Source organism: Ornithorhynchus anatinus, chromosome 14, assembly GCF_004115215.2.
Source record: "Ornithorhynchus anatinus isolate Pmale09 chromosome 14, mOrnAna1.pri.v4, whole genome shotgun sequence".
Taxonomy (NCBI): domain Eukaryota; kingdom Metazoa; phylum Chordata; class Mammalia; order Monotremata; family Ornithorhynchidae; genus Ornithorhynchus; species Ornithorhynchus anatinus.
The window spans coordinates 40,697,278-41,109,625 of record NC_041741.1 but is presented as its reverse complement, the minus strand read 5'-3'; the positions used below and the strand labels follow the sequence as shown (position 1 = coordinate 41,109,625).

The 412,348-nt window shown below is 42.9% G+C and overlaps 5 protein-coding genes, 2 long non-coding RNA genes and 2 other non-coding genes across 13 annotated transcripts; 4 read left to right on the top strand and 5 right to left on the bottom strand.

The window, feature by feature from the left end:
- Positions 1-1,658: 1,658 nt before the first annotated feature.
- On the bottom strand, positions 1,659-121,279 carry RFX4 (regulatory factor X4). Of its 4 annotated transcripts, XM_007670037.3 has the most exons (18): positions 121,044-121,279; positions 94,611-94,697; positions 75,513-75,570; positions 69,371-69,494; positions 60,150-60,211; positions 54,091-54,304; positions 53,208-53,285; positions 48,567-48,730; positions 46,393-46,493; positions 44,749-44,807; positions 40,749-40,893; positions 37,882-37,976; positions 36,574-36,691; positions 30,013-30,132; positions 29,075-29,239; positions 18,141-18,303; positions 16,390-16,528; positions 1,659-3,166 (listed from the first exon to the last, which is right to left on the bottom strand). In XM_007670037.3, exons 1-18 carry the CDS (start codon positions 121,084-121,086, stop codon positions 2,894-2,896), a joined length of 2,208 nt encoding a protein of 735 aa, XP_007668227.1. In that variant the 5' UTR covers positions 121,087-121,279; the 3' UTR covers positions 1,659-2,893. The 4 variants fall into 4 exon arrangements, with proteins under 4 accessions (XP_007668227.1, XP_007668228.1, XP_028935346.1 ...); XM_007670038.4 differs by lacking the exons at positions 94,611-94,697; positions 121,044-121,279 and adding an exon at positions 79,435-79,499 and having other exon boundaries at positions 2,894-3,166; XM_029079513.2 differs by lacking the exons at positions 94,611-94,697; positions 121,044-121,279 and adding an exon at positions 74,236-74,360 and having other exon boundaries at positions 2,894-3,166; positions 75,513-75,555.
- LOC114816718 lies at positions 79,868-94,596 on the top strand. The gene is made up of 2 exons (XR_003764528.2): positions 79,868-80,094; positions 94,515-94,596. It is a non-coding gene; the product is annotated as an uncharacterized LOC114816718 (long non-coding RNA).
- A 10,749-nt stretch (positions 121,280-132,028) lies between the features above and the next one.
- Positions 132,029-132,166, bottom strand: LOC114816757. Its single transcript, XR_003764566.1, has one exon. It is a non-coding gene; the product is annotated as a small nucleolar RNA SNORA7 (small nucleolar RNA).
- An 8,851-nt stretch (positions 132,167-141,017) lies between these two features.
- POLR3B (RNA polymerase III subunit B) lies at positions 141,018-228,567 on the bottom strand. The gene is made up of 28 exons (XM_029079145.2): positions 228,496-228,567; positions 226,255-226,287; positions 224,225-224,281; positions 224,082-224,146; positions 223,428-223,503; positions 220,199-220,299; positions 218,513-218,604; positions 217,242-217,359; positions 214,549-214,657; positions 203,491-203,613; positions 202,577-202,696; positions 200,674-200,808; positions 198,244-198,405; positions 196,154-196,354; positions 195,523-195,685; positions 194,079-194,232; positions 189,656-189,730; positions 188,784-188,882; positions 181,180-181,307; positions 174,471-174,680; positions 172,191-172,349; positions 171,056-171,173; positions 169,753-169,895; positions 154,749-154,852; positions 152,463-152,629; positions 150,476-150,589; positions 147,625-147,798; positions 141,018-141,651 (listed from the first exon to the last, which is right to left on the bottom strand). The coding sequence occupies exons 1-28, from the start codon at positions 228,565-228,567 to the stop codon at positions 141,522-141,524; spliced, it is 3,402 nt and encodes a 1,133-aa protein (XP_028934978.1). The 3' UTR covers positions 141,018-141,521.
- Positions 228,568-231,787: 3,220 nt separating this feature from the next.
- Positions 231,788-260,582, bottom strand: TCP11L2 (t-complex 11 like 2). 2 transcript variants are annotated; one of them, XM_029079305.2, is made up of 10 exons: positions 260,490-260,582; positions 253,444-253,635; positions 249,670-249,805; positions 247,824-247,944; positions 247,051-247,271; positions 246,190-246,326; positions 238,968-239,152; positions 238,006-238,187; positions 235,881-236,053; positions 231,788-233,194 (listed from the first exon to the last, which is right to left on the bottom strand). In XM_029079305.2, the coding sequence occupies exons 2-10, from the start codon at positions 253,598-253,600 to the stop codon at positions 232,950-232,952; spliced, it is 1,557 nt and encodes a 518-aa protein (XP_028935138.1). In that variant the 5' UTR covers positions 253,601-253,635; positions 260,490-260,582; the 3' UTR covers positions 231,788-232,949. The 2 variants fall into 2 exon arrangements, with proteins under 2 accessions (XP_028935138.1, XP_028935139.1); XM_029079306.2 differs by lacking the exon at positions 260,490-260,582 and adding an exon at positions 252,891-252,960 and having other exon boundaries at positions 253,444-253,513.
- On the top strand, positions 254,726-254,863 carry LOC114816756. Its single transcript, XR_003764564.1, has one exon. It is a non-coding gene; the product is annotated as a small nucleolar RNA SNORA7 (small nucleolar RNA).
- Positions 260,583-268,156: 7,574 nt separating the features above from the next.
- Positions 268,157-278,875, bottom strand: LOC103165012. Its single transcript, XR_003764443.1, has 3 exons — positions 278,787-278,875; positions 276,157-276,280; positions 268,157-268,407 (listed from the first exon to the last, which is right to left on the bottom strand). It is a non-coding gene; the product is annotated as an uncharacterized LOC103165012 (long non-coding RNA).
- CKAP4 (cytoskeleton associated protein 4) lies at positions 278,432-288,450 on the top strand. The gene is made up of 2 exons (XM_029079296.2): positions 278,432-279,065; positions 286,012-288,450. Exons 1-2 carry the CDS (start codon positions 278,565-278,567, stop codon positions 287,347-287,349), a joined length of 1,839 nt encoding a protein of 612 aa, XP_028935129.1. The 5' UTR covers positions 278,432-278,564; the 3' UTR covers positions 287,350-288,450.
- Positions 288,451-334,665: 46,215 nt separating this feature from the next.
- Positions 334,666-387,898, top strand: NUAK1 (NUAK family kinase 1). The gene is made up of 7 exons (XM_001508215.3): positions 334,666-334,899; positions 362,417-362,537; positions 374,945-375,096; positions 377,310-377,375; positions 384,332-384,451; positions 385,068-385,200; positions 386,544-387,898. Exons 1-7 carry the CDS (start codon positions 334,666-334,668, stop codon positions 387,701-387,703), a joined length of 1,986 nt encoding a protein of 661 aa, XP_001508265.1. The 3' UTR covers positions 387,704-387,898.
- The last annotated feature ends 24,450 nt before the right edge of the window (positions 387,899-412,348 follow it).

Below are 412,348 nucleotides of genomic sequence, written 5' to 3'. Positions count from 1 at the left end.
CACAGAGGTCCTTACAGCAATAGCCAGCCCTGAAATCAAACCAATCAATGGTGTTTATGATGATAATAATAATAATGATGATGATATTTGTTAAGCGCTTATTATGCATCAAGTATGGTTCAAAGCGCTGGAGTAGATACAAGCTAATCCCTGTCCCACACGGGGTTCACAGTCTCAAAACCCATTTTCCAGATGAGGTAACTGAAGCCCAGGGAAGTGAAGTGACTTGACCAAGGTCACAGAGCAGACTAGTGGCAGAGCTGGGATTAGAACCCAGTTCCTTCTGACTCCCAGTGGTCTATACTCCCAGTGATCTATCCACTAGGCCACACTGTTTCCCTTTATGCAGAGCACTGTTGAAAGCAGAGGCAGACTCTGTGAGGGACCAAACTATCCATGCAGTAAGGACCTCTTCTTAAGGATAAACAATGCTGGAGGGAAGATCAGCCCCACAGTGACTTTTTCAGGATAAAATCTCCTCATGGGAGGATAAAATCTCCTCATCAGACAAGTCATTTACAAAAAAGCAGCACACATATTTATATGTATAAATATGTACACACACATATATACATATAATATAAAATTAAATATATTAATTGCTTGTAATTGCTAGTTAATTGACATGATGCGTATACACGTGTACACACACACACACACTCCAGATTGTGGGTTACTAGCAACTAGTGGGTTATGTTAAAAAGATCTGATTTCACCTCACTTGTTCATGCATTTAATATTGGCTCTGAAACGGAAACCGACGACTAGGTTGGGGCCATATTCAGAATTCAAACTTTGTTTTCAAATAGTCTGGGGAGGGAGAGATAATTGGAAATCTGAAGTATCTTCGATGCATAACCTCAGTGTTCTCATTTTAACTTGAAACACCAGAGCCAGAAAGCCGCCCCAAATCATTTCCTCATCAAAGTGAGTGGATTAACTATTGTCCAAATGCGCTGGTCACACATTGACCAGGTTTGAACATGTCTAGTAGCTGGTATTTCCACCACAATGACATAATTTTTTAACAGTAGTCCCAAAATCCACACTGGGTTTCACCTCTGAATTCTTCTCAACCAGCTGGTAGCTTACACAGAAATGAAGCTGAGCTCTTTTTCTGGATCAGTCCCAGGGGACTTCTGACTCACTTATGCCCTTCAACATGGCCCTTGACAATCTTGAAGAGCTGGGCTTTCCTTTCCTGAATGCCTCTCGCCAGGCCGGTTTTGCTGCTGCTGCTCTTCCCTGACAGGCCACTTCCACAGCCCATTGTTTCTGTCTGACTGCGGATCCCTTCTGTTTTAAAATGTTTGGATCCCTTCTGCTTTAAAATGTTTGTTCTCTTTTCCCCACTTGCATATATCCTGCATCAACCGCACCGTTCAGAAGCTGCGTGTAATCGTTAGAGCCGATGTAAACAAATCTTCGTAAGACAGACATTTTTTGCGTGCTGAACGATCTCTCCTTTTACCTGCTCAGAGCGAGATGCTCGTCTGCGTTGCCTACAGATTTACAATGGCTCTGACTTACTCTGGAAATGCACATAGGGTGTTTAATTTCCAAGTTTTATTTGAGTGTGAAAATCCTTCCCATCTTGCACAACTGTTCAAATAAAATCACTTCCTCCCATTTTAGCCATGAACATGATTACACTTGGTGGTGCTATCAAAGATTTTATTTACAAAACGATTACTAAAACATCCGCTGTAATATTTCCATTTATTTATTTCTTACCCATAGGGTAATTGGTCCACCATAATTGCTCGGGGCACTTTATAATACAGAATGAAAACCTATGTTAATAATTGCTAACAAACCTCACAGATCGCTACAAGTCTGACAGAAAAATGTCTACGAAAATTTCTCCCAGGAGTACAATACATTTTGTTTCCACACGTACACAGACAGTATAGGCTCAAAGGCACAGCTTTGACTTTTTTTTCCTATCAAAGTGTCAGCAAGTATAATAATAATCTTGTGAAAGAACCAAAAGAGTCATTTTCATACTTGGTGCTAGGTAAGGGGAAGTTGATTCATTCCGATTCGTCACATTACCGTAACAGAGCTGAGGGTGATCTTCAAGGTCAAAAAATTCACTTGCTCGCCAGACCTCAGAAATCCCTTCCTCTGTCTTTCCCCAGACTGACTCTAGGAGTTGTGCAAACGAGGGGCAAATACTTGAAGAAGGACTTCATTCATTCATTCAATCTTATTTATTGAGCACTTACTGTGTGCAGAGCACTGTATTAAGCACTTCAGTCAACTTAAGATAGGCAGAGTTGGTGTGAACAGCCTATCCTTTTCCCAAGGCGGTGGATAGGTGCCGCATCCTTCAAGGGAGAACACATAGCCTGGTGCCGAAATCGGGCCTTTCCTGGTGCCGAAAAACAGAAGTGGGGGCCGCCCGCGTGACTCTGCTGAGCATCGCCAAAGTACTGATTGGCAGAAAAAGCGAGGGCGAGTGTTGGGGCTTTTGTTCCCGGTGAATCGAGTTTCCATCGAAGTACAAAATTGATCTCTCTCCCCAGAGAGTGTCCTGAAAGACTTTGGAGCATCCGTCAACCGAGAAGGAAGTGGCTCGCTGGATCGGAGAGCCCACAGTGGGGGGGACTTGGAAAAGAAGAAGAAGAAGGCACCAGTGGGCCTACCGAATATAGCGCTCTACGGAAATCGGGAATCTGGCTTAGCCACGGGATACCGTCACGCTGGATTTCAGTGAGTCCAGTGTCCGAACCGAACAGTACCTGTCCCACCTTCCATCCCATCTGCGGGTCCGTTCCGAAAGCGCCTAAGTAGCGTCGCCTGTGTTATCACGTACAGAGATAGAGTCTTCCGGGGGTGGTGGTTGTCTTTTTTTATTCTTAAATACGGGTTCGAAATACACGAGTCATTTTCATTTAGCCCACCCCGTGGTGGCTTCTCCGTTGATGTAGGCAAAGCCGGGAAAGTGTTGCATGTGCTCGTACTCCGAATTCCGGCGCGTGGTCAAGGGGGTGTACATGTCACTAGAGTTTCCATACCTTGCCGAATGCATGGACGGGCTTGTGTAGCAGGGGTTGGCGGAGGGGACTTCTGGCCAGCGAGGGGTCACCGGGGTCGGATGAAGTCTCGGAGCACCGCTCATCAGACAAGGCTCCATCCGGGAGGTGGGGCTGTTAAAGGGGTACTTGGAAAAAATACCCCCAAAGAGAACAAAGTCAAATTGGGTGAAGCTGCAGAGCACCTTTTTGTGTTTGTCTTTTAAAATAGTATTTGCTAAGTGCTTACTATACGCGGGCACTCTACTAAGTGCTGGGGCAGAGGGGCGGATACCAGCTAATCAGGTTGGACAGAGTCCACGTCCCACATGGGGCTTGAAGTTTTAATATCCGTTTTACGGGATGAGGGATCTGAGGCACACACAAGTGAAGTGACTTGCCCAAGGTCTCACACAGCAGACGAGTGGCGGAGCCGAGATCGGTACTCAGGTCTTTCTGACTCCCAGGCCCGTGCTCTATCCACTAGGCCATGCTGCTTCCCCGTTCGGACATCTTCTCTGTTTGCCTTTGATGCTATCTTAGAACCTTGTTTTCTTTTTGAAAAAGGAAGTCCACAACCTCGCCAAAGAGGAAGTGTTCTTTTGGGGAAGCAAGCGACAACCGATTGCTCCAGGCTTTCACACCCCGCTTTGTTCCCCTGGGCTGCTGGGCAGGGCCCAATCTTTCTGCTCTGGCATGTGGTTATTAACTTGTGGGGAGGTAAGCGTCCTGGATCACATGACTGCAGAGGCAGGATTGGCAGGCCCTCGGCAAAAGCCAGAGATCCAGTCATTCGGTCACCAGTCCAAGAGAACGATGCTGGGGGTGACGATCTTGTCGAGGGGAAAGAGTCTGGGCCTGGCATTCATATCTGGCCTCTGAGGGTGACCTTGGGCATGTCACCTCCACTTTCTGTGCCTCAGTTTCTTCATCTGTAAAATGGGGATAAGAAACCTGTTTCCCTCCAGCTCTGGTGGCAGGCCCCCTTTGGAAAAGCTACCCGATCTGATCCGATCACTCACATCTAACCCAAAACTCAGCACAGAGTAAATGTATAATATGTGTCAGAAACTGTTATGAAGTGCTTTATTTATTTGAGGTGGCATTTCAGAAACAGTTTTCTTCAGCTGACTTTAACAATGAAATGAAGAGCCCAGGCAGAACTGAAGCGGAAGTGAATCGAGGGCTCAGAACACTATTATGGGGGGCTTTGTCTGCTGAGGAACGCAAACCCACAACATGTCCAGGAGGTATGCGAGGAGCAAAGAATGAATTACTGGGGGTGAATTCAGGATGGATAGGCAGATGATCTGGAAGAAAAAAGGAGAGTGACATCAACACGATAGGGGAGGACTATTGTGGAGGTGAGAGTGGCATGAGGAGGCTGCAGCAAAAGCAGGGGAAATAGGAAAAGAAGAGATCGGTTATTTGGACAATAGAAGGCTCTCTAAAGTGGCTCTTTTCTATTCTTTGCTGCCAGGACAGCTGTGTAAATAAGCCCTTTCTAGTGCTGGCAGAGGGAAGGAAGCGCTGAAGCTATTGGTCTCCTTCAAGTATTCCCTGCCTTAGCTGCCAGTCAGTGCCAAAGACGATCGCCATTCTGGGTTAAGGCCCCCCGCTCTCCCAGCCTGGACGAGAGCCAGTCGGAGACAGTAGAGAGGACGGGGGCTAGAAAAAAGAATGTAGAGAAAAGTTTTCTGCTCTCCATCTGTCCTCGGTGACAGTTGGAAGGTGGAGCTTAGGGGGACTTGCAAGATGTCACCTGCTGCTAAGAGCCCCGACAGGCCACAGGCTAGAGAGCAGGGAGGAAGAGGAGTTTGACAATAAAGGCTCCCTACCGTTGAGGCAGCAGAAAGGGCTCCACCCCCAGTAAAAAAGTCCAAGAAAAGGAAAGCCAGCCAAGGGAGGGGATGTAGTCAGGACCGGCACTAACCGGAAAGGGGGACAGATTGTTCCGTGGCCAAGGCCGGGTGCTCCTAAGGGGATCTCGACACTGGCTTCCACTGACTTCTCCATGTGCGGAGAGTCTTATCCGACCCAGCAGGGTGGAACCCTCAGAGTATCAAAACAAGAGGAGAAGTTGAAGGTGGGTGATGGGTGGGAGCTGGGAGAGAAAATCCTGGGGTCTATTTCCCGGGCTGACTGTCAAGGAGCAAATGAAGTCTTTCCTCTAATCTCTAAACTAGATTGTAAATGCACTGAAAAGTCTTCCTCTATTCTTTAAACATTTATTCATGCATATATCCATCTCCTCAACTTCCCTTCCAAACCTTCTCCTCCACCTATCTTTCCCATCAATGGTTGAAAGCACCATCATCTTTCCTATCTCTGAAGCCTGAGATTAGGTATTATCCATGACTTCGCCCTATTTTTACTTTAAAATTCAGCCTACTGCTAGATCTCATTGGTTTTCCCTCCAGAACATTTCCCCAGCCTGTCCCTTCCTCTCATTCCAAATGTCCACAACCTTTGTTCAGGCACCAGTCATATCCCAACTCAACCTCGTTATCAGCCGCCTCACGGGTCTCCCTGTCTCCACCCTCTCCCCCTCTTCAGTCCCTATTTCACTCTGCTGACCGGATCATTTCCCTAAAACGTTCTGCTCACACCTCCCCATTCCTAGAAAACCTTCTTTAGTTAATCCTTTCTTTCTGCATCGAACAGGAACTCCTGATCACTGTCTCCAAGGAATTCCATTAGCAATCTCTCTCTGACTTCTCCACTCTCTTTTCCCACCACACACCAACTTGTACTCTTCGCTACTTTTGAGCTTACTCACTGGGCCTCATTTTCTTCTCTTCAGACTCTGACCCCTGGCTCACACCCTTCCTTCCTATTCTTATCCGTCGCTCTACACTCTCACCATCTTCAAAGCCCTTCTGAGATCAAATCAATCAACTGTATCAAATCGATCAACTATTTATTGAGAGCTTACTGTGTGCTGAGCATTGTACTATGTTTGGAAGAGTACAATATAACAGAGTCGGTAGACATGTTCCCGGTCCATCTCCTCCAGGAGGCCTTCCCGATTCCTTTTTCTTCTCCCCAGGTCACATTCTTCCACCTCAGCACCAATTATGTACTTATGCACCCAAAGCAAGGCTGCACCTATTGACTTATATACGCTCTGGTTGAGGCACTTATTCATCTACCCATGCAGTTTTACTTTCTCTTTTGCTTTCTCTAAATTATTTTGGGTCTGTTCTCTCCCCCAACTAGACTATCAGCTACTTGAGGGCAGGTCTTCTAACTTCAGTGTATTTATGAACCACTTAGTACAGTGCTCTGCACACTAGAGGTGGTCAATCAATCAACAGAATTGAGTGATTGATTGGAAAGAGATTGGATTTCTAGGTTCCATCTACCTCCATGTTCCCAGTATGTATAGCCACAGCCTTCAGTGTACTGACCACAAAGAGCAGGAGAACAGATGATCCCAAAAGGTTTATCTTCAAATTGGATCCTCTCTTTTTTTATGGTGTTTGCTAAGCACCTACTGTGGGCCAGACACCGTTCTAAACGCTGGGATAGGTACAAAGTAATCAGGTTGGACACAGTCCATGTCCCACAAGGGGCTCACAGTCGTAACCCTCTTTTTACAGACGAGGTAACTGAGGCCTAGAGAAGCGAAGCGACTTGTCCAAGGTTACACAGCAGAGAGGTGGCAAAGGCGGGATTAGAAGGCAGGTGCTTCTGACTCCCAGGCCCATGATCTATCCACTAGACCATGTTGCTTCTCGAGCGGTCTTTTGGGGTTAAAAGGTGAGGAGGAAAGGCGATTTATTTGCCTTTGACCTTGTGCGTATACATTTGCCTGGCACGGTAGGGAGTCAAGCTGTACCACAAGAGGGCAGGAAGTAAGTTGCTTTGGGGCCCGGTCAAATATCCGAGAAACAGCTGTGAGCATGGATGTGTCACAAGTATAAAAAGAATAATTGCTTGAAAATGACACAGGCTGGAAATATCTCCTACGTGACAATAAAAATTCTGTTATGGCTGAATCCAACACGGAAAGTTCTGTCCTGGTAGGTCAGCTAATTGCAAATGAGTCAGTGACTTCTTTTTCCCTCCAGTGAAGAGTCCATTGAAAGACAATATTTTTAAAGTACCCATTGGCCCCTGCCCGGCTATTAACTCAACCAATGAAACGCCTATTCAGGCTTGTTGGAGTGTCCGCAGCCAGGCCATCTGTGCGGATGCCTGACCATGCTGTCTGAATCACCTTTCACACTTTGCATCCGGTTTCATCAAGGGTCCTTAAGCACCCTGAACTCAAAACACTGGGGCCTAGAGATCTCTGCCAAGCATAAAGGCGATATTTGTTGGAGGGCTCTTGACAGGAAATTACCATTCTCTGGGTCAACTCCCACTTGCCTCGGCCACCGCTGTTAGAACTAGCCGAAATCCACAACCCCCATTTGAGTTGGTCGTTGGCGAGGGGGGTGGAGGGGGTATTCAACTGATTACGGCTCAGGCCCTTCTAGCAAACTTTAGGGTTAACTCAAGGTTTCTTGGGGCAGGGGGGACCTCTCTGAGAAAATGCTATTTTAAGAGCTTTTCCCCCCATTCCAAGGTCTTATTTCTTCCAGAGTTAAGATAGAGAATGAGTCTCTTATTCTTGCTCTTCGCCGAGCCAGTGGCTACTTGTGGGACAGAGGGCCACCTCATGACAAGGTAGATCTGTCAGCAATAAAACTTGTTTTCCTTATCAAGCCAGCTCTACTGCCATCCCACTTTCCACTACCACTTTTGAACCAAGAATAATAATAATAATAATTACATTATTATTATTATGGTACTTGTTAAACACTATAGGCCAAGCAATGTTCTAAGTTCTGGGGTGGATACAAGTTAATCAAATTAGACACAGTCCCTGTCCCACATTGGGCTCACATTCTTAATCCCCATTTTTTACAGATGAGGTAACTGAGGCACAGAGAAGCGATTTGCCCAAGGTCACCCAAGCAAACAAGTGGGGGAGCTGGGATTAGAACCCACAACTTTCTGGCTCCAATGTTTGCACTCTACCCACTTCACATGGTTGTTAGACTCCCTCAAAAGCCAGGTTTGCCTCAGGTAAGGCCTAAAAACCTTAGCTGAAGGAGGAACTACCAAGAGTTTTCAAAACAGAACGTGTTGCTCAGCTCTAAAGGGTTTTAGATCCCAGAGCGCAAGGGCTGTGCATTCCACCTCCACACCATGGGAACCTGATATTTAGCCCAGGGGCATTTTCCTGGATAGCATTTGCTAGATTGAAACTCGACTGGTTTCAGTCTAGTGTGGGAGCAATCGAAACAATACCTCTACATGATTTGGGGGCATGAGGTGAGAAGATGAGAGTTTTCAAGAAGTAACAGGTAATTTTAGGATGTCCGAGAATGGTCTAAGCTTCCTTCTCACCATTTCAAAGAAGATCGCCCTCCGCTTTGCTAGAAATGAATCTGCAATGGCATTTTTACTTTTTTGGTACCTTGGAACTTTTCCAGGAATAATCATGGCAATGATATTGACCTCTTTTTGTGTTTAGGCCATACACTCCTAGGGAACTCAAAAATCAGTTGCAAATGCTGATAGTCAAATGCCTGTGAACTCAGATTCCAAGAAGCAATCTCCCCCACACCCTATTTTCCAGTTGGAGAAACTAAAGCACAGAGAGGAAAAGGGACCTCGCTTCAGATCACTCTGTGAGTCAGGCATTTCCTTTGGGAACATGGGTTTGTCTGCACTGAGGCTACTGAAAGGCAAGACACACCTTTCCTGATTCCAAAGGCAGGGAATGTTCATGAAATTATTATTATTCATTATTATTAATATGGTATATTAATAATTATGGTACTTATTAAGCACTTACTATTTACCAAACACTGTTCTAAGCACTGGGGTAGATACAAGTTAATCAGGTTGGACACAGTCCCTGGCCCACATGGGGCTCACACTCTTAATCCCTTTTTTTACAGATGAGGTAACTGAGGCCCAGAGAAGTGAAGCGACTTGCCCTAGGTCACACAGCAGACACATGGAGGAGCCGGAATTGCTGCTCCAATTACCATAAAACCATCCTGCACCTGGTTAAACCTGAATGTCATTGTTCCCATGGTGGCATGAGAGATTTAGAGGGGCATCCATTTCTTCCCCCTCTCCCTAGGATGACAATTTAAAAAGTACCCAAAAACTTCCTATAGGGGAAAGAGAAGAGAGAAGAAAAATACCATTGGGAGGATATGCTTTCAGTTCTGTCACTCGTTTTAAGCTTTCCACAGGCTGGCATTCTCCCAGGGCTGTCTCGGTGCTTTGTTTTGACATGTTTGACTCCAAACTTGCTAGGCAATGTTGAACCGCCAAGTTCATCATCACCTCAGGTATAACACCCCCTTTTCCCAAGAGTCTCAACATCTTTGGTTCTAACAGCTCCTCATGACGCAGTTAGAGACCTTTAATGAATGCCCTTGACAATGGTTTAATGGCATCAACCTTTTTCTTGTTTTGAGACTATACCCGGGTTCTCATTTGGCACTTTGATTAGAAAGGAAAACAAACAATGGTTAATCCCAAGAGATATCTCTGTTATGAACACCTTTTCTCGGTTTGTTTTCCTCAGCTGAGCATTGTGTGAGCCCAAAAATATGACAGAGTTAGAGAAGCTGTGAGTGGTCACACACATGCTAACAGAGAATTATCGTCCTTGGACAACATGCCTCATTATGCAGAAAAGAAAATCTCCCAATGAAACTTAGGCACTTAATGAATGTAGATGTTTGACATTTGATGCTTCCCAAAATCTATATGGTAACAAGTTATAAACACCTTTTAAGAGATCATGTAGAGAAAGAATGATGCCACTCTAAGTTAAAAAAAAATCACCCAAGACAGCTCAATGTCTTTTTTAAAGATTGTCTAATATTTTACACTTTTCTGTTTATGGGATCGGATGCCACCTGTTGCATATCAAAACCCACTTACTTCAAAGCCATATTTAGAGAGCCGAGTCCCGAGAATTGTATCTGAAATAGATCTAAGAATAGCCAGTGATTCTGAGAATTCCCAGTACTGCTTTTCCAGGAAATTCCATTAGAGGGCAATGGATTTTAAAAATAGAAGTAGTCATATATAATATATACATATGTAGGTATATATATAGTACATAAATAGAAATATATATATAAACAAACCTGAGACATGAACTTACTAATAGTGCAATAGGATGAAAGACAAATATACCCCCAAATTTACAGTTATGAACATAAGGTCTGGGGAGCAATAATAGGTGGTGCGATGACGATAGCCGAGGGGCAAGCCAGGGAGGCTTCATGGAGGAGATGATATATGGAAGGGTCGTTAACAAGAAGGGGAAGATCATGGTTCGGGGAAAGTATAGTGGGAAGGACATCCCAGACTGGTGGGTGAGAGGGGGGAGGTGGGGGAAGGGGGAATGCAGGAATCAGGGGCTCACAGGTGGGAGAAGCAAGTGGGATATGGGGAGAGTGGTTTGAGCTGACTGGGAGACTTGATCTGGAGGGATCAACTGATGGGGAATTTTGATCTGATGGTCATGAGTTTAAGTTAGGTGTGAGTGATGATTGAGAGTCCCTGAAGACTTTTCCAAGGGGAAATGATGCAATCTGATTGTCATCCCAGGAAAATGATTCATGGTACATCAAGTACGATGAAATGGAGAGGAGAAGGAAGGCAGATGGGAAGAGATGGGGGTGGAGGGGAAGGAACCAATCCCCCTAGCCTGTAAACTCATTGTGGGCAGGGAATGTGTTTGTTTATTGTTATGTTGTACCCTCCCAAGTGCTTAATACAGTGTTCTGCACACAGTAAGTGCTCCGTAAATACGATTGAATGAATGACTGAACCAAGAAGGTTTCCACAGGTATTTTCACACACAGATAGTACTCCTTGTCAGCTGTGTCATCTTTAAATGTGGACGTGTAGATAAGCCTTAAAAACTGTAATCACCAGGTAGCTATATTCTGGTCTGGTTTGTCTGCTGTGTGGCCTCGGGCAAGTCACTTCACTTCTCTGGGCCTCAGTTACCTCATCTATAAAATGGGAATTGTAGCTGGGAGCCCCATGTGGAAGAGGGACTGTGTCCAATCTGCTTTGCTCCTTTCCACCCCAGCGTTCAGTACAGTGCCAGGCACACAGGAAGTGCTTAACAAATACAACAATTATTAGTACTAGATCAAGATGCAGAAAAGACTTTGTATCCTGCACTCGGCTTGTGCCAAAAAGGCAAAAGGGGCGACCCCGTCACCAGAAGGCTCTTAGCAGTCAGTTGAAGGGCTTCCCCTTTCACCCAAGAGCTCCGTGTCGGGTGGGTCGGGGGGAAGCACCTTCTGAAACTCTGTCCTCGCAGCCTGATCAATGGGTGCTCTTCCTATTTTTAAACACCCTCTCCAGAAACATTATTAGCTCAGCCTGGAACGGTCCTCTTCCCCTCTGCTGGGCCCGAGACTCTGAGAAATAGGAGGAGAGAGTCGGGACTCCTTCAACCCTGATTTCTCCCCCTTGGAACTGGCCTTAGTATAGGCATCAACGCTCCTGGCTCTGAGGGGGATAGAGCTCGATCCGGACTCCCGTCAGCTGTGGTCCTGCAGGGCTGAGGCTGGTCTTTAGCACTAGAGATGCCTCTGCTAGTTCAGTGACCTCTCCTACCTCACAGAACTTCCCCATCGTATCTATCAGCATCTCCAATTCCTTCCATTTAGGGAGGAGGCAAGAGTGAGCCGAGAAAACCGCATGGCCTACTGGATAAATCACGGGCTGGGGAATGAGAAGGACCTGGGTTCTAATCCCATTTTCTCCACTTAATAATAATAATAATGATAATGTTGGTATTTGTTAAGCACTTACTACGTGCCAAGCACTGTTCTAAGCACTGGGGTACATACAAGGTAATCAGGTTGTCCCACGTAGGGTTCACAGTCTTCATCCCCATTTTACAGATAAGGTAACTGAGGCACAGAGAAGCTAAGTGACTTGCCCAAGGTCACACAGCTGACAAGCAGCGAAGCCGGGATTAGAACTCATGACCTCTGACTCCCAAGCCCGGGCTCCTTCCACTGAGCCAAGCTGCTACTGAGCCACGCTGAGCACACTTGTCTGCTGTGTGACCTTGGGCAAGTCACTTCACTTCTCTAGGTCTCAGTTACTTCATCTGTATAATGGGGAATGAGACTGTGAGCCACATGTGGGACAGGGACTGTGTCCAACCTGATTAGCTTATATCTAACAGTGCTTGACACATAGTAAGCGCTTAACAAATGATGTTGTTATTGTTATTAGAAAGTGTTTCTCTTTTCATACTTGTCAAAGTAATGATTATGTTTTCCATTGCTGGCTGGAAAGACATCTGTCTGGCAACTAGGTCTGTTGATCCCTATAGCTACGGGTTCAGATGAAGAGCTCCCTGAGAGAACCTGCTTATTACTAATAAACAATGTCAGAGGGTTTTAGGCAAATTATAACTCCACCAAGCCAAGAAGATGTGAAAGATACAACCTATATCTTCATAAAAGTCGCACAAGAACATACTGTTTCATGTGATCTAGTTTTGTAACCCTCTTCTTTACTGGGGACCAATGAACCTTTCCATCACCTCATTAGACCCAAAGCAGAGAATAAACCAGAAACTTTTATTTGAGGGTATTGTTACAGGCAGGGAACATTAGCAAATTCTGTTATATTGTACTCTGTCAAGGGCTTAGTACAGAGCTCTGCACATAGTAAGCACTCAATCAATAAGACTAGTTGATTGCATTAAGAAAAAAGGTTTACAGGACTAAGAGAGAACAGCTTTCCCTCCCACAATATACACTTGAACAATATGCCAACAAACTTAAAAACCTAAATTTGATTAAATGGCACATTAACATTCTCCAAGAAATGTTTTATATGTTATTTAAGCACTTACTATGTGCCAGACACTATACTGAGCACTGGTATAGATACAAGATAATCGGGTTGGACATAGCCTATGGCCCACATAGGGCTTACAGTCTTAATCTCCATTTTACGGATGAGGTACCTGAGGTACAGAAAAGTGAAGCGACTTGCCCAAGGTCACACAGCAGATAAGTGGCAGAGCAGGATTAGAACTCAGGTCCTTCTGACTCCCAGGGATGTACTCTATCCACTAAGCTTCTTATGGTGTAGTCTGTCCTTTTAAGTGCGAAATTTGCATGTTAATAGGATTTTGTTTGTTCGGGTTAAGTTCAGCATTAAAATTCCTTTCCAATTTACAGGGTGTGTAAAAGAAAAAAATCTCTTAGAGAACATGCCGTGTTCAAGCTGAGCTTGCTTTCCTGTAAAATATAGTCACTTGGAGACACCTATTCAATTTATTTTGCGCTATGAAATTCACTAGATGAAACCAAAAGGTCTATCTCTATATTTCAATTCTAGGGGGCAAAGGCAAAGATTTTTTAAAAAAAATTACTGAACTAGTCATATGATTTCTGTTTCTTTTAAATTTTTACATCTCTGTTTCCAAGGGCAAATCTCAGTTTGTCATGTTTCTTGATGCTTTATCATGGCCTTAAATATTAACATATCAATGGTACAAAAAGTCTTATTTCTTATAAGAATGCATGCAATTTTTAAAGCTAAACAATAGCCAAGCAGGCTCTTATGAAACTTCAGATACATTTCCAGATTGTTTTTGATGGAGTATGGTTCTATCTTTCTGATGCTTTTTAATAAAATGGGGGAAAACCTTTTCAAAAACAATGAAGTCCTCCCCTTACTGAGCATGCTTTTATTGAAAAATGAGTAAAAATGCCTTTTCCAAAACTGAATTGACTAATCCACTAGTTATCCCTATCGATTTTCAAACTACTATTGTAAACATCTAACTTGCAACACCAACTAAACTCTGCTTTGGAACCATCTTTTACACAAAGACATTCCAAAACATATTAAAGTGAATGTAGAAAACATACCAGGAGTGATCAATCCTTACAAGAATCTCAAAGGATGATACATTTTTGGCCAAACTTTCAAAAGGGCACCAAGCCAGCCCAGAATTCCCATTGCCCAAATTCAGACATTTAACTGTTTGGAGATGTGTAACTACTATAGACTTAACTAATGTTGCCAAAAGTCTGAATTTTTCATGCGCTATAGCTTGAGTTTCTCAAAGTGGAAGAGGTCTGGAGTGAGCAAAATGGAGTCCCTCTTTAATTTAAAAATGTGACACATCCAGAGAGATCGGAAAGCAATTATCTCCTACTGAGCAAGAACCACTGCAAAAAATGATCCCTATACAAATCCATATTTGGTTAGATTCTAAGTTTTCAAAGTCGCTTAAAGATAAAAATTAAAATTAACAAGAAGCTCATTTTAGGTGCCCACAGGGGGTAAGGGTTTATTTGTTTGCTCTCACTGCAAAAGATTCTAGTGTATATGAACAAATGCAGGCGAAAACAATACGACAAACTGCAGGTGCTGAGCACTTCTGAAATTAATTGGAACCAAAAAAACGAGTGTGGTACCCATAGTCCTGATTATCTCAAATTCAGCATGCTAAGAAAACGAAGGAATTTAAGGGAACTGAGTAAATGGTGAAGAGGGGCAAAACTCAACAGGAACGTACTACAATGCCTCCATTTAGCACACAGAGACAAAGATACGGGCAGCACCAAAGCTGAATGGCATTCTTCTAGCAATAGGGATTAGAGGTAAGAGGTAGGAATTTTACTAACATACCGGGGATAAAAGAGGCTCAAGAGAAAATGAGAATGCCGGAAAACAAGGAGGAGGAGGAGGAGGCGGGTGAAATTAATGAGGATTCAACGGCAGTGGTAATGAACCGACTCTAGCCTAGAGCAGTACCTGGCTCCCAATCAAGAGCTCGAGAAGGCATGCGCCCTCAGGTACGGAAGGAACGGTAACGGAACGGAACAACCCGAAATGTAAGGTGGATGTCCAAAAAGATGTCGTGGAAGGAGGCGGTGGTAAATCACTTCCATATTTTACCAAGAATAATAATGTTGGTATTTGTTAAGCGCTTACTATGTGCCAAGCACTGTTCTAAGCGCTGGGGTAGACACAAGGGAATCAGGTTGTCCCACGTGGGGCTCACAGTCTTAATCCCCATTTTACAGATGAGGTAACTGAGGCACTGAGAAGTTAAGTGACTTGCCCAGAGTCACACAGCTGACAAGTGGCCGAGCCGGGATTCGAACCCATGACCTCTGACTCCAAAGCCCGTGCTCTTTCCACTGAGCCACTCTGCTTCTCCAAGAAAACTCGATGGATCCACTACCAGAACAATTGCAGATGGAGGTGGGGTGTTCTGGGAGAGATGTGTCTATGGCATCGCTGGGGGTCGGACACGACTCGATGGCATAAGAAGACAACAACACAACCAAAGGAATTCCTGGATTGTGTGAAAGCCTCTCAATGGCAGAGAGAGAAGTTCAGTCTCTGGGGACCTTCGTGGGTGTCATTCTGGCCATAGCCGTGTGTTTTGAGTTGCACTGAACAACCTTGGGTTTACTTCTCATCTCCATCTTCCCTATGTGGGTCTAAGGAAGTTGATAAATTGGAGAAAAAATGTTTTACCTAGCAGACAAACAATGTGGGTCTTTGAGTTACCCACTGAGACAGGTGCTTCAGGGATTTCTTAGACAAGCAAATCCATGGGGGGAAATTTTTTTTTGGAAAGAAAATCCTACCAAAGACCATTTATTGTTAATTAATATGCTTTGGTACAAGCCCCTTTGAAACAGCCTAAGGAATACCATGGAACCATACATAAGATAATTAGCTTGTATGTATCCAACCACTTAGAAGAGTGTTTGACATATAGTAAGCGCTTAGCAAATACCATAAACCAAAACAGCAATCCTCAGTGTTCAAAGGTCAGATTGTCTGAGGGGTCACTTCCAAGTTCAAATGGAATTAGATTGGTGAGGGTCCTGGAATGAGGGTTATCCATCAAATGCATTTATTAAGCACTTACTATGTGCTGTACTAAGAAAGCATTTGAAAGAGTACAATATACTAGAGTTGGTAGTCACATTCCCTGCCCATAATGAGCTGGCAGGCTAAAGGGCTAGACTTTGGAAATTCCCCCCTCTCACCTCAATGTCTTAAATGGGAAGGGGATGTGAGAAAGGGGGAAAAGGAGAGAGTAGAGGTTGTCAATGTACCCTCATCTCCTTGGTATAGACCCTCTCAACTGCTTTTTCATTTTAAGTTCCTCACCCACTGGTCAGTACCAAAAAATAGCTCCAAGATGGCATGCAGCTCTCCTTCCCAAAGTAGATCCTGCCTAGTCCCCTGGGGGTCGAAATGCCTGTGTCAAAGATGTTCTACACCGTCACCAAACCGGCAGCTTCGGCAAGAAGGAAAACAAAGTTACCTGGGAGGAACTCCTGTGGTAAGGTGAGTAATGAAGTGGTCCAGAAATCGCAGTGTCATGGGGGAGAGATGGATACTGACTCTGCATCGGATGAGGGTGCTGGTTGCTATAGCTACCATAGTTGTAGCTTCCTGTATATCTAAAAACACATCAAACATTTCAACACTGTTAAGAATCACTTCTCGGCATATCTGTTATTTTAAAATCTTATATGCTGCCACTGGATATTTCCTTTTCCTGTGGGAGACCTTCTCACAGGTGAAAACTCACTGTAGATTAAATGAGCCATCTGAACAGGTGCTGCCCAATGTAGAGTACCAGAAAATGGGGGAACTGCAATCAATCAATCTATCAGTGGTGCGTATTGAGTGTTTACTATGTGCAGAGCACTGCACTAAGTGTTTTGGGAGAGTACAATAGAACAGAATTAGCAGATACGTTCTCTGCCCAGAAGGAGCTTACAGTTTAGAGGAGAGACAGATGTTAATATAAATAAGTGATTTGGATTACAAAATTTAAAGATAGGTACATAAGTGCTGTGGGGCTGGGGTGGTGCGAATATCAAATGCCCAGAGTTCACAGATCCATCTGCAGTTACCAGAAATTTATGGCCCCCAGAGCTCTAGCATATCTTCCGAGCTCTGCAGAAGCAAAGGTTCTGCAAGCACAACTGGCTCCAGAGATGTACTTTCTGAAATACATTATAAATGGGAAAACCTCACAGTTTCCATTCATTAAGAAACAACTACATAACTTGTTGGGTTGTTTCTTAATACTCAATGAACATTCGTTGAAATTTAGCCTTAGGAAATAGTTCTGGATGGCTGAGGCTCCATTCAGGCAGCCGAAGGACTGTGGTCTTTCTCAGAAAGATGAAGGGGGAGAGGAGAAATCTGAGAAAAAGATGGCGATAGAGGAAAGGAAAGGGAAAGAGGATGAGGAGGGAAAGGAGGGAAAGGAGGGAAAGGAGGGAAAGGAGGAGGAGGAGAAGAGAAAAAGAAAAGGGAAATGAGGAAGGAAAGATAAAGGAAGGGAAGGGGAAGAAGGAATGGGGAAAGGCAATTATATCTGGAGCAATGTCATCTTCAGTTTTGTTTTGTTCATGAACACTCAGGGTAAGATACATGTCTCAAAGGCTCAGTGAATCCCAGCCTGTTGCTAATGAGGATGCTAAGTTACTGATTCTCAGTCCTCAGTTCATTTCTCTGTGCTGTGTCAGACACATAGTGCTGGAAAGGGCTAGGGAGGTCATCTAGTAGTTCAAGCCCCTCCACTTTCAAGCACCAAAATCATCCCATATAGCTTATATGTCAGAAGGTCATCGATTAGGTGAGATGATTGCTGACTCTTCTTTAAACTTGGGCACAAAAGATTCAAGAAACCAGGTTTATAAGTCCTCTCCTTAGGAACCCAGACTACAGTTCCCCTCTGTCTCCCCCAGCGCTTAGAACAGTGCTCGGCACATAGTTAAGCGCTTAACAAATACCCACATTATTATTACAGTTTATTGTTGTATCGCACTTTCCCAAGCGCTTAGTACAGTGCTCTGCACACGGTAAGCACTCAATACAATTTGAATGATTGAAGATTGAATTCAAAGGGCATAAAGACCAAGATGGATTGAAAAGTCTTAGGTGCCCAATGAGAAACTCTCAACAAGATATATTGGCTTTTTCCTTTGAGAAAATGAATAGTGAAGAAAAATGGGTTCTCAAAATATCCTAGACAACACCCTAGAAGGGGTAGCTTACCCATGATCTTCTCTATGGGGGTAAACAGGTATTCTGTGTGTGACGGACGAAGAAGGCACATGAGTACTCCTCATACAGGGCAGTTGTTGGGAGTTTTCAGCTGGTGAGCCAGCAGCTGTAGTTACTGTGTAGGTCAGGGACCACGTGTAGGACTGCATTGCACCTGCCAAGGCAAATCAACACTGTGTTTATCTCCCCAGTCACGCCGGGACCCGCAAAATAATTTCCTGTCCCGATACCCAGGGAAGGAGTGAGAAAGGGCTTCCCAACCGAATCTTAAGGCTATCGGCTACAAGAGGGAACATATAATAGACACCTCCGCTCCTCTCACCCAGAGGAACGAAACCCTGCAGTGGCCATGTGCCTAAGGCCTAAAAAGCTCACTTCGAGCAGCCGGAACACGTGACCTAATAGACTTGGTAGGCACCAGACACTTAAGAACAGTATTTGATCATGACTGAATAGCTGAGAGCAGATCTTATAATAATAATAGTAATAATAATCGCAACTGTGGTTGTTAAGCACTTACTATTTCAATCAATCAGTGGCACTTATTGAGTACTGGTTGCGTTCAGCGTTCAGAGTACTAAGTCCTTGGGAGAGTACGATTCAACAGAGTTGGTAGATACGTTCCCTGCTCACAAGGAGCTTACAGTCTAGATGGGGGTTATTTATTTGTAAAAAAATATTTATAAAATATTTCTTTAACATTTTAAAAAAAATTTATTTATAAAAGTAAATAAATTTCAGATATGTGCATACATTCAGTGGGGAGAATATCTAGTGCTTAGAGGGTACAGCTCTAAGTGAAAAGGCGATGTGGAAAGAAGAGGGAATAGGGAAAAAGAGGGCTTTGTTGTGGGTAAGCCAAGCACAGTGTGTGTTTAGGGAAGATAGAAGATAATCAGGTTGGACACGGTCCCTGCCCCACTTGGGACTCACATTCTAAGAGGGGAGGGCTAAGAACAGATATTTAAACTCCATTTTACAGATGAGGAAATTGGGCCACAGATAAGTGAATTGCCCAAGGTCACACAGCAGGCAGGTGGCAGATCTGGAATTAGAAACCACTTCCCCTGACTCCCAAGCTGGTGCTCTTTCCACTAGGCCACGCTGCATCTAAAAATGCAATAGCTATTTGCTTGGTTTGATTGCTTGGTTCGTGTACCCAGGGAGAGCTACAAACATCTAGAATTAAACAGAAAATGAAGTTTCTGCCAATAAAGCACCTACAACTTTAAGGAGATAAGATGGACACCACATAGCACTGGATTTTAGAACAGAATTATTAAAACAGATTTATGTGACAACTCCATTGCTAACAACATTCTAAATAGAACACTGTCTTCCTCAAGTAACCTTTAAGTTCTTTATAGTCATTTCCTTATTATTTTCACCATATTCAAGAAAGACTTAGAAGCAGAACACATAAACCCCAGTATTGAGGCTGGAAAACTTGAAGAAGTCATAAGTGATTTCCAAAGTCAACCTGGAGACAGAATTAGAACACAGGCTACTTTTCCTCTCAAACAATTGCAGAAATGTTGCATTCCTGCCCACTAATTATGCTGAAGATTGGTGAAGCACATTGAGAAGCACTTCACTTTAAAGTTTCAATCAAGGACTACAGAAAGAGAACCTAAGAGTGGATACCACCTCAAAGTACATTCATCTACGCATTCCTGGGTTTGAGCATTCAACTTCGCCGTTACGGAGAGCTACAGGTCTTAGGAGCAGGATGCTGACGGAAAAGTAGTGATAGGAATCGAAAGGGAATGCAGAGGTACAAAGTTGAAACTATATTATTTTAACTATCTGATATAAACTGGTTCAGTGGCCCTTGTTAGAAAACATTTTACCTGGGGAAGTTGTTTTCAGTATCATATGTGAAACTACTTTACCTGGAGAAAGAAAATTACATAATTTCAGTTGCTCCTGATTGTTGCCAAGCGAGGTACACCACATCAATAAAAATAAGCAAAAAATAATAATTCGAATAAGAGGAGCACATCAGAGACAAGTGTAGGCCAATTTACTCGCTGTGCTTTTATCAGCATGACTGAACAGACGGCCTCACTGGGTCACTGTGATTGGATTCACAATCAGGTTCAAACACATGCCCACAACAGCCGGAATTCACAGGTTCAATGATAAATTATGAACTACAACAGCAGTGTGAACTGTACATTGCTACTGAGTAAAGAGACCATGTTGAAACAGAGCTATTGACAATTTCACACTGAAGACTTAAAAGAGGAAATTCTGGCTAGTGATTAAACCTCAGAAACGGGAATTTCCAAAATCAAGCATAAATCAGGAAGAAACTAGTTTAGGTGAAAAGTTTGAGAATGAAAGAACAGAGAAATTTCGTGGAGCTATTTAAATAATACTTGCTTGAAGTCTCAGATTAGATGGCTCACTTTATAAAAATGACAGCATTTTTAAAAATTAGAAAATATACAAATCTTATTAAAGTAGCTGCCGATTTTAAATGGGCATAATCTCAAATATAATAATAATGATGGTATTTGTTAAGCACTTACCATATGTTAGGTACTGTACTAAGTGCTGGGGTAGATACAAGCAAATCCAGTTGGGCACAGTCCCTGTCACATGTGAGGCTAACAGTCTCAATCCCCATTTTACAGATGAGGTAATTGAGGCACAGAGAAGTGAAGTCACTTTCCCAAGGTCACATTGCAGACAAGTGGTGAAGCCAGGATTAGAAAACATGACCTTCTGACTCCAAGGCTCGTGATCTATCCACTTGGCCATAGCTTTTGAGTGAGAGAATCAAGGAGAAGGCTTATTTATGTAAGAAATAATAATAACTGTTGTATTGTTAAGTGCTTATTATGTGTCAAGTACTGTGTTAAATGCAGGGGTAGACTCGAGATAATAAAATCAGACAAAGTCCCTGTCCCACATGGCTCACAGACTAAGTGAGAGGGAGCACAGGTATTTAAATCTCCATTTTTCAGATGAGGAAACTGAGGCCCAGAGAAGCTAAGTGATTTACCCATGGGTCATCCAGCAGGTAAGCGAGGGAGCTAGGATTAGAATCCAGGTCTCCAGGATCAGTATCCAGGTCTCCTGGCTACCCATTTTGGGCTCTAAAATCTAATACCTCCCGTTTTTCTTTTAAAAAAAAAATTAAAGCCCCGTAACAGTACGAAGGTCAGAAATTTATTAAGCTCGGAAAAATATATACACTCTGGGATTTGGAAGCACATATCATGTGTTTCAACAAAATGGAAAACAACTTTCTGTAGGAAAAGTATGACTGTTATAACAGAATTCAAGTTGGGAGTGAGAATTGTTGAACTATTAATCAACCGAAACAAAATAAATCAGCAATTCTTCAAATGTCCCATATCCAGACGAGCTGAAGGAGCGGTAACTCCTCCAGGGTTGAAGGGAGGACATGAGTTTTGCTGAAATTAGGATTTCTCTAAGGCAGTCACCCCTCAGAGGATGAAGAAGTGGCTACTTTTGGGAAGAAGAGGAGTGTCGGAAACAGATTACAGAACCAAGAGTAATTCCATCAAGCAGTAACAAGATACTAAGGACAATGGGATAATGGGTTCTAGGTCCAGGAGTGCAAACTGAACTTAACTAGGAAATGGTGTGAAAATTGCATTTTTAAAAATCAGTCCCTCTGAGTAAGCCTCAAATGACAACTACTGAAAAATTAAAAAGGAAATTAGTTGTGACAAATAATGACTTTCATAGATCCCAATTTCCTTGCCCCTGGTGGAAGAGGGGCAAAGAGACTGGGCTTACTGCCCATCCACTAGCTAGATTCACTAGCAGGAATTACGCTTCATGCTTTCCTGAATAGAGAGATTATTACAGATTCATGAATTTAAAAGAGTCATTTCCTCTCGGTTCTTACGCTCCAGGCCCTCCTTATAAAGGGAACGGATCAAGCTCCTGGATCAAAATACTCCAGGGTGAGGATGGGCTAGACCCATTGAGACTAAGTTTCTCCCAGAAATTTTGGAGGTTGATGAGACTCTACCAAAACACCAGGCAAACTCTTGCTGTTCTCCAGTGGTGCTCACTGAACAATGGAGGCACAATTTTAAAAGCTGTACCCAGGATCTGAATGCCCCTGGCCATGCCAATGCTTCCCCTTGAGAACTTGGAGCTAAAACCCTCCCCACCCCAGATGGAGATTTCTGATGGCCGTAGTCTGGTTTGGAAAAGAATTTCTCTTGCCCATTCTGAATTTTTTTTAAGCAGTCCCTCACCATAAGACCTTATGAGCCATCACTGTTGTTGACTGTCGTTAGGATGGTGATTATTACTTTCTCAATTAATCACTACTTGCCAAGCACTATATTATGCACTGAATTAAAAATGAGAAAATTGATTTAGACACAATTCCTGTCTCACAAGAGGTTTATCATCTAAATTGGGAAAGAAAAATACATGAAACAATAAAAATGTTTAATAACAATAAACTACATTGAATTATTGCCTATGGGCTGGATTTTACACTTGCTTCTCCTTTCCCTTAATTTTAACCTAACAGGTTAACAATGGAAATCAGGTCCAATTAAATGAATGAAAAGAACTGGAAAAGGCAGATTGTAATATGTGATATTGGCTCAGGGTTAGAAAGGTTATTCGTTTACTGTCTAATGTAGTTGCAGCCTGGGCTGGGCTGAACTGGAAGTGAGCTGAACAGATCCGGAAGTGTTCCCAAGACCTAGGTTCTAATCCCAGCTCTGCCACTTGTCTGCTGTGTGACCTTGGCCAAGTCACTTCACCTCTCTAGGCCTGAGTTCCCTCTTCTGGAAAATGGGGATTAAGACTGTGAGTCCCATGTGGGACAGAGACTGTGTCCAACCTGATTAGCTTGTATCTACCTCAGTGCTTAGAACAGACCTTGACACATAGGAAGCACTAACAAGTAACATCATTATTAGGCTCAGGCAATGCCATTACACATATGTAATAATAACGGTATTTGTTTAGCACTTACTATGTTGTCTGTCTGTCTCCCCCGATTAGACTGTAGGCCCGTCAAAGGGCAAAGACTGTCTCTATCTGTTACCGATTTGTACATTCCAAGCGCTTAGTACAGTGCTCTGCACATAGTAAGTGCTCAATAAATACTATTGAATGAATGAATGTGCCAACCACTGTTCTAAGCACTAGGCACCGTTCTAAACGCTAAGGATGGCACACGTGCGGTTTTCCCAGAGGGCTTCTGGGACCGCGGTTCCAACCGTCCACAGGAACAATCAAACATATGCAAAAAGGCTGTCAAAGCACGAAACGGCAGCTGCCATCCTTTTCCTCTGCCCCCAGCTTGAGATGGTTATAAAAAGGGAAGTTGTGGGTAGGATGGTCTACAGATGGCACTTGAGAACACTGGACACTCCTGTACTGATACAGAAACCTCAAACATATTCTTCGTCACAAACATGAGGTAGGTTACATATTATAGCAGCGGCATCGAGACAATCAATAAGTCAGTCAAACAAACAGTGGTATTTACGGAGCGCTTATGGTGCTCTTGGGAGAGTATAATAGAATAAGTAGGCACGATCCCCGCTCTCAAGGACCTTACCATCTGATGGGGGAGACAGACACTAAAATAAATAACAGGAAAGGGAAGCAATCGACTAGAAAGAATATGTACATAAGTTCTGTAAAGGTGGGATGATCATGAAAGTAAGTGCTCAGGGGTATGGATGGAAGTGCAGAGATGATGCAGAATGGAGGGAGACTGATGTAGGGAGATGAGAGTTAGTGGGGAAGGATTCCTGAGGGAGATATGATTCTAGTAGGGGAGAGGGTGGTGGTTTGTCAGATATGAATGGAGAAGGAGTTCCAGGCAGGAGGGAGGGTGTGGGCAAGGGGTCGATGGCAAGGATACCCAAAAAGGCTGTTGGTAGAAATCTGCATCAACTAATGATCCCGGAAACACAGCGTGGCCTAATGACCAGAACATGGGATGGGAGTCAGAGGATGTGGGTTCTAATCTTAGCTCCATCACTTTTCTGCTGGGTCACCTTGGGCAAGTCACTTAACTTCTCTGTGCCTCAGTCACCTCCTCCATAAAGTGGGGATTAAGACCGTGAGGATTAAGACCGTGAGCCCCATTTGGGACAGGGATTGTGTCCAACCTGGTAACCTTGTATCTACTTCGGCACTTAGAACAGTGCTTGGCTCATAATAAGTGCTTAACAAATACCGTAATTTTTATTATTATTGCTCCCAAGATTCAGAGCCATTTGGTTCCCCTCTCAGATCTCTGCAAACATGGTCACTGCTTCCAAGCCATGGGAATTGGTGACATGAGCCAAGATAGAGTGATGCTGGGCATTTAAAATAAAAAAATACTGTACATGGACACATCTGGTGCTGTATCAACACTAGACAGAGGACACAATTTTCCTGTATAAAATCAGAGAATGGACATTCTAGTGGTGAGTCATACAAGTTCAGATTCCCCTTGCAGCAAGCCCAGACCCATGTGGTTGGAATCCACAGACTGAGGTTGACCCTTATTCAGCTCTACAGTTTCAGTACCCGTTTTCAAGATGACTACATTTTTGGTCAAATCAGAATGAAATTCTTCAGAGAAGCAGTGTGGCTCAGTGGAAAGAGCCCAGGCTTGGGAGTCAGAGGTCCTGGGTTCGAATCCCGGCTCTGCCACTTGTCAACTGTGTGACTGTGGGCAAGTCACTTAATTTCTCTGTGCCTCAGTTACCTCATCTGTAAAATGGGGATTAACTGTGAGCCTCACGTGGGACAACCTGATTACCCTGTATCTACCCCAGAGCTTAGAAGAGTGCTCTGCACATAGTAAGCGCTTAACAAATACCAACATTGTTAATGAAATACTGCACTGGGTGAGACTCAATATACCAATAGCTCAATTGGAATGGAGTCAGAGCCCAGTTGTTCAATCTGAATAGGGGAGGCAAAAATTAATGTTATTTTGGGAGAAATATAAATTATGTTAGCATTCAGTATCTACCTGAGAAAATAAGTCAGTGTCAATGTTAAAAGCAGGTTTTTACAGCAGGCATGGAAGTTTTCTTCCTAAAATGTGAAGGCAACAAGCCTTACAGGTGGCAAAGGCAGTTAGTTATCCATTAGCAAGCATTTCCAGTTCAGAGGCCCTATAAATGAGCTGAGTGTTTTCTAATAACAATTCCATTTGCAAATGAGTACTCATGGGGCTTTAGTGACCATATATTCTTCAGTGTAGTCGCAATTTTGTGGCAATTTCAATAATCATTAATAGAGCTTTTGTAATTTGAAAAGAATAAGGGCTAATGACCTATTTTAAATCTTCTACAATTTAGGAGGACCATTTAAGAGAAAATCTTAGCTCAGTATGCCAGATGTTCTACTGATAGAGCCATTTATATGGGATTTACTTTTGTTTAAGTGGGCATCATATAAACTCAATGATTTAATTTGCTGCTTTTGTGTGTGGCCAGGAGTGAACTACAGGAAGTTTAAGATGCAAGTTTAATCGTTAACTTTTACTGCCACTGCTAGTAGTTGCAAAGTCTTAACGACCTTATAAAAATGGTAAATGCAAGGCCCTGGAACCTAAGGGTGACATAGCCAGAACAGAATAGGTGCTTTCCATTTCACTTCCACAACTTTAAAGGATGGTAAAGAATCACAGCCCTGTGTCATGTTAAGGAAACTGACAACGCCACAGACGAAGAGGAAAAAAAGATTCCTTTGTAGAAATGTAGAATTTGGAAATTTCACTTGAAAGGAACATTTCCCCAAAGGAAGGAATATATAGAAGACCCAAAGCCCAGATTTTCTTCCCGACCAACGGTTGAAATACAATCCAGGAAGAACTCTATTTCCAAACCATCTTGTACAAAAATGAAACAAATGCAGAACTTAAAAAAAAAAAACCCACCAAAATCTGATGAGATGACTGTGCTTGCATTTCAGCTCCTAAATGTTATCAAGTATAGTATTTTTTTGTTTTTTAGGTTGTGATTCTGTTTCTAAAGAAAGTAAATAATAATCATGGCTCTAAAACTGCATTACAGTATGTGTATCTGGATCCTAAACAGGTGCTGAAGTCGCTTGTTCAATATGCCATAGCTTTTTCCAAATAACACCTAATTTTAAAATATCAAATCTATAAAATAATTTTCAGAACACATTGGCTGTATAGAGGGTAAAGAATGGTCTATTTTTTATAGATGGAAAGTGTCCAAAAGAGAGCTTATATACCTTGGCAAATTCAGCTGGAGCCAAAGGAGGAGTCTTGAGCCCTGGCTTCAGAACTCATATCTCATCCATCAATTTCTCCATCTCATCATTTAACACTCACTTGACTTGATCATGTACACTCTTTCCCTTCACCTTAATGTCAGTCTCCAAAAGTAGCCACTCCATAATCTTTAGCTTCATTCAAACGTCTATTTAAGTTTCCACCAGCTAGAATGTGCTTATATGTGGGAAAAGAATCATAAATAAAATATCTTAAAAAGCAAGTAACACGTTCCTTCAACATTTAAGCAGGATCTTGATTCTGATTTCCAGTGCATTCAAGTTACTGGGAAGTTAAAAAAAAAAGACTGAAATAATGCCTAAAATCATCCATAATGTCTGAATATTTCCCAAGGGGTTCATTCTGAAATGGAGGTGGCATTAAGAATTGTTGTCCATGTTTGATCTGGATAACTTTGGGGAATGCTCTAAAATTCAGTTTAATTTAAAAATAAACTATTTATGAATATTAGTTGAGGGAAAATATATAGCATTACCTGTTATAAGATGAAGTTTTTAAATGAGCTCTAGAGATATTTGAGAAAAAGTCGACATACATCTAATCTTCAAAGATTACAATCAACTGAAAGAAGCTTCTCCACATTGAGATTTTTATCATCTTTTATGACTTCTGAACATGTTGTTCAGGAATCCATAAACCCATTTAGGATTACCCTATTTGCCTTACCTACCAAACCTGACAGACTTCTAGTGTCTGATTTTTAACGTACACCAAATGAAACTCAGGCAGATGTTCAGGAATTGGATGAGAATTATAAATAGATATAAAAACATTTCCTTCACGTTCCTTGCATCCCAATGCTTTATATCTACCTATTTTCTCACAGAAAAGCACTGCAATAAATATTTTAACTTCATGTTGCAATGAAAAATCTTATAATGAACTTTTGGACTTATAAGGAGAGCGGCATCCATTAATTCTGTTGTATTATGCCCTCCCAAGCACCTAGTACAGTGCTCTGCAAAAAAGCAATCAGTAAATACTATTTATTGATTCACTGAACAAGGGGCAACTATAAGCTGCTGATCCATTGATGGACCAATGCTTTAACCAATCTAACTTCCTATATTTATTATACTTTGCCATTTTCCAAAGATTTATCCTGAAAGAAACTGACTTTAGAAGAAAGAAACCAGAACAATAATGAAATGGCTCTGTCTTGTGGGGTATCTATATTCTAAATGAAGGCAAATTTCTTTAAGCGAACTAGTTCTTGGAAAAGAGCCTCACTATCCACAAATAATTAACAAGACTGAAATGTCCAAAACATAGAGCAAAACATAGGTAGTTTATATTGTGCCATCCCAATGCAAGAAATTAAAGACTAAATTTAAACATTATTAAATCCTCTTTCAAATTCCTCTTTTTCCATGATGGTTTCACCTCATTTCTCACTATTAAAGGTTCTTTTCCATTTGAAGTGGGGGTAGCAGAAAAACGGGAATAAATGTGAAATCTAACAGAAGTTATCACTCAGAGATGACCGTGAAACATTAAACCCTGTCAACAAGGTTTCAGAAAGTGCTAGAGAAGCAGAAATGGATGATAGGAGAAGTGGAAAAATAGAAATGTAAAAGGAGGATGCTAATCTAGAGAAGGAGAAATGACCTGTTTCAAATAATGCAATACATGTAGAGGAAAAAAAAGACTAATAAGCAGACCATGAAACCAAATAAACACACTGTAGAAGCAATGCTGCCTAGTGGATAGAGCATAGGTCTGGGAGTCAGAGTGTTCTAATCCTGGCTCTGCCACTTGTCTGCTCTGTGACCTTGGGCAAGTCACTTAACTTCTCTATGCCTGTTACCTCATTTGTAAAATGGGGATGAGACTGTGAGCCCCATATGGGATAAGGACTGTGTCCAACCTGATTAGCTTATATCTACCCCAGCATTTAGAACAGTGCTTAACACATAACAAGAGCTTAACAAATACCGTCATTATTATTACATGGACTGTGTTCAACCTAATTAACTTGTATCTATCTATCCCAGTGCTTAGTACTGTGCCTGGCACAGAGTAATCACTTAACAAATACCATTAATAAACCCCAGACTTATGAGTGGGCTATGAAACCAGTTAAACATGCTATAGGAGCAAAGTGGCCTAGTGAATACAGCAAGGTCCTGGGAGTCAGAAGGACCTAGGTTCTAATCCCGGTTCTGCCATTTGTTTGCTGTGTGACTTTGGGCAAGTCCCTTAACTCTTCTGTGCCTCAGTTACCTCATTTGCAAATCCCCATGTTATCTCCATGTGGGACATGGACTATGTCCAACTTGATTAACTTGTGTCTACCCCAGTGCTTAGTACCTTACCTGGCACATAGTAAGTGCTTAAGACAAACCATAAAAAGTAAAATAAAATAAAAAACAGAGGTAGGCCCAGGACAAGGCATTGTGCAAATTTAAAATCATTAGGTTTGCTATTACATTTCCAATGACCTCGGAAATGAATCAGAGGAAATCAAACAGCAATGACCTAGTGCTTCCATCATTCCCCCCGCTCCCCCCAACCCCTTCCGCGACAACGGGTTGGGTACTGGGCCTGATGGTTTTCAAACCAACTAGAGGCCCGAATATTTGGAAAAAAATATCTGGCTGCAATTATTCGTTCAGTTTTCACACGCAGATGGTTCACGTACCTGTTGTCGTTGCCATGCCGGTGTACTCCGGGGATGGGTTACTGATCGGTGAGGAGGCAGCCGGCACTTCTACAGAGGTGGCTGATTTGGCCGGTGAAAATGAAGGTACAGGGGAAGGTGTTGGTGGGGTCGGTTCTGCTAATACAATCTCGTCTCTAACATCGGCTGCAGAGACGAACATTGAAAAGAGAAGAAAATTACTAGCTGAATCACAAAGATATTTTTATTTTCTTGGTAGAGTTTGAAAAATCCCTTGTAATAACTATAAGCTCCAAGTAATGATTTTAATAATTTGTGTGTTGATCTTAGTTTTGGAAGACATCTAAATTTAGACCCCTTGGGATGGCCAATGAGGAATCAATTAACCAGGCTGTATAGAAATTAGGTTTACTTTGCCCAATTCCAGGACTGTTTCAAATCGATACTATTTTTGCTCATATCCTCTTCATCATTTAAACTCTGACTTCAGAGAGGAAACAGCCTCCACATCAGTCAGATGTTTTTCAGATCTGGAAAAACATAACAATCATTTTCATGAACCTTTCCTTGGTGCTGATTCATTAAGATGGAATGCTTACAGTGTGTTAGAAGTAACTCTGATTTGTTCCTGTCTCCCTTCCCTCCTCTGTTTCTCAATGTCTCAGCCACCAAATCCCACCACACTTACGTGGTCAGCATTGAAAAGTATTTCTTTAGATCTGCCAAATATCGCTTTCCTTTTTGACCTGGGCTAAAGCCTTCTCCCCCAGACTTTTTTAAGTTTTTAAAATGAGACTCTGACTTTATTCAGATATTTGCCTACACACTCACCTACACACAACTGCACCATTCAAAAATGAGAAAAAGGCATTAGTAATTTCATTCAATGCACTCCCTGGTACACTGATTCACTTATCATGAAGTCACAGGAAAAACTACCAGTAAAGATAAAGGCTTACCAGTGCTTCCTTCCCCCTTCATGGCCCTCATTAGCTCATTGGCTCTCTCCTGGCAGTGCAGTGATTCTAACAGGTACAGCACATAGTCATCAAACATCAAGTGAATAAGGTGAAAAGACCCTGGGAAATGAATATCAAGACAAATAAAGAGTCAGCATTGTGTTTCCTAACCCAATTTAATCTAAATTTTAAAAAACGTTTTTCTGATTTAGTGCTTGGCCTAAATATTTCCAAGTCCTTGCTCTTGACACCTCAAGGTTCTGACTTAAGAAATTAGGAGGTAGCATAGCTTCCCCAAGAAGTTCATCTTTCACTTGGAGGATAATGTCCTTTTTTCCAGTGTTATAGTCTTCAGAGGCCTAAAACTCAATGGTGGCTGGGAGAGTGGTGAAGAATCTTGGACTCTGAGAAACAGTTTTAATGAGAAATATTTTACTCCCTCTAGACTTTAAGCTTGTGATGGCAGGGAATGTGTCTGTCATATTGTGATATTATACACTCCCAAGCACTTAGTACAGTGCTCTACACACAGTAAACACTCAATAAATACAATTAACTGACTGACTACTCTCTATAACTATTGCTCCAAAACATTTTCTCCCTCATTCTTTCTCTTCCCCAAAGTAATGTATCTAAGCCCTCCACTTCCTAGTTCACAGTATAAAATGATAGGGGGAAGTGAAGGGTGATGGAAAAGCCTGAATAGGGGTTCTTGGACCTTTCTCCCCACATTTCAGGCCTAGCTGGAAACCCTCCATCTTCTCTCTTAACTCCCAAAGGGTTACTGCCCCAACCACTTCCTTTCTTCATCCTCCCACCTACAGTCCTGAAGAAAAAGCTGGTGTGAAGTGGTGGGTGGGCAGCATGGAGGGAGAAAGATTGGAAAGAAGCAGGGTTGTCTGGCTAGCAGCAGATCAAAGGCAAGCTGTTGGTCTGGCCAGGAAAGGAAGCCACAGCTGGGAGCACTGATTTAGTGTTTTTAGGTCTTGTCTGCAGTTGACAGCTCAGTAGGTGACTTTTCAAAGAGCTGACTATCAGCTGAAAATAACTGGACATCTTGGGATGCCAAATATGGCCTCGATAACCGCCGTGATTCAATATTTGTGCTCTTTGGAAATGAGACCGTTGGGTTGGTCCAACTTTCCTCCATAATGGAGGCGAGAACTGAAAATAGAGAAACATTCCAGACTATTTTAAGTATACAAAGGGAACTTGATTAATCATTTTAATGAACATGAAGACTTGAACAAAGGTCCAAAATTAATAATGATCATTAGAATCTTCTCTTTCATTTATTTGGGGCAGGAAGATGAAACAAAGAGTAGCCCAGAGCCCCTCCTTTATACTCCTTTTATGTGACTGGCACGGGGATTTGGATTTCCAAACTGTGGACAATGGGAGGAGAGGAGGAGGAGAGCAGAAAAGCTCTTTAAAATCTAACGGGTGCCAGGCCATATGGTTAAGCTACAAATCTTTTTCTTGGTTCACAAGATTTCTCTGCTATCATGAAATTTCAAGCTTGGAGAAGGAAATTGAGAGTTGAGACTGGGGGGAAAGACACTTTAAAGAGAAGAAATTGGAGAAACTCTCGGAGAAGCAAACCCACCATGGGAAAGCATCAGAGAAAAATAGGCAAAATAAGAATTTTCCATAGACCGAAAGCTTGTGGGTATGGTTTGCACCTACCAACTCTGTTGTATTTTATTTTCCTAAGTGGTTAGTATAGTGCATAGCACGCAGAAAGCACTCAATAAATACCATCGACTGATAAGGAACCAAAAGGACCTTTATCGCAATGCAAATAGAAAATCTGGTGAGACAGGAAGATTTAAGAGAACACATCTGTCATTTGATTGGCACAACAGACCCAAAACTTTACCCTGCTTCCCTGAGAGCAATAGCCACTGGATCTTGGAACGATATTTCAAAGGAGATTACGAACTCTCCATACTTGGAGGTCTTCAGTTCAAGTGTATTCCTGCCTGAAGGTGGGGATATTGGTAGAAGACCTCAATTAATTAAGCTTTGGTATTTATTGAGCAACCAGTGTGTTCAGAGCACTATACTACACACTTGGGAGAGTACAGTACAGTAGCGTTGATAGAAACACAATCCCTGTCCACAGGAACTGTTTGTTGCTGTTTCCATCTGCTGTTCTGGAAACCTTGTCAGACTACTTTGGCTTAATTTTCATTTAGCTTTTGAAACTGCACCTGCTTAAAGAGCAAATGATGCAGACAACTCATTTGGTTTGTGTGATACAGCCAAATTAGGGGAAAATGCTGGAGGTGGTGAGGGGTGTGGAAAAATGGACCTTATGCTGTATGACAGCAGAATGATATAGATCCAGGAGGACATGAAGCTAGGATGGTATACCTTAAACAAGAGGAAAGAGGGAGATATGAAAATATCAAACTTATTTAATATTTTATTGTCATTATACATTTTGTTCTATCCTGTAGGCATACCGTATGTTTTCAGTCAACAGCAAAAAAACTATTTACTGAGGGCCAAAAGAGTACCTAAACTTGTGGTGGACTTGCACATGCTCAGTCATTTTGTGCTATTATATGAAACCTTGTTCTACATTTTTGTCTCTGAGCATGTGGGAATTAGGAATGTTAGAGAAGCAATTTAAAAGGCCCAATGCCATTATGCGCTGCTACCTAGTAATTAGGTTTTCAAAGCCCTCCTAGGACGAACAGCCCGCTTCTTCTTTTGGCTATAGTTCTGGGGACCATTCCCTGGTCAATGCATGTGTAGCTTCCACAAACATTAATGGGAGTTATGTCCACAAGCTGGCGGGAGAATAGATGCCTTTGTGCCTTTGATGCAAGGCTAGGAAGGGGCATTTAAAGAAATAAACACATGAGCAATGATGTGTAAACCTGCCACTTTGGCCAACAAACATGGGCCTGTTTTTTAAAACCCTTTCTACTGGAGGGCTTGCGGAAAACTGAAACCAAAAGGGCAATTTTCAAAATTCATTAAAAAAATGAAATTGGTGGCATCGTATCACTCAGTGAAATGCAAATTAATGTCAGAATAAAAACAAAAAGATTGAAATTTAAGTTTATTTATGGATTTTATGAGACATTATATTCAACATCAACTCATCTTTGCTTAGCCTTTTCCAAAAACTACTTTTCTACAGGCTTTAAGAGACTTCAGTGAAAATGAAAAAAGTAAAAGAGTCAAATCGAAGAATCATTCATTTAGGCAAATAGCATTTGAAAGAGTCTGCGCTGGAAAGAGGAAATGGAAATACCAATTGATCACTGTAATTGTCCATCCTCTCAGCTAAACGTTAACATTCTACCCTATTCGCTAGCCAAGGACCTTATAGAAGTTATGATACACAGATCTGGGGAAGGTTGTTGGAGTAAAGGGGACTGGAATAAGGGGAGAGAGTGGAGAATTCCTTTTCCTAATTGGCTGTTTTCATACTTGGAACACATCATCAAAACAGAGCCACCAACTGTGCCTTTGACACATACAGGCAGAGAAGGGGAGCAGAGCTTTTGTCTGCCACGATTCTTTAAACTTGTCTATCCACCCCTCTGATCCTACCCCCTACTCTTAAAAACTCGGCAATAAGTCAGATAAGTGGATCATTTCAGGTTATTTACTCAATAGACCCCAAGCTAAGCATTATTTCCATATTATGAAGTCCTTTCAAGGCTGGAATATACAGTAGAAGAGAAACTGGATATCACTTCTTTTCTCCTTTTACCAAACACATAAAACTGTTGCTATACACTTAAGCTTCCAATTCATACCAAAATTGCAAATGGTTAAGAAAAGCACAACTTTTTTTTAAAAGAGCATAACTATGTAATAAATTTTTACTCTCTTAATATCTTATGGCTACTATATGGATTTTTCTAAATAAAGAATAGGTCTCTATCGGGTAATTAGGGATTTTTTTAAAAATTGGGTTAATAAATCAGGTTTAAATTTCAAAACAAAGTGTGTTTGTTTTTATGATCTTCATTCAAAGTATTGACATGGCAAAGGTTCCTTTGGTAGTGTCACTTCTTTCCCACATTTGCAAATAACATAACAGGGTAAAAGAATGCTCAATATCATTGCTCCCTGTTGGCATACGTAACAGAGTTAAGGTTACCGTTCTAATTCAGAGTGTTAGACTACAGAGTAAATAAAAATTTACTAGTATCCAAATATTGTTTGAAAATGATAGCTCTAAATTAAAGCAAGAGCAATTATGATGCTCACAGAAGACATTAGCAAATACTGACCACAGATGCCAGTAACTGAAAAACCAGGATACCCTGAAAAACATAGACTGAGTCCTTTCAAATACCATATTCCTAATACATATTTCTTCTACTGTTGCCAGGGGAGATACTGACAATTCATCACCCAAATTTAATACATTGACTTAAATTAACAGAATATAGATTTATAAACAAACAAGTTCATTGAAGCAGTGAAAATGTGAAAATCTTCATTTTTTAATTGAATTTTTTCAACTTTCCTGGTTTAGTCCAAATTTTAAAATTTGATGGGAGAGAGGGTGGAGAGATAAGAAATCTGGTTTAAGTGAGTAAAACTCTAAAAATCTAAAAGTTGTGGTTCATCAATTAGGATAAGCACAAGTACCCTAAATTAAAATCCCAGTTAAGAGTAAAAATTTGCCACAACCATTCTGCTGCCCACATTCCTTTATTCCATCATAAGATAAACAAGGTATGCTTTCAAAATTACAATGATACAGTCTCTCTCTCTACTGCTAAATAATGTTATTAATATAATATTCAATTCAAAGCAGACAAGCCACTGAAATATGGCTAAAGGGGGAGAGTTATCTTACCTTTTATATGATTCTATTGCTATGATGGCAAAGTAGTGAAGAATGAAAATTTAAAAAATCATGTATTTAACAGAAAACATTTAGGCATAAATGATTTTTCCAAAAAAGTCGAGACCACTTGCTGATGCAAAATGTCCTGAGGTGTAAGTGATCTAAATGCCATGGTTAGCAGCCAAAAACAAACATGACTTTTAGTGTTATATTATCATAAATCTAAAACAAGATTTGCTACAATAGTATGGAAAAGTAAACAAAGAGCACTTGCATTAGTCTAGAAAAACCCTCAACCTGAAAGCAAGGAATTTTTCAAAAAGCTTTGATTTTATTTCTCCTTAATTTTACATGGCCATATATAAAGGTTGATAATACCAAACTAATCAATACAGAAAAAGATCAAGCTTCAACCAGAATTGGGCCCTTAGGATATGTCAGTCATCACCAGCAACATGAACGGAAGACATGGACAAATATCTGGTTAATTTGGGCCTCAAGTTGTTTTTAGGCAATTAATTGAGCAATATTTTTTTTTTAGGTTTGAATTAACACTGCATTTGCCACAATTCTGCATGTCATTATTAATACAGAATTGGCCACAGCATTGTCTCCAGTCTTTAATAAAAATCAAATGGTCCTTGACATATCTACCTGGATGTCCCACCGACATCTCAAATTAAGCATATCCAAAACTGAACCCCTTATCTTTCCATCCAAACCCTGTCCTCCCCTTGAATTTCCCATCACTGTAGACACCACTATCCTCCCTACCTCACAAGCCTATAACCTCGGCACTGTCCTCAACTCATCTCTCTCATCATAATAATAATGGTATTTGTTAAGCGCTTGCTATGTGCCAAACATTGGCCTTTCCACCCCCATATTTTTCTAACTTCACAACATTGCTAAAATCCAGCCATCCAAACTGCTTCACACCAATCAAAGCACGTATCCTATCCTGTCTTTACTGCATCTGCCTTCTCACTCACCTCCTGACTTTCTGTCTCCCCATTCCAATCCATAATTCACTCTGCTGCCCAGATCATTTCTCAGCTAAAAAGTTCAATTCATGTCTCCCCACTCCTCAAGAACTCCCAATGGCTGCCCATCCACCTCCACATCAAACAGAAACTCCTGCGCATTGGCTTTAAAGCACTCAATCAGTTTGTCCTGTCCCACCTCACCTCACTAATCTCCTACCTCAGCCCAGTCCTCACACTCTGCTTCCCTAGCTCCAGCTTAGTCACTGTGACTCGATGACGTCTATCTCGCCACCGACCCCTTTCCCACGTCCTCCCCCTAGCCTGGAACTCCCTCCCCCTCCCTATAAGCCGGACCGTAGTTCTCTCCAGCTTCAAATCAATCAGTCATATCTACTGAGGGCTTGCTGTGTGCACAGCACTGTACTAAACACTTGGGAGAGTTCAATAAGAGCATTACTAAGGTCGCATCTCCAAGCGGTCTTCCTCGATTAAGCCCTCTTTTCCCCGGCTCACTCTCCCTTCTGCTTCGTCTGTGCATTTCAACCTGTGACCTTTAGACACCCAACAAACAACTGTCAGTAAAAACCCATGTACACTGCATTTCTCCAGATGAAATATTATTCGAACTGAGGCTATTTTCTGTTTAAAAGATGTCAGGAGAGGCAATATAAAAACAAGACATAGGAATGCTTTCAATAGATCTCAGGTGCAGAGTGTGCACACTGACAGAGAAATAAAATTTGAATATACCAAAACTGGGTGCACTGTGCAAAGTCATGTCACGAATAACTCTTGTGCCAAAACACGACCACATCAGAAGGAACTGCTGGGCTACTTTCTTCAAAGAACCTTGTCGCTTGGCAGCTACCTATAAGAAAATACATAATTTTAAGAAAGTAAGTTTAAGATTGACTAAATTTTAACGCCTTCATGGAAAAGAAAAAGAGTGGTAACAGCTCTGCTCCATCCCGGGAAGGATTTAAACAGTGGCAGCAGCATGAGGCCACCTGACTTTTCAGAAGGTTGGAAAGGTCACCACCACTGCTGCAGCTTTAATTCAATGTGACTTCTGATCTAAGATATGTAAGCTCATTTTAGGCAGGAAACGTGACTGCTAATTTCTCTTGTACTCTCCCAAATACTTAGAACAGTGCTCTGCACACATGAGCACTCACTGAACACCACTGATTGATTTATTAAGGCACCCAAAACCCGGCTGCTCCTATGGTGTTTATCATTGCCTTTTATATTTTTGTTTTCTTTTTTCTTGTATGTCTGTCATTCCCCCGCCTCCCCCCCTCCGCTTCCATTACTCATAGACTGTGAGCCCCTTGGGGACAAGGATCAAGTAACATTAGAAATAGTAGCAGTAATAGCATTTATTGAGCATCCGCTTGGTGCAGTGATCTGTATAAGGGGTTTGGGAAGTGCAAATTAAATGACACATGTCCTGCCTGAAAGAAGCTTATATTCCAGTGGAGGAACAAAAATAAAAATATTTACAACTTGAGAGATGAGAATAAATAACTGAGCATACACACACACAGACACACACACACATATGCTACATAGGGTATCCATGCCATTCACTTCACTTCTTTTCCAACAATTAGAACATTTCTTTGCACAGGGCAGGTACTTGTTGTTGTGGTGCTTGTTAAACCCTTACCATGTGCCAGGCTTTGAATTAAGCACTAGGATAATCACAAACTAATCAGATCGGACACAGCCTATACCTCAAGTGGGGCACTCAGTCTTAATCCCCATTTTACAGAGGAGGTAACTGAGGTCCGGAGGAATTAAATGACTTGCCTGAGGTCACAGAGCAGAGCCGGGATTAGAACCCACCTCCTTCTGACTCTCAGGTCCGAGTTCTATCCGCTAGGTAGGTAGTGAATAAATTCTATTACTGCTACTAATATGTATAAAAACATCTCCATCTGCATGCAGTTCCATTTTATTAATATTCTGAACATTTAATAAAAATGAATGTTTGACTTCATTTTTGGTGCAATAGATGCAAGAGAATAGCACAAGATTGCACTAAAGATCACCCACCTTTACCACACATCTGTCCACCATGGTATCCAGCCACTCAATGTAGGACTCTATGGGTGATTGTTCTTCCAGGAGATGATCGAACTCTTGATATACTATCAAACAAATGAGGACTGGGTCAAAAAATCTCACTGGTCAAGAGGGAGCCAGTCTTGACTTTAAAAAACAAAGAAATTAAAAAAGGATAGCAAATGCCCCCCCACTGCAGAATACTTTGAACGCTTACACATCCTAAATATCAGGACTAATATAAACTACTCCTGACACCACTTAAAATTAGCTCTTTAGGAACTGAAGAAAATGATATTTAGAAAGGATGTCACACAGAAGCCTGTGTTATGTCTCTATGAGTGAAAATGTCATCCATGAAAATAATTTCTCAGTGCATCAATTATCTTTAATAAACGTAATTGTTGGCTATTGGTGTAACCATCTGCTTCACACCAATAAGGGTCCTGAACAATGTACTTCACAAAATTTCTTTCATTATTTTCAACAAATCTTTTAGGAAGACATTTACATGTAGGAGTTCAGTTTATCAATGTAAACAAGGATGAAATTTCTGGACCTCTCAGGGAATTTCTCCATTTCTTAGCTCAAGAACCTCTCAGGGAATTTCTCCATTTCTTAGCTCAAGAACTGGCTCCAGAAAATCATAATTCAAATTAGGCTGACATGCTCCCAGCTCACAGAGAGTGCACTGGTAGAAAACTCAGGCCCATTTGTCTTAATTAAACTGCCTCATGTTATTTGTTGTTAATGTAGTCCAGCTGGGATGTCCTAAACTTGAAAGCAACTCCAAAAATTACTTTATATATACATCTTATCATTTTAGTTCACCTGTAAATAATTACCCAGGATGTGGATAATAATAATAATAATAATGTTGGTATTTGTTAAGCACTTACTATGTGCAGAGCACTGTTCTAAGTGCTGGGGTAGATACAGGGTAATCAGATTGTCCCACATGAGGCTCACAGTCTTTCATCCCCATTTTACAGATGAGGGAACTGAGGCCCAGAGAAGTGAAGTGACTTGCCCACAGTCACACAGCTGACAAGTGGCGGAGCTGGGATTCAAACCCATGACCTCTGATTCCCAAGCCCTTGCTCTTTCCACTGAGCCACACTGCTTCCCCTCCTGTGATCCAATTTTAAAACTCTCACAGTTACATGTTGGTCTTCTCTGTGACTGTGAATGCAGAAGAACCTTCAGCCTGCCTGAGTTGCCACTGGATCCAAGAGTCTCCAGTGTTCTGGAACTCCTTTTCCCTTGCTCAAAACTAGAGTGGCCATTTGTCTGGTCTTCAGTTGACCTGTCCCCCATCAAGACTGATATGGCATCAGGCCCCTTTCTGGCTAGGATTTTTACTTGAAAAATGCCCACTCTCCCTGGGGCTTGATTTCTGCCACTGACTCTCATGGTTTGGAAGAGGTGCCCGTGTTTAAAAGGACCTGGGAGGGGAAGGCAATGGGCTCTGGAGTAATAATAATAATGATGGTACTGGTTAGGTGCTTACTATGTGCTAAGCACTATTCTAAGCACTCAGCTGGGGGCAATACAAGATAATCAGGTTGACTCACATGGGGCTCACAGTCTTAATCCCCATTTTACAGATGAGGGAACTGAGGCCCAGAGAAGTGAAGTGACTTGCCCAAAGTCACACAGCTGACAAGTGGCGGAGCCAGGATTAGAATCCATGACTTCTGACTCACAAGCCATTGATCCACGCTGCTTCTCTAAGTGAGAGCTCTCTCCACCGGCAACATGCTCCAGGTTCTGCAGATTTCCACAAAATAGCTTTTTTGTGTGTCCTTTAGACACTTTTAAGCAATATAAACTGTCTATATAAATAGTGCCAAAAAGACACCCGAAAAGGTGTTTTGCGGAAATCTGCAGAACCTAGGGCATATATACACACACATAAACATATACAAACACTTACGAATAAATATACATGTATATAAAATGTACAGCACACCCCATGCTTCTGGGTTGCCAGAAGAGTGTCTGGGATTCTTGACTGCCATCAGAGGTCACCCGCTCTGAAATAGCCCAAGACCTACCTGTCCCCCAGGAAGTGCCAACGGAGGTCTAGTCACCTGTTTGATTTATGAATCATTTGTTGTTTTGCCATGTCCCCTGCTTCCCCTTCAAGTAGTGAGAGAAATGTGAGTGAACTATGCCTCTCTTCTTAGTTTTACAACCTGTGGGAGTACAATTCTATGGGACTAGAGGAAAGGGGTGGGAAAGCTCCAAATGACGCCTTCTACTTGGGACAGAACTTGAGCCTCTCCAGATAAGAAATAGCAGTGGCAGTGGTGTTCATGGAGGCACAGGGGTCGACAGTTTTGTCAAGGAAAGAACTGGGGGGTTGTTCTCAGTATAGGCTCTCATGAAAGCCACCACTGCTTGACGATTGGCAGCTGGTGGGACTCACCTAGGAGTTTCGCCCCAGCTCCGCACGTGCCCTGGCCTGACAAGGCCTCTAGCCCTTGAGGTACGCTGGACCTAATGTCTTTTTCATCCCCAACTATCTTTATGGGTTACAAATAATCCCAGAATTGGCCAAAGGAAGCGTGCATGAGTTACAGGAGGGTTTAGGTGGAGGCGAGAGAATTTTGGCCCTGGGGGCTCCCTTCAGCCCAGCTAACCCAGGATACTTAATGGCCTCAATCTGAACCTGGGCACGTACTTCCAGGTAGGTTTACACTGGATGGGAATCCGGCCCTATCTGGTCCATTAATGATTCATTTTCCATTATCATTCCATTAGCATCCCTTCACAAAACGTAGCGACTAGTGGCTGACTACCAGAGTAAGGATTACATCGCCATCACACCGAAAACAGGTTGTTGTTAACCTTACACTGTATGATGAGTTTTCTGTGTTCATCCCGAGAGTCCTCCATGGTGTAAAGTGTCTGTTTGGTGATGCTATTCAGATCCACATTCCTCCAGTCCTCCAGCATTTGAAAAGTAATGTCTGCACTGTGGATCACGGTTCTTGAGGCCTATAATCCATTCCAATCAATCCGTTAGAGCATGGTTTATTAGGTCCAAAGCCCTTGCATATTATCCCATTGTATTCTTCCGTGGGGCCCCTTGCTCAGATATAGCCTAAACAGCCAAGACTTGCCAGTTTCATGGACAAGCCTAATGTCAGTTTTAAACTATGTCACACGTGAAAACATGTTACAGAGTTGTTAATTTCTTACCAATTCCAGTCGTATCACACTCAAAATCTGGCATTAAGGGAATTGGGCATTAGTGTCTTTGGCTACAGTTGTGCCCAAAGGTTCTGAAAAGAGGTAGGTTGAATTTGTGCAACAGGTTTTTTTTTCCCCTTTCAATTCAATCACGTTTACTGAGCACTTACTGTGTGCAAAACACTGTACTAAGCGCTTGGGAGAGTATAATATGACAAGGGACACATTCCCTGCCCATAATGAGCTCACAGCTGTTAAAATTGTATCATTAAGAATACCTTCTAGTTATCTTGGGCACCTAAACAGTGCTTGGGAGAGTACAATATAACAAAGTTGGTAAATGCACCATTCCCTACCCAGAGTGAGCTCTGCTTTCTCCCATTCCATAGCTTGCCTGGATTCTTGTAATTGCCTGACTCCCCCCAGGAAAGTAGGTGCATGCAACAGGTCTTGGGCAGGAATAGAGAGGGAAGGAAAGAGGGGAATGTAAAATCTTGAGTGAGGCTCGATTAAACAATGTGGTGACAGGCTTGAAGGAGGGATTAATGCTTTGTTGTTCCATAAATATCTGTTTTATCTGAATGGAAGAAATTCTGTTTCATGCTTAAAGTGAAGCTTTTCCTTTGTTGATTCAGGCCAACCACAACCTTTTCTCCTGTAAAACTGTCTTTCTCTGAACATGGGATGCCACTAAATCAGACAAACACTTGCTTCCAAGAAATATTTTTTTCTATTCTTTCTTTTAGTCATTCAGAGTTAGTGAAAAATATTTTCATTCTATAACTAGAACCCCAGTGGAGTTTTTGCTTTTCTTTTTAAATGGGCCAGACACAGTACTAAGTGCTCGGATAGAGACAAGTTAGTCAGGTTGGACATGGTTCCTGTTCCACAAGGAGATCACAGTCTAAGTAGGAGGGAGAACAGTATTCTATAGTATTTCCTCCCAAAAAGAAGCTGCTAAGATACTCCAGTAGAAGAGCAAATCAAGTTGTTCCAACCCCACCATGTCCTGACACTTGGGAACATTGGGAATGAAGCCAGCTCTCTAGAACAGGTTAGAAGAAATCAATCAATTGAATTTACTGAGCGCTTTATGTGTGATGTGAGGTACTAAGCACTTAGGAGACTAAAAGAGTAGTGAACATGTTTCCTGCCCACAACGAGTTTACAGTTCTGGCTCCAGGAAGAAGGTGACTAATCTTTTCAGGATTGTGCACGTGTAATGGAAATAAATGTCCAGCTGCCTCTGTTTCTGTGATGTTGGCAGAAAATATTTTGTTTGCATCTCCTATGTGACTACATCCTCAGACTTTCCAGGGAAGTTGGATTTTTTTAAGGAAAAGGAGAAGTTGGCTACATTACAAAATGTCATAATCACTGTTTAATAGAAATCAACTGTAACTTCCATTGCAAACACATCAATTGAGGCAGTTAAAAATCCATACTGAAAACAAACATCACAACAGCATGTTTCTTCTACCTTTTTTTTTTGAAAAAATAAATCAGTAAATAAATAAAGGAAAGCCATTCCTGGATTATTTACTGATAGTTTTTAAATTCATCTCTGCTGAAACAGAGGTTGGATAAGAATTCAATTACACATGGAAAAATCTGAGTGCCTCATCCTAAGCAGAAGTTCCATATGTTAATTTAAAGGGAAAAGAGATATGTTCCTTTACCTCCTGGGCATCAAACTGGTAAATTCTGCAAACCCTACAAATAAGGCCAATACAAAATGAGACCTGACGGATACTAAATTGAATTCAACCTTGACTAAGGATTAAAGACCTGCCTTAAAATGAAGACATTTCCAAATGGTGCAATTAATTACAGATTGGAAAATAAGGGAAAACCTAAGTGAAAAAAGATGCAGTTTCTGATTCAGAAGATAATAAAAAAATCCTCCAGAGGGAAGACCCTCTCTGAGCTTGTCTGAACCATCAAGGTCTCTGAAAAGTGATTTCTCCAGGTTGCTACGTAGGATGCAACTATTCATTCATTCAATTGTATTTATTGAGCACTTACCGTGTGCAGAGCACTGTACTGAGCGCTTGGAAAGTACAATTCAGCAAGAGACAACCCCTGCCTACAACTGTAATTTAAAAAAAAAACCAGCAAGAAGTTCTCCAAAGTATAAGTGGAATTTGTGTAAATTTCCACTCACGACTGAAACAAAGTGGCCTTTTGGAGTCAAACCTAAATAATTTTGAACGATAGTATTCATAATCACATGGTTTACTCACAGAGTACTCTGGAACACAAAATAACTGTCACCTGCACATTCCTCAGAGAGCACTTTTCCCCTGGTGTAACTTGTCACTTTTGGATGCAAACATGCTTTCCTGGGTCTCAAGGGGTACTGGTTAAATTGACTTTGCCTGAAAATCCATTAGAAAACACCTACATGTGTCTAGCTCTGTTTGCAGCCAAAATGCAGAGCATGTAAAAGCTTGATATAAAGAGAGTAATAAAATTCCAAAAAATACATGTAATGGATGCTTGTTATGTTGAAAAATAATAATAATAATGGCACTTGCTAAGCATTTACTATGTGCCAAGCACTGTTCTAAGTGCTGGGGTAGATATAAATTAATCAGGTTAGACACAGTCCCTGTCCTACATGAGGCTCATACTTTTAAACCTCATCTTACAAAGGAGGTAACTGAGGCACAGAGAATTTAAGTGACTTGCCCAAGGTCACATAGCAGACATGTGGCAGAGTCAGGATTAGAACCCAGGTTCTTCTGACTCCCAGGCCCATGCTCTAGCCATCCACTAAGCCACACTTCTTCTGGCTTAGTGGATAATCACAGGGCTTTCTGTTATAACACTGCTATAATCTAATGTGATTCTAACTTTAGGCCTTCACTGTTACATCAGGTTTTACCTGGAAATAAAAGTGTTTATGGTAAACTTTGATAAGATTGATATAGACTGAGTCAGAATATATTCATTATTGCTTCTTTGACCTATTCTCCCACCCCTATAGTCAATGAATTGCCTGGATCTAGTCTCCCATCTTTCTGATTCTTACAAATTTTCAAGAAACTACTGAGAGAAAGACTTGCTCTATAAAGAGCTTTGTTTCCTTGAGTGCTTTGCATTCTGGAATCGGAAGGCTAAAAGAACAAAAAAAATTACCAAAATCTGATCTTCTTTGATTGGGGTTAAATCTGAATAATTCCAAACATCATTCCGTCTCACATCAAGAAAATACAGTTTGCCACTTCCCCAAGGCAACACACACCTAAAGTTAATTATATGCATCAGATTTACTAGTGTTTCTATTTTGGAGGCATCAGTATACATGTAAATTTAAGAAAATAGTGACAGATTATAAGTGTAGACATGACAATGGCTTGCCTATCCCAACTTCATTTTCCTTCCATAAAGGCTAAGTAAACTTCAAGTACTGTGATAAAATATATAGAAAGCATATCATGGTGTTAAATTCTTATAGTAATGAAAGAACACATGATAATTTCTAAACTGAAATCATTTAACTTGAGCTGAATCTCCAGAGTATATTTGATACTTTATTAAGCAATTATAATCAAATATCAAATGTAAATTTAGCTGGAAATATTTGTATGATTTGTTTGTATGACTATTACTGATCTGTAGAAATTTTTTAAATATTGAAGTTGAAATTTTATCTACCTGGCAGAGATGGTTTAGTGACGTCTGCCGTCTCAGAATTTGGGAAAACCTTCTCGATACTGCAGATAAAAAGGAATTACAACGTTAATGTATGCATGCTTTCATGTGCCATCTGTATTTCCTGAATGAAAATTCAAGACCAGTAATAATATGTCAAATTTCCAAACATTCATGCATGTTTATGTTATATGAATTTGTCGGCTAAGGACAGTGTTCTGTTCTAAATCTAGTCAGTTGCTGGCATAAAGAAATGTCAAATAATAGTATTATTTAGAGCCAATTTTTAAAAGCATGGAATCCTTTCATGCACATGCAATGTTGGCAGGTGCACGAAACTGTCGAGTCAATCAGCCACAAATAAATGCAATTATTCACTTGCCCTTCATTTCATTAATTGCAAGCTCAATCACTTCTCCCCTAAATAATTGCAGGTATTAAATGGAGGGCTAGTAGAATCCCTGTTAAACAGTATTATTATTAATAATGGGCATTATTGGGTTAGAGCAATGTGCTGAGTGTTGTTGAATGCCTTCAGCATATTATACGCCACTCAAAGTTTGAAAGTTTGCAGCAAATGATAACAACAAGGCTCACTAACCTGTTAAAATTACTTTTATGCATGAACCAGAGCTTATTTTTAGGAAAAACAGTTAAGTAAATTATTTGGGTATTCAAATTTATTCTTAACTTAGTCAAGAGATCTGCAGTCCACAGTGACAAGGTCTAGGAAAGCATTGAGGAGGACACATCCACTTAATACCTTTATTCCCATAGAGTTATAGTGGGTGTGATAGTGGTTGGTTCCATTTATTGTAAACATAAAAGGGTATTTTAAAAATCACTGGGAATAATTACTTCCTTCATGCATATAGAAGTAATAAAAACTAAAAGAGAGCTTCACATTTTCCACCATTTTGTATTGTCAGGGATTAAAATGTGAACAGGACACTTTTTCCATTAATGTTTGAATTGAAATATAAATAATCAAAAATATTCCTGGGGTTATCTAATTTGCATCAGAGCTACTTTGGAAAGAAAAAAAACCCAACTTTCTAATTTTCCAGGCTGATCAATCGTTAATCCTTCTCCTTAATTACTTTTTCTTTAACTTTGTGATGTGGAATTTAGTGCTCATGAAAAGAAAAGAATTGAGAGGCGTGAAATAAAGCAGGCTTTATCAATAGGTGATGTGCACTGCAGGCATCTACAAAGCAGGTCTGAAAGGGGTCCCTCTTGCCTATGGAGACAGTAATTTGATCTCCTTCATTTTCAACTCTGGCACTTATTTTAGGCAAGGGGAGCAAGCAGTAGTCCAAATGAGCACAGCCGTGTGATTTAAAAAATATATTTTCATTTTGCTTAAAAAGCAATGTACCATTTGTTAACTATTAACACATTACCTACACATACATCTGCTCAAAAGTGAGGCTGTAAAGAACTAACATGTGCAAACAGTGAGTTGCACCTTGTTCCACTAAGGTGAAACTCTTTCTGAAGGGTAAACAAATAAAAGATTGATAACTATGATTCACTTCTGAATCACATTATTCTGTTTTCCAATTGGTCAGAGCAACAACCTCTTGGACAGCCTCCCCAACCTTCCCCAACCTCCTCCCCAAATGCCGTTTGGTGTTCAATATTTACATTCAAACTTGATGTTTCGGAGGTTTTCAGGGAGGTCATGGAGAGCCACTTTTAGCCACTCATCCAGCTGTTTTGCAAACTTTCGAATCACCTGAGTCAAGCTGAAAAGAGAATCAAAATGCATTACCGTGCTGTGAAGTTGATTGCTGAACATCTTTACTACCAATCAATCGATCATATTTATTGAATGCTTACTGTGTGTGGAGCACTGTACCACGTGTTTGGGAGACTACAATATAACAGAGTTGGTAGACATGTTCCCTACCCAAATGAGCTTATACTCTAGAGGGGGAGAGAGACATTAATAGAAATAAGTAAAATATAGATATGTACATATGTGATGTGGGGCTGAGGGAGGGGTAAATAACGTGGCTCAGTGGAAAGAACCCGGGCTTGGGAGTCAGAGGGCATGGGTTCTAATTCCGCTCCACCACTTGTCAGTTGTGTGACTTTGGGCAAGTCACTTCACTTCTCTGTGCCTCAGTTACCTCATCTGTAAAATGGGGATTAAGACTGTGAGCCCCACGTGGGACAACCTGATCAGCTTGTATCCCCCCAGCATTTAGAATAGTGCTTTGCACATAGTAAGCGCTTAAATACCATCATTATTATTATTATATTTAAAAGGTGTAAATCCAAGGACAAGAGCAACACAGAATGCAAGATTTTCAAAACTTCCGCTTGATTTCATTTTGGTTTGTAGAGTCTGGAGCTCTACGAAATGACTTCTCCAGCAGCAGGGAACAGAATGGACAAATTGCAAGAGTTGAATAGAATACTGATTTGGGTATCGGTACCTATCTCCCTAGTGCTCCGCACACAGTAAGCGCTCAATAAATACGATCGATTGATTCCAGGAAGATAGCGTTGCCCGAATGCACAGAAAACCACCTGCATCTTGGATAAAATGGAAAAATACTTTAGTTTTTGTAACTTAGTATCATCTTTGTCTAAACTTCAAAAGCTAGTCACTGCTTCAAAATTCTTCTTCAACAACCCCAAAGACAATAATTCTGGCTGTTCTAGCATATGGTTGACCTCGAGTTGGGAGTATTTCAGGGAGTGCTCAGTTCTGCTAGGAAGTCAACCTCAAATATTTTGGGGGTCTGTCAAAAAAGCCATAAACTCTCTTGTTTCTCAATCATTACACTAGTCGTTGGCAGAGCCAGGTTTAGTATTCAGTAAAGATAACAAAGGCCAGTTTTCACTCTAGCCTCTCCTCATTAACCGAGTGGATGTAAACAGCACGGGGAAGGCTTGGCAGTGCAGCCTGCTGCTTAGAGATGCTGCTTTGGTGCCATTTGGAAAACTTAACGTGACGGCACCTTACTTCTTGCTGCTGACAAACATAAATGAATGCCACGTACTGTTACTCAGCACGCTGCTTGGCTCAATGCCCCAGAGCTTACATGTATTAAGAGAAATATACATAAATGAAATCCAATCTTGGGAACATTATATGAAACCAGCACAACAGAACTCTTCTTACTTCTACTCTTAGAAGTCTCCATTCCCAAGTGAGAAAGTCGCTTGAGCGTAGGTAAACTGTTGCTACCAGACTCACATTTGGAGGCTCGAAGAGCCATGAGAGGGAACTACGATGGCCTAGTGGAGGCCGCGTGGAGTAGGAGTCAGAGGACCTGAGTTCTAATCCTGGCTCTGTGATCCCGGCTCTAATCCTGTGATCTTTGGCAAACCACTTCCTTTCTCCGTGCCTGAGTTACCTCATCTTTAAAATGGGGATTATGACTGTGAGCCTTAGTTGGTAGAGTTGGCTTCCCTGACTGCCACAGGCTTACAGTTTAGAAGGGGAGGCAGACATTAATATAAACAAATAAATTATGGCTATGTATATAAGCACCATGAGGCTGAGAGAGGGGTGAGTAAAGGGCAATTGGTGATCCCTCAAATAAGGAGAGTTCTTTAGGCTGGAGAAGAAAATGTAATTCAAAGTCTGAAGGACTCCTGATTGTCAAAGTACATACCGCCATCTGTAATTTCTAAGGACTCTTTTCAGGAATGCCTCATTTCAATGATTGATTCAGATTTCAAAGAAATGACATCTACATGATGCAGTACGCAGGAAATATAAGGGGGAAAGCAATATTCATATTAAGAATCAATTCGCAGAGTCCAAAGTAAACAAATCCCACAAAGATTAGCCCCTAACTCACCTATCAGGTAATGCCTGCAACACTGTAGGCATCAACACCCCGGAAATAGCTTTATACAAAATCGAGTCACAAACTCCAACTATGTTCACCACCGTGGAAGATCCCAGCACTGGAAGCATATGAGGTGGCATTCCTTGCCAAAAGTGCAGGAGGAAACTTTGAACCTTTATTTGCCAGGGGAGGGAAAAAAAAACATACATTAAACAAAACATTGGAAACAGAGGTACTTTTATTCTTAGATGAAGCACATGTATTAGAATTTCCTATATTCTACCTTTTCATTGTCCCTTGAGTGTAAGTGAAGGATGTCCCTTTAGTCACCCCTGTAATGATAAATTACTCTCTAAATGAAACACTTTTTTACTCCTAATGTTAGTTCTTCTTACTCAGAATTAGTCTGTGGATTTGGATAAACTTTTAGAACAACAGAGGCAGAGACACTGAGAAGCAGCATGGGTAAGAGCACGGGGCCTGGGAATCAGAAGACCTGGGTTCTAATCTTGACTCGGCCACCTGCCTGTTGTGTGACCTTGGGCAAGTCACAACTTCTCAATTCCTCAGTTTCCTTTTATAAAGACCATGTGCCCTATATGGGACAGAGACTGCGAAACCTGATTATCTTGTTATTACTCTAGTGCATAGTATAGTGCTTGTCATACAGTAAGTACTTAAATTCCACAATTCTTAACAGGCTGACTCAAACAATAAACTCCTAAAAAATATACAAATGATTTGACTTGCTTTCACAGAGAAGACTGCTCTAATAGATTCCACCTATTATCTGAGCAAATCTCTACTGGCAAAGTGGAGTGGAGACTTTGGGCCAATTATTTTGAGTGACTTGAAAAAGGTATTTAGGGGCTTTTTATTTTTGTCCAAGTGTTTGTCATTCTCTGAAATATTTTCTAATTTAAAAGATTTAAGCTTGGGGACCAGTGAGGTTCACTTTTCTTAGGTTATATTCACCTTTCTTCTCCGCAGATGCAGCATTCTGGGACCAGAGAGGGGAAAAAAAACTAGTGGACTTTGGGTGTGATGCAGTGCTGTAACATTGGTGAGGTGGAGGTAAACTGGTTGCAAGGAGGCTGCTTCTGAAAACCTCGAGAAGTTTCCAATTCTCCAGGGATTGCTGTGGCAAAACACTCAGGACATTCCTAGGAGCCTTCAGATTGGTTGGACAGCCATTCACCAGATCAAACCATAAGTGGACGTGCCTGCCTCGACTTATTATCATTGTTGTTACTATATTTTTTAAGTGCTTGCTATGTGTCAGCTGCTGAACAAAGTGCTGGGACAGTCAAGATAATCGGGTTGGAGACAATACCTTCCACACATGAGGGCTACAGGCTAAATTGGAGAGACAACAGACATTTAATCCCCATTTTACAGTTTAGGAAACTGAGGCACAGAGAAGTTACATCACTTGCCCCAGGTCACACAGGAAACATTGACAGACCTGGGATTAGAGACCAGGTCCTCTGATTCCTGGGCCTGTGCTCTTTCCAATAGGCCATGCTAATTGAGGGAGTCCCCACTGATATAAACAATGAGCATGACAACTTTACCTGTGTGGAAAATATCTCACTTTGTAACTTTGAGTCAGCTTTCTGGTCACAGCAACACCAATCTCTCTGTACCTGATGTAGCAAGACAGTGTCATCTGAAGAGATGTTGAGCTGTCTTGAGCCTCACACTATCCCAAGGGTTTTGGAGTCTTGATGGTGTGCATTTTCTCAAATGCCTACCAAGGATTTTATCATTTCTGGCATTGCTTGACTTTCCTATTTGTGCTCACCGGGAGAAATTAGGGTTGCACATGTTTTATATTAGTAAAGAGGAAGAAGAGTTTATTGCTTTCTACCTTTCCCTTGGGGGATTTCAACATTTTGCCTGTCCAACAAGAGGTTCTGATCACTGCCAAGTTGTGCAACTTCCAGTTGGAGAAGGCCAGGTCCTGGTTTTCCTTATTCCTTTGAAGGTTATCCAGAGTAATTCTAAACTTTCCCCATTAGGGCATGATTTGCAATGAATTTACGAAGGCCTTGAATGGGAAGTTTAGTTAGTTTGGGTTAATAATGGTATGTGCCAAGCATAGTGCTGGGAGAGAGATGAAATAATCCTACCAGATACAGTCCCTGACCCAAAAGGTGCTCACCATTTAAGAGGTTGGGAGAGCTAATATCTTATTTCCACTTCGCACATGAGGAAACTAAAGCACAAACTGGCTAGGGACTTACACAGTCACAAAAAGGCCAGGGGCAGAGATGAGATTGGAACCTGGGTCTCCTAACTCCTGAGACTATGCTCTTTCCATTAATAATAGCAATAATAATAGTATTTAAGTGCTTACTATGTCCCGGGCTCTGTACTAAGTGCTGGGGTGGATATAAGCAAATCCCGTTGGACACAGTCCCTGTCCCTTGTGAAGCTCACAGTCTCAATCTCCATTTTACAGATGAGGTAACTGAGACACAGAGAAGTAAAGTAACTTGCCTAAGATCATACAGCAGACAAGTGGCAGAGCTGGGATTAGAACCCATGACCTTCTGACTCCCAGGCCTTATGCTCCATCCACACTGTTGTCTCCTAAGCACCATTAGAATTCAGAATAGTGTATATATTCTTTGCACTAAAAATATACAATCCTCGTAGGAGTATTTTCCGGAGAATTCAAAGGTGGCTGGCCTGAATTAATAATTGTAAATACAATCAAAGTTAAAATGCAATTGACTGTAACTACTAATGCTAGAGTGCCAATATTAGATTCTTTAGAGACTGGGTGAATCTCAAAATTTTAAATATAATCCTTACGGAGTGATAATCATTGCTTTTAAGCACACAGATGCTTCATCCCTGGTAAGTTTAGAAAAGATTGGTGAAAACTGGCCAGCGTAATCAAAACAGTTTTTCAGAACCAAAGATCTTTTCCATTTTACTGACACCTCTTATAAAAAGCCTTTTATCCAGGTTGTTTGAGAGGTTTGCAAACATTAACTGCACCCCTCAGGATATCAGTGGGGTAAAGAAAGACGGATGCTTAAGGTAGGAGGGGTTGGATGGAATTCACTAAACCACCAAAACTAGTCTTTAAGCTCCTTGTGAATAGGGATACTGTCTACTGAAAGCATGGCTTAGTGAGAAGAGCACAGGCCTAAGAATCAGAAGACCTGAGTTCTAATTCCTGCTCTACAATCTGCCTGTTGTGTGGCCCTAGGCAAGTCACTTAACTTCTCTGTGCCTCTGTTTCCTCGTTTATGAAATGGAGATTCAATAACTGTTCTCCCTTCTGCTTAAACTATGAGCCCTATGTGGAACAGAAAGAGGAAGACAGGGACCACCTGATGATCTTGCCTCTTCCCCAGTGCTCTGTACCGTGTTCGGCACATAGTAAGCACTTAACACATACTATTATTATTCTCAGCATCGTTTTTGTTATTATTACTAGCCACTATATAGCTGTTCTTCATAGTGCACTGACAGTGAGATGCTATCCAAGCCTGTGAGTGTGGCTGAAAAGACTGATGCAGGATCCAAACACTCTCCGGGCTTACAAGTAAGGATAGATCTTAGTTCCACTAGGTCTTAGGGCACTCAATCAACTCTCCTCCTCCTACCTTACCTCACTGATCTCCTACTACAACCCAAGTTCATACTTTGCTCCTCAAAGGCCAACCTCTTCAGTGTACTTCTATCTTTCTTGTTTCACTGCTGATCTCTTGCCCATGTCCTAACTCTGCACTGAAATTACTTTCCCTTACTAAAGTGAAATCTCCTTTATGAAGCCTTCCCTAACTTAGCCCACATCTCCCCTGTTCCCACTCCCCCTCCATCATCTACACACTTGGATCTCTATCCGTTAAGCACTTGTTATTCACCCCACCCTTGGCCCCACCGCATTTATGTACATATCCTTATAATCTCCCATTTCCTTACCCAAAATTTATTTTATTGTCTGTCTCCCCTTCTAGACTGTAAAGCCCTTGTGGGCAGGGATCATGTCTACCAACTTTATTGCACTGTACTCTTCCAAACACTTAGTTCATAACTCTGCACACAATAAAAGCTCAATAAATACCATTTATTTATTGACTGATTAATACTCAATAGTATTTACTGATAAATAAATACCTCTGAATGACTTGTGGATTTGCTCCATATTTGGTCAGTCTTGTTCACCTATCTTTAAGGAGTTTACAACTTAGGAACATCTCTTGCTTTACTCTAAATGGAATTAATCAATGGTATTTACTGGGCTCTTACTCTGTGCAGAGCACTGTACTAAGCTCTTGGGAGAGTATAGTACAACAGAGTTGGTAGACACATTCCTTGCCGACAATGAGCTTACCGTCTAGAAGGGGAGAGGGACATTAATATAAATAAATTATGAACATATCTATAAGAGCTGTGGGCAATTAGACTCAACTTATTAAATACTGGAGGGAAGCATTCTGCATTTCCTTGAGGAAAGAGAATTAAAACTAAAGTTTTAGAAGGCTTAACCATCTCCTGCCCCTTTGTTTCCATGGAAGTATTTTAAATTATGTCCCAAAATTAGTCTTCCCAATATGAACACCAAATTACTTCTAGGATACTTAAGACTATGGGGCTCTTAAGATATTCTTGAAATAAAATCTGACAAACCTCATCAAAATTGGCTCTGATTACAGTATCTAGTATCCTCTGACAATGTGTTCGGTACATCATAATAAAAGTAGAAACCTGTAAAAGGAATACAAAGTCCAATAAAATATTTCAACTCTCAAATAATTCACCACTGTAAAAAACAATTCCCTCCCCTGCCTAGTTATAACATTAAAGGTACAGAAAAGGATGCCCATTCTAAGCTTCGTACGTGCTTTCCTTTAAGATACCAGAAAGATTTCTTATATTCTGATCTTTGGCAAAATTCTTCACATAAGATTTCAAGCCCCTTGGTGCACTGCATAAAATATCCAGACACAATATACCCTTGAGAGAAAAATTGTGTGTGGACCTTCAAACTTCATTCAGTTCTAATGTTCTCATGAATAAATCAGATGAACAAATTAGAAAACAAATGCAAGAGATGTCATCTACGGGATTTTCTGGTTTTCAACCTCTTGGGTGCTCTGCTGCTTGGAGACCAAAAAACGAAGAAGTTGTATGTTGGTTTACTTTCCAGTGTGCTCCAGGATCCATTACTTGCTCTTCTGAGAGTAACAAAATATAATGCTTTCACTCGGGGACAGGACTGATCACAGGCACCTAGGCTTTAAGGTTCTGCTTGATGTAGTGCAATGATCCCAAAATGCTACACCACCTATTCACTCAAGAACACGATGGATAAGGAGGTGATGAGTGATATTGTGTAAACCACTGTCACTAGAATCATTATCTTTGCACGGGCTCTCGGTCTTGGAGTCTCAAGACAGACGTTCATCCACCATTCCCCACAGGAGGTTCGTGTAGATCCACGTGTCACAGCTAAACCTGTTACCACCTGTTACCACCCTGGAGTTTGATTAATGATTTCTAGGATGATTACCTTTTCTTCTGGCAGACTTGCTGGCAGATTTAGATCTTTGACATTTGGAAACTCTGGCAGTAATGTCCCAAGTTTGGATCGTGGTGAATACGCCACTGTCTGTTTGCTTACTTCTTTTTTCCCCGTCTCACTGACCCAAGCCGCTCCTTTCTTTGAGTACATCACGTCATAATACTGGGAGCTCTCTTTCACTGCAATGCCATAGTAATGGTACCTGAGGCACAAAGAGATCCACGTGTTCGTTATCAAGTGGTTTCCTCAGAGCAAGGCCAGACAACACAGTGATATTTGGAGGTGTCACTGTCGGGTAGAAGAGGAGTTGTTCCTGTAAATACTTGAGTTCTTTGCACTTAGAAGTTTAATGAAATTGATCAAGTTTCCAGCTATTAATCTTGCTGGGAACAAAATAACCAAAATACCCTCCTACAGAAAGTTTTAAAGTTGAAACTTCTGCCAAGTTGGAAACAGAATAAAAGCTTTCCATTTGTATTTTGATTGATTCCCTTGTCTCTATCCTGAAGTTACTGTAGCAGTACAAAATCTGTCCACTGATCCATTTTCCACTAAGACACACTCCTCAGTGAAAGGGATGAGAGGCACCTGAACCGGTTCAGGAGAACATTCTTTATTGGAGACAAAAATCCTAATATCTCAAATGCAGAAGAGTCCTTTTAAAGCCAGAACACCTGGAACAAAGTTCTAGGTTTCTGCAGTCAGGCCACTTCTGAATTTCATGAAAATGCAGATGGATCATGAGAGACACTTGACCAAACTTCATTCCTGAAATCAATCCTTCCATTTCAGAGCCAGGATTCAGCCTTTAAAATGACAACCAGACTTAAATTATATTATTCAATTCTATTGTTCTATATCATTATTGTGTGACTTCTTTGCTATTTGGCAAAGATTTGGTGAAAATCAAACCAAGAGCAAATTGGTACCTGGGGACAGGGACCCTATGGTTGAATAAAATCCACCAATAATCCAGAAGTCTCATTTAACCACTAATTTCAACATTTTTCCCAACTAAACCTTTCATGAAAGCTGCTGGCAAAGAAGAAAATGTACCGCATTTTAATTTCATCACCTTTTCTTTCCCCTTTTATGATCAGTTGGATGTGCTGCTGAATATCGTAATGGCCATGAGGTAGACAAGAGGAGGGATTCTGATATTTGATATTCACCACCGCCCCTCCCCCCACAGCACTTATGTACCTATAAATAATATATTATAAATTATTTTCTTAAATTAATGTCTGTCTCCCCCCTAGACTGTTAGCTTTTGTGGACAGGGAACATGTCTACCAAGTCTGTTGTATTCTTCCAAGTACTAAGTGCACACAGTAACCACTCGGTAAATGCCACTGATGATGACTGATGATAAGGGAAAGCAGTAAGTGTTCTAGGGGTCTAGATAATCCACAAACAGGAAAATCATCTTCTGGTAATAGAGAATTGATTGTATCCCAACGAGCTTTTCCAAAAAAAAAAAAAAAAAAGTGTAGAAAAAAACTGCAGTGGACTGTTTGGGATCTTACTGTTCTAATATGGGAGCACTTTAAAGCCTTAGAATTTGGTTTCTTCTGTTCAAGGTGGCTCAAAAGACTAAAATGGAAAACAAAAGTTTGCCCTTTAGGAAGAATAAAACTCCAGGCCACACAGACTCATTTCAATGAAAAACAGTGAGATGAACTTCCCCTTTCAAGGGCTACAAGAAAGATATAAAATTATCTTTCACCCCATGATGTTTCCATCACTCAAAGAAAACCCTTGTGTATACAGTACTACCGCAAAGTTCTGATTTTAGAGCACAGAAGATTTGGCCTCTGGGGCAATAACTGCATCTTCACTGCTCTTCACCCAGCAACAAGCTGTACTGCAAGACAGTAAGTGGCTCAACATGAGGTAACCAGAAGCAGAATGACACAGTGACTCTGACTCTCGTAACAGCACCCAGGAGCCATTTTACAAAAGGGCTGAAAATGGAACAGTGTGAAGCTGCATCTTCTTGGCAGCAGCAGAGGAGAGGGGATGGCCTCTTGGGAAGGCCTCGTTGCTCCAATTATATCCGATCGGCAGTGCTGGGGGGGATGGAGGCGAGCATGGATCATTTAAATCCACAGATGATTCAAAAACCTCATTTGGGCATTAGTTTCATCCTTCTTCCCCACCCAAATGATTACAGAGCAGCTTGCCAACAACAAAATTGTCAACTTTCAGGTTCATTTTCCTCTGTGCTGCACACCCTCTAAAGGAGGTGCTGGGAAGCTTGAAATTAACTTTAAAAAAGTTATAAAAAGGAATAATACAAGGAGAAACAAAGGGCATGGAGAATCCACGTAGTGCATTATCTGAAAAATACAGAGTTGGACCAGTAGGGAGGCAGTGTGGCCTAGGGGAAAGAACACAGGCCTGGGAGTCGGGGGTCATGGGTTCTAATCCCAACTCCGCCACTTGCCTGCTGTGTGAGCTACGGAAAGTAATTTAACTGTTTCTGGACTCCGTTTCCTCAACTGTAAAATGGGGATTAAGACTGTGAGCCTTACATAGGACATGGACTGCATCCAACCTGATTAACTTGCTTTAAATACGTGTTCTCTCTCCTCTTTACACTGTGATTCCCATGTGGGACAAGGACTACGTCCAAGCTGATTAGCTAGTATTTGCCCCAGTGCTTAGTAGAGTGCTTGACACATTAGTAAGTGCTAAACAAATACAAAAAGGAAAAGTTGGCTGAAACAGGTTATTGTGATGCATAAGCCCTCATACTATCTCCCTATCCAACCTATTCCCTTTTCAGGCTCTACAACACTCTCCTACCTAGATCATCTTTCTGAAATAATCATTTGTGGGAGTCTCTCCCTTCCCTGCAAACTTTCAGTGACTACCTATCTTTCTTTGCAACAGGGAAATACTCCTGACCACTCTCTTTAAGACTCCTTCCTTTTTTTGCATATCGGTTTTCTTCATTCGCTTCTCCCTACTGCTTACTATGTGCTGAATACTGCTCTAAGCGCTGGGGCAGTTACAAGTTAATCAGATTGGACCCAGTTCCTGTCCTACATGGGGCTCACATTCTTATTCCCCATTTTACAGATGAGGTAACTGAGGCTCAGAAAAGTTAAGTGACTTGGCCAATGTCATACAGCCGACAAGTGACTGAACCGGGATTAGAAACCATGTCCTTCTGACTTCTAGGCCAGTGCTCTATCTACTAAGCCACACTGCTTTCTAAATACCAATATAGCTCTCCTATAATGTGACAGTTGCTTTTTTGTAAAGCCCCTCTTATGCAGAAAACTCATGCTATAATTTTGACTCATTCAGACACCAAGTGCCAGAGCACAAACCAGTCATGCTGATACAGTGGAACACCATATCTAAACAGGCTCATAGAGTTGGATAACTGTTCCCTAATTCCTTAACACTTTAACCAAAACATACAGTGAAAATATATAGGCTGAGTTTGCTCTCTTTATTCAACCTTCCACAATCTATTACCAGCTGAACTTCCGTCCCCTTTCCCCACAACTTGTAAATAATTTTGTATTTTCCTGTTTCCCCCATTAGTCTGTAAGCACCTTGAGGGCAGACACTCTCTGTTACCTCCATTTAGTACAGTGCTTTGCACCCAGTACTTGCTTGGAAAATATTAGGAAAATATTAGGATGGTTGATGATGGGACATTTAATCTGGGCAGCATTGGCTAGCTCTGACTATAAAGGAATATCAACCAGCTCCAGAGACCAGTTAATGAAGGTGTTTTAAAATCAGTGACATCAAATCTATAGTACCCTTCCTGCTTTTTATAATTTATTTCACCTCCCTGTCCCACAAGCAGTGTGGCTTACTCGAAAGAGCACAGGGCTGCAAGTCAGAGGACCTGAGTTCTAATCCTAGCTCCACCCCTTGCCTGTTGGGAGACCTTGGGCAAGTCACCTATCTGTGCCTCAGTTTCCCAACTGCAAAATGGGGATTTAATACCTCTTCTCCATCCGTCTTAGGTTGTGAGCTCCATGTGGGATAGCGACTACAATACTACAGTGCTTGGCACATAGTAAGCACTTAAAGAAAACAGTTATTATCACTATTATTACAAGAAATCAGTCATGCTGATAACCAGATGTCCACCTAGGCACCGTTCATATAAAGTCTGTCCTGCATGTCAGAGGCTGGATTGCCAGGAGGGCAATTATCCTTCATTTTCTCCATGCACTTTGTTTTCACAGTCAGGGACAGAACGCTGGACTGGATGGACCACTGGCCTGACCCAATAATGAATTGCTCATGGTCTTATATTTTAAGTTGTGAGAAGGGATGATGGCTCTGGACAGGTCAAAGTTGCAACTGGATCTGTGATCACAGTCCTAAAGTATTTGTTGGCAGCAGCAACAAGGTCAGAAAGCCTCCCCTTGTGAGTTCAGAGAAGAGCAGGAGGAAGCAAACTTCGGCCAAGGGCTTAATTTGGTCCTGTCAGGAAAACGTTTCATCTTCAGCCCAGATATTTAACGTGATTAGGCATTTTATATTTTCAAAAGCCTTTCACTTCATCGTCACACCCTTGTTCTGAGGTTATGGGGCGGGCAAGCCATGTCAAAGCCAGGAATGGGCTGGAAACTTGTTAACAAAAAACCTGTGAACACTTTAGCAAGTTGTCAGCTGGTCTCCCCAGTCACACTGTTCTCGAATCTTAATTCAGAGCTGAAGAGGAAGCCTAGTTTAGTTTACCAACTTTTCATCATCTGCTGCTTCACACAGTGGGGTGTGAGGTCCTGCTCCCTACTACCTCAGGAAGTATACGTGGACCCAAAGCAGGAGCTAAAGCTCCCCAGCTTAGTGTTACCTTAACTATGCCAGGAGGTCCCCCTGTTCCCTTGAAGCTCCAAGATTCCCCCTGTATCCACCTGTCTCAAATTGAGGTCTCCCAAATAAGGAGCCTAGATACGGAAGGGGTTACCTGTAGAGGAGACTGATAAGTCAGGTAATTACCCAAAACAGCAAAACTAAACAGCCGGATATTCTCTCCCTTCGGCCAATGTCTTTAGAAATAATATATTGTGGAGCCTGTATTCCAGGACAGTCCACTGGGGCTCCTTGAAGTGAAAAGCCAGGGTACAAGGTTGAAATGCGCAGAGATTGCTTGTCAGCAATAGTCTAAAGCTAAACACTGTTCACTACAATGATATCTTCCAGACAAATAAGCTCCAGTTTTTAGATACCAATTCTTGAGGTACACTCTGTCATGAAGGTCAACCAGAAAGGGGATTTAACCTTCCTTTCATGAGAAGTCAAATCAATGTAGGATCAAATTGTGATAAGCAGTTGCCATTAAATGGTAAAATCCCAAAATGTCTCTCTTTATTATATGCTCTAAATGGAGTGAAATACAGATTGAGTAGTCAATAAATATTATCTCAATTGATCACACCTGCATGTCTCACGCCTCTCCACATTTCAACCTCTTTTCCTTTAAAATTTTGGTAGCTGCCAGCACTTCCATAAAGATGTGTCCATATGAATGACTATTCATCTGGCTCAAGATGGGAACATCTTTTTTTACATTAGATTTAGACTTATTTGAGGTGCACCATGCCACAACAGTTGCCACAGTTGCACCATGTTGACAGATCCAGAGAAAGCATTCTTCTTCTTTCCAAGGATAATTATCCATCAGGCTAAGGAAGTGGTAGGATGCCGGTAATGGGAAGGTAAAAGGAAAAAAAATCATATTCTACTGCAAGCCCTTTCAGCTTTTTTGAACTAAAAGCTTTGGGTCGAGTATTACTGCATCATGTCCTTGTTCCAAATTCCATACATTTAGCCACAAGTAAATCCATCTGAATGGGCATTTCTGCCTGAGCCATTTGGGATTGAAATTTGCAATGGGAAGAGTAAATTTGAACCATCTTCATCACTGCAATATATGATCCTGAACCAACAGCACGACAGTTTGTGCAGACCTGCCTAACATACAGTTTGGCCTAAGCAGAAGTCAGTAGAAAAACAATGTCTTGTTCTTAATAACATATCTAAAATACAAAAATAGTTGCATTGCTTACTTTGACTGTCCTCTGGTCCCGAGTCTTCTTGTTGTTAGTTGGGGAAACTGTTGTCTTATTATCTGCAAGTCAATACAGTAATATTATCAATTTCAAAATGGACACTCTATTTTAATGGCTTTCAGTAAAATATCAAAGGGAAAATAAAACAAAGCAACTTTCCATAGCACTATCTCTAACAAAATTCACCGATGCATACTGAGGTGAAATCACCTATTGCTCGCAGAAGGCCATAGGGATTACTGCATGGAAATAGTTCCAAGAGGTAGCTATAGAAGCTTATACTCAGAAGTAGGAGATCACCTTTCTGCTAACTAGGAACAAACTGAGAAAGTATTTATTTAAAATAATTTTATTGCTGTACTTTGGGGACCTTCCTCTAGTTGTCTGTCTCTTTCTCTGCCTGTTTCTTTAAATCTGTCTGAAGGTCATTCACAGGATTGGCAGGAGGGCTATGTATCTCTCTCCTTGCTGAATCCTATTCTTGTGTATATTTTGCTGCAGCCCAGAGGGCTTGTAGATTATTAACTTGTGCAGTCCTAACCTCGGTGTAGATCAAAAGTTTCCTATTTTATACCCCACTTGTCTCCCTTCCACAGCAGTAAGGAAAGCAAAGGGAAGAAGCAAGGTAAAAGCAAAGGGGAATCACAGATTCTAGATTAGTAGGATCACAATAAAGATTACTGACTTTTAAAGCACCTTTATGTACCCTCTCCTCAAAACTCACAAGTAGTAGAATCAGTACTCTTGCTACTTTGAACCATTACTCTCCCTTGGCATAAAGGCAGATATTTTTGAGTTTCTCCAAGTGCCTATCCACTAAGTATACTGCTCTTTGACAGGGAGTCTTTAATGTCACATTGGAAAGCTAAATTCTCAGAATATTCTTGATCCTTTTTAGGCTTCCCATGAGTAACAGCTCCTTCAACATCTTGAGAACACTTCTTTACGTGGCTTATGTGGAGATGATATTGTGTGTGCATGTGGTTGTATCTGTGTGTACATCTGAGTACATGTATAGGGATTTGTCTTTCAGTGATCTAAATGATGTCCCTGTGGAAATTACTCCTCTAAAACAATCCGAACAGTGAGAGGATGAAGCATTGGAAATAACAAACAAATCTTAGGTCTTCAGGATTTAGGACTTAATTTGGCAGGTTCTCCCAATTCTCCTTGGGAAAATGCAGTAGTTTATCAAAGTTACTTTACTATTAAGACACATTCCCCGTGCTTTGGTGGGCAAATGGTCATAAAATCTGAACCAGATAACTAAAGAACTTATAATGGCAGTATAGGATTTAGGTATTTAAAGACAGAATTGTCTATGAACTTTTACAGAAACCAAACTCAAAGCAGTCTTCAGTATTTCCCAAGGTCTGACCAGATTCTTTCAGAAGGATATTTGTGTGAGCTTTGCCCACTGAGCTTTGCCCTCCCCAGGTGGTTCGGGGAGACCCTCTTTGGGTTGGTTTGGAGTAATCCCTCTTCCCCTAATATTCGGAAGTCAAATTGATGCCACTCTAAAGGATGGAGTGCTCATTTCAATTGAAAAAAAATAAAGAAGAATAGGAAGTTAGTTAAATGTGGGAGAACACAAAACATCCACGTTAAATTTTAATCAATTGGGGGTTAAGGCTCTTTCACTTTCAGCAAACGAATGAACTGTGCCACCGAAAGCAACTCCTTCGCCGAGCACTGACAAAAAGCCGGGCAGGGTAGATTCAGCCCTTTTTTTTTTTTTTAAGTGTTTCTTATGGACCTGCAAATTACAAATTATTTTCCGCCTTTCATCGGGTAATCAACTTGTCCTCGATTTTGAAAGCCCATCCCAGTTTGGTTTACATCTAAAATGTGGTGTGTAGGTTCACACTCACTAGGCTGTTCAGCTTTTCATTTCTAGAGCAAAACTCAGCAAACAGTAAAACACTTTTGTGGAGCTGTGAAAGTTCAGCCTAGCTGTTTGATAAATGAGCAGACAGGCAGGCAGTCCCTCTTTCTTTTTTTGTATGGATTCAATGAAGCCTGCCTAAAGAACACCACATGCTGTTCCAGCTACTGATCTAACATTCCGCAACATCTCGGCCTTCCAAATTCCCTTTAATTACACGTTAATCCCACCCCTCTCTCTTTCAGCCTCTGCAGACAGGGCTAGGGGCTCCACAGGGCTGTGGGAAAAAAAGCAGTGCTCAAGTTCTTCCCTCTCAAGTTGGTTTATTTTTTTTTTTACTCCTGTTGTTGTTGCCATTTATACAACACCATTCCACTCTTGATGGCTATTATACCAGTTTAAAGAAAATTTATATCCAACAATTGCTGAGCCCACTTTATTTTAAACATCAATCATTTTCAAATAGTATCAAAGGCCAAGTAATGCTGAGGGAATCCCTTATGCTGTGGGAGTGCTGAGAGACTTTTGGAGTGTTTTTTAATCATCTGTTTCTATAACAGAGGAAAGATAATCAGGAGAAAAGGAACAAAAATTATTCCAGTCAGCCTCAGTATCCTATCTAAAAATGTTAGAAATATTTTGTACTTTCAGAATAAAATATGTGCATTCCCTTTGCTATTAGTTTGAGCCATTTATTTCTAAAGGGAAAAAAAAGGCTTTAAATGGGGGGATATAAAGCATTCAAACAAAACCTGACCCCCAGGAATTGGTATTTCCAACTCGAAAATGGGTATCGCATGTACCTCAATGGAAGAACTCCATTGCAGTCCTGTCAGGAATCTGATCATGGATCTCCTTAGTAATGCACTTTGATACTCATTCACTAAAAAAACAGTAGAGGACATTCTTATACTCTATTTCCCTTATCCATAATCTATTTTAATGTCTGTCTTCCTTTGCAGACTGCAAGCTCCTTGTGGGTAGGGATTGTATCTAGCAACTCTAAGTATAGCACTTAGTGCACGGCTCTGTACAAAGTAAGCACTCAATAAATACCACTGATTGATTGATTGTACCTCTGATAGTTTTGGCAGCGATCAGTTGGAAAATTTCAGCACAGCATTTTTAGAAAAATAAAGCCCTTGATAAGCCCTGAAAATTATTCCTGTTTATCCACTATATAGCCTTAACAATGATGAATGGGAAAAGAGGACACCCCCCCCAAATTGTAAGATGATGGCCTTGTAGTGCAGGCACAATTAATCTATTAGTATATTAGGATATTTAGTTTTATTTGTCAGGACAGTGGTAACTGAGCTCTCCTGAAGCCTGTGCTACATTGCATTGAATTTCTCTCTAAGGTGGATTTCACTAAAAGCAGAGTTCCTGCAATATGGACCAGTTCTCAGTGGGATAACAAAGAGTGGATTTGTGTGAGGTTAATCACTGAGTTAATCTTAGGAAAAGTGAGCTATATCCAACAATGACATCAGCTCAGTTTTTAAAGTGAGTCCATATTTATAATTTCTGGGCTTTTAGGAGCCCCAATGTCAATCCAAATCATTAATTGGGTAAATCATACTTTACCCAATTATGGAAGCATACCCCTTGAAGTCACAGGGGGAGGGCAGCTTCCTCTGCACCTGGTCCCCAAATCTGTGATTGAAGTAGCCTTGGGTTTGCTTCAGTTGTAATAATAATAATAACAATTATGGTATTTGTTAAGCACTAAACTAGGTGCCAGGCACTGAACTAAGTGTTGGGGTAGATACAAGATAATTGGGATGGGCAAAGACCCTGTCCCACGTGGGGCTCAAAGTCTCAATCCCCATTTTACAGATGAGGTAACTGAGGCCCAGAGAAGTGAAGTCACTCACCCAAGGTCACACAGCAGACAAGTGGCAGAGCCGGGATTAGAATGCATGACCTTCTGACTCCCAGGCCCGTGCTCTATCCACTATGCCAAGCTGCTTCTCTGGGCTGGGATGGAAAATTTAGGAAGTTACATGGAAGGAGGGATTTGCTTTAATGCAGGCTTGCCCGTGGCACCACCAAACAGTCACTCAACCTAGATGCCGAATGAGAATCTGATTTATCAGGGTATGAAATCCCAAAGATATACAACTTGGCCAAGATACCTTTCTGTTTTTTGGATAGCACAGGCTGAGCAAGGGAAAGCTCAATGATTCCCAACATAAGGTCGAAATGGGACCATTTGTATTCTTGTCCAGTTCAGTAAATCACCAGTACCCAGAGTTTTTGCTTTATACAAGTGCAGGAGCCCAGCGACTCTGCTCTTCCTTTGAACTTAAACTCGTTGTGAGGTGCATTAAGTGTGGCAGAACACTGGGATCTTATTTAGGACATCTAGTGGCTTGAAACTGCTTAATGTGCCCCTGAAAGGCTTACCTTTCATCCAAAGAATAGCTTTCTAAGCCATTGATCAGATTCAAAGATTCAATATTTAGAGCCAGTCCAGCAGAACTGCACCGCCCACTCTTACCCAACATTTACATGATTTGAGAGACTGGTGTGATATCTACAGGAAGCATGTAAAAGTCCTGACACCATACACCGGGATTCTCCTTCCGAAGAGGACTGTTGGCAGCATTTTCTTCGATGTAGGTTCAAAGAGAGAAATGGGAAAAGCTTCAGGCAGATGGCTTGCCTTAAGTGGACAGAACACTGTAATGGGTGTCAAGAGATCTGGAGCCCAGCTCTGCCGCTGGCCTACTGTTTGACCTTGGGCAAGTCACAGCCTCTCTGAGTGAGTGTCCTCCACTAGTGCTTAGTACATAGCAAGTGTTTAATAAATACTATTATTAGAAATGAACAATCTGTAAGCTCATTGTGGGCAAGAAAGGGTGTCTGCCAACCATGTTGTACTGCACTCTCCCATGTGCTTAGTGCTATGCTGTGCAGATAGTAAGCCCTCAATAAATGCCATTGATTGACTAGAATGACATTCATTTCTGTTTTCTCCAGTCTTCTATGCCTGGCTAGAGGTGGTACTCAGTATGTGGAGTCAGAAATCTTGTAAGAATTCCTGCCCAATAGAAAGTGGGAAACTGACTTATGGAAGGGGTGGGGGGAGGGAGTTAATGGGGAATGAGTGGGGGGGAGTGGATGGGGAATGGGAATCTAAAGCCAGATTGTTTTAAGCTAAAACTGTAAATGTGGCCCTAAGGTACACGGCACAACCATTTCACTTCATATCCACCTCTGGCCTCCAAGCCTGACCTAGTGAAAAAAACAAATTCAGGCTTTTCCATACAATACAACCTTGTCCGCCCCAATCCTGTTGCTACTCTGGGTAGCCTCAAAGCAGTTCCTAGAACCTACATGGACCAATGGTTAGATGCGGAAGCACAGCTAGTCTAACGGTCCCCTAGGCATCAGCTTAGTTGTCTTAGACTGCAAGCCCCGTGCAGGACAGGGACTGTGTCCAAACTAATTGACCTGTATCTACCAAGCATTTTGACAGTGTTTGACCTGTAAGTGCTTAACAAACGCCATAAAATGACAAACTATCATGCATATTCTCAGCCCAATCCGAAGGTTTGCCCGGGAAACCATAGACCTACTGCCTTGATTAGGGGCCAGCCCCTCTATTACCAAACTGAATGCTGGATTGAACTGGGACCAAATGTCTTAGTTACGCTGAGAAGCAACATAGTTTATGAAAAGAGCACAGAGTGAGAGTGAGGAGCCTTGGGCTCTAATCTTGGCTGCAATACTTGCTTGCTATTGTGACCTCGGGAAGGTTATTCAACTTCCCTGTGCCTCCATTTCCTCTTTTGTAAAATGTGAATTAAATACCTGTTCTCTTTCCCCCTTAGGTTGCGAGCCCCATGTGGGACAGGGACTATCTCTGATCCGATTGCACTATATCTTCCCCGGTGTTTGCCACAAAATAAGCACTTAAATACTGCAGTTGTTACTAACTCCCTTTCAAAGGATGAAAAATGAGGCTGGAACCTTCATAACTGTCAAACTGGGATACTCTTCATCTGGACTAGATAGAATATTAGATTGGAGGGCTAAACTGTAAGGTGATCAGTTTCTTTTCATCCATACTGGAAGAATTGTCTTTGCAATTTTAGAAACTGTAGTGCCCAAATTAACCATCAGAGTAAGAGGGATCATAATCCTTCTTGGAGCATCTAAGAGCAGACTGGACAGAGCAGAATCCCTAGCTGTTTCCTGTAAAACATGTGGGTATTAAATAATGCCCAAACAGGTAACAGAGAACCACCGATCAGTATATCTCTGCTCTTCAGTTACTGATATTTAAGGAAATGGAATAAGCAAGGCAGTTTTTATTTTACTAAAAAAGCCCTCAGGATGCTTTTAGAGTAGAGCTGAACACTACTAAGAAAAATTAGAATTGTAGCTTCTGCTTCAACAGGCACATACTGGCATGGAAAGTCAAATCGCCAGGCAGAGCCCTATATGAAAAGAAAGTCAGGGCTCTGACCCAAACACACCTGTAAAATGTAGATTTTTTTTTTTCAAATAAGTAAATGCCTTTCCCCCAAATTGCCTTTTACAAAATTGGTTGGCTGAAGTTACATCATCTTTAGCGAAAACTGACACACTTCCTGGAGTGATCACTTATATTTGAAATCTTATATACAGTAAAGTGATTACACCACAGCCAAGAATAGGTAGATCCAAGGGACTATAAGGCAAAAAAAAAAAGCCTACCACCATTCTGTTTTTTCGAAAAGAAACACAGGAAAAATGTTTGACATTGTAAAAATGTTAAAAGTTCATAGATGAATCATAAATTCATGAAGATCTACTCAAAGGAAGACTGTCCATAATTATACTGGAAGGTTTCACAGAACAACTAGCCTCTTTCTCTAGAGGAGATGACAGCTGCAAGCATCTTGATAAGTCCCAGTAAGGGCAAATGTGTCTGGGATTTGAATTCATAAAGTTAAATGGGGAATCCCTCAATCAGCTTCTTCAGTGTTCTTCTATTGGGAAAAATTCTTTTGCACACAGCTCTTTGCAATTGTACTTTTAAAATCACTAGTGTATTTCCTCTCTGTTGTGCTAGAATAATTGGGTTTGTTAGAACTCCGGGAGGTTAGGCTTTGTGCAGCAAGCAGGGTGGGGGAACTCAACAATAAGTCAGTCAGTCGACTAGTATTTACTGAGGCACTGAGATGTTTTTTAACAAGTTGACTTGTCCCAGTTTTCTACATCAGCATAGGGAGGAGTGATCTCTGAGAAAATGCTAAGAATACACTAGATTTCTAGACAAGGCTGGTTGTAATTTTGCAAATGACCAGAGTTTTATAGTGGCCCAAGCCTCTGGCACTGTCATATGAATGAGCGATAATAAATAAATAAATAAATAAATAAATAAATAAATAAATAAATAAATAAATAAATAAATAAATAAAGGGCCACAGAGAATTTAATGTGTAAAAAGGCAATAACTGTATTCTTTGTGGCCCCTGTCCCCAAGGATAGGGAGAAGAGATGAAATTCAGATCAGTAAAATTAACTACTTGTTATCAACTCTGGAAAGAAGATAGGTATGGGGAGGGGCCTACAACTACAATCCTGGTTAAAGGAGAGATTTGGAATTGATTGCAGTTCTCCATGCTATTCCTGTCCCATTACCACAGGAAATTGAGGCTGATTGTACTCATTTGTAAGACACTTTCAAAATGGAAACCACATAAAGGTTCTATTTCACCAGATTCTTTAGATGAATAGCAAGTGTGATTGATTCCACTGGAAACTATACTGTAAACTCTTCTCTAGACTGTAAACTCATTGTGGGCAGGGGCCATGTCTATCGACTCTCCTGTATCGTACTCTCCCATGCACTTAGTTCATGGCTCTGCACACAGTAAGCGCTCAGTACCATCGACTGATTGACTGAAACCATCTAAGTGAAATTTCTTAATTTTGAAATTAAAAATGAAGACTTTTTTCTTTACCGTTAGCTTTACTTGGCTGTGAGAATAGGAAGTGAAAAATACTTTTACTTTCTTGAGTGTTTTCTCATTAGAAGGAACAAGGTACCATATTCATTGTATCTCTCTATCCCCATTTGGATAGCGATCATTATATGGGACGGGAATCATGTCTGATCTGATTGTATTGTACAGACTCTGTGATTTAACTCAGCGCTTGGAACATAAGAGCTTAATAAATACCATAACTGATTAACAATGATCCCTAATTGGCCTGGATTCCATTTCATACTTAATTTGTCATTTGTTTTCAATGAATATGAGATTTTTACCCATCACTCAATCTATGGTATTAATTGAGTGCTTACTGTGTGCAGAGCTCTGTACTGAGTGCTTGGGAAAATACAATAGGATTGGAAGACAAGATCCTTGCCCTCAAAGCACCTACAGTTTAAGGAGGAAGACATTAAAATAAATTGCCGTTAGGGGAAATGGCAGAGTATACGGGTAGCTCGCTGTGGGCTGGGAACATGTCCGCTAATTCTATTGTGCTGTTCTCTCCAAAGGGCTTAGTACAGCATTCTGCCCATAAAAGTGCTCAGTCCATATGATTAATTGATTGATAAGAACATAAGTGCTGTGGGGCAGAGGGGACCCAAGCGCACATATATGACATAGTCAGGAGAACAAATAGGGTGGGGAACTGAGGGATTAGTCAGGGCCCCGTACAGGAGGTACGATTTTAGTAGGGCTTTGAAGATGGGGAAAATGGTTTTCTGTCAAATATGAAGGGGGAGGGAATACCAGGCCAGAGGCATAAGGGTAAGAGGACAGCAGCAAGACAGATGAGATCAAGGTACAGAGTGTTAGAAGAGCAAAGTGGGTGGGCTGGAGCTGGGTTGTTAATAGGAGATCAGTGAAGCTAGGGAAGAAAGGAAGAGCTGTTTGAATGCCTTAAAGCCAATGATAAGGAGTTTAATGTGGAGATGGATGGGCAGCTACTGGAGCTTTTTGAGAAGTTGAGAGATGTGGATCGAATAAATCAATATTTAATTCCTTAAAGGCCACTTCTTACATCTCCTGAACCAGTGACTTTGAATGAATATTTCTCTTGAAGAAAAAACTCAAGGCACTGAGTTTCACACTATCGGTTCCGACCTTGACAAACTCAGTGCCAAGGACAAAAACGGTGTCACTGAAACAAAGGCTTCCAAACTACTCACTTACTAAAGAGATCATTTCACCTCTCATGCCACTAATCTACTGGTTTCCTTTAATATGGTTAGAGCTCATTCTAAAGAAGAACAATCTGTGAGCCCCAACATTGGTTTCCCAAGGAGGAATCTCCTGAGATTCAAAATTCACTTAAGGAAACAGGTTACTGACTGGGAACTCACCTTTCCAAAACTGGCAGCATTAACGGGCTGGGTGTCATTTTTCTCACAGAAGTCCAAGTAATGCATGTACAGGGCACTTCGAGGAATGCAGACTCCTTCTGCAATCTCATAGTTCTCCTCCAGCCTTTAGAAATAAATGCCAAACAAAAACTACAGGTATAATTGCCATTTCATGTCAGATATATAAGCCCTGCCCTTTCCCTCTCCCCTGTCCCAGAGCTCATTTCCTTTGATATTGTAACATCAAATGAAAAAGCAAATGTAACTACACAGAAAAGCTGAAGGACACCACATAACCCTGCCCAAAAAAGAGTGCCAGAGGTCATCAAGTATATTCCCCTGCCTCTGCTCCTAAACCATTCCGGACAGATGCATATTCCTTTATTCTAAGATTCCACCAATTCCTTCAGAAAACCATTCTTCAGAGTAATTGAATGTAACTACAAAAAACAGGAGTTTTACATAAACCCATAACCTCCTGAAATCTTTAGAAATTGTCTTTTCTGCCCATTAAGTAAAACTTTAGGCAAACATAAAAAGCCATGCTTGAATTTAAGGGTGTGAGTGTATCATTCCAGTTTAACTAACCTTATATACACAAGAACAGTTTTGGGAAGGTTGAACATCTTTCAGATGCCGCATGTGTATTAATCCCTCTCATCTTTGATAAAAATTTCCAAAATAATTGGCAAGTAAAAAAAAAAAAATCACACACAATTCAAAAATATCTACCTATTTTCTTAACTAGGTTCTATCCACCCTCTTAAAAAGAGTATTGAGCTCACTCGTGTTCACTGAAGATCATATTTTTGGTCATCAAAGGGTTTTGTCTCTATTTGTTGGGATTGGTTTTTTCCTTTTTGCTGGGTTAATCTGCTTTCAAGCTAACACGTCACAAATCCAATATGTAAAGATTCCACAAAGTAAATTTTAAATGACCCAAGCAGCCATAAACTTTCTAGATCAGCTGAAGGAAAAGTTAAGGGAATTTACAGTTGCAGAATACATACTAATTATGCTGTTACCTGAAAAAACCAGAAACCTTGACTAGCTAAAATTTATAGAGATGTCTTGTCTCTCTTAAATGGACCATTCCTACATTTGTTGCCTGGATGGTATATGGTGGCAAACAATTTTAATAAGGTATATGAAAGTAATTGCTTTCTAAGGGTATCATCTATTCTTTGTTAGTTCCACAAGAATAGCAAGGCACCTTATCCCAAATTCATAGACCTTTAACAAAACCTCTTTTCACAACCCAGAGAGTCCGTTTGTGTATTATAGTTGCTAATTGGAATGTCAGCTTCCCTGACCAAGACAGGACAGAAAGAAAAGCAGTTAATTATTTCTCTTCATATCTGATGATTTTTTCTCTCTTTCTCCTCTCTTTCAGAGGGAGTCATTAGTCTGACACTGTGAACAATGCTCCATTATACCTGAACTTTTTTAATGATCAAGAGACCCATCTTGTTCAGCTTCTTCCATTTTCCTTTCTAACAACTTCATCATATTTTTTTAATTCAACCTCATCCTTTTAAAACAGATAATGAACTCAATCTGCTCTCTACCGAAAATCATTACCAGCAGTATATTTTTTTAAAAAATGTTTTCTAACAAAGCTACAGAGTATACCATCCTATAGTTGCCTCGAGAAAGCTCTAAGGCATTAGTGTGCTAAGCAAAGCTCAAGCGTTAACTCTTCTTATTTTGAACCTGAGTTTTTCTAAAGAGACATGTAAGCATCAAGATTAAAGATTTCATTCTTCATGAAGTTCAAGTCTTAATCCAAATCCTGGTCAAAAAAGAACACTTTTGAACCCAAAGGAAAGAGATCAGTAAAAGTTACTGAATGTGAATAGTTATTAAGGATCATCAGAAGCTTTAAAACTGCAGAACACTGGAAAAAGCCCATTCTTGAGGCAGCTGAGGAATCACTCCTGCAAGACACCAATTTTCCCTACATTTCTCCTTTTCTTTTCTCGGTCCTAATACGTCTCTGCTTGAGTTTTTTGAGCAAACTTCACAAATGGCCAGTGGAAAATCAAGTCGATTCTGGCACATGAAGATATCCCAAAGGTAATAATAAAGGAGGAGAAACTTAGAAGTGGGAGGCAGCATTGTCCAGGACTGGCAAAGCATCTAGTGGTCTGGAACGATTGCTTAACTACAATAAGAATCATCAGAGGACTACATCATCCAAGGATCAACCCAGTCAGCAGCAACACAATGTTGGAATCCTTCACCTCCCTTTGGGCCAAAGTGAAATCTGGAAAAAGATGCAGAAAATAGGCAGTAAGCCATGCAGAGGCCCAGTTTAGTATCTCCCCGTATCGTGCCACAGATTTTGCTCTGCTGGTTCAGTTAGGCTGATTCTGGAAAGGCGTCAAAGCCTTAATGAAGTACTAGTTGTACTGTCTTTTGCAATCTGTGTGGGATGAATAAACATAGGAAAACAACTTTCAAGTTGACAACCTCTGGATGAACCCTTGTTCCACCGCCAGTCTGCCCGACCTATTTTATGCTTCCTGCCCTCAATGGGACCAGATTAATTTGGTGCCGAGGAGCAACAGCTTTAGGCCTTGCAACTCCGAGAAATCTGGAAAGTTGTTCGCTTGCAAGATGTTGGCCATGTCAGGACTAGGGTTCCTGGAAATTCCCTTACTTCCATCTTGCCACTTTAAGGAGTGACTCAGAGCTATGCTGTGAAAAACCTGGTCAACAGATAACAGAAATAAAATAACTTTCACTTTTCAAACCTTCTCTTCCCCCACCTTCTCAAATCAGGATTTCCAATCCAGCCTTGCTCCTGGCCCGTAGCACTTTTAGTCTGGGCCTCACTCTCACCCTCTTTTTTTTTTTTTAAGTCAATCACCATCCACTTTCTTTTTCTTCGGGAGATTGAAGCAGATTCTAAAACCAATTGATTCCCTTTCTTGATGCTATTGGTTTGTCACATCTTTTAAAAAGAATGAAGGCAAACTGATTGTGACAACTGAAGGTAGCAGGCTCTATCTAATCTCCAGAAGTCAAAAGACTTTTAGACCTTGCCCAGATTTTCTGGGGTGAGCAGATAAATATTTGATTGTGTCACATAGATATAATCCAGGACTCATTTATTCATGAAAAATCTAGCATCAGTGTGCCCCTTTTCAGTAATGATGCCAAAATCAATTTTTCTTTGGGGGAAGTCATGCTATATGAAAATAGAAAAGATCAAATCTGTTCATGTCATATTCTGAAAATCAAATCAAACCATGGAAAAACTCTTTGAAAATGTAAAACACTACCTGATCTTCCTTTCCCTCCTTTTGGGGTGCAACACTGATCAGTCTAGCAACAGCCAAAATGCAACTGACTTCAGTGTGGCATTACACCACGAATACAGCGGAACACTGAAATGGAACGAAGGGGCAGATGCCCTGGCAAAGAAGAAGTCTGGATGATCTAACAAGCCTGTTTCCATTCCTGAATTCTATGATTCTATGGCACGCGCTCCTGAATGGGTTTTATTGTGTGGAGAAAATTCCAGCCGTGCTCCTCATCCCAAGAGGATAGGGATTTACTAACCTTTATGACTGAGGAAGCTCATGACTATTTGGCAGAATTCATCTTACAATATTTGCCCATGTTCTGCTGGGAGCTGCATCCCAACCCGGTGATCCAATTATTTTAGGCTTCTTGGCCAACGTGTTGTTTGTTCCTTGGGGGCGAGAGACTGGAAAGGGAGGGAAGGAGGAAGGGAGGAAGGAGGAGGAAAAACGAATAACTCCCACCCCGATTCCAGGAGCAAACCAAAGGTACTGATGACCCTGGAAAGGCTCAAGGATGTCAGGCTGGTGGATCAAAGTCTCAGTTTGGGAATAGGAATCCTTTATTATTTTATTTGTTACACTGCAAGATTTTTGTCTGGAGTGCAGTACCACTGGGACTCACAGAAGTAAGACTTGGATTTCAAAAATCTACACCAGCAAGGAGAATATTGGAAATTTAACATGTATTTTCAAAAGTGATAGTTGCTTTCCAATAAGGCAGCTAGCCGGTCGATTTCCTTTCCTTAAATAAACCACCCCCACTGCCTTAAATAAGATATAGGGTTGAGGGAAGTATGCACGAGGGATAAGGGTGACATCTTCAAAACTGAACCAGAAAATAATGACTTAGTCCAATTCTTCTTTCTGGACCAAAAAGCAGAGGCTCATCTCCTGAAATTCTGTGTCTCTGAAGATTAATTTTCTAACAGAGAAGTCCTGGAGTTCAAGCTAGAAATACAATATCCAAGTCAAGTTTCACTTTGTGAAACTAACATCAGACCTCCTCGTATGAGTCTGACCATTTGAAAATTGCATTTCATAATTCAAGAACACTTTGAATTAAACTTAGGCAATATTTTGAAAGAGGAATAAACATTCATGGGGGATGGATCAAGTGCTGGGATTTACTCATTTGATCAGTATGCATATATGCCTTGAATATATGCCACTTTTCTCAGTGGAACTTGTGACAAAAAAGTGACTGATGGTCATTCAAACACACGGTCACATTTGTCATGTACAAGGCAAATGCCAGGTTCAAGACTGAATTTCAGATGTCGAGTTAGAAGTAAAGAGAAACAACAAAAGAACAGAAAAAGGCAGAGACAAACCAAAAGTTTGAGACTTTTGAACATTATGAATCATAATGTTCTAGAATGAGCACTGTATGCGTCACTAAACAAGACACAGCATGCAGATTCCTCTCATTTTCCTGGCAGGGCCAGCTTCAGACAGTAAATGAGGTATGCAACCATCTCAGGATGTCATGCAGTGGAACCCCTTCAAAGAGAAGATGGCTACCCACGCCCCCACAAAGATAGAGGCTAACCCCACCCTTCTAAAAGTTGGTGGCCATTTGGCTCCTCTTCTATTTGGCAGCACTGTGGCCTTTGGCCCTCCACAAAGATGGTGACAGGATGGAAGTGGTCCTTAGGGAAGGTAAGTCAGGGCCTCAGAGCCTAGGTCCAAGAACAACAGGAATGGACCTAGTTATAGTTATGTTATACTGTGTGTGTGTGTGTGTGTGTGTGTGTGTGTGTACATCCAAACAAAATGATACAATAGGGAATGAGGTGGCCACCAATTTTCTTTATCTTAGGGTGGCCGAATTACCTGCTTACTGCCAGGAGATTGAAAATACCTTCCTACACATTTAACTTGAAACTCCTCCCTTCACCTTTGCTCATCTATGGGTGAATTAATATATGAAAAAGTACCTTGCTAGATGACAACCATCTGGCTTCCTTCTTTACTGTTTCTCCCACCTCTCTCTGGATTTTTTCCTACTGTTTTCCCCTCCCTGCTCATTTTTGTCTCCATTTTTCCTTAATTCTTTCACAGCCACTGAATTTAAATCTTTTGGTTCAGTGACTCAAAAATCTTCAATCTTATTGTTATCATTATTCTAATCATATGAAAATAGCAGGTATTATTCTCTTGCCCAGAACCTCCTACAGCACAAAAATGCACCATGGGAAACTGTTAAAGGAAAAGCAACCTCCTTCAGCTCCATCTCTTATTCTCCATGGGAAGAAGGCATATGCCCACTTGAGTCAAGAAATCATTTCTAAGGGATAGCTTCCTTGAGAGACGCCTAATCCATTATTTCCACTGCATCTCTTTGAGGTTCATTAAGGAATTCTTTAAGGAGCAAAACATGGGTAGCTGTACTTACATCCTCCCCTTTTCCCCCCTTCCTCCATTTAAGTTCACCAAAGTGTGTCCTACTCTAATGACAACCTGTGATCCTTCTGTGCAATGGGCAGAAGTAGGCTCCGCAATATTAAATCATAGAAATGAGGAGTTAGGAAGGGCAAGTCAAAGAGTCCAACCCCAGTGCTCTGAAACTGACAAGCGAGCTAAAAATGGATTGCATGTGGTAGTTCATTCCTACAAAGTTAAAGCCGAGCCGTAGGTGTAGGATGATATCACGGGGGGTACATTCTCACAGGATACGTTACTAACTAGAAGGACAACTAGACTGTGTAGTCAAACAAGCTGAATTGTTGTCTATTTCATTTTGAAATTTCAAGAATTATACCATTAGGAATACATTAAAGAATATGTGTATGAGTTCCTGATTCATTAAGCATTTCTTGGAGGACACTTACCACTGCAGAGTAGCTGGGGTAGAATGTGGTTTCGATGCTCTATTTTCTTTTTCCTCATCTGTGGAGAGAAAAAAAGGGTTGGACTTCAGTGGAAATTGCTACGGGCCTGTCAATTCTCCCTGTTCTCAATGAGAACGCTTCCTTTAAATATTGATCTTGCTGAAATCATGATATATTTTCCCCTCACTTGGATCACCCCCACTTAAAATCTGTAATAATGATAATAATGATGACAACAACTGTGCTATTTAAATGATTACTATGTGTCAAGCACTTTAATAAGCACTGGGCAGACACAAAATATAGAGCTTGCAGTCGAACTAGGAGGGAGAATAGGTATTGAATCCCCTTTCTGCAGATGAAAGAACTGAGGCACAGAGAAGTTCCTTAACATATGACTTGCCCAAGGTGACATAGCTGGGATTAGAACCCAGGTTCTCTGACTCGCAGGCCTGAGCTCTTTCCATTGGTTTTCTGTATCAAAGTGAAAGATCCATCTAATAGGAATCGAATAACATTAATGTTATTATCTTTCATTCTTCCAGAATTTCTAGATATTTTTATATTTTTATTCTTTCTTTCTGGTGTGAACCACCCCGCCTACATCAGTGCCACTTAGACATTGATGACTCGTACTCAGCAGTATCTTCCAGATCCTCAAAGAAGAGAAATAGAGGGATGTGCACCTGACGGAACCATCTATGAGCTCAGGGAATCATTTTCATAGTTATCACAGTTTTTATCTGGCTCCCTATGTCTCTAGGCTAGAAGTCAGCTTTTAATTCATTTCCTCATGATTCCATCTATGTCACTGTGATTTAATTTTTCCTCTACACATCACAATAGCCCTGTAGGAAATAACAATACTTTGATGAAACCTAGAAACACAGCTTTGTATATACTGATTCCCTTGGTCCATTTATTAAGTTTTATTATAAAAAATTCCATTGCCATCAATTTTTTTGTGTTATTTTCCATCCAATGTACCATTTTCCCAGGTAACGACAATCTACTTCTTCAGAAATTCTAAACAAGTGAAGCTAGTTCTTACAGTACTTGGAGCCTATAATTTTTAAACATGGGTTTTATTAGTACTAATTACTGGAAAATAGAAAAGGTATTTCCATCATCAATGTTTATTGAAGCACTACTGTGTAGAGAACATTGTACAAGGCACTTGGGAGATTGCCAGGAAGGTGCAAGAAATTTACCGTGCCCTTGAGGAGTTGTAGGAAGTCCAAGGGGCTCTCATACAAAAAAGAGCATGGCCTAAGTGGAAAAAGTATGGCCCTGTGAGTCAGGAGACCTGTGTTGAGTCAGAAGACCTGTGTTCTAATCTTGGCTCCACCATGTAATCATCATCGTCATAATAACTGTGTTATTTGTGAAATGCTTAGTATGTGCTAAGTACTGTACCAAGCTCTGGAGTAGATACAAACAAAATCAGGTTGGGCACAATCTCTCTCCCACACAGAGCTCACAAAGGGGAAGAGAGGACAGGTACCCCATTTTACAGAGGAGGAAACTGAGGCTGAGAGAAGTTAAGTGACTTGGCAGGGTCACAAAGAAGACAAGCGGTGGAGCCTAAATTAAGACCCAGGTCCTCTGGATCCCAGCCTGTACTCTTTCCAATAGGTCATGCTGCTTCCGCATGACATTTTGGCAAGTTACTTGTGTGTGCTTCAATTTCTGCATCTGTAAAAATGGGGATTAAATTCCAGTTCTCCTTCCCTGTTAGTCCGTGATCCTCCTATCGTCCAGGGATTGTATCTGACTCTATTTTCTTGAATCTACCCCAAAGCTTAATACATCATTTGGCACATAGTGTTTAAAACACTGCCACGGTTATATTATTAGTAGTAGAACATATGTGTGTTCTCCAGCCCTCCTGGACCTCTTTTAAGTCCTGAAAAAGTCTCTCAAAAGCATTTAGGCCAGGGTGGTGGGGTAAGGGAAGATGGTTTAAAGGCAGCTGTGATCTACTCCCCTGAGAGAGAAGGATCTAGGAGGCTTTAGCCCAGTAAGTCTGTAGCCCAGCTTTGAAGAGAAGACAATCAACTGCTACTGTCTTTGAGTCAGTCAATTAGTCAGTCATTGTATATGCTGAGGGCTTAATGAGTGCAGAGCACGTTACTAAGCACTTGGGAGAGTAGAATATAACAATTAACAGACACATTCCACGTCCATAATGAGCTTACAGTCTAGAAGGTTGGGAGAAGATTGAACTTTAAAAGAGGATGATAATTAACCCAGATCTTCCTTTCCTGATCATTTCCCCCAAAGGTAAGAGACCAATATTTCAATCAATTAATCAGTGGCATTTGTTGAGCTCCTACTCATTACAAAGCACTGTACTAAATCCTGGAAAGCACAACATGCATTCCGGGACCCTCAAACAATTTACAATCTAATGGTTTCATTCATTCATTCAATTGTATTTATTGAGCACTTACTGTGTGCAGAGCACTGTACTAAGCGCTTGGAAAGTACAATTTGGCAACAGAAACAATCCCTACCCAACAATGGGCTCACAATCTAGAAGGAGGAGACAGACAACAAAACAAAATAAGTAGACAGGCAGGTTTGAACAGGTCTCTATAAAGAAGGATAGTTCAAAGAAATGATTTGAATACAACTTCACAGAATCTCAAGATGTCATGATATGGATCACATAGAAGGTAACGATAATATGGGGGTAACAGCTGGAAACAGCCACAAACCAGTTAAGTAGACTTATGTCCATTAGGTATGGAATTTGTTCTTAAAAGTGCACTAAAGTTAAAACTAAGTGCACATACTCTTATCTGAATTCTCTGCGATGATGCCTTTAAACAGGCACACATACATACTTATCGTTCATGTTCAAAGGTGACAGCATTCAGTAGTTGCTCAGAAAATGCTGCTGCTGATGTGTCTAATATGATATAGGTACAAACATATATGTAGTCATAGTCTTACATGTGTTTATGTGCATTTGTGTACATTCCACATATTGTGGTTATTCACTTTTAATTGGTTCCATGAAATAGAGTGTTAGGAGAGCTAAAAATAGTATAGTTCCCATACTATATGTAGTATGCAAATAAGATAAAGTGCATTAATGCATTCCCAATATTGACTAGCCAAAAAAGGATAAAAAGATAATATAGTTACATGATCACTATGCAATATATGTGCCAATAATAAAACTTTGAATATGTTTTCCATACGTTAATGAAAAATATTAATTTATAAGGTGTTATATTTTGCATCCTATTCCGCAAAAAGGCACCTCGTACTAACACGCTAGAGACCTATCATTATTTTTCCTAAACAGATCTGCCATTATCTGCTGCTAAATTGACATGGACTACAATCGCTCCATTCAAGTCAGTCAAAATACTTCAAAGGTTGAAGTATATCTATCAATAGTATTTTCTGAGCATAGAGTTGGAAGACATGATCATTGCCCGCAAGGAGCTTATAGTCTAGAGGGGAAAATGAACATTGAAATAAGTTGCAGTTCGGGAAAATGGCAGAATAAAAGGGTATGTGTCTAAGTGCTTTGGGGCTGAGGATGGGATTAAACATCAAGTCCTTAGGGGTACGAATCCAAGAGTAGTAGATATAAAAGCCAAAATAAACTTGGCAGTGCTGAAAGAAAATCACCACTGAAATATAGTAGTGTGGTCAAAAAAGGGCTAAAGAAGAGTACTCTATCGGGGATGGCTGTTTATATGTATATAAGCATCCTGGAGTGAGAATCCTGCTCAATACAAGCTTGTAGATTCCTGTCACTACTTCTGGTGGTTGGCAAAGTATTACCAATTTACTCCTTAGAGACCTAATCTAAGCCTCCTGCTGTTGACATGAAATTCCTTCTAATATTCCTCACTATTTTCCTATTAATATGCCCTGCACTATGCCATTCCTATGTACTTACTCTTTTTATGCTTCTCCATCCTCTGGCAATGTGAGGAAAAATGGAGATCTGATTGGTAAAGAATTTGGAACGTAGATTTCTTTGGTGGGTAGCATTGTCTCTCATGCTTGCTGTTTCCTGGCACTGGGCAAGTAGCCTAGTGACTGGAACAATGGCTCCAGAGGGTCTGAATTCTGGGCTCTCTCCCAGGTTCCACAGCTGTCTCTCCATGAGGCCTCTTGGGCAAATCACTTGTCCCTCCTCCGGTGTATAAAGACTCTTAGTAAAATGAGGGCGTAACATAGGGAGCCAAAGATGTGGTTCTCAATCCTAAGGGATCTGTAGGGAGGATGACCACGAATTCAGCCTGCCTGGGCATCCCATCTGGCTTTCCTTCCTGTGTAAGTGTCTCAGGAAAATGCTATCCCAGAACCCTCTCCTTTCCCCAGCTCTTACACTGGGAGTGGGTGAGACGGATGCCAGGAATCACACGGGCACCACGATTTCAGGGTAGAGCAGTGCTTACAAAGCAGTACATCCCGTTTCCTTATTTCAGTTGTATGACCGTTCTATCAACAGAACTCTTTGCGGGGCCCTGTAAATCTTCCAGCCTCTCCTCACTGCCACACCTAACCTCAGATTCAGCTACAGGCAGACTGCAGGGAGACAGATAGAGAGATGGTAAGAAAAAGGGATTTGGAAGAACCAGTAAAACAGTTATCTTGGGTCTCCCCTAGTCTCTCATCTCCACACCCTATTTCCCCCTCGATTATCACTTCAGCACTTCTACTCCTCTTTCCTGAGTTTTTCACTGAAACAAGAATGGGGGGTGGAGAGAGGCTTCCAGCCCCCCACACCCGATGACAGGGTTGGTTATGTGATGCTACAGGTGTGATTTAAGAGCGGGAGGATCCACTTCTCTATAGATTCCATCGAAGCTTTCCCATAAATATCTATAATTGTTTGCTTCTTTGGTGCTCTTACTGAAATGTTTTACAAACTTAAATTCTACCACATAATTCTGTGCCAGTGCTTCTTCATTTTCCTATATTCAAAAGCTATTTTCAGCTCAATTCTTAGAGTACTGTAACTTATGTAACTTGGTCATTAAAAAAACCTTCTATTTTGAGAAATTTGGTGCCTTTCTATTAAACCAACTTTCAAGTGCTTAGTAAAGTACTCTGTACCCAATAACTTCTCAGGAGATACGACTGACTGATTGACTATCTTCAAATACACTTATTCTTAGCGCTCATCATTGAAAATAGTAAATGCCTACTCTCCAGCTCCACCTAGCACCCTACAAGTGTGATGCTCGCTGATGAAACAAAGTAACCTTGAAAGTTAGGTGCAGGTATTGTTTTTTTTTTACAAGAAGCAATTCTGACAAATTCTGAATTTGCCCCTTGTTGAGGACTAAGCTAACTATAGCAAGAATTGGCCCAAAAGTTTGGCCCAAAACCAAAAGTCTGAAGCCTACCTCAGGGGTGTGAAAGCCTGTTCAGGGAACGCTGGTGTGACACTCACCTGAACACAAAGTAATCCATGTCTTTTCATTCCTTCCGTCTCTTCCACCGAGCCATAAGCTCACTGTGGGCAGGGAATGTGCCTGTTATATTCTTCCAGGTGCCTAGTACAGTGCTCTGCACTCAGCACTCAATAAATACGATTGATTGACTGACTTAATTCCTTATCCAGTGATCTCGGATGGTCCCCAAAGTCAGGGAAGGCTGGTAGAGGTGATGACAGGCCATCAAGTGGGTGAAGGGGAGAAGGGGCAAAAGAGTGGTGGAGAGAACTTCATTGCTTGCCACCGAATCAGTAGAAATTAAGAAAGGTGAGCAGCCTCAACTGTGGCTTCAGCTTTTTCCACAAGGTAAGTGACACAGCCTTAAAACCTGCCCCCCCCCAAGACATATATACCAGATGGCAGAGAATGGAAATGGATATTGCCCAAATCTATGGTAAGATTAACTAGTTCCTTTGAATCGCATGTGGGTCCCAGTTCTACTGTTGGCTGGGTTGGCGTTTTTCTTTCATTTTGGGGTTTCTTTTTTCTTTTTCTGTTCTCTCTCTCTTGCTCTTTTTCAACTCTCTTGTCACAGTGAATATGCTATCATCTACCCCAGCTTCAGCACCAGACTAGCTAAAGCAGTTTCTGCTCTGTTGAAAGATTAGGAAAGAGAAATGGAGTCCCAGAAAGCTCAGCTACCCCAGGAATATATGGTGTAGGCATGGATGTAAAGTGACAAGATGATGATAATAATAATAATAGTTTTGTTACACACTATATGAAAAGCACTATTGGTATTTTTATTATTAATATGGTATTTATTAACTGCTTCCTATGCAGCAAGCAACTGTTCTAAACTCTGGGGTGGATATAAGTTAATCAGGTCAGACACAGTCTCTGTCCCACATGGGGCTCACAGTCTAAGGAGGGAGAACAGTTGAGGAAACTAAGGCACAGAGAAGTTAAATGACTTTCCCAAGGTTACATAGCATGTAAGTGGCAGAGCTGAGATTAGAAACCCAGGTACTCTGACTTCCAGGCCTGGGCTTTATATGCAGGGTGGGAGTGTGAAAGAGTTAGAGGCCAATGGAGGGTGAAGTGGTGATTTGAAAAGATGACTTTATGTAGATAAATGTAAAAACCCCAGGAAACAAATGACATCTTCACATTCGGTCACACGATAGCAATTACTTCCACAACATTATACTTCAGAGTCGATCAGTCACTCGATAGCACTTATTGAGCACCTATTTGGTATAGAGCACTGTACTGAGCTCTTGGAAGAGTTCAACAGAGGTAAAAGACACAATCTCTGCCCAGAGGAGTTTACGGGGGAGACAGATAAGTTAAAGGTACAGTGTGACTGCGTAAATACTGAGCTGATAGTCGAGAGAGTAAAAGCTAAGGGGAAAAAAATGAATTGAGGAGTGCTTCCTGGAGGAGGAGGGATTTTGGGAAGGCTTTGAAGATGCTGAGAGCAGTGGTATTATAGATCTGAGGGGGAGGGAGTTCCAAAAAAGGGAAAGGGCATGCATTAGGAGAAGCAAGAGGGAGAATCATAAATGAGGCTCAGTGAGAAAGTTAATTGGGGAGAACTGGGGAGCGCAAGCCAGGATACTGTGGGAGAAGAGATCTGAAAATAAGAGGGAAAGAGTTGATTAGTATCTTAAAACCAAGGGTCAGAGTTTTCTTCTTGATGCAAGAGGCAGAGTGGGTAACCATTGGAGGCATGGAGATATATACACAGAATGACATTTTAGAAAGATGATCTGAGCAGCAAAGTGAAATTCAAAGTGGGGAATGGAGAAGTTGGACTAACAAAAGTTACCTTCTGAATACAGAAAGAATTAAAGCACTGCATTTTAAGTTTTCCAAAAGAGGAAGAGAGCTGTAATGATGATGAAGATGATGATTGGTATTTATTAAATATTTACTATATGCCAAGAGCTGTGCTAAGCACACATAAATATAAGATAATCAGATAAATACAAGATAATCAGATTGAACACAGTCCCTGTCCCACATGGAACCCCTAGCTGAAAAGGGTAGGCAGACAGATATTTTATTCCCATTTTATAGATGAGGAAACTGAGGCTCAGAGAAATTATATGATTTGCCCAAGGACACACCGCAGGCCAGTGGAAGAGCCAGGACTAGAATCTGGGTCTTCTGACTCCCAGTCCTAGGATCTAGAAGAAATGAGAAGGTCTACCAGAATATCAAACTTACCAGGCAGGAGGCATGCCTGTGGACACATTCTCATGTGGAAAAAACACTACATCTGCCATGTCCTCAACCAAAAGCTTTTTCATTCTCTTGGGTTGAACTGTGACAAAAAAAGCATTACCTTCAAAAATCCTATAGCTGCATATCAACTCAGATGTAATTAAGAGCTTTAAGACCCTGAGGATGGGTTCTACTTAATTTTTCTCCATGCTATCACAAATTTGCCCCAGGCAAATACAGTCAGTCTCTGCCTGTTAGGACCTTGCAATTTAAAGCAAATGACATCAGTGCACACCTACTGAACTCACATCTGTACATTAAACTAATTCTACACGAAACCAAGTTACATTACCCACAGAGATGATCCATTTTGTAAAACCTTATTTTCAGGAACAATTTTTTTAAATAGGCTAGATTCCCTTTCTGCCGATATGACTGATTTTGAAGGTTAAAGCAGTAGCTACTCAAAATCGATGAACCTCAAACATTGAAATGTAGATATTTGCTGGAAAAAGTCTCAAAGAGCACAGTTTATTTGAGACTGGTGTAGTGGTGAAGCTGTTGTTATCATGAAGTCTCTCATCACCTCCTGCAGCACATGCTCTTAAGCATCTTTCCTCCCTCTATAATGCCTCCCACAAGCAATTCATTCATTCCTTCAATGGTATTTATTGAGTGCTTACAATGAGCAGAGAACTGTACTAAGCGCTTGGAAAGTACAATTCAGCAACAGATAGAGATGATCCCTACCTGACAATGGGCTCACAGTCTAGAAGGGGGGAAACAGACAACAAAACAAAACAAGTAGACAGGCACAAATAGCATCAAAATAAATAGAATTATAGGTATATACGCATCATTAATAAAATAAATAGAATAAAAAATATGTATGAATATACATAGGTGTTGTGGGGCAGGGAGAGGGATAGAGCAGAGGGACGGAGTAAGGGCGATGGGGAGGGGCGGAGGAGCAGAGGAAAAGGGGGGCTCAGTCTGGGAACGCTGCTGCCCACCGGTACTGGGGTTATATTCATCCCACTTTCCTCTAGCCCCGCTCAAGAACAGGCTGAAAACTGAGTACTACATGTAGGTGAAATGCCAAGGTTCGCTAGGTCATAAACAGCAGCCAACCCTGTTTGTCTGAATAGCATTTAATAATAATAATGATATTTGTTAAACACTCACTATATCCCCAGGTGGGTCAGAGACTGTATCCAACCCAATTATCTTGTATCTACCCCAGCGCCTAGAACAAGCACCTAGAACAAGGTAATTGGGTTGGATACAATCCCTGTCCCATCTGGGGCTCGCAGTTTTAATCTCCATTTTACAAATGAGATAACTGAGGCACAGAGAAGTGAAGTGTATTGCTCAAGGTCAAACAGCAGACAGAGCTGGGATTAGTACCCAAGTCCTTCTGACTCCCAGGCCCATCCTCTATCCCCTAAAACAACTCCTGAGCTTCCTTTTTTTGCCTGGTACATATCTTCCTCCATATTTTAAATCGGGTCGGCAACTGGGTTGTATAGAAGAGCCAAACAAAATGAAACCTGTGAGCAGTTAGTGTGCCAAGAGCCAGTGATATAATATAACACGCTCATGTAGCTTACTTCTTAACGGAGATAAGATTTTGAAATAGTAGTAAGAAGAATTTAAAGTGAAACCCGTACTTCCACTGATATTTTCTTATAGGGCTCTAAGAGATGGGGAGAAAAATGGGAGAGGAGAGCAGTACTCTGCTCACAGTAAGTGCTCAATAAATATGCTTAATTGAGAAGCAAGAGGATGAAAGAGGGAAGGAGAAGAGGAAAGAAAAGGGAGGCTAGGAGAGAGAAAATTAACTTATTCTCGATTGTTTTTAATTGGGAAGTGGGGAGAGTGAGTGTCACACTACCAAAGCCCAGTTCCTGCTTCAATGAAGCTACCTCGCTTAGTGGATAGAGCAGAGGCCTGAGAGTCAAAATGTCCTGGGTTCTAATCCCAGCTCTGCCAAATACCTGCTGTGTGACCTTGGGCAAATCACTTAGCTTCTCTGGGCCTCAGTTACCTCATCTGTAAAATAGGTATTAAGAGTGTGAGCCCCATGTGGGACAGGGACTGTGTCCAACCTGATTAACTTGAATCTACCCCAGTGGTTAGAACAGTGCTTGGCACATAGTAAGCACTTAACAAGTACCAAAATAATAATAATAATCTTCCTCCTCCTTACTCCGCACCACTTAGCTGCTCCAGTCATGGCCCCCATGGCACCCAGCTCAGGGGCTGGACTCGCCCACTGTTCTGGTGCCTCCCTCCCTGGCGTGCCAACCCACCCAGAATTATGCAGCCCCTCCCGCCCACCCCCCACCACCGCTACTGCTGCTGCTATAATCAGCGCGTGCAGTGCCTGGCACGAAGGCTCCTCTTGCCCCTTGTCCTGGAACCCGTAGGGAATGAACAGTATCCTGCCCTGCCTGGCTTTACTGGCCAGCCTTGGCATCACTGCTGCTTGCTGATGACAACACAGGGCATGTGGGTGTCCATCCTGGGTGAGGTAGGACCAGAGACAGATACAAATCAGCCCCACCGATGCAGAGAGGAACAAGAACCTATCAGGGTTCTAATCTCGGCTCCACCACTTGTCTGCTGTGTGAACTGGGCAAGTGACTTGACTTCTCTGTGCCTCAGTCACCTCATCTGTCAAATATGGATTAAGACTGCGAGTCCCATGTGGGACATGTCCAACCTGTCATCTTGTATCTACTCCAGTGCCTTGCATATAGGAGACCTGGGGTATAGTAAAAACTTCAAAAATGACATTTAAAAATAAAAACAACTCTAGCTCACCCTGCGATCCACCTCAGCCTAAGGTGAGGCTGCATTTGACCAAAAAAGGGCAAAGAGAAGAACCTACATCTCAGCCCTCTTCTGGCTGTAAAGGGAGGAATGTGCCTACTACTTCCTGCCCCCAAAATCTGTGGTGGGGAGGGGAGAAGCTAAATGGCATCAGTCCATGGGTTAATATAGCTCACAAAACCCGAATATGGTCGACCCTTGTTCTAAATAATGACACACAAGGCCTGTTCTAAATAATGACACACAAGGCCCTAGCTTGCAAGTCTCTATATGCTCATAACAAACACCACAAGTCCAGGCTTTTTATTTTAATTTTGAATTTGCCCAAATTGGACCACCTCATCCCTATCAGGTCCAGACTCCAGGTTCCTTGGTTCTGATCCTTCTCTATCCTTTAGTCGGGCGGTAAACATGTTTGGATAGAGAATCTAAAAGGTCCAAAGGTCTGTATCAGGAACATTTAGCTGGAGAAATTTCACAAACACACCCTCTCTTCCATGACTTGGATTTTGTTTTTCAAGGAAATTAACAGTGTTAACCACAGAAATTTTTCACACCTGAATAGACTAAATAATGCTCCTTTAAGTAGCTCAGCCTGCCAAGATTTTGGAGAACAGGCCAGATCATGAGTTTTCCTGCATACAATTTTCAGGCTTCCTGTTTCTTGCTCAAATTCTTCATTTTTCTAGTTATCTTAGTATTCTCCTGCTTGTTACCCTCTCTTCACCATTACTACCTACTAGTTGGTTTGCGCATGATTACCAAGAGCTAAAATTGTTCCATCTGAATAAACATACGGAATCCTGGATGCTGCTCTCTGTCTTTACAAACCTCTAAATCTGGAAAATTGGAACGGTGATCTCTGGGAACAAGCTCACTGGCAAGATTTCCAGGACTTTCTGCTTCCAGACAGACTGAAAATCCCACAATAACAACATTTCTTGGACTATGCCAGAACTTTTCAGACTGGAACCAGTACAGAGGCATTTACATTTTATGAAGAATTAAAATTCCTACGTAAGCTCTAGACTGCAGCTTAGCTCTAGACTGTAAGCTCAATGTGGGCAGGAAATGTGTCCGTGTATTGCTATACTGGACTCTCCAAAGTGCTTAGTACAGTGCTTTACATACAGTAAGCATGCAATAAATACAACTGAATGAATGAATGAAAGCCTCAGATGGCACTGCGATGTAAATTGGGCTCAGGGTCTATGATAAAATTCCAATTGTATTTGATTTCATTGGAATTATCTGGCCATTTCCAACAATAAGGCATATTTTTTCATTCATTCATTCATTCATTCATTCAATCATATTTATTGAGCACTTACTGGGTGCAGAGCACTGTACTAAGCAGTTGGGAGAGTACAACAATAAATGAAACATTCCCTGCCCTCAGAGAGTTTACAATCCTGATAGGTGTTGCCGTGTAATCTGCCCAGGTCATAATGGTCCGAAAGTTGAGATTGCAGAAGACTAGCCTATGAGAAATAGATGTTATCCCTTGATACCATTTTTTCCCTAAATGTAATCCTGGAAGCCAACCACAACATGTTAAGTCCCTTAGAAGCTACAGCATCACTTGTTTGTCTGAGACAATTGAGATGCGCTGCCTTCATTCTGCCACCCTTTCTCTTCCTGACTTCTGAAATCATCTTGCATTTGGAGTTCTATCTATCAGCTAAGTTGCTCATTTTGGATGAAATCACAGGTTATATCTATTAAGCACTCTGGTCTATTGGTGTTAGAGAAGCAGCGTGGCTCAGTGGAAAGAGCACGGGCTTTGGAGTCAGAGTTCATGAGTTCGAATCCCAGCTCTGCCACTTGTCAGCTGTGTGACTGTGGGCAAGTCACTTCACTTCTCTGTGTCTGAGTTCCCTCATCTGTAAAATGGGGATTAAGACTGTGAGCCCCACGTGGGACAACCTGATTCCCCTGTGTCTACCCCAGCGCTTAGAACAGTGCTCTGCACATAGTAAGCGCTTAACAAATACCAACATTATTATTATTATTATTAGATGTACGCTCATTATGGACAGGGAACATGTCTACCAACTCTGTTGTACTCTAGTCTCATAACCTAGTGGATAGAACATGAGCTGGGGAGTCAAAAGGACCTGGGTTCTAATCCCTGCGCTCCGTCACTTGTGTGCTGTGTGACCTTGGGCAAGTCACTTCACTTCTCTGTGCCCCAGTCACCTCATCTGTAAAATGGGGATTGAGACTGTGAGCTCTACGTGGGACAGGGTTAGTGTCCAACCTGATTAGCTCGTATCTACCCCAGCGCTTAGTACAGTGCCTGGCACATAGTAAGTGCTTAACAAATACCACGATTACTGCGCTCTGTACAAAGTAAGTGCTCCGTAAATACCACTGATTGATGGGTTTGTCTTTGAATGGGAACAGAAATCAATGAAGAGTATTTATTTATTGAGCACATCTGTGTGCAGGGCAGTATAATTTCAGGGTTTGGTGATCTGAGATGGTGAAAGTCAGGGAATGGGAGGAGGTGGGAGTTCAGCTCCCCTCATTCTCCATGGAGGGTACCCCTCCCTAGTTCTCTGTTTGACCCCTCCCCTCCCTCTCACAGTGGAGTTATTTATAGATGGGGCATGTAGGGCAAGGGGGATAAAGTGGGGAGTGTGATTAATCTGATCAGGATGGGTAGTCCAAAATGGAAGATTTCCAAAGATAGGAGAAGCACTCTTCTAAAACTTTTCCCAGAGCTTGAACACACCATTACGTTTCAAGGGCTGCCTTTCAAATAGTTGTAAAGCAGAGTTTTGTACACACTTCTCATTAAAATAAGTTTGGCTTTCATTTTGGCCCCTGCATTGAGCCATCTTTCTTAATAATAATGGTATTTTTAAGCACTTACTATGTGTCAGGCACTGTACTAGCCACTAAGCCATGCTGCTTTCCCTTAGAAACATGGGAAAGGTAACTGTTCATCCTACTCTTAAAAACTCAAAAAAAAAAAAAAGGGGGAAACGCCTTACATTATTCCAGTGTTTCACAACTTCCAGTGTCTAACTTAAATCTCACTGGCTGTAAATTAAGCTAATGCTTATTTGGACAGTTCCCAGTGAAAACAGAAAACAGCTCTTTGAACAACACTGGTTCAGATACTTGGACAGCAATTTAGTTCCCTCTCAACCTTCTTTTCTCTAAACAAAATAAACCCAATTTAATATTTTCAAAAAGAACCTATTTCCCAAAAATTTAAGCACTTTTGCTGCTTTCTTCTGAGCCTTGTGCAAACTTTTCATTGCTCAGAAGTTACAGGGGCCCAACTAAGACATACTCCTTCAAGAAATAACCAATAAATATTATGGGAGGATGACCTCAGGATTCTTTCTTGTCTTACATTCTCTATAATAAACAGTGCAGTGTCATGTTACTGTTGTTTAAACAGTAGTGCCACACAACTGATTTATACTGAGTTTGAGGTAAACTCTGATCTGTGTGATTTCAACAAGCTAGTGTGTCTTTCCCACTCAAGACTGGAAGTTCACTGTGTGCAGGGAATGTGTCTACAAACTCAGTATAGTTATATTGTACTCTTCTGAGCATTTAGGACAGTGTTCTGCACACAGAAAGTACTCAGTACATACAACTGATTTAATACCTTCAACAAGCTATTGCTTGGACTGAAGAATTTCATATTAGCAATTGGCCTCTGGACATAGTCCTTCAACAGTAATTATAATAATGATAATGGTATTTGTTAAGAGCTTACTATGCGCCAGGCACTGTTGTAAGCACGGGGATAGATACAAGGTAGTCAGGTTGTCCCATGTGGGGCTCACGGTCTTCATCCCCATTTTACAGAGGCTGAGAGAAATTAAGTGGCTTGCCCAAGGTCACTTAGCAGATAAGTGGCAGAGCTGGGATTAGAACCCACATCCTCTGACTCACAAGCCTGTGCTCTTTCTACTAAGCCACACTGCTTGGTGATATACTTAATAGATAAGCAGTCTCTTAATAGTAGGGTGGTCTAAATCATAGTTTCCTGTTGGCTGTGCAACCCTTAAGCCCTTTCATAATCACTCCAGCCCTGCAGCACTTATGTACATATCCCTCTACTCGATTATTTTCCCCATAAGTACTTAATTTTAATGTGTCTCCCCCTGTAGACTGTCAGCATCTTCTGGGCAGGAATCACATCTACCAACTCTACTGCACCGTACTTTACCTAGGGCTAAGTACAGTGCTCTACACCCAATAAGTACTCCATAAATACCGTTAATTGACACTAGAAACATGCCATAGACAACAAAATTAATAAAATATAAGTGAAGACATATTAGATCCCTTACATCCCTCTAATATTCCATGTTTGACATTTTTGTAATTATTATTACTAATAATAACAATATTAGCATTAGTATTTGTTAAGTGCTTACCATATGCCAAGCACTGTACTAAGTGCTGGGGTAGATGCAAGATAATCAGGTCCCACATGGGGCTCACAGTTTAAGTAGGAGGGATAATCGATACTAAATGCCCATTCTGCAGATGAGGGAACTGATGCACAGAGAAGTTAAGTGGCTTGCCCAAGGTCACACAGCAATCAAGTGGCAGATTTGGGATTAGAACCCAGGGCCTGTGACTCCCAGACCCATGCTCTTTCCACTAGGCCACGCTGCTTCCTATAGAGATAATATTCATTCAATAGTATTTCATTCAATAGTATTTACTGAGCGCTTACTATGTGCAGAGCACCGTACTAAGCGCTTGGAATGTACAAATCAGTAACAGAATTAGCCTTGCACATATTTCTTTTAAGAAACTGGCAGCTAAATATTTTCTACCAATCCCATCATAGGTAGAAAGAGAATGCTCTACAAGTTATCTGGCATAAATTTTATTTTTTCAGGGGTAACTGGGTTAGTACCTATAGTATCTACATGGGCAGATTAGTCCGGCAAATTTGCTTCATTGCAAAATCACCTTAATTTATACTCAGTACTCTGTGATTGCCTATATCTTGCAAAGCAGTTTATTGATGATATATTCTAATATGTTGTCAGACAAAATGATCATCCTAAACTATGACTTTGGATTTAAGGAGTCTCATAATGCTCTCCACCTCCATTGTCCTAAATCAGTAACAGCAAAAGACTTCATTCCCCAATATTGGCCAAACGGAAAATGCTCTTTTCACTCAAACGATACAGGAGAGAAGCGTTTCATTGTCATCTCAATTCTCTCTCCACTTAAATTCATCATAATATCTAGATTCTGTAGAAGTTCCTTTTTATGGTATTTATTAAGTGCTTACTATATGCTGAGCGCTGTACCAAGCACTGGGGTACATACCAGCTAATCAAGTTGGACACAGTCCATGTCCCACATGGGGTTCACAATCCTAATCCCCATTTTACATATGTGGTAACTGAGGCACAGAGAAGTTAAGTGACTCGCTAAGGGCACACAACAGACAAGTGGAGAGTTAGGATTAGAACCCAGGTCCTTCTGACTCCCAGGCCCAGGCTCTATTCACTAGGCCATGCTACTTCTCTGAACATCTTCGTGCTTCTACCCCCCATTTCCCAGGGTTGAATCTCGTCCTATAGAAATCCTGAAAGATGGAGTTGTAGAGACGATAACTTTTTTACCGCAAGTGTTAGCTATGGTGACCATCATATTGTAAGTGAAAATTAAACTGAAAATAAGAAAAATATTTCCACTCTTTCCTTTACTCTCCTTGAAGCTCCCTTTATTCTCTTGTACCTCCTTCCTGGTTCTTAGTTTTCTCCTCTTTAGATAAGGGAACATTTTCTTGGCTCTCTGCATGACTAATGTCCAGCATATTGTTTTGAAACAATGCAGCTGTCTGCTCCTTGGGAGAACTTCAAAATGTTGACCCACTTTTTTGAGAAAACTCAATGATTTATCCCTCGTGACTGTAACAGAATAAAATAATTTCAGTGTAAAATAACTGAGATTTAAAGATTGACTTAAAAGACAATAAATATATTACAGATTTGGATTTTTGCAGCTATCCCTGCATATTCATTCATTCATTCAATCATATTTATTGAGCGCTTACTGTGTGCAGAGCACTGTACTAAGGTCTTGGAAAGTACAGTTCAGCAAAAAATAGAGACAATCCCTGCCAGACAACGAGAGGGCCTGGAACAAAATGGATTCCAAATACACTCCAGTTCCTCTATAGCTGTGATGATGATAACATCTCAAATTCTCAGGAGAAATTATCTTTTAAGGGGAAGGTGAAAACTGAATTTTCAAAACCAAGTCAAAATGATGACTCCAAAAAAAATGTTTCTTACCAAATATCTCTCCAACACCATAAAAGACAGAAAAAAAGTCTTTTAAAGATATTTACAAAATGTTGGATCGAAGTTGGAAGAAGACTGGAAAGAGGAAGAGGGAGAGGGGAGAGGATGAGAATGACTGCATAATTCAGAGCTGTGATCTCACACCCAGGGAGTTAAGTAAAACTTCTAAACCATAAAGCATTTAAGATGTGTTTGTACTACACAAGGAAAAAACCTCTACTCTTTCCTCTGGTGAGGAAAAACTTCCACAGGGAGTAAAATTTACATTTTACATGGGTGGTTTACATTTACCTTTGTGATGAAAATGGATGCTTTTACGTCGAAGGTACACTTTTAGGAACCCAAGGTATTGGATTCACTATGGCTTCCAAGACCCTAACAGCACTCAACAACCCTAAGCAAGGTAAAGTCAGAGAAGAATTCCTCACCCTGCTGAAAATTTAGTTTCTATATCTGGAAAGCAAATGCAAAATTGGGGCTGATTTGACCTTATTGAATTAATATAATATTAATATATAATATTAACTCTATTAATTTTACCTACTCAGATACATAGGTCCCCCTTCTAGACTGTAAACTTGTTGTGGGCAGAGAATGGATCTACCAACTCTATTATACTGAACTCTCCTAAGTGCTTAGTGCACTGCTCTGCACAAAGTAAGTCCTCAATAAGTACCAATGTTTCCTTGAAACATAAAATTCCTCCTGCAGCATGGCCCAGGGGAAAGAGCATGGGTCTGGGAGACAGAGGAACTGGGTTCTAATTTCAGCTCCACCACCTGACTGTTGTGTGACATTGGGCAAGTCATTCAACTTCTCTGTGCCTCAGCTACCTCCTCTGAAAATGGGGATTAAGACTGTGAACCCCATGTGAGACAGGGGCTGTGTCCAACCTGATTAGCTTGTATCTACCCCAACACTTAGAATAGTGCTTGATGTATAGCAAGAGCTTCACAAATACCATCATTATTTTCTGGGACACAGACTGTGTCCAACCTGATATCTTGTAACTACCCCAGTGGTTAGTACAGTGCCCGGCACATAGTAAATGCTTAACAAATATCACAATTATTATCCTCTATTCTGATTGAAGAAATAAGATCTATATTAAGACCAACCAAAGTAATTTATGAGAGTTCAATGAAAAATGAGCAAAAACAATATTCTGAATTCCAAATCTGGAATGACTAGAAATAACATGGAAAATCCACTGGTTACTTGAAAAATATACATTTGCTAATTTGGAACTGGTTATTTTTACTTCTTTCCTATCAGCTACCCTCTGAGAGTCTCTGCTTAGAATATAATTTGGTTTGCTATCAGAATTTCTCAGTGCAATAAAAAGGATAATAAACATAGCCTGATTCTAAAACCACTGATACAGTATGCAGTACAACAGTTTTCTTTGTAGAATGGTTCATACCTCTTGCTAAAAACAGAATTCATTTTTTGACTCACCAGCCTCTCTACATTTCCTCCAGTTATTTTTGTATTGTGATGTACCGATTCAAGGCTTAAAACACGGATGTTCTTACATATGGATCGTTTTGTTGGTTGTTTGGTTTGTTGTTGGAAATGCCGAGAAAGGACTAAGAATTTCAACCAGGGCTGGCACTGGGGTGAGGTGGTTAGCTACCTCTTTGGAGGGACCATAAATGCCAGCTGTTCAAAAAGGAGTTTGGGATTTTAGTGTGGATGAGGATTGGGAGGAGACAGGCCTCCAAGAGCAAAGACAGTCACCATTTTGGGTTTTTTCCTCCCCAGCTGGAAACTCTCAGGTCTTGTCAGAGACCTAGGATGAGCAAGTCTGAAAGCTGAAAAAGGTGTGAGGCAATCACCTACATTAGCCCTGGGGAGTAGACGCCTATGTCTAGAACAGAGTGCTCCGAAGGAGCCATTTCTTGTCAGCATGAGTCTTCAAATCATGAAATGGAAATGCTTCCCCAAAGCTTTATCGGTAGCCAAAGCACTGCCGCACTTAGTGGTTTTTAATTAGTGACTGACTTTGCAGACAAACAGCCTTTGAAGACCCCAAACTCAGTTCTCCAACTGAAGGAATAGCTAGAAGAGTAATTTTTCTCTGTATTGACAAAGTCATCACTTGAAAATCCTAGAGCTATTATTATAATTTTGAGGCTACTTCTTAAATCGCATTAGGAGTAGCCATATTGCTAGTACAGGATATTTGATCTAATTCCTTTGTTATGATTTTCTCTTTTCAGATGAAACATCATCTTTGAAAGGAACAATCCAACAGTACCATTCAGTCAATAGGACATGTCAATAAAACTTTAACAGAATGAACATCAGCTACTTACTTTCATCATTAGAAACATTCCCCAGAGATGTGTGACTGGAATAACGTTTGTTTTCACTTTCATTGAGACATCTTTCAATCCAGCTCTCTGTAAAATAATAAAGTTACATTTTGACTTGGCAGAAAAAGGGTACATTTTACATAGTTTAACTTAATTTTAAAGACTTTACAGCATGCCTATGAATGAAAAAATCTATAACATGTGCAAGTTGACAATTTCAAAGTACCCTATTTGTTCCTCAAAAAGATTATCATATTTCTGTTTATGGGAAGGAAGTGTTTATGCCTGTTACTGTACTCTCCTAAATGCCTAGGACAATACTTTGCACACAGTAAGAGCTCAATAAATATCAGTGATCAATTAACTAGTTTAGAGGACAATATCTCTGTCTGGCAAAACATTGGGGACTACTAGTCAATCCTCCAAAACCAATTCAGATGGCCTCTAAATGAACCAAACCAGTGCACCGTTGGACATTCCCTCTTCACACACTAACTTGGTGAACTAGAATCTTCATGCTCGCAAACCTTTCAAAATTACCTTTTTCTTTCTCCTATTGACGGCAATAATTCTATGTCGCAGAATGATCATATTAGCTCGACCTTTGAAGTGGCCACTCAAACACACACAAAAAAAATCTAAAACGCACATTTTAAGAAAACACAACCGAAGATGAATATGATGAGCTCCACATAAAAATGGTCCATGGTTAATTCAAATAGAGTAGGTAGGAGATTTAGAGAAATAGATGGCCACAGGTAAATAAAATAAAGAATAATAAAGGATTGAATGTTGCAAGAAAAGAACGTGTGTCTGGTTATATGTGGGGGTGCATGGGCTACAAATGCAGAAATATCTGCCCCGTAACCAAACTTGGACAACTACTTGGGGTAGTGGTGAGCGAAAGGCTGGGAGTCAGAAGGACCTGAGTTCTTATACCAGCTCCACCACTTGCTTGCTGTCTGATCTTGGACTTCACTTCTCTGTCCCTCAGTTTCCTCATCTGTAAAAATGGGGATTAGGACTGTGAACCTCTTGTGGGACAGGGACTGACCCCAACCCAATTACCTTAAATCTGCCCCAGCGCTCAGTAGAGTGCCTGGCATATAGTAAGGGCTTAACAAATACCATTATTATTATTATTATTATTAAGAACTCAGCCTTCACTCCCTCCTCACCCAACCTTGCCATGTGCAACCTGCAAGTGCCAGAGAAGCATTCTCTCACCAAATACCCCCAGGAGCACAGGATGGGTGAAGGAGGAAGATGACTCCTGTTAATTTGGTAAGCCCCCACATCCCATCAAGCACTCTCCATTCCCCAACAGTACTCAGATACCAAAAATATTTGCCAGCCCTCGCCTGATTTAATCTTCCTGCTTGGAGGGAAGGAAGGGGAAGAAGATCATCGAGAAGAGTCTGATAGGGGCACTCTGCTCCTTCGATCAGCAGCATGGCATGGAGGTTGGGATTGGGAGGGTCTGTGGGCTCCAGAGATGAATTGGCAGAGCGAATCAAGGACCTACTGAATGACAGCCCAAATGGTGGTGCAAGTCAATGTGTAGGACCCAGTTCCTAAAATTGACGATGTATTTGTTCATAGTAAACCTGGTACATAGTAATTGCTTACTGTGTACCATGAACTGAGCTAAGAAATCTGGTAGATGCAAGATGATGAGATCAGACACTGTCCTTATTAATAATAATAATAATAATAATAATAATAATGTTGGTATTTGTTAAGCACTTACTATGTGCCAAGCACTGTTCTAAGTGCTGGGGTAGATAGAGGGTAATCCGGTTGTCCCACAGGAGGCTCACAATCTTGAGGTAACTGAGGCACCGAAAAGTCAAGTGACTTGCCCAAAGTCACACAGCTGACAGGTGGAGGAGCTGGGATTAGAAGCCATGACCTCTGACTCCTAAGCCCATACTCTTTCCACTGAGCCACGCTGCTTCTCTGTGGGTCCTTGACCCACATGTGGTTCACAGTCGAAGAGGGACAGAGAACAGGTAAACACTCTAAAGCTAAGAGCAGTTTAAGTGACTGCAAATGGTGGACCTGGTCCTGAGTCTCCTGAGTCCCAGTCCCAGGCTTTTTCCACCAGGCCAAGCAGGGCAAGGTTGTGGCTTTCTGTAATTCTGCTAGTCCTCTCCCTGTGCTCTCCTGCCTGACTTGCCAGCCAGCCCCCTTCCTGACTCTTGCAAACTGTGGGAAGCAAAGAACCCCTCCTCTGATTTCTGCCACTGCCCAGGTTGGCATCCCCCAGATTGCCACTCTCTGGGTGACCATTTGTCATGACACAGAATTGTTTGCAGGGGATAGGTCTACTTGAATTTAGTCCAGCGTCTAATTTTTCTACAACAGTGTCACTTGATAAAATTACTACAGCATTCCATAGTACATAGTACAGTACACAGTTTTGACTATGCGCAGATCAAGAATTGTTTGATCAGGAGATCATGTATGCTCCTGTGAGAAATTTTCATAATATAATTCTTCCAGTCAAAAAAACTAGTCCTGTGGCAAGCAGACCACATATTTCTATGAAACACGCTTCCTTAATTCAGAACCAGCTACTCAACACCTTTGCTTAATAGATATGGAAATAAAAGATTGGTGGGAATGAAATTGAGAAGAAGGAAAACATTCCAAAAAACAAATGAAAGGTTAGGGGTCGTCTATATTTTCTATTTTCTGTGTCTATTTTGCAGCTGTTTCCCAAGTACTGGAAGAAAAGTATCAAAGACCACAATGAGGCAGTGATTTCAGAAGTAAAGCAAGGACTATAGCTTTCATCAAATTCTTCAGCCTGGTCTTGGGTTTATCACACTCTTCTTATTTGATGTTTCTCTCCTCATTAGTGACCTGGGAGACAAGTGCCCTTTTCCAGAAAATGTAGTCCAATATCCAAAACAAAATCTCATACTTCTTTGAATTTTTCGTATACTTGTTCATTTCACACTGGGTCTACACTTGCAAATTACTGGATGAAGCAGGTCTGAATTATCTAGCTGATTTGTTATGTAAACAAAGCCACAATAATTAATGGAGTTGCTTTCATTAGGTTTTAATTTACACTGCTTCCTCTCCTCAGCAGAACTTAATAATAATAATAATTGTGGTATTTGTTAAGCGCTTACTATGTGCAAAGCACTGTTCTAAGCGCTGGGGGGATACAAGGTGATCAGGTTGTCCCACGTGGGGCTCACAGTTTTAATCCCAGAACTTCTTTTTCCTAGTGAATAATACCAACATGTAAAGTATCCGCGGATTCCCAAATTACCCCTCGAACTGCAGTCTCGGCCCTTAATTTGGTAGCCACCCCTAGACCAATGAGATTGTCACTGGGGGCCAAAGAATATGCACTGAATGCTCTCATTTGCAAGTTATTCCAGAAGACAAGATGAAGTGGACCCCTGCCTTTAGTATAGATCTCTGTTTTAAGAATACAGGTTGCAGCTTGGTTTTTCATCAGTCCAACACTCCCGTGCAGAAGAGAGGTTTGTGTCAACTAAGACACGGGACGATTACCTGCTCCCTCCTCCCAGACATTTCTGTGAAATGGGATATGGCAATGAAAGAGAAAAACTCAATTTCAGATCATTTTACTAGGAACTCTCATGCCCCAACAGTCTTGGGCCTCATGGTTTGAGACTGTTTTTCAGGCATGTAATGAATCTATGCTCTTACACGAATCTTAGGAAACACTTGAAGGGATTGAACCAAGGCCCAAAGAGACACAGTGGTGGTGATCAAAGTGTTCATACTTCTAAAGGCTTAAGTAATTTCTTGAAAGAACAGAGGAACTTACAAAAAAATCCCCAAACCCCAACAAATAGGTTCTTCAAGTGTAAACATACAGTGTTGCTGCTGATGATGGTGGTGCTCATGGTATTTGTTAATAAATCCAACAGTGCTGTTTATTGAATGCTTAATATGTGCAGAGCATAGTAATAAGCACTGGGTAGAGTACAGTGCAATGGAATTAGCAGACACATTCCCTGCCCATAATGAGCTTTCAATTTAGTTCGCATTTTGTATCAAACACTGATCTGAGCGCTGGTGTAAGCAGACATGAATCATATTGGATACAGTCTCTCACGGGGCTCACTGTCTAAACAGGAGGGAGAACAGGTATTGCTGTTAGATATTGCTGTTAGTCTTGGGGAGCCATTCACCTGGAGAGCCAGGGAGAGACCACCTGGAGGAATCCAGTTCCACATTCTGCCTCTCCCTAGTTCATCCCAGCCTGCCCTATTGTTCCACTGAATGCCTCCCCTCACCCTTCTGTCTCTCTCCTTCCATCAGAGAATGGGTGTAAATTGGTCAGAAACTCCTGATGTGGGTGCAAAAGGGTGACTATAATAAATTTATGGAACAGTCATTTTTTTTTCAGGGCAGAGATAAGGAGAAAAGTGCTCTCAGTTGTCAAAAGAGGAAAGGGATATGGCCCTTTTTAAAAAAATAAACAAGATGGCCAGAGTCTCTCTCTTTCTCATCAGTCCACAGGGCCTGCCAAAGTCTTTTTGAGTCTCTAGTCAAGATCAAGTAAAGGCTCCCTCTCTTGAAGTCCATCAGTGACCATAGAGAATGCAATCTCAATGAAGCGAAGAGGGCAGAAACCATATTGTACTGGGTCAAAAAGGAAGGTGGTACAGGTATACAACCCATTCTAGAAGTTTGGACAGGAATGGGACCAGGGAGATGGAGTGATAGCTGGAAGGTGCAGTGTAATCCAGAGAATGCATTTTTGTTTGTTCGTATAGGAGAGCCTTGACTACATTTGAAGGCAAGAGGGGAAGAACCATTGCAAAGTAAATGATTGAAGTTGATGGTGAGGGAAAAAGAAGGACGGGAGCAAATTTTTTTAGATGACAAGAATGGGATCAGAGGCAAAAGATATCGGGGGTGAATTTTGAAGACAGGTGGGAGAACTCCTCTTGAGTTGTCTGGGAAGGATGAGAGTGGTTGTTGGGATTGGCAGGAAAAAGGATTGGGATTGGCAGAAAGGGAGACCTCATGCAGAATGAAAAGTTGGCACCCCTAGATACAAGTCTTGTAGCCCTAGCTCATAAACCTATTAGTCGGTCAAATTTATTGAGTACTTACTATGTGCAGGGCCCTGGAATAAATATTTGGGAGAGTACAATGTAACAAAGTTGGAGTAGGGAGACATTTAAATTAATTTATTCATTCGTATTTATTGAGTGCTGACAGTGTGCAGAGCATTGTAATAAGTGCTTGGGAGAGGATGATGAAAAAAATAAATACAGTCCCTGCTCACAGCTAGCTCACGGTCTAAAGGGGTGGAGACAGATATAAATATAAATAAATAAATTGCAGATAGTACATAAGTGCTGTGGGGCTGGGAGGGGGGATGAACAAAGGGAGCAAGTCAGGATGAGGCAGAAGGGAGTGGGAGCAGAGGAAAGGGGGGCTTAGTCAGGGAAGTCCTCTTGAAGGAGCTATGCTTTCCATAAGGCTTTGAAGGGGGGAAGGGTAATTGTCTGTTGAATTTGAGGAGGGAGAGTACAAGGGTGACACAGAAGGGAGAGGAAGTAGGAGAAATGAGGACTTAGCAAAGACCTCCTGAAGGAGATGTGAGCTTAATAAGGCTTTACTGAACCCAGAACCTACTGTAGAAAACAGCATCAGTGTTCTGGGCCAGTGTTGAATCTTGCATGCACATACACACACACACATTAAAAGTGGTCCAAAGGAAATCTGCATCCTGACTAATACTGTTAAAATGTAAGGTGCTAAGGAAAAGTGGCTTTCGTTTCTCAAGGCATTACATTCTGCTAACTGACTGCCTTGAGTCTGAGATCATTATCTACTTCTGGTCACTTCATAATGCTTAGGGCCAATCGGCTCAGACTCTGTGGTAAACTGTTTGGTCCAACTTGCAGCATGACATGAATATCAAAAGGTCAATTCAGAGAATAAAATGTTCTCCCTGGAATAGACTATCCAAGTTCTTGCTATGTTCCCAAAAGGTTAAATTTGGCGTACATTTAAGCTCATCATACCGTTTTCCAAGTTACATAGAGGAATAGTTATTTTCACGGTCTTCGTGCCATGTTACAGCATTTTGGTCTTCTGAAAAGTCCAAATGTAGAGTATAGGTTTTAATCACAGGTATGAACTGACCTCCACAAGCTCTACCTTACTTGGTCTTCTAAAGTTGTGCCTTTTAGCTATTCAAATCCCAAAGATAGTATCATATAACTAACTGGCAATGTTAAATCGTTCATTCAGTAGTTTTTTTTGAGCACTTACTATGTGCAGAGCACTGTACTAAGCACTGGGAATGTACCATTTGGCAAGAGATAGAGACAACCCCTGCCCAATAACGGGCTCACTATATATATATATTCCCTGAATTTTTAAGCAGTGTTTTCTCTTAGCCACAAGCTTCTGCAATAAAGAGGTCTAGTACTGCCTTCTGGAATGATATTTGAGATTATTAAATACTGCAAATGCAGTTCAGAGTCCCCTCAAATAACTTTGCATGGGAGATTAGGAACAGATAATTCTGGCCCCATGCTTTTGCTTCCTAACCTTCAAAGGTGGAGATTGAATAGACTTAAAAACCTAGAAAAAAAAATGGCCATGAGAAAACAAAGATTGATTTTAACTCATCCAAAAACTAACACTCTTGTTCAACTAGTTACCATCATTACTGAGCTCCCAGGGGCCTCCACGTATTTTGTAATTGTGCTTTAGAGTTCACAAAAGTTACACACAGCACTTGTCCTCAAGGAATTTGCAATCTAATAGAAAAATTAAAATGTACAAGACCAGATTAAACACAGATTACATAAAAATCACTTAGGTCTCAGACATATAGCATATACCAGCATATTAAAAGTGGTCCTGTTTTACTTCAAGAAAAACTGAAATATCAAGCAGAAACATTTATTTCATTATGGGCAAGGAATGTGTCTGCTAATTCTGATGTATTGTACTCTCCTAGGAACTTTGTAGAGAGCTCTGTGCATGGTAAATGCTCAATAAATTTAATTAATGGATTTGTTCAAATCCAGTTAAGGAAACTAGACAACCTATCCTTGTACAACCACCACCAATTTGGGGATTTTCTAGACTTTTTCTTTAATGGTTCCCACCTAAATCCTTACCAAGCTTGATTCCTTTTGGTTAGAGAGAACATCCACTAACATCCAAAGTTCTTCTGTCTATTTTATCAAATCAAATGAAAAAAACCTGAAAACATGAAAAAAATTATTCAACTCTGACATAGTGTCTAGTCTGAATAATATTTACTTTTGACTCTGGATTTTAGAACAAAAGTGTTGTTGACTGAAAGCATTTACCAGGGCCCATTAAACTTCAAAGTCAAAATATAATAAGAATATATGTCAGGGAGCTTCAGAAAGAAGTTAAGAGGTCAGGAAATCACCACAGTTATTACAATACATGCAATAAATATGTGCCTGGGAAAAGCTGGCCAGCAACCCTGAGTAGTCACTGGTAGGTGTTCAGAACAATTGGGAAACTACTACTTTGGGACACAGCTAGAAGTCAGAAATAAGACACATTCCATCATGTGGTCATAGGACATTATCGGGAATATATACGCAGCTCTCCAATTTTTCTTTCACCTTCGTTTTCCCCATTTGTTCTCTCCCTGATATTTTTGCAAAGTTACACTTTCCACAGAATAATCTCCTATTTCTTGTTCCAGTCATACAACTCCCATTTGTTGGCCATTTGTTGTTTCTGACTCTGATTTTTTGCTATGAAACACATCTCAGTCCCTTGAACAATCACCCTCTTTTCTTTCATTTTGCTGATCCCAACTGTCCCTCGCTTTCTTCAACACTGTCCTGTGTACTGTTGTTAACTTAAATGCCATCATTAAAACATGCACTGTTTCTTAGCTCTCTACAGTTTCCTCTCCACTGTTTCCCAACTTCCTATCTGCCAATAAAGAGAAATATCCTTAATTGTTAATTCTGAATATTCTCCTCCTGCTCCGGCATCCTTAATTCCCCTTCCAGTTCTCACTTCTCCCACATGAAGCTTGGAATGATCTTTCCTTTCTCTTCTTCACCAACTAGCCCACCATTTCCTTAAGCAGTCCTGGCTGAGAAATTACTTCACCCCTATGAAATGACACCCCCTGATCCTTCAGGTACTATCACTCAGCTATCGAAGTCTTTTTTTTCCTTGATCTCCCCTCAGTGCAACTCCCCCGTCACCTCCTACACAATGCAACTAGGGTCTACAGCTCTGTGAGAAACCCTACTTACTAGGAACCATTCTGATATGCAGTTGGTGTCAACAATGGTCTAAGAATGAAGAACTGCATCATTTTTGTGGAAATGCAGCACTGGGATAGAACCAAGATATTCAAGGCCATCTTGTTTTTTTTCTGCTCATGGTTCTTCTGCATCTTCCTCACTGTCCCCACACCCTCTATCACTTCCAAATTTCAGCTGAAGAGGAAATAGTGAGGAGAAGGGTACAGAGGAAAGGGAGTAGATAATTAACAGTTCCCTCTAGACTGTAAACTCATTATGGACTGGGACTATGTATGCTTATTCTGTTATATTATACTCTCTCAAGCACTTAGTACAGTACTCTGCATGTAGTTAGCACTCAATAAGACTTCACTCAACTCTCTGCCACTTCCTGCTGTGTGCTGTGGGCAAGTCACTTAACTTCTCGGTGCCTCAGTTACCTCATCTGTAAAATGGGGATTAAAACTGTGAGCACCACGTGGGACAACCTGATCACCTTGTACTCCCCAGCGCTTAAAACAGTGCTTTGCACAGAGTAAGCGCTTAACAAATACAAATACCACCACCACTTCCTACCCTCCTCTTACTGATCTCAGGACAACTCTAGGGTGAGAGCTCATCTCTAGACTGTGAGCTGATTATGGGCCGGGAACGTGACTGCTAATTCTGTTGTATTGCAATCTCCCAAGTGCTTAGTAGTGTGCTCTGCACATAGCAAATGCTCACTAAATATGATTGATTGATGTTTTCAAGTAATAGTTTATTTAATCTAGCCCCTGTAAACACAGCCCCTTCTCAACCTCCCTCCTTTTCCAATTCAATGCCAGTTCCATTTCTTTGAGAGAGTGAGAGTGGTGTTGTGCAAACCACTCATCATCAATGGTATTTACTGAGTGTTTTCTATGTGCAGAGGAGGGACATCTCCTCCAATAAACTTTCTCAGATTGAGCCCCTCCTCTCCTCCCACTCTCTTCTGTGCCGCTCAATGCTTGCTCCTTCATTCATCCTCTCTCCCTTCCCTACAGCACATGTATATCTGTATACCTGAAATGTATTCATTTGTTTGTTTATTTAACTATTTATATTAACATCTGACTCCCCCTTTAGACTGTGAGCTCACTGTGGGTAGGGAATGTGTTTGATGTTATATCGTACTCTCCAAAGCGCTTTATACAGTGCTTTGCACTGAGTAAGCACTCAATAAATGTGATTAATAATAATAACAATAAGCAATCTCTCCCAATAGAGTTGGCAGGCATGTTCCCTCCCCAGAAAGAGCTTACAAGAGGGAGACAGGCATTAATATAAATAATTTATAATAAAGATATTTCCATAAGTGTTGTGGGGTTGAGGGTGCACTAACTGAAAATTTTTCTACACATCATCTCTAGACTGTAAGCTCATTGTGGGCAGGGAATGTGTCGGGTACATGCTTACACTGTAGTCTCCCAAGAGCTTAGTACAGTGCTCTGCACACAGTAAACGCTCACTAAATACGATTGATTGAGCGGAGTCTCCGGACCCAGAGTTTCTCAATATTTCTAACTATAAAAACTCCATCTTCATCATCACCTTTTCACTGAAGCTCAGGGAACTAGTATAAGTATATATGTAATTTGGGAGTAGTAGGAGAAATATTTACAACCCACTTGGTGCAGTGTTTGGGAAATACCAAACAAAGAAGTGACATGTTCTTTGGCCATAAAATGCTTAAAGTCTAAGAGGGGAGACAAACACAGAAATATTTCCAACTGGAGTAGTCAAAATGAAGAATTGAGTACCCAAATATACATGGGGGGCCCTAGTGGGTCCAGATAAATTCATAAGAATTTAATAATTAGTGTTGCTACCCATTCAGTCTATCATTGTTGTTATCACCCTACAGAAGACATGAGACACTCGATCTCAAACACTTCAATAATATGTGTCCATCCGGTCCCCCAGAAACCCGAGCTGGAAGCAACACTTTTTTTCAACAAATTAAGGGAAAGAAGCATGCAGAATTTAGATAAAATTTTATCTTCCCCAGGATAGAGAGTCATAAAGGTCCTAAGAAATGTCATGTAGAGTCAGACCAATGGCTCATCCAACCCAATATCCTGCTTCTATCACCAAAGAAAGTTTGGCAGATGTCTATCCTCTTGAAACACAACTACTCATTAATCCTTTTATATTCCTACCTTACCCATCATTCATAAATCTATTTAAGGCCTTCTTGGGCCTTTTAAAACCCTAACTTTCCCCTCTTATTGTCCATTTTGCAACAGTTGTCCATAAATTTACCCATACCCCATGTTTGACCCTTTTGATATTTTGATATTTGCACAATTTCCTGTATATGAACCCCAACCAGACTGAACTGAATTTGGCCTATACCTATCACTAATCTTAACACTACCCACCATTAATCTTAATTTTTTTGATTAATTTTGATTAATTAACTCAATCATATTTATTGAGTTCTGATTGTGTGCATAGAACTGTGTTAAATGCTTGGAATAGTACAATATAACAGATTTTGTAGATATGCTCCCAGCCCACAATGAGTTTACACTTTAGAGAAATGAGTTTCTTTCCCCCCGATGTCACTTGGGCTCTCCCACCTCACCTAAGCCCTTGGTTATTAATATTACCTTACTGGCATTGTTTTTATTGCTTTGGTTAAGTGTTTACTATGTGTCAAGCATTGTTCTGAGTGGTGGGATAGATACAATATCCCACATGGGGCTTATAATCTAAGTGATTAGGGAACTAACATCTGCTTCCCTTCCCTTCCCTCTTCCTCCTTGATCCTATGTACATAGCATTAAACTCTGTCGCTCCCCCCATCTGCAAATTATTCTAGTGTCTGCCCACCTGCTAGAATGTAAGTATCTTGAGGGTAGGTCTCATGTCTTTTCCTTACTATGCTAGGCACCCAGTTAATACTCGATAAATTGTTAATGGTGATTCTTCCACATGTTCTCATGTCTAGAATGTCCTCTACCCATGTTGCCGGTATGCCCAAGGACACTAAGCTTCTCCTTCTTCTTCCCCTCTTCTTTATTGCTTTTCACGATGTGCTTTCTTCTGGGAAACATTTCTTGAACCAGAAAGCCCAAAAGATGTCCAAAACCAATTAATATTTCTCTTCAATAAAAAAGGACAAAGGGCAGGGCCACAAGAGGAAACTTTAACCAATCCCATAAGGAAGGACTTCCTCCCTAATAAACTATCTCTTCAGATAAAATCAGTCAGAATATTTTAGGAGTGAAAAATATAATGCTTGATATGAAAGACAGTGCTCAGGAACTGCTGACTTGCTACCTGAGAGGGCCTAAACCTTCAGCATTAAGAAGAGAAAATAATAATAGGAAAAGCAGAAATACAAAAACCAGTACCTGGCCAAGTAATCATCTTGGAACAAAAGCTATAAGAAGGATTGGAAAACACTGCTTAAGCCAAGTGTTTGTGGGATTTGTAGTGACAATAAACATTATCTCTGACTGAACAACTGACCATGCTGTCTGCACATTTCCAGAGAGCTGACTGACAGCTTCCTTAGTGTCCCCTTACATTCAATTCTCTAGCATCTGTCCATCTTACCTGCCTCTAAGACCATTTCTGACAAAAGGCAGAGAAGAGAGGATTCTAATCTTCGTAACTACTAGAAGTTATGAATGGCTCCTAATATGATTACAGACAAGAGAGCCCAGACATATCTAGAAAAAGTCCAGCAGAATTGAACTAGTCTTACCATGGAAAATATGAGTCTCCAGAGTTCTATAATTTGTTTATAGTATTTGTTTAGTGCTTACTATGTGCCAAGCACTGTTCAAAGCACCAGAGTAGATTCAAGATAATCAAATCCCACATGGGGCTCACAGTTTTAATCCCCATATTACAGATGAGGTAACTGAGGAACAAGGAACTTAAGTGACTTGTTCAAGGTCATACAGCAGACAAGTGGCCAAGCCAGAATTGGAAACCCAGATCCTGTGATTCCAGGCCTGGGCTTTTTCTGCGGTTCCCTCTAGACCAAGAAAAAAAAAGAAAATAGCCAACTAACAATTTGGCCTCCGACCCCAGAGGATTTGGATGGACCTAAACCAGCCCCCCAAAATCCAAAATGAACAGTGATGAACTATGCAGCATTCATTCTACTTCCATATCCTCATTAAACTCATCCAGCTATGGTGTTCTAGTTGTACCAGGGGATGACACACTATGGGTACCTCACAACTTCATATTTCCTTCTCTCTCTGACACAACTACATTGGCAGTCTTCTGAATCAAACTTAAATTTCAAAAATGTTTCATCTTCACAACCAAAACTTTTTACCCCAAAAGAGAACTGGTTGTTTTTCTGAGGAAACCATTTGCCAAATGAAATAATTACTTCCATCTTGGTCATTAAACAAATATTTATTTTGGTGACCTTAAGCAAACATTTTCAAAGTACGGTAGGTTTTGGCAGGGTATTTTCAAAATATTAATTCTCAAGGCTGAGGAGCAGTTTTCTCCCTACCTTGTGAAAACATTTACTTCTTATATTTTGACTGTTTATGACAATATAATAATACATGCTTTATAGACTTTACTCCTAGGTTCAGAAGACATCCCAAGAGCAAAAACTTACAAAAACATGGCACTTCCTTGAAACCCTTTCTCTCCTATCTTCCAAAGAAGTTGAACATTGCTAAGAAGACATGTGGCTTGCCAGTCGGGACAACTTTCTTAGAGTGTTTCAATCTCCTCCTGAGAAGGTATATTACCAGAACCTGACATGGTATAGTCAAAACAGATTTGAGATCCCTTCAGGGAACTCCAAAAGAACAAAATCAGGCCAAGAGAAATGAACAGGCTGCACCAGTACTGTGATCAAAATATGCTCCCCCAAAAGCAGCAACTAACTTCTTTCAGTGAACACTCTTTCCTGCCCCTTCCCACGCTCTAGTTTTCTCAACATGCTTATTCCGGGAGACCGACATACCATGGTTTCAAAATTACCAAAAGGATGATTGAGGGAGGAACACCATTCAGGCAAGAGTACTCAAAACTTTTAGAGTGAGAGTCAGAGGACCTAAATTCTAATCTCTGCTCTGCTACAGGCCAGGGAGGTGACCTTGGGCAAATTTCTTAACCTCTGTGGGCTTCACTTTCTTCATCTATAAAATGGGGATACACATTTGGGACCCCTTGTGGGATAGAGATATAGTAAATATTCAACAGACTCTATAAATACTGTGAGGAGGACAGAAGAGGAGAAAGAAGAAAGGGCTTGGGGGGAGATCTTCTAATAGAAGAAGCTGATGTCTTAGCTGAGGGAGCGGAATAAGGGTGGACTATCAAGATGCCCAAATTTAGCGAAGTACTGATCGAGAGAGCTTTAAATGTTGATTCCAATTGTTACTCATTTGAACTTGAAGCCAAAGATATTGACTAAGTATCATGTGGAAAAAACTGCAGGGCAAAATCTTCCCTCCTAAACACGAGAATGTAAGCCTTAAACTTGTGTAAGGATTACAGGTAACTGTAGATAAAGGCCTTCCAAAATGTGTGTTCAGTTCAATTATAACAAAGGTGAGAGCCACCCAGGCCCCTATATCTCAGAAATCATTTTTAGTGGAATCTTGTTGTTTGTTGGATTGATGTAAACCCTTAAAAACCATTACGCCAGGTTTCTTCCAGCTCGGTAGACAGCTTGGTATCCCATTCCTTACAGAGTCAAAACTCACAAGAATTGCAGGGAGAAGTTTGCCCGAGGAAGAACCCAGGTGCTAAATTCTGTTTCTTCATTCTGTGGCTCAGAATGAGCACTTGCTTTATTTAAAAAATTCTCCCTAAATGAAGAAAAATTTGGGGCACAATGCAGGATCCTTAGATAGACGCTTTTGGAAAAAAAAACTTTAAATATCCTTCTCTTTACACCAGGGCTTAAGACTGCTGTCCCTTGCCGCCCACAAATTGTTTTCTGAATTCTCATTATATCACAACTCTGCTTCCATCTGAATGTGACACTGGCAACGTAATACCAAATGGCTTCTGTAATACCAACCCTATGTTGTGTGTTCGAGGAAACGGGCTGAGACGACAGCAAGGCAGCACGGAAGGGCAGAAACTCCACTGAGGAAGATGAATAATGTTTTCTTCTAAGCAGAGCAATGTTTTCAAACTTTAAAACGAAGCCCTGATTAAAATAAAAGGTTTTTTTTCTCTCTCTCTCTAAAAACACTGGCATTTCTGAAAAGGTTTTCTACCAAACCGCAGCAACTTCAAATAGTCTGCCCACTGAGTCGAATATAAAAGTTCATGGAAACCAAATGCACCCTTACAGAACAACAAACAGCTCTGTGCTTTAGAACCGATGTGTCCAATTCTTAATACTTTTAAAGTTTTAGCTGGGTGCCTGCTTAAAGAAAAAGGCCCATGTCAAAACCCCCATGAAATCTGTCCAGGACACTCTCAGCACTTCAAAGTAATTTTACTTCTATAATGTTTAGGGAAAGTATTTCACTTAATCAATAATTGGAATTTATTGAGTGCTTACTATGTGCAGAGCACTACACAGTGATTCGCAGTCATACAAGTGGAAGAAGCAAGACACCCAAGAAACCTGAGTTTAAGCCCTTTCTAGACTCTTGGAAGTATTTTGATGGACAAAATCAGCTCTTCCTCTCCTTATTGGGTTAAATATCCCTGACTCTCCCTCTCCTTCTCCCTTTCCCCATTTCATTATCGGATACCGAAACTGATATATCCAAGAAAACTGGGCTAAATGGTTATGAAAAGACACATCAATGTCCCCAACTGGAGTTACGAATTATGGACCCAATTCTACAGCCCTTATTTACAACAAAATAACTTCCATGATCATTCATTAGATACACAGGAGCTAACTCTGAATTTGAATCACAGCATATTTAATGTATCTTATTTACAATAAACATGTAAAGAAGTAGTGCATGGGAAATAGAGGCAAATTGAGAATTAACTCTAGGTAACTCATAATGCCAATATTCAAAAGACAAAATCACCACATTAAAAATTTTCATTTGGAATACATTCACACTTCAGAATACTAAACTAATTTGGTTTCATTAATGATCACTAATTACTCTTCATGTTATCTAAATGACTGCTCAGTCTCGGAACAGCCATTAATTCACAGAGCAGCAAACTACAGTAGAATTTGTTTATTCAACTGGGATAGGTCCAAAAGGAATGGTGGTTGTAATTTTCATTTGTAGCAAAATAAATATGTGGTATATTATTCAATAATCTTCATCTACATATGAATTATGTTCATACTTTGGCAGGAGTGAAATGAGAAGTTTCAGTTTTAGCATTTGCAGTGATGGCTTTTTAATTTAATCTTAATTTGTTCAATAGAAATCATACCAAAATATTTCCCACCTGTGGAAATTACATACTCACGACTGATCATGTTTCTGTAGGTCGTTGCAGAGTAACAATTGCTGAATTGAGAACTTTGGTTGTTTGTTTAAAATCCTAGTCTGCGGATGACTGATCAGACAGCACACACAAACTCCAGCCAATTCATTAGCATACGTCAATACAGCCAAGCCAAAACTTCGCCAGTGTGCATAACACCACTCCAAATTCACACATTAGCATAATCACTAAAGAGATCTACTTTTTAATTTACAAAGTTGTTTGTGATGCTGTTTTAAAAATCTGACAAGTGTAAAGTCATAAAACAAGGAACAACCAAGTTTCAAAGATGCCAGACTGGAAAATGGATTTTTTTTTCTGCATTCCCAAATTGGAACAATTCAGAAACATCAAAAGCAAACTAAAACCAGTGTGAAAAGATCAAGACCCAGCCAGAACCTCATTCCAAACTGAACTATTCCTGAACTATTTTCTGAAAACCCAAGTGTTAAATAGTTCAAACTCTGGACCAGTAATGGCAACAACTCTCTAACAAACAAAAAAAGGGGGGGGGATTATTCCCTATTCTTTTGTAGATGTAGGAAAGGACATAGAGTGAGTTTTCAAAATTTAAGTGTTTCTCTCTTCATGGAAAAGTCCCAGCCCTTGTCTTAAAGCAAAACACACATTAAAGTCAAAGCACACTCCAGTGCAACAGTTCTCTGCTTCCAAATGAAATCAATGGAGTTCTGCCTGCATAAAGGTCCAAATCCTTTTCCTATGAACAGCAGCTTGATGGAAAGCTTCAGGAAGTGAGAAAGTGAGTTCAGGGCAAGAGATTTGGAAATTGGAATCAAGCGAGTCCCTCAGACCAAACAATTTTAGAAGGAAAGAACAGTTCAGCCTTCAACTAGAATCCTTCGCCTTCTACACAGAAATGAATGCAAATTGGGTAATATAAACTTGAGCCAATACACCTCTACTACCCATTTGAATACTAATGAATAAACTCTAATTTAATAGAATGATTACTAAAATCACAACATCCAAAAGCTATATTATTGCCTAATACTTCAGTAGGCTAAGTGACTGGTGAATTAGTATTTTGCAAATATTGTATGAGAATGAATAAAATATTAGGATCCCTTGTATTCTTTCACATTTCCAAACTACCTTACTTCATCATTATGTGTGAAAATAAGGGCTTTTTAAAATTAACATTTTCCACCGTAGAGGGGACATATACCCGATATTTATGATTTCCTTTCATTAGAAAAATTATCTCCAAAATCTGAGGATATCATAACGGTGTAAAACCTCCTCTTCCTCTAAATACTGGAAGGATTTATTGGTGACAAGAACACTCTTACTTGATCTGAGATGAAAATATGTTCCCTTGCCCGTATTTGCCAGAATTTCATCATTATACCAGCGTCGCACTTGAGTTATTTCAGCCCACCCAGTTATCCTAGACCGTGGGGTGACATTCTTGCAGAGCCCTCATATTAAGAAAACTAACACAGCACTTCCCACTCCAGGTCAGATGCCACATACACAGCTCCACGTTGCATCGAGTTGTGTCCAGACAGATGCATATCGTCGAAAGAGCACTCCCCAATTCCGCCGTTGCGTTCTATCAGAAACACGTAGCAAAAACCTTTGCTCTGGCAAAACTAAATGCATTAACACAAGCAGAATAAAAAATGAAATTTCTGACAGAATAATAGGAGCCCTAGGTTCTGACTTCAAAATTCTTAAGGTATTAACACCCTTTAATAATCAAAAATTCAATTCAGGATAGATTTTATATCAGATAATTTTCATTAGGTTCCAATGGCCTGGAGAAATCATTTGCCCTGAACTTTTGACCACCCAGCTGGGTAGTTAAGCCTTCCGAGTTCATCCTGCTCTAGCCCCGACTCTGGTGATTACATTCAAGGTGATTTGGGGAAGGATTTTTTCATCTCCCTGTGCTTCGTTTTCCTTCCTTGTGTTATTTACCCTAATATTCATCCCCACCCAGCCTGAGTCGAAGGATGTCACCTCAGCCTATATCAATCTAGGGTACTGGAGAAGGAAGGGAAGAGGAAATGAAACGGGTAAAAAGCTGACTCTCTGTGAGGTGAACCTAAAAGCACTAAGAAGATTTGTGAATTAACCGTAATCATGACTTTGGAACTACAAGATCCCCAAAGATGCTCACCAACTTCGCTATTAGCACTTAGTACACCAGCTTCATTACTAGCATTTAGTACAGTGTTCTACACAGAGTAAGCACTAATAAATACCACTAACTGATTGACTATTACCATCATTACCATTTGCTCCTTGATATTCCCAAAATCCCAAGGGCATGAGAACAAGGCTCTAGTTACCTCCCTAGGAAGCATGGTCTTTTTGCTCGACGGAGACTGGTTCATCTCATTTCTGCAGCTTTCATCTGTGTCTGTTTAGTCAATAGAAATTGATTCAGACACTTCCCTGGCCCTCAGGAAACTCGCAATTTGAGAAGTGGGAAGATGGAAAGGATGACTTGGAAAAAGTTAATGACCAGAAATGGTTTCCCTGTAAGAAACAGGAATTACATGCCAATAAATGTTCTGGAACCATGTTGACTAGGAGAGGTAGAGGTATAAATAGCAGTGATGCAAAAGGTGAAATGAATAGAACTACTGGACAATTGACTGGTAATATACCTCAGAAGGTCATCTGTATAAATTATCATTTTCTACACGACCTTCCCACCTAAAATTTGGGGGCACAGTAAACAATAAAGCAGCACTTGTGGCCTCCTGAACCTCCAATCATTGGCTTCGTTCTCAGTTTTACCAAGCATTTAAGAACTTTTATCCCAAAACACAGGTCCCACGTTTCCGAGATACAATAAAGAGAACAAGAGAAACTTGGGAAATGATCCCTTATTTTCTAACCCCCTGGAGAACAATCAGCATAGGCAGAATTTAAATTTGGTGGTTTTACTTTCTCTCTGAGAGAGTTAAAAGTTGACAAGGCTCCAAGGGTGAGAATTGAGCAGGAGTCAAGTCACCTGCAGAAACACCTGTGGTGAACGTGTGTGAGGGGCCCAAATCTAGACTGGTTCACCTGCCTGGAGATCTCACATCTAAGAAACTTGTAGTCATCTCTCCCAGTATGTATATTTTGGTAGGGAACTTGGCATTTTTATTCTACTGCACCTCCTAGTCTAGCAAAACCCAATCTGCATTACATAAGGCAAGGCCTACATCTCTAAAATGAGTTTTCTTACCTAATAGGAGTTTCGTAAAATGACAGAAGGGTAACTTTCTTTTACCTAAATGGCACTATTTAGGGCTAAGTCTTCCAAGTGCTTAGTACAGTGCTCTGCACACAGTAAATGCTCATTAAATACCACTGATGACGATAACGATGACCTCCGCTTCAGTACAAATCTAGTACTTTCTGGGAGGAGAGAGAGTGTTCGAGAAAAGGGAAAGGCTTACAACTGAGAGGCAATGACTGGTACTGGGAAACTGAGAAAACAGAAACTATAAAAATCCACCCCAAAACATTAAAAGTACCAAATCTTTAAAAGTGCTGAAATAATTTTTAAAAAGAAAATAATGATCCCTAAACATTAAGCTTCAAAAAATGCTTTAATAATTTTTTAAAAAGAAAATACTGGCACGAATTTAAAAAGTAATACATAAAGCGGCATTTTTGAGTCATCAATGAAGGATGAGAAAAGAACCTGAGGAAACTCACCCCTTCTACTCACTTGAGAAAAAGGCTTCTTAAGATGCAGCATTTCTGACAGGATCTCTCAACTGACCTCTTTTTATTTTTATCATCATCAGCATCATCATCGATGGTATTTATTGAGCGCTTACTGTGTGCAGGGCACTGTACTCAGCAGTTGGGAGAGTACAAAAGAATGGAATTGATAGACATGTCCCCTGCCTACCAGGTGCTGACTGCCTACTAGAGAGGGAGTCAGGCATTAATACAATTTATAGTACATAATTTATAGATATGTACATAAGCACTGTAGGCTATATTCCGGAGGAAAAGTGACCCCTCGGGTGGCTTGATCCTGGAGAAGGGTCTGGCACCTTCAGTTTGTCGCTCCTACAGGTTTCTTAGGTCCAGGGAGGCGACATCAGTTTTCACCCCTAATTTTTGGGACTCCTACTCGAAATCTCTCCGGCTTTATGGAAGGGGAAAGAAAGCAGCGCGGAGCAGCGTGGCTCAGTGGAAAGAGACCGGGCTTGGGAGTCACAGGACATTGGTTCTGATCCCAACTCAGCCGCTTCTCAGCTGTGTGACCTCGGGCAAGTCAATTAACTTCTCTGTGCCTCCGTTACCTCATCAGTAAAATGGGGATGAAGACTGTGAACCCTACGTGGGACAACCTGATTACCTTGTATCTACCCCAGCGCTTAGAAGAGTGCTTGGCACGTAGTGTGCGCTTAAGAAATACCAACATGATTATTATTAAGGGAGAGCAAGGCGCTGGGAGAAAGACATCAAATCGGGTCCCACTCAATCTTTGAAGTCCATCTCTGCAACGGAAAGTTTGTCCCTCTGGCCCTGCCCTGCAGCCCCTGGCTAGCGGAGAGACTGAGACGGGGGCCTGGTCTGGGGAGGGAGCTCATTCATTCATTCATTTATTCAATCGTATTTATTGAGTGTTTACTGTGTGCCGAGCACTGTACTAAGTGCTTGGGAAAGTACAATAGAGCGGTAAAGAGAGACAATCCTGCCCACAGTGAGCTCACAGTCTAGAGGACGGGTAAGGAAGCAAACATCAATATAAATAAATAAAATGACAGATATATACATAAGTGCTGTGGGCCGGGGAGGGGGGGAGAGCAAAGGGAGCGATTCAGGGTAATTCGGAAAGGCGTGGAAGAGGAGGAAAAGTGGGGCTTAGTCTGGGAAGGCCTCTTGGAGGAGGTGGGCCTTCAGGAGGGCTTTGAAGGGGAGAGACGGGGGGAAGAGGAGCTGTCTCCTTCCTTCGAGGGTGGACAGGGGCGGGGATGACTGGGGGGTCTAGTGATGGGCGAGATTCAAGACTGGGGGGGCCCGGTCCGCGCGGGATGAGCAGCCTTTGTCGGGACCTCGACCTCTCCCTTAAGGCCCTCTGCGCCCTCGCCTCCCCACCGCCATCACCCCAACTGCAAACTCCTCATATTTTGGACATCGCCGGATCTGTTTAGCACCACCCGCGCCCCCTGGTCACCATGGCGACGGCGGGGATGGGGAGGGAGGAGAGAGGGAGGGTGCTATGGAAACCCCACACCCGAGTTCCTAGGACCGACAAAAGTTTATGGGTCCGGAGGCCGGCGGGCCCGGCGGGGAGCCGGCCTCCGGGGGTCGCCCCCTCCCGGGCCCCGGCCGGAGGGGTGGGGAGGAAGAGGAGGAAGGGAAGGAGGAGGAAGAAGAAGAGGAAAAGGAGGAGGAGGAGGAGGAGGAGGAGGAGGAGGAGGAGGAGGAAGAGGACATGGAGATGGAGGTGGAGGAAGAGGAGGAAGAGGACGTGGAGGTGGAGGAAGAGGAGGAGGAGGTGGAGGAAGAGGAGGAGGAGGTGGAGGAAGAGGAGGAGGAGGTGGTGGAAGAGGAGGAGGAGGTGGAGGAAGAGGATTAGGAGGAAGAAGAGGAGGAAGAAGAAGAGGAAGAGGAGAAGGAAGGAGCAAGAGGAGGAGGAAGAAGACGAGAAGGCGGAGGAGGAAAAAGGAGGAGGAGGATGAAGAGAAGTAAGGGGAAGAGGAGAAGGAAGGAGGAGGAGGAAAAGAAGGAAGAGGAGGAGGAAAAAGAAGGAGCAAGAGGAGGAGGAAGAAGAGGAGGAAGACGAGAAGGAGGAGGAAGAAGGAGGAGGAGGAAAAAGGAGTAGGAGGATGAAGACGAGAAGGAGGAAGAGGAGGAGGCGGAGGAAGAGGAGGTGGAAGAAGAGAAGAATGAGGAGGAAAAGGAATAAGAAGAGAAGGAGGTGGAGGACTCCCCTTTCAAGCGGTTTCCTGCGAGGAGCTGCTGATCGTGTGTGTGGCTGGGATGGGAAGGGCGGAGCCCATCATCCGAGGTGTGCGTGCGGGGGCGAGCCCTGCCCTCCTGTCACTGGGGCGGCCTAGGGGGGGGAGCACAGTTCCAGACCATCCTTCTCTTCCCCCCTCCATCAGTCAATCAGTTGTATTTACTGAGAGCTTACTGTGTGCAGAGCACTGTACTAAGCGCTTGGGAGAGTACAACAATAAAGTGATAGTCCCTACCCACAACGAATTTACAGTCCAGAGAGAAACCAGCCTCCGGGTTCCCTCCCACGTTTCCCCTCGGAGAACAGGTTCACTCCACTGGGGGTGAGGATGGTGATGGGTGGAGAGAGGGGGGGAGAAGGTGAAGGGTGAAGCTTGGGGAGCCCAGGGCTTCAAAGGCGGCAGCCGCAGGGAGCCATCGGAGTGTGGAAACCAAACCAAACCAAATCCCACCCCTAGGCCCGCGGCCTCTCCGGCTCCTGCCTGCGAGGGAGAAGAAGGACTCTGGTTTAGTTCCGACAGAAAGGGACATACTAAACCAACGCCTCCCCTAGAATCCTCCCCTAATGTTTTCTCTCTCTCTCCCTTCCTTTTTTAATTCGAAGCCTTGAAGACTGAGAATCGTGGGGAATAAGGCTTTGCTCTGGGGGAAGCCTGGAGGGGCAATTACATTCGTTTAAGTTTTCTTTTTAAGAAAAAAAAAGACAAGTCTGGCGATCCCGTTTTATATGAATTGTTTTTAAAGGAATTAGAAAGATGCACAAACTGGTCTGTCGACGAAGTTTAAACTTCTACTGGCAGGTTGGGTCTCCCCCCTCCCCCGCCCCCACTTAGTGATTTTTCATAATGGTATCGTTAGAAGCCACAGTTGAGCCCCAGATCATTTTATAAAACCTTCTTTCTCCATAAGGTGGAAGAGGCTTCCAAATCGCGATTTTTTTCCCTAGCCCCGAAGACCAACTTGTTGCACTACTGTTAGCAGGGGCGATCAGGGCGAGGCGCAGCTTTTAGCTGCTTCACCGTCTGTCTATTTCAATTAGATTCCAGACCGGGGCTCCCGGATCCCCGCTGCTAATAAAAAGTGATCCTCTAAAGGGGGCTTCTTTGTAGATCTCGGAATAGAGGAGAGAGACATTCAGAAGGAAAAGCAAGACGTACATCGATGCTTCTCCCTTCGCTTTCCCTCAGACCCGATCCTTTGTCTCAGCCGAACACTTACGGAGTATTTCTTAAACTTTGGGAAAGTATTCACGATCCCCTAAATTACACAAAGGCGCGCATTTCGGCAGGCCGGACTGAACGGGTAACAGGAAAGATTTGTTAGAGTTCATCCAAATGTAGATGAACTTTTTTAGAGCGATAAACCACCATTTCCCCACGGACAAAATAGAGGTAGCTGAACCAGAGCCTCGCAAAACTGACCCATCCAGCATCTACTCACCCTGGATCAGTGTCCTGGCATTTATTCGGGGGCATACAGGACCACGCCAAAGAGACGGGTTCAGAATGCTTTCTGAAAGCTGTCTCTATGAAATTGAAAAGTTAAATTGGCTTTCCAGCCAATCGGAGGAAGCCATTCTGGAGGAATATTTAAGGCAAGAATAAAAAATTTTCAATAAAGCCATATTTCTCAGCAAATGGAAAAGGATCTTTACATAACAACTGAAACTCTGAAGAAAAGCTAATTGGATTAAGTCCCCTGAAAAGGGTGGGGGGTGAAGGTGCCTGAATGAAGCAACCCAAAGCCCCACTTTCCCTGCCATCTGTTTTGCAAGACCAAAATGTTATCTGATGAACATTATCTTAATTAATCGTGTTGCCGTTTTTTTAATAACCTCGATTTCTTTAAAGAACGGTGACTCGGGGCGGGATTCGGTTCGGATGCCCCGTTGGAAAAGCTTGCAGAGGTAGTGATTAGAGAGAATCGCTTTCCAGTAAAAATCAGCTCCTGCAAGGACAGAGCCGTTACAAGCCATAATTGTAAAGAGTTCTAATTTAAGTTCATAATGGGTGCTGAGGAGGTAACTTTAAAATACTCCCGCAAGGGCCCCAACTCAATTGCGAGTTAGTTGCAGATCTGAAGGCAGAACTAGACTCTTCCTTGATAGGATCAACCCACGTCTCCTCGATTTCCCACGAATCAGGGATTTCCCCCAACTTCCAAAGAAAGTTTCAGGCGTTGTCCCCCTGTTTATTACAACGAGTCAATACGCAGATCTTTACAGAGCCCTAAACGGCCAAGCAAAATGCCTCCATGCTGGGGTTTGGGAGCCGGCGAGGAGTGGAATGTTTAAAGAAAAACCTCTCTAGATGGGGATGAAACATCTTGGGAAAGGAGACTTTTCCTCTGCCACAGCTTACATCTTACAAGATTGTTAAGAATAGTTTCAGAAACTAGGGAGTCGGGGACAGAACAATCGATATTTGCAGTGTCCAAAACCTGTGCAGAGACCAACAGCCCAAATACCTCGCAGAAATCTCAACTAATTACCCTCCATTAATACAACAAACTTTGCTTTGCTATCAAAGTCAGTGGCCATCGCAACCTCGAGCTAGTACTAAAACTTGCACTTTTCAGAGTGGAAGTGTTATACTCTCCCAAGCGCTTAGTAGAGTGCTCTGCGCACAGTAAGCGCTCAGTAAATACCAATCATTGATTGATTGGGAGGGACAGTGTGACAACTGTGTATCTTATTGCTTTCTCCCGTAGCTCCAGAAAGAAGTTACCCAAATTCTGCACATATGCGGGTGTACGTGCATATATCTTCACTGCGTGGACCTGCAACTCCGAAATAAGTACCTGAATATAATCGACTGCCCTGAAGGACACCTCAGGGTGTTTAGTACCAACGGGGTGATAGTAAGGGGGGTTGTTTTCATTAGTTACTGAGATAACTACTGTCGGGGCGTCGAAGGGGGGGGAGGCTGTGATTGGTGAGCACAAGCCCCAGGGTAGCAGGGGGAACCCCGGACTAATCAGTCCATCAAGGGCATTTCTCGAGCTCTCACTATGTGCAGAGCAGGGTAATAAAAATAATTATGGTATTTGTTAAGCGCTTACTATGTACAGAGCAGGGTAATAATAATAATTATGGCATTTGTTAAGCGCTTGCTATGTACCAATCACTGTTCTAATCATTGGAGTAGATAGAAGGCAATCAGTCTTCCCACGTGGGACTTAATCCCCATTTTACAGACGGAGTAACAGAGGCACAGAGAAGTTAAGTGACTTGCTCAAGGTCACACGGCAGACACGTGGCTGAGCGGAATTAGAACCCACGACCTCTGACTTCCAAGCCCGTGTTCTTGCCACTAGGCCATGCCGCTTCTCTACTAAACGCTTGATAAGAGCACAGTATCACAGATTTGGCAGACACGTTCCCTGCCTATAAGGAGTTTACATAATTTTCATGGCGAGGATGAGTTTTCCTCTCGCATCTCCGTCGGAGAAAAAAAGGGGTCGCGGACGGAGGGTTCTTTATGATACTACTGATTTGGCTTTTTTTTTAAAAAAAAAAACCCAACAAAACTCTGTTTTTCCTCTTGGTTCAGTTCATGGAGCGGGGAGGAGAAGGGGAGAGGGGGTGGTGGTTTTCCTGGGGGCTGTCGAGGGTCCCCTCGAGGAGGCCGGCTCCTGTTTGAGCTGTGGCAGGGGTCTCCGCTCAGGGGCCAACGGGCACAGGCCGGGGGGCCGGCGGAGGGCAGAAGGGTTAGAGCCCGGGGATCCCTTGGGCTGGATGGGACCAGCCGTCTTTTAGTTCGGAAGACGACCCGAAAGCAGGACGGAGCTGGGCCGCCTGGAGCAGAGAGGACGGGGCGGGGGCAACCTGAGGACTGACATAGGCCCTGGGAATCCGGGCAGAGAAGAGAAGGCCTCGCTTAGGTGGTACAAGGTCCTTCCTATACACCACCACGCTTTCCCCTAACGCCTCCTCCCCCCACAACCCCTAAGGGAAATACATAAAAGCCCCCCAAAATCACAATCCCGTCGATTTTCCAAACAGAGACCCAGAAGTAGGCTGGCCGGCCCTGAGGTCCTGGCACTTGGGCTTCGGAAGGCAGCAGGCAGGTTGGCTCATTCGCCCAGAAAGAAGCAGCAGCCTTGTCCCCCGGCGCCCCCTCCTCGCACAGGGGATGCCCCCGCACGGGGCAGTCGGCGGTGGGTCGGAGGAGCTGGCCGGGCCCGCTCTCTGCCCGGGCACCCGAAAAGCTTTCATTCCAGGAGGGCGTCTTGCGTTTGGACGGGCACTCCTGGATCAGCGGCTCCCCCCCCGGACGGTTTCGACCGGGATTTCCCGGACTGGTGGAAACATGAGGCCCGTCTCTCCCCACCTCCCGCCCCCTTCTCCCCCAAGTATTCGCCTTGCACACGTCGAGGGAGGGCCGGTTACCCACCCCTCGAAAGGGTCGGCGTGGATCCTCGATTCAGCGTCCACCCCCCTCGTTCCCCAAAAGACGGAGGCGAGGGAGGGATGGACCTGCCTGCAGTCTACTGGGAAAACAGTTCTTTCTGGAAGCATCTTTCAGCCGACATCTAGAGCGCCCAGAAGTTACAGCACTTTGAACTGTCAAGCAGCATAACTGAAAGCATCATTCCCCTCTAGGCAGGCAGACACACACACACACACTCACTGGCAAAAAAGCACCTTGGATCATGGATAACCTCTAATTTTCTAGCCTATTCCTTTGGGGTCGTTATCAAAAAGGCCCATCGCAAACTGCGACTCTTAAAACTCTCTCTCTCTCTCTCGTTCGTTCGCTCGCTCTCTCTCTCCGGTAGGACTAACCTGTGGAATCCATGTCAGGTTCCTCCAGTAACCCACAATGCATGCTCTTCCCATGGACAGTACAGAAGCCCACAAAAAATCCTGGGGTTTGGAGATTTCCCTGTTTGAGAGATGCACAGGGAGAGAGGGGGAGAGAGAGAAGAAGTTGAAGTGGAGTGAAAAAGAATGAGAGAACTAGAGTAAAAAAGAAGACGGACAGAAAGTGAAGGAGAGAGAGAGAAGTGACTGGAAGAGAGAGAGAGAGAGAGAGAGAGAGACTGACTCAGTAATCCAGCAGGGCAAAGCCAGATCCGTCAAAATGTTTGCGGATGTTTCATGGGAAAAAGCATCATTTTATAGGAGCCCTGATGGGAGAAATGTCATTGATAGGCCAGCCAGCCTGATGAATGGCTGCTAGTCAGATGGGGATGTGGCAAGGCTCAATGTGAAGCCCATTGTGGTGCTGTTTTGAATAAGAAAAGCTTCCTCCGAAAAGGGGGGCTTAGATCTACGCAATCCCAGCCCTTCGACTTCCCCCTTCTATTATAGCATTAAAAACGTTTTTCTTATTTAAAGTTCCAGAGGCCTTCTCCAGCCTTCGGCGAGACTCATTATAGTCTCAGATCGAAATTGGCTTACACTTCCCCACCAACAGTTTACTGGGCGCGGACATTTCTTCAGGCGGTGGGGAGTGGGTCTGGGACTCTCCGGATTTTCCTCGGGTCCTGAGAAAGATACATTACCCCAGACACTCTGCTCCCCCTCCCCCCTCCATCCCACCCCACCAGGCCGCCCTCCTTCTGGATGATCAGATCGGTTCCCCCCCCAACTCCCCCTTTGGAAGTTCGGGTTTCGCTGAACTTTCACACACTCGCGGCTGAACTATCCCAAATCGGCTCACTCCGGGGAGAAAAAGTACTTTGGGGGAAGAAGGAGTCGGCCCCACAGAGTGGGCAGGGGCTAGTTGTCCGAAATGCCCGTTCCTGGCAGGGAGGGGAGAGATTGCGCGTGGGGAGAGAGTGGGCTGGACGCCGCCGTTCGAAAGATCTTGACCACCTGGCTAGGACGAGAGAGGAAGAGAAGGAGAGAGAAGGGGATGAGAAAGGAGGGGAGAAGGGGAGAGAGGGAGACAGAGAGAAAAAAGAGAGAAAGAAAGAGAGCAGTCCTCCCCCACCGCCCTCCAGATCTCAGAGGCCTCTGCAGCCCTCCAGAGTTTCCTCTCTTTCTCTCCTGGCTGCGCAGACAACTGCAAGGGGATAACTTTGCGCCAAGCCCCAAACCGTTACCTTTGGCGGGGAGGAAATCCGAGCAGTTCTGCCGGATTCCCCCTTCGCTTCGCGCCCCCAGCCCACGCTCCCACGCCCCGGGGCCGCTTGGGCAGGGGACAAACGGGGTCGGGGGGCCGGGCCGGAGGCGTTGGGGGTGGGGGGGCCAAAAGGGGCCGGAGCCTGGGGGCCCGGAGGCTGGGGGTCGGGCCCGGGGGGCCCGGGGGTCCCCGGGGGTGGATGGGGGGCGGGTGGTCTGCCCGCTGGAAGGGGAAGTGAGGGGAAGCTGGGCTCTGCGGCCTGTGATAAAGTGGCTGTTTTAGGGCAGGGAAAGCTGTGATTAGAATATGAATAGAGCTCCAGGAGAGGCAGAGAAAGGGGGATTACAGTTGAATTACTTTGACCATGGACAGAGGCAACGTTTTCTCGTGCCCCAGACTCCCCGGCCCCGAAGAGAAAGGGAAGGGAGAAAAACACACACACACACACACACACACACTGTCTCTCTCTCTCTCTCTCTCTCTCTCTCTCTCTCTCCCTCTCTCTCTATAGGGAAGGCCCAGCTCGGGGGTCCAGGGCCCGGCCCAATCACTAATATTTTCGAGCACTTACTTGATACTAAGCGCTTAGGGGAGTGCAATACAGTTCCCCCAAGGCGCCGGTCCCTCGTCGGCGGGCGGGGGACTGCCAATCCCTTGCCTTTTCGTCGCCCCCCACTTCCACCCACCAAACTGGGCCCCTCCACCCTCAGCTCCTTCCCTTTCTCCAGCCCCCGACCTCTCCCCGATCTCAGCACACACACACACACACACACACACACACACACACACACAAAAAAAACTTGCCAAGCTCGAGGGGGTCACCAGAATGGCAGTAGTCCAAAGGGCGACGCCTCTGACCTGGGATGACCCTAGGTCGGTCAATCTCCTCCCGCTGGGCCCGGGGCCTTTCCTCTCCCACCCCCTGCTCACCCCCTCCCTGGCAGGGGCAGAGGAGGGGGCTTTACTGGCCTATGAGGGGAGGCCTTTCCCAGACACGGGTACTGGGTGGTTTAATCATTCCACCTGCCCGACGGCAGGAGGCTGGATCAGATGATCTGTCAGGGGCGTTTTCTAGGCAGGTTAGGGCAAAGCTCATTCATTCATTCAATCGTATTGGAGCGCTTACCACTGTACTAAGTGCTTGAAAAGTACAATTCAGCAACAAAGAGAGACAATCCCTGCCCACAAAGGGCTCACAGTCTTGAAGCGGGGAGCCAGGTATCAAAACAAGAAAACAGACATCAATAGCATCATTGTAAATAAATAGAATTATAGCTGTTTACACATCATTAAAAATAGAATTATAGATATGTACATATATATACACAAGTGCTGTGGGGCGGAGATGGGGGTAGGGCAGAGGGAGCGAGGGTGGGGGGATGGGGAGGGGAGTTCACGTACCATCCCGGAGGATGCGTATAGCCAGGAACCGAGCATCCCACGTGGCACAGGGACTGTGTCTAACCCGATCTGCTTGTAATAATAATAACAATAATTATTAGGGTATTTGTTAAATGCTTACTATGTGCCGGACTCTGTTCTAGGTGCTGGGATAGATATTAGATAATCGGGTTGGAACAGACCCTGTCCCACGTAGGGCTCAGTCTTAATCCCCATTTTACAGATGAGGGAACTGAGGCACAGAGGAAGTGAAGTGACTCGCCCAAGGTCACACAGCAGACAAGTGATGGACATGGGATTAGAACCCATGACTTTCTGATTCCCAGGCCCATGCTCTAGCCCCTAGGCCATGCTGCTTCCTTATCCACTGCAGCACTTAGTAGAGTGCATGACACATAGTAAGCACTTAACAAACACCATTATTATTATCCAAGCTTTCAACTAAATGAATCCCATGAATCTGATGATTGGCCACCTTCCCCCTCCACCTCCACACACCCCACATATATTAAGATGAGCATCTGCCGTGTCGTCCCCCCAACACACACACACTTTATGTTGCACCGCTGCAGCCAGGAGGCAACTGAGCTCCATGTGGAGAGGGTTTTGAGGGAGGCTTTCAGGGAGAATGACCGATAGGGCCGAGTCCCGGGATTTCAGGACGGGGGAGATGAGCAGAGCCGTGGATTCAGAGTGCGGTTGGTTTGCATGATAGTCGTTTTCCCTCTAGGACCCAGGATGCAATGGGTGAGTAGACGGGCAGGGATCTAGAACCAGAGTTCTAGTCCCGGGTCCTCCACTTGTCCGCTGTGTGACCTTAGGTAACTCACTTCACTCCTCTGGGCCTCAGTTACCTCATCTGTAGAAAATGGGGATGAAGAAGCTGAGCCCCCTGTGGGAGGTGGACTGTGTCCAAGCTGATTACCTTGTATTTACCTCAGTGCTTAGAACAGTGCCTGGCACATAGTAAGCACTTAAATACAATAAAGAAGGTTAAAAAAAAAAAGACCTGCATTGTAATTCTGCCTCCACTACTTGCTTGCTGTGTGTCCTTGGGTTTAACTCAGTTACCTGGTACATAGTAAATGCTTAAATACCATAAAAAAGGGATCATAATTTAGTAAAGGCTGCCTGGGCTGACAGCAGCCACGTGGAGAGTACATTGCCAATCAACCAGGGCAATTAGGGCTGGAGGAAATGGCCCCTGAAGTTGGGAAAGAGAGAGCTGGGTTTTCCAGTGTGTGGGCAGCACTGATTTTGCAAACAGATCTCAGCCAAGTGAAACGTGGTCCTCCCTAATCAATCAGTAGTATTTAGTGAGCATTGACTCAGTGCAGAACCCTGTACTAAGCACCTGGAAGAGTACAAGAGAGTTAGTAGGCATGATTTCTGACCTCAAGGAGCCTGGGGGGGAGACAGATGCCAAAATAAATTACAGATGGGGGATGAAACAGAATTTAAAAACAAGCACAGAATGCTATAGGAGGAAGGGGGTTGAGGTAAGTGGCTTAGACTCTGTCCAGCTCCAGATCAGAGTGGTGACTGAGGGACGGTGACACTGGCAGTATGGTCTAGTGGAAAGAGAAAAGGCCTGGGAATCAGAGGACCCGGATTCTAATCTCGGCTCTGCCGCTTGTCTGCCGAGTGACCTTGGTCAAGTCACTTAACTTAGTGCTTCAGTTTCCTCCTCTCTAAAATGGGAAGTAAATCCTACTTAGACTATGAGCCCTATGTGGGACAGGGACTGTATCCAATCTGATTATCTTGCATCTACCCAGTACTTAGTACAGTGCTCGGCACAAGTACCATAATTATCATTATCATTATTATCTTCTCCTTTTTGGAACGGAGACTCTGGTCCCGGAAGGCATGTGGAAAGTAGGCACTTGTAGGATAAGTAGTGGAGGAATATGCCCTGGTACCCCTATGTTCCGGATGGCATATTGACCCCAGGAAATGATCTGGGACCTGGTTAATGATTCCCATCTGAGGGAGAGAGATTAAGGGAGTATTTTAAGAAGTTGGAAACAGAGATGAAGTAGAGGATTGAGAGAAAACTTATGGGTTGGGGTTTTTTTTTGTTGTTTGCCATGGAAAGCATGCACTTTCTGGCACGGGTGAGTACTGCCAGCTGCCCAGGGGAAAGTAAAGATTTAAGTATTTCTTTGGTCCAACTGCTAACTGGATTCCCGACAAAAATCCACCATTTAAACAAGAATTGGCTGGCATCAAGAAAATCTAGCTAGAGTGGTGGAAGGTACCTGTAAGAGAGAAAAATGGCTAATGTGGGCCAATTACAGTAGAGCATATGTTAATTTTCTCTTTTTTTCTGGAAAGAAATCCAGCTGTTGGCTTTTTCTCACACTGGGTTATCAAGCTGATGGTTGCTTTAAAGTGGAATCTTTAGAGGTTTTATGTTGGATCAGGGCAAGTAAGGAACTTTTTTATTAAAGAAATACTAAATTGAATTGGGTGAATTTTGTCCACTTATAGGAATAACTCATTTTCCTCCCCCTCCTCCTCATCATTTACCTCATCAGTTATTGAACTCTTACAATCAGTCAATGGTATTTGAGTGTTTACTGGGCAGGGAGCACTGTACCAAGCACTTAGGAGAGTACAATACAAAATGAGTTGATAGGTTTCCTGCTCACAGTGCGCTTTCAACATGCACAACACTGTACCAGGTTCTTGGTAGAACCCAATAAAAGTAGAAGAGACAGTTTTTGCCCTCAAGAATCTTAGGAAAGAGGCATGCACACAATTTCAACATATAATGGGAACAACAGATTCAACTTGTAAAAACAAAAGTAAGGAAATGAATGAATAAATGGGATTCTTGAACTGATGTATACAGAGGTGCTATGAGGGGTTTGGGGAATGTTGTGACCAGAAAGAAGGCTGTCTTTTAGAATGGCTTTAAAGTGAGGAGGGATGTGGTTTAGCAACTTTGGGCAAGCCACTTCACTTCTCTGGGCCTCAGTTACCTCATCTGTAAAATGGGGATGAAGACCGTGAGCGTCACGTGGGACAACCTGATTACCCTGTATCTACCTCAGCGTTTAGAACAGTGCTCTGCACATAGTAAGTGCTTAACCAAAAAAAAAAGTTTGAGCAGGTCAGGAATTCCAGGCAAGTTTAAGGGTATGGGAAGTAGACTGAAGAGAAGAGATTCAAGAGCAAGACCCAGTAAGGAAGACAGCTTGGAAGGAATGAAGTGAGTTGCAGGGTAGAAGGGGGAGAAAGAGGAAAGGTAAGAAATTCAGCACGATTCTCAGACTACTCTGTGCTACTGTGGTTGAGTTAAAATTAAAGCTGTCCTGTCTGTCCTTCGCACCTCATTAGCAGAGCAAAATGGGGCTGTGTGGTTGGCTGTCCTACTCTATTTATCCTATATTTATCCTACTCTACACTGCCATGCTTGAGGGGTACAGTGAGAGACCTCGAAGCTGGAGTCAGAATTCTAGGAAAACACTTACAGCTCAGCAAGCTATGAGCATCATCAAACGTCTTGGAGAAACTGGTTCAGAAACTACTAGCAGATATCCGTGCTCTCGGGGCACACACACAAGATTTGCAGTTTCAGCACCATGCTACGGACTGCAGTAAGCCTGGAAGAAACCAAATTTAAATGTAGGAAACCCTACCTTTTCTGAAAATCAGGACACCAAGAAGCACCTGGGAAATCTAAACAGGACCTCTGGGGAAAAGCCCATTAGAGCAGCAAGGATCTATTTTTATAAGCAGACCTCTCCCCTCTCCACCATAACTTATTTTAGACCAATACTTTGAACCTAATGTTTGAAATTAACACTCAAGTAGGAGGTGCCTTCTTCCTGCACTTGCTTTCTTCCTTTCCACTGGGGACCCACCCAGGGAAATAACTGATCAGAACTGGAGTAAGGCCAAGAGCCAGCCTCAACCTCTGGCCTGATAATGCCACTCTAGATTGAAAGATGGTCCTGATCACCTCCTCCTCATTCCATCCCAGGACATGGGCCTCTCAGTTTAGATGGAGCCAGTGGGCACCTGAAGTGCTTTACACTAGATCAATTGCATTTTTATGGTATTTGTTAAGGGCTTACTATGTTCCAGGCTCTGTACTAAGCACGTGGGCACATGTACTAAGCACAAGCTGATGTGGTTAGACCCAGTCCTTGTCCCACATGGGGCTCACAGTCTAAATCTCCATTTTACAGATGAGGTCACCTAGGCACAGAGAAGTGAAGTGACTTGCCGAGGGTCACATAGCAGACAACTGGCAGAGCCGGGATTAGAAAGCAGGTCTTTCGGACTCCCAGGCCCATATTCTATCCACTAGGGCACACTGCTTTTCTATTGAATACTTACTGGGTGCAGAGCACCGTGCTAAGCTACTGGGAGAGTACAACACCACAGCGTTGGTAGTCACAGGTTTCCTCCCTCCAGTTCACTGTACTAGGGCCGTCAGCTCGAGTGGCTGAGCCAGCTGTGTGCTCTCACTGAGGCTGTTCATTGTCTTCCAGCTGAAGGGAGCAGGCTTTTAGCTAACTTGGTGCTCCAGGCTTTATCCGGGAAAGTGGGAGGAGAACTTTATATAATCAATGCTCCCCAAACTCCTTAATGCTGGTAAGATCCTTGTGGTAATCACATTTTCTGTCCACAAAGATCTTACAGTCTAGAGTGGGGTGACAGACAGTAAATCACAGATACGTATGTAAGTGCTGAGGGTGGGATGAATAACAAGAAGTGCTTAAAGGCTACATATATGATGCCCTGATACCAAGTGCCTGTTCTAGAAACACTGCAAAGTTTAAAGGAGATTCAAGTTTCCACATTATATAAAAGTTTCCAGAAAGCTACAGGGCCTGAAATCGATCAACCAGTCCATAATTATAGAGTGCCTTCTGTATGAGCTTGGGCAAGTCACTTAACTTCTCTGTGCCTCAGTTTCTTCATCTGTAAAGGTGTATTAAATGCCAGTTCTCCCTCCCCTTTAAACTGTGAGTCCTATGTAGGAAAGGGACTGTTTCCATTCTGCTTATCTATGTCTACTCCAATGCTAAGTATAGTGCTTGGCCCCTAATAAGCACTTAAATACTACATTTTAAAAATCATTATGATTATTATTGTGCCAAGGACTTGGGGGAGTGCAACAGAGATAAAAGACACAATTTCTGCCTTCTACAATTGTCCACTGCTCTTCCCTTCAAGTTGAGAGAGGTTTACTGGCCAAGATAAGTATTGAAAGGAAGGAAAAGAGATGTACCAGCCATGAGGGAAAGCACAGAGGCAGGAAGCCAAGCAGGGATCAAGGATTGGTTGAAAGGAGGCAGGTTTGGTTGACACAAAGGTTGGATTTATAGGAGAGGGAGGAGTGATTTTAGACTAGTACCAGCAGTGGAAACATCTCCTCAGCACCCCACTGTGGAGACCCTGAGGAGGGCCGGTAGTCTGCATAAAACAACAGGAAACTTGAATTGATGAATTATGGGGACCAAGTCACAGTCTATAGATTCCTTTCTTAACCTGAAGATCCTTCTGCAAAGGAAACCAATGTGTTGACCTCCCTAATATCTCAGGCTAACCCAGACTATGTATGTTTGGACACAGAAGAGCTAAACTGCAGTAAAGTCCAGTTCCATAACTACCACTGACTCATTCCCCAGGGGTGAGTGACATGATCCTCACCTACTTTCAGTTCTGGAACCCCCACAGATACAGTATGAGACAAGAGTTAATTTCACTTCATGGGTTTGAACCTTGATGGGAGAGAAGACTCTTTTTCTGCATAATTATGACCTGGCTTCAAAAACCTGGTTCCTTCTGAGCCTGACCAACAAAAAAGACAAGCCTCCTGGTTGGGAAAAGAACAGAAAAGATAAAGGGAAACCTTTACAGTCTGACTGCTGCTCTTTGAAAGCGTCTTTGCACTTCTCCTAGGTGAACAGCCTCTCTCCACTTCAGCTTCTGCTGTAAAAGGCCTGTCAATTTGGGCTGCTGAGCCAGCTGTGTGCTCTCATTAAGGCTGTTCATTGTTTTCCAGCTGAGGGGAGCAGGCTTTTTGCCAGCTTCATGCTTGAAGCTTTGTCCTGGAAAGTGAGGGATACTCTTTGTCAAATCCCTGATCCCCCAAACTTATTATTTCTGGCAAGCTCCTTGTAGGCAGGGAACGTGTCTACAAAATCTATTAAATAATACTCTCCCCAGTGCTTAGATCAGTGTTCTGCAGACAGTAAGCACTCAATAAATGCTATTTATTGATGTTCTGTCTGGAATTCCCAGACATATTCAAGAGATTCCCACTGAAATGGATATTCATCACAGAGCTGAAGTTTGGCCTGAGAATACAATTTGTCTCCTTTTGGAATTCCAGGTTATCTGCCTGCTGAAGAGACTGTTTGTGTTGAGAATCTGGGCAGAGTCCTGAACTGAAGGACACATCACTTGTCTGCCTTCTCTGAAAATGAATTTTCTGGATACTATTTCAGGATCTTCTATTTTCTTTGGTGAGTTGCTTATCTCCGTGTCTCTCATTATTCTCTGCTGGTCCACTTTTGAGAAAGGATAAAATGTGCCCTCTAAAAAGCCAATTTGGTGACACAGGTCACTGAAGTAAAGCACTGAAGTGCTTATGAGGAAAACATACTGGGGTGAAATACTAGAAAATACACTTTGCCAACAACCTAACCTACCAGATTTCTCTGGGGTCAGTGGGGACTGGATTTATTACAAAGTTTTCCAGAAGGGGCAGTTGGGCTCTTGCTTAAGTTTGATGGCTTGTGGGAAACCATGTGAGCATTTGATTGATGTGTTTACAACCTCAGTTCTTCATTTCCACTGGCAAATCAACATCGTCATCATCATTAGTAAATGTTTATTGTGCCCCCACAGTGTGATAATCACCATGTTAGGCTCTGCTGAGAGTTTACAGAGTGTGGAGGAGACAGTCCTACCCTCAAGAGTTCATATGCAATATATCAAATATTAACCAGAAGATACCTGTGAAATGTTGAGGACATTCTGGGACATACATTTGGGGAGATGAGACTGAGAACTAGAACCAGGAAATTGTTTAAAACTGAAGTTGACTATGAAAAAATTCAACAAAAATTCTGGGCTTAACTTTTCTGCAAAAACCAAAGTGATTTTTACAGGTTTTGCTTAGAAATTGGGTTTGGAAAAGATTAACCTGAAGCTACAGGAGCGGGTTTGTTATTTTCTGAGAATATTCACCTCATTAAAACAGAAAAATCAGAATAGAATGACTTATCTCTGTTGAATATGAAAAGTTCAGCTGATGGAGAGTTGGAGGGTGATGAAGTAGGATGGGAGTTGGAGGTGGGGGGAGAGGATGGAGAGAGCTATGGATCTGTATGCCACGTTCCAGAATTGTGTGCCTCCAGGTATGAGCCTGGAGGTAGCTGGGGACCCCTGAAAATAGCTGCTTAATGGGAACAGGGCAAGGACAGCCCTTTAGAGACCACCTCCTACCATTTATCTTTTACTAACCTCGGTGCTTGCTCTTCTGAGGTTGACTGCTAAAAAGAACAAGATGAGAAAGAGAAAAAAGAGGGAGAAAACAGGATAAGGTAAATAAGAGAAAAACAGAAAAAAGCAAAGAAACATTTGGAGATGCAAAAATCAAATGAATCACAAGGGGAAAAAAAGAATAAAAAGAGGATTACCTAGGGTATAAGAAAAAAAAGAAAGGACAATAGGGCATATGAGAAAGAGAGAAAGGAAGAGAGAGAGGGGAGGGAGAGACAGAGAAAGAAGAAAGCAAGGAGACATCAGAAGAAGGAACAAGAGAGGACAGAGTGAAAGAGAATGGGTGAATAGGAGAAAATGAAAAGTGGTGAAAAGAGGGTGGGATGGATGGGAAGCAATTTGTGTATAGGAGAGTGAATGTGTGGGTGAGTCCAAGAATGAAGAAGTTAAGAAGCTAACCACAAGCTGCTCGTATTCAGGGAATTGCAATGAAATGAACCTTATTAGAATAATAGTGCAACTTGTTCCATAGGAGATGATGGGATATAGAATCCATAAGAACAGGATCCCAACTCCTTACATTAATAACCAGTCTTGTTTGTTCCCTTGGCTTCTGCCGTTGAGTTGTCTCCAACCCATTGCGACTCCATGGACACATCTCTCTCAGAACGCCCCTCTTCTATCTGCAATCATTCTGGTAGTATATCTATAGGGTTTTCTTGGAATAAATATTGAAGTGGTTTACCACAGCCTTCTTCCATGCAGTAAACTTGAGTCTCCACCCTTGACTGTCTCCCATGCTGCTGCTGCCCAGCGAGAATGAGTCTTGACTTGTAGCAGATTGCTTTCCACTCACTAGCTACTGGCCAAGCTAGGAATGGAATGGACAGGCCTCTGCTCGACTCTCCGTGCTGTAGTCAAGACTGGTAGAATACTGGAAACTCTCCAGGTGCGATTCTGAGAGGCTATTTTTTTATTACCATTATGTTATTTGTTTTTCTAGATTTGGTAACCATTTATGCATTCTCAAAGTATACCTATAGCTGGATATTATCCCCAATATAAAGCCTCTCCCCTTAGGAATTTTAACCAGTTGTCAGGCTTGGCTACGGGCCAAGCTCTGAGAAGTCCATCTGCTTGGTGGTTGAGGGTAGTGTCCATACTTCTTAAATATTTTCCCAAGGACTAAGAGCCCTAATCTATTTTAATGTCCCTCTCTCTCTCTCGCTCCTCTGGGCAGAGATTACATCTACCAATTCTGTTATAGTGTACTTTTCTGAGTGCTTAGTACAGTACACAACGAGCACTGGGTACTTACCATTTATTGATGGAAGAGAGCCTCAAGAGACTGGAGAGAAGGCAGAGGGGAGAGTGTATAACGTTTCTCATGCCTTGTTTGAAAAGCTCCTTTACTTTCATTGTTTCTCTCAAGCCTAGGAGTAAATCCATATGGCATCTATTTTACAGATAAGAAAACTGGGGCAAGGAGAGCTAATTCATTTGGCAACATCTCTCTGTAGCTGCAAGGATCACTGTTGAACCTCTAGTGAGTGAGAGGGTGGATATAGAGGAAAGAATGCCCTAGGGAAAGAATTGTAACCCCCTTCAATTCCTTCACGGCCTTGAAATGAGCACAGGATGTGGAACCTAAATGGGGACATGGACCAGAACCCCTGGGTCCTAGAAGAGAAGGCAAGGAACACGAGTCTGAAGATATGACACGTAGAGCACCTTGTAGGGGAAAAGCAATAGAACTCAAGTAACGGGGTTTTGTAGGTGCAGTATGGGCTAGAATGCTTGGATTAAGTATAGAACACATAGACTGTGGAGAAGAACGCAAGCAGGTTCCTGTTTTGATGGACTGTACAACGGGTAGGAGATGGAGAAGTAAGAGTTCAACACCTCGGCTGAGATGAAAGTTCGGTAGAAACCTTCCAAGTTGCATTCAAATCTTGAAGAAAACTTCTCACTAGATGCTTCAAGGTGAAGGAGCAGTTGCATATGAGTATTAACAACTTAATACTGTTTCCTCATGCTCCCTCCTCTAAAACATACTCCTCCAGGGTTGCCTAGAGGCTACAGATAATAGTAATAATAATAATGTTGGTATTTGTTAAGCGCTTACTATGTGCAGAGCACTGTTCTAAGCGCTGGGGTAGACACAGGGGAATCAGGTTGTCCTACATGGGGCTCACAGTCTTAATCCAGATTAAACACTTCTGGATCCTTTTAAGACTTTATTAGAAGGAGAGCCTAGTTCCAAGAAAAATGTAAGAACTTCAGGAATTTCTTTCTCAAAACAGATTTTATATAGGAGTCTTCCCTGATGGATGAGGATGTAATTCTTAATGTAATAATAATAATGTTGGTATTTGTTAAGCGCTTACTATGTGCAGAGCACTGTTCTAAGCGCTGGGGTATACAGGGTAATCAGATTGTCCCACATGAGGCTCACAGTCTTAATCCCCATTTTACAGATTAGGTAACTGAGGCACAGAGAAGTTAAGTGACTTGCCCAAAGTCACACAGCTGACAAGCAGCAGAGCCGCGATTCGAACCCATGACTTCTGACTCCCAAGCCCATGCTCTTTCCACTGAGCCACGCTGCTTCTCTAATAATAATAGCGAATAGCTATTATTTTTTATTATTATATTATGTTATATTATATATATATTATATTGTATTATATAATTAATAATAATTAGCTAATAATAGCTAACACATACTATTGTTTGTTTTTACAGGTAATATTTCAGGGATAGTTACCTTCAGCAGCTTTGCTAAATTGAGGATTCTTAGAAAATAGGATCTTTTTTTGTGTGTGGTTTCATTCTAGGTCCTTTACCACTTTCCATGAAGTTGGAAAGTTCTCATGGATCTGTGAATGAACCAAGCCCACTCCCATCAGTCCATCAGCTTCAGTCCTCAGCCATCACGGAACCACCCGGGAAAACTTTCAGAATAGAGGCTATCCTTTTTTCTTTCCCCTTTCCCTTTTTCTCCAGTATCCTGGGAATCCAAAACTGGCATCGTTTACTACTACTCCTTGTTCTAAAATACCACAAAACTGTCTTTTGCGGAGTTACTATGGAGAGCTACAGATGTCATTTTTAGAATGCCCTAGGGGTGCAGGGTCTATTTAAATCATTTTAGGCCATTTTTAACACAACACACTCTCCCACTCCAAAGCCTTGAGATAAATGTAGTAGATATTTATTTCAGAAGGGAGACCTGGTTCTAGGTCTTCATTGGATTGTCAGGATTTTGTGTGTTGTTGGACTCCCTCTTCACCTGCTTAACCATGAAAATAAAAGGACATGAACAGATCAGAGCTTAATGGCTTCAGACGTACCTAGCATATGCTGATCAGAGGATAATCAATATTCATTTGAGTCTTTTTTGTTACTGATTCCATTAGAGTTTGCTGACAGATTCGGGGCTGTTTTCAACTACTTGCTCACTTTGGCTTCATTCATGTTCTTCCGTCAGGGTGAGCATGATAAGAAAGGCAGGGAAGTTATCACTTTAATTAGTGAAATGACTCTGTAGAAAGATGAGGTGTAGAATTGTTCTGAAACCTCAGTTGGTTATGACAGAAAACAGACCTGAACATGAAGAATCAAAAGTGGCTTCCATCCATGTGAAAAAGACATCGGTAACCAGTCTGCCTCCCATAGTGGATCAATGGTCCTGAATCTGGCCACAGCAGGAAAAACTCAAGCCAGATTAGGCACAGGGGAAAACACCATCTCGCTCGCCCGTAACTCAAAGATGGAAGGTGATAATCTTCATGAGCCATTTCTGTTTCAAGTCCTGGCATCTGTCTCTGATCCTCTGGCAGGATCTAATTGTCAGGGACTGTTTCTAGAGGCAGGCAGTTCTGCTTGACGTGTAAATCCTGCATTTTTCACAAGGGAGATTTCTTTTCTTTGCACTTTAGCCAAGTATTACTTCTTACACAAATTCCTTCTCACCCAAGTCATTGGATTCTTCTGGTGGTGACATTTAATTCAGTGTTCAGCCCAACCAGCAATGGGGTACTTAATCCCATAGCAAAAAAATGTGGGATGCTGGGGTGTAGGATCAATGGGAAAGCAACTGATGGAGGTACCTTTCAACCCAAGAAAGGGACAGACCTTTTGAAAAAAAATAAAAACAAACTACAGCAGATGGTAACCACAACCACCTCACTATCAGAGCATCCTAGTTATAGTTTCACTTGTACTTTGCAAACAGCTATTTAATCCACTCATTAGCTAGTGACAGTTAACAATAATACTGTAATTTTACCGATGAGGGAACTGAGGCCCAGAGAAGTCACATGGCAGACAAGTGGCAGAGCTGGGATCAGAACCCAAGTTCCCTGAGTCCCAGGCCCGTGTTCTTTCCATTAGGCCACAATACTTGTTATAACAAGGTGAGCTCGCACCACTCACAACCCATCTGCCCCAAGATATTTCAATAGTGACTTTGTTTCTTCTTTTTTTTTCCCCTTATGGTTTGTCAATCGCTTACTATGTGCCAGGCACTCCACTAAGTGCTGAGGTAGGTAAAAACTCATCCGGGTGGACACAGTCCATGTCCCACATGGGGTTCACAGTCTTAATCTCCATTTTTTACAGATAAAGGAAAATGCAAAAATGAGGTTCTTACCATGACCACACTTGCTTTTGGATAGTTTTGTTAGGATAACATTCAATTTACGTAGCAATTTTTCAAGGATTAATTTAGGTCTACATGAGAAATCATTAGATGAGACCCAAGCCACTGCACTAGGGCAAGTTAGAGAGTGGGCGAGGGGTGTGGGCTGTAGGCAAGGGACTAGAAGAAACATTTTAAAGATAAAATGAAGCACATCCTAGCCATATCCTAAAACTATGGATTTCTGGGAGAGAGCAGCAGTAGACAGAATGGAGGGGCATGCTGCAATTAGAAATGGAGTGGCTTTTTTATAGCAGAAATTTGGGGCATCGGTAAAAGTAAGAAGCAGCATCAAAAACACCAGATGTTGCAAGTAACAAAAGCGAGAGCCCAGCAAAGGTATCTATTTAGCACCCACTGGATGCAGTGCATTGTATTAATGCTTGGGAAAATGTACCAGAAGCAAAAGGCATGATCCTTACCCACAAGGAGTGTCACATTAATGAGGGACACAGACATAGAAGTTTTTTTTATGAATGGATAAAGTAAATGAAGTAACTAAAGTAACCGATTATGTAGTTGAAGAATACATCTACCAAGGTACTCAGGGTGGGTGGGATGGCTCATCTGTCTTTTTAGCCACTCACATGTAGAACTGAACGAGTTCATTGAGATACTGTGAAAATCCTGTCCGGTTGGTGCCCATATAATGGTGATGGTATTTTGTTAACTGCTTATTATGTGGCTGTACTAAGCATTGACATAGATCTAAAATAATCAGGTCTTACATGGGGCTCACAGTGTAAGTAAGCGGGACACCGGATATTCTATCCCCATTTTGCAGATGTGTGGGAAAGGGCTGGCAGCCGTGTCCATCTGGAAATCTCCTGTTCTGAGCAGGTCCAAAAGACAGGTTAAATATACTCGTCTGTTGCTGTAGTCAGTCAATTGGATTTATTGAGCCTTTACTGTGTGCAGAGCACTGTACTTGGAAGAGTACAATTTAAAAATTAACTGACATATTTCCTTCCCTCAGTGAGCTTTCAGTCTAGAGGTGGACATATAAATTACAGATATGTACATAAGTGCTGAGGGGCTGGGAGGGTGGATAAAGGGATCAAGTTTATGAGTGTGGAGATGGGCACTCTATCAGTGGATGGACTTTGCTCATCGATCCTCACTGCATCCAGACCAAGTCGACTATCTGGAGGTAGTTGGAGACTTGCCTCAGAAGGAGGTCCTCTCCAATCAGAGATTGCTCCGAGCAGAAGGAAGGCAACAACTCAGATGGAGTTTCAATTTTTGAATTTCAATTTTTGGCATTGCCAAGGAAAAACGTTTGCAACTAGATGGTGGATATAAAATCAAGTATTGATTACGTACTTGTCTGCCACTTCAGAGGAGGCCCAAAATATGGGTTGGGTTTTATAATATAGTACGGTAGGAAATCCGAAAAAGGGTAACAGGTAAAAAGGAGTGCGGTCAATGGAAATTTTCTGAAAAAAATGTGCTTGAAAAGCTAAAGCCCTCAATCAATTTTGGGAACCCATAAGAGTTAGTAATGGTATTAGCACAATGCTTTGCACAAAGTTAAGTGCTGTAGTAATCGTTCAGCACGATGTATCTATATCTAACTTGTTTATATTACTTTCTGTCTTCCCCTCTAGACTGTAAGCTCGTTATGGGCAAGGAATGTGAATGTTTCTGTTTTTTGTTATATTATACTCTCCCAAGTGCTTAGTCCAGTGCTCTACACATAAGTGCTCAATAAATATGATTGAATGAACAAACAATTGTAAGCAAATAGATGGTCCCTGTTCCAAAAGATTTTCTTAAAAGGGGAAAGTTTGGTGCATTCAGAAGTCTTGAATCATCGTGCCAGTGCCTTTTCTAAATCTACAGATACTACAAAAATTCCTTTTTCCTCAAATGGAATCTATAAATTCCAGGCCCAATTCATTTCTGGCAGGACAGTGCCACTTACCCACTCTTTTCTCAGTCAGAGACTAGAAAACATGGATTGGACATGATAGAAGGGAAGACATGAACCTGTTAGTTCACCAAACCTTGAACTCTTAGACTTTTTTTTTTTAAATCAAGCTGATCGTGTATGAGACAAATCCAGGCAGCATGGTGAAATTGTACCCATACATCGAAGAAGCACAGTGGAATTGTACACACATACTGGAGAAGCAGTCAGCGTTGCTGTGCTGAATGCCTTTCACATTATGAAATAAATATCACTTAAAAGCTTTTGAATAATGTAACATTTAAAATTTTTATTCCTGCCATTTTCAAGATGTTTTACCGAAGAACCCAGTTTAACCTTGGCAAATCTAATTCTATCCAGGGGATTATGATTCAGTGCTGCAGTGTCCAAAGAGGCAAATGGAGTTGTAAAGTAATCAGATATTTGTCTGTCGGGTGGGCTTTGGAGACCTGAGGAAAAATGTGAGTTTTGGATGGTTTCAAATTATGTTCTTTTGCTGATAACTCAGTAACATTTAGTTGACTTTATACAGATCAGCTGTTTTCCCCAACTATTATCTAAAATTTATACCTGAACTAAAAATTAGAATAAAAATCTTAGTGGTTGTCCCAGATAATGACCACTCTAGAAGAGCTACTCACTTTGCTTAACGTGCTTCTGGAGAACTCTGCCCCATTTCCCACCAGAAATTAGTGGCCCCCGCACGGTTGATCCTGCAGAGCTATGGCAGGAAAAACCCATTTTTGACGGCCAACTAAGTGAATCATTCTAAAGACACATATGGAGTAAATATGGATAGTAAAAAGGTGCTACTTTTACAGTCACTTTTCTGACCATCAGTTTCACAACTGAATGATTTCCAGGTCTCTCGGAAACAGGGCTTCTCTGTTACTCAGCCAGCCAAGAAATAGGAGGACTCGTCCACCCGGCTGGGATACTTACCACCCTAGTGTGACTCATTACTGCAAATAAAACCTTTGGGCCAAAAAAACTCTGAAGCAGCTGAAAACTATCCCATTATGTAGCACCCAATCAGGTCTTTTTTTGTTCACTGCTTGGCTGACACCACATGGAACCATTTGGATGGTTGGTTCCGTGGGCCGCCTGAAACTATTCCAGGTTCTCCGACGGCAGCGAGCGAGCCTCGCTTTGATGCCAGAAGGGAATAGCTGCTCCAGGCAGGCTTTTCCTCCTAATTCTACCCTGTTCCCCACCTCCCCCGTATGTTTGCTCATGCCCTCTCCAAACATTGCTGGTTTTGCTTGACATTCCCATCCCAAGAGTCTTTAGAGTTTTTCCTCCTGGTAGTTTCTTCCTTGAAACTGCAGGGCGGGTCCAGCTGTGGCCAGTACTGCTGCTTCTTAAAAGCTAACTCACAATGGTATTATTCTTATAAAGTTTTTAACAGGGTGAATTCACTGTAGAGCAGACCTTGGCTTCTGTTTTGCTCACTATAAAGATTTATCAGAGGTAAATAAATGGCTTTGGGGAGGTGGTCTTCCCCACTGTTCCCTAATGAATCCTCCATTTGGGGGCCCCCTTTCTACCGTGTGAAAATTGGTCAAGCTGCTCAAGTTACATCCTGAAATGGGTACATCCTGAAAGACGGTAACTCATTTTCATTGGTGAATTGGCCCTGCTGAACAATTAAAATGATGACTCCAGGACCCCTCTCGGTGGAAGGTGATCCTTGGACTTCCACTCTCGAGACTGGTCTATCACAATTCATAAGCTCAGCCCTGCCTTGGACTTCCATTTTTCAGAGAGGTTGAGAACTTAAATGCCTCCATCCCATCCCTGGCTCCTGTTGCACAGTGTGATGCTCAATAAATACTTTTGATGTCGATGCTGAAGATGATCAGAGCTCACGGTAAGTTTCTTCCACCCTGAGCCACGATGGTAGCTTTAAAAAGAGTTTTATTCACTAAGAAACAAACAGATAATAATAATAATAATTGGGGTAAATGTTAAGCGCTTACTATGTGCCAAGCACTGTACTAAGCATCTGGGGGTAGATACAAGATAATCAGGGCCCAAATGGGGCTTACAATCAGGATAGGAGAGAGAACAGATAATGAATCTCTGAGAAATAGCATGTGTGGTGGATACAGCAATGACCCTGGGAGTCAGAAGGTCATGGGTTCTAATCCCAGCTCCGCCACTTGTCTTCTGTGTGACCTTGAGCAAGTCACTTCACTTCCTCTGTGCCTCAGTCACCTCATTTGTAAACTAGGGATTGAGACTGTGAGCCCCAAAGTGGAAGCCCCACTGTATCCAACCCAATTTGCTTGTATCCTCCCCAGCGCTTAGTACAGTACCTGGCACATAGTAAGTGCTTAACAAACACCATAATTATTGTTATTATTATTACTATTTTATAAATGCAGGGACTGAGGCACAGAGAAGTTGAGTGACTTGCCTAAGGTCACACAGCAAGTACAGCGTGGCTCAGGGGAAAGAGCATGGGTTGGGGAGTCAGAGGTCATGGGTTCTAATCCCGGCTCTGCCACTTGTCAGCTGTGTGACTTTGGGAAAGTCACTTCCCTTCTTGGTGCCTCATCTGTAAAATGGGGATTAAGACTGTGAGCCCCACGTGGGACAACCTAATTACCTTATATCTACCTAGTGCTTAGAACAGTGCTTGGCACATAGTAAGTGCTTAACAAATGCCATCATCATCATTATTATTATTATAAGTGGCAGAACCAGGATTAGAACTCAGGTCCTATGACTGAACAGATAATTCACTGCCAACAGGCAACCTAGTACTCATTTGCATCTCCGCTTATAATTAACTAATTTTGGTTTCATCATTTATATCAACTGTACCTACCAACTCTATTGTACTCTCTCCCAAGCACTCAATACAGTACTCTAAACAAGGAAAACACTCATCAAACACCACTGATCGACTGATCTTATTCTTTACCTGTTGCATGCTTGGAAAATTGTGTTCTGACATCTCTGCCTTTAAGGTGTAAAGCCTTTGATGACAGCTTTGACTTTGAATGTGCGTTTCCCTGGGCAAGGATTTCAAAGTATTCTGCACTTAATCAATACTGTGATGGTGAAGATGCATTGTCATCCAGTTTGATCAAAAATCAGGGCAAGGCCCAGGAGAAGACTGTCAATACTGATCTTCTTTTGGGAGGTTCAAACAATAAAAGGCAAATCTGCGACAAATACTTTCCGTTTAAAATGCTATACCCAGTACCTCTCTTTTTCATTTATTCCCTGGCAAAACAAGTCCTGATATAGGTCAAGTTTAAACAATACAATTAGAAAGTTTCAGTTTTTCCAAGCTTCATAAAAAAATCATAAGAATGCATCATCCTTCAAGGAAATCATAGAAACTTTAACTCTGAAAATTCTTTCATAGTAGCATCTCTACCAAAGAAAGGTTACCATAGGAAAAAAAAAAGAAGGGAGATACTTTAAATTTCATTTATTTTCTAATACTTACATATCGAACCATTGAGTTTAGTTCCAGGTGCCTCTCTCAAAACTCAGTAAAAAAGGTTCGAGGCATCTTGTACTACACGAAAAGAGTTTCCTTATAACTTAAAAAAAAAAACAAACGGTGAACATATGAAATAATTTTTCAGAAATCTATGTTTTTCCAGTCATTCCTGATCTTGTTGAAAATCCTTGTAGCCGAACGGCTTTTAAAAATAATCATCTGTTAGGTCTTCATTCGTTGTATTTTGAGAGCTTTAGTCTGGGGATAATGTTCATAGACTGGAGTTCTTGAAAGAGCAACTTGCAGGCGTAAGGAATTCTCAGAGAAGACACATGGCATGAAGACTTGCAGTAATGACACCTGCAACAGAAAAAAGACCACCAAAGGTCCGTGTTGGCTCGGAAATAGAGGGAAGGGACTGCAGTCTACGAAAGAGAAATCTTCTGTATCAAATTCCACCCTCATTCTCCCCACCAGTTCATCATCAGTGGTATTTATTGAGCGTTTACTGTGTGCAGAGCACTGTACTAAGCACTTGGGAAAATACAACAGAGATGGTAGACACCTTCCCTGCCCACAATTAGCCTTCAGTCTAGAGGCAGTTGTTCTCATTCCATCTCTCAGAATGTAGCAGTATGACTCAGTCACGTATTAGTCATGTACTGCAGCACAGGGAACTGGGAAATGCAGACTAGAAAAAGTTAGTTTTGTTCCACCTCCCAACACTCATCAATTTCTGCTTCATGCAGCACCCATGGAGTACTCTGCATGTCGTGGAAGCTGAATATCTGCCGCGAAGTAACTGGCTCCATTTTTGGATTTTCTCCCCAGTATGACCACAAACACACGTTTATGAGTTCCTCTGAAACTACTCCAGAAATTCAAAGTTTTTTTCCAATCTGATCTTCTTCCACATTGAAGTGTATTCCAAATATCCTCATAGGGGACACTTCAATATCTACTTTCCTCTGCCTCAGCAGTCAGAAGGGAGAGAAGGCCTAGCAAAAAATGCCTAGGGGACAGAGCATGGGAATCCGAGGATCTGGGTTCAAATCCCAGTCCTACCATTTGCCTGCTGTGTGACCTAGGGCACATCATTTGAATTCCCGGTGCCTCAGTTTCCTCATCTGTAAAATGGGAATATGTACAATTCCTCCCTTCTGAGCCCCCTGTGGGACAGGCAGAGTGTCCAATCTGCCTATACCGTATCTACCCCAGTGCTTAGTGCAGTGCTTGTGACACATAGCAAGTTCTTAACAAATAGTCCCATTATTATTATTAGGATGCTATCAATAGGATGACGATGATAATAATAATAATGATAATAAAAATACTGATGATGTTTAGATGGGGAAAAAACCAGATAAACTGCCCTTAATAAAGATCGGACCCCAAGGCCTCAGTCGGCGACCATGGCACTGCCAAGACGATGGAGAGGGCTCATAGGTGCCTGGAGTCCTGTGGGATGCAGCTCCCATGTCCAGTGAGGCTGATGATTAGCTTTCACTGAGGGAAGGGGGGTCTGAATGATGCCCTGGGATGCCTTCTCTCTTCCTCAGCTTCTCCCTAGAAGCAGGGGGAATTTAGCCCCTTCCTGGGCCTGCCCGAGGAATTTTTAAAAATAGCTCTCCCGTGCTAATGAACTCCCTACCAGAGACTAATGCAGAGGGCCCTGCAGTGGAGTTGGTTGTAGGCAGAGGCTCCAGGCCTGGAGGATCTCAGCAGTGATAAGCGTGGTGAGGGGGTTACAAGAGTTGTCCACATCAGAAGCAGAAGGGGCAACAAGATCTGAGGGAACCTGGAAACTGTGCTGGCAAAGTACATTCGATATGACACCTGGACACACCCAGGTTCTTCCAGGTCCACGAACTCTAAATTCTGGACAGCCGCTGAGGAAACTGGGTTTAGCAGGCTGGGGTAGGGTAGCGGCTCCTACAACCTGCGTTCGAGAGCAGCCATGGCCCAGACTTGAATAAAAAAACACTAAGATTCCCGTGTTTGGTTGCTGCTGGGTTTACTGTGCTCCCAGAACCACATCCTTATCAGGAAACCTTTCTAACATTTTTGCATCGGGCTAGAATACTCAGTTATAAAATACGACCCGTCCTGTTACTTGCCGGTCGATACCCTGTCTCACCATTCCTTTGTCTGACACACTGTTCTTAAACCGATCCAAACAAATCTAAAGGAAATTTCTCACTGTCTTCTTTTACAGCCCAGGTAGTCTCTAATTTCTCAACAGACCCAACTAATGGGGCTCTTTCATTATGAACAGCTCTGAAAAAGCATCTCTTTTCAAAATCACCTTGTTCTCGAGTAATCCCAAACATGGCGCTCTCAACCTGGATGCCTCCAACCCAAACTGATCTCTCTTGGCAAACCTCATCTGGGTCAAAGCGCCATGCTGCTGCTTCATACAGGAAATTAACGGTCAATGAAGCGGCCTCTATTTCCGATATATTTCTTCGATGGAGAATTTCTTTTATCCTCAGTTTTCAATTTGGACCTTCCTTTGTGACTCGTGCCCTTAATGTATTCTGTAGCGCTACATACCACATTGTTGCCGTAAACATTCCCATAGCAATGCCTTACTAATGTGCAAATCACTGACAAAAGACCAGTCTACAGGTTCTGGGCTGCTCTAATTACCCGGCTTCCATTGTGTCGCTCATTACCGAGCTGCTTCCTCCAACAAACGGCCCAAGCTTCGTTCCACCCAACCCAATCCACTGTAGCAAGTAAACAGTGGAAAAAAACGACAGCATCGTTTGTGCTTCCGAAGACAATTCACATGTATGGGGACAGACCGTCAAAATGGATTCAGAATTTTTTTTCAACTGACCGCAACAACGTACACAGTTCACTCATAACTACAGATACTCTATCTATATAATGCTCAAGAAGACCCTTGATTTAATTCTGTCCAAAGGGGGTCTCAAATCAAATCTCATCTGAAAGTACCAGCTAAATCACCGGCTCTGCCCGGGGCCAATTGCACACAGAATAGCACTATCAACTGGGAACAGACAAAGACTTCAAACCCCTCAGGTGACCCTATGGCCTGATGTATCTTCCCCTGCCTCTGCTGCCTTGGAACCATTTTTAAAAGCACTGTGGAGTAGGAGGTGGGGGAGCCTTGACACTGAGAATCTGAAAGTCTGGTTCCCTGACTCCCATGTAATGAAGAGAAAACTCACTGTCTCAAGTTACTTCTAATTTCCGTACCCTTCTACGGTCTCCCTTAAAATCTAAAATAACCAGAAAAAACAATGCTGAATTCAAAGAAATGCTGCCCGGGAAGCAGTGGTTCGGCTCTGTCCTGTACCTCCTTTAGGTCATCTATCTTTAAACAATGTTAAGTCTGAATCTTTTTCTTTTTTTTTCCCTAGTCACCAAGTAGGGACTGTAAAAAATCAAACCTAAAGTCTTCTCCAGCACGGCTCTCAGTGAGCATTTCAAAAGATGAATAGACACGCTGGCATAGAAACAAACCATGAAGGGCCCCTCTTCTCATTCTTACACAAAGCAGCTAGGCTTATTCTCAGAATTATATCACCCCCTTCCTGCAATCATCTGAAAAGAATGAGTCATAACAGGCTAGTTTCTTCTTTCGCTTGGCCCATCTAAAACGACCTTTCCTTACTGCTCCTTTAACCTGAAATACACCCAAATCTTAAGACGGCCTGGAGGCAGCCAGCTCAGACTCTCCAGCAGGTGTACCACCTGTAACTCTGCTTCTTTTGCATTGCCGAGGGAAAAGAAGTTTGCTCACCTTGGGCTGCACTACTGCTGAGAACACATCAGTCAATTGTATTTATTCAGCGCATATTGTGTGCAGATCACTGTACTAAGTGTTTGGGAGAGTACAATATAACAATAAACGGACACATTCCCTGCCCACAGTGAGCATAAGTTCTAGAGGGGGAGACAGGCATTAATACAAATAAACATCAGAAGACTCTAGTGAGGCCTTATCCTCTGGGGGAAGACTCACTAATTAGGAGGAAACTGCTATTTCAAGAGGGGCTCTAGACCAGGCCTCTCAGAATCTACCAGAATCTCCCCTTTTCTTCCAATTCACAAGATGTTTATCCAGGGCTTCGCAGCATCCTTCTTTTCTCTCTGGCTGACTGTCTTTGGACCTGCGAACTGGCACTCCAGGGGGAAATAAAAGCCTGGCTACGGGAAGGACAATACAACCTCAACCTGACCATTTGGCTATTTGTTACTTGCTCTAAGGTTTCAACTATCACATCAGCCTCCTCGCTGACCTTCCTGCCTCCTGGCTCTCCCCTCACCAATTCATATCTTACTCTGATGCCCACGTCATTTTTCTAAAAATATGCTTAGGTCACGTCTCCCCACTCCTCAAAAACCTCCAAAGGCTGCCCATCCATCTCGGCATCAAATTGAAACTCCATACCATCAGTTACAAAGCACTCAATCAGCTCTCCCCCCCCACCTTCCCTTGCTAATTTCCTACTACAACCCAGCTTGGACACTTTACTCCTCTAACCTCAACCTATTCAAGGTAATAATAATAATAATAACAATAATTATGGTATTTGTTAAGCGCTTACTAAGTGCCAGGGACTGTACTAAGTGCTGGGGTGGAAACAGGCAAACCAGATTGGACACAGTCCCTGTCCCCCATGGGGCTCACAGTCTTAACCCTCATTTTACAGATGAGGTAACTGAGGCGGGGAGAAGTAAATTGACTTGCTCAAGGCCACTCAGCAGATAAGTGGCAGAGCCGGGATTAGAAATCATGACCTTCTGATTCCCAGGTCTGTGCTCTATCCACTATACCATGTGGCTTCCCATCTTATCTTGTCTGTCTTACTGCTCACCGACCCCTCTGGTCTAGAACTTACTCCCACTTCACATCAGACAGACCATCTCTCTCTCTACCTTCAAAGTCCTACTAAAATCACACCTCCTACAAAATCCCTTCCCTAAGTCCCCATTTCCAGTCATGGCCTAGTGGAAAGAGCCTGGGCATCAGAGAACCTAGGTTCTAATCCCAGCTCTGCTACTTGTCTGCTGTGTGACCTTGGGTAAATCACTTCACTTCTCCGAGCTTCAGTTTCCTCATCTGTAAAATGCGGATTAAGACTGTGGGCCCCATGGGGGACAGGGATTTTGTCCAACCTGATTATCTTATATCTACCCCAGCATTTAGTAGAGTACTTGACACACTGTAAGTGCTTATCAAACACTGCAATTATTATTAATATTATGCCCTTTGATCTGTATTCCTTAAGCATGATACTCACCCCACCAGCAGCCCCAATGCACTTTTGTACGTATCCATTTCCCCTATCTGAAATTTATCTCTTCCCCTGTAGACCGTAAGGTCCTTGTCTACCAACTCTATTGCACTGTACTCTCTCAAGTGTCCACTACAGTGCTCACTTGATAAAAACCCCAGATACTTTGATGAAAGTGGAAACTATTGGTTTATGCATGGTATTTGGATTTTCTAGGATTTCAGTTATTCATGCTCTCCTTGTCCCCATTAGGCAGGTAAATGAGAGCTGGCTATACCAAAGCCTTGACAACTCTGCAGTCTATAGCAGAGTTAGCCGGGAAAGCCTGAGAGTGAGTAAATCTCTCATCATTACAGGTTTCTTCCTGGGTGGGCTCTACCACTATCCTGCCGCCTTGAAGACAGGCAGTGCCAGAACTTGAAACACAACTAACTTGTATTTACATATGGAAATGGTTAATGATAATAACCAATTATATACAACCAAAAGATTCCTGCCCGTGATTTGTGGCTGTCTATATGGTGAACATATTTAAGTTCATATTCCACAGGCACACGTATGGTCAAAACCTTAAAAATAAATCCTTGCTCACTGGCTCAGTTCCAGAAAGCTTTCTGCCATGCCAAATAAGAATCTGGTATTGGCCATTAAAAAGCAAGTCTGAGGATAAGCAAAAAAAAAAAAAAAAGAATTCAAAATTGAAAATAAGTTCACCCAACTTGCCTACGATGAAAATTTTGGGAGATTTATAAGATGTTTTGGGTGGATAAAGATATGGGTGTCTGTGGTGACTGGATGTGTCCGGGGATGCGTGAACTTTGTGGGCCATCTAAAATTTGGGTGGGGAGAACCATTTTTCCAATCCACTGACCTGACTGCTCATCGCCTGACTAATAACCTGGGTTTCCTTTAAGGCGCATTCAAAGGCACACAACTGTCCCCCTTAAGATGGACATGCATAAAGTACTTCTTTTACATTTAGGGCAGGGACAGAGGGGAAATCTATTTCAGAACATAAAACTGCTGAGAACATTTGGATTTATTTTTTACCAGATCAACTTACCAGCCCGAATATCCCAGGAGTCCACACTGTCCACAGACATCTACCTCAAAGGCATCACTTGAAATCATTAGCCTCTCCAGTAAGAGCATGCTGGCTCCATAACCTATCAGGCAGTCCCGTTCCATTTCTCCAAGACGCAAACCGCCGTCCCGGGATCGACCTTCAGTGGGTTGCCTTTAAAACAAATTATTTGACAAATATGATTATTTTCTGTTGGGATCAAGGGCAGATATTTTTGAGTGAAATATTCTCTAAAGTGGAGTAAACAGTGCTACTAATCTCGTGAAGTAGATCAGGATTTTCCTATTTTACAACGACATCATCCAGGCACAGGAAAAAAGGCATGAAGACTTTAAGAATTTGCCCTGGGAGACACAAGCGGAGCACAGAAACAAACCCAGTTCTCTTAGGTTATCAGTTGAAAGGCTCTAAAGTATGAATCCTGGTGATAGGATTGATTAGTTTTCAGTTACAGGGATTGAAATTTAAGACAATTACATGCTCATAAATTAGCCTTAACTCAGACGGGACTATATAAATATATCAGACAATACATCAGAAGCTGGGAATGAACACCTTACATTTTGGGGTGGGGGAGGAGAGAAACGGGGAGGACAAAGCACTGATAGAAGCTACTGGTTTCTGTTAATGCTTTTCTGCTCAGATTGGTGGAGATGAGGGAAGATTTTTTACTAAAAAAAAAAGCTAAATGCAGAAACCTGCTAGCAGATATCTGCAATACATTTTCCTAATACCCACTGAACTACGAACTTTGGTAAGACTTATACTCCATATTTAAACACTAGGCAGTTTCTTGAGAGTTAGTTTGGTAAGAAAAACATTAAAAATGAATCTTGAACATAAAGTTCATTAATTATTCTTCTCTCTTCAAAAGCAAAAGCAAAAGCTTGAGAAGCAGCGTGGCGCAGTGGAAAGAGCACAGGCTGTGGAGTCAGGGCTCGTGAGTTCGAATCCCAGCTCTGCCACTTGTCAGCTGTGTGACTGTGGGCAAGTCACTTCACTTCTCTGTGCCTCAGTTCCCTCATCTGTAAAATGGGGATTAAGACTGTGAGCCCCACGTGGGACAACCTGCTTCCCCTGTGTCTACCCCAGTGCTTAGAACAGTGCTCGGCACATAGTAAGCGCTTAACAAATACCAACATTATTATTATTATTAGCTAGCATAGGAAGTAATTACTACTACATTTATCTTGTTCTCAAGTAGCTTTATGGTTGTCTTTACTCATTTAAATAGAAGCTGAGGGGGAGGAAAAGCTACAAACTCAACAATAGTAGTCTTCTTGCAGAAGTGGTTACTGTCTTTATAGTCTCTAGCCTTTTTCTTCCCCCCCTCCAGCAGTTTTTGGAACACATATGTCTATCATTTCAAAAGACATATGCATTTGCTTCATATCAAAGGGTCAAAGGATTGAGTCAACTACACCTTTCCCACTGTAAAAAAACAGCTGCTTCATCCCCCTCTCTCCATCCCACTTCACCGTGTCAAGATTCAACATAGTTTGCCAGCAGGCTTCAGTGAAGTCAGTTTAAGCAAAGGTTATTAATATCTGAAATTTTGGCACTAATTGGTATGTAACTGAAAATCTGAGCAACATATCTGTCCTTAACATCATAAACACACACACACATAAATCCCATATAACATTATCTTTTATATTCAAAGAAGTCATCACGGACATTGAAATTCACCTGTGGAGGAATGTGTGACTGAAAAGGCCGATTCAGTACTGCGGTGGACTGTGTTCACACAAAGGCTGTCTCTCTTGTGCTGATTTGTTGTTTTGTAGTACCTGATACAGTTTTCGCTTTTACCTCAGTCTTTACAAAATTCTGCTCAAAATGAGCTACTTCTTTTTGGATTAATAATAATAATAATAATGTTGGTATTTGTTAAGCGCTTACTATGTGCCGAGCACTGTTCTAAGCGCTGGGGTAGACACAGGGGAATCAGGATGTCCCACGTGGGGCTCACACTCTTAATCCCCATTTTACAGATGAGGTAACTGAGGCCCAGAGAAGTGAAGTGACTTGCCCACAGTCACACAGCTGACAAGTGGCAGAGCTGGGATTCGAACTCATGACCTCTGACTCCAAAGCCCGGGCTCTTTCCACTGAGCCACGCTGCTCCTTACAGTGTGCCATGATTGTCTATCTGCGGCAACTCATTCCCAGGCTTCAGCAGGGATAGTGCTGCATCCTTAACTTTACAGGTAAGAACATAAACCCTTATCTCTAGAAACATGCTCATTTGAAAATTGGTTAAAGTAAAAGGCTACTGGATATTAGGGTGGCATAAACAGAATCCACTGTAGTTTTGGCCTAGTGCTCCTGAACCTACACTTTGCCATTTTCTTCTCTCACATAGTTATCTGTGAAATTCAAAGTGGCCTCTCACTTTTTTTTATGGTATCTGTTAAGCGTTCACTATGTGCCAGGCACTGTACTAAGTGCTGGGGTAGATACAAGCTAATCAGGTTGGACCCAGTCCATGTCCCAGATGGAGCTCACAGTCTTAATCGCCATTTTCCAGATGAGGTAACCAAGGTACAGAGAAGTGAAATGACCTGCCCTTGGTCACACAGCAGACAAACAGTGGATCCGGGATAAGAACCCAGATTCTCTGAATCCCGGGTCCATGCTTTATCCACTAGTCCACGCTGCTTCATCCCCAATTAATGTTTCATTCCTTAAAGAGCAAAACAGAAAGTCAACGCAAATGCCTGTAATTAGGCAGAACAGCACATTCCACATGAGTAGCCGGTAAAATGAAGATGTTCAGGTCCCACACTGCTGAGCCCAGTCAGCTTCCGGACACGTGCTTTAACCTCACCTGGTAAGAACTGCTCTGGGACCCCGTGCTCTCGCGTGCATCTTATCCAACACCATATGTTTCAGTTTCTGATAGTACACTGGACCGAAGTAGATATACGCTTCTAAGGGTTCACTAAAGAAAAATCAGAGTTTCTGGTTAAGGTGATTTTATCCAAAAAGGGGGGGAGAAATTAGAGAAAACAAATACTTTCTACAGAGAGAAACACTGGCAGAAGCTGTTTTGAATAACTCGGACTCGAATAACCCTGACAGCTTTAAATCGAGGTAGACAAAACCAGGCATGGATGGATTGAAGAGTGTCTAACAAATCAATGCATTGCATTTATTGAGCGTTTACTGTGTGCAGGACTCTACTAAAGGTTTGGGAGGGTTCACTGTAACAGAACTGGTAGACACGTTCCCTGTCCGCGAGGAGCTTACAATCTAGAGAAATAAAACAGAAAACACAACTCAAGGTCAGGGTGCACACAGAAAGAGCTTGCTCTGTTTGTGAAGTGCAGCGAGCAGGTGCCTCTACCCTACGACTGCCCTTTCCTCCCTTCTCTGCAGCCATTTTAGATAGTGGAGCTGTTGTTATCTAGTGCTGTCGAGTCGTGTCCGAGCCGTAACGACACCATGGATACATCTTTCCCAGAACTCCCCACCTCCATCAGCAATTGTTCTGGTAGTGTATCCATACAGTTTCCTTGGTAAAAATACATAGTCCAACAAAACTCAATCTAATAGGTTGAAGATCCCCCTCTCCTTCCCCCGCCCCCCGCCACCTTCCACCTCTGTGTGTCCTTTATGATTTAAGCCTCAGTGTTGGAATGACCCCACGACTGTGTAGGGTATTTGGCATTAAGTAATAAGCTCCTATCTATGAACACACACTGTGCTAAGCCCTGGGTTAGAATCAGCATCTCCGTATCTCATTTTGACCCATTCGATGCACTCCAACCCATTTCCAGCTTAGTGGACAGGGGGATGCTCGGCAGGAGAGTGGCAGATGTGCTGAGTGGATAAGAACCATTTCTGTATCTGCCTGCTAGGCATGACATTGAAACATAAGGTGAATAATCTTAACTAAAAAGCACCTCATCTATTCCTGTGCTATTAATGTCAGATACACAGAATGTACTCATATAATTAGCAGCTTAGAGTGCCAAAATTGTACACGATGCTGTATGAAAATGATCTAGAGAAAATCCGACCTCTCATTAACATTGCTTCAAGAGGAAGAGAATGGAGCGCTAGTTCAATTAAACCCAGACTGGTTTGCGTTTGGTCATGGACATGGCCTATCCTGTTGGCAGAACTGGATTGAAAAGGTTAACATTTCTCAAACCAGGCAAAAATCACCAGGTTTAGTTGCCTATAAAGCTACTAAATATACCAACAGACAGCAACAGCACCTAGATTCTTCATGCATTTACTGTCTTCACTTTACACACACACACCTATGGTGTTTTTAAAAGGAGCAGGGAAAATAAAATTAGAAAAGTAAAAATCTCTTCAGTTAGCATGCCCCCACCAAAATATCCACATATGCCTGTGTGGACATGGGGAGCACGTGTGTGTATGTCCTTACATACATAAACTTTTGATTGCTTCAGTGTGTCCAGAGATGGGGCCGGGGGTGGCAAAGGGACATATGATTGGCTTCAAGGAAGCTCTAAGACTCTGCACGAAATCACCCCACCTTATGTATCTGTTCTCTTCATCTGCTTCTCCCCAATCCACTCTCTTTGCTTCTCCTAACTGCCCCTTTCGCCCCTGACTTGCCCATTTGCCCTCTCACTCATTTGTATCACCCAGCTTGTAACTCCCTCCCTACCCAAGTCCAACAGACTACAGCCCACCCCTTACTCAAAGCCCCCCGAAACCATCACCGCTCTGAGAAACAATTCAAGTGTAGTTCTTACTGCCTCACGAATGCTCTAATCTATCTACCTACATCATTTTTCCTATTCCAGAGTACAAAAACTTGTGCAAACAATTCTTACCCGGTGATCCCAGATGTTACATAATCTTTGCCCAAGTAATTATAACCATGGCGAACAAGGTCTTCACAAACGTCCTTAACTTTGCTCCCTCCAAATGCTGTTCCGTAATGAAATTTGCCATCAAGAACTCCAGCCTTTCCAGCCAACAGTTCAATCAGTTTCCCCACCTAGAAAGGAATAGTGAGTTAACCAAGGAAAACAGAAAACAGAGAAATTCAAATTTTGAATTAAAAAACCACCGTGGATCTCTTTCCCCATTTTAATAGATTCAAATGCTGAACTCTGCCTAGTGCCCTAATCTTGAATAGTCTCCTGATAACTCATTTAATCTTCACAATAATAAAACAGTCTTTACATTCTTTGGTAATGTTTTCAAACCTGGCACAGATTCAGTACTCAGAGTGATTTAGAAGGTTAAACATAAAAGCAACGAATCTGAAAGCGATCGGTGCACATCATATAAACAGATTTTACAGTATAATCTTACTGGGAGCCTTATAATCTTTACCTTTGATATCTGTTGCAATGGTTGGACTCTACAAGATATTTTAGATGAAAACAGTGCGATGTTTACAGTGTCACTTTAAAGTTTGCTTGCTTTCAAATGCAAGCACGTGTTTCTAATACAGACATTATTTCCAAACAAGAAGAAGTATTGTTCTTTACAGTGTTTTCCTCATTTACCTTCTTGTACCGAGCCAGAAATAAAACTCAGGTCACCTGGCTCCTAGTTCTAACCTCACACTAATGGGTCTTAATGCCTCTCCATGCTATCCTAAAGAAAGGGCCCAATTCATTCAGAAAAGTGGTATTCATGAACCTACGTGGGTAGTCCGCAGAAGTTTTATACAACATTTCCAACGACAGTCAAGAACACTGAGGGTTAGAAGGGAGTTCTGCCATTTAATAGCAATAGCAGAAGTACTAATATAATTTAAGCCTTACTGTGTGCAGAGCACTGTACTGAGTATTAGGAGAGAATACAAGAGCTGGGAATTAGACCTGGTCCCTGTCCCTCAGAGAGCTCTCTTACTCTCTTATAAGTGAAAACTTAATGCTATCACTAGGGCACACCATTTTTTTTTATTTTAAGGACAGTCGGTGCACTTAAAAACGCGCCTGTCACTTTCAAAGCAGAGACAGGAAATATGAGATCCAGGACATGGTTTAGACTGGGTTGCTAGGGCAAACAAAAGGATTGGGACAGAGGGAGGCTGCTAGTGACAGACTGTGAAGGCAGAACAGAGGACAGGGGACAGATAAGGAAGAAAAGCAAGCTAAGAGTTGCATACAGTATATACCAAAGGACCAAACGCTGCTATTTCTTTAAAAAGTAAATCTCTGGGCTCAATTAAAAATATTCCAACACTGTGGCTCTTTTCAGATTTTGAAGTTTTACATTTAAGTGGTTGAGGACACCTGCTGTTTATCTTTGATGATACTAAACAAATCAATTATGCCTCAAAATGAAAAAGCAAGTGTATTTTCTAATATTTGAGGCAATTAGGTTATGAGCTCTGTCAGGGGCAGGGATGGTGTCTGATCTGATTATCTCGTAGCGTGCAGGTCCCACTACCTAGCACCAATGTGTGTCATATAGTAAACACTTAGTAAATACCACCACCATCATCATCGTTATTTTTCTGGAGAAGGACCCAATACGAGAAGCAGCATGGCCCTAGTGGATAGAGCACAGGCCTGAGAGGCAGAAAGATGTGGGTTCTAATCTCGGCTCTATGTGTCTATTATGTGACCTCGGGCAAGTCAATTCACTTCTCTGGGCCTCAGTTACCTAATTTGTAAAATGGGGATACAACGTGAGCCCTATGTGGGGAAAGGACTGTGTCCAACCTGATTAGCTTGTATCTCTCCCAGTGCTTAGTAAAGTACCTGGCACATAGTAAGTGCTTAACAGAAACCATAAGAAACAACAACAAAAAAAACCCAACAAGGACCACAATCCTGAAATGGAGCCTGTGCCCAGGGACTAAAATATGTCCTACCCAAGTGAACTTTCTGTTTGTGTTTAGGGTGCTGAGATGATCAAACACAATTTACATGTTAATTATTGACATGAAATACAGTGATTCCTACCCGGGGGGCTATGTATGATCATAAAATATCCTATAAACACCAAGTGAATGGGTATTTTTTTTTTAAAAAAAAGGCTTAGACAGCATTGCTGAGTGGGCTGACAACTTCGGTCTTGTATGATTTCTGTGGCTCAACAGCTTATCTGCCTTTCATTTTCAAAGAAGCACATCATCAAATGTTAAAGCAACTGACCGTCATGCGTGATGGGAAACCATGAGGGTTCATTATGATATCAGGACAGATTCCGGAATCACAAAATGGCATGTCTTCCTGAGGAACGATCAATCCGCATACACCTAGAAGATTAAAAATAGTTCATTCATTAAAGCAAATCAGGATAGGACGCAAATGGGATATCCCATTGGAATGTTCTATTCGCCAATCTCCATGTCCACACCGGTGCCACTGACCAGGGTCTCTCACAACTGCCCACACAACAATTCCCATTCATGTTGATAGTCTGCCCTATCAAGGCCCCGCCTCTTCTCATATTGGGTGAAAACTAAAACTGGTATTTCCCTTTATGTGACATCAAACCAACTTGCTCACAAACCCCAAATCCTTACTGCAGGGAAGAGATGGAATACTGGCAAGTTCCAATTTGCCAATGTTACTGAAAGCTCAAATCTTCAACCCTCTCTCTCCCTTATACTGTTAAATTTTCTGTTCAATAGCCAACCCAGGAGCAAAATTTCCTTGCCTCAGAAATGGAGATTGGAGTACTGTTTAATACGATTGGGTGACTGATCTAGGGAGATATTTTTGGATCTAATTTCCAATTACTTTAATAACTATTTGAATTATTTGATATGTAAACATCTCCAGGAGCACAGATGCAAGTAATCTGCTGGGCTGGTAGTGCTACTTCTTTTGTAGAGATTAACCTGTGGCAAGGCATTATCAATCAATCAATTGCATTTATTGAGTGCTTACTATGTGCAGAACACTGTACTAAGCGCTTGGGAGAGTACAATACAATAAAGTTAGCAGACACATTCTCTGTCCATGATGAGTTGACAGTCTGGCGGGGGAGGGAGGAGACAGACATTAATATGAATAAATAGGTAATTTATAATATATAATTTGAAGGTGGAGAAAGTGATGGTCTGGCGCATATGGAGGGAGTTCCAGGCTAGGGAGAGGATGTGGGAAAGGGGTCAGAGGTGCGATAAACGAGATCAGAGAACAGTGAGTAAATTGGTGTTAGAGGAGTGGAGTGTGCGGGCTGGGCTGTGGTAGGAGATTAGTGAGGTGAGGTAGGGTGGGGTGAGCTGATTGTTTTAAAGCCAATGTTAAGGAGTTTCTGTTTGACACAGAGGTGGATGGGCAGCCACTGGAGGTTCGAGAGGAATGGGGAGACATGAACTGAATGTTTTTTGTTGATAAAAGATTCGTGCAGCAGAGTGAAGTATGGATTGGAGTGGGGAGAGACAGGAGGCCACGAAGTCAGCAAGGGGGCAGATGCAATAGTAAAGGCAGAATAGGATAAGTGCTTGGATCAGCATGGTAGCAGTTTGGATGAAGAGGAAAGGGCAGATTTTAGCAATGATTGAAGGTAGGACCAACAGGATTTGATGACAGAGCAAATATGTGGGTAGAATGAGAAAGATGAGCCGAGAACCAAGCGATGGTTACGGGCTTGTGAGGTAGGGAGGATAGTGGTGTTGTCTAAAGTGACAGAAAAGATGGGGGGAGGACAGATAAAGGGAAGTAGCCAGGCCTAGTGGACAGAACACGGGCCTAGGAGTCAGAAGAACTGGGGTTCTAGTCCCAGCTACACCACTTGTCTGGTGTGTGATCTTGGGCAAGTCGCTTCACTTCTCTGTGCCTAAGTTAATTGATCTGTAAAATGGGGATTAAGACTGTGAGTCCCATGTGGGACACTGTCCAACCTGATACCTGTATCTACCCCAGCACTTAGAATACTGCCTGGCATATACTATATGCTTCACAAATACCACTAAAGGAAAACAAATGAGGAATTCAATTTTAGACATGCTTAATTCGAGGTGTAGGCGGGACATCCAAGCAGATATGTCTTGATGGCAGGAGGAAATGCAATACTGCAGGGAAGGAGAGAGGGGAGGGCTGGAGATGTAGATTTGGAAATCATCTGCATAGGGAAGGTAATTGAAGCCATAGGAGTGAATGAGTTCTCCAAGGGAGTGGGAGTAGAGGGAGAGTAGAAGGGGACCTGGAACTGAGCCTTGAGGGACCCCTACTGTCTGAGGGTGGGAGGTAGAGGAGGAGCCAGAAAAAGAAGCTGGGAAGGAGCTGTCAGAGAGATAGGAGGAGAACCAAGAGAGGACAGTGTCAGAAAATCTCAAAGAGAAGGAGGTGGTCTACAGTGTCACAGGCAGCTGAGAACTCTAGGAGGATTAAGATGGAGTAGAGGCGGTCAGATCCGGCAAGAAGGAGGTCATTAGTTATCTCAGAGAGGGCTGTTTCTGTGGAGCGAAGGGGGCGGACGCCAGATTGGAGGGAGCTGTGGGGTCAAGGGAGGGTTCTTTTTTTCAGATAGGAAATATATAGACATGTTTGAAAGCAGAGGAGAAACAACTGTCTGAACGTGAACAGTTGAAGATGGCAATCAAGGAGGAAAGAAGGAGGGGTATTTTAAAAAAAGGTATGAAGGGATGGGGTCAGAAGCACAGATGGAGGGGTTAGATTTAGAGAGGAGGAGAAAGATTTCATCTTGAGTTGGAATTATTTTCATGTGAAATTACATTAGGAAGTATGTTACTGATTTAAATTGTAAGGCCTAACAAGGAAATTAATGCCGGCATGATCTCCAACACTCTGCACATGTTTTACCAGAAGAAAGTGAAGATCAATGAGAAAACCAAGCATAAAACAGCTAAATCTTCCACCTTCCACCAATCCCCGCTGCTCCAGCTTGCAATTCAACGTACCAAACTTCTTGCTAGCATTATCAATGCTTGATAAAATCAGAATAATATTAACCAAAAGAGCAATCTTTATCTTTCAGGTATCAGCCGTTCTGAAAAGCACGAGTTGGGATGAGAACTATTGTTTAAATGTATTGAGATAGGTTTAACCTGACTGAAAATGAGAAATAAATTTTTTATAAAGACAATTCTTTTTCACTGGTGGGATACCTATTGATACTTAGTAATATTTTTACCCACAAAAAAATGCTAAATGAATACATTTTAGTACCCCTCATTTTTCACTTCTAAATATCAGTTTACATATGTTGTTATAAAATTCATTCTGTAGACTTGTTCTCCATCATGCTAATGGATTTACAAAATAATTTTGAATCATGGCTTGTGCCCCAAATCCTATTTTCAAAAGGGATGAAATTTGAATAAAAATATCATTACATTGCTTAATATCTTTTGATTTGTAGAAGGCACTGACCCATCGCAGGGAAGTTTGGAAAATGTAATTAAATACAAAAAACAGGGGAGTGTGGGTTTGTGATTCATTTATGCTTGGATTTTAAATCAATACTTTCTGTGTGTGTACATATGCTACATATATTTAAATACATGACCATTTAAGTCCTCCTAGACTTTGAAAGGTAAGAATCAGCTTTTAAGGTTTGCTAAGATTTAAACCACCCAAATGAATGGTACACACTCCCCCTTTAATTCATTCCAAACAAATTCCAAACCATAACCCTGTGTTCCTGTCAAATCCTGTTTATTAAACATTAGAAATACTGGGAAGACTAGTTTAACAAGACATCACATTTTTAGTTTAGGTGCTCTGACGCCGATACTCTGCACACAGAAAGTTCAAAACTGCGGTCACCAAGGAGGCTGCCCCTAAGTCTCCTATTAGTGTGTATATATTTTTGACTTGGTGGGGGTGGTGAGAGTGAGGGTGAAGCTACATTGCTAAATAGGAAAAAAAACACAACCAAAACCTCAAAGATGCAGCCCACTAACCAGTTAATTCACGGGGGGATATTGGCGTCTTCTCAGGAGGCAGCAGCTTGTTCACTCTCTAACAAGAAAAGGTGGAGGCGGGAGGGTTTGGGGGGAAAAGGTGCAAGGGTAACTAACCCAGTAAATAATGGGGGAGGGATGGAGAAGAAAGGGAACTGATCCATTGCCTTTTGATATAAACTCTCCCCCGACAATTTAACCAAAATTTGGTTTAACTCCATTGCCACGATGAATCTTAATCCCCCTACATCCCCAAATTCTTTTTGAGTCATGTTTGTTGACCTCTGCTTAAAATGTTTTACACTCCCTTTTCTTAGGTCCTTTAGGTACTGGCCTTAACAAAATATACGGTTTAGGGTTTTTTATTCCCTTCGAGGAATGTTCCGGGTTGCATCTGGATCAAGGGCACCTGTAAGCCAAAAATTAAATCTTCGCTAACCTAAAATTACTTTAAGCTCTGAAAACCCTTTTATATGCCAAGATGGTTCCCATAGCAGACAGCCCTGTGTTGTTTGTTTTGTGTGAAAGTGAATGATAAAAGATCCATGAAATCGACACAGAAAGGCAGAACAGCAGAAAGAACTGAGGGCTCTCCATCATAGCGGCTTCTACCCTCTGCTGACTTCGTATGACAATGGAATCTACACATCCAACTGCAGATCTAACACAGCTGTGCATTTCATTAGATGAAGAGCACTAGTGACACAAGTAAATAATTAACTTATTCTGGTCCGCTGACTGTGCTTATGAGACCAGTCATAGCTGACAGATTTTAATACAAGTTAACACAAAGAGGGCATAATGAGCTTAGAAGTTAAAACAAAATATTTAGACAGAATGTGATGATCTCAAACTTCCTAAACCACCTTGCAAGTTTGGATTTAAATAATAAATTTCCAATCTTAATTCCATATTTTAAATGTTTAAAATGTGAAGTCCCCGGATTATAACTGGAAATACATTTTCCCTTTTCCTAGAAACTTTGTAGCCGGTATTTCCTTACCTCCAAGGGCACTAAAACCCTCTCAATAAAATATTTACACTCCTTATATTTATGGGCATTTGTAAAAACTGTAATGACCATGTAAAAATGTAAATGATATTCAAAGTATGAAAAATAATCTGAAAACTCAAAGGGAGAGAGAACCACATGTAAATTATATCTAACAGAAAATGTAGGGAAAAGAATGCACTCGTATTTTAAGTGTTTTCCCAGCATTCTGGATCTTAAAATAAAATTTCACGTCTTCCTTGCACTGATCTTTCAACACCATTGTCTGCAGCCCAAGCACATGGCTTAATAAACAAAAATTAATTAGAAAATGAGCTCAACTAAACACAGATTTTAAAATGAAAACAGGTAACAGGAAAGCACACCTAGTCGTTAAATGCTCATTTGCCTAAATTTCAGATTTGTTAAAACACAGAGTCTGGGGCATTAAATAACCTAATCCCAATTACCAAACCACATTTGGAAAAATGAAGAACACTAAATTTATCCTATACAATTTGATCCACCTCCCCCAGAAACAGGGCAATCAATCCCAGGTTAATTTAAAATATCCATTTGGATTTGCCTTAAAATTAAGCAAACTGTTATTCTTTATGAAATAAACCCTATTTAATATGATGAATCATTTGATCTTCCTAGAAGACATTTTCCATTGTAAAATGCAATTTACTTTCTCAGGACCCTTCCAACATATAGAATTCTCCATTGCAGGTTACCCTCCAGTTAAGAGTTTCACACTGTTACAATTAGGTCAGATTCGATTTCAAATGTTACAAGTGGGAGAGGCAGAAACACTTTCAATGTCACATCTTTGTGCTGAACCCAATGTAATAGCCGCATCTTTGAGAACTAATTTTATAACTCATATGTGTTAATCTGATAGCAGTGTCATTTCTGAGATTGCTGATAGCTGGTTCTCATTAAAAATATCTGGTTACACTTATTATTTAGCATTTTTGTAGTGCTCGATGTTTCGGTGGAGGGTTTCGAAATCTTTAAAATCTTGCTTATTTTTTCCCCTCAAAATTGGGAACTTGGTTAATTCCTGGTTAAAAGGTGAGGAAACTTTAGAAGCCAAGTGGTAGAAAAATTAATGATATTAATGGACTGTCATACAGTTTACAGTATATTTTCTTGTTCTCTATATTAAACTTCTAATGGAATCTACATATATATGTAAATACAGAGATAGATTTGAAGATGACGTTACTGCTGCTGAAATTTCACCAAAGGGGTGTGAGGGTCACCAAAAGACTATCCTCATCACACTAAACCCACAAAAATATAATAAGGACATTTTTAGATCTTCATCCCACTGAGCTAAGAATTGAATCCCATAGCAGGGCTTCTGCTGAATGAGGTTGCTACATCCTATCAATTCATTCAATCATATTTACTGAGAGTTTGCTGTGTGCACTGTACTAAGCGCTTGGGAAAGTACAATACAAAAATAAAAAATGACATTCCCTGCCCGTAACGAGTTTACAGTCCGGGGGGTGGAGACAGACGTCAATACAAATAAAAAACATTATGGATATGTACATAAGAGTTGTGGGGCTGGGAGAGGGGAAGAGCAAAGGGAGAAAGTCAGGGCCATGCAAAAGGGAATGAGAGATGAGGAAAAGTGGGGCTTAGACTGGGAAGGACTCTTGGAGGAGATGTGCCTTCATTCATTCATTTAATTGTATTTATTGTTTGCTGTGTACAAAACACTGCCCTAAGCACTTGGGAGAGTACAATATAACAACAGACATAATCCTGCCCACCATAAACTCACAGTCTTCAATAAGTCTTTGAAGGGGTTGGGGGAAGGGGGCGGGGAGAGTAATTGTCAGATTTGAGGAGGGAGGGCATTGCAGGACGTGAGCAAGAGGTGGACAGTGAGATCGAGGCCCACTGAGAAGGTTAGCATTAGAGGAGCGAAGTGTGAGGGCTGGGTTGTAGAAGGAGAGAAGCAAAGTAAGGTAGGAGCGGGCAAGGTGATGAACTGCTTTAAAGCCAAGGGTGAGGAGTTTTTGTTTGATATGGAGGTGGATGGGCAACCATTGGAGTTTTTTTGAGGAGCAGGGTGACATGTCCTGCACGTTTCTGTAGAAAAATAATCCGTGTAGCATAGTGAAGTTTGGACTGTGTTCTCGACTGTAAGCTCACGGTGGCCAGGGAACATGTCTACCAGTGTTATACTGTACTTTTCCAACCACTCAGTACAGTGCTTTGCGCACAGTTAGCACTCAATAAATTCAACTGATTGACTGACTGCATGGAAGAGTGGTGGAAGTGATCTCCCTCATGGCTTTTTATACTCAGCTAAAAATGGAAAATACTGTAGCATGGAAACTCACTATTACCCAGTAATAACTCAAATGATTTAATTAGTACAATGCCATGAATAGCAATATATTTTATCCCTTTCCTTTAGCTCCCTTAGAAAATTTCTTAATTTTTTAAAAAACTGTGGGCTAAAAGACATTTGAACTTGTGCTTACTGAGGCAACATATGTTACTTTTCTACACTTGATAATTTCTCTTTTCCCTAAATAGGGTAAATTCCTTTTAAGTATCGTTGTTTGCTTAAAAAAAATAAGGATAAAAGATTTATCCACCTGTTCTTAATAACTGTGATTTTGTTAAGCACTTACTATGTGCTAAGCACTGTATTAAGTGCTGGGATAGAGAGATTAATCAGGTCAGAAACAGTCCCTGTCCCATATCGGCTCCCAGTTTAAGTAGGAGGGAGAATATATATTGAATCCCCATTTACAGATGAGGAAACTGAGGCCCAGAGAAGTTAAGTGATTTGCCCAAGGACACCCAGCAGGCAAATGATGGGGGGCAGGATCTCTGACCCCCAGGCCTGGGCTCTTTCCTCTGGATCACGGTGCTACTTCCAATCAGGTAACTTTTAAAAGTCCTGTGAAATTAGAAAGGTATGTGATCTGATAGGACCTGTGATCCACTCTTAGGCTTACCACTAATTTTCTAGAAATGGAGATATCTGAAAAATGGGGATAATTATATTTTTCCATTTGATAATTGGGTTATGAGGACTGGTGAACTAATAGCCAAAGAGAAGTTTGGGAAAGTTACTAGAGCAATAATAATAATAATAATAATAATTGTGATATTTGTTATGTGCTTACTGTGTGCCAGACACTGTACTGGGGTGGATACAAGCAAACCGGGTTGGACACAGTCCCTGTTCCATGTGGGGCTCAGAGTCTCAATCCCCATTTCCCAGATGAGGTAATGAGGCCCAGAGAAGTGAAGTGATTTGCCCAAGGTCACACAGCAGACAAGTGGCCAAGCTGGGATTAGGACCCATGACCTTCTGACTCCCAGGCCCATACTCTATCTACAACTCCATGCTGCTCATGGAATCACACCTGGTGTTATTATTATCTTTGTCATACAAATTTTTAATTACTCACTGCAGGGAAGGTTCATTGGTAGGCATAAGGGCCAAACTAAAGTAAGAAGCAGCATCAGTGGTATTAATTTCTGCTGATTTGCAGGGGTTGGGTGGGAGGAGGGGAGGAAGGAAGGCAAAGTCCACTACTAGGTGGCCTTGTTAGGTCATGTACCATCAGTACAATTCTTATAAGAATTTTAACCCTCTCATGCCCCAAATGGGGTTTTCCGGCAGCAAAGGGTTCATTGGTGACAGAATGTAGAGATTGGTGGGAAGGAGTTGGGCCAAAATAGCAGCAAATTCATCTTTAAAAGGATGCAACAATTGTTATTGGTCAGTATAAGCTCCTGTGTGAGAACCTGTACAGATTTAGAAATCAAGATCTTGGGATCAAAATGTAAAAGCTTCTAAATGATCTAATTAACCTTAATTTTTCAAACCACCACCCTAAGCAATCCCAAAAGGGAGGGGAAAAATTATTAAATCATATTAGCTTTGTTCTGAGGTTGAATCCTTTCCAGATCTCTCACATCACTTGCCACATCTCATTTGACATAATTTTAATTTGGCTCTTCCTTACATTTAAAGGGATAAATAATGCATAAGAAAACTTGATTAGCTTTCTTATTAAAACATCACTCTAAATGAGAGGAGGGCTAGAAGACAATACAGTTTGTACGAGGCTTTCCCATGAGCTGTTGAATGGTTTGATGTGATAAATTTGCATAGTCTGAAGCACACAAAGAGCTGATTAATTGAAACCCTTACAATGCTTCTGGAAGCAGCTATTGTAAAACAATAACCATAGGAACTTTACAAAATACACATGCCTGAATGTGTCAAGAGCTTAATAAAATGTGTTCAGGATACACTATTTGGAAACAGAATTGGAGATTTTTATTCTATGCCATAAAACGCTAACCACCCTAATTTCAATGGTTCAGCTGGGTATTTACTAAAAGGTCAAGAGGTTACCTGTTAGCTATTTGTGACCAAAAATTCTTCAATTTTGTTCTTACGATAGTAGGTAACGGTGAACCTAATAATTAAGGATCAAGATGATGATAGAAAATGATTTTGTGTCCGAATAATAATGTTAAAACAAAAAATCTGAGTATCACTTTTAGAATAGGCTTTAAAAGCTCATTAATCACACCATGTCTTTTTTGTTTGTATTATTATTAGTCTCACCCATTTCTGGAGCTTTCACTCTAGTTCGGCAAAAGAAATCAGGTACTTAAAAGTACCCAGCAGTGCTAAGCATCTAACTAGTATTGCCTTCTACTTTATAGCTTTATAGCTGTTGATTCTCTAAAGGGACTCTTGGTTTAAGTAATGAACCAAACTAAAAGGAGAAAAAAAAAGCCATGCAAAAATCAAGTACTTTTAACAAGGCTTCTTCCCATAGCTTTCCATGGTTGCAGTCCCATAACATTTCCTATTTCTCATGCTTCCTTGATGAATGCTGAATAACCGAAAGACAACTATACAGCACGGCTTAAGAATTAACATGGCAGAAAAGTAGCTTTTTTTTTTGTTGGGGAGGAGGAGGAGAAATCTAAAATCAAAAGAATCTTTTCCGTTCAATTCACTGATTCATTAAACTTTTTTAAATGAAATTTTTCTAAGAACATAGGAGAATTCCTAAATCAACCTTTCAGGACTATCACCCCTTTTAACATGGACATTATATAAACCCAAGTGTGATGTGCCCTACCATCAGGGGAATAAAAGAGTTTTGTATAGCTTAATTAATTTACAAAAACAAGGGCAATCTTTCATGAATTTAAATTTATTTCCTCATCTTTTAAGGATAGTTTAAGTGTAGATACTTCAAGAAGGTTCAACCCTTTATCTTAGATCTTCAGCTATTAAAAAGCTTCTGTTTGCCAATTCAAACAATCTTGCCTAAATACAGTTTTTCCTCTCCTTAGGAATACTGTTCGGTATTGCTGCTTAGTTCTGTGATCTACAGGACCTTTGTTGGAGGTGTTAATCCTTTTTCACATGAGAGACTGAGAAATGTTCTTTCAGAGAGTGATATATTGCTTTTTCACTTCAAAGGAGTCCAATTCTCCACCCCCCATCCCCGCCCCCCCCCCAACCTCCTCTCATTGTGACCGGCAGGGAAAGCAAGAGGAAATCTGGAAATATAATAATTTGGTTTGCATGCAACTCAGATGAAACTTTATTTGGGTTCTCCCTTAGCCTTCTTTGGGCCCACAGATGATTTCACTCTAAGTATTCAAGATAAAACGATCGGGGCAGGAAGTCTGCTTACCTTTCTTGCAAATGCACCGGCCATTAGAGAAACCAAGATTCAAGATAAAAACAATGTGCTCCACCTTTGATATGTTCACACGCTATAGTTTATAAGCCAAAGATGTCTAAAGGCTTAAATAAAATGACTGCCCTTTTTATTGAAAATCCATTCTTTCAAAATATATTTATGTGAGATTTTGCTAAATGTTATATTCCAGGGGTGCTCCCATTTTGCTAACCGCCCCCCTACATCCAAACTTTTGATTTGGTTTAAAAGCACTGATAGGAAAAGAGAGTGGGAAATCACAGATACCCTGCTCTCATGCTCCTTTCTATTTTCTGCTTCTGACTCTTGTTGTATACCAATCAGGTAAGTCATATCTCCACTCAAAAGTACTTGGAAGACAAGAAAACTTCAGAGGGAATATTCAAAGAGTAAAGCTTTAAGCACCCTTTCCCAAATGAACTACATCAAGAAGCCTTCTTTTGTGCTGAAAAAAAAAATAATGTATTGCATAGAAGGCTGGTATGGATAATTACATTCCCATTAGTAGTTTGTAAATTACTGAAAGATGGCTTTCTCTAGAGATTCTTGAACAAAGGTCTACCTCTTCCTTGAAGTAAACTGATTGCACATTTACTGGTGAGATACATAACTGAATTCACAAAGGAGGCAGGGAGAACTGCACTTCTTTGGAACTCTTTGAATTTCTCATTAGACGATTAAAAGAATTATAAATTGCTTATTGAGGCTCCCTTATCTAAAAAGTGTGCTATGAATACCGCCTGTTGCTGAGCTCTGAGTAGTCTTTATGTCAATTGTAATGCCCTCGTCTTTATGAAATACTTTTCTTCTGCTTCTCCTCCACACTGGGCTCCCTCTGATCAACCCTTCTCCATTTTTGGGGTCATGGAAGGTGATGCTGCTTATTGTGCCTGCCTACATTTTTAAACAGCTACTGATAAAACACTTTCCCTCTCTTCAGTGTGCCTTCTCCGCCCAATTACCATTCAATCATTGTTTATCACACAGCACTGATGTTGATTCCCAACTAATTACTACTTATTCTCTTGCTTCAGTTTACCCGCTCATTCTGTCCTCTTCAATCTTTTTCACAAGCTCTTTTATAACTAAAAATATATATGCTTTCCCACACACACAGCGCTACCTCTATTTAGCTTTTTCTCCCTGCCTGTTCCATTTATCTAATAATTATCTCACCACCTTGCCAGTGATTATGCGCTAACAAAACAGGCAACCATTTTCTTCTTGAAAAAAAAAAATGTTTTCCCTTCTCATACGTATGGTGAATTGTGACAGGAGCTTAAATGTTAAGGTATAATGCATACTCTATTGGAATACTAGAGACCTCCTAAAAGCAAGTTTATTACTGGAATGCTAATTCAGGCAAAGGAACAGCCTTCCAGATAGTTTTTTGAGACCAGAGTAGAGGCCACAAAAATCCTGGCTCTTGATCAAAAGACATCATGCTGGAATAGAGGCTAAAGAGAATCTGATAAGAATCTCTGGGCCTCCATCTCATTTGAACTGGTGGCTGGGGAATATCTGCTGGTTGAAGGTTATGCAAGGAAAAAGAACACCCCTTTTCAATTAACTGCCCATTTCGGCAGCAAATAATAATAAACAGCATTTGTTAAGCGCTTGCTACACTTCAAGCACTGGGGGAGATACAAGATCATCGGGTCCTACGTGAGGATCACAGACTAAGTAGGGAGGGGAGCAGTTATTGAATCCCCATTTTACAGATTAGGGAACTCAGACACGGAGAAGTTAAGTGACGTGCCCAAGGTCACACAGCAGACAGGTGGCAGAGTTGGGATTAAAACCTAGGTACTCTGACTCCCAGAGCAGCGTTTTCTTCCCCGGGCCACACTGCTTCTCTACTGGGTTCCATTCGCGATTGTTCTGGTTCTGTGCATAGAGTGTAATACTGCTTGCACAGATTGTAGCAGTATTGGCTTCTACGTAAACTCTTGAATTAATATTCTCTCAAAGGCTTTCGATTTCATGACGATCCTCTACTGCCACCCTACAGAGAAGTTCAGAAGAACGTGAAAGGTGCGAAAACTTGAACTGGGTGGGAAAATTTCACCAGCACTATAGTATTGTACCTGAATGGGAGCCTCTGTGGCCTAAAGAAAAAAGACTAGGATTGCAAATAACATTTTCAAGTTTTAATAACATTTTCACTTGTTCTCAGCACAACATCTCTTAAGATCTATGTTGATTTTCAAAGTTGCATGGCACCCCTTGCAAGAATATCACATGATGAATGTTTCAAGGGGGACTAGTATTGTTAATTTTTAAAACTGCTTGTTCTCGTCCTACAGGAATCAAGGGAGACTGCTGACTCACACTAAATCTGACAATATTCTCTGCCAGAGTCCAGCAGCCCCCTTCTAATCACCACAGTTCTGAGAGTACACATGTAGTGAATGGTACTGGATATGGAGTAACACTCAATCTCTATACATAGCATTTCTGAACTTGAACAGTAATTCCATAGTCATAGTCCTAGGACCAGATCAGGGTGATGGGGAAATGTTGGGTGAAATTGGGAGACTTCAATTATCATCCCAAAGATTGGCTGAATAACTCATCAGCGTGAGTACTGGAGGTAAGGTCAGGTAAAACGGCACTGAAGCAACTTGTAGAAGCTACAAGATGCTATATTGAATTTCATTTTGAAAACTGATTATATTGAATTTCATTGGCACATAGTAAGCACTTAAGAAATACCAATTAAAAAAAAGCGGGCAAGGATTTGGAACGGAAGATGTGGGATAGTCATTCTGCAATAGCGACTACAATTCACTAAGATTTAACATTTTTGCTGGGGAAAGTAGAGTGAGTAAACAAAAACCCACCACCACGATTAATTTTAATTTTACAAAAGGACACAATGGAAAAATGAAGACCACTGTTAAAATAAAAAGCCTGAAGGGAAACGTCTACAAACACACAATTTTAGTTTCAGGTAAAATGTGTGCTGCAGAACAAAAAGTCCATAAAAAGTGTCAGATTAGGTGCAACTATCAAATTAGGCAGGCCAAAAAGGAGCAGGAATCAGTGGGGCCACTTGACATTTGTGAAATAAAGTTGACAGGGTGAAAAGGAGAGAGCCAAGAAATTCTTTTAGGTTGGAATTTTCTTTTATGAAAGATTCAGAGAAATTGCTACACCCAAACTATTTTTTTTCTGCAGATAGGTTAATTTAATTATGACTGCCACACAGGATATTTTAGACCAAACTGATACACTAGATGTAAACAAATCACCGAGAGGCAAACATCTGGGAATTCTTAAGGAATTTATAGGGGGAATTACAAAACTCTTGGCAAGAATATATTACCTATTGACCACTGAGCTGGAGTATTGGCAGATGACCAAAATACCTCCCATCGACAAATGGTGCTCCCAAACCAGTCCTGAGATTAAAAACTTGTGAGACTCACTGCCAATACTCACCTTGCAAATTAATACACATTTAGAATCAGTGAGTATTTAGAAAAAGTACAAGCTGTTGAGGGAAAAAACAACATTGATTCAGTTAAGTGAAAAAGCACATCTGACATCTGCAAGAGTTCTTTGAAAACGCCAACTAATATGTAGGATGGGGAAATAAATGAATTCAAAAGATTTAGATTTCCACTGCAGCAAAATACGGATTCCTACAAAATGTCGTCAAAAACAAGCACAGAAAAACAACCTGGTAACTCATTCAGTTTGCAAACAAACCAAGATTTCTACTTGGCTGAAATAAAACGTGTTCTTCTTTCCATTAATTTTCCCAAGCCTTCAAAACCTCTTTTTTTCACCTCCGTAAATCAGATGAACTTGCCATGGCATACTAACAAGGGAGCCCAGATTAATCAAGGATTTTTATCCTTGAAATTAAAGCCACTCGGAAGAGGAAAATGAGCAAGAAAACATCTTCCTACAGGTGAAAAGTCACCTAAACCAAATGAAGTTCCATACAGAGATTCATAAGTCGGCCTCCTTCCGATAAGAAGCATTAGGTGTGTGAACTGCTGTCATGTTTAAGTTTTTGCCAGTTGAAAATCATGCTCCATGAGTTAACTTTGATTTCAACCTTAATGGATCTTAGGATGTCAATAAGGATAGGGCAACCCAGAAAGCAGCGTGGCCTAGTAGAAAGAGCCTGGAAGTCAGAGGACCTGACTTCTGATCCCAGCTCTGCATGTTCCTGTTGCGTGACCTTGGGCAAGTCGCTGTACTTCTCTGTGCCTCAGTTATCTCATCTGTAAAATGGGGACTAAGACTGTGAGCCCTATGTGGGACAAAGACCATGTCCAACCCGATAACCTTGTATCTACTCCAGTGCTTAGTAATGTGCCTGGCACGTAATAAGCACTTAACAAAAACCACAATTATTAGCAACTCTCTTTTTCTGTAATTTATTCAAAGCCACCACACAGCAGCATTCAATAATAACTACAAACATTTTACTAATATAAAAGGAAATATCTTTTGCAAAAGTATCAAATTATTTTAAACAAGACAGGACTATAAATTCATTTTTCAAACACAATTAAGACAAAAATGTGATTTACCTTTTTGCCCGTGACGACTGCTAAATTTATCACCAATTTCTGGTCGCCTAGTCTGTCTTAGGAGCATTTTGATTAGAAAAGCATCCTCCGCATTTGAAGATATCATTACCTTTTCAATATATGAATCAGTGGCACCCTTGTAGCTAACGATGGGAAAAAAAAGCACAATGTTAGCTTACCAAAACCATCATCCGTGACTCCAAATTACTATGGTCAAGGCTCTACTTTACTCCGTTCCAAATATCTCTAGCTCTTTTCTCCACAGTGAATTCTTTGACTTAGTTCCACTCTTCTTCAACATCAGTCTGGCTTTGTGTTTTCTTTAACCCATCTTCATCCAATCTGTACTTCCTATAGCTGTTTCACTCCCTTCAAGATATTTCCTAAGCTATAAGGGCATTTTAAAAAGAATCCCAAGCCTCCAGTTTTAACCAGGCACTATTGTTACTGAGCCCAACAGTCTTCCCTTTACAGGGGGGTTGAGTGGGCTGTCTTACCTGTGCAGGGATCCCTGGGATACTTATGTGGGAGACTGTGCCCTCCCCCTTGCCCACAGTCCTGGAATGTTACCCCAACTGCTTGTGCAGAGCCAACCCGTGAGGTGATATGACTTTGGTAGCGATCTGCCCAGATGCTATCTATGGCTTCTGTAAAATTCCCTTCAAATGTCCTGCGCTGGGCTGGGTGGAGGGGAGGGGGAAGGAGTTGGTGATAAGCTTAAGCAGTTTCCATCCAGGAAGTGATTCTTCACTTGAAAGGGAGATTATGGAAAGGATTTACTTTCCAGACTGAAGATTGAAAGCTCATTGTGGGCAGGAAATGTGCCTGTTATATTGCACTCTCCCAAGCACTTAGTACAGTGCTCTGCACATAGTAAGTGTTCAGTAAATACAACTGACCAACTGACCGACTTTCCCTCCTGAGATGGCTGTTGCTGTACTCTAAGAAGCCTTGGGCCAGAGCTCAGCTCCCAACTATTAGCAAAATGAGCTGATATTTACCAAATGATGCTCGAGACATAGAAAAGAAATTTTCTTCATACAATGTATCAAATAGGTTATCAGAGTTATCCTTTCCACTCGTTTCCATCAAGCCCTCTTTTTATTTTCTGAATCAGCCACAGGGCTCCTTAGATGTGAGTGACTTACCACAATCATTCAACAAGACCTGAGCAGAGTATAGATCAGAACATATGGCCTTGGGTTTTCCGTTTGCTAATCTACCACTTCACGAGTCTCTTACTTCCACCCGCTCTTCTTTTCTCTACCATATTAGTAAAGCCCAACATTACACCATGACATACGTTATTGGTACATCTTTATACTGAGGTTGCTGAGGTACATTACTTCCCTCTAGAGGAATCTGGGTCACTGTTGGCATGGACTTGTTCACAAGCACTTGTTTGTTTTCTACTTTCTCACCTACGAATATGAGAAGAGTGTTAGACAAATATAGGTATCTCACATAAAGTGTAGGAGATGATTAAAGCATAGAATTAATTCTATGAAGAAAGTTGTTTGGCCTTATCAGAGGTAACTGAAGAAAGGAGAAAAGACCACATGTGTGCAAGAGGTGAGTAAACTAGATTTGTTATTTTTGCAACACATTGTTAAAAAAGTGGAGTAAAGGAATTAAAACTACTTGGCAAAGTGAGTATTTTCTAATAAATCGACAGAGGCACATGAAACAGCATTGACACATCAGTGCACAACATAATTTCAGATCTCTTTTAGGGTTCATTTCAAATCGCTCACTCTACTTAAATATATAGAAAATGTCAAGTCAATTAAGATCAACTCATCCGCAGCTCCCATTTGAACCTTACAACATCTCCTTTTTACTTTTCATAAAACTGGTAGCTTTTACAATTGCTTTGCTGAGGTAACATCAATTTTACATGTGTCTCTAATCATTTTAAGAACATTTTCTATGGAGAAGTGTGTTTTTCAAGAAACGAAGATCTCCAGATGAACAGCTCTCTCCTAACTCCTAACCAGGTAGCCCAAGAGTTGGCAATTGGGCAGGACTTCTCAAGGACAGTACAATAACTCTATTCATAGGACTGGTCTGCTTCCTGGAATATACTATAAAGAAAAGTCTGAATAAAATGTATTTTGCAAACACAAAGATGAACCACAGCAGAATGGCATTTGTTTTCTAAACATCATGTCACATTCTTTTGGTCCACTTTTCCTAAATCTCGAGTAGTAATTAGTAATAGCAAAGGTATTTACTGAGTGCCCACTGTAAGCAATATACATGCTCTCTGTCCACAATGAGCTTACACTCCCTGCGTGTATGATTAGTTTCAGTATCATCATTCATTGATATTTATTAAGGTCCTAATGGAAGCATGACCTAAAGAAGATATCTTGAAACTCTTCTCCCAGTGCTGTAATGATCACATATAAAAGTATTCTTTTTCCACTGACATGTACCTGGAGAACAAATGCCATCTGCATCTAAAATTTCATGTCGCCAGATTGGTTTCCGGGTGGCAGCATCCAACATTGGTCCCATAACCTTATCAAATGTCTGATTTGTATACCGCTTCAGTGTACATTTGGCATTTTTATACACAAGGCAGCGCCCAAAACCTAAAATGAAATAAAACTGGGGGTCAAAATCATTAATAGCACTGAATGAATAGGTATGTTCACTCATACTAAAATGAATGAACTCCATCTTATACGCACTTCTCACCTGGAAGGTTTGTTCCCTGGAAACTTTCCTTTCCCATGCCCTTAGGCAGGATCGAGGTGAGGCAAAGTAAAACCCTCACATTGGTCCAGCAAAATCAGAATTCTTTCAGGAAATGTGAGGATTTGGTTCAAGATCATGAAAAATGATGAAAGAAGATTTCTTAAAAAAGAAAGGAAAAAAAACTTTTTCCTGAGCAGGAAAAGTCTCTTAGAGGCCTCCAGGGCGTAAAGGAATAAAAAATCTCCAAGAATGGACAAAGAGAAGGTATTTACCATCATTAGTACATGAAGTGTGACAGCAATGAGCTTAAAAAACAGTTCACTTGGTTTGGGAGAAGTCTACAACCTCCAGATTCCTTGCACTTGAACTTACTGTTCCTAATTGTAACACACCTTTAAATTCTACATAAATACCAGCAAAAAGACCAGTTTTGGTTTGAAAATTGCATCTTTTTCTTGGTAAAATATTGCCATAAACAACCACTAGGTAGAAAACTTTGTCTTTATCCCTAATAATAGAATACAAAGATACCTAGAAGCGTAGATTGTCTTTTCATTTGTAGTTGGTGGCTGTAAACCAGATACGGTACTCTTATATAATAAAACTGTATCCCATAGTTTCTGATAGACATCAACAGGCTTCAGATTTCCACATAAACATTACCAGTTAATCAGAAAGAAAAACAGCCGGTTTTAAAACATGGTTGCTGTCATTTTAGGGGAAAAAGGGGCATAAATTAAGTGTAGCACACATTAACCCCATAGATACATGTCTAAGAGTACTGTTACTGCTGCTTAGCAACTAGTAGATGGGAAGGAGAAGGTAGTGGATATGCCTGGAGTGGGGGGAGAAAAACAGAATACGACTAGAGAAGTCAATTTTCATTTTGGGCAGGTAACTCACAAAATCTCTCTCTATAAAAATTGAGCTCTCCAGGAGAAATTAAAAGAGAAAGAGGAAAATTATTTTATGAAAACAAGTCAATAATCGTAACAAATTTCCTTAACTTGGTATTTCTTTCTGAATTCTTTAGGATTTAGAGGCAGCAAGGGTTTAAACTTGAAAATGAAAATTACATCCAAAAGTATGATCTTTTATTTTTCCAATTTATCTGAAAAAATAACACTGTATCATGAGTATGAACAGAATAAGAAATTTTTAATACAAATTCTGACCTTTGAGAAAACATCACTAGTATCCTCTAATCCTCAAGTTAAAAATGACAATGAACATACAGTTTTTTTTGAAGAATTGCATTTAAATAATTATGGTATTTGCTAAGTACTTACTACGTGCCAGGCACTGTACTGGGCACTGTACATTGGGTTGGACACAATCCCTGTCCCATATGGGGATCCCAGTCTCAATCCCCATTATACAGATAAGGTAACTGAGGTACAGGGAAGTGAAGGGACTTGCCCAAGGTCACACAGCAGCCAAGCGGCAGAGCCGGGCATAGAGCCTTCCAACTCCCAGGCCTGTGCTCTTATCCACTATGCAATGCTGCTTCTCGTTCCAATGCCTTATGCCGTGTTTCTATAAAAGAAAATCCAAATAATCCAGAATTTTTAAAAAAGAATAAATGACTACATACTTCTTTTCTTTCATGGTATTTGTTAAACACTTACTATGTGCCAGATAACACACTTAGCACTGGGGCATACACCAGCTAATCAGGTTGGACACAGTCCATGTCCCACATGAGGCTCAGATGAGGTAACTGAGGCACAGAGAAGTTAAGTGACTTGCCTAAGGTCACACAGCAGAAAAGTGGTAGAGCCAGGAATAAAACTAAGGTCCTCTAGCTCCCAAGGCCTGTGTTCAATGACATATAACCATCCATTTTGTTGAAAAACAGATGCAATTTACATAATTTTTTGGCACCAAATGTATCCAAGGTCTACTGTGAAAAAAGGCCCTTAATTTTACTCCTTAATATCCAGAGGCAAGAACCATAAAGAGATATGCACATAGGTGAAAGCATTAGGATCCCAAACAAACCATCCACTTCTTACCTCTATCCAAGGAGGCCTTGTTTAAAACTAGAGCGTCTTCAATATCGTAACCACTGTAACTCATCACAGCAACGGTGGCATTCTGACCAGCTGGCAGCTTCTCAAAATCTATCAATTCGATGGTCTTTGTTTTAACCATTGGCTTTTGCGGATAAGCCAGCAGATACATAAGGGTATCGATTCGATTCCGTTGGTTATATCCAATAGTACCTTCACATCAGAGACGAAAACATTTATTATTTGAAATATTTTGGCAGCAATGCATAGACTGGACAAAGTGGCTTTGGGAAGAGATCATTAAAATAGATTATTATATTTGTAACTTCCCTAGGACCTGATCTTCCCTCATGAGAGTGTGCAAGTTCCAATAGATTAAGTTGTGGGAGACAAAGGTAACAAGTTAGAACACATGGTAGGAGTGATTTAAGTATTATTATTATAAAATAATAATCATCATCATAATGTTTCACAGTAAAGTTGGGCTAGGGGAACGTGAGAACGGGTGTAGTTGGGCAGGCCAACATGCGTCTTTCTGATGGTCCTGGGCTCTAGGCTGCAGCAGAAGCACAAGTGCTTCTTTCTCATGTCTACTAATTCTGTTCTACTGCACTTTCCCAAACGCTTAGTACAGTGCTCTGCACAGAGTAAACGTTCAATAAATACCACTGATTGACCAGTTCGTCATTTCCCTTTCCCACAAAGATCTCATCCTTGAAAAGGTTGAGGGCGAGGGACATATAACATAATAATAATAATTAAGGCATTTGTCAAACACTATGTGCCAGACACTGTACTAAATGCTGGGGTGGATACAAGCACACCGGGTGGGACACAGTCCCTGTCCCATGTGGGGCTCCCGGTCTCAATCCCCCTTTTCAGATGAGGGAACTGAGGCACAGAGAAGTAAAGTGGCCTGCCCAAGGCCACACAGCAGACAAGTGGTGGAATCGGGATTAGAACTCATGACCTTATGGGCTCAGGCTCCCGGGCCCGGGCCCTATCCACTATGCCCTGCTGCTTCTCAGACTGAAATCAAAAGAAAATAAAGATAGCAAGTGCTCATGTTACCTGGCACCTGGATCACAGGAGTCTGCTCCTGAGAGACAACGGGCAAACTGTACTACAGACAGAGTCTAGCTCCATGTTTTGGTGAACTCTTAACACTTGAACAATCGTGGGAGGCATTGAAATTACAGACGGCAGTTTCTTGAGAGTAACTGACCTATACGTTCATTTTCCCTTAATTTATGTTTCGATCCCATCACAAATGGTGCAATTAATTGTGGCACAACAATATTTATTGTGTGAAATAAAACCACTCCTGTTGAAACTCCGGTAAAAGTTCACTGACAATAAGTTTGTCCTCCTTCGTGAAATTGCTCAAAATTTATGTCGGGATTTCAGCCTCAATTATACATCTCTCGCAGCTTGAGGCTTACATTTGGGCAATACCCCACCAGGCAGCCAGAAATGTCCTCTGAGACCTGAAAAGAACATTACTGTGCAGTAGGGAAACATAAGTGACTGTACCTCTAAACAATGGTCAAGGCGACGGGATACTGCTATAAATTGCGCTACTTGGCATATGATTCCAAGTCATTATAACTGAACATTGAAGGTATCAAAAGCTGAACAGTAAACTAGTAAAACAAACCGTTTGTGTTACTGCTCAAAGGGCACACTTTCTTGAGTGCTCCATTTTGCGGGGAAAGTGGGGTGATATCTTTAACAGGATGATGAGAGAAACTGCAAGGAATCTTAGCTTGTACATTATCACACAAATAAAATAAGGTACTTTAACCAATTCAATCAAAATTCCCATCACAATCTAAACCTTGCCCAAAAGAAACTTTAGTGCTTCAGATCCCGAAGACTACCATGGCACTTTTATCAACAAGTTAATCTGAAAATCACCGCAACTGCATGAGTATTCCCTGACTGAGTTAGTTTTGAAAACATTTTGATTTTCTGGAGAATTTTTAGATACTAACATTGTCATCTGACCAGTAGAGTTCTCCGTGTTTCTGAGATTTTGAAATAAAGGGCGATGAATGTGTCTGCTAATTCTGCTCTACTGTACTCTCCCAAGTGCCTACTATAGTGCTCTACTCAGAGTAAATGCTCAATACCATCGATTGATTATTGAAACTTTATAGTATTTAACAGCACTATACAGTAGTGAGTGGCAAGAGTGTAAAGCCTTCTGCTAGTGGAGGACATAATATTATTATCAGTCAATGGTATTTTTTGAGCACTATATTAAGTGCTTGGGAGAGCACACTGTAACAGAGTTGACAGATATGATCCTGGCCCACAGGAGTTTACAGGCTAGAGGGGGAGCTGATAAAATTAATTACAGGTACGAGAACTGACAGAGTATGAGGATATGCTGTGGGCAGTGTGGGAGTGGGGTGAAGAGCAAAGTAAAAATAAAATAAGCAAAATAAAAATAAGGCATACAGGGCCAAGTCCACAGGCAATGCAGAATGGAGGGTGAACAGGGTGGGGAAAGGAGAGCTTAGTCAGGGAAGGCCTCTCGGAGGCGATATGACTGTAGGAGGGCTTTGAAGATGGGGAGAGTGGTAGTCTATCATATGAAGGGGGAGGGAGTTCCAGGCCAGAAGTAGTAAGAGAATACTGTTTCAAAAATGCCTATCACATAGTAACTTTGAACGGTTTAACACAATTTTCCCAAACCTTAATTTTTCAAGAGTGGTGTCCCTGCGTTTTAAGGCCACTCCCTCAATTCACTTTCATCACAACCCCGGATAAAATCCAACCTGAGGGTTTATGACAACTTGTCTAGGAAGCTCAAGGTGGGCAAAAACGGGTAAAACAGTAGGGCGGGTTGGGGTGGAGAGAAGAGAAAAAAAGAGGACTAAATAGAAGTAGTTTAGAAGACATTATCATAAGCTCCTTAAGAGCAGGAGCGTGTCTTCTACCTCTATGGCAGTAGGGTGCTCAATAAATACTGGTAGTTGCTTGGCAACATTTTCAAAACCAGAGTCAGCCTTTATTCACATTACTTGCAACTGCAAATATCACTCCATTTCTCCTCTACCTGCTCTAAAATTCAAATAGGAATGAATGGATTGAACAGTAAATAAAAGAAAAGGAAACAACGTATATTCCTTGTGGGCAGGGAATGTGTCTACTAACTCTGTTTATGTTGTGCTCTCTCAAGCGCCTAGTACAATGCCCTGTACATAGGAAGTGCTCAATAAATTCCATAGATTGCCTGAAAGTTTTGATGAGAGTCGCTCCAGGTAATTTGGGAACCAAATGGGTCTTCCTGGCTCCAGGTCTTTCATTCCTCCTGCCCAATAATGACAACGATGGTGGCATTTAGCAGGAAGAAGAGAAGCAGCGTGGCTCAGTGGAAAGAGCACGGGCTTGGGAGTCAGAGGTCATGGGTTTGAATCCCAGATCCGCCACTTGTCAGTGTGGGACTTTGGGTAAGTCTTTTAACTTCTTTGTGCCTCAGTTACCTCATCTCTAAAATGGGGATTAAGACTGTGAGCCCCATATGAGACAACCTGACTACCCTGTATCCCCCCTAGAGCTTAGAACAGTGCCTGTATCCCCCCTAGAGCTTAGAACAGTGCTTGGCACATAGTAAGCGCTTAACAAATACTATCATTACCATGCAGTAGTCAAGGTAAGATACAAGGGCTTGGATCAGTGTTTTAGCAGTTTGGATGGAGAGGAAAATGTGGATTTTAGCAATGATGTGAGGGAGAACCAACAGGATTTGGTGACAGAATGAATATGTGGGTTGAATGAAGGAGATGAGTCAAGGATAATGCTGAGTTTATGGGCTTATGAGATAGGGAGGATGATGGTGCTGTCTTACTGTGATGGGAAAGTCAGAATTTTGGTGGGGAGATGAGGAGCTCTGTTTTGGATAGGTTAAATTGGAGGGTCAACGGTACATTCAAGTAGAGATGCCTCTGCCCGAAGGTAGGAGAAATACGTGTCTGCCGAAAGGAGAGAGATTAAGGTTGGAGATGTTGATTATTGCCATGTTCTTTCCATTACATGATCTCTGTTGAGTGGACGAGCGAAGAAGGAGAGAAAGAGCAGAAGACAGACAGAATCTTGGGTGTTTCTAGGCCTCCCCTGATTAAGTCTTCATTTCGTTTGCTCCCACTCCCTCCTATGTCATCCTGACTTGCTCCCTTTATTCAAATCCCATCCAAGTCCCACAGCACTCACGTATGTACAGATCTGTAATTTATTTATGCATATTAATGTCTGTCTCCCCCTCTAGACTGTAAGCTTGTTGTTGGCTTGGAATGGGTGGGTTTACTGTTATATTGTACTCTCCCGAGGACTTAGTACAGTGTTCTGCCCACAGTAAGCACTCAATAAATACGACTGAATGAATGAATGACTTACTACTCTCACTTCTGACACCCTACACATAAATCTCCCTCTACAAGAACAAAGTTATTACCTTCAGGACAACACACCATTACAGATGAGTGGGTTTCTGTATAAGACTGACATCTTGAAAGGGTAACCTTTAGGTACACGATAGTGGACCGGTTGTAGCATTTTGGAAGAAAATCAATCAGTCCTGAAAAGCTGGCTGGATTTCAATCATTCACTGAACTGATGGCTTTTCTCTGTCTTTTTATCCTCACCATCAGTTATCTATGTTACTATTGCTCCGCTTCTGCCCAATAGGAGAAAGTTTCCCTTTGAAAGCCAGACAGCTCAGCTCCACTGAGTTATGGAAGTTAGTCTTGGGCAGAGGAAGACGATCTCTCCCTCATCTAAACACAGTTGCCTACAACATTTGGTCACCTACTGGTGGCAGCAACATTTCCCAGTTGAACTAGAAGGGCAGCCAGATGATATTTTCTGTAGGAGAAGACATACAGTTAAGCTGCGATATATTTTGAAAATTTCCTGTTCCTAATTGAAATGAGATACACTATGGATTCTCTGCAATGCTTGTCAGGTTTTCCAGATTTAAACTGACCTGTGAAGTCCAAATGTGTCGGAGAAATCTGTTGCAGAGATCTTAAGGTCTGCTAGAGGTTTCCTTCCCTTCTTTCCCAATTTTATCTGGGTAATTTTCAATACAGACTTAGCCTTGCATTTGTGCAGCTACTTCGGTGTCCAACGAAAAACATGGCACCGCCATGTGCCAACTTTTAAATGTACTTTTATCTCTCTGCTTTTCTTTGGAGTCAGGTGTTTTGTAATAACAAATAGAAACAAAGGCTTTTTTTATTGCTAAAGATATTCAGTGGCTTTTGTCTTCCTAGCGTCAGCAGTAACGTCAGAGGATTGTATCCAAGGAGCTAAATGTGCAAGACCTAGGGTCAAAGCAGCTGAATACACCAACCTCAGAAAACACAGACAATGAATTGCAAATGACACTCAAAACAAAACGAGAAAAAAACCTTCACACAGAAAACTACAAAAGAACTCTACAGACACTGAATTGGCTTTCTGTACACACTGATCCTGCTTAACTGTGTGTGGTAACTAACCAAACGTTCAGATACTCATGGCTGCAAAACAAAGACTTTTGGGAGAAAAAAAACCATAAGGATAAAAAATTGCATTTTTTTTTTACTTCAGGTTATTTACAAAAGCAAAACATTCTGTGGTAATATCTCCCTCTTTCTATTTCATTTTTCAAAAGTGCTAAAGAGCCAAATTAGTGATGAGGTGATTAGTCTTCCGTTAATTCTGTTGGCGGTTCTTCACAAAAGGTATATTGTTTCAGTAGGGATTCACATCACAAAACAAAATGGTTTGGGTCAACCCAACAGAAGTGGTAGTCCTTTCATAACACTCAGTGTTCAGAACTGTATATTTCAACTTGTTAGCAAGTCAGAAACATTAAGAGGGAAATCAGAAATCAGCCTCAGCTACTCCTACAGGAGGGATACGGAAAGCTAAATCGATGAGCTGCTATTTAAGATTTCTCATTAGGCAGTGTTTAGGATTGACAGGGCATTACATCACTCAGGTAGGCGGGAAACTAAGCAACACGTTTTTGATGGTTTAGTCATTAATCAACTGAGAAAAATACACTGCAATATGGGCTAACTGCTCAATAAGTACATGCCAGATCCTTAATGAGACCACGGTTCCTTCTACCTCAGGGCCAGTAACTGAGAAATTAACTTAATTCTCATCAGTACCCAGGGGGATGTCGCAACTCTGTGCTTCAAAATAATTTTTAAAAAGGAGGCCCAGTTATAAAACACTTTAAAATCAAGGGGTCAGGAATCTATTTTCAATGAGCAAGAACACCAACAAAATAAAATTTGGTTACATTATCGGGATTTGACTGATTTATGTATAAGCACACAAATGGCAACAGAAATTTCACAAGGAAGCTTCTTTGCCTTGGTCTTTCTCCCTTGTGAAAACATTTTTTGTTGGAGAAACCTTGGTGTATTACAGTATAAAGAGACAAAGACACTCTGGTCAGTGATCTCCCTGCTCAGATGAAACTTGAAAATTGCAAGAGGAAATGAACTTTACATTTGTGTATGCAGAGGGGCGGAGATGAGGAAATTAACCAAAGTATTAGCATCCCATTATCAAAGAATTACTTCCAGAATTAAAGACAAATTCCAGGGACCTTTAAATTTGCTTTCCAGGGGCAAAATTATTATGAACAATGATAAACCTTTCAACATCATTTGGCTAATATTCCCAAGTTTAAGTAGAAAAATCTTACCCATGGCTTGCTTCCCCATAGCACACTGATAAGTATTCCTTGGGGACTGGTTATGGTGAGGGTACGGGATCAGCCCTGCACAAACACCAAGTAGTGTAAATGGTTCTATCTCCAAATGTGTAGTGTCCCTATGAAAAAAGAATAGTAAAATTAGAACTTCTGTGGAATCACACAGTTGTTAACATTCTATTTACCTTGGCTCATAAATTTGGTTTCAGAGAATAAGAGAATGCTGCATATAAACATACCGCTATTAACAAATAAAGAGGATCTAAATGCTGTTGGACTCCTTTCATTATTTTCCAATACAAGTGTATTTACTTTCTACCTCAAAAGGAGAAAACACCGCACTCGGGAAAAATCAAAATAAATGCTGCTGATTGTTGTCATTACAGGTGCTCAATTTGGAAGCAATTAGGACTTGATTAACCATGCTAATGGATCAGAGAAGCAACATGGGGGATAAATGAAAAATTCCACTTTAGCCAAAGTCTTAACCTTCTCCCCAACTAAGCCTTTGACTGGAACTCTATGAATCAGTCAATCAGTCAATACTATTTGGTGAGCGTTTGCCATGTGCCAAGCACTGAACTAAGCACTGGGAAAGTGCAATACAATAGAGCTGTTAACTAAGTAGATGTATTTGAATTTCACCTTCTTTCCCTTTCCTAATAATGATGATGGTATTTGTTAAATGCTTACTATGTGCCAGGCACTGTTCTAAGTGCTGGGGTAGATAAAGGGTAATCAGGTTGTCCCACGTGGGGCTCACACTTTTAATCCCCATTTTCCAGATGAGGGAACTGAGGCACAGACAAGTGAAATGACTTGCCCAAAGTCACATAGCTGACAAGTGGCAGAGTCAGCATTTGAACCACAACCTCTGACTCCCAAGCCCGTGCTCTTTCCACTAAGCCACGCTGTTTTTGATGAAATGGCCAAAAGAAGGACAGAAGATGCATTAAAGCAATTACTACTCAACGCTTTAGTTACCTAGAGCTGACTACGAAGTAGATAACGCAGTTATTATCCTCTCTGTGGTAGTGTTAATCTCAAAGAGGGACCAAGAAGAACTGATGAGCGGGGAGAGATCTAGCATGGAGTGCTTTAGAAAAAGCCTTCTTCCCCAGTCCAGGCATACGTTCATACAAACATCTGCAAGCATAATAGAATAATTTTCTGCATTTTCTCTGTAGACACTTTTCTTACTTTACATATCATTCAATGACCCTGGAGAAACAGAATCCTAGAGAAATAAACATTTATTTACCAGAGAAACATACAATGATCGGCACTTGACACAAACTGTATCTTCCCCACAAAAGGGGGTCTCTGACTTTCAGATTGGATTATTACAGAGAGCTTGCATGGGGACTAACCTTGAAGTAGAATCATAAGCAAGCTTGCTTGCTTGCTTAATAGACTTTACTGAATGAAACAAACATTGCACCTCTAATCTGCAGTCTGCATTGGTTTCCTATTCATTTCCAAGTGCCTTTCAAGACCCTGATTTTAAATCAATCAAGCCTTATCCGGTACATACTGAGAGAAGTAATCTCTAAGGTAACCAGGTCTGAAACCATCACGACAATTAAGAACGTTTGCAATGCCCTCTGCTAATGGCCTGAGTCTTGATCCTCAATTAACAAGGGTGTTTTTTATGAAAGATCTCTGAGACACCATTTTTTCTCCTAACCTGGCAGAAGCCTAATTTACTGACCTCTTTTGAGCAGGGCAGCAGGTATATTTAGGGAAGCAGCATGGTGTAGTGGAGAGAACACAAGCCTGGGAGTCATAAAGTCATGGGTTCTAATCCCAGTTCTGCCAAGTGAAATTGTGGTATGGTACTGTGTGACCTTGGGCAAGGCGCTTCTCTTCTCTGTCCCTCAGTTACCTCATCTGTAAAATGGGGACTGTGAGCCCCACATGGGGCAACTTGATTTACCTGTATCCTTCCCAGCACTTCGTATAGTGCCTGGCACATAGTAGCACTTAACAAATGCCATTATTATTATTACTACTATTGATAAAATGGGGATTAAGACTGTGTCCTCCTTGTGGGATGGGGACCGTGTCCAACCCAACTACCTTGTATCTACCTCAGTGCTCAGTTTGGCGCCTGGCACATAGTAAGCACTTAAATGCCACAATTATTATTATTATTACGGTCCAGGATATCTAGAGAGAAGAACCTTGAATGAATGAATAAATGAACCTTCCTCAGTCCTATTTTTTTGGAGAAATGACTGGATTTGACATGCTTTTACAGATATGGTGGCCCATATCACATTTCATGTAAAGCCACATTTGAAGCACTGATTTAAACTATGTTTGTTCCAATTAAAGGCACATTCAGAACATTGATTTAAACTGCTCTAAAAGACTACCACACGTAATTACTAGAAAATTTAATCTAGAAGCTGACCTCAGGTTTGGGTTGATGTATTCAGGCAATGCGTAAAGTAGCTAGGATTTGGATGTGGAGGGTCGATGCCTAGATATTTTGGAGTTCTCATGTTAATGGGTTGCCAATGGCCTAATAATGCAAAATTTGTGCAAGCGCAAAATAATAGAGCTATGAGGGACCTTAAAAGATAGTCCAATCCAGTCCCCAACCTTATGGCAGGTGAATGATGAATCTCATGGTTTCATGACAGGTGAATATCAGAACATATGGTTATCTGATTTTATATCCCACCACAATAACTGTCAAAACGAAAATGCAATTCACTGAATCTTGAGAAATTTTAGAAGAAAGAAAGCTAATGGTTAGCAGAATGTGTCTCTTCTGGGAAGGGAGCTGAAGCTGTTTTCCTTCCTATAGACCGTTTTCCTTCCTAGAGATATTTCTAAGGAAAAAATAAACCAAATTCCCTAAATTAAATCAAGTAGATTGATGTTTTTCCTCAAGTGTCAGACATTTAGCTGCTTTTTTTTGATAATCTGGAGAGAGAAAACAAAGGTCTGACAAGAAGCATTCCACTGAAGCAGGAATACTTCTGACTAAGAATCTTCTCAGCTACAACTACCACCAGTTACTCACTGCCACATTCTTAACTACACCTCAAACTTCATTCAATTTATAATAGCTAATCCACACAAAACATCCATTTTCCCTCTGCCATATTTTATGCCTTTTTTTTCATTTGTTCCCAAACAAAAGTGATAGGGGATTTTGGAGGGATGGTTTCGCAACTTGAGGTACCCAGAATGGCCTTATCTAATTACCCGCCCACTGCTCAGTTCCTTTCTTTTCCTGTAGTGTGAGAATTCTCCAGCATGGGTTAAAGTTTATAATTGGAATGCTAAAAGCACACAACCCACTAATGGAAATTCTGGAAGGACTTCTGTCTGTGGGCAGTTCACTGAATAGAAATGGGGGCAGGGGGGAGATGGGTGAAGAATCAGTCAAGGATAGATAAAGAATCCACAAAATGTAACTAAAAGAAATGACTAGTAGTAAAAAAAAAAAAAAAGAGAGGCCGCCCAGCCGCATTTACGACCACACAGTAAATCTGTGGAGGATGAAGGATGGTAAAATCTTGGGGGAAATTTTCACAAACGTGGCAAAATGGCCATTTTCACTGGCTAGCTATCGTGTTCCATTAGATTAATTAATCTGAACAAATAGATGTAAACTGTAGACATACTTAACGATCATTTGATGAAAGTCACCTCATGGTTTGCCAGGCCTTTGATCCATTAGAAGGATTAAAAATACTCCCTGAAATTTCATAAGCTGGAAATCAAGTCAAGGTTAGCTGTCCACTTTGAAATTTTACCTCAGAGAAGTCATTAAATTTTAATATTAAACCCAAAAATGCAGGTTTCAGTCAGGAGCTTGACATAACACAATTCTTGCACTTACATGCGCGTGCGCACACACACACACACACACACACTTTCTCTCTACTACTACAGCACGTGCCTGGGAGTCAGAGGTCATGGGTTCTAATCCCTGGTCATCCACTTGTCTGCTGTGTGGCCTTGGGCAAGTCACTTCATTTCTCTGTGCCTCAGTTACCTCATCTGTAAAACGGGAATTAAGACTGTGAACCCTATGGCGCGACAGGGACTGCGTCCGAACTGATTTGCTTGTATCCACCCCAGTGTTTACTACAGTGCCTGGCACGTAGTAGAGGCTTGAGAAGCAGCGTGGCGCAGTGGAAAGAGCACGGACTTTGGAGTCAGGGCTCATGAGTTCGAATCCCGGCTCTGCCACTTGTCAGCTGTGTGACTGTGGGCAAGTCACTTCACTTCTCTGTGCCTCAGTTCCCTCATCTGTAAAATGGGGATTACGACTGTGAGCCCCACGTGGGACAACCTGATTCCCCTGTGTTTATCCCAGCGCTTAGAACAGTGCTCTGCACATAGTAAGTGCTTAACAAATACCAACATTATTAACATATACAAGTTATTATTATTTATTTCTTAGTGCTTTGATGAGATGTTCATCCCCTTGATTCTATTTATTGCTATTGCTTTTTGTCTGTCTGTCTCCCCCAGTTAGACTGTAAACCCGTCAAAGGGCAGGGACTGTCTCTATCTGTTACTGATTTGTACATTCCAAGTGCTTAGTACAGTGCTCTGCACTTGGTAAGCGCTCAATAAATAGTATTGAATGAATATTATCATTATTACTACTACTTTTGCAGCAAGCAAAGGGCTTCAAAACGTAAAGCAGAGACCAATCTAACAGAATAGTTTGATTTAGCCAATCCAAATCCTCCACAGCATAACACTTCAGTTAGAAAAAATTCTGATTTCAGAGGAACTTCCTATATGGAGACAGAGACAGCATTCAGTTTGCGAGATATGATAATGATAAAGAATATGGAGATTTCCTAAGTTACTAACATGCCCGAAGGGATGTTATAATGGCACTTTTAAGGCTTCGAGTGTCAAATTTAGCATGGGAACCTCAGTTAGTCCTCTGGCTAGTGGGGGCCTATTGCACGGGAGATGATCTTCCCCTGACTCAGTCAGCCCTGGGGCTCCCATCCGTCCCTTCTTCTTCAACTTGGGGGCCGGGGAGGAGGCGGGGGCAGTACGCCTTCTCAACTTTCAGGATGTTGGGGAGGGTCTGGCTGCCTCCAGGCCTGTAACTGCTGTTGCGGGGGCAAGTGATGATGATGATGATAGCATTTGTTAAGTGCTCACTATGTGCCAAGCACCGTTCTAAGCGCTGGGGTAGATACAATGTAATCACGTTGTTCCACGTGGGGCTCACCTCTTAATCCTCACTTAACTGAGGTACGGTAACTGAGGCACAGAGAAGTTAAGTGGCTTGCCCAAGGTCACATAGCAAACAAGAGACAGAGCTGGATTTGAACCCATGTCTTCTGACTCCCCAGCCTGTGCTCTATCCACTGAGCCACGTTGCTTCTCATGGACTCAGGAGCCGGGAGGAGCCGAGGCCTTGCTCCTCTAGCTTTGATGTCATATCTCTCTTGTTGTATCTATAATAATAATAATTATGGTATTTGTTAAGTGCTGACTATTTGCTGAGCACTGTTCTAAGCACTGGGGTAGATACAGGGTAATAATAATAATAATGATGTTGGTATTTGCTAAGTGCTTACTATGTGCAGAGCACTGTTCTAAGCGCTGGAGAAGATACAGGGTAATCAGGTTGTCCCATGTGAGGCTCATGGTCTTAATCCCCATTTTACAGATGAGGTAACTGAGGCCCAGAGAAGTGAAGTGACTTGCCCACAGTCACACAACTGACAAGTGGCAGATCTGGGATTCGAACTCGTGACCTCTGACTCCCAAGCCCGTGCTCTGTCCACTGAGCCATGCTGCTTCTCAGTGTAATCAGACTGTCCCACGTGGGGCTCACATTTTTCAACCCCCATTTTTACAGATGAGGTAACTGAGGCCCAGAGAAGTGAAGTGACTTGCCCAAGGTCACACAGCAAACAAGTGGCGGAGCCGGGATTAGAACCCACGACCTTGACTCCCAAGCCCGGGCTCTTTCCACTAAGCCATGCTGCTTATTGTCCATTCTTTTTTGTGATTTTGATTTTTGTGTTTTTATTGTCTGATTCTTCCTTATGTGTCTGTCGATTGGCCCCTCTCCCCTATCTAATTCTTAGATTGCGAATCCTTTAGGGCTAGGGACTGTGACAAATTCTCACCAGTGTTATTACTTCCCAACAATTAGTAGAGTGTTCTGCACAAAGTTAGTGTTTAATAAACATCACCAGTACAGCATGGCTCAGTGGAAAGAGCATGGGCTTGGGAGTCAGAGGTCAAGGGTTCGAATCGCGGACCTGCCACTTGTCAGCTGTGTGACTGTGGGCAAGTCCCTTAACTTCCCTGTGCCTGTTACCTCATCTGTAAAATGGGGATTAAGACTGTGAGCCTCATGTGGGACAATCTGATTACCCTATATACCCCAGCGCTTAGAACAGTGCTCTGCACATAGTAAGCGCTTAACAAATACCAATATTATTAATAATACTACAACAACAAGAAATTCAAAGAATGCTACTAAATTAAACTCAATTAGCCAAGCAGCAGCTAATAACTGAAAGGATGGAAACATTTTAAGAGTTATCAGTTACTAAATCAGAAGAAAGCAATTCTAATTTTTCAGACCACTTAGAGAACACAAAAATAGACCTAAACAGTTTTTTATATTCTGTTTTCATTATCTGGAACTTCTGAGTAACGAACCACGTCAAAAATACTTCTAAATTTTATAACATCACATGACAGTGTAACATTTAGTGCTTAGTTGTGCTAGGGCTCATCATGGCTCAGCCCCAGATCCTATTCCAGACCCTGTTATCAGAATCCCAGTTCCTATTCTGGACCCAGGGCTAAGGTCGAAGGCCCTCTTTTGGATCCAACAACAAAGCCTGCATCCTATTCTGGACCCTATGGCATAACCCCAGGTTCTCTTCTGGAATTTTGACACCTATTAAGCAGGAGTCTGTCAGTGTTTCGTAGGAGCCACGCAAAGCGGGCTGACTGGGTCTATGGCCAGATATTTTTCCGGCAAGACCAGAGTGAGGGATGATAATGATAATAATCACAATAAAAATAATAATAATAATTGTGGTTTCTTTTAAGAGCTATGTGCCAGACTCTGTACTAAGCACTGGGGTAGATACAAGTATATCAGGCTGGACACAGTTCACATCCCACATGAGGCTCACAGTCATTATCCCCAATTCACAGATCAGGTAACTGAGGCACAGAGAAGTTATGTGACTTGCCCAACGTCACAGACCAGACAAGTGGCGGGGTCAGGATTAGAACCCAGGTCCTTCTGACTTCCAGGCCTGTGCTTTACCCACTAGGCCATCATTCTCATCTCCCTTCCCAGACCCCCTTCTTAAATCATTCCCAAGGCTTCCCAGAAGGAATTTCAGTCACTGGGAGTAGTGTCTGTCAGCAATGCTCAGGCATCTTTCCCAGTATTAATTAAGCACTAGTAAAACAGTAAAACTAGGTAAAACAGAAATGTTGCAAAAATTTTGTAAAATCAATAGCAACTAAAAGAAGGTAAAAGAGTTGAAAGTGCAAATGAACCCTCTGGAAAGCAGGTTTCAGATATATGAATACACTGTGTAGGGGATGGGTATAACACTTACTTATTGATTGTATGTTCATATAATGCAATGTTACAGTCATTTTCTTCATTTACATCCAGATATTCGACAAGGCTCTCATGCAGAAAATCTTCAAAATTCCTGGACAGTGGATCACAGAAGTAAAATATCAGCAACACTTGACTTGAAAATAAGTAGTCTGAACAACATCTTGTCACAGAGGGGAAAAAAAGGACTGTTTTTCCAAAAACTAATTAAGCCACTCTGAACAACAACATTATATGCAGTAAAACTCCTATTTCTCTCTCCAAAAGAAAAATGGAGCAGGAGAGTGAACTTAACTTCTCTTAGTGAACAGTTTCTATAAATTTAAAGAGGATTAACTCAATGGTAAAGTTTGTACTCTCAAAACAAAAATACCCTCAGATATATAATACTCATACTCCTAATAATAGAATCAACCAATTGGATCTTGCCATTTAGCTATCACACCTGAGAAAATCACTTCAGTCAGTACAATATTCCAAATGTGAACCATGCAGTGATCAGGACCAAATGTTACTCTCTGTCCTCAAGCCGGGAACCATTCAAACTTTCATTCTCAAACTGCAGAAGTGTAACCCTCAAGTGAATGTAAAATTCCAAAACATTTTTAGAAGGATCAAGTGTCCCCTTCATTTTCGTGCTCTTAAAGCTCTTTTGTAGGGCGCAAGCTCCCCAATTAAAAATCACATTAAAAGGAATGTGTTTTAAATAGGTCATGCTGAATTTGGTGGAAAAACAAGATCGAAAAGGAAATGATTTGCTCCCCAGCAAAAATCTAATTGAATGTTTTCAGAATTTTCAATGAAATAATACATTACATTTGCATGTAAAAGAGAGAACTTGAAGTTGTTCTTAATCCATTATTTTACCTGTATCCCTGGGCCAGTTCTTCCATGTGTTTGTCTGTAACAGCAGGCTTCTGTTTCTTAACGATAATGTAGGGTCTGGAATAAAAAAAAAAAAATCAAAGCTTCATAGAGTAGGTACAGGAGAGTTGGCAAGGGCTTAAGATCAAGTGAAGGAAGACACTAATGATCTGTAACTAGTTTGTGACTCTGCTTAAGGAAACCAACCACCTCCCTGGATGCACGTTTGCAAGCAGTCCATCTGAACTACAAGGGGAGGAAGATTTGGCAAGACGGAATCTGGCTTTCTCTGGAGGTGCACGGATGTGGGCTACCAGCACATTGCTGGTTCTGTGAATTATGCAGAAGTCCTCTGTAAAATCTGAAGAAAGGCTGAGATTAATCTTTTGTTTCTAATTTACTGAAACAAAGAGAAGAACCTTCGTGAAAACAGTCCAAGTGCTTTTTCGATACCGGTGTCGCATTCAGGTCAGAAGTCTTATGAAACCCTGCAGAAGAGAACAAAACCCTGCCACTAAAAGCACCCATGACATCAAAAAATAGACACGATTCACTCATACCTAACGCTGATCAATTACTAACATATATTAAGTGCTTCCAGTGTGTAAAACACCATACACACAATAAATACTAAATGCTAGGACCTGTACTAAGAAATCAATCAGGATATTGATCGAGCACTTACTTTGTGCACAGCATTGAACTAAGTACTTAGGAGAGTACAATACAACAGAATTAGCAGACACATTCCCTACCATAACAAGCTTTCAGTCTAGAAGAAGTACTAGGAGTTCATTCATTCAGTCATATTTATTGTGTGCAGACCACTGTACTAAGTGCTTGGAAAGTGCAATTCAGTTTTAAAGAGAAATAATCCCTGCCCACAGTGTGCTCACAGTCTAGAAGGGAGGAGACAGGCATCAAAACAAGTAAACAAGCATCAATGTAAAAAATAGAATTATAGATATGTACATATATACACAAGTGCTGTGGGATGGAGAGGTGGGGGTAGAGCATAGGGAGCGAGTCGGGGCGATGGGGAGGGGAGGGGGAGCTGAGGAAAAGAGGGGCTTAGTTCGGGAAGGCCTTCAGGAGGGCTTTGAAGGGGGGAAATATGGCAGACTTGAGGAGGAAGGGAATTCCAGGCCAGAGGCAGGACGTGGGCCAGGGGTCAATGGCAGGACAGGCGAGGAGTTCAAATGGGGAGTAAATGGGTATCCCAACCTTGTATCAAAAGATTCGATTTAGTAAAAAAAAGCGGAACACAAACTTGGTTGTATTGCCACCATCCGCAAGGAAGAGTGGTTAGATGTAGGACGCTTTTTCCTACTTTGTGGATGCCATGGTCTAAGCCAGAAGAAGCTTTCAAGTTACATTTTCTATTAGATTAACCTGTAACTGTCAGTGGTGACATACTCTCTGGGGACTTCACCACGAGGAAGCACTAACACAAAGGATGGCATGCGAGAGCGAAACGTCAAGGGCTGTTGCTATTTGGACAAGCGGCTCTTACGGAGGGCAGCAAATAACTACGAGATACTTGTACACTCCTCTCTAAAGTCCAAATAACTGTTTGAGGACTAATGGGCACTTTGAAATGGTTAAGAAGAGATGTACAATCACAAAGGGCCACCAAGCAAGTCCCTGAAAAATTAACTGGGTAAGCTCTCCATGGAGAGCAAGAGGAAATTCACCTTCTAGCCTTTTCTTGAAAGGAAAAAACAGTAAAAGTCTGCCGTTCCTCTCCCGAATCTCCAGTTCGGTTTGATTTTCTGGTTTTTAGATGAAAAAGGGACAGATGGGGCCGGGCAGAACGGAGAACAGATTCCTTTGCCTCTGCTGGGGTGCACTTGACCTTCTGGATACCACTAAACCTTTTCTGCCAGAGCTAAGTAAGCACGACTTTATAATGATACCACTGAAAAGTAATCCCGCCTCTTTTGGAGTAGCCAAATTTCACTAGAGGGCGTGCAATGGAACTAAAATTCCTCACAGCCTGCCCTTGAACATGAACTTCATTTTCTTCCTCCCCAAATTAATTCACTCTGACCCGGCAAGGGGCACTGCCGCAAGACCGAAAATTGGCTGCCGAAGCACAGACAAGGCTAAATGAAAAGGGGGGAAGAAAAGAGTCGCTTGAATTTCTTTTCGGTCATGTCTTATTCAACGCTTTCACTGACACCCTGGGAGAGGACAAAAGAATATGTTGATAAAATGTGGAGATGTTAGATCAAATTTGGGGGAGGAAAATGCCAGGGAAAATATCGATGTAGGAAGCAAGGTTAGTTGAAAAAACTCATGGGAGAAATTAAATGAAATTATGCTTAGAAAAGTACAAACTCTAGTATGTGGAAATCCTCAAAGGGTGCAATGGGAGATGGAAACCTAAAAAACAGGAATAAATAAGTAAATTACAGATAGGTGCACAACTGCTTTGGGGTGGGGTGAATACCAAGTGCTTATACGGTACAGATCTAAGTGCATAAGTGGCTCCAAAGGGAGAAGGAGGAGGGAAAAAGTGGGCTTAGGAGGGGAGGAGGGAGGTGTGTTTTTTAATAAGGTTTGAAGTGGTGGTTTGTTGTATATGAAGAGGAAGGGAGTTCCAGGTCAGAGGGAGTAAGTGGGGAAAGAGGTCAGTGGTGAGATAGATGAGTTCTAGGCACGGAGAACAAGCTAGCACTAGAAGAGCGAAGTGTGCGGGCTGGACTGTAGTAGGAAATCAGTGAGGTAAGATAGGAGGGGGCAAGGTGATTGACAGCTTTAAAGCCAACGGAAAGGAGTTTCTGTCAGATGTGGAGGTGGATGGACAACCACTTGGGGTTCTTGAGCAGTGCAGAAGCATTGACTGAATTTTTTTTATTTTTTTTAGAAAAATGATCCAGGCAGCAAAGAAGGAACTGAAGTAGGGACAGACAGGAGGCAGGGAACTCAGTGAGCGGGCTGATGCTGTAGTCAAAGCAGGAGAAGATAATCAAATCAAAGGTATTTATTGAACGCTTACTGTGTGCCGAGGACTGCACTAAGCACTTGGGAGAATACGACACAACAGAGTAGGTACACATGTTCCCTGCCCACAGTAAGGTCTAAAACATAAGTGCTTGGATCTTAGCAGAAATTTGGGCAGAGAGGAAAGGGTGGATTTTAGCAGCCATGAAGGTAGAACCGACAGGATTTGGAGAGAGATTGAATATGTGCATGCAGTGAGAGAGATGAATCAAGGAAAATGCCAAGATTATACGTTTGGGAGATGGGGAGGATATGGTGTTTTCTAAAGGGATGAAAAAGACAAGGGGAGGAAAGGGTTTAGGTGAGAAGTTCTGTTTTGGACATGTTTAGTTTGATGTGTCAGTGGGACATCAACATAGATATGTCCTGAAGGCAGGCGGAAATGCAAGACTGCAGAGGTCAGTGCTGGACATGTAAATTTGGGAAATATGTTTTTGGTTAGAAAAAGAAAGGTGAAAAACAGGTTCTCTGTTGCAACACTATTAGGGACACTGTATCTGATTTCCAGGTTTGGTTTTGGACCTCTGCATATCTGAGAGACGGAACTAGAAGCCTTCGAAAAAATACCCCTCAGAATGATACCAGTGTTACAAAATTATATGGCCTATGTTCAAAGGAGGAAGTAGAAATAAGGGCATAGTGTTATAATATTAAGAAAAGGAAATGTTATCTTTCTGAATGGGTTATCACATAGTGATGAAACAGTCTGTAGGTTAGAACAGTGCTTTGCACATAGTAAGCGCTTAACAAATACCATCATTATTATTAAATTAGGGACTTTCACATTAGGTGAAACCTGAAGAGAACTTTATAGATAGAATAATTCTGTCGTGGAGAATGGACTAATATGATCGAGATTGTCTTTTCTCCAATTTATGCAACTTCTCAACCTACAGATTGTTCAGCAAGAATTCCATTTGACTAGTCTGCCAGGTTTAGGCCTCCCTTGCCTACACTCTTGTTAATCCCAGCTCAGATGTGATGAAAACAATATTCTTCTTTGTAATAATAATAGCATCTAAAACCTAAGAATGCATGGACATTCTTCCTTCCCAAACATTTTGCTCATAATTCCAACTATCAACCTTGTGGTTTACTATTTGTACAGAAATTTAGATATAAACCAACAATACCCTGAAAACTTCTTTTTCTAATGTTTCTTTATCTAAAATGATCATGCATTCAAGTAAGTGAGGAACAAAAAGTAATTAAGTTTCCACACTAGCTGAATATAGGAAAAGCTTTATTATGCCTTATAGTACAGTGCTCTGCACACAGTAAGCGCTCAATAAATACAACTGAATGAATTTACGATGTCACTGCCTTTGAATGATGTCTTTCAAACAAATTGAAATGGCTTTGAAACCGAAGAAAACGCCTTAGAGAACTGAACAGGACAAGAAATTTTTAGAAAAACTACCTGCATAATCTCCCTCCATCCGAGGAAATGTAGACACATCGATCGGTAAGATTTGTTGAGATTGAAACGAATTCATTGATATAACCAGCTCTCCTCATCAGTCGAAATGTGTTCACTAGCTTCTTATGGTCTCGAATAACACCCAGGATATTACCTGATCGATATAAAGTAATCAATATTATCCACATTAAAAAATGAAGTGAATACGACAGCTGCTTTGGGATATAGTTTGGGGTACAAAGCAAAAAACCCACCCTCAAACCCACCCACGAACCCCAATTTTCACGGCTCTGGTCTTTGTCAGAGCTGTACAGCAGTAAGCTAGGCATGACATTTCCCAGTCATCCATCCACACAGCTCAGCCGATGACGAGATAGAGAGCAGGAGGGCCAGTGGGAGGCAGGCAGACCGGTGGTGTCCTAGGGCTAAGGATCACGACGCTGGCACAAGTTGGGTTTGGGGGGTGGGAGTTCTAAACTACGGGGCTGCTGCTGGAAACAGAAGAGGTCAGGTTTTCGAGGATCTCCCTGCACCACCTTTCTGGTTCCCCACCGGGGGTGGAAATAGCAATGAGGGATCCCACCAGACCCCAGTTTTCATAGCTGATCCCAACCCACCAAGCACTGCGGACAGCTTGGGGCAGCTGTGCCTGAGGAAGCCTGCTTCCACTTTTCCTTGTCCTTCAGGTGGTCTAGGGGAAAGAGCATGGGCCTGGAAGTCAGAGGAACTGGGTTCCAATCACATCTCTGGCACTCAGACGATTAACCTAACTTCTCTGGGCCTCAGTTTCCTCATCTGTAAAATGGGGATTAAATATCTGTTCTGCCTACTTAGACCGTAAGCCCCTGTGTGGGGCAGGAACTGTATCTTACCTGATTAACCTATATCTACCCCAGCGCTCAGAACAGTGCCTGAGACATAGTAAGTACTTAACACCACAATTATTATAAACTGCTTTACAAGATTTTCTCCCCAAATACAAATGCTGGATTAACCTGTAGAATCACTTTACATTTTATTCAACACTTTCCGTGATCATTTCTGAAGACCTATCTTGCATTGCTTTATTTCCACCAATGACTCAAATAAATCAAAGCCCCATCAAACTGTTATATTGGTATCTGTGGTATTTGCTAAGTATTTACCGTGTGCCACGGACTGTACTAAGCACTGGTTAGAAGCAAGACAAATCACGTAGGGCACAGTCTCACATGGGGCTCAGTGTAACTAGGAGGAAGGACAGGTATTTAATCTCCATTTTATGGATGAGGCAACTGAGGCCCAGGGAGGTTAAGTGATTTCCCCAAGGTCACACAACAGGCAAGTGGCAGAGCTGGGATTAAAACTCAGGTTCTCTAACTCCCAGGCCTGTGCTCTTTCCACTAGGCCACACTGCTTCCATACTACTTATGAGAGAGTAAAAGCTCTACGACGAGATACCAACCATTGAGAAAAACAAGGAACACATTTGGGTAAGATAGCTCTTCACCGCATAATAAATTAACATCTTCCACTCCTAGGTTATTGGCTAATTTAACAATGGGTCCGTCTTCCATATCGGTAGTAATGTGTGTCATCAGAGCCAGGTTTTTGACCAACCCACAAGCCTGCAAAACAAAGGGATGGAGACATTCTTAAGAATCAATAAGAGGATTATTTTACAAATATAGAGTTTTATTTTTATTTGCTGTTAGCTAGATGGACTACAAGTAGATACTGCAAATAAATCGAGTTATTTGGTTTCTAAAGTCAAAATGCCAAATAACTAATGGAGAAAAACAACTCAAGTTAAAAATGACTGCCAAAATAGGAAACCAAAAATTTGGAAAAAATGATCAAGAAGTTCCACTTCACCTGTGTCAAATTATACATTTGAATCTTAAATCACAGTTTACAAATAAGGCTAGGAAAAACTACATTTTTGTGAATTCTTAAAACTGATTATCTTGGGGTCAGTCCTCAGTTCTTTTACTCAGTCAGGAATGGCGCTGACAAAAGGATGCGCAGTAAGGGATCAGAGAGCCGAACAACGTTGCTGCCCTCTTAAACGTTCAAGGATTCTCCCAGTGTCTTACCTCTCCTTCAGGAGTATCTGATGGGCAGAGCATCCCCCACTGAGAAGGTTGGAGGGAGCGCGGACCGCTCACTTTCCTCGTCTTTTCAAACTGAGAAGAGATTCTGGTCATCATGCCCAGAGCAGAGATGTACGACAGACGGGACAATACCTGGGTCACTCCTTGACGGTCCATTTTGAATCTCTTCAAGGACCAGTTTCCCTACAAGGCCAAAGAGCAGATATAAGGAATAAACACTGGTCGCATTTCCTGGTCCTTTGTGTTTTCCCACAGCAACCTGGAGAGATGATTCCCATACTGCTGCAATGAAGATATCACAAATAATTATTCCTGAGACTTTTTTTTTTTTAAAGAGAAGAATCACTGACTGATATTCAAAAAAATGAACAATTTGCTATTTATCATAATCAAACAATGCAGTTTGGACGCAGTCCTGTCCCACATGGGGCTCACAGTCCGAATCTCCAATTTACAGATGAGGTAACTGAGGCACGGAGAAGTGAAGTGACTTGCCCAGGATCACACAGCACGAAAGTGGTGGAGCGGGATTAGAGCCCAAGACTTTCTGATTCCCAGGACTGTGCTCTATCCACTATGCCACGCTGCTTCCCAAGTTTTGGAGAGTTACTAGATTCTAAATTTTTTTACAGTAATGGGGTACCTAGACCCAAATTATTGGGCTGTTAATGGAACTAATGGAAGATTCGATGGGTTGCAGTCTTGCAGTACAGAAAGTCAGGGTGAGAGAAGTAACTGGCACGGAGCCATGGTAGGGTAGATAATACTGGGGAGATCAGTAGGGAATGACAATCTAGGTATGATAAGGAAGAGAGTGGGAAGTCTCTGCTGGTTTTCAAATTCTATAAGTGTACACTACATAAGGGAGGGAGGAAAACTGACAAGACGCCCAGAATTTACTTCCTCTAGGAGATAAATCAATGTTGAACCCAAGCTGGTGACCGGGTTCAGTTGACTGTGACTTGCTCAGAATCACAGAGTTGGATCATTTGTCCAGGCTCTGCCTGCTGATCTAGAGGCAAGAGGTAAGTTATGCAAAACCTAAAGCACTGTTTATTGTTCCGTACCACACCTCCTCTGGGTGAGGCAGCTCAACACCATCAAGGGCAAAAAGGATTTCTTGGCTTCATTAGCCTACAAAATACCTCATATTCCTACCCAAATACTTATTTTAAGGGGTCAGCCTAGGCAGAAAAGAAGATTAAATACGAGGATTCATCCTCTTCCTCTTTTCATAATAACCATGGAGATTTTTATCATATCCTTTCGTGATCTCCAACTCACATGTACATAAGTCTTCTCACAGTCTGCCTGTGGGCTATGCTGTCCTGTCACAAGCCCAAATATAACCACACATTGGGCTCTGTTAAATTTGTCTATCAGAATACTCATGTTAATTTGCAGAGCCACCTGCAAAATCTACTGTAAATTTCCAGTGTCCTAAATCTCAACAAGATGGCCAGTGACTCTTCCAGGGTCAAAGAAAATCAACAGATGATCTATAGGACTTCTTCGTTACCACTTGGAAGTGTACAAAAAGTCAAGCAGACTTCATCAGATTGACCTTTACATTTGACATAACAGAAACAGAAAAAATAGCCGATAACACCCTTTGAATGGCTTTATGGCCGTGAATGCGTTGGAGTGGCCAAGGATTTAATTCACAGATGTGCAGAATAGCTGATACCCCATTGAAGAATTTACACCTACACTGAAGAATGTTGAATTAAGCAAAAATTGCCTAGTCAATAAGCCTACATGTGTAGATGCAGTATCTCAATTTTGTTTCAGTGAATTTGCTTAAAAGAAAAAAATGAAGAGTGGCTTCAGTGCAAAACCGACAGATGTTTTTCCCCCTAGGTGGTGAAATTACTTCATTCTATTACTTATTGTATGATATTACAATTACTTTAGTGACAGAAGCCTTTGGTAACAACAATCAGGAGACTGAACAAGCTATTTCTTTTAGAATACTCGGTTGTCTGTTTCACATTTCACCCTGTATTTAAAGTATATGCAATTATGGACTTTATATTGAAATCATCACCTGACAATAACCAGCATGTACTCACTGTAGAGATGGCATTTACCATGCCATTGGTGATCTGATCTTGGCGCATATGTTTCACCACATCAAATTGGGCTGCCCGTTGCTTAGGAATGACCTGATCGGCAATCTTCTTCATTTCAGAGTTAAATTTTTTGAATAAGTCTTCAAAAAGAAGAGACAGCAGCTGCAAATATGGATGGAAACATTAACATTAAAGGCGTTTTAAAATCTGGATTGGTGAAATATTTTTTCTTCTACCGACCAAATAAAAATTTGGCATGATTGAAGATCGGCTAAGGGGAATAAAATAAGGGACACAGGCTTTGTCCTAAGCCACCATTCAGTGTGTTAAAATGCTAGGCAAAACATCCTCAAGAATAAAATTTTAAAAACAAGAAAAGGCTACATAAACCGCCATCAGCAGAGGGGCCAGACCTGCGAGAGCAATAGCCTTCACTGACTCCTGAGCTGGACTCCCAGCCTTGCATATCCTAAGGTCTCTAAGACAGGAGAGTTTTCTAATCCTGGTTGAAAAGATTCCAAACAATGTCTTTCTGATCTGTTAGTTCCTGAAGACTGCCTCTTCCAAGTCCCCATCTCCCCAAAATTCTCTGCTCTGTTTCCCATGGTATCCCTTCCCTCCTCGCTGGCCACTGGATCCCAGTGAAAAAATGTTCCACGGGAAGCCCAGTTGAATACTTTGAGTCAGGAGACCCAAACGCACACAGAAAAGTCCTTCTATGCAAGCATAGGGTAAATGCTGTCGAAAGAAGTTGTACCACACACTCACAAACACATTAATGTATTTCTCGGTCCCTAACGGCATTTCTCGGTCCCTAACTTTGTCTATTTCAACCCACTCAAAAAATAAGACTGGAGAAGAATGCTTCCCAATTCACAAGCTCTCTCACAGAGCAGGGAGTAACTGCAAGGCCAAGTCACACAATAACCACATTATTTAGGTCAAGAGTAAAATGATTAAAAGGAAAGGGATGGAATGCTGATGATAATATTCAATACCTTTCATAGCTAGTCCAAGGCCTTTCAGCCTGTTTAAAGACTGGGGCACTAAAGAGCACATTATATTTAAGGGGGAAAAAAATACTGACAGCTCATCAATTGATTTTCAATGAAAATGCTCTGGAAAAAAATTAATAAAGAAGTTAAGCTGCTGAAATACAGTTTCACCAATTAGCTTAATGTCAGAGAATTCTAATTAGGTGTCTTGAGATTGCTATTTAGTGTTTAAGCCCTCAGAGTGCCAAATTCTCCTTTTCACACAAACTGGTTGCAAAATTAAAGACATTAGGCAGCCTTAATTACATTATCAGAACAGCTGGGATTAGGCAATCTCTGAAGTCAAGGCGGTATTCTTTTGTCACTGGGTAGAAATCCCTTGCTTTCCAGGGTGCCGGATTTTGGGGCTGTTCCATATCTCACCCATACAAAGCAAGCTGCATTAGAAACAAAAAATTTGCAGACAAAGAATAGAGTAATGCTCGGCAAATAATGAACACATTACAGAAAGAGAAAAGGTAGGTGAAGAGATTAAGCCTGAAATCGGTAGGTTTTGCTAACACCTCCACTGGCGGCTGGCCTACCAACCCTCTAGTGGCAGAAGCGCTAAGAGAAAGCTCTGTAAACCATCTTGGCCACTGGACACAACTCTGTTATCTAAAGCTAAAGCACATTTCATACTTCCTTGTCCCATGGGGTGTGAAATTAGCTGCTATTGTTTTCACACAATTTTACCGACACAATGCCTCTTCTGTCTTTGGGTTGTTTATAAAGCTATGTTTTCCGGGCACAGGGGAAACATTCATTTTCATTGGAATCATTAAAGCAACAGGATCGTCTCTCTCTCACCACACCGTTCATCCAAATGTTAGGCATGAAAATAAGTGCTCACGAAGGAGCACGCGTGTCTTCCGGCTGAAAAAGTGTAGAAATTGGAGGGGGATTTTTTATGGTATCTGTTAAGCGCTTACTATGCACCAGGTACTTTGCTAAGCACTGGGGTTCAGGGGAAAGTATAATTCACTTTCTTGAACGTTTAATTTATGTACTAAGCACTTGTGTTCTTCCCTTTCAGTTATGAACTTTCAGGTCTCTGGGAACCTCATGTACTGGCAGGAAATATATGTGAAAGGGTGGTACCTTCATTTTGGCATACCTGATTCAACTAGTGCCTAGCCTCTCCTCCCCAAATGAAATTAATGAACAGAGAAAAAGTAAACACTGGCTAAGCTAACCTTTAAGACAAACAACATCATCGTCATCATCATCAATGGTATTTACTGAGCGCTTATTATGTGCAGAGCACTATACAAAGCATGTGGAAGAGTACGAGAGAGTTGGCAGACACCGTTCCTGCCCACCGTGAGGGGAGAGACAGACATCGATTTAAATAAAAAACAGACAGAAAACTTCATTTGCCTAAGGATTCACTCACTTGGCCTGCCAATTCCAGTCGCTTATTGCCATAATAGTCTCGGTCATCCACTTTATTGTCTCCTTGGGCCAGAATCACTCTGCGCACCATCACTGCAGTGTAGATACACTTCGCACGAAAATTAAATTCCTTTACCTACAACCCAAAAAGTTAAAAGAAGGATAAGTCCCCTAATATAGTCATCAGTAATTACCATATATGGTAATAAATGAACCATAGAGACAAGGAGTACACAAAAGATATTATGGAAACATACTGTATTATCAGTCTGTTTCTAATTACTAATTCAAATTTTTCTAGTTTGAACACTGAGCAACCTGTTTTCTCAACCAGCAAATCTACAAATGCTTAAAGTTCTACTATATTTCCACAGATTATTTACAGTTTGCACAGAGAATAAATCTATTTCATGTGCTTCTATCTGCCATGACTGTATTTAACGTTTTGGATAGAAATTCGGTTCCCCCTCCCTTTTTTAACTTGATTTTTGATTGTTCCAAAATGACGAGAATGTTAAGGACTCTTGAATAAAATGGACAAGAGTCCTGCTACTCTGTCTTTTAATTAAAGAAATCTTCCAAATAATGAGGCCGGAAATTGATGTGTTCTTTAAAATGAATTCTCCCTGAGAGACTGCCCCACTCTTAAATGTCCTTTAAACTTTGCATTGGGTCAATTTTTTTTTCCTTTTCCTTTTTGAAAATCTGTGAAGAGAGGAGCAAAAAGGTTTCATTGTCATTTTCTACATGTAAGACTTCTAGGCATCAAGAAAGGCTGGGAGAAAGCTAGATCTTTAAAGGATTTCTCCCAGTACCTTATAGCAGGACTACAAGTAACCTATGCAGGAAAGCTCAGGTTTTGCACGTTAACAGAAAACTAATAAAATCAACACGACGTTAATAAAGTTACGCAGATCTCGGCTTTGTACTAGTATATTTACTTTTGTCTTATTCTCCTCGTGTGGTAAGATGTCACCTGGCTATGATTTTTGTCACTACAGCAAAAAGGAATAAACAAACTTCGTGAATCTGATTTTGTGGAGTCAGGAAAATCACTGTTCGCTTTCTTTACCACTAGCACGGACAGGCAATTCCAGATACTTAGCTTTTTCAGGTGAGCAGTAACAGCTGTGGACATTTTGTCCACGGTGGGACCCAATCACTGGCATTTGATACCCAAATCACTTATTTCTGTATCAATTAAAAAGGACAAAACAAATCCAGGCAACACCCTTTTAGGGGGCATTCAGACAATGCTTCAGGTGGAAAGGATTGCAAGGGATCGCCTAGCCCATCCATTTGCTTCCGGCTTGTACAGGAGCTAAACCATTCCGGTTATTTGGGTTCTCTGATTTACAAAGCCTTTGGGGAGGGAGCTTCCAAAATATCTTGGGCAATGGGGTTCTGGTGGTCACTCCTGACCAGGTCAGGGCCTTGTAAGCAGTTTGCCAGTGAATAAGTGATGGGATGGGCTCTTCCTGTTGGGGTTTCCACAAGTGAAGGCTAATATTCTCCTTCTCTTCCATGTAGCCGACTTCCTTGTCTTTGGAGAAGGAGGCCAGGGCTTGTTATCTTGGATCAGTTTCCTGCTCTGTTCTAGTTCCTAAAGGCCTTTATGGCCTGCCACTTCCTCGATCAATTGGCATCAGTTTGTGGAAGCAAGTCCAAAGGTAACCTTCACTGTTCTGTCACTCTCTCGTTCTAGATTCGGTGTTATCTCTGTTGATATTTCTGAGGTACATTCAATCAAACTACAGATTCTATTTAGAATCCTTCCTTTTGGGATGAGATCACGGGATCACTTTTGGCCTCCAAGCTTATCGTACGAAGATAATTGAGAATGAAGAAACCACACTGATTTAACATACCTCAGTTTTAAGCTAAGTACAAAAGCCATTACTTACCGGAACGTGTGTCAAAATTGTTGAAGCCAGAAGTTCTCTCGCCTCTTCCATCTTTGTTTTTTTTGGTCCGCCTCCCCACATCCTCTGTCTCCTTACTTTGTTTCCTATATACTTCAGGGCCTATAAAATTGATATGCTATTCATATTAATGTTTAAATGACATTATCATCATTATTATCACTAAATAGTATTTAAGGAAGTAACTATCTGTGCCATAAGGGACAGTATAAAAGTTAGAAAAAAAAGACAGTCCCATCCATCTGAGAGACTGGTTTTGGAGGGATGCGCATGACAAACAATGGTATCTTCTGAGTGCCTATTTTGTGCAGAGCACTGTACCGAGTGCTTGGGTGAATACCACAGAGTTGGTAGACATGATCCCTGCACTCGAGTGTGAGAGTTCAGCTAAAACCAGGCTGAGCCAGGCCACAGATTTTTGATTGTGTAGAGAGTTTCAGAGGTTCCTCTTGGAACAGTTCTTTTTGAGTGAAGTCAGGAAGATGGAGAAATAACCCCACACAACTGGATGACAGGAGTAGGGAACTAAGGGGAGAAACTAAAAAAAACCCAAAAACCCTCGGATTTGGGAAAGCTGGAAAAATGCCTCAACTAAGGCAAATCTCACCCATTCTAGTAGCAGTCAATGAGCTCTACATCAAGCACAATAAGAAAGGAATAGACTGCCTGGTTTCTTTCTGGAACAAAAGTCCCTTGGCTATGTGTCCCTCCTTCCAGTCAGATACCCTGAGAAGACATTTTCTTTTCACAGGTACAACCTTCCTCCCACTCCATGAACTACCCACCAAAGCAAGCTTCCCAGCCATAATGCCCTGAGTCAATCGTGTATAAGTGGGCACTGTGAAGTCCCTGACATCTTTTCATTTCATGGCTGGGGATGATGCGACAAGGCACACCTGCATTTGCGTGAAAATCTGAGCTTTCTGGCACTCTTCCAAGCTGGGACCAAAGGCAGCCATCACGTGCTCCTCTGTACCAATCATCTGCACAATCTCCTGGTCACTCTCAACGCCCATGGCCTAGGAAAGGAAGAAAAGACAGAAAGAGTGTTGGCTTTGTGTTAACTCACTGACATTTGCTTATGCTAATTTGGTATTGTTTGTCGGTATTACTTCTAAGCAAAAGCTAGCTCTTCTCTCAGAAACTGTGCCATCTGGCATTGGAGACACATACTCAAACTATGGAAGAACCTGAAATGGAAATCTTGATAAGCTCGAGGAAAACCAACGCTCTGGAGTGCTTTTGCCCACGTTCTGTCTGCAAAAGTTTAAGAATTAGGATATTTCTCAATGAAAAGGGGAAAAAATGCTGGTCCTAATTAGAAAAACAAGCTATTTAGAAAATACATCTTATTGAAAATATATATTGTATCAAAATAGATCTTAACTAATTTTGCCATGAGAACAGGTTTACAGAATATCATCATCATCAACAGACATTTCATGTTTGAATTGAAAGAGGTATTCCCTAAAAGAATCTCACATAAATAACATGTTAACGTTTTATTTCACCATTGCAAGGGCACCTTGTAATACTTTATGATTAAAAAAAGAATAATGTATAATGAGCTTTATAAACTAAGAAAAGCGCTTAACAGGTTTGGCGAAAATCTCTCTTATCAATAAGTATTTCAAGGTGGCAGCCAGCAGTGCTGGTCTTTGTGAATTCCAGATGGTGCTAAAACTAGCCCGTTCACACGTTTGTCTGGAATTCTGCCATATCAAGAAACAGGGAATAATCCCACTAAACCTCATTTGGCAGAGGAATAATCTGCTGCTCAGAAGTTGGGGAAAAGTTACGTTTGCATTCAAATTCTTCCTTAAGCACCTCGAGCAAAAAACAGGGCTAGAAATAATCACCTAGGTAGACACTAGTACTCTGGTTCTCATTGAAAACTCAGTCACATACCAAACAAAACACAACCCAAATCCCCCCCAGGAAAAAAAAATCCATAATACAAACTCAGAACACAGCGCCAAAGTGATTTTAATCAACTTCTCATTTCAACGATCTTCTTTTGTTCATTTGCTTTGGACACCCATCTTAATTTACAGTTCTTATTCAGAAACATAATTCCCTTTATTAACACGGCATACATACATGAATACAGAGTTCTGAAAAACAAATTCTGGCTTGGATGCAGAGGGGAAACTTGGGGAGAGAGTACATGAAGCACCCCAACATTGTCACAAATTGAGGGGCTCATGGAAACTCAATTGCTCAAAATAATTTAAGGGAAAATTCCTAGATCCTCAAGCAAGAGAGGGAAAAAAACCTTTGTATTAACGTACATAAAGATGCTCATGCATAAACAGTGAAAATAAGGATTAAAAAAATCACTAAAGAAGCCACGGTTGGGAACAAGTGCCTCTGTCTCCTCTCACTTTCAACCCAACTCTCTCTATCCAGGGCAGTCCTGCTTGCTTAGTTTTGGGAGAGAAGAAGACAATCATCCCCTGACACTGAGCACATTTGGAGTTATGTAGGACTAAAAGAAGGTGTGTTGGAGGGAGGGTTGGGAAGGTCCTTGGCCGGACACTATCTTGAGGTCACAGACTGACATCCTTAGACACATTTGGTTTGGTGGCAGGGGAGAAGGGAGGAACTTAGGGCTGCCAGCTAAAGTCATGTGTTTAGAAACCACTGCTTCGTGGGAATCCAGCTAAGTCTCCTATGTTAGGCAGAGTTTCCTCCACAAAATAATGCTTTTTTCCTCCCCTTTGTCCCAAAGGTTTCAACGCTAGCACCCCCGTTAACACAGGAAACACAATATCTTGGTTAGGATGAGGCGCTGGCCCCTCATGACTGCTATTTGGGGAATCCTCTAGGGGTGAAAGAGAAGGGAGTAAGACCGTAGAAGCCTGAATTTTGCCTAAGGAGCTCTCTAACACCTCTAGGCAAAGAAGTTTACAATATTATCTGAAAAGGGCATGCTGTATACCAAAATTTGGTGACATCCTATTTCGGCATATCAAATTAACCAAGCTTGAGTGGACAAACCATTGGGATTAGAACCCAAAAGTGAATAAGAAGGGCAAATGAAAATCGGCCACAGCTAATGTGTTTTTCCCTTAGGAATGTAGCGCTTCAAACAGGGCTATTTACTGAGCCCTTACTCTGTGCAGAGCACTGTACCGAGTGCTTGGGTGGGTACAATACAACCGAGTTGATAGGCACATTCCCTGCCAGTGCCAAGCCAGAGGGGGAGTTAGCCATTAATATAAATTAATTAAATATAAATAAATTAGAGAAGCAGCGTGGCTCAGTGGAAAGAGCACGGGCTTTGGAGTCAGGGCTCATGAGTTCGAATCCCAGCTCTGCCACTTGTCAGCTGTGTGACTGTGGGCAAGCCACTTAACTTCTCTGTGCCTCAGTTCCCTCATCTGTAAAATGGGGATTAAAACTGTGAGCCCCACGTGGGACAACCTGATTCCCCTATGTCTACCCCAGCGCTTAGAACAGTGCTCGGCACATAGTAAGCGCTTAACAAATACCAACATTATTATTATTATTATTATAAATGAATAACGTACGTAAGTACTGAGGGGCTGAGGGAGGGGGTGAAGAAAGGATGTAAATCCAAGTGCAAGGGCAATCAATTTTTTCAAGCTGAGAACCTGTTCTCCCTTCCCCTAGGACTGAGAGTACAGTGTGGGAAAGGGATCGTGTCGGACCTTATTATCTTGTAACTACCCCAGTACTCATTACAATGCTTGCCATGAAATACCTAACATACATGAAAATTATTAAGGATAAACTTCCGATGAGTGATTTCTGTAGACTTTCAAACCACTGGGGAACAAGATGAGAATGAAATACCCCCCCACTGTGTGAGTCCCAAATGGATGTGCCTGCGTGGACTTCATAAGGCATTCCTAAAAACCACTGCCACCAATCCTCAAACAGTTTGACCACGACAAGCTCGAGGACAGAAGTGCAAGATTCAAACAATTAAACTGGATGAGACCTCCCAGGAGCTACAGAAATCCACACTCCAAGGGGAGGGAGAGGATCCAGTGTCTTTTTTGCTTTCAAAAGACCATTGGTCTTCACTAAACCATGGTAGTTGTTAAGCATTTACTATGTGTCAAGCACTGTTCTGAGAGCTGGGGTAGATACAAGGTAAACAGGTTGGACAGAGTCCCTGTCCCACATGGGAGTCACACTCTTAATCCCCACTTTGCAGATGAGGTAACTGAGGCTCAGAGAAGTTAGGTGACTTACCCAAGTCACACAACGGACATGTGGCAGAGCCAGGATTAGAACACAGGTCCTTCCGACTCCCAGGCCTGAGCTCTATCCACGAAGCTACGCTGACCCCTCAGGTCCACAGTTCTGAGGCATCAGTCTCCCATTATACCCATTAGGAGTATATCACGAGAAGCAGCGTGGCTCAGTGGAAAGAGCCCGGGCTTGGGAGTCAGAGGTCATGGGTTCGAATCCCGTTACTGCCACGTCTCAGCTGTGTGACTATGGGCAAGTCACTTAACTTCTCTGTACCTCAGTTTCCTCATCTGTAAAATGGGGATTAACTGTGAGCCTCACATGGGACAACCTGATTACCCTGTATCTACCCCAGTGCTTAGAACAGTGCTCTGCACAGAGTAAGCGCTTAACAAATACCAACATTATTATTCTTATTAGGAAATCTGGAACTGGATCCAAAGGAATATACAGATAGTTCTATAGACCCAAGTCAAAACAAAATGTTCAGGCAGTAAGTCTGAGTGTAGCTACCAACTTAACAGTAGGAAAAAGACAAACGCTATCGTATTCTCTTCAAAAATAGAAAAAAAGAGACACCAGAAAAGAAGGGCAGTTGTTTCTCACTAAGCTATATGCAGGTTATGGTCCACTGGATTTTAAAGCATTTTTTACTGCTTCCTGATGGCTGAAATGACTGCCATATTCCACTTGAGAGTAAAATATGTGAGTTCATGTCTGACGAGACAGTAAACTAAATAGGTAAAACGATATAATTTAAAGAGAAGGAAAAGAAAGAGAAATAAAAATGAAGTTGAATGGAAACAGAATGCTACAGTGCATAATTTACAAATAGTAATCAAGTTAAGATTTCAGAGTAGCAAGTCCTGGACATGTTGGAAGTTTCCAAGATGAACTATCATAATTCTTTATATGCAAGTTTCCCAAAACCTATGGCTCATAATTCAATAGAGTCAAATGTAGCTATCTAACTTTTACTAAAAGCAAGGACCATCCATTCATTTTCTCCTCAAAAATCTCACTGATCTATGATTTCTTAGAAATCAATGATTTCATTTTTCTAAAAGATAATCAATAGTTAGAAAAGGCATAGAGGGCAAGACTGAAAAAACAAAACAAAAACAAGGGCAGTGGCCAACCAATTGAAAAGGGGGCTGGAAAATTTCTCATGCAAAACACCATGGCCTAATGGAAAGAGGACGGGTCTGAGAGTCACAGGACTTGGGTTCTAACCCTACCTCTGCCAGATGCCTGCGAGATTACTTTGAGCAAGTCACTTCACTTGTCTGAGTCTCACTTTCCTCATCTGTAAAATGGGGATCCAATACCTGATCTCCCTCTTACGCAAACTGATTGACTTGCATCTATACACTCCAGTGTTTAGAACGGTGCTTTTCACATTAGTAAGCGCTTAACAAATAATAATAGTAGTAATAATAATAATATATTGGATGGCACACTAAGAAAAAGGGCTGCGAATACAATTATTAACAAGCTTATACCAACCAACATCACAACTCAAATAAAGAACATCTCATTCCCTGGTGTATAGACTTTTATAACAATTTCATAATTAATATTTTTAAAAATGGACAACTTAATTTGTTTTTCTTCATTGAAGGAGATAAATTCAGTAACTAGCCTAAAGTATAAACTAAAATTGAAAAGAGTTAACTTTCATAGAATCCTAGACTCGGAAAGGACCTCAGGATGCTTTCTAATGATTTGTAAGGCAACACGTAAACTATCAAAGGCACATCCTTTTAGATGGAAACTTAACCTTAAATAGTAGCTAGTTTCAGTATCTGATTACTGTCAAGGTCTTATAGCTTATCGATTTCTTATTGCTGCCCATATTCTTTTAGTATTCTGAGGAGCTGGAGGAAAACTGGGCAGATCCACTTCTTAATAATTCTTTTTATATTTAAAAACAGGGATTATGGAAAAATACTTTACGTATTTTCTATGTTAACCCCCAGAAGAGGGAGGAATTCATTGATTAATAATAGAGGGCCTGAAAAATTGAGAGGGGAAAATAAGTGCGACTTGTTATGGAGACTAAGAAACGCTTCAGAAGGACTACTGGGGCATTTAGAAGAAATCTGCTATGGTATTGGGGGTACCAAAGGGAATAATCTTTTATTAACAGAGCAATAGAGAAGATCTTTAATTTGGAATTTTGAGTTCTGTTGATTACGTTCGTAGGGCTGAGTCTCCAAGAGAATAGAATAACAACCCTCTGGAAATGAGCAGTTGCCTTCTCCAAATGAAATTCATAAAACCGAAGCCAAAAGCTGATGTAGATTTCCTTAGTCCAGTCATAAGAACCTACCATCAAATGTACCTTGTAATGACTGAGCTAAGGAAATAGACATCCACTTACAGTTTGATGGCCGTTTTGGTTTCCTGGGCTCTAAAGCAGCCCAAACCACTCTGCAGTGGACCATAAATTGCAGTGTCCTGTAACTTCATCGGGAAAAACGTACGCCTCAAACTCAGCTCCTTGCTGAAAAGCCAGTGAGTGCCCTCTCGACAGCTAAGATTTTTTGGACTGCCTGCTTGAATGTATTGATGTTAAACTGCCAAACTCAATTTACAATTATGTGGAGATTCGAAATGACCTTCGCTCACATTATATTTACGCTCGGAAGACTACATTCATTTCGAAAAAGCTCTGCGGCTAGGAGGGGCTCCCGCTGATGGAGATGTAGTCTCCTTAGATCCATCAAACATCTCTAAGCTTATAAGCAAAAATGAGCAGGGCACAATGGGTAAATGACACCATATGTGCAGGAAAATAAGGGGGTATTTCCAGCACTCCATTCCAAAAGGACTAAACGCTTCCTACATTTGGTCAGCGAACTACAGTGGTGATCGCTTAAGTTGGGTTATCATCAAAGAGTCTCCAGTTCCAGTGCCCTAACTTCTACTTTACAACCTATTTAGCCATCAGGAGTCTAAGCTGCAAAGAAGGGATACGGATTGCTATAGAAACCCTTGCAACATGCCCAAGTATTTCACCTTTTTTCATATTTTAGACCTCCAAAAACTAGTTTTATGTGGTCCCCTTCATATCCCAGGTACTGCAAATAATTTCACCCTAGTAATGAGATAAAAATTGGAGCTACGTAACTACGAACAGAAACAACCTAGCCACTACATTTCAGCATTAGCTCACACACGGCCTGAAGCATCCTAATGATTTCAATAAGAAAATGGGGTGTGATTTTGAGCTGGTGTCCTGCCCCACATCCTCTCTAAACAAAAGTGACATGAAATCTCAACTTCCTCTTAGATACTCCTCATGTAAGGATTAGAAGCAGGGTTCGCCTTCCCCGACTCTCCCTGAAAATAGGGATATACCAAAACTGAGCTCAGATGAAAAACACAGTGAAAAACACAGAGCAAATGTTCAAATGTCAGACGACAGATGTCAAATGTGCAGATGTCAGCAAGAAAACACACACCTGGCCTAGGGGAAAAAGTGGAAGACAGAGGAGCCACCACGATTTTACCATCTTTAAACACTACCCCACGCTTTCCAGTTCTGATCTCTGAAATGAACAATTCCGAGAACTCTAAATCTCAACTCCACCTGATCTCCCAGACAACACAAACCTAGAAATCTACAGTTCCAGTACTTTTTTTTCGGTAGGTGGAAAGATCCACTCCGTAAAAGGACTGTACTTTGAGATATTGCTTCAAAAGATAGAGAAGCAAGAGGAAGAGGAAAGAGAAATAAGGATTTGAAGTATGCTTGAATGCCTATGTTGGAAGGTTAGTAGACTGAAAAAGTGGAATGGAGTGAATCTCAAAAATAGGTAAGGAATCTACAAGTCAATCTATTCTATTGAAACACTTCTAAAATCCAACCTGTCATTCCTAAGTGCTTTTCCTAAAGGACAAAAAATGAGAATTTTTTTATCTTTTCACCTCAGTTAAATATATAGAAGTATGTTTCCTTACAAAATCAACACTTACTGCATAAAGTAGCATGGCCTAGTGGAAAGAGCACGGGCCTGGGAGTCAGAGGACCTGGGTTCTCATTCCAGCTCTGCCTCTTGTCTGCTGTGTGACCTTGGGTAAATCACTTAATTAATCTATGCCTCAGTTACCTCAACTGTAAAATGGGAATGAAGACTATGAGCCCCATGTGTCCAACCTGATTAGCCTGGCACATAATAAGCACTTAGCAAATAACATTAAATAAAGGACTCACTGAAGATCAAGGCTTTTTTTTTAATACTATCCGCCCCACCCACAAAAAACACTGGGGTGGATACAAGCAAATTGGGTTGGACACAGTCCCTGTCCCACGTGGGGCTCACAGTCTCAATCCCCATTTTACAGATGAGGAAACTGGGACCCAGAGAAGTTAAGTGAAAGGCCCAAGATCACACAGTACACAAGTGGCTGAGCTGGGACTAGACTCTAGGTTCCCCGACTCTCAGGGCCATGCTTTTTAATAATAATAATGTTGTATTTAAGCACTTATTATGTGCAAAGCACTGTTCTAAGCACTGGGGTGATACAGGGTGATCAGGTTGTCCTTCATGGGGCTCGCAGTCTCCATCCCCATTTTACAGATGAGCTAACTGAGGCCCAGAGAAGTTAAATCACACAGCTAGGCCCCAGTGCAAAACATGGCCAAAAACCTGGTACACTGACTAAATTCCAGAATTTCAGTATTTTAGATTCTGTCTTGTCATTTGAATGAAAACAATAAGAAATACCAATAGTGGGTCAGATCAATAGTCCACACATCCTAGGCCTTCCTGTAGGTCAACAATATAGTAAAGAAGAGTCACTGTTTTGATTTTGGGAGCAACCGAGATTTCTTTCACTTATTGGGAAGCAAAAAATTGTACTACTAATTACAAGCTGATGTTTGGCAAACTTACTAAGGAGGAACAGACCACTGTGTTTTAACTTTCCAGTTCTGTGTGGGCTGATTAATTTTTTCCATGTTTTAGTATCGCTGCCTATATGTGTGTTGAAATCTCCCATAACAACAAGCTTGTCAGATGTTGGTACCCGGGCAGTGAGTCTATTCAAACTCTTGTACAATCCCTCTAGCTCTTCACTGTTATCCATTATGGTAGGATAAATGCATTACTGATATTTCCAGTGCTTCTGTTTTAGACAGAGCCATAAGTGCATCATTAGATGTTCATTAAGGCCTCCGGGCAAGTTTGGAAGCTCTGATGCAAATGGTTGTCCGATGGTAAAACAGCTGTCAGACAGTACTCGCTCATAGGAGAGGAGATTTTCCAACATTCAGTTTACCTGACCCTTTCGGTCAGTTGTCATTACTAAGTTTAGCCTCGCTCATACTCTAATAATGGCTAAATAACAAGTTTTTGTTCCTGGCTGATTGTTGCTCTTGTTGTCCCACATGTTTCAGTATTCTGTGGTACAGTCAAATTTTTCCAACTGCTCTAGTTTTTTTTTTGTTTTTAAGTCACAATCCACTGGGGATCCTGATTAGAGAGAGGCAGGACATTTTTAGGGGCCGCTTTCCAGGTCGTCTTCTCCATTTACGGTGAAAAGCGCAATGCTAAATGATGATGATGACGATGGTATTTGTTAAGCACTATGTACCAGCACTGTACTAAGCGCTGGGGTGGATACAAGCAAACCAAGTTGGACACAGTTCCTGTTCCATGTGAGGCTCATAGTCTCCGTATCCATTTTACAGGTGAGATAACTGAGGCACAAAAGTGAAGTGACTCGCCCAGGGTCACGCAGCAGACAAGTGGCAGAGCCAGGATCAGAACCATGACCTGACTCCCAGGCCTGTGCTCTAACCACTATGCCATGCGGCTTCCCCATCGGGCTGCCCGTTCAACAGCCCAGCAACCATAACCTCAGCCTCTCTACTTGCCTGAGATTTTCACTGTGTTATGACACACTTTCTGTCCAGTCTCTTGGGGTTAACGGGATGTGTTGTGAGTCGGCCAGCTGGGGTTTGAGGGGCAGTCTACGACCATGGCATGCAGTACGTCTGGGTACCCTCCTCAGCCACGAGCCCTCCTGTGGCCTCAACCCGTTTCATATACCACTGATGAGTGTACCACTCACTTCCGCAATAAGAACCAAAGCAATGTGTAGAAGGAAAGCGGCAGCATGGAGCAGTGGATAGAGCACGGGCCTGGGAGTCAGAAGGTCATGGGTTCTAATCCCAAATCACTTCACTTCTCGGTGCCTCAGCTACTCATCTGTACAAAGGGGATTGAGCCTGTGAGCTCTATTCAAATTCTATAAGGCCTAAGGGTCTTATACGATGCCAAGCACTCTGAGGGAACTCAGGAAGTGGTGATGATAATGATAAATGCGTGTGTGCATATCAAAAATAAAGGAATGACATATATCACTATACCTGTCCCCCGCCAGACTGTGAGCTGGTTTGGGGCAGGGAACATGCCTATTAGCTCCCACGCTCTTCATACAGTGCTCCGCACACAGTAAGCGCTCAATAAAGCACTCGGGGAAGCAGCGTGACTCAGTGGAAAGAGCCTGGGCTTCGGAATCAAAGGTCATGAGTTCAACTCCCGGCTCTGCCACTTGTCAGCCGTGTGACTGTGGGCAAGTCACTTAACTTCTCTGTGCCTCAGTTACCTCATCTGTAAAATGAGGATTAACGGTGAGCCTCACGTGGGACAACCTGACTACCCTGTATCTACCCCAGCGCTTAGAACAGTGCTCTGCACAAAGTAAGTGCTTAACAAATACCAACATTATTAGAAATACAATGGATTGATCTGCACACACTAGATATAAAAAGCACAACCCGGGCTTGCCAAATATCAGTGTCAATTTCGCCATTTAAGACTTGTGCTGATGTTTGAGAACGTACTGCCCTCTGCTGGAAACCCAATCCCTAAATATTGAAGAGCTCACGGGAAAAGATTACTTGGGTCAACGAAAGGATGGGACTGGTTAGCTAGTAAATCTGTTCTATAATCTACAGACTAGGATTTTAGAAAAGTAGAATTCGGTCTCGCAAAGCCATCTTCGCTGGGAAGGTCCCTAAAATCTCCCTAAGCACATTACGGCTAACTCGAACCCTTCATTCTATAGTTCGAGATTTGACTAAGCTCCTCCTTAAATTAGGAGCTCCTTGTGAGCGGTGAATGTGCCTAATAATTTTGTTTATTTTGTACTCTCTCGAGCATATAGTTCAGTGCTCTGCCCAGAGTAAGCTCTCAATAAATGCAATCGATTAATGGACTGATTTAAGTTCATTTCCTTTCAGCTGACTTCAGTTGAGATAAAGAATACGGTGATCTTTCATACTCCGAAATCGAAGGCCCTTTACACCTGCTCTTCTCAACAGTCAACTGCAAATTCCCCTGGCACTTATGAAAATGTGTAAACCGGTTTGGCAAAGTAGATAATATACAATTTGTACATTTAAAAGGATACTACTGCTTAGAGAAAATAAATGCACTGCTTCTCTTCCAGGATTTATAAAAAGGAATCTCAGGAGAAAATAAAGTCTTAATTTCTCCCAGAAAGCCTATCATATGGTACTTTTGAGAATATATCATAACTCAACTGGAACACAGGACTTTTGTATTGAAATGACATTAGACCTAATTTTTGTCACTTAGAATTTGGGAATCTATTCCATCCAATGAATTGCCAACGACTTTTAAAGTACGCTTAAGTGTGCCAGAACATTAGGAGTTAAGGATCCACTTTGCACAACTGAACATTAGGTATGCTACCTTAAATATGATTGCAATGGGTATATCTTCAGACAAAGTGTTGTGTCTCAGGTAAAATCTTCCTTGTTTCACAGCCATATTGGTTCTGCTCTTCTTCTCATGGGTAGAACTACAGATAAACACAGTTAAATTAAGTTTCATATATAGAGAGAGAAAAATAATTCCATTTCCCCCACGAAGTCATAAAAAAATTCAACCACAGGAATCACAACGTATTTTGAAACCCTTCTTCCCTGCCCATTTTTACATGAAAATCAAGGAGTATGGCCACACCCAACCACAATGTTCATAGAATCAGAGAAGAAAAGCGATTTCAATAAGTCATCAGGTCTATCTCCCTGCTTCTATGAATTTCCTCTGAATGTTTATGGGAACGTCGTCCACTAAACTTTTGTTTAGCGATCTCTTATTACCTTTGAAATAAGTTGCCGCTCCACTGGTAGTCATAGATAATTGTTTATTTTTAGCTATTCTCCTAATTTTTAACTCACATATATTTGTCTACTTCTGTGAACTTAACATTCCCATTAGCTGGCAAAATCTTCAAGGGCAGGGAATGTTTTTCTGTGCATTTCCCAAGCGCTCAGCTTCTTATGCAGTAGATGCTCGTAAATTCTTTTGGTGGTAACAGTGAGTGAGAATCACCAACTCATCTTTTGCCTTACTGCACTTTTGATTTCTCTGTGGCATTTATTAAGCACTTACTACATGCTAAGGCACTCTACAAAAACTGGAGTAGAGCCGAGATAATCAGATTAGGCACAGCTCCTCTGCCTCACATGAGGCTCACAATCTAAATGTGCTCAATCAAGCAAAGGTTTATGGGCCATATACTCTGTGCAGAGCACTGTACTAAGAGTTTGGGTGAATACAAGAGTTGGTAGACACAATCCCTGCTCTCAAAAGAGTTTACAGTCTAGCAGGAGGCAGGTATCCAGGATCAAATCTAGGTACCAAGGACCAAAACTGTGCAAAGAGAGAAAGTGCTCTACAAAAGAGCATATAATCAAGAAATCAATCCACGTATTTACTGAGTGCTTCCTTTGTGCCAAGCACTGTACTCTGAACACGAGAGAGTACAATACATCAGAGTTGGTAAACATGGTCCCCGCCTATGAGGAACTTACAGTCTAGAAGAGGGAATATACATGAAAATAAATTACAGATATGTACACAAGAGCCTTGGGGCTGAAGGTAGGGTAGACAGCAAATGCCTAAAGGGTACAGATCCAAGAACAAGAAATAATAACTAAACACTTACAAAGACCTGCACTCTAACAGATGAAAAAACAAAGCCCCCAATCCTACTACTCTCTCCCCCAACCTTTGATGAGGGAATAAACAAGATGTCACTGCAAACTGAGTCAACAGAATGCAAAGCCTTCGGGTCACGCTCTGCTCCCAAATTTAGCTATTTACAATTTTATCCAAATTACGAACCAGGAAGTTGTCAAATACGTTTAGAATTTTGATCTGTGATGTTGTTAAAACTCCAAAAAGCCTATATATGATGACCTGGCACACAGACTGCGTCCTGAAAAAAGAATATTTTCTGCCTATGAGCTGCTTCTCTCAATTCTTGGCTAAGCGTTCTCTGGCCTCTGGACAGGCTGGAAGCACCGTTCTCAGCTCTAGTGCATGAACAGTGCCGGCAACTCCCTGAAGATGCGTCAGACTGGATGCTCCCAAGACCTCCTTCTGGCTCTTAAGATCTGATGAGAATTCTGGAGTGGCCATACAGTAGAGCAATATCAACTAGAGTGTGTTCTGTTTGGGCCCTTAATTAATTCCAAACCCCATCTAGATGACTCATCTCTCCGCCCTGCAAGGAATACTGTCCACACATCGGCCACGCTAGTTCTCGAACCTCTGAGGAACGTGTTTAAGGTAAGCCCTAAAACCTCATGAGGCTGCAAAGAGCCTCAGGCGCTCTTCACTTTTAATCTGAGATTTCAACACGATCTTTACTTGAATCTGCAACCAGATTTCAAGGATTCCTACACTTATATAGTCTGATGTAAAATAGGATTTTTTACATTTCAAGTGATTAGTTCTCTAAACTAACTATGGAAAGCAGCGTGGCTTAGGGGTAAGAGCAGGGGCTTGGGAATCAGAGGTTGTGGGTTCTAATTCCGCCTCCACCTCTTGTCTGCTGGGTGACCTTGGGCAAGTCACTTAACTGCTCTGCGTCTCGGTTACCTCATCTGTAAAATGGGGATTGAGACTGTGAGCCCCACGTGGGACAACCTGATCACCTTGTATCTACCCCAATGCTCAGAACAGTGCTTGGCACATGGTAAGTGCTTAGCAAATACCATAATAATAATAATAATAAGCACGGTCTACTGGATAGAGCACGGACCTGGGAGTCTAAAGGTCATGAGTTCTAATCCCGGCTCCGCCATTTGTCTGCTGTCTCATCTTGGGCAAGTCACTTCACTTCTCTGTGCCTCAGTTCCCTCATCTGTAAAATGGGGATTGAAACAGGGACTTTGTCCAACCCAATTATTTTATATCTAAACTAGCACGTAGAACAGTGCCTGGCACGTAGTAAGCTCTTAACAAATACTCTAATTAAACAAATGTAAGCAGCCAATGATGCCCAATGCCTTCAGATAAAAGAGTTGGCATTTGTGTACTTGAGAAAAATCACTATAATGAAACTTTTACATTTCCTAGAAAATGACACGTACCTGGTAACGGAGGCCCCGACTGCTCCTTTTCTGTCGGCCTCCACGATGATCCTGTTTTTGGATAACTGTTCTTGAATGAGAATGACTTTTTCTACCCCTTTAACGATGAAGTAGCCACCTGCCCAAAGTAGTTAAAAAGAATGAATGCGGCTGCAAATGAAGTATGACGGTTGTATGCCTTCATGGCTAAGGAGCGAGGCATCACTAATGATATGCAATTGTCTCTGGTGCAAAATCTTTACTGTCAAGTGGTTGCAGGGGCTACCTTACCGACAGAAGGAGGGTCTGCAAAATAGTCTACTGAGGCAGTCAGATGGTAAGACTGTTACCTCATCACAGATGGAGTGGCTGAGACTCACGCAACTGTGACTTGCCCAAAGTCACATAACACATCAATGCTAGAGGTGAAAAAAGTTTGTCCATCCACAGTGACTTTCTACTAAGTGTAAGCTATTTTGCCGTCATTATAACATTTCTGTATTTCATGGAGGTATGAAAATGGTCCTTCATTGTAACAAGTTTACATACATTGCATGTAAAATTATTCACTGCATGTGTCCTTATTACATCACTTTGTTGCAATTCCAGCCAAATAAATTCACATTCGATAATACTCCTTGCCAACATCTTCTAGGATTGTAAAAAAGCACCAGTGCTCAAAAATATATCAAAGCAATGTTAAAAAAAATAAGGCTGTACTAATAATCCAGGAAATTAAGAAAAGACTTGGACAACATACAAGGTGTTTAAAAAATTAGATCGAATCATCTTAAAGGAAGAACAGAACTTTAACATGCATTTTTGCCCTGGGTCATATAGCAGCTTCTTCACAGCTGTTGAGCTAATCTAAGGTGTAGGGAATTTAATCTTTTAAAATTAGGTTGGGTAGAGTACTTGAAAAGAATTTTTTGTTAGTTTTAGGAATCGGAGGAAGAAATAATGAAACAAAAACGGTAAGGAGAAATCTGAACAAATTCAGCCCACTGGAAGTAAACCAAAATTTTGAAAAGGAATCACCATGGAGATTCTTCTGCCAAAAGAAAAATGAACCAATGGGTTAAAGCAGCTAGCAATATATGCTTCTCCAGGGGAGAGAATGCAGGACTGCGGTACCGTCCCGAGTTTTAGGATTTCTGAATCCAATGATATGGAGTTCTGGCACCGACAATTATAAGCTAGAAAGGCTTTGCTTTGTTTAGGAAGAAACACTTTGAAACCTTATAAGAAAATAACAATTGCTATGTAAAAATCGAAGGAATACAAAAACCTACCTGGATCTAAAGGGCATTCATTTAGCTTGGCAAATTCGGCTGGAGTCTTCCCTGTCAGAACACAGTTTGAGCTGCGCAGCATTATGGGCATTCTGTTTTTTAAAAGGAAAACTTCCATCATAATCAAATTACATTATACATTGGGAAAAATACAATAGGAAAATCTCACTGGGCTTCACTGCCAAGAACCAAAACAAACTGAAAATACAACAATTTCTACCTTACGCAAATGTACTACGATGCAGCCCCCAAAGGAAAACTAAAAGCAAGCCAGAACTTACTTCACTGTCCATTCTATAATGCAAAAGTTCTGCTACCCTTAGAACATGGTACGCTCAGGACTGTTTGAAAATGACCAGAAAATAATATGTGGAATTTATATCGTTCTTTTGAAAGTGTTTTCCAAGGGGTTTTTACATCACCCATTACAGTTTATCCTAACAATGTCCCTGTGAAATAATTGTATTATCCCCATTTTTCAGATAAGCTGCTAGAGAGAGTATATGTAAAGTCACACAGCTGGCCAATGGTGGAATTCAGGTACGAAAACCAGGTCTTTGGGCTCATTATATTTAGGCCAAAAGGAGAAAAACTGAATCTTTACACTTAACTACATTTGTTTGGACTGTTTCTGTTGGTACTAAAAAACTGCGTCTGTACCAGGCAAATATATCTTGAACAAAAATTTATGGTTGGAAAATCAGGATCTGCAGGTGTTAGTGGAGACTGCACAGTTCAGAGAAGATCAATATTTCTAGAGTTATCTATCACCAGTCCAACTCCGCAAAATCTGATGAGCTTATCTGCCTGACTGGCAGATGTCACTGCAGGTGTCTTCTGATTTAAGGGTCAAATGAAAAGATTGTCTATGTAATCCTGGTACCCATCTTTGACATGACATAAAAATATTATAACCAAGTTAAGAGTGAAATAAGGGCATGGATCCTGGCATTTGATTATTTTAGCCATTCGATTTTCTCAGTGGAGAAGGAAACCCTACAAAAAGAATGGTGGCTTTTGCTCCTGGGTTGATCCTCCTAACTTTCCTTCCATAATCTGCTTTGTGAACTAAATTTCCTGCATCTCTAGGCAGTTTCCAATCTTTGGTTAAGTTTCTAAATAAGTGTAAATAAAGCCTAGTAAAGTGAGTTGACCCAAGAGAAGCTTCCTAAAAAAGGATTGTTCTTCTTAGTGAATGACCAGGTCTCCTTCACAACTTGAAAAGGGGAAAATTAATTTTCATTAACACCAAACCCAGTATACCCAATTCTGCCAGGATGAGAATCTTCATACATGTTTGGGCTAGAATGCTAGGGAACTAGGGAACACCTGACAACATGACTCTGTTTGGATCCAGGACATTGAAGAGTCAGAAGAAATCGCTCACACACGTTGATGTGTTGTTGGACTCCGAGACGACTACAGTCTTACTTTTCTATATTGTCGGGTTTTGCAAGAACGCAACACCCGTGGTTTAGTGATAGTAACAGTATTTATTGAGGATCCAATGGGTGCGGTGCTATTGTACTAAGCACTTGGGAAAGTGCCGTAGAAGCACGAGTCACATTTCTTGGATTAGATGTATTTTTCTAACAAATATAACCTCCACCTCTTCCCTCAACACACACACACACACCCAACACAGACACTCACTTTATTATCTCCCACCCCCATTCTGTTTCTCACCTGCCAATGGGTAAGGCATTGCGGATAATCCTCTGGCTACCGCGGGTGTATTCAATATCCACGGTAATTGGGGCAGAGTAGGTCATGTCTCTCAAACGGCACTAAAACAGAAATCACAATTACCAAACATTTCAATCTCTCAAGGTGGGTGGAGGACATCAAGGGCCTTGAAGTCCTCTTCAAAGCAATAACAAGTCCCACAGTCAATCCTCCTTCCCTAATCTTTCCAAGTGCTTAATACAGTGCTCTGCACACAGTGAGTGTTTAATAAATGCAACTGAATCCCATGGATTTCTGCTTTGGGGGGTCCGGCAATTTCTCTCAATGAAGCTCCCCAATCTTTTAACATGAGAGGTAAAACAAAGGTGGGAGACTATTACTGTATTCACTCCCTGCCCACCTTTGGGTGGAGCAATAAACCCAGATCTACAACTCCATTACTTCATGACCTGGCACTGTGTCATTACCAAACTGCTAGGACTGACTCGTAAGAGGCGTAGCATTTTGTGGGCCTTCAGTTTGCCTTTATACAGAGTCCATAGAAAATCGATCAACTAGTAATAATAAAAAAACCCTCTCTACCTAAGCAAGAAGAGCTTCTGACTGTAGAAACAAGTATTTCAAGGATGGACTGTGGATCTGCCAGAATACCCAAGGAATTGTAGAAACTTGTTCGAACAACTGGGCGGGGGGAGAGAAACATAACACCATAAAAGGTGCAGGAAACTTGCCAAGTCGCCCTAAATTAAATTTCCAAAAAGAGAGTAAACTTGGGCTGAAGAGGATTTGGAGGAGACAGGCACGGAAGCTCTGAAGAGACTGAGTAAAGAAGTACAGAGATCAGTAACAGAGGTTCATTATCCATTATCTGGAGTACAAGAAACAGCAATAAATGTATAAATGGAATTTTCAGATGATCCAAGCCAATAATTTTGGTTTCCTCTCTAAAACTTCTAATGGACCTGCTAAAAATAAATAAAATTGATTAAGAGAAGCACCCTCTTTCTTTCCCCACCCAATAGTAGTGTTATGGGGATTAACTGACAGTGAAGTAGTCAAAAAGATGCAAAGGAATAAATGGATGATGCTCTAAACAGAAAATCAAAATTTTGCGCAAACTGAAATAGGCCATTGCTAGAGGCTGAGTTTGGCAAGAAGAACCCTATGGGGTAAAGTGAAGATGGAAGCTAAAACAGAGTTTGAAAATTACCTTCATGACATATACCCAGCTACAACAGGGTTCACTGCCAGTCCTACTTAAGTAAAAATATGACATTATTGTCCTACTCATTTCTTTTTGGAAGATGACAAATCGACACACATGTACTATGAGTTCTTGCAATGGGTCAAGGCTCCTGGCATATACATTTTTTAATTGGCTGGGATTATTTTCGTGATTATCTGATCATTCTGTTTGGTTACATTTTATGTAGTTAGTTACAGTAGTGAATAAGCCCTCCTTCTGGGCCAAGAGTTGCATACAAAACAATCAGATCAAAGTCCCTGTCCCCATGGGACTCTCAATTTAGGAGAGCAGACGGGGACAGCAGTTACCCAGACAGGTTATGTATCTTGTCCGAGGTCACGCAGCGGGTCCAGGATTAGAGAGAAAATCGTTCGACTAGTAATAATAAAAAAACCCTCTCTACCTAAGCAAGAAGAGCTTCTGACTGTGGAAACAAGTATTTCAGGGACGGATTGTGATCTGACAGCATACCCAGGGAACTGTATTAACTCGTTCGAACAACTGGGCTCAAGTTTCCTGATTCCCAGGCTCTTTCTACTAGGCCACACTACTTCTAATCTAAATAATAACATTATAAGCCAAGATTCGGTATCCTTATTTGTCTTTCATTGGACTTTTGGGGCTTCATTTCCCAGAAGTTGTTTGAGGAAAGCTAGATATTAAAAGTAAACTTCCAGTTGAGTGTTTTCCTTCTGATGTGATACATAAATGAATCCACCAGATGGCTCACTTTTGGGTGGGAAGGGGCGGAAAAATTGGAGATGGATCAGGTAAGCGTACAGATGACTTTAATTTCCCCATTAAATTGAACGCCTGCCAGGGATTTTTTGAAGGAAACATTTAGGAGTTAGGTTGATTGGAGTGTGGAATAAAAAAGGTTATACCCATAAGTGCAGAGGACCTGGGTTCTAATCCCCACCCCAATCCAACTATGTGACCCTGGGCAAGTCATTTTCATTTACTGGGCCTTGATTTCCTTATCTGTAAGACTGGGTTTCAATACCTGTTCTCCCTCCCACTTACACTGTGAGCCCCATGTGGGGGAAGGACTGGATCTGATCTGCATATAATGTACCTATTTTCATTCATTCATTCAATTGTATTTACTGACCACTTCTGAGCACTGTACTAAGCGCTTGGGTGACTTGAAGACAACAACAGGACATCTTCCCTGCCCACAATAAACTTACAGTTTAGAGGGAGAGCCAGACATTAATAGACATAAAGAAATAAGTGAATGAATGAATAGGTGGGAGGGAGGATAAATGAAGGGAGCAAGTCAGGATGATGCAGAAGGGAATGGGAGAAGAGAAGAGGAGGGCTTAGTCAAGGAAGGCTTCTTGGAGAAGATGTGCCTTCAATAAGGCTTTGAGGGGAAGGAGAGCAATTATCTGTCTAATATGAGAAGGGAGGACATTCCAGGCCAGAGGCAGTATGTGGGCGAGCGGTCGGCGGTGAGCTAGACGAGATCGAGGTACAGTGAGAAGGTTAGCATAAGAGTAACTAAGTGTGCGGGCTACCCCGTGCTTAGTACTCTGCTTGTACACAATAAGCGCTTAACGAATACCACGATTACTGAACTGATCTATAGATAAAAGAAAACCCAATCTATCCGGAATCATTCACATTCAACTCCCTATTAAGTTTGGTGAACTCAGAAAAGGGTCACTATTTTGGAAGATCACTTATGGAACACTAAGGCAGATGGGGGATGGTTTAAACTGTGGGCATGAGTTGCCAGGGGCAGCCCTGGCAGATGCAGTTGGCAGCCCCAATTACTAAGTAGGGTTAGTAACTAAAGGCTGCATTAACAGCTGGTTTGGAGGCAAGTAGAAGCTACAGCAGCTGAAGGTGACTGCAGTCTCCCAAACGGATTGATTAACAGGCCCAAATCCACCGGCCAAGGTGGAATACAAAGGTGCAGTTGGTTGTACGTGCAGTTCACAACCAGGAAGAAAAACAAAAATTAGGCTCCGCCATTACCTCGTGAGGAGATACTGGTCTCGTAACGTTAAAGCTTTCTTCGACATCTGGAAGACCCACGTAGATATTAAGGTATCTGAAAAGTAAAGAATTCTACTCTCAGTTTCATTTCTCTCATGACTTTAGAAGATCAAGGGCTCACTTCCTCTCCCGTTCTAGGGCCATACCTTGAAACATGCCATTTTTATCAACACTGAAGTGTAAAATGAATGATAAGGCACAGGCATAATTCCAATTTGCAACTGTTTTGGAGGTAAAGAACGTCTGACCTCCTATATAATATTTCAATGGAAAAGCATAATCCTTCAGTATCCATTTGAATTACCTTCAAAAGTTGGTGGATATCAATATGACAATATTCACTGAACTTATTAATTTAAGTCTGTTAGTTTCACTAAAGCAGGGGAATGGAGCCACAAACTATCTTTTCTACATGGCACCTAGTATGGAGTCATCAGAACCCTCTTCCCTCTCAACTGTTTGACTGATTCCCAAGAAGTCTAAAAAAGTCTTATGATCTGCTCAAGGCTGAATCTACCCTTGTGCCAGTGCTTGGCACAAAGGAAGCACTTAAATGTCACCACGAGAATTATTAAATGACTGAATGCAGCAGCATTACTCAAAAACAACGTTTAGACTTAACCTATTCCTTACTTCAAGTACCACATGGGGTCAGCGTCACTTGTGACCTTTTCATTTGCTTTCATGATCTTCTTTATCTGAAGGTTAAAGAGAAAAATTAGAGAAGAAAGAGACTGCCAAGTAATTCCGTTTGTCGTTCAAGTCTTGGTGCTTACCTCTACGTTGATGAAATAATTGAACGAATCGATGTGCTGTTTCACAAGTCCTTTTACCTAGACAGACCAGAGACAACCATTAGAATCAGCAGGGCAGTAAGGTACTAATAGATTTGATTCTATTCTATGCAACGGGAAACTTACATTTCATCATTTTTCCCCTTCTTGGGCCCGTGCTGATTGTCACTTGGGAAGGTCTCTGGGCTGTGGAGCTGGGGTTAACAGGAGGGCTTTCGTTCCCCGCTCACCCGCCTCGAGGTCTGGTAAAGTCCTCATTTTTCCCTTCAACTATCATTGCTTCCTATTTCAACTCCCTCCTGAAAGAATCGTTTCACTCTTTCCCACCACCCTCCCCTGGACAATTTTAACAGTCCCTGCAGACAAATCTTTAAAGACGTAAACCAGAATCAAGTTAGCCATATTGGGAAGAGCAGTAGTTGACCAGGCAGATGGCAGTTGTCACAGTAAGCAGAATTCGCAATGAAAAGGCAGAGGAGCAAACACATGCCCTTTTCTTCCATCACTTCCTTTTAAAGAGGGAGAATAAAAGGTCCACATTTTGGCTACCAGTTGGATTTAACAAAGGCTCAATTTTTAGATTTCAGAATGAATACAAGGCAAGCCCATCTTTTTAATCAAGCATATCCTCACAGATACGAGGATTTCAAATTAGAGACAAAAACTACAGAGTGTCTGATGTGTGGTGCCTCTATGTCCCATAGGACAGTAATGGACTCATTTTATAATCCCCAAAATAAATATAATTTGAGTTTATACAGGCTCTCACAGGACTTTAGACCTGATACCTTATCTGAATGAGAAGTGACTGGACAATATCCTTTCAGCTGGCAATTAGGAAAGGGAGACCTTTTTATTACAGAGAAGGCTAAGACAGCAGTGGCCAAACTGTAGCTTGCGAGGCATTTGAAGCTCTTTTTAACTGGCCGTGTGGTCTATGGTGAAAAGCTACTCAATGCACGCTTATTATTATTTATTATTCACCCCCTCCCCCCTGCCAAGCAAGCATGAGAAGCAGCATAGCCTAGTGGCTAGAACACAGGCCTGGGAGTCAAAAGGACCTAGTTTCTAATGCCGGCTCCACCATTTGTCTGCTCTGTGATCTTGGGCAAGTCGCTTAACTTCTCTGTGCTCAGTTACCTCATCTGTAAAATGGGGATTAGGACTATGAGCCTCATGTGAAACAGGGACTGTGTCCAATATGATTAACTTGGATCTACCCCAGCGCTGAGTACAGTGACTGAGTAAGCCCTTAACAAAAACCATAAAAAAAAAAAAAAGGTATCAAGCATTGCTCATCCAGGTTTTTCAGTGATGATGATCCGCCCTTTTGGACCAGGGAGGGGTGGAATTTGGTGACAGGCCCCAACCCACCCCCAGGTCTGACACCCCCGCAGGCCTGGCACCCCTTGGTCCCTCACTCACTGACTCTTCCGTGTACCCTCTTCCTGTCCCTCACCACTGCAGCTGGTTTTTGTTCAGCGTCTCCCGGCAACTCTACATTTTTGATTTGCAGCTCTTCGACTCATGGGGGGCGGCCACTTTAGCTCTAAAATCTCCCCTATCTATTTTGATTTCAAGATGTTTTTACACTATAAAAATATTATGATAATAAGAGTAATAATTACCACATCTATGACATTTTTAAGTGCTTACCATGTGTATTTTGTGTACCAAGTGCTGTTATAGATATAAGATAATCAGGCAGGATACAATCCCTGTGCCACTTTGGGCTCATAGTTTTAGTAGGAAGGAGAACAGGTTTGAATCCCCATTTTACAGATGAGGAAACGGAGGCAGAGAGAAGCCAAGTGACTGGCCCAAGTTCACACAGTAGGTACCAGGCCCGTGCTCCACTAGGTCATGTTGCTTTTCCAAAACAATATACAAAAAGTAAAATAAGCATACTGTTAACATCTCTGCATTTACCCAGCAAGACATCAATTGGGCAGTTATTTTGTCTATTGAAGAATTTTCAAGTTTATCCCAGCACTTAAATATATGCCACTGACCTTTAGAAAAGCTGGAAGTAGCCTCCATTTTTCCTGTGAATAAAAACAATGGGAAGTAATGTTTATTCAAAACATGCAATCAAAAGAATTGATTATTCGTTACTCGGGAAGCCGGCTTACAATGTGCAAAAAATGTAAAAATCAAGTTAATAATATTAATGAGCTCAACTCTCCTCCACTTAAGACAAAAGCAGGCCCAAGGGACAATTATGTATGTATCTGTAACATTTATTTATACGAATGCCTGTCTCCCCCTGTAGACTATAAGGTCTTTGTGGGCAGGAAATGTGTCTCTTATATTGTTGTATTGCATTCTCCCAAGTGCTTAGTATAAGGCTCTGCACACAATAAGCACTCAATAAATATGATTCACTGATTGACATACCACACTGGACTTAGAGGAAGAGGGCGGAGAATGACTGAAACTAGCCACATCTGTGGCTTGTGAAATAATAATAATATGATTATTATTATTCTGGTATTTCTTAAGTGCTTACTATGTTGCAGGCACTGCACTAAGCGTTGGGGTGGATACAAGCAAATCAGGTTGTACAGTCCCTGTCCCACATGGGGCTCACATTCACTCATTCAATTCATTCAATCGTATTTCTTGAGCGCTTACTGTGTGCAGAGCACTGTACTAAACTCTTGGAAAGTACAATTCAACAACAAATAGAGACAATCCCTGCCCACAACGGGCTCACAGTCTAGGAGGGGGGGAGACAGACAGCAAAACAAGTAAACAGGCAAAAGAAGTGAACGGGCAGTCTCAATCCCCATTTTCCAGATGAGGTAACTGAAGCCCAGAGAAGTGAAGTGACTTGCCCTAGGTCACCCGGCAGACAAGTAGCAGAGACGGCATCAGAACCCAGCTCCTTCCGATTCCCAGGCCCGGACTCTACCACTAAGCCATGCTGCTGTAGCACTGTACGAAGTACTTAGAGTACAGCACAACTGCTCAGTACAGCGCTCGCCATGGAGTAAACACTAAAATCATCTGCAGCCAAAGGGATTTGAGTTACACTGCTCAACACTAGAATTTGAAGGAAGTAATTTCTTGCTGAGAAAAAGCCTTATTTCAACCATCCACATTCTCTGATACTTTTCTGTGGTTCATTAGCATGGGATTAGGAATCAATTTGCAACACTTTAATGTTCTCATTGATACCCTGTGCAACACTAATGAGCTGAAAACGTTGCTGGGGATCCTTTAATTCAGCTTGAAACTGGCATCCCTAGATCTACATGCTTTATTCGTTCATTCGTATTTACTGAGCGCTTACTATGTGCACAGCACTGTACTAAATAATAATGATCATGGTATTTGTTAAGCACTTACTATGCGCCAGTTACAATTCAGCAACTCACGCTCAAGTTATTGCATTTTGTTCCACCAATCCTTAATCGCGAGTATTTTTAATGGTATTTGTTAAGCGCTTACTACCTGCCCGGCACCGTATTAAGTGCTGGGGTAGATACAAGCTAATTAAGTTGGACACAGTGTCCCACATGGGTTTTATCCTAATTTGACATATAAGGGAACAGGTACAGAGAAGTTAAGTGACTTGTCCAGGGTCACACTGCAGAAACGTGGCAGAGCCAGAATTAGAACGCAGGTCCTTCTGACTCCCAGGCCCGTGCTCTAACCAAGAGACCACCCTGCCTCTCTTTTGATTGAACTGAAACCCACGGACTGACGCTTAGTACAGTGCTCTGCACATAGTAAGCTCAATAAATACTATTGAATGAATATGTAGCAGGTAAACAGGTCTGGTGAACTACAGCTGCACCCAAGTGATAAGGGGTTGCTGGAGTGACTAGGGGGGGGGGGGAGGGGGGGGAGGGGGGGAGGGGGGGGAGGGGGAGGGAGGGGGGGAGGGGGGGGAGGGGGGAAGGGGGGGAAGGGGGAGGGAGGGGGGGAGGAGGAGGGGGGGAGGGGGAGGGAGGGAGGGAGGGGGAGGAGGAGGGGGGGAGGGGGAGGAGGAGGGGGGGAGGGGGAGGAGGAGGGGGAGGGGGGAGGGGGAGGAGGAGGGGGGAGGGGGGAGGAGGGGGGAGGGGAGGGAGGGGAGGGAGGGGAGGGGCCGAGGGATCTGCGCATGCGCCTTGAAGGGGCCGGGGCCAGTGTCCTTGGGGCGCATGCGCGCTCCCCCGCTGGCTTCTCGGTCTCTTCCTCTCCCCGTTGTTGGTCCCCCAAAGGAAAGGCCCGTTGGGGTGGGCGCCCCCCGCCCCGCCCTCACTCACCTCCACCGTAGGAATGGGGGCCGCCACTTGCTCCTGACTCAAGCCCCCAAACTCCTCAGCGAGCACATCCATAGCGCCGCCCGGAGACGGCGGAGAAACGCAACGGGGCCCGGTCCTTCCTCCTCCCTCCCCCACCACGCCGGCCGGACCCCTTCAAATGAGCGGACCCGCCGCGCACCGCCCTAATGGGTCCCCCCCTCCCCGACGCAAACGCTGAGCGCCACACAAGTTCCGCCTCCAAGCGGGGCCTATGGAAGACCCGGATGTGGCTGAAGCCAATGCTGCTCTGCCCCCCCCCCCAACTTCATAATTATAAATAAATAAGGAAATAATTAGCCTACTTATCTAATACTTCATATATCCTAGATAACTAGGCTAATTATTTACCGACAAATTACCCAAATATACTTCAGTATTAAATGAAATATACTTCAGTATTAAACGGATTTTTGGCAGGTGCACTGTGGCCTAATGGAAAGCCCAAGATCTGAGGTGTTTTTTGGTATTTGTTAAGCGCTTACTATGTGCAAAGCACTGTTCTAAGCGCTGGGGGGATACAAGGTGATCAGGTTGTCCCTCGTGGGTCTACAGTCTTCATCCCCTTCATCACAGTCTTCAGTCCTGGTCATGGGTTCGAATCCCAGCTTGTCAGCAGTGTGACTGTGGGCAAGTCACAACTTCTCTGTGCCTCAGTGACCTCATCTATAAAATGGGGATTAAGACTGTGAGCCTCGCGTGGGACAACCTGATGACCCTGTATCTCCCCCAGCACGTAGAACAGTGCTCTGCACATAGTAAGCGCTTAACAAATACCAGCATTATTATCCCCATTTTACAGATGAGGTAACTGAGGCCCAGAGAAGTGAAGTGACTTGCCCAAAGTATCACAGCTGACAAGTGGCGGAGCGGGGATTAGAACCCATAACCTCTGACTCCCCAGCCCGGGCTCTTTCTGCTGAGCCACGCTGCTTCTCTAATCTCTGCTCCTCCTCTTGTCTAGTGTGTGACCTTAGGCAAGTCATTTCACTTCCTCTGCCTCTCAGTTACTTCATCTGTAATAATAACAACAATGGTGTTTGTTAATCAATTACTCTGTGTCATATGGGCTTTACAGACCCATCCCCATTTTACAGATGAGGGACTGAGGCCCAGGGAAGTGAAGTGACCTGCCCACCTCTAAAATGGTATTAAAACCATGAGCGCCATGTGGGACATGGACTGTGTCCAACCTGATCAGCTTGAATCTTCCCTGGCATTTAGTACAGTGCCTAGCATATAGTAAGTGCTGAACAAATGCCATTTTTTTAAAAGTGGATGATAACTGAAGGCAAAGTATAATTAAGGGTGTGAGTGTAATCTCAGCTCTAATAAACTTCCCAAATTAAGAGGAAGGAAGCTAGCAAATTAGGAAATGTTCCCTCTCCACCCACAGCTTTATCTGTTGCCGACTTGTTCATTCCAAGCGCTTAGTACAGTGCTCTGCACATAGTAAGCGCTCAATAAATACTATTGAATGAATGAATTAATTAATACCTCCCAATCGGAGCACCTACGTGATGGTGTCTGTATATTTATTTTTAGTTCCAGTTTTTCCCGTTACTACTTCCCATTCACTATTAACTGAATATATCAAATATTTCACAGCGATCCCTAGTAGAAAGCTTGGGGGGGGGGGGTTTATGTAATTACCAGCTTTCAACTCCTAAAAACATACATTTTGTCTGTCTCCCCCGATTAGACTGTAAACCCGTCAATGGGCAGGGATTGTCTCTATCTGTTGCCAAATTGTACATTCCAAACGCTTAGTGCAGTGCTCTGCACATAGTAAGTGCTCAATAAATACTCCTGGATGAATGAATGAATACATTATTTGATTTAAGCACAGATGCTGAAAATTAACAAGATGTTCATAGTGAAGTATGATGGCCTTAACTAAACAGAATGATTGCACATGCAGAAAATCAGTTTTATTGAATTAAATTATTTCTGCCAGACACCACTCCACTTTTAAGCCAGAAAAACAATAGCTATAGTTGATGGGGGGGAAAAAAGACACTAGGCAGTTTGAAGGAAGTTTGAATGCTTTATATTTTAGTGGAAACACGCAATGCCAGTTTGCATAAAACAGGATTTCTCACAAAGATTTTCACAAATAACTGGAGCATAATTAAAGCGCTTAAATTATATCCAAATTATTGCAAGGCCAAATGACAACATATTCAATTTAACTGGAAAGTACACAGTTAGGCAATATTAGAATAAACAGCAGTCAAAAGATATGAGTGAAGTTAGCAAGTATAGGTATCTAAATCCAGAAACAAACTCTAGGATGAGATTTCTCTTTCTGCCACTTAAAAAATAAAATGCTCTCCATTTTAAATAAAGTTTAAAAAAATTTCCATTTGCTTGTCGTTTTTCCAGCAGAAATCATGTAAGTCAAGTATTTAAAAGAATCCTACCTGGATTCAATATTACTTTAAATTGAACTGATCATTTCAAGAAGATAAAATTATTCCATTAAATGGAAATTATCAAGTACAGTTTTTTTTTCTCTTAAAATACACTTTGTGTTCTTAAGCATTAAAATAAGCACACACAAAATAATTCCACAACTCAGGATGTAAATGATACTTTCTTTAGAACTTTAAGGGCTCTAAATTTGAGGAAGTAATCTGATTAAATCCTGTATCACATAAAAGAATTACACTTTCCACTACTGATTTCCTTTACATTGATCATTTAGATAAAGTTATGTTGACCGATTCAAAATTTTTTCTAATTTTTTCAGGATATGAAAAATAGTCATTTTTTTAATGCTGTTAAGCGTTTATTTTGTGTCAAACACTATTCTAAGCACTGGGATACAAGTTAATTAGGTCATACATAGTCCCTGTCCAGCATGGGGCTTACAGCTTAAGTAGGAGGGAATATAGGTATCCCAATTTTACAGTTGAGGAAACTGAGGCACAGAGAAGTTGTGACTTGCCCAAAGTCATATGGCAAGCAATTGTCTGTAAGAATTAGAACCCAGGTCCTTCTGTCTCCCAGACCCATGCTCTCTCCACTAGACCAGGCTGCTTTTGCCATTTTATGCAACTTTAGAAACTCTGCAAAAACATCCAAGATCAGAGTATATGGCATAATGGTAGGAAAGGAGACTATTGAGGAAAGATTGAAGAAAAAAATGGGGGCCGCAGGAGGATAAAAGGGGGTGAAGAGAAAACTCAAAGGGATCTCTTTAGGCAAAGACGGTTCAGTGGATCCCACTGAAATAACCAAACCAGCAAACTTCTCTTTTTTTCCCCATTTATTGTTTAATCAAGAGGTTAGACTCAGTTTAATAAATGCTTCATTTAAGTGCTTGCCCTGCTATCTGGGGAGAAAAAAAATCACATGCATGACTCTGTAACAGATGATCATTTAAAAATCAAAATGCAATTAATGCTCAGCTTTTTAAAATGCTTTAATTCTGGAGAAGAGGTAAAAAGACATACTGTGTACAGTACTGTCATTACAGTTGAATAATAGACACAAATTGGATGGCACAAGCCAAAGTTTGATATTTTAAAAAGTGTAAAATGTATTTAATAGGAAGACAAGGTTCCTGATAACGTTATAGAATACTATTATAGTTACCTGTAACATTGTCCAGGTATACCAATCTACTCTGATCAGTGCTACACTTAAAAAAAAATTAAGTCACTCAAAGACCATATCAAAAATCTTGAGATATAAGGAAGTTTTCTATGACATGACCTATAATAGGGTTATTGCTTTCAGGAGATCTCCAAGTATTATAAATGCATAGCTTACTTTCATAGTAAAATAATTGAGGACTTTATCTAAATTGTTAAATCTTTCAAAAAAGTAATATAATTAATCATACAAATGCTGGCACCTGGGTAGGAAAACTGTGATTTTGTATTTAGGGACAAGTATATAATCATAACTTTTCTTATGAGCATAAAATATAATTGTATTTCTGAGCTACATTTGTATTACCTTGCATCACTTGCTAAAATATACCTTTAGAACTTTAGTCTTCTTATCTTTCCCTTGACTCTTCCAAAATAAAACTGATTAAAATTTAGCATAAGATTAGTAGATAACTATCCAAATCTTTCCATGTTAAAAAATCAAATTTAAATGCTTAAGAAAACCCTCAAAAAATCAAACATGTTATATTATAAATTGTTTTTAGCTTTAAAAAATATATTTTTCAATTGATTTCCTTCCCATATTTTCAGCTTGTAGGGAAAGACTTCTTATATAAGGAGGCTGATATGCATATAATGTATAACTCTAGTATTAATAGAGTTACATGCTCTCTGGGGAACATTCTACATGATACATAAAGTATACCAAAATATTTGTAATTCATACAAAGGAGATAGGGTTAGGTACTGAACAGCTAGGATGTTCATTCACGCTGTTAATTCCATGGTTTTGTTTTTTCAGTTAGTAGAGGGCTCAACTTCTGCTCTTCTTGCAGGTTCCTCATTAAAAATAAGTTTTCGAAGAATATTTGCATAAAATGGACCATACACTTGTTTGTTAAGGTTCACAATGTTTGCATACTGAGAGCCAATAGTCTCTAGCTCTGGCTGAATAATAGATAGCCCTCCTGGGACAGGAGGCATACATTTTTGAAGACTTGGAAGACTAAGCAGGCTTTTCATATAAAGCTGGATTCTTTTCTCTGAAAAGGAAACAATGTTAGTGTTAAAAAGACTACAAAAAATAGGTAATCTACAACCATTTCATACCCAGTCGAGAAGGCCATGGAAGCCCATTTTTCCTCTTGGAATTTTTTATACCTCATTTAAAAAGAATTTAAATACAAGTCTGTGGGGAAAGGGAGTATTGTTTGACTAGCCCAGCCTTACAAATAGTTTTCAAAATTATTAAGCCCTCAAAATTCTGTTTTCCTTGCAAAATTTTCTGTCTCCATGCAAACGCCAATTTCTCTTTCTCAAAGTCACCCTTGCTCCCTTCCACTGCTCCCTACTGTTCCAGACTAAGGGAACATAAGTTTCCTGAGAAACACCAATTCCCATGAAGCCACACAAAAAGGGAGTAGGGGAAAAAAAAAAAGAAAGACGTGTGTTAAATTTCTCATTAGGCCCACTGCTTGACTAAGCCTTAAACAGTGTATTTCAATGCTTGGTTTTCATAGCTACAGAACCTATCAATCCTACCTACTGTTACAGCAGTTGAGAGGAAAAAGAAGTTTCTAAATCAATCAGTGGTATTACTTATTGAGGATTTACTGTGTGCAAAGCACTGTACTCAGTGCTTGGCAAAGTACAGTACAGCAGAGTAGGCAGGCACATTCCCTCCCACAAGGAGTTTACAGTATAGAGGAGAAGAGTTTTAAAGGTTTTGATGGATTTACAGCAGGAAACAGTAATTCAAGAGTTGCTCATTTCAACCAGTTGGCAAACTGCTATATTTTGTCTAACCCAAAACTAAAAAGTCCATTGTGGCTTTTAGACACTGTAACTCCCTTGAGTTGGGCTGGAATTTAAAGTGAATATTGAAGATAGGGGGATTTGGCCAAGGAGGAAGGAAGGCATTTGTTTCATTTCTAGTAATCTTTGGGATAGTAGAAATGGCTAATCAGCTAAAGAAGCTGGTAAGAACTAGAAGGACCCCTAGCTTCAAAGTTTTAGGCTTATTCTGCAGACAACTCAGGAATTTAAATTTAGAAGAAATATCACCATTAAGATTACAGCAAAGTAAATTCTACTCTACACGAGAGGCTTACTACACACATTAACTTCACCAAGCACTGGGAATTCCTTGGCCTAGATGTATGTTCACCGAGAAGAATAAACTGTGATTTATTCCACAATTACATGGCTGCCCCAACTCCCTTTATTTAGCTGGGAAAGACCTATTCTGCTATAGCAGCTAAGAGGTGAGGACTTGGAAAGTTGGGATACAGTTAGCATTAGCAGGAGTCACTGAGATCTTCTAGTATCAACTCAGACTTCCCATTGTTATTCCAGGACCACAGTGGGGAAATCCAATCTTTTTCTTTTCTGTTGGTATATAGAGCCCAGGTGGTCAAAATGGCAGACTCTTAATAGTTATTCAAATATATATATATATATACACACACACATACATATATACACGTACTTTAGAATTTCTGGTCATTTTTGGAAACATACTTGCCAATCCAAGAATCTTACCACATCCCATCTTGACTACTGACTGCACTGGCCTCCTCTCTGACCTCCTTGCTTCCTATCTCTCTGCTCTCCAGTCCATAAATCACTCTCCTGCCTGGATCATTCTTCTACAGAAAGTTCATTCCACATCTCACCACTCCTCAAAAACCTCCAATTGTTGCCCACCATCTACATACCAAATAGAAACCCTTTACCATGGCTTTAAGGACTCAATCAGCTCTCTCACTCCTTCCTTACTTTGATGATCTCCTACTATAAATTCAATTGTATTTGAATGCTTACTGTGTGCAAAGCACTGTACTCCACCCCTCTAATGCCAACCTATTCATTGTACCATGACCTCACCTATCTGACTGCTGTCCCCATGCCCATGTCTTCCCTATAGCTTGGGATTCCCTCCGTCATAAATTGACAGACCACCACTCTGCCCTCCTTCAGAGCTTATTAAAATCACATCTTCTCCAAGAGGTCTTCTATGATTAACCCTCCTTTCCCCTATTTTTCCACACTTCTGTAAGCCTCTCGTGTAGAGTAGAATTTACTTTGCTGTAATCTCAGTGGTGATATTTCTTCTAAATTTAAATTCCTGAGTTGTCTGCAGAATAAGCCTAAAACTTTGAAGCTAGGGGTCCTTCTAGTTCTTACTAGCTTGTTTAGCTGATTAGCCATTTCTACAATCCCAAAAATTACTAGAAATGAAACAAATGCCTTCCTTCCTCCTTGGCCAAATCCCCCATCTTCAATATTCACTTTAAATTCCAGCCCAACTCAAGGGAGTTACAGTGTCTAAAAGCCACAGTGGACTTTTTAGTCTTGGGTTCCACTTGGATCTGTACCCTGCCCTCAGCCCCAAAACACCTGTGTACGTATCTTTATTCTCTCCCATTTCCCCTATTGGTATTTTATTTTAATGCAGCTACCCTTTTAGACTATAAGCTCTTTTTGGGCAGGGATTGCATCTACCAACCCTATTGCATTATCCCAACCACTTAATAGTGCTCTGCACACAGTAAGCATTCAATCAATACCACTGAAGGATTGAAGAGTGCAAATATACCGAATACTGAATGTGCATGCAAACCAGTTTTTTTATATGCAAATATTTACAAAGTTAAAAAAGAGGATACCTATATACACACATACAAACCAGTGCCGGTTTAATCCAATTGTAATGGCTTGTATACCTACCAATCAGGGAGTAGATGGGATTCTCCTCTTCAACAATGCTACAGAGCTGACCCACTAGACTGTCTTGAACCTCAGTATTAAGAGTGGATAAGCCTCTCTCAGTCAAAGATTTGTTGACTTCCACACAGGTCTGAACACCAATTGCATTAAGTGCTTCTTTCAAGTTAAATGTCCTGAAAAACAGCATGTTAGATTCACTTATCAGCCTGTGCTTGTACTTGAGAAGTTGATAACAAACTATTATTTCCCTTTGTGGTCATTCAGAATTTTTATATAGAAGATTTCTTTTCTATAAATGGATTTTGGAGGTGGCAACATAATTCTAAAATATTAAAATTATCAACTGTCTGAGCAGACCTGTTGTATTACGGTCAGTCTTTGGCCAGAGCTGAATGTTTTCAAAACATCTAATCACAGGTTCTATTGAAGTTGGCAGCGGATTTCAGAAAAGAAGAAAAACAGCTACATTTCCCAGGAAGTAAAGGGGTTGATATGCTACCTTTGCCACGGTAAAGTGTGATCCTAAGTGGAGCCAAGGCCTCAGAGTTCTCTTAGAAGGGGCAGAGATAAAAAGTCTCTCCTCTCCTGGTTCTGAGAGAGGGAGGTTGGTTTTGTCTAGCTCTAATTTAGCAGGCGCTAATTGAGCTGATTGAAAGGTAAATTAGAAAAGTGGGGGTGAGAGTCCTACTTTGGGATTTTCTGGTTCAAATCTTAAGTTTGTGGTTTTAAGACACCATTTGAACTGCAATTTTGCATGCTGTCCAATTAAATAGCTGATTAAAATATGATTTGTTAGCGGTCACACATAATCAAAGTTTTACAATTCTTCAAAGGTTTCAGGCAGAGTTCTGGTTCAGATACTGGTCAGGTTTCTCATCTTCATTTCTTCTGAATGCCTAGATTGATGATGGATGCTTTTGACTTCTCATTTTAGGTACTTTAACAAGGTAGTACCTACCTCAAAGAATGAATGAGTCCTTAGCACTCAAATATCTGCAGGTAGGAAGGAGGGAAGGCAAAGGGGAGGGAGAGGGAGAGAGAAACACCCATTTGTTCTCATAATTGTCCTTTTCCTGTGGGGTAAATTGAGCCATATATTTTCAAGCAGTGCTTGTGTCCCTTTACACATAGTTTTTTGTGTTTCATTTCATTAAAAAAAAAAAAAAAACAACTAAAAGCAGAGCGTAAGAGAATTTTAGAGCCGGGGTTTTCATCTTGATTGCATTTTCATTCGTTATACAGTCATAATTACTGAGAAGACCAGTTACCAGCATCGGCAACTCCCAAGTATATATTCCGGAGAGTGGCCCATCAAGTCATTCTACATTGCCAAATAACGGCAGCCACCACTTCTTCCTGCCTTTGGGATGTAGTATGGTCAGAACACAATCTGTGCTGCTCCCTCCAAAAGTCCTTTTGCTGCCCTAAGATTCTTCTCGTCCGCTCATGTTTGTGCTCTGGTTTCAGGACATGACTGTGGCTGGCACGGAACGCTGGAGAAACCACTTTGGAAGGAAGAGCGGGGAATGGATGCCAGCAGATAACGGGATCACACAAAATAGATGGACTTAAAATAACTCCTGGGCATCAAGTCAGGAATTGAATACAGAGGGTTCCAAAACAGAGGATCTGACAGGACAATCTGCACCAGCTCTGACTACTCTGCGGAACAAAGTGTACAAACCCCTTAACCACAGAGTACGTGCTGCTGCAGAACTAATTACCATTACTCTAAGGTGGTGTAGCTACCGAAATGCAAATTCCTTGAAAATAGCATTTTTGAATAATGGTAAAATAAAACAAATTAAGATGAACATAAACTTCAGTGGTATCTGAGCTAGCAAAGCTTTGTGCTCTTCAACCGAATAGTCCAAGACATGTTCAAACTCAACCTGATTCTTACTGGAAACACCCACCTGACACCATGGAAAAAAAGACTTCTCCCTGCCCGGTACAAGAATATCTAAGGCTTTTAGAGATTAAGAGATGCTCTACAAGACTAAGGTAACAACCCCTAGGACACTGTCCAAAATGCTCTATCTTAGCTTCCAAGGCCATTCTTGTTCTAAAATGTAAAAATGATCACAGTGAAGGAAAATGAATAATATAAACTTCTTGAACTTACTCTTTGTTCATTCCTTCAAGTAGTACAGCTGAAATCCTTTTCAGTCTCTCGGTTAGCTCTGGTAAACCGGCTGTAACTGCACCCACCATGTTGTTGATTACTAGTGAGAGGCAGGCTATAATCTTCAACTGATTCAACTTTTCTGTCAGTTCCTGAAGACGGGTTCCATCTGTCATTAGTGTCTGGTAAGGAATAAAGGCCACTTACTCCGTGTTTCTTTTAACAATTGAAATTTACAAATAATCATCATGTTAAGTTCTCTAATGTCTATTTTCAGTAAATTATTGAAACATAGTATTGTCAACAAAAAAAATAGATTTACTACTACTATAAACTTGTATCTAACACAGTACTTGGAACAGTGCTTGACCCATAATAACAGCTTAAACGAGCACCATTTTTTTTAAAGTTAAAATTACAACTAATAACCTTTGGCTGCTTGTTGATCATCAAACCTAACCCTATCCACTGTCAAACAGCCACATTTCAGTTTAGAGGCTCATGGAACAGACTGTTGAAACCAGCTCATGTTCATGGTACTTCCTCCCTATCCCCTTTCATTTAAATTCTCTTCTCCACAGGGCAGCTGAAGGTTAACAGGTCCACTGAGTGACAGAGGTTTGTTTTTTCTCATTTGCTTTGATTTTTTTCTCTACCAGAGAATGAGGTGAGGGTATTGTCTTGAACTCTGTCTCTGAGAAAGAGAGAAAGAAAGAGGAAAAAAAAGAGACAAAGAAAAAAAGAGAGAGAAAGTGGGGGAGTGAAGGGATGGGGGGAAGGAAGGGCAGGGAAATCAACTGAGGGAACTGATTTCTGTGGATGGCAGTCACTGATTGAGAATCAGTGTCCAAGGGGAACAAAAGGGTAACCACTGCCTGAGAGAGACAGACTTCCAATGACATACCCTGTACAGAGGGATACGTTAGCATGTAAGAAAAATGTAGAAATTGAAAGTTACTTACCTCTGGTAATTCTTTTTTTCGGTAATCCCACTGAAGGAGTTTTAAATAACTATTATTTAGCACCAGTGTCGGGCTCAGGGTTGATTTAGAGCTGCATTCAGCCCCAGGAGATGAAGCCGTTTGAGAAATGGACAATAACTCATTTACAGATTCCTTTATCCATTCAGTTGTTTGATCGAGGGCATCTAAATAATGAAAGTCAGCATATTTCTAATGCAGATCAGTGAGAATTATTTTAAATTGTACCCAATGTGATTACCTTGTATCTGCCCCAGCGCTTAGTATCACTAAAAAGACCAACAAAAAAAAACCCTTTCCTCTTAGGTAAATTTCAATGCAGAGATTGGGAAAAAAAAAGGGGATAAAAAAATAGACAAGTGGTAGGCTTTACAAACATTAATAAAAAGAAGAGATTTAGGCACCATCTCTAGATTCATTCAATAGCATTTATTGAGCGCTTACTATGTGCAGAGCACTGTACTAAGCGCTTGGAAAGTACAAATCGGTAACAGATAGAGACAATCACTGCTCTTTGAATGACCAAAGGAGAAGCAGCATGATCTAGTGGATAGAGCATAGGCCTGGGAATCAGAAGGACTTGGGTTCTAATCCCGGCTGCACCATGTGTCTGCTGTGTGACCTTGGGCAAGTCACTTAACTTCTCTGTGCCTCAGTTCCCTCATCTGTAAAATGGGGATTAAGACTATGAGCCCCACGCGGGACGGGGACCATGTCCAATCTGATTACCTTGTATCTACCCCAGTGCTTAGAACGGTGCTTGACATAAAGTAACTGCTTAAGAAATACCATCATCATCATCATCACCAACGGGAGAAATTGCCCACTCTTTCCCCCTTTGCCTCCACAGTTATGGTAGCTTTATTCTTACCCAGCTTACTGGGCAGGGTAGGTAGCTGTGGTTAGCTCTCCACTTTGGGAAGTCAACACTGCTAAGATAGTGACTCATGGTAGACGATGGCCTTCTTGGGGTTTGGCCTACAGAAGTGGCAGAGAGGTAACCTGGGCTTTCCAAAGCCCCAGAGCCGGGTGAGGAGCCTCCCTGATTCCATGGCAAAGCCAAACTCCTTGCTTTGCTTCTCACAGGGGAAAGGAGGCTCTTCTTGGGCCCCAGCCCAAAAGAGTACAGACGTCTGATCCAACTTCTTACATCTGTCATCTCCTTCAAGGGTCCTTCACTAAGCCCCCCTTTCCTCTTCTCTCACTTCCTCAGGCATCGCCCTGACTTGCTCCCTTTATTTATCCTCCCTCCCAATCCCACAGCACTTATCTACATATTTGTAATTTATCTATAATTTTTTTTTAAATGTTGGCATTTATTAAGCGCTTACTATGTGCACAGCACTGTTCTAAGTGCTGGGGTAGATACAGGGTAATCAGGTTGTCCCATGTGAGGCTCACAGTCTTAATCCCCATTTTACAGAGGAGGGAACTGAAGTACAGAGAAGTTAAGTGACTTGCCCACAATCACACAGCTGACAAGTGGCAGATCCAGAATTCTACCTCCCCTTTTGGACTGCAAGCTTGTGTGGGCAGGGGATTTGTCTATTTATTGTTATATTGTTATAGAGAAGCAGCATGGCTCAGTGGAAAGAGCTCGGGCTTGGGAGTCAGAGTTCATGGGTTCGAATTCCGGCTCAGCCACTTGTCAGCTGTGTGACCGTGGGCAAGTCACTTAGCTTCTCTGGGCCTCAGTGACCTCATCTGTAAAATGAGGATTAAGACTGTGAGCCTCACGTGGGACAACCTGATTACCTTGTATCTACCCCAGCGCTTAGAACAGTGCTCTGCACATAGTAAGCACTTAACAAATACCAACATTATTATTATTATTATTATTATTATTATATTGTACTCTCCCAAGCACTTACTACAGTGCTTTGCACACAGTAAGTGTTCAATAAATACGACTGAATGAATGTATCTGTCTGCCTCTCTTCTATCCTCCCACAGAAGTCCTCTTCCAAGTTCGCCCCAGCATTCAAAATGAAAATTTGGACAACTCCACCTAGGGCAGGCTTTGCAGTTATGCACGTTACATCACAGAGCCACGATGTCAGGAAAGAGTGTCCACTTCTAAGAGATTAATCCCAAGCCATCTCAGGGAGCTTCCTCTACTGTGGTTTTCACCCTAAGAACCAGTAGAGTTCTGAATATACTGAATAAGCACAGGGAGAGTTTAGCTTCTTAATGTTCTGACCAGAATATATTTTCATTAAAATATCTGGTACATGTCTAGCTGAGACAAAAGGCCTAACATTTAAGTCGGGAAGTTCCCCATTCCATGATTACAGTGTGAACTGTGTGACTTCATACTCCAGTCGCAATGCTGCTATTTCACTCACAAATAATAATTCATTTACTGACTCATTATAGGGTCTTAGCTAATTGGAGAGTTGAAAATATATTTGACATTTTGAAACAGTGAGAAGCAGCGTGGCCTAAAGGGCAGAGGACTGAAAGTCAGGAGACCTGGGTTCTAATGCTGGCTCTACCACTTGCCTTCTGTTTGTCCTTGGCCAAGTCATTTAACTTCACTGTGCCTCTGTTTCGCCATCTTAAAAAAAAAAAGGGATTAAATACTTCTTCACCTTCTCCCATATTCTTTAAGCCCCATGGGGCTGGGACAGTTGTCCACTTCAATTTTCTTATAGGTATCCTAGCTCTTAGCACAGTGCTTGGCACACATCAAGTGCTTAACAATTACCACCACTATTATCAAAAAGTGAAATGGATAGCTAACAAAAGATAACACTTTAGATTTTTAAAGAAAAAAAGGGAGGCCAGGAAAGCAGAGAATTGGGCTGGAGAATTCCTACTATAAGTATGGAAGGGAAAAAATTAGGGTGAATCACGCACTCTGAACCTTTCCTCTCCCTTTCATTTTTCTGAACAGTATACACAAAGAAAATTCCTGGCTCCTTATCCTTTATTCTAATCAGTTACACACAGCCAAGTTGATTGCTAGTTGAGTATAAAATTCTGAAAACCATGTGAAATAACAAACACTTTGAAAACAAAGCTACACACGAGTTTTTATCCCACAAGTTTTCCTTTTCCCATTATTTTATCTAAAATACAAAGCATGAGTTTAATGGGGTATAAATTCACAACCTACCCTCCAGATATTTTCATAAATTCTGAGCCACAGTTCTTTCCATCATATTTCCATAACAGTTTGCCCTGACCAGAAGGCAATTGTAAACCTACATTTTAGTATTTCTCCCAGATTTATGACCAGCATTTTATAGCTGGGACAAAATAGTAGCCGTTATACCAGAAAGAAAGCAGCTTCACTGCAACCCTCCCCAATCCCTTTCCATCTCCACAAATCGACACAAAAATTGCCAGTTCTACAAAGGCCGATCTTTCCACAGGACAGGTCAGCCAGTGGAAAGGATGGTGGTAAAATACTCCATTTCAAGGTCACATAACATAGGGGCAATGTCACATTTCTAAGATAAGTATTTTCCTAATCTAGCTAGCTTTAAAACAGAGACATTTTACCCACTAGGTGTAACAGATTAGGCAGAGCAGCTCATGTAATGAGGCCTGAAGTATGTTCAGTGATGAACTGTATTGCTGCAGAGTTTAGTTTATTATGTTCAGGAAAAAATGTAATAAAGGTAAAGCAAAGCAACAGCAAAATCAAACCGATCTATTTTCAGGTAGATTGGTTTCTAAAAGTATATAATGGTTCAAAAAAAGTTTTCATTCTGAAAAGTTCCACTTGCCCTTTCCTGAATAAAATTCTGGGGGATGTGAAAGGAAGATGGGAACATTTTTAAAGTAGCATTAAATTTTAAAGGGTTCACCAGATAATACAGTCTTAAAATATGAACAATATCAAATTTCTTTCAGTATGAGTATAGACAAATGGTATCAGCTGTTGTTCCACTCTAAAAAAAAAGTTTGCCTAACTTTGACCTGGAAAACCATCTCTAACTTAGAATTTCATCTTAAGTAACGTTTTTTCTCAAAAATCGTCCTTACCTCTATCACCACCCAAATGGGTTCTTTTAACTGTTTTCTAACTAAATAATAATAATATCCATAGCCACTAAATAAGGTCACCCAGTAGTATTATCTAGTAGAGATTATCTTGGATTTAATTACACAGTAGTGTATAACAGAATGCAAATGCTCATTACCATAATTGATAGATAACTAACTTGGCTTTGAAATTTAAGTCTAAACAATGATACCAATATGTAAACAAGCTTCATTATTCTACAGAAAAAAGAAAAAACATTCTGCAGCTGTTAAGAGCTAAAAGAATTCCTCGTGTACTCATTAACTTCTGAGTTCCAGTTTTTAAAACTGCAGAAATATGATTCTGACTTGTCACTCAGATATGATGGAAAGACGCATTCATGAGTACAAAAAACAAAAGAAAAGTCCCCAGAAATCTGTGGAGGTTCTCACACCTCTTCCCTGAGCCCGTGAGAACCCGACCTAACATTCTAGTCAGTCAATTGTATTTATTGAGTGCTTACTGTGTGCAGAGTACAGTATTAAGTGCTTGGGAGAGTACAGTAAAACACTATAACAAACACATTCCTTGTCCCAAAGTAGGGTGGAAGTCACTTAGCTCCAAATGGACCTCTCCAAGATGGTCATGGATGGCAGTTGATCACCCAGGCCCACCACAGGATGACCACTGGGGCAGTTTCAAGCTGACGTAGGGTTAGTGCAGGGGCGGAAATCTCACGGAAGCAAATGGGCCAGCTGCCACGGAGTTTAGGGAACACGGGGAGCCCCCCAAGAACAGAGACTGTGTCTAATTCACACCTGTGTAGCATTTAATAAGTACTGGATAGAGCCCGGGCCTGGGAGTCAAAAGGTCATGGGCTCTAATCCCAGCTCCACCACTTGTCTACTGTGTGACCTGGGCAAGTCACTTCACTTCTCGGTACCTCAGTTACCCATATGTCAAATGGGGGTTGAGACTGTGTGCCCCACATTGGACAGGAGTCCAACCTAATTTGCTTGTATCCACCCCAGAGCTCAATAGGGTGCCTGGCACACAGAAGTGCTTAACAAATACCACAATTCTTCTTCTTATAATTATTATTATTATTAATAATAAATCTGGAAGCTCAAACCCTTGCAAAGCCATTTTGGACACACAGCACTCCCAAAGGACACCCAGACTCCTGGGTTCAGTGCTTGGAGAGTCCCCATTGGAAGCACTGGATCTCTCACTGCAGATGTCTAAATTCTAAACTACTTGTCCCTTTTCCTTTCTGCTTAGGAGTCCTGACATCAGCAAAATCATTCACCATCACTGGCCCCAACACTCTCTTTATTATCTAATATGGGCAACAGGGCTGAAAACAAACATAAAAGGATATATAGGTATAGACAACTGTGCAAACAATAGACATAATTAAATAATAAGCGAATGCAAACCACAAAGCAAACTGTTTTGCATAATGGCAAATGAAGAAAGTATCTAGTGTGCTACTGTTACAGATGGAAAGTAACAAAGGAAAAATAAAGCATACTCTTCCCTCTCTAGCCTTACTCTTTTAATTCTTTTAACAGTTTATTGTTTAGAGGGTTTTGTATATCCTGAGCACTTTGGAGGGCAAACCTAATATAGGTGATCTAAAATAAACAAAAAACCCAACAATAGTGTAAATAGTTTGGGAATTGGTCTTTTCAGAGACTTTCTTTTAGAAATTGAGGTTAATTTAGGTTATTCCCACTCCTTAGGAACTTCCAGTGGTCACCTATCCACCTCAACATCAAACAGAAACACCTTACCATTGGCTTTAAGGCACTCAAACAGCTTGCCCCTTCCTAAATTACTTCACTGATTTCCTACTACAACCCAGAGAATACCCTTCATTTCTCTAAGGCCAGCCTACTCACTGAACCTCAATCTCATCTATTTCACTTCCAACCCCTTGACCACAATCTCTCTCTGTCCTGGAACCTCCTTCCCCTTCATTATGACAGACCTCCACTCTTCCCACCTTCAAAGCTTTAATAAAATCACATCTCCTCCAAAAGGCCTTCCCTAAGGCCTCATTTCCCCTTCTCCCCCTCTCTTCTGAATTGCCTATACACTTAGATTAACACCCTTTAAACATTTGGTATTCACCCCATCTTCAGGCCCACAGCACTCGTGTGCATATCCATAATTGATTTTAATGTCTGTCTCTCCCTCTAGACTGTAAACTCTTTGAGGGCAGGGAACATGCCTACCAACTCTTGTTACATTATAGTCTCCCAAGCTCTTAATACAGGCCTCTGCTTAGAGTAAGCACTCACCAAATACCATTAATGTATTGACTTAAGCATCACTTAAGTATTTGGGTACCCACACTCACCCTCCCTTGCACTTACATACAAATCTTTATATCCTCCGCTTCACCAACCTGTAGCTTATTTTAGTGTCTATCTCCCCTGTTAGACTGCAAACTCCTTGAGGGCAGGGATCATATCTACTAATACTGTTGAACTCTCCCAAGTGCTTTGTACAGTGCTCTTCACAGAATAAATGCTCAACAAATACTACTAATTGATCAATCATATTTGCTGAGCGATTATTGTGTTCCGAGCATTGTACTAAACATTTGGGAGAGAACAATATAATTGAGTTGCCAGATGTCATCCCTTCCCAAAACAAGCTTACAGTCTAGATTGATGTGAAAAGGCATCTAATTTTGCTAGAATGTTTTTAAACTGAAAAGGAAAAAAAAAGACTCCAAAGGGTACAGCTGACTAACCTTTTGCTTTTAAAAATGACTCAGGTCTACAAACTCAAACTTTAATTTTATTTTCACCAAAACTAACGTATTTAATGAGGACCTACTATGAGCAGAGCACTGTAACAGGTGTTTAGGAGACTATCGTACAGTGAAGAGTCATGATCCCTGGTCTCAAAATTTAAGGTGAGAGAGAAAAAGGCCCAAAACTTAGTGAGGAAGTTTCCAGCACCAGTGCAAAGTAAAGAGTTTTAGAAAACGATTGAGTTTCCACGTAGGACCCTTCAAGGGCAAACTGTAGTTAAATTCTGCTGGTCAAGTATGAAGGACTAATTCTGGAAAAGAGAGACCAAGCTCTATAACAAAATTGATCCTGCAACCAGTGGAAATATTCCTAAACATTGGACATCACTTTTGAGACATTAAAAGGCTGTGGTCTTATTGAACTGTTAGACCTCCAAAATTAATGTATGCATTATTGAACCTACTTGGTGTTTCTTCTAAAATTTCCTGGAATTTTGTTCTTTCGTAATCAACCAACTGGCGCTGAAGGTGTGGTCGAAGACTCTTGATTGTAAAATTGACCATGTCAATTTTCATGAGGTCTAAAACATGAAATATTTGTCTGAAAGAAAGAACTAGGGATTACAATTTTAAAACTTTGTTGCTTTTTCATATTAATCACACAAACTGGAAAAAGTAAAATGCTTAAAGACATTTTTGGGAATTCTAAATACTTTTCACACCACAACTTTTGATAGTGTCACATCCAGGTTTCTTTAGAATAAATGGGTTTTTTAAATACAATTTTAACACATCTGTATTGCACATTAAAAGTTCAGGCATAAAGAAAACCTTTTAAAAAGATACAACTCAAGATGATCCCAACCCTCCAGGGTCTTAAAAAAACAACTTCAATTATTTGAAATATTTATTATCAATGCTAGTTCATACAGTCAGGCAAATTGAGTCCAACTTCTGTATTCCAACCTGTGCGGGGCAGGGCAGGGGGGAGGTCATTCAAGGACAGAAATCCATCTCAAGGACAGATCAGGATAGAAAGGACAGGACACTGATCTTCCAGTGACCCCAGGACTGAAGGCTCAGTCTAGATTTACCTAGCTACTTCTCTGATATCGGGGCTGAATGGAGGCATAGAATGTTGTGAATCAGAGATTCAACTCTTGAAGAGACACCAAAGGGCCTGATGTATAAAGATTCAATATTAAACCCCAGTACCCTGGAGATTAAGGTAGAGCAATAAATACTCTACGTAAAATTGAGTTTTCCAGGCAGGTGGATACAGAAACTTTCACTATTAAGCCCAAAGGGCATTCAAAAAGAAATACCTCAACAACTCCACAACGTTGCTAGTTGCCTTCAACTCTTTGATATCATTGTCCCGTACAGGAGCACAAAGTTTTCCCATTGTACTGATGACATAATTGGCGAGACCGTGAATATCAACGGCATTGTGCTCAGCCTGCTGCCTGATAAGGTCGGAATCCAAAACTTCACAGATCTGGTTTCGAAGCCGGTTTCCACCAGGAGTCAGAAATGAGAGGAGAATCTGGAGAGGAGGGAAGAGAAGAGAAACAGCACAATGGTCATTATTTTTGTTTTTAACTCAGAATCTCAAACTGCTGTACCAATATTATTTGGTGACAAATTTGATCTCTGGTTATGAAAGAAGAGGTGAGTCGGTAACAGTGGAGAACAGGGACCAGGTAGCACGGCTCCTAAAAGAATGCTCTATCAGCTAGACCAGAGTGCCACTCTGATATAAGTGCTTGAAACAGTAAGAAGCAAAACAGCAGACTAAGAATGAACAGAGTTGCTGGAAACATTTCAAAAAGTTTGAAGATAAGCTTGCAGAGATTCAAAAACAAGTTGGAGGGTTTAGGTTCAAAAGCAGCACTTTGGGGAACTGAAAATAAGACCAATTTATTTTGCCTAGAGGTATTCTTCTAAAAAGAGGGCAGATGTGTATTTTTCCAGTGAGGCAAGACAGAAAGAAAACCCAATCATTGCTGAGTTTCGAAAAGTAAAAAGAGAGCTTTGAGATAGCATTCGAGCTTTGAGAGACAACTTGTATTCCCAAGAAGGCAAACTACCAACTCGCCTCTCTGATTTCTTCAAAAAGTTTGATTGCATGTTCATATTCTGGAGGATCTTCATTCAGTTCAGACTCCAAATGGTCCCAAAATGCCTGGTGAACAATAGTTTTTACTCGGCCTGCTAAGCTGTGGAAAAAAACGATGTGTTAGTGGGGCTTCACTTCATCAACAATCAAAATTACAACCCAAAGCTTGAATCTGACACCTGAAAAACTTTCACAGAATCCATTGACTGAAAGGTGCTAATGGAATCTGATTTGTCTACCAGCTGACTATGAGATTTGAAACCAACCCTCTTAAAATTCCACCTACCTAGGAAGCCCTCCCTGATTAATTCTTATTGCCCCCAATTTTCTTTTAATGGAATTCATTAAGCACTTACTATGTGCCTGGCACTGTACTAAGTTCTGGGGTAGATAGAAGGTAATCAGGTTGGACACAGTCCATGTCCCAGATTGGATTCACAGTCTTAATTCTTATTTTACAGATGAGGTAACTGAGCACAGAGAAGTTAAGTGACTTGTCCAAAGTCACAGAGCAGACAAGTGGCGGAGCCAGGATTAGGACCCAGGTCCTTTTTGACACCCAGGCCCGTACTCCAACTATTGTGCCACAATGCCTCTCAGTGCATCCTACATACCAACATCAGTGGCACTTATGCCCCTTAATCATAATTTCAGCATTTGTGAGGATATATTTACATATACAGATTTATCTACACACAATTTTTTGGCTGTTACATCCTAATTGTTTATATTTTTTCCTGCTTAAATGTGTTCTTCCTCCTGCTTTCATTACCTGTAAATATTTTTTGTTTCTTTACCACATTAGACTGTAAACTTGTGGGCTAGAGCATGCCAGTGCCTAAACAAGGTTCGGAAACATAAATATATAAGCAAAACCTACAGTGGAAAACATTACTACTATTTTTGGCAACCTGAATGACTACACTAACAAAAAGCTACTTTACTTTTACATAAAACTAATGTTATGTTTTTGTGTTTTCTCAGCTATGTCCTCATCACAGCAGAGATTTCAACAGTCCATCTCGCATTACAAATAGTTGTCTCTGCTATACAGAGAAACCTCAAAGTTGTGCTGTCACCTTCCTTAGGCAGTGTATCCTCTGAGATAGCCCTATAGTAAATTCCAATTTCCATATTACTATTTTACAGAAGCAAAAGATTAATATTATTTATATTTAAATCAAAGCCCACTAGGGTAATTTAGAAAAACAAATTTAGCCCAATTTCCTTTGAAGAATCATCCACATTTTAAAGATAAGGGAACTGAAACGGAGGTAGGTTTGCTTATTTGCCTGAAGTTCCTCATCTGAATTGGTCAATCTAAGATTAGAAATTACAGATTACTTTAGGCCACTGAGTCATTACTACCGCAGCACTGATGAAATTCAGACCACAATTGAGACCTTAGAAAAACAGGACTCTAAAATTATCTTTTCTTAGCTGCCTGGGATCAAAGCATAGTCACCGTACATAACGGAAGCCCAGTTTCCTATGGTATATGGCAAAAAATGATTTATGATTTAGGGGCAAGGCTCTTCTCTAGATAATTCTCAAAAGCCCAGTTTGTGCAGTTTTGTGCATGTGTGGGATCAAAGGACGTGAGGTTTACATTAATAGAAGTAGCAGTGCTATTACAGAGAGCCTGCTGAATGTAACGTGCTACATATACTATGTGCCTGGGAAATACAACAGAGACAAAACCCATGTTCTGCCCACAAAAAGGCTAAAACACCCAACAAGAAAATACTCCCTGAGTTCTCCCCTCTCCTCTTCCCCTAAGAGTGTCCTTGCGTTTTTTTAAACCCCCCAAGTGCTCCATATTTACCTATTTTCAGGGAGGGCTCCTTGTTTCAGGTGAAAATTCTCATTTACAGCAATTTCATGAGCCAAAGTCATGTTTGACAAATTCCTTGCTGCCGCCATTACTTCATCAAATGTTAAAACTTTGGGAGGACTTGTGGCTGGAATGAAGAGAAATAACAGTCACCAAAGAAGGTTCTCTTGACAATGAGAATGTAAATCAGACATGCAGATTATTCTTTTCCTTGATTGATTTAAATCCTCTCTAGACTGTAAGCTCCTTATGGGTATGGAACACGTCTACTAACTCTGTTGTATTGTACTCTCCAAAATGTTAGGTAGAGCACACAGTAAGCACTAAATAAATACCATTGATTGGCTGATATAAGCAAGGAAGTTACTACATTAAAAACGGTTCTACTCGTGATCCGAAAGAACAGTGAGGCTCTTCCAGGATTGTCCACTAAAAACAACTGTTCTAATGTCATACAAATTTCCACAACTATATACTGATGACTCATCCGGAAGGAAAGCAAGTTCTGGACAAGTAATAATCTGAATAAAAGTGAACAATCAGGTTCATAAGTTACTACTGTACTTATTCAGGATGCTGACAGTCTCCATCCCAAGGTTTTTCACTTGGAAAATATGGCAGAGCTGGGGAAATTCATGGGCCAGGAAGAGGTTTTGTAGGATAATGAAGAAAATCTTGTTACGAATGAGAAAACTAAAGTACAAACCCATGTATGAACTGCAAATGAAAATGGAAAATACACCTGAGAAGAAAAGGTGCAGAACCACTGGGGGTGCAAAAGGATGCATTTTTCCAGCTGCAAAGGATGGGAAAGGGAGAAGGACAAGAAAAGGTGGTTGATATAGGAAAGATATATTGCCCATCAGAACACAAATTCTTGTCACTCCCAGCAGTCATCAGAGAAATGAAAGGGGACCATGCTCTCAAAGGTTCAGGTGATAGGGGGAGAGGAGAAAGGGGAGAGGGAAGGAGGGATAAACAAAAATAAAAACATACAAAAAAAACCCCTCAGAGATATTTTACTTTAAAAAAGAAAATTAAGAATGTGGACCCCAAAAAGAAAAATAACTGAAAGGGATGATATTAATAAAAAGGGGCTATAAAAAACCCAGAGGCTGCTAAAACCTTCTGGAGACAATTTCACTATTTAAAAATCCCCCCTTGAGGGTTACAAGGCCAGAAGCAGTGTAGCCTTGTGGATAGAGCACAGAACCGGTCTGGGGGTCAGCAGGACCTGGGTTCTTATCCCAGCTCCTCCATTTGTTTGCTGTGTGACCTTGGACGAGTCACTTCATTTATCTGGGCCTCAGTGACCATCTGTGAAATGGGGATTAAAACCATGAGCCTCATGTGGGACATGGACTGTGTTCAACCTGGTTAGCTTGTATCTATCTCAACGCTTAGTATAGAGCCTGTTACCTAGAAAGCACTTAACAAATATAAAAAAATTTAAAAAGTAAAAGGCCTTTAAAAAAATTAAAAGGCTGCCATATGTATAGCAATGATTCTGTTGAGAGAAATGGAGAGGCTTTCATATGACGACAGTTGAAAGAGTTAGTCAAAGGCTGACAGGGGGCATGACTGAAGCTTATGGTTAGGAAAGGGGAAGACCAGGGAGAGACCAGAACTTTTGTTCACCAAATCCCACAGTACCAGAATTGGAGAGTTCTCACTGAAGCTCAAAGGCAGTATATTCAAAGCAAATGAAATGAGACCCTTCTGCTGATGAGAGATAAATAAAAGCTCTGCTAATTATCAGTCTTTAGAGGAGGTGGACAAAATCATGGAGCCAAGTTCAATCAATGGCATTTTTTGAGGGCTTACTATGTACAGAACCCTGATTGTACAAGCGCTAAGAATTCAAAACAACCGAGTCGGTAGACACATTCCCTGAGCACAAGAAGCTTACAGTCTAGAAGGGCAGATTGGTTTTAAAATGAATTATGGATTTGTAGATAAGTGTTGTGAGGCTGAGGGTGGAGTAAATATCAAGTTCTTAGAGGGTACAGATCCAAATGCAGGGGTGACAGAAAAGAGAGGGAGTTAGGGAAAAGAAGGCCTAACTGGGGAAGGCTTCTTGGAGGAGATGTGGTTTGAATTAGGCTTTGAAGGTGGGGAGAGTGGTGGTCTATGTAAGATGAGGAAGGGAGTTTCAGCCAAAAGGAGAATGTGGTCAAGGGGTCGATGGTAACATAGATGAGATCAAGATTCTATCGCTAAGAGAAGCAGCTTGGTCTAGTGGAAAGACCACGGTCTGGGAGTCAGAGGACCTGAGTTCTAATCCTGGCTCTGCCACTTGCCTGCTTTGTGACCCCAGGCAAGTCACTTAATTTCTCTGTGGCTCAGTTTCCTCGTATGTAAAATGGGGATACCTGTTTTCTCTCCTAGTTAATCAGTGAGCTCTCTGTGAGACAGGGAATGTATCCAACCTGATTATCTTGACTCTACCTTAATGTTTACATCAGTGTTTGGCACACTGTAAGTGCTTAATACCATGATTACTATTAATACTACTAATAATGAGCACATTGGAGGAAGGAGTTAAGGGAAGAGAGAATGTTAGGCAAGGGAAGGGAGGAAGAAGAAAAGACACAGAATCAGAGCCACACAATGGTCACAAAATTCCAGAGGCCTGACTTTTGCCCTCACTGTCCTTCAAGTTAGAAATTAGTTTTTATAAGCACCTATACAGTGCTCTATATTATCACTTAGTTTGGGCTAAATGAGTGCCACCAAAGAGGATAATTAAAGATGCAAAAATTCTTAACTCTCACAGACTCTGTGAACGTTTATAAAGAAGTGGTGGTGTGTTTCAAGCCAGGTTCTGGATTTTTTGCATCCAGCATGGTGTAGGATATGCACCTTGCCCTAGTGGAAAGAGTACAGGCCTGGGAATCAGGGTATCTGGGTTCTACTCCAGGTTCTGCCACTACCCTACTGCATAACCTTGGGCAAGACACTTAACATCTCTGTATCTCAGTATCCCCATCTGAAAAATGGGGCTGAGATACATATTCTCTCTCCTACTAGAACTGGAAGCCACCTGTGAGACAGGGACTGTGTCCAACCTGTTTATCTTCTATCACTCTAGTGTTTAGTGCTTGGCATATAGTAAGCTATTAACAAATACCACAATTATTAAACTAAACAATTCAAAACCATTTGAATCAGGATGTGTCTTTCAGGGATCTGCAAAACACTTCCCTGCTTACGTCAAAGTCTTCTTGGTGACTTCATCTCGTGTACAGAATGTTGCTTTAGGCAAATTTAATCCAATGTAATCTACAGGGTAGAAGACAATAACTTATCTCCAGGATAAGGTCAAGAAATGGATTTCAAAGGGGAAATTTTCTTTCTACTTTGGTGTTAGGGAAAAGTGAAAGGTAGGGAATACATTTGGTAGGAATGCAGAGAGACCTCCCAATCCTTTCACTGGGGAAGTATCTCACTTACTACATACTTTTCTCTAGCCGGACCCTCTAATAGAAGTAGCAGGAGGAGATAGATACTAGGGGTGTTTCTGTGGGGAGAAGGAATGGAAGGGGTGTTTAAGCAGCCAGGCCAGAATAAAACTTGGAAGATTTTTAAATTAAGATTCACAATGATTTGTTCCTGTGGGAGTTATTTAAAATAGCTGGCTTCCATCCTGTGTGTGCACAGCCATTTTGGCAGGTCTTATGGAAAAAACAAATCTGTAAGTTTGGTTAGCTCATTTCCCATTCTCAATTCTGAAGTTTTACAAAAACGTTTTTACTGCCAACTTACAGGCTGGAGAGCTGGATTTGCTTGAAGAATCGCTTGTGAAACTCTGCCGGGAGCATTCATAGTCACTGAATGAAGCGGTGCTCTCAGAGAGACGAGACGAGTCCGAATCACTCGTCTGGTCCTCATTTATTGAATGCTTTTCGTCATTGAAGGGCATGGTTTCTCACTTGGCTTTGGCTCAGTAGAAGGACCCTGTTTGAGAAACGACAGATTTGCATCTCCTGGTACTTCTGAGCTTGGCAAACTTATTTTCAATTAATTTTCAAGAAAGTCTTCAGGTGCTGATGACATCTTATAGTTGGGAACCTCAGGAGAATATTTCTCTGCATCTAGGAAGGGCCATATCTTAGATGGCCTGAATGGGTTTCTGTCATTATTAATGCCCCACATGGATGACATATCAGGCATTAATTTACTCTAGGAAACAGTAATGTAAAGAATAGGCATCAGTTGTTCTCCATAGGAGAACCCAGCCTTGCAAACTGATCACTTGTCCAGGGAGAATGACAATATACGATGAGTACATTATAAAATCAGTGAGATCAGCAGTTTTTACTACAGCGAGAGGAAAGGTCTGCTTTGTGGCCTTGGACAGGTCACTTCACTTCTCTATGCCTCCAGGGATGGGGAGAGTGGTTAAGACTGTGAGTCCTATGTGGGACAGGGGCTGCGTCCAACCTGATAAACTTGTACCTACCCCAGCACTTAGTACAGGGTGGGGCACATGGTAAGAGCTTAAAAAATACTCCAAAAAAAAAAAAGGCTTGATTAAACAGGTTGGCAGATGGATAAATTATGTGCTAACAGGATTTGGGCACATCCCAGGTTGTGGATGTTGGAGTGAACAACGGGTTGGATGTACCCTGTGGTTACTCTCCCCTGGATAGTGCATTCATTCATTCAACACTATTTATTGAGCGCTTACTATGTGCAGAGCACTGTACTAAGCACTTGGAATGTACAAATCAGTAACAGAGGTCTGTCCTCAGTCCTAACCCAGAGGTCAAAAGGAGCATGAACCCAACTCGAGTCATCTGCCACCTTGATCCAACCCCACTGGTTGCATAGGCTCACTCCAACAGGGCCAGTCAGGTAAGCAGACTTGCCAACAGGCTACTGGTGAGCTGCACTGTCAGGGAAAAGACTTGCCAAATTGGGCTCCTGAGGCAGAGAGGAGACAGGGAGGCCAAGAGAAGAAATCGACACTATCCAGGTTTTCTAATGAATGAGCCCAGCCCATTACTATTATTGTATTTGTTAAGCGCTCACTCTGTATCAAGCTCCCCTCTCAGGGTCGTACCTGGAGAGTTTCCAGTACTCTAGCAGTCTCAGCTAAGGGAAGGACAGTCAAGCAGAGGCCTACCCATTCCGTTCCTAGCTTGGCCAGTGGCTAGCGAGTGGAAGGCAATCTGCTACAAATCAAAATTCACCCATGCTGGGCAGTAGCGGCACGGGAGAGAGTCGAGGGCGGAGACAAGTTTACTCCGCGAAAGGTGGCAATTAGAAACCACTTCCATACTTTTATCAAGAAAACTCTATGGATACACTACCAGAGCGATTGCAGATGGAGAGCTGGGTGTTCTGGGAGAGATGCGTCCCTGCTGTCACCATGGGTCAGAAACGACTCGACGGCATAAGACAAATGCATTAAGCAGTGTACTAAACGGTGGGGTAGATACAAGCTAATCAGGTTGGACACAGTCCCTGGCCCACCTGGGCCTCACACTCTCAATCCCCATTTTACAGAGGTCACACAGCAGACAAGTGGTGGAATCGGGATCAGAACCCACGACCTCTGACTCCCAAGCTCTTGCCACTAGGCCATGCTGGTTCTCACACTCACTCTAATTCCCACCCATTAGCAGGAGGTTTGCTCAGTTTTAGAAATGAGTTCTAGGACTCCTATATTTTATTTTATCCCAGAGAAATGCCCTTTTAGGACCGCTCAGATAGGACTCAGATAGCAGCAAGTCTGAGTGGAAGCTTGGTCAGTACTGAATTACAAGGAGAAAAGTTTGTCTAGATGTAAATATTCTAGACATCTTTAAATTGACCGTCATCCATCATGGAAGCAACCAGAAAATCACCCCAAACTGCTACAGTTCTGAATGAACCCTGGAATTTCTACAGCTCTGAATGAACCTTGGCTACCAGACAGGTTTATTATTATTGGACAGTTGACTTCAGGGTGCCACGAATGGTTTTTGCGGGGCAGAGGAGAGAAGGAGGCTGTTATTCTTTCTCACTGGCGCACTGGTTCAAAGAAAAGGGAACAGTGTTCCAAGTCACATTTTACATTGAGCCTCTCCACCTTCCCTTGTGCTCTCTGATCACAGATTACCGTATTCACTTTTCAATGCTGCCGGGTAGCAAGAATATAGTCTTTGCCATTTTGGAGAAGAAGGAATTGATTATGAAATTTGAGACTTTTCCAAGGGTATACCCAAATGGGTGGCAGGGCACTGACTTTCCACCTAAGCACAATACCCCACTGGGCCACAATCCCTGGTTTTCTTTCTACAGCAAACCTGAATGGCGGTTTCCTGTGGTGGGATTTAGAAGTCCAATTCATCTTGAAAACTGAACATGTAAGATTTTAAAAATAAATTCACAATGCCAAAAACCGGTGCTAGATTTACTCCCCATATACAAAATGAGGGTGTCCATTCCTAACATTCAGAGGCTCAGCCTCCAGGGAGAGCTCAGAGAATGAAAGCAGTCCGAACCATTTCCTTAATTTTCCACTGGGCCTCAACTACCCGCTCCCCGGGGAAGCAGTTACGGAGTCGAACACTTCACTTCAACCCCTCTGAGACAAACACCCAACTGCACTATAATCATTTTTTTAAACTGTCTTGGAAAAAAAATTCCCTTGACAATCATCAATGTCACATTTCCGGGTCCTTTTACACACTAACGTTACTGTCGATTAGGTTTCTGTGTGGACATATGATGCATGAAGCTTCTTGAGGGCAGGGATCGTGTCAACCTACTCTATTATTGTACTCTCCCAACTGCTTAGTACAGTGCTCTGCCCACAGTTAAGTGCTTAGTAAATACCACTAGTTAATCAGGCATGCGGGTAAACAGAGGCCTATGGCCTGGAAGAAATCAAGCTGGAAGCAAGTCAGATTTTTAATAAAAATGAAAGATTCAAGCCCTAGCTCTGGAACTATACTCTAGGTTATTAATGCTTATTACCATCATATGAAATGTGGTATAACACTAGTGGTTGGTTAAAAAAAAAGGGTAACAGTCCTTCTCAATCACCATCACTTGAACTCTTCTTGGCTAGACAATTTTTGAACACTTTCATTTTGGGTAGCCCTGCAGGGGAGTGTATTAATTATGGGACTTAATGATGCTACATTAATCCTCAGCTGCACAGTTCAGCTTGAGAATCTGGCATTAAAAAAAAATTAGAACAAATAAAGACTCACGACAGTTTCTAGTCACTTCACATATTTTTGAGAAACATCTCTTCCCAACCCTAATGATTCCCCACTTCCTCAGATGTCAGTTCAGCACTTTCAGGCAAGGACTGTTTCCACTCCAACAGCCACAGAATTTCTAGGGATTTTTTTTTTCCTGATTGTTCATATAGTTAGGGCTGTTTACTCTCACAAGAGACTCTAGACATTAAGTAAGGCAGACTTGACAAGCAGCTGGAGGAATTTATTAAATTCCTCAAGGATGAAGTCGTAGATAGGATTTCAAGTTGTGCTGGGAAGAAAAGGAAATATGTTCATTTATGTGGAAAAGGACTTTTTTCCCCTCTCAAGGGCAACTGGAAAACTTAGGACCTAAATTAAGGAGAGGAGGTGACGGGGGGAGGTGGTTAAAATGAGAAGTAGTGTGGGCTGGTGGATAGAACATGTGCCTGGAAGATAGACCTGAGTTCTAATCTCCACTTCACCACTTTTCTGCTGTGTGACCTTAGACAAGTCACTTCACTTCTCTGTGTCTCAGTTACCTCATCTGTAAAATGGGGATTAAGATTGTGAGCTCCATGTGGAACGGTACTGTGTCCCATCCGATTATCTTGTTTCTACAGCGTTTACAGTGTCTGGCACATCGTAAGCCCTTAACGACCACTTAAGCTACATAAGTGCTTCAGAGGAGCAACATGGCCTAGTGGAAAGAGCATGGGCCTGGGACTCAGAGGATCTGTGTTTTAATTCTGCTCTGCCATTTTGCTGTGTGACCATGGGCAAGACACTCAACTGCTCTGTGCCTCAGTGTGAAATGGTAATTCAATACCTGTTCCATCTCCTACTTGGACTGTGAGCCCACTGTGGGACAGAGACTACATCTGACCTGATTATTTTGGATCTTTCCTGACACTTAGAACAGTGCTTGGCCCAGTGACCACTTACCAAACACCACAATTATTATTATTATTATTACTACCAAAGGCCATTAAAAAATGAGAGAAAGAGGAAAAAAAGAGAGAGGAGAGAGCAGTGGGGGAAGGGGGGGCGGAGAAAGGGGGGAGAGGCAAAAGAAAAGAGTTGAAAAGAGAGAGAGAAAAGGGAGAGGAGGCTAAATGGAATTATTCAAACAGCCAGGGCAGAAATATTGGGCAAACCATCTCTGGTGCCTTCTTCCAAGTTTCCGGGTGTCAGGAGCAGGAGGCATAGAGAGCCAGTGGCTCCAGCCAGGCTCCTTGCCCTGCCAGTCTGATAATGAGTTCAAGGATACTGAATAATAATAATAATAAAACCAATAATAATAATAATATTAATTGCATTTGTTCAGCGCTTACTATGTGCCAAACACTATTCTAAGCACTGGGGTAGATACAAGGTAATCAGTTTGTCCCACATGGGGCTCACAGTCTTCATCCCCATTTTACAGATGAGGTAACTGAGGCACAGAGAAGTGAAATGGCTTGCCCAAAGCCACACAGCTGACAAGTGGCAGAGTTGGGATTAGAACTCACGACCTCTGACTCCCAAGCCCGAGGCTCTTTCTACTAAGCTTGCTGCTTCGTGCCAAGCACTGTACCAAGCACTGGGGTAGATACAAGGTGATCAGGTTGTCTCACATGGAGCTCACAGTCTTCATGGCAGAGTGGACAAAGCATGGGACTGGGAGTCAGAAGGTCTGGGTTCTAATCCCAGCACTTGTCTGATGTGTAACCTTGGGCAAGTCACTTCAATTCTATGTGCCTCACACTTACCTCATCTGTAAAATGAGGATTGAGACTGTGAGCCCCACATGGGACAGGGACTGTGTCCGACTCAATTTGCCTGCATCCACTCCAGTGCTTACTATAGTGCCTGGCACATAGTAAGCGCTTAACCAATACCATAATCACTATTATTATTCATCCCCATTTTACTGATGAGGTCACTGAGGCCCAGTGGAGTGGCTTGCCCAAGGTCACACAGTGATGCAGCGTGGCTTAGTGGCAAGAGCACAAGCTTGGGAGTCAGAGGAGGCTCCGCCACTTGTCTGCTGTGTGACCTTGGAAAAGCCAGTTCACTTCTCTGTGCCTCAGTTATCTGTAAAATGACGATGAAGACTGTGAGCGCCATGTGCGGCAACTTGATTATCCTGTATCCACCCCAGTGCTTAGGAGCAGCGCTGGGCACATTGTAAGTGCTTAACAAATACCATTATTATTACTAAGTGGCAGAGCCAGGATTAGAGCCCACATCCTCTGACTCCAAAGCCAAGGCTCTTGCCACTAAGCCAGGCCGCGGGAGCGACTGCGGGACGGACCCCACCAAAAAAAAAAAAATCTCCCGCGACCCGCAACGCACCCGCCGCCAGCGCGTTTCCTAGCAAAACAAACCGTAGGGATGCGGGGACCGGACCGGACGGGAGGGCTGCAGAGGGATGGAAGGGGAAGGTTGGGGAGGGGAGGGATGGAGAGGGGAGGGTTGGGGAGGGATGGAGAGGGGAGGGATGGAGAGGGATGGAAGGGGAAGGTTGGGGAGGGGAGGGATGGAGAGGGGAGGGATGGAGAGGGATGGAGAGGGATGGAGAGGGGAGGGATGGAGAGGGGAGGGATGGAGAGGGGAGGAGGGGGATGGAGGGGGAAGGAAAGGATGGAGAGGGGAGGAGGGGGAAGGATGGAGAGGGATGGAGAGGGGAGGAGGGGAGAGATGGAGAGGAAGGAGGGGAGGGCTGGAGAGGGGAGGGCTGGAGAGGGAAGGGCTGGAGAGGGATGGAGGGGGAAGGATGGGGAGGGGAGGGATGGAGAGGGGAAGGGAGGGATAGAGAGGGGAGGAGGGGAGAAATGGAAGGGGAGGACGGGTGAGATGAAGGGGAGGACGGGTGAGATGGAGGGGAGGAAGGGAGAGATGGAGAAACAGAGTGGCTCAGTGGAAAGAGCCCGGGCTTGGAAGTCAGAGGTCAGGGGTTCGAATTCCGGCTCTGTCACTTGTCAACTGCGTGACTGTGGGCAAGTCACTTAACTTCTCTGAGCCTCAATTCCCTCATCTGTAAAATGGGGATTAAAACTGTGAGCCCCCACTTGGGACAATCTGATCACCCTGTATCTACTCCAGCGCTTAGAACAGTGCTCTGCACATAGTAAGCGCTTAACAAATACCAACATTATGGAGGGGAGGAGGAGAGAGATGGAGGGGGAGGAGGGGAGAGATGGGGAAGGGAGGAGGGGGGTTGGGAGGAAAGGAGGGGAGGGTTGGGGAGGGGAGGGCTGGAGAGAGGAGGGGAGGGCAGAGGAAGAGAGGGGAGGGCTGGAGAGGAGAGAAAGGGGAGGGGTGCAGAGCCCGGCGCTGGCTCCTCCCCCTCCCGCTGTTTATTTGGGGAAGCAGCCGGTAGCTCCAAGGCTGGCACCGGTCCAGCACCATGGAAAGGCCAACGGATCCTCAAATCCTAGTCGGGGGTTGCGTTGCGTTGCGCTGCCCTGCCCTGCCCTGCCCGGCCCGGCCCGGCCAGTCCTTCCTCCCTCCCTCCCTGGGCCGCCCCGCTCCGGGACCTCAGCGGGGCAGGGGGAAGCCAGGGCCAGGAGGTTCTCGTGCCCCTCCCCCCGCCTTTAACCCTTTGCCCCGTCGCCACCCCCGGATACCCACCGAGTGGAGGGTAGAAGAGGTAGGTAGAAGAGACGAAGGGAGGCGGAGCGGCGGGCCCAGTGCGGCCGCCCCGTTGCCCCCGCGCCGGCTTTAAAGGGCTCCGCCGAGCCGGCTCCTCGCAGCCGGTCCCGGAACCGCCCAGCTCGCCTTGGCGGGGGGGGGGACGGTTGGAGGGGCTCCCCGGGGGGCGGCCCTAGGGACCCCCGACTAAGACCTCGAAGGTTAGTCCATCTTCTAGTCCTAAAACAACTCCCGATTCTAACTCTCAGTGGCGGGGAGACTTGTTCGGCGGGGGAGGGGACCGGCTGTGGGGAGCCGTCCCCCCTCTCGGGCGAAGGTGGTATAGTCCGAGGAGGAGGGACGGCGAGTTTTGTTGACGGAACTCGGCCGGCCCAGCGGAGCGAGGCCCGGGCCGCTCACAATCGTATTTAATAATAATAATTACAATAATGTTGGTATTTGTTAAGCGCTTACTATGTGCAGAGCACTGTTCTAAGCGCTGGGGTAGACACAGGGGAATCGGGTTGTCCCACGTGGGGCTCACAGTCTTCATCCTCATTTTACAGATGAGGTAACTGAGGCCCAGAGAAGTGAAGTGACTTGCCCACAGTCACCCAGCTGACAGGTGGCAGAGCTGGGATTCGAACTCATGAGCTCTGACTCCAAAGCCCAGGCTCTTTCCACTGAGCCACGCTGCTTCTCTACTGAGCGCTCACTCTGTGCAGAGCACTGGACTAAGCGCTTGGCACGGACAATTGGGCAACAGAGACAACCCCCGCTCGACGACGAGCTCCCCGTCTAAACGAGGGTGGGGGGGACAGACAGCAAAGCCACCCTCAGTGGCAAGAGGCCCGGCTTGGGAGTCAGGGGTCGTGGATTCGAATCCCGGCTCTGCCACTTGTCAGCTGGGTGACTCTGGGCAAGCCGAACACCGTTCTAAGCGCTGGGGGAGATAAAGGGTCATCAGGTTGTCCCACGGGGGGCTCACAGTCCTCATCCCCATTTTCTAGAGAAGATAGGTGAGGCACAGAGAAGTTAAGTGACTTGTCCAAGGTCGCACAGCAGACAAGTGGCAGAGTCGGGATTGGAACCCACGACCTCTGACTCCCAAGCCGGGGCCCTTGCCACTACGCCAAGCTGCTTTTAGACTGTGAGCCCGTTGTTGGGCAGGGATTGTCTCTATCTGTTGCCGTATTGTACTTTCCAAGCGCTTAGTACAGTGCTGTGCACACCGGGAGCGCTCAATAAATTCGATTGAATGAATGAAGGAATAAATAAATGAAAACTACTCGGTGCCCTCCAGCGCTTAGTACGGTAATATAATAACTACGATGGTATTTCTTAAGCGCTTACTTCAGTACAGTGCTCTGTACACAGCAAGCGCTCAATAAATACGATCGAATGAATAGTTGCCAAGCACTGTTCTAGGTGCTGGGGGCGATACAAGGAGATCAGGTTGTCCTAGAGTCCTAATCCTCATTTTACAGATGAGGTAACTGAGGCCCAGAGCCTCCCAGCGCTTAGAACAATGGCTGGCACGCAGTAAGCCCTTAATAAATACTGTTGTTATCATTATCATTGTATCAGTCGCTTGGGAGCGCACAACACAACAGAGTTGGTAGATGTCCCCGGCCCACAGGGAGTTCACAGGCGAGGGGAAACATTAAAGAAACATTAAAGTGAATCCTTTTAGATATGCCCACGCATTACATTCACATGTTAAAAATGGACACAAACTTTTTAGCTAGCAACGGAAGAACCTCCAATTTATTTTGGAGACGACAAATCCGCAACTACTGAACCAAACTCTCCAGTGGTTTCAACGGCAAGTTTGAAACACTCATTCAGCGCGTCTATCGTGTGGGTTTAGCTTTGAGAAAGAGTTGTTTCCTTCCCCTACTTTCAGTCCCTCCCACCCCTCCATCGTGTGGCTAGCTGTTTCTTCAACCCCATTGTAAACTGATATGACTTTGGGCTACCTCTTATAAACGTGAGAATTGGTTATATGGTTTTTGTGCAAGTCTCTGTTGCTACCATGTACAGTTATGTGTCAATCTATACTTTGATATAAATACAAGACAGTGATTATAACCTTGACCCTCTTGATCATATTTTTGGAGGATAAAAAACTGACTTTTTTGAAAGCAAAAGCAAAAAACCAGAGTCCCAAACAATGTACATTATATGTTACATTCCGCCAAGACTTCAAACTAGAAGATTAAGGCCCTAGGCAGAGGTTTGCAACAAGAGATACAGTTCCCTGGAAGATTTCAAAGTATTAGAGGGCTGCAGGCTTGGGTTCATGCTCCTGCTGAGCTGCCTCTTGCTGGGCTCCCTGCTGAAGAGAAATCTCCAAGAAGCCAACAGGAGCAGCAACACCCATCCATTCATTCATTCCATTGTATTTATTGAGCACTTAATGTGTGCAGAGCACTTTACTAAGCGCTTGGGAGAGTACAATACAACAACAAACAGTCACATTCCTTGCCCACAATGAGTTCATTGTTTACAGTGGGAGACAGACATTAATATACATAAATAAATAAATTACAGTCATATACATATGTGCTTTGGGGATAGGAGGGAGAATGCATGAAAGGAGCAAGCCAGGGTGACACAGAAGGGAGTGGGAGGAGAGAAGGTCTTAGCCAGGGATGGCTTCTTGGAGGAGATGTGACTTCAATAAGGCTTTGAAATGGGGCAGAACAATAATTTGTCTGATATGGGGTGGAGGGGAGGTTCCAGGCCAGAGGTAGGATGTGGGCCAGAGTTGGTGGCGAGATAGACCAGGTCGAGGTGCAGTGAGAAGATTAGCATTAGAGGAACTGTGTGGCCTGGGTTGTAGTAGGAGAGAAGCGAGCTGAGGTAGAAAAGGACAAGGTGATGGAGTGCTTTAAAGCCAATCGTGAGTTTTTGTTTGCTGCGGCAGTGGTTGGGCAAGCACTGGAGTTTCTTGAGGAATGGGGAAACATAGGCTGAACGTTTTTGAAGAAAAATGGACAGCAACACTGAGCTGCAGGTAAGAGAAGAAACCACTCCCATTGCTGCTAACCACCAATTTATGCCTTCTGCTAAGAGCACAGCATTAAACAGCCCCACAGATCGGAAAGCACAAACTCTCTGGAGCCAGCACTTGTGGACACCTAAGGCACAATTTTCCTTCTCACCAGCTCTGGTGGAAGCAGGTCCACTACTTCAGCTCCATTTCTAGTGTTTCTCTAGGGGTGTAAGGTAGGAGGGAGAAGGGAGTGTAGAGGAAGTAACTAGTGGGATTCTGAACATTCTAATTGTACAGGAAATGAATGGTGCTCAAAAAGACTCGCTTGCCACCCGCACAGACCCATGAGCCCCCCAAAATTAAGTTCTCAAATGCTGGCCAACAATCACTTCGCTTTTCCTCCTTCTCACGCGTGCGCGTGCGCACACACAAACACACACACAAACACACATTCACATCTATATTTATACCCAGTTTCCCCTTTGTCACGCCCGGTATCCTGGACCCCTGCACCCTGAGTCTTTTATTATGTGCAGAAGGTCCTGGATTCCATGTGTTAGATCCTGATGAGCACCAACATCACCTTCATCATCATCATCAGTGGCATTTATTGAACACTATGTGCAGAGCACTGTACTAAGTGTTTGGGAAGAGTACAATAGAGTTGGCAGACACATTCCCTGCCCACAGTGAGCTTACAGTCTAGAAGGGGAGACAGATGTTAGTATAAAAAATTTATAATATATAATATTTAGATATGTACACCAGCAATCTGGCACTCATACCCTGGATCTCCATTTAGAGTTGTTAGTTACTAATTCCTGGCCTTTCCCTGGGTCCTGGATTCCAAGGCGAAGGGAAGAGCAGCATTTCCCAGAAATGATTCTCAGTTCTTTCCCGATTTAGGTCTTTATTGCTTTCTGGACTCTTCCCTTAACTGTGGGAAAAGGAGAGCCTTCAGGTAAAGCTTCCTGGAAAACCTTGAGTCCACAGGGGTACAGTTTCTTAAAAAAAAGGTTTAAATCTGGTTTATGTAGGGAGGCATGTAATGCAGGTTGCTATGTATTCATTCGCCTTTCTTTTACTCCTTGCACTGAAGTTGTTGCTGTCCTCTGGATTCTAAAGACCAGTGGTTTGAATCTCTCAATCTATTTTGGGGGGGGGGGGGACGACCAAACAGGTAGCTGCCAACTTCTCCCTAGCCCCAAAGCCAGAACCAGACAGGCTCCCTTAGCTGCTGCTGTTGGGCTCACCCTTCCACCAGGTCCCATTCGCCCCAGTTTGCTAACTCTCAGGCTGGAAGATCAAGTCACATGGAGCAGGTGAATATGAGTCAATGCTGCTAAGAGTTTTACTTCTAACTCACTGTCTGACCAGGGGCCTGCCACATGAGGCCCAGGATTTCAAAACACAATTGAGGTAGAGTCACACAGGGTTGGAAAACCACTTTGAAATAAGAAGAGTCGCTTGCATTATGCTAAACAAAAGGATAGAGCATTGAGGAACATTTGAAGAGGGGAGCACTAGTTGAGACAGGGAGGTAAGTTGGAGGGGGATGCTATTGACTTAAAACAAATATTTTTTGAGGTCAGATAATATGAAAAGCACAGTTAAATAAGTCAAAGTAGGTAGTCACTTGCTCACCCCTTTGATACTGTTTGAGCTGGAGACTGTACTTAATGGATTAAATTCTTCAAAAAAAAATCCTGAAAAGGCAAGCTCTTCAGGTTTTAAAAGAATGTCTTTTCCCTAAGGAATGTGTTTTCTCTGGGACCGGTTCCAAATTGCTAGTTTGAATTACTTAAAAATATCCAATTCCAAATTGAGTTTTTTGTATACACATAATAGTTTGCAAATATCTACTTACTAAGGTGGAATATCAATCAACCAGGCGAATAGTAAAGAATATTGATTTCATTTTATGAGTACCTGGGCAGTCAACACCTCTCGCTTAATTAGGCTAATGGGGGCTCAGAAGGAATAACCAAAATAATACATAACTGAAATCCACAAAATGTAAAAATTTCAATTTAACTCTCCTCCGCCTAGGTTGTAAATTCCTTGAGCAGAGGGACCATGTCTACTTACTCCATTACACTTGATTCTATTTATTTGCTATTGTTTTAATGAGATATTCTTCCCCTTGATTCTATTTATTGCCATTGTTCTTGTCTGTCTGTCTCCCCCGATTAGACTGTAAGCCCGTCAAAGGGCAGGGACTGTCTCTATCTGTTACCAATTTGTACATTCCAAGCGCTTAGTACAGTGCTCTGCACATAGTAAGTGCTCAATAAATACTATTGAATGAATGAATTACACATTCCCTAGTTCTTAATACAGTAGTCCCACAGCACTTATTTACATATCTGTAATTTATTTATATTAACGTCCATCTCTCCCTCTAGACTGTAAGCTCGTTGTGGGCAGGGAATGTGCCTGTTAAGTGTTATATCATACTCCCCCTAGTGCTTAGTACAGTGCTCGGCACTCATTAAATACAACTGACTGCCTGGTCTGCACCCACTCAATAAATACCACTGATTGATTTTAACCAACAGTTCTACCCTCTCCTTCGGTTTACTGTTATTCTTACCTCCCTCCCTGGTTGAAGGAGGAGGGAAAAGGAGAGGAATAAAAGGAGAAAATAACATAGGCCCTGGATGATCCACGATTTGGCGATCCAGCAACTTGAATAATTTGAATTTGACAGTTCTGCCAGTAATCAATCAGTGGTATCTATTGAGTGCTTATTGTACGATTGATCGAATGACTGACTACATCAAAAGAATGATAGGTTTGAACAGAGAGGTCTCCAGGCTGGTACATTTTTTCAAACTTTCCCACGAAGTCTTCGATGGGCCCAACCAAATCGCCCAGTCTGTCACACCAGATTCTCCGCGCTCCCACATATGCAATCCCAAGACATAAACATAGGTGCAATACACAACTGTGCACCAACACCTTCAGGTACCACACATCAACAAACACCCTTACTGCTCCCACCTTCCCTTAGCCTTCCCTTCCCCCCTCCACTCCTCTTACCTTGCCACCACTGGTTATTGCTCAGACACTGGCACAATCATTCAGGATGGAGTGAATGATGAGTGACCAGTAAGCGAAGCTTTGAGAAGGAAGTGGGTGGGGCCAGGAGAGGCCACATTATCTGCGAGGAAGGGGAAGAAGAAAAGGGAAAGAACTAAAAAAAGAAGGTAGAGGGTAGACCCATAATATTCTGGGTCTGGAAGGGAAGTTTCTGGGTTTGTGCAATAGCAGACTTTCAAATCTGCTACCTACCCTTTCCATCCCCATGTCTGGCCCTTTTGGCTTTGGTATTTTTTTCCTGCCAGTATGGGTTAAGAGCCAAATAGGGATCGTGTCTACTCCCTTTGCTGGACTGTACTTTCCCAAGCGCTTAGTACAGTGCTCTGAACACAGTAAGCACTCAGTAAATACCACTGAAAGATTGATTGATGCTTGGGTATTTTTCCCTGATTGGCTACCTCCCAGAAATGAATGATTTTGGGAGACCTATCACCACCTAAGCAGACTCTACTGACCAGTCCCAGTTTGTTCCAAGTCCTATCAATCAATCAATCAATGGCATTTATTGAACACTCACACTGTGCAGAACACTGTATTAGTGCTTGGGAGATAAAATATTTTTGGTAGACATGCTTTCTGCCCTCAAAGACTAGGGCAGCTTAGTGGGGGAGACAGAGATTGATGATTAATTCCTGAAAACTGCATCTTAAGTTGAAATATTGGGAATCAAAATCAATTTCTCTCCAGAGCAATATTATAAATGGGGTTCAATTTCCAAGCCGAGGTCAGATACCTCATTCTTACCAAAATGACCCAGAAACGTGTAGACCCAATTCTCCTATAATGTGAGGGTTACATTAGCCAAACGGTAAGGAAAATGTGCTCTGTAGAACACTCCGTTGCCATGTACTCAAGCAATGTCTTCAGGTAATACAGCACACCTAGTCCTGGGAAAATGTTTCCCAAATTCCCTAATGCATTCGACGTGCATCGTAAACCAAATCTACTGTACTCTCCCAAGTGCTCTGCACACAGTGAGTCCTCAATAAAGACTGCTGATTGACTGAAAACATGTGTTAGAACTGAGTGTACTCAACCACAGAAGAGTGATATAACTACATTAATGGATTTAGATTGACACTGAGATGTTCTCTGAAAAGTTAGCCATTAGACCAGAAATGAAATGGTCATGTTGACCTTCCCTGGTATCTCTGCCTGGAGTTCAGGTAAACCTTTTCCCTGCCCCTCCCTCTCCAGCCTGCCCCCACTCCCACTCCCACCCCATCATTCAAGCATTTTCCTTTTTCTCCATTCCTCGCAGCTTTGGAAATGATCTCCCCGTGTTCCCTTGGCTCCCGGGTATCGGGTATCTCCTCCCCATACCGCCTATGCCCTGGAGATAGTCCTCTAAAGGAGGTTAGTGTGGTAAAGTTGAAATCGATATATTGTAAAGTTGAAACGGTGTAAATTTAGAAGAGTGTAAGCCCCATTCGGCACAACTTGAAACATCTTAAGTTGAGGACTGCCTGAACTTGCCCAAGGTCACAGAGTGAGTCACTAGCTAGCAGAGCCAATAATGGAAGCAAAGGCTATTTCGGGGCCTCGATTCATTAGAGGATGCCGCTTCTCATGAAGATAATTACCTATTAGTTTAATGATCTCATTCTCATACCTGACATGCCAACAACTATACTGGCCAAAACAGTGCTACCCCGCAAAATGCCACTGGCATTGGTAATAGCATTCCTTCATTCCACAAGGATTCCCGAGGCCCATACGGAGATGGGTTCCACCTTCCAGGAAATAAAGAAGCTAGCATGCTGTTCATCTTCTTCAGGTATTTGGCTCTGCTCACTTCTCCATCCTAAATTAATCAAGCTGAAAGCAAGAAAAAGAAAAATAATGTTTTTTTGTCCCAAGGAAGCATTACAATACAACTCTAGGAACACCCTAGAGAAGCAGAGGGGCCTAGTGGATAGAGCCGGGCCTGGGAGTCAGAAGGACCTGGGTTCTAATTCCAGCTCTGCCACTTGTCTGCTGTGAGACCTTGAACAAGTGACTTCACCTCTCTGTGTCTCAGTTAGCTCACCTGTAAAATGAGGATAAAGGCTGTGGGCCCCATGTGGCACAGGGACTGAGTCCAACTTGAATAGCTTGTACCTACCCCAGTGCTTAGAACAGTGCCTAGTACATAGTAAGCGCTTAACAAATACCATTAAAAAAAACCAACCCAGAACCACATTAAAGGACAGAATGATGGCAGTGGCCTTAATAGTTTCATCCCTAGCCTTATCCTTAAGGAATTACTACTGCTATCACTAAAAATGATGATATTTAAGCACTTGCTATGGGCCAAACACTGGAGTATTGACTTGATAATCAGACCTGACCCAAACCCTGTCCCACTTGGGGCTAACTAAGAGGGAAGGACAACAAGCACCTTATTCCCACTGTACATCGGAAGAAGCTGAGTGAGGCAAATGGTCAAACTCCAGGTCATTGGCAGAGCTGAAATCAGAATCCTGGTCTCCTGACTCCCAGACCCATGCTCTTTCCACTAGGCCATACAGCCTCCCCCATTATGAATATTCCTGACATCCTCTTTTTTCTACCATGGCATGCTAAAGATAGCACTGCTGGCAGCCCTGGCCTGAACCCTTAAGCCACTTGAATAGTGCTACCAGCAGTAAACCCTGGTTAAGCTCTGATGGAAGAGAAGACCACGTGATGTATTGCACACTAACACTTAGGCATGAATCAGAGAGTCTAAGAGGACTAAAGGAAGGTGGTGTTGGTGAGTTGAGGAGCTCTAGAACCCTAATCCCTGTTTCACCTCACTTCCTGGTCAGTAGGGAAGTATGACCAATCTTAACTAAACTCTGTGTGTGTGTGTGTGTGTGTATGTGTGTGTGTGTGTGTGTGTTGCGGGTGGGGGACGGGATCCCACCTAAAATCACGAGGCTCAGGCTCAAAACATTTCATTAGAATCTGATATATTTAGGAAAATGATGCACAGTTAACCAATCTATCAATCAATGGTATTTATTCATTGCTTACCATGTGCAGAACACTGTACTAAGCACCTGGTAGAGTGCAATACAACAGAATTAGCAGATATGTTCCCTGCCCATAACGAACTTAGTCAATCGAATTTATTGAGCACTTACTGTGGGCAGAGCACTGTAGTAAAAGCTTGGGAGACTACAAAATAGCCATATACAGACACATTCCCTGCCCACAATGAGCTTACAGTCTAGGGGGGAGACAGATATTAATATGACTAAATATGTAACATATATAATTTAAAGACATGTACATAAGTGCTGTGGACTTGGGGGGTGGGGCAAATTTCCAATGTCTAAAGGTCACAGATCCAAATGCATAGAAGACACAGAAGGGAGAGCAAGTCGGGGAAAAGAGGACTTAATCAGGGAAGGCCTCTTGGAGAAGATGCGACCTTAATAATGCTTTGCAGGTATAGAGAGTGGTGGACTGACATTTATGGAAGGGGAGGGAGTTCTATGCTAGGGGGAGGAGATGGGCAAAGGATCAGCTGCGAGATAGACAAGATTAAGGCACAGTGAGCAAACTGCTGCTAGAGGAGCAGAGTGTGTGGGCTGGGCTGCAGTAGGAGATTAGTGAAGTGAGGTAGGATGGTGCAAGCCAATTGAGTGCTTTAAAGCCAAAGGTAAGGAGTTTCTGTTTGATACGGAGGTGGATGGGCAGCCACTGACAGATCTTGAGGAGTGGTGAGACATGGACTGAACATTTTTGTTGAAAAGTGATCCACTCCAGTAAGGACTGGAGTGAGGAGAGAGAGGAGGCCGGGAGGTCAGAAAATAGGCAGTTGCGGTAGTCAAGGCGGGATAGAATAAAGGCTTGGAACAGGATAGATAGTAGCAGTTTAGATTGATAGGAAAGGGTGGATTTTGGCAATGTTGTGAAGGTAGAACTGTCAGGACCTGGTGACAGATAACCCATATTTCATGGTTAAATATTTCCCTCCCAGTGGGCTTCATTAGTTTCAACCCCACTGGGGGTGTTTATAGAATGCATTTCTCAAGTATGCTAATAGCTCAGTTCAGAGATGTATTCATAAAATAATGTTATTAGGGATATTCATTCTCTTTGGCTCTACAGTCATAAAGGTTAAATAAGAAACTACAAGAGTCATAGAAGTGATTCACTGTCCAGAATAGAAGAAAGGGGAGACCCACAAAAGTCTTATTACCTCAAAAGAGAAATGGTCCATTAGCACTTTTGTCAACAAACTGTGACATATTTTACAGCCACAAGATTAGAAACTATAAACATGGTCTTAAGCAGGCCTATTGATAGCATGCTCATACGTTTCTATTCTATGTATTCATGATTTCTAGCAGAGGAGAGCCTTTTCCATTTAGCAAGATACACTTCAGAAGATTTAAATGGCTACTTGTTGGAAAAAATGCATTGAGCCACAGAAAGAGGCAAAGAGAGACGTGCATCTGGTTGGTCTTTGCTCTCACAGAGATGTCAGGTTGCTATTTTTCCTGGAACCATTTGGCCTAGATTTAAAAGTCCATCTGTTGCTCCATTAACCAAGCAATTTATGTCATGGTGCAGGTTGAAAGTTGGAGGAAACAAACTCCCAATTCCTAAAAGCACTTCACTGTCTCCTAATCCACAAGATTTTTACACCATATCCCTCAATGCACAAGGATTAAGTAAACCCATAGAGGAAAATTGGTAGTGCTATGCTACTGTTTCCGGATGACGTCTTTCTAATACTGTAAACTTGTTGTGGGTAGGGGAACGTGTCTATCAACTCTGCTGCATTGTGCTCTCCCAAGCCATAATGACTACTCCAGAAGAAATTTGTAACAGCAGAGAAGCAGACACTACCAACTGATCTGCAAAGCAAAAACTCCTCACTATTAGCTTCAAGGTCTCCATCACCTTGCTCCCTCTCACCTCACTTCCCTTCTCTCCTTCTACAGCCCACCCCGCACACTCAGCTCCTCTGGTGCTCCTCTGTGCCTCGTTCTCGTCTGTTTGGCCATCAACCCCTGGCTCACGTCCTACCTCTGTCCTGGAATGTCCTCCCTCCTCACATCTGCCAAACTAGCACACTTCCCCCCATTCAAAGTCCTAATGAAAGCTCACCTCCTCCAGGAAGCCTTCCCAGACTGAACCCCCTTTTCCTCTGCTCCTCCTCCCCTCCCCATAGCCCCGACTCCCTTCCTCTGCTCCACCCCCCTTCCGGCCCCACAGCACTTGTGTATGTATGTATATATTTATCAGTCTATTTTATTAATGATATGTATATATCTATAATTCTATTTATTTCTATTGATGCTATTGATGCCTGTCTACTTATTTCGTTTTGTTGTCTGTCTCCCCCCTTCTAAACTGTGAGCCCGTTGTTGGGTAGGGATCGTCTCTACTTGTTGCCGAATCGTACTTTCCAAGCTGTTAGTACAGTGCTCTGCACACAGTAAATGCTCAATGAATACAATCGAGTGAATGGATGAATCTGCCTTTCAGACTCTGGCCTTGCTCTACCGACATGGCCACTGATCACGTCCAAAACCTAGAACAGTGGAGGAGTTAAAACCTTATCAGGAGTTAAAGCTTTACCAATTAATAATAATAATACCTGTGGCATTTGTTAAGCACTTACTGTGCGCCAGGCACTGCACTAAGAGCTGGGGTCGATACAAGCAAATCAGGTTGACACAGTCCCTGTCCCACATGGGGCTCACAGTCTCAATCCCCATTTTCCAGATGAGGGAACTGAGGCTTAGAGAAGTGAAGTGACTGCCTAAGGTCACACAGCAGACAAGTGGCAGAGCCGGGATTAGAACCCATGACCCTATCTACTATGCCACTGTGAGAAGCAGCACGGCCTACTGGAAAGAGCGCAGGACTGGGTTCAGGAGACCTGCGTTCTAATCCCCGCTTTGCTACTTGCTTGCTGTGTGGCCATGGGCAAGTCGCTTAACTATTCTGTGCCTCAGTTTCGTCATCTGTACAATCAGGATTAAATATCTGTTCTCCCTCCCCCTTATATTGTGAGCCCTATGTGGGACGGGGACTGTGTCCAAACTGTTTCTTCCCGAATGCTTGGCATATAATCAGCCCTTATAACCACAATTATTAGTATTGTTATTACAATTATTAACAATGATAATAATAATAATACTAATAATAGATACAAGCCCAGGATGAATAAGAGAGTATGCCAGGAAGGTAGAAAGGCCAATTTTACTGTATGTGGAATAGAATAGGCTGGTAAAACAATAATCTAGACTAGCAATTTTTAGTGCTTAGATATAAGGCTGAACTGAACATTTCCCTCGAGAGGAAAAACCTCAACATTTACAAGATCCAGGCCCAGCTATATGGGAGAACTCGCTGGCCCTGTTTTCTCAAAGTTCCACCTTTATTATCAGGCTAGAAATTGGCACAGAACTCCAGACTATGCTTCATCTACTCTGAACAGATACCTGAATCTGAAGCAATTCCCCTTGACTGTGTCTCATGCTAGGACTGGTCTAAGGTAGCAGTTTTCTTAGATACCTTTTTGATCCAGGTTTCCATCTAAAAAAAAAAAACACACCAAGGGTCTGACATTTCATACAAAAAGTGATGATGAGCGTGTTTGGTGCTGTATGGAAAAATGAGTCAGAATTTGGAAAGAGTCCTGGTTTCTTTTGACTGTACTTAATAAAAAGTATTATTGCCCTCGGTAATTCTCTATTCCCTTAGATGTGATTATTCTTCTTAAACCTTCTTTCTCCAAAAGCCAAGAAGAGAGATGTGAAACCCATGGGCCCCTACTGAAGGGCTTGCCTTCAAAGTCATTTTCATTTCATGAAAGGCTCAGAGCGTTCCAAGTAGAAAACAAAATCAATAAGGTTTGATTTCTTAATTTATAGAAAGGTATCCTGGGAAATGATACAAGCATGAGTGACGAGGCAGGGGTTTTTGTGCCCGGGGGGAAAAAACAAAACAAAACTCTAGCTGAGCAACAACGTCTCTTGCAGGGAGGAATGAAGTGAACCCCAGGTCGGCTCCTGCCTGCCACATAATAATTATGGTCTTTGTTAAGTGCTTACTATGTGCCAAGCACTGTTCTAAGCGCTGGATGGCAGTGATCTCCATCTCTGGAGCATGTGCTGACTACCTCCACAGTTCAAGAAGGAAGGCAGGCACTTACTTCTCTGTCTGTAAATACCTTTATTTCTTTTTCCCTGTTAGAGTGTAAGCTCCATGTGGGCATCGTGTCACTCGTTGGTTTTGTACCTCACAACTGCTCAGTCAAATGCACTGCTCCCAGGGGGTGCTCAATAAATATACTATCACTACTGTGTGGCAGCAGGCCAAAATTCTAGCTGTAATTTACTCCTTCATACAGAATGCACTTGGGGACAAGTAAATTGAAGGAACAAACCCAAGACAAAAACACCCCCAATAACTTTCCTGGCATAACAGGGGACAAGTTTTACATTTCATTTAGGGACCCTTTCTAATCCCGTATTTCATAAACCTCTTGTAAGGTGGCATGATGTAATATACTAATATGATGCAACCATCTTCTCCTTAGACTTTGCTATTAGCTTTCAATTTTTTAAGTGTTTAAAGACGTTAAGGGGAAAATAATGCTCTCAAAAGTTATTTGAAGTCACCAGATTCCAAACCTCCTAGTAAACAGTTTGCCTTACTTCCATGAGCAATCGTGTCAATTTGATTGTTTCTCCCATCACTTTTTGTACAGTAACTCAAAATCAAATCTAATAATAAAGCTTTTTCACTCAACTGGTTACTAAGGCGACCGCTGAATAGAAAGTTAAATTGGCGGCATCCTTTGTGAAAACAGACTACATGATGGGTACATCTGCAGTATTTTAAGAAGACAAAAGTATTTATCTGCACATTCAGTTATTTGTTCAACTGTTTCACCCTGATGGTTTTTTATGTGTTGCCTGCTTTAACATTTGCTCTTCCTCTAGATTTCACTAACTGGAAATGAATCTGTATCTCTTCTCATTAGACTGACTGAACTCTTCTTGAGGCAAGACTGTTCTTCCTGAGGGCAGGTAATGTGTGTCTTACTACTGCTGTTCCCTCCCAAGTGCTTAAAACAGTACTTACAGCTTAGTAAGCATTCAAAAAATACCCCTGGTTGAAACATTGTGTTTCTGTTCTTTTTTACAGAAATAAAAAGAAATGGTTGCCTGGTTGAAACACTGTGCCTCTGTTCTTTTTCAAAGAAAGAAAAAGAAATGAAGACATCCATCGAGGCCTGCCTTTTCTGTGCGTTTTCAGACCAAATGACGTTCTTCTGATTTAAATATCCTACTACCCAAAGCCTGACAATATCGAAACGGTCACAGCAGTGCTCTGTGCTCAAGATAGGATTAAGTTAAGGCATTTTTAGCTCCTGTAGCTCTATATTTTGCCACAGTGGGGAAATAGCTCCTCGGAGGTCATTTCTAGTTGGAAGTATGCCACGTACAGCGGGCAACTTTAGAAGGGACATTGTCTAATTGCAGAGAGGGCAAGAGACCAGAGCTTATACTTAGACACAGAAAGTTAATCCTAGCCCTGGAAAGATTAGTCAGTTGGGCGACCAAGATGAGGAGTGGCATGGTCTAGTGGAAAAAGCAATGTTAGTGCTTCCCTCTGCCTGTCAGTCTCCCAAGAGAAATACTGCTCTAACCTTTATAGACTGTAGCCTACCACTTTATCTTTGCATTGTTGAGCAATAAGTTTCCTAGAGTTCTGGATAAGTGATGGAGATTCTTGGCTGTCTATAGGGCCTTCTAGGTAATACTACTACTAATAATAATCGTGATAATGTTTGTAAGCACCTGTTATTCGGCCAAGCACTAAACCAGGTGCTGGGGTAAATACAAGATAACAGATGGGACAAGGTCACAGATACAGAATTTCATCACAGGTTTCAGCTCAGCACGGAGATACCTGCTTGCCTATAGAGTTTGCTAGGTAATAAATATTAATAGTAATAATAACTTATGCAATTCACTCTGTGCCAAGCACTGTACTAAGCAGCGGGGTAGATACAAAATAATCAGATGAGACACACTCCATGTCCATGGACTCTGTATCACATGAAATTCCGCTCCTCTAGCCACAGCCCCCTACCGAGTTTTGTTTTAATTTTGTACTTTGTGTTTGTCAATCAATCATATTTATTGAGCGCTGCACTAAGCACTTGGGGGAGCACAATATGCAGAGTTCATAGTCATATTCCCTTCCCACTAGAAGCATTCATTAATTCATTAATTCAATTGTATTTATTGAGCACTTAATGTGTGCAGAGCACTGAGCACTTGGGAGAGTACAGTACAACAATAAACAGACACATTCCCTGCCCACAACAAGCTTTCACCTTGTCCCTTAGGCTGTTTCAATATTTTAGTGTTTCCTTGCTCCCAAAATGTCTGTCTCTAGTTCTCCTCCAACAGTTCCCACCTATTTTCATAGTCGTGAGGTCCTGGAGGGCCAGGCTCCCTCCCTAATTCCCACCTATATGACCTTTCCCAGGGCTGAGTAAAGTGCTCTGTCCACAGTAAGTCCTTAATAAACACTATTATTATTACATGCACGGTGATATCTTACCTCCAGCATCTTCAGATCTGATTGTCAGACTTTAGTACTTCACTGATTCTGAGTAGTTCTTAACCATCTCTATCGTAAAACCTGATACAACAGCAATGCAGTTCACTGGATTCCAAGACCTATCCTGAGGGAAAGAAGCATATTATTATCTTGCTGAAAAAATAGAACCAGATTCTGTTCCTTCTGTACGTATAGGGAGTTCGACTTCACCAAGAATACTCAAAGAGTACAAGAAGCAGCATGACCCAGAGGAAAAAAGTACAGGGCTGGGAGCCAGGAAACCTGGGTTCTAATCCTAACAACGCCACTTATCCGCTTTGTGCCCAGGAGCAAGTCACTTCACTTCCCTGTGACTCAGTTTCTTCATCTGTAAAATGTGGATTCATTACCCGTTTTCCCTACCCCTTGATTGAGTTCCACATGGAACAGAGACTGTGCATCATCTGCAACTTTGCACAGTGCTTGGCACAGAATAAGCCCTTAGCAAACACCACCATTACTACTATTATTATTCTTGGTGACTTGACTAGCCATTGAGTTCCCACAGGATACCTGCAGCAGTATGGCGAGATCTGGATTCAGATACGATAAAGTGGGAGAGGATAAGGTAAGGTGAGAAGGCACGAGAGGGACCAAACTCGGAGCTTTGCAAGAGGGAGACTGTGAGCTCTTTGTGGGCACGGGTTGTCACTGTTTTATTGTTGCAGCGCTTAGTATAGTACTCTGCACACAGTAAGCATTTAATAAATACGATTGAATGGATGAATGAATGGATGAATCAGGGAAGCTTCGATGGGAGGGCCCGGTTGGGTCCCTCTCGGGGCTCCCCTTTCCGGGCGGCCGGGTTTGGCCAGGCCTAACCATGCTCCCAGTCCACTTTAAGGGGCTCTGCACCCCGGGAGCGGTCAGGCCTCTGCACCCTGAAATTGGTCAGGACTCTTCACCCAGGAAGGGTCAGGGCTGTGCACCCCGGGAGTGGTCAGGGCTCTGCACCCCGAGATTGGTCAGGACTCTTCATCCCAGAAAGGGTCAGGGCTGTGCACCCCGGGATGGGTCAGGGATTTGCTCCCCGGAAAGGGTCAGGGCTCTGCACATTGTGATCGGCCAGGGCTCAGCACCCTGAGCTCGGTCAGGCCTCTGCACCCCGGGAAGGGTCAGTGCTCTGCATCCCGAGATGGGCCAGGCCTCTGCACCCTAGGATCGTCCAGGGGTCTGCATCCCGAGATGGTTCAGGGCTCCGCACCCCGGAATCGGTCAGGTCTCTGCACCCCGGGAAGGGTCAGGGCTCTGCACCCCGAGATGGGTCAGGGCTCTGCACCCTGGGAAGGGTCAGGGCTCTGCAACCCGAGATGGGCCAGGCCTCTGCACCTTAGGATGGTCCAGGGCTCTGCACCCCGGGATGGTTCAGGGCTCTGCACCCCGAGATGGTTCAGGTCTTTGCACCCTAGGATCGGCCAGGGCTCTGCATCCCGAGATGGGTCAGGGCTCTGCACTCTGGGAAGGGTCAGGGCTCTGCACACTGTGATCGGCCAGGGCTCTGCACCCTGGGAAGGGTCAGGGCTCTGCAACCCTAGATGGGCCAGGCCTCTGCACCTTAGGATCGTCCAGGACTCTGCACCCCGAGATGGTTCAGGGCTCTGCACCCCGGGATGGCTCAGGGCTCTGCACCCCGAGATGGTTCAGGCCTTTGCACCCTAGGATCGGCCAGGGCTCTGCATCCCGAGATGGGTCAGGGCTCTGCACTCTGGGAAGGGTCAGGGCTCTGCACACTGTGATCGGCCAGGGCTCTGCACCCTGGGAAGGGTCAGGGCTCTGCAACCCGAGATGGGCCAGGCCTCTGCACCTTAGAATCGTCCAGGACTCTGCACCCCGAGATGGTTCAGGGCTCTGCACCCCGGGATGGCTCAGGGCTCTGCACCCCGAGATGGTTCAGGCCTCTGCACCCCGGGATCGGTCAGGCCTCTGCACCCCGGGATCGGCCAGGCCTCTGCACCCCGATAGCTGCCGGCACCCCCTCCTCCCCCCGGAGATGCACGTCGTGCCCAGCAGCTCCCCGCCGACCAGGGCGGGACGATTCCTCCCCGGGTCCCCTGCTCCTCCCGCGCAATCCCAGAAGGAGGGAAAATTGAATTTTCCTTTTGGGGCGGGGGCTCCGGGGTCCGGGCCGCGGTGTGCGTGGCAGTCCGGCCCCCCGGCTCCCCCCACGTCAGGAGGGCGGGGTCGGGGCGGGGCGGGGCGGGACAGTCCTTCCCTCCTCCTCCTCCTCCGGCCAAGTCCCGGGTCTTTCTGCAGGCCGGGGGGGACGTGCAAGCAGGCGCTCCGGTGCCCGCACCTCCTCTGCCCTCTCCTCCTCCTCTGCCCTCCTCTCTGCCTCCCGGCCCGCGTTGTGCCCGCACCGCCCCCCGACCATGGCCTCCGCCAGACAAAGGAGCTCGAAAGGCGGGCACGGCGGGCACGGCCCTGCAGACAAGGGCGCCCACCCGCCCGGACCTCCGGATGACGTGGCAAAGAAGCAGCAGCATGGGCAGCAGCATGGGCAGCAGCATGGGCAACAGCATGGGCAACAGCAGCAGCAGCAGCACCAGCATGGGCAGCAGCACGGGCAGCAGCAGCACCAGCAGCAGCCTCACTCCAAGGGTGGCAACCGAGGGGGCTCCGGCGGTGGCAGACCCCCGGCCTCCTCCTCCTCCTCCTCCTCTTCGTCGTCCTCGTGGTGTTGGTGGTGGTCCCGCAGGCTGGGGAAGGTGCTGCGCCTCCTCTTCTACGTGTCGCTGGTGTTGGGGGCCGGCCTCTCGGGCTGGTGCGTCCATAACGTCCTGGAGGAGGTCCATCACATCCGCCTCAGCCACCAAGGGCTGGCCGGCCACGGGGAGGACCTGGGCCAGACCCTGCAGGCCGTCGTGCACAAGGTAAAGCCGCGCGGGGCCCCGAAAGCCACCTCGCCCGGCCCTTTCCTCCCACCGCCACCGCCTTTCCCCCTTCCATCGGGCCCTCTCTCCTTGCCTCTCCTCACCTCCCTGGCCCCTTCTTCTCTCCCCTCCTCACCTTCCTCCTTTCCTCCTTCCCCCTTCCTCCCTCCCCCGTTCCGCTTCCTCCTTCCTTCCTCCCCCTCCTCCTTTTCCCTCCCCCTTTCCCCTTCCCCCACCCCTCCCCCTTTCCTCCCCCTTCCCTTTTTCCCCTTTCTCCTTCCCTCCGCCTTTCTCTCTTTCCTCCTCCTCCCAGCCCCCTTCCTTCCACCTTCCTCCTTCCCTCCTTCTCTCTCTCTTTTACCCCTTCTTTCTTCCTTCCCTCCCTTCCTTCTCTCTCCCTTCCCCCTCTTCCTCCTTCCCTTTCCCTTCTCCCTTCTTCCCTCTCCCCTTCCCACTTCCTTTTCCCTTCCTCCTTCCCTCTCCCTTTTCCCCCTTTTTTCCTTCCCTCCTTCCCTTCCCCTACTTTTCCCCTTCCCCTCTTCCCCTCCCTCCTTTTCTTGGGGAGGGGGGATTTAATCACTTACTACGTGCCAGACACTGTACTAAGCACCGGGGTCTGAATCAGAAGTGGTATCCTTGCCCAGAGGTGCCAGTGCCCGGTGCCCGTTTCTGGGTTGGTCCTCCTCAGGCCCAGCCAGGGAGAGATCCTGTCCATGTGCAGCCCAGCCCAGCACTGAGGCCAAGTTGGCCAGGGGAACCTTTCATGGCGGGGTGAGAGCACCTCCGCGTTGGATCCCTTCTGCAGGGCTTGGGGGGAGCGGGGTCAACAGACACCCGTTTGTTCGGGTAGACGGCAGCATTGGGTGCCTTAAAATGCATGCTTTCCACAGCCACTGACTGACTAGGGAAGAGTCAACCATCGGAATTGCTGCTGGCAGCAGGGAAGCAAGCCTCATCGACTGGGAACTCCTCTAGGCTTCCTTCTCTGCTCATTAGGGTCAAGAGAGATCCAGCAGCTTGTGCCACAAAGCAGCCTTAAGATTTGAAGTAGCTTCGTGCGGTCACATAGGCATTACACCCCTAAAACCACTTTAGACAGAGGAGAGAGGCCCTATTAAAACCTCCAGTCATGGGAGAGGCCACAAGCACTCAACCTGGCCTATATACCCTCATTTCTGTAGAGGGAATCTTCTATCTGATTTGAGTCTGGGATTATGAAATTGAGAGGAGAATTCAGTGACTCCTGTAGTCGAAACACCCTCTCCCCTTTTTAGGAACTTGTGAAACGTATTTTAACTTCTTTTGAAAGGAAGTCGAGAGATGTGTTAAATCGGAAATAAATCGCATGCAAGAAACTCCCCCGTTGCTATATTCTAAGCACTAGGTACACGGTAGGAGCTCTGCCGTTTGTTTTCCTCTTCCCCACGTACCCCTGCCTGCTAATTTCATTGTTCACTGAGTCACTTCAAGGTCAGAAAACAGAAACTTCACCAACTGGGGGTGAAGTAGACTACACAAACGCTGCAGAAAGAGTTGTGTTTCTTTGCAGAGTGCGGGGTAGGGATTTCCTTGGGAAACAAAGTGTGGTGCAACAGGAATGAATCAATATCAAACAGCTGGCTTGCTCAAGGCCTACTAGGTAGAAAGCATTGTTCTTCCCCATCCTGAATCCAGGACAGCAAAGGAAAAGTTGATACCCCATCCTGTAATTGAAGCCTCAGCTTGACCTTTACCCTCCCAGAAGTCTGTCTTCAGGCCCTCCCTGTCCATAATTCCTCCATTTCTGCTTCCTAGTGCAGCCGCCCCTCCCCCACTCAATAGAAACTCCCTTTTATAATTGGTAATTATTATTATAATAATACTAAGTGCTAACTACATTCCGAGTACTGTTCTAAGCACTGGGTTAGATACAGGATAACCAGGTCCCATATTGGTCTCATGGAGTTAACTAGGAAGAAGAACAAGTACTGAATCCCCATTTTGCAGATTGAGGGAACCGAGGGACAGAGAAGTGAACTGATTTGCCCAGGATCATACTGCAAGCACGTGGCAAAGCCAGGAATAGAACTCAGGGCCTCTGTGCAGGGCTATGCTCTTTCTACTAGACCATGCTGCTTTCCCTTTTCACCGCCATCCAGCTACACTCCTCCCACCGTTCTGACTGTTAAGAAAAAAATTACTGTTTATTTCCGAGGACTCCAGAGTCGGAGTCGGAGTCTAGTTGGCTCAGTTCCATTCCCAAGTTCCTTAGCCTGACTGTTTCATACTAGATCGGGGCTCATAGTAGATTGTGGCTTCACCCGCCATTCTAGGCCAGTCTTGAATTTACAGCATCTCGTATAGTCAAAGTGCTGAAATAAGTTCTAAGTGACAATAACAGCCTTGTTTCACGCTGGATTTTCTCATATAACCAAGTACTTTTCCATCTCAGTACTTAAAATAAGGGTAAGAAGTGTGTGTATTAAAGGGTAAAGGATTAGAAGAATGGTTTGACCCCAAATTTCAATGCCTTTCAAAATATGTGAGGGTGAGGAGGATAGGGGTTGGAGTTTAATCATCCTGGTAAAAGAGGGGAAAGAGGTAAGATTTCCACATGGACTGAGTCTTCAAATGGCCCAACCCGGCTACTCCCTGGCTAGCGCCGGTAGCCCTAGGATGGAGTAATCCATCCAAGGTTCTCCAGGGACTCACTTGGGTAGATACAGTAGTGCATGAAATGTGCACACACTCTATGAGGACACAAACTGCATGGAATTGGCGCCTGCAGATTTACCCAAGCCCCTTTAGAGCTCTGCCAGAAAATGAGGCTTCTTACATGTAATGTCGATGGTTAATCAGTAGGCCATACATAGGACGTTGCATACAAACATCCACATTGCTTCCCGCTCACTTGAAACGCACAAAGGCCTGAAAATGATCCTTAGGTCTGTGAAGCGCAACGATGCAGGATTCTCACGGATTCCCAACCCTGCAAAGCTCCTGAGATGGGTGCAGTCTGGGAGTCAGGCTTGCCTGCACTCGAATAGCGCGGGCCCACCCACTCCCTCTGTGTCTGCTGAAAATATACTAGCTTCTAGCTCCTGGAGAAGTTTAAGGCTTCTGTAGTTCTCTGTTGATGAGGCACTGATATTTCTCTGTTGTAAGTGATAGCAACTGCAGAAAAATGGGGATGGAAGAAACAGAGTTGGACTGTAGAGCAAGATAGCAATTGTCTAGTGTCCCTCCACTCTTTTAAAGGGGGGCATTTTGAAGTTTGGGACTCTTCTTTTGGGTTCAGGAATCCTTTCCTTATAAGGGTGGTTCCTGAGGCCCTATTTCTGTTTAGCAGCGTGGTCTAGTGGAAGGAGCACAGGTCTGGGAATCAGAGGACCTGGATTCTAATCCCCACTCTGCCACTTGCCTACTGAGTGTCCTCGGACGGGTCACTTAACTTCTCTGTGCCTCAGTTTCTTCATCTGTAAATTGGGTATTCAATATCTCTTTTCCCTCCCCCATTAGACTATGAGCCCAAAGTGTTGCAGGAACCGTGTCTGATCTGATTATCTTGTATCATAGCCTGGTGCATAATTCAGTGCTGGGGACACAGTAAGCCTTCTCTTAGCACTGTAGTAAAATCTGCCCAGAATATGTCCTACCTCATGTAATAATAATAATAATTGTGTTTATTAAGCGCTCACTATGTGCCAGGCACTGTACTGAATGCTGGGGTAGATACAAGATTGGGGCTCACAGTCTTAATCTGGGTAACTGAGGCCCAGAGAAGTGAAGTGACTTGCCCAAGGTCCCACAGCAGATGAGTGGTGGAGCCGGAATTAGAACCCAGGACCTGTGACTCCCAGTCCCATGCTCTTTCCACTAGGCCATACTGCTTCTCGCTAGAATGGTATTACCTTATTAGAATGTTAGTGCTCTAATAAAATTCCGTTACTCTGTAGTAATAAGGGAAATGGTTTCTGTCCATGGTTAAGCTTTGTCTTCTTAGCTCTGGGGGTGTGGATCCCCACACAAGTGGAATTGTGCCTGCATCCGGCTGCTGGGAGGGCAATTGCCAGGTGAACTGGAGAGGCGAGTGGGAGATGGGGAGGTGCGTCCCAGTGAAAAGCCTGAACTGGGGAGAGAGAAGGAGCGTGCCGCAGCGTTGCCTAATGGATAGAGCACAGGCCTGGGAGTCAAAAAGACCTGGCTTCTAATCCTGGTTTTGCCATTTGTCTATTGTGTGACTGTGGGCAAGTAACTTCACTTCTCTGTGCCTTGGTTACCTCATCCGTAATATGGGGATTAATACCGTGAGCCCCATGTGGGCCTTGGACTGTGTCCAACCTGATTACCTTGAATCTATCCCAGCGCTTAGTCCAGTGCCAGGCACATAATCAGCATTTAACAACCGACAAAAAATGGCTGGGGAGCCATGAAGTTTTGCAGAGTACAGTGAGGCAGAGGCTGGAAAGTGAAATAACATCACACCTTGACCACTAGGGCCATGTGCACAGTCCTTTCTTCCTACACCGCGCCTACGTGCACCAACTTGTGGGTTGTGTTGGGAGGAAAAACATTTCCTAATACTTTCCCTGTTAGGGAAGCAGTGTGGCTCAGTGGAAAGAGCACTGGCTTGGGAGTCAGAGGTCATGGGTTCAAATTCCGCCTCTGCCACTTGTCAGCTGTGTGACTGTGGGCAAATCACTTAATTTCTCTGTGTCTCAGTGACCTCATGGGACAACCATGAGGGACGTGGGAAAACCTGATTACCCTGTATCTACCCCAGTGCTTAGAACAGTGCTCTGCACATAGTAAGCGCTTAACAAATACCAACATTATTATTATTATATCCAAGCTATGTAATCAAAATACACTTTATAGCAGAACTGACTGTACTCTATTAATTATCTTCTATCTGCCCCAGCACTGAGTGTGTATAGTGGTTCTTCAGATTCAAATTATGACACCCCTGATGAAGTTCACCTCTGAGTATGTGAGTGGCTGAAAAGACCAATGTGGGATCCTCAGTCTTGACCACACTGAACACACAAAAAGTTTGTCCCTTGTGGTGTTGAAGTTTGTAGCACTTAGCGCTGTTTTCCCTTTTGCCTTTGCGTCTCTTTCTGTGCAAAGCTTTTGCCCAGCGAGATACTCCCATCTGATGGCAGTGAGCGATGCAGGTCTGTCCTCAGTGATTGACTCCAAGGACTTGGCACACAGTTAGCATTTGGAATACCACAATTATTCTTATTCCTGGGAATTAGGACTTCGGTGGACCTTTAAAAATGGAAGTCAGGGGGTCCCCAGGTTCAAATCTGCCTACATCTCTCAGAGCCCAAACACTCTTATACCTCCCAAGAATCTTGCCCTTTTTCAGCTTCGCAGTGCCTGTTTTTTGGTGGGATACGGCATGGTGTAGTGGAGGTAACTGAGGGGAACGTTAAGGAGAGAGCCACCCAAGGCTAATTAAGTATATTTGCTATCTAGTAGGGACTTTTGTTTCAGGGAGCTGCAGACTTTACTGTACAGCCCCTAAATATAAGCAAACTCCCCTCTCTCACAGGTCCTGGGAATGTTGTCCCAGTTGGACAGGAGTATCCCAGTCAGACTCTCTTTTGTGTTTTCCTAGTACAGGTGATCAGTGGCTTTTTTTCTGAGGCCTGGGTCCTGATGGGAGGCCTTGGCCTTCTTGCAGTATCCTCTGGAGATGGTTTGGGCGATCAGTTTCTTTATGACCTTGCTCCTGCTTCTCATGGTTCCTGGCATTTTCCCCAGGGCTCTGGGCTGGGGCTTTGTTCCGGGTGCATTATGCTAAATTTCAGGGGCTTTAACTTGCAAACTGTGAAATCCAACAGCCCCTAACACTTTGTCTTCTAAAGTAAAATATATGTCTGCACCCCCTCCAATCTGAGCCATCTACAAGACTTCCTGGGACACCCACTGAGACATGTTACTAGAGGTAGCCTGTCTGTTTTCTTATTGACACAATAAACTAAGTAATTAAGTGGCCATTCTTCCCCTACTCAAGAAGAGAATTCAGAGGAAATAGATTTTCCTCCCAATTCTTCAAATGGGAAAACGGAGGGGTTAAGTAACTTGCTTAGGTTACTTAGTAACCACTGGTGAGCCACTGGTAAGCGAGGATTACCATCCAGGTGCAGAACTTTTCCAACCAATTGTGTGACTCTGCCTGTCAGTCTTTGCCCAGTAAGGGAATGTGGCCCTTTGTCTAATTAATTTAATTAAAGTGCTATGTAGATGATCAGGTCTGACACCGTTCCCCATCCCACATGGGACCCTCAGGCTAAGGAGGAGGGAGAACAGGTATTTTACCCCCATTTCACTGACTAGGAAACAGAGACCCCGAAGTTAAGGGACTTGCCCCAAGGCACCTAATGGTAATCAGGTAATGGTAAATGGTGGTACTAGGATTAGAACCCAGGTCCCCGATTCCTAAGCCTGTGCTCTTTGCATTAGGTCTAGCTTACTTCCTTTCTTCCCCAACTCGCACCTGCTTTGCCGGACTGGTAATGTGGCTGCGGGGAGGGAGGCAAAGAAGGGGGAAAGGAGCCTGCCAAACTGTTCTCCCTCCGGGCATCATATTTTACCTAAAGTTGGCACCTTTCATAGAGAGCTCAGTGATTAATTTTTAGTGATACAATTAGAACCACAGTTTAGTGTGTTACATTCTTGTAAATGGTTACAATTTGAATTTTTTCTGATCTACATAACGTGTAAGCTTTGGAAATCTGTCCATAAAAATCAAATACATTAGGGGAAAAAGGTTTAGGAATTTACAGCTAAACTCTTATGGGCTTCATCCAGGTCAGTGGTTGAATGCATTTGCTAATTATGTTGTATTGTACTCTACCAACCAGAGTTTAGTACAGTATTTTGCACATAGTAAGTGCTCAAAAAATACCAGTGGTTGATTGGTTCCCAATGATTAACCTCTGGATTTTTGTTTTAGGTGCAGTCTTTGCAAGCCACATTTGGGAGTTTTGAGTCCATCCTGAAAAGTGCTCAGGAAAAACAAGAAGTAACTGAAAAAGCCGTCAGAGAAGGAGAAAGCGAAATCAACCGCATCAGTGAAGTTCTGCAAAAACTCCAAAATGAAATCTTGAAGGACCTGTCAGATGGTATCCATGTGGTGAAAGATGCAAGAGAACGGGATTTCACATCCCTCGAGAACACGGTGGAAGAGAGGTTGACCGAGCTAACCAGATCTATAAATGACAACATCGCCATCTTCACGGAAGTCCAGAAGAGAAGCCAGAATGAAATAAGTGACATGAAAACCAAAGTTGCTTCCCTAGAGGAGACCGACTGGTACAGACAAGACCTAAAGGCTTTAAAAGATGTTGTGGGGGAAATACAGACATCGGTGAAATCCCGAGAGAAAGACATCGAGTCCCTGAAAAGTACCTTAGAGTACATGGAGTCTGATGTGTACACGGAGGTCAAAGAGCTGGTTAGTCTCAAACAGGAGCACCAGAAGTTCAAGGAGGCTGCAGACAGCGAACACCTTACCTTGCAGACTTTGTCGGAGAAAATTCTTGAGATTGAGGCATCCATTTTGCATCTCCCTGATGCCATCAAGAGACTCGAGGAAGACTTGCGCCAAGTGAAAGCCGCCTCCAGCCAGCCGGAGGAGAATGAGCTCTTCAAGAACACGGATGTCCTAGATGCTCTCCAGAAGAGAAGCGAGAGCTTCGACTCCAGGTTCCGACTCGTGGAAGACAACGTCCAGTCCGTCATCTCCTCTGCCACGAAACAGACTGAAAGGCTGGAATCCCTCCTCTCCAAGAGCGAAGAATACGACCGGCGCCTCTCTGCTCTCCAAGAGCACGTGGAAGGATTGGCGGAATCGCCCGGGACTTTGGACGGTGACCGAGATGGGGTGGCCAGTACCGTGAGGAGCTTGGGGGAATCTCAGCTCTCCTTATACAGTGACATAGAGGAGTTGAAGAGAAGCGTTAGTGAACTGCCGAGTGCCGTGGAGTCGCTTCAGAAGGTGCAGGAACAGGTTCACACTCTGTTGAGCCATGAAAAGTCCCAAGCAGATGGCGGGCCACCGAACGACTATCTAGAAAAACTGGCCACTCTAGATGGCTTGAAGTCTTCTGTAAGTCAAGTGGAATCGGACCTGAAAATGTTAAGAACCGCAGTTGACAGTCTGGTTGCTTATTCCGTGAAAATTGAAACAAATGAGCAAAATGTAGAGTCTACCAAGAACTTACTAGATGACCTGAGAAATGATCTGGAGAGATTGTTTGAGAAAGTAGAAAGAATTCATGAAAAAATTTAGGTGAATTACTTGGGAAGGAGGAAGTAGAATTAAAAGTTCCAATTTCCATTCATGACCAAAACGGTATTCTCTTTGGAAAGAGGAGACGCTTCTCCCGGAAGCCCAAAGGCATTATAGTATGCATTCCCTTTATATTTATTTACTCTTTTTAGGATCTTTCTATGAAAACAGGATTCCTGTGGTTTAGTTTCTTTCCTGCTGTTTGTTCCTTCCCCCTCCCCTTTCCACTCCCACACACATCAGAAGTAGTTGCTGAGATGTTACTGATGGGGCAAGAATAAGAGAATGACTTCTGTAAATTAGTAAATTGGGGGAGATTGACTCTGAAACTACAAGTATTTTGCCTCCGTAGATTCTGTACAGATGAAAACAAGAACGGAGAAAAAGCCATTATCTTAAAAAATTCTGTCTAATCCCTTTATTTCCTATTGAGATTTTCATGAGAAATTAGTCAGAATTTTTTTAAAAACTCCGTGAGGGCATCGTTTGACACTCCTAAAAGTTCCAAATTTGTTTAAAAAAACAACCATTTCCACAGAGCTTTCTGGAACTATAATCTTATATTTCTAGTAGAATTTCCGATTTAGTTCTTCGCCCCAATCCCCTTCAGCTGTCATCTAGAGATGTCAGAGATATCTATGCAAAGATACCGGTACTTTTGAATTCAGGGGTGCCAGTATCTTATTTGTGCCAAATCTCTTAGTTGGGTTATAAAATAACTGTTAGCCTTAGAACCTCAGAAATGGGGTCTGTTCCTTCCTAGACTTGACCTCCAGTAGCAGCACAAAAAAATGGGGAATTCCCTCAGGTATGCAGGTAAAACCTCTTTAAAAGTCTTTTTTTTTTTTTTTTGCCTATATCTTACTTGGAGAGGTTTGTTCACTCTCCATATTTGTCAGTGAAGAGAGTATGAAAGTATGCACTGCATTTAATGTAATTTTGCTGTATTCCCTCTTGAGCTGCACTGTTCTCTTGTGGTCTGTCTTCCTTTTGCCTTTTGAGTAACTTCGAACAATTGTTTAGTGTACTGTGAAATGAACTGTATAGCTTATTTACAGTGTTTTGTAATTCTTAATAAACACTTGGAGCTTTTGTCAGTTATTCCGTATTCCTTGCCCAGCATTTCAGTGTTCAAGACAGGTGTTTGCCATCTATGACAGGAGTGAGAAATAGTTGAATGTCTTTGGCTGGAAACAATCTCCAGCCCTGGCCATTTAAGTGAGCAGGGATGGGTAGGGGGAATATTAGGAAAATGGAGAAATTTCCTATTCTGATTACCTGTCTTCTCTTTCCTAGCATCTTTCCTGACACTCAGTAGAGATGAGGCCTTTGGCTCAGAAGCCCCACTCTATTATGGTTCCACAGGAGCAGAACTTTTGGAGTTCTTGGTAGTTAGATTCTTTCGAGAGCCCTTTGATTTGTAGGGCAAAAATTCACCAAGGAATGATCTATCTCTCTAGCAAACCACAGGGGTAGTGACTGAAGGAACACAGTGCCTTCTAACAATAATAATAATGATAATTGTGGTATTTGTTAAGCACTTACTGCGTGCCAGGCACTGTACTAAGTCCTGGGGTGGATATAAGCAAATAGGGTTGGATGAAGTCCCTGTACCACGTGGGGCTCACAGTCTCAATCCCCATTTTACAGATGAAGGAACTGAGAAGTGAAGTGACAGGCCCATGGTCACACAATAGACATACTCATAGTTCAATAGTTCGAACAGGTGATTAAAAAGGGGACCAGCAGTGTTCAATCAATCAAGCAATTGTATTGAAAAAAAAAAAGAATTAAGCCAGACACTGTACTAAGCACTGACGTGGATACAAAGCAAATAGGGTTGAACACAACCCCAGTCCCCATTTTATAGATGAGGTCACTGAGGCATAGAGAAGTGAAGTGACATGCCCAAGGTCTAGTGTTCCAAGCACTGTACTAAGCACTTGGAAAAAAGACATGGGTGAGAATTGAACATGATCTGGCCCCCCAACAGGCTCACATCCCTGAATAAGGCAGGGGGTGGGTGGGAGTGGGCGACATGCATAATTAAATAAACAGAATAAATACTTGAAGGTACAGTGAGGTAAACATTTACATACAAACTCCCTGTAAGGCATGTTTGACCAACCAAATTGAAACTGGATCTGGGTTCTAATCCTGACTTTTCCAATGACTTGCTGTGTGATCTTCAGTAATAGTAATAATAATAACTTTGGCATCTGTTAAGCACTATTATGTGCCAGGCACTGTATTAAGCGCTGGGGTGGATACAAGCAAATCAGGTTGGACACAGTCCCTGTCCCACATGGGGCTCACAGTCTCAATCCCCATTTCACAGATGAGGGAACTCATGAGGCCTAGAGAAGTGACGTGACTTGTCATGACCCTCTGACTCCCAAGCCCGGGATCTCGCCACTAAGACAACTTTTCTATGTCTCAGTTTCCTCAACTGTAAAATAGGGATTAAATACCTGTTCTCCCTCCTATTTAGACTAAAAGAGCTCCATGTGGAAAAGGGATGGTGTCCAACATGATTAACTTGTGTCTACCCCATCACTTAAAACAGTGCTTGGCACCTAATAAATACTTAAATTCCATAATAACAAATGAGAGTCATAAAGAGATTAATATAATAATAGTGGTATTGGATAAACACTATATGCCAGACACTGTACTAAGTGCTGCGGTAGGTACAAGCAAATTATGTTGGTCAGAGTTCCTATCCCACATAGGGCTCACAGTCTCAATCCCCATTTTACAGATGAGTTGACTGAGGCACAGGGAAGTGACATGCCCAAGGTCACACAGCAGACAGTGCCATAGCTCAAACAGGTGATTAAAATGAGATCAGCAGTGTTCAGTCAATTGTAGTTAAAAAAGTAGTATTCATTAAGTGCTTACTATGTGCTAGACACTGTACTAAGCGCTGAGGTGGATACAAGCAAATAAGGTTGGACAAAGTCCCAGTCCCACAGGGCGCTCAGTCTCAATCCCCATTTTACAGATGAGGTCACTGAGGCACAGAGAAGTGCAGTGACTTGCCCAAGGTCACATAGACATGGCAGAGCCAGGATTAAAACCCATGACCTTCTGGCTCCCAGGCCCCTGCACTCTCCACTATACCATGCTGCTTCGAGCACATACTGTGTGCAGAGCACTGTACTAAGTGCTTGGGAGAGTACAACGGAATTAGCAGACAAGTAAGCCCGTCAAAGGGCAGGGACTGTCTCTATCACCGATTTGTACATTCCAGTGCTCTGCACATAGTAAGCGCTCAATAAATACTATTGAATGAATGAATAGCAAGCTTACAGTCAAGAGAAGCAGCTTGGCGTAGTGGTTAGAGCGCAGGCCTGGGAGTCAGAAGGCCCCGCCACTTGTCTGCTCTGTTACACCGGGTAAGTCACTTCACTTCTCTGTGTCTCAGTTATCTCACCTGTAAAATGGGGATTATGAATGTGAGCCCCATATGGGACGTGGACTGTGTCCAACCTGATTAGCTTGTAGCTATCCCAGCACTTAGTACAGTATCTGGCACATAGTAAGTTCTCAACAAATTTTTTTTTTAAAAAAAGAGACCACTATACTTCCTACTATATTGCTGGAGTCGGCTTAGAGCAACGCCGGCTCTGAACCCAGTAGCCAGATGGTCATCTCTGTCCTTGATCATTGGACAAGATGATCCTACCTGGAGGGGAGGGACTGTCTGTTTATTATAGTATTGTACTCTCAAGTGCTTAATACAGTCCTCTGCACACAGTAAGTGCTCAATAAATAAGATTGACTGACAAGGAAGGAAAATCCCTTTCAAAACAGCAATCCTGTCATCCCTTGTTTAATCTGGAGATATGGGGTGACAACCTACACCAAAGCAGTTGCTTCTCGGGCAGCGAAGAGGCAGAAGACACTTGTTATTAGAGTGTGCTGAACCTGAAGGAACAATCATAAACTATAAGGAGTGGGTGAGGTGGGAATGGAATTTGCCTAAAGCAGGAAAATGAACATTTAGCCAAGATCTAACCTGTCAACATGAAACTAGCACTACTAATAAGAAGAAGAATAAAAATAGTATTTGTTAAGCGCTATGTGCCAGGCACTATGCTAAATACTGGGGTGGATACAAGCAAATCAAGTTAGACACGGTCTCGATCCGCATTTCACAGATTAGGTAACCGAAGCCCCGAGAAGTGAAGTGACTTGTTCAAGGTTATACAGTAGGCAAGTAAGAGAGCTGGAATTAGAACCCATAACCTTCCTACTCCCAGGCCGGGAGTCGAACCCATGACCTTTGACTCTGAAGCCCAGGCTCTGCTACTTCTCTTTCCATTAAATGATGCTGCTTTTCATATAATCTCTCTTATAAGAGACTGTGAGCTCCACGTGGGATAGGGACCGATTAGACCGTAAACCCGTCAAACGGCAGGGACTGTCTCTATCTGCTGCCGACTTGTTCATTCCAAGCGCTTAGTCCAGTGCTCTGCACATAGTAAGCGCTCAATAAATACTATTGAATGAATGAATGACTGTACCCGACCTCATAACTTTGACTCTGTCCCAGGGTTTAGCACATACATAAATACCACAATGAGCATGAATAAGCGTGTAGTGGAGTATTTCTGAAATACAGGAGTAAGGCAAAACTTTCCTCCAGGCTCCATCGTCTGCTTTGTGCAGTGTAATCTTTGATGATGAGAAAAGGGACTACAGTCCAACTTTGGGCAGGGCAGGGATCGTCTCTATCTGTTGCTGAATTGTATATTCCAAGCGCTTAGTCCAGTGCTCTGCACATAGTAAGGGCTCAATAAATACGATTGAATGAATGAACCTTCCCTTGAGCACAAAGAGCAAGGTTCCCACGGTCGGACCTGGACCTTGGTAGGAGAACAACTAGTCAAATCCTACCACCTAGTGGCCGAAAAGCATATTGCAACATTAAAGCATTTTTTTTCAAGTTAATAATAATGTTGGTATTTGTTAAGCGCTTCCTATGTGCAGAGCACTGTTCTAAGCGCTGGGGTAGATACAGGGTAATCAGGATGCCTCACGTGAGGCTCACAGTCTTCATCCCCATTTTACAGATGAGGGAACTGAGGCGCAGAGAAGTGAAGTGACTTGCCCACAGTCACACAGCTGACAAGTGGCAGAGCCGGGATTTGAACCCATGACCTCTGACTCCCAAGCCCGTGCTCTTTCCACTGAGCCACGCTGCTCCCCAAAACCTCATGTGAATAATAATAAAATCATAACGATGGCATTTGTTAAGCAATGACTAATAATGATAATAATGTTGGTATTTGTTCATTCATTCATTCATTAGTATTTATTGAGCGCTTACTATGTGCAGAGCCCTGTACCAAGCGCTTGGAATGGACAAATCGGTAACAGAGACGGTCCCTGCCCTTTGACGGGCTTACAGTCTAATCTAATTTGTTAAGCACTTACTGTGTCCAGAGCACTGTTCTAAGCGCTGGGGTAGATACGGGGTAATCAAGTTGTCCCACGTGAGGCTCACTGTCTTTATCCCCATTTGACAGATGAGGTCACTGAGGCACAGAGAATAATAATAATAATGTTGGTATTTGTTAAGCGCTTACTATGTGCAGAGCACTGTTCTAAGCGCTGGGGTAGATACGGGGTAATCAGGTTGTCCCACATGAAGCTCACAGCCTTAATCCCCATTTAACAGATGAGGTCACTGAGGCACAGAGAATAATAATAATAATGTTGGTATTTGTTAAGCGCTTACTATGTGCAGAGCACTGTTCTAAGCGCTGGGAGAGATACGGGGTAATCAGCTTGTCCCACGTGAGGCTCACAGTCTTAATCCCCATTTTACAGATGAGGTCACTGAGGCACAGAGAAGTGAAGTGACTTGCCCACAGTCACACAGCTGACAAGGGGGAGAGTCGGGATTCGAACCCATGACCTCTGACTCCCAAGCCCGGGCTCTTTCCACTGAGCCACGCTATGTGCCAAGCACTGTTCTAAGCACTGGGGGAGATACAAGGTCATCAGGTTGTCCCACATGGGGCTCCCAGTCTCAATCCTCATTTCACAGATGAGGGAACTGAGGCACAGAGAAGTCAAGTGACTTGCCCAAGCCCTTGCTCTTTCCATTAAGCCACGTGACTTCTCCATGGCAAGGCTTTCCGCACAATGAAATGTTTCAGCAAGTTGGTGAAGTTCAAACTGTCAGCTTACTGGGTCCAGCTTTATGAGGCCTGTTGGTGACAGTGCATAAAATGCATGTCAGAGTGGGGTTAGTCTTGCCAAGTCAACAGCGTGGCTCAGTGGAAAGAGCCCGGGCTTGGGAGTCAGAGGTCATGGGTTCGAATCCCGACTCTCCCCCTTGTCAGCTGTGTGACCGTGGGCAAGTCACTTCACTTCTCTGTGCCTCAGTTCCCTCATCTGTAAAATGGGGATTAAGACTGTGAGCCTCACGTGGGACAACCTCATTCCCTTGTATCTACCCCAGCGCTTAGAATAGTGCTCTGCACGTAGTAAGCGCTTAACAAATACCAACATTGTTATTATTATTATTATTAGGGCTCCTGGCCCAGCCCAATCCCTCTTACTTTGGCCTCATGGCTCCTGACCCAGCTCCACCCTTCCCACTCTGGCCGCATGGCCGCATTTTGTTAATGAAATGTATATCGCCTTCATTCTCTTTATTTGCTATTGTTTTAATGAGATGTTCATCCCCTTGATTCTATTTATTGCTATTATTCTTGTCTGTCCGTCTCCCCCGATTAGACTGTAAGCCCGTCAAAGGGCAGGGAATGTCTCTATCTTTTACCAATTTGTACATTCCAAGCGCTTAGTACAGTACGCTGCACATAGTAAGCACTCAATAAATCCTATTAAATAAATACTACTGAATGGTCAATCCCTCTCAGTCTCACCTCATTCCCAGTCCCTGCCCGCTTCCTGCTGCACAGGCCTTTTCAGTTTCCCTGGGCCGCCTCCTGGTCTGCTCTGGCCCCAACTTCCCTCCTGGGACCACCGCTCCCTCTTCCTTCCTTCGCTCCTTTTTTCTCCCCCTCATTCCTTTTTCCTCTCCCTCCCGCTCTCCCCGCCAGAAACCTGAAGTCACGATAGGTTAATGACGACCTCCTCCATTCCCACCATCTGGAACTGGGGATTAAGACTTGCACTCTCGCTGGAGCAAGTGAGAGCAAATGGGTGTGGTGATTTTGGGCGGCGAGAAAGGGAAGCAGCATGGTTTAGTGGAAAGAGCCCGGGCTTGGGAGTCAGAGGTCGTGGGTTCCAATCCCGGATCTGCCATTTGTTAGCTGTTTGACTTTGGGCAAGCCACCTAACATCTCTGTGCCTCAGTTCCCTCATCTGTAAAATGGGGATTAAGACTGTGAGCCCCATGTGGGACAACCTCATTACCTTGTATCTCCCCCAGCACTTAGAACAGTGCTTGGCACATAATAAGTGCTTAGCAAATACCATCATCATCATCATCAACTCCAACTCCTAGGAACCTGCCCTGGGTCAGCCAGCAGGGAGAGGATAATTCCACCCTGAACAGAAGGCAGCAACCAATTGCAATTATTACTACAATAAGCACCAAGATAATTGTTGAAAATGTACTCTCCAAAAGAGAATTAAATTCCAGAGGGAGGATGTCTAGGATGGACTTTATTATTATTACTAAGTGCCATCGAGTCATTTCTGATTCATACCGACTCCATGGGCATACTTTCTCCAGAACGTCCTGTCCTCTGCTGTAATCCGCAACCTTTCTAATGGTTCTTCCGTTATCGTTGTTATCGTGGCTCAGTAAAAAGAGCATGGGCTTGGGAGTCAGAGGTCATGGGTTCGAATCCCGGCTCTGCCACTTGTCAGCTGTGTGACTGTGGGCAAGTCACTTAACTTCTCTGCGCCTCAGTTCCCTCATCTGTAAAATGGGGATTAAGACCATTAGCCCCACGTGGGACAACCTGTATCTGTATCTACCTGTACCCTGTATCTACCCCAGCGCTTAGAACAGTGCTCTGCACATAGTAAACACTTAACAAATACCAACATCATCATCATCATCATCATCTAGCTGCGGGTCTGCCTCTTCCATGTTTTCCCTGGTCTTTTCCTAACATTAATATTTTCTCCAGAGAATTAGTCGTCTTGATTATGTGTCCAAAATATGCTAATCTAAATTCATTCAATTGTTACCGAGTCATTTGGCCTTCCAAAGACCACTTTGGTTTAATTTGGTCTAAAATCCATTTGCTTGTTTTTTGGGCAGTCCATGGTATTCGCAAAAGCCTTCTCCAATACCACATTTCAAAAGAATCGATGTCCTTGAAAGGAATTGGCTGATAACTCAGAAACTACTCACCCTGGCTCTGCTACTTGCCTGCTGTGTGACCTTGGACAAATAAATCACTTAAGTTCTCTGTGCTTCTGTTTCCTCACCTGTAAAACGGGGATTCAAAATGTGTTCACCTCACTACTTAGACTGAGCCCCAAGTGGGACAAGGATTGTGTCTGATCTGACTTTCTTGTATCTACCTCAGGGCTTGGCATATAGTAAGTGCTTAACAAATACCACATCATCATCATTATTATTACTATTATTATTATTACAGCCCCTTCTAAGCAGGAGCCAGAAGTCAAAACCTGAACAGATGGACAGTTTCCCTTAAATGATTAGTACAGTGATCTGCACACAGTAAGCTCTCAATAAATACCACTGATTGATTGACTGATTGGCCCTGACCCCTTTGTCAGTCAATCATATTTGTCAGTCAATAGTATATATTTAGTCCTTACTGTGTGCAGAACACTGTACTAAGCGCTTGGGAGAGAACAATATGACAATATATCAGACACAGTCCCTGCCCATAAGCTTACAGTCTAAAGGACAAATTTACAAGCAAACCACCTCAAAGCTTCACTCTTAGGATCTTGGGAGAGTGCAATACCAAAGAGTTGACAGGCACATTCCCTGCCCACGAGGACCTTATAGACTAGCACACAGGCCTGGGAGTCAGAAGGACCTGGGTTCTAATTCTGGCTCTGCCACATGTCCGCTGTGTGACCTTGGACAAGTCATTTCACTTGTCTGGCCTCGGATACCTCATCTGTAAAATGGAGATAAGAGTAGGAGTATGGGACAGGGAGTGTGTCCAACTTGATTAACTTGAATCTCCCCCAGCGTTTAGAACAGTGCTTGGCATATAGTAAGCCCTTAGCAAGTACCATAATTATGATTAATTATTATTATTCACAGAAATATTCATGTTGATTTCTACATGGTCATGCCTCTGCAAATTTCTCTTTCCAGGGCTGGCTGGATTTGAATTGGGATAAAATCTCTAGTTATGAGTTCAGTTGGAAAGCTTGCTACATAATGAAAGAACTGTCGATTCTTAGTGATTTTCTGGGTAGCATTACTCCTTCTTAATACTCTGGGACTCTGGAGTTTATAGGGATACTTCTATGATTCTTTGCCCCCAGACCACTCCACAGTACTGCCCCAGGCTCTCTTTCCGGCCCAGTCTCCGCCTTGCTGGGTAACACCAGGCAAGCCATTCAACCCTCTCTGTGCCTGCGTGGCTCAGTGGAAAGAGCACGGGCTTTGGAGTCAGGGCTCATGAGTTTGAATCCCAGCTCTGCCACTTGTCGGCTGTGTGACTGTGGGCAAGTCACTTAACTTCTCTGTGCCTCAGTTCCCTCATCTGTAAAATGGGGATTAAGACTGTGAGCCCCGCGTGGGACAACCTGATTCCCCTATGTCTACCCCAGCGCTTAGAACAGTGCTCGGCACATAGTAAGCGCTTAACAAATACCAACATTATTATTATTATTATTGTTTTCTTTATCATAAAATGAGGAAAGGTATGTCCATCACCCCTTATGTCACAGGAATTACAATAATTTAGCCTGGATATTTTATAATCATTATTAAATTATACTTTGGATAATTTATCCAACCTGTTAGGTCAGGGGTTCGAATCCCTATTCTGCCACTTGTCAGCTGTGTGACTGTGGGCAAGTCACTTAACTTCTCTGTGCCTCAGTTACCTCATCTGTAAAATGGGGATTAACTGTGAGCCTCACGTGGGCCAACCTGATGACCCTGTATCTCTCCCAGCACTTAGAACAGTGCTCTACACATAGTAAGCGCTTAACGAATACCAACATTATTTTGTATCTTCTCCCCCTCTAGACTGTAAGCTCGTTATGGGAAGGAAATGGGCCTATCAGCTCTATTGTGCTGTACTGGCCCAAGCACTTAGTACAGTGCTCTACGCATACTAAGCACTCAATAAATATCATTGCTTGATTGATTGACTGATTACCCCAGTCCTAGTACGGTGCTTGGCACATAATAAGTACTTAACAAATACCACCATTATTATTAAGGTGGGCCTTCAGTTGGCCAAGGCTGACAGCAAGAACTCCTTCTCCGGTGGAGATTTTCGAGGCAACAACCCTCCCTATACCGCCCTTCCCCTCTCCCTACCACTGGGTCATCCCTCGGGCAGCATGGACACCAGGACGAGACTGATGGATTTCAAAGGCAATGTGGATTTCAAAGGTCCCTGTGATTAGCTGAGGGCCCTGGAGGGGCCCGAGAGCCTGGTGTGAATTTAGCCTGGGTTCTGGTCACTAAATGATTCCAATCCAGACGGTTAATTATGGTACTTGTCAAGCGCTTACTCTGTGCCAAACACAGTATTAAGCACTGGAGAAGATACAGTTAATTAAATTGGACACCATCCCTGACTCATGTGGGACTCATAATCTAACTAGGAGGGAGTACGATTTAATCCACATTTTGCAGATGAGGGAACTGAGGCACAGAGAAGTTAAGTGACTTACTCAAGGTCACAGAGCAGAGACATGGCAGAGCCAGAATTAGAACCCCAGATTTACCGACTCCCTTGCCCAGGCTCTTTTCCCTAGACCGTGTAGCTTCTAATTGTGAATTTTTTTTGTTGCTTGTATGTTCTCATTCTCTCTCTCTCTCTCTTCTCCTCCCCATTCTCTCCTATGCTCTTGTCTCTTCTGAGATGACAGCATATTTCATCTGTACACCACAACCCAAAATGTTGATTTTAATAGTTCATATTACACCTTCCCTTCCCCTCCTCTTTTCTCCATGGGGAATTCCACTCTTTGAAGGAGATCATTGTACAATGATTGGAAAATATGGGCCTGTACTTTGGATTTTTTTTTAAGAGGATTCCAGGGAACATAAATTCTTATGGCCACACCGCCGATAACATAAAATACAATTCACAGCAGCAACATGGATTTCAAACCCAAAATGAAAAGAAAAAAGTACCAAACAACCCTTGGTTTTGATGCTTCTACTGAGAGACACTAAAGAGAAGTGAGAAAGAGGGAGTGTTTGAGGTGAAATCCAGAGTAGGAGAGCTGAGAATGCCAAGTTTTGGAACGTTTTGTATTGGCACTTACACCTCATCACTTCACAGCCGCTCAGTGTACCGAAATGGCGTTCATAGCTGCCCCATCTGCAGAGAGAATGATAGATAGCGTCTAGGAGCCACTGCTATGCTTTTCAGTTTTTTATTGAAAGAAAATCTAGAGAATACTAATTTCATTTTAAAAATGAAATTTGGTCAGGGCATGTCTCTGGGGAGGGTCTGGAGGGGAAAGACTAGCAGGAGGGGCGGAGGAGCTGGGGCCCCTCACAGGGGTAGGTCCCGGATTAATCAATCAATCAATCAATCAATAAGTGGTATTTATTTAGTGCTTACTATGTGCAGAGCACTCTACTAAGAGAGAATAGTACAACAGAATTAGCAGATATGTTCCCTGCCCATAATGAAGTACCTGTGAGGCAATCACAGTTCAGGAAAAATTGAGCTGTCTGTGAATCACACTTTGGCAGATGTACAGTGCCTGGCACATAGTAAGTGCTTATCATATATGATTCTTACTATTATTATTTGGTATCCCCCCAGTGTCAGATGGGGAAACTGAAATACAGAGCATTTTTTTTTATGGTATTTGTTAAGTCCTTACTATGTGCTAGGAACTGTACTAAGTGCTGGTGTAGGTACAAGATAAACCAGGTTGAACACGGTCCATGCCCCAGATGGGGCTCATAGTCTTAACTCCCATTTTACAGATGAGGTAACTGAGGCACAGATATTTTAACTGACTTGCCACAGTCACATAAAAGATAAGTGGCAGAGCCAGGATTAGAACCTAGGTCCTTCTGATTCCCAGGCCTGTGCTCTTTCCTCTAGGCCACAGTGCTTCTCTAGCACCTACACAAGAAAATCAATGATGGAGCCAAAGAAAGAGGCTTCATCTTTCAACTCCTAGGTCTGTGCTCTCCACCGGACAATCCCACAGTAATACCAATCAGGAAACTGCATTGCTCTTGAGGACATTCAATCAATCATTGGTATTTATTGAGAGCTTGCTATGTGCAGAGCACTGTACTAAGCACTTGGGAGGGTACGATGCAACAAAATCTGTGGACACATTCCCTGCTCATAAAGAGTTTGCAGTCTAGAGGGCAACAGAAATAAATTTGGTGGGTAGTAATAATAATGTTGGTATTTGTTAAGCGCTTACTATGTGCAGAGCACTGTTCTAAGGGCTGGAGTAAACACAGGGGAATCAGGTTGTCCCACGTGGGGCTCACAGTCTTAATCCCCATTAGTAATTTGTAGTAGTATTTTTTAAGCTCCTTGAGGATGGGGATCTTGCAAATTTGTAGTGTTATCTTGAAGTGAGAGAGCGATGAAAGTAACATTGGCATTAAAATTCAATAGAGCTATCATGAAAGAGCTAAGAGAAAAGCTTCAAAATAGGGATAGCTGGGTCTATTCCCATGAGTATCTGAAATATATGCAGATGACTCATGTCTTCTGTTCCAGTGCTGCCATCTCCTCCCCTGTTTTCAGATGGGTACCTCTTTCTGTCCCCAGAATATATCCACATGGATGACCTGTTGGCACCTTAAACTCAGTAAATTGAGAAGTGAACGCCCATCTTTCTGCCTAAACCCCTTTCTCCTCTGAATTTATCCATTCCCAACACCACTACCACCATCCTCCTGGTCCCAGAAGCTCACGACTTTTTTATTCTTGGCTTCCTCTCCGACTCCTCTCTACTTCCTACCTTCAGTCGGTCTCTAAGTCCTGCCAGTTTCTTCTCTACAACATTTCACCGTACCTCCAGCCCTCATCGTTATTGTCACGGCCCTCTCATTTCTCTCCTTGTCTCAAACCTCTCTTCCCTCTTCATTTTCCCTTCAGGAAGTAGCACTGATTGTCTTCTTAAAATGCTGTTTGGAACATGTCACTTCCCTCCTCAAAAACCTCCAGTATTTGCCTTTTTTTTTTAATATTCAACAAAAACTCCTACCATTGGCAATCAGCCTATCAATAAATCCATGGTATTTACTGAGCACTTTCTGTGTGCATACTAAGTTAGGGCTTGGGAGAGTGCAATAGAGTTGGTAGATACAATCCCCCCCCACCAAGGAGTTTACAGTCTAGTGGATTGGCTCTCCAGCAGCTGTCCCTCTCTCTTACCAATCAACTCTCTTTTCTGACTTCATCCTGACTCCTCCCAAGCTAACCTAACACTGCCTTTCTCACAGCTCCCATGCTTTTGACCCATGCCTTAATTCTTTCCCTCTTCATGGAAATAATTCCCCCCTCCCTCAAAATGCTACAGAACCACACCCTTTCATCTTCAAAGTCCTCCTTCAAAACCACCTCTTCCATGAGATCTTCTCTGTTTAATCCCTGCCTTCCTGATCATATTACCACATCAGTCACCTTAGCAGTCATAAGTGCACCCGTTCATTATTTATTAAATGTCTTGCTTCTAGTTTTTCATTTGTATCTATACTCTTGTTCTTTTACCTATTGAATGTTTGCCAATTTATGTCAGTTTGCCTCATTGTATTGGAAGCTCCTTAAGGGCAGGATTTGGGCCATTTTCTTCTATGTTTCCAAGCACCTAATGCAGGGCCCTGCACACAGTAGGCCTGCAATTCAAATGCTCCTGCTGAGGTATTTTATTTTGTAATTCATCTTCAATGGTCCATTCAATCCAATATTCAGACTGAAGAACGGCATGGCCCTAGTGGAAAGAACACAGGCCTGGTAGTTAAAAGGAGCTGGGTTCTAATCCCAGCTCTTCCATTTGTCTGCTGTGTGGCCTTGGGCAAGTCACTTAACTTCTCACTTCCCTCATCCGAAAAATGGGGATTAAGACTGTGAGCCCCATGTGGCACAGAAACTGCATCCAAACCGATTATCTTGTATTTACCCCAGCGCATAGAACAGTTCTTGGCACATAGTAAGCACTTAACAAATGCCATTTAAAAAAAAAAAAACTGACAAGGACCACAGGATGCTTGGGGAAACAGTGATAGAACTGCTCTCCTTGACACTCATTTCATGCATTAAATCATTGTAGTCTGGGATTCTACTAGTGTTTTCCCAGGTCATCAACATTCAGGAAAGGTGGTTGCTTACGTCAGCAGTAAAAAGAAACATGAATGCGTATGCAGGAAAAAGAGTCGCAGTGAAACTCTAAGTAAAGACTTCACTTAGAAGAGCTGCTGCTATTTTAGCTGAAGCTCCACTTTGGATTAGAAAGATCAATCGAAACAAAAATGATAACTGTGCTGAGCCTTAAACCACACAATCACTAGGAGGCTGAATACAGACTTTGGCCAAGAATGAGGACTTGAAAATTCTTTCCCTTTTGGTTGGCAGTGAATGTCTGGTGCTCAGCTGATGTAGGAAAGAGAAGCCATCCTAAGACTGGTTCCATAAATATGAAATCTTTTCTTGTTTCCAGGCTCACACTGCTGCCTTCCTCTCCCACCCTCGACATGTGTTTATAATTAATGTTCTTTTAACAACGTTTCCTTATTACATCTCACCCCATCCCATGCTGTCTGTTATGTGTTTTGCTCTCCCTAAGCTCAGAGGCATTCCTCACTAATACTCCCTCTGTTATTCCAGTTCTCAGGAAACTCCCCCGCAAAAAAAATATTTCCATGAAATTAAATGTCTAGAAAGCCCCTGCTGGTTTTAGGGGAAGTCTCTTCTAGGAACTATTCAAGGGTAAATCAGTGACTCTCTTTCCTTGAGCTTCACATTTGTGGGGAACTCACCGTCACATTATGTCCCATCCTGTGGATGGAAAAAGAAATCTAACGGATTTTCATTGTGCTCCGAGTTGGCCAAGGACCAGTATTTTGTGCTATGCCAGCTATTTCACAAAATCCATCACTGATGCAAGTGGGGATTCAACGTCTATTTTTAACTATAAGTATTTGTGGTTTAAAATATTCAGGTTTATTATCCAGAGCTCTTCTACAATGTGGGAGTTGTAATCTTGAAGATCCTTGCACTATGGGAAAATTGCGTTAGACTAAGCATTGATTCGACGGGAATTAATTGGTCGTGTGTGTGTAAGGGGTACGGGAGGGTGGGTGGTTCAAAGATCCCACCACGACTGGCATTTTTTGAAACTTAATCAATATGACTGGTTAATACCTATTCCTATATTACATCCACCACTAGCAAATGATTTACACTAATAACAATTATAATAACAATATTGATATTTGTTAAACTCTTCCTCTGGGCCAAGCACTATAGTAAGTGTTGGGGTAGATACAAGATAATCAGGTCCATGTGAGGTTTACAGTTCAAGTAGAAGGAGAACAAGTATTGAATCCCCATCTAGGAGCTGAGGGAACTGAGACACGGAGAAGTTAAGTGATTTGCCCAAGGTCCCATAGCAGTCAAGTGGTGGAGCTGGGATTAGAACCCAGGTCCATTAACTCCCTGGCCTGTGCTCTTTCCACTAGGCCATGCTGCTTTTCTGTTACTGCATTAAATACAGTAGACACTGCAAAAACAAGGAGACCGGTAAGACTGAGGCAGAGGCTGGGAAGTATAGCACCGTCGCATCTTGACCACTGGCAAATGCATTTTGCACACAACCATATGCTACAACACACCTACCCACACAAACCTGTGGATAGCATCTTACCAGAATTGATTGGCATTGTGTAGAGCACGTTCTCTAATTCTTTCATTTGGTTATAGCCAAATTGTGTGACAACGGCTTATGTTACAGCAGAATTGGGCACTCCCTCATACCTTCAAGATGCCAGCGAGCTGACCTTATTTTTCCTCACTATCCATACTTGGCTAAAGAGCTCATTCCATAACTCCTGTTTACATTCTTATGTTATTCTGAAGTATTCATTCTTGAGAGAAATATGATTTTGGATAAAGTACCAGTACCAAAATGTCTTTATACTACTCGCACAGTATAAGGTAAATGAATCATCCCTGCAAAACTCTGCTAATAATCAGCTACTGAAGGGAAGGGTAGCCAGTATTGTTCTAATAAAGGGTGATCTAGTCAATTGCTCACATGGAAGGACACTTTCTCAGGGTAAATAGCAAAATATATTGGGTGAGAAGAGAATCCTGTGTATCTTCACTATGAGCCACTTGAGGGGAGGGACCACATTTTTTTCCTTCTACTACATGTTCCCCAAGCATTCAGTACAATGCATTGAAAACTGTTAGTGCTTCACAAAGAGTTGATGTACATATGTACACATCTGTAATTTTTTTAATATTTATGTCTGTCTTCCCGCCCTAGATGCGTTGTGGGCAGGAAATGTCTCTGTTTATTGTTGTATCTGTACTCTCCCAAGCACTTAGTTCAGTACTCTGCACAAAGTAAGCATTCAGTAAATATGATTGAATACGATTCAATGTAATGGGGCATGTGTCTTCCTCCTTTAGACCATAAGCTTTTTGTTTTATGGTATTTGTTAAGCACTTACTATATTCCAGGCACTGTACTAAGCGCTGGGGTGGATTTTAGACTGTGAGCCCATTATTGGGCAGGAATTGTCTCTATCTGTTGCTGAATTGTACTTTCCAAGCACTTAGTTCAGTGCTCTGAACTGTGCCCAAGGTCACACAGCAAGCAAGTGGCAGACCTGGCATTAGAACCCAGGTCCTCTGACTCCCAAGCATGTTCTATTAGACCATGCTGCTTCTAGGCCAAGCATGGACAAAACGCTGGGGTAGATGCCTGATAGTTCAGGCAGTCTCTGTCCCACATGGGGGTGAATAATCTAAGGAGGAGGGAGAACAAGTATTTCATCCCCATTTTAAAGATGAGGAAACTGAGGCACTGAGAAGTTAAGTGATCTGCCCAAGGTTACCTAGAAGGCAAGAAGCAGGGCTGGCATTAGAACCTAGGGCCCTTGACTCCCAGGCCCACTTCTGGCTAAATTTGAGAATATTTTAGGTGACTACCTGCGAAAGACCAGATTTTCCACACCGAGCTGATCCTGTCCTAAAGAAGGCCTGACTGAATGTTAACCATATTTACAGACAGAGGGACAGGGAAATGAACTCCCGTCATGAGCAGAGAATGTGCTGCTCCACAGGAGGGCTGTATTCCTGCATTTTTCTGTCTGTGTTTGGGGAGTGGCTTGGGGCAGAGAGGGAAAGAACTGGCTTATGTGTCATTATGGACGTGTTGGCTATGACTATCACTTAGGTTCTCTGCACCTCAAGATGTCCTCCCCCCTGCAACCCACCCAACAGCCAGGAAAACAGAGATAATAATAATAATAATAATAATGTTGGTATTTGTTAAGCGCTTACTATGTGCCGAGCACTGTTCTAAGTGCTGGGGTAGATACAGGGTCATCAGGTTGTCCCACGTGAGGCTCACAGTTAATCCCCATTTTACAGATGAGGGAACTGAGGCACAGAGAAGTGAAGTGACTTGTCCACAGTCACACAGCTGACAAGTGGCAGAGCCGGGAGTCAAACTCATGACCTCTGACTCCGAAGCCCAGGCTCTTTTCCACTGAGCCGCGCTGTTTCCCAGAGAGGGAAGGGGTCTCTAACAACACCAGAATGCTCACAATCTTAGAAGCTGGGATACGTCCTTCATGAGCGGGAAGCCGAGGAAGAAGTAAGAAGATTGAACATGAAATGGATACCCGTAATCACTAAAAATGGAGCCATCAGAGAAATAACAGCATGACAAGAGCTAAGATTTCAGGAACAAGGATTTGACTTCCTTGAGTTTTTCTTCTTACTCCATGCTGACCACAAGTTTCTCATTAAAGTCCTTAACTTGTCCTCCTCCTTCCTACAATTAAATAGGTTTGTTTTATAACCTGGCATCAGGAAATGACATGGTCCACAGACCCCCCTAAACTAACACCTGCCATGTACGTTTTGTGGAGAAGGGGATGATTGACTCTCTGGAGAAGTTGGGAATAAAAGGCATTTAAAAGTCACAGAGTGGAGAACTGAATATTTGTTTTAATCATTTTTCATATTAAGTGGAGGCTTATACAGCTTGCATGTGCTGTTTACTACTGTTTCCATTAGAGAGAAATTTGTTTCTACATATTAATTTACCATTGGCCACATTGAGGTTTGCTTAGCTGGGCTTGTGAGGCTATTTCCCACCAGACAAGAGTTGATACAATAACATGGGCTAGCTTTAAAAAATCTACATTAAATTCAGAACACGGGGCAAGAAATAGATGTGGCCTAGCGGAAAGAGCACAGGATTGGGAGTCAGGGGATGTGGACTCTAGGCCCAGCTATGCCACTTGCCTGCTATGTAAAGTTGGACAAATTATTTAACTTCTCTGTACCTCGGTTTCCTCATTTGTAAAATGGAGATGAAATACCTCTTCTTCCTCCCCCTTAACTGGGAGCCCCATGTTGGGAGAGGGCTGTTTGATTTTTTTAATGGTATTTGTTAAGCGCTTACTATGTGCCAGGCACTGGACTAAATGCTGAGGTAGGTACAAGCTAATCAAGTTGGACACAGTCCCTGCCCCTGCCCCTGATCTGACTGTACCCCAGCACTTAGCCCAAAGTTGGCGCTTAACGAACTCCACAATAATTATTTTCATTCTTATTGCCAAAGAGCCGGTTAATTAAACCGAAGCATGGATGCAGTATTTGCCGACACAGACACTTAGGTTGACAGAGGACTGACGGCTAGCGTTTAACTACCCATGACAGGTGAGGACAAAAACTGCTCTCAGCCCTTGTAGGCATTCAGTGGCGATGACTCCCTAAGGGCCAAAGCCTCTTTTGGGGGGGCCACTCAGGGCATCCTTTGGGGTTTTGTTCAGTCACACTAGCTAAGTGCTCTAAAGAGGAGGATTTGCTCCACAATAGCCCCGAGAGGCAATGAAGCATGAGAGGAGGCGGAGCACCAGGTGTCTGTGAATGAACTAACGAGTAGCCAGTCCCTGCATCCGTCTCATTATCTCTGGTCCTGTCCTCGAGTCTATAACATGAAGCCGCACAATGAGTCACTCCGAGCCCGGGCGCAGCTGCGGAAGGTCAAGCTCTGCCCTTTCGCACAGGGCGTCTTTAATTTAGGGTCTTCGGGGACTTGTCTTTCAGCATATTAGAATGCTAGAACTATGGCTACCGGGGGAAAATGACCTCAGTTGGGGAGAGCGTGGCCTCATCCCAGATTCTCAGCTCTTTATGATCTGAATCTCTTACCCAGCCCTTTGCAGTCTTCCCAGGTGGTAGGCTTTTATTGGGGAATGGAAACACTGTGATTCAGATCCATACGGCCGATTCACCGCTCATACTTCAGCAGGGAGGGCTACAGGACTACAGGAGCGTTCACTGCAGGCCAATACCCGGGACCCTCTTATGGACCGGGACAGAGGAGCGGAACAGCTGGAGCAGATGAATAAGCTTTCACATTCAGTAGGGACATTAAGCCAGCTTTGGGGATTTGGGGCAGCTTTATAGTCCCAGTTCTGGTGCCTCTTCAGTCTCTCGGGTTTCCTCTGTCAATTACCCAACTTTCCATTTTTTGGCCAGTGATCATTTTTTTACTCAAGCAGTTCCTTCACTGAGCTGTTATATTCTTGGGGTCACTGCCCAAACCACCATGAACTAGGGACAACCTGTGGGGTGGGGAAGAGACAGAGAAAAAGAGAGAGAGAGTCAGCTTGAAGCGTAAGGGTGGGGTAGGGAGGAAGGGGAGGCAGGGAGGGAAATGAGGTAAAACAGGGCAAATACAATGGGGAAATCCTCAGGATGATGAAATGAAAATAGAGAACTCCAGGGGGAAGAATGAGACTGAGTACTATGTGCTGTCATCTGGCTCAAGAGCTAGGGAGGGAGATAATTTAATAAATGAAAAACAGAGACAGTTTCCCCCAGAGATTGTCAAGCCAGTAAAAATACAACTCTCATCAAGAACGGGGGAAGGGAGCTGGGTGAAATTTAATGAAACTGGATGTTTATGGCAGGGCCAAATATTTTCTGATCACAACCACGTTTTGATCTGCTGTGGTTCTCAGGACCATTTCTAGGCATTTACTGTTTGATTCCATTTTCTTTCCACCTTGGGCTGGACGAGAGTGGTGGAGAGTGTAAAACAGTCACAGAATCTTATTGGCCTGGATTAACACAGGGTGGAGCGGGACTTTGTACTATCTTTTACTTAGACTTTGAGCCCCATGTGGGACAGGGACTATGTCTTCCCTAATGATCTTAACAAATGCCACAGTTATTATTATTATTATTATTACTTTTCTCTCTCCGCTTTGGGAAGCTCAGTTTGGGTTGTGGCCTGGGCCCAGCAGAAGCATAGGTAGAAAAAGACAGGATGTATCAAGTGGAGGAATTATAGTAACATCAATTGTTTGGGGACCTACTATTTATATTTCTCCATCTAGAAAAATGACCATTTTCCTTTTCCTTTGCTTCCTTTAATTTTCCCATTTTTCCATCCTTGGTAAAACTTTCTTTCCCTATGGCACCTTGCTTTTTTAAAGAAACCCATGGACGTGTAACCTTATCAAATGTATTTTGAAAATCTAAACATAGTATCTATATTTCTCCTCTATCCTCATGCTTATTGACCCCCTTAAAGCCCTCTGGGAGATTAGTGAGGAATGATCCCCCCAAACGAAACCATTTATATAATTTCCCCAATAGGTCGTGAGTGCCTATGAGCTCAATGATCCGAATTTCAATGTAGATACATGCCATTCGTCCATAACATCTTTTGGGTAGAACACGATTAAGGAATTAGGGATCATTCTCCACTCAGCATCACCCTGTTTGGGCTCACCATGCTGCAGTGTTGAAGAAATTGTTTGTAGTTATGCACGTGGTAGTGTTGGGACAGGTCAGAATTAGAGTGTGTTTTCTTCAATGCGAGGTTTCACAAAACCCAGCATTTTAGAACTGGATGTACTAGTATTACAGTATACCTAGTCGAGAGGTCTAGAAGTAAGATTGACTGGTCTCTCAATCCCAGGGTCCCCTTTATCTAGATAAGAATTACTCACTTTCAGTTCATAGGAAGCCAGTAGCAAGAGGTTACCCAGTTTTGTCATCTGTTGTCCAACATTCATTCATTCACACCCTTACTCCGTCCCTCTTTCCCTCCCTCCCTCAAGGAGCAACATGGCCTAGTGGAGAGAGCTTGGGCCTGAGAGTCAGCAAGATCTGAGTTCTAATCCTGTCTCTGCCACTTGTCTACTATGTGACCTAGGGGAAGTCACCTCATTTATTTGGCCTCTACACTGCTGTAGAGTAATTTTATAACTAGGGCCGCCAAGGCGGTTCGAAAAAGGGTACTCCCCACTAGAAGAGTTTGGGGTTTCTGAGAGCCCTGTCAGCATACTTCTACTTCCTTCTCTCCCCTAGACATGCTACCTGCCAGAGCAGCTTTCCAACATAAATTTCCAGCACCACCAAGAAAGGATAAGCATGAAGAAAGGGGTAAAATCTGGGCCCCTCTTCTTTCATAAATCCTACCCTTTGCCCACCCTGAGTTGGTTACGTAGGGAGGATGCCTGAGCTTGGTAGAATCAGAACTTTTAAACTATAAATAGCTCAAGGAAACCCCTGACAGTTGAGTGGCATGCTATCCCCAGGATTCTATTTCACTGTTGGGGAAAGCAGCATTATAGTTAAGGTTAAATGAGGTCTTCCACTGCAATCCCTGGTTTCTCTCACTCATAACTTTCAGAAAATTTCTCCTTTGAGGACATTTTCCGTATTTGGACTGAAGGTGAATTGTTTCGGAAACTTTGAGCACAGCCAACTCAGTATTTCCGAGTTATGGAAGGGTGGAAAAAAATATGCTTATTCAGTTGATTTTTTTAAAATTGTTTTTTAAAGTGGCACTTTTTTGCTCACTAAAGGACTTCAACTCTACACCCCCCATACCGTGACTGGAAATGGGAGCAAGAAAAGCCATAAGAAGTAGAAATCCACAGTTGTTTTCCTGAAACCCACTTTTCACATCAATATTTTGTCCACATTATTGTTACTTATTAACATTCACTGAGCCTCAACCATACCCTGATCCTGAGCAGAGCCCTATTAGTCAATCAAGGGTATTTCTTGAGTGTTTGAGTTAGAAGCACTGTACTAAGCATGTGGGAGAGGACAGAGGAAACAAGATGCACATTCCCAGCCTGCCCTCAAGGAATTCCTCATCTAAAATTAAGCATGACTGCTGTGGCTGGAAGAAGGTAGAGGAAGAGAAGCAGCATGGCTTAGTGGAAAGAGCATGGACCTGGCAATCAGAGGACCTGGGTTCTAATCTCAACTTTGCCATTTGTCTGCTATGTGACCTTGAAAGTCACTTCACTTCTCTATGCCTCAGTTACCTCATCTGTAAAATGGGGATTAAGACTGTGAGCCCCATGTGGCCCATGGACTGTGTCCAACCTCATTATCTTGTACCAACCCCAGTGCTTAGTACAGTGCCGGGAACATAGTAAGCACTTAAATGCCATCAGATAAAAAAAAAGGAAAGCCTAGAGGCTGACCAAGCCTGAGTAAAGGCATAAGAGAGTCGGGGGGAGGGTATAACTTTGGAGAAGTCAGTATCACTCTTGCTTTGGGGTCTGGGATGGACACACAGTTGGTCAAATCAATAGTATTTATCAACTATTTATTGACGTCATATGGATTTCATTTGGTATATTCAGTGACCAAACATTCTGAGTGAATATTTTATTCCACTGACATCTTCCCCAGGAGAGAAATTTGTGTCCATTTTATTTCTCCTTTAATGTCTTGAGAATGTTTTTGTGATGCCATTCCCAAACTTATGCCCTTGGAGTCCATTTCATTTGAGGTTCAGTAAAGTTGTTTTCCAGAAGAAACAAATATGAAGAAGCTCCGGGCTCCTTAGAGAGGCAAAAGGAAAGGAGGGATGAGGCTGTCCTATTATTCAAAGGGCAGGATCTCTTCAGAGGGAACAAGAACAGAAGGGAGTAAAACAGCATGGAAGCAAACAAACTAGAAAGCCTCAGAACTTTTGTTCCGCCTTAATAAGGGAAGTGACACTCACAGCAGGTGTTTAGTAAACACCTGGCCCAGCAGGGACACACACAGAGAAGATAAGTGAAGGGAGAAAGCCTGGTGGTGACCTTTGCCAGACAACTGATGTTCAAAGCCTCTGGTCTCTGAGTTTAACTGTCTTCCCCAGCAACCATGGACCTGGAAGTTGACAGTCTCAAGACTTCTCTTTAGGAAAAAAAAAAGGGACCTAAGAGGCTGCTCCTCTACTCCAACCCCAATATCCTGCTGGTTGTATTGGGGATCAAATGAATTGGAAAAAGTCTGTTTCAGCAGCAAAATTTGAGAGTTGAAAGTGGGCTTCCTCTTCGGGCATTGCCGTAAGGTAATGATTACTTTAGTGGCTGCAGGAAAAATACTGGCCTTTCTTAGTTCTGTTTAAAAGTTTTGTTTTGAAATCTGAACCCCAATGAGAGTTGGCTAGTCCTGGGATAGTGCCTAGCAACTGAACTAGCTGAGTGTTGGCCAAATCTTATTCCAAGCCTTGAACTTTTCATTGAACTTCGAAGGGAAACTTTTTTGATGGTCTCTGGATAGGCCCAAGTTTTCTGAATGTGGGCTGCAGGGTTTCATCTTGGATACAGAATTAAAATTCCATACCAGAACAGAAGGGCCTCTCATAACCTCGCAAAGGTTTCATCAGTCTTGGAACTGAGTAAAACTTTCTGCTTTTGCCTTGAATTTGTGCTCTTTGGGGAACCAGTTAATGTATGAATAACTCACTGGTGGTAAAACTTTTCTTCAATGGTATTTGTTAAGTGTTTACTATGTACCAGGCACTGTACTAAGCACTGGGGTAGACACAAGCTAATCAGATTGGACACAGTCCATGCCTCACATGGGGCTCACAGTCTTATTCCCAATTTTACAGATGAGGGATCTGAGGCCCAGAGAAGTTAAGTGACGTGCCCAAGGTCACATAGCAAATAAGCGGTGGAGCCAGGACTAGAACCCAGGTCCTTCTGACTCCCAGGCCCATTCTCTATCCACTAGACCTCACTGCTTCTTGGCTGCTCCTTGACTACTTCTTGGATGTCCAAGGACACATGAGTTTTCAATAGGTCATGCATGCAGGGGGCTGGACTTCCAGAACTCAACAAAGTGGCATTAGACACATGGTCAGAGGACCTGGGTTCTAATCCTGGATCTGCCACTTGCCTGCTGTATGACCTCAGATGTCACCCAACTTCTCTGTGCCTCAGCTTCCTCATCTGTAAAATGGGAATTCAGTACGTGTTCTCCCTCTTACTTAGATTGTGAGCCCCACATGGGTCAGGAACTGTGGCCAACCTGATTAACTTGTAACTACCCCACCAATTAGAACAGTAAGTATTTAACAAATATCATAATTAATTAAAATAATTAAACAAAACCACATTCTCTTACTTGGCCAAGATTCATAGGTGGGGTCATGTGTTTGGTTGGAAAAGCATTCCATTAGAAGTCAGAAAATCTGAATGGTAATCCTGGTACTGCCACTGGGTCACTGAGTGACCCAAACAAGCTACTTAACCTCTCAGTTTTTCCATCTGAAAATGGGGGTGGACAAGCTTTTGCCTCTGTATTCTCTTCTTGAGGTGGGAGAGAGCAGCCGCCTTTAGAAATCCACAGCGAGACGTCTGCACAGATGTCAGCTTAAAGCCAGGGAGAGTATATTGGGCAGTGGCTTACCATCAGGCATATTCCCAAGTGAGCTCAAGACATTTTTGCCCACACCCAGGACGGAACACTGATGTTGGCTGCTGGTCATTTTGTGATGAACATGGCAAGTTACAGCTCTTCTGCCCGCTAAGACAGGCATGTTGTTAGGGAGTAGAGTTGGCAACTGGACAGAGAGATTCACTATTTGAAGGAGGAATGCAGGAGATGGGGAGTAGAACCTTCAAGGGTGCATCCATTACCTGGACACCCCATAAAGACTATAAGTAGACAGGCGGGGAAGACTCATTCTTTCCATCTTCCACTTGAGCTAAGCCAGCAGATAAGTCCCTCCCAGGGCTACCCCTGTAGGCTCCAAGGCTAATTACTTTTTGGGGACTCCAACATGATGTGACATTATCACACCACATGTGAGGGTACTGGCAACATCTCCTTGGCTTCACTCTGAAACTGTCCTCACCTCGAGTCCCTCCCTTGACTTGTGGGAAAGCTCTGCTCCAAACCCACACGCCCACTCTTGAGGGCTTTGGAACAGTTTCTTAACAGGGGCTGGCTTTGGACTCGGTGGGTGTGGGGGAGGGGGAGAGGTGTGTGTGTGTGTTTTCTCATCCTCACACACAAGGGACCCTTCATGAGACTGCAGGGCTCCGACATATTCGCACACAAGCAGGAGGGACTGATTAGCACTTACAGCCAAGTCTGTGTCCCTGACTCCTTGACTCCCATCATGATCATTTGCTAATCTTCCAGCTATTAGCTTTTGCTAATTAATTCATTAACTAACTAAAGTCAATGGCCAGGTTACAAGTTAATCCTAGGGGCTGTGGCCATTTGCCTGCCCCATGGCCCTCAGGGACAGGGCTTTCTGGGGTGTGGAATCTGTACCCAGTGCAGTTCTGTTCAGGTCAGCTTCCTTCAGCCAAGCAGTTTGGGGCAGGAGAAGGGGAGGAGTGGAATGGTGAGGGAAAAAATCTTTGCCCCTGCTTCTATTTGCAGTTCTTAAAGGTCCCTCCCCTTCCCAATTCACTGAAGCTTAGTCTTGGCTCTTTTGAGCTGGGTGAGCCTGGGCTGCTGCTCCAGGAAACAGGACAGAGCTGCAATTAGGGGAGGGGGTTTCTCCAAGAGAGGGGCACTGATTTCAAAGGTGAAGAGTGCTCCATCTGGCTGTGCTTGAGGATGTCTTTTGATAGAGTGCTAGTACAATGCCTGGCACACAGTAAGTACTTAACAAATGCCATAATTATTAATTATTATAAAGTGAAGACTGTTTTGGGGGACCCTTCTACCCACTGCCCCTTGTCTCAGCCTCCCAAATCCCTGCTTTATTCTGTCCCTGGTCCCTCCATGGATTCACTAAAACTTGTTCTTCCCCTTCTGCTGGCTTAGCTTAACATGTACCCACTGCCTTTGAGCTCAGGTCAGGAGGTCTATGCTTGTGTTTTGGGGAACGCTTGTGTTTTGGGGAACGCTTGTGGGTACCCCATATCACTTACCAAATAGCCACCATCTATCTGTTCCACAGGGTGGTGTCAGCATTCGCCTGAGGTTCTGGCAAACTTCTGCACTCCAGCACATTTCCACTCCTGACCTTGGACAACTTTCAAGGGACCAGGGTGCGGGGAAACTTTGGGAAGGAGGGACTGGATCTAAGAGAGCGGATGGGGGAGTTTTTTTGCCACTCCTGATGTAATACTCACTGAAGGGTAATTTAAGTGCTATATTAAAGCTAAAAAGCAGATGGTAGAAAAGATGGCAACTCTCATGGAGCAGTAGTTATGAACTTGGCATGAAAGGATCCAGGTTCCATTTGAATTCCCAGCCTCTCATAAAAAGAGAGAAGCATACTGACTGAGGACCATTTGTGCCTCCAAAGAGTTTTATTTTCTTCCCTTTGCATCAGGCAAGACGTTTCCCTGACCTTTCATGCCGTTTATTGAACATTCCTTCAAGGTTGTCTAATTCCAGGCAGAGGCCAGGTCCATACTAGCAAATATCTAGATAATTGGGGGTCTTGAAATACATGTTGGCTTCAATTATTTGGATATTTTGGATCAGAAATACTGAAATAACTGAAAAAAAACCAAAATTATTTGAGGAGGCCTGGATTATCCAGGTAATTTCCTAAATTAGATGCAGACTTAGGCACTTCTAGGTGTAATGAGATGCATAGTCAAACAGCTTACTATGGTATTAAATGAAGTTTTATGCCAACATTTAAACATTCATCTCTTTTTCCTTATAGCCAGAGTTGCTGGCTATTTAACACAGTATTTTTATTATGAAGACTACATGGTTTATTCATTAGATTATGCAACAGATTCTTATCTCACTGTGGATTTAAATCCTGCCCTGCTACTTAGGAGAAAGAGGAGTTGACTTGTCCAGAGGCCTAGACTTAGCCATGTTAGAGCAGCTTAATCTCTCTTTCTTAAGCAACCTCCACAGGCGGTGGAAGGCACCCAATTTATTGGTTAATTGATCAGTAGTATTTATTGAACATGTACTGTTTATGGCTCCCCTTTATTCTTTTCCTCCTCCCCACAACCCTTCATCATCCTTCCCTTCACATCTGGTTCCATAGATGCAGATGTTGGGAATTTAGGGTTTTCCTTGGGGCCCAGAACTTCTAGACTGTGAGCCAGTTGTTGGGTAGGGATTGTCTCTATTTGTTGCTCAATTGTGCTTTCCAAGTGCTTAGTACAATGCTCTTTACACAGTAAGCACTCAATAAATATGATTAAATGAATCTTTCAGTAAACCTGATTTAGTTGGGCCTGGCTAGATTAAGGCAAGTAGAAATGGTAATTTTCCCAGAAGCCAAAGGAGTCAAACCGTGAAATGGGCTGAGGAACTGTGATCAAGAGGATGCCTTGTTAGCTCTTTCCTTGTGCCAAAGGGAAGAACTGTTCAACAGGATACTACAGTACAACCAATTACCACTAGCCTTGAGCTGGTGGGCATATGATCAGCTTCCAGACTGTATTAGGAATTTCACTGAGATCCCCAATCCTATCAGATGGGATCCTGAAACACACATGCCTGTTAATTACTGGTCAGTCTGTGCCAAACGAATTGGAGAGGAATAGATTTATTTCTAGCTCTTCAAAGTTCCTCACCAAGGGATTGTCCTTTTGGTTCTGCCTTGGATAGCTTTTCTGTGCCTCAAGGACAGAACTAGATAAAAAGGAGCAAGATGAATCCAAAGATGATTAGTTTGTGTCCGTTTGTTTGATTTGTCGTGAGTTCCTTGTCCAGTCTAGCCTCCTACCTAGAGTTTGGCATTATCATCCATGTCATTTATCTTGATGATAAGTCCATACCAAAATTGCATTGAGCTGACCAAAGCAAAAAATCAGCACAGGATTTGTGCTAAAAGCCACTGTTTGGGAGTTTTTATCTGAGGGCTGTCACTAGATACATATTGATGTTCATACCAGTATTCACTCTGTGGTACAAGATAACATTTCTTAAAAGCCCAACTGACTTAAATGCCCAACTGCCATCAACGGATCTTGACAAGTGGAAAAAAAAGTATAAAGACAATACATCTAATCACTAGTTTCCACCCTGAACAAGACTATCCCAGACTATTCTTCACATCTTGAGGAAAAAGAAGCGACCAGTACCCTATGTATAAAACATTCACGTCATTCTCAGATGAGTTGCAAATAAATTTTCCTTAATGACAGTGCAGTTAGTTTCATTAGAATTGAGAGATACTTCTCCTCCTCCCCCCATCCCCCGTCCCACCAAACCACTAAAAATGGAAACCTTTGGGAATCAAGAAGATGGATTGGGCTTTTAGGAGGTTAATTAGACTACAGTTAGAATGTCTTGTTAGAATGTGTATCAGCAAGGTTTAAATCAGTGGAGATCTCACAGGATATCAGATCCTGGAGCATTTTAGGGTGAGAGTTGAAAGAAGGGACAGAAGTTTGGAAAATGTACATTTGGGAGATGAGGGGGAGAGAGCAGGAGTTTTTTTTTTTTTAAAAAAAGATTATTAGAATGAAAGGCATACATTTTTACTTTGCCGTGTGGAAATTCCTTCATCCAACTACCCAAGCTCCTTGTCCCTAGTTTTGAAGTCTCCATCCTTCCAATACAGCTTCCAGTACAACAGTACAGCTTCCCTGAATAGCTCACGTTGAAGGCTAATTTCCTACAGTTGCCTTTTTCACAGCCTTTTAAGGACCTTATGGTTGTGACAGAAACCTTGTTCTATCTTCGTCATTTTCCTTAACTCATTTACCATCCTACACTTATGATCCAAGCCTTCTGAAAATCCTGATTCAGAAAACCCAAGGAATGAGATATTGATGAAGCTCAATCAGCCAATCATATTTTTTGAGCAGTTATTGTATGCAGTGCATTGAACTAGCGTGGCTCAGAGGAAAGAGCACGGACTTTGGAGTCAGAGGTCATGAGTTCGAATCCCAGCTCTGCCACTTGTCAGCTGTGTGACTGTGGGCAAGTCACTTAACTTCTCTGTGCCTCAGTTACCTCATCTGTAAAATGGGGATTAAGACTGTGAGCTCCACGTGGGACAACCTGATTCCCCTGTGTCTACCCCAGCGCTTAGAACAGTGCTCTGCACATAGTAAGCGCTTAACAAATACCAACATTATTATTAATAATTACAGTACTTTTAAGCACTTTCCATGCGCCAGGAACTGTACTAAGCGCTAAGGTAGATACCTGCCAATCGGGTTGGACACAGTCCCTGTCCCGAGTGGGGCTCACAGTCTTGATCCCCATTGTATAGATGAGGTAACAGAGGCACAGAGAAGTTAAATGACTTGCCCAAGGTCACACAGCAGATGAGTGGTGGAGCTGGGATTAGAACCCATGACCTTAGTTGATAGACCTGTTCCCTGATTCTCTGGATTATATTGTGTGGTCAATGAAAGTTCATTTTAAAATTAGAATAATGGAATCCTTTTTCATGGTATTTGTCAAGTGCTTACCATGTCCCAGGCACTGTACTAAGCGCTAGGGTTGATACAAGATAATCAGATTGGACACAGTCCCTTCCCAGAGAGTGCTCACAGTCTCAATCCCCCTTTTACAGATGAGGGAAATGAAGCCCAAAGAAGTGAAGTGACTTGCACAAGGTCACACAGCAGACAAATGGAGGAGTCGGTATTAGAACCCGGGTCCTTCTGACTCCCAGGCCTGTGCTCTATATACTAGGGAACACTGCTCAGCCAGCTCCCAGGCCTGTGCTCTATCCACTAGAGAACACTGCTCAGCCAGGCTGAAGGAGCACCATAACCTCTTGTGTCCTTATTGAAGCAACACCTTAGTTATCCCCTCAAAATAAAGATCTTAACCTATTGCTCAGAACACAATGAAATAACTCCCAATGGTGGTGCTCTGTGATGATGGAAAATATGTTTAAGGAAAAGTGGCCCTTTCTAATGCAGGGGTTTCAGTGCATAAGGAACAGCCCCAAAGCTGGGTATTTATGTACTGACAAAATTAAATGGAGGAAGGAGTGATTATTCAGATTACTTAATGTAGTCAACTAATCTACACAAAATGGGTCAAGAATCTCTCCCCCTCCCTGCCCTGATTCAGCAAAGATTTTCCAGGACTGAATTATCTGGGTGATTCCCCACAACTCAACACCTCTCTGCCTTGTGAAAACACAGACTGAATGAACATTGGCTTCAATTGCCTCTGGGCTCATTTGTCCCACCCAGTTGATACTGATCTGCATTGCCAATTCCGAAGAAATTCATCCCTGGTCATGTAAGACTACTCCAAACTTCAAATGAGGGCTTGCCATAAAGACACAGGACACGTTGGCTACCACAGGGTCTCATTAATTTACCATAATACCCTTCCTCCTTAGGCTGGCAGAAATTGTTGCCTTTTTGAGAGATCAAACAAGTCAGGGACAAGTTAGAAAGGGAAACACCAGAAGTTTCAGCTCGTCGGTTCTTTTTCTTCCCACTCAGTTTTCATTCTGGCCCCATGACTTCATTCATTTTTTTTAAAATTCATTACAACTGGATTTCTCTTCTCACAAGCTACTCAACCAAAAAATAAAGGAGGGGAAAGAATAAAGTACATACCTGGGTTGAACAGATTCGTGTCTGTTAATGAGCTTCTTTTCCCCTATAGGAAAAGCACTTCTTCTGAATTTTGCTTTAGACTTTACCCCTCTCAGCCTGCTTTTTATCTTTTGCCTTTGATGTCTGATTGATTCTGATGCCTGTTGCTGAAAATGAGAAAGAAGATGATCAGGCTGGCCTCTTAGCATGATAGTTTCTTAGGAAAACTCAGATACTGATATTTCTTAGGAAAGCAGTTTTGAAAGAGCAGAGTTTCTTGGTAAACACTTGGTGGGGCTAAAGGAAGATATATGTCGGCTTGTAGGGCATATGTTATTGCTATTCTCTGGTGAATTTAAGGCGTAGCAGTGTGAAAGACATGATGCATTAGAAATGAAAGACTAGTTCATGCATGTTTCTAACATTTGCACCCCAAACTGATGCAGGTGAATTTTAGAATGGTCACTTAAGCCAATTTATTTTTACTGATCATAAGCCTTGTTGGATCACTGCAAAATCATTTCACAAAGAACAACGAACATGTATAAACTTTCTGATTACAAATTGGTAGTTTCTTTTCACTATAACTTCATCCAGAAGGAAACATACCAAACTGATCACATCACTAGCCTCTGAAAGCACCAACTACAGATTTGTACCTACAACATTCCATAAATTGCCAAAACATTTCTCAGACAACCCAGAATTCTCCCTCTGGAAATTTAGTTTGGTTTCGATTTTCTCTTTATACGTTTTCATAAAATCTCAATATTGGTCATCAAACGTTTCCAAAGTATAACGAGGGTAACTGAGGTATCTTGAGAATGAAGAGTGATGGGAAAAGGATTTTTCAAAAAGGAGAGCCAAGGTTAAAGTGCAGTTTAGACACTATTTAACATACCCACTTATTAAAATGTATTTTTATTCATAACATTGATTATGCAATTTGCACAGGCTTTGACTATATAGGGATATCTGTTTCAGAAACCAGAACTGATGACTTTTTAGGAAAAGATTTAGAACCAAAATATTTTTTTCTAAAGCCTCAATAAAATATACTGAGTTAGTTTTCCTTTTAACACTTTCTTGCTTATTATCCAAGATTTACACCGGAGAAATCAACTCAACAAACAGCACTTGCACATTTATGCATCCAGCCAAGATTCAGAACAAGAATCCATCACAAATTGATCAACTTTTTCCTGAAATCATTTGCTAGGCAGAGGGCTATGCCCCTATTAGCAGACATTGGTTGCACTGTAAGTGCTCTCAAGTACTTAGTACAGTCCTCTGCACAGAGTAAGCACTCAATATATACCACTGATAAAGATGATATTTATAACTATCATATTTACAACATATGTAGAAATTAATTGTAGGGATTTTACTTAAAATACTTGAAAAACTGGGCTCAAAAGATATATTGGGATGTGAACACTACTAATCACAATAAGACTGTGAAGAAAGTAGGCATTTTCCAGGTCACATGGTAGATGGTCAACAAATTTGGAGGTTGGTAATACGTGCCAACTATTTTTTTCCAGAAGAGTGGCAATACCTGATTTTTACTGTGAATCAGAGACACAAAATACTGTATGAATCAACTCAAGATATAAATGAGGTGTAAAGAAGAATACCGTACCACCTAACTTCCTCTCAGTAAGAAACCCAATTGAGATTTACTTGGGGGATTCGAGGGTAATTGCTTTCTTATGGAGGAATACAAAATTTGAAGCAATCTTTCCCTCCACACTTCTAGTGCAGGCCACTAAAGCCCACTTTCCACTCAATTATTAAGTTTGGGCAACAGTATTTTTAGCCTAAGCTGTCTAGAGAGAGTAATTGGTTCAATTCTTTATTTCATTAATTTCTCGACCCAGAAAGACATGAAGGAATTAATCTCTAATTCCCAGGATCACATACTGTTATAAATGATATAAAAAACTGATTTTAATTGCTCAGATACTTTGCTTGTATAGACATGGCCTTAAGTAGCACATGACTTCTTTAGGCAAAGTATGCATGAATTTCTCTTTGCAGTGGAAGTTGTACTTTGCCTGTTATTTTGATAGGTTTATGAAGTGTACAATTTAGCAGCTGCAAGAAAATTTGGTCTTCAGCAGCCTGTTATCCTGGTAATGCATACCCTAAAATCTATTTTGGCTTCAATTATCCAAATATTTCAGGAGAGACTTTCTTTGGCTTGAAATATTTGGTAATTGAGACAATTATATGGATGATAAGTCAGGGGGGAAAAAATCCTTCTTTTCCTTTAATTTTCTGGGCATTTCAGACAAAAGCTATTCTTTTGACCCAGACATTGCCTCAAATCTTTACTTTCTCCTAGCCCCATTTTTCTAAGCAGTTTTTCCTGATGTCTTTTGCACCTGCAGCAATTGCTCCAGTTTCACCCACAGGTTGGATCTGACTGTAAACAGTCTAGGCTTTACACATTCCTCCTCTCACAAGAAAGGCTTCCACTTCTGATCCCCATTCCTCCAATTGCAAGGAAAAACCATTTTGATTCCAGACTCTCCATTTCTGTGCAGAGTTCTGGGGCAGAATCAACCTTCCTAAATTTGTATGCACTGTGCAGCTGCAACAATTCACCCCTTGGTTGGGGCATTTTGGGCGGACCAGGCCTCTGGGGAATCCTTGCATCCCAGAGATTCCTTTCTTTAACGTCCTTTATGAGCCACTGGGCTGAACTGCTGGAACTGACCAGAGTTCACTCTTCATTGTGTAGGACAAAACTTTTGCTTTAATACCCTTTTTGAGGCCCCTCGGCTCTGAGCTTCCCTATTTTCCTAGGCAATTCTTCCTAAAGTCCTTCACATCTGCAGTAATTTCTCCAGTGTAGTAACCCACAGTGTTTATCGGAGAATGCTATGTAGGATCACAGAGATAGTCACATCTGGAATGAAACATTACTGATTTGGATAGTGACATCATATTCTTCCCACCGATTTTATCCACAAATCTTCTACAGTGTCACTGTAGCTGTATCTTTGATTCATTGCATTCTTGTTTTTTTACATTCTGCAAGTCCCTGATTTTAGAAAGATGGTGTTAGCCTGTGGGGCAAGCTGAATTCCTGGAAAATTTGCATACAGTTCCTCTTTCGAGGGCAAATCAGCTTGTTAAAGACCATGTAACTTGACTTCCTTTCTAAAAACCCTCAGCCCAGTCTTCTGAGGTAGGATGCTTGGACAGATAATAAGCTTCTCTAATAATAATTGTGGAATTTGTTAAGCACTTTCTATGTGCCAAGCACTGTACTAAATGCTGTGGTAGACACAAGATAATCAGGTGTCACCAAGGGCTTACGGACTATGTAGGAGAGAGAACAGTTATTGAATCCCCATTTTGCAGATGAGGGAATTGTGGCATAGAAAAGTTAAGTGACTGGCCCGAAGTCACACACCAGGGATATGGTGGAGCTGGGATTAGAATCCTAATCCTCTGACTCCCAGGCCTGTGCTCTTTCCACTAGGCAAAACTGCTTCTGTATTTACATCTTTTGACTCGATTTACCAGGATCACTCCTCCACTCATCCTGGCTCCAAACTCCTCCACTCCTCCACACTCCTCCACTCCTCCCTCTGGACTGGGACTTCAAAAAACCTAATGGAGATTTCACACTCTCATCTAGTCCATATACATCAACTTAATCCTAGATTGTTGTTCTCATTTTTTCTTCCACACCCACCCAAGAAGAGATCTGAATGTTTGGTACCATCTTTGATGATAATACTTGTGGAATTTGTTTAGCAGCTATCATGTGCCAAACCCTCTACTAACCCCTGGGGTAGATACAAGAAGACCAGGTTGGACAGAATTCCTGGCCCACATGGAGCTCACAGTTTAAGTGGGAAGAAAAACTGATATTTAAGCCCCATTTTACAGGAAATGCCCAGTGAAGTTGTGACTTACCCAAGGTCATACATCAGGCAAGTGGTGGAGCTGGGTTTAGAACTCAGGTCCCCAGACCCCAAGGCCCTTGCTCTTTCCAATAGGCTGCTCTGCCCCAGAGTAAAATAAAGTCTTATGCCCTATCCAAGAATGACTCCTTGGGGTTCATTTTACTCTTTGTTTCCTGTAACTAGCTATTTATTCACCTCCATCCCCTCTCCTGGCATTCTGAAGAGAGGAGAACCAACCAACTCCTCTAGACTACAGTTCGGTGAGCTGAACTCATTCGCTCACTAGCTCCCATAACTTCAACTGCCACCTGTTTGCAGATTTTCAAATCTGCTTCTCCAGGCTTGACCACTCTCCTTCTCTGCAGCCTCACATTTTATCTGCCCTCAGGACCTCTCTCGGATATCCCACTGACACCTCAAACTCTTTTCTCCCACCCACTTCCCTTAACTTTCGAAAGCACCACCACTCCCCTAAAGTACTTAGAAAATCCCAAGAAATGCCATAATGTAATGTGGACATATTAATAGAATGTCCTCAACCATGCTGCTTCTGTCACGTATGCATTTGGTCTGTATTCCATAAGCACTCTGATATTCACTCCACCGCACTTATGTCCATATTCACCTGTAATTTATTTTAATGTCTGATTTCTCCTCCCGCCTATAAGCTCATTATGGGCAGGGATGGTGCCTACCTACTCAACTGTATCTTACTCTTCCAAACATTTACTTCGAACAATGTTCTAAGAACTGTTACTGGGAAGCAGCACGGACTAATGGATAGAGCATGGGAGTCAGAGGACCTGGGCTCTAATCCCAGCTCTGCCACTTGTCCACTGTGTGACTTTGGGCAAGTCATTTCACTTCTCTGTGCCTCAGTTACCTTGTCTGTAAAATGGGGATTAATACTGTGAAGTCTATGTAGGACAGGGACTGTGTCCAATCTGATTGGCTTCTATCTACCCCTGAGCTTAGTACAGTGCCTGACACATGGTAAATGTTTAACAAATACCATCAAAAAATCAAAAAAGCAAAAACCCAAAAGACCTCATCAGAAGACCTGAGTTTTATCTTCCAAAGAGCAGAAATGCAGATTCATATATTAGTCATTTCATTTGTTTATTCTCTTATTTTAGGGTATCACTTATTGAACCAGGGGAAGCTTAAGAGCCCCCAAATCAGGTAATCTGAGCAAATTATATCAGTGGCATTTATTGAGCACCTACTATGTACAGTGCACTAGACTAAATGCTTGGGAGAGTTCAATACAATAGAAATGGTAGATATGTTCTTGGCCCACAAAGAGCTCTCAGGCTAGAGGAGGAGCTTACTTGCATAAATAGCAAGTGCTTCAGCTTCATCCTTGAGATTTCCATCTGTGTAGTGAAGGGGGATAAAAAGGATCGGTGAATATTTTCCTTAAGGAGTATGAAAATGGAATGGTTATCATCTCACAAATTTCACCAATGGTCTAGGAGAGTAGGGGTCTGATACTGGATGCTCCCAAACCTTTAGTACAGTGCTCAATACTACTATTGAAGCAGCTGTTCTGTGGCAGGTATGCTGAAAAGCTGTGCATGAAGAAAAAGGAATAGATGGAAGGGCTGGGGAAGTCTGGGATACACTACCCACACATCAGCAGAGCAGATACTCACTTTCTCTTCTGCTGCGGCCACTCATGAGTGCACAACATCTGCTCCAGGCGGTTTTGCACCATCTAAGTGATCTGTCACCACTCAAGAGCAGGTGGTTGTCACTTCTTACCTCAGTGGCAGGCTCACAACAGGCCAGGAATGTTCTCATCCTTACTGCAGCCACACCTTGCTGACAGCAGGCACGACTGGGTGAAGAGTCTTGCTTTAAGAAGATTACTGGTTACTTGGGTTTGTACTGATTAGGCACTTGAGAACACTAATTTTTCTAAGCTTGTTTTACTTTAACACATTAAAGCAGTCTTTAGTCCTGATGTCCGCAGGGCCTGAAGTTGAGGGACTCCAGGGTCTCCTGAACCAGTGATCCAATATTGCCCAGTCAGCTTTATTGATAAGGATAAAGTGATCCATTCAGGATTCACTTCCTCTGTTCTTTAGCTCCTCAAACACCTCCTTGGCTAGGAGGTCCTCTCTGAAAAAGAGTATGGGATGACTTCTTTTAAATTCCCTTGAGAATCTAGTCCTTTTTACAATAGTGTTCCCTTGCTCAAAGCCAAGGATCCAACCACTCCTTTCTTACCTAGCCAACATCCTGTCTACCACTAACTCCAACCTGGTCCCAGGGGCACTCTTTTATACTGGAGATTTGACTGTAATATGGGGCAGCAGGGAGCCTGACTCAAGCTACTTCCAATCATCAATCAGTGGCATTGATTGAGAAAATGCTGTGTGCAGAGCATTGTACTTGCAAACAATAGAATGAGTAAACATGAATCTTGCCCACAAGGAGTTTACAGTGGAGGTGGGGGGTGGGGAGGAGGGAGGGCAATGGGGAGACAGACATTAAAATAAATTATAGAAGGGGAAAATCGAGTTTAGTAATAGAGGGGCTGGGAGGACTATCTAAGCAATTAAGTGGCTCATGGACACATGCCTAAGTGATGGAGAGAGGAGGACAGGTAGGGGAAGTAAAGGTTTAGTGAGCCAAGCCTCTTAGAGATGTGATTTCTTGGAGGGCTTTCAAGATGGGAAGAATGGTGAGGTGTTGGCCATGAAGGGAGGTTTTTTTAAAAATCAATCAATCAATTGTATTTAATGAGTGTTTACTCTGTGCAGAGCACTATTATACTAAGCACATGATAATAATTATAATTATAATAGTGATGGTATTTGTTAAGCACTTAATAATAATAATAATGATAATAATGTTGGTATTTGTTAAGCGCTTACTATGTGCCGAGCACTGTTCTAAGCGCTGGGGTAGACATAGGGGAATCAGGTTGTCCCATGTGGGGCTCACAGTCTTAATCCCCATTTTACAGATGAGGGAACTGAGGCACAGAGAAGTTAAGTGACTTGCCCAGAGTCACACAGCCGACAAGTGGCAGAGCACTTACAATGTGCCAAGCACTGTTCTAAGTCCTGGTGTAGATACAAGGTGATCAGCTTGTCCCACGTGGGACCACAGTCTTAATCCCCATTTTACAGATGAGGTAACTGAGCCACAGAGAAGTTAAGCCACTTGTCCAAAGTCACACAGTTGACAAGTGGCGGAGCCAGAATTAGAACCCACGATCTCTGACTCCTAAGCCTGGGCTCTTTCCATTAAGCCAGGCTGCTTCTCAGGTACCTGGGAGAGTACAATATAACAGGGTTGGTAGACATGTTTCCTGACCACAAAGAGCTTACAGTCTGAAGGGGAGACAGACATTAATATAAATAAATTACAGATAGGTACATAAGTGCTGAGGGTCTGAGGGAGGGATGAATAAAGGGGTAAAGTCCACATGCAAAGATGACACAGGAGGGAGTGAGAGAAGAGGAAATGAGGACTTAGTCAGGGAGGACCTCTTGGAAGAGATGTGTTTTTAATAAGGTTTTGAAGGTGAGAAGAGTGATTGCCTATTGGATATGTGGAAGAAGGGTGTTCCAGGCCAGATGTAGGACACAGGTGAGAGGTCGGTGGCAAGACAGATGAGAACAAAAAGCATAAGAATAGGGTCTCCTTTCTGCCCCAGCTGGTAGGGATGCCAATATTCTCTGGTGGTTCTGTGGTGGAGCCAAATCAATATTTACAAAACTAAGATACCAGTCCAGATCATTCAGAGCTAATCCAGACTTGGCTTCAATTATGAAAATAGTTGAGCTGAATTATCTGGATAATTGCTTCAGTTCTCCAGTTCATTCTTCTAAAGTTGGTCTTCTAGACTGTGAGCCCATTGTTGAGTAGGGATTGTCTTTATCTGTTGCCAAATTGTACTTTCCAAGCCTTTAGTACAGTGCTCTGCACACAGTAAGTGCTCAATAAATGCAATTGAATGAATGGCCATAGCATAACTCGGGTCTACCAAGCCTCTAAACTGTAGTGCTTTTCCAAACCATTCAATTACTACGGCTCAGAAAAGGTTTCTGCAAGCCTTCATGGTCTACTAGAGAAGCAGCACGGCACAGTGGATAGAGCACGGGTCTGGGAGGCAGACATTCATGGGTTCTGATTCCGTCTCCGCCACGTGGCTTCTGTGTGACCTTGGGCAAGTCACTTCACTTCTCTGTGCCTCAGTTACCTCATCTGTAAAATGGGTATTGAGACGGTGAGCCCCATGTGGGACAGGGACGGTGTCCAACCTGATTTTGTTATATTCCCCACCCCCCCACCCCGCACTTAGTATACTGCCTGGCACATAGTGAGCGCTTAACAAACACTATAATTATTATTACTGTAACCCTTAGTCCTTCCCTGCCCTCTGTCTCCCTCATCCTGCTGAACACTCCTAGCGTTGGGGGACCTGGATCCATCAGAGTAGATTTAGAGTAAAAGAAGGTTGGGGGGCTGGTGTTGTGTTGGGGCCAAGTCCGTTCCTTCGCCTGCATAACCATGGTCATGGGGTACCCAGTTCAGGCAGATCAACCAATTACGGCTGAAAAGACACAAAATGATGGCTTTTTGGTTCGTGAACTCTTTGAAGCTCAGAGGCTTCTAGACCGTAAACTCCTTGTGGGCGGGGATCCTGTTTATGCCTCTATTGTATTGTTCTCTCCCAAGGGCTTAGGAACACAGAAAGTGCCCAGTAGATACCACTGATTGATTAATTAAAGCCCATCCCCTTGCTGGCCTCCTTGACCCTAAAATCTCTGCTACCTTCCACCCACTCACTCAAAATCTCTGCCAGTGGAATGCCACAATCGGTCTGGATCATCTTCTACCCCATAAAAATCAAGTGATGGAGTCTCTGGGAGCACTCTTTTTCTTTGACTGCAGCATTAACTTTGTAACAGTTTTGAGCAACTACTTGAAATCTACCAGAACTGAGGAACTGGGGGAGGAAGAAGAGAAAGAGGATGTTTGGAAAATCTCCCTCCCATGTTAAAGGGGATGAGAGAAAGAGGCATAGGAGAATGTGCATACAAAAGGTGTCCCTTCCCCCCATAATGCTGCTCCTTCTCTTTTCCCCTCTTGTGCTCCTTGACCTCTTCCCTTATTGTTCCTTGATGGCCCATAACCTCACCTTCCCTCTTTGGTAATGAGACCAAGCTTCACTCTTAAGTGTCAGTGAAGCCTAGCATATTCGCTGGCCATATCTGATGACACCTTTCACTACTAAAGGGCTCCATGTATTGTCCTGCCTGTGACTTTTACTTATTATTAGATACTTATAATACTGTCCAAGCCCTCCGACCTTTAATTTTGAGGGGTTTCTCAGGGTGGTATTGTGATGTTGCTTTCTCATGAGCTACCAAATTTTTCCATTTTCTGGGTCTCTTTTTCAAGGCATTTCTCTTGGTAATAACTCTAACTTAATCCCTTCTATTTCATGGCTCCGGAAGAGGCTGGAGTATTGTTTATAGTTTCCAACTGAAAAAAAGGTAAACGCAGAAAGAAAAAGTGAAAACTCCCAATACCAAAAGTAAATATTTCAACATGGACAGGGTTTTAACAGTCATAGTTTCCAAGTTGATTAGAGAAATCTAGACTATCTAAACATTCTGAAAAAGCCACTCATTTTCTGTTGAGTATTTATAACTTCTCTTTTGGTTTTCACTCATTTCCTAATGTTGTAATAGTTTTTTCCACAGGGATAAGCATGATAGTGGGTTTTTTTTATGTGCTAGTTAGTTTAATAGTTACCAAAGTGCAAGATTAATGTGAAAGTGGAAAACACCTTGTAATACCAGTTGGAGAATTTCAACATCTCTTGTATTTTGCTTTAGAAAGTGATTTTTTTTAAATTTAAGTCATCTGTTCCACATTAAAATGGCATGGATCTTCCAATGAGTTCTTGTGGTTGCCCGTGGATGCACTACTCTAAATCAAATTCATCATTTACATCTTTAATTTTGTTTGTGACTTCCATGATTGTCAATAGCCATCCAATTTGATATTGACCCAACTCTCCCCAGTCTGACCCTTATGCCAATTTGAGAGGAGTGCCGGCAAAAAATAACAACAATATAACAACTACTAATACTAATGGTATTTATTAAGTTCTCACTCTCAGACGATCAATCAATTAATTGTTTTTATTTACAGCTCCCTGTGTGCAGAGCTTTGTGTTAAGCACTTGAGTACAAAATAACAGGGTATTCTATAAATACATCAATACAACAATATTGTATTATTAATATAGAAATACATTAATATAAACAAATTATGGATATGTACGTATGTGCTGTGTGTAAAATGGGGATTAAGACTGTGAGCCTTACGTGGGCCAGGGACTGTGTCCAACCCAATTACTTTGCAACTATCCCAGGGCCTAGTAGAGTGCATGGCACATAGTAAGCACTTAAGAAATTCCAGTTATCAGTTGTAAGAAAATTAGATCAGACACTGTCCCAGTCCCACGTGGGGCTCACAGTCTTAATCCTCATTTTACACGAGCTAACTGAAACACAGAGAAGTTAATTGACTTGCCCAAAGTCACACAGCTGACAAGTGGCGGAGTCTGGATTAGGACCCACGACCTCTGACTCCCAAGCCCATGTTCTTGCCACTAAGCCCCGCAGCTTCTCAATATACTGGTTCCATCTGAATTTTGTATCGACCCCAATTCTTGGTACACAGAAAGCAGTTAATAAATATCATATCACTCTACCTGCAACCCTTCCCATCTTTGACAGACGACTCTGAATAAGGTGACTTGCCCCACGACCTCATCCCTTAAAAGCATGGCTCCGGACATGCCTAATAGTTTAAAGTGATGTTCGAGGTTCTCACCTCATGTGGTGCTACACAAGGTTAACCCACACAGACATCAAAATGAGCTTGGCTCAGAGCTCAGAAACAATAAAACATAACGGGTCCCCCCCCAAAATCAGGCAGTGAACTGTAGGGGATCAAGAAATTCTTAAAATCATTTTCTGGGTCTGAAACGATAGATGCCAAATAGATTCTGAAACGATGATGTCAATTCTGATGAAATGTTATCGAAGGTAGTGTCAAGGGTGTCTAAGGAAACCCAATCCCTAATTTGGTCCAGAAGCAAAAATTGTCGTCTCCTGCTTTAAGGGGACCAAGTGGTAGAATTAACTGATTTCTGAAAGGAATACACTATCCACCTCTAAATGCTTTTTGCCTCACGCTTCTTCCAAAACATGGACCTGGGAAACAGAGGACCTGGGTTCTAACCCTAGCTAGGCTACTTTCCTGCTTTGTGATCTGGGACAACTCATTTAATTTATTTTTGCATTAGTTTCTTCATCTGAAAAATGGGGATTGAATATCTGTTCTCGCTCCTCCTTAGGCTACAAATCCCCTGTGAGCCAGGGAATCTGTCTGACCTGATTAACTTGTATCTATGGCAGCCAGTACTTAGTACAGTACTTGGCACATAGTAAATACCATAATTATTATTATTAGTTTTACCAATCATTTTCTCTTAAAAGCATTTAAAGGATTTTTAGAAGCTTTCTTTCTAATAACAATTCTTTCTACTATTGTGCTGTGTGCTTTCCCCGCGCTCTTGAGGCAGCATGGCTCAGTGGAAAGAGCCTGGGCTTGGGAGTCATAGGTCATGGGTTCGAATTCCGGCTCTGCCGCTTGCTAGCTATGTGACTTTGGGCAAGTCACTTAACTTCTCTGGGCCTCAGATACCTCATCTGTAAAATGGGGATTAAAACTGTGAGCCCCACGTGGGACAATCTGATCACCCTGTATCCCCCAGCGCTTAGAACAGTGCTTTGCACATAGTAAGCACTTAACAAATACCAACATTATTATTATGATGTGGGGGCAGCAATCTGTGAAGATTCTTACCTTAAGGAATTTTGAGTCAGTGGGGTCCAGCCCCCAACAAGTCGCTCGCCTACGTCTTGCTAGTCTCTCTTGTGTGTTCCCCCTTCTCCCCCCTCAAATAAATCAGGTTTTCATTCACGTGTCCATCCACTCAGAACCTCTTTCCTTAATTTTCCTGGGGCAAAGGGGCTCCCTCCTTGGCTAATTTAGGCCTTGAGGCTCTTCTCCCATGGCTGAAACTGTGGTTTCCCTGCCTGATTTCTGACTAGGTTGAGGGTCTTCTGTCCGGCTGCCAGCAGGGGTAAGAGTCCGGCAGACGGGGGTCGTCTCCTCGGCCTGCAGCGGTTCTTGGGGTGTCCCCTCTCACCTCCATTTAATTCCCTCCCTGGGAGGGAGCTCAGGGCCAGGGTGGGAGCCCGAATTCTTCTTTCTCGACCTTGGAAGGGGACTCGGGGCCAGACCTAAGTGGGCCTCCCCCAGAAGGGGGTTCCAGGTCAGAAGAGGGGGCACACAACCCCTCCCTACCTCAGGAGGGGGCTCCTGGTCGGAAGATGGGGAATGAGTTGACAGGGAGGGAGTCGACTGGGAATGAGTTGACAGGAAGGGTACCAATAGGGATGTCATCGACCGGGAGGGGGTCAACCGGGAGGGGGTCGATGGGGAGGGAGTCAAAGGGAGGACAACAATGAAGAAAGCCTTGGGAGACTAGCTAAGGCACTCAATAAATATGATTATCCTGGGCAAAAATCACTTAACTTCTTTGCACCTCAGTTTCTTCATCTGTAAAATGGTGATTTAATACCAATTATCCTTCCCCCTAGTGAACCCCAACTTGAGAATCTTTGCATTTACCCCAATGCTTGTGCTTAACAGATACCTCAATTTTTTTTTAATCAGCCAGTCCCTAAAATTTTCACCAGAACTCCTCTCCTTTACAATTATTTTAGTTATGATGCACCCAGCACTGTAAGCCTCAGGTGAGACAGCAGCTCTATCCAACATGATTATTTAGCACACAGTACTTAAACACCAAAATTCTTTTTAGGTGTTTGCTAATTAGTTGTAGGTAATGATTCAGAAGTCAAGCCTTCATTAGCAAGTTATCTGAGTAATGCAAAATCAAAGAATACTATTTAGCCTCTGTCCTTTGTCTCCGGTTGAAAGCTTTTTTCTTCCCCCCTCCAATTGCACTCAAAGTGTATTTTTTGACCTGAATTGTATTAGTACTGGGCAGTCAAGCCTTCAGCAATCAATCCCAAAGCTTTTAAAAAAAAATCAGAGAATGATTTGGACTTTTACAGCAGATATCTTAGTCTGTGAATCATACTGAAAGAGACAAGCATTTATTTGCTGTATGGGTTTGTGATCAACAGGACCTGTTATTTCCATCCCTAGAATAGTAATTCATGGATCTGAATGGAAGTGAGTTCCAGTATGTACATCAATGGAAAAAAACCAAAAACAAATGTAGTCAGTTCCCTCACTTAAATCCAGACTACCACCCCAGTTCTCCTACCTCTGAATGGCATTGATTCAATCTTCTTTATGGACCTCTTATTGTGGGCACTGTACTAAGCGATCGGGAGAGTACACTACAGCAGTAAACAGATAATAATGAGTAGCTGTAAGGTCGTCGGGGAGGGAAGTGGCAGAAGCATCATGGGGCAAACCCCACACCAGGTTGAAAAACTTGGAAGCAAGCAAGTGCCTTCACAGCTCTCCCTGGTTCTGCCTCAGTCAGTTCACGATTGGGGATGGTGGAAGGGTTGAAAGGCAGTAGATGGAGATCATTCAGGCAGGATGCTTTGGAAAGATTGCTAATTAATTGTAGGTAATGATTCAGAAGTCAAGCCTTCGTTAGCAAGTTATCTGAGTAGCGCAAGGCCAAAGAACTTGGTCAGTGGTGGGGCGGGAGGAGGGTGAGGATGGAGGGGACGCACAACTGCTTCCTACTTCAGGAAGGGTCTCCGGGCCAGGGGGTCTCAGCTTGGCTCAGTAGAAAGAGCCCGGGTTTGGGAGTTCGTGGGTTCAAATCCCCCGCGTTCAGCCGCTTGTCAGCTGAGTGACTTTGGGCAAGTCACTTCACTTCTCTGTGCCTCAGTTACCTCATCTGTAAAATGGGGATTAAGAGTGTGAGCCCCCACGTGGGTCAACCTGATCACCTTGTATCCTCCCCAGCGGTTAGAACAGTGCTTTGCACATAGTAAGTGCTTAACAAATGCCATAACAGTAATAATAACCCCGGAGAGGGGGGAGTCTTCGGACCGGGGGAGTAGAGTATGGTCAGCCTGGGTGGAAGGAGGGTGTAGTCACGGCCTAGTGGCAAGAGCCCGGGTTTGGGAGTCGGAGGACGTGGGAAGCAGCGTGGCTCAGTGGAAAAGAGCCTGGGCTTTGGAGTGAGAGGTCATGAGTTCGACTCCCGGCTCTGCCACTTGTCAGCTGTGTGACTGTGGGCAAGTCACTTCACTTCTCTGTGCCTCAGTTCCCTCATCTGTAAAATGGGGATTAAGACTGTGAGCCCCACGTGGGACAACCTGATTCCCCTATGTCTACCCCAGCGCTTAGAACAGTGCTCTGCACCTAGTAAGCGCTTAACAAATACCAAGATTATTCTAATTCCGCTTCCGCCGCCTGTCTGCTGTGTGATCTCGGGCAAATCACTTCACTTCTCTGGGCCTCAGTTAGCTCATCTGTCCAGTGGGGATGAAGACCGTGAGTCCAGGCGGGACAACCTGATCACCTTGCATCTCCTCCAGCGCTTAGCACCTAGTAGGCGCTTAACAAACACCATCCTCCTCCTCCTCGGTGGCGGCAGCGGTGGAGCGGGGTGACTCACCTCCTGAAACCGGACAGCCCCGGCCTCTCCCGGGAGGTCCCCTCCCCTCCCCTCCGGTCCCCTCCTCTCCCCTCCGGTCCCCTGGCCCGGGCCTCGGGGAGCCCGGGGGGACGGCGGGGAGGAAGGGGGAGGAGGGAGGAGGAGGGAGGAGGATGGAGGATGGGGATGAGAAGGAGGGAGGACGAGGAGGACGAGCAAGGAGGAGGAGAAGGAGGGGAGAGGAGGAAGGAGGACGAGACTGGGAGCCTCGGGAGCCCGTTGTTGGGCAGGAATTGTCTCTGTGGCCGAATTGTACGTTTCAAGCCCTTAGAACAGTGCGCTGCACTAATAATAATAACGAGGGTATTTGTTAAGTGCTTACTATGTGCCAAGCTCAATAAATACAATTGAATGAATGAGGAGGAGGAGAGAGGAGGAGGAGGAAGGAGGAGGAGGGGAAGGAGAGAGGAGGGAGAAGGAGGAAGATAAGGAGGGAGGAGGGAGGAGGAAGGAGGAGGGAGGAGGAGGAAGGAGGAGGGAGGAGGAGGAGAAGGAGGGAGGAGGAGGAGAAGGAGGGAGGAGGAAGGAAGAGAAGGAGGGAGGAGGAAGGAAGAGGAGAAGGAGGGAGGAGGAAGGAAGAGGAGAAGGAGGGAGGAGGAAGGAAGAGGAGAAGGAGGGAGGAGGGAGGAGGAGGAAGATAAGGAGGGCGGAGGAAGGAAGAGGAGGAGGAAAAGGAGGGAGGAGGTGAAGGAGGGAGGAGGGAGGAGGAGGAGAAGGAAGGAGGAGGAAGGAAAAGGAGGAAGAAGGGAGGAGGGGGGGAGCGGCGGCAGTGTAGAAGGCCAGGGTTGGGTGGTTGGTCGGGTGGGGGCCTCGTCTCGTCGGTCGGTCCTTTCCGTGGCCCGCCCAGCGAGGGACAAAGCGGCGGCGGGGGGCGGGGGGAGGGGGCGGGCCCAGACCCTCCGCCCCTCCCCCGGGGGTCGGCCGGACAGCCCGCCGCCCCGCCTCCCCAGAGACCCCGGGGGAGGAGGAGGAGGAGAAGGCGGGGGGCGGGCAACACACACACACACACACAGAGACGCACACCCCCTCCCTCCCTCCCTCCCTTCCTCCCTCCCTCCCTCCCCCGCCGCTCCTAAAACCCCCCGCCGCCGCCACCGGCGCCGCCAGCCTTGGGCTCTCCGTCCCCCGCCGCGTAGCCCGGGAGGACCGGACCGGAGCCGAGCGGAGCAGAGAGGACGGGCCGGGGCCGGGGCCGGGGCCGGGGCCGGGGCCGGGGCCGGGGACGGGGATCGGGACGGGACGGGACGGGACAGGACGGGACGGGAGAGCTGCGGGCGCCCCATGTGCGGCCCCGCCGCCGCCACCGGACCCGCCGGCAGAACCCGCAGCTGCTGCAGCAGAGGCCCCGGGAGCTGCAGCCGGAGCAGCCGGGGCGGGGTCCGTCCGTGACGGGAGGCTCGGGGGCCGCCGCCCCCGGGCCCGTGAAAGCAGCGGGAGCCCCCCGGACCGACAGCGGGACGCCGCCCGCTCCCCCGACCCCCGACCCTCCGACCCCCCCGACCCCCCCGACCCCCCGACCCCCGGGGATGGACGGGGCTGCGGCGCCCGCCGGCGGCCCGCTCGGCTCGGGGCCCCCGCCCGACAGCACGGAGGCCTTCCCGGCGGCGGCGGCGGGCGGCGGGGAGGTGCGGAAGCAGCAGGGGGTGAAGCGCCATCACCACAAGCACAACCTGAAGCATCGCTACGAGCTGCAGGAGACCCTGGGCAAGGGCACCTACGGAAAAGTCAAGCGGGCCACCGAGAGGTTTTCCGGCAGAGTGGTCAGTGGTCCCCGGGGGACGGGGGACGGGGGACGGGGGACGGGGGACGGGGGAGGGATCCGTCTGCCTGCCTCTGCCTCTGGAGCTGGGCATCTCTCTGGGCGCACTTCTCTCTGTCTCTATGTGTGTCTGGGGCTTCTGTCTCTGGGCGCGTCCGTGGGTGTCTGCTTCTGGGGGTGACTGTGTACGTGTGTGTCTGCTTCTGGGGGGGGGGGTCCCCGCGGGTCTGTGTGTGTCTGTGTGCCTGTGGGTCTGCTTGTATGAGGGTCTGTGGGTCTGCATCTATGAGTGTCTGTGGGTCTGCTTCTAGGGGGGGTCTGTGTGGGTGTGTGTCTGCTTCTAGGGGGGTCTGTGTGCGTGTGTGTCTGCTTGTATGAGGGTCTGTGTGTCTGCTTCTATGGGGGTCTGTGTGGGTGGGTGTCTGCTTGTATGGGGGTCTGTGTGCGTGGGTGTCTGCTTGTATGAGGGTCTGTGTGTCTGCTTCTAGGGGGGTCTGTGTCTATCTGCTTCTATGGGGGTCTGCGCGTGCACGTGTGTCTGTGTGTCTGCTTCTGTGGGGGTCTGTGTGCCTGTGTGTCTGGTTGTATGGGTGTTGTCTGCTTGTCTGGGGGTGGGGGTGTCTGTGTGTCTGATTCTATGGGTGTCTGTGTGGGTGTGTGTCTGCTTCTATGGGTGTCTGTGTGCGTGGGCATGTGTGTCTGCTTCTATGGGTGTCTGTGTGCGTGTGTGTCTGCTTCTATGGGCGTCTGCGCATGTATGTGTGTCTGTGTGTCTGCTTCTATGGGGGTCTGTGTGCCTGTGTGTCTGCTTTTATGGGGGTCTGTGTGTCTGCTTCTATGGGTGTCTGTGTGCGTGTGTGTCTGTTTGTATGAGTGTCTGTGTGTCTGCTTCTATGGGGGTCTGTGTGCGTGGGCATGTGTGTCTGCTTCTTTGGGTGTCCGCGCGTGCATATGTGTCTGTGTGTCTGTGTGTCTGCTTCTATGGGGGTCAGTGTGCGTGTGTGTCTGCTTGTATGAGTGTCTGTGTGTCTGCTTCTATGGGGGGTCTGTGTGCGTGGGCATGTGTGTCTGCTTCTTTGGGTGTCCGCGCGTGCATATGTGTCTGTCTGCTTGGATGGGGGTCTGTGTGTGTGTGTGTCTGTTTGTATGGGTGACTGCCCGAGTATGTGTGTATGCATGTGTCTTTTTGTATGGGTGTCTGGGCTTGCATGTGTCTCTGTGGGCGTGCATGTGGGTCTGCTTGTATGTGTGTCTGTGCGTGTGCATGTGCGTCTGCTTTTATGGGTGTCTGTGTGCGTGTGCATGTGTGCCTGCTTGTATGGGTGTCTGCGTGTGTATGGGTGACCGTGGGCGTACATGTGTGCCTGCGTGTGTGTCTGCGGGAGTGCATTTGTGTCTGTGTGTCCGCGTGTGTGTTGGGGGGCTGGGAGGTGGTGAGGCGGGGGGTCGGGGCTGGCAAGTGAAACGATGGTGGAGGGGTCCGGCCCCGGGAACTGCCGCAGACCCATGGTCCATCCTTCCCCCCCTCAGCCCCATCAGCCTCTGCCAAGCAGGCGTGCCACTCCAGCTGTCATGAGACACTTGCTGCTGCATCTCGCCTACGCATACCGACCCGTTGCAGAAAAATAGATTAAAACATGCCAGTGCCCTGCACCCCCCCCCTTTTTTTAACCTATCAACCTTTCCAAGCATTTCTTATGGGGCTTATTATCCCATCCCCAAAACACATGAAGGACCAGTGCAGGGCTGTGTGCCCAGATTCTGTTGGTACTGTAACCCTGTTGATACAGGAGGCCTAGAGAGACCTCACCCATCTTTTCCACTAGCCTCCCTCGCCTGTATAAATAGGGCTCCCCATTACTTGCTGCTGCTCACTGCTGCCGTTATATAATTCAGGACCACATGCCACTCTCTCCCTCCCACGCCTTGGACCCAGCAAATGATTGCGCATCCTTAATCGCCCCTCCCTCAGCCCCACACCATTTATGTATATATCGGTAATTTATTTGTATTAATGTCCATCTCCTCCTCTAGACTGTGAGCTCCTTGAGGACAGGGAATTTGTCTTCCAATTCTGCTATATTGTACTCTCCCAAGCTCATAGTAGTCTGCACACAGTAAGGGCTCAAGAGATATGATTGATTGATCGATTGGAAGGGGTAAGGTGGAAGGTTAACGCATGCCTTGGTGACAGGGTGCTCTGTGGTCTGTGAGGTTCCTGGTTGCAGAGGGAAACTAAGACTGCACCCCTCATAAATTCAACAATCCAATTTGAGGTCCTGTTGCCCACAGGGCAAGGCCTAACCATTGCACTGCCCCTCCCCATCACTCTTTCCACATTCCAGCATGGTCCAGAAGTCTTTTTAATACATGCTTGTACTCTCTCACTAAAGTGGCTATCTCTCTTTCCTTTCTGCAAGAAGTAAGCTCACTGGTCAGGGAGCATGATCTGCTAATTCTGTGGTATTGTGCCCTCCCAAGTGCTTAATACAGTGCTCTGCACATAATAAGCATTTGATAAATACCATTGATTGATTGATCACCTGCTCTTTTAGTAGTGGAATGCTATAGGGTTTGTATTAAAAATGATCGACAACTGTGAAATGATACTTTTCCACGTCTGAGGTAGGAGGTCAACATGCTTCTTGATATCGAAAGGTTTTGCCAAGGTTTAATCGATTTAATGGCAAAGCAATACATGACCCCAAGAGGGTCTTAGTAAACTCAGCAAAAGGCTACTGAAAAACAAGAGACTGAGCTGTGTAGTGAGGGGGAGTTTAAATGTTGACATTTAATCTACAGTTATTTCTCTCTGGTGGCAGGTAAGGAGATGTTTTAATTGTCCCTTTACCTTGTATTTTTTTTTGGTAGCTTCTTGTTTAAAGAAGTGTTCAAATTGTACACCAAGCCAACAGCTGAAGGCTTCTCTTTCAGGAGTAGAGTTTGTTCTCTGTAGTGGCAAAACTTGAGGACACTAACTCTGTCAGATGAGTTGTAAAGATACAGCCTCTGCTTTACTTCATTAGCACGCTGGCTGGTTGGCCCAAGTCAAGGCAAACTGTTTCCATAGCCTCTCTACAAGCATATCTATCCTCTCAGGTTTACGATTACAACCTGCAGAAGCTAGCTAGTTTATCAACTCATTATTTTTAAAGTTTTTTTTTTTTACTTCCTTAAGGTCTCTTCAGATAAGAATTCTTCTTTTATAGTGGAAAAATATCAGATGAGGTTTCCTTTATCTTTCCCTTGCAGGACATCGAAAGCTCAAGAAGGATTTGGTAGCGTAGCCACCAGAGGGTGCAAGGAGAACGGTTTGACCTGCCATCTTCTGTAATGAATCAACCGCAACTTGTCTAGGAGCTTAGCTTCTAGGTATTGGGTACCAAGGTCCAACCCTCCTCTAAATCTGTTTGTTTCCCCCTCTTGTCCCAAGTTAGTGAACCTTTTCCCACTTGGCATTAAGGAAAGATTTAAACCTTCATTGCAACAGAGGAGACATGAGAAACGGCATGCCCCTTAATTAGACCTGCTTGTTTATCTGCACTAACACGTCCGCTCTTCAGGAAGTTTTCTTATAGGATGGAAGTTAGTCAGACTTTGGCGAGGTTAGCAAACACTTTTCACATAAAACGTGAACTCTAGATTTTCTCCTGCTTATAGTGCAGTGATAAACAAGGAAGCAGTTAGTTGGCTTTTACAAAGCAAATTGCGGATTTTTTCACACAGTGTGAACGTTTAGTGTATTTGCAGATTTCCAGATTATATTTTCTTTTTATTGGTACTTACCCACCAAGGAGCCTTCAAGAAAAAGTTGGTGTGCATTTTCAAAGATCTGATGTATTCAGTTCGCTCTGGATTCCACTGTGTTCAGATAAAGTGTTACACGAGATGGGGTAGAATAACACACAAGATCTGTGAGAGGACCACCTGCAAAATAAGATTTCCTTCATTATTAAGGATGGCCTGGGGATGAAGGCCTGTGTGATGATGCTCTTAGTAAAAGGCAAAAAACCTGCTTGGTAGTAATATTACTACTACTAATATTAGATGCTTTCTATGTGCTAAGGATTGTACTGAGTGCTGGGGTAAATACAAAATAAACTGGTTGGGCACAATCCCTCACATAGAGCTATCTATCGTTCCAAGTAGGAGAGAGCACATATTGACTCCCATTTTACAGATGAGGGAAGTGAGCCATCGAGAAGTGGTGTGACTTGCTGTCCCTGTGAGCCTGTTATTGGGCAGGGATTCTCTCCATCTGTTGCCGAATTGTATATTCCAAGCGCTGAGTACAGTGCTCTGCACATAGTAAGCGCTCAATACATACTATTGAATGAATGAATGTCCCACAGCAGGCAAGTGACAGAGCTGGAATTGGAACTCAGATCCTCTGACTCCCAGGCTCGAGCTCTTTCCACTAAATGATTGGTAGCTTTTGTTTGGTTTTTTTTGGCTTTGCCCGAGGAAGAGTAAAAAACAACAACAAGAACAACAAGAACCCAAAACCCCCAGCGTACTAGGTGCGACAAATAGTGGTAAAATTAGAATCAACTTTTTTGTTTGATAGACTGGGTTTTCCTTTGTCTTTCATTTAGACTATCTTGTCGGGAGACTTTAAGATTTTAATGGTTTCAGATGGGGTTCAGAAAATAAATTAATACAAGTAGCCAGTTAATCAGTTGAATCAAAGAAATAGTAGGTTCATTTTCGAGAATAATCATCTGGGGTGAGAATAAGCTTCGGTTCTGTTGACACATGACAGGTAACTGATAATAAGACAACCCTAAGAGGGTTTGTGGACTTCCTTTTATTGGTGTTTTGGCTTTGTTTGGTGCAACAATATTGTTTTGAAAGTGTCTGCAGTGTTATTGGGTGAGGTTAGATGTCACCACACAGGACGCATTTTGTTTTGGTACACACTGTATTGACCTTCATGCAGATGCAGAGTGTCACCAAAATACTTTTCGGAGAGAAGGATCACGAGATCATGACCAAAGGCCAGATTCTTTTCTCCGTTCCACACCTCTTTATCTCTAAAGGGTTATGCTGGGAGAGAAGTGTTGGGAGGAGCTGAGGACAGAGGGAGGAGATGGGGTCAGACACATATAATCCGTTAGAGTCCTGCCCCCGCCACCCTCCACCCCCCCACCCAAATCCAGACAGGGTTTTCCGGTGCTTTCGATCTCATGGGCATAAGTGATGGTGGATCCTTAGAAAGGGAAGTGATATGACCAAAAATGGGTGTTTCAAGCCCAGGCCAAAAGTTATTTATGGCCTAGTGTTCGAAAAATGCAGATTTGGGAAGCAAATTAGTTGGAACAAAATGTGTGTCAAAGAGCCTGTGAAGAGGTCTCTGTAGCCAATGGAGAATGGTTTGGAGGCTCTCAGTACTTACCCACTTTTTAGCTAAAGACCTCCATGTTAAATTTAATATGTGAACTCACTTCCTGGAGGGCTTTGACATTACATTGACAGTACATTAACGAATGGGCTGGCTCCCGGGTCAGTTTTCACATGAACGTATATGTTTTCTTTTTGGGCAGCATTAGATCCTGAAGGGATCACTGGATTGCGGGCCCCCCTCCACTCCCCCCATCATCCCCCTCCAAACACCACACCTCCCATCTAGACAACAGATTTTTCAGCTAGTCAACAAATGTTTATCAAGTGCCTGAAGGGTGCAGAGAACTACAATAGGCACTTGAGCATTTTCCTGCTTCAGGGCAGAACTGTGTCTTCACCAGCTCTGGCAGGTCTCTGACATTTAACTGCTGCTGTAATCATCAAAGCACCAACACTTCCTCAGCAGGGAAGACGGTGATAACAGTACAGCCAGGTATGGGAGAGTGTGTGTGTGAGGGTGGGGGGGTGGGGGGAGTTAAACACTTAAACACTAACTGGCAGAGGAGCAAGCCCTTGAAACCTTTCCCTGCTGAGAACCATAGCACTCCAAAAGCCAGATTTGGGGGATTGATTCCATTTCCTTGAATAAATGCCTTCTACGAAGAAATTATTTTGCACCCTTCTTCACCACAAGGGAAACTTTAAGCTGGCTCTGTCACCTGCCTGCCGTGTGACTTCAGGCAAATCACTAAACTCCTCTCTGTGTCTCAGTTTCCTCACCTATAAAATGGGGATTCATACCTGTCCTCCCTCCCCCTTAGTCTGTGAGCCCCATTAGGGACAGAAACTGATCTGGTTACCTTGTTTCTTCCCCAGCGCTTAGTACAGTGCTTGGTACATAGTAAGCACTTAAAAAAATTTAATAACAACAATAATAGTAATTATTGTACTCAGTTAAACTAGATGTCTGTTTTCAAAATTCCTTTTGTGCAATTTTTGTCCAACCCACACAACTGGGTAATATTGCTCTAATTTTTATAGAGTTTTGGGGTTTTTTTGCCTTTCCAAACACTTTAGGATCCGTTATTTTGTCTCACAGTATCCCTGTGAAGCCAGGAGGAACAGGTACTGTGAGCACCCTTTCTTGACCGGGAAAACTAAGGTATAGGAAAACTGACTTTCCTGCATTCATTTGGTAGATCATAGACCTTACGCAGCGCTAGTTCCAAACACCAGGTCTCCCGACCCCCAGGCCTATACTAGTTCCACTAGACTCTACTGCTTCCCAACTAGTACTTAAAAGACCAAGTGACCCTCAGAAAGAAATATGATGTACAAGGCAGTAATACTGCTTTTATGTTGCAGCCTGGAGTTATCTTCTTTCACAGGTAAAAATCATACATGATTGCTTGAATCAGAGAAGCAGCGTGGCTTAGTGGAAAGAGCCTGGGCTTGGGAGTCAGAGGTCATGGGTTCTAATTCTGGGTCCACCACTTATCAGCTGTGTGACTTCGGGCAAATCACTTAACTTCTCTGTGCCTCAGTTACCTCATCTGTAAAATGGGGATTAAGACTGTAAGCCCCACGTGGGACAACCTGATTACCTTGTATCTACCCCAGCATTTAGAAGAGTGCTTGGCACATAGTAAGCGTTTAACAAATACCATTATTATTATTATTATTATTAATAAAATGAAGGTATCAGTGTAATTGGATAGAAGGAAAATGGAACAGCCCCCAAGGGACAGGGTCTGTGTCTAATTCCCAACTCTGTATCCTTTCCCAGTGCTTAGTACAGTTCTCTACACACAGTAGGTCTTAACAAATACTCTTACTGCTATTACTATTACTTAAAGCTAAGTACACCTGCACATGCACTCTCTCTCTCCTTCAAAAGTCTATTTGATGATCAGTTCATTAGAGGGGTAAGTACCTCCAGACCCTTAGTAGTGTTCTCCTGCTGTTTCTTCTTCCACTCAGTGGCTCTCATGTCAGACTACTGTGGCTCTCATTCGTCTTCCCCACATGAAAGTCTTGGAGACTCTGTAAGTTATGATTTGTAAAAAATCTACTTTAAAACAGAGTGTATTTATCATCATATCTGCCCAGACAACACTGTACAGTGTATGAATTAGAACATCCTTAGACCCTCGAATGCTAGAGGGCTGGGCCTGGTGATCCACCAGTGAATAGTGTCTGGCTGGATTGATAAAATAGCTTGGAAATCTACCAAGAACTCCAGATGTTTAATACATGTAGGGGCCCTTCAGTAACCTTTAGCTATATGTAAGAGTTGGGGGTGGGGAGAGGAAGAGCCTCCTTGCATCAGACCATTTTGTAACTCTCTTTCATGTTCACTACCGCTGCTAAACAAAATATTAATTTCTCTTTTAATCTCTTTTTGTATTCAGTCATCGTATGCATATTCTATAGGGTCCTTCAGAAGATGTCACCCAAGGAGTGTGAGTGGGTGTACTTTGGGGAGGATATCTTTTGTCAATCAATTGTATTTATTAAGCACGTACTCTGTGCAGAACACTGTACTAAGTGCTTGGGAGAGTACAATCTAACAATATAAGAGTTGGTAGACCTGCTTCCTGCCCACAATTAGACACAGACCCTGTCCCTTGGGGGCTGTTCCATTTTCCTTCTATCCAATTACACTGATTTACAACTGCAGGGGAGCTTACAGTTATCTCTGGGCAGTTGTGAAACCAGGCATTTGGGCCTGGAGTTTTCTGCTTTTTGCTTTTGACAAATTGAAACTGATTCTCAGGGGTGGATGTTCCAAGCAGGAAAATCCTTGAGAATCAATCAGTGGTATTTATTGAGCACTTACCGTGTGCAGACCACTGTACTAAACACTTGGGAGAGTAAAGTACAGTAGATTTGGGAAGCAAGTTTAGCTTTCCAGAAGATCTTGGAATGTTACAATCACCCACCTCAATGTCACTGCCCAGGCACAATGGAGAATCTATTGCCACTTCCTGAGTGATGAACCATGAGGATACCATTTTGAATGCAAAAATCAGATTCTCCATAGTTTCTGAATCTGCCAATAAGTTAATGCTTTCAAGCCCATAGAGTACCCTTTAGTGATCTGCTGTGCTCCCTGCCCATCTCATTTTCTAAAGAGGTTTGACTTGAGACCCGAGGAGAGCAAACCTACTTTATCTCACAAATCAGATGTCATGTTTTTTTAAAATTTCTGGGTCACGCACTGTGCTCCTTTGTAATCCATTTCATTAGAATGCAGACCTAGGGTGTGTTTGGAAAATTAAGGTCATTATTTGCCTATTTAACTTAAAAAATCCTCTTGGATCCCTTTCATAAACAACATCATCAGCTAAAGTGGATTTCCAATGGGACAATCCCAAGCAGGTGCAGTGGAGCCCTGTGTATGACTCTTTAATCCATTAATTGGCCCTTGCATCCCCCCTGCCTCTGAAGGGCTGAAGTTCTTCTCCACTAGGGTGAATTGTTGGTGACATTCAGATTAAGACAGGGTCCTACTCCCCTTTTTGTTTGCCAAAGCCTCTTAACTGGGCAGAGTTTTCTCACTTTGATTTCCCCTCCTTGGCTCAATCTGCACTAATAGAGCCAACCCAAAGAGACACCTATAAGGAGAGGGTGTTAAAATGAAGTAATATGTAATATCAGGGTGAAGTTAGAATGAATCCTTTTTGGTATGCAGCCATTCATTGGAGCAAAGCTTGTCCGACAAACCACTTTTCCTCATACAAACCCCTCTTCCTCATGTGTATATGGTATCCTCTCCAGAATGGGGAAGCTAAGTGGGAGAGCTGGTTGGAGAAGGAACCCTATTCAGTTAAATAAAAGGCTTCGTTCCCTGTAAATACTCCCTGCACTGAGAGAAAATATGAAAGAACTAAAAAGAACTCTCTTCAGCTCTGCAGTTTTCTCCGTCGTTTGGCAGTGATTTACAATCAAGGAGCAAAATAATATATTCTACTTAACAAGATTCAAATGGTTTACCAAAGTTACTTAGAGACAAGTGTTCTTGCCCTTGAGAGAGAAAAGAAGCTCAGTAAATAACTTAACCAAAATCTTTTGGTTCCCTTGTGATATAGGTGAGAGTAGAATTCCTTCTGATTCTCAGTTGACCAAGTCTACTAGAACTGTAGACTCTAAAAGTATCTCAGACTCCTATATAGAGCAGTTCTAAGCAAAGGTTTGGCATGAAATCAGTCTCATGAGACTGACCAGATAAACCAAATATTGTGTGTGCGTGCACACACACACTACTTGGCTTAATAATAATAATGTTGGCATTCCAATAGTATATATGTATATTAAGCTATAAAAATTCCAGTATTACCCCAAGAGCCAGTGCTGACTTAGATCCTCAATGAATTTTTTGCTGCCGATAATGTGATGATGATGATATTTACTATGTACCAAACACTGAGCTAAGCCCTGGGGTTGAAGCAAGATAATCAGATCAGACACAGTCCCTGACCTGCATGGGGCTCACAGTCCTATGGGGAAGGAGAGCAAGGATATTTGGTAAGTTTAATAGTGAGCATGAAAGTGAACTTGGCTATGAAACCAATTCTCCCGAGTGCCTAGCTCTGTGTTCTGCATTCAGGTGTTCAATAAATACCACTGATGTATTGATAATGCAAAGGGAGACCTTTCATAATAAGTGGTACACAAAGACCAAGGTATCGGTGGGCACGTTCTTTGGAGAGACAATTACAGATCTTTTTGGTTCTGAATTCAACAGACTTCAATTGAGTCTTCCTTATGGTTAAATCATTTCCCTTTGGAACAGGGAGATGATAAAATGAAATGTCAAGGGCAAGAGGGAGATGATAAAATGAAATGTCAAGGGAGCAACTCTGTGTGTGTGTGTGTGTGTGTGTGTGCATGTGTGTATACAGTTAATAGTAGAATTCCTTTAGAGTAGCGAATTGCACTAGACTCTCAGCACCTGAGAAGTTTGAAGATCGATCAATCAAACAGTGGTATTTATTGACCCCTTACTGTGTGCAGTACACTCTAGTAAACAGTTGAGCAGCTCAGAGGGAAACAAGCAGTTTTTATGGAAAAGCAGTACTGATGGGTTGTTTCCTTCTGCTGATTGGGAACTGTGTGTAATGATCTGACAAGCCACTGGTGAGCAGTTGATGCTATTAGAATCTACTCTGATAATAATAATAATAATAACAATACTTTTTAAACACTTACTATGCTCCAAGCACTGGAGTAGATACAAATTAAGCACACTGGATACAGTCCCCCTCCAACATGGGGCTCACACTCTTAATCTCCATTTTATAGATGAGGTAACTGAGCCCCAGAGAAGTTAAGTGACTTGTCCAAGGTCACACAGCGGAAAAGTGGCAGAGAAGGGTTCAGTGCAGCAAGAGTGTAGTATGGTGACCCAAAACTACTTCTGCACGTAGGTCAGGAGTTGCAGATCCATTAATAGGTGCCTTACTAAAGAGTGGCATAAGTGGAGGTGGGCAGAGCTGGCCTGGAGAAGCCTCAGGCAGGAATGGTGAAGGAATAGGGCAGAGGCTTGAAGAGTTGGGTCTCAACTCATAAATTAGGTATCCGATAGCATTTTTGGAACAACTACTGTGTGCAGAAGTTCTGATACTTGTTAAGCACTTACTGTGTGCCAGGCATTATACTAAGCATTGGAGTAGACGTATCAGTCAGTCATCTTTATTAAGCGCTATAAGCTTATCAGCTTGGACTGAGTCCATGTCCCACATGGGACCCACAGTCTTATTCCCCATTTTACAGTTGAGGTAACTGAGGCACAGAGAGGTGAAGTGATCTGCCCAGGGTCACACAGCAGACAAGTGACGGAGCCAGGATTAAAACCCAGGTCCTTCTGACTCCCAGGCCCATGCTCCATCCTCTAGGCAACACTGCTTCTCAGCACTTGGGAGAACTCAACATGAAAATAAATAACCGATAAGAAGTAATTGAGAGTAAGGAGCGGTACATAAGGGCTAAGAGGAGGGGTTGTCCAACCTTATTAGGTTGTATCTACCCAGCGCTTAGAACAATGTTTGTTACATAGTAAGTGCTTAACCAATATCATCATTATTATTATTGTTGTTGTGATGAAGTGGTGTGGAAGTGCCAAAGCGGCAGCTGTGGAGAGGGAAGAAATAGGATGGGGAGATGAGAAATGATATAGCTCTTATAGCTCTTTTCCCTGCTCTTTCCCTCTGTAGGACCCTTATGCTGATAGGAATGAGAGTCTCAGAGACTTGGTTAATGTCTCAGGGAGCTGTTCTATTATCAATCCAGAGTTTCCTTGGATTCAGTTCTTCAGTTCTGGTCTAAAACTAGAAGCACTGTGGTAAGGCAGTAGATCAGTTCCTAAGGCCACATCCTCTCTGTTGCTCTAACCCCACTTCTCCATCTCACAAATTCTCCATTCCCCTAATATGAGAAATCAGGGTCCTGAGATGAGAGAATGAGCTTTCCTGTTCTTATTATGTTGATCGTTACCTTGTGTTCTTAGGTTGTTTTAAGCTGTAAACTACCTGAGGGCAAGGGATATCTTTTATATATCTTAACTGTACTCCTTCCCAAAGCTTAGTACAGTACTTTGAACCCAAGAGGGCTTAATAAATTCTAAAGAGTGGAAAGACTTGGAAGTAGCTCTCCTTGCTCTAGGTAGCCATCAGCCTTGGAAATTTTATCCTGACCTTCTCCCAGGAATCTTGAGAAGGTCGGAGCAAATGCCACAAGCCTTGAGACTGATCCTTATTCCTCATCCTTTCTCTGCCTGCTCCACAGAAACCAGTTTTGTCATCATCACTGGTGATGACACCATCATTGGCATGTATTTACTAACTGCCTGTAGGTGTGACTGGGGCTGTGGTAGGTGGCCAACTGAGAGAGACACTGGCCAAGTCTGCATTCATTGCAAAAACCACCCCAACCCCACCTGTTTCTCATTGACTCACTTTTCACTGAACTCCAAAGGACACTGGCGCCAAGGACAATTTTTCCTTCTATTTCTGGCTCTTCCAAAAGGCATTGATTTCAGATGGTGCAAATGTTGGCTTGGCACTGAAGGTTGGATTTGTCCTGGGAAGATGTGGCTTTTGGGAGAGCTTTTCATTCATTCATTCACTCATTCATTCAGTCAATTCAATCATATTTATTGAGCACTTACTGTGTGCAAAACACTCTTCTAAGAGCTTGGGAGACTACAATATAACAATAAACAGACACATTCCCTGCCCACAACGAGCTTCAGTCTAGAAGATGAACTTGCAGTCTAGGGAATCGCTCTCCTCAAAATAATAATAATATTAATGGTATTTTGTTAAGTGCTTACTTTGTGCCAAGCACTATTCTAAGTGCTGGGATAGATACAAGATAATTGGGTTGGACACAATCCTTGTCCCACGTGGGGCCCACAGTCTTAGCCCCTATTTTTACAGCTGAGGGAACTGAGGCATAGAGGAGTTAAGTGATTTGCCCAAGGTCACACAGAAAATAAATGGAGGAGCCGGGATTAGAACCCACGGCCTCTGACTTCCAGGCCCATGCTCTTCCCACCAGACCACACTGCTTCCCATGAACCATGGCTTATATTCTGTAAAAGCCATTCAGGATGGAGGACAAGTGACAGGGAAAACCATTTTCTACCTGATTAACCCGTGGTTCCCCAACAACAGTACAAGAGTAGGGTGCTAGGTCACCCTCGGTTCCAAGTCACTTTGCTCTTGGTCCTACCTGAATTTTAAAGACTTCTTTTCCAGTCTAATCTCGTAATTCTTTTAATCCCTACCATTTACGTGCTTGGGAATGGAGCTGGGGAGCTGCAGCCCATCTTGCATCTTTGGTGCAGTGTATCCTGAGACATCCTTGACACGGTGTATCCTCTGCCTCATCAACTCCTCAGGACATCGTCAAGAGAACCCAGTCAAACTCCTACCAGATCTTCCCCCTGAGAACCAGAGGTGTCTTTAGATTTACCATCAGAGATTTAATGGAATTAGCAGTTTCTTTATGAGGACAGCCAAGAGCTGGCTCCAGCTGCAGAACCATGAAAGTACAGCAAAGTCTGGATCTTGTGCTTGGCTGCTCACTGTACTTACTGCCAGGAAAGCTGCAGCTTGCTCGTTCTCTCTTTTGGGCCAATTGTGTCTGCTTATGTCAGGGAAATCATTTCCATTCTATGAATTCCATTGACCAGGAAATAGGTTATGCTGAGCCCTTAAGTGGGGTGATTTGAAAAAAAGACAGAATGCTGCATCAGCCTGCTTCGCTTTTGGTCTTTGTCATTACCCTCTAAACCTTTTCTTCAGCTGTCAGTAGATGTATCTGGCCCCAGATCTCATCGTGTCCCTCTACATTTGGTCTTTTCTTCTTTCCTGTGGTGATTTTAAAACATCAGAATCACAGCTCTGCAAGATCTTTGTCTTAAAGTTGTTTAATAGATTATTGAAGCAATGGTCTCACACTTAAAAGCAACCTAGATTCTAGTCTCTGTGTCACAGCGTATATTTTCTGTACTGATCGATTATGAAAGCAGCACAAATCACATAAAGCTCTCTAATTTACATTGACCCTTTTCTGCAGATGGGACACATACCTTTTATTAGGACTTCATTCAAATGTGTGTTTCAGGATATTTTAGCTGAACTGTATGAGCCCATTAAACAATTACAATGACTTTTTGAAAAGAAGCGCATTGTGTTTCAAACCAAATGTTTTACATAGAGAACATCTGGGTAGTATTGGTGTTTGTGTGTACAGTACATCAGAAAACAGCTTTCCTGAACTCAGCTGGGATGTTTCTGGGATTTGGTTCTTGGATATGACAGTTCTGTTGTTAGGGAATAGTTCTTATGAAGTGTTGCCATAAAATCAGGGCAGGGTCCAAAGGGAACTGTCTCTCTTTAGCTGCACACCCAAATTGTTCTCATTATTTGTCCAAGAAAATCCTTTATGGCACTTTAACAACACATTATCTCAGCTGATTTTCCTGTTGTCACACTTCAAATAATGGTATATGCTATAGGAAGGCAGCATATCCAGTTCAATCTTGCACGTTATCTGGCCTAATCTATTTGTGTGTATGCCTGGATGTGTGGTGGTGTGGGTGTGGGTGTGAGATCAGTCATCTGAGTCATCTTAATTCAGCAGTGCAAGATGCGCACCGTTTCCTGGACTCACAGGCCTAACCCGGAAATAAATCAGGCTGAAGACAGTACCCACAGCAGTTCCCATTTATGGTTACCGATGCTGCCCATCACCATTGTAATGACCTGGTGAATGGAGGTGAACATTTCACAGATAAATTTAGCAGAAATGGTATTTTCGACTCTGCCAGGGTGGTATCTACATGTGCAGATTTGGAAAAGCAAGAGGCCCCAATTAATTTACTGCAAACCCAAGATATATCTTTAGAGTAGGACTGGTTAAATCTTTGAAAACCCAGAGGCTGGCCAATATTTGGGGTCAACCAGGGTTTGGGGGTGAGGGGGTTGAGGTGTCTGAGCTTTCTCTTTCACCTCATTGTTTCCAGTCAGGGCAGCAGCCGTCACTTCCCCAAGAACGCATGTGCCCACCACACCAGAAATGGTTTTAAAATGGTGGTAGAAGTGGCTAAGAGCCCCTACTCTTTCAGGGAAAAATTCCCTTCCCAACCCTAACCCCCCACCTCTCTTTAACATCCCTTGGTGTGGGGAGGTTAGATTTCTTGAACCTTGGCCGCTTGACTTTCCTTAGTATTTGCCTAATTTTTCTTCCTAGCTAAAAGGACTCATTATTTTCAGGATGAAACTAACAAATGGCAATAACACCAGCATTTTCTGCAGCATCAGAGTTACTGCAGTTCTCCAAGGTCAAGGTGACAGGTCATGGTGACATTCTAGAGTCATTTTTACTTAAGGGTCTGTTGCTACTAGTGGAGGTTAGTGTGACATACTGTAGGTGGAAGAAGTGCCCATTCTCTCTTCGATGTCATAAATCAGCCCAGCATATTCCTCCTTCCAGCATCTAGGAGTTGTTTGGTTCAGTTTATCAGCCTGGTTTTCTCTAGGGTCGCTGAAGAAAAAACAAAATAAAGGCTTCAAAGTGAGCTGGACCAGGTGTTCCCACCTCGGTTTCCTGTAATGCACTTTGTAGTGCCCACTGCACTGAGGAATTTCAGACAGTTTGACATGGTCTTTCTATGCACAGCATAGAAAGAACTCTGGGCTAAGTTTCATGGGGAGGAAATTACTCTTTTCTTTGGGTAAAGTGGCACATCTAAATCTGGCAGGGTGGAAGGAGAAACCCATACAGCTTGTCACTTGGGTTTCTACCCATACAGCTTGTCACTTGGGTTTCTCTCCTTTCCCCTCTTTCCTCATCATTGTTATTGTTGAAGAGATCCCATTCGCCATTCTTGACTGCAACTTTCCAATAGATCTGTTCCTCTAGATTTTAAAGCTCTTTATGGGCAGGCAACGTGTTCGCTAATTCTGTTGTATTGTTCTCTCCCAAGTGCTTAGTACATTATTCTGCTTATAGTAAGTGCTTAATAAATACCTTTGGTTGATTGATTGATTGTTCATTGAGACCAACCTTATGTACGATCTTTTACTCACTACTCCCCATCCGAGGCTTTTAGTTCTTCCCAAGCCAACCTTCTAACTGTACCTCTTTGTTTTTCTTCCCTTATCAATCAGTCAGTCAATCACCAACTCTGAAATCCTGCTATCTGACCACAACCTTCTCACTTGCCTTCTCTCCCACGTACCTTTTCCCCGTAAGTCCCTTGGAGAACTCATTGGCTCATTTGGCTTCAACTACCACCTCTCTGCAGATGATTCCCAAATCTGCAGCCCTGATCTCTCTTCCTCTCTGCAGTCTCACATTTCCTCCTGCCTTCAAGACATCTCTGCTTGGATGTCCTCCTGTTACCTCAAGCTTAACATGTCTAAAACAGAACTCCTTGTCTTCCCACCCAAACCCTATCCTCCCCTTGACTTTTCCATCACCGTAGATGGCACCACCATCCTTCCTGTCTCACAAGCTCGAAACCTTGGCGTCGTCTTTGACTCTCAACCCACACATATCCTGTTAGTTCTGCCTTCACGACTTCACTAAAATTCGTCCTTTCCTCTCAATCCGAACTATCACATTAATCCAATCACTCATTGTATCCCACCTTGATTACTGTATCAGCCTTCTTGCTGACCCCCCAGCTGCCTGTCTCTTCCCACTCCAGTCCATACTTCACTCTGCTGCCCGGATCATTCTTCTACAAAAACTTTCAGGACATGTTTCTCAACTCCTCAAGAAACTTCAGTGGTTGCCCGTCCACCTCCGCATCAGACAAAAACATCTCACCAATGGCTTTAAAGCACTCAATCATCCTGCCCCTTCCTACTTCACCTAGCTTCTCACCTACTACAAACCAGCCCACACACTTCATTCCTCTAATGCTAACCTTCTCACTGTACCTCGATCTCATCTATCTTGCCGCCAACCCCTCACCCACCCAGCCTGGAATGGCCCCTCTCCTCAAATCTGATAGACAGTGACTCCCCCCGACCCCTTCAAAGCCTTATTGAAGGCACATCTCATCCAAGAGGTCTTCCCTGACTAAATCCTCCTTTCCTCTTCTCCCACTCCCTTCTGTGTTGACCTGATTTGCTCCCTTTATTCATCCCCCGTCCCAGCCCCACAGCACTTATGTACATATTTGTAATTTATTTATATTAATGTCTGTCTCCCCTCTAGACTGTAAACTTATTGCGGGCAGGAAATGTGTCTGTTTATTGTTATATTGTACTCTTCCAAGTGCTTGGTAAAGTGTTCTGCACATAGTAAGAGTTCAATGAATATGTTTTAATGACTGAATGAATAAATGCTTTTTGGGGAATTTTCCTAGCTATTGAAAAACTAGGTATTCAACAAAAAATGTGCCCTAGAAAGAGCACTGGCCTAGGAGCCAGACAGTCTAGGTTCTAATCCCAGCTCTGTTGCTTGACTGCTGTGTGATCCTGGGCAAGTCACTTAGGTTCTCTATGCCTCGGTTCTCCTCATCTGTAAAATGGGGACCCAATACCTGGTTTCTTCCTATTTAGACTGTGGGACATGACTCCTATAGGAAACAGAGACTATGTCTGATTTGATTATCTCATCTCTACCCCAGAACTCAGTACAGTGCTTGGCACACAGTAAGCACATAGTTAATAGCACTATTATTGTTGTCATTATTTCATTTAAGGGGAATCCAATTTGGTGAGAGGTCAGTTTCAGAGTGTGCCATGAAACTGTGCTCACCTTGCTCTGACAGTAAAGTCCAACATCCAGTAAGTCAATCATTTGAGCAAGTTTCTTAGGAGGAGGTAGCTGGGCAGGAGGGAGATCCACTGAGGCAAATATTGGGAGTGCTACTTACTTACAGAGGAGAGTAGTCAGCCCTCAAGGAACCAGAGCAAAGAAGCCCAGTTGCAGAAAGCAGCAGAGAAGGCCTGTAAAGTCACCTTGCTCAGGATTCCAGATTGCTTTTTAATTTTCGTTGCTATTCAGCCTCCAGAATGCATGCCCTCTGGAGTTGGTAGTAACATTTCTAGCTTTAATCCCCTTTCTCTTCTAGGAACCTGCTTTATTTGGATTCTTGGCTCTGTTTAGTTCTTGGAGGTAACCTCATCACTCAGACCTAAACATTTTGAGCCCAAAGTGTTGCTATAAGGGGCTTGATGATTAGGAATGTTGAGCTTTAATTAGCCAGACCTCAAACACCAGAGAGTGCAGTGGTGGAGTGGTGATGCACAAGATTACTAGAAATAGAAACTCTTTTCATAAAAGGAAAATGAGCACAGCCTCAGTAAAACTGACAGTTCTTTTTCAATAATTTTCTTCTCTTGAGGTTGGGGCTTGAAAATTACCAGCATTGTTTCCAAGTTCCTATGTTAGATAATGTTGTGCATTCCAACTGCTAGAAATTAAATCTCCAAGTTGAAGGAACCAGGCCAAGTTAAAATTCATAATTTTTGAGGACCTTTATTTCTCTCAGTTACCAATAAGTCCCTAAACTGTTGAACTAAAATTTAAAGGTGAACTTTCTGAGCTATGTTTAGGGTATTTTTTCTTTTACTCATTTTTGATCACCAAGCCAGTTGGACCATTTAATTTCCTCTTTAGAGTCAACTTCATTCTCACTTTTTAGGGGTTACTCCATTGTCACCACAGTTTTCTTGAGATTTTGGATATTCTAGGGGAATCAAGGTGATATAAATGTTAAAAATATATATTTTCAGTGAATTACAAAAGTAGTCAAATGCAAAATCCAAACAGATATGTCCATTTGACTGTGTTATCACATCAGGATTTTAAAATGATACTGTTAGTCATCATGTTTGAGTAAAAAAATGTTCTACTTCCCCTTCAGTTAGGCAATTGGTAGGATAATAATTCAGCATGTTGCCCAGAGAGGATGACCAAGTGAAGCGTTTGAGGCCTCGTCGCCATTTTACTCAGCAGTGGGCCAGATTGTCATTATGTCTGGCTTTATGGGACTTAAGATAACGTTCTACAGGAAGGGAATGGGGTTCCTGAAGTGGCAGTGGTGGTATATGCCTTGCACATGTGTACTTAACGTGTGCATGTGTGGGGTGGCACAGAACTGCAGTTGGAGTCTGATAAATCAAAGTTACACAACCATCAGCTTATCCAAACTGTGATATAAACAGACACCATGTCATCAGATGCTACCAGTTTTGTTGCCCTAGTTTACTCATAATGTTAGCATTTTTTTGCTCCAAAAACATTGTAACCTGGAAGGAAAGCAGTTCTATTTTGTGGAATCCCAATTTGATGTTGCACTTGGCTTTAGTAAATGTGGAAGCAAAAAACAAACATCTGTTTGGCAAGTAGAGTACACAAGTTAAATAGAATTTCATTTTGATCCTTTTAGTGAGTCTCGCTTCGAGATTAGTTAGTATGTCTTGATTACAAATGGAATTTCTCCTTTAGCCACTACTTGGGGCCTTGGGGCATTTGATCATGCCACCATATTAACCTAGGAGTCAAAGAACCATCCAACTGGGAAGGATGTACAGTGGTCAGAAACTCTTGGATTTGAATCCTGGACCCCACAGCGAAATGCAAGTGTCCTTCTAATAATAATAATGGTGTTCATTAAGTGCTTATTATGTGCCATGCACTGGGATAGATATACACTAAGCAGTTCAGACACCATACTTATCCCACATGGGACTCACATTCTTCAGTGGGAGGGAAGAAAGGTATTGAATCCACAATTTACGGGTAAGGAAATTGAGGAAGAGAGCTCAAAGTCACGTAGCAGTATGGAGTAGTGGAGAGAATATGGGCCTGGGAGTCAGAAGGCTATGAGTTCTAATTCTGGCTCTGCCACTTGTCTGTTGTGTGACCTAAGGCAAGTCATTTCATTCTCTGTACCTTGGTTACCTCATCTGTAAAATAAGGATTGAGACTATGAGCCCATGTGGGACAGGGACTTTGTCCAACTCAGTTTGCTGCTACCCAGCCCAGCACTTAGTTCAGTGCCTGGCACATAGTAAGTACTTAACAAGTGCTACAGTCAAGTCAGGGAATTGGTTGGAGCTGGGAATAGTACTCTTGTTTTCTGGCTTCACTAGACCACATCACTTCTTTGTGCTGGACTCTGGGCTGTTTCTAAATCTGCTGTGGGTTGGTCAGAATGGGGGCAGCAGCCAATTGCTCTCCTTTTTGTGGACGTGTTAACTTGCACCCAGCCCAGCAGACCTCACATCCTAGAACTACATAAAAGTATGGAACCATAAATGAAACTGTGTTCCTTGCATTTTGGTGGTCTGACAGCAGTCATGAATTTCTTGTGACAGAATGAGTGAAATTCTCTATGAGAATCTATTTCTTTTCTATTCCTCATCTGTGTGAGATGAGGTCATTGATGAAGCTCTCTGCCCTTCAGGGCCCATGTGGGAGCAAAGCTTTAGAAGGGAGAATCAGGGCCAACTTGGTAATATTTGGGCTTCATAGAGGATCTCTAAAGTAAAGATGGTATTTTCAGCACTGCTCTTGAAGGGATGGAGAAGGAAGGGCAGGAATTTGCCTGCAGACAAAAGGGTCCCAGCTTTTTCTAAAGGCCAGAATGCCTCAGTTTATGCAAATAAAAATCTGGCTTGACATTTATCATCCCAACATAGGGCTGATGTTTCAGAACTGGCCCAGAAAAAATGTCTCCCTGGGAGCTACAGTACAGCTGCAGTAAATCAGTATTCAAGGGAGGAAACATAATCCCTTTTATACGATGCTGTGGGAAGTAGAGGATTGAGGAAGGTAGTTTCAGAATATTATATCGCCATGTGTTCTTGCCAGGGCAAAGGGAGCAGCTGTTAAAAAGTGTGACGATGCCCTGTAAAGGGCAAAATGCTCGTCCAGACTGTCCCGCTCTAAATATATACTTTCCTGGCAGGCGTGTTGATACAGCTGGGGGTCTTGGAGCAGCATCCACCTCTGAAAACACCCATGTAACAACATGAATAAACATGCAGAAAGGGGAAAAAGCACATCACCCCCTGGGTTTAGTAGATTGGCAAAAAAAAACCAGCGGGGGGAGCAAACAGGGGGTTGAGTAGTGAGAGGTGGAGGGGGTGGGAAGAGAGAGTTGTTAAAGACAGCATCACTGATAACTTGCAACTTCAATGATTATTATTTGGAGTTTGCCAGTCTTCGAAACAGTGGGCTTGGGTTGTTCATAAATAATTCATTCAGGGTTTTGGCTGCATGATTTGCCTCCCAGGAGGCATCGTCATGACAGTCGTTTGGCATGCAATATCTGAATGGTAACCACCCCAAAACAGGCGGTTGTTTTGGATGGCCTTCCAGGCTAGAAGGAGAAAGTATTCTGCCTCCATGCCTGATCCATGTATTGAACAAGCCCAAGTACAAAGTCGAAAGCCACTCAGCTTGATCTTTAACCTGACTTTTCTTTCAACTTTACAAGGAGTTTTCTCTGAATCCCATTGTCAAAAGTTCCCTGAAAAGCTTCCATAAAAACTCTTTCGAGCTGCTCTTGAGCCTGATTTGATGCGAGGTCACACTTAATGATACCAGGGAAACTGGACTTCTGCATCCAAGCAAAGATATCCCAGGATTTAAAAGGAAAAAAAAGGGAGTTTTCAACTGATCTTTATAGAAGTCCTGTTTAGAAGTGTACTTCTTCCTCCTTTCCACTTTCCTTCCCTGACCAAGAAACACGGAAAACCCAAAGACCATACCCTCTCAGGGCCTTCTATTTAGGATTTCAACCTCAAACCATAAGGTGATTCATTTAAAATCGGCCATTTGATGACCCACATCACATTTACTAGGACGCCTACCAGGCACTTGGGAGCATGAAATAAAAGTGGCCGACTCAGGCCCTATCCTTGGGGAACTTACAGTCGGTCTAATGGGACACTACTTCACTGAGAGCTGCAAAAGGTTGAATATACTTCAGGTGGGGTAGACCAGTCACCCCCAGTACCTGTGTATATGTTTGTCTGAATGGCCATAGAGTTAATTTTCTTAAATGACAGAGCGCTAGACTAATCCATTATTGGAACTGAGACTATTGCTCTGGGACTAAGATGCCTCAGTCATGTTGGTCCTGGATCTTGTGTTTGGATAATTATGAAGAGCTGCTTGGTAGTAGTCAGAGCAGACTTGACTTTAACCCCCCTCCCCAAAACCTCTCCTCTTCACACAGACACAGCTTTTCCTAGCTTAGGTGTTTGCTCTCCTGTGCAGTTGACAATTATGGATGAACTACCGTGGGCTTTCACTTAATAAATAAATGTTCCAGTGCCTTCCTAAAGAATTAACAGTCCAATCTATGTGTTAATGCACTATGTATTTGCAGCGGGAACGGGCATTTGATCAATAACTTATTTTTGTATGGGTGTATGGAGTTAGGAATTGTTCTGGGGGAGTGGGATATAGTCACTGAATTTTTTATTCTTTTCACCTACAAGTAAAGCCCTTGCATTAGTCGGCCCAGTTTCTACTGGCTCTGAGCATGGGCTCATGCTGTAGAAAGAGCTATGCTCTCCTAGGAACAGGATGGAGGGAATTAAAGCTAGGAATATATCAGCAAATAAAGTAGATAATAAGACCCTTAAAATTCACTTTGGTCTCACTTATCTGGATATTTCAGGTGAAACTGGGTTTTACAATTGAAACCACATTTTTGTAGACTTGAGTTACGTAGACGACTGGCTAGTGAAAGCCCAAAATAGTATGTTGGCAGAGGTACTGGGCGAGTGCGTAGAGGATATCCCCAGTCAGTCACTACTCACCTAGCCTATTGCAAGATTTATCCGTGGACCGAGTGGCTAATCTGTGATTGCGTTGTTCAGGTACATCTATTGGCTGAAACCAAGGTTTTGAGATCGCCTTATTGAGCTCGTTGATTCATGAGATAGTGGGAGTTTAAACTGCCTTCCTGTAATTCTTGGGTGGTCAAATCCTTTAGAGACTGGAAGCTAAAAGTCCTGGAAAATGAAACTAATTTTACTAACAAACTGTTAGGTTGGGCTATTCTTAGTGACGAGTGGTGCTTTCTGTACTTTACTGTTCAGCATGAGTCACAGAATTATTCTTTGGAGGTGGACGGTTCTAGGTGTTTGTATAGTTGTTTTAGGGTGGGTAGGCAAAAGAAAGGGGAGAAGGGAGAAGATTGCATTAATTTTGAACGCATGCACTATTACTTCATTGACTTAACAGGGTGTGATGAAGAGCCATTTTTTTTTCCTTTGTAGGTGAGAGATTGCACAAAGAACAAGTGGGTGGTATTTTAGAGGAGTCAGGCAATTAAGATAATTCCTATTTGGGTTCATGTTGTTCATCACCTTGTACAATCTCTGGCATCAGTCCCACAATGAAAATTCTGATAAGTGGAGCTCTCATAACCCTGGCCTGAAAAGTGAGGATAATAGTGCGGTTCTTTTCCCGCAAACATTATCGCTCAAAGTGAGATTCCCACAGCACAGAGCCCATTAGTTGCCTTGGAAAGGGGTAGATGTAGTACATTGTGCTCCCTAATTGCCAGGGGAGAGAGGAAGGCTATTTGCTTTATTTTCTCTGATGCCTGGAATAAATTAATTCAAATGCTCCAAACTTATCATCACCCCACATCACAGTAGAAGTTTAAAAATAAAGCATAATAGTAATGGAACAATTTCAAGGAAACCTACCCACCCATTTGAGACATCTTGCTTGTCCTTTAGGTTGTTGCTAGTGATGGGAATAAAGCAGGTCTGTAAATATGCTACAGCTTCGATTACCCAGCCAAAAGGAATACTATGACCTGAATTACTCAAAACGTTTACTAGACTACATCAGACTTTAGAGCACCAGAACGTTAGAATGCCCTACAGCACTGATAACCTTGGGGCCAAAAGTTGTCAGTCAGTTAACCAACCAGTAGTATATATTGATCATCTACAGTTTGCAGAATAATAATAATGTTGGTATTTGTTAAGCGCTTACTATGTGCAGAGCACTGTTCTAAGCGCTGGGGTAAACACAGGGGAATCAGGTTGTCCCACGTGGGGCTCACAGTCTTAATCCCCATTTTACAGATGAGGGAACTGAGGCACAGAGAAGTTAAGTGACTCGCCCACAGTCACACAGCCGACGAGTGGCAGAGCTGGGATTCGAACTCATGAGCCCTGACTCCAAAGCCCGTGCTCTTTCCACTGTGCCACGCTGCTTCTCTACTGTACTAAACTCAGGTGAATACAATGATGATGATGATGAAGGTATTTGTTAAGCACTTACTATGTGCCAAGCACTGTTCTAAGCGCTGGGGTAGTTTGAAGGTAATCAGGGTGTCCCACTTGGGGCTCACAGTCTTTATCCCCATTTTATAGATGAAGTAACTGAGGCACAGAGAAGTTAAGTGACTTACCCAAAGTCACACAGCTGATAAGTGGCAGAGCTGCGATTAGAACCCACAACCCCTAACTCCCAAGCCCGTGCTCTTTCTACTAAGGGTAGAAGAGTTGGGTCCCTGACCCCCAGGTGTTTGCAGTCTCTAAAAGTACATTTAGGAAGAAGAGGAGACTGGATCGATGGGTAATTGATCAATTAATTGCATTTATTGAGTGCTTATTGTGTGCAGCACTTGGGAAGGTTCAAGCCTACAACATTCCAGGCTTTGAAGCTCAGTGACTCCATCTTATCTGCCTCTCACCTGGCTGAGGGACGTGGGACAAGAGACCTAACCTCTCTGAGTTTTGGTTTCTCCATGTCAGAATGGAGGTGAGAATATTGGATCCCCGCTTCCCTAACAAGTCTGGTGGGGTGAGAGACTTTGATTGAGATTGAGCTGTAAATGCCTCTAAGGCATTTTGAGCTTCTCAGTCTAGAAGTACTGAATTGGCATAAAGGAGTTTGGAAGCTGTAGTCTCTCTTCAAGCCCAATAGAAACTTAATGCTTCCAGGTGCTTTAACTAAGCGGGCCCTCGCAGACTGAAGATACCTTTCTTACTCCTTGAGTGTAGTTTCCACTGGGGAATCCAGCTCAACAAATATATATCTAATTATAACAGTAATAACTGTGGTATTTGTTAAGCGCTTAGTGTATCCGAAGCGCTGTTCTAAGCCTGGGTAGATACAAGATAATCAGATCTCACAAGGGGCTCATAGTCTCAGTGGGAGGGAGAATGGGCATTGAATCTCCATTTTGCAGATGAGGAAACTGAGGCACAGAGCAGTTAAGTGACTTGCCCAAGGTCGTACGGCAGAACGGGGATTAGAACCCAGGTCCTTTGACTACCAGGCCCATGCTCTTTCCACTAGGCCGTGCTGCTTCTCTTATTACTGATGAGGCTAATTGCTCCAATATCCAGGGAAGGCTACTGGGGGAAAAGAGGGCTTTGTTTGCGACAGTCATGTCTTTGTCCAGTATTTATTAAACTCTCAAAACTCAGTAGTGTCCAAATTAGAAACAAATCTTCACTGTGAAAATTCATCCCCAGCAGCTCCAATGGATGGTTTAGAGATGTGGAACTGAGCTGTGTGTTGGTCAAACTCACAAGCAAGCTTTTTTTACCCTCCTGAATGCTGCCATCCCTGGCCTGACCCAGGATGGAGAAGAATTTGTCCTTTTTACATGCTTGACAATAGAATCCTTCTTGAATTCTTCTTCAGAGCCAAGCGCAGGCTGTTGCATAATCCAGAGGGTGGTTTTTAACCCCTACCCATATTTATTTCATTCAAGAATGTGGGAGTAAGTCCAAGAGCCACCCACATCCTATTGGTCTACATGGTATATTGCATTTTCACTGCCTCTCTGAGAGAGAGAGAGAATTGGGAAAGTCCAGGCTTTGTTGTAATATCTGCTGGGATAAAGCTGTAGTTATTTCTTTCCATTTGCAGAGCAACTTGACGTCATCAGAATGGAACTTTTCTTGTTCCTTTTATCAAAAACATTTTGCTCCTTGATAAATACGAGGCCGAGATGTGGGCCGGTTACAATGCTGTATCTTGGCAATTTGGTGACAAAGCTTTTTTCCCATTTAAAATTTATGTTTCATTTTGCATTTACCTCCCCCACACTGCGGCTCACTCTATGATCAGCCTCTAACAAGAGGCGTGTTTCTGCCTCTAGGTTTCTTTAGTCCCATGTATATTTTATAACGTTTTCCCCCTTTTTTTTTCCTCTTGAAACTCTGCAGACTCCAGAGACCACGGTTAGCTTTTCAGCTTTGTGACGGTAGTGTTTTACTTTATGTAAGAGAGGGAATGTTTTACTTTGCATTCTCAAGTACATTCATTGCTATAGGTACAACTTTTTAAATGGAAAAGAAAGACTCAATACATATCTAGCGACTTAAATGCATACTGGCCTGTGCAACTGGATCCCTGTATGCTTAAGATGTGGCAGGGCTGTTCAGTTCAAGGAAGTGTGCTTTCCTCAGGAGAATTTCATGCTGCCGTAATCCAGAGGAATGGCTGAACTGTCATTCACCCACTAAAAGATGGTTTCAGGTCAGGGTTTAGGTCACCGAAGGAACATTTTGAGAAAAACACAGGCATTCTGTGGCTGACAGCAAGTTGTGAGTTGGCCTTCCTCCTCTCACCCACAGACCCCAAGTGGTTAATTTTTTTCCTGATGCCAGGACAGATGGATTCAATTATCAGCTTGTTTACAGGCAAAGATGAATCTATCAATATCGGTTATTTTATTTCCTAGATTAGTTATCCGCATTTCGTGGGCACTGCTTTTTTTTTTTTAATCATTCAACCTTTGCCTGCTAGTTTTGCACCATTATCATCTTTCAAACAGAATTTGCTTAAGGTTTTTGGAGTCTGACTGGACCATTTTCTGGCCCCATTTTTTTTTTTTTTTTGAAAAATATCTGCTCAGTTAGTGTGCTTGTGAAAGGTGACTGGTGGGGGAAGGGTGCTGGAAGATATGGTTTCTCAGCAATGGCATAAATGTGACATTTAAGCGTCCCCCCCCCAGATGGCAAGCTCATTGTGGGCACGTGTCTGTTTACTGTTGGGTTGTGCTCTCCCAAGCACTTAGTACAGTGCTCTGCACACAGTAAATGCTCAATAAAAATGATTGAATAAATAAATGACATAAAACTGGGTATGAAAACTCAAAGCTCAAGAGGGAGTCTGTACTCCTTTAAGCTCTTTGGTCCTTTCCATACCTCCACGGCTAGTAAGTTCCTCAAGGGCAGGGGTCGTATGAATCAAGTGCCTATGAATCTGTAATTTACCCCACAGACACAGCTGGAATAACTGCTTGCTGAAATTCAGTAATCAGTATATTAAGGTATTCCAGTAGACTAGAACCACAGCACTCTATTAACTCTGCTGTCTCCCTTTAAAAGCAATAAACTCCCTCATGGAAACAGATTAACAACTGTTGGCTTCAATATAAGATCATATCATCGGTATTTAAAAACAATATCAACAAACAACCCCTCTCACTCCCATCGCCAGTGTCCTTAAAACTTAGCATTTCTAGTTGCTGTGAGAAAGGCACATTTGGTATAAGTGAAATAAATGACAAGGGTATTTGAAAGCTTTGTGTTGGTCATCACAGGTTCTGCCAATAAATAACATCTGTATTTATTTTCTAAACTCCCCTGATGGTTCATTTGCATCTCTGTAGTTCCATGAGTAACATTTAATTTCCTGATTTTTAGGTTGCAATAAAATCCATTCGCAAGGACAAAATTAAGGATGAACAAGACATGGTTCACATCCGACGGGAGATTGAGATCATGTCATCCCTCAACCATCCTCATATCATCAGTATATATGAAGGTCAGTGATTATTTTGCCTGTGTAAACTGCCTTTTAGATAACTGCATCTTTACATATCCGTACAAATCTGAAATTTATTTTAATGTCTATCTCTCCCTCTAGACTGTAAGGTCCTTGCGGGCAGGGAATGTATCTACCAACTCTGTTGTATTGTACTCTCCCAAATGCTTAGCATAATGTTTGGCACACAGTAAGAGGTCATTAAATACCACTGATTAATAGACTGATGCAGTTATATTTGATCAGGATACAAAAAAGACCTGGTAGGGTGAACTAATTAGGTATCCTGACTGTTCTTGAGATTGATTCCATCCCACAAGGGAAGTCAGCATGGTCTAGTGGCACGAGGACAGGCTTGGGAATCAGAGGACGTGGGTTCTAATCCTGGCTCTGCCACTTGTCTGCCACTTGTCTGACCTAGGGCAAGTCATTTAACTTCTCTGTGCCTCAGTTACCTCATCTGTAAAATGGGGATTAGGACCATGAGGCCTATGTGGGGCAGGGACCGTGTCCAACCTGATTACCTTTCATCTATCCCAGTGCTTAAAACAGTGCTTGGCATATAGTAAGCGCTGCACACAGTAAGCACTCAATAAATTTGATTGAATGAATGAATGAAAAGCACTTAACAAATACCACAATTATTCTTCTTATTATTGTTACTACTAACAGGTTCAGTGTAAGACACTATTCAATCAGCTTTCAAAGGTCAAATGCATTGATTTCCTAGTTTGTAGGATGCTTTTGCTCTTTAAATTCAGGTCTGCTGTGGATCTCTAGAAAAGATGACTCTACTCTGATATGAGTCCTGTGAAGATGACCTTGGGCGATCTGATTGCAGTAGACCCTGTTGAGTTATTCAAGATAATGTTCTTTTACTGAAAAGGGGATGATGTGGACCTACTTCTTTATTAAGTAAATTCAGAGCGGGGCCAGGGATAAGGGAGTGGGAAAGGCTCTTGTGGCAGCATTTGGTGGCAAATGGAGAGAGAATTTATCTGCAATAGAATAGATGATAACCTCCATGAAACTGTGTTTTAACTCATCAGCCATCTGTAGTTAGAAAGAAAAAGATTGGGGATTCTTCTTTCTTTAGTTCTCAGAACATTCCTGAAGGAGACAGCCAAGTCAAAATATTTCACATTTCTTTTCCTTTGACCACATGAAAGAAATCAGGCTGATCCTAAAGGAAAGCAGGAAAAGGGCCTAAGGGGATTTTGAAACAGTGTCTCCCGCCCCCATGAGTTCTTCAGTCTCTTGCCCCCTTCTGTCGCTTCCCATTGTGCTTCAGCATTTGAAAAAATCATTATTTAGTATCTCATCTTTTCTTTCTTCTTTCCTACAGTTCCTGGCTATGATCTTTTCAGTAGGTTTCATGGCAATTGATGTTTGAAGGTGAATGCTGAGCTTGTTTTGGCTTTAATCAATCGTTCAGTGAATAATATTTGTTAGAGAAGCAGCATGGTGAGGTGGATAGAGCACAGGCTTGGGACTTAGAGGACCTGGGTTCTAATCCCAGCTCTGCCACTTGTCTGCTGTTTGACTTTGAGCAAGCCACTTCACTTCTCTGTACCTCATTACCTCATCTGTAAAATGGGAATTAAGATTATGAACCTAGTGTGGGATAGGGGCTGTGTCCTACTCAATTATCTTGTATCTGCCCCAGTACCTGTACAATGCTGGCATATAGTAAATGCCTAACAAGCAATATAATAATTAGTGTTATTATTATTATTATTAATTACAATAACAACAATAACCTTATTATATTTGAGTCGCCACTGTGGGCAGAGCATTGAATAAGCACTTGGGAGAGTACAGTAATAATAATAATGTTGGTATTTAAGTGCTTACTATGTGCCGAGCACTGTTCTAAGCGCTGGGGTAGACACAGGGGAATCAGGTTGTCCCACGTGGGGCTCACAGTTTTCATTTCCATTTTACAGATGAGGTAACTGAGGCACCGAGAAGTTAAGGGACTTGCCCAAAGTCACACAGCTGACAAGTGACCGAGCCAGGATTCGAACCCATGACCTCTGACTCCAAAGCCCGTGCTCTTTCCACTGAGCCACACTGCTTCTCTGTAGAATTAGAATTAGTAGAATTAGTAGAACTCTCTCCTCAAGGAGCTTGAAGTCTAGCAGGGAGAGAAACAATAAAATACATTCCAGATAGAAAGAAGAGAAAGGGTGCTTAATTTCATAATTCATAATTTGGTGCTTAAATCTTCCCACTAGATGCCCTTATTAAGTTTCCTGCAGAGAATGCAAAAGCAGACCCGGACATGAATTCATAAAGTTCTCAGGTCAAATTGCAGCATCAAGGCTTCTTGACAGGAGAGTAACCTTTGCTGGAAGATCTTAAAACAGTCCTCAGGGGGATTTAGGAATATATTTTTCTCAACCATACAATGTTACATAATTACCCACTTGACTTGGGTAGCTAAAGGTGATTAACCCCTAAATTTGTCAATTTGGGTAAACACAATCATCCTTTTTAATGTTAAGTAAATCCAAATTGTTGTCAACTTCCTTTCTAGTGCAATGATACTTTTTGTAACCCAATAAGAAAAGAATTTGTCTTCTGCATGCTCTTCAAGAGGTGGAACTCCTTTGGAGACAAAATAAATTCCATTTCTCAGCAGGATGGTAATTGGCACTATGGGAGAGGAAAGCTGAAAAGGCTGTGCCTTTGAAAGACCCTTAACTCATTGAATAGGATGGAATAGATAAAAGCAGAATTATCTTGCAGTACTGATTTCAGGCTCTAAGATTTTAGCCTAAATAGTCAAATATCACATCCCACTCAGCCTCCCACCCCCCAAAGGCTTGATTCCTAATCTATGAAACCCCCAAATGTTAAAACCATTTCCAAAGAACACTTTGGGGGTGTTTACAGGGAAGACATCCCATTTGGCAGTGGTTTAATTGATGAAAATATTTTTTATTACAGGAAATCTAGGCTCTTGATTTTTCCCTTCATGCACCCTGGTGGAATGGCAAGTTTAGTTAGAGTACAAAGTGTAGGACAGTTAGGATGGGCCCATTTCTTTTAATTGCTCTGGGTAAATGTTATAACCGGTGCCTGTGTTAGCCTCTTCTCTAATGACTTTTCCTGCAGATGTCAACTTTGACCATTCCTTCCTAGAGAGAGGTCACTGTTTACCTAATAAAAAGGAAACAAAGAACAAGTTCTTTGGCAAGGCGAATGGGCCACTGGGTGTGGAGGTGATCCGGTGGGGGAGGGCATCCCGTCCTTTCTATTGAATTGGAACTGTGGGGGCAGATTTGCCGTCTTGGCCCCTTTCATTCATTCATTCAATTGTATTTATTGATCGCTTATTTTGTGCAGACCACTGTACTATAGCACTTGGGAAGTACAATACAGCAATAAAAAGAGAGTCCCGGCCCACACCGGGCTTTCAGTAAGCAAGAGCTGTGATACGGGTTTCTGGACACAGCCTGTCCTGGCCCTGGCTTCAGTAAGGGAGCAGTCTCGCTGGATTCTGCTCGTCCGTGTCTTCAGAAGGGAACGGGCTCTCCCTTAAGCCTGGTTCACCTCCTTAATGCTTGCTCCAAACCCTGGTTCTGGCTGCCTTCCCTCTTTTCCACTGTGTGTGTGTGTTTGCCTGTGCGTATTCATGTTAACTTTCCCCACTGAATGGGCAAGTCACTTCACTCCTCTCTGCCTCAATAGCCTCATCTGGAAAATGGGAATTAAGACTGTGAGTCTTAAGTGGGACAGGGACTGTGTCCGACTGCATTATCTTGTATATACCTCAGCGCTTAATAGAGCGTCTGGCACATAGTAAGCGCCTAACAAATACCACTATTATTATATGTAGAGAAGCAGCATGGTGTGCTGAATAGAGCATGGGCCTGGGAGTCAGAAGGACCTGGGTTCTGATCCAAGCTCCACCGCTTGTCTGCTGTGTGACCTTGGGCAAGTCACTTCACTTCTCTGGGCTTCAGTTACCTCATCTGTAAAATGGGTATTAAGACTATAAGCAGCGTGGCTCAGTGGAAATAGCCTGGGCTTGGGAGTCAGAGGTCATGGGTTCTAATCCTAGCTCCGCTGCCTGTCAGCTGTGTAACCTTGGGCAAGTCACTTAACTTCTCTGTGCCTCAGTTACCTCATCTGTAAAATGAGGATGAAGACTGTGAGCCCTACATGGACAACCTGATTACCTTGTATCTACCCCAGTGTTTAGAACAGTCCTTGGCACATAGTAAGCACTTAACAAATACCAACATTATCATTATTGTTATTATTATGTGGGACATGCACTGTGTCCAAGCTGATTAGCTTGTATTTTTCCCAGTGCTTAGTTCAATGCCTGCACACAGTAAGCACTTAACAAATAGTATAAAAAAGCATTTGTGTAAACCTGCGTATCTTTCTGAACGTGTGTATGTATCCTTTCCCCTGATCCCGTGTGTGTGTTAGTGCCTCTCATTTTTCCCCAGCCCCACCGCCCAGGAGTTCCATTCCAAGCTCTAGACCGTGCTTGAAATGAAAAGCTGGTATCACTGCTTATTCCAGTGGGAGTATTACAATTCTGTATGTGCTGCCCTGGTTGCATATTTTTAGAATTCTCACCATTTCCAAAGTCTTATCTTCAAATCAGCAAGCCCTATGATCTTTTCAGTGGTTTGTGTTGGCTATTCTGCATGCTTGAATTTCCAGCCCAGGGTTGTGCTCCTACCAGAGCAGTGGTAAACAAGCAGGTTGGCTGGACACATTCCATTAATTCCACTTAAAATCCCCACTGACGGAATCAAAACTCAACCCCGTCCTCTACCCAGTCCCATGTTAATGATCAGAGATCAGAAATCAGCATTTTCTTCACTGGTCATCAAGAAAAAAGCACTAAGCTGTGAAATCTCTCAGCCATATTTCTATGAGTTTCCTATTAAGTTAGCTATTTGACCTTCAAGTGTATCGTTTTCATTGTTTTCTTTTGATTACATCCAAGCTATTTTCCAAGAGGCTACAGATTAGTAATAAAACAAATAAAGCCAATGCTTCTCCCAGTCTGTCCTGCCACACCCGCTTGTATTTCCTGGAATTCAGTTCTTTTCTAGGGCTTAAATAATACTGCTTTCATATGGGACTCATTTTTAAAAGTATGAAAATGTATTTTCCTGCATATTAATAGTACCGTGTGATGCATTTACTGTTTGGTTCACCTTTTGGCTTTCTGAAGGACTCCTTTACCAGTTGGGGGAGCCCAGCTCTCACAGGGGTTCAGTAAGGTTTACTTGCTTTGGCCCTCTGCTTTAAGAAGATGCAGGCTTCACCAAGCCCCCTAGCATTCACAACCTGCTTGGCTCGATTCCCTTGCCCACTCAGATCCCTGGGCCTGAGTAGAGGGACTGTCTACAAGGACCGACTCATTGGTTCCCGATGATTCCCCGCTCTTCCTTGATGCTGCCTTTCTGGACGCCTTCCTGAATGTTGCGCTGGTCTCCTTTGAATTTTGCCATCTGCGAACAGAGACTTTTTTGGGGCCTCTGTAATTTTTGGGAGGGTTCTGATTTGGCTGGCATGGAACCCATCAAAGTCCATTTTCTCCTCTTAGTAAAGAGGAAACTATTTCCTTCAAACTTGCACGGGCACCCATCCCCAATTAGCACAGTACACTCTCATATGGGAAGCAGCATGGCATAGTGGAAAGAGCACAGGCTTGGGAGTCCGAGGTCATGGGTTCTAATCCCAGATCTGCCACTTATCAGCTGTGTAACTTTGGGCAAGACCCTTAACTTCTCTCTGCCCCTGTTACCACATCTGTAAAACGGAGATTAAGAGTGTGAGCCCCACATGGGACAACCTGATTACTTTGTATCTACCCCAAAGCTTAGAACAGTGCTTGGCAGATGGTAAACACTCAACAAATACCAACATTACTATTATTATTATTGTTATTATAGGTCAATCCCACCACACATGGCTTCTGGAGTGTAAGTCCATACAGTTCTGCTAATTCTAACCCTTATCATGAGGTCTCCATGTGAGTAGAGCTATGTGAAACATGAAAGCTTTAAGAGTACTCACAAGGCACTCAGGAGACCTGAAGCTTATTCTGGTACAGCCACTTGCTCAATACATAATCTGTGCAAGTCATATAAACCCCTCTGCCTCAGTTCCTTTCCCCTTCATTAGAATGAGGATAATGATATCTGCCCCTCCTTCCCTCAGCCTCACATAGGGGGGATAGATGGGAAAGTACTTTGAGCTCTTGGGAAGAAAGATGCTTCATAAATCACAGGCGGTGTTAATTTTAATAAGAAACGAGGAACTCTTGCCAAACCTCTCCCATTTTGTTTTTCAAGAGTCAACTCTCCTATTGTGTGCATTCTCCACCCTCCTAGGGATTCTCCTCTGAATTACACATAGAAATGAAGCTCCTGGGGATAATATTGTTTTAATCCTTCTTTTAGTCACATAATACCATCACTAATACACAGATGAATCATGTTTTAAGAAGTGTTTCCACATCTACAGTAGAAAATATCTTGCAGCTCCAGTTCCTTGATCAAGAACATTCAAGGAGTTATTAGTAGCACATCATCTTCCATTGTTACTATGGAATAAAGCAACTTACTCAACCCCTCTGGCATCTTTGGGCTACAAAGTCAAATCTGATTGTACGAAATAGGGATAATGGAGCGAAGAACAAAGACCGAGAAGAACAAATATGGAGAAGTTGTGAGCAGATGAGATATGTTTAACATTTCATTTTTGAGAAGAAGTTATATTCCATTATCCAAGTGTCTTTTGAAGAACTTTTCTCATATTAGAGGACAGTATCTATTTGGACTCTACATGATTTTATTGAATGGAAAGGTTACTCAAGACTTGTACTCCTATAAATAAATGACCAACTCCCTGCTGTTTGGAGCGGACTGACCTTTCATGAAAGAGCACTCTTTAGCCCTGGAAAGGTACTTCTGTCTGCTGCAGTTTAGAGTAATAAAAATACCACTGAGTGGAAAGACACCAGATGGAAGGAATGTCAACATACTGGAACTAATTTAGGAGATTGCCCTGATAGAGAGCAAAGGCATGAGGAGAATTCCAACTTTTCCAACACTAGGTGGTTGGCCTTCTCTTTTAAAACCAACAAACTAAAATTCTACCCTGGGGTTACACGTAAGCCACAGGAATCAGCCCAAGATGTGATAGTACACTTTTACTAAAATATAATCTTGTCTGACTAGCATTTAATACAATGAAGGAACAAAGACCTTAAACATATGTGTGCAGCTCTAGAATGCACAGACCATAGCCCTGTAAATTATAATAGGGATCTGTGTCATTGAAGTCTTTAGGCCTCTTCCTAAGTGTAGTTAAAGGTAACCTTGGTTAAGGGGCCCAACTAAAGTGCCCATATTATGGCTCTGGGGAGAAATAGCTTGTTTTGGCTTTAGTATTGATTGGACAATATCATAGGGTAATGTTTGGTTGATGCATGCTGAAACCCTGAAACCAGGAGTTAAATTCAGTACTTGTAAAGAAAAGCTATCACATGAAAAAAAAAAGTTGAGTTGTGGAGTAATCTTCTGGAAACTTGGGTGGAGGAATGATGGAGAAGAATCAAGAAAGAGAAAAGGAATGGACATTTTATCACACTGAAAAGTATTATGCAAACAGGCACATCTAGAAAAAAAAATTCACTCTGGGCTTGAAAATGTAATTACTTTGTTTTCTTCTGCTCTGCCAAGGAATTGTTTTTATAATGTTCATTTTTTCCCAGTTGCTCAAGTTTTAGTTTAAACCTTTAGGGCAACAGGAGGGACTTGTTAGAATTTGGGTAATTAGCTGTGATTGTGAAAGTCAGGTCATCAGAAGGCAGAACTTGACTGTCAAGCTGAACATCTGATGAAAGTCAAAATGCATTGGAAGAAATAACTGTTGCCATGGCAACCAGTCCCCACTCTGCCCTGGATTAGAATAATAAACAGAAAACAAGGAGGATGAAATAGGAGGCTTCCATATAGAATTCTGGAATTTTGGTTAGAAAATTCCATGTTAAACTGTGTTAAAAAATCCCCAAGGGCACCATAACAAGAAACAAAATGCTAAGGTGGCTATGAATAATTTAGCATTTGGGGACCTTTAATTTCACACACGAGAGAAGAGTGGAAATTATGTTTTTTGAGCCTCACCTCTTTGGGTTGTGTTCTGGAGGGCTCCCTCAAATGCTGGTGGAGGGTCTTCCCCATATTGTAGTACGTGTGGGCGTTTGTGGTGACACCCTACTAGAACACAGGCACCTGTCCTTTGTGGGAGAGATGGGGAGGGTTGGGCTTGTGTGTCTAGAATGTGACTACCAACTCTACTGTAGTGTACTCTCCCAAGTGTTGAGTACAGTGCTCTGCACGCAGTAGGGGCTCAATAAGTATGACTGATTGTGTGTTTTCAGTGATTCTGCTGGAGGTTCAGCAGGAGCCACTCAGCTCTTTTTATTGCTCCTCCCCAAATGCATCGCTCTGCTATGGGTGTGTGTCCAAGGCACATTGTAGTTTGCTCTGGAGGATGCAATTCTCTACTTAAACTTGGCATACATGTGGGTCCAGTGGGAGGAAGAGAGGAAGTATTTTCTCCTATCCCTGCTTGGCTTCCTGTTGGAGCTGCAAGGACAGAGTTCAACTCATTATGATTAAGAACTCGTAAGTGTTGAAAAACCAAACTAGGCTGCTCATACCATTTTGGGCATATTCAGGGTAAAATGCAAACCTTAACACAAAATGAACTGGTCATCTCAGCTGAGTTACCCTTGAACCACATGATGAGGAAGGAGTGGGCAGTCATTCATTGGTTTTATCAGTTTCACTCCACTCACTGATAAAATCTCACTGTCAGAATCGTTTATCTTTGAACCCGGAAGGATGGCTGAGTATTATTACCATACAAAATTACACATGGGGAGAGGTCGTTTTCAGAGATTATGTGTTATTCTAAAGCACCATCTAAATCCATTTTACTGGAATTATGATGAGCACATTGGTATTGACAGCTGGGCCAGTATCCTAAGGTTTTTGCTTTTTTTTTTAAGAAAGAAGTGCATATGTTGGATTAACAGTAAAAATATTACTTTTGAAGGTTGGTAAAGCATTGGTACATTCTGTGCTGTATATTTTATGGGGTGGGTAGGGATATGGGCATCAGCATGGGCAAGATTGGGCAACTGGAGCAGTGAGACCCAATGGAGGGAGCCCAGGCCCAGGAATTATTAGATGTGGGTTCTAATCATTCATTCATTCATTCAATCAATCGTATTTATTGAGCCCTTACTGTGTGCAGAGCACTGTACTAAGCGCTTGAAACGTACAATTCGGCAACAATAATGAATCTGTCGATTCATTTACTTGAGAAGCAGCATGGTCCAGTGGGTAGAACAAGTGCTTGGGAGCCAGAAGGACCTGGGTTCTAATCCCAGCCACTTGTCTGCTGTCTGACCTTGGGTAAGTCACTTCACTTCTCTGTGCTCCAGTCACCTCATCTCTAAAAAATGACTATTAAGACAGTGTGCCCCATGTGGGACAGGGACTGTGTCCAACCCGATTACCTTCTATCTATCCCAGTGCTTAGAACAGTGCCTGGCATATAGTAAGTGCTAGACAGCATAAAAAACAGTGCCTGGCACAGAGTAAGCACTTAACAAATACTACTACTATTAATATTACTTAATAATAATTCCACCAATTACCTGCTCTGTGAATTTTAGCTAGTCATTCCACATCTCTGTGTCTTGGTTCTTCATCTATTACACGGGGATCGAATATCTGTTATTTCGGAGGGGAAAATTTACAGGGTAAAGGAATTCCACCAAAGCAGTGGCACAAATGAAGGGCAGCGGCCGCTGACCACGGATCTCAAAGCTGTTCTCTTAGGAAACCTTCTTTCAGGAGAGCCAACTTGCTTCTCTAATGAATTTAAATATCGGAGGATGGGTTAGGCCACGACCTGGCTCTGCCCATGTCCGTCCTTAGTGCCTCACCCGGTGGCCTGTTGGTGTGAAAACTGCCCATCCGCCTCCTGGCTCCTGGTGAGTGTCTCCAGTTGATGAGCTCAGCTTCTAATCAGGGTTTTACATTTCCTTGATAACACTGCAGGACTAAGGAACCTGCTCTCCCTCCCCTTTTGTGAGGGCAGCCAAGCTTCTGTTTAAAATGGTCTGGCCAGAGACACCAAGCTTTGTTTTCAGAAAGGAAACCTTTCCCTGAAAGTAAACCAAACTGCCTATTGTAGAAAATAAAAATCTCTTTAATGACTAATAAAACTTTTCCACATCAGCACATACACACACACACAAGTTCTGGCCTTAATAGTTGTTCTCCACTTGGGCAGACGAGACAAGCGGAAAAGAATGTCTATTTCAAGCACCGCACCCCCTCGCTTGGTACGTCCTCTCAGGGTGGGAGGCAAGAGGGGACATGGGGAAATGGTTAGGTAAACTTGTTTATAAGATGGCAACTCCGATGCTTGTTTTCAAGGATATTTGGACACCAGTGCCGATCCTTTAAACATACAACCAAAAAGTCTTATCCTTTGATTACATAGCCTCTTATCTATTCTTCCCCCAGCACATGTATTTGAATCAAAGGATCACTGTTTATATCAAAGCAGATCCCACAAGTTTTTTTTCCGCAGAAACCATGGGGTGTTATTGTTTCATGTAACACAAATTTCTTTGTGTTAAGTTTTTCTGTGTTAGTTTTTTGGGGAACTAAATGTAAAAGAGACTCCTAGGAGTTGGGGAGGAATTTTAATGAGGAACCTCTAAGGTCCTGAGAGATTGTGTGAGTAGCTCAAGGTCATTGAGTAAGTCAGTGGCAACTCCATAGCAAAATATGTAGTGAAATATCTAGGCCAAGAAAGCCGTTCTTAATGAAATGTCCTTCCAACATGTGCACATCATCTTGAAACTGTCTTTAGGGTGTGAGGTTACGTATTTACTGATAGGGCATTGGTGAACTATCAAGATATTTTAAAAGAAAAAAAGAGGAGGAAAGAAAATGCACTATTTTTTTCCAGAACCTATCAGTCTATTACTTGTGGAGTCATCCATCCAGGCACAGCTCTTCCAGTTCCTGAAGGTTATTGTTAATGAAAATACACACAGGCTCTACTCGCTGTCAGAAGGCCGGGTTTCAGGATACAGAGAGGGCAGCAGACATGGAAGCAGCCAATTTTATCTGGCCGTTCCCATTTCCATTTTATCAGAAGGATTTGGCTGGGATTTAGGGAGTTAAGAACAACCTGGAGCAGCCCAGATTGGCAGAATGCTGTGACACAGTGTGAGCGGATGAGAGACAAAGGGCTGGGAATGAAAACCCTAAGTGGGGTAAGAAAGATCAAATTAGGGTGAGACACAAACCCAAGCTCACTTAGTTCCCTGACCACTGCGCTGGGTCCAGGTCTAAAAGATGACTTCCAAAGACTAATGCCACTTCAGAGGCTCACGGGTAACTCAGAGACCAGTTTCCTGCTGGCACTGCTTTACTTTTCCATGCTCACGCTTCCTTAGCCCAAGGCCAAAGGGAAATGCAGTGCAGGCTGACCTTGTCTGGTCCAAACCTCCTAGGACCAAGTACTTATTACATTGCATCCTAAGGATTCTCAGTAAAGTTTGGCGATGTCTGGCAGTGAATATTTTTACATGATTAGATTTCCCAACAGGAAGACGTGGGCCTTATGATGAGTTGAAGCCCAATGCCAAAAATCCTGTTTAGTGATCTTTTTCAGAAAAGTCTTGAGGAGTTCTCATGTCATGGAAGAGCCCTAAGAGGAACATTTTCATGACCTACTGAGTTTTTAAATTCTCTAATTCAGCCCATTTGCTCAGCTGGTATTAGGTAGCCATCAGTGTATATGTTGTGCCCATTATATACCCAAAATATGCCTCAGAGACATTCGGAGGACATTATAAAGGAGGCTGCGCAGATATGGTCTCTGACTTGGAGGAGAAACAGCAGACAGAAATGCTTAATCATTCAAATGTACATTAAAGCACAAGTGGCAATCATATGAATACAGAACAGAAAAAGAAGGACAAAAGTATGGAAACATACAAGCCTAATTTGCATTGGTTGCCAAGGGGAAACTGCAGAGATCATAGATGGGTGAGTTCATCTGGGAAGACTTCCCAGAGAAGGTGAGTTTTTAGGGGTGTTTTGAAAGCAGAAAGGGGGATGGTTTGCCAAAAGAAGAAGAGAAGCTGTTTAAAGAAGGGAATCATTTTTTTTTCACTCCTGGGGAGGTGGGAAAGCAAACTGGGAGAGACTCTTATTTCTATTGCCAGATGCCCCAGGTTATACCTCACCCAATCTTGTCTCTATCTCTTGCGTCTCTCACAGCAAACAGTTGTTCTATGAACTATTTTTTTCCTTTCCCTCCTTCAGTGTTTGAAAACAAGGATAAGATTGTGATTATCATGGAATATGCCAGTAAAGGCGAGCTATATGATTACATCAGCGAGAGGCGAAGGCTCAGCGAAAGAGAAACAAGACATTTCTTCCGGCAAATAGTCTCTGCCGTCCACTACTGTCACAAGGTAAGGAAAAGAAAGGCTAAAAGGTGTAGGTTTGGGTGGGTGCTTAAAGTAAAACACTGAGAAGGGAATGTTATATCAACATCACACACTGAAATAGTGATGATTATCCTCAGAAATTGGGTGACAGGGATAGCTTGGTTAATTGAAATCCCAAAATAATCCCAAATATCTTTGGCTTTCTCCTTCCTGCCTCTCCATATTTTCCAAAGATTTTCCTGGAGAAAGCAGGAATGTGTTGACCTAATGCAAATTTTCCTGAGCTGTTCAAATTTTTTTTTTTAAAGTCTGTTGCCTTGAATTTCACATCTGTCTTTCAAAGAGCCTCACCTCTGTTCATTATCTCATTAATCATCTTCTCACAGTCCCTGTGAGGTAGGTTGGTGTTGTGTATATGTACATATATGTGTGTATATATATATATGCATGTGCATACACACTTTTATAGATGGAAAAACTACAATTCAGAGCAGATTGTAGATATCTCATTTACTTGCTCTATCAATCAGCTTTCCCTTTTCTTTTTTCTTTTCCTAATTGTCATCCAAAGTGGGGATTGAAACTCCATTCCAACCCACATCACTTTGGCTGTGTTTCCAAATGATTGATAGACTTCAAAGAATGATGGAAGTGATGAGATGCTAGTTCTGATTGATTTTTGCTTAAAAGTCTAGACCCAGCAGTCAGATTGAAGGGTGGAATTTCTCATTGGATCTTAAATTCCAGGGCTTTTCATGTGGTGTCAGACCCTTAGGCCAGTTCCATTCAGCCAATGCATAGTGGAGAGCTGGACAAGTATCTGGGGAATTTGGGCAGTGTACTGAGACCATTTATTTCAGGAATAAATAAAAAAAATCATGTGGCTTGGGGTCTAAATTATCTGGATTGGCTGCCTACACTTCTCAAATTCTCTGGCTAATTACTCAGCTCTCTGCCTCATTTGGACTGAATAGACCTGGTTCTAATATTGAATTTGGTGATTTGAGATTGTATTTATCTTGAGAAAGAAAAACATTCTGCACATTAACTACAACCAAAAGATACCTTTTATTGGGCTCTCTCTCTCAACTGAATTTAGGACACATGTTGGTAAGCCTTACATAGGAAAGTAATGAAAAAAATGTACCTGCAAACACTCCCTTTCTGGGAAAAGTCCATAATAGACCGAAGTATAAATATGAAATTCTTGCCCTAGGCACACAGCTGTTGAAAGAAAGGGGTAAAGGAAGGCTGCTCAAAAGAGAACTTCCAAGTTGCTTATGTCACACCCCTGCCTTCAGACTGACCCATAAGAATTATCCATTTCAGGTTTGGGGGAACATTAGTACCCCAGTTTACAATGGGACATTTCTAAAGCATTGCTTTCTTTTGTTCAAATAACTGAATACCCTTTAACAACCACCTCTTGCCATTCCTCATCCCCCAACTTTGAGAAGCAGCTCGGGCCTGGGAGTCAGAAGGAATTGGGTTGTATTCTGTTGTGTGACCTTCTCTGTGCCTCTGTTCCCTCATCTGTAAAATGGGGATTAAGACTGTGAGCCCTAGATGGGACAGGGACTGTGTCCAAAATGATTTGCTTGTATCCACCCCAGTGCTTAGTACAGTGCCTGGCACACAGTAAGCCTTTAACAAATACTATAATTATTATTACCACTAAGCAGAGAAAGGCTTGTTGCTCAATTGCCAAAGCCTCGATAGCCATCTGGATCCTGGTTGGGTCCTGATTATTTAGGCAAGATAGCCTGATTTCAAGTAGACCTCTGAGTTTCCATTCCTCGCATGTGTTAGGCTGACAGACAAGTCTTCTCAGTTAAGGCTGCCCAGATGCTCCAGGGCTCTGGAGAGGAATCAGTTCTTTCCTGAGGACTCATGTCACTGACAGATATTGTTTTCTGGTTCTTGGGAAGAAGATATTGCTTTCACACAGTGGAATTAGATTCCAGAAAGAACTCCCCTGCTGTTTTATAGGCTTTGGGGGAGAAGAGATTCCAGTCATTCTTCTGTTAACCACACAGCAAGTGACTAATACATCTCCTGTCACTAGACACTGGGCTGGGAGTGTTATGACAGTGAAAGCAACCCTGAAATGGAGGTACAAAGACCACCCTGCCGGTTCGCTTCTTTAATCTGCCCAACATTTCTCTCTTCAGCCCTGCCTCTCTTTTTGTTTCTAGCCCCTCCCTCTCTCACTCCCTTCCTTTTATTTCTTGTTCCAGAGCGGTGTCGTCCATCGGGACTTAAAGCTGGAAAACATCTTGCTCGATGACAACTGCAACATCAAGGTAAGATTTTCCTAGGGCAGTGTACTAAGGCTGTTTAGACCAGGAGTAAATAGGATACTCTGTGACCCAGGCATTTTAGCCAGTGCTCTGTTGGACCCTAAGCTGCCCTCCCGGACGAGGGTCCTTACTGGACCCAAGTGCCCAGTAAGAATGGACCCCTCAATCCAATCTGGCATCCTCTCAAAGGGTCTAGATTTAGCCACACAATATCAGTTTAGCTGGGGTCTCAGGCAGTACAGTTTACTTTGTAGATGGTATTATTGCTGGCCGCTGCTAAGCGTAGAAAAAAAACTTTCTTGGCCTTCAAGGTTCAAGAGACTCCTATAGAACACTCCAAATGGCCTTTTGATCACGTCTGGAAAATAAGCAAATATCGTTTCAAAATAAACCCAGCGTACCACATGTGCTTCATAATGAAATGGCCTTAGAACTCAGAACACTGACAAAGCTTCCCGATTGGCTGGCGGTGATGTCAGAATCGTGTCAATAATCCCCAGACAAAGCATGGGAATGACCTTTTTTCATCCGTTTCATTTTGCTATCATTCAAGTGGTGCATCACAGGGAGAACATTTCCTTTCTTAGATGGAGCTGTTTAGGCCTTCAAGTTTTATTTGTTTACCATGGCATTCGTCTCCATAGTATTTCGGTGAGACATTATGCTCTTGAGAATGTCGCCTCTCTGCAGTGAGCTGATGGCGAGTGTTCCGTCCACAAGACGAGGAGGAAATAGCCTGCTGAGATAACCCTCCCGCAAAGGGAAGGCTAATGTCCAGCCATTCACATAGGCTGGTCCTTTCCAGTTCTACCTGAGGGCAGGAGACTGACAACTCCAGCTCAGTCAGAGAGCTAAATAAATGAAAGGGATTTAGTAGGTTAAAGAAACGTAAGCTATGATAGGAGGAAAGCTGAAGTGAAATTCCGTGGGGCCTATCAATGGATAGGAGACACATAAACATATATTTTCCTAAAAATTACATTTTATAGAGGGATCTTAGGTGTTAGCTAACAGGAAGTTTGGGCTGGGTTAAGTCCAAGTATCCCAGTGATCTCACTTCCTGTCCTCTTCCCAAAATTTTGATAGCAAAAAATAGCCTTTATGAGAGCCGTGAAAAACGGCCTTGCAGGTGGATCAGGCTTCCAAAAAACATGACCTCTTGGACCCCATGATGGAGTCACAGAGGCAATAAGCTAAATAACTTCTTAAGTCCTAGAAGTCCTTGGGCAGAAAGAATTGTTGGAATTCTGCAAAGTTAGTATGTATTAACCCTAGGTTATAATTATAAACCTAGCAGAACTGATGATTTGCATATGTTGGCTCAAATAATTCACCAGATCAGTGTGCTTTTAATATTAGATCACTATTCTCGAAATAGGTAACTAGCCAAGGAGATTGTGCTGCAGTGTTTATAAATGAAAGTTTGGGTCACAGATGTGAGAAATCTTTCCTGTAAGGATTTGCAATATTGAGTTGCTATTCCTTCTTAACATTTGATGAGTTTTTTTAAAAAAAACATAACCCTCCTGCCAAAAAAACCCACATACTTAGTAGGAAGAGGACTCCTTGTGTACTTGGAATGATACTTTTTTTTACTTTTTTTTTGATCATTTGTTATTTGTCTCTGATGTCTCGGTCAGCCTCCAGAAAACATATTCATAAAAGGTACTTGGACATGAAGGCATATATGTGACCTACTCATGATCCTCATGCTGATTGTCCTTGGGACAGAAATATGGTGGGTTGAGAGGAACTATTTCAACAGGTGACCTCTTAGGAAGACCGGATGTGATTAGCTAATCGTTCCTACTTGGGAACTCTTGCTGTCAACCCTGTTTGAATTTGGTTCACTCTGAGTGGAGACCTATTCACCTTTCAAATGTAGCAGGCTCACGTAGAGTAGTCTGCAGAGATACCAGTTTAGAACATGTCATTGTGGTTTTTAATGCAGTGGTGGAGTTCTCTCTTCTCTGTTTTGCTCTGTGATCTTTGTTTGCAAAGAGCACATCTGGAGCTTGAAATTATTTATTTGGCATCGGCAAAGAGTGTGGATTCTAAAAATATTCTCACAGCCTCTCAGCAGAAAAAAATGAGAGAAATGTGCTGCTTTTGGTTGCATATCGTACTTGGAGGAAGTACTGCTTCTAAAATAAGAACCTGGTATATTATTAATTTGCAGTCAGTAATAATGGACCAGATTCTCCTCCCTGTACTTTCTGGGAGAATGGAATGTAGAATATTCCCATATAATTCTCCCGTGGTGCTACATCTGAGAAGAAAGGTCAGGTGACTGTCGCAGAAAGGGGTGGAAACCATCGTGCTCCCAGGCCACAGAGTGTAATTGCTGAGAGGAAGATTGTCTGGGCATCTCATGTAGCCTGGGCATGCTGCTAATCCACCTAAGAAAAGAAAATGGAGGACAAGAACAGTCTCTGGGACTGCTAGGGCTTTCACGTTACTCCCTAGGATATATCAATCCTACTGTCAAGCTTTTCACATATATGGAGGCTGCTACGATTTCAATCAATCTTGAGCACTTACAGAACACTTTAATAAGTCCTTGCGAGAGTACAATAGAGTTAGTAGACAAGATCCTTGCCCTCAAGGAGTTGAAAGTCTAACAGGTAGGGAAAGAAAAATAAATGTGATTTTTTTTTTCTCAACACTTTTGGGATGAAAGAAAGTGGAACATCACTCTTCATGGGCTGAGCCTAGGTGTCTGTAAATGAAAACATCTGGGGTCAGGGTATTTTTTTTAAAGATTTCTTTGGTTTCTGGAGAACAGAGCAAGAGAAGCAGGGGAAAGTATTAAGAGGCATGCCCTTTTTCGAGAGCTTCTTCAGCTGATCTTTACCTATGCTTACAGGAGCCCTGACATTAGTTCCCAAAAACCAAGTGCTGGGCATTTGACTTGGATCAGTACCTTTTGGGCACTTGGTTATCACCCCACTGTCAACCCCACAGCACTTATGCACATATTTGTAATTTATTCATTTGTTGGTCTCCCCTTTTAAACTGTAAGCTGGTTGTGGGCAGGGAGGGTGTCTACCCTCTCTGTTCTATTGTACTCTTTCAAGTACTTAGTACAATGCTCTGCACATAGTAAGCTCTCAATAAATACCACTGATTGACTGACTGACCAAAATGTTTGGCTGGGACTTGGGTTCAATAGTGGTTAAGCCGCTGTGCTGAAGATGCCTAAATTATGTGGTTAACTGACTTGGGTTTTGTCTGCTTGGTCATTCTTCCTGAAAAGCGCTGCTTTGATACACCCTGAGTGGTAGGCAAGTCCAATTTGTGATTTCTTTTTACACTGGAACTAAGAAATTCCTCTTAAAATCAAATCTCTGGATGGATCCTTTGAAACGAAAGCTTGACTGCATTAGTTTCTGCTCATCGTTTCATTGCATATTTTCACAACCTGGCGCTGGAAGAATGAATTTCTTTCCAGATGGGACTTGAGCAATCAAGAAAAATCTGATTCCACTCCATTGCCTGCCACAATTCATGGACTTTTAATTACAATTAAAATGAGCTGTTGTAGAATGAAGTAAATCTGAATATTAACTGACTCACCCACAAAGGCAGAGACTTGAGCCTAGGTCTTCCCAATCCTGTTGGTAGCCCCATGGTCTTGCATATAACCATAGGCCTGCACAGATATGAGAAGAACAGTTCAGTATTCCAGTGACATCGATGAAAACATAAAATGCATACCTTCTCCCAAAGTTCCTGGTCATGTCTGTAGAAATTCCCTTTTTAAGAGTTGCATCCATCTGTCTTGCTCCCAAGAAAATCAGCCTGCCACCATATCAGATTTTTTGTTTTTCTGTGACAGAGTTATTTGTGTGTAGCCTAGAATATCTAGCTTTTGCCCTTCCGTGGTTGTGATTGTAAACTTGGTAGGACTTGTTTTCTGTCACTGGAACCAGTTGTAAGTCTTAGTGAGCATGGTCGAGAGTAATTAGCATACACCTTCCCCACGATGCTAATACTGGAAAGAAAATCCAGAATTTATAACTCCTCAAAATTTGGGATTTTCTTTTCGAATGAATACTTTTCCATTAAAGTGCCAAGAATGTGAAGTAATCATGACTTCTACTAATCTTATTTCAAGGGATATGACAGCTTTAATGGGAAAAGCTGATAAACATCAGTCTGTGAGGATGGGAGTGGACCATAATGTAAATACTCTTATCCTGAATGGCCAAAAAGAAAACAAGAATGCCTAGCTGTGGACTGATTTGGTGTGAAACTGGGGAGGGAGGGAGAGAGAGAAATAGTGAACGCTTGCATGTGTCTTTGAACGAGTACGCGTACATAGACACATCTTTTACATTCCTTGGCCAGAAGGAAATCTATTTTCTTATGGAAGTACATGCTGTTGTGTCAGCCCCCTTCTTAGCTACATCCTGAATGAAAATGAAGTCCAGGGTATCGCTTCCTCTTAAACACTGAAACTCTCCCATTCTTCTTCTGATTGACAGGCCACATTTCATGAGGCTTAAGACCAACTTTCTGCAAGCTAGTCTGGGTGCTTTGGTAGGAAAGTGGAATTTAGGGTAATTAAGTTCAATCTGAGCTATGAAAAATGCATTTTCAGGCTGCAGTTGTACCCCAACTGCTTTCAGTGACATTCCATTCATTCAGTGAAGATTTGACAAAATGCTCTTGTTCGAAGATTGCATTTTCAACAAATCCTCAACAGAATCCTGGCCAGACACTTAACTTGGAATGCAGATTATTCTATATATATATTATTCTATATATATTTCTATTTAGAAATTTTTTAAAAAGTATCAGCTGGGGAAGAAAAAGCAAATGATTATGAGTTTGTAGCTCTAGCTACATGGACAGTTTGTCCAAACTTCAGGATAACAACTTTAGAGATTCCCAACATAGTCAACAGAGAATTAGGGTTGAGGTGATGTGTAAACTTGCAAGAGTCTGAACTGAAGAACTCCAAAGTTTTATGCCCCAGCATTTTGTTGTCCAGAGTTTATAATCAAAGGAATGGCAAGAGATACAGAGTAGTGGTTCGGTGAGAGGTGGAGAGATTTGGATATTTGAATCAGGAGTATTTTCTTCTCAAAAAAAAAAAACCCAAACCAGGAGATGTTTAGAGAATGTAACTAATACTGTGCCAATTTCCCATTTATAAACTTCCTCTCAGATTTTTATAAACAAGGAAAAAATCCAAAACCCAATACAACAGTAATTGAAAGAAACAAATAAAAAAGAAGGGTTTCTCACACTGTGACAACTGTGGAGACAGAGTGCAATTCCCTGGCCACGTTTAACTCAGGGTCTCCTTCTCCACAGAGTGACAGAAATGAAATCAGTAGGAGGGGGAAAAGCAGTCTCCTTGGGGGACACTGGTTTAGGGCTCAGAGCATGCACACTGGAAAGTCTCCTATTCTTCTTTCACTCACTAAACCAGTGTTCATTTTTTGAGGGCTACCGTGTGCTGAGCACTGTCCTGAGCACTTTGAAGAGTATAATAGAAATCAGTGTGTATGATCCCTGCCCTCAAGGAATTTACAGTCTAGCTGGGGAAGTCAGGCAATTCAGTACATTACAGACAAGAGGAAGCTATGGAGTCTATATGTATATAAGTGCTTGTAGGGATTTGCTGGGGAGAGATGTGAGTACTTAAGTACTTAGCTTGAAAGGACTTAAGTGGCAGTTGGGGATATAGAGTGGGGAGATTAGAGGTAAATGGGGAAGACGTCCTGGAGGATTTGTGATTTTAGAAGGGCTGCGGAAGATGGAGAGAGCTGTGTTCTGTGGGGTGTGAAGCTGGTCTGCTGGTGGCAGGCAAGAGGTGAATGAGGCACAGTGAGTGGGTTAGCCTTAGTAGGCAAGCTCAGTAGGCAAGGCTTATTCATGAAAATAACTGAAATTCCACAGGCAGAATTCTTGGTGTAAGCAAGAACCCTAGGGCATAGAATGGGCCACCCCTCAAGCCCTGGGTCCCTGAGGCAAGTGGCCTGGATGTCCCTATGATATTTTTCCTCCTCCTTTGGTTGGGGAGGGCTGGTCCCAAGGAACTTTTTTTTTTAATGGCATCTCTTTAGCATTTACTATGTGTCAAACACTCTTCTGAAATCTGGGGTAGATTCATGGTAATCAGGTCAGACAGTCCCTGTCCTGTATGAGGCTCACAGTATAAAGCAGAAGGGTAACAATGCTGGACCTCTGAGTACTGGTGATCATTGATAAGACACCCATTCCTCCCTCTTGCACTCCTCTAGAAACAAGAGAGTGTACTGAGCATCTAGATCATGTAGAGTTCCAAACGATCTCTGTCCTCAAGGCAGTCTTATGCTTTAAATCTTAAATTTTATGATACACAACCTAGAATTTTAAAAGCTCATTTTCTTCCAATACTGCTTGCTCCCATCTCTTTTTCTTCAGAACCTGGGAGTATATCAAGTATATTGGATTGTAAACTCTTTGAGGGCTGTCTTGCACATTTTACTTTCTATAGTGTGCCCTTCAAAGGCCTAGTATGGTGCGTTGTCTACAGTAGATGCTCAGTAAATACTGATGATCCTGATGTTTAAATCATGCAGCCTCCGCTTATGAATCAGCTGAGATCTTTAGAGATAATCTCAAAACTGACTCGGGGCTGAATTTGAGTGAACGTGAACAGTTAGGGTAACATGGCTATCCCAGAATTCTCTTCCTGAGGCAAGAATCAATTAATCACTGATATTTATCGAACACTTACTCTCTGCGGAACACTCTCCTGAACTCTTGGGAAAGTACAATGGAGGAAGTAGATACAACCCCTACCCTGAAGGAGCTGACAATCTGGTGGGAACAACAGCAATAGGGAAGAGACTTTGGAAACAAAAAAAAAAGGCTATCTTATAGAGGTGGCCTCTACATCCCAACATGTTGACTGCTGACCCAGCAGAACCTAGAGTAAAGCAGTGTCTCCATTCTTTTTGCAGATTGCTGACTTTGGCCTCTCCAATCTGTACCAAAAGGATAAATTTCTTCAGACGTTCTGTGGCAGCCCACTATACGCGTCCCCCGAAATTGTCAACGGGAGACCTTACCGAGGCCCAGAGGTGAGCGAAAGCGTGGAGCGAGAGAGTTAAAACCGGGGAGAAAAACCCACTTCAGTACAGCTTTCATTTCCAGCAAAAATGTATTTTTGGTGTGGATTGGCACAGAACATGGCATCTTTGCTAAACGATGATCCTTTTGTTGCTGATCATCGGGGAGGTGAGAGTTCATGAAAACCCACAGGTCCATATTTACTCTTTTGAGATGCCCTCAATACACTTCCTACAACTCTCACCTGTGGCGTTCCCAAACTGTCTGATGATGATGATGATGATTATAATAATTATTTATCAAGTGCATACACGTGCCAAACCCTGTGTTAAACACTGGGGTAGATTCAATGCGATTAGCTAAGACACAGTTTCTGCTCTGTTTAAGGGGGAGGGAGAACGGGCATTGAATCCCCGTATTACAGATGAGGAAACTGAGGCACAGAGAAGTTAAGTGACTTTCCCAAGCTCACCCAGCAGGCACGTGGCAGAATTGGGATAATGCTTAGAGGACCAGCACACCAGTTGCCAAGTGCAGCCCGAGTTTTGCCTGTCTTCGCTAATAGTCAGGAATATCTCACAGGGATCAACTCCCCTGGTGCTTATGCTCTTTGTCTCTATGCTCTAGGTTGACAGCTGGGCTTTGGGTGTGTTGCTTTACACTCTGGTTTATGGAACGATGCCTTTCGACGGCTTTGATCACAAAAATCTAATCCGGCAGATCAGCAGTGGAGAGTACCGTGAGCCAACGCAGCCTTCAGGTATCTGACAGCAGAGTGTAATGCCGGAGAACAATGGGAGTTCGGGATGTCTGGTTTCCCTGCCCCGACTAACATTTTCTGGCATTATTCTATGATGACGAGTAAAGATCTCCCACTTTCTCCACCTCACCTCTCTTCAGCGCTCCATGTTCTCCACTGGCACGCCCCGCCCCTCCCGACCCCCACCTTCATCTGTTATCAATTCCAGTCTGGTTAGGATGCTGAACCAAAACCTTTTGAAACGTCATTTTTAGAGCAGCTAGATTTTTATTGCCCTGGGGAAATTTTATAGGGTCTTTTAACTAGATCTATGACAACAGAAATTGTGTTAGCCATCGCAGGCGGAGTGGTTCAGACAAGCAGTAAGCTGATAGCAGGCTCTGATAGAGATCAAGGCTGTAGTCAGCCTGCACCATGGGGTACATTGAAAACAGAGAGGCGGTGACCTGGTTGGGGCAAGAGAGTCCTTCCCCAGAATCCAGGCCACTGGCTGACAGTGAAACCAACGTGCCTGTTGTCGGTCTTGCCCCAGAGGTGACTCGGGAGATTTGAACCCGATACAGAGTGTCAGAATAACTCTCGCGGTCGCATAGTTGACATAAAGCTCTGGCATAGACTCTCTCTCTCTAGTATTTGGCTTAGCCTCGGTTCTCTCTAAAGCGAGTCACATTTTATTTCCAGATGATGACGCGTGGTGCTTGTTTGCACAGGCGAACCTCACAAATGGTAAAGGAGGATATTGTAATGCTCACTTGCTTTTTTTTTTTTGAGGGAAAACTGATCCCCCCTAGAGGAATAGTGCAGGAGCTTTCCCTTCCACTTGGCCTCCCCGCTGCCCCTCCCCCACTTTCTAATGCTTGGGGTCAATGGAAAGGTCAATATCTCCACGAAATTCCTTCACTGATATGGAAAAACGTTCAGATACTTGATAACCCACTGCTCCATTTGTCTGAGTGCATTCTAGGGCTTAAGTGGGTCCTCCAAAAGAGTTCAGCCTCAGATTCAGTACCTAGACACTTGGGTCTGAACCCTAACCTGACTGCTCAGCATTCATGACCTTACATGAGTCTGTACACTCCCATTCTAGATAGTAAGCCCCTTCCTCGAGGGCAGGGGTTGTGCATACCTACTCTGTAGTACTCTCCCAAGGCAGCAAACAGGAAGTGTTCGTTAAATACTATTGATTGTTAGAAAGTGTAGCTGAAGCCAAGCTCTTCTGAGACCCTTGCACTCTTCAGAGTCCTTCAAAACTCATTTTCACATGAGAATGTATTCAAAATCTTTAAAGTAACCTGGACTTTTTCCTTTTCTTTCCCTCTCCCCTGGCTGGTTCCGGCCCCCAGATGCCCGAGGCTTGATCCGCTGGATGCTGATGGTGAATCCTGAACGGCGGGCCACCATCGAGGACGTTGCCAATCACTGGTGGGTCAACTGGGGCTATAAGAACAGCGTCTGCGACTGCGATGCCCTGAGAGACTCCGAGTCCCCGCTGCTGGCCCGGATCATCGACTGGCATCACCGGTCCACGGGCCTGCAGGCCGAGGCCGAGCCGAAGGGCAAGGGCCTGGCCAAAGCCGGGAGCTCAGAAGCACCCCTGGAACGGCAGCGGTCGCTGAAGAAATCCAAGAAGGAGAATGACATCGTGCAGTCCGGCCAGGAGGGCTCGGCGGAAAGCCCGTCCAAGTCTGGCTCCAAGAGGCCCAAGAGCATCTTGAAGAAGAGGAGCAACAGCGAGCACCGATCCCACAGTGCCGGGTTCATCGAGGGGGTGGTCAGCCCCGGGCTCCTCCCCACTGCCTTCAAGCTGGAACAGGAGTTGTGCAGTAGGACCGGGGGCGCCCTGCCGGGGAAGGCCGAGGGGGATGGCCCAGGCCCACACGGACCCAAGCAGGCAGCCACCATGCCCAAGAAAGGGATCTTAAAAAAGACCCAGCAACGAGAATCCGGCTACTACTCCTCTCCGGAGCGCAGCGAGTCATCCGAGCTGCTGGACAGCGATGCCGGACCGGGGGCCGGCGACACCTCCCCTGGGGCGGGAGGCCCCACGAGGTTAGGCTCCCCCAGCCTCGCTTACCGCAGGAAGGGCATCCTGAAGCACAGCAGCAAGTATGCCGCCGACGGCATGGACTCGGCCCCGGTCAGCCCCGACCCGCCCGCGCCGGAAGCGATGGAGGAGGCGGTCGGGCCGGGGGACGGCCTCTCCCGAAGTTACAGTCGCCCTTCCAGCGTGATCAGCGACGACAGCATCCTGTCCAGTGACTCCTTTGACTTGCTGGACTTGCAGGAGAACCGGCCCACCCGGCAGAGGATCCGGAGCTGTGTTTCTGCCGAGAACGTCCTCCAGATCCAGGATTTCGAGGGGCTCCAGAACCGCCCCCGCCCCCAGTACCTGAAACGCTACCGGAACCGACTGGGAGACAGCAGCTTTTCCCTGCTTGCGGACATGGACGATGTGACTCAGGTCTACAAAAAAGCTCTAGAGATCTGCAACAAGCTCAACTAGCCAGCGGGGAGGCTGGGGCGGATGAGGGCGGGGCAGGACGGGATCACGTACCTTTATGGGGGAAGTGAGCTGCCTGGTGACTGGTTGGCTGACAGTGGCGAGGCTCTGGAACCAGCCTGCAATCGGCTGATACAAAAAATCCTACAAGTAGGTCAAGTGGCATAGACCCTGAAGAATTAAAAAATCCACCCGTGACCCCTTTGTAGACTCCCTCCACATCTGTATAATTAGAAAGGGCCTTGATTAACCATAGAGCAGATTGGGAACGATTAATGGGGAGAGCAGAAGCTTCTTGAGGGCGGGGATCGTGTGTACAACTCAATGGTTTTGTATTCTTCCAAACACTTAGCACAGTGCTCTGTACACATTGAGCACTCAAAAAAGACCACTGGTTGATTGATTGAGAAGGAGGAGGAGAAATGGGAAAGCGACCTAAAACTTTCATCCAAACGTGGAGAGAGGAAGTCATGAGTTGGTGATCTGCATCAAGGGCATCCTAAATGAGGCTACAGATTCAGAGCAGGAGTTCCTTCTTCTGTGGAGAGCTTGGATTGGCGGGGGAGGGGTGTCAGTCTGATCCTCCCACCCCCCAAACCCAACCCCTGGGACCAAGCTATTTCCCCAGAGTTGGAGACATACAGCCTACTCTCTCCCCTTGAATCATACGGGCTGTGAGGGAATCTTGGATCAGTAACAAATACAGCCAACCTGGAATAGTTATGGTTATATATTTTGGGGTGATCCAGGCCCCTTGCTCCTCAACTTCCTCTTCTTCCTCCATCTTGCTCAATGCCTTTTGGGCACGGCGTGGCTCAGTGGAAAGAGCCCGGGCTTGGGAGTCAGAGGTCATGAGTTTGAATCCCGGCTCTGCCACTTGTCAGCTGTGTGACTCTGGGCAAGTCACTTCACTTCTCTGTGCCTCAGTTACCTCATCAGTAAAATGAGGATTAACTGTGAGCCTCACATGGGACAACCTGATTACCCTGTATCTACCCCAGCGCTTAGAACAGTGCTCGGCACATAGTAAGCACCTAACAAATACCAACATTATTATTATTATTATTATTATTTACCTGCTCTCAAGCACTGGCTCCAGAGGTCGAACTTGGGGTCAGGAGAGGAGGAGAAACTCCAACCCATCACTTTGCCTCTGATCAAGGTTTCCTGGGGGAAGAAACTGAAGCTAATAGCCAAAGGGAGGTTTGGGGACCACCTGTGGATTTTCAGTGATCTTGTCCACCGTGAGCCTGGAAAAGCCAAGATTGACCGTACACCAGAAAAGGAACTTGCGAGGCTCTTAAATTTCACAGTATTAACTGGAATGCTGCCTTTTACTAGGTCTCAGCCACTTGAAAGCTTAAAAAGGACAGACACTTTGTCCGTGGGCCTCAGAGAGGACCCGATCTTATGGTTCAGGTATCTGCCACTTTCACTGTCAGCAAACAATATCACCTTGCCGTAGAGTATAGTACCTGGGAAGGTAGGGCATAGTTTGCTTCTGGAACGTTAGCATAGGGACAGGGTATAGTACGTAGGGACGAGGAACACAAGTCAGTCGGAATGTGCCTTTATCCAAATCAGAATGCATCTCAGTTGGTAGGAATGGCACAGGGTGCAGTGGATTCTGGGCTTTGAAATGGTAAGAGGGCTTGAGGGGTTTGGACAAAAATGAACAATGTGTAGCCAAAAGCATTTGTATGGTGCTTCAGGAGGAATGGTTCAGATTTTAAAAAGGAAGATGAGTGGATTTGTGTGTGTACAAGAGTGTACTTGGAAAAATCTAGAAATTGGCAAAGGTTTTTTACCCCCATAAAGGTACTTCTTGGGTCTACTGGATTATCTGAATGTAAGCACTACAGATTCAGCAGTATCCTGGCCAAATGGAAAGCAAAGTTTCAAGAATGCATGAACTCTGAACACCACACTGGAACAGCAAGAGATGGACTTTGGTCAGGTCTATAAAAATCAACCAGCAGGAGATAGGAAAGAAACAGCTCAGAGATTCTTTAGCAACCAGAATGAACGATCTCGCGTTGCTTTACATCCTGCAACCTGCTTAGAGTCCTTCGTGTTAGACTAATGAGCAATTACAAATTATTCAAGGGTCCCTAATTAGCATTTTTCCTCTCATTTTAGATTTACATACATAAAATGAGAAGACTTTAAATTTCTGAGTGTACTGTAATGCAGCAGCCAAAAATTAAACCCTCCCCCATCACTTCCATTTCATATGACGCAACGAACAATTGAGGAAAAAAAATCAATACTGTTTTCCTTCCGGTTTATCATAAATTGATTCTGGGCTGGTGATGATCCACAACTACTCATAAATACTCATAAAAATTGCTACTGGTCTTTCAGCAATCTACCCCAAAACCTTCCATAGATTTTGTTTCCTGGTATGATTGACATGGGTACCAAGGTAGGAAGTTTAATCTGTTCAAAGGGAAACTTGGAAAAAGTTTTGAAAAAATCCCCTTTTAGTAAAGGACTTTGTTGATATTTGTGGATTTCAAAATGAAAGACGAGTATTTGTCTAAAAGCAAGAGCATAAGGTTATGAGTCCTCACTTGGCAATAACTGGGGTATTTGTTCAGTGCTTGCTATGTGCCAAGTACTGTACTGAGCGCTGGGGTAGATACCAGGTAATCAGTCAGACATAGTCATATTTATTGAGTGCTTACTGTGTGCAGAGCACTGTTCTAAGCACTCGGGAGAGTACAAAATGACAATATGACACAGTTCCTATACTACAGTTTAAGGGGAGGGAGAACAGTCCCCATTTTACAGATGAGGAAACTGGGGTACTGAGTAGTTAAGTGACTTGCCCAGAGTCACACAGCAGGCAAGTGGCAGAGCTGGGATTCAAACCTAGGTCCTCTGACTCCTAGGTCATGCTGTTTTCTCTAGGCCACACTCTCTAAATATTCCACAATTTCTTTGGCCTGCAGAGGCCCTGACCTTCATATCTTAGTTTTCATACCTGCCAAATGGGTGTAATAATATTTTCCAACTTTGCAAGGTTGTTGTGGTGCTTCATTAGGAGCTTTAAGCCCCCCAGGGGAACGGGAAGCAAAAAGTATTATTATTGTTATTACTTGTCCAAATTGCTGTTTCAGGGAACGGGGAAAACATGTTTCAAGTTGAAAGTCATGATGGTTTTGCCCAGGCCTGCTGTCTTATGTACAAATGTGAATGAATGATTGACTTCTTACTGCCAAACTGGAAATGTTATGTAGGGATTTACTGGCATGTTATCATTCCTAGAAGAAAAAAAAAAGGAAAACTTGACTGCACATTGTTATTATTAGTGTTGTGATTTTAATTTAATTTTTATTTTTTTTGTAATACAAAGTTGACTTTTTTATTTGAATTTGTCTTTTTTTATTTATTGGTCGGAAAGCCATTTCAAAGGTATAATAATATATTTGGTGTAATTTAATTGGTGCAACGTATTTTGCAGCTCCAGCCAAAATTGTCTGTCACTTGCTGATTGGTCTGAGCGCTGAGCGGCACACAGGGAAAAAGCTGGATAACCACCCAAAGTGTTTGTATTTTTAATCAGATCCTTTTTTTATTAAATAAAATACAGTGAACTGAATTGCTATTTTCTCATTTCTCCTTTTTCTGATTTTGGTTTTTCTGAAATACATCTGGGGGTCAGCTGGGGCGAAATATGAATGAACTTTCCATACGGACATTCGGGATCATCTGAGGGTTGTTTATAGTGCTGAACTGTTTACTCAGATTTTTGGCTCAGTTGAGCATCAGACTCTTGTGGGTGGCCAACAAGACTTCCAGCTAGGAGGCTTTTGGCCCACTGAACAAACCCATGTTTTCGCCTCGCATGAAATGTCACTGGGTTTATACAGACATGAGATTAATTAGTCCAAAAGCCAGGTGTATTGCAGGTGAGACCAGTAGGGTGGTTTTACATAACTACCCAAGTGGCTTTCTGACTCCTGCGCCTGGCTTGGTGTGTCGCTTGGTCCCAGTTGTTTTATCAGAAAGGCAGATTTCATGATCATGCTGTTGTAATTCAAGCTCTGTCTGGTCAGGAGGTCTGATCGCCCTCTTGCTATGCAGTGAGTGATTTGGCCTTCACGGTGCCATCAGGATGCACAATGGACCCATTGAGAAAATTCAGGGCGCTTCACTGAAGTGTCCCCAGCAACCCATGAGAAGCAGAACAAGCTCTCTCCCAACTTTAGGAGTTGGGAACCATTTCTGTGCCTTTAGACAGACATTCTCACCTCAGAGCTTAAACCAACCACCAGAAAACCAGTTTGGGAAGATGAACCCTTCCTGATTACAAAATTTAGTTTTCTCATTGGAGTGGAAACCAACAAAGGTGAGTTCCTGGGTCTTGGGACCAGTCTTTTCATTCATTCAATCATATTTATTGAGCACTTACTGTAGGCAAAGCACTGTACTAAGCACTTCGAAGAGTACAATATAACAATAAACAGACGTTCCCTGCCCACAATGAGCTGACATCTAGAAGGTTGAGAGAGGGTTAAAATTCTGAGGCCATCTCCAGATGTGAGGAGTGTAACAGAATGTAGTGAAGTAGAAGTGACTCCAGACTCTGGTTGAATGGAAGAGAAACATTTGTGAATGATGAAAAAGGAGATGCATCTGTTCCTTCAAACCAAATCTCCTCCTGGCTAAATTGCAGTATCCGGTATCCATGACCATCTGCAGTTTGACCTCTAGACTGTAAGCTCGTTGTGGGCAAGGAATGTGTTTATCAACTCTGTTGTACTAGTGCTCAGTACAGTGCTCTGCATACAGTAAGTGCTCAATGAATACCGCCAATTGATTGATTGACCTTCAGCTCTCTAAAGGACCTGTATAGAGATGATTGAGAATGGAACACTATTAAGAGACAAAGATGAGGCAAATATGAAGTAAACCATGTCAGAGAGGCTCTGGATGAGCCATTTTTTGAGCCATTTTTGTTTTTATCTCCAGGTAGTGGATTCGAAAATGACTTCTAATTTTACCAGTATAACCCTATCTCCCTGTTCCCTTAACTTTCCAAACTCCTTGAATGGATTATAAATATCCACTGCCTCCACTACTCCAACTACCTTCTTGACCAACAGTCTTCTTGAAGAAGCATGTCTTAGTGACTAGACCATTGATCTGGGAGTCAGAAGGACCTGGGTTCTAATCCTGCCTCTGCTACTTTGTTGTGTGACCTCAGGCAAGTCACTTAACTTTCCTGTGCCTCCATTACCTCATCTGTAAAATGGGGACTATGAGACATGGACTGTGTCCAACCTGATTAGCTTCTATCTACCCCCATGCTTAGTAGAGTGCCTGGAACATTGAGCTTAATACCATTAAAAAACAAAAATAAAAACAATCTGTTTTTCATCCCCTTAACTCCAATGTTTCCTCACTCTCCAAGGTCCCCCATTTCCTAATCGCCAAATCTAACAGACTTTATTCTAATTCCCCTAGACCTCCTGATGGACTTTGGCACTACTGACCTCTTTTTTCTCCAGGAAGCACAGTTCTCTCCTGGTTTTCCTCTTAAGCCACTAGTTCCTTCTTTTCAGTCTCTCTTTCCAGCTCTTCCTCCACCGCTCATCACTGCTCATCACCTAATTGTGGGTGTCTCTGACTCTGCTTTGGATTCCCTTCTCTTCTCACTTTCACTCACTCCCTTGGGCCATTCATCTACCTTACTATTCCTGACCTCTCTCCTCTGCTGCAATCTCACATTTCCTCTTGCCTCTAGGACATCTTCACAGGATATCTTGCTGGCACCTTAAGCTCAGTATATCTGAAACTGAACTCAATGACTCTTCCAAATCCTCTCCTCCACCTAACCGTCCCAACACAGTCGATGGCACCATCATTTTTCTGAGAAGCCCCCAACGTTGGCATTATCCCTGACTCTCCCCTCTCTTTCAACTCTCATACTTGGCATGCTACTAAATCCTTTCGGTTTTTCCCTCACAACATTTCCCTGATCTGCTACTTCATCTCCAAAACTAAATAGCCAAACAATGGCCAGACACATGGAACATCATGGATTGACTACTGCATCCTCCTTCTTAATAGGCTCTCCCCTCTTAGGTCCGTACCCTCTTCTACTGCCTGGATACTTTTCGGAAACATCATTCAGCAAGTTACCCTACTCTTCCAAAACCTCTTAATGGTTGACCAATCCTCTCTGCATCAAGTAAAGGTCCTAACCGTTGACTTCAAGATATTTCATTAACTCTCCCCTGACAACTTATAATAATAATGAATAATTATGGTATTTGCTAAGCACTTACTCTATGTCAGGTACCGTACTAAGCACTGGGTTGAATACGAGCAAATCTGGTTGGGCACAGTCCCTGTCCCACATAGGGCTCACAGTCTTATTCCCTATTTTACAGATGAGGTAACGGAGGCACAGAGAAGTTAAGTGACTTGCTCAAGGTTACACAGCAGACAAGTGGAGGAGCCAGAATTAGAACCCATGACCTTCTGATTCCCAAGCCCTTGTTCTATCCACTACACCATGCTGCTCTCTTTTGTCCCAGTATATCCCAGGTCGCACACTGCATCAAGCTAATCTACTCACCATATTTCACTATTGTCTCTCACCTCTGACCCCTTGACATGTCCCTCTTCCTGCCTGAAACTCCTTCACCCTGCAAATCTGCCAGACAGCACTCTATCTCCAAAGCGCTTATGAAATCACATCTTCAGGAGTCTTACCCTGATTAATTTGTCTTCTGCCGAGGTCATATCCCAACCACATCAATCCTGTGCCCACTACACTTATGCACTCACATTCAACCCTAGACCTCTGTACATCAACTTCTATCGCTCTATTTAAGCATTTATTTATCCATTTTTCTTTTCTATGTAGATTATTTTGGACCGTAACCACCTGCACTAGACTTGAGCTTCTTGAGTACAGGGATCACATCTCCCAACCGCTTAGTAGACTGCTCTTCTCAGAGGTGCCTAATAAATACTACTGATGGATTAAAAATCCAATCCCCTGTACTAACACCAATGTGTCTCCTATTGTCTGGAAGCTTTGACTCAGAAATCTCAAGTGCAAATGCCCTTTGCCCAGGTAACAGTCAACAGACCAGCTCCACTGAAATTGTTTTCCACAGACACCATGCCCTGAGGTAACCATTACTCAGGGGTGATGTGTGCTTCATGGATCCCGCTGGGTGCCATGTGGAAATGTTGAATGCAGGTTCAGAACAGGATGCTTGAGGCCAGGGTATGGGGCGGCAACAGCTGCTTCAGACACAAGGCAGGGCCTCCTGTTCTGTTCAAAGTCAAAACCCGGATGATGACACAGACGGGCCTCTGAGATGTATTTCCGGAGCCGGGTTTGTCTAGCAGGATTTGCTGAGATGTTTAGAGTTCCTGACGTTCCTTTTTTTTTTCAGAGCCATCTGTGGAAGAACCTAACCTCAAGATCCCATTTTCAAAAGGAAAATGAGAAAGTTCTGTTCCTTGGAATTAAAAAAAAAAGTCTATTCAGCCTCACTGTGATGTGGCAGAAAATCTGAAAATCACCAGTTTTTTTGGTCCATGGCTTAGGGCAAGAACCTGATCCTGTGTGCCTAAAGGCCAGTCTAGAACCCTAAAGGACATAGAGGGAGAAGAATTTTGATGTTGCAGAGGTAGGATGAGAGAGGAAGGATGGTAAGTTAAGATTACACTGGATCATGTTCCAGAAAAACAGTGCTGAACTCGGCAGTATAACCCATGGAATATGAAAGGGTGGAAGGAAGGATTGGGTGTTGCTGTTTCAGCCCCAGGGACAAGACAACTAGCAGAACTCTGTCTGCACATTGGATTCTAAAAGAGAGAAGTGCTTCACTGTTAAGAGATGAGGTAGACTTAGTTTTTGAGAAAGAAGTGAAAGTTCTATTTTCACACCAAAAGAAGAAATGATATGGCCTAGTGGACAGAGCATGATCCTGAGAGTCAGAAGACGTGGGTTCTAATCACAACTCTGCCAATTGCTTGCTGCGTGACCTTGGGCATGTCACTTAACTTCTCTATGACTCAGTTCCTCTGTTCTACCTCCTACCTCGACCGTGAGCCCCATGCGGGACAGGGACTATGTACAACCTGTGTACAATGTTCACTTGTATCCACCCCAGAGCTTAGAACAGTGTTTGACACACAGTAACAAATACAATAAAAAGGAAAGGTGCAGTCATTTAATTTCTTTGTACCTCAGTTACCCCATGTGCAAAATGGAGACTAAGACTGTGAGCCCCATTTGGGACATGGACTCTGTCCAAACTATCCTAGTGCTTAGTACAGTGCCTGGCACATAGTAAGCACTTAATAAATACCGTACCCCCTCGCTCTCCTCCCCCCGACCCCCACCCCAAACGTTAACAGGCCACTCCATAAATCCACAAATTACTTTTCAGTTTCACAGAATAGGCTCTGCCCAGATGGGGTAACGTTTTTGACACCTCACCCTTCTGACTCCACATAACTTAGAGCAACAAAATTCAGAGCAAAGGGCACACACTGGGGCTTTCTAAGCAACCACCAGCTGAGCAAACACTTCCAAAGCAACCTTGGAGAACTAGTCTCTGGGCTCCTTCTCGCTGAGAAATCCGGAGGGAGGCAGAAAAATTTATTGCTGCCAAGTTGCCATTGATTCCCTATTATTGACCCATCTTTGACAAATACACGGTGACCGACAGGTCGATATGGGGCCATGCAAATACTCTCAATGCTTGATTATTCAGGAATTCGTGATTCTATTTGCAGATGGTCCCAGGCTCTTAACTTCTTTTCCTCTTGTGGTCCAGTTTTTGGTCATTTTCCTGCTCATTAGACCTCTGTCAGAAAGTCAGCAAGGGGGAGAGGGAAGAGATGAAGCTTAAGGCCAACTAGCTACTACCTTGCAGTTTTTGGAAATGGTCTAGCAGGAGAGGAGGGCAGAATTAATGTTTAAAATATAGCTGGTTTGATTATCAGGGAATTTCACTTCATCCCTACTCTCCCTGTCTCTTCTTATCCCAGATAATTTAATTGACTCTAGTGGCTTTGATGAGCTACAGATGGATGCAAGGGGAGATGATCATCTTTGACAGACGTACGATTTCAGTCTCAATGAAACACAAGTTCAGACAGCAGCAGCAGATGGACCTGGCAGGATTAGGGTGATTTGGGGAAACTGAGATACCAAGAGACAATTTCAAACACCTGGCAGATTCCTCAATTGGAAAGGGTGGGCACAATCCAAAATTTGTTTTTAACATGTCCCCAGGATAGAAAGAACTTACAATGAGTAAGGAATTCTCAGTCACACTCCAGGGATTTCAGCCATACCCACGCGCACAGATAAAATCTCACCATCTGGAGTCATCACTGAACCCCAAGGAAATGTCTGGCTGCCCATCTATCATCATAGTAATTTTCTCTGCAGGCACAGTAGACATCAATATTTTTATAAGTAGGTATATTTCACAAACATTCATTTTGCACAACCAGTGCTTGAAAGTCCCAGTTTCTATTCCAAAGGTTATTGAGGGCGATGGTTCATTAGATCTTGCCTACCTCGAGGACTACTTCTTAATTCCTACCCAGTGTGATAACTAAGAGAGCTTTAGGCAGCCTGAAGGTTGGCTGGCAAGGTCTCTTATAGAAAAAGGACAATGATTATGTTTACGTGTCAGACGTTCTCGCCTATTGCCTTCTACAAGTGCAACATCTGGGAGACCAGAAGGAAAGGCATTTTTGCTTGAGTGGAAGCAGGAGCTGAATGCGTTTCTGCAATCTGATGTTACTGTTCTTGGAAGAAAAAAAAACCAAAAAAACCTGTTTATAGGATGAGCTTGGAAGACATCTCATAAGAGAGAAGTACTCTGTCAGTCGAGGCTGTGAAGTTCAGTAGGATGTATATCCTGCTGCTACACAAAGGTGCTTCAAGAGTCTCTCTGCACTACTGATTCAGTGGAGAGAATATGACAAGAATGTCTAGCAGAGAGTAGTTTTCAAGAAAGGTTTTTTTTTTTCCTCTTGGAACACTTGGCTGATCCTCATAATAATGTTGGTATTTGTTAAGCACTTACTATGTGCAGAGCACTGTTCTAAGCACTGGGGTAGACACAGGGGAATCAGGTAGTCCCACATGGGGCTCAAAGTCTTAATCCCCATTTTACAGATGAGGTAACTGAGGCACAGAGAAGTGAAGTGACTTGCCCACAGTCACACAGCTGCCAAGTGGCAGATCCGGGATTCGAACCCATGACCTCTGACTCCAAAGCCCATGCTCTTTCCACTGAGCCACGTTGCTTCTCCTCATGATCACATGGGTGGAGCTCTTGGTCTGAAGAATCACAAGCCACTTTTCCCCCTCTCCTTCCCATAGGCTTTTCTCTTCCTACAACCTAACCCCTGTCTTCTCTTTTCCATTTTGGTTTCCATATAATCAATCAATCAATGGTATTTATTGAGTGCTTACTGGGGGCAGGCACTTTCCTAAGCACTTGGGAGAGTACTACAGAGTAGGTAGGCATGATCCCGGTCCTCAGGAGTTTATAATGTAGGGGAGAGACAGATGAAAATAAATTGCAGGTGGGGGAACTAACAGAGAATAATAATAATAATAGTATTTGTTAAGTGTTTACTATGGGTCAAGCACTGTTCTAAGCGCTGGGGTAGCTAAAGGCTAATCAGGTTGGACACAATACTTTTCCCACATGGGGCTCACGGTCTCGATTCCCATTTTAAATATGAGGGAACTGAAGCACAGAGAAATGAAGTGAAGGTCAAACAGCAGACAAGTGGCGGAGCCGGAATTAGAATCCAGGTCCTTCCGACTCCCAGGCCCTTTGTCTATCCTCTAGGCCACACTACTTCCCCGATATCTGTGTAAGTGATGTGGGTGGTGGGGAGTATCTAAGTGCCTACGGGCTAGGGCTAATTGCAGTTAGTGCAACACGAGTTCCCTCCGTATCTGAGGGAGCACTAGAAATCTTTAGAAAGGGGCTGATGAGCTGTTCAGAGGTCAGTCCAGGTAAGCGTCCTGAGCTGGGGTTACACTCCCATCATCGCTGCCTGCTGTGGGGGTCTCTCCCCCGGGTCGCCCCGGCAGTCAGTGCTCAGGCAAGGCAGCCAGGTGGTTGGGCCGCAGGGCCAAGCAGATGTGTCCCGGAGGACTGTGGGAAGCCAAGCTCCCAGAGAACATTCTGGCCCTTCTTATTTCCGTTATGGCTCTAGGTCATTGGTGTAACATGTCTCTTGTTAACGGTTGGATTTGCTTCCTCCATTCCGAGCTAGGGATCGAAAGCCAAAGGATGGAAAACGGCTGGACTCACAAGGTCCCAGTCAGCCTGGGTGTTCAGAGGGGCGGATGGGGTGCTCAGGGGGAGCACTGAGGGGGTGTTCAGAGTCAACCCTCATCGGGGCAGCCCTGAGGGCAGGCGGAGCGTGCAGCTGCTCGGGTTTGACAAATCACCTGTCTGACTTTGGCCAGTCAAAATTAGTCTGCTCTACCCAGAGTCCAATCAATCAGTGGTCTAAGAGAAGCAGCATGGTGTAGTGGATAGAGCATGAGCCTGGGAGTCAGAAGGTTGTGGGTTCTAATCCTGGCTCTGCCACATGACTGCCGAATGACTTTGGGCAACTCACTTAACCTCTCTGTGCCTCAGTTACCTCATCTGTAAAAAGGGGATTGAGACTGTGAGCCCCAAGTGAGACAGAGACCATGTCCTATCCGATTTGCTACACAGTACTTAGTACAATGCTTGGCACAGAGGAAGTGCTTAACAAATATGACAATAATTATTACTATTATTAATACTGAGTGCTTACTGTGTACAGAGCATGAACTAAGTGCTTGGGAGAGCACGATACATGGGAGACACGGGAGACACATTCCTTGCTCACAGCTGTTTACAGTCTAGAGTCCAGAAACTGAGCAGGCCTGGGAATTAGAACACCTGGGTTCTAATCCTGACTCTACCACTGTGTGACCCCATGGACTCACTTAACTTCTCTGTCCCTCAATTTCCTCATCTGTAAAATGAGATTTAAATATCTTTCTTCCTCCTACTTAGACTGTGAGCCCCTTGTGGCACTGTGACTGAGCCTGACCTGATCATATGTACCTCAGTGCTCAGTACAGTGCCTGGTATGTATTAAGCTCTTAAATACCACAGTTACCATGAGAGCGTGAGGCCATGAGATCAATTCTGCTTTTTCCAGATGAGCCTAACATTACACTGGGCCTCGGTGAAAAGTTAATCTGTGAATATCACTGAGGCTTCATAAAGTGCATGAATTCACCGGGTACATAAGATACTGGGTGGTTGGAACACAAGGCCATAGCAAGGGGTAGCACAGACTAGACGGCAAACAGTGTTGCCGAAACAGATGCTGTATAGTGAGCTGAAACTGGGAAACAAAAGCGAGGACAAAGGATACATTTTGAGGGCTAAAATTATCATAAAATTCTGCATCTCAGCCAGATATGAAGGTTTTTAATGGTTAATGGGGGTTGGGGGAAGGGAAAGATGAGAGGAAGATGAGAGATGGAGGTTAAAGCCACAGAAGGGATAAGAAATAGGTGTGTAATGGACTCACAGGTATACAAGCGTTTTTCTGCCGGAATGGTCAAGTCTGGTGCCAAGCCTGAACCCACTGCTTCCAAACCATAAGCATCTATTTTTCAACCTGGAGATGGATGGACCAAGAGTACAGTAATTCAACCAGGTCTGCATGGTGCAGAATCTTTGCTGTTCAATTATCAACTCCTTGTTAATTCTGGACTTCTCAATGAGCGCGTGCATTTTAAAAGCTAATGTTGAGTAGAAAATATGGATCATTATGTTTGTTGGAATGTCCAAGAGACCTGACTCTTGCACTGTGTGGGAAGTGCCCCTGTGATAGCCAGACTGGCCCCCTGGAATTCTAGGAAAATCCCAGTGGGTCCATGTGGGCCACTGCAGGGCACATCATCTACGTCTGGCTCCAACTTGTCAGATGGGATCTTGTAACAAGCAAAGAGCCCTGTGGAACCAGTGAGAGCGATTTAGAGTTCTGGTTCTCCAGCATCCTACGGGGACCCCTACCTCCCCCTGCTTCCATCCCTCCCATTATCAGCATCATCCATATGTATTCCTGATGAGCATTTTAGAACCAGTCTGACCCTGACTCCCTTGGCCTGGTTCTGCAGAATTCAAGGCTACCCAGATGGGAAGGAACTCACCTCTGCTCTTTTGCTTTCTTTGGGAAAATTGAAAAGGTCAAGGTCGATGACCTTTTATAGCAGTGATGACGCAGAATTAATGGGCAGAGACCTCCCGGGAGCCAGCACAGTACGAACAGGAATGTAGGCAGAAACTAAAAGTGCCACTTAGAGTTAAATGGAATACTGATTCAGTCTGAGTCCAAGGCAGACTCACCAACATGGGCCCACGTGTTAAAGCTTTAAGTGGAAGAATGAAGACCCGATGCTTTTACCAATAGAAGCTTTTGTGCAGATGTGTTAGAAAAAGAATGAAGCAGAACACAACCACCCAAGGACAGCAACATGCGAAAATTTTGCCAGTGTCTGAGCTGGGTTGCCATGGGTACCACAGAAGGACAATGAATGCACTCACTCTAGGAAAGCCCATTGATCTTAGTGCAGGGATATGTTGAAATAATAACAATAATGAAAATAATTTTAACTACTGTGGGATTTGTTAAATTGGTACTAAGTGCCAGTGTAGGTACAAGATAATCAGATCACTGAAATGCCTTGAACCTTGAGAGAAGGTTAAGAGGGCAGTGGGGTGGTGGGGCGAGAGAATTGATCCGAATTGATATGAATCTCTCTCCCAGCTGCCTGGTGGGGAGTTGAGCTGAAAAGCAGGGTGTGATAATCTTATTGCCTTCAGCCCTGTTTGTACCACTGACTCAGAGGAAAAAGGGCCAGCTTTACTGTGGGAATTTATTTAGTGTCATCTTTTGAGATGCTGCACTGGAGTGGAATAGCTAAGGCTTTTTTGTAGGGCTTGGGGGGGGGGGGGCACTTCCCACGGCTCACAGATTCATTCTGTAACTCGAACCCATTTCGATCACTGGTAGTGTCAGTCAGTTCTGGAGATCTCAGCTCAGTGCATAAGTGCCATGTATCAGGTCATTTTTTTTCTCTGTTGTTTTTCTGGAGCTGCACTTGGAGAATTAGAGGAAGGGGAGACCCCTCTAATAACGCCAGGACCACTTGGAGGAGGGATGAATCAGATGGAATGCTGGGATGAATCGTTTAGGCCCACAGAATGTAAATCTGCAGAAGTTATGATGAGATTAGGCCAAACCCAGTAGGAATCCACTTAGAGAATGCTGATCAGCTCACAGGATATTGCTGAGTTAGAAAAGCCCTGCAGAAATTGCTGGACTTGCTTAAGCAAAAATCAGACTATTAATTGGATTGTCTGGGCAGGGGAGAGAGGAAGAGCTTCAATTCAATTATGTAAATTGTCATTTTGCACGGAGGGAGCACACCCGTGTTCTGAATTTCAGTCTTCCAGATAATAGAAGAAGGCACACAGTAAACAGCAACAAAAGAAAAAAATAAATTAGAAGCAGATGTCAGAAAGCACATTTTACCAAATGAAAGGAAAAGAGAAAGAGAAAATTCTTAACTGTGAAACTGCTTCCCAAGCAAGTCGGTTTGGACCAGATCAGTGGGTGTCATTCAATCCTGACAGGGACAAAGACCCCGCCAGTGGCAGGATGGGATGGCAGGAGCAACATGGGAGTGGTGGGAGGGGCAGAGGGAAAGGCAGCTGGAGAGAGAAACCATATTTTGGGGGCCCAGAGTGGTGAGGTCAGGCACTCCAAGGGATAACACACACACACACACACACACGCACAGACATCCACCTATGGGAAGCAGCACGACCTAGTGGAAAGCACCGGCCTGGAAGTCAGAAGGACCTAGGTTCTAATTCTGACTCCACCACCTGTCTGCTGTGTGACCATGGGTGAGTCACTTCACTTCTCTCTGCCTCAGTTACCTCAACTATAAAATGGGGATTGAGACCTGGGACAAGAACTGTGTCCAACTCGATTTGCTTGTATCCACCCCAGCTCTTAGTATAGTGTCTGGCACACAGTAAGGGCTTAACAAATAACGATATTTTTATTATTATTCTTAATAAGAACCACCTCTACCCGACTCACAGAGCACCCACCCAGCATCTGAAATCATCACAGCTGCCACCCTTCAATCAAGCATCCTCTGCTGCTTGTCCTGTGGCTGCAAACTTCAGTCAATCGATCGTATTTATTGAATGCTTACTGTGTGTGGAGAGCTTGCAGCGGAGGTGACTCCATCACCGCCGCTGAATGGGATGCATCTTAGCCGTCTGAGTTGCAGAGTGGCCTAGTGGAAAGACCCCGGACTTGGGAGGCAGAGGACCTGGGTTCTAATTCTGGTTCCACCTTTGCCTGCTGTGTGACCTTGATCAGGTCACTTAACTTCCCTGGGGGCCTCAATTTCATCATCTGTAAAATGAGGATCAAATACCTATTATTCCCCCCTGCCTTGGAAAGGGCACTTCTTGTGGGACAGGAACTAGGTCAGATCCAATTATCTATTAGCACGGTATTTGCCACAGTAAGTCACTGGCACCATGGAAACATGTCAGAGGGCCATGTGAGGAACCTAGCAAAGTGTTCCAGGAAGCAACCAGTTCAGCTGGGGTGGTGGAAGAGGTGGCAGCTGAGTTCAAAGAGGGGAGGAGAAGGCTGGTTGGTCTCTCTCCACCTCCTGTTTTCATACTGATCAAGAGCAGGGCTTTAATGGGGCTCTCATGGGGGCTTCTTGGGTATCAGGATGAAATTCCCAAATTCCCCGTCATTTTGCCTCATTCGGGGCATCTGGTCCCCTCATCTTATGAGCTCATGGCCTTGGTGGAACAAAGAGCAGGGAAGTTGGAAGGACAGTTACCCTAAATTCCTAGATCTTCTCCCTCTGGCAGCTGAAGTGACCAAAATCTTTGAGCAATCTGAAAGTCTCCTGCTGAGATATGGTCTGGAATGAAGGATTTCTTAAAAGCAAAAGCTGTGATTGTCAGTACAACCCCATGGCAGGCATTCTCTGGAACTTCCCTCCTCTTCCTCCGGGAAGTGTCTCCTATCATCCCCTGACCATGTCTGCATGGGCTAAGTGGAGTTTGGGCAGAGCATGTGCCTGTGAGACATCCGTTTGGGGCTGAACGAACAAAGGACAACCTATCATCAAGCCCGTTAGCAACTGAGGGGACAGTGTTGAATAGACAAGATTATTGTTTATGGAACCATATACCCCAGGGACAGTCTCTGTGAACCCCAACATCGCTGCTGTGACCTTTTCAACAGTCCAGATAGGAGTGTGGGCTTCTTTGCTCTTTAGTTCCCAACTTAGCCAGCCAGGGTACCTTCAAGGCCATCCTTAGGGCCACAGTTGTCAGGGGCCTAAAGCAGCCACACCAACAACACTCCACCCTATTTCCCTCTGACCCTGCTCTCTTCTACCGGGGATCTTATCTCTGGCTGCAGCAGCTGTTTGGCTAGAAATAGCCTCAGTTGTATCGAGGAAGGGAATGTGTGGACAGGGGTAGGTGCAGGGGAGATGAGAAGGTGAACTTTGGCTTGAGTCCCCAGAAGACTGGCCCTACTTCAGACAATTTCCTGAAGAAGAAGAAAATGTAAGATTCCAGAAACCATCATTATTCTTATCTCACATCATGCTACTGCCGACAGAGGCCATGGCCTGAATGGTGGCATTCATTCAGAATGATGTTCCCATGGTGAAGAAGGATCACGTCTATCAAGTCTATTGTAATAATAATTGTGGTATTTGTTAAGCGCTTGCTGTGTGCCAGGCGCTGTACTAAGCTTTTCATATAGTACTCTGAACCCAGTAGGTCCTCAAAAAATGCCATAATTAATTTATTTCTTTGGGTTAGGGTAGGTTCCCCTGCCTCAGTCATATGAGAAAGGCAATGTGGCCACTGTGTTCTTCCTGCTGTTCAATCAATCAGTGGTATTTTTTTAAATGGTATTTGTTGAGACCACTATGCGCCAGGCACTGTGCTATGCTCTGAGGTAGATACAAGCTAATCAGGCTGGTCACCATCCATGTCCCACATGGGGCTCACAGCTTCAAAGCTCATTTTACAGTTAAAATAACTGAGGCAGAGAGAAATGAAGTAACTTTCCCGAGGTCACATAGCAGACAAGTGGCAGACCTGGAACTAGAACCCAGGTCCTTCTGACTCCCAGTCCCATGCTCTATCAACTAGACCATGCTGCTTCTCTATTTTTAAGGACTTACTGTGTACAGAATACCATACTAAGCATTTGGAAGAGAGAAATACAATAGAGTAGGTGGACATGATCCCTGCCCACAAGGAATTTACAGACTAGAATGAGCTATTCTTGTCTCTAGGATAGAGATCAATGAAACCAACTTGACTGGCCCCTCAAATTTGAACCCCAAATTCCTCTCACTGGCCACCTCTTCTGCTGCCACTAAGATTGTAAAATGATGCTGTGGAATAGATGAAAATGGCCTCTGAAACACCTCTCCCCCTCCACCCTGCTCTACCATTTTGACCTTCTGTCACTGAACTAGCATTTGAGGAGACTGACAGCCAAATCCCAGAGACCCTGCAATTAGTGCCTTTCTACAAAGTTCAGCAGATAGCTTTGACCTTTCACCACACAGATATGGCCAGCAACCGTGACATAAAAGGCTTTTGTGTGGATCAAACAGAGAAGAAATAAACGACTGTGAAAAGGTCACCTGAGTTTGCTTTGGGGGAGGGGAGGATGCACAAAGAAATAACCCAAGGAGGTCTTCATCTAAGTGATTTAGAGATATTCTCTTTCAGCCAAAGTCTGCTTTTGCTGTGAAACTTCTCCTTAGGGAAAAAGAGTCTTTGGGACCCCAAGTCTTCTTGACTTTTGTTAGCCAGTTTAATTTTTCGACAATTAGAAGATTATACAGATGAGGAAACTGAGGCACAGAGAAGTTAAATGACTTTCCCAAAGCCATTCACCATCACCAGCATCATCATCAATAGCATTTACTGAGTGCTTACTATGTGCAGAGCACTGAACTAAGTGCTTGGAGAGTACAACAGAGTTGTAAGACATTTTCTGTGCCCACTATTAGCGGGCAAGGGATGGATTTGGGATTAGAACACCCCCATCAAAGCCCTACTGAAGGCTCACCTCCTCCAAGAGGCCTTCCCAGATTCAGCCCCCCTTTTCCTCAGCTCCCTCTCCCCTCTGCATTGCCCCAACTCACTCCCTTTGCTTTACTCCCCTCTTCCCGCACAACAGCACTTGTGTATATAGGTACATATCTATAATTCTACTTATTTGTATTGATGCCTGTTTTCTTGTTTTGATGTCTGTCTCCTCCCTTACAGACTGTATACCTGGTGTGGGCAGGGATTGTCCGCATTTGTTGCTGAATTGTACTTTCCAAGCACCTGGTACATAGTTGTGCACACAGTAAATGCTCAATAAATACGATTGAATGAATGACTCCCAGGCCAGTGCTCTTTCCAGTAGGCCAGAATACTTCCCCAGGGAAGTTCCCAGGGCCCTTGTAGAAGAAAGCAAAGGCAATGGAGCAAGTGGGATGGGTGGGGGGGTGGTGTCAAAGATTTCCCAGAGGATGTTACAGGTTCAGACAAGTGAAATCGCACTTTTTGATAACTTGTATTTCTTAAGTGCTTACCATGTACGAAGTGTTGAACTAAGTGCTGGGCCAGATACGAGATAGATCGGACACAGTCCCTTTCCCACACAGGGCTCACAGTATAAGAGGTTTGGAAAATAGGAGTTTTACCCCATCTTGCATGTGAGGAAATTGAGGCACAGGGAAGTAAAATGACTTGCCCAAGGTCACAGAGCTCAGTGTCAGGCCTGGGACTAGACCCTGGGGCTCCTGACCATTCTATCCTCTTTTCCAGGAGGTAATGCTTGTTTTTATTTTCTATACCATTCCTGCTGATGCCCAGCATTTTCATGGTCTTTTAGGCTGTTGCAGTCCATCCAATCACTGGAAGGAACATTCAACAAAACAACTAAGAACTCTTTTCTGAATTGAGCTGGATGTTAATTTTATGTTTCTTTTTCCAAATTTCAGCCATACCAGAACAATGGCCCTGCATTTAGGGTTTCTCCCTTGGCCTGCTGCTGCTCTAGTCTGCTCATTTCTTCCAGAGGCCAAGTTATCCTCATGAGCTTGGTTTTACTGTGGCTAAGCTCATCTGACACTTAGAAGTCCATTAATCAATCGTACTTATTGAGCATTTACTATATACAGAGCTCTGTACTAAGCTCTTTGGAAAATATAACAGAGTTGGTAGCCACATTCTTTGCCCACTGTGAGCTTACAGACTAGAGTGGGGAGACATTAATATAAATTATAGGTATGTAGATGTGTTGTGGGGTTGAGAGAAGGGTGAAAAAAGGGATCAAATCCAAGTGCAAGGGTGATGCAGAAGGGAGTGGAAGAAGAGAGATGAGGGGTTAGGAAAGGTTTCTTGTCTCAGTAAGGCTCTGAAGGTGGGGAGAGTAACTTTCTGTTGGCTATGAGTCTTTGGGCTATCTGAAGAAGTGCTCTAAACTATGGGTAATGTCTGCTAAGAGGCAGCAGACAGAGGTAGCCTGGGTGACTTTAGCTGTTTCTTTAGAATTCTGCTTCTCCAAAGAGCCTTTCTATTCTGCTGGGTTACTGAAAGGGTTTTGTTACTGCTTCAGATGCTGTGCTTTGGCTGGTGACTTTTTAGTGACTTAAGAACATGAGACCAGTTATTGGTTGGTTCATATAATCCTTGTATATCACCTCTTGTAGGCAAAAGCCTTTGCACTCATATTGGTCAACTTTATAAAGTGACAGTCATTGTGATTCCTTACTCCAGGCTTAGTTACACCAGCAACGAGAACCCAAGCTGTCAAAGCTGCAGGGCGGGGATGACTTTCTCGCACAGTTGACCCAGCTAATCTCCCCAGTTCATAGTTTAAACATAAGGAAAAAAATTAAGATGACCTTTAACCTCCCCCCTCCACCCAATCAAAGGGTCTAAATAAACCTAACAGATATGGAGGGAAATGATTGGAAAAGAGACTAATCTCAGGGGAGACTACTCTAGATTTCTTTGCCTTGTTTACATTCCTGAAGGCGTCTCCATCCCTTGAAAGAGCCAGTTCTGATATTCTGGGAAAACTGTGTGATTTGACATCAGCACCGACTTTGGTGCTTTTCAGGCCCATGGGGGGATTTAACCACAAAGACTGTAGTCAGGCCCCAAACTAGCCACGTACTCTTGACTAAGACCTCCAGGTTGTTGGGGAAGGTTTCCATAAATCCAGCACACCGATCCCGGTGAGTCATGAGCTCACTCCAACTTCCTCCCCTGCATTACAGAATTCCAACCAACGATGAGAGAATGAATCAGGTCCTTCCAATAATTGTGGTGCTTGTTAAGCACTTACCACATGTCAAGCAGTGTACTTAGCCCTGGGAAAGATTCACTCTAAACAGATTGGACATAGTTTCTGTCCCACCTGGGTCTCACAGTCTAAGTGAAGGGAGGACAGGTTTCTTATCCCTATTTCGCAAATGAGGAAACGGAGGCACAGAGAAGTTATCCAAAGTTGCAGGGCAGGCACGTGGTGGAGCCAGGTTCAGAACTCAAGTCTCCTGCCTTTCAGGCCTCCTGCCTCTCCACAGGCCTTTGCTCTATCTATTAGGTCACACTGCTTCTTCCTTGCTCAACTGCTCTTTGCAGGGCTGCCAAGACTCCACAGTGCAAAGGCAGAGCTGGGGTCTCCTAAACATCTCCAGCAGCCTCAGAGGTGAAAAATGAGGCGAAGATTTCTCAGTGGGACTGAGTAAAGGAGAGAATCTGAGAACTGGACAGGGGTAGCTGGGAAACTTCTTACCGACGCAGGGGAACTTGGACTTTCCTTGGCAATAACATATCAGATCAGGTCTACTTATTTCTGGATCAATCAGATAAGCATTCACTAGTCTTGCAAATAATGTCCAGGGGACAACTTCCCTCCACCCCTTCCCTTGTTCCCAGAGGGCTAACTGCTGGGTTACTGCCCCCTCCCTACTCTCACAATTTGCATCTCTCCGAAGCAACTCTTCCCTCTCCTCTCCTTCAAAGACTTATTGAAGGCACATCTCCAAGACTTCCCAGACTCAGCCTGCCTTACGTCTTCTCCCATTCCCTTCTGCATCTGACTTGCTCCCTTTATTCATTCCCACTCTCAGCCCCACATTACTTACGTGCATATCTGTCATTTATTTATTTATATTAATGTCTGCCTCCCCCACCCCCACCAGACCTTAAACTAATTGTGGGCAGGTCATGTGTCTTATTGTTTCATTGTTCTTCCCCAACCACTTAGTACTGTGCTCTGCACCCAGTAAGTGCTCAATAAAAGTGACTGACTGACTGACTAGTGGAAGGAGCATGGGCCTGGGACTCAGAGGACTTGGGTTCTAATCCCACCTATGCTGCTTGTCTGCTGTGTACCACTGGGCAATTCACCTTCTCTGTGCTCAGTTTCCTCATTTGTAAAATGGGGTTTCACTGCCTATTCTCCCTCCTACCTACACTGTGAGCCTACTATGGGTCATTATGGTCAGGGACTGCTTTGGACCTAAACTTGTATCTACCCCAGAGCTTAGAACAGTGCTTGACAAATACCACAATTATTATATGACAGGGAATCAGGGGAGAGGGAGAAATGTGGTGGCTACAGTGTTGGTGACAGACTTACTTGGAAAAACACCCCCCAAAAAACACGCACAGGGACCCTCAACTAGGCTTTGAACATGAGCTGCATCGTCATTCAAGTGAAGAACTGCTCCTTAGATGTCTTGCTCCCTTTAAAGACATATTTAGGATTGCTGTCCTTTGTCTCTTCCCGAATTGTGTCAGTCTCCCTGAGGGGAGAACCAGGCTCCCAGATTTTGCCACCTGAGAAGTTGGGGTAGGGTGGGAGGGAGGGCTGGGGAAGGAAGGGAGGCAGCCAGATCCAACATTTCTGTGGGTAAGCCAAGCTTTTGTACTTGTTTGCAGGGCTGATGTAAGCCATACAGAAAACCCTGATCCTATCGGGCTTCCTGACCCAGACAGCCGTCAAATTTACTTCTCCCGTTTGGACTGTCTGGTAGCTGGCAACCTACAGAGTGGTCTGCTTTGAACTGGGAGGATGGATGACCGCCCCCTCCATCTCCTCTCCGCCCCCACCTCAGCAAGTTAAAAACTATGCGTCACCCATAATAGGTGCCTTGCATCACCTCTAGAGCCTGCTCCCTGGGCCAGAGAGGCTCTGGCTCTGCTATTTTTATCACTCTCCTGGCTGATGACAGAAGCAGAGGAAGCTCAGCTGAGTCATCAGCTCGCACGATCTGCCCACCAAGAGAGAGATTCCGGACTGGGGGTGTTTTGAGGGGGGAAAGCAAAGGACACTAAAGCGGTTCTATGCGAACTTCCTGGCTGCAATAGAAAGGCCACTCCCGGTTTGGGAGAGAGAAATATAGGTGAGGTCAAAAAAGCTGGCTTGGCACCGATTCAGTGGGAGATGACTTCGTGAGGAAAGGCTCGTTCAGCGTTTTACAAGGAGTTTTTCTCAGCCCAGATTTATTGCTGCTAATGTGTTTATTCCCGGGGTGTTTAGGGCTGAAATAACAGTCGTTATCTATTTCAAAGGAAGTGAGAAAGAGTGAGGGGGAGCAACCAGACACTCTGTCTTGTGAGCAATGGGTCTGGGCTTTGAGTCAGTGGGCTGTCTCACTCTCCTACCGCCGCCTGGGGCCTAGATATGCGGATAACTCCTTCTGCTGGTGGGGAAAGGTCGATGTTGAAACCTCTGAGCTGCTTTATTCTGGGCCTGCCCTGAGCAGGAAGTCGGAACCCGTTTTCCAGAGAGATAGAGAGTCACATGATTTCAGGATGAAAACCCCCAAATTCAGTGTTATTTATTGCAGTACTGTTTGGTATGTGGGCTGGGGCAGGGGTGATTCTGGGAGGTCAATTAATCTCTGATATATCAATCAATCAATGGAATTGAGTGTATGCTTTCATTGTGTCCAACACTGTACTAAGCGTGCGAGAGAGTGAAATAGAATAGAGTTCGTAGACATGATCCCTGCCCTCAAGAAGGTTTTAATCTAGGGGGATGGGGGATTGCACTGAACATCTCGGTAGAAAGGATGCTATTTGGTCCACCAAAATAAACAATAATAATTATTACTAATAAGAATAATAGCAATAATAGTATTTATTTAGCACTTACTAAGTGCCAAGCACTGTTCTAAGCCCTGGGGTAGATACCAGGTAATCAGGTTAAACACAGTCCCTGTCCCACATGGGGCTCACAGTCTTAATCAGTGCTTGGCACATAGTAAGTGCTTCACAAATACCATTATTATTATTATTAATTCCCATTTTACAGATGAGGAAACTGAGGCACAGAGAAGTGAAGTGACTTGCCCCAGGTCAGTCAGCAGAAGTGAAGTGACTTGCCCATGCTCTTGTCACTAGGCCATGCTCAGAACATTAAGCTTCCCCTTCAATTATCTTTCAGTCCTGTCAAGGGTCTTCTCTTTTTAAACAGACCTCCTGTCACCTCACATGACAGGCCGATAATCGGAATTAAATAGAGCAACTGAAACCCATCCCTTCTGTTTGCCTTGGGTTGTCAAAGGAACATATGGAGCTTTACTTTCCTAAAGGAGCTTATAACATCACTTCAAATGTCACGGCAATGGTGGGGGCTTATGCATCCTCCAAAGGAAAACACACTTCATTTGTTTATCTACTCCTGGTACGGATTTCGGCTCCCAGCACTCAGTGAAGTTCAAACACACTGCATCTCTTTCAAAGACCCAAACAATAAACACAGCAACATCTTTCTGAAGAGATCTTTCTGAGAGAAGTGCCAGTCACTCTGCTTTAATAGCCTACTCTTTCAATTCCTTATTTCTAGTTCAAATTTCTCTTTCCTCTATTTTTCTCTCCAACTATTTGTATTCTTTAAGGTCTCTTGCTTTTGCGTAAATTTGGTGTATACTAAGTAAAAAAGTAAACAAAAGTGTCATAGAATCATCATGTCTTCAAGGTTCTCTGCTAGAAACCCTTCTTCCCAAAATGGGTTTTGTTTGAAATATAGAAAATGTCACCCAGGAAACATCAGAGCCCAAATCAACATTATCATGACAGGAAGTCCATCCAAAATTTCAAAAATTTCAGTCACCTTCCCCCTCCTTCCTCACCTCACTGCTCTCCTACTACAATAAAGCCTGCACATCTCTCCTCTATTGCCAACATACTCACTGTAGCTCCATCTCGTCTATCTCACCGCTGACCTCTCGCCCACCTCCTGTAAGAACCTGAAGTGCCCTCCCTCTTCATATCTGAGGACAGACAGTTACTCTCCCCACCTTCAAAACCTTATTGAAGGCACAAGAGGGCTTCCCTGACTAAGCCCTCATTTCCTCTTCTCCCACTCCTTTCTCCATCTCCATGATTTCCTCCCTTTATTCACCCACTCCCTCTCAGCCCCACAGGCACTTATGTACATATCGGTTATTTATATTAATGTGGGTCTTCCCCTCTAGACTGTAAG

Bases quoted from the DNA above. Each gene is read 5' to 3' on its own strand.
- NUAK1 (XM_001508215.3), top strand. From the start codon at position 334,666: ATGGACGGGGCTGCGGCGCCCGCCGGCGGCCCGCTCGGCTCGGGGCCC. The intron at 375,097-377,309 runs GTAAGGAAAAGA...TTCTTGTTCCAG, and splicing joins CCGTCCACTACTGTCACAAG to AGCGGTGTCGTCCATCGGGA. The intron at 377,376-384,331 runs GTAAGATTTTCC...TTCTTTTTGCAG, and splicing joins ATGACAACTGCAACATCAAG to ATTGCTGACTTTGGCCTCTC.
- RFX4 (XM_007670037.3), bottom strand. From the start codon at position 121,086: ATGCATTGTGGGTTACTGGAGGAACCTGACATGGATTCCACAG. The intron at 30,133-36,573 runs GTATATTCAAAT...TTCATTTCCCAG, and splicing joins GCACAGTGCACCCAGTTTTG to GGTCTTTTCACCTTATTCAC. The intron at 16,529-18,140 runs GTAAGCTACCCC...ATGTGTTTTTAG, and splicing joins CCCCATAGAGAAGATCATGG to ATATACAGGAAGCTACAACT.
- TCP11L2 (XM_029079305.2), bottom strand. From the start codon at position 253,600: ATGCCCTTCAATGACGAAAAGCATTCAATAAATGAGGACCAGACGAGT. The intron at 249,806-253,443 runs GTAAGTTGGCAG...TCTTCATTCCAG, and splicing joins CAAATCCAGCTCTCCAGCCT to CCACAAGTCCTCCCAAAGTT. The intron at 236,054-238,005 runs GTAAGTTCAAGA...GCTGTTTTTCAG, and splicing joins CTTGAAGGAATGAACAAAGA to GACATTTAACTTGAAAGAAG.
- POLR3B (XM_029079145.2), bottom strand. From the start codon at position 228,567: ATGGATGTGCTCGCTGAGGAGTTTGGGGGCTTGAGTCAGGAGCAAGTG. The intron at 196,355-198,243 runs GTGAGTACATGC...TTGGCCTTGTAG, and splicing joins TGGTAAATGCCATCTCTACA to GGAAACTGGTCCTTGAAGAG. The intron at 169,896-171,055 runs GTATGTCATGGT...TCCCATCGTTAG, and splicing joins TATAAAGATGTACCAATAAC to CTACAAGGGTGCCACTGATT.
- CKAP4 (XM_029079296.2), top strand. From the start codon at position 278,565: ATGGCCTCCGCCAGACAAAGGAGCTCGAAAGGCGGGCACGGCGGGCAC. The intron at 279,066-286,011 runs GTAAAGCCGCGC...TTTTTGTTTTAG, and splicing joins TGCAGGCCGTCGTGCACAAG to GTGCAGTCTTTGCAAGCCAC.